This window comes from Gambusia affinis, linkage group LG01 (assembly GCF_019740435.1).
Source record: "Gambusia affinis linkage group LG01, SWU_Gaff_1.0, whole genome shotgun sequence".
Taxonomy (NCBI): Eukaryota; Metazoa; Chordata; class Actinopteri; order Cyprinodontiformes; family Poeciliidae; genus Gambusia; species Gambusia affinis.
Window position 1 is genome coordinate 5,598,949 of NC_057868.1, and position 572,822 is coordinate 6,171,770.

General features: G+C 40.6%; 24 protein-coding genes, 1 long non-coding RNA gene and 1 pseudogene across 56 annotated transcripts in view; 11 read left to right on the forward strand and 15 right to left on the reverse strand.

Moving 5' to 3' along the window:
- Positions 1-1,134, reverse strand: part of hoxc12a (homeobox C12a) — a 9,720-nt gene extending 8,586 nt beyond the window's left edge. For 2 of the 4 annotated variants that reach the window (XM_044111853.1, XM_044111848.1), the window contains exons 1-2: positions 957-1,134; positions 239-390 (exon numbers count right to left, since the gene is read on the reverse strand). The gene's annotated coding sequence lies outside the window, so the exon portion shown is untranslated. The remainder of the gene's footprint in view (positions 1-238; positions 391-956) is intronic. The other 2 variants (XM_044111862.1, XM_044111870.1) reach the window with 2 other exon arrangements.
- A 1,455-nt stretch (positions 1,135-2,589) lies between these two features.
- On the reverse strand, positions 2,590-6,785 carry hoxc13a (homeobox C13a). Its single transcript, XM_044111834.1, has 2 exons — positions 5,974-6,785; positions 2,590-3,788 (listed from the first exon to the last, which is right to left on the reverse strand). The coding sequence occupies exons 1-2, from the start codon at positions 6,635-6,637 to the stop codon at positions 3,532-3,534; spliced, it is 921 nt and encodes a 306-aa protein (XP_043967769.1). The 5' UTR covers positions 6,638-6,785; the 3' UTR covers positions 2,590-3,531.
- A 56,024-nt stretch (positions 6,786-62,809) lies between these two features.
- calcoco1a (calcium binding and coiled-coil domain 1a) lies at positions 62,810-76,063 on the forward strand. The gene is made up of 15 exons (XM_044111881.1): positions 62,810-63,055; positions 64,989-65,153; positions 66,550-66,652; positions 68,063-68,265; positions 68,406-68,618; positions 68,747-68,895; positions 68,984-69,053; positions 69,146-69,301; positions 69,951-70,205; positions 70,324-70,449; positions 70,708-70,803; positions 71,387-71,474; positions 71,658-71,905; positions 72,190-72,281; positions 73,730-76,063. The coding sequence occupies exons 2-15, from the start codon at positions 65,022-65,024 to the stop codon at positions 73,755-73,757; spliced, it is 1,959 nt and encodes a 652-aa protein (XP_043967816.1). The 5' UTR covers positions 62,810-63,055; positions 64,989-65,021; the 3' UTR covers positions 73,758-76,063.
- A 4,278-nt stretch (positions 76,064-80,341) lies between these two features.
- Positions 80,342-134,647, reverse strand: rarga (retinoic acid receptor gamma a). 3 transcript variants are annotated; one of them, XM_044111931.1, is made up of 9 exons: positions 134,530-134,647; positions 118,074-118,406; positions 89,368-89,516; positions 89,030-89,171; positions 87,349-87,512; positions 86,942-87,118; positions 86,211-86,415; positions 85,664-85,822; positions 80,342-84,510 (listed from the first exon to the last, which is right to left on the reverse strand). In XM_044111931.1, exons 2-9 carry the CDS (start codon positions 118,240-118,242, stop codon positions 84,140-84,142), a joined length of 1,536 nt encoding a protein of 511 aa, XP_043967866.1. In that variant the 5' UTR covers positions 118,243-118,406; positions 134,530-134,647; the 3' UTR covers positions 80,342-84,139. The 3 variants fall into 3 exon arrangements, with proteins under 3 accessions (XP_043967866.1, XP_043967859.1, XP_043967875.1); XM_044111924.1 differs by lacking the exon at positions 134,530-134,647 and adding an exon at positions 127,253-127,404; XM_044111940.1 differs by lacking the exons at positions 118,074-118,406; positions 134,530-134,647 and adding an exon at positions 102,765-103,556.
- LOC122828411 lies at positions 110,059-116,813 on the forward strand. The gene is made up of 3 exons (XR_006370226.1): positions 110,059-114,479; positions 115,970-116,085; positions 116,226-116,813. It is a non-coding gene; the product is annotated as an uncharacterized LOC122828411 (long non-coding RNA).
- A 3,680-nt stretch (positions 134,648-138,327) lies between the features above and the next one.
- LOC122828385 (nuclear receptor subfamily 1 group D member 1-like) lies at positions 138,328-153,621 on the forward strand. Of its 3 annotated transcripts, none has more exons than XM_044111894.1 (8): positions 138,328-139,113; positions 145,772-146,080; positions 146,186-146,274; positions 146,366-146,510; positions 149,984-150,570; positions 150,666-150,851; positions 150,968-151,178; positions 152,241-153,621. In XM_044111894.1, the coding sequence occupies exons 1-8, from the start codon at positions 139,092-139,094 to the stop codon at positions 152,435-152,437; spliced, it is 1,746 nt and encodes a 581-aa protein (XP_043967829.1). In that variant the 5' UTR covers positions 138,328-139,091; the 3' UTR covers positions 152,438-153,621. The 3 variants fall into 3 exon arrangements, with proteins under 3 accessions (XP_043967829.1, XP_043967838.1, XP_043967846.1); XM_044111903.1 differs by having other exon boundaries at positions 138,521-139,110; XM_044111911.1 differs by lacking the exon at positions 138,328-139,113 and adding an exon at positions 139,674-139,752.
- Positions 153,622-154,365: 744 nt separating this feature from the next.
- mfsd5 (major facilitator superfamily domain containing 5) lies at positions 154,366-157,073 on the forward strand. The gene is made up of 2 exons (XM_044111959.1): positions 154,366-154,519; positions 154,849-157,073. Exon 2 carries the CDS (start codon positions 154,928-154,930, stop codon positions 156,374-156,376), a length of 1,449 nt encoding a protein of 482 aa, XP_043967894.1. The 5' UTR covers positions 154,366-154,519; positions 154,849-154,927; the 3' UTR covers positions 156,377-157,073.
- A 349-nt stretch (positions 157,074-157,422) lies between these two features.
- On the forward strand, positions 157,423-163,889 carry LOC122828422 (protein lifeguard 2-like). The gene is made up of 12 exons (XM_044111971.1): positions 157,423-157,841; positions 158,988-159,075; positions 159,248-159,336; positions 159,473-159,537; positions 159,624-159,677; positions 159,770-159,820; positions 159,914-159,953; positions 160,079-160,116; positions 160,936-161,023; positions 161,500-161,595; positions 162,323-162,376; positions 162,484-163,889. Exons 1-12 carry the CDS (start codon positions 157,827-157,829, stop codon positions 162,631-162,633), a joined length of 828 nt encoding a protein of 275 aa, XP_043967906.1. The 5' UTR covers positions 157,423-157,826; the 3' UTR covers positions 162,634-163,889.
- Positions 163,890-165,579: 1,690 nt separating this feature from the next.
- senp1 (SUMO specific peptidase 1) lies at positions 165,580-177,274 on the forward strand. The gene is made up of 19 exons (XM_044111984.1): positions 165,580-165,886; positions 166,075-166,210; positions 166,320-166,378; positions 166,483-166,664; positions 167,554-167,629; positions 167,780-167,972; positions 168,106-168,250; positions 168,346-168,464; positions 171,656-171,936; positions 172,019-172,082; positions 172,228-172,266; positions 172,391-172,475; positions 172,571-172,711; positions 172,830-172,964; positions 173,948-174,151; positions 174,236-174,315; positions 174,424-174,508; positions 176,187-176,282; positions 176,371-177,274. The coding sequence occupies exons 2-19, from the start codon at positions 166,077-166,079 to the stop codon at positions 176,431-176,433; spliced, it is 2,181 nt and encodes a 726-aa protein (XP_043967919.1). The 5' UTR covers positions 165,580-165,886; positions 166,075-166,076; the 3' UTR covers positions 176,434-177,274.
- A 1,085-nt stretch (positions 177,275-178,359) lies between these two features.
- On the reverse strand, positions 178,360-199,081 carry rbms2b (RNA binding motif, single stranded interacting protein 2b). Of its 3 annotated transcripts, none has more exons than XM_044112004.1 (14): positions 198,922-199,081; positions 191,717-191,916; positions 189,018-189,076; positions 188,314-188,405; positions 186,083-186,240; positions 184,686-184,765; positions 184,426-184,535; positions 184,293-184,339; positions 184,108-184,201; positions 182,620-182,670; positions 182,371-182,481; positions 181,652-181,732; positions 181,484-181,565; positions 178,360-181,406 (listed from the first exon to the last, which is right to left on the reverse strand). In XM_044112004.1, the coding sequence occupies exons 1-13, from the start codon at positions 198,991-198,993 to the stop codon at positions 181,488-181,490; spliced, it is 1,233 nt and encodes a 410-aa protein (XP_043967939.1). In that variant the 5' UTR covers positions 198,994-199,081; the 3' UTR covers positions 178,360-181,406; positions 181,484-181,487. The 3 variants fall into 3 exon arrangements, with proteins under 3 accessions (XP_043967939.1, XP_043967948.1, XP_043967932.1); XM_044112013.1 differs by having other exon boundaries at positions 186,083-186,234; positions 191,717-191,919; XM_044111997.1 differs by having other exon boundaries at positions 191,717-191,919.
- A 5,377-nt stretch (positions 199,082-204,458) lies between these two features.
- On the reverse strand, positions 204,459-214,182 carry LOC122828455. Its single transcript, XM_044112025.1, has 2 exons — positions 213,826-214,182; positions 204,459-205,978 (listed from the first exon to the last, which is right to left on the reverse strand). The coding sequence occupies exons 1-2, from the start codon at positions 213,999-214,001 to the stop codon at positions 204,772-204,774; spliced, it is 1,383 nt and encodes a 460-aa protein (XP_043967960.1). The 5' UTR covers positions 214,002-214,182; the 3' UTR covers positions 204,459-204,771.
- A 16,231-nt stretch (positions 214,183-230,413) lies between these two features.
- Positions 230,414-323,835, forward strand: lrp1ab (low density lipoprotein receptor-related protein 1Ab). Its single transcript, XM_044112038.1, has 89 exons — positions 230,414-231,033; positions 245,094-245,234; positions 261,778-261,915; positions 267,986-268,105; positions 268,310-268,438; positions 268,619-268,882; positions 275,664-275,826; positions 276,140-276,362; positions 277,619-277,808; positions 278,776-278,919; positions 279,010-279,246; positions 279,381-279,561; positions 279,810-280,032; positions 280,505-280,694; positions 280,792-280,914; positions 281,408-281,548; positions 282,532-282,657; positions 283,446-283,562; positions 283,672-283,752; positions 283,860-284,027; positions 285,921-286,103; positions 286,353-286,550; positions 286,647-286,892; positions 287,058-287,255; positions 288,800-289,004; positions 290,176-290,340; positions 290,432-290,676; positions 291,950-292,081; positions 292,321-292,548; positions 292,658-292,832; positions 293,050-293,144; positions 294,066-294,215; positions 294,370-294,510; positions 294,599-294,727; positions 294,841-294,972; positions 295,054-295,188; positions 295,299-295,428; positions 295,540-295,666; positions 296,173-296,324; positions 296,415-296,539; positions 296,631-297,005; positions 300,607-300,796; positions 300,943-301,147; positions 301,242-301,434; positions 302,361-302,486; positions 302,581-302,709; positions 303,052-303,171; positions 303,295-303,408; positions 303,512-303,661; positions 303,749-303,871; positions 303,998-304,114; positions 304,204-304,332; positions 304,416-304,544; positions 304,673-304,813; positions 305,392-305,579; positions 306,190-306,373; positions 306,468-306,553; positions 306,655-306,774; positions 306,879-307,066; positions 307,155-307,360; positions 309,615-309,803; positions 309,938-310,086; positions 310,879-310,972; positions 311,097-311,213; positions 311,318-311,437; positions 311,510-311,632; positions 311,722-311,847; positions 311,937-312,053; positions 312,654-312,760; positions 313,032-313,164; positions 313,865-313,987; positions 314,105-314,227; positions 314,404-314,541; positions 314,632-314,769; positions 314,879-314,998; positions 315,791-316,098; positions 316,186-316,364; positions 316,628-316,734; positions 316,829-316,948; positions 317,045-317,221; positions 317,310-317,450; positions 317,582-317,755; positions 318,430-318,591; positions 318,796-318,967; positions 319,182-319,283; positions 319,363-319,439; positions 319,515-319,608; positions 320,395-320,539; positions 320,724-323,835. The coding sequence occupies exons 1-89, from the start codon at positions 230,961-230,963 to the stop codon at positions 320,859-320,861; spliced, it is 13,689 nt and encodes a 4,562-aa protein (XP_043967973.1). The 5' UTR covers positions 230,414-230,960; the 3' UTR covers positions 320,862-323,835.
- LOC122828492 lies at positions 297,031-300,595 on the reverse strand (annotated as a pseudogene).
- Positions 323,836-324,438: 603 nt separating the features above from the next.
- fmnl3 (formin-like 3) lies at positions 324,439-360,645 on the reverse strand. 6 transcript variants are annotated; one of them, XM_044112072.1, is made up of 27 exons: positions 360,275-360,645; positions 359,948-360,122; positions 344,482-344,565; positions 344,298-344,378; positions 342,956-343,032; positions 340,209-340,292; positions 339,674-339,820; positions 338,131-338,239; positions 337,886-337,962; positions 337,367-337,460; positions 336,600-336,674; positions 336,244-336,354; positions 336,010-336,159; positions 335,352-335,453; positions 334,780-335,146; positions 334,387-334,476; positions 334,168-334,292; positions 332,993-333,195; positions 332,610-332,913; positions 332,442-332,522; positions 332,210-332,339; positions 331,971-332,131; positions 331,718-331,819; positions 329,525-329,617; positions 329,303-329,426; positions 327,713-327,827; positions 324,439-324,595 (listed from the first exon to the last, which is right to left on the reverse strand). In XM_044112072.1, exons 2-26 carry the CDS (start codon positions 360,059-360,061, stop codon positions 327,736-327,738), a joined length of 3,177 nt encoding a protein of 1,058 aa, XP_043968007.1. In that variant the 5' UTR covers positions 360,062-360,122; positions 360,275-360,645; the 3' UTR covers positions 324,439-324,595; positions 327,713-327,735. The 6 variants fall into 6 exon arrangements, with proteins under 6 accessions (XP_043968007.1, XP_043968021.1, XP_043967988.1 ...); XM_044112086.1 differs by lacking the exon at positions 327,713-327,827 and adding an exon at positions 327,120-327,164 and having other exon boundaries at positions 359,948-360,645; XM_044112053.1 differs by having other exon boundaries at positions 359,948-360,645.
- A 645-nt stretch (positions 360,646-361,290) lies between these two features.
- On the reverse strand, positions 361,291-377,036 carry esyt1a (extended synaptotagmin-like protein 1a). The gene is made up of 31 exons (XM_044112115.1): positions 376,183-377,036; positions 374,806-374,847; positions 373,931-374,065; positions 373,458-373,531; positions 373,180-373,252; positions 373,011-373,100; positions 372,866-372,921; positions 372,414-372,534; positions 372,143-372,319; positions 371,609-371,691; positions 371,361-371,409; positions 371,029-371,118; positions 370,828-370,923; positions 370,677-370,748; positions 369,891-369,977; positions 369,633-369,782; positions 369,158-369,340; positions 368,890-369,066; positions 368,703-368,785; positions 368,571-368,619; positions 367,353-367,442; positions 366,438-366,533; positions 366,249-366,320; positions 366,081-366,167; positions 365,820-365,966; positions 363,179-363,306; positions 362,920-363,015; positions 362,699-362,830; positions 362,521-362,626; positions 362,373-362,422; positions 361,291-362,227 (listed from the first exon to the last, which is right to left on the reverse strand). The coding sequence occupies exons 1-31, from the start codon at positions 376,516-376,518 to the stop codon at positions 362,200-362,202; spliced, it is 3,255 nt and encodes a 1,084-aa protein (XP_043968050.1). The 5' UTR covers positions 376,519-377,036; the 3' UTR covers positions 361,291-362,199.
- A 4,727-nt stretch (positions 377,037-381,763) lies between these two features.
- Positions 381,764-387,918, reverse strand: pa2g4b (proliferation-associated 2G4, b). Its single transcript, XM_044112127.1, has 13 exons — positions 387,676-387,918; positions 386,078-386,206; positions 385,876-385,981; positions 385,708-385,777; positions 385,520-385,612; positions 384,233-384,296; positions 384,057-384,135; positions 383,879-383,957; positions 383,666-383,799; positions 383,463-383,557; positions 382,893-383,020; positions 382,764-382,817; positions 381,764-382,674 (listed from the first exon to the last, which is right to left on the reverse strand). Exons 1-13 carry the CDS (start codon positions 387,761-387,763, stop codon positions 382,615-382,617), a joined length of 1,179 nt encoding a protein of 392 aa, XP_043968062.1. The 5' UTR covers positions 387,764-387,918; the 3' UTR covers positions 381,764-382,614.
- A 1,324-nt stretch (positions 387,919-389,242) lies between these two features.
- Positions 389,243-403,618, reverse strand: erbb3b (erb-b2 receptor tyrosine kinase 3b). 2 transcript variants are annotated; one of them, XM_044112139.1, is made up of 28 exons: positions 403,313-403,618; positions 400,947-401,101; positions 400,639-400,825; positions 400,309-400,434; positions 400,142-400,204; positions 399,847-399,965; positions 398,808-398,949; positions 398,257-398,370; positions 398,050-398,167; positions 397,896-397,969; positions 397,344-397,434; positions 396,768-396,970; positions 396,115-396,247; positions 395,927-396,020; positions 395,472-395,629; positions 395,310-395,354; positions 394,329-394,470; positions 393,672-393,791; positions 393,500-393,598; positions 393,146-393,331; positions 392,920-393,075; positions 392,753-392,828; positions 392,507-392,653; positions 392,292-392,389; positions 391,795-391,968; positions 391,596-391,667; positions 390,874-391,156; positions 389,243-390,333 (listed from the first exon to the last, which is right to left on the reverse strand). In XM_044112139.1, the coding sequence occupies exons 1-28, from the start codon at positions 403,389-403,391 to the stop codon at positions 389,693-389,695; spliced, it is 4,095 nt and encodes a 1,364-aa protein (XP_043968074.1). In that variant the 5' UTR covers positions 403,392-403,618; the 3' UTR covers positions 389,243-389,692. The 2 variants fall into 2 exon arrangements, with proteins under 2 accessions (XP_043968074.1, XP_043968081.1); XM_044112146.1 differs by lacking the exons at positions 400,947-401,101; positions 403,313-403,618 and having other exon boundaries at positions 400,600-400,775.
- A 3,131-nt stretch (positions 403,619-406,749) lies between these two features.
- Positions 406,750-412,503, reverse strand: arf3a (ADP-ribosylation factor 3a). 3 transcript variants are annotated; one of them, XM_044112159.1, is made up of 5 exons: positions 412,346-412,503; positions 409,375-409,550; positions 409,175-409,285; positions 408,135-408,259; positions 406,750-408,025 (listed from the first exon to the last, which is right to left on the reverse strand). In XM_044112159.1, the coding sequence occupies exons 1-5, from the start codon at positions 412,447-412,449 to the stop codon at positions 407,864-407,866; spliced, it is 678 nt and encodes a 225-aa protein (XP_043968094.1). In that variant the 5' UTR covers positions 412,450-412,503; the 3' UTR covers positions 406,750-407,863. The 3 variants fall into 3 exon arrangements, with proteins under 3 accessions (XP_043968094.1, XP_043968109.1, XP_043968101.1); XM_044112174.1 differs by having other exon boundaries at positions 409,375-409,539; positions 412,346-412,409; XM_044112166.1 differs by lacking the exon at positions 412,346-412,503 and adding an exon at positions 409,634-412,319.
- Positions 412,504-420,345: 7,842 nt separating this feature from the next.
- Positions 420,346-440,277, reverse strand: wnt10b (wingless-type MMTV integration site family, member 10b). 6 transcript variants are annotated; one of them, XM_044112222.1, is made up of 6 exons: positions 440,170-440,277; positions 438,264-438,356; positions 423,916-424,178; positions 423,308-423,759; positions 421,980-422,292; positions 420,346-421,677 (listed from the first exon to the last, which is right to left on the reverse strand). In XM_044112222.1, exons 1-6 carry the CDS (start codon positions 440,193-440,195, stop codon positions 421,643-421,645), a joined length of 1,182 nt encoding a protein of 393 aa, XP_043968157.1. In that variant the 5' UTR covers positions 440,196-440,277; the 3' UTR covers positions 420,346-421,642. The 6 variants fall into 6 exon arrangements, with proteins under 6 accessions (XP_043968157.1, XP_043968120.1, XP_043968150.1 ...); XM_044112185.1 differs by having other exon boundaries at positions 421,814-422,292; XM_044112215.1 differs by lacking the exon at positions 438,264-438,356 and having other exon boundaries at positions 421,814-422,292.
- Positions 427,700-432,304, forward strand: wnt1 (wingless-type MMTV integration site family, member 1). Its single transcript, XM_044112234.1, has 4 exons — positions 427,700-427,815; positions 430,016-430,269; positions 430,730-430,995; positions 431,080-432,304. Exons 1-4 carry the CDS (start codon positions 427,715-427,717, stop codon positions 431,569-431,571), a joined length of 1,113 nt encoding a protein of 370 aa, XP_043968169.1. The 5' UTR covers positions 427,700-427,714; the 3' UTR covers positions 431,572-432,304.
- Positions 440,278-460,280: 20,003 nt separating the features above from the next.
- On the reverse strand, positions 460,281-473,281 carry ikzf4 (IKAROS family zinc finger 4). 3 transcript variants are annotated; one of them, XM_044112246.1, is made up of 8 exons: positions 472,310-473,281; positions 469,410-469,464; positions 467,879-467,986; positions 467,445-467,744; positions 467,175-467,342; positions 465,443-465,577; positions 465,217-465,348; positions 460,281-464,142 (listed from the first exon to the last, which is right to left on the reverse strand). In XM_044112246.1, exons 1-8 carry the CDS (start codon positions 472,334-472,336, stop codon positions 463,322-463,324), a joined length of 1,746 nt encoding a protein of 581 aa, XP_043968181.1. In that variant the 5' UTR covers positions 472,337-473,281; the 3' UTR covers positions 460,281-463,321. The 3 variants fall into 3 exon arrangements, with proteins under 3 accessions (XP_043968181.1, XP_043968192.1, XP_043968202.1); XM_044112257.1 differs by having other exon boundaries at positions 460,282-464,142; positions 473,058-473,281; XM_044112267.1 differs by lacking the exon at positions 472,310-473,281 and adding an exon at positions 469,554-469,697 and having other exon boundaries at positions 460,282-464,142.
- Positions 473,282-473,294: 13 nt separating this feature from the next.
- On the reverse strand, positions 473,295-476,841 carry dnajc22 (DnaJ (Hsp40) homolog, subfamily C, member 22). The gene is made up of 4 exons (XM_044112305.1): positions 476,705-476,841; positions 475,596-476,199; positions 475,219-475,511; positions 473,295-475,131 (listed from the first exon to the last, which is right to left on the reverse strand). The coding sequence occupies exons 2-4, from the start codon at positions 476,140-476,142 to the stop codon at positions 474,955-474,957; spliced, it is 1,017 nt and encodes a 338-aa protein (XP_043968240.1). The 5' UTR covers positions 476,143-476,199; positions 476,705-476,841; the 3' UTR covers positions 473,295-474,954.
- lmbr1l (limb development membrane protein 1-like) lies at positions 475,329-493,852 on the forward strand. Of its 2 annotated transcripts, none has more exons than XM_044112291.1 (17): positions 475,329-475,416; positions 484,876-484,960; positions 486,501-486,534; positions 486,835-486,974; positions 487,388-487,491; positions 487,706-487,829; positions 487,916-487,984; positions 488,073-488,137; positions 488,518-488,590; positions 488,686-488,772; positions 488,876-488,952; positions 489,047-489,124; positions 489,205-489,278; positions 490,131-490,221; positions 490,315-490,381; positions 491,056-491,217; positions 492,234-493,852. In XM_044112291.1, exons 2-17 carry the CDS (start codon positions 484,906-484,908, stop codon positions 492,317-492,319), a joined length of 1,386 nt encoding a protein of 461 aa, XP_043968226.1. In that variant the 5' UTR covers positions 475,329-475,416; positions 484,876-484,905; the 3' UTR covers positions 492,320-493,852. The 2 variants fall into 2 exon arrangements, with proteins under 2 accessions (XP_043968226.1, XP_043968216.1); XM_044112281.1 differs by lacking the exon at positions 475,329-475,416 and adding an exon at positions 478,373-478,604.
- Positions 493,853-501,363: 7,511 nt separating this feature from the next.
- On the forward strand, positions 501,364-508,858 carry dhh (desert hedgehog signaling molecule). The gene is made up of 3 exons (XM_044112319.1): positions 501,364-502,436; positions 505,751-506,012; positions 506,877-508,858. The coding sequence occupies exons 1-3, from the start codon at positions 502,128-502,130 to the stop codon at positions 507,644-507,646; spliced, it is 1,341 nt and encodes a 446-aa protein (XP_043968254.1). The 5' UTR covers positions 501,364-502,127; the 3' UTR covers positions 507,647-508,858.
- Positions 508,859-513,026: 4,168 nt separating this feature from the next.
- Positions 513,027-552,426, forward strand: kmt2d (lysine (K)-specific methyltransferase 2D). Of its 7 annotated transcripts, none has more exons than XM_044112333.1 (55): positions 513,027-513,793; positions 515,948-516,030; positions 516,469-516,577; positions 516,705-516,907; positions 517,015-517,124; positions 517,226-517,388; positions 518,340-518,511; positions 518,631-518,745; positions 519,363-519,541; positions 520,031-520,290; positions 520,384-520,503; positions 520,942-521,696; positions 521,804-521,917; positions 522,731-522,844; positions 522,939-523,043; positions 523,118-523,299; positions 523,573-523,737; positions 523,952-524,061; positions 524,187-524,228; positions 525,040-525,228; positions 525,314-525,487; positions 525,747-525,869; positions 526,561-526,682; positions 526,789-526,924; positions 527,038-527,118; positions 527,211-527,285; positions 528,138-528,296; positions 529,895-529,964; positions 530,139-530,374; positions 530,481-530,554; positions 532,310-532,360; positions 532,439-534,067; positions 534,157-534,333; positions 534,669-534,808; positions 535,961-537,717; positions 537,794-537,926; positions 538,586-538,667; positions 538,768-538,834; positions 538,938-539,170; positions 539,595-542,369; positions 542,788-542,937; positions 543,018-543,182; positions 543,262-543,409; positions 543,485-543,566; positions 543,660-543,832; positions 543,940-544,064; positions 544,160-544,295; positions 545,022-545,143; positions 545,230-546,613; positions 547,010-547,146; positions 547,321-547,451; positions 547,644-547,929; positions 548,848-548,921; positions 549,023-549,131; positions 549,227-552,426. In XM_044112333.1, exons 2-55 carry the CDS (start codon positions 515,982-515,984, stop codon positions 549,317-549,319), a joined length of 14,865 nt encoding a protein of 4,954 aa, XP_043968268.1. In that variant the 5' UTR covers positions 513,027-513,793; positions 515,948-515,981; the 3' UTR covers positions 549,320-552,426. The 7 variants fall into 7 exon arrangements, with proteins under 7 accessions (XP_043968268.1, XP_043968313.1, XP_043968321.1 ...); XM_044112378.1 differs by having other exon boundaries at positions 537,800-537,926; XM_044112386.1 differs by having other exon boundaries at positions 527,235-527,285.
- Positions 552,427-555,045: 2,619 nt separating this feature from the next.
- Positions 555,046-572,822, reverse strand: part of acvr1ba (activin A receptor type 1Ba) — an 18,494-nt gene continuing 717 nt past the window's right edge. Inside the window, exons 2-9 of the mRNA XM_044112398.1 lie at positions 559,564-559,785; positions 559,196-559,453; positions 558,891-559,121; positions 558,587-558,754; positions 558,323-558,479; positions 558,068-558,192; positions 557,847-557,977; positions 555,046-556,957 (exon numbers count right to left, since the gene is read on the reverse strand). Coding sequence (XP_043968333.1) covers positions 556,832-556,957; positions 557,847-557,977; positions 558,068-558,192; positions 558,323-558,479; positions 558,587-558,754; positions 558,891-559,121; positions 559,196-559,453; positions 559,564-559,785 — 1,418 coding nt within the window. The 3' untranslated portion in view covers positions 555,046-556,831. The remainder of the gene's footprint in view (positions 556,958-557,846; positions 557,978-558,067; positions 558,193-558,322; positions 558,480-558,586; positions 558,755-558,890; positions 559,122-559,195; positions 559,454-559,563; positions 559,786-572,822) is intronic.

The following is a 572,822-nucleotide window of genomic DNA, read 5'->3' on the forward strand; positions in this document are numbered from 1 at the left end:
CACTAAATTAAAATTCAGGGGGGAAAAAACTCCTGTCATAATGCTCCACAATATCAAAAGCTAAAACTATTTTTAAAATATATATTTTTAAAACTTTAGTCTCCTGGTTTTATTATATTCAATCCGTACAAGAATTAATTTCCAACAAGTTTTGTGTGCCAAAGCTTTATCAAGTCCAAAAGTCATAAAACAAAGTCCACGTAAACCTATGGACAAGATACAGGGAGAGCCGCCCTACCTTTAATGGCTATCTTGTGGGCGATGTCGTGTCATTATTTCCTCTTGATGTGCTGATTGTTGCTGCTTCGGATTGCTGCAGATTGCTGCTGTTGGAGAGAGCCGTCAAAAGTCCTACCTGTCCACCATGGTCAATAACACACACACACACACCTACACACACTCACACACGCGCGCACACACACAGAGAGAGAGACAAACACACACACACACACACACACACACACACACACAGTCCTCGTGGTAACTGCATGAAACTATTGCTGACTCGCAGAGGCTTGGGAACACGATGCATATAACTATACTTTTTGCGCACTTCCCAAAAACTGAAAAGAGCCCAAATGTCGGCGTAAAGCTCCGAAAGATGGTCAGGAAAAACCCAGGTCAAAGGATATCCTTACACTTCCCCTTTTTATGAATTTATGGCATGCCATTAAGCCCCGGCTGTCTAGACGGGGGAAATAACACCTTGTTTGCCCACAAACAAACCACCGAGCTCCGCCGTCCAGCCCCCTTATTTATTATTCACAATCTTCTGTGATGTCAAGGTCAAAGTGACCACATAGTCATGGTCAAGGGTAAAATAAGAAGAGCCAAAAGTTTCCACTGGCTGAAAATTGAGGAACCCAGACCACAAAAAAAGAAAAGCTTCAAAAAGATCTGCAGAAGCTGGAAAAACTGACAACGCTGCAGAAGAGTGGAATTAAACCACATCTCACCTAGTAATTATAAATTCAGCAGAGCTTTTAGGTATCCAGATTGCAGGAAAGTTACACTTAAAAGTACAAGGGTTCAGAGATTGAAACTTAGAATCGAGTAGTCATGCCAACGCCGTTTTAAGCCTAATCTAGTCGTTTTGGCATACGTCAACTCAGCTCCGTGTTCATTCCAATCAGAAACCTAAATTACAGACTGGACGTGAACATGTCTAAAGAAGACCTAAAATAAACTAGCTCCAGCTTGTGTCTGATTCCCTGGACAGCTGAGTGGGGTGTTCATTAGAACGTATTTTCCTTCAATGGTTTCAGTAAATATGTCTCGTTTAGGTGGCCTTACTAAGCTATGGGTTCAGGCGGTTGTAAATAAATAAATAAATAAATAAATAAATAAATAAATAAATAAATAAATAAATAAATAAATAATATGCCTTTCTTAGAGCAACACAAAAAAAGTTCCGTGCCTGTAAATATATATGTACAAAACAAGCAAGAGACAGATTGTGTTTGTATTATATTATCAGTTGATCAACCAATAAATTTAACCCATTTAAAAAATTCCGCACACATCACTTTACTTTATGCAACCTACCTCTTGCAGGGGGGAATACTGTGTATGCCCTACACACGTTGGACCAAAAAAAAAAAAAAAAAATCGTGACAGTGTGTCGACATATTACGGCATTGAAATTGTGAAAATATGCGAATTCCTTACGTTTACGATGAAAACGAATTTATTTTAAGCAACGAGAAGAGGTGAGGTTGACAAAACAGCGACTATGTTAATCGGCCTAGATCATTAAAGATCTTGCGCACAACTTACCTGTTTTAGAGGCATTGGCCGCAATTTACATTGGACGGCGGAATGAAATGCTAATTTATCTAAATACCAATGTCACACATTAATTTAGCAATGCAAACAGCACGCACGCTCAGAGGATGATTGCTTATCAGGAGAAACACGTAGAATTCGCGATTCAAATTGTGCTATTTAAGTAAAATGCTGTCTTTTGTCAGAATACGTTTTTACTTTTGGAATGTAAAAGAAGCTGAATATCGTTACCTCCCTGAAATAATGGCCTACGTCTTTATCTTTTTAAGTAATTTTTGCTAAAGAAATGACCGCCTCTTTCAGACGATTGTTTTAGGAAGGTGGAAATTTGCTTCTGTGTGGTGAAGATTAGAACATAACTCGCTTTATTGTTTCCCTTGATTTTATCTCACATTACAACCTAAAATTTGTCTTATTAGATTTTTCCCAGAACTGGGTTTGATGCAGTTACATTGAACCAAATCTAACTTGACACGCTGATAATATCTCAAAACTGACGCATAGGGTCGTGCAAATATTAAACATTTTGAATGACGTGGTTAGATCCTCAAAAATTAGGATCGCCCTTTATGCAACAACGTCTTTACTAGATGTCCAATAACTATTTGGTAGTACTGGTGTTGTAATGTAAAATAAAAATAATAATAATAATAATAATAATAAAAGTACAGTAGTACGGCAGCCGATTAACATATGTGCATCTCGAAACGAATTTAAATTTTCCGGTTGAGATGCTTAATTGACTTGAGTATGAGCGAGCATTTTCATAATCATCATTTATTTATGAAACACTGTTACCAGAACGCAATTCAACATCACAATACAGTTCACATACTGCACCAAAGTAGAAACGATACAGGCTTCGTATACACGACGTGTGATCATAGCTCCACCGTTACACCGAACAAGGTCATAACAAAATAAAACGATTGTGCATTTATATGTAATACTCACTTTAATGGTTTACAATCATTCCAGTTGCATGACAGAGTCCTTCACTGATAAAGGAAAACATACAGGTTTATGGTACTCCGGTACTAGATAATATGAATTAAATAATGGAGGCATTGCACTATACAGATTAACAACATAGCAGCCTATGTTTTAGCCCAGGCTTTACAGAACACATCCCACATATGGGAACATTGCTTTTGAAATTCGGATGATCTTTTTTTTCTTCCTTTTTTTTAAATTATTCTTTCTGCCGAAAGTCTTCGATGTCAGTTGTAGAAACTGATTAAAGTCGAAAGTTCGACTTATGCTGTCCATATGGCGATCATCCTTTCTAAAATGACAACTGTTTCCTTTGATTTTGATCTCCCCCATTGCAAGCACTTTGAGATGTCGTCAGTCCTTTTAAAGATGCAGGCTTGAAGAAGAAGAAGACGAAGAAGAAGAAGGAGAAGAAGAAGAAAAAAACACGCAATACTTGTCTTTGAAATACAGATAGCGTTTTAAATATTATATATTTATATATGTACATTCCTATAAAACAAAATCGAAGTGAACTTTCAACATTTTCACAGTTTTTAGAGGATTATCTCTAAACTGAGAAGTGGATGGGGAGGCTGTAGACGTGGTCGGCGGCGTTGGCTGATGTTGGAACTTAAATTAGAAATTTAAAACACACTCGACCAAAACAACAACAGAAAAATATATAATATTCTTCAGTCAAGATCTTTCGATGCGAGAGGTAAACAGATGCCGTGTTGTTTTCGGAAGATTCGAGGTGCAGCCCTGTTTGCATCAAGTGGTGTGGATGTGATTGTTCTTGGATTTGCTGACGAATTTTTTCTCCTTGACCCGCCGGTTCTGGAACCAGATGGTGACTTGGCGCTCCGACAGGTTGGTGGCGGCCGAGATGCGCCTTCTCTTGTCTTTGGTGATGAACTTGCTGGCCGCGTACTCCTTCTCCAGCTCCTTGAGCTGGACCTTGGTGTAAGGGACGCGCTTTTTGCGCCCGCGACGGTAACTACTGACCTCGGGCTGCAGGGGCACGACGTCTGCAAAGGAGAGAGGGGGACATTTTAGGTTTTGTCCAAAAGATATAATGCACACTACCAGGAGAACTCCAGTTGGCAAAATAAAAAAAAAATTAATTAAAATCTAGAAAAAGGCGTGCAAGTGCGTGTGCATGTGTGTGTGTGTGTGTGTGTGTGTAGGTGTGTGTGGGTGTGTGTGTGTGTGTGTGTGTGGATCTATTTGTGCGCCGCATGCGTGCGTCCTGCGTAGATTGGAGGTGGGGGTTGTTCTCAGGTGTGGTGCACCTGACTTTTCAAAACATCTGACACAAAATCCATTCTAAAAATACAAATAAAAAAATGACAATAAATCACAGAACTCTTCCGCGTCCTTTGTTTCAGTAAATAACACAAAGCATCGACCTACAGAAGCTCTGCTAGATATACTTTTCAGCGGTGAGTGATCATTAAGGCTTCTCTAAATTTGCTGACTAGATCTACAAACCACAGTCACAGTTATTAGTACTGGCACCTTGAGGAGTACCCAAGGAAGTGCCTGATTAGAAAACTAAAAATTGCCAACAAATCTTAGAACTGAATGGAGCTCTTAAAAAAAGTATTGTAAACTTTACATGCACAAAGTTACACATATAAAAAACTTCAGCTATAGAAACCTGAACTGTGTTTAAATAACCTAAAGTAATACGTGGAAATATTTTTTTCTTCTTCTTTTTTCAGTAACTGACTCATTTGTTAGGGTTACATAAATCGATAGTTTCCATTTATTTTTCTTTTAAGTTTTTAAGCCGCTAAAAGAGTTACTAAAAAGCATGGTTCCTTAAACTGTGAGCAAACTGTGACACAGAGTTTTATAATTCCTTTCATTTTAAAATCAAATGAGAGGTTGATTATTCTTTATTGTGAACAACTTAATATTTTGTGTTTTAACAATCTTCTAAATGAAATTTTAAACGATGACTAAAGTGAAAAACAATATGGAGTGGTGCTCCGTGTTTCTTTATAGTTTTTTTTTTTCTATTCTCTTGCAGTTGTGTTCATGTGGGAGGACGTCACTGTGTGTTTGAGCACGTGTGCGCGCTTACTTGACAGCGTGCCCGTGCTTGCGTGGCTAGCTCCAATATATTTGCAACATAAAAAAATGAGAGTAGGGGGCTGCAGGGAGTAGATGTGCCGGGGGTTGGGGGGAGTTGAGGGGTATCAATGTGCAATTAAAATAGCTGCAGATTTCACAAAGATCATAAACGCCAAATGAGATGTGTGTTACAGCGAGTGACTATTTCACTGCAAGATCACAACATGCGAGCCTCAATAAAAATAAATAAATAAATAACGTAAAATGATTCCTGATTGTGATGCGTTTATCTGCCTAGATGGCAATGCAGATGTTCTCTACAAGAGTCCAGATTGGCCTGTACGCAAAAGACGCACCACAAGGCTCAGAGATTTACGGCCACAGTCCAAATCCAGCAGGCTGTGTCTCAGTCACTGTATTCTCCTACATGGGGCAAAGGTATGCAGTGATGTACCTTTATATTCTACGTGACAGCAAACCTACCCCCTTTTGTCATGTGACTGTGCCATGGGCACAATGCTCAGAATATTGTCAGAGGGTCAGGCAGCTGAAAAAAGTTTATTTATCCTCGTATAGTTATGCATGTGCCACTGATTATCTTCCACCATCGTTTGGTTTTATTTTAAGCTGAATGTTTAGTTTTTAATGTAATAATAATAATAATAATAATAATAATAATAATAATAACAGATAGCTAATAGAGTCTTTTAAAAAGTTTATAATTTTGCACACAATTACACAGTGAAATTATGTAAATGTTCTTTATGGTTTAAAATGCAATTTAGAATTTAGCATGGAAGAGACATTCGAGCAGGAAATAATATACATGTGAACTAAACGCTTAGATGTTGGAAGAGGACACTTGTCTGCTAGGGTTTAAATAATGCTCTGAACATAATGGCACGTGTTAAATGTTGTACATAGTTATGGGAAAAAAATTCAATTCAGTTTATTCACACAGCGTCCAATTCACTACAGATGTCTCCTCAAGGCACTTTATAAAAATCATTTAAATTCAATCACATGTACTTTCCAATTGATCCTTGTTATCAAACAGTACAGTAAGCTCAGTTAATCAAAGTAGCGTAAAAAGTTTCTGTTTCTGGAAATATAATAACAGTTTTATATCCATACCTGGGAAAGGTGATTTCCAGAGATGGGTTGACTGCGTTTGCTCTTTAGAGCAGTACACCTGTCCATCCCAGCCATTGGAGAGAGCCCAGTGCTGGTATCCCTCCATGGGGATTAGGGCGTCGTGTCGCGGCTCAGGATGGGCGCTGATTCCGGGCACCACCGACACGTCCAGATATCCTGGGACTGCCTGGTACGAGCTGGCGAAACTCGGGTAGAAAGCAAACTCTTTCGGCCTGGTAGACAGTTCTTCCGTGGGGAGAGCCGTACTGGGTTCGGCATATTTCTCCGCGGGGTGGTACGAGCATGGCTTCTGCTGCAAGTTCACGTTGTGCGAGTGGGACAATCTACAGCCGTAATATGGGTTTCCAAAGGGGTAGCCGTAGCTCAGAGACGCGCTCGAAGACGTTTGCGGAGCGGGACACTGCCGACCGCTTTCCGGAGAGGAAATATCCGAGTAGACGGAGCCCTGGTGGGTCGCTATGGAGCCAGAATGTCGTCCCAGCGCAGGGTGCGACATCAGGTCCCTGCAGTGGGTCGCAGGGCAATTACCGCTCAGTCCCTCCATTGTTTGGCTTTTATTCTGGCTGCTTTCATTCGGGCTTTTTTCATAAACGTACATGAAGGTGTCCGCCCAGCGTGGATGCAGAACCAGCGAAGTCGTCATATCACGGGCTGCCGATGCTTTTTAAAAGTCGACTACTCCAAGACGGACACCTCATTTCCAACTACATTTTACACCGAGCGCATGCGCACACCGGGCCCAACAGTGTGTCCACTTCATTAAGAGTCTGGCACGTGATACGCTAACAAGTCCTGCGAGATTGGGTTTGAGAGTAGGGGCAGAGCAGCTCCTTTAAAGACCCACTGCCTCGCATGTCACCGTTTTTCCCCCACAGAAAGCCGAGTCACACCATTGGTTTAAGTCAGCTAGACCCACACCCTTAAAGGGAAGTTCTGGAAACGCTCAAAAGCTGGGCCACAGGAAAACAATCAGACGTTTAGCCGACTCTGTGAATTGACTGAGAATGTATGCCACCGTGTTGATACATGAATCAGTTTACACGTGTAAAAGAGGTTGCAAGTTTATTTCCACAGAGAAAATTATGAATGTGATTTTTATTTATTTATTTTTTTAACGTGCAGCGCAATGCGCAATAGTTAATGTGGTTCGGTGCTTTACGCAAAGCATTGGGTTCTACTTGCTAGCATTTTAATTCATTAATCTACTTTGGTTAATACTAAGGTGAATAAATGTTTAATAAATTGGGAAATATCAATGCAAAACACAAGCCCCTTCTTTGCAGGAGTCTCTGATTCTCTTTCACACTGATATGCAAAGAATGCATTCTATATTCAGATATGTGTCAATATTCCATAAAGAACTATTTCAACAATTACTGAAAAATTAGTAAAAGTCGTACAATTAAGAAACAAATCAAACGAGGACACCTCAAAATAAAATAATAATAATAATAATAATAATAATAATAATAATAATAATAATAATAATAATAATAATAATAATAATAATAATAATAATAATAATAATAAAACAAAATCAAATAAAACATGGGATCTACAGTGTGTGCGTCTTCGTGTTTATGTGTGTACCCATGTGTGTGTGATTCAGAGGTATAGCTTCCCCCTCTTAAAAAAAATGCAAACTTTAAGGTGTTGCGTGAGTGTCAGTTGCACCTCATCAGCAGCAACAGCAACAGGAGGGGACGGAAGCTACGCAGGTAAGACACCATTGTTTCAAATTGGGACTTAGTTTGAAACAATGCGATTTGGGATTTAGTTAGAAGTCATTTGCCTCGTTCATAATGAAAGCGAGTCTCTGTTCTTTGAAGAGAAACTATGTCTGATATCTGAGAAAATTCTTTCACAGCTTCATAATTATTACTTGCAGAGTTAAGATAATTGCAAATCGTGATGTTTTTGGCACACTGGGTTGTTATTAGTAATAGTTGCAGCCTGCGCCATTGACTCCTTCTTGTGAAAGGAAGAACAATTGCCTCTTTCAGCTGAACTATATACAAACTACAAATGACACTTAGTGGGAACCCAAGCTAAAAGATAAACAAAAAAACAAAAAAACAAATAATTGTCCCATTTCATTCAACGAGTTACTTTTTACGCATCCCACTGACATCTCCTAGCAGCATCAAGAGTTCCTCTGAGCGCTACACTTTTACCTTTTCAATCAAGTCCTCTGTTCATTGCCTGATGAGTTAGTTCTTTCTTTTTTCTTTTTCTTCTTCTTTTTAACTTGCTTACTGAGTCAAGTAATAAATGTTATAGCTGGGACAGGCCCAGAGTGTATAATAATGCCTAACCTATGACTCACACATAAGGCAGGCTTCGAGCTGCTACTGCAAAAAGACGCGCTGTCCAACAACACTTTTTGGACCTATAGGCATAAAATGCCCATCGATTCCTATTTGTAAACACATCTCAGAGAAAGTTGGACCCTCGCTGCCTCCACAGTCGCTCCTCAGTCAGAGGCTGTTGCTTCTTTTGTCTCAGGGAAATTACAACTGCGGCGGAGGGCTCATCCAAATGGCAGCTGCACGGAAGTCCAAGGTCAAGGTAAAAAAAACGCAGACAAACAGGGTCGTAAGGAGAGTCTAGACAGACAAGAATGAACTTCACACTAGAGTATACATGCAAAGTAGCCGTTATTTGGAGAGCCTCGCTTTAAAATATTTTGGCGTGAGAGCGGAGGTTGAAGAGCTGCGCAGGAGTCAACCAAAAATATCAAGAAAAGGAGTCTTTTGAGAAGACGATCGATAATGACGCAGTCTTATTTAAGGAGCCAGGATGAGTTCAATTTATGGCAAAACGAACACAGAATGCATCCAAACTTGAGTTTAGTGAGCCCATGTTACACATAAGTTGAAGTCCGAATGCACCAGGGTAAGCGAAACGCAATCAGATACTTTGATATGAGTAAAATAAACATCCTCCTTAAACCACAACAATGTACATATTGACGGGTCCTGTGGTTATCTTATGTCAAATATGAACTTGACATTCTCTTGGTTTTAAATGAAATATACATAAATCAGGGGGGTAAGTCTTAAACTGGAAAATATTGTTTGTTTTTGACTTCATTTGTGCACTAATATATGCTTTAAATGACATGAATTAGACCATAAAACAAATAATAAATGTTCAAATTACATTTCTTATTTTACCAATAGTAACGTGCCATTATTATTGAATGGTCATGCGCCTATTATTGAAAGGGCATGCCAGCAAGATAATGAGTTCCGAGACTTATCCAACTGGAATAGTTTACTTTTAATATATCTATAAGGTTTATAAACAGTGCACATGCTGCAGATAGACGCGTGGCTTCTTGTAGGATTAGCACATGCTCATGTTGCACAGTGCAGAGATATTTTATGCTATGCACTTATTGTGAGATGTAGAAATAAAACCTTTATCAGACAGCTAATATAGTGCGCTGGTTCTTTCTCTGCAATCTTTGGCCCATTATTTCCTCAATATCAATATTTTCTAGTTCTAATAATATCTTCAAATGGAGTTAACCGGTGTGTGTTTTTTTTTTTGTTTAGTTTGTTATTGTTTTATTTGTTCAATTGCAATTATAGTTAAACAAAAACAAAAGGAAGAAAAATGACTGCGTCCGATTCTCTCCAAATTTCGTTCAACTTCTTCCGAGCTCAAATTAAATAGCCTACCAGAGTTTCTGATTGAAACGTGAGGCTCTGCGTCAGCCACTGAAGCAAACAAAACATTCTTTTTGCCACCTTTTATGCATATTTCAGTTCCAGACTGACTCTACAGGAGAAAAGGATCTATGTTCAAAAAATTTACAATAAAAATCATTTCTTATTTTCTGTAAAAAAAATTTAAAAAAACCCCTAAAATATAAAATAAAATAAAAAACTGTTTATATATCCACTTGGTCTATGTATATCGCATTCGAAGTATTGTATAGATAAAACATGAATTTAAAAATACAGTTTAAAAAAATCTAATACTTCTTTTTTAGCATCGCATCTCAGTAGTTTTCAAACATTTTCAGAGCTCTAAATCGGAACAACAGCGGTGTCCAACCATGATGTGAGGCTGTAAATGACAAGCAGACATCATGTCCCTCCAGACGAGTCTTGTCGAGCAGGGAAGGAGTTCTGAGTCTGATACATAGGTTGTGGGGGAGGGGAGAGCATCCATCTCCATGCAACTGCAGGCTGCTTACCTGCAGCCACCGGCTCTCTCAACAACTGCACTGCATTTACGCAAGAAGCCGGATGTGGCTTTAGGAGTCCCCTGCCTGCACATATTTGCGTTTGTATTGCTTCATCACACGTCTTGTTCATAGAAATAAGATCAATTAGTCGATATCCAAACTAACTGCTTTCACGTTTTGTCTTAATAAGTAATTAATAGAATAATAAATAAATAAATAATCAGTTGGTCACTTATACCAAAATGGCTTTGTTCGCTTTATGCATTTTCAGTATTCACAAACACCATCCCAGTGCTTTGAAAAGTGCAAATCCACAGGCATAAAACACGCTTTAACAAACCACGTAACGACTCAAGAATTTGCTGACTGCTCGCAGGTAGACTGCAGTGTGCGTCACGCAAGCTGGAATCAGACCATGTTCACGGGTTTAAAGGCAGCTCCCGGCGTTTGTGAGATAAAGTTGATTTAATATTTTTGACAAAATCCCGGTTACACCTTCCAAACCGATAGGCGTGTGAGGTTTATTTATTTATTTTTTTTAATAATGGTACTATGGCAATATATCTAAAATTGTATTATCAGGCTACGTCAGGCTACAGTGGACCATGGTTATTTATTACGTTTCTAGAAGCCACCACTCTGAAATTCTTTTAATGTCATGTATTTTATTTTAAGTGTCCACTTCGCAGAGGTTATCAGGGAAAAAAAACTTTGGGGCGATTAAATACTTTGTAATATTAATGCGGTATAGAATGTTATTCTAGCCACAAAAGAAAATCCCAATATGAACTATTTAAAATCAAGAGCCTGTAAGAACACTGAAGGTAATTACTCTGATTTAAAAAATTTTTTCACTGGCAGACTTGAGCCATATTCGAAGCTTGCGGCATTAGTCGAAAGCTTATTTGGACTTGGTTGTCTCACTGATTATGGGGCTAGTTGTCTAAAGCGCACGCAAGAGATTATAAGACGGTCATAAAATGTGGGATTTCTTCATGGGGGTTCTTGGGGCCTTTAGGAAACATACGTAATTAAAGTGTTATAAATTTCTTAATTTTGCTTAACTTTCTAACGAACAGAATAACTCACAATAATTTACTAAAATAAGCACGGGGTAAAAATATTGTTTCGGATATAAAGTGCGTTCGCCGGTATCCAATTCCAAATCATCGATCTTAAAAAGAATAAAAAGAGCACTTTTTTCAGTGATATATACCCTGGTATTAGGTCGGTTGTCACCAAGAGAAAAGGGGAAAAGCATCTTGAACCAGCATACTCAGCTATGATTTAAAGATGGCGTGGTAATTAAAATATGCTTCAACGCAGAACCTGTAAAAGTGCAACGACAAAACCCCGGTCTAGCCAACATTACCAAACATTGTGTTAAATGCACAAACTATCTGGAGAAAATAAAAGGAATGCAGTTTACAATATAGCTTTTAATTAAGTCTAATCACTAGGTTATGAGAACATGTGTGTTGTGTGGCCCTTTGGATGGACGGTGGCAAATGTCTGCCATATAATTTTCTTTGTCAAACCTAGATTATGAGTTCATTTTTCAAAATCTCATGAATCAACATACACGTGTAGTCACGGGTATGTTGTGCGTGCGTGTAGGGGTGCGTGTGTGTGTGTGTGTGTGTGTGTGATGGATGGAAGTGGGGGGTGTAAAAGGAGGGCGGGTTCGTTTTCTGCAGACAGGAGAGCAGAGCAGTCCACTGTCAGAAAGGCACGGTTGCTAAACTGAAACAGCATCTCAATCTGTTTTTTTTTTTTTTTTTTTTTTTTTTTTTTATTCTTTTTGTTCTGTTATTTCTCTATTTCGTGCAGGCCGTTCTCGGTTTACGAGCACAACCGCTCCCTGTAGTCCAAGAGTAGAAGACGTCAGTGCCACTAGTGAAGAGCACGTGGGATTTTTGTCCGAATATCCACCAAAGCTAGGTTTAAAATACAAGCACGTTTTAGTAGCACAGCAAAAACAAGCATTCAAATTCAGGTCTCCTGAAGATACACCCATTCTGAGCAGCTTGATTTTTATTTATTTATTTATTTTTGTTTACATCTTGCAATGCAAGATACATGTCGTTAAGTACAAGACAGACCAGGAGTAAACCTCTAATTTTTCAAGAAATATGTGGAAAGGATGGACAGAGGTTGCTTGTAATACTTTTTAATCTTGCATGAATAACGTTATAACTACAACAACAAGAAAGCATTTTTTTAATGACATCAAAGTTTAAGATGTTGACTCAAAGTATTTTTTTTCTTTCAGTTTTTCAATTAATTGTAACAAAAAGCAATAAAGTAATTAATCACATTAAAATTTGTAGATCACAAATCCCGTGGTGGGTGTGTTGTTACAGGTTGGCTTCCCACATCCAGTGAAGTGCAGTACATAAAGTATTCTTTCTTTCAGGTGGGAATATCAGTATTTTTACAAATGGATCCCATCACCTGCGACAGACTGGCGACCTGTCCAGGGTGAACCCCACCTCTTGCCCGGAACGTTAGCTGGAGATAGACACCAGCACCTCCCGACCCTACTAGGGACAAGGGTTTAAAAAAATGGATGGATGGATGTATGTATATGGATGGATGGATGGAGGGAGGGATCCCATCAAACCTACTTTGTTTTCAAAGTATTTTAAAGTATGGTGGAAACAAACTGCCAAAAATTCTTTAAATTATTGTGAAATGAGGGCAAATTATGGAATTAACCCCTTAATAAAGTGACCTTCGCTAAAGCCACGTAAACAAAATTATAGTAGAAATATTTGACACTTGTTGATTTCATAAAATTGCTGTAGTACGTATCTGAGAACCCAGCTTGGCCCCCAAACCTCGCAATCCTGGTTGTGCCAGGAGAATATGAATCCACACAAAATGACCCAGCAGTGCAAAACTTTAAAAGTTACAATTTAAAGCAACTTATCTGCTGCCTGTATCCGAGCTAGATAAAAAAAAACCACTTCATGCAAATTCAATGTGGTTTGCAAATAGATCAATAATAGCTTTTTTTTTAATCCATGAGAGCAAGTGAATCCGGTCCTCTCTTGCAGAAAAATAGTGAAGTCAAAAATAAATAAAAATAATCTCCGACGTGACAGAAGGGAAACCGGTGGTACAGTGTGGGTTTATATGGAGATGGGCACCAGGAGACGTTGTGCTAATGCATTCATACAACGTTGGGCTGCTATGCCAAGACCAGTGAGACAAATGAGCAACTAGGCTCTTGACGAACATTTTATGCTAGCAGGTACTAGCATAAATAAGAAATCTTACGTGAGATTCCAAAAAACGACGCAACATAAAAACACATATATAAATAAATGTGAACAAAATATCTCCTGACTCCAAAGATTTTTGTGTATTTCACAAACTGACCACTGCAGACCAGCTGTCAGGTCAAACATGTGATATAAACAGAATTGCACTTGTAGTGTGGATTTAACAAGCAATGCTACAACCAACCTTGCGCTAAAGTTTTTGTGAAGCGACAGGATTGAGTTTTGTTCGTGCCAGGAAGCATATCTTTAGGATCAGCATTGTGCTTTTTTTATTTAAGGTTTTATCAAGAAACCAAATAATCTCTATATTGAACCTTACCTATACTCTTTGGTCAGATTTATATAGGCTACTGTAAATATAACGGACGGATGTAACTGAACTGTTGCAAAGCAGTGCATGTTACACCATGCACGGCATAAACTACTAAAGCATGGTTTACTTGTGACTTGACTCGTTTAGCAGATATACTATGAGCGGAAGGTTGTGGGCTAACCGCAAAATAAAGCAGACCAGGCGGAGCCGCGCCCAGGACAGAGGGCAGCCTGGCAGACCACCGCGACTGCAAGGCCAGAGCGGATTTACAAAATACAGTGCCGGCTTTACAGCCCTTTTATTTGCTGCTTTTGTTATTGTTATTAAAATGTGAACCATTCCACCTCAACGCAGACCGCTATGGTTTTAACAAACTCGTGTTTAAATTGGATCACGATTTTTGGACTAGCATCCGAACTTTCGAAGATTTTGTAAATTGATGAAAACACAGAGTAATAATAATAAAGTTTTCAAAGTAACTCTGGTTTGTTGAAATAAGTCGTAGAACAAAAATACAATGCGGTGGATGGGGCAATAGTTTCACAAGATGGTTTTAATGCTCCACATTAGAAATCCACAACGCATCTTTACAGAGTGTGTTAAAGTTTTAGGTTGGAAAATATTGCTCCTAAGAGAATGTATTTGACACATTCTAAATACATTACAGCACATTCGGCAACAAACCGGTGTTATTTTTCTTATGTATTTCTTTTCATCATGTATACAATAAGTAGGAATCTATGTAGTGAAATATTACACTTTCTTGGACTAAGAGACAGGAATATGATTAAGAATCGTCTCACGCGACGCAGGATTGCGTGCTGGATTTGACCAATTTTATTAGTTAAATCTAATTATTAGTCATAGCAGAATGCGCTCAAACACGTCGCTTTGACATAGTTTGGCATTAGTTAAACTAAAGCCCAAGTCCCATTTTCTTTCCCCACTGCGGCCCAGAGAGCAAAGCAGCAAAAGAGACAAAATAAATCTATCTGACGTCTCGTCGGAAGTCCAAGTTCAAGTTAAGAGAGGCGGTCGCTCCATCCGCCCGCATAGCAAAACAAAAGACACACACGCTCATCATTAATCATCTCACTTATTCTGCCAGGGAATAAACTTTTGCCTTAAAAAGTAGCGGGAACATTTCAGACTGTAGGTTCACTTAAAAGGAATTATATAGAATTTGATTCCCTTTCTGCGTGCATTTCTAAAAGCCTCAATAGAAATAGAAAACAGAGCCTCAACAAAAAGTAATAGATAGTAGTAAGATAATATTACATCATATGTAGAGAGTATTTTTTGTTTGTTTGTTTGCTTGTTTGTTTGTTTTTAGTTTTTTTGGCGTTATGAAGCCTTTTCCGAATTGTGTTTGGTCAATTATTGATTTGGCATCAATGATTGATGCCAAATCATAAAATTGAGGCTTTTGTCGCAAGGCAGTATTGGGGCATCTGGAAGGATTCATCAAACTGTGCATAAGTTCCAAAATGTACCAAAAATGCTGATAGAGTCCAGAAAACACACTAAGACAGGAAATGCAACATATCACTAAATCTGCAAAAGGAATAGGGATTTAAAAACAACAACAAAAAACAGCTGCAGAACGAGCAACATGAACGGACCTATGCAATCATCAGCTCCACATCCAGCTAATTAATTATTAATTTGTATTTATATGAAGTAAAAAAAAAATACTAAGTTGTACCCTTTAATTTCTGAAATTTCTCTATAATATTCCACTACGCAATTTTCAAAAGGCGCCGTCAGTGTTTCTTATTTCTGACAGAAAGAAAAGGGACAAATCAAAGTTTCTGTTTTCGGACATCATCATTGGCAACATGTTGACTATTTTGCCCTACAGACAACAAATTAACCATATTTGAATTAGAACCAAAAGTGTATGCGGACATCGTGTCTCTCCGTGGAGCAACTTTTCTCTACAACATCAATTCAAAATACTGGAAAATTAAGGGAAGCAAATAAATAAATTAATTAATAATAATAATAATAATAATAATAATAATAATAATAATAATAATAATAATAATAATAATAATAATAATAATAATAATAAAAACTAGAAACTTCATTATTTAGGTCGACGTTAAGCAGTGAGGCTAAAACCCCCCAAACGTGCTGGTGTTGGAAAAATCACAGAGTGGAAAAATGATGTCAGCACCTGCTTGCAGTTGAGATGGAGTAGCTAACCCTTCCCATGTGAAATTGAGCACATAATCCACACAGAACCGCACAGGCGACACCCCGAACGAAACCGAGATTCGTTGTTTGCTCCAAAGTGTTTGTGAACGTCTGTATGTGACCAACACGCAGGGGCCCAGACAGCAACAGGAAGCAGCGCTGCGTGACACCGCGCCGCTTCAAACGCAAAGACCTCCATATTCATCAAAAAAAAAAAAAAAATGCGCCAAAGCGGTCACGCGGGGATGACAATTACACTTATAACTCACGCCTTTTCTTTTCTTTCATGTAAACTAGCGAAGTATAACAAATGGATGTCTGTAGAGTTATGATGCCACATTTGGCTGAACCAACCATTTGAAGAGAACTCGACATATTACTTGCGTCTTATATGTTATTACAAAATTTTAGAGCAAAAAAAAAATAATAATAAAAAAATAAAATGTATATTGCGTTTTGGAAAGTCCCGACTTAACCACCGAAACTTTCTCAAAAACACCGAAGACCGTTTACAGACTGGATGAATCCAGCTAAATACCTCAGACAGAGACCGCGTATTTATTTGAAGCTTTCAGTGCTTTCGGCTCTAAGGAAGAGATTACGTCCTTAGCTCATCCAAATGTTTACCTATTGCTTTTGAGTGCTTTTTCTCTCGTTTACTCATCTGTACCTCTTGCAATGAAGAAATGCGACCTTATGTTATCTACTACATGGAAAAAAAAAATGCCCAAAATACCCTTTTTTTGTCAAAAGTGTGCTTTTTGAGAAAAGTATGCCGGAAAATTGACTCTTTTGAATAGAAATAAATCTGCGGAAAAGTGAACACCATTTTAAATTAAGGGAACTTTTCCCAGCAAAAATTAATCCAAATTCATCAAGTGTAGAGAGAATCCTGGCGACTAATGGGCTTTTGTTGTTGTTGTTGTTGTTATTTCCCCTTATTTTAAGACAAGGTCTTTCCTTTGTGACATTATTTCGATATTGTTTGTAACACTTCACATAGATCACGGAAGAAGCTGCTATAAATAAATGGTTTTTGCATAGCATGTGCAACTTTTTTGAGGATTCTCCAAGAAGGTGCCACAAACACCACATTTTAATAGTAAACAAAATTGATTTCGTCAGAGTACCGCCGTGCTTGTCCCACGAGGTGAAATCCATATCATTGAGGCAAACCAGCAAAAAACCCCCCCCCAAAAAAACAAACAAAAAAAACAGCTTCATTTGTTTCGGCGCATTCTGCAACGACTGTAAAGAAGAGCAAGGCGAAGTTCAAGTTCAAAGTCCCTGCACTCAGACAGAGCAGGCTGTGCTCTTGGAGAAGACGCCATTCAATCACATTTCACACCACACTCGTTAACTAAAGGGGCTTTAAATTACACATGCGACTAACTTATTTTATCATAAAGAGGAAAAAAAATACATCCACACATGAAAGCATATGGACTGCAATCAAAGAAATAAAAACGGAAATTACCTCTATGTTCAAGTTAAATGGATTTACAGAGCTGCTTTAAGCCGTGCAACAAAAATGAAATCTAAAAAGCTTGCTTTTTGAATATTAGCATTACAATTTAGCATTTTTGTTGAGCAACTGTTTAAAACTAAGTGGCCGAAAGTTTGTGCGAAGAACACGCGGACACGTTTTTCCTCATCTTAAAACCATGAAATGGAAGTAAAATAAAAAATAAAAAAAAATCTATCGTCTCAGTCGCGTCACTCTTTGTTAAAGGCAAGAACTATTTTGACGCATAAACACGGATGCATTTGGTAATAAAGAAAAAAAAAACAACAACTACAGAACAACTCATATTGTTTCATCCGAGCGAAAGCTGATATTTCTGCCGTTTAAACGTTTAAATTTGAATGTTAATCAAACATTCATCTTGATTCAAATAATTGCACAAGCAAGATTCAAACACGATTCAAGCGCAATCCAAAATTAAGAAATATATATATATTGTGTATGTATGTATGTATAACTTGCTTGGACTCTAAACGGAAATCAGCCTCGACGTTGTTTTATTTTATACATACAACAGCGTCCGAGATAAAAGGTGCTCATCATATGAGGAAAATCTGTATCTGAGAACCGAAATAATTTTCTGTTTGATTGTCTCATTTGCCACCCAGCTGGCAGTTAAATAATCCGCATCGCTAAAATATTAAATGCCTGAGAGGTTTTATATGTTGTTATGGAAATGCGTTCAACTCTAAGACAAAAAGCTACCAATCCACATCGGGCCCTCTCGTTTTTAACTAGCCGATCAACGCGGGAAATAACAATGGAATAAAGAAAAAAAAAGTCCCATGTGCCACGTAGATCTGCATATTTCTACATAAGAGAACCGAAAAGCAGGTAATTTCAACAATATATCAACAATAATTTGCCATGATTCAGGGCAAACATGATCAGCAACCACTAGACGAATATTTTCGACTAAATTTCCACAGCACATAACTATTTGGCCTAAACCAGAAAAGCGAGTCAAATGACTTCCTGTTTTTTTTTGTTTTTTGTTTTTTTGTTTTTCTTTTTAAAGAAATCTTTGATGTAGACTGCACCTAAAAGTTAAACCCTTGTTTTTTTCCCCAACACTTTAAAAAGTAACATCTGAACATGAAGCTTCTATTCAGAGCTTAATAAAGATTCAAGGCTTATAAGGACTGTGCATCATTAGTCTGACCATTTTAAAAGGAAGAAACCTAATTCAGAATATAAATAAAAGGTTCTAATAAATGATGTATCTCTCACAATGAATCCTGCTGGTCTACATTAAAAAGAAAGGCCCTGCAGGCATAACTTATGAGTAAATGGTTTTCTCCAGCTTGCATTGACTCCTGTGGAATCCTGAAAAAAAAAAAAAGTCTTGCTCAAAGTTAGGCTGAATAGAAAGAGAACATTTAGTTCTGGTTAAAATGTGGCTTAAGATCTGGAAACCTTTTTCAAAGAGCTGGTCAATATGTGGGACATATTTAAAGAAGTTTCATATCTATTCAACTGACTTTTTCACACAAAATGCAATTAAATCACTTGCACTTACAGTAAGTTTCAGCCTTTCAGGGGCAGCAAACAGAACTTCCATTCAGTTTTAGGCTGAAGCAGGATGTGACCCAAAGGTTTCTGAATGTGCATCACTATTTATTTTATTTTATTTTTTTCATTCATTAGGAACCAAAAAGGTGCAGAGGTTTGCAGTGTGAGTGAGTCTAGTGAAAGGAAAAAGGATTGTAAGTACAGCTGGGTCCTCACTGAGAAATGGCATTTTGTACTGATGGAAACATTTACATTTACTAACATTTGCTACTAGGAATTATAACTTACACGGGAGTTATAATTAAGTTTTGAATGAAATGCCTGATTAAATATTAGACTCTTCATTGTTGTTTTTCCAACCATTTAAATATGCAGTAGAAAAATGATTGTAAAAGCAGGCAGATTGATGCATTTTTCAACTGTCCCATTGAATTAAAGCATAAAATAGAACTGACTTTAAGGTGAAAGTCAATTCACAAAATAAGGTTGCCAAAAAATACATGTGTGAGTTCATATGCACTTACAGGACAGTCATATTTCACAATGATCTCAAAATGCTTGGTCATATATTTCATCAACAGCTGGGATTTCCAAGTCTGTTAAAATTGTCCCTTGCAAAAAAAAAAAAAAAAAAAAAACTTAACTTTTTTACAGTTTGTCACACAATAACCACAAAATCAAAAATGAATCAGAGCACAAAGCGAATTATTCAAAGAAGCAGCAAAATGTTCCATAGAAACTTTGGAGGAGCTTCAGAGAATCATCTCTCAGCAGGGAGAATCTGTGGACGGGAGAGTTGTTAGTTTTTTCTGTTCCAAAAATCCACCCTTTTTGGAAGTCTATCTAGACTGTTAACCTGTTAAAAGAAAAAAATAATTTCTTTCTGCAGTTTGTCACAGAACATGCAAGGGGCACAGCAGAGACATAAAGAAAAAGTTGCTCTTATCCCAGGAGATCAAAACTGAACCTATGGGCCTACATGCAAAATGCTGAATAGCAAAAAGCATCCTGAACGCACCATGGTCACTGTAGTGGTGACATCATCATCCTGTGGGAGAAGCTTTTCTCCAGCAGCACCGGGAATCTCAGAGTGGATTATAAGATGTGACCCAAATACAGAAATCAAATCTAAATGTTGCAGGATACTGTTTTCTCAAGACCTGGATTTAAAGTCCCTTGCCATGGATGTACACTTAGTCTGCAGTAACCATTTTGGTGGTAAAACACGTCAAACCCTCATCTAAGAGAAGGCAAGGACCCAAACAGAACTGGAATAGGATCAGTTTCAAATATTGCAATTGCTTGTGCAACTTACATGCAACTTGCAAGCAACTTACAACCAACATCAAAACATTTAGGAAGCATGAAAAATAATTGATAAGTGTATGGATTTATAAATGTATCAATATTACTTATGCAAAAGTATGAAGACAATGTAAATTCTATGTTACTGAACTCGGATTTTGTCCAGAATTGATCGATTCTGGTACTTGGGGGTGGTGTTCAGCAAGTTGGAAAGGTGCGCCAAAAAAAACTCACTTCAGTCTGTTACCAAGTTCTACAGAAGTTTTATCTTGATCCATCCATTAAAAACTGGTTAAAATATACTCTCTACACCAGGGGTGGGCACGTCTGGTCCTCGAGGGCTGGTGTCCTGCAACTCTTAGAAGTCTCCCTGGTCCAACATACCTGAATTCAACAGCTGAATCACCTCCCAATTGCAGTCAGGTTCTCCAGAGTCCTGCTAATGACCTCATTATTTGACTCAGGTGTGTTCAAGGAGACATACATCTAAAAGTTGCAGGACACCGGCCCTCGAGGACCAGGAGTGCCTACTCCTGCAAGCCCTCTCAAATCCCAAACATAAATAATAACACTTGAAATAATTCCACATAGCATGTATGTACTCAGAAAAACTTAAATTAATTTTCTTTATTTTAGTTTTAAAAAAAAACAAAACAAAAAAAAAACACAAAAAAGCTTGTTGCAAAAATGTGTTTTATTTAATTATAAGTAGAATTTAATGCATTGTTTCTGGTTGCCAGTTATAAACCAAAATGATTTCATATTTAAAATAGACCCTGTTTAAACAAACATGTGAGTGTCAGAAATTATCGACAAAAGCCAAGCTGATATTTGCCAAACATCTTTTCTGGTCCACCATTTTTTATTTATTTTTGATTTTTTTGCTGTGTCGTCAGAGCAGTAAAGCCTCCTGCTGTCAAGTTATTGATGTTGTAAACTGGAACACTCTTACAGTGAGGCGGTCAAATGAAGTGTTGTCATGGTGACTGCTGCTAGACAGGTTTCTGTCACTAGCAAATTTTGTGTGCATAATACATGGAGAATGAAGCTCCCAGACTCTTCTATGTCTTTGTCTTCCTTTCATAGCATTAACATAAATGACTTTTCTCAGCAGCAATTCCATGTGCAAGAATAACTTTAGGACAGTACATATATATATATATATATATATATATATATATATATATATATATATATATATATATATATATATATATATATATATGTACACACACACAGGCACCATAGGAAACTTAAAAGTAGAAAAAGAAATACCTTAAGCACAGTCAAATGACGGATCCTGACTTTTGGAAATGTTGCAGTAGCCTATGTCATCATTAGACATTGCAACAAAAGAAGTAGTTTTATTTTATTTCAGGTTGGTCCCCATATGCTAGCAATTAATCACCAGGGTTATACAAACGACTATTCATCCCAGAAGATTTAATCCTTGCATTCGTCTATCTATATCCTTGTGGTCCTTTTACACCGTGAGTGTGTAAGAAGAAAGTGACACCCCTTCAACTGTTTCCACTTCCATTGAGGGCCCTTTTTTGCTCAAACGTGGTTTGGCCACATGTTCGTTTAGCTTTGAAGCCCAAAACTTCAATTTCAAATGGCACAATTTAAAGCTAAGTGGTTTTGTCACAGTTTTGCATTTCTTCCTGAGTTACGGGGGAACCTTACCCTGTTTCTGGTGAGTTTGGGTGTAATTATACACAGCTGTCTCAAAACATGTTAGAACTATGAATTATCAATTTTGTTCTATTATTATTATTATTATTATTATTATTATTATTATTATTATTATTATTATTATTATTATTATTATTATTATTATTATTATTATTATTATTATTATTATTATTATTATTATTATTATTATTATTATTATTATTATTATATATTCTTTCCTTCTCTGAGATCAATAACAGGTATGCAAATTGATACACAGATAAGTTCAAATGTTAAATAACAATAGTATGGACAAAATGAGCTACACAAAACAATTTTAGTAAAATCATGGCTGTGGGTTAGGTTCAGATGTTACCAGAAATTTTGAAGTCAACCATTTTCTATTTACCTATGTAGGCTCAATATTGTAGCATCTTGTGTTACTTGGTACAAGTCTGGACAGCATGTGTAGTATATCCAGGATTTTGTTGATCACAGGAAATCTGTGACCAAATCTTAGATCGGCATTATAGAGCACCAGTGGCAAAAACTAGCCACCGTAAAGACGTTTTCTATCCCCAGGTCATATCTCATATCATATGAACAGAATGGAGAACAGCAGAGACAAAAACACTACTGTGCTACAGCAAATGTGCTTGTTGTTTCAAGGGTAGTCAGCCGGAAACAACATTGCACCAGCACAGTAGTGTTTTTGTTATTTTTTTATTATATATATATATTGTAGTTTGTAATTTTGTAGTTGTATTTTTGATTCAAGTGCAAGTGAAGATATGTGAAGTTAATCCATTATTTCTACCCAAAAATGTGGCAAGTAAATTTGAATCGGATTCTGATTCTGATTGAAGGACCACAGTTTAAAACAAGAAAAGGAGTCTGAGTGTCAAGCCAACACAAAGAATGCAACTTTTCTTGTTAACTGTAGCTGCATGATCTGCTCTGTGTAATTACTGCTCTGTTGACCATTTTTTTCCAGAGCTTTCCAAAGCCCCTCTCATTCCTACAGCATTTTCTCTACGTGTTTTTTGTTGTTTCTTTCTTATTTTCCCTTTGGCTTGGCTTTCCTCCTGGTGTGGCTAGCCACTACTTGCTTATTTCACCCACTTTGAGCTTATCATAGCTGAAAGTTTATCTGCACACCTCTTAGTTCTTTGCACTGTCACCTTGCAGCAAGAAGAGTTGCACATTTTGGGAACATTCTGTAAACTGGCACGTGTTCTGGTCTTAGTCTACAGCTTTCTAAACCGTGATTCTAAAACAGGATCAAGGCAACCAGCCTCTCCCAGTGATGGTTTAAAAGTTTTTGAAGTTTGAGGATGATCTTCCACAGCCTGGGAATGTTCAGGATAATCTCTAACTTTAGCCTGGCTTTCCAACCACACCTAACTCTAGATCACTTTCCAGAGCTCCCTCATTCAAACAAAGGGGCCTCTTGCACTACCCCCCCCCCCCCACACACACACACACACACACACACACACACACCCTCCAGCTATGTTCTGGATACATTGAATCAAATAACTTGTAAGAAACTCCTCTTTGGATACAGTCAAGGGCGTCTCATTATTGGGGGGGACCATAAACAGGGAAATTTTTTAAGAGCAATTTTGGGAGGGTCGGCAAAGTTACAATAAAATGTGGTTTAATTATTTTTTTTTTTGCGTGTGTTAAAGTTGCACCATTAAAAATGACTAGTAAGCAGCAATGAATAACAGAAGCGCTTTTCTCAGTAAACAACCTGTTGAGGCCCATAGACAGGTTGTCTATGGGCCTCAACAGACAACCTGTCTATGGTTTCTCATATCTAAGAAACCAAACTCATGTTTCTTAGATATGAGTTTGGTTCAGTGTCACAGATCTAATCTCTGCTACACCTTTACAAAAACGTAAGGCTCTAAATAAAAACAAGTTTTACTAAGTCCATCCATCCATCCATTTTCTGTTCACCCTTGTCCCTAATGGGGTATGGTGCCCATCTCCAGCTACGTTCCGGGCGAGAGGCAGGGTTCACCCTGGACAGGTCGCCAGTCTGTCGCAGGGCAACACAGAAACATACAGGACAAACAACCATTCACACACACACTCACACCTAGGGAGAATTTAGAGAGACCAATTAACCTGACAGTCATGTTTTTGGACTGTGGGAGGAAGCTGGAGAACCCAGAGAGAACCCACACATGCACAGGGAGAACATGCAAACTCCATGCAGAAAGACCCAGGGCCGGGAATCAAACCCAGGACCTTCTTGCTGCAAGGCAGTAGTGCTACCAACTGCGTCAGTGTGCAGCCCTAGTTTTCATAAGTAACTCCATTTAATAAAATTCCTCATAAATATTGATTTATTGCAGTGGCTCTCAATACCAGTCATGTGTTATTTAAATGATAACTTTAGTTGCTTTAAACTTTTCATTGTTTTTATTTAATTTTTTGTGGGGGGGAAGGGGTTCTTGTCCTGGATGGCTGATAACCTTTAAATATGTATAAATTGAATATCTGGGAAGAATCATAACTTAAACTTAAAGGTCAGCACCGGAGTTTTCTAGAAAAATATTCAGATTTTATTTTGTGGTTTCAAAGCCTCCACATTGAAGATGGTAAGAACAAAGGGCATACTATATTTTGTTTTACTGCCAGCTGCAATACCCCTCTGCTCTCAGTTACCATACAGATCTGTTGGCTAGTGGCATTGTTCAGCCACTCCATCCTGTTTCAAACTCTTCTTATTAAAGTAAGAGTTAGAGAGCTAAATATAATTGGAATACTGGCTACCTTCAACAGAAAAAAGAAGCTAAGTCTATGAAAGCAATGTAGCCAGCTTTGCTAGTTTTAATTTACAAGGCATAAGGTGGCAGTTTATCATGATTCAGCCAAAGGAATGAAATAAACTGCGGACTGATTTTTATTGTCAATGTGTCAGTGAAAGTAAGTAAAACGTGTTACATGTCTTTTGCTTTAAGTATTTACTTACTGGAGGGGTTTTTTTTTGTTTTTTTGTTTGTTCTGCAGAGCCACAGCAAGAGGTAGCTCCTCACTTCAACGGCTTTAACAGAGCCTGTGCCGTTCAGCAGTGCTGCTGTTGCCCCTTCTGCACTTTGGACTGAACCATTGTTCTAACAATAGTGTGGGGATGGGGGGTAAAAATTAATTCTTATTCTTTTTCTTAGATGAATGGCAGATTTACTTCATTCTTTGTCTCTATTGCCTTTTTCTATTGATAGTGTTTTAATTCCAAGGGTTTCATGATTCATGATTTTTAGAGGGGACAATTCTAGACTTTTCCAAGATTGGGGGCGGGGGGTCCTGACACCCCCAACAGTCCCCTGGGATTTACGCCTATGGATACAGTGACTTCTGAATTGTCCTCCAGAGACTCTTCGTTGGAACAAACATGAACAGGCTTAATCCCATGATCGTTAAATCATCTTCGATGGGTTACTGATTCTTACAATCTCTACATCATCATTCAGAGTTGTGCTGTTCTAAGGCCTCTGTCCATTCTTCCTGTGTATCTTCACAGAATCCAACCTTCAGGACAACATTTAGAGTAGGGGTATTCAACTCCAGCTCTCAAGGGTTTATGTCCTGCAACTTTCTGGTGCATCTCTGCTTCAACCTACCTTAGTCAAATAATCAGGTCATTAGCAGGACTCTGGGTAGTTTGACTGCATTCTGAACAGGTAATTAAGTCATTTGATTCAGATCTGTTGGACCAGTGAGGGAAAAGAAGTGGGAGTGACTCCAGGTTTTGTGTTGATGGGTGATGACTTGAGTTACCCGTTTGGGCTCTTAACCACAGATGGCCCAACAAGGATTACAGACAACCTATGAGCTATCTTCATGAACAGACTGACAATCCTAGTTTCACTAATAATTGGTAATTAGAAATAAATAGCTAATATGAACAGAAAATGCTCAATCATAGAGCTGTTTAAAGCATTGAAGATTTTCCAAATGCTTCCGTCTTCACTTTTTGAGTTTAGGTAAGAGTAGGTCACTATTTAAGATAGCAAGACGTCATATTTTAGCTTACCTTGGCAAAGATGAATGTTTTCTATGATAAATAACTTTGCATTCAGTGTTCCACGTGAGAAGCCTTATACTTGCCTAATTTTATGTATTTGCTCTGTTACAAAAACAGGCATTCGTAAATTTGTATATTTTAATCAAACTTTAGATTTGATTTAACACAAAAATAAATTAACAAAGGACTAAGAAATCCATTGTACAGACCCATAATGATATTTTATCATTATATTATGTTATCTTATATTTTTAAACTACAGCCAGATGCTGCTTCGATTAGTCATTTATATTTATGGGTTTATATGACACACTCTCCTCCTCACCACTGACTATTGACCTATGGGAAGGACTCATCTGGACTCATCTGACTGCCCACCTCTCTGTTTTCACATAATAACATGAATCCACATCCTCACATGTGACTGCTCACAAGACTGTCATGCTAATCAAAAAGTTCTTCCGAGAGCAGAGCGGAGTCCCTGAGAGTGTGAGAGCTGAGCAGCGAAAGAGAGAGAGATGGTTGTCGCTGGTTTCTCACCTTACACCTCTAATGTGATGTGCTAGTTGTGCTGCTGTGATTTTAACCCCCAACTGTAGAAAGATTCGCTGAAGCTACCTAAGCCACAATGAATCGCTTATCATAACCCATATATGCAACAATTTAGCAAGCTAGGCAGGCCAATAAAAACACAACCTGTCTTCAGCATCCAAGAAAAACACTTTTCTCTGCTTTAATGTCGAAAATGATCAAATGTTATAAGTCATAGAAATGGAGCAGATATAGAGTGACATTCACCGCCCAGCTCTGGGCTCCGCTTAGCACACCTAAGGGATGCAACCAAAATGAAGAAAAGGTTGTGGCACAAGATCTGCTTTTATCTTCTCCTCATTCTGCAACCTCTCTAAGGGATGTTGGCCTTTAATCAGTTTGTGTTCATGTGTGACTGTCGTCCGTCACCATATGGTTAAGTGTGTAGCAGTGTACATGTGTGCAGACAAAAGTGACAGAGGAAAGACAGAGTCATTTATCCGTGACAGTTAAAATGCGGTAATGTGCTTTATGGAGCCGTTTTTAAACGCACCATGAGGGGATTGGTAAATTAAAAGTATACCCGGTGTTACACCTGTGAATCACCGACGGGAGCGATCATGCTGAGCGGAGAGGCACAGTGCAGCTAACCAGCCAGAGCCAGCAAAGGGGGAAAAAAAGAAATAAAAAAATTATTTCCCCCAAAACAAACCTGGTAGTTGAATAATATTGTAGCATGAAGACAATGTTAGCTAAATGATTACCACTTAATCCATGCCAGTATGTTCTATGAGGCTAGTTAAAAAAAAGACAAGCACAAGAAGTAAAAAAAATGGGGGTGGTGGAGGAGGGTTTGATCGGAGTGCTGATTGGTGTGGGGTCGTTTTTAGGCTGGTGATCAAAGGCATTATGTGCCCAATCACGACTTCTTGTCCCTTTCAGGTTTTCTGGTCAAAATGATTCAATTTCAGTGTCAAGGGGGGAAAATGTGTGAATGTGAACTTGTAAACATATTACAGTATGGTAGTGAAATGGATTTTCTGCTGTCAGAGTGTGATGAGGTTACACCTGCGTGTACAGTGAACAGCATTACTGGGGTAAGCGAGAGTTCCAGCACCATGGACAGTTCACTGTCACCTGTTGTGTTGCGGGAGATGACAGTGACACGGATACCACGGATAGCGCTCTGATAAAAAGGGGGGTGCCTCGAAATTTGGAAAAAGTTATGTAAATTAGACACTTCGTCGCAAGCTCTGGTGCCATGGGCATTTTACTTTCCTTCTCCCCTCTTCTTGCTCCTTTTGTTCATTAAATAGCTTCTTTGTGAACCAGTTTCTGGTTTGGAGAGTGTTCTGAGAAAAGGATCTGTGGCCACCAAAACATCTGCTGATTTATCCATTTTTGGAAAAGGGCAACATGAAACAAAATAAAATGAAATTAAATAAATAAATAAATTAAAAAACAGAAAGATGAGAAAACGGAATTACGGGCAAAACACGTTGGTTTCTGATTGACGTGACCACTGGCTTAACAGATAAGGCGCCAAGATATATGTTAGCATGGTCGGAAGCAGGCTAGCTGCACAGGATGAATCGCCATGGTAATTTTTGTGTTACTGCTTTTGTGAACCCGTATCGAGGAGTAATTCTTATTTTCAAAATAGCCACCTAGGGCGTCATATGTATATTGCTCCCGAGCAGTGTCACCGAGCATGCATCGTTGTTCGGACGTCTCCCACGGATATTCGCATCGAGTCTATTTCGACGACCCCCCAAGCAGTTAAGTAGCTACCCCAAATAGGGATTATATTAAACTGCGCATGTTGCACAAGTTGTTGCTGAGTTAGTTTATGCCACCATTGGTGGCGTGGCAACCTTTCTCGGCGGGACCGTGGGAGGTTAAGCAGCTAAAGCTTTTCCTTTGGTAACATGCTAGGAGCCAGATTATCCGTCTGTTTTGCTGTCACGACAAAAATAGCCATAATATGTAAAATAAAATAAATAAAACCATTTATATATATATATATATATATAAAAAAAGTTACATGCAGCAGCTTTGACACAGAACACACAGCAGGATCTTCCTACAGCAAATCCTAAAGTTTACCACTACAGTAAGAATCTAACCCAATAGACAATACATGAAAGAATTCAGAGTTTCAATACAAAAATAGCCCCCATGAGAGTGACGAAGCAAAAATGTAATGGCAACCCAATCACTTGAATGCAAAACAAGTCAAAAACTCCCCCACAAAATATGGGGAGTGTCGGAAGTGCCAAATTACAATAAATAAATAAATATGCCATAATATTCTAATTTCATTATCAAAATCACTGATTGTGCGCATTGCTTAATCAAATACGTGGAAGGCATTGCTGTGCTGTGCTTCACCTCTGATGGCACTGTGTCACACATAAAGTGCTTCTCCACTAGAGCAGCTTTCGCCGGTTTTGCCCCAGTCCGCCCGGTCAAATTCATTTTTATTAGCATATCCTGCAAGCCGCTGGAGGGCTTTCCCCAAGGAGATATGCATATCTCCCCCGTGGATGTGTTGCATTTTTCACATCCACTTCAGCGATAGTAGCTACAAGCCGTGCCAAGTTGTGCATTGCGTGCAAGGGATTTTATTGACAGCTGACTCTGTTACTTGATTGGCCCGTGATTTACGTCACTGCTAAATGCACATCATTTCAGCCACAAATGTGGACCTGCGCAAAAGCCTTCTGGTATCAGAGAGTTGCGCAGTATGGACGAGCGTAATTAAGAGTTTAATCACGAGCAGCATCAAGAGCGCATGGATCAACTTTTGCAGCAGAATTACCTTGCAGCTCTGTAAGCAGCACCTCTCTCACAGGAACAGGGAAATGATGAAAAAAGGAACTGTTTTGGTAAAGGTTCTGTCGGAGTTTGGTGCCGAACTATACACACACACACACACATACACACACACACCCACACACACGCACACACACATACACGTTCACACACACACAAAAAAAAAAAAGCCCCAATAATTTCCGTGAAATTGATCTTTTTAAAATATTTTTATATTACATGTAGATTTTTTTTTAATGGGTGATCTTTATAGTTGAACTTGAGACACATATGAAGCTGTTCAGGGTGAAATTGACCCACTGATTAAAATCAAGACAAATAAGCCATGTAGAGAGTATTTATGTATTCCTCCACTTCTGCTGAGTATCCACTCAGAGTGGGTGGAGTTTGCCCACGGGAACAGAAAATGTTCCCGTCAAAAGTTGTATGAACACCTGCTTTATCGGACTTTCCTAGTGAAATAAAGAGATTAGTGAGAAAGTGGGCTTGTGTGTGTGTGTGTTTAGGTTTTTTTCTGTGGAAATAAAAAATGTAAACTCCACTTTTTGTGAACATCATTGCACAAATCTTGATTGAAATTGTTAGTATTGGAGTTAATACAAAAATGCTTTGGAGGAATTTTTTGGTTTCTGATACTGTTGCATGATTAAACGCTCCCCGGGTCAAATTGACCCATGAACATTATCGCTGTACCTCAGAAACGAACATAACACGAGGGTTAAGGAGTTAGCTAACTGGAGCATCAAGAACATCACTGAGTGCATTTGGATCATGTGTTCCCCAAGACAAAAATGCCAAAATATTGAAAACACGCAGTACAGTTATGTCCTCAGTGAGGCATCTAAAACCCACCACATAACACTAAAAGAAGCAGAAGGAACAATGAGACCAATAGTGAGGAAATCATTATTAACACACAACATTCATGTCTAAAATAAGCTTTCATGTCATTTAAATATCATTTGGAGCTTAGTGCTTTGTTGTATACCTCATTTCCATAGAAAGAAGGAACTGACCCCTCAATCAGGCAAAGATTTTGGTAAAATCCCTCTCGATACTGGTACAGGTTGGCCAGAGTGCTAAAGTGCTCCACTGGATACACTTCTGAGAAAAATTAATTACCCAGACACATCAAAGAGGCTCTGATGCTGGGGGTTGATGCAAGGAATAGTGTGAGTTAATCTACCCTAGAACCAAATATTTTGACTTGTCTACTTGCAACTTTGACATGACTGTTCTTGGACTTTGGAGTTCACAAATGGAGCAGTACTAACATCCTTCTGATTTTTGGTCTCGTTTTCTATTAATGTTTGCTCTGGAAGCTGCAAGAAGATTTTTCTGCATAGATTCACTATGATATTGCATTCCTATAATTTTTGCTGCCCTTTTTGTACTCCATTCTTGTCTATTTCATTGTCATTGCTCTATTTTACATATTACAGCTATGAAAGGTCTTTGCTTTTCAGAGCTGATGCCTTCTCTTCAATGTTTGTTTTAAAATCTTAATTTTTGTATTTATTTGGGAAGGGTTCCAATTTGCTTTCTTCTTATTATTATATAACAGATGCAAGAGTTACATCCAAGTACCTCACACAAGCTGCACACAACATTCTGACAGAAAAATACATGACCAGTCAATAAAGCAAGTTGCTACATGCAGTTATCCTGGAATGTGTATAATGAGGGAAAAGACACAAAAACAAACAAACAAAAGAACAAATTAAACAAAAAACTAAAATTAAACAAAGAAATATAAACCTTAATCTTTACTAATGCTGCTTGTCCACTGCTGTTTTTCAGCCTTCACATTCATTACTGTGATTGATGCCTGTGAAAGGAACAGACTGAGCCTCATTCTCTGATTGCCTGTTTACAGGACTCTGACACTTTTATAGATCTCCTAATACCATTACAAAGTATTACTTCAATAGTGTGCCTTGTGCCTTTCTTACAGGATGAGGAACAAAAGGCTTTCATTGTTTGTGGCAGTAGTTAAAAGGAGTGAAAATTAGGACTTGTTCAACTCATATTTTCCTATCATACATATTAATTAAAGATTTTTGCATGAGCTAAAAGTTTGAAATAAAACCTAAAAATAAACACATTATAATTTCAGATGTTTAAATTTGGTCAGTGTTTTAACTGACAGTTTTAAAGTAATTATACCATACCATACCATACCAGCTTTATTTATAAAGCACTTTAAAACAACCACAGTTGATACAAAGTGCTGTACAATCCAAAAACACAACAAAATAAAAATAATTATAATTAAAAGTAGTTTAAAAACAAAGACTTACACTTTAAACTAGATCTCACTGGTGTTGAAAGCCAAGTTAAATAGATGGGTTTTAAGACGAGCTTTAAAAGTGGACAGAGAAGGGGCCTCTCTGACCTGCAAAGGTAAGTCATTCCATAATTTGGGGCCCATAACAGAGAAAGCCCTGTCCCCTCTGAGCTTCCTTTTTGTTCTCGGTACCTCCAAGAGCAGCTGATTTGCTGACCTGAGAGACTGATGGGGTATGTGGGGATGAAGAAGCTCAGTGAGGTAAGCCGGGGCAAGATTATGCAATGATTTAAAAACAAACATAAGAATTTTAAAAGGAATCCTAAAATATACAGGCAGCCAGTGAAGTGAGGCCAGGACAGGGGTCACATGGTCCCTTTTTCGAGTACCTGTCAACAAACGTGCAGCAGCATTTTGTACTAGCTGCAGACGTGAGAGCAGTTATAAAGATGTTAGTTAAAAGGTTGGGGAATATAACCTTTACGTAGGAAAATTAATTCATCTTTTTGTTTATGTTACCTTAAAGATGATTATAAGGTTTTATAGAAATAATTTTATAGAATGTGTGTTGATATAATTTCAACACACAATAAAAAGAGAGAAATTGAGGTGTTCTCTTGCATAAGAAGTCAAGACATTTAAGGCAATTATTTTAAAAGTGCCCAAATAACTAAGCATAATACATAATTATATCAGAATATTCTAGACTTCTTTATATCCATAATAATTATCATACTTCTATTAAGCGCCAACAAAAACAACAGTTGTACATTTTCCCAAGATTCTAGGTCTTGAATTGCATGATCTGAAGTGGTAAACCACTGAACTGAGAAATCATGAATTAAAGAACATTTCCATTATACATTCCAGTCAATGCTCAATCAAGCATATAGGAGGTAATGCCAAACTCCTCTCTTGACACAGTCCAATTAAAAAAGATTTTTCAAATAGTAGAACCAGGAACAAACCTGAGATTTGACATGATTTTCCAGAGTAAAACTTGGGTCTAAGGTTTTCCGAAGGTTTCTAACAGAAGATGTAGCTAAATAACCAAGAGGTCCAAGGATCTGCTTGTTATTTTTTCTGGTACAAAAATGGCTACCTCAGTTCGTTCTTCATTCAGTCATTCATCTTTTAATTGAGTAAAGACAGCTCAGTCAAATGTTAATTTGGAAGAAAATATCTATAGAACTGGACATCATCAGAATAAAAAAGATAATATTTTTGAAAGATGACAGAATCTGAACAAGAGGGAGCAGGTGGAGCAGAAACAACAACGGGTCCAAAACAGAGTCCTGTGGAACGCCAAGATGAACAGGACAATCTGGCGATGCCGGACAGGTCACAGGGCAAAACACATACAGAACAGGTGCACACACCTAAGGACAATTTAGAGAGACCAGCTAACAGAAACCTTCAACAGTTTCTGGACTGTGGGAGGATCCATATGACTCTTGAATACAAATCAAGAACCTTCTTGCTGAGAACAAACTGCAACTTAGAAATCAAAAAACAGTAAGGTAAGGAATGGGACTGAACTAACATACTGCTTTTCCAGTCATTTCAACCACTCAAAGCGCTTTATGCTGTGTGTGTGAGCGTGTGTGTGGGTGTGTGCTTGTATGTGTGTTGTGTGCTGTGTTTCTGTGTGTGTAGTGAAATATGGTTAATAGCTGCAAGGAAACATATAGAATTGGAAATTCTTTTAATCTGTTTTACCCTTCAACTTGACTGCTGGGTTAAATTGACCCGAACAGTATCTATGTAAAAAGTAGATGCAGGGAGGGGTTGCAAATGTGTAAAATTAATAAATTTTCAATTTATCTGTAGAGTGCACTTATTAAGACAAATAGAAAAGTTTCATGCAAAAAAAAAAAAAAATAAATAATAAATACTTCCAAGTATTTAAAAAAAAATTAAAACTTTAAACAGGGAGGGTTAATTATGTTGAGGCTTTATTTACTTCATTGCTATTGTGGTATCACTATATTTTAATAGGTGTCTGACATGCATGGACACTGTGCTCCATATTGTCGGTAGTCGGTATGGGTGGAGAGGATGTAAATTAATGACACCATTGTGATGCATTGAATGCGTGGTCCTGCAGGTTTGTTGTCTTCATTCTCCTGCTCTGGGTCAGAATCTGGCTCCAATATGTAAGGTTGGATGGACAAGTCTTCTATTGTTGACAGCTTCAATAAACTTGCGATTTAAAAGTTTTTCTGCCAATGGATAATTGTATTGCTAATGCCAAACTACAAAAATGGCCGAATGGGGTGGAGTGGAATGCTCTGCGACTTGGAGAGGGCGGGGCGTGAAATGTTTCCTTCACATTTAAAGAGACCGCAGCAAAACGAGTTGCTCTAACACCGGCCTCAGGACAGGGATAAAGGAGAGGTCTGCGGAGTTACAATAACAAGGAATTCAGACCAAAGCATTTCAGTTCCACTTTATACAGACCATAAGTGAATGATTTACATGTGAAAAGGACGGATTTAAAGGCACTTCAAGAGATCTGTTGTCTGCAGAGTTTCACATTGTTGTCATTAGGGAATACTTTCACATAAGATCCTGAGTGTCCCTTTCCCTTTTGTGTTTTTCATGAAATGCCTAATGAAAATTATGCTTTCCCAGTGGGGCTCATGATGCCTCTTTTTACTAACAGCAGTTTGAATAAAAATGGTAAAATAAGCAGTCACTTTAAAGGAATAATTAAACCAATGCAGTCCACAACAATGAAATACACTACAAAAATCAAGCTTAACAAATTATTATTGTAACAGTAATTTGAATAGTTGACCAAAATATAATTGGTAGCCGAGACAAGTTATCTCAACTATGTTGCAATTACTTGTCTTTGATGCTACAGTCTCAAGAAAAAGATCATAAATACCTTCCTCCACAAGATGGTATGTCAATAAGCCAAGTTTGTTTGTGTTTTTTAGGTAGAAGTTACCAGCTTTAGGCAAAAAACTGTTGATTATATACGATACATGAGATAAGTGGTTACGCTGTCAGGTCATAGTGAGTGATGTTAAAGTTATTTGCTATCCACGTTGACTGAAGACTGCAAAGTGAGATTTGCACTTCCTGATCGATACCAGAGTGCATGATCTATGGTAAATTCAGAAAAAGTACACCTTAAGTATTCCAGATTTGGTTCCGCAGTGGCTATGAGGACGTACTTGTGGATAGCTTTAAGAGAGGCTCATACTGGTTTTCTAGATATGTGAGATAAATATTCTAGAAATACGGAGACAGACCTTGATTACCTCTACAGGAACTTGTTGCAGATTTGATGAGCTGGTGGAAGCACAGAGAATCAGCTAGCAGAATTTTAGATCTTGGAAAAGATTTCATCATTAATATGCTAAAACCTTGGATCTGAACACCAAAGTGATACACTCCACAAGAACAGAGAAATTTGTTGTTTAACTTGAGGGGGCAAGAACAGAGACCAATTTTTTTTTCTGATCAGAGCATTTTATACTTACAGAGAATTCCAATACAGATAAATACTCACAAATCCCTCCAATTGCATCATTTGTTAGTGTACAAGGCCCATCTAGTTATAATCCCTGACCAACCAGAATATATTTGCCAGACATCACACAAGAAAAAAGTTCAGCCTTGCAGTTCATAAGTAATATCGTGCAACATGTCAATTGAGAGGATCTAATAAAGATCCTCACAAGGAACTATGACAGACCCAGCTCTGTAACAACCTGCTGAGGTGGATCAGAGGCATTCATCCTTTTTTCCAGTGTTTCATAACCCTACTCCTAAACACAAACGGTTTTGCATGTTTTAGGTATTCCTTTGCTGCCACATACTTGACTTTAATGAAAAATGTGATTAACAAGCTCCTGTAACACTTGATGGACCGTTGAGGAAGCAATGCAGTCATTTGAATCAGGACTTCAAGACAGTAGACCCTGAGGACCTGGGTTAAGAAATACTGATTTACACTTTGCAATCAGGTGACAGTTGTCAACACCAAACAGATAGTTGAAGTCAACCTGCCACTGTTGGCCCTGTGATCTATTTCAGGAGATGGGTTCTCCGCTGTAGTCACCATGAAATAAAAGGATAAAATGAAGACAGGGTTAGAGGTTGTCACAGTGAAACAATGTAACGCAATGAGATTTATGATCCACCAGTGTCCATTCAATCTGAAAAATAAGTTATTAATCAGAATCTGATGGTGATAACACATTGAGGATGGAGCACAACAACTGCTAGTATTTGAAACACTAAATGAACTTGGACATTTTGGACATAACACTTGTGACACAGAGCTCAGAAAGACATTATTTGGTGTAAGGGAAAGGTCTGACGCATGTTTTATGGATATTACTTACCACTTTGGTTCTGAAGCTGAAACTACATCCTCTGAAAACAGATGACCCAGATCAATTTATACAGCGTGAATGACAAAGTCATCCAGGAGGAGAAGTTCCATGTTTCTCAGAGAGGTCCAATCTAAAGTGACCTATTAAGCCACTACTAATAAATTTCTGAATTACCTACAGGGTTTTTAGCAGAGACAGACTAGCTTGTATTTATGAAGCACAGAAGAGTACACCACACATAAATAAGATAAAGTAGAAAACGATGCCGTTGGCCATTTCTAAGCTCCTTGGAAATGTTCAGATTGGACCAAAGAATATAAATAAAAGATATCTTTCTGACAAATAAGGATGTCTGAGACGAGATTGGAAATTGTGCCACTTCTTAAATTTGATTTGTCTGAAGTCATTGTGGCCTTATTCTTGATTTCTTTCCTTTCTTATGGATATAGAGCTGTAGGCAAAAATGTACTTCCCTTTGTTTCTGGATGTACACTGGTTTCCTTCGGATTTGATATCCTGTATTCACTTCATTCCTACTTTCTTTGTTTTTTATGTTTACTAATGTTCTACTTTGTGATTGTTTAACCATATGTTTCCCATTCAGTCAGAGATAGGAATATGACTCACTTTTTCTTGTGTAACTATTCAAATAAGTCCAATTTAACAACTTTTAGAATAATGGTGGAAGGTTTAAAGGGGCAGTATTATGAAAAATTGACTTTTTTGAGCTTTGCTTTATTTTATGTTATCCCCTCATCAAAAACATACCTGGAGTGTTGCCTTGATCCTTTCATGCATGTTTGATAAATCCTCTAATCTTCTGTGGCAACCATTCAGCGGCGTAAAGCGCTTGGTGGAGCCCAGTTTTGCCTTCGATGAGTCAGTTCCTCCTCAAACTCAATTAGTTTCTTTTGAATTAGAAACTAATTGCTGCAGACTAGCCATCAGCAATTAGGAAATGCCTGGAGGAACTGCAATTCTGCTGAGCTTACTATATGACCTAGATCTCAGTGCAATGTTGGTAAAAACATTGTTAAAGGGTTAAAACAGGAGCAATTTGATAACTTTCTGAAGGCGGAGTGTAAGAAAGAGCTGGAGTTTCTTAAAGACACAGAGGACTAATTTCAAGGTGTTAAGTTATGAAGTAAAATTTATTTTAAGCCATGTTTGATATATGTAGCTTTATATATATATATATATATATATATATATATAAACAATGTAACAGTTACTTGATTGTGCTATAAAAGGTGCAATATTTTAGAGCTTTAAAGGGACATGGTACTGCATTCTTTCTGCACATTATGCGACTTCCTGTTTCTTCATTTCCTCTGCCTGCATGATACATGTGTGTTTGAAAAGCTGGTGGACTTTTAAAACACCACACATACAATCAGTTTTAAGTTCAGTGTGTTTGGTAATAGTTAACAAAACATCTCATTCAAGAAAAAAAAAAAAGACGGAAGCTATAACTAAAGGTAAACCAAACATTAGTTTTAGTAATTTATATTTGAAATGGATGTTAAATGTTTTTGACCTCACTTTTTTGGTCAGACCTTTTTAATTATTTTATTTTCTGATAACTTCACGTTGCTGTGAAATTTGTAATGGTGAGCTCTCCTTGACACAAGAACCTTTAGGGAAGACGTACCCATGCCTTTTGAGATGGGTCTGAATCTGAATGAGCGACTCTAACTTCTGAAAATACTTGATTTTGTTGAACTGAAAGGTATTATACCAAGTTTTGTTGTTGGAAAATGTGTTTGTGTGGGAAATTGTATTTCTTTGTTTTGTTTTTGACAAATAGAACCCCAGTGTGGTATTTACATCATCCAGAACCTACACTTTGAAATGACATTATCCTATCTAATGAAGAAAACAAAAAAAAGTGGTTGCATGAAGTTAAAATTACAATATGTGTGTGATTTATTATTATATTACAATGATGTATAACTACTGTCTTTTTAGGCTTCTATATGACTGTAATTTCATCACTGCAGTCAAAGCCCCAAAAATACAAATACTGCTCTTAAAAATATGCCTATTTTGCAATAGATTTTCTTAGGACACCAATTATATAAATAGTGACTCTTATGATTAATCTGCTTTTAACAATATTTTTGAATATATTGATATTTAATGGAACAGTGGTAGCAACATAAATGTCCCTCCCTACTTTCCAGGATTTCTGTCTTTACATCAACAGTATTGCTAATGTCAGAAATATACTGTTCCAGAGAGCAACACAGACAAACTACTCCATGCATTTATGGATTAATGCTGGACTACTGCAATTCCTTACTACATATCATTGTATCACCAATAAGAGGTTATATAAACACCTCTTCCATCCAATCAAAACAGCTAAATTTTCAAGCAGGGATGAAGTGCACTGAAGCCAATCAAATTGAGAGAGACAGAGAGAGTGTGTGTGTGTCTCAGGCACGGGCAGGGGGAGACGAATGGGTAGAAGGAGGAGTGAGGGGGGGAGTCTGTAAATGCATGTAGGAGAGCCAAACCCAGATGCAGTGGGGAACATAAATCAGCATGGTTGATCTCCTCAGTTTTATTGGTTACTGTACAGATGGAAAGACGTCCAGAGGAAAAAAAAATTAGGGCAAATAAATACTGATTCATGAATTGATTAAAGCTTCCACTTTAAGTGAGGTATGCAGAAGACTTGCACACTATCCAATGTGAACATCACAGTATAACTTCTCTTATTTTTAATAAAACTGCAACAGCAGTGTCAGATAGTGCTAAAGAATACTTTCCTATTTCTGGCCAGTAAGGAAAATCATTTGTGTTTGCTCGTTATTAAAATTGTGAGAAAAGATTTATTTCTTTTTTAGAGATATTTCAAATGTTTTTCAAAATGAGAATTTTAAAAAGCCATTTTCCCTTTAAGCACTTTGGGAATCCCCAGATGAAGCCTCTGATTGGGTAATTCAAAACATTTGAATTAACTGGAGACACACGCACGGGTTTATTTCAAGACAAAACAAAAATGCATTGTCTGTCTTTTGGAAATATCTTGCACTAGCCGAAAGAAATAAGCCAAGATATTAGGAAGAGAATTGTGGATCTAAACAAATTTCGTAAATCTGTGCAATTATTTGCATGTATAACACAACAGGAATGTTAATTATACCGTTCAGGAAAAAGTAAGGTTCTCTACCACAGAGATGGAAGGATTTTTTTTTTTTTGCAAAAGAACAAGAACAAAAGCAAAAAAAAAAAAAAAAAACTTGGAAAGATGCTTGCTGAAGCCTGCAAGAATAATCCATGATGAAATGAATCTTGTACCAACATGGGCTGAAATGCAGCTCAGAAAAGAAGAATCTGTTACTTCAAAAGTAACATAAGATGCTGCTACACTGTGCACAATGCACTCTGAGACTCATACTTTAATTCTTGAAGTCACGTTCTCTGATATAGTGAATCTAAAACTGACGTGTTTACCCATAAATACCACTGTCACCTGTAGAGGAAAAAGGACCAAGCTTGCAAGTCTTAACTCACCATCCCAACTTAGATGTATAGGGAATGGCAGCATCATGTTATAAATGTGTTTTGCTGTACTTCTCAAAATGGATTATGACGTGAAGGGAGAACATTACGTGGAAATATCAAAGCAAACTCTAAAGACAATATTCTTGAAGTCTTGAAATTAAAGCTTTGATGCAATCTGATCTGCCAAAGGGATGATAACTTTCAGCCTCCTGAAGGCTGTTAGGACAAAGTGGGCAAAGAAAAACAATTTCAGTGATTGAGTGATCAGCATTAAGCCACGGTCACACAGAAAATTTGAGGATGGAGGTAAAAAGGAAAGAATAAAATATCTAAAAATAAAATTACATGTTCGTTAGCTGGAGATAGGTACCAGCACCTCCCGACTCCTCCTCAGGACAAGAGTGTTAGAAAATGGATGGATGGATGGATAAAAATACATTCTTTAAAACATTTCACTGCTTAACAACCTACAAATGTGTTGATCCTACAGAGTGTTTCTTATTTCTGAATTTTAAATATATCAGTGTTTGACTGGCAGGTGCTGAGACCCCACTTGAATGTAAGTACCTCTTTAAAAGTAGGTATAACAAAACCTATAATAAAAAAATCTAAGCTGTGTTTTGAGTATTTATAGGTATTTCATGAGCCATTGCATTTCACAGATTTTTCATCACATCGTAACTCAAAAATAAAGGTTGTCTTTATTAGAACTTTTACAATCAATAAAGTGTTTTTTTTAATCTTGCTTAATAGTCACTTACTGTCAGCTTTTGTATCTAGAAGTTGTGCTATAAAGTTTGGAATTATTTTACTCGAATCTCTGGTTTTCACTTTTTGTGGGAGTTGTTCTGTTTATTTATGATTGGATTTGGCACAAATCCTGTAAGTCAACTAAAACAGCAAAAGCAGTTAATAAAAAGAAGCTTCTGCAGTGTATTTCTACACCCTGAGTTGCCACTGTACCTCTCATGAGTTAACCACTAACAGATATTTGACAAGCTTTTTACACTTCTCCTTGTATAAGCTGTTTTCTTACTTGACAACGGTGGGTGTTTTTTTTTTTTTGTTTTTTTTACTTTTTGTCTGTAGGAGCACACACCCATGTCTGGAGCTTTAATCTGTCCCTGTGAATAACAAATTAAGTACATGCATATATCATTGTCATAAAGTCCATAAAAAAAAGGGGAGCAAAAGAAACTATTTAATCCAACCACAAATCCTTTTTGCTTTGTTTGACTTATTTGGTTCTGGGAGGTTAGCTAAAAAAAGCTTCCCCACTAAAAGGAAAAATTACCCTATGCATAACATGGCTCCACCAATGTCTTTCCAGTTCTGTTTCACAATGTTTCCCCCTTAATAATTTTCAAATGTTTCGTGTCATTTCTGATACCTCTGTACATGGCAACAAAGGGAAATCCTTCTCACTAAGACTACGTGTTTCTACATAGGTTGCTGAGCATTAAAGCCAAAAAGCATATTCTAACAATGCCTATATGGCTGTTTTGTTTTTTGCCTTGAGACAAAGAAGGTAAGGTGTCAGTGTTCAAGCACTATGAAAACATCAAGTTTGATTTCAGCTCGTCTGGCCTGACATTGGACGTAATTGATAGAAAACCCAAAGTAGATATATATTTCAGTAGCTGTCACTATTTTCTGTTTGCATCAGTGACTCTCTGGCTGTCTTAATCCATTTTCCTCATGTCGGACTTGCTTAGGTACTGACATCTGGGCATTTATAGCACTGGCAAGGAACGGCTGCTGGCTGCAGCTGAGCATACCTTAAGTCATACCTTAGAGGGCTAAGCAACGATTTCTTCAGATGGATAGATATACCAGATCTAATTTGAGAAAAGCCATCACAAATGAGGAAAAGTTCAAACTGTGATAGCAAATCACCGTTTACCGACTCAGTCCTACTCAGTTTGATCTATCTGTTCTCAAATAGGATATGTCAGGAAATTATAGGCACTGCCGTACCGGCAAATAAATTATATGATCCTTCAGCTTGTAGGCTGTAAGAAGGCTTTTTTCCCAAAACCTTTCTGTTCAGCTGCATCCATTTTCCCAGCAACTCTGACCAGTTTCCACCAGCATGTGTCATCCTGGTGGGTTTGTTATGGATGATGCACACTGTACTGTATGCACCACCAATAGTTGTCCTATCATGATATTCTCCAACCTCAGCAGTGGTGCTCCAAACTCCTCTTGAGTGCTTCTCTAATCAATGCTTCAATTTCCCAGCACATCAGTTCATATTGATGTCCATGTCTTGGTGAGTTTAAGTTTTTTGCCTATTTTTTTTTTTTCTTTGAATGGAACAATATGCATTAATAAACATATACATGTAAATACATGAGATTATAGCCAGGTGGCTAATTTCCATCTAGGAAATTACTGAATTAAAACTCTTAAAACCCATCCATCTTTACACAAAATTGACATCTTTGGCTTTCCAGGAGTCAGTTTTTGGTTGTTTTTGAATATGTGTTTTTGTACTTATGGCCTTTATTTACTCTGACAGGAAGAGTGCAGAAAGAAGAGGGGAAAGACTGCAACGGTACCGAGGACAGGATTTGAATTAGGGAAAACTGCATTGAGGTCTGCAGGCTCTGTACGGGGCTCCCACTCCAACAACCGCAACCCAGTTATTAAGATGTTTTTTAACATCTTAAACATCTTTAATGTTTTGCCATACCCTTTTCCATCTGCAGATGGTAGAGCGATTCTGTGCCTCGTGAGGTGTTTTGCCACCGAACCCTTGTTTGAACTTCCTCATAACACATTTTCTCTAACGTTTTAGGTCTAAAACTTGATCCATATTATCTATCTATCTATCTATCTATCTATCTATCTATCTATCTATCTATCTATCTATCTATCTATCTATCTAATTTGTTGCATGCACACAATTGTGTGCCACTTTCTATTGGTAAATTGCCAACTTAATACATTGAAGTTTACAGTTGTAATGTAGCAAATAGAAGGGGAAAAAAAGCATGAAAACCTTTGTAGTCTTTGTACTTATTACTTTAAAGATAACAATAAGACCCGCCTCCTAAGGATCATCACTGTGACAATTTTTTAAATTTTGTTTATAAATCAAATGATCAGACTACATTTTCTTTGTTCTGCTGTAGATCAGTGAGCTACACAATAACATTATAGAGTGATAAATAACTTTGTCAGCAAGACATAACATTTCACTGTAAATACGTCGACTAAAATGGAAATGCCAGCTGATGACCATCTGGAACTAATTATCAACTTTCTTCTTTTTTTTATTGTGATAAGAATCCAAGACATGTTTGGGGAAAACATGGACATGGAGAGCCTGAAACATTTAGTCATCTTTTTGAATTATGTTATAAGTATTAACAATATTTACAAAAATATATATTATGTCAAGAAATGCAATGAAAATTATAGCCCAGTATTTGCGTTGGACTATTGAGAAATGTGTGCTGCAGACTTCCAGTGCTGCACATCATCAATTATTTTCTTCACTCTTAAGGTTTAAGAAACCCTGACGAGTTTGAGGTCTTAATGCGCCTCAAAAAGAACAGTCTGTTCTTGTGTTTAATCGCAGACAGGAGAGGCTGCTGTGGTTATGAAAGGCAGCTAAACATGTCAGAAAACAACCCAATGCAAGCATAAAGCTGCAGAACACCATAAGTGTTTACTCCTGTGCCATACTGGTTTAGAAGTCCAAGAAATAATTGGCTCAACATCAGCGATAGCACAGGCTTCATTTTCAGACTTTGGTTGCTTATTAAGTTGTCCTTGGTCTTAACAAACAAAAGACTTAAGGGCCCCGCCATAAATCAATACGGACCTTGTTTCCCGAGGGCTATTCAGCCACTTGGGGTGTAAAATGCTCAAAGGCATCGAGCACTTGAAAGTCTGGAGTTGTGGACAGTTTCTGCCCAGCAATTATCCTGTCTGTGTGCCTCCTAAATGCTGCATACCAGATAGGTTCAGGACTCTCCAGCCGCGCTCCCAGTAATAGCAACGCAGATGCTAATGATACCATATTTTTTTCTGAGCTTCAGAGAAACAAGGCCTCAAGCCATCACTTCTAAAGAACATGCCACACAAACTGCACCACACAACACAAACCGATTATGACCACTGACAATGTCTCTTCTTTGTCCAATTTCTTAGCAAGAAAGCAGATCATTTTTCAAGGTTCACCTTTGGCTCATCACTTATCGGTTTTATACACTTGTTTTAAAATGCATCACCTCCTCTGATAGATTTCTGTTTTGGGGCTGCTACCCAGTAAGGAAAGAACTGTCAACCACCTGTCACGTGGATTGATGTGTGCAGCTGGCAAGTACAGACTGCTCCAAGAAAGACAGTAGCAAGGGCAGCTTTAAGTCTCAAGGCCAGGATGAGAGGGGAGTGGCTGAGTGAGGAGCAGAAGGTTCTGAGGTGAAAGAAATGATCAGGTAAAAGTGAGAGGTGCAAGAGAGGGAGAGCTGGATTACAGAACCAGAAGGTAATAGGACATGATTCTACCTTGAATACCTCCAAGGAAATCCAGATTGACAGAACATTTCAAAGGTTTACAGCGCCAACGAGGAATAGACGGAGGCAGAGAGAGAGAGAGAGAGTGTGGGTGTCAAGGTGCAAGAACTCTCTGCAGATGTCCAAATACGCAATAAATCACTCTGAGAACCTGAGGGGCTCAAATGCTTTTTGACTGAATCTGTCTCCCAGCCTAGAGGCTCCAAGATGACTAAAACAATAACAGGAGTCTTCAGGGTAACTGCAGTCGCTCACCCCTCCCCCACAAGCGACTGCACAATCCCAGAACTGTGCAAACATAGGGCCAAACAAAAATGGCCTCCGTCCATTCAGATGTTGTCCAAATGTGTGTTTTGTTAGAAACCAAGAAAATGCTTGAGTGAAAGACAGACTTGTGCATAAACTGTTTAGCTGTGTGTCCTCATTCCCATGTGTCTCCAGGTTGCCACTGGCATTTAGGGCAGAGAGGTCTGTGTGTCAAGTTACAGGTGTTCATTTTAACACGATAGTTAAAAAAAAAAAAAAAAAAAAAAAAAAGGAATTTTATGACTTTTCTTCCATGAATTGTGAAAGAAAAAGAAGTGATCTTGAGCTCAAAAAGCAAATTTTATCTTTGACTTTAATTACCTTCAATGCACAAGAGCAAACAAGCCAACACAGCATGAAATGCACACACATTTCTGCAATTAACATAGTTCTCTGCAAATCCCTGCTGAGCAAAAGTACAAAACGTTTCATCTCATCAGTGGGAGAAGTGTAAAGACGCAGGAAAGCAATTATTCATCAGCGAACGTCAATATTTTTATGCTGCGTCATAAACAGAAAGGGTGATACTTACAGAAACGTTCCAAAAAAAAAAAAACAAGAATCAGTATTTTCGATTAATTTTTGATCATTTATTAATTGATTTCAGAAGATGAAAAAAATCCTTCGTAAAAGCTCAGTGAAGTACCATTGTTTAAAAATGCAGTAACATTAATATATCTTTTCTTATTGCTCATAAATAGCTCAAGAAGGAAAATGAGTTGTGGCGAAATGAATTACATTCCTCCAACTGTTTTACTGGTGCAAAATTACAGCTTTGCATTTCAAATTCAATGAAGTGTAGCTGGCACTCTTACTTTAGAGACTGGATAAATGTTCTTTCTTCGGACCACTTCAGCTTTTTAACTCTAAAGACAAATTTATACTTTATAACACCGCTCCACTGCAGATTTTGCTCTGCAGAAATTCTCACTTCATTTATCATTTTTCTACTGTTAATCTCTAAATCTAAAGAAAACAAAAACACACTATTAAAGGCAATAAAAAGAGCATTAAATGATTATGTAAACCAGCAGGCAATTCCAAAAAGGCTTTACAATATTAATGAATCCAAATTTTTAACACATTCTCTGAGCAGTTGCATTACCAGGTAATCAGACATAGGACAGATATAACGGCAACATGGCTACAAAAGTCAGAATGGAAATCTGCAGAGCCAAGAGTACTTGAGGTTTTCCTCAGACTCAACGTGTGTATTTGCCTGCCCCCTGGCAGATGCAACGGTTATTGCACTAAAATGTCACGAGAACGGAAAACCACTCCCTTAAACAGACTGCTACATTGCAGTGCTGTCTCACTATTTTACCTTCATTTAGTTCTTGCTGCCTAATATGTGCATAATAATTGCTTGAGGACACAGAAATATATAAGAAGGCATATATTTGTTCATTTTAGGTAGATATTTTTCTGTTAGTTTGCTTAAAATCTTCACCAAAACCTTGTCAAAGAACCGAAAGAATATGCAAAGCTAAAATACATCCTAGGGACTTGCAAAATGTACACGTAAAATATTCAACATTAAGACAAAGTAAAATCTACTTTCATAAACCCCAAGAGTTTGTTTTTGACAGAAAATGAGCTGCAAGTCCCTCAAAAGATAACATATTGCAAAAGGATATAAACGTTCAAGAAAGTAAAGTATTATTTTTATGTCCACTTTATTGGATATATTTCATAACATTAAAACAAACAAATTATTCCTGTAATTGTGAACCAGCTTTTTGAAGTTTTACACATGCATTTTGATGATTTATATTTAAGTTCTTTGTCACTACAGTCATAGGTTCACAGACACAAGTATTGCTTTCCATTAAAAAGACATGGAAAAAAATAGTTCAAACAATTTAATCACTGTACATGTCATACTTAAATTAGTATGATTTGGTAAATAATATTCATGTTATTTACACGCAGTCATATTCAATAAATTTGGATATATGCCGTGAGTCATTTGTCAGATTAAAATGCCTTTTGAAAATAATTAAACAGTAAAACCATGTTTTAAAAAAAAGTTTTGTGTGTTGCAATATTAGAATTTGAAAATTATTGTTTTTATTAGCTGTAAATGGAAAATCATAATAATTGACAAAATTAAAGGCATTCAAACACCCATCTGTGTGCAATTAATCTATACAGTGTATTTCACTTAGTGAAAATGATCCCATAATAAATGGGCTTTTCAATAATATTCAAAATTATTAAATGAATCTGTATGTTCCATTTTGAGAGGATGTAGATTCTGAATGAATTTTAGTTCATCTTTATGTTAGTTTTGCCATCAGTCTGCTTTTGGTAGGATATCAGCTGCTATTGGTGTTGTTCAACAGTTGCACAAAAAAAACTTTTGCAGCTCAGCTTCAATCAGGGCCTTCCCCGTTAATGGAGAGGGTTTGCAGCAAATTCCTATTGCTGACTTGGCTTTCTCTGGTTAACAAGTAAAAAATAAATAAATTCTCATGCATACAAACACAAGCAGCATGCATGATAAGGACATAACATGAGGACTCGCACTCTTTGCAAACTATGATTTGTAGAGGCATCTAAACACGGTTGGGCTGCATGCTTTGGAACAATGATTTCTTACATAAAGTGTGCATATTCACTGTTACTCTGGCTGTTGTGCAGTAAGGTTCGATATGTTGTTAAACCACCCTCTGTCGCAAAAACACATGCTATGTGACTGAACTGCTAAACAGGCCAACTATACTGATGCTGTGGAGATGGAGTGCTGCATTACAATACCCCAGTCTAACTAAGGGTGGCAGCACAGACCCTAGCACAGGACTAAGCTGTAGGATTACTAGCAGAAGGCATGTGGGAATAAAGCATCAAAATTCAGAGATACACTCAGAAGATAGCATGCAACTTTAGGCTGACATTTTGCATGAAAAGTTGAATATAATCAGCATCCAGCTGGGTTGTATAATCAATCAGCTGAATGCTTAGCTTTAAAGTTAGTGTGTCAGAATTAGTGTTTTGTGCTCATCATGGGTTGATAAATGGACAAGGGAGATAGACATACTGGAGGGTGCAAAGAAATTATACGTCTCTGAATTCATTTCATGGTGCTTTAAGCCATTCCAGAGCAGAATTGCATCACTCAGGCAAGATCACGGAAGCAGAGCCAGAGCGTGTAGAGCAATTCAGATTAATTAACAAATGACCTCGGAATAAATGGGAGTCGCAGATCATACAATGAAGGCATTTATCAATTCAATGAGGAGAGATACTCTCACATGATTCTTTAGTGAATCATCAATGCTACCAGCCTCTACACCCTCACAGTGACGTCAATGAGACACTCTGTCTATTCTACAAAGTTAGAACAAAAATTGCTCAGTGAGGAGACAAAGCTTGCTATAAAATATCTTTATATATAAAAGCATTGTGAGGTGTTCCAGTCAAGAGAGCTAGCTGATAAAGGGTGAAATAAGCTGCAGCCACAATGGTCTTTTTTTTTTTTTTTCCAGGATGAGCCATCTCAGAAAGACAGGTCAATTTCTAGGACTGCTAAAACCATCCCATGCACAGGGGATAAATCCCTGCAAGGCAACAAAGCAAAATCAATAAAGAAAGCATGTAAACAAACCAAGTTGTAAATTAACTTGAAATGGACAGAAAGTGGGACATTGAGGATAACCGACGGTATCTCAAATAGAGCCACAGACTAGGAGAAGAATGAAAAAGGAGCAAAGCCAGGGCGACACTCTGGTGTAGGGGAGCAAATGAGGAGAGTAAGATGTGCAGCCATGAAGTGCAGAAAGAAACAGCAAAAGAGGCAAAGAGAATGTGAGGAGATGGGGGAGTGAGAAAGAAGTGGAGAGAAGGGTAAAAAACGGTAGTGCAGAAGAGATTTATGGTAGTTGTATAATTTTCTACAACGCTGCTCCCGCTTTGCGATGCCTCGTTTTGCCTCCTCTGTATCCCACCCTCCCACTAGGGTGTGCTCCTCCTCACTGTCGCGACGAGGAACCGTCCCCTGGCCACACCAGCTCCATCATTAAGATTCTGCAGGGATGCGACTGCAGCACTTCGCAAATGGAAGACTGGACATAATTTCCCTAAAATGCTGTTTTTTATCACCTATTTCCCCTTCATCAGCTTACCGCACACGATTGATAGCTGATGGCACATCTGACAACTTAACGTTTTTATGGCTAGATTTATGGGCTATCTGCTCCTCTCCTTTTACAGCTCAAACTCTGTAAAAATGCTTATTTCTCAGATAAGGAGAGGGAGGGTGTGTGTGTCTCTGGGTATGGAATAGTATCACACCGAACTAAATGTATGGATGAGAGGGAAGGGTCCCAAATTCACTGCATTGCAGTCAAGATCTGTGCTAGGCTTCCAGGACTTAATGGCTACTATGAGACTGAATTACCTCAGCATAGCACATTGGATTAAATATTACGTCTCGCTTATGACCATTACAGCAACAATTTCCATTCTCGTTAGCACCAAACATTTGTTGCCGGTCTCTTTCTAGGGAATAAACACCCGAAGATGAAAAGATGCTCATTGTTATGGAAGTGCTTTCAAATGGGACAAGAACGACACATTAAACTCGATTATTTAACCTGAAAAAGTTCAGTAAAGCCCATTATTTTTGGTTTAGAGGTGGCAGATAGTAAATCGCCTTTTTGAGTCTGTCTGCTGTTGCCGGAGCGAGTAAGACATCCTAAACACACTGGAGGGGCTGGACACACTGGACAGCAGTGAAAGTGTGGCCGCTGCAGGTTCTCCACCCTGCCTGGTCAGATTTACAGCCAGCGAGGTCTCCCAGTTAGCCTTTTCCTCTCCTTACTGATGAGCCTGGCAGATCCCAGACGGACGCCCCGGGGGACTGGACTGTGACAGCGAAGAGGGGGGAGGGGAGCGGAGAGAGAAAGAGAAAGAGATGTAAGGAGGAGAGCGAGAGGGAGAGAGCGAGAGAGGGCTAGTTTGATGAGATCAGTGATTCATAGACAGCAGGGGAACACACCCTGGAATGGAGTAATACCACACATGTTTTAACTGGGCTGGCCCATAATTCATTAGGGTTACCAAGGCTACAAGGCGCACCTTAGCAGATAGCCCCCAGAAATCACCTCTGTGTCTTGTTAGATGCAGCCCATATAGATCCATTAATATTCAGAGTTGCAATGTTCATGCCCCTAGTGCAAATGGCCAGTCTGCTTCACCCTGCATATTTGCTGTGTCTGTGTTGGATCAGTAAATCCTGGGTTGCTCTGATTTTCTTTATGTAGTATTCAAATGTGACTGTCTCACTTTAGGCTAAATTACATGAACTATTTAAATATCAATACAGTCTTGAAATGTAACAAATTCAATATGGTCAGGTGAAAATTTTAATTTCATTTTCTTGTATTTTTTTTTGTCATAACTTGGTACATAAATGTTTCACACAAAAAAAATTAATCACCACCATTTTCTACAGGCAGACACCAAAGCACACAAAACAGAAACATAGCGTCCATGTGGTAAGGTAAATTAAATTTAGAAAAGTGACAACAGTCCAAGTAAACAAAAAACAAAGCATAAAAACATCAGCAAATGCCAGATAAATATAACAAACATCTGTATATTCCTGTTTTATTAAATGCAACTTGTAGTTCAAAGATTCAATATTTACTTTGAGAAAAATAAATGTTCAATTTCAGCAAAAAGAATTACGAGATTGATAATTCTGCAGCAACAGGTAGCCGTTCACCAACATAATCTTTGCCTTATTTGATTATTAATAAGGTCATGAGTTAAAAAATATATTTTTATTAAAATGTCAACCCAACCCGATCAACTCTTACCACCGGCCAGGCAGAAAACACACAATAAATTGAGCTTAGAGACACTGCACATAGTAGACATTTTAAACTGAATTACACCTAAAAGCTCACCACATTCTCCAACAGCATTATAAACTCTTCCCTTTGGAAATGTGTTAGTTTTTCTTAAGCTGTTTTCCTTTTCTGTCTTCTCGTCACTTTGTCAGAAACAAACATACAATTCTAAGACAGTTTGTCAACAACTTAAAACTAGAAGCTTGCCAAGTCAAAAGCACATTCTCTGCCTGACTCACTGATGAAGACAAACCTTCTCACTAATACCAGTAACTGTTGTTCCTCGTCCTAGAGATTTGTATGATTCAGTTAGTTCGAGTGACTTTGAAAAAGCAGTATTTTCATTTTGGTTTGGGAGGGTTCACTCTTTAGATTTCTCCGATTCAAAATCACAAGACAAAATGATAACAGAGGACAATGTTACTGTTGTGGAGTTATGGCTGCTGTTGAAAGGTGCTGTGTTTGTTTCAAAGACACAAATCTGAATGTACAGGTAGGTACCCTTCTGTGATTGGTGGACCCATAGGTACAGATTGGCTATGGAGATGGAGATGACATATAAGAATACAGTGCCACAGACTGCCCATCATTCATCCTCCACTAATCCCGAGACCTTTGACCTTTAATGCAACATTCAGCCTTAAACTAAAATCAAAGAGTTTGTAGGGGTGGACTGTTTTTCACACTGATTTTTTTATTGTCCATTTATCTTTAGTTAAGGAGGCAAGTTATTGTCATTTGCTTTAATTACTTTTGAATAGGTAAATTAGGTTAATATTTCAAATAACTTCCTTTTTTTGTTACTTTAGCTATAGAGTTCACTCTCAGGTTACATCTATGTCTTTTAAGTGTTAAAATCTAATGCAAGCCAACATCTTGTAAATAAATTATTATAAATTGTACAACCGCGTGTTGTGGCTTCTTGAGATCTGACGAGGATGGATCTTCTTTATATTATGGCCTTGTCGTCCCCTGATAGGTCTTATTACATGGTACTTACTTCAACGGTAAAGACATAAAAAGTCATAATTCACTTTGTGTCACAGTAGAATGTTAAAATATTTTTCAAAATGTCTTATTTTCTCATCGTTAGGGAAAGAGAAATACTTGTTATTCACAGTTTTTGATGCCTTTCTTAATTTACTTAAACAAGTCCCATTTAAATAAATGTCACTGATTCATTGCTACTGAATTTGTACCTTATGTTTTCAAGTTGATCAAAGCAAATATGATGTTTTAATAATCAATTTGTGAGGGTATCTGTAGACACTTTTTTTAGTCCCTCTTCAACATAGAAAAGACAAAAGGACATGACATTCAATTAAGAAAGATGTGTTAATATTCACAAGACAAGAAATGTCTAGAAACAGAACTACCCACCTAAACCTACCATATCTTGGGCCAGAGCATTAATAGCTAAACTACTTGATCTGTAACAAGTAAATACTGTGCACACGCACAGTGAGGAGAATGTAACGTTTGTGTTTTTTGGGGCTTTTTTTTTTAGAACTTAGACTGTTATTATTTTTACAGTGAAATAATACAACCATACATTAAAGGTACATAACACAAATGTTGACAATATGAAGTTTTCCATAAAATAAACATCTTAGCTTGATATCTTACAACCTCAGCATCACATTTGTAGGTTCATCGTCATACAACCCCAAAATAAGGATACCCTTTGGGAGGGATAGCTAATCACTATATGCCAAGAGACAAACTTGTTGGGTTTATTTACATCAACATTGCTTCTGCTGGCTCCCAGCGCAGGCTAAAAGTGGTTTTTTGAAGTCTTAATGAGTAGGTTATCTTTTCCATTTTATACAATTCCCTTACTTTTTGGACCCATAAGTCATAGGAAGGAGGCTCCAGCTGCATCCACCTGATTGTAATGCATTTCAGGGCAGCTGTAAAAAGGACATTTAACAGATATGCTTTGGCCCGTCCTTGCAAACCATCTGGTATAATACCAAGTACCGCAACTGTAACATCCTTTGGCATAACTCCTGGGAAAATATGGTTTACAGCTCTTTACACCTCATCCCAAAAGTTTTGAAGTTTGGGGCATGACCAAAAAATATGTGCATGATTGGGGACCGCTGAGCCACAATTTCTCCAACACAAGCTTGGTACTTTAGGATCCATCTTGGCAACCACATCTGGGGTCCTGAAATATCTGCAAATAATTTTCCATTTATATTCCTGCCACGTATTTGAGTTTGTAACGCTTGTGTTTTTAATATAAAGTGTCCTTACACTTTTGAAAGGCCCTGTCAAATAAAATGCAATATTATTATTATTATTTCCAAGGCTGCAAAGAGTGGCATTTTGAGATAGTCAAGAAATTATTTGATATCTACATGTCCAGTAGTTGTTTGAGAGGCATAGAGCCTTTCCTCTCTTACCATCAGAAATATAAGCATGTGGAGTCTTCCAGTTAAAAACTGGGAGTTTAACAGGAGCCATAAGCTTTGGTCTGACTAAGACTAAGCTACAAAAAAAAACAACAAACAACCAACAAACAGAACCACTCTAACTAGGTCTGGAAAAAAATCAAAGGATGAATATGTGGGGAAGTGGTTTATTCATGGTAGAGGATGTGTGAGGTTGTGGGTTTGTTGTTTTGCTAAATGTCATTGTAACTATTTTATGAAGCATGACATCACAGACTCCAGGAAATGAGTCAACTTGTTCTCATTCAACAGGCTAAAGATCTAAAAGAAGTGCCCAAATTAACACAAAAACTGGTTCACGAGACAAATCCAGGCCATCTGAGTCCCTAGAACAAAATCCTAACCAAACATTGTGTGAAGTGGAGACCCAGGACTCGTGACGATCTACGGAGATATTGTAGAGATGGATGATCAAATATCCTTCTCAACGTGTGTTCCAGGTTTTGTTAATTAGTGTAGAAGATTCACTACTGTTCTATTGGCACTACTTATTTTTTGTGCACGTGATATTTTCATAAATGTACCTAAACAAGAAGTTGTGTTATTCTCACATTCTGATACTTTAATAAAGGATAATGTTTTATGGTTTGCTGCATTTTTTTTTTCAGGAATTAATGGGGGTGTCCTGTATTTGCTTTTAATCGGACAATTGACTTGTCATGATTAGTTTGTCTCCTTAGCATGTCCCCTGGTTTGCTTCCATTAGTCTGACTTTCTCAACTCTCAATTCAAGTTTGCTGACTATCCAGAACATCTCGTGCCCGTCTTTCAATTAGTTCTTCTGATATTCCCTCTTCATCCTTCAGTTTCAAAACTTCTGACCTTCTTAACTTTTCAATTTATTTTGTGGATTTTTGGACTTCAGAAAAACTTCTGATGCTAACTTTTCAGTTTGACTATTTCATGATATTAAAAAAAGAAAAAAGTCTTATTTAATTTTCCATCCGTTTCCTTCTGGGTGCTAAATTTCAATCCAGTGACTGACAGCTGCCCTCTTCCTTCAGAGTTCGATGCAACTTAACTGTATTCCTTTCAATACAGTTAAGTTAGCAATGGTCAGTCTAATTCACATTAAGAACTCCTGAACATATGAAATATTAAGATGTCTACAGAGTTACCTGTAGTTCTATGACATCAGTAGAGAAAGGGTGCTTTATCATCTAAATCAGATTTAATAGAAGCCAATCACTCACAGAATAATAAATATGATCTCCTATAAAAGGCCACAAACCCAGTTATCTATTGAAAAATGGTCTATTTCTGATTAAGCAATCATATCACGAGCATGTACTGCACAGTTTTCATAAATCACTTTAAACATACATGACATTTGATTAGTAGCCATTAGCAGCAAGCAACAGTGTGTGTATACGACATGCATGTGGTGAATCATGTGCATGTGTCTCCTTTAACATTTTCCATGGTCTAATCTCTAGGATGTTCTTCATTAGAGTGAATATTAATGCAACCAGAAATGAGGGAAGAGGGTAAGAAAAATGTAAAAAAAAAAAAAAGAATTTGGAAGAGGTTTTTAACGGGGCCATTTCATCAGAATCGTTATTTTTTTTGCGGTTCTCTGAAGGCTCATAACTGGCGGTCTATGAAGAGAGACACGCCGCAGCGGGGCTTAATTTAAAACCAGAAAGGTCACTGCAACAGGAAAGGTCCTCGGCTCAGCCAAAAATATAAAATCAGAAGGAGAAAAAGAAAGCAGCAGGGGTAATAAGAGCAGAAGGAGGTGTAGTCCAAGAAAGAGAGCAAAATGAAAGGAGATCACAGGATACCGAATGGGAGGTGGGGATCCTGGGCAGGGGAAAACATGTTCAAGTAGTTTTGGAAATACACAGTCCAAAAAATTGGGAAAATTACGATGAAAAGAGAAAAACAATGGATAAAGAACTGAGCTGTCACTGAACTAGAACCAGTTTTTTTTATTTTATTTTATTTTAATGGTGTTTTTGCAAGTAATTTGTTATAATGAGCTGCAGTTTCGGAGGGGGAAAAAGTGCAACATCCACACACAGTGAAAGATTGCCAATCTGTCCAACAATCTGTGTTGGCAGGATCACAACCCTCCCCGAGCCTTTGCTGAATTAAGCTTGGGATTTGACCAGAGTGCTAATGGTCGGAGATGGGAAATTAGTTGTTTTTTTGTTTTTTTTTGCCATATGCAACTCAGCACAAAATAGGTACAACCCCAGAAAGCTGCTTCCAGACTTACTAACAACAAAAAAAGAGACGAAATCTGCAGAGAGATTCACAAACTAACATCTCTGGTCTTCAATCACTTCTTTATCTATCAGCTCACTTTAATTGTCCGCTGGGTTTTTGACCGTACCACATTACATAAAAGCACACAGGGGCCTCGTGATGAAGGCACGACAGCTTCTGATGTAAAGCCTCACGGTTTGCACTGATAAGACGGGTTCAATTTTAATGTTGCTAGCGCACCAAGACCCACCGAGCTCACTTGTAAAACCGAATGCCCTGTTCGCTTGTAAACGCGGCAGCCCAAGAGAGAACGAGGGGGTGAAAAAAAAAAGAGTGATGGGGGGTGGGCATGCTGAGGTGTGGCTGAATTAAAAGGAGAGGAGGTATTCCACTTTTCCAACTCCAGCAATTCATCCAAGTGGATCAATTTTTTCCTCTCAAATTCAAAATCCATTCCCCATCTCTTTTAAAATCTAATACCCAATTCCATTCACATCTGCAGTAAAGCATATCTTGTAAAAGGTCACGCTGTGACCTCTGGAGTTCTCTAAATTGGATGCCGGTTCACCCACTTTCTTTTGAAATAGCACACTGCTTGATATAAAAAGTGGCTGGTATGCAGTCACATCACTAGTGGGGTCTCCCACTGGCCCAGAAGTGGATGTTGACACCAGGTTTTTAACACAATATGGCTTGTATTTGTCAAGCAAAAGAAGAAGAAACAAAAAATCCTCGGTCCCCAAACATAAACATGAGCACTGGGAGCCAGAAATTACTCTGGCAAAAGGTGTATCTGTGTGTGTATGAATGCATGCTCGCCAAAGGCAGCATACCAGCATGTAGTGGAGCATCTCTCTGCAGCCAGCCGAGGGAACTGATCAGATGGACGATCAAACACTAATCATTCCCTCACGGCCCATACCAAGTAAAGCTGTCATTAATTTTGGAGAATTACATCAAATCTGAGACATTCTTTATGTGGCCCACGGCCTGTAGACAGTTATACGACGGGGACTGCTGCGCTAAGCAGATGGGGCAGCTTGGCCGTGCATACTAAATACCACCTCCCCTACCGCACCCCTTCCTCTACCTCCACCTTCCCAACAATTTGCCCTCCTTCCGGGCACACTGTTCTTCTGCTTCTTTGTTTTTCTTTGTTCTTCAAATCTCCCTTAAATTTTATTGCATCCCAACAAATAGAGAAAATATTTTTTTTCCAGGAAATTTTCTTCAAACATCTTGATAGAAAAATAAAATGCCACTGATTTGTTTTCTAGGTGTCTCTTTCCAACACCAGACACATAAATTTAGTGTGATGAGAAAATAAATTGTTTACCATAGTAAATCTTTTATGTTGCTCTCCTGCATGTTGACAACTCTAACAGTTTACTTGCCTGTACACAACAGAAGGTGATAATCCCATTTGAGGTATCCTTGGCAACTGATTACCGCTGAAGGCAAGTTGCAAATTTATGGTTCAGTGACACATACCTGCCATTTCCTTTGAATGAGACATGTGGTAAGCTATATTCAGACAAACCACCTCAGGTAATAAAACAGAAGTATCACTAAGGGATCGTGCCGTTTTCTTATGCTAAGAGGAATCCCAAGCCAAGCAACTAGAAGTAATCAGATGACGAGATTAAATAAACATTGTGCTGATATATTTGTGCCAGGTAATTTTACTTTTTTGGCAAAACCATTTGGGCACGTCTCATATCAGAGACAAAACCAATTGCTTCAGAAGCTGAACATATATGCATTGATTGAGGGTAGAGGTTGGACAATACGATAGGCAGAGGAGTCCTAACAGCAGGCAGCCGGGTCAAGATCAAGCAGTTTCATGGGCAATCCATTTTAACTCACGTCTTTATTGTAATGAAGTGACGTGCATACACTACACCTTAGCCGGTCTCACATCTAATGCAGTCTGTGAGTGATCATTATGACTTCTAAGATACAGTGGCATGCGAAAGTATTCATACCCCTCTGGTTTTTCTCATGTTACAACTAGAGGTGCACAGATTTGCTAGCCAGCTGATTTTTTGGTACAGATGTTCTTCACTTTGGGGGATAGGTGATCAGCCTGGTTCTTGCATGTGAAGACAATCTTATCTCCCCATCTCATCTACCTCAGCAAAGGTCTAAAAATCAACTACTGTCCTCTTCTGCTCTCCCATGAGAGAGGTATGACTGATAGACCAACCCACCAGCTCATGTCTGGGATGAGTATTGTTTGCAGTTAAACAATACTCACCCTGCTATTGCCAAATCAGCAACTTTATTATTATATTTAGTGACATTTCAGACAAAAAAAAGTTGATGTTGGCTAAAATCAGAATTGGCATTTTAAAGATCGGTGATTGGCGACTGGACAGAAAACTCCAATCGGTGCACCCAACAACAGTATACTTTATTGGGATTTGACCAACAATAAATATTCCGTACTTATTAAGATGAAGAGAATGAGGCCGTTTTCAAAATGTATAAAGAAAAATCTAAAACGCTCCATTTACCAGTTACCATTATTCACTTATCCAGTCCAGGTTGGGTCACCAAGGCATACCATCCCCAGCAGCCTAAGCAAAGAGACCCAGACTTTCTTCTCCCCCATCACTTGGGTCAGCTCCTCAGGGGGAATCCCAAGGCATCCGCAGGTCAGCTGAGAAACATAGTTCCTCCAGCATGTCCTGGGTCCTCCTCTGATGTTTCGCTCTCAGCTCTCTCTTCACTACGACCAATTGTGTTGCATCACTGTAGATACAGCACCAATCCATCTATCAATCTCCACACCATATTTCCCTCATTCATGTGAGACCCCGATATACTTAAACTCTTCTGCTTGGGGCAGAATCTTTTCCTCAAAAGACTTACGAAAGTCAATGAATACAGCAAAGAGGTCAGGAGGAAAATTGTGGAGATAATTAAGGCAGAGGTAGTTTGCAAAACAAATATCACAAACATTGAACATTTCATGTAGCACTGCTTAACCCGTCCATCAAAAATGAAAGGAGTACGCCACAACTGCACACCTACCCAAATAATACCGTCCACTTAGAGGACAAGGGCAAGTAGTGATCAGAGAAGCAATTCTGATGCCTAGGATAACTCTGGAGGAGATATAAAGATGCACATCTGAGATACGAGAATTGTGAAATGAGGAATAGATGAAAAACTTTGGATCCAAAACACCAGGTGTGGCTGGAACTCTAAATGCACATCCACCTGCACATACCATCCCCACTGTGAAATATTGCTGTGACAGTTTCATGCTATGGGAAATCTTTTCTTCAGCAGGGACAGGTGGTAAGAGTTGATGGTAGGATGGAGGGAACTAAATGGAGGGCCAAGCTGGAAGGAAACCTGTTAGAAGCAGAAAACGACATGAGGCTGTGATTGAGGTTCACATTTGTACAATAATTTCCCTTAACTAACACCCAGAAGTATAATGCAATGGTTTAGATCAAGGCACATCTGTGTTAGAAAGAGCCAATCAAAGTTCAAAGCTAAATTCAAATAGGAATCTGTAACAGGAAATAAAATTAAATAATTTGTGCAATCCATTGAGCTTGAACTAATTTACAAAGAAGAATGGAGTATGGAATAAAAGCTGTTTGAGACGTGACCCAAAAAAGACCAGCAGCTGCAATGGCAACAGCAAAGATGCAGTATGTAACTTTTCCATCCATCCACCCATACATACATACATACATGTTTGTCAAAACTGTCACTACATTGTGACAGTATGGCATCAGACAGAAGGGTGACTTTTGAAAGACATTATGTAAATTTACCAAAAAAAAAAACAAGCAAATGTTGAAAAAGAATTAAAAAAAATTATTTCAGAAATTTACAGATTTTTACATTGAAGAGAAAAGCAAACATATCTGCCACAAAAACTATTTGAAGAGATAATTTAGTCACCCCGTTTCTCAACTTCCTGTTCCTACTTATAACCAAAGACAACCATATAAGCTTTTCATTGCCGAACAACCTATTTAATCATCTGACAGCAAGAGAAGCCCTTTTCCCCCCTCCTAGCTTTGCTCACTATTAATCCACTTAAACACAATTTATAGGGTCTCAACATCAACTATCTTTCTGCATAAAATTACATGAAGCCTCCTTATAGTGTTGTCAAAAGACTAAATTAGTCAAACTGGGCCCACTAATTGAGGAAGGAATAAAACATTCTTTGGGTCCATTGACTCATCAATGAACATCAATAACTGCAGTAATACCAAATTAGCACCATCCATGCTGTAACTACAGAACCATAATACACTCAATTTTGCTTTTGACATGGACTTGTTTTTTTTCCTGTGACTGCAGTATGCCAATTTTTCCAATGACCTAAATTCAAGCCTGTTCAGATTACATTAGAATTAGGGAATAACTAATTTTGCAAATGCTGTCATTTAAGCTCATTACTGCAACTTTATGGCTTTTCAGTCAGTCAAGCACAACTGATATTTGCTGTACGATGTCTTGTAAAAGAATTCCTACTCACTGAACTTTTCCAAATTTCCTTTACAACCACTAACTTCAGTGTTTTTAACTGGGATTCAGAAGTATACATGGTTGTATACAGGATATGTGATTTGCATAGCGACCCATTTCTGCAGATCAACACACTAAAGGTAAATCATCTTAAATACATTAGGAGTGCGTGCAGTTTTTTAAACTTATCTTCTGAAAGCTCTGTTGGAAAACCTTGGTGTGAAAGACCAACACAAAGTAGTGCATACTTTGTTATAAAATAGAATGAGAGAAATATGTTTTTCAAAAATGCAGATGTAAGCCTTTTGGGGTATGTCTCCCCCAAGAGGCTGAAATATTTGCTCATTCTTCTTGGCAAAATCATCAAGCTCAGTCAGTTTGGAAGGAGAGCATCTGTGAGCATCAACAATCAAATGTAGTCACAGATTCTCAATAGGATTTAGGTTTGTACTTTGACCGAGGGATTATGACACATGGATACGTTTTGGTCTTTACCTTTCCACTGTTTATCTAGAATAGTCAAATGGCTTGTTATTATCTGCGTTGGAAAAATTACAATAAGGTCACATCTGCTAGTCATGCTATATGAAATGTTTATGCACTCCCATCAAAAGAATTATTTGGGTTACATGTAGAAGGCTGGAAGTTGTTTTCTACAGCTACATCAGAACCAGACTGTCTCGCTCCGTGTTGCTAATTTTTTATCCTTGGTATAAAACTCATGTGTTGTCTCTGCCTGGCAGAGCTTTTCAACCAGACTTGCTTCATTATTGATTGTCCTACAAGCTCTCTGTATTGTGCACAATATATGAATAATCTTGATTGAGTGATTTTACCTGAACAGTGCTTGGAAATAGTATTTTTTCCACGACATATCCAAGCAAATCAAACCCCCTGGACAGCAGAATGCAGTTACAAGTAAGGGTGGTGCACCTCTAAATCAACCCCAATGCCCCCCAAATCCCTTATAATCCACTTTTGCACTTTCCCAAGGCTTTAATTAAAACTTCCTCTGAAAAACGTGGAAGTGTGATGCAGCATAGGTGTACAAGGCTCTCACATATTGTCGAAAGTGTATGGAAATCTATACGACACTGCTAAAAATGTTGATTAGCGGCCCAGATTTTTATTTTGATGCATTCCTATTTAATAGGCTATAAAACTGTTGTTGGGCAGCAGCCTAATAAGCAACAACAGAATAGAACATAGCAATAAGAAGAATCATCTATCCTTCTGCATGTAGCAAGTGTGATTTGTGACATAAATGATTCTTAAAGAGTTAAAATTAATGAGATTAACTACAAGCCCTGAGAATGGGTAACAGGATGTCTGCTGATATTCAATTTCACATATCAGAATACATTATATGACATAAAACCTTTTACACTCAAAATTGAACATTGAATTTCATCTGCATGCCCCTACTGAAAAAAACTTCAAATCAAAGGTATTTTAAGTAGCATAGGAATGTTACCAAGCTTTGACCTTATCTATGTATTTAAATGAAATGATTAATAGACAGAACCATGGCCACTGTATTTGCAATAAAAAAGGAAAGTCCGATAGAACTCATCGGTGACAATACTAACACATTATAGCTACATATATGAAATACATTAAAAATTTTACATTTTATTTCATGTAAGAGTTCCATTTTAAACATTCTTCTGATGGCTGGTGGTGTCCATATAAGACATAGCTGGGAATGGTATGGCATTGATTGGCTGTTCTGGTAAGACTAAGTTGAGGCATGGCAAGTTTGAAATTTTGGGTCTGAGGCTTAGGAGGCAAATGTACTCGTTTTGCTTGTTACATGGATGGTTGGCCGGTCCGTCACCAGGGAAGACTGGATCTGGCGGCAGAACAAACGAGAGGGGAGAAGTGGCGTACGCAGCTCTCACGTCCAGAGAAGCACGCATTGGGGCACATCAAGTGTGGGTGAGCGCATACGTTTATGGAGAGGAGCACCAGGGGGGAGGGGATGTTTCGAGAGTTCATGCCTCCCTAGAAGAGAAGCCGTCTTAGGCTGCCACCGTGTAGCCCATATCAGAAACTGCCACCGCCAGTCTGAGTAAGGGGTGCATACATGTACCTACCTATATAAATAATCACTGAGAAAAAATATCTCCACACCATGATGCTTACAGACCAAAGAAAATAAAAATCTCAGAATAGCACCTTCTTCCATCTCCTTGTTTCAAGCTGCAAAGCTATAAGCAATGGCCACATGTCATCCCTCCACAAGGAGAGTGGCACATCAGGTCATTGTACAGAGCTCAACAAATAGTTGTTATATCAACCGGAGCTATTTACTTCTGCAAATTATTGTCCAGAGTGGCTCAGGTGGACAGTCATGTCTTGGCAGGCTGGCAGTCACTGTGCACCCTGATCTTTATGATACTTTTTGTTCACTAACAAACATCTGAGGCCTTCAGAGAGCGGCTCTATTCATATGGTTCAATCTCATACAGGTGAAATATCTTTACTAATTAGTTGACTTTGACAACTGGTTGAAGTGGATTTTACTTAGATATATCAGAATGAAAGGAGGTTAAGAAACACTTTTAAATATTTACAAATTGAAAAAGAAATTACATTTTTTTTTTAAAAATCACAAAAATACATGGAAGTGTGTTTATAGCATGAAAAATATTTGAATAAGTTCAAGGGGTATAAAGACATTTGCATTTGTAATGTGTCTGAATGCCATAGTGCCACATACCTTTGAGATGGTTTCAGTAGCGTTAGAAACATGCGCTGCGTGATTGAGTTGCTATAGGGGGTTTTCAAAAACTGTACTGCCACCTTCTGTCCGACGCCATAACATCATCATGTTCTAAAAGTGCTTCCTCTGTACAACACGTCAGTAAAGGGGCCACAATGTTGAGCTCCCAAAAAGTGAAATGAGCGGATTATTTGGAGATTCAGACTAAAAACAAATTTGCACATAGCAGATATCCTTAAGGAGGATTTAAGGATAGTTTAAGATTGTAAAGTATACAAAAACTTTAGGAGATATATTATTTTACGTGATCAAATTAATAATGAGAGAAAGGAATAGGAGTAGGCTACATTCCCAATTAGGAATGTGTAACTTATGTGTGACTTTGTCGAATACGAAGCAAATGTGTGACTATCTGCAGACTATTCCTTAATAACCGCAGAGAAAAACCTTTATTTTCATCGCTGCTGTTGCTATTGGTCTTGTCCTTCATTGGATCAGGTTGACATATGTCAGCTGTAACGTTTCTGGCTCTATCCGATGAGAAACAACGCTGTGGATGTCAAGCGGCATCATATTACGTTCAGCGGTCTTCTGTCAGTGATAGAGTATCCTGGGGGTTGTAGTCCGGACTCTCGTCACCTTCCATAATTCCAGCTGTTTGACGAACAACAGCTCCCACAATCCCACGGTGAATCTTGACGCCGTCGTGCTCATGTTTGGCTTTGTTGTTGTTGGATTTTGTTTTTGTTTTTTTTGTAATTGTTTCGGGTTACTGTAGAAGCTGTGTCCCAGCAGCATAAGCCACAGCTGTCCTGAATATGTTTCCGTGGTTTTACTGAGGACTACAGACCCTCTGAATCGCACGCGGGAGCCTTGTTCAGCCCGTTCAGAGAGAGTGTCGGGATTTAAAGGTAAGAGTCACTTCATGGAGGACTCGAGATAAAATGTGCGCAGATGTTTTTTCTTTAGTTAACAAAGCCTGATATTGTCCCCGCTCTGTTCACACTTACATCAGTGAATCAAAACAAACAATAATCAGCAATAAAAACATAAATTCATAATTAAATATCCTGCGCTGTATGTTTTTTTTTTAATTAATAAACTTGCATCGAGGTGTCTGGCACAGTGTTTCACCGACATGCGCTGTTTTTTGCAGGGCCTCAAGCCTCCTGCCTGTGTAATATGAACCCTCGGAAAGTGGCTGTAAATTTCCACCTCAAATCTGTGATTATTGGCTGCATCGACAGCTAATACATATTTTTGTATGCTTTTCAAAATAGAAAACTGTAGACATTTTAGAACTTTAAAGTTCCATCTATGATGCTTTACAGTTTTACAGCATATTAAGAGTTTGTTGTTGTTCTTCTGTTGCTACAAGCAGAAGAAGAAGCACGGTCTGTTGTTTTCTGTGGCCCCGCTGGAAAATACATCTGCCTTTGTCATGGCAATGCAGAGCTGTTACAGTGCCTTTCAAAGTTTTTGTCCCTCTTGAACTCTTTCATATTTTCTCACGTTACATTTATAATTTATGAAGTGCAATATATCAAAACAAAGGATACTGCAATTGGAAACATACCTTAATGACATGCTGTTATCCAAAACATCAATTTGGAGTTCTTTCCTCAGGATTAAATTCCTTTAGTCTGCTAGAACATAGACATTTATTTTGATACTCAAGGTAGGAGAAATAAGAACCAATTTCTTTCTAGCCATTACATTTCAAACTTCAAAAACTAAAATGCAGAATTTCCAGAATGTCATGAATATGATCTTTTCACTACAATTATTTTAAGTGTACCGTCCATGCTCACATTGTGTGATGTATTGATTGAACATCACACAAAAAGAAACTTCCTCCAAGAGTCTGCATCTAGAACTACCAAACAAAAATAAAGTCATTTTGTTCATGGAGTCCCAGGAGAACGATCACATTTTTCTGTTCTTGCAAAATATGTTTAGACTCTTGACCTTGCTTTCCTACTAGAAAGACAGCTCTGACCTCTGACCCAGGCTCACCCCTTTTGCATGCTCTAACAGGGTTTCCTTCAGGACTGACCTACATTTGGCTTTACCTATCTTCTCATTAACTCTGATCAACGTTCTTGTCCCTGCTGCCTGGAAAGTAAACCCACAGCCTGATGCTGCCACCACCATCTTTCACCTAGTTTTTTTTCCCCCAGACATACTATTTGGCTTGTTAGCCAAAAGGTTCAGCGCAGATTTGAATAATGTCTTTCTGCCTACAGCTCTTCACCTTAGGCCAGATTTGTGAAGCACATGGCTAATAACATCTGTATGTGGATTTTCAGACGTATAGTGTGCTCATCCAACACATTTTGGGTTTTTAATTGTGAAGGATTTTGAAAATCACCCCACCTTTTTCCATTCCACTTGACAATTATTAACTATTTTGTATTGGTCTATAACACAAAAGTACAATTAAAATAGACTGAAGTGTGTAAAAGTCCCAAGGGCATGAATATTTCTCCAAGGCACTGTAGCTGCTTCTGTACCTAGAAGAGACTGTAGTACATTAAAGATGCAGGCAGGATTGCTCAATTTATTTTAACTGGTGTTGAATCTGAGCCCCAGACACTTTTAACTGCCTGTTTACATGTAATGGAGTACAATAACAAATGATTTTCTTTTTTACGACGACCAAAATAGCCTCGGCAACACACTTCTAACATGTCATGTTGCTCAAAGTCTGTCCTGTCATAGAGGCTTATCTCTGGTGTCCTTTTCTCAAGTGCAGCCTCAGTCAGGCTATCTTCTTACACCAAATAAATATTCAGAGGCTTCTGCTTGCTCAGGTTTGCTCACCAGCTCATTTATTTCTTTTAGGTGTAAAGTAGCCTGTCATTGTGTTGTGTTGCCATGGACAAGGCTTGGCGCGTGGAGTTTCGAAACGTGGGCTGCGCCTACTTCCCTCAGAGCAGAGTCGACTGCCACTACACACTGAGCTCGCATCACAGCTGGGTCAGCAGTGACTGGATTGGGCTCTTTAAGGTATCGCTCCCCTGACAGTAATCATAAAAACAAACAGAGATGGGTTAAGAAAGTCTGAGAAAGTGTATTATTTCGTGGTCTGACCTATTTCCAGGTCTGAATCTTTTTCCTGTGATCAAACAGAGAAAATTGGATTTCCTAATTGAAAAAAATAAGTGGTTTAAAAAAACCGTAGTATTTTCACTGGGTCGCATTTTTAATGTTTAATCCCTATGTTGGTTTTTACCTATTTGGACCCCACAGGTATTCCCATTCTCATTGAAGCTCAATACATAGGCCTGTGTCCTTGAGATGACAAATCAGGTTTCATAAATATTGTTCTGAATCGTGATGAGCCAGCTACTAGTATAAAAGATTTATCAAGCTTTAAAAGTTATGGTTTAAAAACTTCGATCATACTGCTCATGTGTAGTATAGTCCTTTAATTAACTAGATAGTTTTAGCATGTTCTACCCTCCATGTATTACTTTGTAAACAGTAGAATTAAAAAAGGCAGAATATTTTATGCACTAAGCATCTTTTCAAGCTAGAATTTTCTCAGATCTACTAAAAACAGAAAAGAATAACTGAAGTTGTATACAGAATCTGTTTTAGTGATTTTTAATCTTTTGAATCACTTTGTTTTGCAGGGTTGCATAAAAAGCCCTATTGTGAATACAAAGAAAACTACTTTTGTATCTCTTTTGACTCCCCAAAAAGAGTGTTGCTAATTATCATTGAAACCCAACAACAACAACCTTTTTTTTGTTCTTTTTTCTTAAAGTGACGGTAAGACACACTTTACATTAAAATGGGGGGGAAAACAAGGAGCAAAAACATCTTAAAGAGTTTGACGCACCTTACAAATAAAGCTTGATTGAATTATTTTAATTACTTTAACAGCAGAATAAAACAATTCTTCCTTTCCAAGTCCTGTAGTATATTTTTATATTTAAGTTCTTGTACAAACATATATATTTTTGGTTAAGGTTGTCTCAACTTGAGACAGCCTTTTCTGGAAATTACCAATAAATATTTTCAGTTAGGTTTCAAAAAGGAATTCAAATGTAAGAATGTAAGCCTGGGTAAAAAAAAAATCCATGAACCTGGACTTGGATCAAAGCCTGCATTTATTTTTATTAACTGCATGACTCTGTGCGTGTATGTGTGTGCGTTTATGTGTTGTGAATGGAACACAACTTTTAGTGTTGTGTTTTCTGTCTTGTTTTATTGTTGTTTTGTGTATTCATTTTTTGTGACCTGTCAGAGGACTACAGATGCAAATTAGCTTTTGCTCTAATCTGGTGCAGCACATCTAATGGTGACATTTATGTTTCAGTTGTACATTGTTTCTTTGGAAATAAATTTCATTATAATTACAGTAGGAACAACAATATGTGCATGTTGTGCTCCTCAGGTCGGATGGTCGTCAATGAAGGACTATGAAACCTTCGTTTGGGCTCTGGCCCCAGCCGATTATCAAGAGGGCACAGAGGTCAACTGCTGCGTGCACTTCCAGGGTACTCATGTCTGTGTATTTATTGTTCATAGTTTCAGTGAATCTCTACTAGGACAGCAGATCAGCACATAAAACCTTCAGCAGGAGATTGTTATTTCTATAAAATGCCTGTCATCGTTGCAAATCTTGTGTTTTATAGGCGACGATGTTTGTTTCTGACTTAAAAGAGAATTTTTCCAGAATAATAACAATAAGGGAAAAAAAAAAAACACATCCTGTGCAGAAGACAAATATCCTGCCTTGCTTTGTCTCCGGCACAGAAAGCCTCTGTCATGGCGTGAATTCATTTCTGTACTAAGCAGGGGTTTGAGTAATGAGAACGACAAAAAACAATAGCTTAAAGCCTCCTCTGGTGACTGCTGCTGCTGTTGCTGCTGCTGCTCGCTGGAGAATACACTGTTCACTTTGTGCTCTGTGTCGGAAGAAACCAATCAGGGCGGTTCTCTGTGAGGCGCATGCATGGAGCAGGTATGGGTCAGAGCTAATGTGCAGACTTCAATGTGCAGTCTTCTTCTCATTCCTAATGAGAAGAAGAGAGCAAATAAAGAAAGACTTCATGTCAACGGCTGTGATTTAAAAAGATGATTGCTTCTATGAGCAATGTGCAATAATGCACATTGCTCATAAACTTAGGTGATGAATCATTCAAGTCTGTTCTTTAGCATATAATTTAAAAAGCTGTCATTTTGAACAAATTATTGTAAAATTATAGCATTATTTTATTTTTTTTAAAACAAAGTAGTTCTCAGCATGGGCGTCGTTAGACCTGGCCTCCAGGGCTGAAGCTCTAGATATATATATTTTAATAACCCCAGCTCTTATAAAGGAAGACATGTAAGATGGGTTGGAGGATATTCTTTAAATGTGACTCTTTTTAAAAAAAAAATCTTTTTATCATGTTATGATGTTATTCCCTTCACAAACATAACTGGAGTGTTGCTTTGATTCTTTGACGCATGTTTAAGAAATCCTTGAATCTCCTGTGACAGTCATTCATGGCTGCCTAAAAGCTTGTTCTGACAAAGACCCGCCTACTTCCACACAGCTCCTCCTTGGAGCTGCAGTTTCCAGCCGAACTTCCACCTCCCAATGCCTTCCCCTCTTAGCTCCTCCAGACTAGCAGCAGCAGCAATTAGCATACAGCTGGTGGAACTGTGTGTCTCCTGAGTTTATCATATGAACTGCTTCTCAGTTCAGTGCTCCTAAAAACAGCACTGTTGGAGTAGGGCTGGTGGCGGTTAGGACTCTGATCACCAACAGCAAGCAGAGAATCGAGCAGGGGTCTGAACTGGCAACCCACCAGTTACAGGACGAATTCTTACCTCTTGAGCCACAGTTGTAAATAAAGTATTGCAGTCTTTCTCTGATAATCGCTAGCTTGTTAAAGAAGACTTTGTTTCATCACTTTCAGCCTCCTACCTGCCCAAGCCCAGCTCCCAGGAGTATGAGTTCGTATATGTTGATGCTAAGGGGGAAGTGTGCTCCCGCAGCTCAACATTCACTTTCTGTGCACCGAAGCCTCTGGAAGACCTGGTGACCCTGGAGGACGAATCCCACGGTGAGGACGGAGGCACAGACATGCTGCTGGTAATACCCAGGGCCGAACTGCTGCAGGTGAGTCTGAGCAGGGCAACGACAATAAATAACATCGACGAGGCTCTGGGTTAGCGTACGCTTTTTAGAGCTGCATAATTAATGTGTAGATAAAGGACATCCGTAGACATAGCCCGGGTTTCTCCCTGTCTCTTCTCAAGAGTCGACTACAGGAGTGTCTGCAGGAGCGCGCTGAGCTGCTGCGTGAGCAGGAGGCGGCCAAAAAGCAAAGGGAGCGAGACAGGGAGGACTTCAAGAGGGAGAAGCAGCAATGGGACAGACAGCGCAGAGGGTTGGAGCGTGAGGTCAGCCGGCTGAAGGAGGAGCTGGTGCAGAGTGATCAGAAGATTGAGGAGATGGAGATGAAGCAGAAGGTGGTGCATTAACCTTGATGGTCTACTCTCTTATTGTCCTACATTTGTGTTTAAGATGATGTTCAATTCATTTTCCTCACCAGATGCTTAGAGATCTTCAAAGCCTGACTTGAATTCTGGTATTTCAGGATGAAACGGCTTTACGAGATTGTTTAGCCCAGGAGAAAGCTGCTTTAATGGAGGTCAAGGCAGCAAAAGAGCAGCTAATCAGAGAGCTTGAAGAAGACATCAAAACTCTGACACAAAGAGCCGTGGAAAGAGAGACAGAATTGGAGAGGTTTGACTTTTTTTCTGTTGTTTTTTTTTTTTTGGAGGGGTATCATAAATAGTTTTCACTACACAAAGCCAAAAATCTGTATTTACAGAATGAAAGACAGAGCCAAGAGGGCAATTGCCTTGAGAAAAGAGGAGGAGACTGAAAAAAAAGGCCTGCAGGTATTTTCCTCTTAAACCAATTCAGTGGTGAGAGTAAACTGGCTTCTCTGTTGGTCTTTACTTTGATTTCTTCAATTTGGCCTGTTTGTTAGAACAAGCTGGATCAGACTGAAGCTGAGCTCAGGAGTTTGTCTAAAGAGTTCCAGGTTCTCAGGAACTCCCTGGCCCAGAGAGACACCAGCGTCCTGCAGCTCCAGAACACCATCACCACCCTCACACAGAAACTCACCACTGCCCACAGGAAGGAGGTCAGACATTTGAAGGAATAAACATATTAACCTTTTCACATTTGCAAAAGTTCGTACGCTGTCAGGAAAAATTAGGAATTAGATTTGAGTCTCTTCCAAGTCTAAGTACCAAACAGATTATTTCAAGACTTTATTCCTTATCTTATTGCGTACATTCATCCATTTTTAATTTATTTGTCGTTTTTCTGCTTATCAGCGCATTTGTCAATCTATTTATCCATCTGTCAGACTTTCCATTTGTCTGTTCATTTACCTGTCTGTTCATCTATCCACGTCTTTACAATCTGTTTTTTTGTTTTTGCTTTCATATTTGTGTATGCAGAAATGTCTGCCATAACCTGGTAGTGAGCTTTTAACATTTATTTTAATGATGGATAAAGAAAGAGTTTGAAAAAAAAAATGCCATTTCCACCTGAAAAACCCAACACAAGGTGAAAGAGAAAATGTCTCTTTGCTCTGGTTTAAATTTTAAAATTGTGTCTTTGCATTCAGATTTCTAACGCCACTCTTGTTGATGCTTAAAATGAAAATAACCTGCCTTTTTTTTTTTTTTTTTTTTTTTATAAAACCAGCACCAGTATCTCAAATTACTTTCTGTTTTGCCACGACGGTAACCAGACGTGTCCTTTTTGGCTCGCTTTGTCAACAGACTGAAAGTGAAGCATCGCTGAAGGAGATGCGGAGCCTGCGTGAGCGACTTCACATGAGCGAACGCACCGTTGAGGGCCTGAAGAGCGATCTAAGCTCGCTGGCAGCCCAAAAGGACCATGTGCAGGCCGAACTGCACCAGGCTCGAGTGCAGGCTGCCCAACTCACCATTCAGCTTGCAGATGCCAGCATGGCCTTGAGAGAAGGAAGAGCCAATTGGGCTCAAGATAGGCAGAGTCTGCAGAACGCTGTGGAGGTAATAGATTTTCTCCAATTATGGAGTCTGTGGTTGACTCAGGACATTGCTGTTATTAAAGGACTCTGATTTGGGAAAGCATTTCATACGTTGTGTGAAATGTGTGTCACATCCACAGTTGGACCAGGAACACTTGGAGAGACTCAATGCAGAGCTGCAGAAGGTGCAAGAGAGGCTGCGGGAGGAGACGATGGAGAGGGTGAAGCTGGAGGTTGAGCTTGGTAGAGAAAAAGATTGCAACCGGGTGAGTGAGCGAGAGAGAGAGACAGTATTTTCTTTCAGTGTAGCAAGCACCTTGTGATAAAAAGTCCTTTCAGTCAAGACACAAAGAGGAGGTGTGTCAAAGGGGAAAAAAATAAAAAAAATTGTCATGTGAACTGCGTAGCCAGTTAACTTGTTCATACCCCATTTGTTGCTTTATGAAGTAAATGATTCTGAGATATTCAATGCTGTTTTCTTTTTTGTTTGTTTGTTTGTTTGTTTTACGGTGACCGGCCCACAGGTTCAGCTGAGTGAAACACGAAGGGAGCTGCAGGAGTTGAAAGCCAGCCAGAAGGTTGCACAGAAAGAGAAAGAGCAGCTGCGAGCAGAGAAACAGGTCGGGAGCAGAGGAGTTTCTTCTAATTGACATGTGTTTGAATATCACGATTCCTATAATAACAATGATTAAAACATTTAGCATGCTTCCTGTGTCGTATAACTTGGGTTTTATAACAGATTCATACTGGCGCAACAAGAATGTCGGGATCTTGCATATCCCAGGTGTTGGGGATCTTCTGTGTTGTTGTCTTCATGTTATTGTGCTATATAAATAGTTTATAGTGCAATATAAAATGCTGGTTTTCAGGTCAGTCAGTGCTGCGGCTGTTAATGTGTCTGCAGTTTTTGTTGGCTAACCAGCTTCGCGTTTGCCAGCTGCAGAGTCGTTTAACAATCGCAGTTGTATGTGTTGCTCCAATCAAAGTGCATAAAAAAACAAACATTTTGATATTTAGTGCATCAGAGGAGTTCTATTTATATTAAATGATGTGTTTCGGGTTTTGTTTTTTTTGGTGTGTTTATTGCGCAACATTTTCACGTGACTTTGGTTTGACGATGCCCGATATCATCCCAGATATAAGGGGATTGCGGATGGAGCCCTGCTTGAGCTTGTGATGTGATCCATGTGATTTCTGCCACAGGAGTTGATGGAGTACATCTGTCAGCTGGAGCAGAAGACGGGAATAGTGACCACTGCCAGGTGGGACGCGGCTCCAATTGCCTCTACAGGTAAATTGAGCTGCACATCAATCTACTGTGTGCCCTGCAGATGTGAACAATAAAAGTGTCATCTGCTATCAGAGAGGAGGAGCACTAAATATCACTCGACGTGGCTTCTGTTGCGTGTGATGAGAGCGGTTCTGTGAGCGGGAACGTGACCTCCTTCTCTTTACCAACTAATCTTCCTGGCAGGCCGTCCTGAGACTGCGCTGTCCGACTCTGAGGATGAGAGCCCAGAGGCTTTGCAGGTCCTCCATCCGCCAAGATCTCTGGGCCACTACAGCCTTTGCGAGCAGGGCCAGCCGGACTCCCTGCTGCTCTCTACCCCCGCTGTCGCCCCACGGGACACCGACAGGATCGCTGTGGTCATCAACCAGCCCGCCCCGCTCTCTCTGCCGCACCAGGCCAACGCCGACACTTTGCCTCACAGCTCTGATTCGGTGAGACGCGCTATCAGAGCCGCTCGCTGTCACCACGGTGTAATTATATGTGATAGTGAAAATGAGCTATGGCTTCCAACTAATAGCCATGCACACCAGTTAAATGTGGGCAGTGGGTCGTTTGATATAGACATTATCTCATGGAAGCAATTAGGCTGCTAGTTGGCAAGTTATTCGACTGTAATAGGTGCTGGAGAGATATGAGTTAACTGCCTGACTCCTGTTCTATGTGTGTGTGTGTTTGTGTGTGTGTGTTTGTGTGTGTGCTTTACACCGGCATTTAGGAGGAGGAATCTGATCCAGTCCTGCAGGGAAGCAAAAACTCTGAAGAGGAAACGGCACTTCTGTTGGCTGAGTACAAGGACGCATTTCTCAGGTAGCAAATACTCATGACCTACACACAGAACATGATGTAGTAAATAAAGAACTCTCTTTGAATCATTTTCATTTCAGTGCCCAAGCAATTACATAAAAAATATACATACTTTTTGTATTGTAAATCCGTTACCTAAATCACGGTGTTGTCATTAGCTACAGTTCAGCCCAAAATGGGTTAAGCTTACCCACGTGTTTCTGCTGATTGTAAGTCATATTAACCACTTGGAGTGGCCAAATCACATTACCAACTTTATTGTGATTAGGGTGGACGGCACCAGGCCTTCCAGCCCCAATGACTCACTCATTGCCAAAATAATCATAATACCGCACTCAAAGCATGCCAATTCTGGAAAAGGTTTGATTGCTGTAATGTCGATAAAGACTTTGCCATTGATTATTTAGAAGGGTAAAAAGATTTTTTGATATTCCATATTATAATAAAACATAATTAAAATCGGGTAAGTAATTAAAATACATATATACTCCTTTTAGATTGTTTTATTACTTTTTTAGGTATACTTGTGTCATTTTTTATTCAGAAACAAACTTTCTGAATCAAACAAAAGTTAGATTTTGGATAATACTTATTATAATACTTACATTATTATCAAACTTTTTTGATAATAATGATCATAATTATTATCATTATTATGAATTATCATCCATAATTATCATAATTCTGAATGGTAAGTATGAATTATCATCCATAATTTTTGAATTATTCAAAAAAGTAAGGTCCAAGGAAGCATGAGGATACCCTTCTGTCATGCACACTGCTTTTAATAAACTCCAGTAGCGTCTTTATGTGGTTTGTGCCAGCAGGACAACTCTGTAAATCAGCTTCCTTTATACGTAAACCTTAATAAGAAATATCATATTTTGACCTGAGAAGCAGAGGGTGAAAGCATAAAATGTTTCCAGATCAATGCGCACGTTAATTGTGCTGATTAAACGCACAGCACGCGGCTAAACGCTGTCCGTCACTTTGCGGCTCTGTCCTCGCAGAGGACCGGTTGCATGTGGATTTCAGAGCTTGCGAATGCACACATGCATATATGCAAGTGGTTATTTATGGCGACGGGGGAGCTGTGGCCTGGAGATGGAAGCTTTGAATATGTGGTCATAAATGAAGTTGAGTCAGGGTGAAGCGGGGGAAACTGTCTGAGACAGAGGTGAGGCGCTGGAGGGGAGGCAGGATGGGAGGACGAGGGGACAGAGAATGTGACAGGAAGCTGTAGCAATGATTTACCTGAGGGGTGTACCTCAGTCACGGGCCAATTTTCAGCATCGTTAAGGCTCTCGTTCTCCCACTCAGCCGCTCCTGCGCTCTGGCCTCCGCTTTCGACCGCAATGTGTGTCTTCCCCCTCCCCTCTCCACCCCCCACCACCCCCGTTTGTAACACAAACACACACTTATTCACACTCATGTCTTGTGTCTTCCTGCAGCGACCTGGCAGACACCTCGCTATGGTGACAGGCGGACATCCAGCCAAGACAACAGCGAGCGTTCACAAAGCAGGAAGGGACTTTGTTTTCCAGCTGCGTCGACTAACAAGCACATAAACAGCACATTATAAACGCAGGACACAATGTTATATGCAATTACTCTGTATCTGCCACCAACCTTGTTTCCCCCTGTTACCCCCCTCCACCCCCATCACCCCATCCTGTAGACTGTTGTGTTATTGCCTCAGCCGTGCCAACAGTGGCAGGTCAACGCCGTGTTTATGACTCGCTGAAGACCGTTGCTCAGCGTGAAGCTGCAGGAATTTTTGGGGCCTGGCATTTGAGAGTTCGCAGGCGGGTAGCAGAATGATTTCCTTTGAATCATTGCGGCGTCGAGAGCTTTACGACGGATGTAATGTCGTTTTTATGGCAATTGTGATTAGGAGTCACGGCGGGCTCTGTAATTATGATGTTTTGTGTAGACTCGGCTCTGCGGGAAATCGTGGCAAAGCTCCGTTCCAGCGTTAAATCCTCCGCCTTTGGTTTGGACACTTTTCATGGCAGCATAAAGATACTCCACAGCGCCGTTGATGAGGGGAAAAAAGAAAAAAAATTATGGCAATAATGTAGGCTTATAACGTCATATTTCTCCTCCCTTTATTCAGACCTAAAATTTGATATGCACTTTTTATAGCGCAAAATCCCAGATGATTCATGCAGATACAGATAGGGTGGTTTAGGCTTTCTTATATGGACAGTGTTTAGAATAAGTAAGCTTATTAATGGCTGCTAAGGATAGACGCACCAAGCAGTTTTCTACATGTCATTGTAAAACTCACATGCTTTTTAGATCAGCTTAAATCCTTTTTTAGTGATTAACAAACTACAATTTTGCTTTCGTAATCACAAAAGATGCTTGGTTGTTGTGTTGAGATCTTGTTCTTATAGCTTAATATACAGTCATCCACTTCCAAATTTGTGCCTAAAATACTAAACTTACTGTCAGCGTTAGGTGTTTCCTCCTACCTTTATACTGCCTAATAAAGAAAACTGCTGCCTCCCTTTTTAATCAATATTGTATGCATTTTTCATGGTTTGCTGTTTTAAAATTAACTTGAGTTATGCTGCGAGTAAACCATATTCAGCTTTAGAAGCCACCGAGTTCATGCAGTGTAGCATAAAACAAACTTTCCGAGCTTGCCTAAGAAATTTGCTAACTTGACGCTTGATTTTTATCTGCTGTATTTGCACCCTCTTTTTACTCTGGAGGAGTTTATAGGTGAGATGTTGATACATGGAGACTCTGTATGTTTGGCGTGTGTTTTTCATGATTTTACAGAATCTAAAATTGTGTGTTGTGAGCATATTTTGTCTACATTTCGGGGTTTTTACTGAAAATTTGAGCAAATAGAACAGAAGATTTGGGTGTTGAGGGTTTAACCGTCGATAAACATCGGTGCTAATCAAAGGGAATGACACCTGCTGATTATGCTTAAGTCACAGTGTTTTGCAAAAATATTCATAGCCATATATGGTTTTACAAACTTGTTACAAATGGAGATTTTAAAGATTGCAGTGTTGTTGTTTTTTTTTTTATTTACCCCTAAAAAAACTGAAAGAGTAACCAGTTGCTTTCAGAAGTCAACCTCAGTATAAATACAGCTTTCCTGTAAAGGTCTCAGAGGTTTTCTATATATGTATTCATGTCCCAATCAAGTCCAGATCTAAATCTCTATGTGACATTGAAATGCAGTTGGTTGCACTCAATATAAGCTGGGAGTATCAGAGAAAGTGGAGGTGAATGTAGCTTGTTCTGCCCTACCACATAAAAATGCAACAAAATACATTAAAGTTAGTAATTGTAACAGGACAGTAGAAAAGTTCAGTGAGTTATAAATACTTTTGGAAGGCGCTGTAGTTGTTAAATAATACTAAAAACTTTAATGCGCAGAGGACTATTACTGTCAGAGAAGAAATGGTCTGTTAATACCATCTTTTGTCATTGTGGCGTTGAGCAGCATTTATCCAGTTAAGCGTACAAAGGAGTTTAAACCATTTAAAGTTTGCTGTTTATCTCAGATCAAAGCACACAAAATCCGTTTTCCTTGTTTGTGCTTGAAGGGTCGTGTCTTGATGAAGTTTTACGTCTGTTTTCAACCACTCAGAGCCCTCTGCACCAGAGATTAGCTCCAGTGGCTATTTTTTTTTTTTTTTTTTTTTTGTCCTTTTGAAGTGTTGTGTGTGAAGGTTACCCTACATGTACGCCATTGTGTGTTTCTGTTTTCCCGGCCGTTTTGTCCTGTGTTGGGCTATAATAAAATTTGTTAATAATTAGGGCGTGTATGACTTTTCTTTTCCCCTCCTCCTGGACAAAGATTATCCTGATATTTTGATCCTCACATGACATTTCACTGGTAATTAACTATCCAATTTCTTTGCACACAGTATATAGCCCTATTCCCCTTTTGGTTAATTGCCTGTTTCGTGTACATTTCTCATTGTGGATTTCCTCTCCTTTCATCCTTGGCTCCCCTCAGGGCTGGCCTCGTCATCATCTTCCTCATTGTGCCTTCCCGCTTCTCTGCCAGCTTCCTGCTCTCTGTTTTTAAGGTCTCCTCCTAGCCCCCCTCCCTCCTACGCGGCCTCCATCTTAAGTCTGGGGTGACGATAGCTAATTATAAAATCAATGATGCTGGGCTGCCTAGTTTACAGCCCCCTCTAAAGCCTTAACTGGGAAATCACTGTGGGATTGATGACTCCCTCACTCTTTATCTCTTTTAATTAGAAATGTAAAAGATATGAAGACCCAGAGGCTAGAACACATCTCCTAGTTTTTATGACCCTCGACACCTCCATGTCCAGTGCTCGGTACCCTTCCCCAAATTTCCCCCCGCCAATCTCCTGCTCTTCACCTTTTCTCCTCCCTTCCCTTATTTGTTTCCCCTGCCTCTCTCTTGGCACACCCTCTGCTCTCACCTAAGTTTACCTTTTGTTTTTGTGTTTTTTTCCATCGCCTAGTAAGTCTACCTTACTGCTCATAAGGGGAGGGAGGTGGTGTTAAATTTATGGCTCTTCCACTTGAAAATGTCTCTCACCTTCTCTTTACCTCTTCTTTCTCCTCGATTGATTTCCAGCTCCCTGCGGATTCTCTGCATTAGTGACAAATATGGAGCTCGTCTCATTTAGTCAGTTTTGACCCAAGAAGGATTCAAATGGTAAAATATGTGCTATTTCACAATTCAGCCCTACCCCTAACTTAAAGCATTGTGTATATAGGAAAGATACAGAGAGGCATACAAACTGTGTAAATGCTTAGAGCCGCCGCAGGACTGTAGGCCAAGGTAAATTAAATTCACACAGGACAGGTTTACAGATATATTTAAAGCAAAATGAAGGTGAAAGAGCTCGACTGCTGCTGCAGCCTGAATATGTCAGACTTACAAGGACCAAAATCCATGTTTGAATAAAACTACTTGCTTATGGACTTTTTAAGAGAATAGGTGACATCACATAAATTAATTATAACCCATATATGATCAACCCGAACTAATTGAAACTACTCTCGTTCCAGGTGCCCTAAAAGGTTACTGACCTATGTCCATCTCCCCCTTTGAATAAAACATTTTTGAAAAAATAGTTGCTCTTCAATTGCGACAGCATTTACATTGTAATGATCTGTTCAATAAATTTCAGTTGGCTGCTAATCATAGCATTTATAGTCATTAATGACATTCTCACTGTATCTTCGTGGAAGTTAAATCTGTTCTGGCATTTTGGTGTCTAACTATGACACTTTTCTGAAAGGATGGGGGGCCGTCAGCTCAGTTACTGCTGCAAATACCTTACTGTCCTGTCTTTATATTTTCTTGAGTCGTTGAGGAAGCTGTTCTCACTATCCACCTCTGTTCTGCTCCTCAACTCAGAGTTCATCTGTTGAAACACGTTTTTCTCTTGGTTGATGCCGCCACAAAATTCTGCTACTGACATTATTTCTGTATACTTCTCTTCAACATTGAAAGCACTCCTGGTCAATTGTTTGAGGGGTTTTTTCTTTTCAAGCCGCCACTCGGTTACAATAGCTGGCAGCTCTGACGGTTTGTTTTTGTTTTTTGTTTTTGTTTTGTTTTTACATTGATTTCAGTTGTAGAAATTGAAAGAATTATTGCGAACTCCTAGACTAAACTGAGATGAGAAAGGGAAAGTTGTAAAAAAAATAAAAAATAAATAAACAATTTCTTTTACAGCCCTGAAAAGACAAATAAAAATCAAACCTAGATCACATCACCTCCAATTTCTTCCTTTAGCACATCCTACCTCAAACTATACCTTCCTAACTAGAGCACTCGAGTTTGCTGAGCTTTTTCCCCTTGATCACTCTCCGAGGAGCTGGAGCCTCTCTGGGTCCATTATCTCCCCTGCGTGTTGACCGACTGGACCACCACTGCAGTTCGTCTTCAGAGCTCCAGCTCTTTCTTCCTGCTTTTAAATATTCTAATTAATTTCTTCGGTGGGTTGCACTCGTGACCTACATTCATGGATTCCTCACTGTATTTCTGAATAATTTATTGGCAGTGTCGGGAGAAATATTTCAGTAAAAGGCTTTTATTACTTTGTTATACATTTGGAATTTATTAATTTTTTTTTTTTAAGTTTCCAGTCCCGATTTCACCTCCATCACTGAATTAAGCGTCGCTGAAGTGTCTGGGATGTATAGAGATCTATCCGGGCTCCTTTAAACTCACCCAACCCTCCTCTGCTCTGCTGGTTACCATGGCAACACCTTTGACGGAGGTCCACAGTATATGAGGCAATTTGATTGTTGCTTGTAAAATAGTGTATAATGTATGGGCCTTATTTTAATTCCAGTCTTGGCGTTATTGATCTGCCTTTAATGATGGTTAATTAAAGAAATCGTATAATTGATAGAATCTCATCTCTGTTTATTGCCCTCCTCAGATTCTCTGTGGCTCTCTATTAATAAAATCAGCCTGAGAAATTAGTATCCCTCCCTTGCAGCCTGAAAGAAACAGGGAATGTTTACAATCGACTGCCCTTTTATCGAGAGGATTCCTGCTCGATGAAGATAAGGGATCAGTGTCAGTGATCGTGATACGATCATGAAGGGCATTATTTTGGTTGATGTTTATGAGGACAATGTAAAAAAAATAAAATCAAAATAAAAGTCCTAAAGGGCGTTTCAGGGATTGCTTTTCTTTTGTTCTTCACTTGATTAAAAGTTAATTTGCGCTGTTCTATTTGTTCTAATTAAATGCAATGTCCTAAAGTTAGCTCATATATCTTTTTCCCCCCTTTTTTTTCTGTTTTCTATTTTGAATTTTCTTCCATCAGCTCAAATATCTCACATTGAGGATTGATTAATTGATGTAGTTCTTTGGATTCAACAATAAACACATTGATATCATCATAAGTTAAACTGTCTAAAGAACAAAAACTTTTAGAAAAACTTTGCATCTGAAGATGATATTTTTATATTCCACATAGTTTGAATCTCATTACCCAACTGTTTCCTTCATCTGGGGAGGACAGACTTTAGGACACACTTGGGCTGAATCCTATTTAATAGGATTATCACTACCACTATCCTTCCTTTCACCCTTGGGTGCTTAATTCAGGTCAGTGTTAAAATCCTCCACTGAAAAATAGACACTCATTCAATAAGCTTATAATCCATCAGCTATTACCGGTTCTTTGTATGTAAACATAGATGTTGGACTAAATTTTTCCCACCCGTGTCACATAAACAGATCACTGCAGCAAATGTAACCGTGTGTTGCATAAAAGCCATTGTGAAGTATACTCAACGTTAATACAATTTTAACATATTTATTTATAGCCAGACAAATCATGCCACTTTTTTCAAGCTTGTGATGAAGTTAATAAATGCAACGCAATACTTTAGTATCAGTATTAGTATACTACTTGATAAATATATTGGCAATAAATGGAAAAAAAAAAGAGATAAATTATTCACTGAAATATATGGGATTATAGTGTAATTTATGCAAAAATATTTGTTGCAAGATTGTCAGCTGTACACAAAACACAAATGTGCACAATATTGAGTTACGTGCCGTTGGAACTTCTTCAAGGAGTTTCCCATTATTCAGTGAAATACTGTAACATCCAGGGGAAAACTAAAGGTAGGAATAGCCCTAGTGAATGGTGTGTGTGTGTGTGCGTGCGTGCGCGCGCTCTCACTGAACACTTTCTTCTTCCATTTCTTCCATTATGGTATTACAATTCAATTCTCCTTATTTACACCTTCCATTTCCTATGTTAATGAATGCATTTATACGTTTTTCATCCATAAATGAGACATAGCTAAAGGAAACCCGCATTTCTCTGTGAGAATAGGGAGTAAATCATGGAAGCAGACCTTTATCTGATGTCCTTGTTCTGCAGGAGGCTGTAATTTATTAGCTCTAGTTTCCTATGACCCCATACAGTGTACCAAAGCCTGAGAGACACAGTGCAAGAGCTCCCTCTACTGCTTTATCCCAGTAACAACTGAGTGGTATCCCTGTTGCTCACATGGGGAGTGCAGGCGCTCTTCCTGGAATGGAAAAAAAAAAGACCCAATAAAAAGTCCAGAACTCTCACAAAAGTAGTTTATTGTGCCTCTTACTGTTTATATGGCTTTTCTTTGTATGACAAGAGTTGAAATAAACAGAGGATTGGCAACACGTTGGCCATGTTGACAAAATAAAACACATAAAACAACATAATCTCAATGTTCTGCCAGCATTACCATCACTAACATCTTGCAGAGAAAGGAAGAATGAGGTCGTCACACAAGAGCTTTTTTTGTGTGTGTGTGTGAGGCAGCACCATGCTGAGGAACATTCACCCACTGACCAAAAGACATTTAAAAGCATTCACACAGAAACATACACACGAGAAGACCTGCCCATGTTCAGAAAACAAGTCTCATTGCTACTAGAAGAATGTTCATATTGCTTTAAACAGAGATTGAAAAAGAACCTCTGCACTGTACATCAGCCATGTTCTCCCAGCTCAACGCCCGTTGTGACATTTTGGCAATTAAGTATTGATACACGAGAACGCACATTCCTCTCCGTCAATAAGAGCTGAGGGTATACATTGGAAGACAATAGGAGATAATGGCTTTGAGATCAGAAGGCAGTTTGCTGCACAGATGCACAGGTGGTTATGAGAGTCAGACTGGCATCTATGCTGGGTTTTTTTTTTTTTTTTTTAGACCTTCAAGGTGTGCACGCAGAAGTGGTGTAGGGGATGGGGCTTACAATCCACACATAGTTAGAAATACACACATAAATATTGCCTGTTCCTAGCATGCCGTAAGAGCATCTAGTGTTTGGTCCTTTCCGAAAAGCCCTGAGTCTGATTAACAATACCGTTCACAAAACTAAAAACAAAAATCTTGCACTTGCCATAATCCATTATGTTGATGCCACTATGTGTGGATGTTCACGTCTAAGCTGATGTGTGCATTAACTATGTTGATGTTCTAGAGGAACCCCGATCACAGCTTTGTGGCTCGTTCCCAATCTGTGGTTTTTTGTAAAGCCGCAACCTGCTTTTATCAAGTTTCGCCAATTCTGATTTCTGCTTACAAACTTTTTCTTTCTTTTCAGTTTTTTTTTAACCAGGTAAAACCCCATTAAGATCCAGATCTCATTTGCAAGAGAGTGCTGGGGAGAAATATACAACACAAGCTACAGAGCTTGCCCAAATGTTTGGAAGCAACGTTAACTTTCTGCACACAGTATAGATTTTTTTATATGTATATTCTGCAGCAAAATAAACAGTACTATCATGTAGAGCAGTCCAAGTCCAGGCTTCGAGATCTACCATGCGTCAACTTTTACATGCCTCCCTTGTGCAACACACCTCCATCAAATATCTCATCAGCTTTACTTTAGCTCTGCAGACGTCTAAAAATGATCCATTCGTGTGGTTCAGGTGTGTAGAAGCAAGGATGCATCTGAAAGTTACAGGAAAGTCAATCACAAGGACTGGACCCCTGATATCAAGTCAATGATCAGAATACATTTTTACAAGGACTATCACATATTTGAGGGTTTCTTTCCTGGACTTTTCCTTCTTCAAAGCAACCTCCTCTGACTTAAATAAGAGCATGACATACCGTATGTACAATATGTCAACCATATGTTGCTTTTTTTTTACCTTTGCACAAAAGTTGTGACTCTTGCGAATCTTAACCCTAAAACTAAGCCCTTTCTTTCTTTGTGCTCCAACATCAACAGTGTTGCTTCGATGGACGAAAAAAAAGTCAGATCACGCTATAAAAAACCTGAAAAAATATTAAGAAGTCTTTTTTTAAAGAAAGTATTCTCAATAGAAACATGCTTCCAAACGTTTGGCCTGTAGTGTGAAGTTAAAGTATTGAAAATATTTTTTACAGCCTTCCTGTGAAGCAGTTAACATTTAAATCTGTCATCTGTCAGAATTAAGCATCTTATTCTAGCAATCTGCATCCTTGGTACAATTAATAATAGGCCTACTAACTGTAAAAAAAACAGTCTTCATGTATGTTTCCTGGATAATGCAGAACCCAATGTTTCAATCATACCCCATAACAGACAAGAGGCAGAATTTTCAAAAGGAATAAATCAAAGCAATTTTGCTGTAATATGTTCCAACTTCCAGTCATCAATGGGACATTCAAAAGGTGGGTACAAACTGACATCCTGTTGCAGCCGTCTACTTCTTGTACCCAGAGCATCTGATCACAAATCGAAGAATACTGCAAAAGTAAGAATTGATGAGAACGCACTGAATCTAGCTCTCTGCCATGGCCGTCTGGATAATCAAACCGACTTCTGACAGATTTTGTGCTTCCTCTGACTTCATTTTCACAAACAGCGCACCGATAACTAAAACCAGCAAGTTCCTCTTGAAGTAACAACTTCCAGACCGAAGAGAACTGTTGTCAGTGCAGCTTGATCGCACTTTCGTATGGTGCATTCACAGATCGGAAAAAAAAAAAAAAAAAAAAAAGATTGGACATTTGAGTTTCCAGCCAGCCAGTCTGAAAATCAGACGTTTACACGCAGCATCCCTAGTTCAGACATGCTAAAGGGGAATATTATGCTCAGAGATGGAGGCTATAATCCTAAAGGATAAGATGTGACCAAATAATTTACAAAAGTGCTACCGGTACTTTAATGGTCAAGTGTAAGTCTTTGTCCCAGCACACTGAACCATGGAGGCACATCTCTTACTAGGAGAAATCTAAGGAAAGTGTGTGTTCTTTAAGTGACTGAGGGTGTGTTCTTAGTGCACATGAGAAGTAAGCACTTTAGTGTGAGCAATGCCTGATTGTAGCTGGAGTCCCTGCCTGTAGTCAAACTCATTCTCAACAGTTGACTTTCTCAAACTTTGGCACAAAGATACTTCCTGCACATATTGGCTTTAATGGCAGCAAAAGAGAAAAAAAAAAAGTCAATTCCCTGATAACAGAAACCGATTGGGTCACTGCAAACACAATATTAGTTTTGCATGATTATCATTGAGACCTGCAGCAAGCTAAGGCGCTCCAAAAACAAAACAAACAAACAAACAAAAAAAAGAAGATAGAGCTAAGCTTCTGCAGATTGTAAGGAAGACCCAGCTAGCTGTAATGATGCCTCTTTCCCTCTGAATGTCTTCCCGGAAAACTTAAAGAAAAAGAAAAAAATTACCAAAAGAATTCATATATAAAACCAGAATAAACACATGAAAGACAAAATATAACATTATATAGATATGTATGAACTTATTTAGTAATTCAAACTTGAACAGTCAGAAACCAATGTTCAAAAGCAACTGTCACAAACTAATAATAAAAATAAATGGGTTAGCATACTCAATTTGGTATTGCCCTGTACTTATGTTATAATGTGCTTGTTGTAATCCGTCGAAAATCAACTGCTCAGTTCTGGTATCTGGTTTGGCTATCCCCCTATTATAGATATCGAGAACAATAGAGGGAAAGAAAGGAAATATTTAGCTTTTCAAAGAGATTACGTTCCTTGTCATGTCAACTCCTCTTATGGCTAAGCCAGGAGTTCATATGGTCTGTTGCCGTCTCTTCTTGACTTTATGTTTCTACGGTTTCCGTGTCACGAGTCATGGACCGTGTGGCCTGAGTTGGAAGCGTCTGAACACTTAAGGCTGTGCTGTGCTCCAATCAGGAGGACACAGTGATGTGCAGCACAAGGAGAGCAGCGGGAGAAAGGAAAGGCCAGCATTTTCTTTTCTTTTTTTTCTTATATTCAGGAGGAAGAGAGAGTGAGGTTTCGTTGTATGTCAATGTGTTAGTGTGTGTGTGTGTGAGGAGGGGTGTGCGTGTGTCTGTTTGGATGTGTCTGTATCAAGAGCCTATATGTGTATGAAATGTTCTCTTTACTGCGCCCTCCCCACAAGGCCTTTCCTTGACCCATCTAAGTTATCCAAAACCCCCCAGGTCTCCCCGTCACTGTCCGAGCCCCGGTCTCGCTCCTCGTCTCCCAAGTCGTCGTCGTCGTCCTCATCCTCCTCTTCTGGTGACGGCTCGCTGCAGTTTTCTGTGCCCCAGCTGTCGTCCTCGTCCTCAGCCTCCTGCTTCACAACCAACGCCGGAGGCGGCGGCGGCGGAGGAGGAGGTGGCGGGGGCGGCGCGTTCTCGTTGCACTCCGTTTGGTCATCAAACGCGTCGGGGTTCTCGAGCATCTCCCTGATCAGAGGAGGCATCGGGCCAGGGATCTCCATCTTCAGAGTGATAGCTCTTTCTGCACCTGGACACAGAGATCACATGATAAATGATCACAAGAAAATAATCCATGGCTGTAAGAATCTTTGACACATAATAGACTGAAAGGTATTTCTGTGCCTGCTTAGCACTGCAGCCACACATCCTTCAGAGGCTCATGCTCAGTCAGATATGATGAAGAAAACCTTAGAAAAACCAGTTTGGATTTCTTTATCCCAGTTTTAAGTCTTTCTAGTTCTTAACAGAATCTCTTCGATGATTGTTTTTGTACTTTTGCTTCATCCAACCTCCCATCAGCTTTGACTAACTTCCATGTCCCTTCTAAGCAAAAACAACCCCAATGCAAAGTATTGACAGCACCATATTTAACGTTGAATGAACAGAACAGTGCTTTGTGACATGTTCAAGGCTTGGAGTATTACTTTAACACCTAACCCCAAGTGTAAACATGTCCAGAATTTTATCTCTGAAATCTCTGTTGTGTTTCTTAAGAATTTATGATACTGTTTGTTCACTAATGTTGTCCGACAAACCTCTGAGGCCTTCACAGAACAGCTGTAAAGAATAAACTGCAAACAGGTGGGCTCTGTTTAATAGGTAGGTAACTTTTGAAGGTTGGTTGCAAACATTTTTAGTTTGAATTATCAGAGGAAAGGTGGCTAAATAAAAATGCATACCACGCTTTTCACAAGTTCTCTCTTTGTTCCGTTTTGAAAACCATGCATCATTTCAACCATTATGCACTGAAAACCCCATTAAAATTCCCTGATGCGTATAGAACATAACAAAATAAGACGTTTAAAGAGTATGAACATTTTTGTGCCGTAGCTTGCTGTTTTCAGTCTTACTTTTTATCATTTATTACAATTAATGAAACGTAAAACTTTAAATGCATGTTATTCATTCACTTAAACTGTTTTCATAGTTTCAGAGTTTGTTAACATTTGAAGTGTGATCTTTGAGGAAAGTATTTGCTCAAACCAGTCTTGATTTTCTCTACCTTCATCTGTTAAGTCTGTGAGTTGAACAAATGCAAACAGTGACATTTGAGACAACTATTACTTAGCTTTTAAATTTTATGGTTACTTTCCTCTTGCTGACTTTCAAGCCACCAATCTGAAGCTGAACCATGTCACAAAATATGAACTCACTCTTAGAAAATGACTGAAAATACTAACCTTTAGTGCTGATCCCTCTGAGGTCAGTGATCTTCATCAACATGCGAGGGAACATGTGGGGTTTGTTGGGGCGACGGCGACGGGCGTAGATCTTAAGAGCCTCTAGTAGAGGCTCTTGTAGCTTATCTACTTTTTCTGGCTCCTCGAGATCCATGCGATCTGAAAAAAATAAAAACATTTAAATGTGAACGTATATTTAACTATTTTTTTTATATGTGTAAATTGTGAACACTTATAATTGTGAATATACCAAAACACATAAAATAATAAAAACTTAAAAACTTAGACTGATTAACTGAGTGCTCCAGGGGAGCTGTGGCTACTATCCAGTAGCTTGCCACCGTCACGTGTGAATGTGTGTGTGTTTATGTGGTGAACGTAGTGTAAAGCACTTTGGGGTCCGATGGGAGACTGTTAAGATATATTTTAGATTTTATTCATAAATTCCTGATTTTGTTAAAGCAATAATATTTCAGAAGAGCCTATTCACAAAGATCCTTTCTCTTTGCAGCTCACTGAATGGTCATGCGTATGCACGTTGCAGTACCTCCACAGATGAGGCAGATGGCGCTGAGGAGACCAGTTTCAGTGTCATCCATCTCCAGGGGTAGAAGTTGGCCGGCAAAGGCAAACACCAGGTCTGTGAGTGGTCCGAACCCGGCGTTGTGCATCTGAGTTCGGTTCAAAGTCAGGCCGTCTGAGAAGGTCATAGTGTCCTGTTCAGGGGTGTAGCGTGTGCAGATTCTCAGCATCTACAAGCAATAATAAAAGTGTGAAAAACAAAACAAAAAAACACAGGAATAATGGTAAAATATGGTGTAAGGCTATGATAGACATGCTTACTAGAGCACAAAACATCTAATGAAAGAGATAAATTATGCTCATGGTAGTCATATTAGATCACAGGTGTCAAACTCCAGTCCTCAAAGGCCACTTTTAGGTGTACCTCTGCTGCACCACACCTGAATAGAATAATTAGGTCATTAGCCAGGCTATGGAGAACTGATCTACACAATAAGGAGGTAATTAAGCCATTTCATTCCAGTGTTTTGTACCTGTGGCACATTTAAAAACTGGAGGACAGCGGCCCTTGAGGACTGGAGTTTGACACCCCTGTAGATTATGTTCTACCAGGGCAAACTTCCTTGCAGTACCACCTACACCCACCAGATACCAGCATAATCTCAGCACAATCTCAGCACGGGACATCCAGCTCCTTATTTTTTTCCTAAAAACTGAGTGTTGGCAAAACAATATTGAGAAAAAGCAAATCCTCACCAGAATGTCCAGGCAGGCCGACTTCAGCAGAGTGATTTGGTCGGCAATAGTGAGGGTGGTGAAGCCTGGCAGGCGCTTGGCAAACTCCACAATCTTGATGATGCATTTGGTGGAGAGCTCACTGAACTTGTCCCAGAGACCCAGGTCCAACTGAACACGGTGGTCCGAGCTGGAGTTCTGAACGCACAATGGCAAACTCGGTTCAGTGCGTTTTATCATCCGGAAATATTCCACCCGATTTGCATAATGTGCCAAAGGTGCAACACATTTCCATTTTTCATCGATCAAGTAAGGACCAAGATGAAATCCATTTACATATCGCATCAATCATTCAGACATGGTGCAAATAACCTAATGGGAACTGAATTAGTTGAGCCGTGCATTTTTAGATATTCGAATGAACTTACGGTGGTGTATTTTCCCAGCTGGCAAAGTGAAGGAAATGTTTCTTGGTGAGCTTTGCTGACTTTGTTGACCAGTTCTTCAAGCTCTCCACTTAGCTCATAGCTCTCTGGTAGCACCACCTCCTCCTTCACATCCTTCTTCTTCTTGTTTCTGTCATTGCGCACCGCTACAGGGAGACAAAAGATGTAAATAAACAGCAGCTGCTAGCCAAGATTTGACAGTAATCTGCAAAAGAAAAATCCCTAAATGTTTGCAATACTCGAGATCAGTAACTGAATAAAAGATCTTTAATGATTTGGACACTCACTGGCAGAAACAGTAACTCAGCATCAACAGAAGCTGCTCTTAAAGACACTGACACCAACACCTATCTCCCGCCTATCACCCAGTCACTTCCACGTCGATCAATCTATCCACAAACGCACATAAGCCAGTCCACTCTCTGTCTCCTCTCCCTCCTCCGCCTCCCATACTTTCCTTCCTCTCAGGATATCCAGTAATAGCAGAAGCACAATGTGATCCCGGTCTTAACACACATCCCACACAAACATTACACCCACATACATGTCCCCCCGGGCTCTGCGAAAGGGCAAGAAACTGGCACTTACAACCGTCGACAAAAGTGGCGACTGTGACTTTGCAAACGGCATGAATCCTACAGCCGTTCTCTTTGTCAAGAGTTTTAAATCATATTTTCTCCTGCGTTTGTCTTCATGAATGAAGCCAATGTTTGCTGTCAGCCAGAGGGGTGAGGTTTTTGCGGTGAAACAGGAAGTCAGATTCATTTTGTGAAGCGATTAGTCATATGACCGGTGGAGTACCAGCCTCACCGTGATCACAACCCTTGAAGAACTCATCATCTGCTTTTGTGTCTCTGCTGCACAGTTCCCCAAAGTCCTTGCCTGAACATTAAAGCAACCTAAAGTGAATTGATGTGCTAACAACTTCGGTCAAGCGCACATTACTCCATGTTGGCAGTGAGTGTTTCCCTCTTTTCTATAAATCCAGATAGTCTAGGGAGCTAAAGCTAACACTGGGTGTGAGGTGGGATAAGACCAAAGTGGACTTCTACTGTGTTAAAATAACTCAGATCTCAAAAATATCACAGCGGTTTATGCAAATTCTCTTATATGAATTTGTAAACTGTTGCAGTGTTTGCTTTGGGTGGTTATTTACATAGACGCTGATGATTATTTACACAGGAAATGCAGGTAGAAGGTGTTGTGCCACCAGTGTTTGTCCTGTGTGAAACACTGAGAATAGAACAAGGAAATCGTGTCTAGTCAAAGTAAACATCTGGAAAATAAGGAATGTGTAAAAATCAATAAAATATCACTCAGTTAAATAGCTGTTATGTTTTGGTATTGTATACAGCTTTTACACTATTCTCATTATGTGTGTCACACAAGCCCGATACTGGTGGTGCGCTGCCTCCAAGATCAGTGTCTTGTGCAAATAAACTACTGCTTCTCTGTAGCAAACCACCCAATGCAAACATGACAATGGTGTGAAGGTTTACAAAATCTATTAACATAAGCTAGACTTCAACAGTAAAGTCTGCTTTGTTCAAAAATCCTAAAGTATCCATTTGCACACCCTTGGAGACCCGGTGTTCATTTGTGGATCAGCTTAGACCAGGTTTTTCAACTGGCTCTTTTTGTCTCCTGAGCTGAATGAACCCACCTTCCTTGGACATGCCGACCTCAAAGCACTTCTGCAGCCTGCAGTACTGGCAGCGGTTGCGTGTGACCTTGTTAATCTGGCAGTTCTTGTCTCGGTGACAGGTGTACACCATGTTCTTTTGGATACTGCGACGGAAGAAACCCTGAAGCATCAGGAAGCAAGAGACAAAAGAGTGCGAGGGCAAGAAAAAAAAAAGAAAAAAAAGAAAGTGAGAAAAGAAAGGATATGACATTTAACTTGGTGCTCTTCCTCTCTAACGTGGCATAAAAATAGTAGCTATAAAGGTGTATTAGATGAGTTGAAGTGAGACTAAGTAAACTCCTACAGGTCCTTCTCACCTTGCAGCCCTCGCAGGAACTGACCCCGTAGTGGTACCCTGAGGACTTGTCCTGGCACACAAAGCAGGGTTTGTAGACACGAGGTGGGGGAGGGGGAGATGGAGAACTCGGTACCATCTCCTCTGAGCTGGTGCTCTGGGTCTCCACCGCTGTGGGAGGAACGAGAGAAAGACATGCAATTGGTCACTAATTGTAGTCCTGCAGCACATATCTGAAATACAAATACCCCGAGTGCGCCCGTCAGTTCATACACCGGATGTGAATGTTTGGGTGTGTCTAACCGCACGCTAAGACATTGATTTGACAGCTGACTGACACTCATTGCCCTTCAGTTCAATTAATTCACTGTCCCATCCTTGCCACTTAATTTAACGAAACATATTTTTTTTGGTTGGGGGGGTGTGGGGGGGAGGGGGGGGGGGTCAGAAGTCCTTCTACAGGATAATATTCACACCACATGACAATGCTCCAGTGTAAGTATTGTCTTAACTTCACTCTTTGTTACCGGGGATAAAGATAGCTCATGAGACTTGAGTCCCTGACCACGAGTAGAATTCAACTGTCGAGTCTTTAGAACAGAAGACGTAAACTCTAGTCCTCTGGTTCTTTGCCCTTCAACTTTTTAATGTACACCTGCTTCATAGATCATTAACAACCATCTAAGGTCCCAGCTAGACACAGCTAGACTACTCAAAATATGTTTGAACAGAAATTTTCCCTCCAATTTGGAAAAATCCTTTCTACAAATATCTAGGCACGACTAGCAGGTGGTGAAAACATCAACAATAGCTTCATTAAAATTCGAAATTAAAAAATTATGAGGATAGGTGTAGTAGAGTGACGTAACTGTTAAAGCAGTTTTCTCTCAGCCAGTAACTTTTTCGAGTTACATTTAAAAACAAAAAACGCAGCGAGCCAAAGGTGGAACTACACCTAAAAAATTGCACCATTGTTGTGGTTTCAAGTAATGAAAGCCAGAAATAGAAAACAAGTTGTTGTTTTGTTTTGTTTTGTTTGATCTCCAGATACCATGTCTACATCTACACAAAACAGTTTTTAAATATCTTCACTTTGGAAAGTTTTCTAGTAGATATTTAGTCACCTAGAACTTAGTTTGCCTGTCGATGCAAACGACAGCAGGGTATAGATTTCTGCCACTTATGACCTCCTACACCCCCCATGCTTTAAGTCTTTCAAGGCACATTTGGGTATATCATCGATTCATCTGAACACAGTTGAATGAAGAGATAATGACTTCCTGACAGACCCAAAGTAAACTATTTTTTTTCTAGCAGTAAGCAGGCGAGGTATTGATTGACACGTAGTCTGATCGGTTTCTGAATTCGCCACGGAATCCAAAAGTCAAAAGCCTGTTTCTCTTCATTCCACACACTAACAACAATTCATGTGGACGCCTAAGAGGAACAAAATAAACACGTGACAACGTCGCAGGCTTACACAACATGGTGTGTGGCTTCACTTGGAACGTCTGACATCAGTTTCTGCTCAGTTCACACACATTCTACGGTGCATTACACTTCATTACGTTTCAAAGCAAACCTCGGATAGGCTGTTTTTTTTTTGTTTTGGTTTTTTTTAATGTGTGTGTGGTGTATATGTTCCATAGTTGCCCCTGTGAAACACAAGCCTCTCCACACAGGATCAGATCTTCGTCACACATGTTGATCTGCATCAGCTCAAACCCACCATCCCTTCCCCGACACACACACACACACCCACACGCACACACACACACGGTCAAAAAACACTTTCACCCTTGGTCACCTTCGAGCTTCTACCCCCAACTCTGAATCCCACTAACCCCTGACACATAAACCCTATTTTTCTCTTGTTTCCTGGCCCTAAATTCCTCAGTGCAGCCCTGCCAGGTTTTAACAGAGGCCTAAGCTCGTAAGGCGGCCTATAAAGGCGGTCCCATGGCTGGACTGGAGGCCCCAGCCCGGCTGGCAAGCACTTTATTGGGACTCGGTCACCTTGGGCAGCTATTCACACCACCAGCTGTGGCTCCTAGCCCGTAAAAAAAGCCAATCATAAAATGAAAAACAGAGAGGCTCTAAAATTCTAAGTTTTACTGCCCCCGCCTCCCCCTACCGTCACCTTCAATGGAAAGCACAGAGGTCTTGCCTAAACTTAACCTACAATTCCCTTCCTTCTTTGTCTCCTCCTCAAGGCTGAGGCAAAAACCACCAGCTTGGCTCTTTACAAGAGAAGGGAGACTTCAAAAGGAAGGAGGGAAAAAGAAGTATAAAACAAAGAATTTGATTTTTTTTTTTTTTTAAAGAAGAAGAAGTAGGAGGTGAAGGGACGGGGGAGGGACGAGGCTCTGTGAGGGAGGGCAGGTCTCGTTCAAGACCAAGTTGACCATCACTACCACTTCTGCATCTGCTGCTGTGACTTCTACTGTACAGCCTCATTAAGGAGAATAACAGAAATATAGAGACATTCTTAGTTTATTGCCCAATGCTAAAACATCTGGTTTTCATGTGCATTTTTATTTGACTCTAAAGAATCCATTCAAATTCCAGCTTTGAAAGCCCTACCTTGCTGGAGGCAAATATGTTTTCTATTAGCTTTTAGGGCAATCTCGGAGCCAAATGTGCAAATCAATCTGCAACCTGAAGTTTACGCCCACTGAATGTTTCTACAGCAGTTCTCATATGTCCCTGGCCAGAGTATAACAAAGCGCCGGGGTCAGCGGGAGAGCAGAAACCCTATGAACGTGCCATGAACTGATGTTTATGCAATAATAACATCAGCAAATAAGGCTCTAGACCTAGCGCTGACAACCCCTTTAGAAAAAAACACACAAAAAACAGGACAAACCATATGTGGAGTCAAGAAATGAACATTGACTGAGTCTGTCTAAATGGTAAAAGAGCCTGGGACGGAGAAAGTCAATCCTAGGGAAATCTCAAGGCAGGAGCGATGGAGGAAATATATCAACTTCTGTCAACACTTTGAACCTGGTTCCTGCTTGAGAACATGACTCCGCAGCCCACCTCCTAGAATGAGCCTCATTCAGCCCACTCTACCCCAGGGCGCCATAGTGAGAGGGCCCATTCAGGCCCCTACTTAGAGCCGCTTTTCCTCAGTCTCTTCAGCCCAGCTCATCACTGTTTAGAAAACAAAGCCCAGTAAAATGAGAGGCCCTCCTTATCAGCGCACAGAGGCCCGGGGTACTATTTGCATGACAATCTGTTGGCCAAAGCTGGAGAGCCGATGATGGACAGACGAGATGAGAGAAGTGGGATAGGTGGGTGGCTGCTGTTGTTTGGGGACATGAAGAGGAGAAGAGGCAAGAAGAAGGGATGGGTTGACTATCTGTAGCCACTGTTCACTTCCTGTTAGGGTAAGTATCAGTTTACTCTCTAATCCATCGAAGCAATGCTCTCTATGCACAAGTGGCCCAGCTGCACTGATCAGACTTAATCCTCTAGTCCCCCTACCTAAGAAACACACACACACACATGCACAAACACACACCGACCCATCTGTCCCACTAACATTAAAGGCTTCAGCCTGAGTGGGATGTGGAGTACATCACTCTCCACAACCTCATTAGATGTAAAATGTGACTGCACATGACAGAAATAACGGTTTAGCTGAAGGTGACTTCAACTAGGTCAATTACATAAAATTCTAGGTCAAGTCAACTGTGCCATTCAGCCCGCATTCAGGATAAAAGAGATTCCAAAGGAGAGGAACGAACAGGAAGAGGTCATGTATAAAAACTTGAAACATTCTTGAGCACGAAAGCTGCCTGCTGTTCCCTCAGTTGGAAAAAAAGGGGAGTGTCTGTAATGTATGGTGAGCAAAGGCATGACTGTGCAGCTCCTGTTTTGTGTTGCAACACAACTCTTTTTTTTTTTCTTTTTTTTTTTTTAGCGACGCAGCATATGACATTCTGGCAGTGTAATAAGTTTTCTTTCACAATAGTCCTGCAGACTGTTTTATTTATCTATTTATTTATTTCTGTTACACAAGTCTTGTCTCGGCATGTGACGGAGAATGCAAAGGCTTATTCTTAGAACATATAGTACTCGCAGATCCATTTAGAGTCATTTAAAAGTTTTATACTTGACAGTTCTTCTGAAATGAAATATTTTAATGTTGCGTTCTAAGTGCGTGAATTAGTCAGGAAGACAATTGGTGCCTCCATGTCTGTTTTCCATGTAGCTTTAGCATCGGCCAATTGGACCAACCAATCAAGATTCATGCAAAAAGAAAAAGGGAAGCGAGATATCAACTGAGGATGACATATTAAAGGCTTGTAACAGTAAAAAAAACCTTACTTCAAAAATCAGGAAAACATCCTTTACCTGATAAATTAGCAACAAAAAAACACTTTCCTTTTGGTGATAAACTCTAATGCAGTCCTAAAACCTATCATGTGATATAACTGTACAAAAAAATATTTAAATTTCCATCTCTTTATTCAATTCAGCCACGCTCATCAATAAATTTCAAACTTTTTAATAAGACCTAATAACACGAAAATCTCTCCTTTCTCTTTGGAACCAAAATATTCCTTGGAACCCAGTGCAACTGTAAGAAAGTCCCCACGTCTGCATTTTCTAAAAGCCTGAAAGGCTTGCATGTTGCTCGGGGTACTGGACAGACAGTAGCAGCAGACGGACAGCAGATTGGGAAAGAATTGTGAACAGTGAGAATCCCTGGCACATTTAAAGGTGGGGTCTTTGATGCTGCCCTTGGCGCTCCATTTCGTGACAGAGGCAGCAGCCCCGCAGGATACTGACTGAATGACCATGAGCGCACTAAAAGGTTTCCATGAAGAGGCTGGCTTTGTGAAAGAGGAAAAGAAAGTACCACACCCTAGTCAGCGGTGCCAGCGCACTTCAATCTCCCACTCTCTGCCCACATCTTCCTGCCATCACTACAAGTCTCTCTTTGCGAGGCCCTACACAACACGCATGCTTCCTTCCTCTTTTTAATACCAGTCTTTCCGGAGGATCTTCGTCACCGCATTTGCTGTCACTTCTCTTTAATCCGTGCCGTTACACATACCTTACTGCTCTCTTACAGGTCACAAACACTCTTCAAGCTTTCAAATAGGTTTATGAAACACTAGATTCTTGGGGGAAGCATTGGAAGAATTAAAAGTGGCAAACACCTTTTAAAAAGGATGCAAGAGGATTTGCTAAGTAAGTTACGAAAGGTGCTCAGTTCACTCGGTAAGGCCATAAATCACCTTTGATCGTTTTTTTTTGTTTTTTTTACCACATGAAGATATCAATATATCTACATAAGTTCTCACCTTGATTTATTTCTCCCTCACGTTTTTATGCTGTTAGACTAAAGTCAACCATTGTTTGTCTTTTTTTTCTGTGAAATGTTTTCTGAAATCCAGAAATTTACAGCATTCTGCCATAACCGGTAAAAGTCATGCAAGATAATGAAATGTGAAAGTCCTTGACTAATGCATGAAAAACATTTTGGCTGTGCCTCATAGCTGCCTAGCTACAAAGCTGGCTCACACAGTGCTGCCAGAACACCTATGAAAACTTTCTGTTATCCACACAGAAACACCTTTACATGGCGTAGCACAGCAAAGGCAGCAGGTGGGATAGGCATGTCTCCTCCAGGCACATTTTAAGAAGTGGAATTACCCCTGCAGGCTGTTGGTCGCTTTCAAAACACCCTTTCTTCTTTACAGCACCTCATAAAGGACCTTTTGATATTTTCTTGATGGAGTTGGCCAAGCCGACATTTGGCGGCCCGCACCCGCCCACTCCCCCACCGACAATCCCCCCCCACCTCTTTTCCTGTACCACACTACCCTGTCAACTTAAGAAACACAAGTTGGCTTCAAACACACAAACTGCCAGTCCCCCCGTAAAACGTTTCCTTCAAATGTCCCTGCACAAAACCCGGGGAAGGAGGCTTTAGAAGAGAGAGAAAATTCTAGGAAATACGATTTCAATCAAGGTTTTTTTTTTTTTTTTTTTTCTGGTTGGTGGCCTTTTATGAGTGGCACATGCAGAAAAAAAAAGCAGACAGTCAAGTGCAGATCTGTGGAAAAAATCTGTCTCGCATGTCCCTGCGGTGAGCTCCAACTGACTCTTCATCTGCCCACCAGAAGACAGGGGGAACGCGTCTCACCTCCTGTGACTGGAGAGTGAACCCGAACCTGGCAGCCCCGCACTGGCCTGGGCCATTGATCATGTCAGGAAGACAGAATAACTGGCGGCCAGGCAAGGAAGCGGACGAGGAGCGCAGGCATGCAGACAGTTGAGGTGAGGAGAGAAAAGGAGAGAGAGCAGTCATCGAGGGAAACCCTGTCTCTTTGATCCTTGTATTTTTTTTTTTCTCGTCCTCGCAGACTTCCTCCCACCATCTGCAGCCTGGCTCTCACCTGTCTGTCTCTGGCAAGGCCACTCGTGCTCGTTCAATTGCTATTGCTTCCTCCCCGCAACAATAGAAACCTTCAAAAGTAGAAGTAGCCCAGCGGTGGCTGCAGCCCTCGCTCTGTCAGAGGAAGTGAGGGGAAAAGAGGATAATGTAAACAACAACAGTAGTATTCACTCCAGCACGTTTTTGTTTTTTTTTTTTGGGAAGTGGTCAAAAGCGTGAAAAGACAAAGCCTGATATCAGAGTGAGCGTTCTCACCCGCACAGAGCAGTGAACGAGTCCTTCCCACAAATGCAGATGCTCAGAGGAAATTATTTACCCCCTCCTTCATACAAAAATCTATAACAAACAATGCACAGATCGACAGCAAAACTCAACTTTGAGTGATTTATGATGCATATACATTGTGACTTGTTTCTTTTTCCTGGCAACAGAGGCAGTCCCCTAAACTGGCACAAACACCCTGGACTCATATCTGATGTAGAAGTCGCTGAGAAACTTCTGCTTTGAGTGGCCCAGTGGAGCAATGAGGCATATGAAAGTTTTTCACTCTTGCTTGGCAACCAACCGCCAACCAGTTGCCCAACCTTGTGCCTGGGCGGAGAGCTCAAAAACTCTGACGAGTGTGTAGATTTAAGCCACTCTGTGATTCATTTCCTCCTCCAAGGTGTCGCAACAGGAAGTTAAGTGGGTAATTGGCATGTGGAATAGAAAAAAAAACAAAAACTGTTCAACGTGTGCTCTTTTTGCTTATGATTCACTGCTCTAACATGTATGAATGCACTGCTGACAATACAAACAGTTCTGTTGAGACAAAAGAGGAATCTGCTTTCTTTCTGGTTTATTGTCTAACTGTTTAATTCAGGTCTGATCGCAGGGCATTTACAGCAAACTCTCAATCAGCTACAGGTCATGCTTAAGAGGAAATAGATTATCAGCTTGTTTGAAACCACTGAGGAGCATGTGCTTTTTCCCCTTCTGCCTGCTCATGAGAGTGTATCATGTGTGTAAGTGATAATGCCCCTCTTGTCTCTGCTTCAGAGAAATAATTTTCCACAGCAGCTCAATGAATCAGTGAGTGTGTTAACATTGGTTTTATTACTTCAGAACTGCTGCCTTCATGCAGTAAAAGGAAGATAGATTAACACTTCACAGGCATAAAAAAGAAACAAAAACAGCCAAAGTTGATAAAATTCTAACCTTTTGTAGTCAGTAATAGTTACATATTAACAACACATACTTTTTTATTTTTTTTATTTCAATAATTCCTAGCAATGCAATTTTGCAGCATTTAGCAGCAGATACTGGTTCGACGAGTCGCAGTCTCCACCTAAGAAGATGTTTAATTGGGTTGTAGTTTGAATGAATATATGGACATAGTAAAACTTATAATGTGTGGAAAGAGTTGTGGTTGAGAAAGTTTCTGCGAAAGAGCAAACACTGAGTCATGCTTTTTCTAGTTTAGCAACAGTGCTTATGCTAAAGTCAAACATGCAAGCAAGCCAGCTTGCATGATCTATGAGGCAGCTCTTGCCGGTGAACAGTGCATCTCAGCTGTGGTTGTCTGGGAATAGATTTACATGCCTTTAGAGTAGTTTAAAAAGTCTGCAACCAGTCATGCAGCCTGCAGGCCAATCTATGAAGTAAGACAGGAAATAGTTCTTGAGTTACTGCCCTGTTGTGTAGATGCAGCTACCTAATGAAGACACTGTTAGGCTGAAAAAACTGAGACTTTTAATCACTAACCACATGTACACAAGGTTCTCTACATGGTATCACATTTTCCTATTTCCTAATTCAACTTGATTATTCACAGTGACCATATGTCTTGAACACAAACAAAGAGAAACACTTAAAGATTTACATGAGGGCATCCGTGAAATTCTCTTGTGCCATTCATCTTATCCCAAACTAGCAGCTACAAGCGTACAATTACAGGCATGTCGGTTTGTGCACACCTGTTCCCCCTTCACAGCCAAAGTATACAGGCAAAGGCACGCTCACGCCGAAACGAACACATAAATACACAAACAACTCATCTATGCTGGCATATACAAATGAACTAATGCACCATTACCACAAGGATGTTCATGGCAGTTGCTCATACACACACTGGCAGAATTTGACTAATGTTTGAGGGAAAACAACTCCAACGGGGCCTTCTCTATCCCTCCCCATCACTCTCCACCTCTGTGCTCAGATAATAGCTGTCCAGCACCAGTCGCTCACCACTCCCTGCCCTGTGCCGTCGGCTGCGTAAACACAACCCATTCACACAAACACAGAGGCAGGACAGTCATGCTCTCCTGGGTTTCCAGTCCCGGCCTACATTTTTTCATAACACTAAACCCCTTAGCAACATTTGAGCCTGGCTGTCAGTCAATAACATGTTGGTGACAGTACCGTACTCCTCACATTTATCACGAGGCCTTAAATGTATGTGCTATAAACAAACCTCGCACATGCTCACATATGCAACTCTCAGGTGCTTGTTCTAATAAAGCCCACACACATACACAGAAAGTTTGCAAATTGCCCGCACCTTTGTTCATAGGAAAAACGTGCTTGGCAGCCAGAGAGCTGTTCTCAGTAAACAGCTACAATGGCAGCAGCCAGACATGGGTGTAGGAGTGGGCTGCCACAATAACGTGAACCAACAAAACATTGTGAAAGAACTCCCAAAGGTTCACATTTTTACTCCAAACTCAAACATTTGGCCTCCACGAACCATCAGCTGAGAAAGGATTTCTCATAATGTTACGAAATCAAGAAGTTTGTGAAACAGACTCTTTCGGGGGGGAAAAGAACGCACCACAAACTTCAGGAAAACACGAGCAACCAGTCCATGATTTATCATCCATACTTTGGTTGATTGGTTTTATTTACAGCGGTGTAACTGATGCTGCGGAGAGGGCTATAAACTGCTTTTAGAGCAGAGCTGGATTCCAGCACCGACTTGAAGAATCCAGTCCTGGCACATTGTCTGTCTCTGCATTCGACATGCAGTCTGAGTGCCCACAGTCCCCCCAATAGACATGTAAACACCAGCATAAGTTGACGGGTGGGATTTTGCAAACAGACACAATCCGTCTTGTTTATGCATAAGCAAAGCCTCACCTGAAAATCAAAACAAGAAAAAAACAAAAAACTTTAAGGAACTGCATGAATTGAGACAGTTTATTTATAGGCTGCTCTGCCCATTCATGGACTCAGCTATTACTGTGGGATGAGACAGATCTGCGAACGGGGATGTGTGACAGTGCCACTCAAGTCAATCTGAAAAAGGTCCTGAAGCTACGAAAATATTTTCCAGGCTACAACAAATAATCCATCCATTCAACCATTATCTAAAGCCACTTATCCCTACAGTATCGCAAGGGGGGGACTGGTCAGTGGGCAAGACGCGGGGAACTGGACAGGTCGCCAGTACATCGCAGGGCAACATAGACACACACACTCACACCTGAGGATAATTACGAGAGACCTATCAACCTAACAGTCGTGATTTTGGACTGCTGGAGGAAGCCGGAGTACCCAGAGAGAGTTGAAGCACGCACAGGGAGAACATGCAGAAAGACCTCAGGCAGGGATTTGAACCCAGGACCTTCTTGCTCTAAGGTAACAGTGCCTCACTTTGCACCCTATTGCAATAACATGATTAATATGCATATTGGTAGCCTTTGAGAAGCCTCAGAAACAAGGTAACCAAACTTTCCAAGAGAATATACATAGAGATTGCTATTTTTAGCAAAGCTAACAAAGAAAAGAATTAATAGGAGGTGCTGCACACAATTTATAGCAATTTTACCTTCTCTCTCTCTGTCTCACACAGAGTGTAACATTGGCTCTACTCCTATAAATGATAAATGATCACACACAGCTGAAAGGCCCACAACATACTTGCTGTACTTTCATCTTCTAATATCAGAGTTTCTGAAGGGCAGCCAGAATCAGCAGGCCAAGGTAGTTACAGAATAATGAAGATCAAAGTCAATCACAAAACTGTGATCTGTTCATCTCTACTTATAATGTTACTGCTTGAGTTAACTTTAAAAATACAAAGAAAAAAGAGATTTTTTTTTTACTCCTACATTTCTTCCTTGAAATCCCTTTTTAGTGTAATAAGCCTTATTACTTGTATCTGTCCGTTACAGATCAGAGACCTCCAACCAACTTAATTAATCCCAACTTCAACACCATGTTTTGTTATCTCTTCAAAGGGTTAACAATATTTATGTATATGTGCATAAATATAGTTGCAGTTCTTTGACAGAATTTAAATGGTATTACTTTGCATTTCCGTCCTTTTCTTACACAAGCATACACACATCCTCTCACACAAGATAGTGCTATCTATATACCCAGCTCCTTCCCCCCCGCCCCCAGGCTTCCTAATCTTTTAATTGAATCTTTTGTAATTATAATGAAATAACTGCAGACTTCTATCAGAGAGAAAATTATCAGGCCGACAATGTGCCAGCGGTCACAGGCAACTCCTATTTCTTCGGCCACTGATGCTGAGATGTACAACCTTATTTTAATTAGCTGCTCAGATCACCTCCAAACAGCACATTGGGGAGGAGAGGGCGGGAACAAAGAGAGTGTGTGTGACTGTGGAAGTGTGTTAGAGACATTACTACTCAGGCTCATGAGAGTATCAAAACGAAAATCCAAACTGTGGTGCAGAGACATCGATGAGAAAAACACACTTTCCCTTTTTTTGACCCCTCGCAACTGCTAAGCGTAATTGCCTCATTCTTCTAGCAAATGAAAATTGACAGTGAAGGGGTTGGTGTGCATAGGCTCCCTCAAATGGCTTGCCTAGAAGTTGACTAATTCAGTTCTCATTGACATATGACTAAATCAGTGTCCATTATCCCTATGTGTGGGGAAGCTCAGATGTAGTACCAGCTCTGTGGCATAAGGCACTTAAGAGCATTACATAGGCCGGGCTGGTTGAAAGGGTCCACTTTTCAGCGAGCCACACATGCAGCAACCCTGACACTGGCCAGGCCGTAGCCTCTCACTAACCCCTGACATTGAGGTCTCCCTACTTGAGGACAAAAACAGGAAAACCTACCATGCACTTTTAAGTCAGCCGATTGTCCCTGGCTAACAGCCAACGGCAGTGACACTTATCACCACTGCGGATTTACTGCCGGGACAACAGTTTACACTCATTTGCTGGAAGATTTAGTGGGGCAAACATTTTTAATGCATTTTGTTATAGAAAATTACAATTTCTATTTATTTCTGCCTCGCTAGAGATTAAAACTACTTTTACTTGAGAAAAAAAAAAGAAGAAGTAGAAGAACGGTTTGATTCATTTTCAAGCATCACGGTTGAGTCAAATGACTTCTCAGAAAAAAAAAAAAAAAGAAAAAAAAAGACAGCGCTTAATTTGGTATGCAGGGATCATCCCTCTGTGAGTATGGCATAAGGAGCCGGGCAGGTCCCTCTGTTGTGCTGCAGCTGGCTGAACTTAATGAGATATCAGACTCAAACATCAATTCATCAACCTCATTGATGAGGACAATGAGGAGCAACCGCTTCAGCAAAGAGAGGCATTATGGCTTGTTGTGTGGTGATAGGGCAGCCTTGTTTACAAAGGTTACTGAGCACAGAGGGTTTTGAAACAGTACACCAAACCAGCCTCCACTTGCTCTGCTCTGCTAGACTTGGCTCTCCTACCCCTGGGGTAGCTTCCTGGCACTTCTTGCATCTTCGATTTTGGGGAACAAAGAGTGAAAACTGAAATATAACAAGTACGTTTCTGTCACCCGAAGCGCCAATGTTCTTTTAAATGCATCCAAGTGTGAGAATACATCAAAAAGAGAGGCCTGATTAAATAAACAAAACTCATCTTGTTATGATCTGGGATTTGCTTAGCTGTATCAGAGCAGGCTGGGGCTGGCTTGAGTCCCCTCTGGCCTCAGCCTCCGCTGACAGGGCATCTGTCTTCATTAAAGCTCAGCCAGTGTGCATGACGGCCACTGAAATGCTGGTGTCTTCACGATTAATGAAGACAGATGACTCCCCCCACCAAGACGCAGTAACAAGGAACAAAAAGCAGAAGGATAAGCTCGCAGAAGAAAGCAAGATAAAAAAAAAAGGGAAAGAAAAGAAAGGTCCCCCATCACCTCCAGCTTTTCGTACATTCTTGAATGCTTTCCACTCCGCATATCATAACTGGCTTGGCTCCGTCCAGTTTTTTTTTTCCCCCACTTACACCTATTGTGTTTTTTCCAACTATCACACACTCGCATGGCAGTAGTAGCCACACCGAAGGCTGTAGAAAAATGGACCCCAGTTGGCTTAAGTGACAGAGGCTTTTCTTAAGTCCGACAGAGCAACAACAGGGAGATAGAGAGAGCGGAGAGAGCTGGCCCCTTTGCTTTGTCAGGACTTTGTGTGTGCTCCTAGTTCCTCATTAATTTATTCCCTAAATAATTCCTCAGTTTATTAATTCGAGGCTGTTTGGTTTTCCCTAAGCATAAATCAAATCCCTGACCCATAAAAGTTACAGGAGACACATGAAAACTCCCAAAGACAGTATTGCTTTAGAAAACTGACATGAGCAACGGAAGGGAATAGTTTTTAAGAGGAATTTGCTTCCTGTCACTCTACTTTAACAAGCCAAGTTCAAACCTCAAGTGGCTCTTATTGTGACTGGAACTTGACTCTCATGAGGTCACCAAAGTAAATAAACACAGCTAACTCTTTTAATGTAGCATCCCCGTGGAAAGTTTCTGTTTTAATCTCCGAGCAGCCGAAGCTGGCTGCTAAGAGAGAAAAGGAAAGAAGAGACTGTCTGTCCCAGTCTTTTCCTGTCCTGCTCTGCAGCCCCCTGACAGCAGCCCCCTCACTCGAGCCCGGAGGGGTAAATAAGACACCAACAAGAAGGAGTGTGTTTGTGTCTGTGTGCATGCGTGAGGGAGAGAGAGCAAGAGAGAGAACTAGAAAGAATGGAGTGTGTCACACACGAAGGCAAGCTGGAAGCCACTTACACCGAACACTGGCACTGCCCGTCCAGGCGAAGGGGTCCAAAGCCGGGAAGAAGGGGCTCGCCTTCCGCAGCATGCACGCACCGCGGCTGGTGACATCATAGAGCTGACGGGGGCCCATTCCCAGGGCTTCCATGCAGTCAAACATGTTTCCCCCCACCCCTCAGCACAAATCACTAAGAGGCTCAGTCCTGCCTGCCTGCCTGCCGCTACAGTCCTGCTTCCACTGCTCACGTCACTCACCGAGGCAGTGACAACAACACAGCCTGCCGCAGCTATCTGGACCCGCTTCCCTCCCCTTTCAACTTCTCCCTTGCTGTCACTCTCTGTCCCTGCAGATGCCGAGCTTTCCCCCCACTTTTTTTTCCGTCCCGGCTGGAATGCAGATCTGGTTCCTGAGGGCTGATCTCTGCCTCTCTGCTTTCCCCCCCTCCCCTGCTCGGTGCGCTGTAACAGACCTAAATAACAGCCTCTCAGAGTTCTCGCTGAGCCCCAGACACGACGGAGTGAACCAACTGCCTAGGCATGACGCTCTGAGAGGGGGTGGAGAGAGTCAGAGAGAATGCCAGAGGAGGCGGGGAGCAGAGGAACCAAAAGGAGGGGAGGGAGGAGTGATGGGTGCTGTCCGGCAGCGGAGCTTGCACGAGAGGAGCAACCGATCTGCTCAAAGGGCAAAACTTTATTCCCATGCCTGTGCTGCGTTCGTGCTTGATGCAAAACGAAACACCCCTTTTTCCCCACGCATCTTCAATTCAGATCTGCTCCGCACAGCACCTCCCCCAGTTTTCGGCAGTAAATATGAGCCCCTTTTCTCTTCCCCCACCCCTTACCGAGCCCCCCGTCTCTAATCATAACCATATTAAAGCCCCAGCCACAGGCCTGGTGTATATGTGCTTGTCAAAGAGAGAGTCAGAGACATAGAAAGAGACAGAGAGGAAGAACATTGTGATGTGGCTGAACCCAGAAACCAGATGCCAGGGGGGGAGAAAATCTCTCCCTCCTCTCTGTCTGCTCCAGGGACCAGAGGACGGGGCAGCGCTTTCTGCCTTTCCCCTCAGGAAGTACTTTTACAGTGATGAATGAGGGCTGCCTTGCTCAATCCCAGCAGTGCATTTACACAGACAAATACCTCCAATATACAAACACACCATGTGCTAGACACACTCCTCGCAGGCTCACTTGACCTCATTTGTGATTTATACCCGCCGAAGCTGATGCAAGGACTCGGACAGCACAGGACATGACGTTTGACGCGTAAACGGAAGCCCTCCCGTCATTCGTGTTTCTGCCGCGAAGTGCTTGCCATCTTCTTTCGTGCTCACTGTTCAAGAGTATTGATGAAAGCAATTCAATTTCCAAAAGCAGCAGCAGCAGCACCCTCACATCGATAGTAAATCAGGGGGAGGGAAATCAATAGGCAGTCCACGGTCAATAAAAAAGCCAGTCGCTGGTCCTAACTGTTGCTCAGCAGACTGATAGACTCTGGCTGGGCTACAGCAAACATCCTGATACAATGGGAGATATAAGATAATGGAATAGGCAGACTCTGTGAGCTCTTCACATTCATCTCCACCCCTGTCAAACCGGTACAAGTGGTTCAGCCCAGAAGGCAAAAAAGACACCATTTCCTGTCAATCTGTGCTGCGGGCTACACTCCATAAACACACTGTGCCCTCACTCCTTACCCCCATCCTTTCTGTCTTTCTCTCTCTCTCTCTTTTTTCTCTTTCAGTCTAACACTTCACCCGTTCCCTGTCTGATGAAAGTAACCATGCTTTTGTTTTTTTCCATTTCTGGCCAGTTTGATTGATTTTCATTACGGTGTTTGTTGACCCAAAAGCGACTGCTCTGGCTCTGAGACGTCTGGTTTGTTTTCTTAAGTCGCCGCATACAGAAAGTCGGACTCAAATGCAGGCTGCACACTTATCACACAGACAGGCGCACATTTAAAGAGCTCTTTTGTCCTGTCTGACAGTGAACAGCATCAGCAGTTTTTATACGTTTCTTCGTACAGCTGTCAGGTCATAAAAACAGGCTTTATGACGGCAAGAGCAAAAGCGTTTAGGTTGGATGACAAACTGCTTCCATCAGTGATGTTGCAGCTTTTTTTTCTTCTATTTTCATTCCTGCCTCTTAGCTTTAAGCCCCTTCATTGATTGAGAGGCTAAATGTTTGCCAGATTTTTTTTTATTTTTTATAAATGTGTATGATGTGCATTTCTGCTTTTAAAAGTTGTCTTAGTCACAGCTGAGTTGAAAACATAAAAATTAGTTTGGAGTTCATTTTGTTTTCTGTCAGCCATGGGTATTTTGGTGACTGTATTGTTGATCTAATTTATTAATTTGGAAGCTAAATGCAACCTTTTTCCTTTCTAGGATGTCTTATCATGAGGGTTGTGATTAGAAGTGTTAATATTGCAATAAATTCTAATTATCTTTATCCTAGAAATGCACATTTTGGTTGGGTTTGTGATTCTTACTGCTGAGGTTTTTTTGGGGGGTTTTTTTGTCAGCGTTAGTTCCATGAAAGCATTAGGAAGTATCAGTATTTTTAGTTCTGATTTCATATTAGGCACTGTCTAGTTGTTCAGTGTTACTACTTATAGATGTTGTAATGAACATAATGTTTACTTTAAAATGGGTAAGTATTACTTTTAAGCAGTATTTGTTTTTGTTGGGCTCTGATATTATTCTCTTTCAATGTTTTTAATTATCACTTTGATTGTTATCGCTATATCACAAGATGCTGTGAGAAAATTTCAAGTCCACATTGCTCGTCACAATTATTAAATATGCATTCTGTTCTCTTCTTTCGTCTCCTTTCTGCCTTGCTTTTTTCTTGCCCAGATGCTAATTTCATCCAGGATTCTGGGAACCAAAAACTGGATAATCCCAGGTGATCAAAAAGCTCTATGTAATAGATTTTTGGACTGGTGAGCTGCAACACTATCACTTTTTATCATGCACTTACACTAGAGACTCCTCTGTGTTTTTATTTTGTTTTTGTTTTTTAGATTTATGGAGCCTTGTCGATTTCTGTTTTTTAATATTTCTTTTGACGGTCTTTGAGGCGGTAACCGAGACCACTAGCAAGTCTTCCAGGGCTTTGGAGAGTTTGCAGAGCGAGTTTAGACATCTAATCTACACATACTCCATACTGCTGCTGACCCAGGTTGTTCCCTGTTTCCCCCTCCCTTCCTCCTCTTCCTTCCCTAGCCAGAGAGGTTGAACTCCAGAAGAAACCCCCACAGGGCCACTAACTTTCCCCCCAAACTTATCCTGCCCTCCCTCTTTCTCTCCCCAAATCTGGCTCACAAGTCTCTCCATCTCTTTTTCCTTTAATTCTTTGTGGTTTTTTTCTCTCTCTCCCCTTCTGTTTCTGCGAATGCTCTCCATTTCATCAAGTTCCCCACGGCCATTTTTTCCTGACTGCGTGATTTGTTTTAGTTGACAAAGTTCTCTGTATTCATTTCTGGTTTTTGGAAATATCTCATTTTCACCAACTGCCAAATTGCTGGTCATTTGGTGTTGGCTCCTATCCTCGAATGAGTTTAATATGAGAAATTTAACAAAGAAAGCACTTAAAATCTTTTTGAGCAGAAACTGTTTTTTTTGTTTTTTTTTTATTTAGTTTCACAGAAAGGACAGCTGGACAAAGTCTCCATTTAGCTGCACGTGAGCAGCAGCCCAGGAAAATCAGGTTTACTACTGTCTGACACTCTGATGCCAATTACAGATAAGACATATACAACACATTGTTGCCACTTCCTCTGTATACAGCCATTCAGCTTTCAGCCAAACCGTAAAAAACTCAGTTTTGTGTGAGGTAATAAAGACGAGCCAACACTTTAAAGCAGCAAAGCGACTTTGAAAGAGGAATGTAGGGATTTTTTTTAAATTTGGCAAGTGTCCAGTGTGTGGACTTGCAGAAGCAGACTACTGGAGGTCATGGGCTCAATTCCAACACAGTCAGATTGATAATATGCAAGAACCAGATTGCATTTATGAAAAGCCATATGCTTTGTCTTTTTTTACTAAACAGGAAAAATGTATGCCTAAACATAAAATGCAGCTGAGAAAGTGGGTGCTGAACTTCTAAATATTTTTTCTTCCAATGAAGATATTGACATAAAATCACCAACTAATGTGGGTAATGACTGCACATACTAATGCATAGAATGTGAAAATAAAGAGCTTAAAAAGCCAAGAAACACACTAAAACATGAACACATATAGAAAGAAATCTCTCTCCTTAACAGGGCAAATTAATATGAGCTGATTCTGTCCTTTTTTAATGACCTACAAAAAGGCTTCGCACACAGAAAAAGGCTTCACACAAGAGGCATGTCATGATGGATAAGAGAGGACTCTCAAACCTTTACAACCTTATTTTAGCCAACCAAGCTTATGCTATTGGTTATCCATCCATCCATCCATCCATTTTCTGAACACCCTTCGTCCCTAATGGAGTCGGTGCCCATTTCCAGCTGTGTCCCGGGCAAGAAGCGGGGTCAGGTCGCCAGTCTGTCACAGGGCAACACAGAGACAAACAGGACACACAACCATTCACAGACACACTCACACCTAGGGAGAATTTAGAGAAACCAATTAACCTGACAGTCATGTTTTCGGACTGTGGGAGGAAGCCGGAGAACCCGGAGAGAACCCACGCATGCACAGGGAGAACATGCAAACTCCATGCAGAAAGACCCCGGGCCGGGAATCGAACCCAGGACCTTCTTGCTGCAAGGCAACAGCTCTACCAACTGTGCCACTGTGCAGCCCTGCTTCTGGTTAAATACATAATAATCTACCAGATGTTACAGTGAGCACAGCTGTGGCTACAATGCCAAAGCGAAAAGACAGTAATTTTACCGTAAACAAGCCGCCATGGTGCTCTCAATGAAAGATGTTTTACAAGAGAATAAAAAAATATTGGAGTAGTTTCTGAAGGGTCAGACGAGCTTCAGAAAGAAACTGAATTGGAAAATACAGTTTAAAAACCCCCACAACAACCAGATTCTCTATGTCTGCTCACTGCACAACACTCTAATGACGAAGAAAAAGCTTTTGAAGCTTGTCGAAATGTGGAGAAATGCAATCTGGTGAGATGAGAGAAAAGTTTCACTCTCTGGATGTCATTCCACATGGCATGTTTTGAACAGAAATGCCTTCGGACATTGCACTAAAAACCTTCCAACAGTGACGTTTGGAGTTGACAAGATGATTAAAATATTATGGAACTATTTTCCAGGAAATGGCAACAGCCTGGTGTCTTATAATTTAAGAATGAATGGAGAGAAGAAATAAAGATGCAAGAATGTCCCAGTCAATCACCTGATAAAAGTCCAGTTGTAAATCTATGCATGCGACTAGTTTCTTCATACAGGAAATAACCTGAAACCAACAAAGGCCTTTACTAAAATATTAAATAAATTTCAGTAAGTGTCTCTACAATCCACTGACCAAGGATGGATGAATGACGTCTATATATGTTGAATATGTTGGGTTGCTACCGACATCTGCATGACTTAAAAATCAATAAATATATTACTAATATATTTACTGAGATAAACGCTGGCATTTTTGATAAAGTACTTACCGGTATTTCCTTTTACTTTTTTTGTCCACAACGTTCAAAAAACTTAAAACTGCACTATTGCTGTTGAGTTTTGCAATGATGATACTGATGATGCTAAAACCACAATTTTCTGACTATTTTCTTCCTTTTCTATCATCAGGACATACCCACTAGTCTCTGTCAGCTTTGTAATCTTAATCACTTAGATTTAAGTCAGCTGTAAGCATTAAGGACAGTGAAAGTTCATTCAAATTGTCAAATAAATGATTGAAAAGGAGAATTTTAAAGCATGGAGCCCAGAAACATTAAACACACTGCATATTCCATCTAATCAGTGCTTTTTGATTGCAACATATACACACATTTATAGTGCAGCGATGATGACAAGTGAGTATGTTGTGCGGCTTTAATGTAGTCCAAGTGTTCTTTTTTTATTTTTGTTTAATTTATAGCCTTCACATTTACACATAGCAAAACCCCTTATCCAGTCATCAGCCTCATTCTCATCTATCTGTTTAGAAAGTGTTGCACTGCTGATAAAGAGAGAGAGACAGAGAGACATGAGAGCTCTAGTTTTATAAGCTGCCATGTTTGCCTCAGTTCACATGCTGGTCCCACAACGCTACTTTTCAGACGGCTATCAGCCTTGGCCATCTTTCAGAGAAGTATTTTCCACTCTTTCTCCACCTCTATCTGGCTTGTTATGACCTTATGCTGCCCATGGTTTTTTTTTTGTTGTTTTTTTTCTTGCAGGAGAAGTGACAGATCTCATTGCTGTTCAGCCAAAGCACCCCAACCCTGACACCCGCTCCCCCACGGCCTCACACATACATATTGTTCCCATGGACTCACCCACCACACCTTAAAAAACTCAGCCCTTCGTTCTTGCCCTTGCACATTCACTTCATTGCATTTGCTCTCAAAAGGCACGGCTGAAAACATAGCCCTCCCATTTTTAATAGCAGCCTCTTTATCTTTATCTGTCATCATGTCTAAGCTGTAGAACACTCTGCTGCCTCTGACTCTCAGCAAACCCCCTTGCAGACGTTTCAAATTCGCAGGCGTGCATCAGACACACTCGAGTGTGCGCACTGTCTTGACTCATGTAAAAGATGCAAGATGTTTACAGAACTCAGGGAAAGATGGCTCGAGATAGCACAGAAATAAAAGAAGATAAAAAGTAAAGACAAAAATCAGAAGAGGGATTTTAAAAAGGTAAGGACATTTTAAATAAAAGGATTTGAATGGATGAAATCAGAGCAGCAAATAGTCAGTGCAGACTACAACTTTGTTTGTGGGAGAAGATGTGGTAATATTCAAGGGAGAATAAAAGCTGACAGCAACATTCCGACCAATTATTTTTACCAAGTCATTAAATTGTCATCAAAATGTTTTTTCCATTCCATATGTGGACATTGATAGTTATACTATCAGTGAAAAATAATCTTTCTCCAGTGGAAAACAGCAATATGCAAAACTCTGAAGCTTAACATTGAATTTTTTATATATATATATATATATATATATATATATATATATATATATATATATATATATATATATATATATATATATATATATATCAATCATTTCACAACATATATATATATATACTCCATTGAAAAATAAGCATTTTGAATAGAAGTCGGTGGCTTCAAGAAAACAGCCAAAAGGATAATTGCTCTCTTTAGTTTAAAATATGTACAAAAGACTTGTAGGAAGGAAAGAATGGTAAATTTCATCCTAAAATACACAAACAGACAAAATTACGCACACAAAAAAATAATAAAAAATGTAATGTAATGTACAACAACATTCTTGAAAACCTGTTTTGCTCTCTTTTTCAATAACTAAATGCCTTTTTTAGAGGGTTACTCAGAACTGCATCTTATTAAAAACCCTATATTCTTCAATACTCTTTTTATGTTTTTTAGCAAGAGGTAAAATTATGCACAACAAACATTTTTTCATTATTTATTTATATTTATATATTTTTTTACATCTATATTTATATGCTTTGTTTATATATTTATATTTTACAGAAAACGAAGAGCCTGCTCACAATGATGCACATTTTTTTGGGTCAATCATTTCACAACATTTAATGGACCTAATGAGGGGTATTATAGACTAATATAGTTAGTTTCTTTTAAAATAGTTGGGAAACAGAAAAATTAGCTTAAAATATTTACCTTGACAGATAAGTATTCATGAAGGAAATTAAATTCAGCTCATGCATTTTGGGTTTCACCCACTACTACTTGCCACTTTTGATAGTAAGTCAGAAATGCCACACAAACAACATATGGGCGTAAAGTGCCTCATAGTAGCTATTAATGGTTTCCGTAGAACTGGGCTAAAATTATGAGAAAGGTGGTTATGATCAGTTGTTGTTAATTATAACTGCTGCTTTTTTTTTACCAGTATCTGCCTTCAAATCTCTTCATCATTTTCTTTCTCAGAATTAGTTTCCCTTATTTTTAAAAGTGTCAGAAATAACACTGCCCAAAATGTTCAGTCTTTTATGTCATTAGCCGACAGCAGGTGTTTCGATGCGGAAATTCATTCTTCAAACAGTCTATGACATAAGCTTCGAAGCACAAATATGGATACTATTGTGACTCTCTCATTTTCTGTCGTATTCAAAACCACCACTTCTTCTGTTGTGAGATACACTCGTTAGGAACAAAGAATTGAGATCGACAGATTAGACTTTAAAAAACACAAACCAATAAGAACAAAAAATGGAAATGGGTATTAGTCTTAAAATGCCTGGTTGGTGTACCTATGTTCTTTAACCAGTGTCAAAATGTTGCCTTTCCTACTCTTTACGTAAACATTCTCAAGAATGGAATTCTGAAGAAAAAAAGATGTGGAGAGCTGTCATCTTGATGCTGGTGGTTGCCCAGGGAGATGAAAGCAGGGCTGTCAGATGATGCTGAGCTGTTTATTAAAGACATTTCACCGATAGGTCAGGGATGCATCCAAACAGCTCCACACATGCTGTCATCGTACAGCGACACACACAAAGACAGACCCTGCAGCCGTAGCATTACTAATTTGCCATGTAGATCATGGTCACAGGAGCAGAAATCCCAGAGAGGAGTGGGGAAAGGAACAATGGTTTCTCTGATGAAGTGCTGGCACTAGTAGTAGGGCAAACCAGAATCTAAGAGTATGATTTAGTCTGATACGTTGGGTGGAAACAGACACAAATAAACTAATCAAACAAGGGGCAAACACTTAAAGCCATTTAGTAATAGAATAAGTTCAAATATCAACAATAAGTGCAGCTTCTGTAGTTTTATTAGACTAAGTTTTATTTAAGCTAACTTGGACTGTTCAAATAACTAAATTTGTGTTCAAATTGTGAGCTCCTAATAATGACACTATTGATGCAACTGACAAAAAAAGATGATTGATAAAGTATTTAATAAAGTAATCATCTTATTCTGCTCTTCAAATGCCGTAACCATGGTATTCTCAGACTCAGTGAGCCAGGTTACATCACTGTGAATTCATTATTGGCTACAATAATTCAGAATTATTTATAAAAAACAAAACAAAACAAACAAAAAAAAACATTGCTATGCTTTTACTTAGATGTCCACCTGCTGCCATGTCAGTGGTGTATATAAGTCTTGCAACATCATGCTGTGGGAATAACTTTTTCTCAACAGGGACAAAGACGCTGGTCAGAGTTCGTGGGAAGTTTGATGCCTGTAAATACAACGCAATCCTGGAAGAAAACCTGCAAAAGGCCGGCAGTTTATCCACAGGTTCATCCTCCACCAGCACAACAGTCATAAGCAGAGAGAGAGCTGCAGGAAGTGGAAGGGTTAAGACCCAGGCTGCTCAAATGCAGTCCTCCAGCTTGCATGCTTTCAAAAGTTGCAGAATAGCATTGTACAGCCCTGGTTTTGATCAAAGCATCTTCATGGGTTTGAATGGCCAAGTTAAAGTCCTAAACCCAAATCCAATTGAAGTCCAACCTGAGTGAGCACAAATGTTACCCTGTAGATGTGTAAAACCCCAAAAGACTCACAGTTCTAACTAAGCCTGTCAAAATAAGCCACTAATCAACTGATCAATTAATCGCACCATGAAATGAACTTGATCATTTCCATTCTGATAATTAATATTTTTTTTGAAGGGCAACTTGGTTAATAATTCTTAATAATTCATTTTATCTATGGTTTCAGTATTTAAGGTTTCAGGTATTCAGTATTATTTTAGATTGTGTTTTATTTTGGATATTTAAAATGTGTTCCAGTTCAAGTGCGACATGTTCTTTAGGAAATTTTACTATAAAAAGTTTATTAGTCTTATTGGTTGAAAATGGCCTCATGACAATAATATTACAGTTTATTGCAATAATCTCTGGGACAATTTACCATCCAGCAAAATTTCTTAATTTTGCTGGATGCAAATTTTGCTAGATGGTTAATGACAGTCCTAGCTCTAACTGCAGGAGACAGTGGTTCTATAATGTATTGACTAAAGCTAGGCAAGTGCAAATATATGCCTCAATTTTCAGATTTTTATCTGTATAGAAATTGAAAACATTTATTCTCATTTCACTTCAATATGGTGCACTGCTGTGTGTTAATTTATCATATAAAAAAGCAATAAAATACATTAAAATGTGACCCAATGTGAAAAAGTTGAAAGAGAGTGGATATCTTTGTAAGTTGCATTAGATTAATTTCACCTCAGTGTTATATTGTTATCTTATATGTTATTGTCTTCTGTATTTATGACCTTGTGATGTTTCTTTTAAACTGATCCCCTGGACCCAGATTAATTTTGTTCTCAAGAGCAAACAGGAAGGTGACTACTCATTTCCAACCAGCTGCCTCTTTCTGTTTCAAAATAAACGTGTCATTCCTTGACAGTGTAAAGACGTTTCTACCTGCATGTGAGAAGTAGCAGAGCTGTGACCATATTTTTATTTCCTTACATAAATCACTTTCTCTTCTATCTCCCTGTCTTTTTCCAAATATACACCTCGCCCACCAAACCACGGACATGTGCACCTAGACATATCTAAGCCTACATCAACAAGAACTTCACCACCCCTGGTAGTGGCAGGCTGAAACCAAGACTTAAGAAAATAAATAATGTGCTACAATGTGCTGTCTGTGCTCTGCTTTGCCTCCGAGGGAGAAGTCCTCCCATTTGTAGTCTCTCTCCTTCACCTAAGCATTTTCATACAACAAATCCCATCAGAAAGGACCCTTCATACAAGTGTGAGTGTTACAAAATCACCACATGGGGATCATTTTGCTGCAGTTAAGGACTCTCCGCCTGCTTTTAGTTTGTGATGTTTGCTCCTTGTGCACTACACCGACTTGTCACCCAGCCTCCACCAGAGGCACAGCTGAGCCGCTTTCTGTACAGGTTTCAACAAGCTTTTCATTCCATTCTATTAATATGATGCTTTTAATTCCATTCCTCCGTCATTCACAACTGGACCTCTCATCTATGTTGTTCTTTTTTTGCTTTTGCTTTTGTTTTTTCTTTTTTTTACTTAGCGTAACCCGACGAATCACATTGTAATGGGGAAAGTCAGACCTCTTTGAAGGGGTTGAGATTTTGGGGCCAGGCCATATGAGCTGAGGGAAATGACCTACTAACTTTTCAAAACATCTCTGTGGCTGACTTGGGGGGGGGAGCTGAGCTCTCCCGCCATGATTGGCAAAAGCTTAAAAAGGTGTTTCAGGGCTCAGTGACGATGTTATCACGCAGTAAGCTGCCTTAATGGACTTCCAACTGTTTGTGTGAAGGACTCCCGTAATGACAGGGACAAACTGATAACAGTCTCTGTTACAAACTGCACAAAGGAGCCGTCAGACCATGTCACGGATGATGAGCACATTCATTCAGATATATAGACAGCAGTGGCGGAAATCACACCCACATGGTCACATGACTCATATTTCCTGGGCCATCTTCCTCCTTTTAATGACATTGGTGGCGGAAAAAAAATGGCGGCCAGTTCACTCTGTTCCTGTCAGCTTCGGTCTCTTCCCAGCTCTGTGCAGAACAGGTATTTCCAAAGACACTCCTGCGCCAAAACCAAGCGTCGCTACTGGAGGTGCCCCGACAGGTCGGCGCAGTAATGCACGCCTGGCAAAGGTTGGTGTCTGTCACTTACTGGCTTCAAATACAGAGAGCTGAAGCTGAGAAAGAAGATAGAGCTCAGTATATTAAGCTCAGAAACCCACATAAATAACCACAGTGCCCTGCATGTGGAAAGTATTTTCACAGGATAGCCTTCAGACAGGCCTGACAACAATGAGCAGGACTGTTAGGACAACTTTTCAAGAAAAAAAGAAAAAAAAGTGGAAGGAAAAGAAAAACAGAGTCTGGGGAATGTCCAGTCCCTTTGTCTTCCCGGCAAGGCTTTAAGAGAGCAGGGAATGAGACTGCTGTCAGCAAAATGACTTGTAACATTCCTTGTCAAGAGATCCAGCAATGGGATGTTTTAAAAGCTGATAAAGTTTTCCACTGAGCTGCCACAATTTCAAGTGGAAACTATGATGGAGTGCTGAAGAGTTTAAGAGTTTTTAGAATTAATCTGTTTATCGAGAAAAGAAGCACATATTAAAATATCGTAGTAAATCTGCACTGAAATATGAGAATTTTTGATAATTTATTACAGAGTATGAATCCTTGCAGCTGAAATCACAGCGGCAATCAGCAAAGGAACGACATACACATTTGTATTTATTATAGTGATCACAGCTAAAAAAAAAAACCTGCAAAACATGTATAACTGAGTTGAGTTGAAACTAGCTGTCACAGCAGTCTTGACCCAATCTTTGGCCAGAGCCTCGTTTCAGCCCTGACAACGAGCTTCAACTAAATACACCCCCGTTCGCCCCTGAGAACGATACCACTGCCAACATGGATGTGTCTGTACAAGTAGCCGCGTAGGAAGAGCCAGTGCATGTGGTTGCCTGTGTCTGTTTGTGCTTTGATACTTGCTTTTATTTTAACTCATGCCAGGATAAAAAAAAAAAAAAAGTCTAAAAAGAATCCATCTGTCAGTGCAGTGGGATTTTTATTCTGTATCGGGGGTATGTTTCTAGTTTTTAGATGAAAGAAATGCTGTGTGTGTTGTGTGTGTGTGTGTGGGCGTGTACAGAAGAGAGTCTGTGGGAAGATTGACTCTGATGCTCTGTTTGCCCGTGTGCATCTGTGTATTTTTCTTGCAGGGCGTGTTCCTGGATTCCACCACACTGGGACATTACCCCCAGGTGCTCTCTCTCTCTCTCTCTCTCTCTCTCTGTGTGTGTCTCTCTCTCTTTCTCCTTCCCTCTCTCTCTTTCTGAAAATACCTCGAGGATTAGGTGGGCAGCAGCGGTAAGAAGGAGGAGGTGGGGGTGAGGTGGTGATTGACGGCTGAAAAGCTGGAGAGGTGCTCAGGCATGCTGCGGTCGTGGAGAAAAGGGGACTTCATACATAGGCAGAGGGAGATTGGGGCGCTGGGGGTGGGGGGGGTGCTCAGCTGTTGCCACCCACACCCATTATCACCCACCACCTCCTCAGTCAGGTCGGATTTCAAATAACTCCTGCTTACCTTTAAATCAACAGAAGGTTTTATTCTTTCTCCTCTCTTCCAGGCTTCCTTTCTCTCAAACTAGCAACCTGATTTGGTTCCCATGCTGCAACAGTTTGGAACGAGGATCTACCCCGTCCCAGAATCCTGCTGCAGATTTCCGGTTTTAAAGACAAGCAGGTGGTTTCAACAATGAGCGCTGTGCATCCACGTCTAGTCTGGCTAGTTTTGTTTTGTTTATTCATTTTTGCATGTCACAAAAACACTGTGGATGCCCAACAATCTCCTCTTTGTGCTACTTTTCCCATACATCATTCCAGTTTGGCACTGCAGAGGACAGCAGCACCCCCTGTGGCCACTATGACAACTACAAGAGACATCAGAGGAGCCTAAAAACATGTGCTTTGAATACGGCCTCCTGATCACCTTTGCCTCTTCAAATAGGTTTGTGGTAAACTCTGCCTGAATAAAGAACTGCAATATGGCTCATTTTCACATACTTGTTGTTGCTCATTATTCATCACCTCACAAAGAAAGAATGTTGTTTTGTCTCCTCTTTCAGACTTGTGGGTTGCCTGCCTTACACACACGCACACACACGCCCATACACGCGCACACATAGGAGAAGCAGCAGCCAGAGTGTGTGGTCATAACCACATCATCTACAAGTACCATGCATATAAGGAAACCACAGCAGCAGAATAATCATTGTATTGATGAGAGAGGATGTTGTTTTTCCCTCGTTGTTTTTCTACCACTCATCCTATATCACACTCTTACATTTTCCATTTTATCACAAAATTACACATAATGAAGTGCAATTTAAATAGTTGTATCAGTTCCACTTTCCAGTTTGCATCAGAAATGTAAGCTGATGGTAATGTACTATGCCTTGTAAATGTATTTGTATTCCTTGACTTTTCTTACATTTTGTCATTTTTCATCAACAAATTTTCATGTGTTGTAGTGAAATTTTATGTGATAGATAAAAAAATATAAACTGTTGCAAGGCTGTAAAGTGGACCAAAAGAGTAATGCTTGGTTTTCAAATGTCACTAAAAGTAAAAAATAAAGAAATAAATAAAAACCACAACGCATGTCCTGCGATTGCTGCAATTCCCCTGCAGTTATTGCTCTGTATCACTGTTCGTCATTTTTCCTTCTGCAAATCTTTCGGGGCACATCCAGCTTTGTGTAGGTTTTTGCCTCCTTCTCTTTCCAGAATAGCTCCAGCACTCTTAGACTGGATATGGACTGTCTGTAAACAGCAGTTTTAAAGTCATGCTACACATTTTTGATTGGCTTCAGCTATGAAATTTGACAAGAACATGCAATGACGTAAACCATTCCTTTGCACTTCTGGTTTCGTTTTTAATGTCCAACTCCTTCCCAGGCCCTTTCACACCCTCTAAAACTGTCAGGTGTGTTACTCCATCTAATTCCTCCATCAACTCTGACCAGCTTCCGTTTTTCCCCACAGCATGACGCTGACACCACCATGTCTCACTGGGACGGGGCCGATATTCTCAGGGTGTTCGTTTTTCGCCACACAAAGAGCTTTGAAAAGTAGGCTAAAAAATTCAACTGTTCTTTCATCTGACACCTTTCACACGTTTTGCTCTGACCTCTACATGGATTGTAGCAAACTGAAAATTATGGCCAGAGGCCAGGTCTGTGGAGTTTATTGTAATATTTGTAATACAGCTCTACTCCATTGGCAATAGAGCTGTGGATTTCTACTGCCATTGGAGTTAATTTGAACATCTCACCTATTTCTGAGTAAACTTCTCTACCACTGTGTCTTTTCCCAGTCTATGTTTCTTGAGCTTCAAAATGCTGTTTACTCACTAATGTCCTCTGGAAAACCTCCGGGACCTTCTGAAAGGTAGGTGGTTGCAATGGTTCAGATTTCCTTGTACAAATATTTTTGAAAAGCCATGTACTTTCCCTCTACATCACAGTTCTTCTCCTGTCTATCACATAAAATCTAGATGAAATGCATTAAAGGTTGTGGCTGTAACATAATAATATGTGGAAAAATTCAACGGTGTTATAAAAAAAATCCCTTTCAAGGCATTCCACTTTCCAATGTTTGCACCTACAGCTGAGACACAACAGCTAAGTTAAACCCACATATTGATGAAAAGAAAATGAAAAGAAAAACTTACAGAGAGCAGCCATCTCCTTTGGCAGGTCAGCCCCAAATCTTCCAAACAGGCTGCTGTTGGCTAGCAGGTCAAAGGGGGAGTGGCTTCTCATGGAGTTGAAGGGGAAAGGGTAGACAGCAGGCGGGAAGCCGGTCAAGTGACCCACCTGCTGCTCCCTGTTGGTAGCCATGTCGACAGAGCACCAGGGATCCGTAGCAGGCCTCCGAGGCTCTTCTAGTGCCCCTTAAAAAAAATTAAATTCTCCACAGAGCCAAAATCAGAGTCCTCAAAGTAAGCAGTGAAGTGCTGAGGGAAAGCCGGGGTCCACTTCGAGGCACTTATCCAGTCAGCGTTCTGAGGAGGAGAGAGCAAAGAACTGTGTCACTTCTTACAAAGAAACTCACACCATAAATCAAAACAAGTGGTTCTAACTGGCATGAATCCAAGGATAAAATCTGTAGTTTATTTTAGCATCCATCTTCCTTGTGAGAGAGTGAAATGTTCTTTTGTAGCCTTAATGAAAGACGAGTGTGTAAAGTTCATACTAACAGGTATCACGATGAAGGGGAGTGGGAGTTGGGAAGGATGGGATGCCCTGAACCATAACTGATAAAGACAAGCAAGGTAAATAAATGAGTGAGCTTGGAGAGGAAAACTGGAAGAAAAGAAAAACAAAAGAACTAGAACTGAGAGAGCAAAAATGGAACAAAGAAGTTTAGGAAATGTTGTAACAAGGACGAGTAGAAAGGAGGGAGGGAGTAGGAATAAATAGGAATGAAAAAGAAAGAGAGAGAAAGCTCTTGTTCCTTTAGTTTTGAAGAGTTTCCAGACTTCTACAGTGATTCCAGGCTATGCCATATGATTTAAATCACCAGAACTCCACTATAAAGACTTCTTCTGTTTCTGCTGCCAGCCTAGCACAGCCGCCTGCCTCTGTGCCTCTAGCCCCCGGAGCAGAGGCCCAGACACGGGGTCCGGAGCATGAGGGAGGGGGCGGGGGGTGTTCGATGGATGAGGAAAATGAGATCCACTGATTGCTAACTGATGCTGTCACTTCCAACTATCTTCCCTTCAAGTCGGGCTCCAATCCCACAGAGTCATTTTGGCTCTGACCTCCTGCAAGCTGCTCATCACTCTGACTGCTCGCAGTAGGTACACTCACACAAGGCTGCAGTTATGCCCCCACTGTTGACTTTCGACACAAGAAAGGGGGGTGGCGTAAGGTGGGTGAGGGGGGGGGCGAAAAAAAAAAAAACCTGGAACAAAAAATTGCTTTCTTTATTTGCCTTTTGCTTCCTCCGAGTGATTCCATGAGTGGGTGGTGTGATCAGCTTGTTTTTTAAAATGTGGCTTTGAAAAAGAGCAGAGCCAAGGAATTTGGGACTGCTGTGGCTTGTGAATCTGGGAGAAAAGACAGGGGGGAAAAAAAAAAATCTTGGTAATGAATTCGGTATAAACAAAGAAAAGAGGGGAGGGAGTGGGGGAAGAAAAGATCTAAGGCTGAACTGGTGAACTGCTGAACTGAGTGAAAAAAAGAAGAAGAAGAAAACCCACAGAGGAACAGTGACGGGGTCTGGGCACTTGGGGGCACTAAGGGGTGGCGCCATGCTTGGGAAATAAAAAAAAAATAAAAAAAAGAAAAACTGGGAATGCTTTCCACATATGCAGCGCACACTTTCTGACACATATACATGCAATCAGGCACCCAAAAAAGCTCCACACGTCATATGTGTGTGTGAGAGCTTAAGCACGAATACACACGCACACACACACACACACACACTTCTCACCCCATGCCTTTTTTCCAAGGCACTGACTCCCACCCTGCCTCTCTTTCTGGCTCTCTCTCTTTCAACAGAGCCAGTTAATTACACCCTACTGCTGCAGGCAGCTTCAAACCACCACTAATTTAGAGTTCCATTACAGTAAACTGTTCCACATGTGCATCCAGGGCCCAGGCAGGCTCGGGTGGCCACGTTTCAGGAAGAAGCAGCCACCGACAGGCACCCACCCCCCCTCACCCCCAATCCTGCCAACGCAGACTACCATCTTTCTTCTTCTCCTCTTTCTGGTTCTCTTGCTTCCCAGCTCATCACCAAAAACTTGCTTGGATTACCAGCCTCAAACCCCCTCCGTTTCTATCCCGTTACACCTTATCCAACTTGCAGAATGACCCAATGCAGAGGTTCCATTTTGCTGCAAATGCAAAATTACGTCAGTAGAAGATTTCACAATGGGACTAATGGGAAAAGAGGTATATACTAGAAAAACAGCTGCCAGCACCATACCACTATGCGTGAGTGTGTCTGGTGTGTGGCCAGCCTGGGTTTCCTTGGCTAGTGTTTGGCCTATTTGGATATCTCCTTTGTGAACTCAAAGCAGCACTCGTAAAGGCAGCACAATACAGAGGATATAAAAGTCAACACACCCCTGTTAAAATGCCTGGTTTCTGTAATCTGTGATCATTTCAGAGCTTTTTCCACATTTATTTTGTGGACGCAAACCATGTATTTGCTCTCCACGTCTTTCTTCTCTAGATTCAAATAAATCAGGGAACAAACTGAAGTCTTTCATGGTAAAAATAATTTTTTTAAAAGGCTGAAAAACGTGTGCAGACTTAATTGCAGCACTGAGTCTGTTTGGGTGGAAGTCAATCAGCATGCTGCATCCTGACCTGGTAATCTTTCTAGTTTACTCTTTGAGTCCAACAATTGATATAACCAACTCTCAATGTTGCTATCTCTTTACTTTTAATATGGACTAAGTGATTGATATCCGTTTTCTAATGGTTCTTCTATACTGTGTGCCCAGCATTTTTGTTAGCACTCTGAAACTGTTTTTGTTTTTTTTGGGGTTTTTTTATAAATCCTATTCAGATATTAGTTCTGGCTGTCATTCGAAAAACCTTCATCTTCTTCTGCTGATGTCATTCTTTTGTTGATTTGGGTGTATATTTTGGGTCGTTGTGCAGAAATATAAACTTCATCTTCAGCTTTCTAACACAAATTTCAGGGTTTTGTGTCAACACAGATTGGTATTTGGTATTGTTCAAAAGTCCCTCCACCTTGAAGGGACACAGCTTCAATTTGTGCTGAATGAACCCCCTCTCCAATGCCACCACCATGCTTCACTATGATTAATAGTGCTACCTTATAGAGTTATGGCAAAAAAGTCTTCCTTGTTTACATCAGACCGTAGCACAATTTTCTACATGCTACAAAACGTGAAACTTGTTTTTGCAAAATTTTGCGAGGCTTGCGATTTTTTATTTTAAAAAGAAAATTCTAGGATGTCTTTTCTTTTTATTTCCCGCTCCTGATATTTACCTTTTAACAATGCCATGCCTCTGATGCTTTGGATGATCCACGTCCAAAGCTGTAGTAAAGACAACAGCATCTTGAGGCATCATCTAGCGGTAGCGCAGTTTTTGTATCCTCTTTTTCTAACCAATACTGTACAAAGATACAATGAGATGAATTTTTAACTCCAGCTTTCGTTAAAGGAAGCAAATGAACAAATGCCAATAAAACCATACTAGGACAACTGAGATGTATATGAGAGTAATCAGTTTTGAAAGATAGTTTATTAGTTTATGTGTGCAATTAATGCAAAAAGATTTTTTTTTCCTATTTATGTTTCAAAATTTCCCTTTAACAAGGTCTCATTTGTTTAGACACAAAAACATTTAATTTATTATTTTAACAAGGTTGTGTAGACATATATATATATATATCCGCTGTAAACTCAAGAGCAGGAGGAGGAGACAAAGTGATCCAAAAGTATTGATATGGGAGATCACAGCAACAGATGAAGTCTCAAACGTCTGATGATAAACAAGCTGGAGGAAGTGCCACCCAGTAAACCGCAGTGCCACTGTACAGTTGAATTTAAAAAGAAAAAAAAGAAAAAAACAGCAAAGAATGAAAGTGAAAAAGGCTGGTACTGAAAAATAACGAGCTACAGCACACAGAGGCGACGTTAGAAAACAGAACACTGTGGCTTTACGCCCTCCAAACACAATAATGAATTAATAAAAAGAGTTGGCGCCAGGGCTTTTTAATGAGTCACATCAGCTTGGCAGCTTTTTACAGAGCCATTTAAGTTTTATGTCGGGTCCTGTGGTTGGCTCATTTAGTTGGCCCGTCTGGGGCTATAAGGGGACAGGGGGAATTTGGAGTGACCTCATGCGCTGTAAGGCAGGGCCAAATGGGCATTGAGGGGCTCCACGTTCCCCCACAAGCCTAGGGGGCACAAAGGAGGCAGGCAGGCAAAAAGTGCCATGGCCAGTGTTGGGTGGGTTTGTTCCTGTGGGGACTTTCCAGCATAGCCTAAGAGGTTCAGTTTAAATTTACTTACCATGTTTATGTAAATAGCAGTGTCAGACCTCAAAGCAGCTCATCAGATTGAAGTTGACATATTGGTTGCACTTGAGATAATCCATCAATTTTTATCAGTGCATGACATCATGTATCATTTAAAATGAACCCAATCAAGCAGGCAGGCAATTTGGAGCCAGGACTGCAAGACGGGACACGATCAGAATGAGTAAGATTCTCTTGTTTGCTCAAGAGTTTGAATTTCAACACAAAAAAAAGAAGAGATGACGCAGAAAGAAAAATGATGCCTGAGAGACGCACAGAGCAAGGGGAAAACAGTTCCCAGAGACTAAAATCTGTCAAACAAAGGATATCAAATCCTGAGCGAGCAAAACAGCAATTGTGCTTTAACCGTTGTGACAGCGCGGGGCCCCCTCGGGCAAAAAGAAGAACTGGAGTCAAACATAACAAATAAATCACAGCATCTCAGGAAGCTCTGCATCACACCAACACCAAGGCAGGCGCTTGCTTTTAGTCAGCACATGAAACCGCGGGCGATCGCTCGGCGTACAGCAGCAGGATTAAAGGTGCTGTAACGTTCCCTGCTTTGTTTACACGTGCATGATTCATGCTCTCATCAAAGAGGAATGCCACACAATGGTGACTTTTAAACTTGGTTTCAGTGGATATTTATACAGATTCCCTGACAGACGCTGCTACGTTTCTGATTGAGCTCGCAAGTTGTTGTTTTTTTTCTGCCACGTTTCCAGCTGAAACAGCCACAGAGTTTCTAAATGGAAAATAGGAAGAAAAAAAACTGTCAAATTTGCAGAGCAGCAACTCTAACTAGAGGGGCTGGGCTGTAAATTCACTCCCTGAAGAAAGGTGAACCATGCCTTGTATCCTGGCAGGAAAAGCACTGACTAGTTTTGTTCTTTTTTTTTTTTTTTTTTTTGACAGAAAATTGAGCATGTTCTTTCAGCGTCACGTCTTCCAACTGTCAACATCGACGAGTGATTTACGCTCAGAAACTTTGCAAAGGAAATGGCTTGAAACAGAGAAGGGTATGTTTAAGCTTGGTTTGCACATGAAGTCATGCTAGCCCAGCAGTTAAACAATGATTTCACAGTCCATGTGTCCTCCGAACTGAGCCGACGCAGTCATGGATTTTCCAACTAAGAGCATCATTGCAGTGTGCAATAAAAAAAAAAAGGGGGCCCACAAATAATCATCACAGAGATTTATAGGAACCAGAGAGTTACACAGAAATTATAGTGTTCATACTGAAACATGATCACAAGAGCATTATCTGATCTGGTTGCTGGCGTCAGTCGTATTTTGGCAGTGAAAACAATATTGTCGTCGCTCATTATCTGATGCGAGAGCTGACAGCTTCCAGTCTCTCAACAGGCCGGGCCGCCTAATGGCTCCGGGTGAGACGCAGAGTGACAGACACTCCGGTGTTTCCAAACAGACCTGCATTCCTTCAACTGAAACTTGTTTGACATCTGCCGCCTCCTGGCATCCCACAAACACATATTTGCTTATACCAACAATGAAAAGAGGCACCACCAGGAGACGATTCGTCTCACAGAGGTGTTCTTTAGGAGTGCCACTCAGAGGTGCAATTTTTTTTTTCTTGGAGTTGGTAAATTATTAAACTTGAATCGTCGCTTTTTTTGTGTTATTATGATTTTAGAGAATGCTATGGAAAGAATGAGAAGTCATAAAACATTTTGTGATTTAATAAATTTGTCCAGACAGCTTGTTCCTATGACTTAGAGGCCACTGAAATACTCTGCAATGAGGAAGGCATTTTAGTATAAATCAAGGATGACGCTACCTAACTGTAAGAGTTAGGTAGCGTCATCCTTGATTCAAAGTTTTATAAAGCAGCTGTTTTTAATAATTTTCCTACAATTTCAAAGTTTTGTGCCAGGAAGGATCTGTTCTATGTTGTAATGTTATAAATCAATAGAAAGAAATAATTTATTGCAATGGCAATGAATTATTTAACAATGTTTGCAAACCTAAAAAACTCATAGTATGATTGAGATTGTTACTTCTGCTGTCTGAGCTGTTTTTACACTGTTGGTTCTATGACAGCGTCAATAAATATCAATATATTTGATATCTGTAGAATATGTGCTACACAGAGGTAACATTTAACCACCTACTGCTTTGGGGTCCTCTGGACTTGATAAAACTCTAAACAAGTACAAGTCATTTACCATTTTACTTAATGTAACTAGTGTAGCTTTATCAAGTCCACGGCCTTTATCTATAAGGTTTGTATGATTGTATGAATTATATATATATCACAGATACCTAAAAGTGGTTGCTTGCAGCATACAGTGCTGCCCCACCCCAACTTGTTTTTGCAGGACTCAGCTGGTTGTCTGGCTGCTAAGAAGTCTCCAAGGCGATTTCACCCACAAAATTAAAAGATAAATTTAGGGTTTTGGAAATATTTCCAGACGAATAACCAAAAACATTTGGTTTGGCAGCCAACTGCTGTCTGGCTAGCACAGCAGATAGCCTGACTAATAAACTTCCATAAAAAGTAGAACTTCAGAAAGAGATAGTACTTAATATTTATTTTTTTGGTTCCAGATATTCATTTAAGCATATGCATTAACATAAAACAGTAATAGTAATAATATTAAAGTCTTTATTTAGCCAGAGTAGTCTTAGAGTCAGGGTCAAGATGAATAAATATAGATGTAACCTAAATCATTTTCAACTATTTATGACTACTATTGTCACTGACTCTATCTATTAAATTCAAAATAATGCTAAACCTGGTACAATTAACATTAATATACCTGTAATAACCAACATGCTGTGTTATTTTAACAATGACGGCAATAATTGCTGCTTTTCTGAACGTTTCTTGAAGTGAAAAGGTTTGATGTGACTAAACGTGTCATGCAGTAATTGCAGAGGGACTCACACTGGCAACTATGAAGGTGTTTCCCACCTTGGCTCAATGAAGGGGGGAACAATCCTTTCCCTGTATAAAACAGAGCATAATAGCTGGGTTTCACCACCATGGCCGCCTCTAGCCGCAGGAGTCAAAGCAGCCCGAGCAGGCCCAAAGACACACACACACACACACACACACACATATGCATGCATGAAAGCACTACCTGCTCAACACCATAATCTCACACAAGTTTATATTTGTTTAAGTCCCTTTTAATGAGAGCTCGGGAGCAGGACAAAAATGTAAATCCTCACCATCAGAATAGCACACCTGCAAAAATAGACAGAGGAAATGATGTGCAAATAGTTTCCATGTTAATTATAGCACGGTGGCAGCCGAACCCCACCACCCTACCCCACCCCACGATTTCCCCTGAAGATCACCTGGCTCGCCCCTCCCCCCTCCCTTCGCTCGTCCTTAATTGCAATAGAAATTCCAGAAAGAGACAGGTATCAACAACTCCTGGATTTACCGCTCGCTGAGCCACTTCACAAAGACAAGACTGTTGGCAGATTTTGCAAGACAAACTCTAGTGTTCCCACTGTTCCTTTAACAGTTCCATGATTTGACATGTTTTTGCGATGAAAAACATATCAAAAACATATGAGTCATTTTAACAAGATTTTATTTCAATCAGTTCTTTTGAATTAAGATAATTCAAAAACTATAGTAAACATATCCACCAGCATTCTTTACAAATTACCCCATTCATAGTGATAATATGGTGACATAATCTATGCAATATATGAGAGGTGAATGTATAGATAGTGGAAGGCTCCTCTTGAGGACATAAAAGCTTAAATTCAGTTACACCTATAATACCATGAGCATGCACACATCTGGATTGTAAAACTCTCGTTTAGTTTGACATGGAGATGAAGCTGCAACATGTGGGCAGTCTGTCCTTGAATAAGAGGAGAGGGCAGGGACATTTCTGTGCCTCAGAGATGAGCGCCTCTTCTCTCATCCAGATGTCAGTGGAGGCCGATATCATTATCCCTGGTTTTCCAACAAAGATCCCTCGTGCCGGGTCACTTCACTTAGACCCACATTTTGTGTCTCACCTACGTCAAACCCCCCTGGGGGAAATAGGCATTGTATAGCAGGTGCAAAACTTGAAACAGCGGTCTGGCCATTGCCCAGTCGATTCAGGAATAAATAAAAGCAACGGCTGAGGAAAGCTGCTCTGTTTCCAAGTGCAGACGCTCTACCTGTCATCCACGTGCAAGGCCGTAACAAGCAGAACCTGTTAATCGAGCGCATATGCCAGCATCATTAAATAATCTTCCTGCTCTGCTAGCGAGCTGTGAGAACACAACGCGTAAACTTCCAAGTAAACTGAGGCCAGAGCACCAGGCACACCTCACTCCTCACAGAAATCAGCCGGTGCTGTTTAAAAAACATGGAAAATAATGCTTTTCTTTGCCAAGTCTTCATATGCTACTTATAAAAAAGGGGGACGGGGGGGGGGGAGTCGAGGAGTGGCGACTTCTCTGGTGAATGCACATCAAACACATGCAAGAGTGTACACACTAACACATATGCTAATAATAAAGGGCTCCACAGGGCCCTGGGTAACATTCGCTAATAAGCACATATGCACACACACACACACACACACGCACACATGCAGGCGCACACATGGTAGAGATGATTCTCACAGAAACTCGTGTCACGCTCACATTTGTGGGAAAAACAAGTTAGAAGAAAACAAACCGAAGCACAGAGAGCAAACAAAGGTGTGTATTGGTGACAGTTTAGGAAATCTGAACCATGACTAATGATTTCAAATACATCATTTCCTCAGAAAAAAAACATCATCCTAACAGCAATCAAATTCAAAACAAACAATGGTTTAATTTCTCAATTAATCTCAAACTTTTGGGTAAGTTACTCACAGGCTCTCGTGCGAAAGTGATGGAGGTCACCAGAGGAAGTCGTTGAGGAAAAAAAAAAAAAAGAGTCTGATGAGCAGCTTGAGCCAATGAAAGAGGGTGAAAAAGATGAGTGAACGCTCAACAGCGTCCCTTCAGCGGCAAAGACAGACCGGCAGTGAGCCTCCAACTCTGTCAAGCACTCCCCCTCCTGCGTTCCACTCCTCCTCCTTGCCTGAGTCGCTACCTCTTAAAATCACTCTTTCACTCCCCAAACACAGGGCCCGCACTCACCGACTCTCTCACTAAGAAATAATTACACTGTGATTCATAAAGCCTTCTTTCTTGGTCACGTGACTCTCTGCGCTTCAAATATACCGATTTTTTATTTATTTATTTTTTTTTTTCCCAAAAGCTACAAAACGCCTGGAGGGAAGAAAAAAGCCCAGGGAGCTTAAGTTTCTGTTTTTAATTCTCTCTGCCTTCTTTGTCTCATGGTTGAATTATTCTTCCACATCTTGGCCGAGCAGTCGCTTTGCCAACAAATTGGTGCATGTTGAGACGCTATTAGATCATTCTTGTTTCATCAATAAGTGAAGTAAGCCAGGTTTATTAGGAGAGGAAGTTTTGCTATCCCGAACAACACCGATCACCCACTTTATGCTGTTTTGATTTAGCTCACACACTGTTTTAATTGTGAAAGCCAAAAGGTTTGTTCTTCCAGAAACCTCTGTTATTTATTTATTTTTTACCTTTTGATGTCCTTAGAACCCTGTTTTTAATGGCTCTCCTCATGCAGGTGCAAACTGGAGACACTGCTTCTACAGAAACAAATTGAATCTCATAAGAAATATGATATGTGACAAAGAAAAAAAATAAGATAAGATGAAAAACAAAATTTGGCTTTTTGACACACGACATTTTTCAGCACACTCAACATTTGCTAACATCCTGCCCAGCACTTTCTACGAGTCAAGATTATCTCCCAAAAGTTAAGCATCTGTAACTAAAACCCATCGCTTCTTGAAGTGAAACCAGCAACGCTGGCACCTTAGCAACAGGGAAGTCCCACGTGAGGTGGCAGAGCCGTGCAGCCGCAGAAGCAGCAGCGACGGATCTGGGTGTGCCCTTGAGCGTGCCCCCTCTCTTTCCATATGAGATCACATGTTTCAGATCTGTGTTTGTGTGTTTGTGGTTCTGGGCGTGTGCCCTTGTTTTTCCCAACGTAATGTTTCTCAGCTTGTTTTTGTTATGGGGGGGGGGGCAGCACCTCAAACCTCAAAACTGGGAGGGGTAGGCACACCTTAACTGGCATCTTGGCAAGCACTTTCACCTCTCTGAGCCACGCTTGGAGCACACACTTTACCAGCAAATTACAGTGAAGTCAATGTAAAACAAAAAGCTTGTACCAATCTTATCTTTTTCAACAGAGCTGCAAGCTTTCAAATATAAGAACCCTTAACTGAAGCACGGTGAGGGCAGGGTCATGCTGTGGAGTGTTTTAATGTCAGAGGCTCATGTGCACTGCATTTAGTGGACAGAACAATGATGAAGGAGCAGGGGGTTAGGGACCACAGCTAAATCAATATCCATGAAAATTTCAGAACTCTTCTAAAAATACTTATAGCTGCCAAATTTTATAGTTCAAACACCAATTACACCTTAATTATACAGAGTAAACTTTGATTATCTAAAGAAAAACTGGTTACATAATTCAGGTTTTAATGTGTGGGGGGATTAAACACACAGGCACAATTGTGAGCATATACAACTCTAAATATTTCAAAAAGAAGTGAATACTTCACCAACTTCTCATTAGTGATGCTAGATAACTTAAGTTATCTATTCTTGTACTATAAAAAGGAATTGTTTGACAGACGTCACATGACTGACCAACTTTTCCCAAACAATGGGAAAAGTTTAATTAACTTAGTGAAGATCTAGAAAGGAAGATTTTAGATTTATGCAAGTTGGAGAAATACTTTGGAAACATTCTAAACGGGTGCAGAGTCCAAGATTTTCAGTTCGGACAATTGCGTTTAAGGATTTAGCTATTTGGATGTGTCACCACTTTGTCCAGGTCAGGATGAAACACAAACAACCAAATCAGAATAGAGAAAACTGGTGAAGATGTCCAAGAACAATCCAAGAATGAGCAAGGTTCTATCCTGCCACGAAACTACTGGAATTCACAGCAGGTTTTACGTTGTGAAGAAGTGAGAGGTTGCTCAGTAAGAAAGCAGTCCCTGCTCCAAAATCAACTCCTTCAAGCTTTACTGATATTTACACCTCCCCACATAGATGATATAAATACCTTCTGGAGTAGAGTTACATAAATAGCTGGTTGAGAAAAAGATCTTAAAGTTCAACACTTGGGGACAAGTCAATGTTCTGACAGAACAATAATCAAAAATGCACATGAGAACCGGTTCTGGGATAGATAAAGCAGCCCAACGTTAGGATTCTGGAAAGGCCTTCCCAAAGTCAGACCTCAACCCAACTAAACAACTGAGAATTATTTTTAAAAGCCAGGTCTGTGCCAGTAAACCGACTTGTTTAAAGGAACTCCACTGATTTGACCAAGAAAGAGCTCAAATATGCAGACTGAAATATAGCAAAAATTCCTGATGGTTACAAGAGGTGTGAACTTTCTCTACAGTTGTTTAGGGACATATGACCAAATGAGTATATAGATGATTGATAAATTGATAAATACTTTATTTGTCCAGAGGGAAATTTGATATATCAAAGTAGCCCAAAAGGCATCAGAATAAAAAATATATAGATACATAAATACATACATACATACATTCTGAGGTGCTCTTATAGGTTGAATAGCCCAATATTAAACACAAAAGGATGTGTTTAATATTCAGCCTGTATGGTGTAAAGTAAATTCTCAGCAAATTCCATCTTGTGCAGCTATTTTTTGGTTTCATGTATTTTTTTTTCTATTTGACCTTTATTTATACAGGTTCATTCTTATTGAAAAAAATAACCTGTAATTTCCAAAAGAGATTTACATTGAGACTTCTTTTAACAACATTTCAGCCCTATTATGAGGAATATCTGCAAAAATCTGTTCAAATAAACCATTAAAACCCTTAAAACCCCAATTGAATATGATGGGGGGTTTTAAATCAAACACAGACGAGTTTGAGTTTCCAAAAACAAAGAAACCTTTGCAGCAACAAGTGGACGACAGTGGCCAACTGCATTGCTCCATTAAACATTTCTGATGTCGATCTGACAGCACACAACCAGGCTGAAAGAAAAAGATAAGCACCATGAGGCACTGTTGCCTTTTGGCTCGAATCTTATATTCAGGAAGCACAGATCAGAGCCATATGGGGGGAAAAAAAACCCTCCAGCTGATTATTATCTGGTTTACATTTGATTTGTGATGCTTATAAGGCCACTAAGGCTAATAGAAATCCCTTAAATGTTTACATAGCAGTGCTAAATCAGCAGTTGTGTAATAGGAAACAAGAAGGTAAATACGGCCCTAGTTCAAAAACTATCTCAGCACGGGGGTGATATAACAGTGAGGTGTGGATTGGAAATTATTGTGGGGCCCTCGGGTCGAGACAGTACATCTGTGTGAAAATGTGCCATCAGATGTATGAAGGCAGTTGTGTTGGTGTATGGGTGCAGAGTCCTCGCAGGGCACATGTTGACAGTGAGACGGTGAGAACGGGCTGCGGAGCGTTTCGAGCTGCTCTCATCCTCCACTATGCACGGCTGCAGCTGTAATATGTGTTTGGTGTGCATGAATGAGTGTGCACGGGCAGTAGCAGTGAGAAGGTCAGAGGTTACTAGTGTTTGTGTTTCAGTGTCAGTGAAGTGTGCTTGGGGCTCAGATTTATGATCATTGTGTCTGGGAGGCAGCAGAGTGGGGGATAATGAAGACAGATCAGGGTGCTCCTATCTCTCTCTCCCTCTCTTTCTATGGGCACCACTGGAAACATGGCCTACGACCCCTGCCATTCTCGTATCATTAACTTCAACCGATGACATCATAACTCGCTGCCCTGACAACAGTACAAGCACAGCGTTGCTGCTCATAGGGATGCGATTCCTTGAAGAAGGGGCTGCAGAAAAAGCTCCATAGCTTCTCTTCACTGGGTGTGCTTAAAATGATATGAAATATTCATGGCATCGTCTTACTCAGTCGTGTGTTTCCACTTTAGATTCATTGGATTTGCATTCACAGAGGAACAGAGTATGGAGGCCCGAGGCTCACTGGCAGAGGATGAGGAGAAAATGAAGAAAGGAAAGAGGAAAAGAAGGGGGACGGCAGAGAGTGAGGAAGTGAGGTTAGAGGGGTTACAGGGAGACGGAGAGGCAGGCGGAAAGAGGAGTTGGGGGGCGGAGAGGGGTTGGTGGTAAACCAAAGCAAGTTTGTATAGTTCCAGAATTAAGTGTGTATTTTCTTCAAGAAAATGAAGGGTGATAAGAAGAAAAGAAAGAAATATCAAAAACGAAGAAATACACTAAAAATGGTGCTGAAAAATTTAAGCATCACATAAATTGTAACAGACACTAAACTGCTCATTTAAAATATGTATTTGTTATTAAATGACTTGCTGTTCATTCATTTAAAATGAATGAATAGCTAATACATGAAGTGAAATTTTGCACTAATGGGAAAGCTGCTATTAGATGACAATAAAATGAAGTGAATAAAAGTAACTCCAGAAAAACGTCTCAGGGAACTCCACATTTGACCTTTGTTGATTCTCTTGACCTTCATGAGAGAACTGAAGTAAGCAGAGATGTTTTCTGTCCTGGTTTAAATGAGACAACAATTTCTGTACATCTCGGGTTATTAGTGTTTGCTCAAAAGTTTAAGAAACAAACTTTATTATGTTCTGTATATATAGACTTCAGTAATGACAACACCTTGGTAGTTTACACACTGTAGCCTTTAGTAGTTGAACTGAGTAGTTGAATTTTCATCTTAACAGTCACATTTCTTTGGAGTCTGTGCATTTGCTAAAGAGGAAATTTCAACAGGGCATTTTTCAAGCCAATTTAATTAATAAGCTGTGCATGGTTGTAAAATTTGGGTTTGGTTCCATTGCAAAATCCATAACACAGTCAAACACATTTCTAAAATTGCTAGGCACCACATAGGCACCAGGCCCTAGTATGTCATGAGTATGCTTTCAGATTCAAACCCAGGACTATCTCACTGCAAAACAACAGTACTACTACTTCTGCAGCCCATGTTAAGACATATTATTAAAACCTTAACCAATGCAGCCTCAATGGTATGGTGTGTTGGGGTTGCAAATCTGACTAGATTGGAATAGGGGAATGTTAGAAAAAGAGGTGTGAAGTGAAGAGAGGGATGGATGAAGGGTAGTAGATGAGGTTGCTGATGGAAGGTTCCAATCAGTAACAAGATGCCCATAATGAGATCACTATTTCCCCACATTCAGATTGATGTCATGTGAAGGCTGCTGAGAGTAGACACATATTTAAGCACACAAACACACACGCAAACATATACTTTCTTTGGTTAGAGTCTTACATACACATCCTGTGAAATGAAGGAGTGCATTCATTCTGCCTGGCAAAGTGTGCTCATTTACCGTCCAACTGCCTTCAAGTATAAATACCACTCAAAGGAAAAATGACTTACGCATGCCCAGAAAAAAAAGAGAGAGAGCGAGAGAGAGAGAGCAATGTGTGTGTTAGGGACCAAAGGGCATATACTATGACTCTAAGAAAAACAAATGAACATAGAGCTGGAAAAGGGGAAACTGAGAGCCAAAAGCTGTATATGAAACTACAGGGAAAAGAGGAAATAAAAAGTCGACACAGCTACCAGCGAGTGTGCCAGCAAATGTGAGTTTTTCCCCACCAACATGTGTGTCTAATGAAAGGTGAACGGCTCTCCTGTCTATACTCTCTTCGAAAAAATCAGCCATGATGTCACCATGAACCCATCTTGAACCCACCTCTGTCAAAAAGCATTACTCCAACCCACCCTCTCCTCTGCCTTATTTTCTGTTCCACCTCACTCTCTCTTTTTGTTCACGCTCTGTTCCTGTGGCTCTGATTCTTCTCTGATATATATGTATATATATACACGTGTGTGTGTGTGTGTGTGTGTGTGTGTGTGTGGGTGTGTGTGTGTGTGTGTGTGTGTGTGAGGGCGTGTGCATGGGTGTGTGTGCGTGTTCTTTCTAGTTCCTCTCTGTCCAATCCGTGTCTGCACTTTTTTTCTTTCCCACAGAAGAGCACTAATGTTTTGGGGGGGTTTTTTTCTGAATGTGGCCTGACTGAATCACCGAAATGTCCTGCCAAAAGTGGCAGGATGTTCTGATCATCACAAACTTTACTTAAGTTGTGGTTTTTATAGAAAAATACAAAGGGGGCATGGAGGGAACGTTTTAAAAAGTAATAAGTGAGCAATGGGGGAGATTGCAAATGAAAAAAAAAAGTGGGGAGAGGGAGAAAAAAAAAAGAGAACAGCAGAGTAGAAAGGGGTGGTGGGGGCAGCGAGAAGGCAGCCAGAGAGCCACATATGGAAGTGATTCTGTAATTACTGCAAATCTGTGAGCTCAAAAGGAAAGGTCTTCTTTTCCATGCCTTCTTCCCTGCACATAAAACTGCCCTTGTGAGAAAGCTGGGCACTAAATACTGCCTACAGGGAAAAGGAAAACACTGAGTTTTTTGTTTTTCTGCCTGAGCTTTTTGGCATGTTAGGATGCAGAATAAATACATTCACAGATTTGAAAAATTGAGTTTAAACAAAGGTCTATTCTTTGGATCATGGGGCTAATGCCACCAAAGTTTCCACATTCTTTTCTCATTTGGTTCGACTCTGCGACTTATTGGTTCATTATTTGAAAACAAGAGGTGATAAGAGATTCCGGGGTTAGAAAAAACTCAGTTGTCTCATCAACTAAGGCTGGTATAATGCTCATGAAGCGCACATTCAGCAGGATATGGGTTTCTGTGCGTGCGTGCGTGCGTGCGTGCGTGAGAGAGATTATGGGGGTGAGGGGGGAGTGACAGACACACAGACATACTTGAAGACTTCAAGCCTCCGGCTAAAGTACAGTTCTGCAGGTGCGCATGTTGGCAGCCGCTTCTGCTCTACTCCAGTCCCCAAACCGAGCTCCAGCAGCCCTGTAATTATCGGTTGCCCTGCCATAACGTGTTCTCATGATGAGTAAACACGCGCCCGTGCCGACGCAGCTCAACACTGAGTTTATTCATAGATTCGCATCCACTTAATTACGACAGGAGATGATTTATGTAAAATAAAAAAAATTTAAAAATCATACCTTTGGGAGTCAGATGAGTGCATGCCTCGGCTTCAGACCGTAGAACATTTCAATAAACCAGAAGTTACAAGGGCACAATCGAAGTTTGTGACGAAAGAGGTGGGGGGGGGGGGGTGTTAAAAACAAAAAAAAGAAGAACATTAGAAGTGTTCAAAGGAGTCCAAGTTGACCTTTCGGTTTTCTTCAGAGAGGGTTTCAATCACTTGTCAGGTTGCCTTTTGTCAGTTGCCAACCGGCCACTTCGTCCCGAGAGCTCAGGGGCGTTTATTGGCGTCAACAGCCTGTGAGAATTTCTCACGCTCTGGCTCCCTCTAGTGGCGTTCAAGAAAAGCGCGGCAAGAATCTTCTCGAAAGGACAATAACACTCAAGAGGGTCATTTACGTATTTAATTTTTCGTTTGTTTGTTTCTTTTTTGTCAGAATGATTTTGTTTATTAAGTGCATGGCCTATTCAAACCATCCTAACCTTGTGGGAAAACAAGAATTTCCAAACAAACCTAATAACTGATTATGCCATTGGCTGCCAACAAGCTACCACCTCCAATAACTGGACATGTGTCAATATGGAAGAATTTTGTCTTTGCAGAATTATTTCTATTCTGCTTATTTATTTCACATGAATAGCCCTTTAAGGTGATGTCACAGCAGTTCAGTTGGATTTAAGTCTGAATTTTGACTAGGCCACTCTGAAATTTTAATTTTGCTTTGTTTCAGCCATTCATTGATAGACTTGTTATGCCATGGCTTGAGGTTCAACACTACAGCAATAGTGCAATTAAACTCAACAATCTTAACTGAAATTTGTCTTCACAGTTTTCTGCTAAATATAGGAAGATGCACATTTCTGAGCAGTGTTCCATTTTCCCATTGAAAATTTATAAAATTTTTCCCAAAAGTCTCTGAGTTCATTTACATTTTGAAATAGGCCTTTGTGATTCTGTTGGTCATCAGTAGTTTGGGCTTTGTAACTATCGTGGGTGCCATTTTTCCCAATTCTCTAATAGTGAGGCCTGCAGTGCTTAAGATGTTCTTATAGACTATTTTGGGATCTCCTGGATGGGTTACCAGTGCGCTCTTGGAGTTATGGGCACTTTTAGAAAGCATTCCTGTGTATTTTGGATCCAATGTCAGACTATCTTTTCAAGAAAGTCTTAATATTTCCTAATATGTTTGATCTCAACTACACCGGTCTGTCTATTGAAACAAAATTTTAGCTTTTAGGTTAATAGATTATTTTCTCACTGCTACACAAATCCCTCAACATTTGTATTACTGGGATCAAACTACTTAAATGCCAGATTTCCTAATGTCCACCTTCATGATCCCTTCTAATTCAACAGTTTCTGGACAGATTCTGTACTTATTCCTACATGCTTCCTTTGGTTAATATCTTGATGAAGTAAGACATCTCTTTGCATTGCTAGACTTTTGACAATCATTTGTTATCATTTTACTTACATTCTTGTTTTGAAAGTGGATGACTTCTTATTTTCTGAATTTGGCTTTATAGAAGTGTAGTAATTACTACAGTTTGGAATTCAGTGTCTAACAGTTTATTTGCGTTTTACTTTGCCATAGTATTTTAGCCAGCACATTTACTGGGAACTTTAAGACTATCTTGTTCCAAATGTAGGCTGAATTAATGCACACAACCGTGGCATCCAAACAAGACATTTCCAATACAGTTTTCTCAGGGAAAACCAAATACAAAGTTGTATTTGGTTTGCAAATACAACCCTTCCTCCTTCCACCCACCCCCCAACAATCACGCAGCAGGTTACAACCAGAGTTCCAACAGGTGTCCAAAAAAAGAGATCGCATTTCTCCTTTCTTGGCATCGCTGCACTGGATTCCCTTGTAAAGTTTACAGAGGAATTTATGATCTTTCTTATTGCATACAAGGCTCTTAATGGCCAGGCACTGTATTATTTACAAGAGCACCTTGTTCCCTATAACCTAATGGGAGCCCTTTCACTCTCAGTATGATGCCTTACTTGCTGTTGCAAGAATTTCTCACATCTGAATGGAGGCAGAGCTTTTAGGCGAGCTCCCCATTTGACAGCACTTTCTCGCTGCATTTAAGACTAAGCTCAAAGCTTGCCAGATAGCAAATGAAAAAATAGCCAATGCTCAAAGAAAAGCTTTATAAGTTCATCAGATGATGAGAACCTTGAGAAATTAGAAGAAAGATTGGCTTTTTTCCACCCATCCTAATAGGTTAGTAATATATTGTTCCAAAATAAATGCAATGCGTTTACCCTAATACGGGGGTTTTGAGAAAGTTCCCTGACTCAGAGAGTTAATAGACAACTGTCTCCCCACACCACGCTTCAACTGTTGCTAAATTTCTGTCAATTTTTTGCTGTTGCTATACTTGATGTTTCATTCATACATGTTTCATAGATGTTGTGGTGTTTACTATATTCCCTAGTAATTTATAGTGCCAAAATAATAATCCTGGTCATACTTCTCTCTTTTTCAATATTTTCCTTGGTCCACACTCTGTCTCCTTACTCACCATAACTTAAGATCTATCCATTTTCTCTGGCACAGGCTTGGTAAAGTTGGTTAAATGTTTGCAGCTATTTTTTCTTCGTTTTATTCTTTATATTGCACCAACCTCCACACACACACACACACACCCACACACACACACACACGCACACTCCCACGCACATACACACACACACACACACAAGCACATGCACACACCCATGCACATATTCTGAAAGACTCTTGCGCCCCCAGTGGAGGGGCACACCCCACACTTTGAAAAGCCCTGCCCTATGTTGACCCACTTATCAAGGGGTTGTCTTCCAAAACAAATAAGATTACAGATAGAAATTTAGAGAAAGCAGAAAAAAAAAAAGAGTATGGCAGGTTTTGGTGTTGCTTTTTCCTGCCACAGTGTAGGTGTTTTAAAATTACACATTTCTAGGACTGTTCCAGAATGTAAAATCTTAGTTTTTCTCTATCTCTCTTTTATTTGCATTATCTAGTTATATGAGAAAAGTTTAGTTCTGTATAATTTCACTAAGGATGGCTGATTTTAAAATGCTGCAATTTTAAAGACAGAACTATAACAACATTACCCTGATTCCATTAGTTTCACAATGTTTCTTAATTTTAATTAGGATTTTAACTTGAAGGCAAATCGGCAATGTGTTTATTCGAATTACATTAATTGCCATACTGTTTTAATCTGAAAAAGTCCTCGACAGATGTCAATGCCATAGGTTGCCACTGAGGGGCGCTTTACATAAACTGCAAATCCTGGATGTTGCATGTTTATTGATGGTTGATGGCTTTACATTGTATCTCAGACATTCGGATTGCCAAGAGTCACTTGACAGTTACCTTTACTGTAGCATTTACGTTGATGGCAAATAATAATAATAATAATAATAATAATAATAATAATAATAATAATAATAATAATAATAATAATAATAATAATAATAATAATAATAATAATGACCAAAAAAAAGAAAAAACGTTTTCCTTTTACAGCTTTGAGCAATGTAAATAGGTTTGGGTCTCGCTTCAACAGCATGCCGCTAGAGTGTCATCAGTCCAGTAACACATCTTTATTTCTGCGTGTGCACATGGCTTTTAAAGTTGCCACTTGCGCGGTATTTGGCACGGCTCAGTGTTTATCATCCGTTACCAGCCCTGTTGTCTGTCAGAGAGCAGGCAGTCACGGTGAGCCACGCCTCTCGTCCATGTGCCTGCTCCTCCAATCGCCTTATCCCTACGCGCACCACACGCTCCTTATTTTGCATAAAATGTGTATCAGTAGGACAGCGCACTCTCTCAGGCACATGTAGAGCGCACATGTAGCGTGGCTTTACTGAACGCAAAGCACGGTCGAATAAGCGCATCAAGCTCCAGATCTCAACCAATGAAAACGCATAAAGTGTGAGAAGAGGAGGTGGGGGCACAGGGTAAACGAGGGCGGGGGGAGGTGGGGTGAGGAAGCAGAAAAGGGGACTGGAAGATACAAAGAGTGAGCCAAATCACCCTCCCACCCCACCCCACCACCCTATGCGCGCACACACGCACACACCCGTACATATACCAGGCACAACTACTCAAGCTGGAACGAACAGAAAGGCGGTCACATTTCCTATGCTCACCTGCAAACGTGATTGATGTGGGTGTTTGTATCAGTGGGTGTGTATGTCACGTCTGACTCTCTCGCACCGGTCAGGGATTTGCTGACAACACTTTCTTGGAAGCTGTGAGAATTGCTCAGTCTTCTTTCGTGCACCACCGCTCGCGCACTTTGCAGTTAAGCAGCTCGCAAAAGGCATCCAGGTATCTCCGAGGAGCCAACTTGCAGAGAGGGACTGCCTCGTAACTCACCTGCACCGAGACCCCAGACGCGCACCGAGTGTGTTTTCGTCACTTCTTCCAGGTTCCGCGCTCTATGGAGCAGGTGTTTTCTGCAGAGCATTTTTTTTACTTCCTCGTCAGTCTTCACAAGACGTTTGCGCCTGTGTAAAGGCATTCCTTGACATCCGTGAAGTTGCTTTAAAGTCGTCAGCAGCAACAAGAGAGCGATGGATAACAGTCCTGGAGGTGGTAAGATGAGACTTTACTTTTTTTTTGTTTGTTTGCTTGTTCGTTTGTTTATTGTGTTTAGTTTAGTTTTGTCGCCTTTAGGAGTTTTGTTGTGATGGTTGAGATCACGAGTATCTCTATCTGCAAGGCAAGTCAGTTATTTAAATTATAAAAGAAAATAATAGATACGTATATCTTCAAAAACATAAAATTCAAAGCAAAACATTTTATTTTGTATTTGTCTTTATTATTAGGATTCATAAATATCACTATTAGTATAAAAATATGCTTTAATTTATTTTAATGAATGCAAGAATTGGATTTTTCTTACGTTTAAACTTTACAGTGTCAAGTGATTTATTCTGACTTAAATTTATTTTAAAATTAATGACGGGCTGTGTCGCTGCATGTGTGTGTGTTGAACTTCGGTCTGCGAGGTGCGGACTCGAGCTTTCTCAGAGAACCGCTCGCGGTTGAAGTGAGGTTGACCACTTCCTGTAGTTCTCTATGAAAACAAACTCACGTGGAGCTACAGTTACCAGAATCTCGCTGCCAACACAGCCAGACAGCACTTTATCTGAGTGCGAAGACTGTCCTACCTCAAGGGTTAAAAATAGAAGTGTGCGCATAAAGTTGTACGTTTGACATTCAGACGATTGGGTAAGTTTGGAGTCGCACTGTCTTCGCCTCTCGTTTCTGCTAAGAGGCATTAATTAGGTGGCGGTCTCTCGAGGTCAGCCAAAGGCGCGCGTGCCCTCGGTTTTCCTCTCCTAATTGGTGGTCAATCGTTTACAACGGCGTCACGTTCCAGCACAGGTGATGCCAGCATCCTGAGCTCTGTCAGCATGTTAGTCTGAACCCACTCGCCTTGTTTCTGTTTAAACTGATAAGTGTAACAGTGGGTTTTAGTGGAGCTCACGGGGACACGAACAGTTTATGATAGCTGTAGTATTAATCAGCAAATAAAGATGCAGACAGTTTCAGTTGTTTCACGAGCTATTGTGATTCTACTTTGCGTTCGTCCGTGCAATAAGTTTTACAAGTTGCTTTAATTTTCTGTATGTTTCAGCCTAATATTAATTCATCCCCTATCGGTGAGAACAACAGTTCAGCATGATGTTAGATAGTTCATGAATCTGATGGATATGAATTGCTTAATGCTGGTCAGGTGAAAAGTGAAAAAGTAGTCAGGAAACGCCATGAAAAACACTTAAAGGTTATTGATCAGAATCACTTTTAGAATTAAAGCAGCCTCTTAAGAATTTAAGGATGGTTTAAAATATGTGCCATAAAGCTGACTTGGTAATCATGACTTGCAAGCAAATCATCCAAATTTGACTGAGCTACAACTACGATAGAATTGTGATGTAACTGAATCTGTCTATATTGTTAGATTATGCTACTGGAAACTGATTGAACCTATTTGTCTTAATATGACAATTGAAATTGACTGTGTGGAATTCAATTTTGAGGACACTACTGTTAAAGTCTGGATAAAATTGAAAGGTTGTGAGAAAGTCGTTATATAAAATAACGCACTGTCCACAATGTGAGGAAAAAAATGTAAACTGATTCGTAATAGTTGTCAAAAACATATGATTTTTGACCTGATTGTTCAATTGCACTTGACAAAGAGAGTCAGTCCTTCAAACTTCAGCCTAAAACTTGCTTTGACACCCCCTGCTGGAGGCTCCGTGCATGATAACTCGACATCAACTATTTAGACATTGATGTTGCAAAGTGAAAAAACTGACTGACACAACCTGAAGAAAGGTATTTTCAGAGCCGAGATGTCTAAACCAAATTATTTCCGAGTAAACCCCATAATTTTCTTTGTAGGCTCTAAGTAAATAATAAATAAATATGACATTTGAATATTAAACTATAGCTACACGACTGGAATCAAGGCTATGTTGTTACTTTTTTCACATTTTTTTCGTTTTATTTAGAGCATGGGGGTTACTGTGGGAACTGGGTGATTAAACGAATGAATTACTTATTGGTTAATATCACCAGAAATTAGTGGGTCCTATTCACACACTGACACATGGGCCAGATTTCGCCCTGCTGCCTGGCTGACAGTGCCGGCGGTGCTGTAACTAGCGCGCTGTCAGACCACCCTTTTGCGTTACACGCTGCTCTATTTAATGCGGCTGTTTAATCACAAGCCCCCTTGGCGTGCTGTAGAGGCTGCGTTTCCTTGCTGGAGCGCAGCCTCATGTCTTCCCAAAGAAATCTTCGTCAAAAGCCTCCCTCACGTGGCCTTCCTTACAGAGCCGCGTGCAGCGCGTGAGATAGCCGGGCCCTCCTCTACTCTCTTCCTCTCCCCTCCTGCCGCCTCACCGCTCTCACGGACGCTGCTGCTTTTGATGCCGCCTGCAGCGACAGAGAGGGAGAGCTTGGTCAGTGGGTCAGCAGTTCCGTGCATTAACTCCCTCCGCCCCACCTTCTCTGGTCACGTTTCTCTTCCGCATGCTCTGTTTGCCTCCCGAACTTTATGCTTTCATCTCCCTCCCTTCGTCTCATTCTCTCGCGCTCTCTCTCATTTGGATCACGGAATCCGCAGTGTGGCAGAATGTGTGTCGGTTTCCAGACTGCAACATCTGTCCGCATTAGATCAGGGCACACATCCGCTTAGGGTGGGTTTCCGCGATAACGTGACTGCTTCAGATGATGCAGATAAATCTGCAACAGATAGCAGATAAATCTATGGTCATCAAACACCGAAGCTTATTTGGAGCAAATTTTAACCCAATAAAATCCCTTCAACCTGATTCTATCTTTGATATGACGCTTATGCTCAATGTAAGGGTAGGTGATTGCCAGCTCTGCAATGTGATGGCAACCACTTCCAAGAGATGCTAGAGGCACATAGACACAGTTCTATCAAGTTCCTGTGATATTGACCTACTTACGCAAGCCTGTGGTAATGAAATCTGCTGCAAACACCCAAGTGTTCACATCCAGAAGTGGCACAAAATAGCTTGTGGCCTTTCTTCACCATTGGTTCTTGAGCTTTGTAAACCAAGCACCATCTTTGTAAGTGGAGCATTTTCAAGTACCCCCATCTTGACAGTCATTCTAAAACAGCAGTAAAACAGAACTTCAGTTAAGAATTGCAGAGACAGGCAAGGTATTGTTGGTTGAAGGATTCTGCTTAATGGTACGTTCCATCTTCACTCACATGAGGACATTTTCAATATGAAAAGCTGGAAGTATTAACAGAGAGAGCCCATAAACAGGAGCTTTGAGTGGGAAAAACAGAGATTTTCTCACCAAGCTTGACCTTTATTTGTTAATCTGATAATCTCATGAAATCTTTAACAAAATATAAAATATTCTACAGAGAATATCTGTACAGTATTTTGTTGTCCAAATTGCAGAGAAATATATTTCTGTTAGCCTGAATAGCAATAGCAGTTAGCTTAATCAGCTCAGCTCTACTCATTGAGCAAAAATTGACCTGGATATGTCAATATTTCACCTCCAAACAAACAAAAACTAATGATTTGGTTGTGACCAAAGAATAAAATGTTAATTCAATGCTGATGAATAAATTTTTTCTTTCTGCAAACAATTTGGCAAAGTTTGCGTCCAAAGTCCACCAAACACGATCAGGTGCACAAGAGAAAAAAAAGGAAGCAGAAAACAACGTGCTTGACTGTTGGCTTGTTCACTACTCACGTTTCTCTGCCTGCAGTCACAGATTAGTGCTTGCACGAGTAGGCAACTCAAGCCAGGCTGAGAGGAATGATTGACTCAATGAAAAATGTCACGTATGACCTACATTGTAACTGTTTTCATATGATAGGAAGCATGCTAGTCTCTTGTTTATATCACACTAAATGTTGAAGAAATAAGGAGTTTGACTTTTGAAAGTTGCTTTCTTCAGTAGTTATGTAGGTAGTACCTATAGCACAGATTTCTCATAGAACAATGTAACAACTGGACAATGACACATGGCTGCACATTAATGGTAAAAAATAAAGTTAGAAAGGAAAAAAAAAACAAGGTGTTTACTAGTTAATCTGAGCCTAAAGCAAGGCAGAGGTAGAAAGAAAACCTACCTTATTGTTAGATAGAAGGGCCTGCAGCAATAAATTGTTCCTGAATTACCTTATCAGTCTCTTTTATGGCTTCAGAGGAGTCTTAGCACATTATTCTTTACAGTGTTTACAGTTCATTGAAGAGTGCACGCATTTGCAAACTATAGCCTTCTAAGGATATTGTCAGGATATTTCAAACAAGCTGAAGTCTGGAGATTGACTTTTTTCAGCTTTTCAGCTTTTTAGTTATAGATTTGCTATTGAATGGGATCATCATCCTGCTCCATTATCTAATTTCAGAAAAAAAGCTTCAAGTGAGAGTTACAACAGAGTGAAGAAGACGTTAATATAGACAGAACTCCATGACTGAAGCAGTAGAAACTTGGAACAGGCTGTGGGATAGATGTACAAATGATCATGTTTCCACTATTATGCATGACAGTGGATATCAGGTAGTTAAGCAAGTATGCTGTGTTTGGTTTTTGGAGCCAGCCCTCCTCCTTTGGTCTCATTGATGTATAAGACAAACCTAAAGAAGTCTTTTTGTACATTTTATTAGCTAAAACAAGTCTACTACTGGGAATCCCTCCTGGCTGATATGTTCCGTCTTCATTTTTTACTAACTGAAACAAGCTATCCACAAAATAGTTTTGCCTCTACATATAAATGCAGCAAAAATCATCTAATAGTCTTTCTAAAAACATAGCTGGCTTACAAAAACAAACAATAAAGTAGATTTGCATCATTGCCAACATGACTGCCAGATAATTTTCAGTTATAAAAGTCCTTTATTGCCTAGATTACATTGTCAACAAACCTCCGGCATGGCAACTAAAAGGCAAAATGCCAAAGGAGTTATTAATTGACAGTTTAAAACAGCTCTTGAGGCATAAACACAAGTTAACTGTACATGTGAGTCTTCAGGTGGACATGCAATGTGTCAGGGTGGAGTGGGTGGCTGAGCCTTTGACTGTGCGCATTTAAGCTCATGAGAAGTAAGGCAGAGAGGCCTGTGTCTGCTGGATATGACTCTTGCATGAGTCAACAAATCCACCAACACGTGCTGGTGGAGGGATTACCAAAACAATTGAGCTTGTGGAGCAGAAGGGTTGGTTTGTTTCACTTACAGAGGTCTAAAGGATAACAACTAGTCTGACTGCACTGTGACGTGTTGAAGGAAGCAATGCCTCACATGCATGTGCAAGAATATTATTATTAGTATTTTGTTTGTTTGTTTGTTTGTTTGGCTTTAGACTTGTAATTTAAAACTTCCTGTTGAAACGAAGCAGCACAATTTAGCACTACCCCTTCTTGTACAAGCGTGGTTCATGAAGTTAGTTATCTCTTTGCAAATAACTCGACTTAAATTCCTAAACTTTGGTTCTCTGCGCCAACTCACGCCTCCGGGCGCTTCCCCCGGCCTGCGTTTGTTTATAAACACTGATTCAGACTTCGGATTGGCGTGGTTTTTTTTTTAAACCCCCCCCCCCCCCCCACCTCCCCCCTCCCTTTACACGGGACTGCGGATTTGATAAAGGGCAGTAACCGTGTCAGGAGTCCATGCATGTGAGGCGGCGGTCAGGTGTCGTGCTGTTTAGCAGAAGCTGGGCACGGTGCCACGGGAGCGCGGCTATTATTGGAGCGGAGGAGGCAGCGGACCCCGCAGACACGTGAGGTCGCGTCTCAGATCATCCACAGCGCCTGGCATGAAGGGGAAGACGGGAGAAGCGAGGGATGCAACGCATATTAAAACAAAAACCTGAACAGTGCATTAACGCGGCAGAAGAAGTATTTACCGACAGTGACGTTTGGATGGTGCATTCGGCAAAAATGTTGCCAGCAGTATTTTTAGCCCGGTTTATCCGCTTGATCGCACCATTATGCCTGCCGCACTCAGGAAGCTGCATCCAAACAGATCTTTTCTCCACAAATAGAGCTTTAGCAGTATTACATAATAATGCATACTGCAAAGAGAAGCTAAACCGATTCCAATACAATAAAATGTAAACAAAATTTGTCAGTTCACTCTGTCAAAAGCTACTTAGATTCTAGATGAAAGAATTGTATTGTAGGGCACTTCTTTGTCGAATTTGAGAAATTGACAAAATAATAAACTTAAGTTGTTCAGGTCTCAAATGATAAAAAAACGAAGCTTATATTCATTTTCAAAATAGACAATTCCAATGTTTATTTTTTTTGAGAAACCAATATTTGGTGGAAAATATTTAATTAGAATTTTTATGGCATGCTCTCCACCTGTCTTTTACAATGCTGCTCTTGCTTGCAAGTAATCATCTACTCAGTATATCTTTAAGTGGAATGATGCCTGCTTCTGTTTAGCAGACATTGAAATGAAATGGATCTCAAACATGGTGACCTAATTGCAGTGGAATGTAACACTTTGCAAGAGACATATTTAGGTCAGAAGAGTGAGATGGTCATATTTGGGGGAAAAATACAACTCTGTTGCAGTTTTTTATTATCTGATTATACTGACTATATTATTCTACTAATATCAATATAACACTATAAATTAATGATAATAAAGTGGAGGGTTGAATGACACTGTCGGCACAAATTAGGCATAATGTTGCTTAGCTGTGAGGTTCAATGTCTTTCATTCTTCTATGCAGGAGGTGGAGTCATCCTGTATGCAGGGTCTACAGGCAGCGCAAGCCCGAGCCCTGGCAGCCCCTCCAGTGGGTACCAAACACAGTCACCCTCTTCACATTCCCAGCCTTCATCTCCAGAAGAAGTTACCTTCACTGAGATCGGGGCGCCCAGGCAGGGTCGGACAACTGGGGCCAACACCCCGACCTCCAAACTGGTGTTCCAGTTCCCAGAGGTCTTCAGTGCTTCCTCGGCTGCAGCTGCTCCACAGCCACCCTATGCACACCCTATTGCGGGAAAGAGACCCTGCGGATTTGCGGGAACGTTCACCAGTTAGTGTTTCTTCGCTATTTTTATGTACAAATACATATATACATCTACTACTTCACCCTTTTTCTTTAAATAAAATATCTTGTTTTGTTTTTTTCCATTCTCAGAGACCGGTGGAATGGTCCTGCTCTGTAAAGTTTGTGGAGACATTGCATCCGGTTTCCACTATGGAGTGCATGCATGTGAGGGCTGCAAGGTGAGACACTAACAAGAAAAAAAAAAACAGTGACAATGTCTTAAGTACTAAAACTTTCTATGACACTTACACACTCCTTTTTTTGTGCCAGGGTTTTTTCCGCCGCAGCATCCAGCAGAACATCAACTACAAGATGTGCGTGAAGAACGAGAACTGTCTGATCATGCGGATGAACCGCAACAGATGCCAGCACTGCCGTTTCAAGAAATGCCTCTCCGTCGGCATGTCGAGAGACGGTGAGACACCCTGACATATTTCTGTTTAATGAGAGAAACTCGTGTGGAGCTGCCAAAATGTCACAGTGTTCTGATTAGCCAAAGTGGCAGAGAAATGGACAGCCAGAAACCAAGTCAGTGCTCATATGTAGGTCTGTGAGAGAGAAGGTTTTTCAGGTCATCGTGCCAGTAGCTCAATTACTTTCCTTTCTCAATATAGGGCTTGCACCTGTCATTCACTTTTATTTTGTCACCACATTGCCACAAAACACCTGGCTTTGTATCACCCTCTTAAGTTTCTAAGTGTCTTTTTGCTGCCCTTTGCAGCATCCTACCACAACACATTTACCTTTATCCTCTTATTCCCCCCACCTCCTCCATGTTCCTATCCACTGTTCCCCTAGCTCTCCCACACCCCTCCTTTGGACAGTGATTTATGAGAAAAGGAGCCCTGAAGTCCCTCAAGCTATCTATCATGTGAAAAACTGCAGCAAACACAGGAATTATTTTGGGAAATTGGAACAGGGTCAGCTTGATTACCTTGTGTATGTATGCACATCTCACTACTGTTAATCAGGAACAGGACAGCAATTAAGCAAAGCATGCAGAAAGCATCATTGTGACAGGCTTCCTCGGGTACAGCTCTCTTGTTACATGATTTTACCTCTGAAAGTTGATCTTGAATTGATCACCTATCATCCCACATTAAAGGAGCAGTTTGGTTGACCTAGAAAAACAATACAGATTTGTCCCCATTGTCTACTCACACATCGTGACCTACTTGTACGGTGTAGTTTGCCTGTTTTCTTCCTCTCAGTATGGTTTCTGCTTATCTCCACCCTCCAGCTCTTTGTACTGCCTAATCTAGTAAAGAGGTTAGTGTTATTTCTGCATGTGCTTGACACTTCTGGTGCACGGAGAAAATTGGGTGGCAAAACTGCAGCTCGACAACGAGACAGTCGGGCCGACCCTCTGAGGGGGAAGATTTTTGAAAATGTTCAGGACCACAACCTAGAAACCCCTTTTCTTCTCTGTTTCAACCATTACGAAAACAGGAAAACCACATGCAACTGCCTGCAGCCCACAATAAATAGTACACCCTGATTTCACTCCAGCAGGCAGCTGTGCGACTCAGGCTCCGAAATAAGCAAATGTCACAAGTCCGTTGGTAGGGTGGCACACTTTTTCTTTCTCTAACCGGAGCATCATATTGAGAGCAACAGCTCATTAGTTTGCATTTGTTTTGTTTGAAGCATAATAAAAGGGGACTAAGCGCACATTGCGTGCGTCCCCCTCAAAAGTTTCTGCTGCCGACAGCAAGAGGAATGCATATTTGCTAAATGCAGCAACACTTGACCTAAATACACTTTACCTTAAGTATCATTAATATGGAATTAAGAAAAGAGTTCAACACACAGAATGACAATATAGTTCACTATTGCCTAATTGCAAATGTACCTGTAACTTTGCATAAAGAAAGAGCTGTGCTTTCCTGAATCTCAGTGATGCATTCAACACAAATGATCATAACATAGTGATTGGCAGACTGAAAAAGTTGGTGCTATTGTCTGATACTGTTAGATTGGTCGAGATTTTTTTCAGAATATCACTGCTATTTTATTTAATTTGGTGGTCATAAATATGAGCAAACAAAAAGTCAATTTGGTGTTCATCAAGGCAGTATTTTAGGGGAACTTTTAACTATTTAATATTCACAAACTACGCCTATATTAGGTTAAGGAGTACAAGTACTCTCATTATAGCTGGCGACAAACAACTTTATATTTGTGTCACCACATGGATAAAATCTATTCCAATCATCACGACATTGTGTCCATGCTGATACAGAAAAGGGAAAAAAATATTAATTTTGTCATCATTTTCAAAACATTTAATGCTATGGATAAAAACATATCAAGACCACATAGCATGCAAGAAACCCATCCATCCATCCATCCATCCATCCATCCAACCAACCAACCCACTTATCCCTAGTGGAGAGGGGTGCTGCTCCCCATCTCCAGTAGTTATCATGTTATCATCATCCTGGACAGATCACCAATACGCAAGAAACCTAGATCCTGTTATGGACTCTGACCTACATTTTTGTCAAATGTAAAGTTTATTACTAAATTAATCAATTATCATCTTTATAACAATTTAAAGAATTTAAAATATTACTCAGAATGAAAGTGTTTTCTGACAAAATAGGACACAAAAACTTTATTTTTGATAGGGTAGATTAATGTAATAGTATTTTTACTGGTCTCTGCAGCAGCACATCCAAAGTGTTTTTGACAGAGTCCTGACCAACTCTTAGGGAGATGAATCACATCAAACCTGACCTCAAATCAATGCACTGGCTCAATTTTTGTAAAATGACAGATTATAAAGTCTTTTTTAAATTATTTATTAGGCACTACGTGTCCAACATGAATCACATTGACCTCTGTTGTCATCAGAAACCAGTGTTCAGCACTTTAGATTGGAAGACAGCATTTAGTTTCTGGGCTCCTCAGTTAAAGAAATAAACAAATCAAAAAACCTTGTGATGTAAAGGAAACACAGAGTTTTGTTTCACCCTTCCCATGAAGGTTTATGGTTACTTCATCATTTCAGTTCCAGCAACATTTAGCTATTTATTTCTTTTAAATTAACATTTTAAAGAGTTTGTCATTATTTGACATTTACATCGAAATTTACACTTTACACATGTATCTTGTTTTTAAAAGCATCTTTACCAGTGCTCCATGTAAAGAATGGTGCTATTGAAATAAACCTACCCTGCCTTGCCTTACTTGCAAAAGTCTTTGAAGTTGCACCAGTTCAACTTTTTCTTGCCTTATCAGACTCGATCTTGTGGGCACACACAGACACAGTCCTACACTCTCTCTTTCTTACTTTCCTTGCTTCACCTTCTTTTATGTCAACCTTTTCACTTTTTTCTTTTGACTGTCACCTCAACTCACATCTGAAACTTATTTGTTTCCTCTCTTTTTTTTTTCCTCCTAAACCTTCATACCATTGACATTATACTCATGTTGCCCCACTGGCCTACTTACAGTTTGAAGGGAGGGAGAACTGGAGGAACAGGAGAGAAGGGCTGGATGGAGAGGAGGATGAGGTAGATGGCAGCAGGGGGTCTATAAATAGCCTTTCCAGCTGATGGGCTCTATGAGAAGGGAGAGGTCGGGATACGCAGGGGAAAACAGCAGAGACTCAATTTGAATCTTTACGTGATTTTGATAGTGAAGTTTGAAAGATTACAGCAGATTGCAGTCTGGTGTTTCCTTAACAATACTTTCCTCTCCTATCAGTGGAGCTTTTGTATCTTTATAATTTTAGCTGTTGATGATATTCTGAAATTGTACAGGTACAGTGGGACCATGAAAACGTGGTCCTACTATTATTTAAAAGTAGGAGAAAATGCAGACTGCCCAAGTTACCCAGTCCAAGTTTTAATGTTTTCCCTCTAATGTTTATGTCATCCTTAGCTGTGCGTTTTGGGCGCATTCCTAAACGGGAGAAACAGCGACTTCTTGATGAAATGCAGAGCTATATGAACAGCCTGAACGAGTCAGCTGCCATGGACATGGACTCTTCAGTGATGGACAGTACCACCAGCACAGACGACTGCAGCTCAAAAGAGGCCATTGGGACCATTTCCAAAGCCTATCGGGACATATTTACTGGCAATAACAGCCACGAGAGGTCATCCAACAGGACCAGCATTTCCACTTCCAGCAGAAGCAGCAACAACAATAACGCATCTACCTTTTCTCAGGATGGTGGTTTCCAACCATCATCTCATCCCAACTCCACCCAGAGTTATCAGTCGTGCCCCGTCTCCCATGCAACTATGTACCCCGTTGCCTCTAACGATAACCAACCTTTGTTTCACAAAGTGGACAACAATCATTATTCGTATTTAGTGTCAACAAATCAGAATCACAACCAGTCAAATACTGCAATGGGGCAAAGAATCAGCTCCACCAGTCATAACAGTTTTCCTTCTGGAAAAGTCACCCAAAACCAGCCCTCCACCTGTCCGTGGAAATTAGCACCAGGAGCTAAAGTGCTGGTAAGTGTGAGAATTGAACAAATATATAATTGATTGTTATTTCATTTGACCAATGATTAATAGTTTTGTGGAATTTTTTGGGGTTTCTCTTCCAGGCTTGCCCTCTCAATGCGTGCCCTGTATCAGGAGCAGAGCGAACAAGTCAGGAGATATGGGAGTCCTTTTCTCAGTGTTTCACCCCTGCTGTGAAAGAAGTTGTGGAGTTTGCCAAGGGCATCCCTGGGTTCCAAGAACTGAGCCAACAGGATCAGGTCATGCTGCTAAAGTCCGGCACCTTCCAGGTAATCTTAATAACATATTTTGGTATTTTGCACACCTTAAATGCTAAACATGTGTTTCACTCCCTGCACTCTATAGATTTTGTTTTTTCTAATTTTTTCAAATTATTTGTGTTTAGGTTCTCATGGTGAGGTTTTGCACTTTGTTCAATGCTGAGCAACGTACAGTGACCTTCCTAAATGGCCAAACGTACCCCCTATCCACTTTGCGAGTCTTGGGCATGGGGTCTCTTCTGGATGCGATGTTTGAATTCAGCGAGAAGCTGGGCTCCCTGGGCCTGGAGCCTGATGAGATGGCCCTGTTCATGGCTGTGGTGCTGGTTTCTGCAGGTGAGACAAAGAACTGATATAAAGTCTCATGGAAAAGTGATCATTATTGTCATTAGGAACTCAAACTTGTATTTATTCTGTTGGGAGTATAAGGGATGGAGCATTACAAACTAACATTGTGAAGTAGAAAAATAATAGTTTGCATTTGATCGCTTTTATTCTGACACTCCTAAATAAAATCAAGAACAACCAAATACCTTCAGATGCCACTTAATTAGTAACTAATTAGTCTACAGTTAATTACAGCTGTTATGTGAAGGCCTTTGAGATTTGATATATAATATAAGTAACCAAAGAACATCACCCAAGGTACATTCCAGACAGTTAGGGGCAAAGAATAGTGAAAAACAAATATTGTTCATCAATTGAACATTATCCCCAACGTGACATGATGATGGTGGCAGCCTCATCCTGTCAGGGTTATTTTCCTAAGTAGTGGTAGTCAACCTGGTCAGAGCTGATAGGAAGGTAAATAACGTTAAATACAGCTCAATGCTGGAGTAAAACCTTCACTGTTGCAATTGGATTGGAGGACAAAAACCCTAAAATCAATACCCACAACTACAATGCAGTGGTTTGTATCACAGTATATTCATGTGTTCAAATGGCCTAGTTATAGTGTAGACCTAAATTCAGCTGAGAATCTGTGACAAATGTTGATGTTCACTAATGCTTTCCTTCCAATCTGACTGACCTTGAGCAATTTTCCAAAGAAAAGTGAATAAACATGTTAATATTCAGATGTGCAAAACCACAAGATAGTTTTAAACTTTGGGGCTTTTTTAAATTTGAAAGAAAAATGCAAAACTATTTAATATTTTCTTCAGCCTATTGCCCTTTACACTTGCAATGGGCTCTCCATGCTGATCTATAATATCACATTCCAGTGAGATATATTATTTGTGGTTGGAAAATGACAAAAATGTGAACAAGTTGAGGAGGTATTAATACTTTTGCAATGCGCAGTATATGCTGCAGTGCAGTGAGAAATTGTTTCTGAAATAGTGAGACTATAAACTAACATTGTAAACAACTGACACTGTGAATCTCCGTTCCTCCCAGACCGTTCTGGCATCTCAGACATGCGAGCCGTGGAGCAGCTACAGGAGGGCCTAATCCGCGCCCTTCGGTCACTGATCAGTCGTCGACGCCCAGACGACTCTGCCCTCTTCTCCAAGCTCCTATTGCGCCTTCCGGACCTGCGAACCCTCAATAACCTGCACTCCGACAAACTGTTGGCCTTTCGCATTGACCCATAAGGAAGAGACTTGTTTGCTTCACAATTAAACAAAGAAGTATACACAGAGATTTTTTTGGTCCAAAGACTGGACTTCTTCTAACTGCGAGGGACGAGATGTTGTGCAATAAGAATGCTTTTGAAAAGGACAAATGAGGGGAATAAACATATTTCTCACGGATTTTTTGACATATATGCAATGTTTTTGAGACAAAAGACAAAAAGAAAAAAAAACACACATCCATAAAATTCATGTACATAAATTACTCTCATCACCTCATAGGAGACATTATTCCAGATAAAACTTAATTAGTAGAGTTGCAGATAGAATGTTGGACAGATCAATTGTTTATTTGCTCATTATATGGAGTAAAAGCAGAAAAGGATTCTAGTTCACTTTGTCCATTCATGTAGTATCACCGGACCAGCACTAAGCAGCAGCTGAAAGATGAATATTGTAGAATAACACAATAAATAATTAGGGACCACTGGTGATAAATGATCAAGTACTGAGTTGTATTTAAGACAAAAGGGAACCTGTATATATATTATAGTGGAGTCAGAGCTATTAAGATAATTATATATTTCTGTTTCATAAATATGCCATCTGAATTAAGACCATTGTTTTGACGTGTCATTTGTGCACCAGAGATCTGGTTAAAATATCAGAGGCTTTTTGTATTATTTTGTATAAACATTCTGTCTGGATCACTGTACTTCATCACATATGGACTCCCCTCACATTGAACCTTAAAGCTTCTTTGTTTATTTTTGTCACTTTGTAAATATTATGTTACCATGTTATGTATGTATGATTTGCTGCAGAGATTTAAAGGACTGAGTCTGATGTAAAGAAGAATGTATTCGACCTCCCTGTAACTCAGTGAGGGGTCTGGCTATACGCCTAAGAGGCAAAGCACAGGTGAATGTGTTGAAGGGAATTCTCAGATTCTAGGGCACACTTCCAAATATTAGATAATGTAACCAACCAGCATAACCCTTGATATCACCAGCACTTAAAGCTCACGAACCCATCCTCTGCCCCCAATGTTTGTCATACAAACTAAAGAGATATTTTTTGGCTGGGAGATTGAAGTTGGTCTTCCCACTGTTTGTTTGATTATGGCTAATGTGCACATATTGTACATTTTGTAAATTGTTTTATTTCCTCCTTAATAAAAATGATACAATGACATAAAGTTCAAATTGTACTTTACTATGTTTCTGTGTCCATTTCACATCTATTTTGAGAAATATTGGCTAAAATGCATTTGCATTCAGGCTGTAGCCTATTTTTGTAACTAGTTCTATAATAAAATATAGTTAATCTGAGTATGACTTGATGTATGTATAAAATAAGCTATATAGCAATCTAAACTACAGAGCATTCACTACGATCTGAATCATTACCGTTAAACATATTTAAGGATGTTATTGAAAAAATAGACATTTTTTCTCTCCCTCCATATCCATTTTAGGATTCAGCAGTAATATAACTCTAATAAAGTTTAGTTTTAGAATGAATAAATGCTAGTAATGCCAACTACATAAGCCAAAGTAATATAAAATGAATTAAAACAAAAAAGGAAAGAAATGTGAAATAAAATGACCCATGGGAAAAAACATCTAACAAGAAGTAGAGTAACATAAGGTTAAGGTAAAGAAAAATAAGTTTGAGTAAAATACTGAAATACAGTTAAAGCTAAGTCAAGTTGATCATTAACTAAAGTGCAATAGCAAAATATGACAAAATTAAAGTAAACTGAAAAAGTAAAATGAGATATGAAATAAATCTAAATAAATAAATTTAATTAAATTTAAGGGTTACAGTAAATGGTTTGGGGTTTTTTCCACCAATGATGCAGGGAAAAATAGCTCAGAAAAAAACCGGTTATACCACGTGACAGGGACTGTCGAGAAACTTAATTAAAAAAGTGAGGTAGGCGCGCCATCTGCTGGTGACATAAAACAAACATTGGATCCAGGAAGAGAAGGATGTGTTTGCTAATGTATACTTGCTACAATCCTAGACTATTGCTGAGTTGTGTAGTGTTAGTCATTACTAAATTGTACATTTAATATGGGACCGGTGTTAACCGATATGGTAAGATATATTACACTCTATAATTTAGATGACAAAAATATTCGGCTTATTGCATTAAAAACACTCGTTTTATCTTGGTAGTAGCACGTTAGCTCACATGCTAACGACAACTGTAACAGGAACTGTTTAGCTGTAGATTCACTTTAAGTGAACTTAGCTGTCCATAATCAGTCTTTCAGCTTTTTATACTTGTGAACCTAATGTTTTCCAGTTGCAACCAGCTGTTTTTGGTGTTCGGTTACCAAAATCAATGAGTGAAAATAGTATTAGTGTTAAAATAACATTGTGAATATTTTTACTCAATAGCACCTCTGTTGTGTTTTTCACAGTTCCAGAAGAGCAGGAGGAAAATAAATGGGAAAGTTGCAACTCCGTTTTGACTAACTGTATTCAGTACTACTACTCAAGATGTTGGTGACTGCTTACTTTGCGATAATTGTCCTGCTGGCCCTGTGTGTTGGCTTGGAGTTCACAGCACGCCGCCTCACACCACCTCAGTCCACTCCCACTGCTGTTGCGAACCCGGCTTTCCGTCGATTCCAGAGCATATTTCTGCGGGCATACCTCCTGGCCTTGTGGGCAGACTGGCTCCAGGGTCCTTACCTCTACAAACTGTACCGCCACTACAGCTTCCTGGAATCTCAAATAGCTATTTTATACGTTTGCGGACTGGCCTCCTGCGTCCTGTTTGCTCCGTTTTCGGGCTGGCTGCCTCAGGTCCTGGGCCGCAGACAAACATGTCTGCTCTTCTGTGTGTCCTACTCCACCTGCTGTCTCACCAAGCTCTCCAGGGACTATTTTGTTTTGATTGTGGGCCGCATCCTGGGGGGTCTGTCCACATCCCTGCTCGCCACCACATTTGAAGCCTGGTATGTGCACAGGCATTTAGATGTCCATGACTTTCCCAAAGAATGGATCCCCAGCACCTTTAATAAAGTTGCTACCTGGAACCATGGCCTGGCTGTGGGAGCAGGGCTTGTAGCTAACTTGCTGGCTGAGTGGCTTCACTTGGGACCAGTGGCTCCCTTTCTGCTGGCTGTGCCCTGTCTTGGCTGCTGTGGCTGGGTGGTACTAACAGACTGGGGTAAGGAGGAGGCTGAAAGAGGTCCTGAAGGAGATAAACAGACTATGATACTTGGCGCTGCAAATGGAGGTGTCATTCGTTTATCTGCTAAAGAGCGATTTTCACGCAGCTGCCACGAGGGACTCCGTTGCCTGCTGTCAGACAAGAGAGTCCTGCTCTTAGGTGGCGTGCAGGCTCTGTTTGAAAGTGTCCTCTACATATTTGTCTTCCTATGGACTCCGGTGCTGGACCCTCATGGCCCCCCTTTGGGTATAGTGTTCTCCTGCCTCATGGCGGCCTCTATGGTGGGCTCCCTGCTGTACCGCTTAGCCACTTCCACTCGTTATCGTCTGCAGCCTGGTCAGGTGCTCTGTCTCGCCATTCTGATGGCCTTCTTCTCATTTTTCATGTTAACTTTTTCCACTGCGCCGGGCCAGCCGAGGCCTCACGATTCCTTCCTGGCCTTCCTGCTGCTGGAGCTGGCGTGCGGCCTGTACTTCCCGGCAGTCAGCTTTCTGCAGGGAAGGGTGATCCCAGAGGAGAAGCGTGCCGGCGTGCTGGCCTGGTTTCGGCTACCGCTGCACCTGCTGGCCTGCTTGGGACTACTGGCGCTCCACGGAGAAATCTCAGGAACAGGAGGGGGAGAGGGCGGCGACGGCACCAGACACATGTTCGGAGGCTGCGCCATCATGATGCTGGCAGCTCTGATGGCCGTCATTAGTCTTTTCACCCTGAGCAGGAATGACACTGATCTGAGACTGGAGGGATGCAGAGGGGAGGGGGAAATGGAGTAAAGACTTGGGCCACACATCAATTTAAGATTGCCTGATTTAAATATGTCATTTGGTCAGACTTGACTGGGATAGACTTTAGTTCACATTTGCCAAATAAAGGAAATCAACAAGGGTTGTCAGTAAATTTAGTGTAGTTTCAGTTTTTATGTTTGCTTGTTATTACTTGGTTGGTTATGTATGAATGTTATGCACCCTTCGTGTTTCAGGATGCTATGGGAAAATGGCCACACCTGGCTTCATTTATTAAACAAATTCCTAAAATGCTGCACAGCTTCTGAGTCTTTCTAGAAATGATTCCAGGTACTTATACATGGCTCCAAAAGTCCATTCATAGGACACAATCAGTTAAACACAATTCAAAACCTTCATAAGGTTCATCAGTACAGGCACTTTATGGGAAAAAAATGGAAAAGTTTTGTTTACAGAGGCTTGAAAGTATATCCATAGAGCTAAAGATAATATTGGCAATCTATAATAGGTCACATAACATCAAAGGCATGATGTCATGGCATGATCATACATGTTACTGTCTGAATGGTGTATTCAGAGTAATACACAAAGAGGGTTTTTATTTTTGTTGATTTTATGCAAGACATTTTGTATTTTGAGCTAAATAGCTTACTTTAGGTCTGAAAAGGCTGCCATACTCTGGGACTCAATGGAGCCTACTTATTAATTATGTGACTTCTGAAGACAATGCATAGCAATGGACTTTGTTTAAAGGTATCAGAAAGGGATGAATGTGGCTTTTTTTCACCTTTAAAATTACCTACTTTGTGCAGGTCTATCACATAAAACAAGTACTGCTAAATACTGAGGTCTAAATACTGCTAATAAATCATGTAATTTTACACTTGATTTTACGGTAATTAAATTTAGCAGGAAAGTGTCTATTTTGAGTCATTTATGTAAGGTAGGCCAATTTATTTAACTGAAAATATGTTTGCCAACTCTGATGTAGAACTTTAACCCCACCCCCTCAAAAAAAAAAAATTCGACTCTGTAACAACTCCCCACTCCACCACCTCTGCTGCAGACCGTTTTTCCAGTTTTCTCTGGACTCACAGACCTCTAAACGCATCACGCAGGTCTCATGTTGCCGATCCTCCCCACTTTCCGAGGGGCTGTGGTACAGTCCCAGTTCTCTTCTATGGAGCAGCTTTCTCTGGATGCTGCTAGAACATCCCTCCGTGGGTGTGGGAGGGGCATCCGCACAAGGGGAAAGTGCGATGTTTTGAGATTACATCAGTGCGTCATCAGAGCCCGGTTTTCAGTCTCATCAGACAGCAGGGCGCATAAAAAGTCCAAGTCCCGGTCTCCCAGCTGTTAGTTCACTGTTTTGGCTTTGAGAGGTGCATTAACAAGGAAGAAGACAAGAAGACACCAGATCCCCACTGACTGGTTGGCAAGGAAACCAATACAAGCTGCTGACGGAGTAAAGACAGGCATCATGACACAGGGCAAGGTATGAATAAGCTGTTCTTGTCTTCTGTTGTTGTCTATGTTTGCCTTTCTTCGTGTCTATATACATACATAGATAGATAGATAGATAGATAGATAGATAGATAGATAGATAGATAGATAGATAGATAGATAGATGGATGGATGGATGGATGGATGGATGGATGGATGGATGGATGGATGGATGGATGGATGGATGGATGGATGGATGGATGGATGGATGGATGGATGGATGGATGGATGGATAGATAGATAGATAGATAGATAGATAGATAGATAGATAGATAGATAGATAGATAGATAGATAGATAGATAGATAGATAGATAGATAGATAGATAGATAGATCTATATATAATTTTTTTCCCATTTATTTATTTATTTATTTATTTATTTATTTTTTCCCCTTGGGGTGAGCGTTCCCTGATCACATCGGCCAATCTGTGGATATATAATCATCCTGCTGCTAAAATGATTTGACATAGTAACACGGAATGAATGTCATCCCTTTCTGAAGCCTGTTTATGGTTCTGAATGAAATGCGTCATTGGTTGTTCAACGCGTTACATCACCATGAGCCCTCCACTTCTTTCCAGAGCTCAGGACAATTTGTGTTATCCTTTACTACCCTCATATCAGACACTATTTTCAGTTATTTAGAAAATTATGTGCTCAAATTTTACTTTTAATTTGAGCAAACCACAACCTTTCGCTACATTATTTAAACCTGTTAGGCTGAAAATAGTTGGATAGAGTAATAAAATGTCGTGTCAGCTTAAAGTTTAAGCTAATGCAACATTTGTGTTAGCTTAACACAAATTTGTAAGAGGTAACTAACAAATTTCAGATATTAAATATTGTGCCTTTCAAACTCATTGAAAATTTTTTCATAGCAACTTCCAACTTCAGTATATTTAATTTGGACTTAATTCAGACCAATTTAATATACCAGATATTCTGTGACAAGACAGATTAATTGTCAACATCTTTTACATATAGGGATCTTATATGTGTGCTGTGCTCTTGTATTCATCCTGTAGCCTATTTACTGCAACTTTGTGTGAAAATGTGAGATTTTACTTCTAAGGGAAATGTAAACTTGTTAACTTTAAGAAGGTTGATAGTAAAAAAGTCGATATTTTATTCATTCAGCTGTCACTTGCTAACAAGGGGAATGATTCCACAAGTGGAGAGACCTTTGTGGCACCACCTCCCCCCACATATGAGGAAGCTATCACAGGTAGGACTACACATATTTTTTTGTGTGTGTTTACTTATAAAACCAACATATTCTTATATTTCAAACCTAGCTGTGGTACTTACTGAACTGAAAAGGCAATGTAACAATGAGCGTGTATAAATGTGCGAAGGATTGGAGTCACTGACATGACCTAAATGAATGTGACCATTAGGTGTCAGTGCTCCTTGCTACAATGATGAGGAGATGCTCACAGAGTTCACCTGGGATGATGTCAACATCAGAAGAGTCTTCATTCGTAAGGTATCACAAAGCTTCATGTCTTACTCATTCAGCAGGAATATTGTCACAACAGAGCAGTGTTAAAATGTGACTCCCTGACTAGCACACATCAGTACATAAACACTATTATGATCTATTCTGGATTTCTTTCTGTTAGGTGTACTCTATCTTGATGATCCAACTTTTGGTCACTGTTGCAATTGTGGCTTTTTTTACCTTCTGGTAAGTCTTCCTAATTTTCGGTAAACTAATTACTATTACAGCTTGTTTTTTCAGGCTATTTATTTACAGATTAATTTCTCTGTTAGTGATCCAGTGAAAGACTACATTCAAACCAACCCTGGGTGGTACTGGGCCTCATAGTAAGTCACACCTTCAAAGAGCACACAGTAGTTTAAAAAATGTTGCTGTTTTTTTGTCAATCATGCCTAACAGTGTTTTTCCCGTATGGCAGCGTGGTGTTCTTTGTCACCTACTTGACTCTGTCATGCTGCTCTGCACCCAGGTAAATCAATATTGCTCAAAACTGACTTGATTACAGAATAAATGGGAAATCAATAAAGACTCAAATCTAAATGATTTTATTTTTATCTTGCAGGAGACAGTTTCCATGGAATCTGATCCTGCTTGGCATCTTTGTAAGTCATAAATATCTATGTTTATACATTCAGTAAATTTTTTTCTCACTCGTTAAATTTGTAGACATAGTTTTTAACACATTCCAGGATGGAAGACATTATTTAAAATATGTATTTCTTTACAGACTTTATCCCTTTCTTACATGACTGGAATGTTGTCCAGGTATTGATTTATATTATCTTTCTGTTCCCTTTCATAAAACTCTGCCATTTTGTATATTATAAATGTTATATTTATATTGTTAACTCATACTCTTTGAACTTCTTGACATTTTTCATGTCATATCCACAAATTTCAATGCTTTATATAAGGATTTTAGAGGGTAGACTACCACAAAGTAGTAGATTAAAGTGAGAACAAGGTTTTCTTTTTTACACATAAACTTTTGAAAAGCTTTGTGTGAATTTGAATACAAATGCATACCATTTGTATTCCTCTCTGATGTACATATTTTATTCTAAAATATGGAAAACTTTTTTTTTTACATTATTTGCTTTTTTAAATGTATTTTATTAAACATTTACTTATCACACAAAAATAACAGTAAAAAAGAAAAAAGAAGCAGAACAGATCAGCATAGGACATGCACACAGAAATACAGCATTTCTTATTTCCAACTTACCACTGGTTATATTTAAAAATAAAATGTGACCCTGTTTTGCGAAGTATATCATTGACATAGATTATCCAAAAGACGACTGTCAAATTTAATAAAAGGCATCCAAGTTGCCCTTAAGACCCAAAATGTCTCTCTATACAGTTGAGTAACAAAAAGCTGTAGCAAAATGTAATGTCTTGCCATATGTAGGATTTTACATAGTACTATCATCTGCTGATGTATGAGGAACAGTCCATGCACAGATCACATTATTCACTTTAGATGAATGTGTTTGGTGTTTGTTTTTTTTCTCTGAATGTTGATGTGATCAGTAAAATAACATAAATTAAATTAAATTCTGCCTGTTTATTTTCTTTTAATAGCTTCTATAACACCAAGTCAGTAGTGATGTGCCTGGGCATCACGGCCACAGTCTGTCTTGTTGTTACAGTCTTCAGCTTCCAAACCAAGGTGAGGCAAATGGTCTCTCTCTGTGTGTTTGCTACACACTTAAACATTCGTTTGTACCACTCTCGATCAGCCTGATTAATGGACAGCTATCAGGGTCTTAACAAGATAACAAGAGGCTCGGAAAATTACTATGAATTGTATGTAAAGAGGCATTGTTTTGTGGTGTGTTCTTTTGCACATTAATATTGTGTACCAGTGTGCTTTTTTTTGTAAAAAAGTAGATTTCTGCTAGTTTTCTGTGTTTATTGTAATTGACTTTGTCTGAAATATTGTTTTGTCTTTGTTGCAGCCTTGACCCCTTTTCTAAGACACATTTCTCCCATGGAAGACAAATAAACTATCTTATCTAATCCTTACTTACACAAATTGGCATTCAAACACCATAATTAGATGCACCTGTTTTAATATGTCCAGTTAATTGATTTTAAGTATCCTGATTTTAAGCTTCCTCTCTCTCTCTTTGTCTCCATCTCTAGATTGATGTGACCTCATGCCAAGGTATACTGTTCATCTTCTGTATGGTGATGTTAATCTCTGGACTGGTGATGGCGATTGTCCTGCCTTTTCAATACGTAAGTACAGTCAGTAAGATCACACAGTCAAAGAATCCACTTCCAGATTCTACATGATTCTTAATTGTAAAGCAACACTAAAATAATCAATAGCAAAACAGCACACACAAAAAAATAAAAAGGTGTAAATAACTCTGGGTTTAAAGACTTTGCATCACAGAGGTGCCATGTGGTCTCATTATCTGTTTGCTTTACACTGATACTTTGTCGGGACATCTCAGCATCACATTTCAAGGCTCAAAGTGTTTTTCCATTGACTAGGCAAAGAACTCTACTGGATCCTTCTTGTCTGAAAATGACACCACTGGGCCATATGGTGGTGACACAGACTTTCTGGAATATTCTAAAAAATGGTTAACAGAAGAAACAGGAAAACTAATACACTTGTTGCAGAAAGAAGACTGCACGTGTCAAATGCTTAACGCTAAGTTCTAAACTAGCAGAACGAAATCCTTCACTTCAAACAATACTTTGACATATTTTGACATCTAAATAAACCATTTTTTAGTAATGCCTTCTATCTCAGGAATGGCATGTGTATGGTATTTCAATTCAATCTGATGTCATAATAAAGGACTTCTTCGAATGTTTAGGTCAGATTATGCAATGTCTGTGAAAGGTCAGATTTCCAAGGGTCCAGATTGCTTCATTGAACAGTAGGGTTGTTAGTATGCTACCTGACTAATTCTTGCAACAATATTATGGAAAATACATCTTTACCTTGCAGGTACCCTGGTTGGATACCATTTATGCTGCCCTGGGAGCCATTCTATTTACAATGGTAAGAGTATGTTTACAGTTGAGCATTAATGATGATGTAGAAGATGCAACATGCAAAAGACATCTGATTAAGTGACGGGTTAACTGCTCTTGCTTCGTCTGTTGTAGTTCTTGGCATTCGACACACAGCTGCTTATGGGGAACAAGAGATACACCATGAGTCCAGAAGAATATGTGTTTGCCACCCTCAACATTTACCTGGACATCGTGTATATCTTCTCCTTCTTCCTCCAAATCTTTGGAACAAAGCGAGATTAAGCTTGCCGTTCAAACCTGCGGGGCTGCACCATCATAAAAAAATTTAAGATGTTGGCAACCATGGTGACTGTGTTTTCAGAAAACTTTTTTTTTTTTCAGTTATGATACTCCTGTATAGCTCCACGTAGACACATTTTCATAAATATTTCCTCCCAAAGTTGTCTGATAACCTCCAATTCGATGTCCAGCATGTTTGTGTACCCAACCTGCAGGTTAACTTACTAGCTTTATGAGCCCGACCAATCAGTGATTTGTGATGTCTCTACATTTGATGTTAATGAAACATTCTGGGTGTGTCCATAGTAGCTGTATTAGTATGTGTCATAAATCATCTGCAAAGAACAAATGTCATTGCTCATTTAGGATTAACAGAAACAACAAAACGTAACGCATGACTCTTAGCTCAAACTTATGCAAATAACTTTCATTCTATGTTTTGAGTGTTGCTGTGGATCTTCTTTTAGACCAGTAGGAGAAATGGAACTTTAATATACATTTCAAAAATATTTATGCATCTAGTCATATCAACTCTGTACTGTGAATTGAAAGTGTTTTGCTGTATTTAGCAACTTGACAGTAAGTGATACATTTTCTTTTGGGCTTTGAATGACAATCTGAAAACAATTTTCACATTCAGTGCAAATTATTGTGGTATTAATACTTATTTACATTTGTCAATGCACATTAAGAATTTAACCCAAAGTCTTGATTATTTTGGTTTGTGTGACTACAAAACTTTTATTCAATGTGTTCCCTTTTGTGCAATCCCTGTATGTGACTTGTCCACTGTGTGGTTGAATCAACATGTTTCAATGGAGAATTTTTGATTGATGTCTTTCAGAAAGATATTCAGATTGAGCCTTATAGGTTTTAGTTACTGCTATGAGAACCTTCAATCGACTTGACCGTATCTCTGTCAGTAAATATCAACTTTACAGTGCCAAACATGGAGAGACTTTATGCACCTTTTAATAAGGACTGTATTTGTGGAGGAACCTGAATGCTTCCTGCACAAGCATTCCTCCACTTTATTTCACTATTTTAGATGGCATTAAAGTTAGGAGTCTGATGCTTCAAATTAATTTATAGAAGTTTTAAAATTTCCTTTTTAACTTTTAATTTTATTATACTGGTGAAATATGTTGTTGCACTCTGCATTTCATCCTGGAATTGGTGTTACTGTCCTATTTATTCAAGAGTGTGCGTAATTATAGTCACCAGTTATGACTAAATAAATTGAGCTTCAACAACTTTAATATTGTGCTACAGTTCTTGTTAAAGATTTGAAAGTTTATATTTTTCTATAGAAACATCAGATCAGACCAAAATATCTTAAATTTATCGTTTAGTATCTTCACCGCATGATTTTGGAAATAATTGGGAGGGATTTAGTTGGAAAGTTGAACACAAAGTCGTGCAAACTGGTGAAACACAAGAAAAATTCTATATATATATATATATATATATATATATATATATATATATATATATATATATATATATATATATATATATATATATATATATTTTCTTTTTCTTTTTTTTCAAATAAGGAATTATATGTTCATGTGTTATTCATCTTTGCTCTGATAGCCCTAAATAAAATGCAATCTTGATAGTTATCTTCCATTTGCTTTCATTTCCATTTGTAGTTTAATCTCAGTGTAAATAGGGTTTTGTGAACATCTCAGAAAACATCATTAAATAAAAAATATCATAAAGACCAGAGAACATAACAGACAAGAGAAAGTAGTGGAGAAGTTTAAAGCAGGTTTATGTTGTAAAGCAATATTTGAAGCTTTGAATATCACAGAACTCTTAACCATCCATCCATCCATTTGCTGACACACTAGTGGGGTCAGGAAAGGTGCTGGTGCCTATCTCCAGCTAACGTACACCATGGACAGCTCGCCAGTCTGTTGCAGTGCAACACAGAGACAGACAGAACAAACAACCATACACACACACACACACACACACTCACACCTAGGGAGAATTTAGAGAGACCAATTAACCTTACAGTCATGATTTTGGACTGTGGGAAGAAGCTGGAGTACCCGGAGAGAACCCACACATGGGACCTTCTTTCTGCAAGACAACAGTGCTACCAACTGCACCACTGTGATCCAAAAATGGAAAGAGAATGCCACAGCTGCAAGCCTACCGAGGTATGGCCATCTAATCTAAACTGACAGGCGGGCCAACAGGGCACTGATCAGAAAAGCATCTAAAGAGGTCCACAGTGACTCTGGAGGAGCTGCAGAGATCCACAGCTCAGATGAAAAAGTCTGTGGAAAAGACAACTGAGTTGTGAGCTCTAAAAAACAGGCCTCCATAGAAGATAGAATGTAACAAAACCATTGTTTGAAGAAAGTCATAAAAAGTCCAATTTACAATTTTTCACAATTTTATGCAAGGAGAATTTTTCGCTAGATAAGACAGAAAAGAAACTATTAGGCCTACATACAAAAAGCTGCACATCAACCTGAATATGTTTAAGCTACCATAAAAGATGCCTCCTTTATTAAGCATCTTTTGAACTATCCTGAAAGTATAAAATACATACAAGTCCATTATAAGTAGCTGACATTGCTAATACTAATTAGCCTGACAGTGCATATAAATTTACAATTGCCACAGCTAGAAACTGGAACACAGCTATGATGTGTAATTAAAAGAAACAAGTTTCAACGTCAGAGTTGTTTTACAGCATGTATAGCCAGAAAGCACCTCCTCTGGATCACTTTCAAAGATTCATTATAATTAAATTGAATAAAATAATGAATCCCAATATTTCAAATAAATACCACAAGATAAACTCACGTACCACCAGAGGTACTTGCACCATAGTTTGAGAACCATGTCTTTATACTCCACGCCAGCGGGTGTGACGTCTATAAAGCGCTTTTCTAAAGTGCGTACTAAACCAATACATTTACACAACACTCAATTTTACAACCTCCAGTCATCCAATCAGATTCGGCGACAGAGCTATGTCAGCTTCAGCCATGATGTGGTTTTGAATGAGGAAGAAGCGGGAGATGTTGTACTTCAACTGGTTTATTTACGTTTTATAGGCATATTAATTATCTGTAAATACTTTAATCTGCAACTAAAAATGAGAGCAAATTTTCCGAACGCGAGAACAGCGACCTATGCCGTTCCTCTGGGAATTTAAACAGGACTCGATAAATTAGCCGTGTGGCTAACGACGCTAGCTAGACACGGCTAAATCCGAGCTAAGAGGCTAACGGTTAGTTGTTTCCTTAGAAAAGTAAAAAGCATGTTTAGGGGGAGTGTTGCCCTTTAAAACCGCCTTAGCTTTCCTACCTCAGTTGAATGAGGCGCGTGAAGCCTCATTCGGCTCGACTATAATTCAGACTGATAGCAACCACAACGTTTTTTTTCTTTAAACTCTTGCTGTCATTTATGAAACTTTAGTCATGCTGAATAAAATCTACGAATGGATAGAAACGAGCTTTGCCAATCTTCGCAACGGAGAACCGGCTGTGGAAAACTCTCCTGAACACCCGGCTCCGACAGATGCTCCAGTCAGAAGAAAAAGACCAATTGATTGGTACGAGCTGTAAAATCTTGATTTATTTGGAACTTGGGTTTATATCTGAAATCTCTGACGTTTTTTTTTATTTTAACGCTCTAATAAAATGTCTATCTCTCTTTTGAAGTTTGGAAGACGGCCACAGTATCGATCAAGAACACTTAATAGTCAAGAAAACACGAATGGGTATGTGCATATTCGCTCGTCACCGACATCATTGTCAGGGTTTAAAACCTCGTTGGTATCACCATAATTGCTAATGAATTTACATTTTTGTAATGTTTTTCTAGGAGATTTGATTGATTCAGTCCGGAGTGCTGCTGAAGGTGTTAAAAGTCATAGTAGCAATGTAGCTACATGGATGAAGAAAAATGTAAACCCCACTTTTAGAAATATTCTGCCTACCTCTTCTGATTCTCCTTCTGGGGAGCCTCAGCCCTCAACATCAGCTGCAGTCTACCCAAGGAGACCGGTAAGCTTTAGAAATATTACCGTCAAATCATCTTTCACACAAAGCGTCGGAAGTGGGCACGGATAATTTCCAAGACTTTATAAAATTCAGGTTTTAAAGAGGATCTTTTTGACAAGCTGTCCCATGGGTTTAAAGCTCTCTTACTATGACACTGGAGTGACTTTAGTTTGGACCAAAATAGTTTAGTACCCTCCTTGTTTCTTCAAAGACATCCTTTTCCTTTGAGTTTTACACCTGGGTCAGCATGATGTTCCCACGGCATTATAATTCTGAATAAATGTAGCTAGGTTTAAAAACCCAAGCAAAACTTGGGAAAAAAAACACCTGGTAAATTTAGTACTGTTTTTCAAATAAACCTGGTTATTGAGCAGAACATTATACATGCCAAGATAATTAGTCAAGCCAATCTGCTGTCACTCCTTGACAAATATGCTGGTCATCTGTTTTGAAAAGCGCATGCCACTAAATTTGAGGCTCCACACAGCCAGAGAAACTTTGTTTCCACCAGCACATTTATTTTACGTTATTAGAAGCATATTAAACTGTGCGAAATGTATGATGGAAAATTTTAGGAGTTTTGAAGTTGTAAACCTTTCAAAAACCACTTTTTTGTTTTATTTAAATGGTAAAATATAAATTGTTCATAGTATTTTTTGTCATAGTTATACCATCCAGTATTTACCTGGATGCGACATATATGTTGACACTTGACTTTTTTATTTTTTGTTGCTAAAATTCACTTTGCTACTTTGCCTTAATTTTGAAGAAAGCTCAGGAAATTTGGGGGCTACATCTGCCTTAAGTTGCTAGTCACTCAGATGAACAGATTACCAGTAAATCAGAGACAACCATAAAAGTGACAAACATTTATCTCTATGTTTTGTCAAAGATTGTTCACAGGAACTCGTTGGAGGAAACGTCTGCTGCTCCTTCAACCATATTGGAGTGGAAAACACCCAAAACAGGTAAACCTGTCTCCTAAAGCAAGAGTATTTTTTGCAATAAACTTCTAAAAGTATTTCATATTTTTCTTCCCTAATATCTTACCTTAACGCATTCACAGCCTAGCTCCGGCAGGTTAAAAAGACATGTTTTTCTCTGTTCCACAATTTCAGAATGGCTGCGTAATGACAGAATGATTATGGGATCAAAGGCTTGTAGGCGACAAGTTTGTATGAGTCCTGCACATCGTGAGGTGCCAAAAACAAATGGGCATTCGGTCTGTGTGCGACCCGCCATTCACACCAAGCTGCACCCCTCCCCAAGGTTAGGCAGGCCTTTGAACCTCCGGCCTCATGGGACTTCAAGGTATGTCTTGCTTCTTGGTTATCTTTTGGAAATGTCCTCCATGTTAGATGATATCGTTTGTGTAAGTTTTTTTCCCCATGTGTTTTTTTTGTTTTGTTTTGTTTTTTTTAAATGACCCAAACTATGTCTGTAGTTTGTCAGGTGGAGCGGGCACGACAAGCAGTTCCTGCAACAACATGTATGAGAAAACCTTTCCTATTAAAGTGGTGCAAAGCCCGACTCACAGCACTTCATCAAGCCGCTTAAACAAAGCTGGGTCCCACTGCACAGCTCTGGAGGTAGGACATGAGGGCAGGAAGCCATTGTGCTTATACATCGGATTCATTTAATTATTTTTGTTTTTAATGTCATTCTTTCCCTCCTCTTTTATTAGTCCATCCGAGAGGAGGAGAAGGAGATCTACAGACAGCTTCTCACTATGGTTTCTGGTGGCCAGTCGACTGTCCTTCATAACGGCAGTGCGCACACCTTTGTGAGATCCCATAGAGATTTGTAAGTATGCAAACAGAGAGAGTACTTTTACACAGTCATATATTGTAATCTGAGAACACATTCTAGATGGAACGTTAAAGGGAAGTAAGAGCTTTACATTTTTCTAAATTATTTACTGTAGTGTTCAAGCAGCATCTGGCAAAATAGTAGTATTAAACAAAGCCCCAGCAATCATAGTTGAAATACATTTCCTTTTTTCTTTATGTATTTTGTAAATGAGTTTGCAATACATTCAACAATTTATTCCTTACTTAACTGCATCTACAAGCTTGTCAGTAATCATCTGAAACCAGAGGTGACAATTGATTACGGTACCCAGAAGAGTTGAGAACAAAAACATGTTCATTTTGGAAGTTAAATTAGTCATTGTTTTTGTAAAAGTAATAGCCGATGTTTGGTCAACCAGAACTGTTGGATCATTGGATGGTTTCTGCACAATTCTCTCACTCTCCCTGCTCCTCTGCTGCTCAAGCTTAGTCCAAATTTGGAGTGTATTTTGGTTTCACACAGAGTGAAGTTTGCTGTGTTTGCTGATACTCTCGTTTAAAAACTTTACATTTTATTTTTAGCAGCAGTGTTTGGACTTTCTCTGAGACACAATATCAATCTGTGGTTAGAAATTGTTTTAGATTCAATCAGTAAAGTACCGTATTTTCACGACCATAAGGCGCACATAAAAGTCTTAGATTTTCTTCAAAATATGAGGTGCGCCCTATAGTGCAGTGCGCCCTGTGTGTGTTGTAAGGCGGACGTATTAGGGAACACCATGAGAACGTTAAAGGGTGAAGTGGGCGTGGATTGTGTATAAAAGAACGGGTATGTGCGTTATGCAGAACATTGTTGTTTTAACAACCCCTAAAAATGGTGAAGAGACACGCATATGAAGCTCAGCTTAAACTGAAGGCCATCAGCTACGCGGAGGAACATGGGAATCGTGCAGCCGCAAGAGAATTTAAGATTAATGAATCTATGGTTCGCAAGTGGAGGAAGCTGAAAAACGAGCTCCGACAGGTCAAGAAGACGCAGCTGAGGTCCGTCTTGGTGCTTTCGTTTCATGAAACGGTGCCATTTTTCCATCCGGACCAGGACTACTACGGTAGCGCAGCAACTTCCAGCGGATTATAATGAAAAGCTGGCCGCCTTCCGCTCCTACTGCCGCAAACACATCGCCGACAAACACATCCAGCCCTGCCACATCACTAACATGGACGAGGTGCCGCTCACTTTCGACATCCCGGTGAGTCACACGGTGGAGAAGAAGGGGACCGCCACGGTAGGGATACGCACGAAAAGTCTTCTGCTAATGGACAGAAACTGCCTATGGTGATTTTTTGAATGAGAGAAATAAACTGCAACAAAGATTCCAGCAGGGGTCATCATTAAGGCTAATGAAAAGGGCTGGATGGATGAAGAAATTATGAAAGAGTGGCTGAGGGTGGTGTATGTAAAGAGACCAGGTGGTTTTTTCCACGCATCACCATCGCTGTTGGTCTGTGACTCCATGCGTGCCCATCTCACACCCGATGTCAAAAAACAAGTAGGCTAAAGCAAATGAACTCTGAGCTTGCTGTCATTCCGGGAGGCCTGACAAAGGAAATACATCGGTGGACATCGGTGTCAACCGGCCGTTCAAAGTCAGGCTGCGAGCGGCGTGGGGGCGATGGATGACCAATGGAGACCACAGTTTCACCAAGAGTGGAAGGCAGCGGCGGGCGAGTTACGCTACAATATATATAGGAAAGTGAGGACTTCGAGGGGTTTGACTGATGACATTACCGGTAAAACATTGATGATTGATGTTAGTACTTTGTAATTAATACTTAAATAAAGCACAACCAAAATCAGTTTTGCTTCCACTCTATTTTTAAATACACACTTGTATGCTTGTGTGTGTGTTGTTGATGTAAAACCCAGCTATAACATGATGGTGACTCTGTAATGTGTGTTAAATACAGTAATGGCACACAAAACTGAGACTGCACCTTTTAGTACGGTGCGCTCTATGGTCGTGAAAATACGGTATATATTCTGAGTTTACATAACCTACATATTGCATAACTTTCTATTAGGACTAAGATCTAAGTATTTTCTAGCTGCTACTTGCTCCACAATCCTGTAATATAACTTACAGTTCAGAGTTCATGAATTCTTCCAGAGGTTGATAATATGATTGTTGTGTCAGCTTCAACCCCTTCCTTCCTTGTCTAAATCTTTCAGTTGATTGAGGTGTAAAGAAAATGTGTAAACCATCTGTGTAAAATGAAATAAGTCTCAAATAGAGGCTTTTTAAAAAGTTTCAAAAAGTTTGACTTTTAGCTTAACTGTTATTTACCCATCCTTCTGGTCTAGGGAATAGAAAATAAACTGTTTATTGTACTACATCCTCTACTGGTTCTCTCCTAATCAGCGTTTATATCAGTGGAGGTTTGCCAATAAAAGAAGGATTTGTTTCTAAAACGTGACACCACTCAGTTATGAATTATAAAGCTTACTTTAGTTAATGTAAGGTCTAAAATTTAAATGGTTTCTTAAAAAGAGCTTATAGTTTTCTTATGCAAAGAGAATAGCAAAAATTCACCCTTTTTTTCACATTAGTTCAAGTTTGGATATGTTGTGGTGTGTTTTATAGTTTGGCAATAGGACACATCTGATGCATGTAGTGCAATAATGTAGATATGCATTGATCCACTTTTTCACTTTCAATACTGATACAAATATCTGAGGTTTAGTATCAGCCGATATGATCCAGTGCAAAAAAACCAGTCCTAGATCAACTTAAAATGTTTTCGTTTTAAACCATAGGTGTAAATGTTCTGAATTACAAATTTATCTGATATGTCTGCACCACTGCAGCACACTTCAATACAAGAGTAACGTGTTTGAATGCAAAAAATAAACTGCAACAAAGATTCTTTCAAATGGTTCAGAAAGTGCAAGGAGGAATTGTACATATCATGTAAAATAATAAATCATGACATTATTCGGAGCACAAAGCATAGAATGAGAGTGAATAGATCTGCCCTTATGGATTGGACACGTTGTCCATGATACCTAATGTAGATTTTTTTTCTGTATTGGGACCGATACAATTATTGATATCAGATTGGTGCATCTCTACTCTGATGTGGACTCTCCAGTTCGACATCTGATACTGACTGTTTATTGTTGCCATCCTCTCATTGTCTCATCAGCACCAGCTTCCTCACCAGCCACACACGGCTGCAAATGTCTTCTCCAGCTGGATCAGCAGCTGAAGGGACGTCAGAAGGACCCAGTAGCCCACCCAGCCCCCGAGGGATGTCAAGTCAGAGCTCCAGCAACCTCCCCAGCCCTGTGGGAGCCTCCAGGAAGTCAGGGAGTCAGATTTGGCCAGCAGACGCAGACCTCGGCTCCAGTCAGACCTCTGCTCTTTTCTCCGCTCCTTCCCCTTCGACTCTGCAAGACAACACCTCTCAGGGGACAGAGTCATCAGGTTAATTTTAAATAAAATAACATACTGGTTCAATGTGTGGTTTTTATCCTCTTTTATTGTAAGGTACATTTTTTATTTTCAGCTCATGATGGTGACTCTGTAATTATTGTAAATGAGCAAAAATGCAAAAAGCAAGAAAGCTCAAGGTTAGTACTTTAACGTTCTAAATAGCTTTTATGAATGAATCATTTTGCATCGTTATTTTTAACCGTTTTCTTTGTTGTAGTAGTTCTAAATTATTAAAAGCAACTTGGATATTCAATGTATAAGAAATAAAATATTTTTTTACAGCATGCCATTATTCCAAGCTGAGCTGTGGATCAAGGAACTGTAAGTTCCTTTAAAAGCATTTGATGATGCAAAACCTCATAATTAAAGCCTGATTTGGATTGGCCGCAAACAAAAAGGTGGTTATTTTTTCATTTTATTTTATCTCTTCACTGGTTTTTTCTAGGACTAGCATGTATGACTCTCGAGCGAGAGAAAGACGGAGACAAATAGAAGAACAGGAAGCTTTGGCTGCCCAGCTTCTGCGACAGGTTGGTAGTCGCCTCTAATGCCCCATCCAACTCCATTTGTTCCCCAATCAATGTTCCTCCTGTTGTATTAATGTCCAAAAACTCCTGGTCAACAGCGACTGTCTGACTTGGGAAAACGGAGCCCAGATGTTGAAGTTCATGTTCGCGTTCCTTTGGAGAAGGAAATTCCTCTGACTTTTGTGATAGAGAAACCAAAGTCTGTAGAGGAAAAACCAGAGTTTCCAGAACTGACAGAGGTTTGTTCTCTGTTTGTTGTATAATTGGAAGTGAAAGTTGCGAACAAAAAGGAACTTTAAAACAGAATTTTGATATAATTATGCTTTTCTGTTTTTGTGCCTCTGTACTCCTGTTAAGGAAATGGAAGCTGAGGTGCACAGGGTGATGATGAAGGGAGGAAATCCTCATGAAGTACTAAGTGAAGGTTTCGGTCTCAGCCTCACACGAAAAGACCTGCAAACCCTCAGCAACCTCAACTGGCTAAATGATGAGGTGAGGGAACATAAAATCCTTACACTGTAACTAATGCCCTTGTGAAAGCATTGTACCAGACCCTGTTGTAAGAGATTTGATAAGTCTGCACCAGACGGATTTAGGCCAATTAATGAAAAACTAAAAGAACTGCACAAAAATGTCATAATTTGCACTGAAACATACTCATAGAACCCTAATTAATCTGTTTAGATAGTTTATCAGCAAGAAAAAGTTGATTTGGAGGTGAGTTTTGCTTTAATTTTAAATCTGAACAGGCTTAAAACTTACTGTTTTAAACCTGTCAATTATAAATTTCAGTTGTAATTAAAAATGTTTTGCCATGTTGGATTTCTCCAAATCTGGCACTTTTATTAAAACTGTAAACCTGAACGTCCTCAGCGTGCAGCCGATGACATTATCCAGCTGCCCCCCCACCCCCCGTACCAAAAGGCGTCTGTTCCAAAGTTTTTTTATTTGTTAAACTTTCAGGCCTGACTTTCATTAAAACAAAAACAAACCTGGGAGGCAAATTTGAAGGATGCGATCCCTGACACCATATTTAACCATTAATAGCATACCCTGAGTCTAAATAGCAGTCAGTTAATGTTACACCGTACTCTTGTAAAAGTAAACTTTCTAAAACTGATTCTAGCACAGATTAAAGCTACAAAGTATCCCTTGGCAACATTGACACCCATGTTTCACTAACTTCTGTTCTGTATTATTCATAAAACTATCACAATGTCTAGGATTAAACTTACAACCTTATAAATATTTTTGCCATAAGTGAGGCTGTACCAAATGTCCCTGTGTGCTATAGCTAATTTAAAAAATATAGTTCTGTATACTCTACCTGTATTTTCACCCTAGAGGATATGGTTACACTTTTTTGCAGGGCAGAATATTTCTGATCTTCCATCAATATACTAGTGTACTTTCCATATTTTTATCTGCACCTACTCTACAATTCTCGTTCATGTCCAACTCATTTTATTTCACAGGTTATCAACTTTTACATGAACCTTTTGGTTGAGCGCAGCAAAGAACCAAACCGGCCGTCAGTTAATACGTTCAACACATTTTTCTACCCGAAGCTGCGGAGTAGTGGCTACTCTGCTGTCCGCCGCTGGACCAAAAAGATGGACATCTTTGCGAAAGACATTCTGTTGGTTCCTGTCCATCTGGGAATGCACTGGTGCCTCTCGGTAAAACTAAACAAAGGCCATATTGACAGTAAATTCCATTATTCAGAGGGTTTTTCACCTAAATGCATTGTTCTATTCTTTTAGGTGGTGGATTTCCGCAAAAAGTCTGTTATCTACTTTGATTCTATGGGAGGAAGCAATGATCAAGCTTGCCAAATATTGTTGTACGTCCCTGTCACGTTTCGGTTCATTAATGGAATTTATGCATAAATTTCAATGTGACCTGTTCGATGATCTTGAGATATGTGTGTCATGTGTGTGTGCGTTCACAGTGACTACCTGCAACAGGAAAGTAGAGACAAAAAAGGCAAAGAACTTGATACCTCAGGCTGGACTCTACACAGCAAGAAGTCCAGTGTAAGTTTAAAACATCAAAGCACCTAAAGCATTGAGGCATGCTTTACCTAAATAGCATACCTCTATAGTGAAAACGCAGTATTTATAAATGTTACACGTTCCCTTGTATCTTCATTTCTTAAATTTCCATTTAAATATATCTGCAGAGTGGCCTGCAGAGGGCAGTAGGAGGTTTTTTGACAATCAACAACAAAACTCAGTCCAATTATAGGGCAACTAATAATATTTACTACACCTTTTAGTTAATTACAGAGACTTATTATGTTATGTTATTTGTATTTAGCGATTATCAGCACGATTAAATGTAATTAGAATGGGGTTAAATTTAGTTGGAAGTAAAAGTAGTTTGAGCTTCTGCATAAAGTTTGTGAATCAACATCTGCAGGCAGCTAATCGGTCAAACTTGCTCTCCAGAAAACGTTCAACAGCCGAAACACATTACTTGGTAAGAGTTTTTATTTCTGGTTTTATTTTGGGGGGTTGAAAGGCTGCTTGTCTGTCCTCTTCAGCTGCAGTTTGATAAAACTCACAAGGCATCTAGACCCCCATTTATCATCTATCAATTTACAATCTATCAATACATTCGATCACTTCAGAATTTTTAAAGCCATATACCCTTTTTATAAACGAGCTCATTTGGGAGTAATCAGATGCTCCATCTGCCATGTCTGTTTGATATAGCCAGACTGAGCCAGCCAATAACAACATTTCCACTAAAAATATGAGAGAAACTATGTCAATATTCCACTGTTATTAAAAAGAAAACGACAACAAACACAATTTTGGAATTGCCTTTTTTCCATTAAATAAGAAAAGCAGTTACAATCCTATGTGAAGCGTGTTCATGCGATATGTCAGCAAAAAACAGTTTGAGCCATTATCCTCCAACTACTTCCTGTTGTCTTCTTCGTGGTTTGCGTCAGCGACAACATCCAGTTGTTGATCATGTGTGATGCAAAATAAATGTTTCCATGGCAGTTTTGTGAAATATAAACTTTTGATATAGCCTATATATATATATATTTTTTTTTTTCCGTTAGGCAAATTTATTTTCAAAAATTATATGGTTAATGGAAACGTGGCTACTGACTGGAGTCAAACTCCTGACTTTTTTAAGTTATGCAACCATTTTGGAAAAAAACACTCCGTATTTATGATTTTACAGAACAGGGCTATATTTAGTAATTCAAACCCTACATGAAGTGTATTTTCCTTCAAATGATCAAAGATGAGATCACTTAGAAAAATACAGGAAAAGCAGCTGGCGTGGCAACACTGACGTGGTGTGAACATGTTTAAATGTTCAGCTCTTTGTCCGCGCTTGTTGGAAAGTTTTATGCTTTCATGTGTCAAGTATTTTCTAACTTTAGGTTTTAAATGTTAGGACCTGAAGTTAACCTACAAAGGTTACTGTCATAAAAATGTCCATGTCACAAATACTTGTCTATATAACGTTAAACATCATTAAGCAGTGATGCCCTTTTCGCTAATGCCACCCAAACACCAGCCACAGAGGAGCGATGACATTGTGTTGCACAGTTTCCCGATATTTACTAATTTTAACACTGCATTCTTGGTACTGTTGAAATAAAAATCTTGAAAAAATGCTTTGTAAACCTTTTTTTTTTTTTTTTGAGTTAATCAAATGTTCCCCTTTGGATGTTTGCCTTGCTTACAGGAGATCCCACAGCAGATGAATGGCAGCGACTGTGGAATGTTCACTTGCAAATATGCAGATTACATTACCAAAGACAAGCCAATCACATTCACACAGGTAATCATAGACATTATTGATAGGAATGCATCTGTAAACCCTGGTCACAGTGGTCTCAATGTGCATTTCTTCTTTTTCTGTTGAACAGAAACACATGCCATACTTCAGAAGGAGAATGGTTTGGGAAATTATGAACCACAAGTTGTTGTGATGTAATGATTGCCGTTTAGACACTTAAAGTTTACTCATGACGAAGGTTGAGCTCCATTCCTCATGAGGTTCAACTGAGACTTGCACACCAGCTCCACAGACCAGAAACCAGCTGTTTCACTCAAGACCCCCATCCCTCCGCCCCCTGAGCTAATGTTGGCTGACGGATGTGGCTGGAGCACAAATCACTGCCTCCCACTCTTCTTCTGTTCTTTTGGGTCTCGATGCAGCAGCGGAGCATCATAATAGCAGCTAAGACACTTTGTATGTGGTTGTAATGCCCGGTCAGAACTATTTTTGCATTGTTTGTAGTGATGTGCTCTTAAGTGAATCATACTCTGAGGTTTTCTTCCTTCCTCAGAATGTTACATAATCCGACCTCACCATGAAAATATGTCCATTCTACAATTTGCAAAATTAATTTATTTTTTTTTTTAAAGGGCTGCAAACTAATCTATGATTAGTTACTTAGAATAAATACTGACACTTTTTTTTTTTTGTCATCTGATTGACAGTTGCAGGCTTGTGCGGTTTGGACATTACTAAGAGTGGATGGAATTAAAATGCAGAAAGGTCAATGTGGCCTCAGAGTATGATTTATAATAGTCTTACTTTCAGTGATCCAGGTGTAATGGAGCATTTACAATCTAAAACAGCAGGGTAATGAAACTTTGCCATTTCCTTATTCTTGATAAAATTGTAAATTAAAATCTATTTTATGTATTTGAGTCTTCTTGTTAGGCAGCAGAATTTTGAGTCATTCAATGGATTTTGAATTTTTGTACATACTTGAACCATATACAGCCTACTATGTAACAATAAACATTTTTATGTATTTCTTATTCTGTCTTAACTGAAGTCTGTTTCATAAATAATTATCTAAGATTTTTTTTTGTAAAATACTGTTCATATGTAGTACTATTACATACAAACCGGCCTGTTTTAACATTTTATTTTGGTAACGCGTACATCTAATGAAGACCCAACTTTTAGTTTTATGGGTCAAATATTAATGTAGATGTAGCTTATCTATATTGTTGCCTCGGGAATCTCATCTTCTTTTGCAGGGTTTAGGTTTGAGATTTAAGCGATACCATGGTCTTAGAACGACCTTCTAGTTCCTTTTGCCAGATAAATGATGTGGTTCTAGAAACTTAGCTCTGAACTTTAAGCAACGTGGATTCGGTGTTTCTTCACTCCAGACTAATATGCAAGAATTACTTTCATCTGAAAAGATGAATCGCTGGGCAGTAGTCCGGTCACGTTTTTCTATTACCCAGGTAAGACATCATGACGATCTACAGCTGTTGCATTGCTTTTCTGTTCCCGTGGACAAACTCCACCCACACTGAGTGACACTCAGCAGAAGTGAGGAAAACATAAATATTCTCTACATGACTCATTTATCTTGATTTTAATCAGCCGGTCAATTTGACCCTGAACAGTTTGTGTGTCTCAAGTTCAATTATAAATATCAGATATTGAAAAAAAAAAAAAGTAATATTAAAAAATGTACCAAAGATCAATTTTAAGGAAACTATTGTCTTTTTATGTGTAGGTTTTTTTTCAGAAAAAATATAAAATGTAAGTTCCATTTTTTTTATGTCCAAATGAGTAAATGAGTAGGTTGTTGTCACTGATCCTTAATTTCAGAAAAATAAAAAAAACATTATTGCACAAATATTGATTAGTATTGGAGTTAATAACCAGATACAAAAATGTTTTGGAGGAATTTTTTGGTTTCTGACACTACAGCATGATTAAACACTCCCTGGGTCAAATTGACCCACGAACATTTTTGCTGTACCCTAAAAAACGAACATAGTAGGAGGGTTAATTTCTCTCTAGATAAGTTTCACTTTTTGAATGCAATTACATTTTAAATTATAATTTACCGGGATGCTCCTATGAGGGATTAAACACAAACTACAGTGAAAAACAATTTATTGAAAATCTCAAAACCAAGAAGCAACTTCACACTAGGGATGCTTTCCCCTTCTTGTCAGCAGAACAAAAATCCTGCATCATGGCACAAGCATTACTGAGGAGAAAGTGATGCAGCAAACAAGCATTCGTGGACGTTGAAAAAAGTTTACAAGTTGACCTCATATGTATTGAGTGACCTTTAGGTAGGAGACAGAAATCCCAAATTAGTAGCAGCATGAACTTATACTCAAGCCAACATTTTTACTTCCATGTTTAGGTCTGAAATGACAATTCTAACATGTGCAGTGCATGAAAACAAGCCCAGAGAAAGAAACCTGGTACGACAGAGTAGCGTTTCCCAACCCCTGCTAGCGAAATCTAAGGCATTTCTGAATGAGTCCTTCTGTCTTTTTAAGTGAACATTGGTTTCCTGTTTCAAAGAAAACTTTCAAAATCTTTTTACAGCAAACTGTAACACATATCTCAATGAAAAACCATGAAACTGCATGGATTGAATTCACAAATCACGTCATGTCTTTGTGCATACAAAATTACACCTGTCATGTTTTGCCAGACCGCATAAATTTCCTGCAGTTCTTTTAAAACCCTTAATTTGACATTGTTCCTTTTTAGTGTTGCAACTCAGCCAACAATGACCGGACCAGATTTGCAGACAGGATCAGATATGAGATTCTGATGGTATGAAAGCCTCAACTGAAAGTACTAATATTCAATGGTAAAATTACATTGCTGAAGCAATTTAAAAAAAATGTATAACATAATATAGCTGCTTCTGCTTAGCCATCCTGCTCAAAGCTTTAAATAAGCATTGATTAGGAGTGACTGGGGGCGGGATTCTTTAGTTTTTTTGGTCTGAATTGGTATTTTTCGTCAGTATGGGAAAAACATAGTAGCCTTCTTTTAGCCAGCTGACCGGCAGTGCACAGCAACAGGAAGGAGAGTGGCAGGGAAACTATTACTTCACTCTTTATAGAGAAAACGCCGGTCAATCAGGCACTTTCTCTACCAACTGAAGGTACTTTAAAGAGCATGAGCCCAAAAATGCGTTTAAAAAAGGAAAACATCTTTATGAAGAAAGGTAAAAGCCGTAAAAGTGAAGCAATCTGAGGTGTCTTTTGGGTGTTTTTAGTATTGCATTTACTCAGATAATAAATTAGTTGCATAGTTCACCAGACATCAGGCATAGTTTCAGAAGAATGGACAGATGGGTTAAAGGGTGAAGACACAGTACCAGCTGTGAGCAGTCTGTCAGTGGTGACTGCCTTTCAACCTTACACACAGAACTAAGACTACGTTGCTTGAGCAGAATAAGGTAAGTTGAGGTTTTGAGGATTTTTTTTCTTTTTTCACTGATCCCAACTGCATCGGTTTCAACTGTGTAACAATCTGAATCTGGCATTACGAATGATCTGGAGTCAGGCATGTAAGGTGCCAACATGTGTGACACAAGACGGAATGAAAAGTGTCTCTGGGCGCATTAAAGCCTTTTTACACCAATAGAGAAACTCGGACAACATACAAATAATCACTATCTGAAGAAAAAGAAAAAAAAAGGAAATCTCTTCAATCTACTTTTCAACACAACACCCTATCAAAAATAAAATCAAAGCCTCTGAAAGATAGGAGCATTTTTTAAAAGTACATATAAAAAAGAAGACCTTTAAATAACAAAATGTTTCAAACAACAAAGGTTAAAACCAAAATAGGAAAAACTTACAGCAACGGCCAGTACAGATTTAAAGCTTCTCTATACCAGCCCAAAAATAATCACCTTAATAGTGTTCTGTTTTTGTTTTTTTAGATAAAACAGGTCAGAGCCACAGTCTCCTTACTCTAATTGCAAGCATCTCAGTCCTGTTTCTTAAAATCCATTTCATGAGGTTCTGGAGAAATTCGGCTTCATCTTTTCTGAAATGGACGGGAGGAAAACTCCGGAGCAGTTGGACTGACGTGAGCAAAACAACTAAGGCGATTCTTCATTGGTAATAAAGGAAATCCAAAGGAAATCTGAATGCATGTGTCTCTTATTTACAGGCAGCTATGTGTGCCTTGATCCCTGTTTACCAGCTTCGGATTGTACTGTGTGGAACAACTCGGAGTGAATAAAATATATTGTCATGCAAAAGTGAAGTCTTTAAAATCTTAATCACTGCTTGCAAACAAAGAACCAAAATTCAAAGGCAGGAACACAGACAAAAAGTACATTTCTGCATGTCTTAGGAATCATTACATGAAGATAAATTAAGCATGATGTTTTTAAGTTTATGTGTTTTGTGGGTCATGTCCTTTGGCTGCGGAGCTACACACATGCAACAAGAAATTAAAATTTTTCTTCTTTTTTTTTTTTGCATGCCTCTGTATCTGGAATGCTTTAAATCTATGCCATTCTTTTACCAGAGACAAATCTGTCATCAAAGTTTTCCCTGTCTTGAAATCTTCTTACTGTGTGATTGTCTGAAGCTTTGTTGAGACTATAAATTATTTGAGACACACCAGCTTAAATAAGGCTTTTTGACTGATAAACTAGCCACCTGTCCAAGAGAATAAAAGAGCTGTCAGCTTAAAAGTACTTCAATCAAATATTTGCACGGATCAGAACAAAAAAAAAAAAAAAAAAAAACTAAAAAACTGGAAAAACAATGTACAAAAAGGCAGTTAGACATCTGAGAACATCAGACAAAAAGAGGAAGGGATTTCAGCATACTTTACAAAATGTCAAAACAAAACATGATATTATTTTTCCTGGCTTCCTTCTACATCACTAGCGTAACATCAGAAACCCGTGTGCGGGATGTAAAACCTTTAAAGTGAGTAGTGTGTTGGACTTCTTATCAAAATAGACGCTCCTTGTTCAGGTCGTCCTCTTTTCCCACTATTGTCCAGTTTGGTTTGAAATATAAGTTCATGGAAAATGTCTCTTTTCTTTTGTCCTTTATATGGAACAGTCCATGTCTGCCTGATCTCCAAGCCTGGCTTCAACACTTTGGACCCTTGGACAGTCACTCCAGGCTCCAGAAAAAATAAGATCTGCGACAGAGAGCAGCCAATGAAAAGCAGCCTCTGCTACAATAGAACAAACAACGAAAGCAAAGATGCAAACCAACCTCTTTATTTGTTATGCTGGTAGGAGTACGCTGTGTGTTCTGTTGGAGTACCAATAGGAACAGGCTGCTGGACGGCACTTTCCTTGGAGAAACAACAGCGATCAAACCATAAGTGATTTAACTTAATCACAGAATTTTAACAATAAACTTTGAGAAAGTAGACATTACCTCCACTGAGATGTTGGTGGCAGGCACTTGAGTGTATGGGGGTAGGTAAGGACCCTGCATAGACGCATTCGCAGGCATATACTGGAGGGAAGTGGAGATATTGATCTCATGAAAGAGCTCAATATTTTTCTATTACTAACAAATGTACACTAATAGTAAAAATACAGCTGGGTAATTATCTACAGATTACACAGCAGGATTAAAAAAAATGTTTTCTTGATGCTCAGAGGGGGAAAAAATTTGTCATTTAATTTTGTGTTTATTTGAGTGAATAACATTTAAACAGGTAGACGAGAGGTAACCACTTGGCATTATTAAACACCTTGGCTGAAAAGTGATGTCTGACCAATTCAACATACGGAAATGGAAATGGCACATGCATCATCTCTGTTTCTGTGACCTGATAAATATTTTCCAGATTTCCCCACCTTTTATCTAGCATTACACAACTAATATCTATATCTGTTAGAGGATATATATATATATTTTCATTTAAAATAACATGTTCACAAATAAATGAAGTGCACGTACGTATTTCTGTAATACTGTGAAAGAAATATTCACTTCTATCCTAACTTACTGGTATTGGAAAGCTGAAAAATTTTATGCATTTGAGGGTTTAGACATCCCTGTTTCTACTCTTAGACAAAAAATTTTAAAAGAGCTGTTCAGCAGAGCTATATCAGTAAAATGCCGTTGGCAGCTCCACGTCTACTCACTGTGTTACTGCTGCCCATTGAAAGGTGACTGAGCTGCTGTGTCAGAGGTCCTATCATGGAGGTTGGCTGGATGGACATGGAGTGCTCCATTCCTGACGCGAGGACTGCTCCCTGTGGGGAAGAGTGCAACAGACACAGCTGGAGAGACATTTCCAGACAGACCATTGAAGGTGGTGGCACAAAATGTGAACACGGCAGAATAGTGCTTAGCTGCAAAAATGACAGACTGAGAGGTTTAGAGAAACTCACTGTGGGAGGCATGATGTATGACTGATGATGTAGCCAGGACGGATTGTGTACCTGCAGCAACAGGGAAGAGAAGGCAGATAACATAAGTATGAACACACATCTTTCATTTAAGAGTAATATGCTTTCTTTTTTTTCTGTCATTTTATTTTATTTGTTTTATTTGTAGAGTCTTTTCTGATCTTCAATACAGCCCAACAATGTTTAAGAAACACTGTCTTGAAGAGGGGAATCCGATCAGACGTCAACTACAGGAAAGGCGATCTGAAATGTTTCCATGTTTGAATAATCATCCCAAGTGTTGAATGATGGGCTTAAATAGTTTAGAAATGCTGTCATTATGTTGGATTTCTGGGGCCTGATGTCCTTTCATCTTGGCGTTTTGCTAACACTCTTGAGTTTTGGCAGTTTATCAAAACTGCCAAAACTGTGTTTATAGGGCCGGCCACACTTGTTGATAACCATTTAATGAAGCACACCTGATTACCAGCACTCTTTAGGCACCACACATTACATTTTAATTGCTGTGGAAACAACAAGAGTGTACTTAATTTTTCTAATAGACAGGAATTCAGTGTTATGCCATAAATTGTGTAAGTTCAGCCATTTCAAAAAGCTAATTTTTTGATCAATATGGCAACATGGGGCAGTGACTTTGCATCTAAAATACAATGTCTATTATACACATAAAGAGGCAACTTTTGTGTTTGCAAAGAAACACAGTGTTAGCGGATCATCGGTTTTCATAATACAGTAACTTATAGATGTATGAATGAGTCACCGATTCAGAGGTGTAATTACGGAAAAAAACATAGACAACCCACAAGGTGGATTGTTTTCCAGGGACTTCTTAGATTCTTGGCAGCAAATAATTAGTCATCATGGCTGGCAACCCAATTGCTTCATAGTTACCTCGGGTGTCTGTTAGGGACACAAGTTTGTAACATTTTTGATTTATAGAGACCTTGTCCCTTTAGAGCTCCACAAGGAAGAACAAAGATCTTGTATCGGAAGTGAATGGGGAGACGGTGTAGCTGGGCTACAAGCGCTGTGATGAAAATTTTGGCAACTTGTCCAGAAACTTGGCAGCATCACTTTGCGCAACCTGAAGAAGTCCTAACATGTTTCTCCGGGCAGGTGAATATGTGGTTACAATAACCTAGTCTCTCACATATAAAGGCATAAATAACAATGTTTCATGGTGGTCCATGTGTCTCTAGTAGGAAAATGTATGGACTATAATCCCGATTAATAAAACTTTTGTAAAAGTGCCTCTCCTATGTTTTTTGACTGTTTTTCAGAGATAAAATCTGGCTTATTATTATATCTTTTGTTGTATATGTACAAAAAAATTTTATATTTAATGAAAATGATCTAAGGACAAACTAAAAATCAGTTTATGTCAGCTTGTATCAGATTAAATTCTTTATTTACAAGGTTGACAAAGTACATTTACATGACAATATTTTCCCAGAAATAATCCTCATATACCTGAAAGGTGGACACGGGGGAAGGCATGTATGGGGAGAGGGAGGCCGGTCCGATCATCCGATTAGGTGCAAGGCTGTAGGGAGAGGAATAGAAACTACACAAAGACACATACAGCTCTTAGAGACAGTCATATAATCCCAGTTTTTATAACTTTAAATGCAATGGACCAGAGGTGCAGCACTGACCCGTTCTGTAGGGCTGTGGTGGGATCATAGGTGAGAGTCATTCCTCCCTGTACAAAAACAACATTGTAAGTATTTAACCACAAGGGGGGTTATTATCAAAGTCATTTTTGCTAAAGGTTATAAACAAACTCACAGACTCAGAATCTCTTGTCCAGGAACGACCGTTCTGAAGGTATTTGCCTTGACTCTGACGCTTCTTCTGGCCCCCGTCAGCAAATTTACACAACAAAGGTTCTGTCGGCACTAAATCAGGAGTTAATAACAAATCATCATGCCAGCTCGTGGTTACCATCACTAACATTATTCGCATTGGGCTATATTGATTTTTGGACCTGATCAACATGGGATTTAGAAAAAGGAAAAGACAAAGCAAGTAACAAAATCTAAACTCACCTGGAACTCCATGAGGAGTTTTGATATATTTTCCATTAAAATGTTGGATGATAGCCTCACATTTCTCAGTTGACTCCATCCTGAAAAGTAATTAAAACATTTCAACTTGAAATGACAGCCAGGCTGCTCTGATTATGTAAAGATGATATTATGAAAAGATGTGCAAAAAGATTTAAAATAATGTTTTCTTGTATTGCAAAAGCCTGGTATCACTCGAAAACGTTTCATTTTTTTAAAATCACTCTTTTAATTTATGTTAGTTTATTCGGTGGACTGAATAAAATTCAGTTGTAATAATAATTTATATTCTTGCTTTGTGACCATTTAAAATATATATTTTTACCTTACTGTTACCTAAGCTGATCACAGTATTGAGGACATTGTAATCCGTAAATTCCTGTTTTTCTGGTGCATCAAAGTTACATGACAGAGGCCCAACATGACAGAGGCCCATTTCTCTTAGCCACAAGGATGAACAATCACATGTTTATCTTGTGACCAGACTTAATAAGAAGGATAGTAAGGATGGGTAAAATACAAATCTCCAAAGTTACTATCAGAGAGCTGTGGCAAAGAGTGGCATCTTGGGGTCATCAGTTCTCCACAGCAACCATTAGATGCTGTCTACATACTGACTGGTTGTTTGGAAGCAATCCAGGCAAAAACTAATTTGTCAAACCAACACAAATGTACATCTATGACGTTTATCTAAGCCTACCTGGATTTAATTGGAACAATGTGCTCTGGAAAAGATGAGAGCTTTAAAAAAAATCTCAATGTGGATCTGTAAAAAAGAGCCTTATTAGGACTACTTTGCTAATGCAGTCTATGTATGCACACCTCCACACTACTCAGATTCTGACCAATCACAGAGCGTATGGACTTCCCCTCACTTTATTAGCTCACATTCTAAAAAAAATAAAAAAAATAAAAATACATCTCCTTTACTGTGAGCTACCGCTCCTCAGAGGAAATTGCATGGATATTAGCTGGTAAAAGTGTACCAAGTGCAAAATTTCTGATTTTCCATACAACAATGACATGTTCTTTGCACAGGAGAATAGTAAACAAGCTGACCTATGACTGTCTGTGTGATTATGATTGATCACCTGCTGTGGGTTCTGACATTCTGTAATGCATCAAAATGTTATGGCAGGAACTAAAAGTTTCCCAAAGGGTCTAACATGAAATAATGAATAAACGTTCACATTTCATTCCCACTGTGAATTATGGAAGAATAAATGTGATGCTGTGCGCCTGGTTTCCTTCTAAAAGCCCTTAAAATCTGTGCCTGATTTCATGAAATTTTCCATCTCTAAATAATGATGAATTTATTGTGCGTCTTTCCACACATCCTTACCAGGACTAAATGTGACTGATAAACACAAAGGTTCTACCTGGCAAAGCCCACCCCTCGGCTGGTCCCGTTGGAGTCACGGAGGATACGAGTGGAAATGGCCTGACTGAAGGGCTTCAGCATGTTCTCCAGCTCTGACTCATCCATGGAGAGCGGCAGGTTAGAGATGTACAAGTTGGTGGGGTCCTGCTCCTGTTGCTGACCACAATCAAAGACACAACATGATAAATGGAAAGGAGACTTTGCTGTTTGCTTCTTTGTGACCATAAATACCACAAAAATGTATGTGCTGTATGTAAAATTTGACATTGCCCTAAAGGTGAAGTATTTTATTGCATAAAATAATATTGAAATCATATTATAGCAGATGATTAATGAAAACATAGTAAAGTAAATTATGGTATGCAAACGTAAATTGAAATTTCAAACAGTTTCTTTTGTAAATGGTCTGAAATGCTGATTTTCTCTCTTGTGGTGAGAGCAGAATGTCTGAGAGGAAAAACATCCTGTTTCCTTGGTAAATGTAACATATAACTAATCCTGATCTTATTTGCAAGTACGTTTTTTTATATCAACGTGAATTATTTATTTCTCCTAGATCAGCATTTGAAATCATTAAAAAACTAAATGAAATTACCTCATAAATGACACTTGTGTTTTTGAGAACTAATTTCTTCTGTGTTTTACGTGCTATTCAAACAAATTTTTATTTGACCTACAGTGTCTTGTAAGATGCTCACTTTATATCACCTCTGGCTATTATGCATATTTATCATCTGCGATGTGATTAAAAGTCAGTTAATGCAGTGCAAGTTAATTTCCATGCTATGAATAATGCATGTGTAATCTCTGCGACCTATGAGGAAGGTGACTTCTCCTTCACCTTCCTCTCTCTTCCTGTAATGTAGGACGAGTGAACAGAGAAAACCTTGCTGCAAACTTCAGTTGTAAGTGAGTCGGAGAGCATGCTGACGCAAGCATGAGCCTCCTTGTAAACTCCGACACAAGGTTTGAGCGAAATTGAGCTATTTTGTGAGCGAGAGGCGGTATGAATGTCAGTGATCCGGCTTAATGTAAGATCAGCTTTCCCAGGGTGTTGTCAGCTGTGCGTGACTGTGAGTGCATGTGATAATCCAGTTGAGGCACGGCTGCTGAAGTGCACGCGTGATTGTCAAGTTCTCTGTGTGTGTGTGTCTGTGTGTTGACAGGGCGGGTGGCTGGGCACTATGCCTTGCTGACTGAGAAGCTGCTCAGACACTGAGTCAGAAGCCATAGGGGAGAACAGGCAGTTCCTTTGTAAAGGGAGTCCAGGGAGCAACCCATGGGACCTGCTCCCCAGTCACCGTCACTACTGTGAACACACACGTATCTCTGCATGTGTCTGTGGGGTCTTGTTTGTGGAAACAGGTATCCTTCGGTGGATTATGACACAGATTTAGAAGCACACCCGAACGACTCAGCATGCAGCAAACACATGGGCACTGGCACAGAGCAAATTAAAGATTATAAAGGGGATACGCAGTGGAAATAAGTTAGCATGTTGTTAACTAAACAGCTTTATTAGAGTAAAGTTTTATTTCTAGACTTAAATATTACACTTTCATTTAAAAAAATTTGATTATTTTGGAATTCTGTGTTCTTAAAAAATAACTCAATGAATGCTCTTTTGTCTTGATTGTTGATGGGTTTATACCTCTGCTTTTCTTTAAAATAACTGGAAAGTTTAAGACTTGTTTTTGTAATTCTAGCCATGCTAAATGTACTGGTCACCAGTGTAAGATGCTAAAACCGGTTGACAATTTCAGCTCCACATTAACTTGTTTCGTTTTTAAATTATAATAAAGTCCTGTTTAATACCCTCTCTCGGAGAGTGGCATGGAATAGCGTCTACTCCCAATATAAAAAATTATTAACCACATGACGGCCAGAAAAATTTTTTTTAAAGCAGTTTATTTAAGGTTACTTTATTATAGCCATTCTAGTGAAACAGAAGTTGTGTAACATTACATGACATTAGGCAGCTTCATGCCTTTTAGAGACTTTTTTCTCTTATTATACTTTAGCATTACTCTTCTGTCCAACAGCATACAGCTGATGATCAATGGTATCGTATGAAAAAAAGAGAAGAAAATCAGCTACATACAAAAGATGTTTTTTTTAAGGCATTGTAAAAATACCACATAAAAAGAATTATGGATAAATCAAGCTGTTTTAATAAATAAACCCAGCATATATTATGAGAGCATATTTTATGATTTTATGATGGCTCACCTTGGCCATTTGGGCCTGTACTCCAACTGCCTTCAGCGCTGTCACTGCTTTCTGTGCTGAGACTGGACTGTCAAAGTCCACAAAGCCATAGCCTGAAGAAATCAAAACACAAAAAAGGACAAGCATGTTAGGCTAAGTGGTAAGTTTGAATTGCTCTCAGGTATGTGTGTGGGTATGTATGCATGTACTTGTTTTTGTGACATATCAGGACATTTTTATGATGACACACCTTCGATATCAGGACAAATGGAAAAATGAGGACATTTTTCACATCCTCATTTTCACAGCATACTAGAATGTTCTAAAAGCCCCCAAACACCCCTGTGTTTGTGTGTCAGTGTGTGTTTAAGTTTGTTTGTACAGTGTGTCTCTGTGTTGCCCTGTAATGGGCCAACGACCTGTCCAATGTGTACCGTATCTGTCACCCAATGACCGGTGGATATAGGCACCGACCCCTCCAGTGACCTTGTAAGAATATGTGGGTATAGACATGGATTGATGCTTTATTCTTCTGACCGAAAGCCTTTTTAACATTTTTTGAGAGGCTAAGTCTTGACTTAAATCTGGTTGAGAACCTTCAGATCAGAAGTAAAATTTCTTGGTTGAATTAAATTAATTTCAAAACTAAATCTGATAGTGGTATGAATACTTTTAAACCTAACTGTATTAATCCCAAAGGAATGTTTTTTTTAAATATGTCTCACCTTTGCATTTGTTGGTAGTCTTGTCCAGGATGGCTTTGGTGGACACAATTTTCCCATACCTGCAAAATGACAAAGTTTAAATCCACTGGTCATTCTGGTACAATGCCTGACATTTATATTTAACAATTTAGTACTATGAAATATTGCTGAGATAATCTGACTTTTTTCCAGGTTCAATACATGTATTGTTCATGAATTTAACTCTTGCTTTATCATTAGTGACATTGTATGCAGTTATGCAACTTGATAATAAATTGTATGTATCAGGAAATCTTTAAGGACAGAAGGTAAATTTAATGAACTGAGAGTAATGTCCTGTGTGTTTCTGCATGCAAGGCAGAATTAAAGATTTTCCATCTTTATTCCTTCCAGCTCATGCGAAATATTGATAGAGTTGTACTTCAACAGGGGATTCAACATGATGTGAAAAGTGGTTTAAAAAAGTTCCCTGTTGCATTTACAGACCTCACAACAGACCACCTTAATAATAATCCATATCTACTCAGTTTGGTGCATAAAGAAACTGCAAAGGAAAAAGGGATAATGGCTGACATAGGCAAATGCTTCTGCATGCAGTAGTGTCTATCAGTTCCTATCTCTCCAGGCATGTGCATCCAGTGTAATGTGATATGCCTCTCCTTGGCTGTCCTGTCCAATGCTGGCTCTGAGCCATGCTCCCATTCAACTAACCAGCTTTTCTGTGGGTAACTCCTATATGCTCCACTGGGTCTTAGTGCCCCCTGCAAAGCAATCAGATTTATACCCAACAATATCGAACTACTGGCAAGTTTTACTTAGGCAACAGAGAGGCTCTTTCACAGTTTTTTTAAAGGATTATGAGATGAGTTGCTAAAACTGTAATCTGCCAATCTATCTAGTAGATTACTGCAAACTGGTTTTTTCCAAACTACAATTGCTTCTGCTTCAATTTTTTGTCTTTGCATAAGACTATTGAAACTGCCAATGAGCATAACATTTAATTATTTTAATTGAATATACTATCCAAATCACTTTCTCGTTGCAGAGAAAAGTGGTTCAAAAAAATGAAACAAACATTTAAAGCAAAATGTAAGCCACATTTTTATTAACTGATTTTTAAATGTCATTTTTACTATGGCACAAATATATTCTACTTTGTGTTATCACATACAAACCTAATAAAACATGTTGAAATTTGTAGCTGTAATGTAAATGAAGGTGAAATTAATTCAATGCAGTGTCAATACTTTTGGTAAATACCAAGTTAAGAAGACCTACTCTACCTTAATCAACCATACCATTTAACTATATTCCTGTAGGACTGTTTGTGTGTTATTTCCACAACATTTCCGATGGTAAGATGTAAAATACCAGCAACTGGTCTGTATGGACATCCCATAATTATTGGTCTGTTTCTACTACTTTACATCTAAGCTGCATTTTTGCCTCGGAGCTCTGCTGACATAGTTGCTGCTCACACAGTGGAGTTAACTAAGTTGCGCTCAAAGCTCTCACTCTTCATGTTGCAGTGTGAAAGGAAGGCTATATATTTATTCAAGTGTGAGACTTTACCACATCTTACACAGTCCAACTCAGCATCCATCCATTGCTAACAACCAAAGGCAAGAAAGGTCAAGAACCAGAGCTGCAGCAGAGCTCCCAGAGAGAAAACTGCAGGAGCCAGAGGAGGAGATTCAAGCCACATTCCCTCCTCTCATTATAAACTTTGTACATAGTAAATCTCAGCATACAGACACTTTCAGTGGGGGATGTTGGGAGTGTCTGTGTGCACATTTACTGAATGTTAAACAAAGCTAACAAAGTCTGATTCCCTTCCTGAGTTATATGCTAATACAGCATTATTTATTTCCTACTTCTATAGAAAACAGTCTCTTCCTTCAGTCTAGTTTAGGAGAGAATCACACTGATCATAATGTGCACTGCTGAGAGGCTAATTTCATGCAATGACTTTATCTGCCCCGTTAAAGCAGAAATATGAGAACTACCCCCACGCAACACCACCTGACACTCCTCCCCCCTCCGATTCTCCACGTCCTCGACCCACTACCCCCACACCACTGCCCTTGTTTGTCTTTCCCTTTCCCCTGGGTTTGCTGTTTCCTGTTGGGTTGGGCAGTCTCATGTGAGCCATATCTTCCAGACAGCTGTAAAATAACGGGCCTTGCCCTGCCTCTCTACCCTCCTTTTTTCAATCTTTCTCCACTCTGCTTTCTTCCCTCCATTTCTCTCCCTGCTCTCCTGGTTCTCATCACCAGGCTCCAGAATTCAATTAGGTAAAGACGAATCATTCATCTCAGCCCTCAGCATTTTGATCTGCTCTCTAACCATAGCCCTAACAAATATATCAGATGGATTGGATAATGCTGTTGTTTGATGTTTGACATTTTTCAAGCCTTACACACACACACACGGATGAGCCACATTGTGTTATCCATAGTGCAGAATGTGACATTTACTTTGCACAATAGAGTCCGACTTTTATCAGACTGTATTGCAAAAAATATAAAGCATTAATGCACTTTTAGTGCAACTACCTCCTCCATCTATTGAATTTTTTGATGCTGTCATTACAACCATTCAGTCTATCACTCATCACTCAGATCTAACCTAATCAACCCTGCTTCCCTGGTTCCCGCTCAAGGTGGACAGCTGGGGAGATTTACTGGGTGTGTGGGAGCACTGGTTTTTGTGTGACTCACGGCTGACAGAGCTTGACCAGATCTTGGTCTGTGGTCTGTGGAAGCAGGCCACGGATGTAAAGGTTGGTTTTGCTGAGCTGCTCTGCTCCACTGTTGCTGTTGCCACTGCCATTGCTGAAGGTAGTTGTGTTGCTGTTGCCGTTGCTATTGCTGTTGGGACTTGGAGGAGCCATCTGATGGTTGGAGGGAGCCACATATGTCTGCTGAAAAAGAAATTGTCGTCCAATTTAAAACTGTGCAATTATAGAGGAAATATTCATTTTGATACTGTGTCATACCCAAACAAGTTATTTAAAAAGCATTATGTATCGTTCTTTGTAAATAGCCACTATTAAAAAAAACTATTAATATTGGCCAAAAAGCAACACCATAAAATCAAACAGAATATAGACCAGAGAATGAAAGGTACATAAAAAGAGAGGATTAAGTAAAAGCTAACAAGACAGGAATTTAAAAAACATCTAAAAACAAGTAAAACTAGTTGTACAGAGTTACTTAAAATCTTTAAACAAGATTAAAAAACAGAAAGTGAAGGTGTCTGCCTAATATAAAACTGGAAAGTAGCACTGTTTTGAAGCCCGAACTGCACAAAGCGTCATTTCCTCAGTTTGGATAACCTCTATGGAACAATTAAAAGCATCACTGTGATGGTGCATTTCATTGCAAAACTATTACATCAAAATGCATCTGCACATGGGTACTTTACTGATGTCTCTTACCACCTGTTTGCAGAACATATTTAAACTTATTGTTCCTTTAAGATGTCTGAAGTCCACAAACTGAGCTCCCTGACCAAACATCACTTACCTATGTTAGCAAGACATCAAAGACTAATGTGAAAAATCTAGGAGTTATTTTTGATGAAGCCAAGTTCCTAGAAAAATACTCCATATAACTTCTAAAGACCCGCTTCTCCTAGCTGCACAACATTGCCAAATTTGGAGCAATTCTCTCCAAAAATGACCTTGAGTTGCTGATCCATGCTTTTGTTTCACCCCTTTTAGGCACACTACACTAATGTGAACATAAACAGAGAGTGAATATAAATGTACTCATACTCGATATATCACCAGAGGAGACAGATCCTTCCAAGCTGTTGGACCAAGACTGTGGAATGAACTCCCAAACTATTTACAATCCATCGATCGCAAATAGTTTAACTTAAGGCAAATAGCAACTTAAGGCAAGTTAAGTTGCTTTCTAAAAGCAACTTAAGACATTCTTTTTTTAAACAAGCATTTTAGCCTCTCTGGAACCTGAGCTGATAGAACTTTTTTTTTTATCCCATCTTTTTCTCCCCATCACTCCCTATTAGTATCCTGATTACTAAGCCTAAATATCAGATGTGTTTATAAAAGACAGCAAATTAGCATTCTAAAGACCAAAGATAGGTATTTACATAAAAAAGACAGACTACAGTTTGCATATTTCCTCAGGCACAAAGAACTTTGAGACATACTGTGATCTAATTAAGTTAAAATTGAAGTGAAGTTATGGCCACTGCTACAATTTGGAGGACAAGAGGACGGCCTGAGAACACCATCATAATTGTGAAGTACATGGGTGGCACCATCATGCTTTGGCACCAGTGTTGTTGAGCTGGAGACACTGGTGCACTTCACTAAATGGATGACATTGTGAGGAAAGAATGTCATCTGGAAATACTGAAGCGATACATCAACCAGGAAGCTAAATATTGGCACAAATAATGATCTAATCATTGCGCAGCAACTTGAAGACAACGCAGTCAATATTTTGGAGAAGCTACAGGCACCTGCACTATGGAACAAGTGGAGCAGCTGCTTGCTCATTTTCAAAAGTAGGGGTGCACACTTATTTTTTTTCTCCTTTGTTTTTTGACTGAAAGGTCATCAATACAATGGATCAATTCAAATATGACTTATCCCAGCAATCCAACAACCAACAACTAACAACTCTCTGTTAATTCTCACTGTATTTTTATTGTTTAGCAACCAAAATCCAACTTTCCTCAGGAAAGTCACATCTTCTCAATGAATTGTCTTTAATCAGAAAGTTTACAGCAAAGGACTGGGATGATTAAATGAACAAAAACAGTATAGCATTTGCTATAATAGCACTGTATCTTTCTATCTAACTATAAATCTAATAAAATGCAGTAAAAAATTATTTATGGTGCATAGCTCTATAAAACTATGCAGTACAGCTTTCCCTTCTATTATATATTGATTAAACATCTTGATATTAAACTTATCTGTCAGTAGGGCGTATTGGATCAGAGCTGGGGTAGCTATAGACTGCATCTGACTAAGTCATAAAAAACCATAGGTGAGACAGAAGCATGGACAATAAAAAACGTAAACCAGAAAAGAATATATTTCTATGAGTAAAGGACAGATGGATTCTCATAAAAACACAAAGGCACATTAAACATTTATTGACAAATTTATTGAACTACAGTAGTCTCTTGCAAGTTATGTGGTTTCCCCAGCATGTACTTCTTTCCAAGAAATAAAAGGAAGGTTAGCTCTAAAAGCCAATATTGATCTTTCTGCAAAAAACTAAAAGGAGCAGAAGTCTATGAGGCTATTTAGTCTCTGCCAGTTTCTCAAAAGACCTAGAAAAAGACATACTGTAATCCCAAAATGAGAAAGTATTTAGGAAAAAATATAAATGCGAAATGTTTAAGTACACTGTATGTGAATTACTAATGATATGGCTTTGCTTAGATTTGTCAATCAGTTCTTAGACAACTAAAAACTTTTCTACAGACTCACAATCATCATTGACTGTGACTGTTCCTGCATCTTTGAGACATTTGTTTGTTAAATAAAATAATGCTCTGCAATTCAAACTTATCAAAGACGTGATAGGTTTACCTCAAGGTCCATCAATGTTCTAAAACGGAGCACACAGAGCTTTTCAGAGCTAATTGTGTTCAGTTCTGTGTGAGTAAACCGTACATAATTTTCAAGAAATACTCAGTGAGTACATTGTAAATCAGTCATCAATACAATGGATCAATAATCTCCAAACCTTTTCCGTATTCCTCAAATCCAGATGCATGATCTTTTCAAAACTTTAGCCTCTCTCTCTTTTTATTCCCCTTAAGTAAAAAAATTTCTGTGGCTTGCAGAGTCCATTTACTTTCACCTGAATCTTTAATGCTTATTAAAATGGTAACAGTGCACTATTTGTTTAGTCACAATCACAGTTGCCTCCTCTGCACTCCCTCGCCTTCTCCTGCAGGAAAAGGGTAATCAGGAGGGATGCACCTGCAACAGCTTGGAGAGATAAGATATGACGGGAGAGACCGGAGAGTCCAGTGCCGAGGCTTGGCTGGTGAGGCCTGTCTAATTGGGATCTGAACTTGTTAGGGGAAAGTGCTAATCCCTCTCATGTGCACCCAAGTCAGAAGGTAGAGTCTCATTAAAACCGCTCTGCTAAACCTCATCTGAGAAAATGATGGCAAGGAGTCAGATACGCATCTACCCCCCTCAAACTGCTCCAGCTCATTGTGCTTTGCCAGCCATGAAAGGTGACTTAAAATGTAATAGTGCAGTCTTGAACAAATATGCATAAAGAGCACAAGAACATTTAAGAAGGGAACTGTGAAATGTGCTATCCAAGTCTAAGAGTGACAAATTGATGTGTGTTTATTCCCACATTGATGTGGGAATAAACACACATCAATTTGTCATTATTCCCACATCAAATGCATCAAAGGTGTATTTTTGTCACCTTTGATGCACTCCTGTTCTGAACAATCGATGGTGTTGGGATCAACTGTCTGTACTTCACATGTGTCTGCTGCATCAGGACCAGGAAGACTAAATGACTTTCGCCATGACATTATTGCATTTTATTTTTCTTTCAGATCGAAAGATTAGCTCATCATCTGGGAAGGAAATGAAATTCTCTTTGAGTGTTGTCAGATGAGTCTGCTTCGTTGGCAGTTTCACACATCCAGCATGCCAAAGTGAAAGTGAGTGACTCTTCAACAGTGCAGACAGGATAGCTTAGCTTAAGATTCGGTGATGTTATTGCTGGGGTCATTGCAGTGATATTTGGGTCTTTTGAGTTGTGGAGCAAAGCAGCAGCAAATGTTTTTCACCATGTTCTTTGTTCATTTTGTGGCTATATCATGTGCCCTATAGTGTTAAATGCCTCATACAGCATTGCACCTTTTTATGCGGTTTAAAGCAAAGGTAGATATGCACCAGTGTGTCACCATTCAATCGTATCAAGGTAAATCTTTTAAAAGATAACTTTGTTTTAAGAGTGGATGAATCCAAAACATTCTGCAACATTTCTTGCAGCAGGAAAGAACAGTGGGAATCAGAGTCACAAATGCACAACATGAGACCTCTATATTCTACAATATAACATACAACAGATCATTCCTATTCTTTGCATCTAAAAAACATACCATCACCAACATTCACTTTATTCTCTGATTTAGTAATTATAGCTGCAGAGCAACTATTTAGCATTTTTATAGAAATGTGACATAAGTGGCTCTCTGCATGGTGCAAAGACTGTGTATAGCCAAAAGCTGAAAACTGATGAGATAATTACAGTTGGAGGTGGGAATGTGATGCCAGACCCCAGGTGACTCAAGGGCTTTTCCGGTCAAACAGAACAATAAGTGCAAAGGGAGCAGGATGTGGAACCTTTCTAGTTAATAGCAAAGACTTGTCTCACTTTTCAAAGATGAATCTTCCTGGCAATATAAGCATGGTTTAGTTTATACAGTGTCAGTCAGACGTTTAGTAATTTATTAAAAATCTAAAGTATACTATATTTTTCTTTATTTAAAATATCCTCATCCTTTATGATACATAAAAGTAAATCCACAATTTACTCATATACTAAGTGGTCATTCTCCATTATTTATCAGCATTTCTATCTTCTAACCAATGTCCTTTTTGGGTTATTTTTACAACCCTATTTTGCAGGACAAATTCTTTTTACTGCACAAATAGGAAAAAAATGAATTACTTCAAAATCTAATTATATACAACCTAATGCAATCAAATTATATCTGAAATTGGTTTAGGAGTATTTATTAAATACCAAGTTCTAAGGACCGCATTGTGGTGTGTTATTTCAGGAATATAACCAGGTCACATTGGATCATACAGAGATATTTCCTATGGCATACCTGATTGGTTAAAGGCACTGTGGAAAAGATCACAGGTAGAATCTCGTTCCATTAAATCTCAAATACTTAAAGTACAGCAGTGCGAGGACAGAAGAACCAGATAAACAAAGTAATGAGAACCCTCAGTGTCCCAGAGCTTAAAGCTCTTATACTCACATCTTAATCTATTCTTCCTCTTAACTATTTAAAACAGCTTTTAGCAGAAATCAATGTGTGTGTGAAACAAGCGGGAAGAAGAAAAAAAAGCCTGATGTTAATGGGAAGCAGAGAAAAAAGGGCAGTATCTCTTAATCTTTCTCTTCTCTTCACTCTTTTCTCATTAACAAACGACACAGAACAGGGGTTACCACTTGACGCTGGATTTACAAGCCTCCCCTCTGAGGGTGACTTTAGCCAAAGGAGAAAAAGAATTGTGCAAGTATCGCTCAAAAGAAAGCCTCTGTAGAAGTGGACAAATTATCTGAATCCAGGATTCCAGGAATTCCAGGTCATTAATCCGGGCAATCTAAATTTCTTCCAGCTGTGAGCAAGTGATGGGAATGACACAGGCATGGTGGGAAGCATTTGATTTCAGCTGTTTTGGATGATTTCCAAGGACTTACTCATAACATTGCACTTCCTTTTGCACTCTTTCATATAATTTTGAAAGACCACCACGAAAATAAGTATTAGCCATTCAAACGGTTTCCCTTTTTATCAAGTTTAAATGCATTGTTCAATTTAAAACTAGATGTAATACTATTTTGGTCACAAACCCTAGCTCAGCATTTTGATTAGAAATTAATTGAAGACTTTGGTTCAGTCAACCATTATTCTTATTCATCACGTGCCATTTCGAGCAGAACAGCTGATTTGTTTGTTTGGGTTCCATCCATCCATCAATTTTCTTACACCCTTGTCCCTAGTGGGGTCGGGAAGGTTGCTGGTGCCTATCTCCAGCTAACGTTCCGGGCGAGAGGTGGGGTTCACCCTGGACAGGTCACCAGTCAGTCGCAGGTTTGTATGGGTTGTATGAATGAATGTATCAATTTAATAAACGTTAAGATCTATCATAAGACTTGCAGTTGAGAAAGCTTCTGCACTTAAGCAAGTTTGTTTTTGTTTATGACCATTTTCAGCTGATTTAGCTTCTACTTGCTGTTGCAGAACAGTAGTTCTTTGACATGATTTCCAGCTCAAAAACTTAATCAGTATATATATATATATCAATTTGATCTTCAAAAAGCGACCAGAGTGAGAATGTTTTAAACTACTTTAATTGATGCAAATAATCTTATAGGTTAAGTCGTTTCCTTTACAGAAGGTTTCTATGTAAAATATATGGTCCGTTCTGTAGCAGCGGAATAGAGAATAGATCATTTAAACCTCATGAATTATTCATCTCACAGAGCAAAGCCAATCAATATTACAGCTCACATACTATTCCAGGTTGGAGTCTCTGTACTGTTCAGCTAATCTGTACATACAGTATGGTAATCTAAAACAGTCTCCCTATACTTTCCTCTGCTTATAGCGCTACGCAAACCCTCAGTAATCGTTTCTGAAGGGGTGGGGCATCATAGAGCGCGTAAAAGAGAGAGAGAGAGAAAAAACTTTACAAACTTGTGTTAAATCCAATATAAACAAAACGATAGGACGCGGGTTTTCGATTCAGTTCACATTAACGTCGAAAATAAAAAAGCTTTTCAGCGCTTCTTTTCCCTATTAGACGCACCTAAGGGGGGAAATTATAAACTGTTCTCTGCGTAGGCTGGAAATAGGAAGAGAGCTGTGGACCGTGTCGGAACAAACGAAAGCAAACTGCTCAAGTGATCCACAGGGAACAATGTAACAGAGTCCGCTCTGCTTTATTACACTGTAACAAAAACGCACAGAAAAAGGCAAATACAAACGTTGCAAAAGCCGGCAAGAGAGTTTCAACGTGATCTAATTTCAAGGACACTGCAGCTTAAAACAGCAGAGCAGATTTTAAGTGGAGAGCCAAAGCTCGAACAGCGCCGCATCGACGGCTGGTTTACTTCAGTAGAGAGAACAGAGAAGTGGTCTGAGGCTGCTTCTTTACCTTCTTGTGGCTTTTGCCGGAGTAACCGCCGTATGGGCTGATTCCTGTCCTTGGCGGCACCGAGAGCAGCATTTTTACGCGGCGCTGTGTCCGGAGGAGCGGAGAGTCAGCTGACGTCAGTCAGGGAAATTCAGCCAGAACAGCGGCGGTGATTGGAGTCGCTCTCTGCACGCACACGCACCGCACAGCCTATATGTTTATGTGCTAAAGCTGCTGGCTAGACAGTTCTCTGAGAATCAACAAAATTCACTCTAACAGACAGTTTTTCACCTATAGAACACATCACAGTCAGTTTCATGTTAGTTTTTCTGTACTGTTTTCAGTGTTTATTTTAATTTTTTATTAAGATGAAATCTACTTTCCCTTCAGCAAGCTTACATATCCACATGCCTCTGATGTGCAATAATGAACGCGGAATTCTTTTGCGTTTTACAATCAAACTCTCCAGCCGAAACTGGTTACTTGTACCCAGAAAAAAGCTTAAAACAGGGTTTTCGTGAACATGTTGCACATATGAAACACAAGACCAGAGCAGACTGGCAATGATGTCCCTCCCACTGAAGGAGCAAGTCGGAAAACAGAAACAGGAAGGTTGGCTAATTATTGTTGTGTTAACTCTGTACCATGCAAGTCAAAATAATGTATTTTATTCTATTTTATTTAGTAAAACACACACAAACACTAAGTAAATAAAAGTTTTCAAGTAGTTATTTTAAGTACTATGTGATTCATTGGTTTAAAAAGATAAAGGACATCAAATGTGCTAACTAGTAGTTTATATCAGCTATCTTCCAAACATTTTACATATATAGCGGCCAAATTGGACATTGAACTCTAAGATTTTTGGGAAGCTCAAACTTTTTCTGACAGAATTCTGACTTTATCTGCCATTGTTGTTGTATTTCAAACTGGGAGCTGAGAGAAATCTGACTTCTGAATGAACATCCATTAAGTCACATGATCTGGTCCACTTGTTCAGTTAAAATAATTTAAGTGTCCCAATGATGTCCTGCAGAGCCACTGCAATGAAGATGGACCTTCTAATAATGAGTCCAGTTCCAAGCTAGAGTACTGAAGACCATCTTTATTATTTCTGTCAACACTGGTTCATTACATTGGTTTGAGTTGAGTAAAATAAAATAAAAAATAAAGCAATATTTGCACTTAAGTGATAGCTAAAATAGTGTTAATGGCAACCAACTATTGCTAATTCAGTAAAACTTTGCAAAAAATATTAGCAGCTAGTTTTCTGTTTAATGTAAACGAGGAACATTGAATATTGAACAAGTAAAAATTGGACCAATGTTATTTTTTCACTAAGAAGGAAGAAAGCACAATATATTTCTAAATCCTGTAAATTTGTAATTTGCTGAGGTTGCTCAGAAAAAAAGATAAATCTTAAAATGTATTTTCCTGTTTTAGCTTTAAAGCCAGTTAAAATATAAGGACTTTGACTTTGGTTTCCAAGATCTGACCAAATTTGAAGTCATTTTTTTAAAGCTAAAAAAGAAAAGATCAGACCTTTGTTATGTTTTCATCAATTATCATGGTTTCTTGACAGCTCTTACCTTGTGATAAAAAAAAAAAGTTTTTGTAGACAGGAGTTGCTTGGCAACTAAATCCCAATCAATTTTATGACTTGTCCTGTGCACCCCAACTGACTGAGCCTCAACTGTGAGGAAAAACACATGCAATTGTGTTATTTTTGCCACCGAATTTGCATAATGCATTCACAACTTCAAGATTCAAAAAGTATAGCCCACACTCTTATTATAATATATGTGCAAATAGAGATTTCATCCAGATTTCATCACTGCTGGGTAGCCAGATACATGCAATTCACAATCTCAGCCTTTCTCTCCCCCAACAAATGCATACATGCACACAACCAAAAACTCTGATGCACTGGTTGCATTTTTATACAAATAACATAATTCTACCTTAATATTGTTCTTACTGACCAGATGTGGAGTTTGTTTCTTTTAGGCTGGACCCTACTGGGATTAAATTTAGGTCACATAGAGTTGTTTGTCCCTCCCTTTTTAAATCCATGGATGCACTGTATTGATATGGTGTGCAAGTGTTCAGCCAGATGGGACGGGAGTTCCGGAGCTCAAGGCCAGTTTGGGGAGGGACTTGCAATTCACAAAAAAAACATGGAAGTAATGTGACCTGCTGGGGGCTTTGAAAATGGTTCATCTGAAATCATGAATCACAAGATTTAAAAAGAAAAACATATAAACCCAAGACTTGTGCAAAGGTTGTTGTATTGACTTTTTTTTTTTTCTTTTGATGGGTGTTAGGTTTGTTTGTTACTGCGCAATAGCCAGCCCCGCCCTCTCCTCACAACTCCTCGGGCTGACTACTGAACCAGTTCTCTGTCTAACAGGTCCGGAAAATCTCTAAGACCTGGGTCTTACCCTGAATGAGATCTATAAGAGATAATCTGTTTAAACTGGTGGCGAAAGAGACACGTCTAGCGCTGACTACCTCCTATCCAGAAGTTATGACCCTTTTCAGTTAAGGAACAACCAACTGAGTAGCCTTCACAGCTGTATAATTCCAATAACCACTTCTGTTAACGGTAGTTCTCTTTCTAAATTTGTAACGGGCACTTGTTACCGGCTAGATTTTATTTAGTGGCTAAGATTTAAGCCCCAGGGTCATTATTTACACTCACCAAAGGAAAGTCCGAAGCCACCACTTTACTAGAATCATGTATACTAATTTTACAATAAATAGAAGAACTTCAACTCAAATGACTCAATTAATTTCAATGTCCACAACCTAATCAGAATTTTTTAAGATATATGTATTTATTAAGCAAGCTTTAGCATGGAAAATGACAGGCATACAGAATTTACTTGTGATTACCATACAAAGAAAATCAATATAGTTTAGATCAATTCAACCTTTACCTAACAACCTCCCTACACTGTCATCTATCTATCAAATAGGCTTTGGGGTGTGGCACAACTCATACCCATCGATGGTATCGGATCTTGGCAACAGGAGTCCTTGTAGTCCTTGGTCAGAGTCTTTGACTTTAAGTCATAAATCCTCTTTGGAACCGAAACAAAATGAACTGTCTGCTTCATCCAGCCGAACAGCCCTTAGTCGATCCTGTGACTTTTGTTCAGTTCCCCAAGTCCGTTGAGATGTAATTTTTGGAATCGCTGGGTAGAGTGCAGAGTTTGGAAATCTAATTAGGAACCAAGGCAGTGGGTCGGTGGATCTCGCCCTTTGGTCCGGCGTGAGGAGCTCCGTTGTCCTCCTTGTGAGGCGCTTTTCTTGGTTCCAGGGCGTAGTCCTCTGCTGGTCTTCTTACCACACTTGTGTAGAGTCTCAGCGCTGACGAAAGAACAACGTATCACTTCGGTCTCATGTTTTTATACTTTTCTCCCTCCCTGGGGAGTACACCGAGGGAGGGAGAGAGAGAGAGGAAGACAAAGAACAGTTTGTGCTCTGCTTCATAGTTGCGCAACCCGCCCATCTGCAAATTTGGGCACGATGACTCACTTGTGAGGTAATGTGCTTGTGAATCTTGGGACTTTCCGAGAGCAATAGACTCCAGCTTGAGACACAATGACCCTATTGCAAAACTATGTGTTTGGGCCTTTTTGGGGCTTTCCGAGTTGCTATAGCTGTATGTGTCATAGCCTAGGACTTTCTGGGACTTTCCGAGTTGCAACTACATGTGTCGGCCTCCACCCCCCAACCTTACTTCTCCTTGTTCTGTACTGAACTTTAATCATACAAGTTACTTCAATCATTAAAATCATATAAAATCTTAGTACATTAGATGTTTCGATAATTACTTAAATCATATAAAACATCAGAACATTAGATGTTTCGATAATTACTTCAATCATTAAAATCATATAAAACATTAGTACATCAGATGTTTCGATTCTATTCTCTCGTTACAACATTAATAGAATACAGAGAACACATTCTCATACAAAGAGTACACAATAAGCAATCATTTTTAATCAACATACAGGGCTGCAGCAATCTCTTAGGCACTTTATAATCTGTTGTTCTGCGTGGACCTGGACAGATCTCATATTTACATACCAGATTTCTTGACACCCCCTCCTTGAGATTGGACAGTGCTCAGCAGAACTCGCACAGCCCTACTCAAAAGAGGTCAAGGCCGTTGTCCAGTCCATCATCACAGCAAAGAAAAAGAACATCCTCTTCATTGACGGCCGTAGGAGAAGGAGACGGTGTCCACGCATCCACAACGTCGTACTCCGTAAGATTCGATGGTGGTGGAAGCCAGTCATCCGTATCCATATCCTCGCCAGATGTAGAGCAGGGCTGGAGCTGAGGATGTGGGGGACTCAGCCGAGGCGGAGGAGCTGGGGCAGAACCAGTCGCACTCACCTCTTGGGGAGGTGAGGGGAGACATAACTCCGCCAACAGCTCCTGGAATTCTTCCTCGTAGGTGGATGACGAAGCGCCGGTGTCAGTCGTCTGGCAGGGTTGGTGAGATGAACTGAGTGACTCAGTTTGGGAACACTGATCCTGTGTTGCTGTGTTGGTTTGGGTTCCGACGTCGACGAACATATCCGGGGATACTGGACAAACAGGGGGAATATACTCTCCCACAGCCACCACCTTGCCATTCAAAAGATGAAGAGTAGGTAGGCAACGACGGGACACTTGGTTCTCCCACAATTTCCTGACTATGGGGTACATCCGCCCATTGCCCAGTTTGGACGATGATAGCTCGTTTTCGTCTTGGCCCAAGGCAGAGGTCCACACGATCTTGTGGTCTCGCTCCAGGATTCTAGATGTAGAAGCCGCAATGTACGGGACCCCACGTCCTTCGACGCAGAAGATAGCCGTTACATAGCTAAAGTGAGTGTGCACACACTTGTGGCACCAACGAGTTGACGATGCAACCCAAAGGAATCCATAGGATTCTGCGGGTATTCCACACCCCACACAGCAGATCGGTACCTAGAGAGAAATAGCAACCCAGGTAACTTCATGATTAGTTGCAACTGATTAAAAAATATTTACATAAATATGTAGCCAAGATGCCAAAGCAGAGGAAAAGATGTAAATTAGACTAAGCTGGTGTGCCAGATTGAGCTGCGAGCCATGGGGAGTTGATCACGGGGATCAGATGGGGGCTTGAGGCTCCTGAATGGAATCATGAAATATGGCAGAGTAGGTCATGAGCCAAGCAATGAGGGGCAATGTAGAGGTCTTCTTTATCCAGTAAAGGATCACCAGGACCCCCCAGCATACTGCCCAAAGGACCAGGAGCGCCCATCTCTGGAGCCAGCGACGCTTGCTGCTACCCTTGATGGAATATGCTTGGTGTGCCAGGTAGACGAGGATGTAGACGGCCAAGAGCCCCTCTACGATAGCAGTGATGATTTTGAGAGGACCGGCACGGGTGGCATGAACTCCTCCACACACCAACTCCATTACCATGGCAGCTGTATCCATGGTTAGCCAGAGGCCTGCGACGATGCCTTTACGCCAGTTGAGTCGGGTTCGCCCATCAGTCAACAAGCAAAGAGGGATAGAGCACAATCCCATCTTTGGAGAAAGATAGGGCGTAGGATGATCTTCATATACCCTTGCAGAGCGACAACCACCCTTAGTGGCTGATCAGTAGACCATAAACCGGTGTGGGAATATATCACCCAGGCAAAGATGACACTAATCTGCTCCACGGTACTCACTTGAATAGGCGCAAAGAGTGATGTCGGAGCAGAGGAGTTAGTAGATGAGTTAGATGCCATGATCTCTGATGATGGTTGTTCTTTAGGTCAGGTCCCCACCGCAGCCGTGAAGAGGAATGGCTCGGCGGCACACAGCAGCTGTCTTTTATGCGGATGTACGCTCCGCCTTGGGGGGGAGGGGCTTATAGTCCTTCCCCCTGCAACGACAAAGTTCCTTCAGCCACACCTCCACGATGACCTTGCCCATGATCAAAACCACGGCAACGCCCAGGAGGCCTAGCAAGTATGGCCACAGCATACTCAGGGCACTGAGTATCCAACCTTCGACAATAGAGAGCCCTCCCCCTATCACGTCGGCAACTCCTTCCACAACGTCGGTGACTACGGTTGCCACAGAGGAGCCCAGGACCTCATACCAGTAACATTCATGTTGATTCTTTCCGTCTCCACATTGCTGCCATGTCTCTTTGGTCACATAGCAGGTAAGGTTAGAATACATAAGGTTAGGTCCAACCCAGTCGAACCCATGGTCTACTTCACCCTGGCACAGACTTTTCCGGAATGCATGCCCTTCCGCAATGGCGATGATAGGGTGTGGGATGAAGGGAACGGGGGCATTAAGAATGCTTTTGCGCTTCTGGAGGTGATAGCCCAGGATCGCATCAGTACATGTCTTTCCACTCACGATTGCTCTCCGCCACACTCCGTTGATCTTCCTCCAAGTAACCTCCGATGAATGGGTGTCATACTCTTCTGCGTAATGGTCTTTGCAGTAGTCTTCCCAGCCTATGAGCGTTTGGCAAGGTTTCCTGGCCAATGCTATGACGCATTCAGTGTTGTTGCGTCGACACGTCATGCGCCAGGGTCTTGGGTTCACATATGGCTCGGGTCTCCAGAAAGCTCCGGGCCATATGGTGACTTCTTTGGAGTAGACAGTGGCAACATATTGATACTTTATCCAATAATTGTTTGATTGACTGAGACAAGGTAACACCCAGTTTTGAAATTCTCTTTGTTGAAATCCCCAAAATTCCCAGTCCCACTTTCGATAATAATCCTCATACCAGCCTTGCAGAGCGAGCTTTGCTGTTGGGACCAAGTCCGGGTCGGGGCATTCATAGGTCCATACTGTGAAAAGGGCGTGATTTGTCTGCCAGATGTCACAACGTGGAGAGGAGAGAGTCCTCCTCCAGGTGGTTCCGTTGAGGCTGTCGAAGATCCTCTTGGCCACACACTTGTCGATTTTCGCAAACTGGTCTTTAGGAGCATTGAGAAGATCGTCAGGAGTTGGGAGTCGTTGGGTGCGCAGGTCGGCAACTTGTGGTCCTTTTAACCCGTCGGGAGAACGAGCAGTCTGTTTGTTACTGCGCAATAGCCAGCCCCGCCCTCTCCTCACAACTCCTCGGGCTGACTACTGAACCAGTTCTCTGTCTAACAGGTCCGGAGAATCTCTAAGACCTGGGTCTTACCCTGAACAAGATCTATAAGAGATAATCTATTTAAACTGGTGGCGAAAGGGATTCGTCTAGCTCTGACTACCTCCTTATCCAGAAGTTATGACCCTTCCCAGTTAAGGAACAATCAACCGAGTAGCCCTCACAGCCGCATAGTTCCAATAACCACTTCTGTTAACGGTAGTTCCCTTTCTAAAATTGTAACGTGCACTTGGTAACGGCTAGATAATTTTTAGTGACTAAGACTAAGATAATCACAGGGTCATTATTTTTCTCTCACCAAAGGAAAGTCTGAAGCCACCACATTACTAGAATCATGAATACTGATTTTACTATAAATAGAAGCACTTTAATTCAAATGACTCAATTAATTTCAATGTCCACAACCTAATCAGAATTTTTAAAATATATGAATTTATTAAGCAAGCTTTAGCAGGGAAAATGACAGGCATACAGAATTTACTTGTGATTACCATACAAAGAAAATCAATATAGTTTAGATCAATTCAACCTTTACCTAACAACCTCCCTACACTGTCATCTATCTATCAAATAAGGCTTTGGGGTGTGGCACAACTCATACCCATCGATGGTATCGGATCTTGGCAACAGGAGTCCTTGTAGTCCTTGGTCAGAGTCTTTGACTTTGAATCATAAATCCTCTTTGGAACCGAAACAAAATGAACTGTCTGCTTCGTCCAGCCGAACAGCCCTTAGTCGATACTTTGACTTTTGATCAGTTCCCCAAGTCTGTTGCGATGTGGTTTTGGGATCGCTGGGTAGAGTGCAGAGTTTGGAAATCCAATGAGGAACCAAGAGATTGGGTCGGTGGATCTCGCCCTTTGGTCCGGCGTGAGGAGCTCCGTTGTCCTCCTTGTGAGGCGCTTTTCTTGGTTCCAGGGCGTAGTCCTCTGCTGGTCTTCTTACCACACTTGTGTAGAGTCTCAGCGCCGGCGACGAAGAACACCGTATCACCTCGGTCTCACATTTTTATACGTTTCTGCACTTGTGGGCATGTACCCCAGATAGAGAGAGAGAGAGCAGGGGTGCTGCTTGCGTTTGCCCGCCTCTACACTCAGGCCCCAACCGTTGTGGTAGATTGCACACCACTCTGGTGACATTCGTGACTTGGGTCATATTGACCCTGTTGCGAGATAACGTGCTTTTGACACCTGTGACTATTGGAAACTTTCTCAAGTGGCAGGCATACTTGTGACCTGGCAGTTGCACAACTAAACCCACTCTCATGTTCTGACATTTGCAGTTTGCACCCACCTCAGCCTTCCTTCTCTTTCTTTGATTCTATACTTTTATCCATATAATTAACTTTAATCAATAAAGTTTGTTTTATATAAAACATCAATTCATTACATTAGATTATTTGATTTTGGTTCATCGTTACAGAAAACATACTAAAATACAGAGATTACACATTAAGCAATCACTATTAATCAACACACAAAGCTGTAGCAGTCTCCTAGGCATTTTTATAGAAAAAGAACATCTGTAAGCACATCCTCATGACTGCGCAACCAGGCCCCAACTCTTAGCTCAGGCCTTCGCCCTGGTTACTGTTGAAGGTTGCGAAATAATGCACCTGTGACACTTGTGACCTGGGTCACTTTGACCCAGGCACGTGAGGACACGACTCCTATTCCGAGAAAAGGAGCAACTGCATCCTCCAAACTCACATCTTCGCACCGAGAGTTGCTAAAGTCGCACCCACACCCCACTTTTGCTCAACAACCTGTTTCCAAATAAGGTGTTGACCATCTCTGCTCTCCTGTTAGTTCCTCTTTCTCCCTTAACCTTTCACCTACAATCTACCTCCAACACATCAGTGATCTTTAATTGCAGTTACACCTTTGACACCATTTCAAGTTCAGAGTAAAAATCACATTTATAACATTTCAAGTTCAGAGTAAAAATCACATTTATAACTTCTTTTACTTCTCTGATTTATCATTCTTTTATAATGTTATGATAACCATAATTTATCAGTTACTCTTATTATAATCTTAATGTGAGTTATTACAAATGTTTTCTGTAAAGAAACCAAGAATAATCCATGATTCTTATTATTTGATATCAAAGTTAGTTACTTGTTTTACTTGTAAGAGTTCCCACTAATGTAAGTGTAAGTGTAAGTATTATTACAAGTAAACCAATATTAATATAAGTATTTTACTTTGAATCTTATCCAATTACTCACAATCTTTAGATTTCTTTTTTTATAACTTTCATGCTAAGTAATAGTCTGAACTATTTTTATAAATCTGCAGGCTGGAAACTTACTTCCTCTTTTTCCAGGAAACTGCTTTTCCTGTTTCATGACTCTCTCTGTCTTGACTATGATTTCTTATGATTAAATAGAAAAAAGTAGAATTAAAGCAAAGTTTGCAGGAGACAGAAACAACACACACAACCAAATTGATTTTATTGACATTTAAGTCTAATGTTGGGTCTAGATTTTACTTGAGTAATTAATTTTAAAGATAACTTTATTTATTTTTACTGTTAAACTAAAATCTCCAGCATGGGGAAGTGGGATGATCTCGGATTTTCTTGACACCCCCTCCACGAGGTCAGACCTTTCCCATGCTGGGAGTCCATCACCCTCCTGCAGTTCTGCGTCGTCATCGTCTGGAAAGAGAAGAGGTTCTTCTGGGATGTGAAGTTGCAGATTCTTCATCCTCAGTTGTCACAAAGGGCTCAGTGTAGTCATCAAAACTCCACCTCTCTTGACACCCCCTCCTTGGAGTTTTAATTTCCCCCATTAGGTGATGAATGTCGAAGAGAACTTGGATCGCTCCGATTCTTTCACAGGAACCTTCGCTGGATGAACTGTCGTTTCTTCAGGATGGGGGAAGGAAGAAGGCTTCAAAAAAAAAAAATCTCGAACATTCAGCAGAGCAAAGCAAAAAAAATAAGCAGCATGACGCTTTCCTCGTAATCGTGATCCTTTTCCGTAGCTGTGGTCTTTAAGGGGTACTGGAGTTGTCGGAGGCATCAGGAATTGTCCAATTTAAAAAAAAACAAAACTGCAAAACTTACAGTGCTGAATATCCAGGACAGGTGCTCTAGATATCAGGACGAAACAGTTGCCAGATCCTTCTAGGTGTTGGGTCTGACTTCAATGCTTTGTTACAGGGTTGATCTTAGTGATTTCCTATGACGCCACTTCTTCCTCACGACTTCAGCCCCTTTTCCAGTTTAATCCATCAGTTTGTGACAGGAGTTCTTCTTTAGCATAGTCCAATTTCTTCACGGCCCTCCCAGTCCAAAGCCTTGAAGTTGTTCTTCTAATTACAACCACCCCCCCCACGGTGGCCAGTCCGAGATAGGGTGGAGTATTACATGATTCACTGGCCATTTCACCGGCTTCTGTTTCTCTTTAGTTAGGAACTGGAGTGAGCTGCTCGACTCCTTGGATCCCTTTCTTCATCTGTAGTACTGTGTTGCAGTTCAGTACTTACTTTACAAAATCTTGGGCGTTGAACCTCAGCTTCATCACCGTGGCTGCAGGCCGATCTTGACTCTCTGCCCTGTTTCCAATGACACTTTGAGCTGCAACTTCCCTTTTTCCTTCTCTGGGCAAAAAGGAGAAGTGTCTTCGCCTCCCTGCTGTCTGTGACGTGAACGGAGTTCCTCTGCAGGGGAAGACCTGCTCTTCTAGCAGCTGTCACTGTTACTGAGTCCATCAGAACCAAGAGGTATTTCTCACCTCTTTTTCCTGTTTTCCCCATGGGGCCCGCAACATCCATGCAGACTGAGCCCCAGGGGACTGTGCTCTTGATGGTCAATCCCTCCAACCGCTGCCCTCGGCGACCTGCGTTGTATTGACCACACACTTCGCAGTCCCTCAGCACGCGTTGGACCTTTTTCACTGGGATCCAAAGCTCTTGCTCCTCCAGCTCCCTACGGGTAGATCGCACGCCTGCATGTCCTAGGGCCTCATGCACACTGCGCACAACCTCGTCCACGCATCTTCTGGGACCTCCCAACCTTTGGGAGTACTGTCCCACTTCTCGGTATCGACAAAGACAATCTTCCGCTGGTGGACATAACAGTCCACTCTTCTGGGACCTCCCGACCTTTGGGAGTTCTGTCCCACTTCTTCATTCCCACGCCAATGAGCTCCCTCATGCGTGTGCGCTCTTTGATGCTCCTCATCCGTGTTGTCCCCTGCGTCGTCGGAGCTGCTCTCATCCCGATGTCGTGGCGGTGCCGATGGTTTCCTCTCCGTGCTGTGAAGCGTCGGGCGAAACTCGGACAGCTGGGCTCTCCGCGACAACCAGTCGATCGCAGCCGTCTCCATCCCCTCCTCCTCAACCTTCCGCTGGGGTGCTCCTTCCGCTTCCTCCAGACGTGTCGGTCGAGGACTTTCCTGGGCTGGTGACGGAGCCGGTCGAGATGGTCCTTCGTCCTCATCCGAAGCCAAGTCGATGAGGTCCGCCGATCCCAGCTCTCCGCCGGGGGTCCCTGTCCTGCTCGGGAAACGGGATGGAGCCTCAGCGACGTCAGAATCCTCTCTCGCAGCTGGGGCTGATGCTGGTTCCCGCTCCTTCTTCTCCTTCTTGTAGAAGTAGTGATGATTGAAGAACATGCGCTGATTTGGCTCTGTCCTGGTGCCGAATCCATCACTGAGCAGCAGCAACTTCATTGGAGTTCTCTGTAGTTGGGACTTGGAGAGCTCAGACTGCTCCCCTCCTCCACTTTGTTCCTCTTCTTCGTGGCCGTATCAATCTTCTTTATTATCCATTCTTGTTCTTTGTCTTCGAGTTGTCTATCCCCCAAAGCCTCTCTTAACGTTATCGAGCAGGGATGGGTCTAGACCGGTTGGCTACTGGCTTCACTGTCTGGATCTGGTCAGGTATCCTCAGTAGAAGCTTTCCCTCACCTGTATGCTATACAGTTACTGCAAGGGTTGTGACTGACGGCCCTGCCAGTCACCACTAGCTCCTCTCCCTAAGAGCTAGCCACTAAGTGAGCTATTCAGAATCACACATCTGTTTTTACTGACTTAGTACCTGGGGCCCTCCTACTCCGTTGGACTTGGGCCCACCCAGGGACGCCATGTTTGTTACTGCGCAATAGCCAGCCCCGCCTCTCCTCACAACTCCTCGGCTGACTACTGAACCAGTTCTCTGTCTAACAGGTCCGGAGAATCTCTAAGACCTGGGTCTTACCCTGAACAAGATCTATAAGAGATAATCTATTTAAACTGGTGGCGAAAGGGATTCGTCTAGCTCTGACTACCTCCTTATCCAGAAGTTATGACCCTTCCCAGTTAAGGAACAATCAACCGAGTAGCCCTCACAGCCGCATAGTTCCAATAACCACTTCTGTTAACGGTAGTTCCCTTTCTAAAATTGTAACGTGCACTTGGTAACGGCTAGATAATTTTTAGTGACTAAGACTAAGATAATCACAGGGTCATTATTTTTCTCTCACCAAAGGAAAGTCTGAAGCCACCACATTACTAGAATCATGAATACTGATTTTACTATAAATAGAAGCACTTTAATTCAAATGACTCAATTAATTTCAATGTCCACAACCTAATCAGAATTTTTAAAATATATGAATTTATTAAGCAAGCTTTAGCAGGGAAAATGACAGGCATACAGAATTTACTTGTGATTACCATACAAAGAAAATCAATATAGTTTAGATCAATTCAACCTTTACCTAACAACCTCCCTACACTGTCATCTATCTATCAAATAAGGCTTTGGGGTGTGGCACAACTCATACCCATCGATGGTATCGGATCTTGGCAACAGGAGTCCTTGTAGTCCTTGGTCAGAGTCTTTGACTTTGAATCATAAATCCTCTTTGGAACCGAAACAAAATGAACTGTCTGCTTCGTCCAGCCGAACAGCCCTTAGTCGATACTTTGACTTTTGATCAGTTCCCCAAGTCTGTTGCGATGTGGTTTTGGGATCGCTGGGTAGAGTGCAGAGTTTGGAAATCCAATGAGGAACCAAGAGATTGGGTCGGTGGATCTCGCCCTTTGGTCCGGCGTGAGGAGCTCCGTTGTCCTCCTTGTGAGGCGCTTTTCTTGGTTCCAGGGCGTAGTCCTCTGCTGGTCTTCTTACCACACTTGTGTAGAGTCTCAGCGCCGGCGACGAAGAACACCGTATCACCTCGGTCTCACATTTTTATACGTTTCTGCACTTGTGGGCATGTACCCCAGATAGAGAGAGAGAGAGCAGGGGTGCTGCTTGCTTGTTCGCCACTACACTCAGGCCCCAACCGTTGTGGTAGATTGCACACCACTCTGGTGACATTCGTGACTTGGGTCATATTGACCCTGTTGCGAGATAACGTGCTTTTGACACCTGTGACTATTGGAAACTTTCTCAAGTGGCAGGCATACTTGTGACCTGGCAGTTGCACAACTAAACCCACTCTCATGTTCTGACATTTGCAGTTTGCACCCACCTCAGCCTTCCTTCTCTTTCTTTGATTCTATACTTTTATCCATATAATTAACTTTAATCAATAAAGTTTGTTTTATATAAAACATCAATTCATTACATTAGATTATTTGATTTTGGTTCATCGTTACAGAAAACATACTAAAATACAGAGATTACACATTAAGCAATCACTATTAATCAACACACAAAGCTGTAGCAGTCTCCTAGGCATTTTTATAGAAAAAGAACATCTGTAAGCACATCCTCATGACTGCGCAACCAGGCCCCAACTCTTAGCTCAGGCCTTCGCCCTGGTTACTGTTGAAGGTTGCGAAATAATGCACCTGTGACACTTGTGACCTGGGTCACTTTGACCCAGGCACGTAGGACACGACTCCTTTTCCGAGAAAAGGAGCAACTGCATCCTCCAAACTCACATCTTCGCACCGAGAGTTGCTAAAGTCGCACCCACACCCCACTTTTGCTCAACAACCTGTTTCCAAATAAGGTGTTGACCATCTCTGCTCTCCTGTTAGTTCCTCTTTCTCCCTTAACCTTTCACCTACAATCTACCTCCAACACATCAGTGATCTTTAATTGCAGTTACACCTTTGACACCATTTCAAGTTCAGAGTAAAAATCACATTTATAACATTTCAAGTTCAGAGTAAAAATCACATTTATAACTTCTTTTACTTCTCTGATTTATCATTCTTTTATAATGTTATGATAACCATAATTTATCAGTTACTCTTATTATAATCTTAATGTGAGTTATTACAAATGTTTTCTGTAAAGAAACCAAGAATAATCCATGATTCTTATTATTTGATATCAAAGTTACAGTTACTTGTTTTACTTGTAAGAGTTCCCACTAATGTAAGTGTAAGTGTAAGTATTATTACAAGTAAACCAATATTAATATAAGTATTTTACTTTGAATCTTATCCAATTACTCACAATCTTTAGATTTCTTTTTTTAAAACTTTCATGCTAAGTAATAGTCTGAACTATTTTTATAAATCTGCAGGCTGGAAACTTACTTCCTCTTTTTCCAGGAAACTGCTTTTCCTGTTTCATGACTCTCTCTGTCTTGACTATGATTTCTTATGATTAAATAGAAAAAAGTAGAATTAAAGCAAAGTTTGCAGGAGACAGAAACAACACACACAACCAAATTGATTTTATTGACATTTAAGTCTAATGTTGGGTCTAGATTTTACTTGAGTAATTAATTTTAAAGATAACTTTATTTATTTTTACTGTTAAACTAAAATCTCCAGCATGGGGAAGTGGGATGATCTCGGATTTTCTTGACAAGTCCCTTCAGGAAAATCTCCAATGTAGTACAGCTCGGCTGGTGCAATGTAGGTCCATGGGAACGAGTTATTTAGCCAGGGTTCTATTTCAGTTCGCACAGCTCTCACGCGAACCCATGAGACAGTTATGTATTCTTCTATTCCTAGTACTATGTAATTTTGACTGCCACATCTCATAAATTTGTTCCACAAGCAACTGGAGAGCAACTTAAACTTGTTGTCATAACAGTCTGCCTGGTCCGTTTGATATATGAATCGTCTGGGGCCTTGCCGAATCAGAAAAGCAGTGATGTTCGTAAAACTTGATGAATCCTGACGAAGTTGTGTCTTATTCTTCGGAGGTCTTACCACAGGCGGTCTTCTGGTGGCAAACATCTTCCTCACAGTTCAGGTGATAATCCCCCAGAAGTCCCAACGTGGGAGCCAGGTTCGACAACCTGAGGCTCTATGCGAGCCGCATAGACTACTTCTGTATCCCAGTATCCTTGTAGGGGCAACAAGATCAAAGGTCGACAGGCCATGTTGCAGTGCCATTCCGGCACCCCTAGGTCTGGGTGGATCCAGTTGCATCGGACGGTTCGGCGTTCCTTGCGTTGCAGGATCCTTATCCAGCAGAGAACTCCGTCAGTGAGGAAGTTGTAGTTGTAGATCTCCCATGTACGATTCATGAGGGCATCGATGTCGGAATCATTCAGGCTGAATGCTCGACTTTCCACATACTTTTTGCCATAATCCTTGGCAAATACAGCAGTCATATTCTCGGTGGAAGTATCTTTTTCCCATGGCACAAAGATGGATGTTGTACTTACATTCCAGCAATTAAAGTTAGCGTACTTGGAGTGACCATAGGTGACTCTTGAGTGTGTAAGTTGCCATGGTCCAACTCCAACGAAGTATAGGATAGTGGTGAGAGTAGCAGAAGCGATTAGCAGGGCGAAGAGCGTAAGAACGCTTTTGCAACAAAGGGATTTGGCCTTAATCGTAGTCGTTTTCCGTAGCAGGGGTCCTTCAGAGGTATCCGAGTCGTCGTCGTCTGAGTCTTCCGGGGCTGATATGTCGGCCAGTAGGTTTGGTTTCGTAGGCATTCTTTTCAGATGGATGTCTTCCATTTTGGTTCCAACATGTGACGAATCAGTCGTTCTCTGGGGTCTGCTTCAGTTGGAGTTACGCAGATCTTCTTTAATGCTTTGGTGTGTCGCTGGGCAGCTGGGTTCTTTGCAACCCGTCTGATGGTTCTTCCTCGCTGCAGCGTGGTATATATTGGAGAGGGGTAGGGCAGATCTGGTTCCAACCCCCTCCACACCCACTTCCATAAGAACATCCTCCAACAGTCGGGCCTGGGAAGTGGGCCCTGTGCACTACCACTTGTTACCGCCTTATCCTCCCAGGCGCCATGCATGTGCCCCACGGGGATTGGAATGGTGATATATGTGCACAAAGATTGGCCCTGCAGTGTGAGCCGGGTGCGGTACCCCATAGGTGGTGGAGTAAAAATCCTTTGATGTGGAGGGTTGGGGTAGACCCTGTCCATCTCCAGTCTCAGCGGCAGTCGTGTGTTGTTGAAGATGAAACGGTCCGGGTCGCCTTCCATCCTCACCAGAGTTTTAGCCATGCCGGGGGATGATGCCCAGATGATGCAGCCGTTCAACGCTATTTCACAGTATAATCCCTGTATTGGCTCCAAATAGTGGGGTCCCCATCTGATTCTTACTTCCATTCCTGCTGTCATCCAGTATACAGTGTTGAAGATCCAGGGGAGATGTCTCCGGCAGTCCGGGGAAACCTCTGCTTGCTTCACCACACTAGACATTTCTCGCCCCCTCCAGACCGCAGGTTCTGACGGGGAAAAATAGTACACGCTGTGCCATGATCTCGGCACCTTTTCATCGCCATTTCCCACATTCCCTATGTCTTGAAGATCGGTTGGGCGTAGGTAGATCAAATGTTGGAAATAATAAGCTTCAGAAAGTGGGAACGAAGTAGTGAAATCTTCTCTTGGTTTATCTAATAAAACGGAGCCATGGGGGAGTTTCAGAAAAGGCCCTCTTTTTGAAGTCCCTGACCAAGCCCCCGTGCCTACTTTAAATAGTTTACTTACAAAATATCTTTTTCCATCTCGTTTTTCATTTTTTTGCTGACCTTTAGTTGTGACGACTCGTGTTCCTCTTGCCTGTAGGTCCGTTATTTCTAATTTTTCTTTTTCCATGGAAATGTGAAGGTGAGTGCCTGCCAGGGGTTGGTCTTTATTTTCTTACGAGGTGGCTCCGGTTCAGTAAGGGACACGGTGGCATAGACCTGTTCATCCGGCACCGTCTTGATTGTTGCTCCGACTGAGTAGATCCCCTTAAAAGGGATGATGACCATCTTCACTGACAGTTGAACCTGACGGGTGGTGCTTGAATCAGAGGGCGTTCTTACCCTATGAGCCACGCCTCCAGGGACCTGCAGTATTCCATCGCGAAAAGATGACTCTGCTGTCACCCAGTAAAGAGATGACTTTTCCTTGGGTCTCGAGGCATTACTGCCCCATCCATCCAGCTCGGTGTTGTAGTAGTATACGTTCGACGTGCGTACTCCACTCTCCCTTGGTACGTCTGGTAGATCCGTTACTGGGATGGTGCAGTCATTGATGATCTCCAAGATCAGATGCGCCCAGGTGGTTAGCTCCCAAGGGCCTGTCCACCCCCCGTTGACGGCCTGCACTTTAGTGTCATCCGGGAGTAGATTTAACTCTCCAGCCGGATGACTCAACTGAGGCCGAAACACCCGAAAGATCACTGGGGAATGTTGGGTGCCTACCGGTAGGAACGGTACGTGCGTCCGAGAGGGGTCATATGGCCAGGCAGCTTGAACAGACGTCCACAAGTCGTCATGGGGCCCCTCTGCTGTCCTCCACACCCCTTCTTCTGTCCCCGACGGGTCCTCCGGAGTAACAGGAGGAGCAGAAGGTCCGGGGAACCAAGGGGGTGCTGGTATGGGGCTCTCATAAGTTGACCGGGCACGGTCGTTCGATTTAAACAGGCGTAGGGCGCTGTAGTATCTCTTTACCTGCCAGCCTTCAGCCTGTCCCGTTGGAGACACCCCTGCCTTCTGAATCAAGTCACAACAGACAGTACAGTAGCACAGTTCCTCGCCGTCCCACATGCACTGACATCTTTTCAGTTCCTCCTCCTGCCAGCCCCATTGGGCCATCACCGTAAGTCGGGGCAGGTATCCTATCCGGCAGTTCCCGCAGAACAGGGTGCTCAAGACGATGACCGGAGAGACCGGCAGGGAGCCCAGTACCAATGCCGTTGCCTCCTGTCGCCTGGGTTTGTCACGGCCTGGTCCTTCCCAGGTGGTAGGGAGCTGGTTGTCCGTTAAACAAACAGGGCAGCAGTTCTTAGGTCCACTCCACATCACCATTTCTTTCTCCGTCGACAGGATTCCATTTTTGGCCCATTCCAATTTCTTCAGGGCTTTTCCTGTCCAAATCCCTGAAGTTGTTCTTCTAATTACAACCACCCCTCTCACGGTGGCCAGTCCGAGATAGGGTGGAGTATTACATGATTCACTGGCCATTTCACCGGCTTCTGTTTCACTTTAGTTAGGAACTGGCTTGAGCTGTTCGACTCCTTGGATCCCCTTCTTTCCAGCAACACTGTGTTCCTATCCAGTACTTGCTTGACTATGTCTGTTGTTTCAAACTTGGGTTTCACTGCTGCTGCGTTCACAGGCTGATCTCTTGCTCTGACCCACACGTTGTCCCACTCGGAATGGCACTTTGGGCGTCAGCTTCTCCTTTTGTCGCTGGAGCTCCGCCCCACTTCCTTCGTGGTGAGCAGTCGTTGGTTGAGCTCCATCGCGGGGGCGGGCCTCTCGGCTCTGCTTCTGTCGTTCAGGGCCTGTCCAATTTCCACCGCTTTGGTGCTCCAGCTGTTGGTGTTAGCATTCTTAGCTATCCAGCTTTTCACTAATCCTATGGTGCGCTCCACCACCCCGTTGGCTTGTGGGGTGTATGGGGGTGAATAAACTCGCATTATCCCATAGGTCTGGCACCATTGATCAACCTGTGCATTACGGAAATGCGTCCCATTATCCGTACGCAGCTCCTTCGGGATTCCCAGGGCACTGCACACTTGCTCCAGCATGCCGACAACACTATTGCCGTTTGCTCTCCTGGCTGCTTTCACAGTTACAAATCCCGACATAGAATCCACCAGCACCAAGAGGTACTTCTCACCTCTTTTTCCTGTTATCCCCATGGGGCCTGCAACATCCATGCAGACTGAGCCCCAGGGGACTGTGCTCTTGATGGTCAACCCGTCCAACCGCTGCCCTCGGCGACCTGCGTTGTATTGACCACACTTCGCAGTCCCTCAGCACGCTGGACCTGTTTCACTGGGATCCAAAGCTCTTGCTCCTCCAGCTCCCTACGGGTAGGTCGTACGCCGGCATGTCCAAGGGCTTCATGCACGCTCCGTACGACCTCGTCCACGTACTCTTCTGGGACCTCCCGACCTTTGGGAGTACTGTCCCACTTCTCGGTACCGACAAAGACAATCTTCCGCTGTTGGACGTAACAGTCCACTTCCTCATTCCCACGCCAATGAGCTCCCTCATGCGTGTGCGCTTTCTGATGCTCAACTTCGAGTTCTAGCTGCAGCTTTAACTCGGCAATCTTTTTCCACAAGTCTTTATGCGCCACTGGCTTGCCTTTGGCTGTTTCAAAACCATTCTCTTCCCAAATGGCCAAATCTTCTTTAAAGGCTTGAGCACAGTAATAGCTATCCGTGACTATTCTGGCACTTTTGATTCTTCGTTTCACCAACTCCAACAGTCCTTCCAATATTGCTGTCACTTCTCCTGCTTGGGCGCTGCCGGGGGCTTTTCCCTTCTGTCGGCATCTTTCTCTGCCATCTTGCTTCAGGATGAACCCCCAGTAGGCCGTCTGATCGGACCCTTTTCTTGATCCGTCGGTGTAGAGTATCCACTCTGGTTGTTCTGGTGTCTCAGGCGCTTCTTGTAGTCGTTTCTTCGTGGGTTGTGTAGGCCCAATTTCGAGCTCCGGGTCTAGCAAGATGTCTTCCCATCTTCCCCACCGTGCGTTAGTTGCTTTGGTGCTTTCAACAGTCCCTTTTCTTAGAAACTTGTGGACCTGACTTTGAGTGATGACTTTAACTGGTTGTCCTTGTGCTAGGTCTTTCAGGACACTCCAGTAACGAGCTAGCACCGCCAGCTCTTTCTCCTCCTGTGGGTACTTCTTTTCCACAGAGGTCAAGGTGTAACTCCACAGGGTAACCAGGCCCCCGTTCTCGTTGCTTACTTTGATCATGGCGTCGTCGTTCTCACAGCTGATCTCTGCCACCAATCTATCCGTCAAACTCCTTGGTTCCAGTCTCACAGCTGCTTGGATCGCCTTTCTCAAATCCTCCAGGTTCTGTTGATTAGCTGCTGTCCAAACCCATGGTTGCTTTTCTCCGTTTTCTCCGTCTTCATTTTTCTTCAGGCAGTTGTACAACGGTCTGGCATATTTTTGGTAGTTGGGTACATGGTCTCTGACATAGTTACATAATCCTAATATTTTCTGCAGGTCATTTTCTGACTGAGGGGGCTGAATATTCATCAATTTTTCTGTATCCTTCCGAGAGTCCCAGGTCCGTGACCTGGAATCCCAGATAATTTACTTGGAACTGTCCGAATTGGCATTTCTTGAGATTAAGTTTCAGACCTGCCTTAGTGAGGTTTTCGACCACAGTTCGCAGCTTTGCTAGGTGCTCCTCTTCAGTGTCATCGGCAATGAAAACATCATCTATGTAGACTGTTGCCCCCACATCCCCCAGTACCTCCATCACGGCCGACTGGAAAACATTTGGAGAGTTCTTGTATCCCTGGGGCAACCTCTGACGTAGCTCTTGCCTTTATGGGTGAATGCTGTCTTACCCTGGGATTGTCTTGCCAGGCGAAGTGAGAAAAATCCATTAGCCAGATCGATGCAGGACTTGAACTTCTTGACACGGAGTGTTTTCAGTGTGCCTTGCGGGTTGATTAGGCTGGCTCGGTTCGCTACGGTTCTTCGATTCAGGGCTTTGAAGTTGATCACCGGTCTCCAACCCCCTCCTGCCGATTCAGGTTTCTTTACCGCTTGGATGGGGCTGTTCGTGATGGGGTTGAGTTCCTCTCTGATGATTCCCAGAGCGCTCAGCTCCTTCACTATTTTGTCCATTTCTTCGACCGCTCCCGGGTTCAACGGGTACTGTCGAACAGGCGGTGTACCTCCCGATGTGATGAACAAACTTTGGACCCAGATCCCCACAGTCGTTCTTGAACCGGGCCACCTCCGCTGATGTGATGATCTCACGCAGCTTCTCTTTCCCAGCCGGGGAGAAGTCGCTCTCTTCAATTTTCTGTTCTGTCACTGCTGGTATGTCGACCGGCTTGTACCAGTCTTGTATTTCTGGTCCAGCCTGTGTCGGTCCGACTCTCACAAGCCTGGCTTTCAGGTTTGTCAGTCGCCGCTCCAAGGAACGACGATTGTTCTTCTTTTTTCCTAGTCCTTCTAAGTCTTTTACTGTGAGAAGATTATAGGGACCTTTTACCCACACTACTCCTTTCCAGGTCCCGTATGGCATTTCTTCTACTTTTCCATTGGCAAATTGAACCTTTAGGTGTCCTGCTGTTTTTAGGTCTTTGCGGGTCATAGACACCTCTGCTCCGGTGTCCACTAGATAGGGCACTCCATCCACTTTAGCGTAGATTTCATCCCCCTTCCAGTAGGCATTCTCTAAGATGACCCGCGACCTGGACTCCATTACTTCGTTGACCCTCCGTTCCCGACTTTGCGGGCCTCACGGAGGGCCATCCTCTGTTCTGGGCTCAATTTTCTATAATCCTCATCTGACAGGAACGGGCCTTTCCTTGGCTGGTTTGATGGTGTTGGCGGGACGACTGGTTTTCCCTGCGGCTCCGGTGCTCCTTGCTGGTAGGGTCTGCTTTGGAAGTTAGATGGTGGTCTCACATTTGCCTTATTAGATGGTTTTGCAGGCTGGATAGACTCTTTCTTCCTTCTTTCTTCGAAGTAGTGCTGCTCCAGGTCAAATCCTTGCACTGCTGTGTCCATCTGGGCGACTGTGGTGCTTCTCACCGGCAGCTTCACGAAGGCCAGCTCACCTCTCCGTCCTTTAGTCACTTCGCGCAGCACCTTCACATATCGTGCCGGGGAAACGGTTTGCTTGAGTGTGTGCCAAAGAGGCTCTAACCGGCTCCCTTTGTCAAGTCGTCCTCTGGCTCTCTTGATCTGGGATTCTTCATCATCCATGTCTTCTAACACCAACCTCTCATAGTGGTTTTGTGCAGACTCCGATCCAGTCATCGGGTCCGCGGTCACGCTAGTAAGCCACAGCTTCTTGGCTCCCTCATGCTTAGTAGCAGACACCACTGTAGGCCAGACGTCCTTCAGATATTCCTCGTTGGTCTCATCTGCACCCTTACTCCTAATTATCAGTCTCAGATTCTTGAGTTCAGCGTAAGCATCCTGGCTCGCACTTAATCCTGTCGGCTGGGCTGACACACCTTTGAATGGCGGCGGATCCCCTTGTCCCAGTTGCAGAGATGTCCCTTGGGGCTCCTCTTCATCAGCAGACACTTCGTCCAGCTTCTGTCGAGTTTCTCGGGAATACTTGTATGCGGCTTTCTTCAGTCGTCGCAGCATCACGTCGTACATAATCCCGATGTAGGCTGTCCTGAAGTTGGCGGTCAGGGAGTAGTGCGCCGTCAGGGTCGAGCAGGACGGTGTCATCAGTATGTTGGCCCATTCCCCGACCGTCGCCTCCACCTCGAGTGTAACTCGGTCCTCCAGTCTGCTGGCCCAACCTCCCGGGATCTGGTACTCCTTTTGCCCGACTTCTGGTACATACGCCCGCCGTCCATCCTTAGCCTGGACGGGACCCCAGGTCAAGTCTCGAGCCAATCTCTCGGAAGACTTTTCGATGTCAAACGTCTCCGTCTCCTTCTTTTTCCCTCGATGTTGTCCTGTCCGGAGCGGCCTGTAATCAGCTGGAGGCTGCTTCGGGTCGGAGAAGGCGCTCTCGTGGTCGCTCTCTTCTTCCTCCGCTGCAGGATGTTCATCCTCGCGCTGCTCCTCTCCGTCCTCTGCGTCGCTGATGTCCTCGTACTGCGTCTGTCGAAGAGGTTCCCTCCGGGGGGAGTTCAGCGGCTGAATCTTGACCGGTTTCAGTAGTCCATCTTCCTTGTCAGCCTGCCGTTCGTTCTTCACCTTGTCTGCATTGAATTTTTCCTGTTCACTGTCGCTTCTTTCAAACGTGAACTCTTTGACGTATTTCGCTGCTTGGGAATCGGCTCCGTCTGATGAGGCTCTCAGCTTTATCTTGATGGGTTCCACCACTTTGGCCTTGCCCGCCTGTGAGGTACTTGGAGGCGAGCTCGGCGGGATCACCAGGGGGTGCTTCTTAGCCTCTGGTGGGGGGGGGTTGACCCGGCGTTGCTCCTCTATCGCAGCTGCCATTCGTACCCTTGCTCCGTCTGAAGCCGGTGCAGGCAGGTCGACCACCACCACCAGTTCCTTGAACCCGAAAAGATGACTGTTGGTCTTGGCTATGGTCACCAACCCGTTCTCAGCAACTGACTGGGCGGTGTTCCCCGACAGCTTTGGTGTTCTCAGTCCTTGTACACTCACCACCACTCGCCTCATTCCTTCATTGTTCCCGGCCACTAAACCTCGCTCGAGGCCGTGCCAAATCTTCTTCCGGTAGTCCTCAAGGTTATCCCCTTCTGGTATGCGTCGTCGATCGGGACCAGAATCACTGCACCGTAGGGAAGCTTGTAGCCATTCACAATGAGGACCTTCCTCTGGTTGCAGCGGCTCTGGCCGCTTCCCGCAGCAGCAGTGAGTTTTGCTGATAACTCTCTCCGCTTGACGTTGAGGTCCCTCGAATTCCCGGTTGTGAATCTTGTATTTGTGGTTGGAGAACACGATCAGTCCATCACCCTCGATGTCCCATGGGCTCAACAAGCTGAAACACCTTGAGCCCGGTCTGCATCTTGACACAGATGGCCTCCGGCGGCAGTGGGGCCAGTTCCTGGGCCATCCTCCAGCCGTCCGACTTCTGGGTCTTTTTCCTCGGTCTGTCCCCGTAGTTCCTCGTCTGTGCTGTCCCCCGCGTCGTCTGAGCTGCTCTCCTCCCGATGTCGTGGCGGCGCCGATGGTCTCCTCCCTGTGCTGTGAAGCGTCGGGCGAAACTCGGACCGCTGGGCTTTCTGCGTTGACCAATTCGCTGCAGCCTTCTTCAGCTCCCCCTCCAGAACTATCTGATGGAGGGCTTCCTTCGCTTCCTCCAGGCGTGTCGGTCGAGGACTTCCTTGGGCTGCCGACGGAGCCGGTTGAGATGGTCCTTCGTCGTCCGAAATCAGGCTGACGAGTTCCATGTCCACCGACCCCAGCTCTCTGACGGGGGTTCCCTTCCTGCTCGGGAAACAGGATGGAGCCTCAGCCACATCTGATTCCTCCTCTCTCACAGCCGGGGCTGATGCTCGTTTCCGTTCCTTCTTCTCCTTCTCATAGGCTTCCAGCCGCTCCAATTCCCCACGGCATTCCGTGTAGCGATTAACTCCTCTGGCATGGGGGTCCACTAGTATTCCGTCTAACCCAGCTGCCCGGGTTGCTGTCTTGACTATGCCATCATATTTCTCAGAAGGGCTGTAGACCATCCTTATTTCACTGTCCTTCTTTTCCTCAAGCAGGTCAGCAAACCATTTCAGCCAGGCTTTGATCTCACTCTTTTTGCTGACCTTAACCGGACATGGTGCCACACACAGCCGTGTCCCATGGTCCAGCTTGGAGCAGCTGTAGATGCCTTTGGAGTTAATTATAGTTTCCATCAAGTTCGGTATGTCCTCCTGCCTGTAGTGGTAGTGATGATTGAAGAACATGCGTCGATTTACTTCAGTCCATGTATCAAATCCATCACCAAGCAGCAGCAAATTCATTGGAGTTCTTTGTAGTTGGGATGTGGAGAGCATAGATCGCCACTCTCCTTTACTTTGTTCGCCATCCTCGTGGCCTAGGTCACTTCCTTGTGGATTTTCTTGCATCGGTCCAACTTTCGAGTATCCATCATCTTCACTATCCATTCTTGTTCTTTGTCTTCGAGTTGCCTCTCCCCCAAAGCCTCTCTTATCGATATAGAGCAGGGATGGGTCCAGGCCGGGTTGGCTACTGGCTTCACTGTCTGGATCTGGTCATTTATCCTCAGTAGAAGCTTTCCCTCACCTGTATGCTATACAGTTACTGCGAGGGTTGTGACTGACAGCCCTATCAGTCACCACTAGCTCCTCTCCCTAGGAGCTAGCCACTAAGTGAGCTATTCAGAATCACACATCTGTTTTTACTGACTTAGTACCTGAGGCCCTCCTACTCCGTTGGACTTGGGCCCACCCAGGGACGCCATGTTTGTTACTGCAATAGCCAGCCCGCCCTCTCCTCACAACTCCTCGGGCTGACTACTGAACCAGTTCTCTGTCTAACAGGTCCGGAAAATCTCTAAGACCTGGGTCTTACCCTGAATGAGATCTATAAGAGATAATCTGTTTAAACTGGTGGCGAAAGAGACACGTCTAGCGCTGACTACCTCCTATCCAGAAGTTATGACCCTTTTCAGTTAAGGAACAACCAACTGAGTAGCCTTCACAGCTGTATAATTCCAATAACCACTTCTGTTAACGGTAGTTCTCTTTCTAAATTTGTAACGGGCACTTGTTACCGGCTAGATTTTATTTAGTGGCTAAGATTTAAGCCCCAAGGTCATTATTTACACTCACCAAAGGAAAGTCCGAAGCCACCACTTTACTAGAATCATGCATACTGATTTTACTATAAATAGAAGAACTTTAACTCGAGTGACTCAATTAATTTCAATGTCCACAACCTAATCAGAATTTTTTAAGATATATGTATTTATTAAGCAAGCTTTAGCATGGAAAATGACAGGCATACAGAATTTACTTGTGATTACCATACAAAGAAAATCAATATAGTTTAGATCAATTCAACCTTTACCTAACAACCTCCCTACACTGTCATCTATCTATCAAATAGGCTTTGGGGTGTGGCACAACTCATACCCATCGATGGTATCGGATCTTGGCAACAGGAGTCCTTGTAGTCCTTGGTCAGAGTCTTTGACTTTAAATCATAAATCCTCTTTGGAACCGAAACAAAATGAACTGTCTGCTTCATCCAGCCGAACAGCCCTTAGTCGATCCTGTGACTTTTGTTCAGTTCCCCAAGTCCGTTGAGATGTAATTTTTGAAATCGCTGGGTAGAGTGCAGAGTTTGGAAATCTAATTAGGAACCAAGGCAGTGGGTCGGTGGATCTCGCCCTTTGGTCCGGCGTGAGGAGCTCCGTTGTCCTCCTTGTGAGGCGCTTTTCTTGGTTCCAGGGCGTAGTCCTCTGCTGGTCTTCTTACCACACTTGTGTAGAGTCTCAGCGCCGGCGACGAAGAACAACGTATCACCTCGGTCTCATGTTTTTATACTTTTCTCCCTCCCTGGGGAGTACACCGAGGGAGGGAGAGAGAGAGAGGAAGACAAAGAACAGTTTGTGCTCTGCTTCATAGTTGCGCAACCCGCCCATCTGCAAATTTGGGCACGATGACTCACTTGTGAGGTAATGTGCTTGTGAATCTTGGGACTTTCCGAGAGCAATAGACTCCAGCTTGAGACACAATGACCCTATTGCAAAACTATGTGTTTGGGCCTTTTTGGGGCTTTCCGAGTTGCTATAGCTGTATGTGTCATAGCCTAGGACTTTCTGGGACTTTCCGAGTTGCAACTACATGTGTCGGCCTCCACCCCCCAACCTTACTTCTCCTTGTTCTGTACTTAACTTTAATCATACAAGTTACTTCAATCATTAAAATCATATAAAATCTTAGTACATTAGATGTTTCGATAATTACTTAAATCATATAAAACATCAGAACATTAGATGTTTCGATAATTACTTCAATCATTAAAATCATATAAAACATTAGTACATCAGATGTTTCGATTCTATTCTCTCGTTACAACATTAATAGAATACAGAGAACACATTCTCATACAAAGAGTACACAATAAGCAATCATTTTTAATCAACATACAGGGCTGCAGCAATCTCTTAGGCACTTTATAATCTGTTGTTCTGCGTGGACCTGGACAGATCTCATATTTACATACCAGATTTCTTGACAGGTTATATGAGGGAAGGCTACAGATGAGAAAGATGTAAGGTGGGGTCAGCATGGGAAGGGGGTGGGGGGAGTGAACACAGGCTGCTGCTGCATGCTCTGCATTCCTCAGGTGTTGAAAGGATAGCATGTTCAGAGGTCATCCTACTGCAAAGATACTTATTTGCATGGAAATCAAATGGCATCAAGCAGGGAAGCCTTGTAGGACAGAAAAATAGATGAATATGTATTCCTTTACAGCATTATACAATATTAATTTTGTTTAAAAATGCACCAGAATACTGTTGTAAAATACAAAACGCCTGGGCTCCACAGAGGCAGACTGAGGCTACTTTAAATCATCATCTTAAACCATTTGTTTAAGGTTTATCTGCAAATGGGATAATGGTCGCAGCCGTCAAAGCCTGGCACGGAGATCTGGTGTTGTGATGCAGATTCAGTTGAACTATCACACTCAAAATCTTGCTAAAGGAGAGTCACTTCTTGCAGTTTTTCTTCTGCATGCCCCATGCTTTATTTGTATTATATATTTTTAGGCCATTGCTGACACTTAGATCAAAGTAAGAGCAGGTTGTGGAAGTGTCTCCGATCACTTCTACCCCCTCCTTCGCCTTGGTCTGTCTCCTTGGCTGGCCTGCTAAGAGCTGAGGGATTGTGTGCAGATGTGCTTGGAGAAAGGCCAGCCCCTCTGCCCTGGGAGAACATGTGGTCTGGGAGTGTTTACGCTGGCGCTCTTTCAAAGCTGTCTCCCACACAGCATGCTGGCGTCTGTCTCTCTTTGCTTGTCAGTGCTCAGTCCCCCTCCTGTAACAAAGGGCGCATTCTCAGGTTAAGGTGACACCAGCAATTACGCTCGTCTATGGTGTTGACAAATAGGAAGGACCGTAAGCCTGCTGATAACGTTAATTGACTTGAATCAGAGTTTTCTTGTCCAGTGATTTTATAAGAATTACTGAAGATTATTATACTTCGGTGTAGCATTTGTAATTGTACTGAAACGTTTTGGAGTGAACAGACTTTGAGACATCTCAACCAGATTTTCTCAGATTCTTCACATGCTTCACATTCTTTCATGCAATTCAGGCTACCAAACAAACACCTGTAAACTGAAAGCTATTTAGTTGATCCTCTACTTCAGGGACATCAGAATCACAAAGTAAAACAGGCTCCTGCTTTTTGGTGTTTTGACAAAATATAGATAGAATGTTGGCATGCATTGTAGAGGCCTGTAAAGAGAGTAATATTTTAACATTTCCCGTATTTGGAAATGTTAAAATGTTATGAGAAGATCTCTGCAACCAGCATGTGTTTTAATCAGAAATCAGACATCTCTCCCTGAATTTCTAACATTTGAAGCAATATTGATTCAACCATATGTTGGTTTCATTTTGATGTTGGTAAAACGATTGAAATTCCACTCCTGGATGTATTATGAGCACACAGCGCCCTCTGTAGGTTGAGATTCAAAATTCTTTCAGAAAACAAAACAATGAAATCAGTTTTCTGATTAAGCTTGCATGAATTAGATCTCATTTATACAAGGCCTTCTTTGCTTGAAGTCACAAAACAATCCAAATCAATCCAACAATCCAATACAAACTTGAAAAAGGCAGTATTAAAAATTAATAAATATCTACACCTCATTAGGTGTAGATATTTATAAATTATAAATTACACAAGTTGCAGGTTGTTTTGAAATATGCACTACTTCTGTAAATAATAAAATAGAACAGTTGCAGCTGGTTATTCAGTTGTTTTACTTTGTGGTAATGAAATAACCCTAACCCTAACACTATAATGTTTTTATCTAAGATTTGTTGCAAATAAATAAAATGTTCTAATTCAACCAGTTAGCAGATGTGAGCCAAACCTCAAGTAAGAGTAGCATTACTTTAAAATATTTCAAACTTGTGTAAAAGTAAAAAGTAGCTTTACAAAATTGATTCAAGTAACACAGTATTTGGTGAAAAGGCTACTCAACTACTGAGTAAATGATCATAAAATCTGTGTATAAAAGAACTTTTTTATGTTCTCCTATTGACAATGTATAGTGTTTATTGTGTCTTATTGATCTCCAAATGGCTCATTAGATAGAAAATAACATCAAAACAACAAATTAGGTGTAAAAAAGAAGTCTGTAGAAGTCTGTACATTTTTGTACATTTTCTGTTAAAATATGCTTTTTCTTTCTTCATTGAAATTTCTTGTGTTGGCTAGAATATCCAAAGTAATTCCTCAAGTCAGAGTGACAATACTTCACAGTCATATTACTAAAGCAAAAGTAAAACATGCAATTCAGTAAAATTACTCATAAAATATTTTTTTTCTCAAAAAGTTACTCAAGTAACTTATCAGAGTAAATGTAACGAGCTATCTCTAGTTATCAGAAAACGTAGAACAGTTTTCAAAGTGGTTTATTTTATTCTATTGCTAATGATTCCATGTTTTTCCAATAATAAATCTGAAAAAAGGGCAATTATTAATATACTAGTAGGATGTTTTACAAAGGCAGAATATTCAGGAGTTAACTGAGATTAAGCCGTTCTAAAACTCTTGATGTTCTCACCCTGCATGCGTTGGCTCTCTCCTGGTAAACCCGCTTCCTCCGAAATGCAAGTTGCGTTGATCTCTTTTAATTGCCCTCAGTACTGAGTGTGTGCATGGATGTTTGTGTGTTGCTGTATTGTTTCCAGGGTTTCCCCCGCCCTTCGCCCAGAATCCAGCTCAGCACGACTCCACAGACCCCACACGAATAAGAGGGTATAGACAGCAGATGGATGGACTGGGTGGATGCAGAGATTGCTTTCTTTGTCAGGGCGGGCAGTCATGTATGTACGGCACCACTAGATGGCAGACTTTAGCATAGTTCTATGCTAAAGTCTGCCATCTAGTGGTGCCGTACATACATGATACTCGTCTGATACTGATACTCTGATACTCGTCCACGTACACCTCGACCCATTATTTTGTTTTTCCACAAGGATCTATTATTAGGACGAAAGCATCAGGTTGCATCATTTTGTCACATACACATCATACTATTTTTAGCAGTGATTTTCTGTAATACTTCTCCACCACATCTATCTCTGTGTGTGTAAGAGATTTAATTGAATGAGAAGTACTTGAAAGTAGAAGTCATACTGATGAACCCTAACAAAGTTGATAAAAAAAAAACTATTAAAACTTGCTATGTTTTCGTATGAAAAGAAGCTCCGGAGTTGGTAGAAAATTTGAGCCACCATGCCCGCTGTATAGTGAACCAGTTGCAGCCCCCGTTTTCTCCCTCACCAAGGAGCAATTCTCAACGTATGAGAATAAGGCAGGCTGTAATACCACATAATCAAACCTCACGGAATAGCTCCTTTTTTATGTAAGCAATAGATCCCTTCTAGAGCAAATTATATTGCTACTCATATGGAAGAGAAATTCCCCCATATTCTAATCAAAATTTAAACTATGGATTTTTGAAGTACAATCAAATCTCCACTAGAAAACATGGCAACACAGAGATACAAAGGGCAAACAAAGATGCATAAATATGTCGAGTATTTATAACAACTTAGCCGGAATATTTTTGATTGTCAGAAGCAGCTGGCAATATGTGGGTCCTCTCATTTGTGAGAGAACCCACCACACATGTTCCTTGAGAACTTGCAAACTTCAGACAGAATGTTCACAGACTGGGATTCAAACCCAACGCCTATTGCTGCAAGACAAGAGCAGCAGATCCTTATGTTTTCCAACCCCCCAACCCATTTCCTGCACAATCAAACTTCCTGGATCTTAAATGTCATGACAAAAATTCATATCTGATATGTATTGTGCTCCAAATATTACCAAGTGAATTCCTCCAATAAAAAAAAATATCAATATTGTCTGTAAATTGAAATGCATTTTACAACTATTTACTATAATTTAAAACAATTTATTTAGATTTTCTGTTTTTGGAATTCAGTGACATTTAGCCTTTAAATTGTGAGATGAAGCGCAAAAAATTACCTTGGAACTTCAAACATGGTGCTAATAGAATAAGACTTACATGAAAAATACTGAATAAAACATTACTTAACAACACAAAAATATGCACAACCACCAAATTTGAATGCGATAAAATCATCTGAGTAAAACTAATTTGAACTATTTGTGAACCTTAAGGCTCAACTCTTCTAAGAGGGTTGAGCCGATAGAGACGAGGACTCTAAAAAATAGAGATAAAGGTGGAACAGAACAAACATGTGCTTTGACGTTGCCGTCACACTATTATGTGACAAATCAGAGTGCCATACTCTTAAAAAAAACGAGTTGCATTGGAGGCATGCGCAGTTTTGCCCCTCAGTAATCCCATTTTAAGGAGTTGAGCGTTGCGTCACGGGCACGTCCACTGTGCTGAGGCTCGGAGACGCTGACCATCCACTCATGCATCCAGAGGCGCAGGGAGACGTTGGCGCTCCTTGGGAAGAAACGCGTTTTTTTCATTTTCATTTCTGCTTTTAGTTTGCCACGGAAAGATTCGGACGGGTGGGCGGCTGCAGCGCTCCTTTTGTACAAACTGGACGACCCGCTTGTCAGGCACACAGAGACACAGCTTCCACTACGCATCATGTTTGAACGCCGATAATCAGTTATAAATATACATGACGGTGCTGCTGCATCGCCCTTAGCCTCATCGGGCTGTAGTTGCTCTCTCTCTCTTTTTTTTTCTTTTTTAAAAAATTATTATTGCAAAAAAAAACAAAAAAAACAACAAAAAACTAGAACGTCTGGAGAGACCACCGTGTGGGTGCAACTGGAGGAACGATCGCACCCCGGACCATTGAGAAAGGTTCGGATGAGGTGGTTCGGTATTAGAAATCCAGCCAACTTTTCATCTTTTCGGTTCTAGCAGCAGTGCCATCGGGCATTGCTCAGGAGATGGCGATGAGGTTGTTCTACTTGGGATTTATTCTCTGCTTGGAGGTCATGTCTCCTAACGGTGCCACCATAGGTAAGAAGCCTGTTGTGTGTGTGTGTGTTTTTTTTTTTAAATCTTTATTTATGAAGAAATGGACACTTTTGTCTGTTATAGGGTTTGGGGAAAACATCCGTGCATAGGCCTATGTGGTCATCAGAGCTGGAGTCAAGCGAAAAAAAAAAAAAAAAGAAATACAGTTTTTTGTTTTTTTTTTTTCTACAACGAAGCCTTATTTGAAGTGGGGAGCTTTTTTTCTTTTCCCAGAGAGAGTTTGGTACATTTAGGTTTATTTTGGCCTGAAAATCTCCCTGCGTTTGTAGCGGCTTCTGTCTGAACAGACAGAAAAGGGGCCTCCATGTGAGGACGGCAGACAGTGAGGTTATTCACTGAATATTCAGCAGGTACCATCGCAGCTCATTCCTGAGCGACCTATTTACAGACAAAAACGACGCAATTTTGATCTGCTGTTAATTCCCCTTCCTAAACAAACAACAACAGAACACATCATCTTCTTTGCAGCTACAGTTGGTAGCAACCATTCAAACCAACCTGCTGCTTTTAGGATCCCAAAATAATTAATAAAACAAAACAAAAAGGGGATAAATAAAGACGTTTTGCATCCTTATTCAAAAAAAAAAAAAGAAAAAAAAAAGCGGATGCGGGAACATATCTTCCGGATCAGCTTTCATGTTTGTTTTCAGTTACTTGGCGCAAAATGAAAACAACGTTTATCTGCCTGGTTCTTAATGGCGTGGCTTGTCCTGACGTGTATGCCGTCTGTGGGCTGCCTGGGAATTACAGTTTATTGGTGACAGCCAGGTATTTTGGCTGAAGAGTGAAATGAATAGTCGTGTATTTATCCTCTTACGTCCCGGGAGCTCTTTAATGCTCCCGAATCCCTCTTGGTAATTATGAGGTATCAAATGCACCATTGCTCCTGTGACAATGCGTTGCAGACTTGTTGAACTAACCGCCTGCTCTTTCTCGGTGAGTGGCAGCATTTTTCCCATTTTCACTAATTTTCTTTTTGGCACCATTTCAGTTCATGGAAAGCCACAAACTTGTACCAAACCTGCCCAGTTCCAGATCATGACCTGGCTGCATGCGATTGTGAGTTCGAATGTATAATTTTAGTTTGTGCCATCCCAGAAAGGAAGGCGTAACTGCTAGATTGCTGTCAACCAGGCTTTATGTCTGCGAAAACGAGCACGAAAGGCCTGCTGTTTTACCAGATCTTCCATAAATTAGGCCTGCTCAGAATGTAAGCTGTAGCTGAGGTTGCAGAAGTATGCAGGCTCCACCCTCTGCCTCCATCACTATGCAACATCTGGACACAGGGAGACCATTAATCCAACTTAGATGTGATTGGGAAAAAAAAGGAGGGAGTGAAATGAGGAGAAGAATCAGTCCACTGAAGTTGATGCATAGTAACTGTACTGTGCATGACTTTTGAGCGACTGCCCTCTTTTCTTTCAGTTTTGCTGCCGAGCAGACCGATTCTCATGTGGTCTTGACCAGTAGTTTTCCAGGCTTGCCGAAGGGCTTTTCAATCCATTTTCTTCGGACATGTTTAACATTTTGTGCCAGTCGCATTTTGTCTTTTCTTGCGAAACCGTGATTTCTCCTAGGGATTTTGGATTTTACAAACAAACAAGAGCATCTGTCAGAAAGAACAGATTTGTAGAGCTCATGCTGACATCCTGCATGTGCCAAATGCTGGCAGAAACCTGTTGAGTTTACAGTGTCAACGGGTCACAAAGTAAATTTGCTTTTTGTGTTCAAATCCCCAATTATTTAAAAAGACGCAACGATAAGTGTGTAGATTTCATACTCTGCTACGAGTGCACCACTTCTGAGGTTATAAAAAGCCATACTTTAAAAACTGCTAAACAGTCATCCTACTGTTTCTACGGTTTAAAATCGCCATAGTGACATGTCAGAGTAAATACCAGAGTTTTTACAGGCTGTATAGAGCTTAGAGTACCTCTGTGCTGACTGTCTCCCATCTTTTGCTGTATATTGCCACTAATGTTTACAAAATTGGCTTTTAGAAATTTTGTTTCTAGTGGTAAAATGTACTGGCAGTCAAGGATTGGAAACTAAAGATGCACCAGCTGTCACCCTTAGTAGTGCTCCTTTAGTAGGCAAGCTGTTTCAAATTAAACCTTTTCATATTTTTGGCCAAAATTGTCATATTGTATTTTTTTTATTTTATTTTGTTTATTTATTCCATAAGGTAGTCCTTAAATAGGAGACAGCCCTAAAAATTCTGTAAAAATATGTAATTAGATTTAATCCTTTACCAAATTTGGATAGTTTAAGGCAAATTTAAATTGAGTATGAAAGAAAGTCCCAAGTTCCAGACTTTATCTTATTTAAGATGATAAAATGCTGAATTTATAGAAAAATCAACCTCTTACATTGCTTCCTATTTGAATGACCATGTATAATTTTAGTTTTCCGCATCACAATTTGAGTTTTTGTCCAAGTCATCAATCAATTTATGGTTCCCCTAAGATACCACTATATATTTTTTTGTTTTGTTGTAGTGGATTAAGAAACCTAAAAGGGCAAATTTCCCTGCAGTTTGTCTTCCAGATATTTTCTGTTTTTGAAACCGAACTTAAGGCTCAGCTTAGATGCAAAACAACAATTTGGAATTCCTACTTCCAGGAAATGAATGAGTTACTCATCACAAACCAGGCTTTGATAGATCTGTATTTTATTTGAGCAGGCACATGGTGTGTACTTGCATGTGCATGATGTCATAGAAAACGCTGGAAAAAGCTGAAAATGGAGCTGGAGAAAAGTAATGGATTTTGAAATATTATCATAGGAACTCTGCATGTTGGTCAATGACTAACATGGCCGTATTTCCCCAGAGATTTGTTTTATTGTATGGTTTATTGGGCAGAGGAAAACAGTTTTGGTAATCCATTATTCACCAGATCCATTCAGGAACCACAAAACCAAGAACCCCACAGCAAACTGAAACATCTCAACAGCTGTGCCTCTTTAACGATTAGTTTGTACCAAAGAGGGAATATTTCATAGTCTCAGCTGAATTTCAGATGATTATTATTCTAAGAGTCAAGGGTGTGTCATTTTTAAAAGTCATTTAGGCAAAAAAAAAAAAAGTAATATATTACTCTTATTTAGTAAATATTCTCTTCTCATATGATGCTAAGAGTAATATTCAGACTTAAGGCACCTCAGTTTCACTGACAAAAAGCAGTGAGGTTTGTACAAGGGAACACTCTGTTTTGAGTAATCAAGTCCATTTTCTTCTTTTGTTAAAGCCTAAATAAATACTTAAGAAAAATATTTAGCAGGGAATTTGATTTTTTTAAAAATATAAATAAAGTTGAATTATTTGTGTGGACTTTTTGGTGTCGAATTATTTTGTCCTTGTAGCAAATCGACGTTCATGTACATGCATATTAATTTCATTTTTTTCCAAATGAAAGTAATATCTTAAATGTAAAGAAGCAACTATTTTTCAGATTCATCATTTTCCTTCTGTATGTTTAGTTTGTTTTAATTTTTAAAATGTAATCCGTATTTTTTTTTTTTTTTATAAGATAATTAAATAAACCCCTCAAGGTTATCTAGAACTGTTCAATATGTAGTTTTTTTTTTCACTGCAGTTTTGTGCAGTGCAATGTCACAGTGTGAAGGATTGCTTGCATGCAATATTTGGTTGGTTTAGGAGTCATGTATCTACCCAAATAATATATCTGGCTTTGACTTTCTTTTACTCTCACACTTTCTGCAGACCTTAGTGTCCAAGCTCTTAAGGCTTAAGGAGAGTGATCAATGTTGTTACAGACAAGAAAGAGAACAGTCAGGCAAAATCAGTGTCATCACTGAAATATTCAAGAATAACATCTCAATTTCATTTTTTTCCTAATGTCATGCATTCCTAGAAATATAGGATGCAGACTTTCCTTTTGGAGTGTGTCGCCGAATTACCAATCGAAATGTCAGTGTTGTGATTTCTAAAATGTTGACTGTCTTCCTGTCAAAAATAAAATACTTTGTACAGGAAAACAATCAGAATACAACAATAAAACATTCCACTCTGTCAAAAAATGTTGCTTAAAACATTTTTTGCGATGTGCGGGAGCTTTACTTCGGAATCGTATAATTTAAAATGTTGAGGAATTAGTAAAAAATAAATATATAGAACAACTTAAGAGCATTTTTAACACTAAACCCGTCTAGCGTGATTGATTAGTCACTGGCAAAACAAATTATTTCTGTACCTTGTTGAGATAGCAATGATTCTTGTGAAGAATGACTTTTAAGTTACATTTTTTTTGTTTCTTTTTTAAATTCATGCGTTTAAATGATCCTTAATCAAGCTAGAGAAACTCATCCATGCGTTTATCTTCAGTCGTATTGATTATTGCAACAGCGTCTCCAACAAATCAATCAAACAGCTGCAGCTGATCCAGAATGCTGCTGCTCGCGTTCTAACTAAAACCAGGAAGATAGAGCACATAACACCAGTTTTAAAGTCCCTCCACTGGCTCCCTGTAGCTCAAAGAATAGACTTTAAAATACTGTTGTTGGTTTATAAATCACTGAATGGTTTAGCACCACAATACATTAAAGATTTGCTGCTGTTGTATCAACCTTCCAGAACCTCTCAGGTCTTCTGGTTCTGGTCTGCTCTGCATCCCCAGAACCAGAACCAAACGAGGAGAAGCGGCATTTAGCATCTATGCACCAAAAATCTGGAACAAACTTCCAGAAAACTGTAAAACAGCTGAAACACTGACTTCCTTTAAATCTCAACTAAAAAGCCACTTGTTTAGAGTTGTATTTGAAACGTAATCAATTGCAAATTTATTGACGGAGTCTGCCTTGATGTTGTGTTTTAATTCTTGATTCTGTGTTGCATTGTGTTTTTGTGTTTGATATGATGTAAAGCACTTTGAAATGCCTTGCTGCTGAAATGTGTTATACAAATTTGATTTGATTTTGATTTTACAGTGGTAAATCTCAAAGTTATGATGTTGTAATCTCCCTAATGTTAAAAAGCTGAATCCCTGTAAGTGAAATGTGCCTTGGAGGCTGCAGATATTAAATTCCTGAGTTGCCTGCATGTTTGACTGACTCTGTGAATGAGACCGTACCATCACTGACAACATCTGGCTCAGACATTTAACAGCCTTCATCCAAATTCAACAGGTAATAGCACCCTATTGAACCTGTCAAAGGGGAGGTCAACTTGGAGTTGCTGCACGCCCCATCTCCAATTAATCACTTCATCCTTAAAAAAAAAAAAATTTGTTTTTTTAGCACATTTTTCAGAATATGCTAAAAAAAAAAAGTGACTGTAGTCAAATCTAGTTGAGTATGCTCCGCTAATATATGCTGCATATTTTAGCGGAGTCTTTGTTGCAGGTGTTTTCCATTTTGATCCACTCCACAGAGTGAATACAATCATGAAGCGATAACAGCTGGGTTTTCTTGACTTTTAGTTTGAAAATAGATCATGGTTTTGTCCCCTGACTTCCGACTCTGTTTGATTGCTAAAAGAAGATAAAACCAGGTTAAGATTAATGTTTACATCGCTGTTTGCACCATTTGAAGCCAAAGATCCCAGACAGAAATGGATTGGCTTTAGTAGAGTAAGCAAGTGTAGGTTTTTGTATTTGAGATTCATCCCAGATAATAGATAAAGAGCCTTTCTGTTGATTTTATATTCTTTTTCTATCCCAAGATAAGAAGACAGTGTTGTTCAAACCTTGGAATTTCTCAGCAGCTGCAAAAATATAGACTTTGTTCTGTTTTGTTTGTTGACGAACTCATCACGTGGTGCTTTAGCCTGACCAGTGATCTTCGCCGCTTGTTTTTGGAGGCAACCTGCTGGTCTCTGTGTTCTCTGGCACTGAGGTTTTTCAGCTCTTGCACGTGCGCGCTGACATGTCGATGGGAGTTGCTGGCTTTGGGCTTGACTGGAGAATCGATTAATCTCAGGACAGTCGGCCGCTTTCGCACTCAGTTGGGGCAGAAAGGCTGATACATGGAGATGGGGCTCAATTTCATGGGCTGCTGCAAAGTGTCAGAGCTGTTTGCTTTAATCAAAGTCACAGAGCCTGCTCTTTTTGGATTGTGGCTGTAAGTTCAGTTCTGTCATGTTTGCACTAAAGCAAATGTTTATCTAACACTTACATCCTAAATGAAGCAGTCTTTCAAAAACCTTTTTTGAAACATTTTGTTGCCAAACTGTTGAATATTGCATATTTCTACAAAAAATATATATTTTTTGGATTTCCTCATCTTAACATTAATATTATATGGTGCGTTTAAATTTCTAATTGAAACTCTAAATTGATATTGGCCTTTCCTGTAACATCATCAGGTTGTTTCTTTTGCTAAAATGGAATTAATATTCTCTTATTGATTAAGAATAACCTCTGTATCTATACTAGGGACTTTTAATCTTTGACCTTTCTTTTTAATACTCTATTTTTGCCCCAATTTCACCAACATGTATGTATGTGAATCATTTCAAGAAGCTTTAATGGGCATTCCTAGTTTTCTGTGGATCGCTGACATCTTATAATCTTATAAACCTCAATACAAAGATTAAATCTTTAGCGATGAGAAGTAAATATTTTCTTCTTCTATTGTTAGGTATCCTGTGAAAACAACTATATGAAAATATTGAAGCAACATCTCAAGACATCAGAGAGCCAGTAACTTTACTCCCTTCAGCCTTATTGATCGCGATCCTAATGAGGGGCGACGCTCTCATTAAATCACAGGAACAATCACCCTTCAGACAAAGTAAATCATCTCGCTCTCCCAACCCACTGGATTAGTTCCTCATCCCTGCCTTTCCCCAGTTGCTTCACAGGGCTGGTTCAAGCCAGGATTTACAGGAGTTTAAGTTGCAGTGAAAGCCTCCATTTTTGTGGTTCAGCCTACATTTTCTGGCTCTTGTATTGTGTTTTCATAATGGTTGAATCTGGCTGGACTGTCCGTCTGTTATCACACTTAGCTGTGTATGTATGCAGAGCGGTGGATGGGTGTAGAAGAACTCTCCTCTGGAAGCAGCATGAACGTGTTTTAAGTTTGTCCACCAATCAGATTGGTTATGTTGTCTCTTATCCCAATTTTTTAAAATGCTGTCTTGTGTGTACATCTCATGATGTAATTAAAGATTCTGGGTTAAACTTAACCCAGAATTAAATTAAATTAACTTAACTTTAACTTAAGTTAAGTTACATTTAACTTAAGTTAAATGTAACTAAATCTATTATAGTTACATTTAACTTAAGTTAAATGTTACTAAATGTATTATAGTGTTACTTTTGAAACACTTAAGTTGGATAATGCAATACGTCCAGCTGAAAAGTAGTAATGGGAAAGCCTCTTCATTGAATTGAAGTTCTTAATGAATTCTGTTGATTTTCTACAGGAAGAAAAAGGAAGTCAAGAGAACTATTCTGTTCTGAGTTCAGTAGTCCAGAGACCTCACAGTCTGGCACCTGTAGCTCTTTCACTTCTCTGAACAATTGTGTCACAAGCATTGTTTATGTCAGGTACCCATCAGAATTGGGCTCCTTACAGAGAAGTGACTGTGAATGTCTCACTCTTTGCCACAAACATAGGGTTTCACTCAAATGGGTAAAACCCTACGTAATGTAGCTGTCAAAATATCATTTTGAGGTCTGTTAGGCCGCTATCTTTTGTCACTTGTCATTTAGCCTTAAAAAGTCCCTGTGCTAATGTTTGGTTGATGGAAAGAATCCAGAAAACACCTTCTGTTTTCTGGGTTAAACACAGACAAAAATAGGCAATGTCATTGCAACTAATAACACTGCCTATGAAAAGAAGAAGAAAGACGTTTTTAGTTTACAGACTTTATGTTCACAAGCAGCAGCTGCTTTCACCCCAGTGGTCTGATTGCTTCTTTTGCTTCAGTAGTCTCTACGAGCCCTGATCTTTGGACTCTTCCCTTAAATCCAAGATTTAAATGGTTTCAATATCCTGAGGCAAAACCTCATTCCAACAAAGACTCTTGTTTGTGAGTAAAGAGATGTTTAATGCCACAGATTTCACCTACATTTTCCATGATTTTTGTAGCAGTGTGACCAATAAACAGCTACACTATGATTGTTTCTGTGATTTACTTGACTTGCATTTGCATCTATTACAGATGCTATGTCACCAATCGTAATTCTATTTTTTTGTTCTTTCTCCCGGAAAGTGTGTTTTAAAAGTAATTATGTTGTTTGAAAACCAATGGAAAAGTATATTGTGATTTATTTATGCTTTATGCTGCCAATATTTTTACAGTTCTGGTTTTATATATAAATATATGTGCTTTTTTAAAAAAATGTGAAACATTCTGTAGGTTAACTATTAGATAGTGGGAAAGTTTTTCTTTATCATTACTGACTTACTAAAGTGCTGACTAAATGATTATCTTTCTACTACTTTCCTTATGTTCTTTTTAACTCTACCAAACTGACTTCAGTATCAAATAATAAAGTGCAGTCATGTTACTTTCCTGTCTCTCTAGAAGTTGTGATCTCATATTGAAGGAACACAAAGGGTAGAGTTGACGGTTGATGAGAACCAGGCCTTCCTCATATTGTACTCATTGCATCCCAGCAAGGCTATAAAGACAGAGTCCATTTATCTGCTGTATTTAACCCTTTAGGCTCTTCTTTGTCCCCATTTGGTTGTGATCTTTTCACAGCACTTAATAGAATACATGCTGCACTGATCGACCTTCAAAATATCTCCAAAGGGTTTATTTAATACTTGGATCCAGTAATTTTGAGCGACATTCCCATTGGAATCAAAAGGAAATCCTACATGTCTGGTATATTGTTGCCTGACTCCCTGATGTGCCTGTATTTAGAAAAATCAAAACTCACAATAAGTGTAGCAGAGGCAGGGACATCATTCTACATCGTCACACTTCAGAAGATTTCCTTGAATTCGAAAGCAAAGCTGTTCATCTCTTCTTTTTTTTTTTTCTCTTAGTCAAAGCTCCACACATGAAACCAATTAGAAGGTGCTGGAATGTGCTGCATGGTTCTGGAGTTGATCTGTGGAGGAGGATGGCCTTATTTAGGAAGAGGGAACTGGTCTGGGCTGGGGCTTGGGGGAGGAGTTTCATCCCAGCTGGTGATGGTGTCTGGAGGCTTTCATCACTTTGGCTGATGAATTGGTGCCACACCATTTACTCACCACTGCATCCTATTTCATCCCTGAGACTTCCTCTCAGCGTTTGAGATTGGGTTTTTTCTTTGGATTACATAAAAACAGGGAAACACTTAAATTGCCTTGTGTGAAGGAACAGATGGCCTTGAGAGTACTTTATCAGTCTCTTGGGACAGACGGTTCTTTAGGAGTGGTGCTTTGTGTACATTTATGCATTTGCTAGAACGTAATGGTTTTTGCTATGCATTGTGCTCGGGGGGGGAACAGCCATTGTACGCTGTTCAGGATATAATGCAGAAGGAAGGGCAGCTTGCAGTAAATAAGGCTTGGCAGTGTGCTCAAAAGTTATATCCAGTCACCCTACTAGAGCCGGTGCATCCACATTCCAGGAAGTAACTTGGGGATTACAGCATTATGTGTATTATAGCTCAAGATTTAAACATTTGTTCAGTAAATCTCTCGGTGACAAAATTACGGATGAGCCTGTGAGCCAGTTTAGCTTTGCAAAAAATGTTGTTACTTATGGTGTTTCCTCAATTTTCAGTACGTTTCACAACTGAATAAGCCAAAATAAAGACATTGTTTTTGGACTCAACACTCTGTCTTCAAAATACTGTATTCTTTGTGAAAATAGTGAGGGGAAGAAATGTTAGTAAGCAGTCACACTCTCATTTTTTATGTGTGTGTTACGGTACCTCTAGAAACTTCAGGTCGTCGGGATTTTATATGATAATCCAACGCAAAGTAGCTTATGGTTTTGTAGTGTAAAGAAAAGGATGCAAGGTTTTTAAGATATTTTACAAATACAAACCTTAAAAATGTGACAAACATATACATGTGTTTTAACTCTTTAGGTGAACTGAAACCTAGTATCTATCTGTGAAGACCTCAGAGGTTCATCAAAGAACATGGTGAACGAACAACTTCAAGATGACCAAAGAACACAGCAGAATGGGTCAGGGAGAAGATGGTGCAGAGCTACAAAGAAATGACCATCCAACTATGCTGACCGCCCTGGCAAAAACAGTGATTAGTGATGTGCTCCACAAATTTAGCCTTTATGGAAGAGTAGTGGGTTTTCCTCAAGGCGCTTTGGTCAGATGAGACCACATTTGGCAACTTTGACCGGTGTGCAGAACTGTGACACATCTCCCTTTACTCGCCATTCTCACTGTGAAGCACGGCAGTGGCAGCAGCATGCTACGGGGATTCATTTCTTCAGAAGGAAGGATATCGTTAGCGTTGATTAGAAAGGCTAAATACAGGGTAGTGAAAGAAATTCTGTTAGAAGAGGAAAGGACTGGATGGAAATCCATTGTGTAAATACACCCCAAGTTGCAGTGAAAGGGAATTACAATTAATTTTGCAGAATTACTCTGTAATATAGTTTCCTTATTCCTACATAACTCAGTTTATTTCTCAGTTTTTTTCCAGGTCCTATACTTTCAAATTAGGTTGTGTTTTTTGATGAGAAAACCTTGGTCTAGTTGTTTCATGTAAGCACAACAGGGTGAGTAGCTTTTGGCAGGATGTACTTGTGTGTTGTAATGACATCACACACCAGGTTTAGATGGATTCAAGTGAGAAACAGTGTACAATTTACTGTTCGCTCTTGGATCTGTCTCTGTCAAGTTCATGAATGCGTTTCTCCTCCGCTTTCGTCAGTAAGATGTATGAGTTTAAGGTTCCGGGATGAATTGTAACTGCCTTTGAAGTTGTCAGCATTTTAACAGTCACTTAAAAAAATCCAGTCTGGCTGGATTAGTAATTCACATCTCCGTTAAAGATATGACAGATGGATTTTGAAAGAAAACTGCTGAAGGGGACGGTTGTAAAACCCCTCCGAAATCTCCACCCCTGGGATTTAGCCCCTCATTAGCCACAAGCTCCCAATCAGACTCAGAAGTTCTCCCTTCTCTGCGGTCATCTTATGCTCGTGTGTAAAACGACAATATAATTAGAACCCACAATGTTTTATTTCCAGTTTTATGTTTGCTCATAAGGAACAAGTGGCTCAGCACAGCTGCTTCTCACAGCAACCAAGGACTTTAGGGGATTGGCTTCATATGGCAAATTTACTGCAGTTCGGGAAACATGCCAGGATATTGGTTGTCTAGGCAGAATGACTGACAACAAATAAAAAAGGCTTAATCAGCTATCTGTGCTATTCTGTATGCTGAAGTAAAACCAAACCAGTTGGGCCTTTTTGATGTTGTCTCTGTCATTTTCCACACATCATATCGTCAGAAACGTGCTTTGTTTTTTTTGTTTTTGTTTTTTTGTGTAAGTAAGTTAAAAAATATAACTTGATTAATTACTCTCAGAACGATGTTTTTCATACTCTAATGTTGATGAATATGACTTACAGCTAAAGGAACTCAATGTCCTGAAAACATCTGCATGTGCTGGCTCTTGAAGCACCACAGTCCACACCTTGAGAATAATTTCATTCACATTCTTGATCACACTTTGCTCTACAATCTCTTGAAAGTTTCAGTTGTTTAAACTTTTGTAACTGCTTTTTCTTCCACTCAACTTTCCATTAATCTCATGTTGTCCTTTTGAAGGCTATCCATGACTACGTGTTGAACAGCAGTTTCTCATTTGATTTTGTAGACTTTAACATAACTTGTGTATTATAAGTCTTTGTTTTGATCTCATGTAATATTGTCAATTTTCTGAGTACTTGAACTTAGTGTTTTTATTACCTACAAGCCATAATCATCAACATATCAGAGTATATTTGTTTTAGAATTGAAATTAATTAACTTTTAAGTCATATTCTAATTTATTGAGACACATCTGTCATATTTCTGAGCTAAAATATCTAGAAACTGTCAAAATGCTTTTTTGTAGCATCCCATAAAGTGTGTCATGTAAACCGTGTTCTCGACATTGTGTAAATAAAGACCAGGGCTATGCCATTGTTCTACATGTTGAAATCTAACTCCACCGCTTAATCTCCTTGAGTGTCAAGATTTTGTTCAAATAATGCGTGTGCTAGAAGGGGATCTGCTCAGCCCTTCAGCCTCTAATTGTGCGGACGAAGAATGTGACAGTCCTATTGTTTGACTCACGCACCCTGCGCTGCCACATGAAAAAGGAGCTGAGTCTAACCACCGTAGCTTAACTGCGCTAAAGAACGTGATTGCAATGAAACGCTGAGCTCCATTGCTCTCTTGTGATTTCAGTCACATCGCAGCCCTCTTGCTGTGCACCCCCGCCCCTCCACTACCCACCTCAAACACCTCCCCGCCTGCCAAGTACATAGGAAAGCAAGTCATCCAGGGCGAGTGAGGGCTGAGTCCCTGCAGGGAATCACAATGAGTCCTTCGATGCTGTCCTTCCTCGGACTGTAAAGCATCAACAACCTCCCCCACTCAGATGGCCACCATGGGTTGCTTTTGTCCCACTTTGCAAGAGATTCTTTTCCGAGTACACATAAAATAAAGATTTCCCTCTTGTAGAGGGTTGCTAGATATTGTATTGTATTATTTCAGACTTTAATAGACTTCAATGTATTGATTTCTTTTTATTTTTGTATTTTTATAACATTCTGAACATTTGTATAGCATCTCAAAAACATTAAAGCAATACAATGGTAAAATTGACTTCTGATTTTCAGAGTGTGACCCATAAGAGGCACAAAGTTGTGCCAGTAAACTATCCCCCGTATCATTACAGCACCACCACCACCAGTCTAAATTGTTGATCTAAAAGCAACATGTTTCCATTATTTCAAGCTCACGATCAGTTCTTACCCTACCATCTTTTACTCTCCACTTTTACTAAGCCAGTGTGAAAAGTTGCCACAGTCTCCTGTTTTTAGCCAACAGAGCATCACCTGACGAGGTTTTCTGCTCAATTGCACTTTTCCCACTGGTACACTTCTTAAACTGCTGTTTCACTTTTAGGTTATGGCCTTCCTCTCTATAATTGTGCGTTTCTACAATTAGTCATATTAACTGCCCTTTAATACTATTAAGCAGCTTCCCTTATGTGGTACAAGATGCATTGGCAAAAAATAGACACAGGCATGCGCCTTGTAGGTTAAAGTGCCTAAAACCAGGTATGTTGAAAAATGAAATCTAGTGGATATTACTTGTAAACTTTATGGTTGAAAAAGAAGCATTTTTTTTATATAGTTTACATATTCAGTTCAAGTGAGATCAAGTTAAAAACTTTGATGTATGAAACGGGTATGGAGTATTGACAGCGATATGTTAAAGCTTAGTTTGAGGAGCTTCTTTTCCTTTGCTTTTGAAAAAAAAAAGAGAGAGAAGAGAATCGTGGGAGCGGGGTCAGGCTTTTGGAGGGTCAGGAGTGTTGCTGTGGCATTGCTAGCCTGTGGTACACCTCAACAATCTGTGCTGACTAGCTGCCCAGAACTACTGTGCACTGCAACAGTTTCCCATGGGTCAGATGGTGACTGAGTGCCCAGTTATATCTTCGCTGTGACACATGAAAGAGCCTTTGTGGCTAGAATTGAAAAACACCTTAAGGGTAATTAAAAAAAAAAAAAAAAAAAAAGCTGAAAGAAATTAGATGCTTGCAAGAGGAAAGAGAAACTATCAACAAACTCTAAAATAAAAGGTACCACTGTTGGTTGCTAACATGAAAACCTTCCTTTTTTTTAATTTAGTGTGCCCTTGAGTATTTTTGATACAAAACTGTCTTTGTGAACTTAGATTAACCTTAATGTGTTATTTTACGCGACTGAGATAAAATCTGAATAACTCGAAGCTGAATATTTTCTATCTAGATCGCATTTGTAGAAAATTGCATGTTTAAAACAAAAATAATACAGATATTTATCATGTGCTTTAACACAGCTATTACAAATTTAAAACTGACAATACCTATGTTTCTTTTTTTTTTTTTCTTTTTTTCTTTTTTTTAAGGTCCCAAATCAGATGATCCTCCCAAGACATGCAACCCTAAGCAGTTTGCCTGTAAGGACCATGTGACCTGTATCTCCAAAGGTTGGCGCTGTGATGGGGAGAAGGACTGTCCAGATGGCTCAGATGAATCGCCAGATATCTGTGAGTATGCCCTCATAAACGGCAAAGACTCTCTGCAGGGTTGTGTCCTGTCCAGATCACAGAGAATCATTAATTTTTGCTTGGTCAATGATTTTTTTTTCTTTCACAATAGTCTTTTTCTTTTCTCCTTCCCCCCCTAGCCACATCTTCCTTTCTGCACACGACAGTATAAATTATCATATGCAAATGGCTGTACAGAGACAAAAGTACAACACAGAGACAGTTTCATTTGTGCCTGAATAAGCATGCCGTTTTTGCCCTTTCTGCAAAGGACACCGCTTTGCTGAATTATAGCTCTAATTATGCAGCCTTGTTTAGTCTGAACCTCTGGGATCTGTCTGCTCTCATCTAGGCTCCTTGCAGTCTCTGAGAAGTCTAGATTCTGGCCACTTCCACTTGCATCTCTCAGGCCACGTGTCCATAAACCATCATGGGCATTCCTTTTGTTTAAATGCAGGCACCAATGGTGATTTTTACCATCTGGTCCGTGCCACACCTTGCATCCGTCATGCCACAAAGACTCTCACCACAAAGATTCTTGCCATAGTCTGGCATGCAAAGACAAGCAACTGGCAACAAACATTAAAACCCAGGTCATGGATAGGAACACAACAAAGTATTAACACAGTGGCACCAACTGTTTTATGTGGTTTGCCGTAACATGATGTTTTCTTTGGCTGCGGCATTTATCTAGTGTTTAATATCATATTAACTGGGAGGGTTGTAATGAGATCTTGCACCATAATAAAACACATTTTCCGCCAAAGTTGGAAAATGGCTATTACTGCCAGCATGTAACTGTCTGGTGGAAGGAAGTGCTTTAAGCTTGACCCCATTGTACGTCTTTGCCTGAGACTCTTAATTTGAAGGAAGAAGGGAAGTAGTTCTTCAGTTACCCTACTATATCACTATTGCCAATTTAGCAACTTCTTCGTTGTATTTAGTGTTTTTCCAGACCTCTTTAACGACTTCTTTTATCCCCTAAAAAAAGTAACTTTTTTTCTGTGCTATTGGAGAAACATAAGAAACCTTCACCACTTTTAAGCTGTTTCAAATTGAAATGATCAATCAATTTGTAATCACGGAGAGTTCAATGACTGCTTAACCACTGTGTGGCAACAACGCTAAACTTAGAATCTCCTTGGGGTTTTTCCTATCAATGCTAAAATCTAAAGGGCTGTTTTACATTATTTTTGTACTCAGTTAAAAAAAAAAAGTGAGACTGAAAGACAGACAAGACACTAATGAACCGTAAGCACCAGGAGAATTCTGCGATTGTCTAACCAATTGTCCTTAAAGACTCTGAAGTTGGCACTGGCTTCAGTGCTCTCTGTTGGCACTAAACACAATTCAGGTAATTTACATTAATTTATTTGGGGGGCTTTACGTTTATTCGTTGATTTCAAAAGATGGCTTTGATGATGAGTAACAGTTTACAAGAACATTGTAATTGGCATCAGCTTCAGATCTCCTTCCTGGAGTTAAAGGAAAAGTCTTTCAGTCTTTATTTGTATTTATTCACATTTGTACAGAACGCAGACCACATTTGTACATTTGCCACTGCAAAGTATATTGCAAAGAATTTCTGAATTTGGACTTTCAACAAAAATAATGCTGCGCTCTTCTCTCTTTCCCATGAACCCAACGTGATATCTCGTCTCATCTCATGAGCTGCATGCATTGTGGCGCTCAACAAAAAAGGCATTCATTTACTAAATCCCACATGTGAAACTAAAAGAAAACAGGGCAGAACATACGCTCAGATAGATCAAATTTCACTACTTGATAGATCTACTCTGATTATTGCAAGCTGCTAATCTCAGTCACAAAAACCTCCCAAAGTAGAGGCCTTTTAACTAAATTTTGAGAAGGAAATTATCTGTTTGGTTATGTAAATAGCAGCAATCTTAGGCGATTTCATCTATGTGTGCAACACCTAATTCATTCAGTCAAAGCACATTCATCCAGTTAGTGCCCTTTTATGTTAAGCAGATGAACTGAGTGAGTTTTCCACAGCACTTATGTAATTTAGTGACTCAGACAATGGTGTGATTCATCCACTGCAGGGAGAAGAGGAAAGCAGTGTTTCACCAGAACATCAAGATATGTTCTGCTCAATTACACTTTCCCCACTGGTGGACTGCTCTACCTGCTGTTTCACTTTTAGCTTGATGTTCGTCTCCATCACTGTTGGTTTTTGAATCAGCCATAATAACTATGCTTTAGTTACTATAAAGCACCTTGCCTCATATGGCTTACAGTTTATTTCCAAAAATAGACAAAGGCAAGGTGCCTGGTAGGTTAAAGTGCAACCACATTTGGATTTTTGTCGACAAATATTAACTTGTTGTATTTATTAAATCAAAGAAGTGTCTGGAATGGCAAGCAGCTACAGCTAAAGCTAAAGTAAATGAGCCTGAAGAGGCATAAAAGAGAGAGTTAGAAAGTTTGGAGAACTGTTTTGGCTCTGGAGTTCACACTCATGTAGTTCAGAAAATCTTTTTATGTTCCCTTCTGGTGGAGTGGTTTTTTCTTTTAGTAGAAATTTTCAAAGTATATATTTGAAAAGAAAACGTCTTATGAGGAAAATCTGACCAAACGTTGCTGTAAACTGAAATCTATTAAGTTGTTACAGTGATTAGTAAGCAGAAATGTTCCTTCTTTTCAGGCATCTCTTAGTTTTAGTCTTTTTCATGTGGTGGCTGTTTTTTGTTTGTTTTGTTTACACTGTTGTTAAAGATATTTAAGAAATATGCTTTGGATTATATTGAGATGTATTTGATGCATAAATGGGATGATCTTGTAATGCCTATAGTTATGATGGCCAATGAGTTCTGGAGGTAGGAGTGTGTCCTGTAACTTGTGGGTTTCTGGTTTGAACCTCAGTGGCACCTCAATTCTGTCATCACTGTCTTAATGTGTGTGTGAATCGGTGAATGACTGAATATTGTGTGAAGCACCTTGGAGCCTACTGGACTAGAGAAGTACAGGCCATTTACCACTTCTGTTAGTTTCCAAACTTCTGCATTTTCAAGAAATCTGCTGCGCTTTTGTTTTTGTTTCTGGCATTTAGTATTGTGGATTTAAAACAAAGTTTACGCAGATTAATTGGCATGTTTTATAGTCTCAAATTGTAAGAAGTGCACTCATCAGGAGAAAACCTGCAATTAGTTATGGACAGTAATGGTGTCATTGCTCTACACATTTAAAGATGATAAAATGCTCCCTGCAGAAAATAAAATCTATCTGTATGTACTTTATCTGTGATATTGTCACCAGTTTTTATTTTTAGACCTCTTTCCAAACATAAGTGAATGTCTGTAACTTCCTGTGATAAGGTGCCTGTTAATATGACCAGTGATTTTTGCAGCATGACATCAGTAAATAGTGGCAACTTCTTAGTGTTGCATTCATCCATCATTCATCTATCAGTTTCCTCACAGGTTCTGACCTTTGCATTTTTATTATTTAAAGACAGGCCTGTTTTAGAAACAGAAGTCATTAATTCATGGTTATCATTTGTACCTATGCTCCAAAATGGGCAAAAATGAATGGAAATGTGAGTTTGAGCCATTCAAAGTGTGGAAAATATCCCAACATTTTATTTAATAATTCTTATTTGGGGTATTTGATGATTATGAAAACCTATTTGATTTTAAATGTTGCATTTTTGCACCTTGTTCTGCAGGTGTCTTGCATTGTCAAAAAAATAAATCGGTTGTCAAAACTTCTATTAGGGGTGCACTGATATCAATATTTTGAGGAGAAATTGATATCCCGTATTAATATTGCTCTTATGGCCGATAACTGATTTATGCCAATATTGGATAAATCTCCCTTCCCTTTCAACACCATGAAGAAACAACCACCATCCCTGAAGTTGTTTCTCTCATTCAGTTCAACATCCACAATCCTGCATTGGGTTTGAATTAGTTGTAAGCCATGATCATAAAAAATTTACAGAAAAATAACAGAAATATGTAAATATGTGTATTGACTCTATAAGAGTTCTATTTTTTTTTTTACTGAAATAAGTTAACTTTTCAATTATATGCAAAAATATATTGAGATGTTAAGGTGTAATTTAGCCACGTCACGCAGGAAGATAAAGCATGGGTGGCATGAAATGTGATAACAGGGTTAACACCTGCATGAAGAACATTTACTGACAGAAAAATGTATGAGAATCTGGCCACCAGTCTGGCTTGCCGTCAGTCTTACTCAGTGTCCAACATATTAACAAGCCCACAGTCTAAAGATGCTGACATACGCCACCAACATGTCAGCTGCTCATGGGATGCAGTGCCAGAACTCCACTACAGAAGCAGAAGTCTGTCTTTAGCTCCTCAGCATAATTACAGCTTAGATGAACAGCTTGGAAATGACTGGCAATTAGATCCTCAGACAGTATGGTGCTGAGAAGGATACTTACTTCCCGCAATAACTACTAGAAGAGTAGATCAAGGACCCACATGAGACGGGGTTATGCATTTACAGTACCCATACGCTGACGACATCTAAATTTATAAATATTATGAACAAAACAGGTGGGAGAAACAAACAAAACAAAAACAAAAAAATCAATAAGCCAAATTAGGGCAAGTTAGGAAGTTTTCATAATAACTCTCCTGTCTGAGAGAAAAGGGAATATTACAAGCAGATTGTTAATTGCACTTTTCTCAAGCATACTTTTCAAACATTCTGGAGCATAAACAAGTCTTCTTGTTGGCATCGTGCACCACCTGCAGAGTCAGTCTTTCATTAACAGCCAGGACAGACCGAGGGGTGGGGGAGGCAATCCCTCACTGGGACAGGAGCTCAGCCAAGCAGGGAGAAGACAGGAGGACTCCGCAAACAAAACAAAATTAAAAAAGGAAAGAAAATAAAATCCTTTTTCTTTTGTGTATTTATGTATCAGAAATCTGTTTTTGGTCATATATAGCAATTAACTTGAATTGGAGATAATGTCATAATTATAGTAGTAGGCACCACTTGGTTTTCTGACAACATTAACATACTGGAATTAAACGGTGGTTTGGTACATGTTGGAACAAAAACCTAAAGAATGGACAATTTTCTTGAAGCTGAATGCCAAAGACACAATAATGAATGCAGAAGAGTTTTTTTTTTTTTTACCCCCAGTTGGACAAAGAAAACTCTTACAGGCAACTGTGTTCTCTGCTGCAGAAGTAAAATATATTTTGATACCTCTGTCAATTATATTCTTGTAATCAAACCACTAACTGCTGACGATGAAATAAAAATGAAAATGTTTCAGTTTAACGGTTCCTCAACATTATCAGATGGGAACAATGATATTTCTAGTGGTAAGTTTCTCCCGAGAATTTCAATCCCAGGGTTCAGTGACATATATAAAATAGGAAATTAGTGATATTGCTCTTTTTCTTACAAAACAAAATTTAATTGTAATGTGTAGATTGCTTATATACAGATTGTGGTGAAGACTAATTCATTTCTTTCATTCATTCATAAAATAATGTGGAAAATATTAACATAGCTATAACAATTTTATTTGGCAAGCATTTTATAACTCAGATATATAGCTAGCAAAATTTTCTTTGCAAAAAAAAAAAAAAAAAGACAATCTAAGTTGCTCTCAATTTTTGATACTCGCATTCTAGTAAAAGATGAATTCTTCTCCCCAAAATTGCAATTTTTGTATATGGAAGCTAAAAATGGTAGTTTTTATTGCTAAAATTGGAATTTAAGAAGTCAAAAATGCAGAGAATTCATAAATATTTGTTATGGATGGTATTGACTGGAGGTAAAAATGGCAGTCGCATTTGTGGTACTCTGTAAACAAGCATTTGTGTCCAATGGGTGCAAGTGATTTATAGGACTTCAGAGTGCTAATATTTGCAGTCTTTTTACTATGAGGAGGAAGCTGTACATTTTTCTTGTTTCTGACATATCAATGTTGACTAAAATCTAGTCCACTGAAAAAGCATACATTTCAGCCATGTGGCCTAAAAATAAAATCTTACATTTATTTTGTGGTTGTATGTAAATCTAAAATGTTGAAAAGTTAGTTTATGGGCTTGACTAGTTCTTTCTGTGCTCATCAAAGTGAGAAACGGTTCTAGCAATCCTCTTTAACACAAAGTTACTATTGTTTGCCCAGAAGCTTGATGCATTTAATACTTGTTGGTTTTGTGAATATGCAAATTAAGTCACAAATTTTCCATCAGTGAGGTGTTGTGAACTTCCAAGTAACATGGTGCGATGACCCAGCTTAAAGTAAAAAGTGGAAAGTGATGTGGACATTGCAGTAATGGCAAAGACGCAGTGGTAAATGTGGGTGAATCATAACTGATATTGTAAGTTAGCAATAACATCACAATTATATGTTTATAAAGACCAGCCCGACTCCTCAGCTTCCATCCTTTTTTTTTTTTTTGTCCCATTCATTTAGGTCTGGTCTGATGAAACTGGGAAATAGCTGAAAACAAGCAGGAAATTGACCCCTGACAATCAGAGTTGGGAATCATTGCTTTTGTTGTCTTTCTGCTTTAGAAGATCTGATCATTTAGAAAACAGTCATCAATTTAAATTGATGACTGTTTAACCAGCCTCTTCTGAGCATAACATGCTACAGAGGCCATTCACTCATTTCAATCATCAGGTCAAAAATTAATGGACATAATTGTTGCTAACTATGACATTTATATCCTCTTCTTTTTGGAGGCACGAGGGAGGGACATTTTAGCAGGTTGGCCAGCTAAGTCTGGTAACATGATTAGTGATTTTTTTTTTTTTTTCCTTTTCTTCTCACAGCTGTCCCTATCAGTCCTTTTCCATTATTTAAACCTAAGAAAACCTATCAGTCTTGGAGCAGTGGTAGTTCAGAAGAAAGAACAGCGCCTGTCAGTCCAAACGTCTGTGGTTCAATTTATGTGTCAAACTGTCTGAAAAGGTAACTGAACCCTGTTTTGCTCTCCTGCTTTCACAGGCATGTCAGCTTCAGTGTGACAGATAAAAAGGAGAGCATTTTAGCAGGTGGTAGTGTGTAGTCTAAGAAGTCATGAGTGAATGTCAAATCTGAATAGGTGAATGGGACTTGATAATGTGAAAAGGGCTTTTGATGATTGGGAAGAGCAGAAGGAAAACATGGATGCCATCGTTTTCTTTTATTCTAAGCTAATCTTGGTTTTTCAGCTGCAACTCTCTGGAACAACGTCTCCATTCTCTAAATCAGCTTGTCTTCTTTATTGCTTTACAGAACTAAAGACATTGATTTTCTTGTTGGCTTTTGCAGGTTAGCACAGGTTTAAGTGTTGATTGTAATTTAATTGCTCCCATAAAGAATGAGTCAGCTAACATTTTGTTCATTGTTGAATAATAAGTTCTTTTTTGTGTGTGCAAAATTTTGGTCAGTCTTTTCTTGCACTTTCTTACTTTTTAGTGGGTCACCGAAACAAGATCTTGTCATTTTGTTTGCTGCAAGTACTTACTATACTATCTTAATGTTGCAGCTGAGATCAAGATTCATCAAACTAAGGAACTTTTTCCCAGTCCGTTATTGTCCAATGGTGGTGAATATGTGAATTTCTGCCTTAGTTCCTTGTTTCTAGCTTTCAGGAAAGGTACCCAGCAACAACCTCATCTGCTTTGGCCCATTTACTGCAAGGCTCAACCTGTTGTGCCTTCTGAGATGGTATTCCACGTACTTGACTAGTTCTTTCAGCTACTGATGGCTTTCTTTCTTCTTGAGCCAATTTGGCCATTCTCCTGGCCATTCTTCTATTCACTAGATATTTGCTCATTTTCTGACCATTCTTTGCAAACCTGAGATATGCTGACGTGTGAAAATCCCAGTTGACCAGCAGTTTCTGAAATGCATAAAACAGCACATCTGGCACCAACGACTAGCTATGTTTAAAGTCACCTTTTTTTTTTTTTTCCAGTGGTGAATCTCAGTTTAAACTTCAAAGAGTCATCCCCATGTCTGGAAGATTAAGTTCTTTGAGGTTGTGCCACATAATTAGACTGATTGCTATTTTTGTTGGAAAGTCATTTAACAGATTAGCAGTTTGTTTATTTTGAATTTGTCTCCAGCTCTTCTTGTCTAGCATCTAAGGAGTCAGGCACATCAGAGAAACAAATGCATGCTTTTCGAAACTATTGCAATCCAATTTTAGCTGGTTGTTCTAAACTCTTCTACCAGAACCCAGCAGTCAGGGTTCTTACTTAGGCGCCAATAGGGATCACCTTACTCTTTTACAAGCATCACACTGACTGGTAAAAACATTCAGAGTTTAGTATAAAATCCTTTAGCACTGTATGCATGGCTTTTAGTAGACAAAGCTCAAACCTCAATTTTTTATAGTAGGACTCTAAAAGATTGGGCTATTTAAAACATTTTCAGTATTTAGCTGCCTTATTTGCTCTTTATTCCTTCCTTAATATGTAAAATAACAGAGGCGGCCCTTCTTTCAAAAACATCGACAGAAGAAATTTGAAAATGTTGAAAGCAATAGCTTCAATTTTAAGCCATCCAGTTCAAGATGTCAAAACTGAGATTTCTGCTCATATCTCTCCCCAGAGCAGTCCCTATGAAAATAGACAAACTCCTCTGGTTTTTTATGCGGAGTGAGTCTGTGTGCAATTATGATTCTTGCATGAACCACATTCATTGTGGTTGAGCCAGAGAATAGGAACAGATGTTTGAATAAGCCTTTGCATGTAAGCACTTTCTCCATCTTGAGGACTGCTTGCCACTGAGGAATCTCTTTCAACATCAAAAACACCTTACGCAACAATTGTCTGGGCCTAATTCCTTGTTGGACATTTTTTTTTAGCCCTGATTTAGCATTTAAAAAGAACTACAAAGCAGTGGTGGAAATGGATCTCAGTCATGCAAATACACTTCCCTTCTTTCTGCTTGCATTGTAATCGCTGTCCATTTGCAGAGAAAATGCTGTAACTGACGGTAGTTACCAGCTGTAAATAACAGTACTTATGAGAAGCCATCAGGTGCAGAGCAATTTATCCCTTTGTGTTTTAACATTAGTAAGGTTCTGGTTGTTTCACCTCTGATTTTTTTTTTCCAATACAGAAATGAGATGTCTGCTGCAGGACATTTCCTACCAACTATGTGACATTTTGTAACCGCCAGAGGGACGTTATGTACCCACTCTGCAAACCTAATATTTCAAAGTAGCTGTGTGTCTGTTCATCATAAACAGAAACATAGCAACACTCATAATTAAAATGAGGAATGTAATTAAAGGGTTTTTTGTCTTAAGCAGGTGAGTTTTGAGTTCTGACTCCAAGAAGCAAGAGCTTGTTTAGAGTTATTTATTTTCTCCGAAGAGTTTTTGCGGCGCTAGTGGCTCGTATTTTTTGTGACAGTAGGCAGACAGGAAAGAGGGTGGAAGATATGCGGCAAGGGTCGTCGGGACCGGGAGTCGAACCCACAACGTCCGCGTCGAGGACTAAGGCCTCCAAACGTGGGGCGTGCTAACCCCCTGTGCCACCACAGCACGCCCCGTTTAGAGTTATTTTTACTTGATCAGATCAGGTGTCATAATTTGTCGTGTTTTTCAAGTTAGTTGTCTCAAACTGGAGATCAGACTTTCAAATGAATCAAAATGGGTTGTATTACAAGCTTTGCAGCAGATATTATGCAGTTAAATTGTAAGTAGAATTTTAAAAAGATTTTGTCTTCATTTATTGAAGTATAAATACTTGTACCATCATTTCAGTAAGAAATGGTGGCACAAAGTTTACAAAGAGGCTGATAGAGACAAACCTGAAGTGGTCCTCATACTGCTTGGGGAAAAAGGCCCAACAGAGACTGCAGACAATAATTATGTCTGTAGAGAGGATCTTTAGGGATGATATTCTTTCTATCCACAACTTATATGGGTAAGAAAAAGTGCTGCAAACCTTTCTGCAGACCCTACACATCCTGGACACAAACTGTTTGCACTTTTATTTTTAGGTTGGAGCTACAGAGCACTATTTGCTGAAAAAAAATAAAAAATACCACAGCTACTGCACAAACATTTCCTTTCCCCATGTTGTCTCTCTCTCCTATGCATTCTGGCAGTAATTCAACCATATCTTTCTCTTTTGTAAAAAAACAAAACAAACGAAACCTGTATGTATTGCATTTTTGCATTTGTTTATACTTTCAAAAATGCTCTTATTTTTATTTCCCTTCTTATTTGTATTTATACAAATGGACTTTGTTGTGAGCAAGGTGGAACCAAAGTTTTGTTTGCCCAGACTCTTAAACAGCTGATTCTTCGTTTTATACATAAACACACACACGCACACGCCTACACACACATAAATCTGTTGTTCTTACTTGTGCTGGAAAGTAATTTTGAGTGGATATATCTTGGAATGCGGCTTCATAATGAAACTTCGTTACCCCAGGCCAGTGAGACTAAGGTCATTTAGTGTAACACAAGCTTAATCTGTAGCACATAGACTTTAAATGCATGTTGATTTGTTGGAACCAGATAATGACTTTTAAATGTACATTTTAAAATAGAATCTGAGGAGTTTATCTACGTCGTTGCTTTAGCAGGATCGTTTCCTGAAAAACACTCCCAGACGTGTACCTGGTGCAATTGGCCCACACACACTCGGGACATGCTGTGTCCTGGGACTGAACTGCTAAAGAGGTCTCTGCAGGAGGCTGGGGGCCTCGCAGCTAGATTATCTGTCCATCACAGGCCCTTGATGTTCTTCTAAACTGCAGTCGTGTCCCGCTCCCTGCGACTGGCATGCCTGAGCCGCTCCTGGACGATGGAGTCGAAGCGACTGCTGGGTTTTTAGATTGTTGTGGAGACGTGGAGTGATGGGGAAGGGAGGAAAATGGAAAAATTAGCAGATTAGCATTTGGACTGAGGAGAAAATGGAATTGGCTTTGTTAGACTTGGATCCTCCTTCTGTAAAGAAGTGATGTAGTTGCAAGGGAAACCATGCAGAGGCACGAGGAGCTGGAGAGGCAGTGCATCAGCCGCTCCTCCACAGAGGAAGAAGCAAAGCCCTGTAAATCCCTCCGGTCTGTGGCCCTGAGCCTTCCTCAGCTTCACCAGCCTATAACACACCACAAACACAGGACTTTCTCACGCCATGCAGGCACCACTTCTCCTCCTCTGCTGTCTCCTCCACACCCCGTCTCTTTCTTTCCATCTTTTCTTCCTTCCGGTTTCCCTTTGTGTTCCTTCCCTAAACTACACATGAAAAACTGACCTCGTCCTCAAACCTCATGTTGTTATCTCATCCTCTTATCGGCAGGGATAATGTTTTCCTAACTGTCTTTTACTTGATAACTTTCAACACCGCTCCTGAAAGCGTTTACTCTATCCCCTGAACTTGATCACGTTTTGTCAGGTTAAATTTTGTGGTTGTAACGTAGTATCTTTTGGATTTTATGTTATGCACTCACACAAAAAGCGGAACAGAAAATCTAAAATATGTTATGTGCGTCTGTATTTTGCTGCCTTTGTCTAATACCTCCAAGTAAAATCGGCAAAACTGCAAACCTTGCAAAATATGGCCATCCATCTAAACTGACAGGCCGTGCAAGGAGATAATTTATCTACGAAACAACCAAGAGATCGGTAGTAGCTCTGAGGGAGCTACTATAACTTATGTGGAACGACATGTCAATCGGACAGCTATAACTGATGCACTCCACAAATCTAGTCTTTATGGATTAATCCAGTCCAGAATCTGTGGCTAGACCTGAAAATTGATGTTCACAGGTGGTGTCTAATTTACGTCAATCATCTAATCTGACTGATGTAAAACTTCATTCTCTAGAGACATACTCCAAAATGCCTTTAATCTGAATCTAAAGAAAACATTAGGTTTGCAAACTATCTGTTAAAAACTATGCAATTTCTACTACATAGAATCAAAAAATATCTCAACAAAATGCATTTAACCCTATTTATGTCTACATATATATATTTGTGACATTGAACATATCTAATCTGTTGTGGTGCAGGGGTGACCCTGAAATAACTATCCCCTGCGGAGAATCTAATAAAGTTCTTGCTGCCATTTTCAAAGCTAGCAGTAGTTTATTAGATTCACTGCCACGTAACATTTGTGTGCTCAGTTGTGCTTCCCTTCCACCTCAGTGTGTGCAAACATACAACAAGCTGTGGTTACAGCTCTGTCTTTGGTCAAAGTGGCATGCTGCATGTGCTGTGCCCCACCTCACACATGAAAGCCAATTCAGCTTGGTGGCCACTTTCATTGTTGCATCTATGCACTGAACCTTCTGCTGGCCTCAGATATCTGTTTGTAATATAGCATTCAATGTGTAAATGACTCTATAGTTAATTTGTCTCAGATTACATTCCACTATATCCAGGTAAAGTTATTTATAATTACTGCAACATAATAATTGATATGTTTTATATTGTGGCAGAGTGTATTGCACCATCTAGTTGGCTGTGTACCACTGCTTCCTTTTTCCGTTTTTTGGCACAGCCATTGGGCCTGTTGTGGAGTCTGTTGTTTAATGTGATTCCAGAGTGCTGAGAGTTGGTCAGTAGACGGGCCCGGCTGTCAGAATGAATAACATAATAATCGGAGCTGACAGCAGACTGTATTGGAGTCAGTCAGGGGCTGCTGGGGAACCCTAGAGCAGAAGGAAACGCAGGCTTTTTAAAGTCCAGACAAAGGATCGACAGGGGCTCTAAATTTAAGGCTATTGCATAAGTTTATGAGTCCTGAAGGGTCGGGGATGGTTGGATACGAAGCTGGAGGTGTTGAAAAAAGAAGACATTTAGAGAAAAACTGCTTTCACTTTGCCTCATGTCCACATAATAAAATTTGAGTGATGGTAAAAAAAAAATCTCTTGCGTTCAGCTTGTTTCCTTATTCACATACTAAGTGTGGTGTTTAAGTTTTAAGTCTTTACTGGCTACTGAAACTCAGCTCATATTCAAAGTAATAAATGTAAATGGCCTGTTCTTGTACAGCGCTTTATCACGTCCAGAGGACCCCAAAGCGCTTCACACTATATTCAGTCATTCACTACGAACACATTCACAAGATGAGGTGAGCAAAATTCAAAGAAACATCCTCAGTTTTTCAAAATAAGTTTTCAATGCTCACTTGAATTGTATTTTTTTTTTTTTTTTGCTGCTGAGCTGACACCTCTGAGAAATCACCAAAAGATTTAGTTTTATAAGTTATCATTTTAATCTGTCTTTAGCCTCTTACATGAACCATTAACATGGCTAGCATTACCAAAACTCCCGTCTGTGCGTTCCATAATTATGAGGTTTCCAAAAGCTTGCAAACATTTTTGCATATAGCATGTTCTTTGCCATATCATCACATATGCCAGTCTAGGGATTAGGCTAGAGCAAATTTGGTATATTATGTTCAGCCTTCCTGTTATCTGCTTCATGTTTTGCTCTCTTGCAGCCAGAATGAACAATAGATTTGTTTCACAGTTTTCTCCTTAATCTCCTTGTACTTCCTTTGACTTCATTTTTAAACACCTCACTTCTACAGATTGAGTTACCTGAATGGTCCACAACAAACTATTGCGATCGATGTGACCTGCTGTAACTTAAGTTTGTTGGGTTTACTTATCAAAAAAGCTCAGCATTGCAGCTGGAGAAGTTGAAGTGCTCACTTCATAGTTTAGTCAAGTCATTTCATGACATGATGTTGATCCCTTTTTTGCAACATATTGATTCTTTGAATGCTCCTCATGACCTGGAAGATGATTAGAATCACTTTGTTTTTTTTTTGTTTTTTTCAGTTTGTTTGAAACAATTAAAATAATTAAACAACTTGTTTGCAAACTATTTAATTGTAAACCGTAATAATTATTGCTATAATAACATTTGGATGCTTGTTTATTTGGCCTTCTGGTTGGTTGGGCAGGTGGGTGGTTTGGTTGTGGTTGTGGGAACTATAACTTACACATTGGGTCACATTTCAGTCAATTTGTTAATGCACCTCTATATATTTTAGCAAAATTATCTAGCTAAAATGAGAAACAATTTAATAAAGACTTTTAAAAGTAAAAGCCCTTTGGAGATGCACAATGGTATAAAATGTAAACATGCTGAGCTGAGATATTTAGTTGTCCTGCTTCTTAGATTCCCTACAGAAACATAGGAGAGTGTGAATGAGCAGCTCTTGTTGTCGCATTGATATTAAGCTATTTTTCATTCTCCACGTAGGAGGAACCTTAATCCCTGATTCGGTGTAAAAGAATGAGCCGTTAGGACATTCAGTGCTCAACACATCCCAGTTTGTGAAATAAGCTTACACATTTTAAAGCTTGGAGAGACACAAATTCTTGCAGCTAATGTCACTTGGATGACTTTCAGTCTCACTTATCTTAATATGCTTCCCTAAAAACTGTTGACAGATCCTAAATCCTTGGCAGGATTTAGTTTTTTCTTAGCATTTGCTGTTTATGTAAAAATTGGCACTTTATTGAATGTAAATGAGGTTGTCTTAGAGACACAGGCTGCTAATATGCTAACATTCTTTTTTTTTTTTCCATAATCCAGAGGTTTTAGAAGTTCATTCTCTCTTCCAGTGTGATAAATTTTTCACAAAGAGTCCTCTGATGCAATCATCTTTTTAAGCTCAAGTTAAAAACAATTGTTCTAACAGTTAGCATTTGTGGTCTGTGAGGTTACTAAGGGTAAGGAAGACGGTGTCGGCCTCAAAGCACAATTTATTATTCTTTCTAATTTCTTGTAATAATATTCATGTATGGAGTGACCGGCCTACCAGAATTACACTGCATCCATCAACAACTCACATTCACAAGGGTCACAAGGGAACTCGACATCATTTGAAGCATCGCATCCATGGCAAAAGTCGCAGGAAGTCACGAGACTTACCCCAAAAAAACCTTTTTAAAATGCTCAAGACGTTTTGGAATAAAATTCAATAGAATGATGAGACAAAAGTTAAACTTCTTTAAAGTGTGTTTTTTTTTTGGTTTGTTTTTTGTTACATCTAAACTTAAAGTAATACTGCATTTCAGAATAAGATCTTTTGTGGTAATGTGATAGTCTGGGGATGCTGCACTGCCAAATGATCTGTACGACTTGCTGTAATGTGAGATCTTAAATTCTGTCACAAAATCCAGAAGGAGAGTGTCTGGACCTCAGCATATGATTTTAAGCTTAAGCACACTTAAGCAGCAGGTTGGTGGTCTGAAGCAGAGAGTACCTATGAAAGGCTCAAAAGTATATAAGAATCTAAACATTAATTCAACTGATATGCTGTGATTTGACCTTGACCAGGACATTCATGGTGACAAAAACCCTCAACTGCGACTGAATTAAGTCAATTCTGCATTGAAGAGTTGTCCAAACATCTACACAGCCATGTGAAAAACTAATTGCCAGTCATTTAAACCATTGATTTTGTATTTACTCAAGTTTTCTTTGTCTAATATTAGAAAGTCTTTTTCTGATATGAAACTTGTAGATGTGACAAAATGGCAAATAAACAAAATAAATCTGTTTGGTTCGTTACTGTAGGAGCACATATTTTGGTTTATTATAAGCTTAATTCTTGTGTAACCAGAAATGAGGGTCAGAGGGAGCCACATTTTAGCTGTGACAGCCGAATAAGTTCAAGATCAGAGAGTTTAGTGGTAGGGGACATGTAAATCTGTACAGCTTGAGATGCATGCATCTTAGAACTCTGCATATCATTTCCTGTAGGAGTTTAACTTTATTTTCTTTCCTCCAAGTGTTTCTCTAAAATAGGTCAGCAGATGTTATAAAAAAAAGGGGGGAGGGGGGCAGATTGAGGAGGAGGAGGAAAAAGAAGAGGAAGAGAAAACAGCTAAGGCAAACTGTTTGCAGTGTGGGCTGAATAGAGAGAGAGAGAGAAGAGTGGGAGGGTGAGAGAGCAAGGTAGACTGCATCTTCTTTATATTCAGATGTTACATGTGTTTGACAAGAAAAATCTGTTTTTGATGTTGCATTTTTTTCATGCAAATGACCACATGTTCAGGATTGCTGAACATGTGGTCATTTGAAACATTTGCGTTGTGTCAAACATGGTATACACAGTCGCTGCATGCATACATGTTTGGCATGTCATCTTGCTAAGACAAAGAGCAAGATGACATGCTGGCAACATTCAGTTTTTTATCAGTCAGAAGATTAGAAAAAAAAAAAACAACAACCCACAGATCTTCACTATTCTGCCGTCTGTGACAATTTGATCTTTCAGTGTCAGGGAGAACAACCTTGTTCCGGGTTCTGGCACAATAAAGAAGGTGTTGCATCCACTGTTCATTGATGGCTATTGTCTTTTGTTGTTAAGGCTGTTAAATCTGCCTCAGAAAAGCAAAGACGCTCGGAAAACCAGCTTCGTGAATATGTTCTTTGGCTGAGATTATTCATTTTCACCACTCCTCTTTTCTCTTGTCATGTCATTTCTGAGACATGCAAATAATCTAAACGTGAACTATAAAGACCAATTTAATTAAAACAAAACAAAACAAAACAAAAATCTCCTGTCCTAATATTCAGATGTTTTGCTTGTCTTCCAGGCTCACACAACAGGCCAAACCAGTGTCCAGTCAATGAACACAGCTGCTTGGACCTGGATGTCTGCATCCATATGAGCAAACTGTGTGATGGAGTTTCTGATTGTTCGGATGGCTGGGATGAGGGACCTCACTGCAGAGGTAAAAACCACTCTCACATAACCCTCCTTTTTGTCATGGTTTCATGATGATCACGCAACCAGAGATCCTCGATTATGCCTTTTGTTTTAAAAAATGCACAAAACTAATCTAAAAAGTGTCACAGGCATTTGTATTTAGCCCTCGTAAGTAATGTTGTCGAGATGCGAATATTTATGCAGGGGAATTGTTTCAGCACAGGGATAAAATAAGTACTGGTAGATGTGGATCTACATTTAAACCCATCTCGATCTTTAATCTCAGTTAAATAAAGTTTTCTGGGTTTTGATATCGCAGGTGATTTTTATTTCATAAAGCATCATATAGCAGCTCAGCTGTGCTGCTGTCTTCCTTGATCCTGCCGGATAGCAAACACCCAAACACAGCTGAAGAAGAACTCCCATAAGATACTGTATTATTATTTAGAAACACCACAAAAAAGAAATAGTCCATGCAGTATTAGTTTGTTTTAGCTGATTGAGTCATTAATATTTGTATACCTTTAGAGGATTGCTTTTTTTTTCAGCAAGGTGGTCTTGTGGCAATTACTGACAGAGAATGTTTTAGATTTGAGACATACAAACCTATTCTCTTCTAGAAAAACAAATGTTTAATTGGAAAATAAACCAAGGACACTAATACAAAGTCCTTAGATAACAACTCTGACCCTGAATCAGGTCGTCTGTTCTAGTAAGTCTGATGCATTAATTCTCCCTTCTGTCACCTGTTGCTAAATATTATAGAATTGAGTATTTTTTGTTTGCTGTCATTTAGAACTTTTCGACTTAATGGGGTTATCAATTGACTTTTTTATCTTCGTATCAACTTCCAGCTTCATGTACTGATTAATGTTCTTATTTTCATTTTCATACTTTACTGTCTCTCTCTTTGTATTTGTTCTTTTAGTCCTCAGCACACCCGTGAAAAAAAGAAATTCTCCCATGGGACCACCTTGCTTAAATACTGACCGAGTTAATCATGAACACAGAGTGGAGCCTTTAGAGAGAATTAATCAGAACATTGAAGTGTTATTAGTTTAGGCCTGAAGAGCAGGAGCTGAGCACCGTTAGGCTGATAAGAGCGTAAAGAGTAGGTGCATGTGTTGTCACGCAGTGGTCTTCACTGTCAAGAGAGTTTTACACAGCAGCGATGAAGTCATCAAGTCCCAGCTTGCACTGGCTGTCCCCGAGGCGATGACTCCAGCTGGCTTCCAGTAAAGGACAATGGATAACCCTTTAAGTGTTCATCTGCTTGTCGCTGCCTGCATGCACAGTCATGTGCACACAGAGGAACAGTCGCACTGTCATGTCCTGGCTTACACACAGGCAACGTGTGTCAGGCTGCTGTTTGTGAGCCTGCCGTATTTTGGGGAAGCTCTTTTACAGGCACCCTAGTGTTTGCTTGTACAAACTGTTGGGCTGTGCAAGTATACCTAGCAGCTGATTTCTGAAAGCGCACTTTGTTGTTATACTGAAGTAATTCTGCCAATGTTGTTGACAAGGCTGGTTAAAATGGTTAAGTGTGATGTTGATACGGCTAAAATAAATCGGGTCTCGTGAAGACACTGGGATATTGTGGTTGGTTTTGGTACCGAAGTTTAGTCTCAGTCAAGCTTCTCAAACTTTATGTTTACAGGTCCATTGGATTAATAACAATCAAAATTATTATTATGGACTGCTGTGTGTTTTCCTGCCTTAAGGTTTTTTCTGTCCTGGTTAGTTGAGCTCGAACTTAGTGTGGCCCAAAAACAAGGTAGAAATTGAGTCTTGGTCTAGATGTAAGCCAAGACTTCAAAAATCTTTCAAATATTGCATTCAGGCTTATATTTTTCTTTTCTTTTTTTTTTACTTGTTCAAATTAAATATAAAAACCCAGGTGTTTTTCAAGTCTTTTGAATGTCATATTCTAATGTTATTTTACTATTTTCAACATTTTCATTTATTCACAAAGTCAAATTTGTAGTTTGTGTGTTCTTTTGGCACCAAGGGCTTAAATAAAGGACTATTCTGGTTTCTGTAATAAAATTTGTGGAGAACCACTGTCATTCAAGTCATTTAAGGTAAACCACTCAATCTAGTGAAACACTAAACTGTCCTCTTTGACTTTATATCTTTGAAAATCTTATAGTGAAAACATTAATGTGGTTAATACAGTGCTTGTATTTCCAAGGTCTGTTTCAGTTTATGTGGTTTTAACTGACAGCAGTGAGGTTTTTTTTTCTTTTTCTGCTTTCCTTATAGATAGTATCTTTCATGTGAGCTGTTACTGACACACAAGAAACTGAAAAATCAGGCCCTGGTGGCATTCTTATACGTTTTACTTTGCATTGATTATCTGTCTTTTCAGTAGATCTTTGATTATTGCGTAGGCCTCATGCAGGTTTATGTGTGCACTCTCACCAGCTATGACACGAGGATTTTGAAGGTGCCTGTGCATAGACAGATATTGTCAACTTTATTCACAAGTAGGTCTCGACCTGAATTAGTTTATTGGGTGCTGTTAGCAGAGCTGTCTTGCTTGATAAGACATATTTTATTGCCACTCTTTACGCATTAAGAAGGGTAGAGATACTACAGTTTTACGAGTGATAGTGTACTTCTTAACAGGGAAAAAACTTTAACATTACATTTGGTCCATAATTTAAGCTACAATTTGTTTGGGAAAGTCCAAACTTTATTTGTTTAGGTTTTTGTTATAGGTGCATTTAGCTGCTTTTGCTGTTTGGGACTGAATGTGGTCACTGTTTGCTCATTACTCAAGCTGCCGCCCTGCATGTTTACAAATGGTTACTTTGACCCCTTTTTGATTACGAAGCCTTTAAACGGTTCCCAGTAAGTATGCGCACTGTCGGTGTGCTTTCCTGTCTACACTCAGATACTCAAAACATTTTATAGCAACAGTCTTTAACTTAGAAGATGCCAGTCATACACACACCCATCATCGGTATGGATACGATTCATTTCACACAAGTGAAGATGTTCTTTAATGCAGAAGTTAAAAGTACATAAATGTCCTTCAGCAAGTTGCAGAGGAACCACACACCTTACATTGCCTTTAATTGCACCCTGGCATAGTTATCACATAGATATGACCACTTTTTCTTTCAAAAATGCCAAAGTCCATTTAAATTAGTCGGTTTCCTGCCACTTATTTGTCTTTTAAGCAAACTCTACACATTTTCAAGAAAGCTGAAAATGCGCAGCCTTTTCAAAAGCTTAATGTTAGTCAACTTCATCCGTTCCAAAACCATTTTTGTCATCTTGATGATTGTTTTGACACAACTTCTAATTACATTACAGGAAGCTAAAAAATGTATTTCACTGATGCCATTTCTAAGAAGGTTGCCAAAATATACAACCTCAAACATGCCAGTGCCTTGTTGATGGCTGCTAAAAACATTTTTCTAAATGTCTACTTGTGGAGACATTTAATAAAATATCAGTGAGCCTTTAAATATTATTTTGAACTTTGTTTAGAGAACATCCAACTGTAGTTAATTTTGTTTTTCTCTCATTCTCCTCCCCCCAAAAACAACAAAAACCAGACAAAATTCTCACCTCACAGATGAGCTGATGACTCACCATATAATCTAGTCTGAGTGGCAGCCAAAAAGAGATTTGTCTTTTGATTCATGCTTGAAGTAGAAATGAGGTAATGTGATGAAACACTCCAGGAAATGTGTATCTCCCTTTAGGAAGCCTGAAAAAGGAAAAGGCATGTCTGCACTAGTTTCTAAACAGAGGAGAGAGCAAGCAATGCTGTGCAGACTTTAACATGATTGAATAATCTGCTGTTACATTTGGGATTTTGTTCAGTTTTTGCCTTCAGTTACTGACAACAGAAATGCATTGAGGAACTAAAATTAGTTAAGTTGATTGATTATGACAATCAATTGGATCCAATGATTTAGAGTAAATTTTGACAGGGCAGGAAAGAAGTGGGATCCTTGTTGGCACATACTCTATGTCCAGGTCTGGCTCTCTTTGGATGATGCCCCAGCCCTATCTGTGATATTATAGATTATTATGAGTTGCAGCTGCCCAACATTGTTGGGAATTAGAGGAAAATGTGTCATTTGTACTGTCACATTTAGTTTTAGCATGTTGACTCACTTTTCTAAACGGACTGGTGGCTTGGATAGGATGTACCCCACCTGTTGCCCTCTCCAAGGATAAGCAAAGATACACAGCTTATACATGGATAGGTGTTCAGGTGTATCAGCATCTTGCCTTTTACCAATATGATGCCATTTGCCCTAAGAAAGGTCAGCAAACTGCTTCTGTTACCAGCATGAAAGCGCATAAATGTTTAGTTCTTTATTCTGTCTCTGGAATGTCTTTGCTTCATCCATTAACCCTTCAGCAAACATCCAGAATCTTTACATTGGCTTGAGGTTGTCTAACTTTTTCTTTCCTCCTCCTTATAACATCTTCTATGTCTGCCTTTTTTCAGTTTTCTAGTTGTCCTTTCCTGCTCTTGCCTCAAGCTTTTGTTTTTTTTCTGTAGCTTTTGAACTACCTGGTCAAAATCTGGCATTCCCAGATTCTTGTCTCTTAATTTGATTTCATTTTCACTAAAGAAGTCCTAAGACTAAGATAAAATATGGATCAAGGTTTCTCAAGTGTGATGGATTACAGGAGGGAATGTTTGTCAAGAGCAGTATTTGTGTTTGTGGGGTTATGATTCCTGCCAAAAGTCATGCACTAATCTAAAAATGAAAGAATAACTAGTTCTTATTGCCACTTGCATTGTTATTGCAATAGTACCACAAAATATCGGAATAAAGTCCATATCGCCCACCCTTACTCTCAAGTATAATATTTTGTACCAAGGATTTTGTTTTCAGAATACCAAACATATTAGGGATGGTTTGGGTTTGTAATATTAAACTATGGTATTTGTTCATATTGCCCACCCATAGCTAGACACTAGGGTACAAAGTGGAACACAATGACCCTGGACAGAGGTACACAGTGTGAGTGTTTTAGCTCTCAAATTGCCTGTGGTCTCTCCCAGTGTGAGGCTCGGTGAATGGATTCGATGTGGGCCACAGTGTGAGCTGGGGGACTCTTTCTTTCAGATACGCCACAACAAAAGACTTATTATGACCCAGAGTGCCACAGGCTTTATGTAACAAGGGCCCTTCACTGGTCTACTCTTCACTCTTCACAGCTAGGCTTCCACTAGTTACTCTTTGCATGACCAGCTACCATATATTTGTTGGTTATTGTGGTAAATAGTCATATTTTCTAGGTCGTCTTCATTTCTACTTGTGCAAAAGGTGTTTACATTTTGACATTGAATAAAAAATAGCATCCATTAATATGCTCAATCATGTTTTTTTGAACAGTTTTGTTTTACCTTGGTAGTTTTGACATAAATGTAAGTAATGTTTTACAAAAAATAACTTCAAATACATAACTTCCAAGTCCAATGCTCCTAAGAACGGTCGTTTGAGGAATAATGAGAAGCACTGTTGTGATCACGTGCTGGAGGCACAGTGTCGGGGAAAAAATAGGAGCTTCTTAAAGAGACAGAGGCCCAATTTCAAGGTGTTGAGTTGTGCATAAGTAATGTTTGATACATGCAGCAGGTAAAATAGTAGTGTGCCTGGAAACCTCATAATACCAGCGCTTTAAGAACCACTGCTGAAGACATGATTTGTTTTCGCCCAGTCTCATTTACCAGACGTCTTACAAAGGAAACAGCACAAAGTCCAGGGCATCTCAGGCTTTTGAGGGCTTTCAAAGCAACAATCTATAATAGGAAGCTGACCCTACTTATCTTAAAGCCTAGACATACATCTGCATGCACACGCATACCCTGCAGAGGCCACGATGAAAGGATGTTTGGATTCCTCTCCCTCATTTCCTGCCAAAAGATACATCCTCCAGCTCTCTCAGAGGGTTGTAAAAGAAGTAATCCATAATCTTTGTGACACCGGTTATGGCTGGATAGCATGTTTGTGTGGAAAAATTCATAGGAATCCTAACTACCTACGTTGACATTTCTTTTTTTTATATATATATATATATAGTGTTTAACTCTGGATTTCTGTTTCCTTTCTGTGTAGAAAAAGCACCAGAATGTGCCGCCTTTGGGTGCGAGTTTCACTGCGGAGTGACTCATGACGGGCCGCGGTGCTACTGCAGAACGGGTTACGAGGTCGCTGCAGATGGAAAGAAGTGCAAAGGTAGGTGGTAATTTAGCAGATGTATTCAAGTGCAGCCTACCTAAGTCTAAAAGCAATCATCAGATTGCGTTTACTGTAAAAATAAAAACTAAAAAAACGGAGTGTTTTTGTCTGGTTATTTTTAGGAAAACGATAAATGTGTTCAAGGTTTTATGAAGCGACATATTCTGTAATACCCGTTTTCCTGTGTTCCTTGCCTGGTAGATTTCAACGAGTGCAGTGTGTATGGGACATGCAGTCAAACGTGCATGAACACAGAAGGAAGCTACACCTGCAGCTGTGTTGAAGGCTATCTGCTGCAGCCAGATAACCGCTCTTGCAAAGCCAAAAATGGTGAGTAAAAATAAAAATTAAAAAATTGAAAAATGAGTCAACATCCACCAGTATTTACTGTTTCTACTGGGATTAGAGAGGGTTTTCTGTCTACTGTGGGAATGATTCATTTACAACGGTCACATCTATGTGGTAACATTTAATGTTTTCTCCCATATGCTTTGCAAAATCTTTGCTCAGAGCCAGTGGATCGTCTGCCTGTTCTGTTGATCGCCAATCTCCACGGCATCCGATGCACATCTCTGAGTGGCTCTGCGTCCCGACTGTCTGTCCCGTACACCAATCAGACGATGGCGATGGACTTTATATATGCTGAGGAGACGGTTTGCTGGATAGATGTGGGTGATTCCCCCGCTGCCACTCAGCTGAAGTGTACTAGTATTCAAGACCTGAAGGCGAACAGCACAAGCATCCGACCCGTCAACATTACCCTCAGCTTGCACCGTAAGGGTTTTTTTTCTCCTCTATATCTCTCTGCATATTCAAACATTTATGTTTTCTTGTTTTTTTTTGTGACTTTTAATTTGCTCAGCGGTACAATTTCATAAAATTTAGTCAATTACCTTCCATTTAGAATGGTGAGGGGTCTGCAGTGTATATTTCTCTTGTCAAAGTTATAAATGTAGCAGGTAAAACTCTAAGCTGAGCTTAACTTTAAGGCTTGTCAGTAAAAAGCAGCAAGACCTTGACATACAACTTTGTCTTTGTCTTTACGCAATCTTCATGTTGCCGATTTATTGTGATATGAGGTCAGCTTTTTTCAAAATAGTGCATCAGACATCATCAGCCTTCAAGTCTTGTCATCGTTTCATTCGGATTTAGTTTTCTGCTTTATCTGTTTACAAGATCAGCAAAAGATCAGTGGCCATACTGTTGCTGAAAATTGTGATAACAATACTGATTATGATCATTGCAGATTTTCTGGATACTTTATTTCTATACCATTCCAGCATGGCCCCACCACTTTCAATTACCTTCTGTATCTCTGGTGGTTAAGGTGTAAATACATTTCTAGCTCTAAATACTGCTAGTCCATCTGATTATCCAAATTTATTACTGATATGCAGACTGTCATAGCTAACACTTGAAATATCACACCCTGTCAAACATTGCATCCAAGCAGTGCTTTGCATTTGCAGTATATTTCAATGACGATTGTGATTTTGTTATATGCCGCAGATCTAGTCTAAAGAGGATTTCTTATGGCTTTTTGTCTGACAGTGGTTTTCTGTTAAACACTCTTCCAGGCAGACCAGATTTATACTGTGTACAAGAAGTTATTGTTCTGCTGAATGCTCCATCTGAGTTGGGAGTATCAAGCTCCATGGACCTCTTGGTTTGTGTTTCTTGGATTGTTTTCTCTTCCCAATCTGACAGTTTAGGTGGATATGCCTGGTTATGTCTGCAGTTGAGCAAACAGCTTGTGATAATTTATATAAACTCACTTTGCTTTAAACTTATCCATTATTTTATCCTGATCTGTCTGCTGTGTTTCTTGGATTTTATGATTCTGTTACTTCACTATTGCTCTCAAGCAAACCTCTAAGGCTTTCACAGAACGGGTTGCATTTATGCTGACATTAATTATCTACAGGTGGAATTGGCTGGAAGGGATTTTTTATTTTTTTATTTTTTTTTTTTTTAGGGATGTCAAGCCAAAGGATGCTGAATACAAATGCACGCCATAGTTTAACTTATGAACATTTTGAAAATCATGTGTAATTTTTCTTTAACTTTGTGCTCTTCTTTGTGTTTAATTGGAATTTTTTTTCTCTACAATTCATCACAGTTTGTGGATGTATTGTGATAAAGTGTAAAAAAGATACATTGAATCTGAGTTTTTAGGGATTTTAAATATATTTCGCTTAGTTTGTTTCAGAGCTCAGTTTAGTTCCAATTGAAATAAGAATATATATAAACTATAATATAAATAGTTTGTATGCTTTTATACGTAATAATTTTTTTAGCAACTTATTTGTTTTTTGTTGGTTTTTTTTAAATAACAGTTGTTGAGTGTAGGTTAAAATTTTTAATACATTTTGAGGCACAAATTTAAAAGCTCCCCTTCAGAAAAAAATATTGGCAAAATAACCTTTTCAGTATCTCCTTCTTTTCTTCTGCCTTTGCCATTCAGGGGTCACCACAGCAAATCCTCTGTCCAAACCATCTCAGTCTTTATCTCCAGAACATTCAGCATGAGCTGTCCCTTTACTATACTTATTCCTGATCCTATCCATCTTCATCACTCCCAAAGAGAACCTCAACGTCTTGACCTCTGCAACATTGAGTTCTGCCTCCCGTCTTTTCCTGATCTTTAAATCATAAATCACTCTCACCGAACACCTTTGCGTTCAGTTTCTTCCTGGCGCCCTTTTAACACACCTGATGCTTTTCTCTACCCATTCCACCTGCTTGTGCACGATTCTTCATCTCCTTTCCACCATCCGGACCTCAATCCCTAAACACTTAAAGTCTTCTACATCCTTTACTTCTACACCGCGTAACTTCACCATTCTGCTTGTGCTGCTCTCATTTACATGTATGTATGAACCATTTGAGTTTGCAAACTAAAGAAGAAAACTTAGATTTAGATTCAGTTAGTCCAGAATAACCCATCTCTTCATCCTTGCCACCTCACACTAGATCAGATCTAGATTTTCTTTTTTCCTAGAAAACCATCTTTACTTTTATAAATCTTCCACAAGCTGGACATTTTGTCCCAACAGATTTAGTGGCAAGATAATACATGTTTGTTTATTGAGTAATGATGGCAAGTGAAACATCTGGCCTTTAGTTCACAAACACACGCACACACACACGCCTACACACGCCCACACACACGCACTCTCTAATCACTAACACTCACACACACAAGCTGTCCAAAATACACAGCTCATGATTGCTCATGTTTTTCGAGAGTTAGTCATATAATGCTGACAGGAATTATGTTTTATAACAGACCAGACAAGTTTTATGTTTTATCCTCTTGGCTTACAGAGTGGATATTATATAAGAATGAGTTCAGAAATGTAGTCAAAACATGGAAAGCAGGGGTGTGGGTTTATACACGTTTCCCTGTGAACAAACACATGGGAAGTCTCTCTTGAAAATTAGCTTCAGGCGTAGAACAGCCAACATGTGAAAAAAAAAACATAAAAGTGGCGACTCTGTAACACGATAGAGGTTTTGTAGGCTCATGTGAACATAAAGTTGTATAACTGCTGTCTATTCGGGAAACTTCAAAGCAGGTCTCAGAGTTTTAACTGTCAGCTTTCTCAATTCTAACTATTATCATTTGTGTTGTAATTACAAAGAAGGCTTAACGTAGTCACAGCTGATAACTGTAATCAGTCAGTTTCAATAAAACAGGAAGAAGCTTGAGAATTGAAACTAAATTAAAGAAACCATCTTTATTAAGTTTAACCAAAAAGATTGTTGTTTTTGTCTTTTTTACCACACTTTTTTCTTTTTTTCTTTTTTGTTTTGCCATCCACTCCAGTAACAAACCTGGATGTGTTTAAGCCTGGTGAAGTCGGAGACTGAACCTGAATATAACTTCTTAAACATCTACAAGGTGTTCTCCAGGAAAAGCAAAAAAGTGAATTAAGTAAAAATCTGAATGTGTTTTTTATGTGATCATCAATCCATCTATTTCTTTTTAAATCCCAGCCTTAAACATAGACATAAAGTTTGTTTTTATTTAAATGGTAAATGTCTTGTACTGATTTAGCTCTGAATCAAGACCAGTAGACCTCAAAACTCTTTACGTGATGCAAAACAGTCATTCACCCATTCACGCCCACATATGCTAATAAAAAGGAAGCACAAATAATAGCAATGTCTTTTTGTGGAGAACTGACCGCAGCTTTTGTAGAGAAGTCTATTTGGAGATGTACTGGGAACCAGGAATGGTGGAATTGGGATGTGATACGCTTCAGGGACACAGACTTCTTTCATAAGTTCATAATAATAATTTTTGCTTTGAAAGCAACTCAGTGCATATCCAAATTAGTACCTCACATGGAAGTGGCTTAGATCAGATTATTTTGTGGGGGTGAAAAGATAAGAATTGTCTTGAAAAAGTCAGATATGGGTTTCGTATGAGCAAAAAAAAAAAAAAAAAAAAAAAGCGGATTTGGGTCGCATTTGCCTGCTGCTACACTGTTGCTAAAGTTGATGGGATGAGTGGAGGAGCTGTGAAAGTCTTTAACAAAGTTAAAGACCCGATAACATGAAGGGTGAAGGTAGTGATTTCCTGTCTGCTGGCGGCTGTGTGTAAGAGTATGAGTGGTCATGAAGATGCCGCTTATATTCCCCTCTACATTCCTGAATCAACCTCAGGTTGTATCCTGTTTGTGTCCAGTTTAATACTCAGACACGCTCATTTTCACCCAATTACCTTTGACCCTTTGTTTTTATTCCTAGCATGACTTTGAGCAGTGGAACATTTTTCTGTCTTGTATGGTTTCTGAGAGCATGAGACAGCAGGGCAGATAAGCAGATGAGGGATCCAGATGCAACTTTGTTCTGTCTGCATGCGATCCTCTGACTGGGAAGATAAAAACGAGCAGGAGCTAACCATCCCGTCCTTCCCACCCCTTGCGCACAACTTGATAAGAGACAGATGGGGGTGATCGCAGCTGTGAACTCTGCTTTCATTGCATTGCGTATTTTAGGAATACCGAGAGTTTTTAGGCGACACATGTTCAGATCTTTGTCGCGGTTTCGGAGTAAAAATCCAAAACAAATCAAGTTGGTGAATTAGTCCACAGACATGTGGCTTCCTTGTCTGCATGTCAAGCTAAAAATGCATGACGTTGTCTGTCATCTTCGTGTTGACAGCACTTTATGGATACTTCTTGGTGTTTTTGATCAGAGGAGTTCACTGTTTTCCTCCTAGATGGCTGCGCAGATTGTAGACTTGATAAAACACAATAGGCCAACGTACTTTCGTCTGAAACAAAGGACTTGTTTCAGCAGCAGCAAACCATCTCTTAAGAATTGCTGTCAAACTCTTTGAAAGGTTTTTCCTTCTGCTCAATTTTATTACATTTCGATATGCTTGCATACAGGTACTTGTAAGATTCTTCTGGGAGGGTTTCGGTGACCTTTTATGATAGAATCCTGTAGTTAATATAGTTAATTAAAGTCTATTCACATATTAAGACTAGAAACTAAAAACGGCAACACTGTCTTTTACAGTTTTCAGGAGGATTTTTATTCTGCTACTCTTGTAGCATTACTTCTACTCCTGCTGTCAGACCTCTCTAATCCACCAGCATATTTTTTCTTCAGGAGGATATTTGCCAGTTTAGGATGATTTCCTCTTAAATATGTCTCTGGTCTATGCAAAACGATAACTCATCGAGCTCCAAAGCAGAGCTGCTGAGAGGTCAGGAGGTTTTTGCACAGAGTAACTGGATCATTTTGGCAAAGAGAGGATCACAGAGGGCAAATGACAACCATTCTCTTTTGTTTTCTCGCTTTGCTCCAACATGCACTCAACAACAGCAACATGCAAATGAAGGAGAGGGCATTAAAGCAGGTATACTGTGGCGCTTGTACTGAACCATGAAAAACCAAATAGGCCATGTGAGCAAAAATACCTGTGCTGCTTTATGAAGCGTGATTGCTGTTGGCAATAAGAGCAGCTCAGTCTGTGAAATGTTTACTCACATTAGAGGGAGTTGGGAGGCGTTGCAGACAGGATAAGAAAATGAGTTGTAAGTGTAGGGTGGTTGGAGGGAAAAGGTGGCTCATTTATTTTCCCGGCAAAGTTTCCACTTACCAGAATCTGCATGGCTTTAGACTGGCTGGCTCTCTTGGATAAGGGGGTCTGCAGAGTTGTTGCACAACGTAGCTAACTGCTGGGTTGCACAACTTTCTCTCTACTCTGAATCTACTGACTCGTGTAGCAGCACTTCCAGCTGGCCCCCTTGTGAAGAAGCAGGGTTTTAAAAGGAGATAACTGGAGTATCACTATCCCCTCCTCCCTCTAAGACGAGCTTTTCCATTTGTTCCTCTCTGCCGTTGCTGTTCCCTGCTAGTAAATCCATCTTAGAGGCACACTGAAGGCACCAGAAGTCCACTCTCTGTGGTTTTCCTGTTTTCTCTCCCAACACTGTAACTTTAGGCATACTTTAACTCCCATGTTGAACTTGCATTTTGAAGCTCTTTGTATGTTTGGTAAGTGGTGTGGAGAGGTTCAGAATTGAGCCCAGATGTGTCGGCGCTCTGTTGCGTAACTTTAGGCTACACGGTACCAGCGCAGGCATTTCTAAAGGAAAAAAGTTTTTAAAAAAAAGGTTTCTGTCTCGCGGCAAGTTTCAGTTGATGAACTTATACTTTGCTCATCTGTGCTTCAATTATCAGCCAGTCAGAGTCATTTCTCAATTTAAACAGGTCAAACTCGTATTTTGTATAGAGTCTTTATACACAAACTGAAAAAATTTACTGTCATTATTTCTGTTCACCTTTGTTTTGGTAAAAAAAAAAAAAAAAAAAAAAAAAAAGATGAATTCAGTTTTTATGTATATTAGAATATCACATAATCTATAAGAGCTTCAGATTTAAAATTTAATTACAAAAGAAATACAAAACTTTGGGTGTGTTCGTGTCTGAATATGTATGGTTGTCAGCTTGTTTCCTATTTAGAAAAGCCACATTTTGCAACAAATCTCCATTCAATATATTTTAAGTTCCCCTCTGTGAACTGTGGTAGTCATTGCATCACTGTCATGTTTGATTCTTTAAAAGATTAAGTATTATATTTACTACGTCGAAAAGCCTTATTTATGCAGCTTGATTTTTTCTTTTTTGCCATTTATTAAAATAAAATAAAAAAGAATTTCACCTAAACATTATTTTCCCAAATGAGCATGTGATGCTTGCCATATGTGAAAGAAATCCCAGTTTTGACTCTTTTGGAGAGTAATGAGTTACTGCACAAGCCTGCTTCCCGGAGTTTCATCCCACTCTCAAACCGTAACTTTATATTTTTAATTTCCTTCCCCATGCTGGGGATGGAAAAAACAGGAATGTTGAGAAAACACATAAATTAGCTGCTTTTCTTTTGTGTTTGAATGTTGTGAGGAGTCATAAACGACAGGACATTCCTGGTATTTGACCCCAGATTTATGACTGCTTACATGACACAGTCTGTTTTTTAAATGACAATCTTAATGTGCATTCCTCCTCTCTCTCCTTCCCTCCCTTCACTTATCAGATGTGGAGCAGATGGCAATCGACTGGCTGACTGGAAACTTCTACTTTGTCGATGACGTGGATGACCGCGTGTTTGTGTGCAACAAGAACGGCCAGACTTGTGTGACCCTGCTGGACCAAGAGCTGCATAACCCAAAGGGCATAGCCCTGGACCCGGCCATGGGGTTTGTATATTGCGCCTCGGTCCTCCTGACCTTGTGTTGCTCTCTTATCCCAAGTGCTGCTTAAGCAGTGCTTGGTAGGGAAATGCTGTCTTATGATCAGACGAGGTGCTGACCAAGCAGGCAGGCAGAAATCAAAGCACTTTTTTTCAGACAGAATCACTACACAGCTTCTGACTTTAGGTTTCTGGGGTTAACCAGATTGCATGATTCAGTTCCTTTTTTTCTCTCTCCAAATGTTCTCTGTTTGCCCGTCAGGGACCTTGATTTTTTATTTTTTTTTCAACCTCTTCAACCTGCTGCTCCTCTGATGCAGAAAACTGTTCTTCACGGACTACGGCTCCACGCCCAGGGTGGAGCGCTGCGACATGGACGGCCAGAACCGCACCAAGCTGGTGGACAGCAAGATCGTCTTCCCCCACGGCATCACCCTGGACTTGGTGAACCGGCTGGTGTACTGGGCTGATGCATACCTGGACTACATCGAAGTGGTGGACTATGAGGGCAAGAACCGACACACCATCATTCAGGGTCTGCTGGTGAGGCTATAGGGAAGAGAGTTTTGGTCACTACATCAGTAGCAGTAAACATTTGCTTGCCGACCATGTCAACTTTAGAAGCAACACTATTCTCCTGTGACCTCCTGCGGTTCTATGCCCTTTCAGCCCTGTTTATTTCTCTCCTAATATTTCACCATGTCGGTTTTTACAGCTAATGTCTCTCTAAGCTATTTACTCTGGCGACACTTAAATCTAACTTATCCACAAGTAATAATCTTATTGAAAACATGATTGTAGTAGTGATGGAACACTGGTTGTGTTTGTTTTTGTCATAGATGGAGGTTAGTGATATGAACCCCATGCATACAATACATCGAAAAAGTATTTGTTGCCCACATTAGTCATATTTCAGGGGTTACCAAACTATTTACAAATAATAATCCAGTTGGCCTATATCAGATTTCACCAGCTTCCCTGCCTGATGAAGAAAAGCAACCCCACCATATGATGTTTCCAACATCTTGTTTTAAACTGGGGTTGGTATCTTCAGGGTGATGCATAGTGTTAGCTTTTCCTCACACAAAATGTTTTCAATGTTGGCCCCAAAGTTTAGTTTTGGACTCATCGATTCAGAGGGCCTTCCTTCACCAGCTTGCTGTGTTTTTATTTCATGGTAAACTAGAAGATGTGCCACTCGTTTCGATTTTGGATGACGGAATGAAATATGCCACCTGATGTGCTGAAAGCTTTGGAAGTTGTAACATGACCTGACCCAGCTTTAAACGGCTTCACATTTTCTCTCCCAGAGGAGTTCATGTGTTTGATGCAAGAAACCGTTGAGCCCCGTTGAAATGAAGTTGCAGGTTTTCCATAAACCTGTAAAAAGTCTCTGGTCCTGAAACTGGGTTAATGTATGTTCAGGAAATCAAAATCAAAACCTTCATGTTGTCTCCTGCATAAGGAGCAAATGTATTCTCCATGAGACTAAGGCATTAAGGATTTCAGTAGTTGGCTGTTTCTAGAAGTTAGTATATGCTGCAGGTGTTAGAAACATGGTGTAAGTACTGAAGTCACATGCTGAAAAACTCAAACTTAAATTTAACTTGTTTAAGATATAAAGCGATTTAAATATAAGCTGTTAAGTAAATGAGGTTTTATTTTTCCTAACTCGTGTAGATCTAAAACTTAATTTATTAGGCTTTTAGTTAGCCTTGAGTTTAATTGACTGAAAGTTGCAGAAATCCTCCAAACTCACTTAGTGCCTGCGTCCGCTTTCCTGTCCCACTACCTTACAGATTGAGCACCTTTATGGACTGACTGTATTTGAGAACTACCTCTATGCAACAAATTCAGAAGAAGGCAACCTCAACCCAAAGACAAGTGTGATCCGGGTGAACCGCTTCAACAGTTCCGACTACCAAGTGGTGACCCGTTTGGATCGGGGAGCCGCGCTGCACGTGTACCACCAGAGACGCCAACCTCAAGGTGCGCAGCGTGGCAAAAAGTCTCGTGTCAAATTGCCATCAGCAGCACATATCGCAAAAAGCCGTGTTGTTTAAAAGCACAGACACTGAGAAATGTCTTGGCACTGCTGGTGAAAATGTTTCTTGATGTATCTTTTTATTGCCATAGCAAATTTTTAGACTGAGGATTTTTTTATTTTTTTTTTAATTCAGCCCTTAATTTGAGTACATCAAGTCTGGAAAAAAATTTCATATTTGGATACATTTTTAACAAATTTAGTAGAGGTATAATAATTGCTACTTTTAGTAATACAGTTTAGAAAGACTACATTTTATTTTAAAAAAAACACAACTTTGTTTCTCTTTAAGTGTGACTAGAGACAATGGCCCATTTCTTCTATACGCTGATAATGAGGCAGGATGAAAAGTAAGGTTCATCTTGCAAACATACACCAACATATTGATGCAAAAGGTAGAAAAAAAAAAGTTCTCCCAAGTGTATAAAGTCTTGGGATCAGACTTTGTATTACCAATTTGAGGCTGACCACATACCAGTGAATTGCTTGTGAGGGATGTCACAAGCATCGGATTTCGTATGTAAACTTGTGAGTTTAACTAAATACTGGCAGGTCTTTAACTGAAACAACGTACTGTAGTCAAATATTTTGCTTGTTAAAGTGCCTGGCATCATAGTTTTCTTTGAATTACCAGGATGTTTAAAATTAAATTCTGGAGGATTACTTAAAAATGGAAAAAAATATATATATATATATTAGTGGAACTTAAATATGCGTAAATCAAAGGATCTTTATCCTTTATTAAAGAATAAAGAAATCTTCTATTGAATGTCACTGACATTTTTTTTCATTCTCAGTGACTATGACTATTAAATGACTATTTTAATGTTTTTAACACAGTTTTACCAGAGGTACTAATTATTTTGGGAGCACATTATCACAGCTCTCAGCATTTCTCTTGTTCCTGCTCAGTGCGCAGCCATGCTTGTGCCCTGGATCAATTCGGAAAACCTGGAAGCTGCTCCGACATTTGCCTGCTGAGCAACAGCCACAAGACGCGTACCTGCCGCTGCCGCTCTGGTTTCAGCCTCGGCAGTGATGGCAAGTCCTGCAAGAGTGAGCATCCTTTTCATCTTTCTTTGGAAAATTGCATAAAATTTGTACAAGCTGTTCATTTCTTCCTAACTATTGCTTTTCCCTCTGCAGAACCAGAGCACGAGTTGTTCTTGGTGTACGGTAAGGGTCGCCCTGGAATCATCCGGGGCATGGACATGAACGCCAAGGTGCCTGATGAGTACATGATTCCCATCGAGAACCTGATGAATCCCCGAGCTCTGGACTTCCACGCCGCCAGTGAATTCATCTACTTTGCAGACGCCACCAGCTTCATTATTGGCCGCCAGAAGATTGACGGCACAGAGAGAGACACCATTCTAAAGGATGGTAACGCTCTACAGTTTTACCTTCTCAAAGGATTCAGAAGCTATTTCTGTTTTGTGACTTTTAAATTCTTCTTATATGCATTCTTGGTTTGTCCTTACATGTATCAATTCGATCACTTTTCTTGCACATCTCAGGTATTCACACAGTAGAGGGGATAGCAGTCGACTGGATAGGAGGAAATCTCTACTGGACCGATGACGGACCTAAGAAGACTATCAGTGTTGCCAGGTTGGAGAAGGCTTCACAAACTCGCAGGACTCTCATTGAGGGAAAAATGAGCCACCCCCGGGCTATTGTTGTGGACCCACAGCACGGGTAAGACCTTCAGGGGCTTCCTAGTTCTCATAAAAGGTGCAGATGTTACTTCTGGGTGCATGAGCAACATGTGGTTCACGATCTCAGACACATGCAGACACTGATCTGTGTGTTTGTGTGTAGCAGGCAGCCTGTGTTCAACTGATCTCTGTACAACTCTTTTCTTTTAGCTGTGAGATTCGCTATCAAAGATTGTCACGTATCAAAGTCTTTCCCAGCTCACTTGAAATGTGTTTCCTCCTCACCAGGTGGATGTACTGGACTGACTGGGAGGAGGACCCCACAGAAAGCAACAGAGGGAAAATTAAGAAAGCTTGGATGGACGGTTCACATCACCAAGTCTTCCTGACCAGCAAGACAGTGTTGTGGCCCAACGGCCTGAGTCTGGACATTCCTCAGGGCATCCTGTACTGGGTGGATGCTTACTATGACAGAATCGAGATGGTTTTCCTTAACACCACAGAGAGAAAGGTTTGAGAATGTTCTCATAATAAGCCGTGTTTACCGTGTCGTGGTTTTATCAATAACTCAAAATGGCTATCTAAAATTATTAGAAACATGCAAAACTTTTAAACCGCTCATAACATTTATAGGGTTATTTCTGAATGTTGTGATGACAGCCAATTGCAAGTATTTCAAATGTACAAATGTTGCTTCCAGGCGTTCTGTTGTGGTATTGCAGACATGAATATTAAGGTGATGATATGTAGTGGAATGCTCTTTACATTTTGTTTGTGATAAGCAAGCCTTGCTTGAAATCCGTTAAATTTCTCTCGTGGAATTGTTCTTCAGCTTCTTCGAGAGGCTTTGGCTGCTTTATGACTTTTTTTTTTAACTTATTTTTGAGTCGCTTTTACTAGTACAAACGCACTTCATAAAGTTGCCAGTCCGTGCTAATTTTGGTCTTAATGTGAAGAAGTGATTCGCCTCTCTGATTTAACAGGTCGTCTATGAGGGCCAGGAGCTTAACCATGCATTCGGCTTGTGCCATCATGGAAAGTTTCTGTTTTGGAACGAGTACCGCGGCGGGAGCATCTACAAGCTGGACCAGGAAACCAAAACTGTCACTTTGCTTCGCAACGAGAGGCCTCCTATATTTGAGATCAGAGTGTATGATGCTCACCTACAGCAGGGTACGTCGCGCTTTCAAACTTGAGCTTGTTTAAATGACGCGGTACCAATTTCCTTGCCCCCGCTTCTATTCTTTGTTTTGTTTTTCTTTCCATGCAGGCACCAATAAATGCAGAATAAACAACGGAGGCTGCAGCAGTCTGTGCCTCGCCATTCCTAACGGCAGGTCCTGCGGCTGCGCCGACGATCAAATCCTTGACGTCGACAACGTCACCTGCAAAGGTACTTGGCTGGTTCCCTGGACAATGAATTTTTCTTAGGGCTGGCTTGCTTGCGGCAGCTGTGGAAAATGTATTAATCAGCAGGAGTTGAGGTTAGGAATTCCTGGCCGCTTTTTTTGGTTTGCAAGTTTGACTTTTCCCAAGTATTTTTCTGAAAATATTACACACATTCACCACAGTCAGACACATGTACTTCCTCTACAAAGTATCTCAAAGATCAAATTCATGCATATCAATCACTTTTTTTGTGATGTAATTAAGGATAACTACAGTTTAACTACATAATATGTCAAAGGGATAGTTTTTCCAGCATAAAAAAAAAACTAGTTGGTGCACCCTTGGCTTTAAAGAAACACATACAAGGGATAATATCTGGAAAATGTTTAAAACCGGTCTTAAATTCCAGAGATAAAAAGTCTTTGTTTAGTTTTAGTGCTCACTTCATGTCTTTGTGAATTATCTGTGTCCCATTTCCACCCTGATCTCATCTCCAGCCAACCCCTCCTACGTTCCCCCGCCCCAGTGCCAGCCGGGAGAGTTCGCCTGCAAGAACAACCGCTGCATCCAAGAGCGCTGGAAATGCGACGGGGACAACGATTGTCTGGACAACAGCGACGAGGCCCCTGACCTCTGCCGTAAGCGCGTGGCACCTCATCATTGTCATGGATACATAGCAACACACGGATAAACAGAATTATGTTTAATGGCTCCAGCTAACACAAACTGACGGAGCACGTCACAAAGTTTCCAGGATTTGTCTCTTTCCGTGCTGGGTGACGTTTTTTTTTTTTTTTTCTTTTTTTAAGGCGCCCACTTTTGTCCTCGTTAGCTGAGTCCAACAAGAAAGAGCTCATAATTACCCTGGATCTTTTCCTTGCTATCTGTTTAAGAACAGGGTTCAGTCTGGGATAGTGTGGAAAAAAATCTGATTGATTAGATTTCAGGTCTGGAGAAGTTAGGAAAAAGAAAAGGGTTTGGAGAAGTAATTGCATTTCCAGATTTTATTCCCTTTCCATTGTCTGAATGTTCTGTCCTTCCCTCTTTTTTTTTCGTAATTTCTTCCTTGCTTTTATTCTTGCTGGCATCACAGCACCTTTCTTTCCTTTCATCATTCATACCTTCCTTTCTTGTCATCCTTCATACCTTTCTCTTTTCTCCCTTTCCGCCCTTTCCTTGTGTGCTTTATTTGCTTGTTTCCTTCCTTGTTCTTTGTTACTTATTATCCATCCTTTACTCATTTTGGCTTGTTCTGCCTTATTTCTTTGGTTTCTTTCTCTTTTTCCCCCTTCCTTTCTTTCTGTTCCTTCTTAATTGTTTCTTCTCCTGTGTCATATATCTCTTTCTTCTCGGCATACTTTTTTCTTCTTTGTCTGTCCTTCCTTGTGTCTTCTCCCTCCTTTGTGTGATTCCTTCAAAGCATCCTTATTTCCTTACATTTTTTTTTCTCTTCCCTTCTTTCCTTTCACAGACTCTTTAAATAAAGCCTTTGTACTGGAAATTAATGGAATTTTTAGTATTTTGTGGACTAAACAGTATATAACCAATGATTATTGCCTGAAAATAAATTACGTTGCTCGCAGAGAATTCAAAGTTTTCTTTTGTGTATTTTTTACTCCAGACCAACACACTTGCCCTGCAGACAGATTCAAATGCCAGAACAACCGCTGCATCCCGCTGCGGTGGCTTTGCGATGGCGACAATGACTGCGGCAACGATGAGGACGAATCCAACACCACCTGCTCTGGTACATACAAGATGCATCATACGTACAGCCTTGTTTCTATTCAGAATATTCATTTGTTTATTTAGAAGATGTCCAGAAACTTATGTTATTACCTTTTTACTTTATGTTTATATGCCAGTATTTCGTTGTCTTTGAACATGCACTTTTGAGACATAACCCTTTTCCCTACTTAGACTATCCACAGTTGTCAGAAAACATAACACAGTGACTCCAGCTTTCCTCTAGAAAAATGACAAAGTACCAATTTTTCAATCGTCAGCTGTTCATCAGTATTTTTTATAGTGGAGTTACTGCTATAGATTAAACAACAGCACATAGTTGAATATATTTTTAAATTTGTATTTTATAAGAAATTTTTAACCAGATTTAAAGTTTTACCCTTAAAAAAATACATCCCTTCTTTATCTGCAAAAAAGGAATAATTGTTGCTTTAAATGTTATTTATTACAATATTCTATCTGTATAAACTGTCAAATCCCTCCCTACTCTTGTTGTTGAGCCAGATTTACATACATACAGTACATGTGAGTACATCTTAGTTAATTAAAAATGAAAAAGTTCAAAGGTGAAGTTCTTTATATATTTAATGTGACATATTTCGTGTGTACTTCTGTTATTTTTTATGATTGTGACTTGTGTTGAATTCCAAAAATCTGCTTGAAATATTGCACTAGACCCTCATGGGAAAGACGTAAGACATTAACTTTGTCCAGAAGACCGTCACTGACAATACAGCAAAAGAGAGTCTGTGGTTATTTTTTGTTGTGTTTTTTTTTTCTTCTTGCCAGCTCGCACTTGCCCACCAAACCAGTTCCTCTGTACCAGTTCGCGCTGCATCCCCGCCTCCTGGACTTGTGACCTGGACGATGACTGTGGAGATCGTTCAGATGAGCCAGCTTCCTGTGGTGAGTTCTTTATTCTTTTTTTTTTTTTTTTTTTTTTTTTGCTTGACCGTTTAACGTTTTTTTAAAAACACGGGATGCATTTTATCTCTTCTCTGTGTCTTCCTCACAGCCTATCCAACGTGCTTCCCTCTCACCCAGTTTACCTGCGCTAACGGCCGCTGCATAAATATCAACTGGCGCTGTGATAATGGTGAAGAGTTTTGTCCTTCAACTCCCATAAAGCTTGAAAACGGTACAACTGGCAAAAAAAAAAAACAACAGCAAAAATAAACTCCCCTGTGCCTGATTTTTCTGCAGACAATGACTGCGGTGATAACAGCGATGAAGCTGGCTGCAGCCACTCTTGCTCCAGTGTGCAGTTTAAATGCAACAGCGGCCGCTGCATCCCAGAGTACTGGACCTGTGATGGCGACAACGACTGCGGAGACTACAGTGACGAGACTCATGCCAACTGCACCATCCGTGGTGAGGAGTTGTACTGGTCTAATACAACCTAAAATGTTTTATCTTTTTATCGTCTCCACTCCTTAAAAATGTTTGCTGATAAGCGGGATGTTTGGCTCACACCTGATCAAAGCTCTAATCTCGTGGTGCTCCGTTTACTCATTGCTTTGTGCTTCAAAGATGAGATCTTTGTCCTCCTTTTGCTCTTTCCTGTGTTCGTCATGCTTCTCCCAGCTTGCTGCCTTCTACTTATTATCCACCAAAAGAACCGTCTTGTTGCTCTGTTCGGGATGTGATAAACTTTGTGGTTAAACAACAGTTAAACTCTTTCGTGGTCCCCTGCAGACTTCACAGATGTTTTGACTGCTGCAGAGATAGGACTTGCTTGTTTACAGCTTGGTGGCTGCACAGCTTCAGTTTAACAGAGTGAGGCGGCAACGCAGCATTGATGCTCTCTTCCCTCTGCCGTTGGTGCACCCATAAACATGAGCTTCTGTGCGCTGCGCTGTGCGTAGTGTTTGATCCATGCAGCGATGCGGCTCGCTGGTGTCAAGTCTCAGCATGCAGAGATGAGGCTCAGCAAGACCTGCTGCTCTAATGTGCAATCTGTGCTCTGCTCTGTGTGTCTGCAGGATTTTGTTGCCTATTAGAAAATGATAAAGCCAATAATATAGCTGCTTCTTTCTATACATTGTTGTTCTTCACGGTTTTAGTTTTTTTTGTTTAGTCTATATGGGATGGTCACTAAAGGTGATTGGCCAATGTGCTTTTTCTTTCCCGCTTGTGCTTTTTATTTGCTTTTGCACTTAACAGCAAGGTGTGCTCATTGATTTGGCTTAGCGAGAGGCTGTATTGAGCTGAAAGACAAAATGATAAAGCAGTGTGTGACAGGGTTTTCCCCTAAAAATTATTTAACTGAACTTTTAAAAATACAAGGAAGTTCATTGATTTAATGTAGAAGGAAAAGGGCCACATATTTTTGATTGAACTCCATTTACAACAATACAAGTCCAAACAATTCTGTGCAACTGATTTTTCTGCAAAAGTCACGTGTTTAGTTGTTGAGGAGCTTAGAGCAGAGTGATTTTGGTGAACAAACTCTCGTTCAAAACATCTGGCATGTCACTATTCAGTACATCATGTGACAAATTAGAGTATGGTCCACTGCAAACCTTCCAAGTGTTTGCAAGGAGAAGCCCAGGTTAAGTCTGGACCGGAAAGATCTACAACTGTTGACAGAAGAACTATTTGTAACCCACTCCAGCTGTTTGAGTTTTATGACAGAGTGGACAGAAAGTAGCCATTGTTAAAAATAAACAAATGGGCGTGCTGTGGTGGTGTAGGGAATCGTGCGACCCACGTTTGGAGGCCTTGAGTCCTCGACGCGGCCGTCGCAGGTTCGATTCCTGGACCCGGCGACATTTGCCGCATGTCTTCCCCCCTCTCCTGTCAGCCTACTTTCATACAAGGGACACTAGAGCCCACAAAAGACGCCCTGGTGGGGTAAAAAAAAATTATTAAAAAAATAATAATAAATAAACAAATAGAAATCAGAAGACGACCCCTTTGCAACTTGCCCAATGCGAGAAGCAAATTTTTAGTCTCCATTCAAAACTCTGGTTGAAAATGAACATCACTCATTACAGGATTGTGCCACTGCTCATTGTTTCCAGGAGTCTGTTACTGGTTTGTGCTAACAGAGAGCTCAATGTTTTTAATTCTTTGATGGATTTCACTTATTTTTATCTAAATAAAATACATTGAAGTTCATGGTTTTACTGTTGCAAATTGTGAAATAATATAGAATTTATATCAGTGCTGTTCATGACAACATATATTTTCAGTGGCAGACCTCTGCTGTGTTCTTAAACACATGGGAAAATTAAATGTGATTAGTTCCTTTCATTCCTCCAGAGCCCCGCCCTGCTGGCGGCTGCCATGTTGAAGAGTTCCAGTGTCGGATGGATGGGCTGTGCATTCCCATGCGCTGGCGCTGCGATGGTGACACCGACTGCATGGACCTCAGCGACGAGAACAATTGTGATGGTTGGAATCACACGTGTGACACAGCGGTGAAGTTCAGCTGCAGGGACTCCGGTGAGATGAAAGCAATGGCGACGATCCTTTAATGCTGCCAAATGTAGAATAAATACTTTATTCATACCAGTAGAAAAAAAAGTACACTTTTTCACAATAGATAAAATCGGATCAAAAGCATGATTTTAAAATATGACTCTTTGGAAAAAACTGTTCTTGTGTGATATTATGAAACTATTCCATTACCCGGCTTGAAGAGAGCCGTCTACTTTGAAAACTGAGACTCATCCTGCGTTCTGGCTTCATCAGCTCGCTGCATCAGCAAAGCCTGGGTGTGTGACGGGGACAGCGACTGCGAGGACAACTCGGACGAGGACAACTGCGAGGCGTTGGTGTGCAAGTTGTCTCACCACATGTGCGCCACCAATGACTCCATCTGCCTGCCCGCCGAGAAGCTGTGCGACGGCACCGACGACTGTCCAGATGGCTCTGACGAGAAGCTTTGCGGTAAACAAGAAGCTGAATATTTTTACTGCTTCACAAAAAATTAGTACAGGTTTCTATCTTTGAACGCCAAGTAACTCTTGTCTCCATTTCCTCCAGACTTGTGTTCTGTGGATAATGGTGGCTGCAGTCACAACTGCAGCATTATTCCCGGGGAGGGCTTCATGTGCTCCTGTCCCCTGGGTATGGAACTGGGAGCCGACAACAAGACCTGCCAGATCCAGAGCTTTTGTGCCAAACACCTAAAATGTAGCCAGAAGTGTGAGCAGGAGAAATCCAGAGTCAAGTGTTCCTGCTACGACGGCTGGGAACTGGAGACAGACATGGAGAGCTGCAAAAGTACTGGTGAGGAAAAATCCAAATTCATCTGGTGAAGAAACTAGGTTTACTTAAAGCCATATGTTGTAGTCCAACTGTTTCTTCTAATTCTTTCTCTACGAGAAGGGTTGCAGTATTTCCAAGGTTTTTCAAAGACTCACTCTACTGCAACACAAACTCTACTTTTTTCAGATCCCTTCAAGCCTTTCATCATCTTCTCCAATCGGCATGAGATCAGAAGGATCGACCTTCACAAGGGAGAGTTCAGCGTGCTTGTACCCGGCCTCAGGAACACAATTGCTTTGGACTTCCACCTCAATCAGAGCACCCTGTACTGGACCGACGTTGTGGAGGACAAGATCTATCGTGGGAAGCTGTCTGAAAACGGAGGTGGGCCAGCTAGTTACACTGCTCATCCACCTATCGTTTTTTTTTTTTTTACATTGGTCAATTATGCTTCCTTTCCTGGTTTTTGCAGATTCCATATAGAACACTGTGAAAATTTAAGCATAAAATTGTTAGAAACCCTCAGAAAACGGTCAATAATCTCCTAAAACCAACGTGCCTGAGGAGCCTGTTAAGCAGTGGCAGTCTGTGACCCTGAATAAATCCTTCAGGCCACGGCCAGCCTTTCTTGCCCCAGAGCCCCAGGTCTCCCTCCCAGTCAACTTTGTGTTCCCAGGTCAGCACTTCAGGAGACATGGAGGCTTTGTCTCTTCCCATTTGTCTCAGCGCTCGCTGTGCGTGACTGTTGCCAGCACACTGGCGTTGTGTAGGAGGAACAAAACTCTCCTGTTCCTCCGTCTAGCTCTTTAAGTTGTTCATGAATACAAGCTTCATGAGCAGGAAACATGAAGACCAGATCAGCTAGTGCTGCTTGTTTCACTGTCTACAAAACGCATCAGAAAAAGTGCTAAGAACTGAAAGATGATGCGCAGCATTCATCAAAGTGACATAAGGAACTTTATGTCCTTGCATAAGGACATGAGTAAATTCTTCATATTTTGTCACATTACAGAACCAAACGTAAAAGTCTTTTATTCGGAATGCATGTATATAAGCAGAGATGATATTCTAATTTATTTTTTGAAACCATTGTTTTGTAGCTCTGGTAGTACATTTAGGCCTTTGTCCTATTGGAAGGGAAAACATCCACCCTACTTTATGTCTTTGCAGCCTCGAATAGAATTTATTTATCTCTCAGCTGCTTCTTCATCTTAGCTGAAGAAAACCATCCCCACACAATAATGCCGCCATCACCATGTTTCACAGTGAGGATGTTTTCATTGGAATGTACCACGATAGCTTTTTTGTTTGTTTGTTTTTGTTTTGTTTTTTTGCAACAAATTGAATTTTGCATGTAGATCCAGTCAATTTCTCCCACATGTTTGCCATGTTTCCCCTTCATGGCCATCTCTAATTCCTTCTCTGATTCTTTGCTCCTTTTCTAATTAATGTTCTCATTTCCCTGGATTGTCAGTGTGGGTGGATGGTCATGCATTCACATGAATCCCACTAAAACATATAAAGGAGAAATTACGAAAAAGATCAAGAGGTGTGAATACTTCTCCAAGTCACTGTAGAGCGATTATGTATTAATTACTATGGGAAGGTCTGCTGATGGCAGTTTCACTGGTGATCACAAGACATTTTGGTTGTTTTGTTTAGTTTGCAAAATTCTGTGTTGTTTCTGCAAAATCATTAAGTAAGTAGTGAGTGCTGACACTTGAGAATAATTTTGGGTGGTGGGTAGAGAAACTTCCACATCAGACAGAACTTCCCCATGTTCCATGAAAGTAAGGAATGCTAAACACTGCGATTTGTTTGTTTGTTTGTTTGTTTGTTTGTTTGGACAAAATGCATTTATAGAGGAAAATAACCGCCATCCTCATTTCAAATTCTTTATTTCTCTGTACCTTTCTGTGTCTGATCAGCCCTGACCAGTTTCGAGGTGGTCATCCAGTATGGTCTGGCGACTCCCGAGGGCTTGGCCGTTGACTGGATAGCGGGAAACATTTACTGGGTGGAAAGCAATCTGGACCAGATTGAAGTGGCCAAACTGGACGGGACCATGAGAACCACACTGCTGGCTGGAGAGGTGGAACATCCCCGGGCTATTGCTCTGGACCCACGGGACGGGTGTGTATTTACAGCAGGCTGCTCGAGTCCTGCTGTCCGAGATGATGAGTTTGGTGAGATGAATCACACAGTTGAGTCAAGTGAATGACTCGTTCCTAGAGTTCTGCATTCAGAGTGAATCCAGGTGTGTTTCTGGATAACTTCATCCAAATGTTTTGGGTAGCTCTCGAAAAACTAGACGTGGGCAACCAATATTGACACAAAATGTGGAACAATTTAGTGTCAATAAGCAAACGGATTATTCCCTAATCTGTGTGCTTTTATGTAATAATAATAATAAACACTTTCAACATTACAATTGAAATAGTATCAGTATATTTATTTCTTCAATCAATCAAGTTATTTTTTTCTTACAGACCCCTCCAGGGGACATAGGACGTTTTTTTTTTCTTTTGCGTTTCCTCACAGTAACATACTGATCAGTTCATGTGGCATAAATGAGTGCTGTAATCCTTTCTTATGGTGCCGCCGTACTTTCTGCTTTAGTACACGGTTATGAAAGTTTTTTTTCATGAATGCTAATATCTCCTTGTGAAATATCTGACGTATTATATCTTCTTCTTTAGTATAGAAAGGCACAACCCACCTATGATATAAACAAAAACTTTCTGTAAGTAGGAAAGAAATAAAAATACATCTAAACTATTTGGACTGCACATTAAACCATTCAGACCAGCACAATAGAGGCACAATCAAAACTGTCAAGTGACTGATTACCCCATGATAATAACTCAGAAATAGTCCAAACAGTTTGGATGTATTTTTATTTCTTTTTACTTGCAGAAAGTTTCTGTTTATATCATAGGTTTGTGGTGCTTTAACCAAAGAAAAAGATATAAAACTTCAGCTATTTCATAAGGAGATATTAACATTCATGGAAAAACCTTACATTGTATAAAGTACGGCGGACGCCGTAAGACAGGCTTTCAGTATTCAATTATGCCGCATGAACTTATCGGTACGTTATTGCGAGAGAACGCAAAAGAAAACTTTCTCCATGTCCCCTGGAGGGCTCCGTAATTTCTTGATGTTCTGATGCAAGGACTTGAACAGAATATTGTCTCTGTCACAGAGATTCAGCTTCATTCTGGATACTGTATCCTCTATCAATCGTTACATAACCGTGTGCACATCTGGACAAACCGTCACTTTACAAATTTTCTGTTGGCAGAATTTTGTTTTGGACGGACTGGGACGCCAGCCTGCCCAGGATAGAGGCAGCGTCCATGAGCGGGGAAGGCAGACGCACCATCCACAGGGAGACAGGCAGTGGTGGCTGGCCCAACGGGCTCACTGTGGACTACATGGAAAGACGCATTGTCTGGATTGATGCCAGGTAGCATTTGCTCCTGAGTGGCACACTTAAGGATTTAAAGCATATGAACCAAAGTCGTTTAGTCGAATGTCTTTTCTTAATATTCCTTCAGGTCGGATGCCATTTACTCTGCGATGTACGACGGTTCTGGACTGATTGAGGTGTTGCGTGGTCATGAGTATCTGTCCCACCCCTTTGCTGTCACCATGTACGGAGGAGAAGTCTACTGGACCGACTGGCGGACAAACACGCTCGCTAAAGCCAACAAATGGACCGGACACAATGTCACTGTTGTCCAGCGCACCAACACACAGCCCTTCGACCTCCAGGTCTATCACCCATCCAGACAGCCTCTGGGTACGTTTTCACATCAACCACGTTCAGTTAATTGATTAATTAATGTAAAATGGATTGAGCAAATTTTGTAAAAATCTGAGAAGTGTGGTGTGCATTTGTATTCAGTTCCCCAAACTCAAGACATCGTGGAACAAATTTTCACTTACAAAGGAAAGGTTTTGCTGCTCGTGACTTTTTTTTTTTAAAGTATTACCACAGATTTTCAATTGGATTTTTTGTCTGGGCTTTGACTGGACCGTTTTAACAAATTACTATGCTTTTATCTTAACTTTTTTTGTTGTAGCTTATTATTGTTGTCCAGCTCTGAAGTCTTTTCTAGCCTCTGAAACGTTTGGTTACATGATTGTCCTGCATTTAGCTCCACCTTAATGCTATCAAATAATTCCCACAGCTTGATGCTGCCAATACCATGTTTGCCCATGGGGTAGGGCTGTTCAGGTTGATCTCATTGAAGGGGATTTATGGAGAGAACGACTGATAGATGACCCATCTAAAAAAGACATTCAAATTTGTAGTTGTTATAACAACACTTCCATTGTATATTTTAGATCTAAAGCTAGAAATTCTTTACCCTGCTGAACTCATCGGTCGAGCTTTAATTTAAAGGAGAAAGTGATGAACTCGCAGTCCATTGCTCAACATGTTATTCATGGCTCCTGTTCCCCAAAAGACAGCCGACCTTTTTGTGCCGCGAGTCACGTTGTTTTCTCTGCCTGGTTGGGTAAAAAGACTCGTTTTTGTTCATTATTTCCCCCAAAACGTCGTTGAAAACAACACCGCGCTCCTGCAGCAGAAATGTCACACGTTGATCTGAAAGCTAGGCAGGTTTGGTGAGATGGCAAGAGGCTTGTCACAGCTGTCTGACTAAGTCCTGTCACATCAAATTGTCGCTTTGATATTCAGTTGCAAACAACTTAGAGACCCCTCATGTGGGTGTGTGTGTGTAACATTGTCCTTGCGTTGATGACAAAGGAAAACAGATGTTAATGGAGCTGTAACCACTCCTCGTGGGAATCATTAGTGTTTCCCTTCAACCTCCTTGAGGGCGTTTAGGTAAAAAAAAAAAAGATTTCAACACCAGGAAAATCTGCAATGATTGATTTAAATATCCTATGACATGGGGATTGTTTTTTTGAAACTGCAGTGCATAAAGATGCATTTACGTCTTTATTTACCAGCATGTATCCATCATTCTTTTTTCCCCTCTGTTGACATTTTTGTTCCGTTTCGTGAAACATTATGATGTGCGTTTCTTTCTTTCCATTCCCTTCAGCTCCAAACCCATGTGCCACAAGTGACGGGAAAGGCCCGTGCTCCCACCTATGTCTCATCAACTTTAACCAGACCTACTCCTGCGCCTGCCCCCACCTCATGAAGCTGCAGGCCGACAAGCGCACTTGCAAAGGCAAGAATAGAAACTGTCGCCTGTAAAAACCGCTGTATGGTTTTTGTCATGCATTTAATCAAAATATTTTTTATTATTTACAATTGTCTTGTATGCCTGAGGAACAAACACATGGACGCCGATTGATGTCTGTTGCTATATTATCTTTTGTTTTAAGGGAATAGTATTATAGTCATAAGCATTTTTTATTTATTTTTTTTGCTCTAGAAATTGACATCTCTGTATGCGTTTGTTTCCAGAGTCCCGAAAGTTCCTGCTTTATGCACGACAGATTGAGATCCGAGGTGTGGACATCGATAACCCTTACTACAACTACATCATCTCCTTCACCGTGCCGGACATAGACAACGTGACCGTGGTGGATTATGATGCTGTGGAGCACCGCATCTACTGGTCAGACGTGCGAACTCAGACCATCAAAAGAGCCTTCATCAACGGGACGGGAGTGGAAACGGTTGTGTCTGCTGGTAGGAGCAATCCCAGGGATAAATGTTGCAACAATGTTAAATCAATATCGTCCTGTACATCCTGGAAGTCTAATGTACCTTTTTTTGTTTCGTTGTCGAAATTCTCAAGACCTTCCCAATGGCCACGGCCTGGCAGTAGACTGGGTGTCCAGGAACCTCTTCTGGACCAGCTATGATGCCAATAAGAAGCAGATCAATGTGGCGAGACTGGATGGGTCTTTTAAGAACGCCGTCATCCAGGGGTTGGATAAACCTCACTGTCTGGTGGTTCATCCGCTATTTGGGTGAGTGCTTTCTCCAATTACATACAGTCTGATGCGCTTTATAAAGGTTCTTCCTTATTCAATAAAATTTTAATGAGGTCTTCTCTGACCTTATTGCAAACATTCGATTTTTTTTTTCCTGTCTCTTACTGTGTAACTTGTAATTTGTTTTCAATTAATGATATTTTCATATATTTTCTAAATACACTAATGCAGTCATTTTCATGCCCTCTCTCAGGAAGCTGTACTGGACTGATGGCGACAACATTAGCATGGCAAACATGGATGGAAGCAACCACACCCTGCTTTTTACCAATCAGAAAGGCCCTGTTGGTGAGCAGATGTTTAACTCGCTCTCAAATATGCAGCTACTGTAAAGTAAAACAGAATATGTGTTTATGTCTCCATTGCTCATGCTCAGATCAGCTATATAATTAGAGATGCACTGATAAGTTTTAACTTCTCACAACCATTTTAGCTGATTCCAATTTTTCTGTTAGAATCTTGAAAAAAAAAAGTTATTAGAACTTTGAAAATACATATTTTCCTACCCTTCCTGCTGTAACCAGACATCATTATTCATCCTAGGAGCAGACGTGATGTCACCCTGCATGTGTCAGAGAACTGTCTCAATAAAACAGGGTTTATAATTTCAGAGGAGAGCAAAGCAGTTACGCAGCTGACATATTAAACTCTCGTTGGAATCTCATATTAGCAAATGTGGATTGCGTTACTAAAACGGCAGACTCACTCTGGGCAGATCAGACGAGTACGAATGTTTTATCACAAAAAGAAAGCCCTTGTGGACTACAAACATGACAAAAAAAATTCTTTATATGAAAAAACATGATTTTATATTTTTGGGGGGGTAAACAATTTGAATAGAAAGGAGCAAAGTAGAAAACAAATCTGTAAATTATTGGAGAAATGTTTTTCTTAAAATAAAGACATATGCTTTTCTAAATTACTTGGGTGTATAGTTTATTGTATGGGTGTCTTTAAGTTTGCGTTTGAGTAAAGTGGATTTTTGGTTGTACTCTGCTATGAAATCTACTCAATATGTAAATGTAATTTTCTTTTAAATATTTTCTTACTACAATTATGACTACTTGTGTGTGTTTCCTCTTCATTTTAAATACCTCACTGAGTCTTATTCCTTCAGTAACGGCATCCGACCTGAAGATTTCTTTTGGTACTATGACTCTCCATCTGTTATTGTACATGGATTGTGATACAATATTTCTTTTTTCCAAGGACTTTCCATTGACTATGAGATGAAGCATCTCTACTGGATCAGCTCAGGTAACAGCACTATTAACCGGTGCAAACTGGACGGATCTAAACTGGAGATACTGGAAGGTGTCAAAGGCAAACTTACCAAGGCGACTGCTCTGGCTATCATGGGTAAGATGAAAAACCCATTACAAGCAGTGTGTTATTTATTCGGGGGGTGGGGGGATTTGTTGTTTTTTTTTTGTTTGTTTTTTTACAGTTGGTAATCCTCTATTTTCATTATTGAATAATATAGAGTAATTTGTATGAATTTTGATGCTTGTAGGAGACAAGCTGTGGTGGGCAGACCAGGGAACAGACCAGATAGGAACATGTGACAAGAAGGATGGTGGAAACTGGAAGGTTTTGCGTAACAACACTTCCCCTATGATGCACATGAGGATCTATGACGAGGATGTGCAGAAAGGTAGCAAATATTTGACCAGGTTGGAATAGGAAGTGGTTAAATATGTGAAAAGAGTAACTCCTTCTCACTTTATCTGATTTTCCTTTAGCGGGAATCAACCTGTGCAGCAACAATAATGGCGACTGCTCGCAGCTGTGTCTTCCCACGTCCCCGACAACAAGATCCTGCATGTGCACGGCTGGATACAGCCTCAAAACTGGGCAGCAGTCCTGTGAGGGTAGGAAGCTCACCCATAAACACAGCTGCTTAAAGGTTTTTGGTTCTTTCAAAGCATACCCACAACATGCATTGTGCTCCCCTTTTCTTTTTTTTCTCCTTTTTTTTTTACAGGTATGGGATCTTTCCTGCTTTATTCGGTTCATGAGGGAATTAGGGGTATTCCCCTCGACCCGGCAGACAAATCTGACGCCTTGGTGCCCGTGTCTGGCACTTCTCTGGCTGTGGGCATCGACTTCCACGCTGGTGAGAAGTACTTAAAGACGTAAGTAAACAGTAGGCTGGTCTCAGGGTAACATTTGAAAGCTGTAATTATCTCCTGTGCAGAGAATGACACCATCTACTGGGTGGACATGGGACTGAGCACCATCAGCAGAGCAAAGAGGGATCAGACGTGGAGAGAGGATGTGGTGACCAATGGCATCGGCAGAGTGGAGGGGATCACCGTTGATTGGATAGCAGGTTTGGCTTCTAACCTATTTAGATCCTATTTTATTTATGTATTTTTTTAATATATATTCAAGTATTTTAAATGCAAATATAAACTGATTTGCATAAATTTGCGGTGATAGGAAACATTTACTGGACTGACCAGGGCTTTGATGTGATCGAAGTAGCCAGACTGAACGGCTCGTTCCGCTACGTGGTCATCTCCCAGGGTCTGGACAAACCCAGAGCTATTACTGTCCACCCAGTGAAAGGGTCAGCCTCTTTATCCACACTTTACTCTTACGTCGTACCTTAAGGACAAGAAACCAGAACGTCTTTATTTCTAAATTACACCCAAACGGCGTCCTGCGTGTTTGTGTGCAGGTATTTGTTCTGGACAGAGTGGGGTCAGTACCCTCGTATTGAGCGCTCTCGCTTGGACGGCTCCCAGAGGCTGGTCATTGTCAACGTGAGCATCAGCTGGCCAAACGGGATCTCCATCGACTATGAGGTGTGAAATCATTGCGTTCCAAAATCGTTTTTTGTTTGATCACAACCTTTGTAAAATATATGCTGCTGTATTGATGTTTAAAACATTTATGATCTCTGCGTCGTACAGCAAAAAAATGTTGGAGTTTCCATGACAGAAACTTATTTATTTATTTATTTATTTAAAAAAAAAATAAATAAAGTCTTTTTTTTAATAGCATAAATTAACTTGCACACTTCATTAATATGCAAAAGAATCTGTGTAATTTATGTTTAATTGTGTTTTATAAAAAGCTATTCATTCATTTGTTCATTAATGTTAGATGTGATTAAAGTAACATTGATGTTTGTTTTTTTTTCCTACTCATTACTCACTGACTGCTTTCATAGAAATATTTTTTATATATTTAAAATGATCATTTTTGATCTTAGTCTAATTCTAAGACTGCTTAGAATTAAGAGAATCTTGAATTTCTCCGGTGAGTACCTGAATGCTTGTTAATATTTTCTTCCTCTTTTGCGGTGCAGGAGGGTCTGCTTTATTGGTGCGATGCTCGAACAGACAAGATCGAGCGGATAAACCTGGAGACGGGAGAGAACAGAGAGCTGGTACTGGCCAGCAACAACATGGACATGTTTGCTGTGTCTGTATTTGAGGAATACATCTATTGGAGTGACAGGTGAGCTGTTTTCTTCTCCATACTTTAAATAAACAGACAAGATCTTTGTGCTATCTCAGATTTATTATCTTTTTTTTTTTTTTTGTTCAGGACTCATGCCAATGGGTCCATTAAGAGAGGTAGCAAAGATAATGCTACAGAGGCTGTGCAGCTGAGGACAGGCATCGGTGTACAACTGAAGGACATCAAGGTTTTTAACAGAGATAGGCAGCAAGGTAAAACCAGCGCAACGTCACATGTTTAAAAAGAATCCTTAACAATCATTTTCTGTCTTAATCCCCGAATGCATCCCCTCCATTTCTGCAGGCACGAACGTCTGCAAAGAAAAAAACGGTGGCTGTGAACAACTGTGTCTTTACCGTGGCAACGGGGAGCGGACCTGCGCCTGCGCCCACGGCATGCTGGCCGCGGACAGACGTAGCTGCCGCGACTATGACGGATACCTGCTGTACTCGGAGCGCACCATCCTGAAAAGCATACACCTGTCGGACGAGACGAACCTCAACGCGCCGATAAAACCGTTCGAGGACCCCGAGCACATGAAGAACGTCATCGCCCTCAGCTTCGACTACCACGGCGGCGGAGGGAAGGGAGCCAACCGCATCTTCTTCAGCGACATTCACTTTGGCAACATCCAGCAGATCAACGACGACGGCTCCGACCGCAAGATAGTGGTGGACAGTAAGTGTTGAGTTGTCAGAAATGCAACGCTTGTTTCCTCTTCGATTCCAACTGTCGTGATTTCACGCTTTGTAAGCCAATATAATGTTGAGCTTGTTAGATGGAGTCTGACTGCAGTATATTCCTCTATCTGACTCAGATTAGATATAAATGTAAATTTATGGATAATTTTACCCTCCGGCCCTACTTCTATTTCTAACAGCAAGATAAACTCAGGATTATCTTGATTATCTTAAACCTGTCTCCTTGCTCATCCATATTTTTCATAGCTCAAATTGATTTAAGTTTATTAACTACAGATATGGACAAGATCAGACAAGTAGCTGTTTTCTAATAACCCAGTCCTAAATTATGACCATCAAAACACATCTGCTTTACTGAATTGTTGCTTTTTATTCTCTTTGAAGAGCGGAAAAGAGAAATGGGCGTCTGTGTCATGTCATATTTATATCAGCAAGACAGAGCTAGACTTTACTAATTTAAATTTTATAACCACATCCTGATCAATTTCAAAACATTAAAACATATGTAAAAAAAAATAAATAAATCATGAGTTGCATTTATATTTTAGAAAAAACTAAGAAAGGGGTTGCAAACAAGTATGGCATCTGTGATTTTTTGATAAACATTTGTTCCTCCAGACTATATAAATGTGCTCAAATTAAATATTTGAGTTATACTACTGCAAGACAAATAATTTGTTTTAAGACTTTTCAAACATCTCTACTATGGACTCCTATAAGTGGATTGTAGATTTCTTCCAGAGTGATGTTGCATTGAGCAATAGTGTTTTTATTTTAGGTAAAAAAAAAAAAAACTAAAAAAAAAACCTGTCAGTTTTGAGATGTGTCTGAGGTAGTTTGATGCTCAAATGGCCGCACCGTGTGCCTGCTCATCACACGTGGACAACTTATCAGGCAGCTTCTGCACCTCGTCCAGGTTTCTCTACCCAGTTCCAGTAAGTCCCGTCTAAACTTCTGAGACATAAAGCCGTACAGCACAGGGTTGACCACAGCTACTGAGGAAGACAAGAGTCTGGCCAGGAGGGCGAAGGTGTTGAAGCCGGGTGAGCTGGCCATAGTTCCTCTGATGATGGAGAACATGAGGATGTAGGAGGGCAGCCACAGCAGGGTGAAGACCAGCACCAGGAGAGCCGAGGTGTGAGTTACCTGCCGTTGGTAGCGTTCGAGCTGCGGAGCGTTGCCTATACGGCGCGTGTGCCGAAGAAAGCGGTAAATCTTGCCGTACATCACTACAATTATGCTTAAAGGCAGCACAAAGCCAATGACGAACAGAGCGATGCTGTAGACCAGCCGGCTGAAGTCGGACAGGAAGGCGAAGCAGTACACCGTGTTGGAAAATGTAACTGTGCGGAAGGAAAACTGCGGTGCTGCCAGAGCGCAGGCTGGGATCCAGAGCAGGGCAGCTGTCACTTTGAGTCGCCTGTTTATCCTTGCGCGGTAGGTCCAGGTGGGGTGCACCACTACCAGGTAGCGTGTGACTGCTAGAGCCGCCAGGGTGAACACGGAGGCGGTCGAACAGGCCACCCCCAGGAAGCTGATTGCTTTGCAGAGGAAGCTACCGAACGGCCAGAAGCCCACGGTGATGGCGGATGTATGGAAGGGCTGGCAGAGTAGCAGCAACAGGTCAGTAGCACAGAGAGCCAGAAGCAGGGTGTCTGTACCATGGGGAGGTTGACTTTCTTTCTTCCTTCTGCCTGTAAGAATAATCATCACCAGAGTTTGACCGATAAGTCCAGTCAGCAGGATCAGTCCATCCAGGAAGGGCACCAAAGTTTTCATCAAAGCTCCATCTTCTTTGCTGATTTGGTTAAGGCCACTGTTGTTCGTCTCTATCCCAGGAGTCTCCATCCAGTCCCAGTAAAAGCCCCGTAATCCAATATACTGTCGGTGTTAAATATCCGAATGGGATGCAGCATGTGGGCAAGTAATCTGTTTGATCCAATTCGTGTCTTTTTAAACAAACATAATTGCAGTCCACTGAGACAGCTAGCACTTTGATAATGATAGCAATTAGTTAAGCTGTTAGAATCACACGGGTCGCTCCTCCATTAACATCTATACTGTGTTCACAAAGAGGGAATGTTTAAAGATATTTCTTGCAGTTATTCAACAGCAAAATCTTCTTCAGCTCCACATATATTGTCAACTTTTCATCCTCAGAAAACAATGTCCTGATGACATCCAGTGAAGTCCTTTCTTCTTAAAACTAGTAAGATGTCCCCACAAAACTCTCTCCTCAGGAAAAAATTACATGTATAAAGACTTCTGTTTTGCAGTTTTGTTATCCCAGAAGAAGAAGATTATGTCCAAAATGAGATATCAGTGCTGCAGCTCCAAGGAACAGCACTACTTCCTCTTTGTCACTGTAAATAGACATTCCTCTTTAAAAAAAAAAAAAAAAAACAGTCAATGGTACTTGATGCAAAGTGCTCACCGCAGCAGGAGGCATGTCGTCCTTTGCCTTTATCAAATGTAGAGTCCTCCAGCGGATTATTGTATAATTAATTCAAACGGAGCAAAAAGAGGTAGTGGCTTTTATTATAATTAAGTGATGCTCAGGTTGTCCTCCTCCCAGGACTGCATGAAAAGCTCTGTCCTGGGTGACAGTGTTCTTCTCAGCAGGGTCTGTGTGCTGTTTGCTTTGTAACCAGGAGCTCAGCTGATGTAGATAACAGGAGGGCCGAGCAGAGTGTATGATTTTAAAACAGTTGTCTCATCTTTCCATTATCTATTTAACTTTTTATTCATTCTTTCTTGTTCAGTCCTGTTTGGAGAGTCTCATTGTTGGGTTTGAAAAACGCAAATAAGGTTTGTTTGTTTGTCCTTTGATTTGGCCTTTAAATTAAAAATTTTTTACCCTTGAAAAATTGCCCAGATTTATGTCAATCATAGCATCTGAATTGTCGATAATGTTGCAATTATATACTTTTAGCCAAGAGCAAACAATGACTTTACCTTTTTATTGTGAGCTGTAAGTGGTCATAAATGCGGTTGCTAACGAAACAAAAAAACACAAAAAAAGCAACAGTTTGGCTCTACTAATGCTACAGCGTCATGTTCCATAATGTCCACTTTTATAGCTCATAAGATGCATTATTATTCTCTGTATGAAGTAAGTTTGTTTTTTGTTAAAGTATTAACTTGAGGTTTCTTCACAGAAAGAAAAATGTTGATAAATGGTTTTGAAACTGTGGGTGAGGATTCCATTGTAGGTTATGAAAAAGAATGTGTGGTCTTTAAATTGGCCTGAAGATTTATAGTATCTCTGACACTTGGTGTCATATTTTTGCTATAATTTTTACTGGAGATTTAAATGTTGGTCATAAATTCTTAAAAACAGGCAGTTTGTGTTGACGTTATACACCCAGTTTATCATCCGCATTGGTACACGCGACAGTCAAACCTTCAGAAGTCTCTTCTAGTGTTGGCTTGTGGTCCAAGTAGGCATTTTCCAAACTATTTGTTGATGCTAACATTTTTCAAATATTTGTCAAAGGTTGTCTAGAATTATTCTGTTAGTGTGATTTTTCAAGGCAGATTTTTATTTCACGCCTACGTTTTTCCTCTTTACTTCACAGACGTCGGGTCAGTTGAGGGTCTGGCGTACCACCGAGGCTGGGACACACTCTACTGGACGAGTTACACCACCTCCACCATCACTCGCCACACAGTAGACCAGAGCCGCTCCGTGGCTTATAACCGCAACACTGTCGTTACGATGTCTGGAGAAGACCACCCTAGAGCCTTTGTGCTGGATGAGTGTCAGGAGTGAGTCAGCTGTGTGAGATCTTTGCCTTAGTCGCCCCGTTTTCTTGGCGAGAACGTTTATTTTTGTCTTGGTGAGCCGTTGATTCTATAATAGGGCTTCCTGGTAGCCTGCCACAATTCTTGTCTTCTGCTATTTCCCACCACAGTCTCATGTTCTGGACAAACTGGAACGAGCAGTCTCCCAGCATCATGAGGGCCTCTCTGAACGGAGCCAATGTGCTGGTGATCATTGGCAGTGACATTAAAACTCCTAATGGCCTGGCCATCGATCACCGTGCTGAGAAACTCTACTTCTCCGACGCCACTCTGGACAAGATCGAACGTTGCGAATATGACGGAAGTAGCCGCTATGTAAGGCAGCTCTTTAACTTGATGTTACTTGTGGTGGAAATGATGCGGCTCTTGCACCAAAACATATTAATCTTTTTAAAACCGAATGCATTAGGTCCTGTTGAAGAACGAACCTGTTCATCCATTCGGTCTGGCCGTGTACGGAGACTACATATTCTGGACGGACTGGGTGAGGCGAGCTGTCTTGAGGGCAGACAAGTTCACTGGAGGAGACATGAAAGTGCTGCGAGCCGACATCCCTCAGCAGCCAATGGGCATCATTGCTGTGGCTAACGATACCAACAGCTGTGGGTATCATTCACTGCATCCATTTATGAATATGTGTTTTAAGTGTTTGTTTTTTCCTTAACGTCTTTCCTAAAAAGTTAGAAAAGAGATCTTCTAACGGTGGGTTAAAATGGATATTTATCCTCGTTGGCCAAACTATTGGTTCATACTGAAATGCCTCAAGCAAGGGCTAAAATGCTTTTACATTTTCATTGTTTAATCAAAAAAAAAAATGTATGCTCAATGATTCAAGGCCTTTTATCATAATGGGAAATAGTTTGGGCTGCTTTACATCTGAAGTATTAAATCCTTCTGGGCAGCTGCCGCCACACAGATGACGGGTATTCATTAATTATTTATCCAACTACCCTAAGTGCTAAGCCTGGAGGGTGGAAAAGAAAAACAGAGATTACGCATACTTACTTCCATCAATAGCTCTATAGATGTCCATAAAAAGAACGCACTCAGCAAGAAAGCTCGGTTTGATGAATACAAGCAGAGCACATACACAAGTGATGACAGTAACAGCTCAGTCAACAGCTTCTTTCAGGAAAGATGTGCAACAAAGCACAAAACCACTAAACCACAAATGCGTTGTATAAAAAGGAAAGCAAACATTACATATACCTAATGGCAGTAATAGTGATGTTAATGGCTTCTTTAAAGAAAGAAGCACACGTAGATGGAACCAAAGACTTAAGAGTACTTTCTAAAGAGTACAAGCTAAACACTATATCTCTAGGCCATGAGTACTTTCTGGCAACAAAAGATCCCCTTCTTCATGAGTATGTCACTTTTGTATGTTTTGCTGGAAAGAGCATACCAAACAGTATTTGACCTAAATACAATCTGGATTTCTTTGCTCAGCAAACCATTTATTAACCCTGATTGTAGATTATACCGTGAAAATTATGTTGCAATAAACAAACCATTGTGTTGTCCTCAGGTGAGTACTCTCCATGTCGAACAAATAACGGAGGCTGCCAGGATTTGTGTCTGCCCACATCTGACGGACGGGTGAACTGCAGTTGCCGCGGCGATAGGCAGCTCCTCGAGGACAATACCTGCTCTTGTAAGGAGGAAGGAGCAAAACCTAAAGAAGGCCTTGAACTGTGACAAAGTGTAAGTGTTTCTGAAAACGAACTCTTTCTCCCCGCTGTCACCAGCGCTGAATATGTCATGTGGAAGTGTGGATGATTTTGAGTGCGGAAACGGCGACTGCATCAACTACAGCCTCACATGTGACGGGATGGCCCACTGCAAGGACAAGTCGGACGAAAAGCAATCTTATTGTGGTGAGTTTTGATTGAAAACAAGCGGGTGGAAAATACTAAATCTTGTAGTCTTGGTATATCTATCTATCTATATCTATATATCTATATATATATATATATCTATATATATGTATATGTATGTATATATATATATATATATGTATATATATATATATATGTATATGTATATATATATATATATATATGTATATATGTATATGTATATATGTATATGTATATATGTATATGTATATATATATATATATATATATATATATATGTATATTCAAGAAAAGAAAGTAAAACACAAATAAATGGTTTGAATTTTATTCATAGCTGAAAATGAAAACTTTTTCTCTGCAGCCAATCGCATTTGTAAGAAGGGCTACCGAAAGTGCCTTAATGCTCGCTGTCTTGGCCACCAGTTCTGGTGTGATGGCACAGATGACTGTGGCGACAATTCAGATGAAGTGCCCTGCAACAGTAAGTAAAGCCAGTCCACGCTAACCATAACGTGATTGACCGGCCTGTTTTAAAGGGAACGTAAATGTTCTTAATCTGGAGCTTGGATTTTCTTACCTAAATTCACATTTTCTTTCCTTGCAGTGACTCTGTGCAAAGCTGGAGAGTTCCAGTGCAAAGACGGGAGCTGCATCTCCAACTACAGCCGCTGCGACCAGGTGGTCAACTGTGAGGATGCTAGTGATGAAATGAACTGCCGTATGTAATCCATTATTAAATCCAAAACTATAACCTCGTGGGATTTTTCGGAATTAAAAAAGAATTTAAAAATATGAGGCTTAGAAAGGTTTTATTTTCTCAGAACCTACCGACTGTTCGCGTTTCTTCCGCCTTGGAGTTAAAGGCGCCACCTTCCGGAGCTGTGAGAAAACAACCCTGTGTTATCTGTCCTCGTGGGTGTGTGATGGCAACAATGACTGTGGAGACTTTTCTGATGAGAGAAACTGTCCAGGTGCGATGTCTTTATTTTTCTTCTGACACTTTCAACTTCCTTCAGCGCGGCAAAGGTCTACTTTCTTGTTTTTCTTTCCTTTTGCAGATAAGAGGAAGCTGAAATGTCCCGTTAACTTCTTTGCTTGCCCCAGTGGGCGTTGCATCCCGATGAGCTGGACCTGCGATAAGGAGAACGACTGTGAGAATGGAGCTGATGAAACACACTGCGGTCAGTCTTTGTGCAAAGTCGAGCTCATTTTTTCCTAAAAACTCGCAGAAGAGTCAGACTGTTTCCTTTTACAACACATCTTGCTGTTCCTTCAAGATACCAAACACACCTTCTCTTTTCCTGCAGACAAGTTTTGTTCGCCCACTCAGTTCGAATGTGGGAACCACCGCTGCATTTCCAAGAACTGGGTGTGTGACGGCTCTGATGACTGCGGCGACGGCTCTGACGAAGGCCAGATATGTGGTAACTAATATTACAGTTGCTTTCTGTCGCACATTCACTGGAAACATGCAACCATCTTACCTTCAACTCACTAATCCGTGACTTCACAGAACATAAGTCCTGCAGCCCTGACGTTTTCCAGTGCCCGGGTTCCCATGTGTGTGTGCCCCAGCGCTGGAAGTGCGATGGAGATAACGACTGTCCCGATGGAGCCGATGAGAGCGTGAAAGCTGGATGCAGTAAGTCAGTCTGCTATGATTGCAGGAAACAGAACGAAAAATCCTAACGTCCGTTTAGTAAAAGTGATTATTTCTGCTTTCAGTGTACACCAACAATACATGCGATACCAAGAATGAGTTCATGTGCCAGAACAGACAGTGCATTCCAAAGCACTTTGTATGCGACCATGACATTGATTGCTCTGATGGTTCGGATGAGTCCCCAGAATGTGGTTGGTTTTCCTTTGTATCTGAAAAAAAATAAAAATAAAGAATTTTATAAAGCCGGTACTGGTTATATTTTTGTTTGACACCTGCTTATTTTGAGGTTAAAAGTCTGTAATTTATGGTTTCCGTGTAGAATACCCACCATGTGGTCCAGAGGAGTTTCGCTGTGCAAATGGACGTTGCCTCAACCAGAAGAAGTGGGAATGTGATGGCGAGTTTGACTGTCCAGATCACTCTGATGAAGCTCCCAAAAACCCTCACTGTGTAGACTCCGGTAGGATCTCAATAGGTTTATTTTATCATTCAAAAGCTAATATTCTGACCCTGCATGGGTTGGTTACGGGTGTTAAGGTTCAAAAAGGCTTAAAAAAAGTTTTGGCTTTAAGAATAAAACCATTCCCACGATTTAAAGTCTTTGTACTGTCACGCCAGAGAACGTTCTTGAGTGACCAGAGTTCTTTTCAGAAACACAAACACTGTAGTTTGTCCTTTGGTGAAAAATACATTTGAGAAGCTATTAAATGTCTGCAACCAGTCAGTTTATCTATTGTATTTTTGTTATCTTAGCAGCAGTAAAAAAACAAAGTGGCTTCCGACCAAATGTAAACACCCTAATGCTGATTGGTAAAGAACAGATTACTGGTAGTCTGTAAATCTGCATATTCTACATTGTTAAGCATCAGATACGTATGTCCTTCTGTAGTGAATTAATGTTTCTTTTACTAGCCTCCTTGGGATAATTCATCATTTGCAAACTAGTAAAAACATAGGTTCTAGTTTTTGTGCCAACTATTTGTCTGAGAAAAAAATCATGTTACTTCTTACATTGACTCTGTGCATCTGTGATTTCAGAGAGGATCTGTAATGAATCTTCCTTCATGTGCCACAATAAGAAGTGTTTGAATGAAACTCTGCTGTGCGACCGGAATGATGACTGTGGCGATGGCTCTGATGAACGCAACTGCTTCATCAATGAGTGTCTAAACAGCAAGTTGAGCGGCTGCTCGCAGCTCTGTGACGACCTCAAAATCGGCTTTAAAGTAAGACATCTCACTTATTGTTGACCAGTCTGTACAGCACTTTTATCTGCTATTAGTATGAACAGAACTTTCAAGGACTTTAAACTTTAAAGTACATTGATTGAAATTTCAGGTTTTCACTTTTTAATGTAGGTCTGCTGAAGCTTGGCTGCAAAAACATTTCTCATACTCTCAGTGTGAGCACAGAGTTAGCAGAGATAATATTTGCTGTTTGTTCAAGTGGACCTGGTTATATAAAGATCTGAAGCCCGTCTCTTCAGGTTTACAGTTACGCCAGATGAAATTTTGTTATGGCCCTCATTCCTGGAAGGAGGGAGGCCTGTCTTGGGACAGCTTGAACTCTGTGTGAACTGCTACATCTGTGGTGTGCAGTGTGTTAGGGCAGGGCTTCTTCTACAACCAACAAACACTTTGTACCTGTTTTTACTTACCTATGTAATTTTGTTCTGTTTGGTATCTGGATAAACATCGATATTACACCGAAACATAAAGCCGTCATTTCCTTGCACGGGCCAAGGGAGTCATGCGCAGCCAGAGTAAATGTGAGGGATGCTTGAATGACCTCATGCGTGACACTTTGACACATGTGCTCTGCTGTTGGTCCCTGCAGTGCAGATGCCATCCCGGCTTCCAGCTGAAGCGAAATGGGAAGACGTGTGTGGACATAGACGAGTGCACGACCACCTACCCCTGTTCTCAGCACTGCCTGAACACTCATGGCAGCTTCCACTGTCTCTGCGTGGACGGCTTTGAAGTCAGCCCCAATGACCCCACCATCTGCAAGTCCACATCGGGTAAAGGCAGCCATGAGTCTGATTAATAATTCACTACTTGCACATACGTAGTTCAGTCTTGAGTGATGCTGTTTTGGATGGTACTTGTGTGTAGAAGTGGAACCCTACCTGATTTTTGCGAATCGCTACTATCTGAGAAAGCTCAACCTGGATGGTTCCAACTATACTCTTATAAAGCAGGTGGGATGTCTGGCTCTCTGTTTGGACAAATATTTGTGTTCTCGTTGTTGGCTTGTTATGTAAAGATAATCATTCATCGTAATTTATTGTTTTTAAATCAGGGCCTTAACAATGCAGTAGCACTGGACTTTCACTATGCAGAGCAGATGATCTACTGGACAGACGTGACCACTCAGGGAAGCATGATCCGACGGATGCAAATGAACGGCACCAACATGGAGGTCAGGACTTCGCTAACTGCTCAATTTGATTTGTGACTGTTTTTCAGCTTTTGTTAGCAGTGCAGGTAAAATTTATTCTTCTACTTTTTTGACCGATCTGGTAGGTTTTGCACCGAACCTCCCTGAGTAATCCCGATGGTTTGGCAGTGGACTGGGTCGGTGGAAATCTATACTGGTGTGACAAAGGTCGTGACACCATCGAAGTCTCGAAGCTTAATGGCGCCTACCGGACTGTGCTGGTCAACAGTGGCCTAAGAGAGCCGCGGGCTGTCGCTGTGGACGTCCGCTATGGGTAAGCGACGTTATTTTAACTTGCGACGATGAAGATCCGTGCTTTGAGTATCTTTAATTTAAGTGAATCTGTGCTTTCTGGTGTTTAGATACCTTTACTGGTCCGACTGGGGTGATAACCCTCACATTGGGAGAATTGGGATGGACGGCACAGACAGAAAAATTATCATTGAGGATAAGATCACCTGGCCCAACGGACTGACCTTGGACTTTGTCAACGATCGGATTTACTGGGCGGATGCCAGAGAGGACTATATCGAGTTTGCCAGCCTGGATGGAACCAGCAGACACACAGGTAATGCATCAGAAATGGCAGAAATGTTTGTTGCCAAACTTTGTTTATTTCGAAGAAAAAGAAAATATGAAACAAAAACAATACCTAAATTTAATAGATTGATAGATAATGTTCAGATCTTTGATTTGCCACGTCAAAACTTTAGCATTTTTCCACCTAACTGATTGGTTTTCATGTTTATGTTCCAGGGCTGTAGACAATAGAAAAACTAAATGTTGTCTTCCCTGGTTTAGTTCTGTTCCTGGAAACGCTGAACAAGCTCGTCTCTGAGGACATGAGGGTTCTACATGGTTCATAATTAACAAGCAACTCAGAAATGTATTTTGACCAAATACCATTTAGTGCTTTATGGGCCGATTGCAGAACTGTAAAGACTATCCTTTTATAACTAAGGAGCCAGTGCAGTGATTTATGATCCGATGTGACATATTTTCCGCTTTGTTGGTCTAGACTCTGGCAGCTGCATTTTGAGTGACGTCTGTTCGTTTTGTTTGTTTTATTTTACAGAGACCAGTAAAGGCACTTTTTTTCTGTGTCCTGTTTTGACAGAAAACTCTTTATTATGGCAATGGCTTTAATATTATGCCAAGTAAGGTTTTAAGTGCAACTCTGCTCCAGCACACATGTTCACCTTTTGTTCAGCTGTGTTAGTGCAGGGAGTCATCTAAAACCTGCAGGACTGTAGAATTTGAGGACTAGAGTTGGTGACTCCCGGTCTAGATAAACATGGAGGTCATGTAGTTGTTAAATAAAAGTGGCTCGAGAATACACCCATGAGGGATCCCACAACTGAATTTTGTTGCTCCATCTTTATAATTCATAAACTGCCTTTTTAATAAACTCTGCCAATTATATTAGTATGAATATGGGCCTATAATTACTTATTATTGATGTAACAAAAAATATATATGTATATTATTTACATCGTTCAGCATAATCTCACAGCAGCCTGGTACCTGTCAACGATTCCACTGAATCAGATGCTTCTTTCCCACCATTGTGTGTTTGAAGAACAAGACTCGGATAAGGACAGACCGAAGGGCACTTTGAGCTAATATGACTAATATTTGAACTTGTTCCAAGGCTGTAAACCTGCTGTTATGTATTAATTTTATTAAAGCAGAATATTGGTAAAAATCATTTATTTATTTATTTTTTTACTATTTAGTAGGCGTTTTAAAGGAGTGCCACTTGCTTTTTGTGTTTGCTCTGCCAGATGTCTGAATTGCTGCTGCGTGTTTATTTAACACGGCGACCCTCAAACACAGAGAGCATGCATGAGACGCCGCCTATATGTCGCCAGAAGAAAAAAAGACGAGCAACTAGAGTGTAAAACTTAATGAGGTGTAGAAGCTGTTGCATAAGAGGGATATAATGGAAACTCTGTCTGTTCACTCAGTTTTACATTAACAGAACAGGAAGTTTCTCTTTACTGTAACAACACCTCAATGGGAAGAATAGGATTTTATGTGCTGCATTAGATTCCTTTATGTGCTTATTAAATTACTGTATGGATTTCTAATGTAGATTATTGGTAGAAAGGGAAAGTCTGTGTGTGTGCTGTGTGCGCCTTGTCCCCCATTTGTTGAGAAAAGCAGCTGTCGAATTTCAAAAACAATTTTTGGGGGGGTAAAAGGAAGGAGAATGTTTTCAATATTACTGTTAATACATTTTGAAAAGTGTTTGAAATCATACATGTGCTATTTTTTTAGATTAAAAAAAGCTGTTTCCATTTAATGTAAATTATGAAAACAGTTTCATCACCTCCTTAATATAACCTTCTTTTTTCTGCATTATTGTCCTGAAACTGGTTTTTGAAATTAAAAGGCTGGTCAGTGCAGATGAATTTTATCTATAACTGAGATTTGAGCGTTTTTATGATCACTTATTACTTTAATCCATCAAAAATAACAACGGGAAATAAACTGATGTGTAATGGTTTGTACCCTTTCTTAAAGGCTGCTATCAGCTTTGTTTCATTTAAACAAGAATTACAGTATATGAATTTCATGTCATTGGTCAAATCATTTCATATTAATTAAGTTAAATCTGTAAGACCTTTGAGTTATTTTGTGTTTGCCAGTTTTCACAAGTAAATAGTCCAGATCTCATCAAGTGAAAAAAAACAGTGACACTATTATGAATTTTCACACTGTTTGTGACAAGATGAAGGTGGTGGTGGTGGGGGGGGGGGGAATCCCCTTAAACTGACCTTGAAAACATGATCATATCTTTAATGTGTTTGCTCTCACAGTTCTGAACCACGACATCCCTCACATCTTTGCCATGACGCTGTTTGAGGAGTACATCTACTGGACCGACTGGGAAACAAAATCCATCAACAGGGCGCACAAGACCATGGGTACCAACAAGACCACCCTGATCAACACCTTGCACCGGCCCATGGATATTCACATTTACCATCCCTACCGCCAGCCACCAGGTAAGAGCCTGATAAAGTTCAGTGTGTTTCGACAATAATTCACAACAGTTTTTCAAGACAAACTTTTAATACACTTCAGGTTTTTTCAGCTTTTGGTGTTTAAAAAATTTTGTGTCGCTTCATCTCCGTCACAGTTCTGAAACATCCGTGCCAGACAGACAACGGTGGCTGCAGCAACCTCTGCCTCCTCTCACCAGGAGGAGGATACAAATGTGCCTGTCCCACTAACTTCTATCTGGCCAGCGACCAGCGGACATGCATGTCCAACTGTACGGCCAGTCAGGTAAGCAGGCTGTGTGCTCAGCATCTAGTTGGAAGGATAGAAAGCTACAAGTTGTTTCCAGGTTTGCAGAAGTATGGAAAAAATTTAATTATGTGGCTTTCCAGATAATTTTTTTTTTAGTGTCTGTCTTTTAAAATTGATCATTTGATGTTTCCTAAAATAATTGACCATAGCGACCAAAAGGCTTCTTCTCTAAATGCAAATTAAATGTCATTTTTTAATGTCATTATTCAGTCCTTCCTCATTAGGTCTCAAATTTAAAGTTTTTTTTTAATCCAAGTTGTTATATTTTGAGGTCTTGCAGTGATCTTCCCTCAAGTTTCATGGTCTTGGAACAGTTTTATTGTTCTCGTGCTTTCATAGAAAAAGCAGTTTTGAGCTGTAGATGCAACAGTTAGAAAACTATTTGTCAAGTAGACATGTGTGTACAGCGAATAGGCCAGAATAGGTAAAAATTTGTAAAAAAGAAAAAAAAAATTGAGACATACAATCACAAAACAACACTGATTACATATAGATCATAAGGAGGAGAGCAGCAGGAAAAATACCTAAGAAAGTATGGGACTTTCAAATGGAAAATTTGTAGGAATCTATGAAAAAGAGTTGAATGGACCAGCATTACTATTCTGGTTTAAAGTTGAGTTTTTTTAAGTTCTGCTGTATAAAACATTAGAAATTAGAAATGCCAAACTCACTTTGTCCTGACTGCATAATTAAAACACCTGTACTGATTGATGCCTTGTGACTCCAGCTCTGCTCTCAGTTTGGATCATTTCTCTCTCTCTCTTCCAGTTTGTGTGCAAGAATGACAAATGCATTCCTTTCTGGTGGAAATGCGACACTGAGGATGACTGTGGCGACGGGTCAGACGAGCCTGCAGACTGTCGTAAGTATCTGAGAAAGAAGACGATGGTGTATCATACTAATGTAAGGTGCTTGTGGTTGAGTTGAACTCTCAGATATACTCATGTTGAGCAGAATGCTGATAAACTGCGTCTTATCTGTGACAGCGGAGTTTAAATGCAGACCGGGACAGTTTCAGTGCGGTACAGGCATCTGCACCAACCCTGCTTATATCTGCGATGGAGATAACGACTGCCAGGACTTCTCAGACGAGGCCAACTGCGGTAGGTCTTTGTTTTGTGTTATTATTAGCAGCTACATTATGCCAGCAATATTATGTGTATTTAAGGGGGAAAAAACTCTTTCTGCTTATAATCTTTGTTCCCAGATATTCATGTTTGCCTGCCCAGCCAGTTCAAATGTTCCCACCCGAATCGCTGCATCCCAGGGATCTTCCGATGCAACGGCCAGGAAAACTGCGGTGAAGGCGAGGATGAGAAGGACTGCCGTAAGTGACCCCTGTTTACCGGTTTGCTCAATTTAAATTGCAAACTAACAATAATCGTATCTTCCCCAACAGCTGAGGTTACATGTGCTCCCACCCAGTTCCAGTGTGCGATGACCAAACGCTGCATCCCTCGCCTCTGGGTGTGTGACCGGGACAACGACTGCGCCGATGGGTCAGATGAACCAGCCAACTGCAGTAAGTTGACTGACCGGAGGAGAGCACTCTGATGTACCTTTTGAGACTGTCACTCACCGTTGTGCCCAAACGCTTGGTCTTCCCCGCAGCTCAAATGACATGCGGCGTGGATGAGTTCCGATGCAAAGACTCCGGGCGCTGCATCCCCGCACGCTGGAAGTGTGACGGCGAGGACGACTGTGGCGACTCCTCCGACGAGCCAAAAGAAGAGTGCGGTAGGAACTTTCCGCCCCTGAAGAGAAGCCAGTGTTGCAGATGTTTCTATAGTTTTGCTTGCTGCAACTTACGTTTGTTAATTGTGCAGCTGAGAGGACTTGTGAGCCCTACCAGTTCAGATGCAAGAACAACCGCTGCGTGCCGGGCCGCTGGCAGTGCGACTACGACAACGATTGCGGGGACAACTCAGACGAAGAGAAATGCCGTAGGTGTCTCTCTTTCTGCAGCAAAGCTTCCGCACTTCATCCTCTCTACGCCTATTTGCTCACTCTGTCCACCGCCAGTCCCCCATGTGCATCATCCACCAGCAACGAATTCAACTTTCTCCTTTTAACGTCTAACAAATTGATGATCCTGAATGCAAATTGATTGCATTGACATTTTTCTGAAGCATCTCACCTCATCTGATATTTGTTTCATTTCATACTGTCCTGTTGGTATGAGCCAGAGGTAAGTTATTCCACCTCCCATTATCAGCGCCGTGTCTCTCGTGTGTCACCTCCACTTCCCCAGCCTGTCCCGTGAGAGTCTGCAAGCAGATCTGCAATATCTGTCCATTTCCCAAAGTTTTAGTAGTCCTTTATTGATGGACTTCCAAAGTTAATGTTATTTTCTCACAATTAAGAATATATCAACACTAAAGAAAGATAGCAACACAAGAGAAAGAAAAGATATCTCTGTGCAGTCTCTCACATAAACCTCTGAAGTCTTGTCTACCCACACATGTGTTGCGTTCTTGTCCGTTGTTCTTGCTCACCTGACTTTTGTCAGTATTTGTTAGTGAATCAAGCCTCTCTTCCTGCAGAGCCTCGTCAATGTTCGGAGAGCGAGTTCGCCTGCACAAATGGCCGCTGCATTGCCGGGAGATGGAAGTGTGACGGAGATCACGACTGCGCTGACGGATCTGATGAGGTGAGGGCCGTGATGGTGAGGTTTTATGTGCTCCTGTTAAGGAACGTCATAAATTAGTTTTAAATGAGCAGGCATTGTGCTCCTTGGAGGGGGGCTCACCCTTTCATACTTTGAAAACCCCTGCCATAAAGCATGAACTCAAAGTAAAAAGAAAACATAGCATTAAATGTGGGCCAAGTTTCATCATGGAGCACAGCAGCGTGATTCTAAATCCATTCTAACTTCACGTCGTAAACTGACTCTCAGTATGTGGGTTGTGTGTCAACTTTAGCATGGCTGTGATTTGAAGTGTGACAACGACCTGTTCCAGTGTAAGAGTGGTCACTGCATCCCGATCCGCTGGAGATGCGACTCTGACCCGGACTGCATGGACGGCAGTGACGAGGAGAACTGCGGCAGCGCTGGTTAGTCTTTTCTGGCCAGGATGTTGGATTGTGTCCCATAGGTTTTCCTCAGAGACACCAAATAGTTTTGCAATTTTTCTTCTCAGATTTTCGGATGGTCTTTTTGAGTCTAAATAACTTGAAGTGAGATTTAAGTGGCTTAAAAACATTCCTCTGAAATAGGTCAACGCAGTAGATCAAAGCGCAGTCTTCGCCACGCTATCAAAATGTGCAGTGCCTCAATCACGTGAATACACTTGTAATAGTTGGTGGGATACCATCTTCAATGTTGGATGGACTTTAAATGACTTCCATAGCCAGACTTCATGCTTTTTTGTTGGACAGTTTTAGAATTTCAATCACTAAGATTGGTAGATTGGTGGGGACATAACGACAAAAAAATAGAGGAAAGTCAGGAAATGTGAAATAATCAAAACTCATATTGTTTGTGCAATATTTAGCAACAGTAACCACATGTTTTGGAGATATCATGTAGTTCTACTTGACCAGAGTGAGAGGATAAAGCTGCTTGCATTTTAAGAAAATCTGCAAAAGGCCTTGAAGAAGCCTGAAGGAATGTACAAAACATATTTAAGGATTGCTTGCTGGTTTGGACAGTGGATTTTGCACCAACCTATGTTACTTCCTTTGTTAGCTTAATTTGAAAAAGTCGATCTTATTCGACACTGATAAAAAATGACCTTGTTTTTCTGCTTCTCAGCTGGACGTCACTGTCCTCAAAATGAGTTCCAGTGCAACAACACTCTGTGCAAACCACTCGCCTGGAAGTGTGATGGGGAAGATGACTGTGGTGACAACTCAGATGAGAATCCAGAGGAATGCAGTGAGTTGATCTTTTTAGTCACACACTTTCTAAATGTCTCGTTTGCCATCGTGTTCTGACTTGTTTCTTTTTTCTCTCTCTCTCTCTCATCTATGTCTCGTCCGTTCTTCCTCTCAGGGAGGTTCCAGTGTCCTCCTACCAGAGTCTTCCGGTGCCTGAACGACCGTGTGTGTCTGCACATGTCGAGGAGGTGTGACGGCGTTAATAACTGTGGGGACGGCTCGGATGAATTCAACTGTGGTGAGAAGTGGAGCTGTTCAGAGGAGCAGCAACATATTCACATTTTTGTACAGTTTTCTTCTCAAAAGCGTTTAAGGGGTGTGAAAACTTTTTCACAGAAGTGTCTGATTAGAAAAAAAATTCCACTACTTCGTCAGCTTGGATTATTACTGACATGTCCGCGGTTGCATTTTCAGAGGCCCACCAAGCGACTCCCACGTGTGAGAAGGATGAGTTCTCGTGCTTCAACGGCAGATGCATCAGCTCCAACCTGCGCTGCAACTTCTTCAATGACTGCGAAGACTTTGGCTCTGATGAGATCCAATGCAAAACAGGTGCTTCCCTTCTGCACCCAGCGTCCAAGCTTAGAGTCACAGAAACTCAGAATTTCCCGTCTCATGTTTAAATTGCTTGTTTAATCTCAGACAAAAGGCTGAACGACTGCCGCAGCAACAGCACTCAGTGCGGCAATGTAGACGAGTCACAGTGCATCACCAACGGCACGGACTCCTTCTGCTCCTGCAGAAAGGGTTTCCAGAAGACCGGGCACCACACCTGTGGAGGTACACTTGCAGATTGTTTACAAAACCAATTGGTACGATTAAGACTAAAGAAACTGGTTTGTAATATTTCACTGGCATTAATATTTTCCTTTGGCTCTTCGTCTCTCAGATAAAAACGAATGTTTAGAGTTTGGAGTTTGCTCCCAGATCTGCAACAACACCAAGGGTTCCTACAAATGCAGCTGCCACAAGTACTTTACCAGGATCAATGACACTTGCAAGGCCGACAGTAAGGATAATCCGATCATTGTTTTTTTTTTTTTGTTGTTGTTTTTTTTACCTCTTAGATTTTATTTCAAATGCTTTGGTGCATTTCTCAAAACAGTTGGTGCAAACTGCCAAGCCTAATCGATTAACTGGAAAAGCGAGTCACTTAATCAAAACAAATAGCTCAATAACATCATCGGCGTCAGCAGAATGAAAATTCCTGATGCCATGTTTATGAACGAGATTATCGAATGTCTTTGTCAGGTTTTTCATTATGATAGTTCACGCTGTTCTTTTGATGCAAAGAAATCTGATCTTGATGGCACTGCCTCACAGCAGTCACTGTTTGCACAGATATTTGAAACCCACAGTTACATTTGATGTAACTGTGGCTGCATAGGTTTCACATTTTTACCGCATGCTCTTTGTAACTCTAATTTAAGCAAACTAGAATAGTACAAACTTTTTAAAAGAAACATAAGAAACACCCTCTGCATTAAGATGCACACAACTGTAAGCGATATTGCAGTTCACCTTGAAAATGAATTGGACCGCACACAGCACCGGAAATCATTTTTGCACGTCCAGATGCTCCTTTCTGTCTTCACCGAGATACGTTCCTGGCAATGCAGCAAAGAGAGTGTCTCCTCGAGTGGTGAGGACAAACGACTAGATGCTGTGGAGGATGAACCAGCAGTTACGAGGATTGTTCTTCTGATTGGAAAAATGCACCAAAACATTTGGAAATAAATAACTGTAAAACTTAAAAGATTTTGAGAATCGCTGCTGTAACTTCTTCCTCTGGTCCTCCGAGGCATGAACAGCAGTCGACAGATCCTATACATAGCCGACGACAACGAAATCCGCAGCCTGGATCCCGGCATGCCCAACTGGCGCTACGAGCAGATCTTTCAGGGTGACGCCAGCGTGCGAATCGACGCCATGGATTTGCACGTCAAAAGCAACCGTATTTTCTGGACCAACTGGCACACTGGTCGCATCTCCTCCTACGAGCTCCCGGAGCCGTCCTCGTCCTCGTCGTCCTCATCATCATCATCATCGTCCTCCTCAAACTCTCACGGCAACCGCCGGCAGAACGAGGGCGGCATCACCAACCTGCAGGTAAAGCTTGTAAACAATCTGAAGATGTGTCGCTTTAGAAAACAAACAAAAAAAAAAGTTGCTACGTTGTTTTCTGCTCATATCCAGATCAGGGAGCTGAAGATGCCCCGTGGTATAGCAGTGGACTGGGTGGCTGGAAACCTGTACTGGACAGACTCTGGTCGAGATGTGATCGAAGTGGCTCAGATGTCGGGGCAGCACTGCAAGACCCTCATCTCTGGCATGATAGATGAGCCGTATGCTATTGTAGTGGACCCACAAAGGAGGTCAGAGAGAAGCTTGACTTTTAATCTACACTACCTTGTACTTTTTTTCATGTTACAACGGGAATCTTCAAAGTGGTATTGAGGATTTATTTGACAAACAAAAAGTCTAAAAATTTTAAGTAGAACTGACAAGGTTCTTGGTTTTATGATTTGACCCATATATGGGTCAAATGTGGGAGAATTTAAAGATGTATTAACACTTTTGCACTCATTTTTCAATGCCATATTTCTGAGCCTTGTGACTGTGTGTTGTGTCTCTTTAGCACCATGTACTGGGCAGACTGGGGAAACCATCCTAAAATCGAGACGGCTGCCATGGATGGCACTCTTAGACAGACTCTCGTTCAAGAAAACATCCAGTGGCCCACAGGTCAGCGCTGTTTGAGCGTGGAGTGATCCTTTCAGGTCCAAAATGTTCCAAATCAATGAAAGCCCCTTACATTACTTTCATTCTGCTGCTGCAGGATTAGCCGTGGACTACTTCAATGAGCGTCTTTACTGGGCTGATGCTAAACTCTCGGTCATCGGCAGCGTTCGTCTGGATGGCTCAGACCCAGTCATCGCCGTCTCTGGCATCAAAAACCGTTGAGTTGCACCTCTGAGTACACCCAGAAAACATAACGCTGTCTCATTGGTTCATTGCCTGAAAGCTTTTCTCCTATTTTTTATCTTATTTTCAGACCTACTCCACCCTTTCAGCATTGATATCTTTGAGGACTACATCTACGGTGTCACTTACATGAACAACTTTGTTTTCCGGGTCAACAAGTTCGGCAAAGGCCCGATGGAAAACCTTACAACAGGCATCAACCACGCCACTGATATAGTCCTGTACCACCGTTACAAGCAGCCAGACAGTGAGTGGGGAATCATCTTTAAGCCATAATTTGCGCTTTTACAGACACTGAAGTCTCTTGCTTACTGTATAATTTATTTCTGCACCAGTGCCTAACCCATGCGACAAGAAAAAGTGTGAGTGGCTGTGTCTTCTGAGCCCCAGCGGGCCCGTTTGCACCTGCCCCAACAACTACGTCGCTGACAATGGTACTTGCGTGGAGAGACCGAGCCCCACTTCGTCGTCTTTCAGTAAGTCCAAGCATACACATCACTCACATTAAGCAGCATCTCATCTATGGGTTTAAAAAAAAAGAAAAAAAAGGGTTTTAAATGCTGCAGTATAAATGACGTCTCCTCCCTCCTGTCCTCTCTCTCTGCAGCTCCTCCATCAGAGCCCTGCAGTATCCAGTGTTTGAACGGCGGGAGCTGCTTCTTCAATGCCTATCAGGTGCAGAAGTGTCGCTGCCAGCCCAGCTATGTTGGAGTGCGGTGTGAGACCAACCAGTGCAGGGACTACTGCAAGAACGGAGGAACCTGCACCTCTTCCCATACAGGTAGATTCATTTGGTGTAAGGATTTCCAGCCAGACAAAAATATACATATACATATATCTATGTCGAGACAAATTATTTCCATCCAGGCCAGATGAACCAAAAAAAAAAAAGTTAACTGAGATTTGTCCATGTTTTTTTAAAGCAGAACAATCATTGTATGGACTGCAATTGCCTTTAGAGTAGGTGGGGATGACTTTATTCCTGGAACCTTTAGTTTGTGCATCTTTTGTTTTCTCAAAACACCTGAAAAACGCTTTCACAGCCTGGATTTGTTGCTAATAAAACACCAATCGTCTCTTTCTTATTTGTTTTATTATTTGAAATCAACAGTCTTAACTTAATTTAGAATCTGTTTGACATCAAAATCGCAAATAGCTAACACAGATAATAAATTCAGGTAGTAAAGTTTATTTTCTTGGAGAACTCCAACTCTTCAATCAGTTGTAGTGAATTAGTTTGACATGTATAGAAGACTAGAATATGATTTTGTTCTTCCTCATATTTCCAACAGTTGCTGCATTTCATTTATTGTTCTCTGTGATAAACTCATTCACCTCGAGGGACAACTGAAATAAAAATTGGGACGAGATTGAAGTTGCTGATTGTAATCGTACTTTTTTTTCAGGGGGGGATTATCTTGAAACTCCTGTTTAACAACTGAAATGGTTTTGCAGGCACACCGACTTGTAGATGTCCTAAAGGCTTCACAGGGCCGAACTGCAACCTCCACACTTGCCAGGATTACTGCCTGAATGGTGGCAGCTGCTTGGTCAGCATGGGCAACCAGCCAACCTGCAGCTGTAAACCCGAGTACCAAGGAGACCAGTGCCAGTACAGTAAGTGGCAGCAAATCCAGACAGATTTAAATTCTCTTTAAGGCTTCAAGGTTGTAGATAGTTTGTGCAAGGGCCAGTATGATCTCCTTACTACCGGATTTAGTGTCACTTTTTAAATAAAGAAATATGTACTATTTAATCAAATGTTTAAGTTAATGTTTTAAAGTCGCAGTGTGTGGTTTATTCTCCTCTTTCTTTCATTAGGTAAATGCGAAGGCTTCTGTCAAAACGGTGGAACCTGCTTGCAGACCTCCAACGGCACCAAACTGTGTCAGTGCTCCACCCAGTTCACGGGACACCAGTGTGAGCTCGACAAGTGTCAGTTCTGTGGAGACGGCAAGTGTTTCACGCAGCGCACCGGAGAAATCGCCTGCAAGTAAGGAAGCTGAGGAGACAAAACTCTAGAAAGACACAAAAAAATTTTAACTGTACACAAATTTTAAGCCTTCATTTCTGTTCTTACTTTTAACATTTTTCTAAGTAAATGAGCTTTTCTATGATATTCCACTGGCTTCTTTTTTTTGTTTGTTTTTGTTCTTAAATTGCTCACTTTATAACAAGCTGAACTCTCTCTCCATGTGTCTATGTAGCTGCACCAATGGTCAGACCCACTCCACCTGCTACAATTGTTTGGACTACTGCGCTCACGGCCAGTGTTCATTCGACACCCGCACTCAGCTTCCTACATGCAGGTAAGATCTGTATCCACTCCCCCAAACCCGTGACAACCCCTCCTCTTCTGTTTGTCTGACTCCCTGGTGTTATTATCAGGTGTCATTCTGGATGGTCAGGCTACAGATGTGATGTTGCATCTTCCTCTGTGGATTCTTCTGATGCCACCGGTGGCGGTAAGTCGATAAAGGCCTTGTGCTAATAAAGGCCGCCCTTTGGTATCTCTGGCTCACGCTGTTTGCTCCTCACAGTTTCCGCCTCCGTTGTGATTCCAATCCTCTTGCTGCTGCTGCTGGCGCTGCTGGTGGTTGGCGCCATCTTGTGGTACAAGCGGAGAATGCGTGGGTGAGTACTGAATAAAAAAAAAAAAAGAAAAAGCTTTTTTTTTTTTTTGGGACTCGACTTCCATTTTTCATCCTTTTTTCTCCAGCTTCTCTTTCTGTGTTACATTCTGATAACAGCATCTATCTCCTGTCTCCCAGGTTTCTGTCCTCGGGCAAATCTCGCTCTCAGTGCTCGCGGTAACTTGATAGGGCTAAATAATTCCCCCCCTAGCTTCTCCTTCTTTCGATATACAGTCAGAGTGGCTTTGCTTTTCTTTTTTTTAATTTTGTCTGTTTTTTTTCTCTATTCTTTAAGTCGGTTTGTATTTGCTTGCCGTTTTCTGTTTGCCTCCTAACCACCCTGTGAGGGATTCCCCATCATCAGCAGAATGGGGAACTGAACCTTTACACCTTTTCGCCTTCTCCATAACTTTTCATGTTGTGTTTAAGTGTCTAAATGTCGGTCTTTATGTGCTTGCAAGGATACTCTTCAGCTGTGAATTTATTTGAAAAAAAAACAACAAAAAAAACTGTTCAGAAGCTGCAAAGAGCTGAATATTTGCAACGTCCAGCATTCTCTGCAGATGACATGCTGCTGTATACGTGATTGTTTTTAATCAAATGGCCTTTTTTTTAATTAGATTTTAAAAAAAAGCTCATTTGATCTTAAATGATTGTCTTGTTTGATTTCATTTATTAAACTTGTCTCCCTTTTGACTTTATTTGACTTGGGTTTTCTCCCACAAGAGCTGCAGATGTTGCACTTTTGAATAAAGACGATTGATGACGCCCTTTCTAAACTCTGCAGTGCAAAGGGATTCCAGCATCACCGGATGACAAACGGAGCCATGAATGTTGAGATCGGGAACCCGGCCTACAAGATCTACGAAGGAGATCCTGATGACGACGCCGGGGAGCTGCTAGATTCAGACTTCACTTTGGACCCAGATAAGGTAACGCTGAAAAACCCGTTGGAGAAATCACTGAAGTTAGATAACCTACACGTGCACCTCCATACACCAGAATATTTTGGAAAAGATTTTTAATATAAAATGTTCTGAATTAAGCGCCCTAAATTGCGCCTTCTGTGTTTTATATAACAAGCTGAGCAACCTTGTAATCTCGTGTGCCCGGCAGCCCACCAACTTCACCAACCCTGTGTACGCCACCCTGTACATGGGCGCCCACAACAGCCGCAACTCTCTGGCCAGCACGGACGAAAAGAAGGAGCTTCTGTCCCAAACCGACGAGGACATGAATGACCCGCTGGCGTAGAGCTCAGCCGGGATTGATCTCTGCCAACGTCGCCCCGCCTCCTCCGACCCAGAGCTGAGCCAACAAGCTCCCTCTTTTTTTTCCCCATTTCTCTCTCTCTCTCATCATATGCCTTTACCAACTGAAAAGAAAAGCAACAAAGGAGAAAAACAACCGCAAGAACTCTGTACAAAATGTATAAAAATGAAGGACTACTTTTTTAAGTGATTGCAGTATTATATTTTGTTCCTTGACATAGAAAAAACAAACAAAAACAAAAAAAAAACGGTGAGGGAAAACAAACCATTTTATAGACGTTTTATCAGTTCTTTTTAGTTTTGTTCACTTCCTCTTTACATATAGCCACTACCTCTGTGCAAATGTAAAAGATGGGGAGAGACACTGCTGTGGAGCAGATGTCATGTTTTTATTTAGTTTTTGGTTTTTTTTGGGTGGGGGGGCATGAATTGTACTAGGGGAAGCAGGGGAGTATCGTTCCATCCTGGAGGAAGAAGTTGCCAAGTGTTTAGTTGCTCAGAAGAGTAATGTCAGTGCTCACCACGAATGCTTCCTGGATACTTTCCACTTTAGATGTGCATGTTTAGTTTGCTGCCGGAAGGAGACTGACAGAGGAATGCACACAGAGGACTTAGCAGCTTCATTCAAGTGATTGTCTTTTATCTCCTTGCACAGACTAAAGTTATATATATATATATATATAAATATATATTTCCATATATATAAAAATATATATATGAATCTATTAACAAAGTGTCTTGAAAATATTACCCAGGAATACAAACAAACAGTAACAGATAGCAGTCTGTACTTTTTAACATTTTATTTTTAAAGTCCTTGTGTAATCTTTGTCAGCAGCAATGAATGATTCAGTTGCAGTTTTTTTTTTTTTGAGCGTTTAACGAGGATGATTGTAAGTCCAACATTCCTGGATTAAAAGAAAAAAATAAAAAATCCAGGAATGGATATCTGTGGCCTTGGGTTTGTTTTATTATTTTTATTTCTTAGATATCTGTGGGACATGATGGGAGCGGTGACACTGCTCCACATAGTTTGTTTTAGAGGGGGGAGAAGAAAAAAAAAAGAAAAGAAAAAAAGGCAAAATTGTCTGAATTCACTGAAAACAAGCAGAGGTTGCATTTTAGGGGGGGGGGTTCCATTCCTTGTCTTTTGATTGTACACTTACAGGAAAGGCCAGGGAGACAGAGTGATGGTACCATATGTGAGATTGAACTTTTTTTTTTTTTCTTTTTTTTTAGGTTTAACTGTAATTTAGCTAAATGCTCGACGAGCATCCTTTCCAAGTAGTGAGACTGATTTGTTCCTGACGAGCGGTTTGTTTTTTTGTTATTGTTTTGCTTTGCTGCTAACCTTCTGTTTGACTCAGTGTTGCACACTGTGCTGCTTTTTAAAACCGTCAGCCATACCTGCCATATCACACCGTGTGGTGCTCAAACTCAAAACACAAACACACACACACTGAGGAACGTCTGGCTTTACCCTTCACTTGTTAACAGTATTCATCACCTTTTTAAGTTTTAACATTCTGTTCAAAATGACTCATGTAAATTAGAACAATCGTGTCTTGGTTGGAGGATTTCTTTGGTAGCAAAAAAGCCCACAGGTTTGTGGATCTGATTGTTTTATTATTTTTATTTTCCTTTTTTTATATATATAAGAAATTAAATGGATTTTTCTAGTAGAAATGTACAACGGCCCTGACTGTCATTTGGAGAGAAATGGAGGAAGAGTATCTTAGCTGATCCTAAGAAATAAAACATAAAGATGTAGAAATTGTTTGTTTGAATGTTGCGTCATCAAAGAAAGGAAGCCAAAAACATTTTTTTCCATGATCCTGCAATCTGATGAAGGTTCTTATTCAACATGTTTATTAAACAGAAAGTGTCACCTTTCAGGCACTTGATCCCAGAAATCATTTTTTCTCTACAAAGAACATTCCTTGATTTTTTTTATTTTTTTATTTACATTAATAAAATCTTTCTTGTAAAGAATAGTGTCTCATACTATTTTAAGCCAAAGTATGTAGTGTAAGAACAAATCATTTGCCATGACTTAAACAAGAGCTTAGAAACACACACGTACTGATGCATCTTAGTAAATTAGAATATCACAAAAGCGCTAATTAATCTCAGGAATTCAATTTAAATCCATGCAAAAACACAACCAGATTTTTTTCTGTGTGTGTTTATTCTGTTTCTTGGAAAATCTGAAAAATTAAAGTGACTCAATGGAATATTCAAACATAAAGCTACAGATATAGAAACAGTTTCTATAGTCGTGAAACTGTGAGAGAAGCACAAAGTATGCCAAGATTGAGATGAAACAGCTGAAGGACGGCATTAAATCAGGCTGCGTTTCATTAACACCTCAGCTGAGCCACGGATGATTCTCTCCGTGACATGCTACTAAACACTGAGTTCATATTCTGTACACATTTCTACATTAAAAATCCTTTCTTGGTCAAATATTCTGATTTTCCAAGAAACTAAATTTGGATTTCTTTGGCTGCAAGCCACAATCAGCAAACCAAACAGAAATAAACAACTGAAATATAATATCTGTGCAATCAATCTATGAGTTTCACATTTTTAATTGACATATTGAAATAAACTAGATTTTGATCATATTCTAATTTATTGAGATGCATCTTACAGCCAATGTCTTCCACATCGTGTGTACATCTGGAGACCTCCCGGCAAATAAGTCACTTTCAAAATGCCACCCAAAGTGTGACAGGAAGTGTTGTCAAGATACAAGTAACATTCAATTGTTTTTCTTTTTTACAGTTGCTTGGATAGGCCCCATCCTAGCCCCCCACACCCCAAGTATAACTTATGTCAGATTATTTTACTTGAAGGGTAAATATTAGAGATCACTTTCTAGGTGTTGATCAAGCCTGATTTTCAGCTTACATATTATGGGTATTACAAGGTTGAAATAAAAAAAAAAAAAAGTACAATCTTCACCAAATGAAGTAAATTATGGCTGACATACAACAATAACACTGTTTACACAAAAGGCACTTCTTAAGAAAGATATGATTGGAGACATTTTGGTTGGACTAGCTTCATCTAGAAGAACCAGGAAGCGTTTTCCTCTTGAGTACGATCTACAGAAACATTCCTCGACATCGAGATTCGACTGAACATGACGAGAAAGACTTGGCAAAACTCTAATAAATAGTCCTCTAGAGTCCGATTATGACATGCCGTTTTTGGAGGATTGTTCTGCAAATGTCTTTGAGGCAGACTGAGCCGGTTGGCGGATGTTTTCGGACCGCCTCCCGGTCTCACTCCTGCAGTCGAGTAAGGAAACAGGTTCTGGAGACCAGTCTCACCTTTGCCGCAGTCGCCTTCCAACAGAACTGGTCTGACCTTCAGCGCCGGCACAGCAGGGAGGGTTGGAGGAGACGCATCCTCATTGTGCTTGGTTAATGATACCTGCCTGCTGAAAGTGGTTGCTAAGGAGGACCTCCATAAATAAATAAATTATTCAGCCAAAACAAGAGCTCTGCCCCGTTCCTCCCTTTGCAGTCCTTTTTTTTTTTTTTTTTTTTTTGTGATTTTCAACCTCAGGGGTTGAGAGGGACCACTGGGACACAAGGACAAGTGTTATAAAAGGAAGGGGAAGTATAAGTGGCAGGTAAGTGGTTTAGGGTCTCTTCCAACCGCTCCGGATCAAGGCATCGACTCTCAGGAAGGGCTGGTTTCGGAGATCTGTGAGTAGGTGAGGAAAGAGGGGTGAGAGACAGGGAGGAGACGCACATGTTAGACCACCTGGAGGTCAACCCTAAAAAAAAGGCTCGCTTCCGAGTTTTCAAGCAACAAATGCAAAAAGACGAACTCAGTTTCCATTTTATTGAATTAGCCTGAGGAACCGTTTGTTCTCTGATATTTGGTCGAGTTCAGCTAAGCTCGTTTTTGTATAATCCTATAGAAAGCCGTCCTTCATAATCATCATGAAGATGAAATAACTGTTACTTTAATGATTGGAGAATCATTAGCTGCTGTGCTCATTTCGCTCAGGTGTTTTTAATAAAATGGCAGCTGAGTCTTTACATCATCAAAGTTCAGCAGAGTACAAACACACACAATGCCTTGCAAAAGCATTCATACCCCTTTTTTGCATTCTCAACCACAAACCTCTATGTACTGGGACATGAAAACAAATCAAGCAGAATAGCAATGATACATGCTTTTCAAATAGTGTTTAAATCCCAGCAGAATGATGCTGCCATGTTTTACAGTTGCTCTCATCCTGTCTTTTGCTAATTTTAAGAGGTTTTCGTCCAATAATAACTTAACTCCATCCCACCTGTCCAATAAAATCTGGAAAGAAGCCAATAAGTTACACAACTCTGTGAAGAGCACACATACAGCTGAACATCACCATTAGCATTAGATACAGGCAGAGTGAGTGGAGATATCAAGTGGATGTAGAGGGCTTCATTCATTTTCACTCAGTCAGAAAAAGATCCATTAATAAGAAAATCAAAATGTTACTTCTTGTTTTCTCATTCTGCTCATCTTTAGTGCAAAGGGGCACAAGTTGATAGTTTTGACATTTTCAAAGTATGAAACTATTGGTTGTATTTTTACTCAGCCTGGAGCTTAACACTAGGATTTAATAAAAAAAAGAAAAAAGGGACTTCCTTTAAGAAAAAATTCACAGTCCAGCAAGTCTGAGGCATAAAATGGACTATGAAAACTAGACTGAGACAATTTTCTTTCCTAATTATGAGAATGAAGTCATAACATAATGAGAAAATAGTCAGAATATTAGCAGAATAAAGACATAATGTTACCAGAAGATAGTTGTAAAATAAGAAAATAGTTGTTTAATGAGAAAAAAAAGCTTTGATAGAGTTATCAAAATCTGTCCTGACTAGCCCAGAAAGTCCATGTGGTTCTTTCTTTAAAATGTGCAACTATCTCTTTCAAAGTCCTGCTGCCAATTATGACTTCATGACAAAAGATGAAGTTTTGCCTCATTTTAAAAATTGATACCAAAATAGAAACGTTGAGCGTTAAAATGCTCAACATTTGTCATTTTAACGCAGAAGCTACTTTTCCCTACAGTGCTTCATTAAATTATAACTCTATTCTTGCATTATTACAACTTTATGCTGGAAATATTACTTTATTCTTATATTATTCAATTCAACTTATTAATATAGTGGCAATTGACAAAAACAAATTATGACTATTATCATAACGTGACTTTAAGAGAATGTTGTTGTTGTTTTTTTTAAATTATGAGAATAGTCTGGCCCTAAATGCTCCTCTGTCATATAGACAAGACCAGAAGTTTGAAAACATAATTCAACCTCAACACTAGCCTTCACACCACTGTTGTTATAAAAATATCAGACTGCATGAAAGTGGACTATATCACTTCAGTCACTGCTGAAAGCAATTGGTTTCTCTAGTGTTGTTTGAAGGGCATCAAGGTAAAGGGGGGCTGAGTGCAAATGTAGGCCACACTGTGGTTGTCAAATGGCAAAATGTGGAAATGTTCAAGGGGTACGAATACTTTTGTGAGGCACGATACCCAAATGAGAGCATAAACGATCCAACAGTAGATGAAAGATTCCCATAACCTTGAATTTCATCTATGCAACAAAAGACAAATTCAAGGCTTTGGGGATGCAGAAAGAGCAACACTTTAATGCTAAAAAATGCACTGCTTACATTACAGTGATCAACAAGCTTTTTAGTTGGTCAACTAACTTACAAAACAACGTTTAGGCCAATAGTCGTTTTTTGTTGTTGTTGTTGTTGTTTGTTTTTAAAAACTGTGTTATTAAATGAATGTGCATTTCTACTTCCCCATGCCTGCTGACCAAACAGCCGTTGAGCACGCTGCAGAGGACAGTTAGCAAAGACACACATGGCGGACGTGGTAACACCAGACGACATGCAACACATTTTAGAGAGGGATGAGGATGATCTTCAGGCGATATTTAAACGTCACCTTTGATGGGGGCGGGGAAAGTCAGATTTTATGAGTCAGTTGAAAGTTAGGGCATATCATGTCCTGTTTATGCACCATTACCCGGCTTCAGCATTAGCCGTGTTTTTTTTGTTTTTTTTCGTCCTGTGGTAAAATACATTTTAGTGCTGCAAAGCTGTTTTTTGTTTGTCGGAGGCACTAGCTGAAGCAGCTGACATCATTTGCAGCAGCACACAGGAGGCCTGAGGGCCAAGCGGGCCAGGTTTCAAGCCAGGCTACCTTCCTTACCCGCTCTTTAGGAGTGGGAAATACTGTCATTAATCTTCTTTTCAGCTGGAGGGAGGGTGGAATAAACAGCAGCGGTTGAAGAGCGGAGGGGAAAAAAAGTCATACATTAGCCAGAAATCCAAACACCAAACAAGTTAGTCTCACTGGATAAAACTGGAGTTTTTAGCCAAACCTCTTTCTATTCAGAGCCTTATAGAGCAATATATGCCATGCATGCTGTATAAATGCTTATTTGCATTATTGATTGTAACGTAAGTGTGTCAACATGGTTTTTTTTTTGTTTGTTTGTTTTGTTTTTAGACACACAAAACAAATAATTATAAGAAGAAAAAAAAACATGTCAACATTTTTTTTGCAGCTGCTTTTCTCTAATTCCAACCCAAGAGGTTTGGCTGCCTCCTATCACCAAACGCCTGATAGAAGCCATCTTGAAAAAAAAACAAAAAAAACAAAACTCAAGCAACCAAAAGAAAACGGCCCAAGTTAGTTAACAAGGTTGTTGTTGTTTCGTTCTGGGAGGTGGGGTGAGGGGACAGGGATCATGCTTCATGCACAGTGGGATTAAGAGTCATACGGGGAGACACCTGGACAACCTTGGCATTAGAGAGAGGGAGGGCTAGCAGTTGGCGTCGTCGCAGAGGTTGGCTTCACAGAAGAACCGTGAGCCGCGTTTAGCAGTGCGGGCCGTGAAGGGCACGCTCTTCAGTACTGGGGGAGGAGGGGCGGGGGGAGGGAGAGAAGAACATGTCACACCTGAGACATTGACACTGCTTTTGCCCTGGGGAACAAAACTGACTTCATATTATGTAGGAAACTAGTAAACCTGCAACAAAATGAAATCAACATACTGGAAATCTGTTGCTTTAAGAAAACGAAGCCTTTTACTCTAGGAGAGCAAAATGAAAAATAAATCTCAGATTTTAGTTGGGTTGGTCCTTATTGTGTTCAGTAGGCATGGGCTGGTGTGAGATTCTCACAGTATGAAAGTTTTGCAAAAAAATAAAAAATAAATACCATGGCAAGGCCGTGTTAAAGTTAAAGGTATAATCCAAAATGACTTGACTGCTTTTATTTCAAACTGAAAAGCAACAATAATTTCTATTGTTGCTAAAATATTATTGTTGTTTTTTTTTACTTGAATATCTAGAATATTTCCAGTTCTTTTGACTTAAAATATAACTAGTCAAATTTTTATTGCATAAGCAAAACAAGGTTTCTCTGTTTTGAAGGTTTGTCCTGCTGATTCCAGTTTAACCAATATCTTTTTTTCCCATAAGGACTATGAAACAAAATTTTCAAATGTGCTGCAGGATTCTTTGCTAGAAGAAATTAATTTGAATCCAACAACAAAAAAGATGCAATTACAAAATATTCTTTTTTTAGACATCACATTATATGTCCCTGACTTTTACCAGATTTGTATTGAACAAAAATTTATTTATTGAAAAGGGAAAATGTGTATTATCGATCACCAATCAGGGTTAATCACCCTTAAATTGGTAGATAATTCCTGACCAATCAACTAGTGGCTCTTTAGGAAAAGTGTAGATGACAACTGACCGTCAGTGCACAGAAACAATAAGGAGGTAGGGGGATGACCTATTCAATATATGCTTCATGCAACTGCAGAAAACTCAGATGACTATCAACTTCTCTGGCATGTGATTAAAATGACTTATAACCATAGCAACAGTACAGTGGTTTTCTAATCCTTTTAAACTTTTAAAACTCTGCTTTACATCAATTAGAGGTAACCGGCCCATGCCTACTGCCCAGTGATTAAAAGCTGTTACTGACATCGTAAAAGTTAATATTGATGCAACATTTATATTATTGACATCTTGGAGCATGATTATGGATTACAACAAAAATATCACTGAGCGTTCACCGATGCTGGAGAAGCGGGGTGGGGTTTAAAGACTTTTGCACCAAATTGCCCATCTGAGTAGAAAAACACTTTAGTGCCGTAAATTTCCCAGCTGGCCGGACACCTCGCTATGAAGCAGCCAGAAACTGTTGCTATGCGCTGCTGTGCTCCAGATGTGCTGGTGTCTGCAGTATGTAGCACAAGGTGCACTTCAAAGGAGCTGAGCAGTCGATGACCACAGTCATCCTCAGCCTGGGGAGACCGGGGCGGCTGCCGACGCCCACATGGGGCCCTTTAATGGTTCTTTCTGGCCCACCTGTGATGATGTCCTCGATGGTGCCGTCCTTGCCCTCGTACACCGGTCGATGGTCTTTGGCTTGCCGCTTCCGCAGCTCTGCGATCAGCTCCTGCTGCTGGTGCCTCTTCTTTTGCGCCTGGATCTGCATCAGCAGAGAGGATTTGTGCTTTTCCGGCGGTTCTTTTTTTTAAGCACAGGATAAACTCTGCAGAAGATTTGTTCAGCTAACTTGGACTGTACCTTGGGGTCATGCTGTTTAGCCTCCTGAGCCAGTAACTTTTCTCTCATTGCTTCCTCTTGTTTTTTCTTCAGTTCGTTTTCTTCCACGGCATCCTGTTGAGATTGGAAAATAGCTCAAATAAATCCAAGTCAACAGATTTCTGTGACCTGTTTTAGCACAAGTTCAGATTCCAACATAAACAGGGAAGCCAAGCGTCACATATCTTTTGGAAACAAAACCTAAATAACGGCAGAAACTGTACTCAGCTGAGAACATTTCTCCTAACTAAAATAGAACATTTTCTCCTTTTTATGATTGTTTTTTTGTTTTTAAACGCAGTCATCTTTTGTTTTCACATTTATTAACTCAACAACCCAATTACCATAACAACACACTAATGACGAGTTTGGAAAAAAAAAACACCCTACAAATAATAAAAAAAAAAAAAAGCTAAAATCCACTTTGGTGCATCTAATGACCTGAGAAAGCTGGCTGTGAGCATCACAAGATCACAAACACAACATAATCTGTCCTGCCATGTGTTTGTGGGCAGAGAACAGCAATTTGGACCAATCAGTGGCCCACACATGCAGCCATTGGTGGGCGAAAACATTCAGCGGTCATAAATTACTCAAAGGACATGATCTATACAAAATGCATTATCCCAACCAACTATCATAAAACTTTAAATGTGCAGCTAAAGTACTAATATTTCTTCAAATAACTAAAGGAAAAACTAAGTGATAAATGTTTTTTTTATTTTTTATATAAATATAAAAAAAATCCAAGTGTGGTGTGTATTATTAAAAATAAAATGCCTTCAAGAGTCATCTCATTAGTAAACAGTGAACTATCTGTAAATTAATGTGTTGAGGCCTAAGGAGGACATTCATGGACAAATTGCATCATAAAGACAAATGAACAAACCAGGGAGGTCAGGATGAAGCTGTGGAGAAGATCAAAGCAGCTGAGTTTATGAATTAAAAAGAATAATTCTTTGAACAATTCATAGAGCGCTCTTCAGTCCATGGTCAGGATGCGAAAATTATCTGATACAACTGCAAATCATCTAAGTAAGCTAACGGGTTGTGCAAACAGAGCATTAACCAGAGAAGAGGCCAAGAAGCGACTCTGGAGGAGCTGTAGAGATTTGCAGATACTGGAGAGTAGCAGGGAAAAAAAGCCACTGTTGAAGGGAAGCTACCGGGTGTGGAGTTTAAAGTTGGCCACATGCCACGAAGAGGACACAGAAAGCAGATCAGAGAACAAGCTCTGCTCATGCATGGAGGAACACAAACACTGCAAATCACACTGAACCCAGCACCGCCAATGTAACACAATGGGGGTGTAACAATGGGTGACGGCATCATTATGCTGTTGGCATACATTTGTATTGAGATCCAAGAATCTTAATACAAATATACGCCAAACTTTTCATGATTTTAATTAGTAAAATATTTTCACTTCACTATTATGTGCGACTTCATGATGGTCAATACAAAATCCCAGTAAAATAATGTTTAGGAGTGAAAACCTATGCTAGGTACTTTATTTACAAGCTTGTCCTTTTTAAACATCATTTTATGGAGAACAATGTGGGACAAAATCCAAAGGTTTTATAAAACATTAAATAAATTTGATTGATTAAATTTCCACTATTTTGTGATTTTTGTATTCATCAAAATCTTTAAACACAACATTATTTTCAGGGTTCTGGTTTAGCATTGAGACTTCATCCCAACAAAATTCTGGATTGTTGTCAAGGTTACCTTGTGTGTCCCTCAGCAAGGACAAACCCAATAAATCTGGACTTACTGTCCAACTCTCTACATGAACTCAAACAGACACTTGTGTCCTTAAATCTGTGTCTTGTACATTTCCTTAAGCAGATCCCATAAATCCAGTCTGAGAACAATCCCAGGATGTGTGCTGTGTGGCGGGGCCTGGGCGCGGCTGTCCGGGGTAAAAGCTCAGAGGTGGGGTGGGGGGGGCCAGTCTAAACACCGCAGCTGCAACTCTAAAGTCAGCCCCAGCTGGCCTTTCCTGTTATTTGCCTTCAGACTACACGCCACGTCCTGTGGCACAAAGAGGCGGCCAAACTTTGCTCCTCTCTGCTCCGAGGCGGAGCTTAAAACAAACCGGGGGACTTCCCAGAAGGCCTGCAGAGAAGACCGCGGCGTGTCAGCACACAGAGGCGAGGTTGCTGGGCTCACCTTGTAGGCCTTGATGAAGCGCACAAACACGGGGAAGAACACTGAGGGCGGAGTCGTCTTGGCGCTCTCTCCAAAGTAGCTCACCACACTGTTGAAGGCTTCCTAGAATCGACAGAGTGGAAGCGCAATTTGTAAACACTGTTGAGTCAGGAGCAAACAGTGGTTATGTGCGAGACGTCAGAGAGCTGAAAGTGTGTTTTGTTTTCCCCCCAGCATCTCTTTGGATATTTAGTGTGACCTTTAGAATCAGTACCTCTGCCGTCTTGGCATCCCGCTGCAACTTGTCCAGCTGCGGATCGCTGGCCTGGACGAAACCTTTCAGCACCGGGTGGTCATGGAGACTGCATTCCCTTCGGATCAGCTCCATGCCTTTGCCCAGCTCTCGAACGTCAAGCAACACGTTTTCCAGAGACACTGCACGCAGTTTGAACAGGTCAGCAACTTTAAAGCCTTATCGACTAAAAACTCTGTAAAGGTTTGGAGCTTACTCACCCGCCGCAGCTTTATCCACAAAGTGCAGTTCATTGTAGAAGTTGGCCAGTTCTGGGTACTTCTCCTTCACAATGAGAGCGATGTAGTGGAGCAGAGTCATTTTTCTGTCCGTGGACTTTGTGTCCAGTAGCTGCACAACAAACAATATATAGAATAATATCATCAGCAAAAAATAAATAAAAAAATACACAGCTTTGTACTGTTGGCTGAATTTTGCTTATTTTAAACTCACGAGATCAAGACTTTGTAGCTTAAAGCCATAAACACTCCCACGTTTACTGCTGTTCATGTAGTTTCCCAAAGCTAAGATGATCTAAAAGACAAACAAAATTATACGTTTTTGTTACCCAACCAAACAAACACAAGCCGCACAAAAGCCGCTACAGAAACCCTCGCCAACCTCGAGCATCCTCTTCAGCTTTGGCGAGGATTTCACCGAGCCAGACGCAGCGATGATGGCGTTGAGCTGAGGGGTGAGCATGCCGACGCTGTCTGCAAAGTTCCCGACAAAGGTGATGATGTTCATCCTCTGGGTGAGCCGCTCGATTTTGCTGAACAGCAACATGAAGCGGTCCTCCTCGGCCAGTTGGTCCAGAGGACGGCGCTCGCGCTCGTACTGCCGGAGCACCTTCACCTCCCCCTCGGTGGGCAGGAAGCGCATCAGGCACTCCACAAAGTCCACAGGCAGAGCCTTGAGGTCAAACCTGTAAAATAGCAAAACTCATTTGTACCTTGTCCAGTGGGTAACCATTTTGTTTTGTTCAGCTTATTGGAGATGCGTACTTCTCAATTGCTTTGCAGATCTCCTCTGTGGTCTTGTTGGCTTTTCGCAGCGTGATGGCCAGGTTTTTAGACCGATTGGCGTCAAGCAGAGTGACTTTGTTTACCGCCTTCTGAGAGACTTTACTCTTTGTGCAAGAAAGATCCACAACAGGACCCTGGGCTCTCGTCTTAAACAACTCCTCGAACTTCTCCAGATCCAGCTCCTGCATGAGAAATACGTCATGCCTTCTGGTTCTAAACAGACACGAAAGACCCAATTCAAGCCTCCTTACTGAGAGTAAATAAACCATTTTCCCCTCAGAAGTAAAAAACATAGAGGACAAAATGTGCTACAGAAAATTAAAGAATGACAGAATTATTATCATCAAACATTGTTGAATTTCAGTGCTTCAGTCACGTTCACATATATTTAAAATCAACCATGTAGGGAAGAACACTGCTTCCACAAACACTTCAGTTAAACAACTTGATACTCAGGCAGTCATTGAGTTCCACCATGGTACCATGACAGGATGCCACATGTGCAATAAATTCATTGTTGACATTTCATCAGTAGTAGACACTCAACTACAAACGGCAAGGTGGAAACATTTGTAAACGGAAAATTGACAGAGTGGGGTCAGCAGATGCTGAGGTGAACAGACTGCAGAAGTCACCCGCTTTCTGCAAAGTTAACAGCAACAGGCCTCCAAACATCATGTGGCCTTCAGCAGCATAGTGTGTACAGAAAATTTGATCCAATGGGTTTCATTGGCAGAGTGGCTGCATCGAACAAGTGCAACACAAAGCTGCTTCTGGACTTTACTTCTCACTTAGACTCAAGTGACTTTCAGTTTCTCATTTGACTGGTCGACTCTAAACTGTGCTGTATTTCTTTAAGATGATCTGAGGTTCTAATAGCTTTTATGCAGCAGTCTCAACTTTATTTTACAACGGATTTAATAATGATTTAGCTCAGGGGAACCTGAATTTTAGCCACTCACTCAGATTTACATTACCACAACAGATATTGAGCAGGATGATAAGGAAGATGTTGCTTTTTGTTTGTTTTTTTTGTTGTTTTTTTTAAATCAACTGATCTGTAACTGTTTCTACTGGCTCCAAAAACATTTTAAACCAGAACGTTTTAAAAAAGAAACCCAACAAGTAACAGAAGACTTGTCTTCTGGATGTACCTCCAGCACACGCTCGTCATCGATCTCGTTGAAGACGGTGCCGTTGATCTGATTGGGCTTTAGGGCCGTCCAGTTAAATACAGGCAGACGGAACTTCGTCTTGATTGGCTTCTTGATTCTTATAGCTGGGGGGGGGTTATTTTAAACACACAAAGGATGTTAAATTAGGCTGTAAATTGTTAGAACCATCCAAAACAAAGAACATCACATTGATCTCACCTGACAGACCCAGGGTCATGATGACGGAGGGAGAAGCATCTGGCAGTGGAGGCGCAAGTGGAGGAGGAGGAGGCGGTGGAACTGGAACAGCTGTGATTAATGCAGAAACTAACATTAGAACAGTATGAACTATATTTCCACTGATGTAACTTTTCTATTCAGTGCAAAAATATTTCTTTTACTCCTAAATCAAACATGGTCTAATAATGTAGAGAACTGAAAACACGAGAGACTGTTTTTTTGGGGGGGGGTTTTCCCCATTTCCTGTCTGGGTCAGCTGGACAGTGCTGTGACCCATCACTTTGCTCTGGCATGAAAGAGCGTAAGTCAGAGCTGAAACCAGATGCTCTCTGAGAGTGTAAAGTAAAACAAGAAAACTTTCACATGCATCACCTGAAGCAGAAGGCAGAGGAGGGGGAGGTGGTGGAGGTGGTGGAGGAGGCGGTGGAGCTTCACTCGCGGGTGGCAAGCTGGTGTCTGGTCCTCCGGGTTCCGTCAGCCCAGCCGTGGAGCCGAACATCAGCTGGCCAACGTTCCCCAAAGGGATCCCGATCCTGCCACCCCCGCCGTCCCCGCCGCCCACGCCCAGCGGCTCGATGGAGATGTCGCCATCGGGCTTCTTGTGCAAACGGATGGTGCCTTGCTGCTCCAGCTCCAGCAGCCGCCGCTCGATGTTGACCTGCCTCTGGAACGCAGCATCCTTCTCCTTGATCATCCTCCTCAGGGTGTTAACCTGGGTGTTGGTCGACTCGTATGTCTCCTGAGTAGCCACCGGGGGGCGGTAAAGAGCATATTATGAGGGCTCCGGCACTTTATAGAAACATCCTGTTTCCTTGTGACCTCATTTTTTTTCGTCTTTTCATTTCAACTCATCACAAACAGATTATTTGCTCAAATAGAAAACTCTCAAAGCCACATTTGGGCAAAACGGCAAAAAAAATTACAGCATAGCAACTAGAGCTCACCCGTATTGCTTGCAGGTCTTTATCTTTCTGGATTAAAAGCTTCTCCAAATCTGCAACTTTCATCATCGTTTCATTCTCCACCTCCAGCAGCTTCTCAGTCACCTGAGAAGACGACACGGCGAGAATAACAAGGTGATGAGAGGGCATCTTTCCTGGCTCCGCTCCCTTCTGGACACCGCATCATCAATAAGAAATGAGATATAGCCAGCAGAACGATGCAGCATGATCATGACACAGCTTTCAGTTTTGATTTGGATGGCATTACACGTGCTGCTCTGGAATGCACCAAGAATCTTCACTCTGATCTTCCCCCACCATTCCTGACCCCTAAGAGCAGGGTTTGTTATGAAATTCCTCAAATGATGTCAGCGCTGCCTACGACCTTCTCCCAGTGAAGGAGGCCTTTAGCGCAGCGGCGTGGGATTGGGGGGGGAAAAAAAACAAAAAACACTGAACACAGCACGGCAAGGACAATAATAACATTGTTCCTCACACACTATTTTCCCGCATTCCCCCACCCAATTATTATCTCCAACCAGTTGTGAAAAGCAAACACAGAGTAGATTTCTAATTACCACACTGAGACAGCCAAGTTAAGTAGGCACAACAGCGGGCACCGAGAGCAGCGCTGGTGGTCCAGACTGGGTGGTGCACTTACATGGGACAGGTGCTCCTCCAGCTCCTCCACCTTCTCCAGAGCCGCATTTTTCGTCTCGGCGTCCTCCAGGAGGCCACCCACGTCAAACACGTTGTCCAGGTAGGCCTGGATCTGCACTGACAGCTTGTCGCTCTCCGTGTGCTTCGATTTCTGACGTTAACAGGGCCAGTTAGGAATCAGCGAAATCTCTGTGAAATTTTAAACGTTTTGGCTCAGAATTAATGGTTTCCTTACCTCTAGGTATTCATCAAGTCCCAGCTTGGTGAATTCAAACTGCAAATGGACTCTGAAGTTCATGTCTTCCACCGAGTGGACCACGATGTTAATAAACTGCATGCACGCAACCTAGGCCATAAACGCAAACAGACCGAGACTCCATTTATACCTGGTGCTGTGATCTGTATCTGGATAATGACACCAAATCCACAGAGCCTTGCATTAACACCTGCCATTAAAATGAGTTTTTACTCGTGTAGAGATCCCAGTATGAACTATATTTTCAGTTAATGCCAACTAGAAACAGAGTAGTTGATCAAAACCTATGTTGAGACTAAAAGAAACATGTATGAGTAAAGGACAGCTTTTCCTACCATAAAGTCGATGTTTCCCTCCTCACTACGAAAGTATTCCATCAGTCTCTCGAAGCGATGCTTCTCTTTACAAACCTGAAATGAAAAAAGGTGCAGCAACACGATTTTTGTGAAAAGTTTGCAAGAGACCAAATTTGGGTCTTCGGTGTTTGTGTTACGTTTACAACATCCAACATGCTAGCAATAACAAATAGTCTATTACACTTAAGTGGGGTTTTATGCACATAATAAGCAATAATTTACATGTTGCATTTTTTAAATGCATAAAAATTGCTAAAATGCTGGCAACATCTTTTAGTGAACATTTCAGCAATATGTTCGCCAAAATGTTGTGAATTTGCTCTGTATGTAAATGATTTCACATTAACAAGTGCTTTTTAAAAGAAATATATTTTACTTTCACTATCCCTAAATTTATATCCACGACAATATGGAATACTGTATTTTGAAGACAGATAATTTGAGAAACATCAATTTCTTTCCGCTGGGAATTACATCTTCTATGGAACCTTCTTTAATTTTTTTTTAAATCATATTTAAAGTTGGAAATTTCAAATAAACATTTTTTTTTTATGTTCATAAAAAATCTCCATAATAAATAACTTGTTTTTATAGACATTTATTAAACAGTAACCTGCTGTTCTTTTAGAAAGCAGTAGATGGCGGTAGTTCGAACTCCCTGTCCTAGACTATAAGTGTTTACTATAAAAATACACAAGTAGAAAGAAGCAGGTCTTTTATAATTAGTTCAAAATTGCACTAGACACCTCTTTGAAGTTATCAAAAGCTGAAAGGATGATTTCATGACCTCCTCGAACAAGACAGACAGCAGCAAGGAGCTCCAGGACCAAGGCTTTCGTCCTGGAAGTGTAAGAGAATCTCATAAATACAAGACATTTTAAACTGGAATATAAAGCTACTCAGAAAATTCTACAAAAAAAAAAGTATTAATATAAAGAACATTAAAAAGTTATAAGTTATAATCCACATCCAGTATTAAACAAAACTAGTTTTTGGTTGTTTTTTTGTTTGTTTTTTTTGACTGATTTTTAAACATTTGTTCTCGTACTCTTCATTATAAAGTGGTCAATCCTGTGGTTCACCACTAATCTTTCTTTAGTAAACATTCCTTTTACAGCCTGCAAGCGTGCCTCTGATCCTCGACTTCAGAGAGAAGCCGAGCCCCATAGAGAATGAGCAAGCATATTGGATGAGCTGGCTGCACGGTTTCACCTATTGTTCCACCCGGTCTGGATGTAGGGGCCCGGGACTCCTCAGGTTCTTACCGTGGGTTCTTATTGTTCAGGCTGAGAGCGATTTCATTGACAGCATGTGCATGAGACATGACCATATTGAAGCCATACTGCATTGAAAGACAGAAAAACAGACAGTGAGCAGGATGTGGTAAGAAAAAAAAAAAATGTATGTGTTCAACACTTGACAGCACAGGAAACGCATCAACCCATCCGTGTCAGACAGTGCACCACACAGGACTGTGCAACGTGAAATGCAGGTGCAGCCGCTTATATACCTGATAGTTCATGATTGCTCTCAAGCACATGATGCACACATGCACATCATCTTTTTGGCTCACGAGCCTCGAGTTCTTGATGGTTTTGCTGTTTGAAACGGATCCGTAGCTGCAACAGATGGAATAAAGTTACAAGTTGAAATTGCCCTGTGATTTCTTCGAGTTCAGTTTTATATATATATATATATATATATGCATATTCCTGCTGATTGTCTGCCTTGCTCATGACTTGGTATGAGAGTGGCTCATAGAAAGCGAGAAAATTACAGAGAACTGGGACTGGGGAAAAAACAAACACTTTTTTGAGGTCGCAGGTGCATTATGGGAAAGGTTTGGTTTCCTTTCTGCTGCCAGGCGCCCGAAATGTGAGATCACACGCAGCTGTTATGCAAATGTACTGCAAAGTCATCATATGTACAGTATATACACTTTTACTTCACGCTTTTCCGTTTATTCTTTCTGGTCTATTCCTTAATATCTCAATGTGTACAGGTGCAACTCTGAATTAGAATCAAATCAAAAGTAACTTATTTAATTAATTCAATTTAAAAAGTGAAACACATTTATGATAGTAAAATCATTACAAATATATGTCTATGAAAAGGCCTATTTTAGCATAAATTTGGTTCGATGAGGAGTGGAATATGACACGAGACCCAAAAAATGAAGAGGCGCAATACATTAGCGGTGAACCCCAAACTGTTGGAGCTCTACTGCACTTCTCATCATTCTAAAAGTCCAGCACTATTCAGTTGACTCAATTCTGTTGTTAACTCAACTGCTTGTGCAACTTTAATTTTACTGCACTTTTTCTGTCGTGGATAACATGGAGAGCCACTTGGCTCATAACACGGCTGGAGCAGAACATTTCTGTGTTGAAAATATTTTGTCTTCTTTTTTGGTTTGATGCGATTCTGCAATTTTCTGAAAAACTAAATTCTAGGTTTTTGTAAACTTAAGCTATGATCTTCTACATTTACAGAATTAAATATATTACTGTTGTGTGTAATGAAACTATATACGTCTTTTACTTTTTTAACCGATTTCCTGACATGAATTATATTTTTGATCATATTCTAATGTATTGTGATGCACTTTTTACACAAGGTTATGCTAAAGCAGTTTTTTTCTAAAACTTTACATTTTTAAAGCCTCATATTTCACTCAAATATGCATTCTCCTCACCCCTAACATCTAACTTTTCTTTGTCTCTTTGGTATGCTGCAGTGATGAGGAGAACTGCCAGACATATGCAGCTGCTAACAGCTGGCTCTCATCTGTAGACGGAGAGGATGCACATCTGGCTGGATGAGCCATTAACAATGAGAGACACAAAGTTCTAAAGGTCAAAGACTTCTATGTTTGATCGCATTTATGCATAATAAGACAGAGAAAGCGATAACCTAGCCCCATAACTTATCGAAGCAGACTCCTGAGAGACAACAGCCCTGAGATTTGCATGCTAATTCATGTTTACAGCATTCGCGGGGAAAGCACAGAGAGCCAACAGGAGGGCGAGCTAAAAGCGGGGGAAGTTACGTACCGCAGGACAGACTGGCGAGCAGAGCGCACCAGCGTGTTGCAGAAGGGTTGGGCGCCAGTATGGTGCAGATCCTCTATGGACCTGCTCCATGATTTAGCTTTGTCCAAGAAGCCATCCTCCCCATTTTCCAGCCCCTCAAAATCCAACCTGGGCCACGCACAGACAGACAGAGGAAGCCAACAACAGAGGCACAGGGGGAGGGAGACCAGGGATGAGGGAGGCAAGGTTAGCAAGACAGCTTGGTAGAAAGCCAGGCATTATCGGGAGTACTGAAGGACGGGAAGCTGCATGATGAAGCTTAGCACAGAGATTCATTTCAGGCAACATGTAGCTCGAAGCTAAACCATATAGGAACTGTCCAGATGTACATTCGCACTGCAACAAAGCTTTTAAAACAGTCCAAAAGAAGACATTTCAGATGCACAGGCAGAGTCCCCACAAGCTCTACAGGACGCAGCAGCTGGATTCCAGGCCAATCCCAGTTCCTCAGGAAAGATTTTAGACCGGAGAAGTGTGAAAGTGTGGGTGTACTCACATGACAGCGCACTGGGCAAAGGAGAGGTACTCAACCAGGACATCAAGACCTCTGTTCTCTTCATTGAGGAACTCCCGGACCCACCTGTGATGCATAAAAACACAGAGGGCTCACCAAACCAGGAACATGCCTTCACAATACACTTTGAGATCTGCTCTTGACATTTTAATTGTAAGAATATAACAAACAAGTAAGACAGACTGAAACTCTAGAAAGTTTAGAAATAAAAAGGGAACTGTGAAAGATTTAAGGCAGAACAAAGGCTGCAGAAGATGACAATTTATCATAATTTACAAAATGACTCAGTGCAAGAGTAATGAACTGAATTATGGATGATATATGTATATAAATACTGTAGCTACTGCGTATGTATGCAATTAATCCAATCAAGTATCTCTGGCAAGACAAAAAAATGTTTACAGATGCCATTCTGTCACTGTGACTGGGGTTGAACACCAGAAAAATAGGCAAACATTTAATTCTCAGAATGTGCAGAGCTGGTAGACCCACACAAACTACCACTTCCCTCCCATTTTATACTTGTAAGCTACTTTCTGTTGGTCTATCATAGGAAATCCCAGTAAAATAGATGACGTAGATGATCGATGATATGCTAAAATGTGAAACATCCAAAGAGTATAAATACTTTGGCAAGATACTGCATATCACAGTAGCTTTAGGGACAATAGAAGCATAGTTTATCATGTCCTTCCATGTAGATGTAGAATAGAGAGGGTCCAAGTTAATAATGTTTGAGGTTCATGAATTACATCTAATTTTTTATTTTTTTTTATAAAAGCAAGTTTTCTTGCTTTTCTCTCCTGATATCTCTCCAAGAATATTTTTCTTCTTCTTTGCAGCAGACAGACTATGAAGCAGATTTGACATTTAATCAGATTAATCTGGACTATAAAGTGCAGGGATTAGATTAAAACCGAGGTCTGATCATTTTCAAGACATATGCTTAGAAATTAGTATAGAGTTATTTACTACTTTATATCAAAACCTACAACATGAAACAAAGTTTTGTAAATCCTGTTTAAAAGGAACAAATAGACAATAGAATGATTGAGATAAATATATTTCAAGGACCCCCAGTACACTGTATTTGTAAGGTCTTAAGTCTTCTACATAGAAAAATACATTTAAAAAACATCATTATGTTATGTTTTAATTCTTTAGCCCCTATTTCTGCCATTTCTTATGTAAATGTGTCATGATAAGGTCAAGAGAAGAAAAGTCTGGACTACAAATTAGCAGTTTTTATATAGTTCATGATCCAACTCCTCTACAGAGTTTCATTTGACCTTTCCTTACAAGATTACAACTTTAAACAAGGTTGACAGTTTTCAGAGTTTCCTTTGCAATGGGGGGGGGGTGATGCTTTTAAGTGCTTTCAGCTTTGTCTCAATAACTTTTCAGCTCGTCTACGACCCGTCAGGTTAAATGTCACACTGCGATTCTTCCTGCAGAAATAAACTGTTAAAGCAATTCCTGTGTTACGCCAAAGTATACATCGCAACACAACTAGAGCAACACCAGAGAAGTGCTGAAGTTATTTTCCGAGATGTTTTCCCCCGGCCAGAGTGAAAGAATTGGGGGAAAAAGGCCCGCGGAAACAAAATGCTTCAGATTTCCAGGGATAGAAACCAACTCTAAACAAAGGAATTCCCATTGCACCCAGCGAAAGAATGCAGAGGGCATATGGCAGAGAAGTGGGCTCAGGTCGAAGCCCCTGACACTCCACAATATTTAGTCTGCCTCCCCCGCAGAGCCCTGTTCAGCTCCTCCCCATTTTCTTCAGGAAACTTCAGGGGGGCAGGATTTGGGTAAAAGGTTCTTAAAATAGTCCCGAAACGCTGGATATGATTACCAGCTGCTAGTCATCCGATGGATAAGCCGGGCTGAAAACCAATAAAGACCCTCAAATGAAGCAGAGAGAAGGAAGGACGGAAGGAAAGAGGGGTGAGAAGAGGAGCAGAGGAAAAAAAAAAAAAGAAAGGCAAAGTTCATCAGCTTATTGTCCCAACCTCTGTATCACTTCTAGCCTGGGACCCTCTCACTCTTTCCTCTACATCTGTCCAACTAGTTACCAGTTCTGATTGTCTTGGCAATGTCAGTAATAACACACAGTAAGGCCCCAGATTCTCTCACTCTCACACACAGATGTGCAGAATGAACCAACATCTGTTACGCTCAGTCCCGCCCACATAAGTCTGAAAATATTTCTCTTCGTTGTCTTTTGTGCTTTTTTTTTTTTTTTTTATGCTTTAAAACTCATTTTTACACTCTTTTTATAGGGTCAGAATCAGTAAAAAGAAAAAAAAATAACATGATAGTTTAAGTTGCTCTACAAATGAAATAAATGCAAAGAAAAGCCCACATAGAAAAGTCTCTTTGTGTTTCTGCTGCTGTCCACTGTGTCCAGCTATCCCATGGTCAGTCTGGCTTTCCGTCCTTCTGGCGAGAACAACAAAGCTTCCTGCTTAACAGTGTGGAGGCATCACAATGGCTACCATCTGGGCATTATGAGGACCAGCTCCATGAGGCAGAGCTGCAGACCTTGGAAAGTTAGAACAATACGTGGAGATCTGGACACTAAAGCTCTGGGAGCCTGCACAGAGGAACAGTCTTTACAAAAGAAAAACTGTAAAGCCCCCACACACACACACACACACACCATCCACCAAGCTTTTAGCACCAGTAAATACAGCTGTGCAATTCATCAGAAGATAAGAGCTGATTACCCAATGTGGTTGGTCCGCAGTGATATCTCCAGCTCCCTCAGGACTTTTGTGGATTCCTGCACACGCCGACGAAATTTCTGATAAACACGACAAAAACAGAGTTAGCCACAGATTCGTCATCATAACAAACGGTTATTTAATGGGTAGTGACAGATTACACATTGCTTTGAGATAATACTCCACCCATGCACACTCTTACACATTCATCTCTGATAAAGCCTGCCGTCTACAATGCCTGAAAGTATTCGTACCCCTTTGACATTTTGTGAAACTACAAATACAACCTTCAATATTTTATGTTTGGATTTTCTGTGATAAAACTCAGCAATCATGCTGAAGTGGAGGAAAAACAAGAAATACAGAGCTTTCGAAAATTTTTTCAAAACAATATCTGAAATGTGTGGTATGCATTTGCATTTAGCATCACTGAGTCTATACATTGCAGAACCAAGTTGCTTTTCTCTAAGCCGCTCAATCTTTTACAATCTTAGTTTTTTTGCAGCCTGGACAAGTTTTCTTCCAGGGTTGCTGTGCATTTATCTCCATCCATCAGTTGCCCGCAGCATGATGCTTCCGCTCACGTTGGGAAGGTGTGCTCATTTTGGAATAGAACAGAATTCAACTTTATTGTCATTGGCAATAAATTGCTTTGTACTTTATTGCCACAAGTACAAAGCAATGAAATGCAATTTGCATCCACCCAGAAGCGCACTGTTAGTTTTTCTTCACACAGTGTTTTGAGCACAGGTTCAAGAAAGTTGATTTTGGTCTCATGTGACCAGATCACCTTCGTCCACATGATTGCTGAGTTGCTGACATGTAGCAAAAAGCCAAAAGAGGTTCAGTGATACGTTCAAAGTGTAGGACACTGTTTTATAACCTAACTTTGATTTAAACTTTACCAGAACTGTCTCCCTGACCTATCTACTGCATTCCTTCTTTGTTCATTATTGTTCTCCAACTGCTGCAATGCCTTGACAGAACAAGGCAGTACGGCTGTATTTATACTGACATATACATTCACAGAGATCTGGTTTATATTTAGGGGTATCAGAACGCAGGGGTTTAAACCCTTATGCATGCCACACTTTTCAGATGTTTATATTTAATCACTTTTGAAATGTTGCTCTTCTATTATATAAAGTAAGAATGAAATATATTGATGATTCTGGTTAGAATGTGACAATGGTCAGACATTCCTGCAAGACACAGAGTTATCCAAGCTATTTGTAAACAAACTGGACCAGAAGCAGATTTTGTTCTTTGGTTTGTTTAGTTGCTTTGTTGGATTTGCCAAAAATTAGTACAGCTCCACTACCAGACATCAAGTTTATGCTCCCACCTTTCGTGTGACTCCTGGGTCTAAGTATCCTCTGAGCTTCTGGATGTAGGTGTGCGGGGGGTTCTTCACCTGAAACCTCTCCTGAAAACACAACAGGGCATTGAAATGGGAGTTTACGCCAGGCGGAGTTGCGCAGGCAGCTGTACGCACAACGTCAGTGCAGGTTTAGGAAGTGTGAACTCACCTGATCGCAGATCAAATCCCATTTCTTCTCATTGTCGTACTGCCTGAGGAGTCGAGCTTTGTCCGGAGGCAGATTCATCGAATTCTGGAAAAAAAAAAAACAAAAAAAAAACACAGAAAATCTGCGTATTAATTTCACGCACGGCAACAAATGTACTTTTTCTCCATTTTGCCTATTTATAGCAGCGCTGTGCAGAGGCCTGTGGCGCCAGTAGCGGTACACGGGACAGAATTTTGGACCGTGACCTCACTTCCTGTGTTGACTCCGCATCCTGTTGCAGGAGATGATCCGCATCTCCTCCAGTCTGAGTCTCGGTTTGTTTTTCACCACAACACGCCGCTATCAGAGCCCAGGCTCATTGCCAGACCTGTTATCTAAAGCAGCCGTGAAAAAGGGGAAGAAAAAAAAAAAAAAAGAAAACACTTCAACACCATAGGAGATGTCCAGAGGCTGCCTGTTTACTGGGCTCAAATTAAACTTTAATTGCTTCAGTTTGTGTTCCTAGACCACAGCATTTAAGCAGTTTATGTCCGCATGACAACCGTGAAGGAAAAAAAAAAAAGAAAACACACACACATCTATATAGGCTGACTGTATGACAGAAGCTTTAGACTAATTGCTTCCTTCTGAGCCACATGCTTGTAAACAGGGATAGACAGGGGAAAATCTTAAAAATGAGGAAGCGCAACAATAGGAGGGATTCTGACAGTGTCTGAAACTGACCACTTCAGCAGTTCTTTTGAAGAAAAAAAATTGAAAAATTTAATTTTCCTCTTTGCTCAGTGAATTGTCATTTACCCAAGGATCAACTACATGACACAGCCAAAGCCACAAACTGTCTGTCAGCGTGACTTCTTAACCTGCAGCTATAATTCAGTCTGCAGAGTGCAACTCTCTGCTCCCTCCAGATGAGCTGCCATTAGACATATTTTTCCTCTATTGGAAGATTAAAAAAACAACAACTGTATATTTGCTGCTATGACAACCACCCCTGTCACCGAAAAGAAGCACAACGTCACTTGTGACAGTTTTAAAGTTAATTTCCCAAGGAGACACTTGGTTGCTCATCCTATCAATAAAACATGAGTAATTTTGTTTTGTAAGGCGCAAAGTTGGTAACTAAGGCCTGACTCTGCGGTTTAAGAACTAATAACTGCAGATTTTCATGAGCATAGATTTATGTCACATGGTTCTAAAAATATACAGCAATAGAAAAAAAAATGTATGAGAAAGCTTCGAGAGGCTTTAACTGGGTGGAAAACCGTGCCAAGACGTGGAATATTTTGACTGGACTTAAAGCCTCTTGCAGAAGAGAGAGAGGGTGAGGGGGGAGCGACATGCATACCAGATGTTCAGAATTACAGAAGGAATGTGTCCTGTTTATAGTGGTATTTTATGGGAGTAAACTTTCTCTCTTGTCTGATGCTCTTTTCTTCTTTTTGGGGGGAGAAATGTCACCTTCGGCAGTCTGAGAAGGCTTCCGCTCGCAGCAGAGGAGCGGCTTCTCCCAACCGTATGTTTCTCCCATAAACCGTTTTTGAACTGCACTGCCACCACACACAGTCAAATGCAAACTCTTTTTCTTGTTTTTGTTTGTTTGTTGTTTGCTTGTTGGTTGTTTTTTCTTTGTTTTTCTTATTTTTTTTTTGTTTTGTTTTGTTTTTTTCTTCATGCAACTTTTACGTTTCCTTCTACCACTTTACCCAAGACTGAGAGGAGGGGGTGAAAGGTCAAGGAGGGGCTTAAACCCAGCCACACCTCTCACCGGCGATCCTCATTAGCTCGTTCCAGAGGCACACTAGGTGTTTCAAGGCCAGAGAGACATTTACTGCTTCAATATGATATTAAAGCAGCCAACGTACAGAGGAAGCTAAGTTCCAATTGCTTCCATCTCGGATCTCCTTCATTCGGTCAGGACCTGCAGTCATATAATGAATTGAAATGTGAGTTCTGATGAGCCTCCTCATTTGTCAGATAAAAAAAAAAATTTAATCTTCACAATTACCAGATCTTCAATACTTAAAACATCAACCTGTGTGCAGTTAATTTACATTTGAGATACTTTAGTAAACCAAAAAAAATAAATAAAAAATTCTAATTTATTGAATATTATTATATATCTCACCCCCATAGATGTAGACTGATCATTCTTTCTAATGCAGACTGATACATAAATCGAGAGCTTTACTTTTGTCTCGGTTCTTTCTTTCTAACGGTGAACTAAAGCAGGACTGGGCAGCCCTCTTGCAGCCAGGCTTTGGAGGATAGATGTAAATTTAATGCTTGGTGGTCTGGCTTTGTTTATGGGGCCTGTGCGGATGCAGCCAGAAACAGAAACAGGGAGCCTCCTTTAAATCTTCACATGGGAGCTCCACCTTTAGCGAGGCAGGATGGTGACAGACAAGGGTGGAGAGTCTGGGCACAGGGACGTGGAGGTGAAATGTGAAGTTTCACCTCATACTAGAAAATCACGATTTTCTAGTATGATTTTAAGTGAAGTACTGAGATTATTAGAAAACAAAGACAAGGAATTTTTTTTTCCTGTTTTGCAGCACTGATTAAAAATATATATATATACAACGTTGCAATTGAAACTTAATTTAAGTCTAAAAAAGGAGCAGATGTTGTGCTAAACCACACAACGTAATCTGAGTGAAGATCACTGTTTGGGCTATGCTGGTGCTGCCAAAAATGTTCATTGCTCCCACTATTACTTGAAAGACGTTAATTAAAGGTTACAGATGGCATCAAAGGTCGGTCAGTTCTGGCCAACATTGAACCAAATCAAACAAAAATAAATGAAGGACAATCGCGCCACAAAAAAAATTTATAAAAAGCACAAACCAGAACTAACATAGCACAATTGATTGACACCAGCTGTGTTTGGTTTAGGTCATGTGCTTGGCCAGGATGACCTTTGATGACCTCAGCAAGCTCCTATTGATGTCTTTAAAAAGGATCGCAGCACAAAGAATGCGGAGTGGCCAAATGTGCAAAGCTAAAATCTAACAGGCATATTTTCATGGAAGTGTAACCAACCCTTCAAAATGACTACCACTACAATAACTCTAATAGAGATTTGTTTTTTATCTTAGACCAATTAATTTATGTCAACTTTTATTTCAGTCGATATTTTAAGCCTCTCCTCCTTCCTGATGTATCCATGTATCCATCCCTTCATAGCTGATGTTTTTTGGGGGGGTTTTTGACAAAATCTATAGGTCGTTTAACAAAATCTGTATTTTGCTTAAATATTGAGAACTCGTTCTTCTTAGCTCTAGATGGCCTTTTGAGAATTTCTGGATAAATACTCTAGGATCTGTCCAACCCTGAAGGCTGCTTCCCTTTGTTTTTCTGGCCAGTGCGTTCTCAAGTAGAACTGTAGGGCAAGGAAGCGAAGAGGAAGGTCTCCTTTTGTAGTAATTCAATTCGGACTTACTGGAAAACATGGAGACCAGATGCACAGAGAGATACTTGTCCATTTGGCAAAGACAAAGGAACAAAGGAAGCACAACATGCGTATTGTTTCGGTGTATGACTGGATGAGTTCACGTATAGAACTATTCATTAGAGGCAAAAACACAGACGTATTTGACTGATGAGCAATTAATGCATAATAGAATCAGAGATCTGTCAATATGAGGAGTGATGTATGAGGTATTAAATAATATCTGTGGGAGGCTTCAGTGGTGTAAACAAACACAGGTGAGAGCGTGAAGCCACAGGTGTTATTCACTCCACTGTAAGACGTTTGCTTGCAAACAATGGAGGGACAGAAGTCATAGGAAAGGTTTCCTTCCCGACAAGATTTGGGGAATTTGAGCCAAGTAACCCAATTTAGCTAATTTCATTTCACTTTCTCCCACAGCGATGTTATCTTTCACTTCCTGTGTTTAGAAGGAGCTAAAAGAGGTCATTTTATGTGGGAGAGTGAGCAGCAGCACTTTAAAATGTTTAAGATCCATTAGCCCATTTTAGGAGAAAAACATTACAGAAATGACAAAAATGTTTTTGCTTGTTATGTTGCCCACGTATCCTCTCCTCCCAGCGCAGCCTTTCCTGCTGGACCTGAATCTGAAGCGTACAAAGGATCCAGTGTTGGGCTTTGTTCTGATTTGATGCTCTGCCATACCCATCCTTTTGACATTTGAGCTAATTTTCCCCCCCCTCCTTCACGTGGAGTCGCTAACAATAGCAGGTGGGTAGGGTCCTTTTTATACTGTAAAACGCATTACACGGCATAACCGGACGGACTGGTTTTAATGTCAGTTCTCCCACTTAAGCAGAATGAAAAACATGGGTGGGTAAAAGATGAATACTGTTCAACTTAATTTTCCAGACTAATAGGTTAACGGATGATTCGGTACAATTGGTTTGTGGTAGCTCTGGTAAAATGAATGAAAAAAGAACCCACATCATCTAGACACATGGTTGTTGTAAAGCAAATGCCCACAAGCCAACCAGGTGAGGGTGTAACTTCTAAAGCAGGGGGTTGCTGGAGCCGCTAACAAAGGAAAGTTTCAAAGAGTGAGCAGTTTAAGTAGCTCAGAGAGTCATGTTACTGGTTAAGGAGGCGAGAAAAGCTACCAAGGACACACCGGAGCACTTAAGTCACACGCTGACCCCCGGGTCCGAGCGCAGATATCCGACTCTACGGGGCAGCTCCATCTGCCCCCTCCGACCGGACAGCCGCCTAATCCAAACTGATTTACAATCAGCCTTGAGATGAGTTTATGACCGGCAGCTGGAGCTAGAAGCCCCCCAAAAGATACAAATGGAGAGGAGTGACAGAATGTTTCCTCCTTGACCTCGAGTGAAACATTTCCTGCTAGAAATACTGTACACGTACACTGAACAAATAGCAAAAGCACAACAAAAGCTTTTAGGCTCTGCCTTATCCACCCCTGGCCAAAATGCTTCCTCTCTCACAATGTGTGTCTATATCTAATTTGATAGGCTTCGCAGGCTAGACTTGGCTCTCATCGGCTCACTGGGAAAGGAGTGGGTGGCTGGAGAGCTCACGGTGCTGGACAGAGCCGCTGGCAGTCCAGACAGCAGATACTAAAGTCTCTCTGCTCATCAGGACAGAGTCCAGGGAGGAGGGACCAAAGAATCATATCAGATATGATCTTACTGTGAGATGTATAATTTCTACAGACAACAATGAACTGAGAACAATTTCTACAGTGATTGCAAAAGTATTCATTGCATTTTAGGTCTATTTTACAGCCTCTATCAAATCAATATCGATACATATCGCGATAGACCTATGATTAATACATCTGATAGAATATACAGTATTCAATCTATAGCTTATTCACTTCTATCCAGAACGGCACAGCATTCTGGGGAATGTAGGCAGAGGAAAGAGTTTACCCGCACCGCCAGCTAAGCAAGGTTGGTGGTATCAACTAACTCACTCAACTCTTTGGTCACCTAGCAACTCACTTGCTCATAGCAACAACTTGATGAGTAACTTGCACAGCAGCAACTTGCACAGCAGCAGTTTCAGGTTTTGCCACCGAGCCTCAGAACTGCTTAAAACTAAAAAACAACAGACAACACAAAACTGTGGATAAAAGAGTTAGGTTACCCCAACAGCTTGGCAGTATTTCATATATTTAAAACAAAAAAAAACGAATCAATAATTATTATTTCGACTGATATGAAATGCTTATTCATCAGGCATTTTTCAGCCATACTCTATCTCCTCTGTCAGGTTTTCCTTAGGCTGTATTTAACTCCTTCCGTCCTTTATACAATCTGACCAGCTTCCTTGTCCCTGTTGAGATAAAAGCCAACCCTCAATATGATGCTGCCACCGCTATGTAGCACCAGGGAGAATGTTGGTATGTTCAGAATGACGATGAGCACTTCTACTCTTCCACCACATGTATTAGAAGAGTACAAAATGTTCAGTTCTGCTCTCATCTGACCAGTCTACATCTTTGAGCTCATTTTATAAACAGGATTTCTGCATACGACAGTAAGGGTGAAGGAACAAAATATTCCACTTGTGACATTTTGGTTATTTTTCTTAAGCTATCGGTCGTTCACGCAGAACTCCAATAAAATACATTTAGTTTATTTTTTTACCATGGCAAAATGTGAAGACATTCACAGAGTGTGAAAGCTTTTGTAAAACTAATTTTCTGCAGTAGATTACCAATAAAAATATATATATAAAATTAAAAAGTGTTTGTATAAGAAACAAAACCATCGTTGGGGAATTTGCCTGCATAAGAGTGCAGTCATTAATCAGTGAGTACCATAAATGAATAAATGGTCAAGAAATAAAAATACTGAAGCATTCCATAATGAGTAATATAAGCTCTGCGGATCTGTATTCCCAGCAAAAACCAGAAAAAGAAGCCAACAAGGAGGCAAAGAAAACAGTAGGAATATGTTGAGCTGGCATGACTATTTAAGCATAATAAGCAACCCTAGAATGGAAAGTGATGCCCAGTCCCCACTAAACCAGAAATAACTGGAAGCAGTTCAAGATAAATGTATCCTTCTGGAAAAAATAACTTCAACAAGCCCTGAGAAGGACAGAAAGAGGTAAACATAGAACTAGCTTTTGGATATTTGCCTGACGTAGCGTACGTGTCTCACGCTGACTGCACAGGAGACCATGACTCCGTGAGGTGAGCTGATCAAATTGAATGACCATCATATTTGATATCATTGCTGTGCATCAGACTTTATGACAGACTCTAACGTCCAATTTTATAGTAATGGATGTTTCTGTCAGCGCTGCGTGTTTGGATAACTCCTTTTCCGTTGCAGTGAAACACAATGAGAGGAGACAGGATGGGAGCTTCAGCTGTTGCCGTCACAGAGCTGCAGGGACTTCCGCTAACTCTTCAGGAAATCAAAAAGCCGCTTCGGGTAACTTTGGGTTTGCTCTGCTGCTGGGTACATGCGGATCTGACACATCCACTGTCGCAGCGAGTTTGCTTTAAGAGTAATTACAGCGCCTTGTCCAACTCCGGGGTAAGGTCTCACTGAACCGAAAGCAACAGAGTGGAGTGTGAGAAAACACGGCCCCCCTTTCTTCAGAGCGGACACCCGATCGGCCTCCTCGCTCTTTGGCAAGGTAACCCAAACCAGGCGAGGATAACAAAGCGTGCACACACAGAGATGCTGGAAGGAGGGGACAGCAGCGAAGTACACACTACCAAACCAAAAAAAAAACCCACAAGAAACGGAGAGCGTCGCTCATTCTGGTGCTGGGCCTTCTGTACAGATATACGCAGGATTAAGAAACAATGGTGTAGGTGTTTATGGGAAAAAACCTGCACAAGAAGGGGAAAAACCGCCATCAGAGCGCGAATCAAAATAAAACCACTTCATAACTTCTGATTAACTCCCTGCCATTTCACTATGAAGGTAAAATGCATAATGCAAAAACATCTACGACTTTTTATTTATTTTCATCACACAGAAAAATAAGAATGATCCTCAGATGTCTAAAGGTCATGTTCAGCACCTAAAGGATCGTTTCTAAACAAAGTTTCATAAGGGAGGACAAATAAAGGTAAAACGGCTCAAACTTTCACTAAACTGTGTCCATCTCAAATTATGGGCTGCTAAAACAATGTTATGTCAAGAGTTTACAGCTGCGTTGCCAGGTTTTCTGTGCTCCTCTAGAGGCAGCCTGAGCGCTCTCCACTATGAACCTACGGCATGTCTCCTCGTCTTCGACGTCTGACCCAGGCTGCTAAGATAAATAACTTCAAATCTCTTCTTTTCAACACAATCAAATGGACACCAAAACAACAGGATGGCAGTGAAATGCTACTTCCAGTTCATAAATCAACAACCTCCTCTCAGAGCCCATTTGGTTTGTTTAACCGGTGATGCAGAAGAGATAAACAGCAATGATAAGTTGGTCCAAACTAAAAAAAAAACAATTATCATCACAGGCATCTTTGAAGGCTAACCCACAAAAGTAACAGATAAAGGGTCCTGCAGGGTTGGTCTGAAGCCAGAGTGCTTTCAGAAGCTTCAAAAGTGTGCAATCAGGAAATAAACATTTGTTCACATCTTCTGATCTGTTCTTGAAAACAAATGTGACATAAAAACAGAGCAGCTTAGAAATTTGACATTACTGTTCAATACTGGATGGGGTTTTTGTTTTTCACATAATTTCTTCCTGATCCAGCACATAAAACCTTTCAGAGTTATTTATTTATAATTCTTTGCTATATATAAAGAAGTACCAATCAGGTGTTCCTGCTCCATACTCTGATATAGAGTTTTATTTAAGTCTGACTTGATTCAGACTGACATTTGTTTTGTAATCACTGCAAGTCATTACAGAGAAGAAAAAAGTCGAATCTGATTCAAGTAGTAGTTTTGAATCCATCAGAAAATACAGAAATGACAAGATTATACTCACTTATAGGGAATATGTTCCTAACCTTTATTTGATTTTATTTTTATTTTTATGAAGCTCAAAGATGTACACACTGTTACTTAAACTTTTTATCTAATACAACGAGTTCCTATATTTGACACACTACCAATAGATCAAAGACAATCAAGGAAAAAACTCTCTGTTTCTTCTTCTTGGTACATCTCTACCTAATTCATTCAGAGATTTAACAAAAACTAAGAACCCTTGTTGAGTGAGCTAGTTGGATCTTTATAAACCATTATGTATGTATATGTACATATAAATGTATTGGAAGACGTCTACAAAGACAGAAACGTTTTACTGTCAGCAAAAGAATATGAAAAATGGGATTTCTGAACAAGTGCTGAAAACCCGGTGAGAAAAGGATTATCAACGAAAGGATAATGAATGTTCCAGGTCTCGAGTCAGTTCTTTGTGCCATTATTCCCCCCACCCCATTTATTGAAAACAGAGATTTTCAGAAAATATGCTGAAAGGAAAGCCGAAGTGACGAAAAAAAAAAAAGCCTTAGAAATTCTGTAAAACTAAGATAAAGTCTACTTTAGAAGCTTTGAAAATCTCCTTAAAAGGGAAGTAGAATCACAGTCAAAGCAAGTCTCTAAATTTTTAGTACATCTAAGAAATTTTTTTGAGGGGAAGTAGAAAATCTTTCACCTACAATTTTTCTATTTTGATTTCAGAACTGTCCAATTTAGAAGTTTTTACCCTGCAGAAGTGAGCTTTTGAGTGCCGTCAGGCGTACATCCTGCTTGTTCTCAGTGTCCAAGCAAGCCTCAGGGAAGCCCCCGGCAAACAGGGGATACGCACTGGGAATGTTGGGAATGCAGGTACATGAATGCCACATTAACTCATGCTGGTCAGGCATGTTAGCATGCTGTCCGGTTGAAAAGGTCGAGGACTGTGGAGAGATAATAAGGTTTCCATTCAGAGAATCTTCAGAGGAATTTGTAGCGAAGAGGTGGGAACAAAGTAAGGAGGAAGAAAAACAATCATAAAGCAAAAATTAACTAATGACATCACTGCATTTCACACACACACAAAAAGAGAAAAAAATCCCCTCTCATAAAAATGACTTCATTCACTTCTAGTGTCATTTTATAAGGAAAGCAGAAGTCATGAGGCAACCGAAAGTAAAGTGCTCTAGACCAGCGTTGGCGTCGTGATCCAGCTGCAGCCCAGCAGCGGATCTTGAAGGGGGGTGGGGGGGAAATGGAGTGTGGCTGCACAAAGGGCACTGGGGGGGGATGAGGACCCTTTTCTAAAAACAACACCAACTGACAGAGTCCCCATTGTACTTTAGAGGAAACCACTTCTCCAACATGCAGCCCTAATGCAGCTGCATTAGAGCCACATGCTCCTCACCCCCATTGACACACTCAACTGCACACACAAAGGCAAAGCGATCGCCTATAAATGGCAAATGTGCTATTTAAAAAAAAAAAAAAAAAAAAAGGGAGACTTAATTTGTCAGAGTCTCCCTTTTTTTGTAAACACAGCAACTCAGGGCAGGAATACATAATTATTTTTTTTTTGATATGATAAACCTGTGGTAGGGAAACAGACAAGTGTGAATCAACAAGCAGCAGCTGGTACGCTTGGCCAAAAAGCAGGAAAATGGGGTAAACAGCTGGCGTAACCGTGAAGTCACACTTTAAGCTTTCTGAATGTAAAACACAGAAAGCAATGAAGATATAACTATAGTGAGTCACCCGCCTGATTATTCTGATATCATGTGGTTCATTACACTGAATATCTCATATCACCTAACATACAAAGTGCAATAAGTAAAAAAAATAAAATAAAAAAAAAAGAGGACGAGCTTTGTGAATGAAATCTAACATGTACATACAAGGACATGGTTTCCCAATTCCTACTTAGTCGTGGATCTTAACTTTTGGTTTCCAAAAATACCATAAAGAGAAAATAAAAAATAAGTAGTAAGATGCTAAAACTCCTTCTAAACTATACCAGACCTAAGAGTGGTATAGCCTGAGGCCGCAGGGCGCCAGGTGGACACACCGATACCTCTCCCTGCCTGGCTGCTCTAAAACCAAATCAACTGTGTGAAGTCATCTGCTATAATTTCCTCCGTTTTAGTCCATTGAGATTTATGAATTAATAGTTGTACTCTGCAGAAGTATTCTTATCCCTTCAACTTCTTCAGATTTCACCATGCTTTACTTACAAACTTCATCGTATTCATTTTTATCATACTTATTCTTGTGAATTCTTCCGACAAGACAAAAGACACTGGTGGTATAATATTTCTTGGACCAATAAAAGCCTTAAAAAAAAGTGTGTCCTGCATTTGCTGTCAACCCTATTTTCTCTGATGATCCTAAATAAAAGCCAATTTGTTCAATTCTCTTCAGATGTGATCAAGTCAGATGAAACCAAAATGTATCTTTTCTGCCTACGTGCATAATACAATGGATTCTGTATCCCTAATGTACAATACGGTAGTGGCTGCGTTATGCTGTGTGCTCTTCAGCAACAACTGAGTTAGGATAAAGCAGATTAGAATGGCTCTAAATCCAATTGGAAAACATTCCATTAAACCTTTAAAATCATTGAACTTGAAAATATTTAGCGAAGCTGAATGAGGAAATGAATTTTAGTTTGAAATCAAGAAAGTTGGTTCCAAAGTACTGATGAAGAGGGAATGGAACAAGTACAAAGAACGCTTTTTATATGTGCAAAATTCCTCTTCAATTCACAACTATTGTGTATATTTTGTTCACCTATAATATAAAAACCCAACAAACAAAAGTTTGTTGCGTCACGAAAAGAAAAGAAAAACTGAAGATGGGCAAAATGCTTTTGCGAAATACCGCGCACAAAGTATGCTTTAGTCATGGGAGAAACATTCCCAGTTTAATCCATAAACCAGGCCAAGTCATATCAGGCAAAAGCCGCAACCACTGTTTGGCAAATAAAAATTATTTTGAATTTATGCTGCTTTTTTTCTTTTTTCTGTGCAGCTTGAATGTATTAGTTCCACATGAGAGGCGGCTCGATTCCCCTCAGACTTGAGCCAAAAAGAATCGGTGTCGTCAGACAGAGCAGGAGTCACACTGTCAGCATATCTGACAAGACTGACATAACCTCTTCTTTCGGTAGTTTTCCCACAATCAAAACTCTGAAAGAAAAAAAAAGAAGTAAACACCACAGAGCTAGATGATGCAACTCGGTGACAGAGTTCAGGAGACGGAGCAGAGTCAGACAAATCGTTTAGGTTGGTTTGCAGTGCAACGGAGGGGCAAAAAAAAAAAAATAAGCAGTGCTGCTCCTAAATATATGTGTGCTGTTGGTGAAGTCATTCTGAGCGGGAACAGAAGAAAAAAAAACAAACAAAGAAAGCACCAGTTGAAGGGTAATCTTCCCTCTTGAGTTCTCCTCTGGCCTTCAGCTGAAACCGAGACGCAGGATTCATGTTTGTCTCTCATCTCACATCACTTTCATAAGACACCATCATATGGGAAAAGTTAGAATTGTGGTAGAAGTCCGGTAAAGTCGAAGATGGGGTATTAAACATTATTGAGACGAGGCTACAACTTTAGAATTTAGTTGAAAGAAGGGAATCTATCAGCGGGGTGGAGGCGGTCATCTACAGCTCAGTGAAGATCAGCTTTACATTAGCAGGAAGCAGCAGCAGCACGGTTCTTGTTGCCCAGCGAACAAACCACAATGATAGAAACTATTTCCCCTGTAAAATGAGAAAAATTCCTTTTTCCAGCCACAAGCCGAGGTAGCACAAAAGAGAGCAGAAGGAGCGAGTCGATGCCTTTAGCACATGTTGCTGTTTAGAGCGAACCAAAGCATTTTATTAGCACACCACATGAAGCAGTCATATATGCTAACTCAGGGGTCCCGCCCCTCCTCCACTCCTGAGCGACCCTGCTAAAGTCATTAGAGCCGGGGATGTTACTACGCCGGGGAATGGCTGCTGCAGCCATGACATCACCAGGGCCTGCTGTCAGTCCAGTGAAGCCGGGCGGGCGCCGTGCCCGAGAGAGAGAGGACTCATCCGTTTGCACCGACAATTAGAAACGCAGATGTCTGAGTGAAGCTCAGTGAAGTGGCCAAGAGGTCAACTCTGGAGGAGACCCTCAGCTCAGGTGGAGGCTTCACAGCACCGGCCTTCATGGAGAAGTGGCGACAAGTGGCCATTGTTGAAGGTGGTCAGAGCTAATCGATAGACAGACGCAGAACAGTCCAGGACAATCCTGGAGGGAAACCAGTCGGACGTTTACGTTCGACGTCAGACGTAGACCTGTCACGATAAACTGCCGGACGATTAAACTGTCCCAGAAGTTCTCACGATAAATGACAATATTGTAGTTTTGAGACCATTTTCAAGTATAACGGTAATGACACAATAATGCCAGAATGTGTTCTCAAAGATTAGTAACCTTTAAATTCTTATGAACATTTGACACTGGAACTGGAGACATTTAAAATATCCAAAATAAAACAAACAGAACAGAAACAAGTAAAGTAAAGGGAATCTGGAGCTATTCCGGAGGCAGAGCGGGGCGGGGTACTGGAGGCTGAAAAGCGTTTCCCCACTCTCAGCTCAGAGCTGAAATGTTGAGTCTACCGCTTCACGCGTGGAAATCATCGGCCGCTCCGCAAGGCTGAACATAATGAGAGGGACCGTCTTTGTGCTTCAGGAAAGCCAGACGACTACATGGCTGCTCTGCTTAAGCCAGGATGCGTGTCGATGAAACCATTTCCAGGCTTTCTCCGAAGGAAATGCACCTCGCAGAAAAAAAACAAAAAAACAAAACTGTTTTAACTACCACGCGTTAAAACTGTCTCACCGTAAAACGTCCAACCCTCTCACAGGAGTAATCAGCATGTGGAGCACATGATCTAAGATGTTGTAATAGTGTAGTACAGTGCGGTCTATAATTATCTTACTGCTGAGACGCTGCGACTGACTTAACTGAATTCTTGCTGCGGAGGGTTTGATTCAGAGGCTGCCGACAACCGTGGCTGGTTTTATTCAAACTCGTGGCGGGTCTGCGAGTGTTCTGCAGCGACGCTACATGATTTAAACGCGTCGAGCTTCTCGCCGCCTGAAGTTCTAATTAAACTCTTAAAAATGTGAGAGCAAAGTGCGAGGCGTGGCCGGCGTGAACGAGGAGCCTGAAATGAGCAGTCAAGAAAAATTGCCACGTTACATGACAAATAAACACAGGGGGGTGAGGGGGGGTGGGTTGTCTCTGCACGGGAAGACACTGGTACTGTAAACTTATATTGTTAAGGTTTGTGTCTGGAAGGGGAAAAAAAGTCCTAGAATACAGGTTAATCATAGGTCTGGGAACAATGTGGTTTGACAACGACATCCTATTGGACAACAGAAGACCACATGAAGATTCTCGGGGGAAAAGCTTCAACTCATTGGAGGCTTTTGTTTGTTTGTTTTTGGGGTTTTTTTTTGCAAAGACGCTGTGGTGGCACAGGGGTGAAGCACAACCCAAATATGGAGGCCTTAGCCGATACGGCCGTCACAGGTTCGAGTCCTGGCCTGATGACCCTTGTCGCATGTCTTCCCTCCCTCTCTCATTATCCACTTTCCTGTTGAGCCACTCTAAAATAAAGGCCGCTAGAACCAATAAAATCTTTTAAAAAGGAAAAAACAACTTAAAAGTGTCGTTGCTTTGTCAGTGAGTCAGGGGCAATTTATTGAAACGACCCAAAATGACGGATTTAACTGGAACCTTCTGAACTCAAGTTTCAGTATGACTGCTTACTGGCTTCCAGGCAGACAATGATGCTTGAAGACTATTGTCACACAAGCCAGCTTTAACTCTTGACACAACACGGGTGAATAAATGACTTCAACCCACCTGTTTGAAGAGGATTTATAAAAGGATTGCTTTATCTCCACACAACATCAAAAAATAAAAAAAGCAATAAATCAAGCAGGCAGATACTATGATAGAAATAAGCTTTTAACAACAAGACGGATATTCATTTCACTTTCATAATCTGAATTTCGAAAGCTGATTCAAGTTCAGAATAAAAGAAAGGACAAAAAAGAAAGAAAGAATCCTGGTTGAACGTGGATGTCGTAGCTAGAAGCGTCGGGGTTTTATCCCGAAAAAAACTCCCACTGACCATTTTAAGTCCAAATATAAGCGTTGCAAGTGCAATTCCCACAGAACATTTCAGACAGAAATGTGTAGCCATACCAGTCGCTAACCAAACTGCACCATACAAATGAGGAAGCACAAAGCTGTGAGATACAAAGCTTTCAAACTTCACTTCTATAATGAGTAATAAAGATCATATGAGTAAAAGCCGCGAACAGTGTTGTTTCTTTGGCCTAAGGTGACTGTCCCAATCTGACATCCTGTGCTTCACTTAAGCACATAAGAAAAGTGATAGAAGTGGATTCTGAGTGTGTGCGTGTGCGTGTGTGTGTGTGTGTGTGTGTGTGTGTTAATTATAAGAAAGCACTCAGAAGCAGCAGCAGCAACCTGATGGGGAGTGAAGGAGGAAAAAGGGGAGGGCAGGAACTCCTCGGGTGTGGGAGTTTTGGGGGAATTCAGAAAATGTTGCTCTCAGATGCTTTGCCTGCCTTCAGCGAGAAAACTAAACCAAACAAAGGCCTTGATGTGCTCCATCAAGGATTTACAGTATTTTTTTTTTCTCTGCTCGCAGTGTTGGAAATGTCCCTCAGCCGCTCCCAGCAGGCTGCAGTTGCCGTTTCAGCTACAGGGCTCCGTTTTCTGACTTTTTCGGGGAGACAAAAGAACCGCAGGAGAGGAAAAGAACGGGAAGGTGGGGGCAGCAGGCAAAAAGTGAGGGGCGGGACAGCTAAAGTCTGTTCATTTAATGATGGGCCATAAAGACGTTGATGCGTAAACACAAACACACTTTAAGCTCGTTAAGAAATCCGCAATAATTAACTTCTAAAGGATGCACCACTCACACTGCGAGCGAGGAGTGGCTCAGCAGATGTAGTCAAAAATAATAACTAGGGAGGACCGTAAGATATAGAACAATAAATAGCCTGGGTTCATTCTGACTTACCAAAACAATGGCAAACTTCTCCTCCAGCTCGGTGGGGTCAGGCATGGGCACCTTCAGAGGCATGATGTGATGCTTCATCTCCGACTGGCCGTCAACACTCTCCACGTTACCCATTTTACCCTCCTGTCAACGTGAAACGTCCAAACTTCTCAGCTTTTTTCTTCTTCTTATTTCTCTGTTGGTGATAATCCACAGTGAGGCTAAATATTTTCCCCAAATTCCCCAGCTTTCTTTACGGCTTTCTCCACATAATCCACTTTTTTCGCGAGTAAAACTCGACTGACAACGCGGTAGTTTCCTAACACTGTCCCAATAAGTGCCATTTACCGTTAATCAAGCTAGCGATAAAAAACAAAAAAATACAATTCAAAACTTCCCACAGAAACGCAGCTTTCTTTCCCAAAGTGAAATATCAGATTCAACCGGCCAATCCATCACTCCAAAAAAAGCAAATTCTTCCTCAAAGCCGTTGATAAAGAGTCCTTTACTGGCCGACAGTAAGTTTTTCAAGCTGCTCAACTTTTCTTGGCTACGCTGCGTTTCCATTCATTATTGTTGTGTGATCCTGATTAAGCTGTTCGCCCTCGCATCCACTCAGAGGGCTGGGTTTCTTGTTTTTCCCTCCCCCACAAAGACTACTCTTGCTCCCATTGGCTAAAGAGGCGTCAGTCATTTGATCGTTTTCACATCTGTAGGCACTTGAAGCCCAGCCGTTGAAAGTGCAGCTGGATGTAGAAGTTAAAGGTCTACCAAACTTCACTGCCATCTTGTGGCCAAGCAGGAGTATGGCACAAAAACAAACCAAATATTTTTTTATTTAATTTCCTCATTTCTTCGACATTTTTTGGTTTGTGAAAATGAAAGAAAACAGTACCTGGTTTTCAAAAATATTTTATCATGCATCAGTTCCCTTTGATAACCTTAAACAGTGTACCTAATTGTTTCAATCATCCTCACACACATATGCAATCTGTAACTCTTATCTTCCATTATTTATCTTGTATTATAAACCCACTAATACATATATAATCAATTTCCTAACATTCGTGTATATTCTGTATAATCTGTGCATATAGCTCCCATATTTATATTTATATTTAGTCTTGTACACCTGTAAATAAATATTTATATCCTGTATAGCACTTCTGGATAGATGCAAACTACATTTCGTTGCTTGTACTTGTGATAGTGCATTCTATTCTATTCTAAAAGAAAATAAACATTCCCCACTGAGTGTGTAATTTAATTTAAGACAAATGCATACAATTTGTTCCCTTTTAAGTTTTATAAAACATGCTAACGTGTTCTGAGTTGGAAAAAAAGAACAGAATGAAGGGCTTTGATTCATGAGTGCAAACTTTAATCAACAAATTTAGCAAATGAACAATGATATGTTCCACGTATGCTAGCTAGAGCAGATATACAGTTCAGAGAGCACAATAATTTTCTTTCCTGCTCCACAAATGACCTCTTTGTGTCATTTATAAACAGTGGTGAACATTAGCATGGTCTTTTTTTGCGCAACTTGAAAAGTTCTAGTTTCACTGAAAGCACTGATACGCCAAACACTTACACACAAATAAGTATTTGTTTCTGTAACACCAGCACTCTGTAAAGGTTGGTCTTTCTAAAAGCACAGTGATTTAGATTCAGCTTACAGTATTGCACCTATGTTTTAGGCAAGAACCTAAAGGTTTGTAATACTCTGCTTTAGAAAAGTGAAACATAAGACATATAAAACTTCATCTTAAACACATAAACAGACAAATTGTGCACAGTTTTGTAATACTTAAGGCAATAATATAAACATACATAAACAAAGTACTATTTGGAATAACTTTAAGACTGTAAAATATAACATTTAAGGAACATTCTCTGTTGTGTTGAAATTGTAAATCAATGACACAGCATAAGGCATTTAATTATTTTTTTAAAAATAAACGTCAACAGCATGGGTGCATGTTTTAAAGCACATATACCACAGGTTTGTCATGCAACACGGTTGCATCTTTGTCAAATATCCAACAGGTGAAATTATCTGCTTGTGCAGAAAATATTCTGTTTGAGAATAATGAGATTTGTGTATTTTTTTCCCCCAATAAATACTGATGGTTTATGTTTCCGTGAGGCACATTTTTTTTTCTTTTTTGTTGCAGTGATGGTGTAATATTCCATTTAAGCTGAATTACAAATGCACAAATCACAGAAGCAACACCAGGTTTGTGTTAAATAGTACCAGAAATTGGATTCTTCTATGTGCTTTCTGCTATTAGATCATACCTGAAAAAAAATATAGAAAATGCAAGTTTATATTCCCAGATTAAGTGATTTTATGCAACATTTGTTAACATAAATAATATATTATCAGTTATATAAATACATTTGTTATTATGTTTAAATTAGTAAAACATCTCTCCTTTTTTACCATTGTGTGACACCAGCCTTGAGATCAATTTGGTCCAAATCCACCTGTAACTGAGGGGGGAGGAGCAAAAATAATCATGTTGGTAAAAGTAAAAAGAACTTAAAGTAATACCAAACTACAGTTCTGATTGCGTGCTGCTCAAAAGTACCTTTCCAATGAGCTCCTTCTCTCGGCTCATGAAGGAGCCGCTGTGCTTCACAGATAAATCTAGTCTTTTCTGCATGGACTCCTCCAGAGTGAAATCAAAGTCAAACCTGCAGAGTGACAGCAATATAATCAATGTCACTTCTAGTTGTACCACCATTATTTTTTGCCATTAGTCTCACCTCTCATTGAACTCTGGGTTGAGGTCCCTCTTCTTGGTGGCAGTTCGTCTCTTGGTTGTGGCCTTCTTGTCAGGCAGCAGGACGAAAGAAACGTACGGGTCGGCACCGTCCTTGGAGCAGGCTGCCAGGGCTCTGCGGATGTACAGAGATCCCATTTTTTTTCTGCAACCAACAGTTCTGAAGGAGAAATCTGATAAAAAGTTCTTAAAATGGTATAAAACCTGCAGGAGTGAACAATGATGAAAAGCCTGTTTTCGTCTGCAGAGTAGCCGATAGTGAGCTTCACTTGGCTGGCTGAGTTTCCATTATCCGCGGCGCTATAGACAAAAAGACACAAATCCAACATTTCTGCTAAGCGTTTTTTTAAGAAAGCAAACATGTTGTACATGCTATACAGTCCTCTGTTTAAATTATGAAAAACACTGTCTTTGCAAGCCAGGTTTGGAACAAATATGAAGAGAAAAACTATGTTTGACGTACATGGGAAATCCACTTCTGTGCTTCAGATCGAGATGGGAAGGATCCCATCTGGGCATGAATTGCTCTACACCTCCATCTCCACCTGCTCCAGGTGTGGCACGACACACTGCTAATTGGGTGTCCAATATCTGCAAAATTAGAAGAAGAAAAAAAAAAAATCAAGCTTCAAGTTTTGCTCAATTGAGTTTATTTAAGAAGACAATAACTGACAGCCAATGTCACCCAAATGCACTTTACAATAAAAACAGGTCCAATTTTCATCCAATCACATGGAGTACAATGCAGCCTAAATCCAATCAGATTAAGCTCCATCCACATATACGTTCCACTTTATTTAAAATCTGAAGATTTTATAGCTAGCTACACATAAAAAGAATTGGGCATTAGGGGACTTTCTAAGAAAAGGAAAACAAAGGTGGTATCTATACTTAATGGCAGGGATTCTGCGACGGGTAAATCTACAAACTACACCATGTTGCCAAAAGTATCCACTCATCTGCCTTCACACACATATGTTCTTGACAGACATCCCATTCTTAATCAATAAACAAGATGTTCTAAGGGGTTAAGATCAGTTGAGTTCTTCCACACCAAGCTCGCTGATCTTTAAGGAGCTGACTTTGTGCACTGTTGCACATTCATGTTGAAGCACGTACCGGGACATCCCGCAACTATTCCAAAACTGCCTGTCTCTATGCTGAGACATTCTAATTGATTTCACTTGATACAATGCAGTCAAACAAATGCTATTCCTCTGACAACTGCCAAACCCATACTGGATTAAATCAGTGAGACTACTTCGCGACTGCCATATGTCCTTTGGTAGCGTGCTTTACATCATTACTTCTGTTGCTTTGTATTGCATTGCTGATACAAGTCTTGCTTCTAGCTACCAGGCCATGGAACCCCATTCCAGGAAATCCTCTAGACTAGTGTTTTTCAACCCTGCAGGTTGGTGTGACTTAAGGACCAGGATTGGGAAAAACTGCTCTAGATGCTGTTTTTGAGCTAATTTGAAGACCACATGATGCTTGGAGGTCTGTAGCTGCAGACTCTGCAGAAGTTTGGAGACGTCTGCACACGGTGTGCCTCAGTATCTTCTGACTCTACTCTTTTTTCATAGACTACCACTTCATGACTGAACTGCTTTCCAATGGATTCCCTTCCTTGCAACACCACAAACTAAGTGGAAAGCTTAGTTTATATTTGAGACCTATCCGTTCTTTGACAAATATATTTAGAAGCAGTCAACATAGATGCTAGAATTTATCCACCAGTGTCCCCTGAAGTGACTGATATATTTGATTTCAATTATTTGCAGGGATGACTCAATACCTTTGACGGTAAGCTATATTTATAAAGGAGATTCGTTGTAAGACATTAGCTATAAGGGGAAAAATAGGTAATCAGGCTCCAACGCCTAGATCTGTAATCACATTCATTACATTGGGGTATCTACAGGAAGACTGTTATTAGATAAATAATACAGTACTAGTGCTACGTTAAGAAGGGGCTAACCATGACAGACATAGCGAATACAAGAAGCATTTACCGTGGTACGCAAACAACTGCAACCGAGTATAAACTGTGAATAAAAACAAAATTCAAAGTCATTTGAAACAGCTTTCCACTAGTTTGGAGATGGGATGGGGGGTCTAGTGTTGTGCTGAACCTAGTTCTACTTTCAGAAGTCACAGTTTGACATGAACTATAAAAACAAATCTGTGTCCAGTACCAAGAGTTCTTAAAGTGTGCAGTAATTTTTTGCAAAATAATCCTCCATATTTAAGTTGCATTGTCACCTAAGGATCTGCGTGGTCACTTAATATTGAATAATTGACTACAATAAATTCTCTGGATAGGGTCAATATTCTTAATGCAATTATGAAATAGAACAGAATTATCCTTTCAGGTATGACTGTGGAAAGTAAAAGGAAAGAGGAAGCATACACATTCACACCAAGATAAACAAAATTGAAAATAAGAATACGAGACTGTACTGTAAGGAGTACACATAGCCTACTAGGATTGATAAGTATGTGCATCTGTGTAGGGTAATTTAAACTAAAAAAATGTAAAAAAGAAAGAAAATTGTACAAGATGTTCATCTGTCTATTTGCATAAAAAACCAGGACTTTTACAGGAAGTGAAAAAACAGGAATGTGCAAACAACAGTAGGGATGTAAACATGTATTGAGTTATTGGGAACACTGAGGGTCCTAACAATTGCTGGGAGGAAGGTTATGGGAAAACGCTCCTTTGTGCACGGAGGATGCAGTCTGTCACTGAAGGAGCTCTTTGGTTTAAAATTGAGAGCTCATTGTACCTAAACAGGAACTTGAACCCTGAACTCTCAAATTTAATATCTGGTGTTCTAACGCCTGAGTTCATTAAGCTCTAAAAGTGTTTTAGCAAATGGTGTTCGGTTGTGGTTTCCCACATACAAACCACAGATAACCCTGCTTAGTTTCTCTGAGAAGGAAAGTGCAGGCATTGGCTGTTCTCTAAATAATTAAATCAATCCACTCAAGTCTATGACTAGTCTATGACTAACATATGACTAGAAATCTGTTTAGTTGCTAATAGGTTGCACAGGTTGTTTTGAAGATCAGAGCAGTTAAGAAAGATGTTTCTGTGGTACCTTGAGAGTGACTCTCAGCAGTATCTGACTCTCTGGCAGTGCTCCATCCAGTTTGAACCATTGGTCCAGCACCAAGCCTGACTCTGACAGCACCTCCCTCAGAAGGACAGTCAGGGACCCAAGAGTCTGGCCCCAGCTGTGAGAAAGCTATAAAAAAAAAAAAGAAAAAAAAAAGTGAAAGACATCAAACTTTGAATATATCTTTGTGAAACATCAGATTAGAAGTAAATACGGTCATGATTCATTAGCATTTTCTCTCACCTTCACTGTGAGTGTTTCATCTCTGGGGTCACGAACCAAAAAGTGAAATGCCTCATCCCATCGAGGAGATGTGGATCTCTCACAGACCTTTGAGAAGAAGCAAAGGAAACTTTTACAGCTTTCCACTGTGTTTGCTCTATACAGTTTGCTCAAACTAAATGCAACTACCTTGGTTTTGTATGACATATTCTTAAGTGTAACCTCTACTCCGGCCTTTGGCTCCTTTCCATTCTTCTTCAACTGAAACCACACAAACGTTTTACAGTGTTAAAGTAACTTGCAGGCTGAATCTCGGAGTTTTATGCAATGTATCAACACTTTAATGAAGAACAAACCCCCCTAGGGCTACAATCTCACCGGCAGGCCGTGGGCACGCTCCACGTACACAAACAACACAGCCGCAGATGGCACAACCTTGTTTTGGTATGACTGTTGGGACTGATACTGCAATACCTGCGAAGAAAGGAAAAGTATGCCACTGTGCAACACAAAATTAGTGGCTAAAGTTTGCTGCATACTGACTGTAAACAGAGGGACGTTGAGATCAAAAATCGATGTAAATTTCCCTAAAACAGAAGTTCACCATCTCCTTTTATTAATATCCTGTAGATCAGGGGTGGCCAACCCTGGTCCTCGAGAGCCGGTGTCCTGCAACTCTTAGATGTATCTCTACTTCAACACACCTGAGTCAAATAATGAGGTCATTAGAAGGACTCTGGAGAACCTGACTGCACTTGGGAGGTGATTCAGCTGTTGGACTCAGGTGTGTTGGACCAGGGAGACATCTAAGAGTTGCAGGACACCAGCCCTCGAGGACCAGGAGTGCCCTCCCCTGCCATAAACTAAGCTCCTTCCTGTGGGTAAAATGTTTTTCTTCGCAGTGGAAACCAAAATCCTCTTCGGTTTGTGATTGTTATAGAGCTGGTGCAATGATAACCAAAATATAGTGCTTTTGTGCAGTGGGGTATTCACTTTGTCTTGCACTTTTTATTGTCTTTACAAATCAATCATAAATGACAAATTGTGGCTTTTTGGACAAATAAAATTGCAACAAAATATATTTAATGTCAAAGTGAAAACCACTTAAAAACATATAACATCAAATAAGTGACTGCATATGAATTATCCCTTCAAGTCAGTATTTAGTAGATGTTCCTTTGAGAAGAGTTTGTGTGGATGGATCTCAATCAGACTGCACATCTAGACACTGCAGTATGACTTCGTGAGGCATTGTATATCATGAGAAAAAGAGATATTAAGTACATATCTTACCTGCTCCAGTCTCGGTAGGTCAGTCACTCTGGACAGCCACTCCATCACCAGGTGAACTCGACCTGATTTCACATCATTTAGAGTGTACCACTAGAAAAACAATCAAACAAAGTTAATGTGGTATGATCAGAAGTGCATTGCAAAGTATTGATGACCCCCTTTTTTTTGTCTCATAAGGTTTCTGGGAAATGGACCAACACAGAACAGTGCACAATCGTAAAGAGAAGGATACACAGCAGTGCCCATCTAAAAAACTGCATGGTGAGTGTTTGTTAAGATCAATTTTTAAGTCTTTCCACAGATTGTAGATTTAGGTCTTAATTTTTGACTGGGCCACTCTAACATATAAATATGGTTTTATCTATTCCATTTCATTGTAGCTTTGCTTGAATGTTTCTACAGAAATAACCACTGAAGATAGGCACCAGCCTCCCCATGACCCTGCATTGGTCAGCAAGTATAGACAATGACTGGCTGGATAAAAACCATGCATGCTATTCCTTCTAATTCCCAATTGTATGCCACTTTGTGTCTGTCCTCCACAGATAGGGTTTCCTATCTAGACCAAAAAGCTAAATTTTTGTCTTGTGGAAGAGTCACTACTTAGCACTCCTTCAGACGCTCCTACAGGAAAAACCCTGGGCCTTCTGGCTTCCTAGATTAATGCTCCGCTGTTCAAGGCCTGTCATTTTAGGTAGATAGACACATAGGTTTAGTCTTGCCATATTTTTTCCTATTTCAGATGATACACTGAAAAGAGCTGTGTCAGATTTTCAAAACCTTTCTCCAATATATCCCTGATTTGTCTGCGGTCAGTTTGTGATGATGCTTGTTCTCCAGTTTTCTTTAACAAACCACTTTGAGGTCTGTTGGACAACATTTGCCAACAAGGGCATTAATTGGTTACTTCTGGTTTGGTCAGTGGGTTTCAGAGTAAAAGAGGCTGAATACATATCCAGGCCAAACATTTCATGTATACAGTTTTTGTAAAACTTGTTAAAAACCATGTGTGTGTGTGTTTTGTTTTTTTCTTTCACTTTATAATTGTGGGTTTCCTTGTGTTGGTCTATCACATAAAGTAAAACACATAAAATTTACTGAAGCTTGTGACTTCCATAAAACAAAACGTTAAAAGTTGGATAGACTACAATTTTTTTAAAGTAAACTGTAGATATTGATGATAACATGGGTTAAATCTATCAGATTAATTTCACACACCGTATCAATGAACTGGGCGCTTATGATGTCTCTTAGGTTAAGCTTGAACCTGCAAACACAACATTCAATTAAAGGTTTACTCCCCATTTCCACACATTTAGTTAAAACTAATAAATAAAAGCAACAATGTACCGTCCAAGGAAGTCATCCTGATCAATGTCCTTATCAAACAGCTCAAACTGGACCTCTTGACCTGGAAGCTGGGTCAAAATCACCTAGGCACACAAAAATGACACTTGGAGCATTATGATTTTATTAAATCAACAAAATAACAGATTTTTGTAGCAAAAAAACAAAAAACAAAACAAAACAAGAAAACCTCATAAAGTTCATTCCAGACAGGATTGAGATTCTCTTTGATGGTGTGGCTGCGGAAAGTTATACCAGCGACACGGATCTTGACGTAGGGGTCACTCTTTCCTTTCACCATCCCCCCCATGAAGTTGTCCTTGGCTATCAGGTTTTGGGCCTCCACCAGATGGATTCGTAACACTCCCTGAAAGCATCAGAGCAACAACAGGCACTGTTACACCAGCCTGCGAGAGCACTCCCACTTACCCCATCTTGAGATAATGGTTTCTGTTTACCTCGGTTGCAAACTCTGGGTCAGGGGTGGTGTTCTGTGGTCGCGATGGCTGAGGTTTGGTTAACCCGCCGGACCCTGCAGAGTTCTGGTTCGATGCGACGTCTCCCTGACCCAATCCGGATCCTGAGCCTGAAGGGGGTGGAGACGGAGTTGTGGGAGAGGCGTCATCACTTAGCCACAAAATCTATCAGGGAATAGAGAGAGGGTTGGTTGAGCAGAATAATAAAATTAAAAAAAATTTTTAAAAAATAAGAATGAAGCGGGTTTGTTAGTGCATATTCAATTAAATGAAGTCCTGTTTTTTTTTCTACTTAATCTACGGCATAATCATGTATTTATGTAAAAATTGGATTTCATTTCTGCCAATAAAAGATTGTTAATTTGATATCTTCACCCAGTTTGGTTTTGGTCTCCCTGTTACATTTGCCTCTTTTTGTTGTGTGTGTGCACAGGCAGAAAACAGGAGAAATACAAACCCTCAGCACAATTTTGGCATAGAGGCGGCTGCCTGATCCCGAATTTTCCAGTTGGAACCACTGGTCCAAGGTGAGCTCATTGCTTTCCAGAAGGCGGTTCAGAGGAATTATCAAGCTGCCCAAAGACAACGACCGGTCATCGTCCTTCACCTAAGACATATTACCAGGGGACAATTTATCAGAGTTTAAAGGAAAAGAGTGCAGTTAATGGATCAGAGGAAGCAAGAAATGCACTGCATATATGTAAAAAGGACTTACCTGGATGTCAATATCTTGTTTGCGAGGATCCTGAATGAAGAAAGTGAAAGCATCCTCCCAAACAGGGCTGTTGGTCCCGTAGCAGGTCTGCAGTTGCATGAAGAGGACATCCATTAAGCTCAAAATTTGATCCAATGTGCCAACAACGGTTACAGTGCATCACAAAAGCATTCTTCTCACACATTTTCCATATTATGTCACATTACCACCACAAATTTCGGATTTGCTGTAATAGATCAGCACAAAACAGTGAAGAATTGTGAGGCTTTTAAAATCAAAGAATAAAAAGAATGGTGCTGTGCTTCTGTATTCAACCCCATTGAATTAATAATTTGTGGAAAGAAGAGGTCTGGGTTTTGACTGGACCATTCCAATACATGACATTGCTTTAATTCACTCCGTTGTAGAGCTGGCTGTCTGTTTATGGTAGTCGTCCAGATGACACTGAACATCCTCCTCTGCATCGAGTCTTTTGAAGCTTTTAACAGGTTTTCTTCCAGTATTTAAGTTTCCTGTCCATGTGGAAAAATGTCCCCACAGCATGATGCTGCCATGACTACTTTGTTTCACCACTGGTGTAGACTCTTCAAGGTTATGTGACGTGTCAGTTTTTATCGTATAATTTGCAGACCATACAAGATTTTCCTTCCACTTCACAACTTTGCAATATTTTCTGCTGGTCTTTCACACAAATTTACATATAAAACATATTGAAATAAGCTGTAACGTGAGAAAGATAAATAGATTTAAAACCATTTTAAAGATACTGTACTTTTAAAGGTTTACCTTGCTTTCTTTAGTTGTGTCCTGAACAGAAATCTGCACCATTGGGCTTGGATCCTTGTTACCTTTCCTCATCTGCAACATTTTAAACAAATCAGATTCAGAGATTCAAAGTTTCGGCTCACAGCATGAAGCAGCGATCAGGATGGCTCACAGGCAGCTCGTACGCCTGGTCAAGATAGATGGCGAGGATGGCCGCAGACGGGGCATCAGCTGTCTTTGCTGTCAAGTTCTGGTTCTTCTGAACAACCTGGTTAAAAAAAAACAAAAACAAAAAGCAGAAAAATATTTCGGTATTTTATAAACTCAGTTTCTATTTATGGAAAAATATATATGCAGTGCAGTGTGGCTTCACCTCGCTCAGTCTGTCAGCAGAGGACAGCAGAGAGAGCCACTCCAGCCGCAGGTGAACGCTGCCAGAGCCGACGTCCCTCAGATTGAACCACTGCAGGAAAGAGTCAGAAGGCTCATTAAACACACATTTCTCTCAGGGGGCTGATTCGGGTGTTTTCTACATGCTGCAAAAAGCCCGCAGGTGGTGAGATCACAAGGAGGCACATGGTGTCTCCAGTGTCACATGATAACAGGAGTGCTGCAGTCTGACTCAGATATTTCTTTTCAGCGCAACACAAAGCTAATAACTGCATACTTAGATACTGCTTCATTTCTAAAAGCACAAATACTTACGTCATCCACGATTCTGGCCTTTTTCACAATATCCAGATCAATCTTGGCCCTAGAAGGAAGATGCAAGCAAAAATAATATAAACAGAAAATCAATACATCTTTAAAATAATAAAAAGAGTTACAAGAAAGAACTCTTGTAACTTATGTTTTTAAGAGAAGCGTGGTATGAAATAGCAAAAAGCAGTTATGGAAGTGACATGAGAAGCACACCGAAACAGAGTGAGGATGAGTGAGAATGAGTAAGCTACCTCCCCAGGAAGTCATCCTGGTCTGGGTCTTTGTCAAACACTTCCACTTCCAACTCCTGACCAGGTACTTCATGGACAATAACCTGACGCACACACACATCCGCACACACCGTAGGACAAACACCAACCCAATAAAGACATAAATATAGATAAAGCAGCAAATGGCATAATACACGAGCAATGCAAACAAAATCACAATGGTAAAGAACACTTCACTGCTGTGGCTAAACAGCTGAATAATTCAGGACATAGATTTCAGAACGCGTCCCTGAGCAAGTAGCTTCTTATCTCAAAAACAGCCCCTTCCTGTTGCTAAAGAAGACGATAAAAATCTTCACAGAGCTGTTTGCGGCAACAGGAGCGCGCTGACTATAAGAGACTTAAGTTAAATCCTAACAAAGCAGAGAAATTAACAAGGTGTGCGCCATCACACACCTTGTTTGTATGCCAAAGTTGTAGATCTTTTGTCGTGGATTTTTTTTTTTTATTATTATTTTTTTTTTTAAAGGTGAGTTCCGGTCGCATTTGCTTTACCTCATACATTTCCCTCCACTGCGGGTTCAAGTTGCTGTCTACGTGGTGTGAGGTGAAGATCTGGGTTCCCACGCGCAGCACGGCGTACGGGTCCGACTTCCCGTCAATCAGCCCCTTGATGACAGTGTCCTTGGCCGTGAGGTCCTCAGCTTCCAGCAGGTGGATACGAACAACTCCCTAACGGGGACATGTGCACACGGAAAGAAAATTACACAAATATAGTTACCGTGGTTCCAGATATCTGGAGAAACCCACTGTATGAGAGATTTACCCTTGGCAGAGGGGAGCGAAGCTGCGCCACGTGCAGGTCAGCCACTAGGGGGATAGTGAGGCGGTTGGGGAGAACCAGGTGGGAAGCTATTGCATCCATGATCATCGTGTCCGACATGGCACTGCAAATGAATAATATTGGGCAATATTACCAATAGTACCCAAATGACTATTTGAATAATTTGCCAGGTAGTTTTCTTATATTTTAGGTATATTTTTATATTTGGCTGTTCAAACCGACACATTATGTTAAAAGCAGACACTAAATGGCTTCATTAGCACATTGGCTAACATGTTCTTGTACACTTAAGCTCTTTTGTTGATCTCCGATTTTCTACTGGACGCGTAGTAAGCAAATTCATTTTTGACGTTTCTGTTTGTTGGAGTAGGCCTAAATGTCCAAATCGGATGGATAAAAACAGAGAAAGCGAAGAATAAGTCTTAAAAACTCACTTGAGACCGGGGATATCCAACAGATTTGTAAGTCCAGTCCAGTTGATGTCCAGCTTCTACAAATAGCAGGCGAACGAGAACATTAGTTTTAAGAAATATATCTTACTAAGATATGAAAGCGGGTCAAACGTCGAAAAACACTCACAGGCCTGCGAATAAAGAACATCGTAACAGCTCCGACCAGAGGCACGTCTCCAATCAGGGGCTCCAAGATCACACGCAGCTTTCCATGGAGCTACGAGAGAAAACACAGCTGAAAACTGACTTTTAAATCTAAGGATAATTTTAAATTTTTGAAAAAAAAGACACTGTACCTGCACTCCCTTCACACCGGCTTTGCAGAAGTACTTCTTAATTTCGACATTTATTTCCACATCACCGGCGTAGCTTCAAAGAGGAGGCAAATATAAAGATAAATGTTTAACTAAGGGGAAGCAGCTCGCGGGTGTTATGACAGAGGTGGTATTTTTGTGGTGAGTACACAGATCTGCTGTTACAAACAAACAGACCTCTTGGTATTGTAATTCAAGGAAGTTTTAGTCTCTGTAGATGTGCTTACAAGGACAGATTAAGGAACATTGTGGTGGGTTACCTGAGGTACAAATCCAACATAACTTGTCTTTTGTCGTGCTCTGTGTGAGCCTTTACACCGACCAGCTTCAGAGCCTGTGAAACACAAAGACAGCCTTCAATTAAAGCAAACTGAAAACCTTCTATAGAGCGACACAGAACCTTAGATAACTTCATTAGCTGTGGGTTATTTAACTTTTATGCGTTGAGCATAATTATAAGAAAATAAACCCTTAGGCTTCATACAGTTTTGATGCCCTACCCACATAAGTATTTTAAATAAATGCACTTACAACATAGTGACTCATCCATACCAGTGTAAAAAGGATTGTTTCCAAACAACCTTTTAAAAGGTAGCTACAAAAATCAATTGTAAAAATATGGATTAAGCTTGCAAGCTACATTATTAGACTGTCTCACATGCTGCACAAACTAGGCAGAGCCTTTGATGCAAACTAATAAAAAGCTCCCATACAATCTGTCCCATGAACACACCTTCTCTCCCAGGTTGACCTTAGTGAAGTTGAGGGTCTGCAGATGGATGCTGGAAGCTCGGATGGCAGGAGCGATGGTTCCTACCAGCAGCTTCTCCAGATACTGGCCAACAAAGGGCCAGGCCTGCTGCAGGATCTGCGCAACAGAGCATACGGCCGTTCATCACACCTCCAGCGCTCATCCAAGCAATGCAAAGAGAATATTCCATATTCTTATCAAACATGCTTTATTTGCATACATTTTTGGGATTAATGTATGCCAAAATTATATGCTCTGCATGCGTTAAATCCTCGCGGTGGGACATCGCACTAATTACGTATACGCTGTCAACTCCAATAACAGATACGTGGCAGCATGCCTGCAAGTGCAAATGATCTCTTGGCTGACACATCGGGAAGCCTGGAGTGGTTAAGCAGGCCGGCTGAGAAACGAGTCCCATCATCTGTCTGTCCTACAAGCAGGTCGTCTGTCGCAGACTTCATTACAATTTCCCCTCAAGATCACCGCTCTCCGTTATTAGTATTCATACTCATGCTCGCCCTGTGCTGATGCAAAGTGACTGCACTGACAGAGACAAAGAAGTTGCATTAAGATCTGAAATGCTTTCCTCTCAATTACATGAGTGGATAATCCTCGTCGGACACTGGGGATGCACCAGCAGACAGCTTAGAGTCCACTTGTGCATACTTTACCTTATTAATAAACGTGAGCCCTTAATGCTGCTGCTGTGGGAAGTTACTCAACTGAATCAGAGTTGCCGCCAATGCCAGATGGAGCAGAGCAGGCCAAAGACATACAGATAGCTCTGTGTTTAAACAGATGGAAAGTACACAGCTGCCTACGGGCGAAACAGACAAAGGAGAGAGGGAGCATACCTTATTCAGCCACTCCACTTTTTCCACATCTGGAAAACTGACCTGTAGATGAAAAGCAATAGAAACTGAGTAAAATACTCAGAGTTGTATTACATACATTTAGTTATTCTACAGACAAAGATTTCAATGCGCTTTAAAATGATTTTATCTGATGATGAGATCTTCAAAAGGCTTCACAACCTGAAAGTGCGGCGTGGATTTATATTCACCAAGGTCTCCTTGGTCAATACTTTACAGCTTTAGAGATGTCTTTGAGAGAATCCACCAAGTTTAGTCCATTTACAGAATGAACTGTTGCCAATTCATCAAGGCAAAGTACTGGATGCAGAGCATCTGCAAACCACAAATACCCACTTAGACCAACTTGATTTAGGCCTGGACTTTAACTAGAGCATTGTAAAACACAAACATGCTTTGGTCTATGCAATTTCATTGTAGCTGCTGATATTTTTAGGGTCGTAGTCTAGCTAGAAGACGAACCTCCAGCCCAGCATCAAGTATTTAGGAGACTCTAACAGATTTTCTTCCAGTGTTGTCCTGCTTTTGGCTTCATCCATCGACTCTGATCAATTTCCATGCAGTAGAAAAGCTTACCCACAGCATGGTGCTGCCACCACCATGTTTCACTGTGGGTGGAGCCATGTGTGGAGGATGATATACAGTGTTACAGTGTAAAAAAAAAAAAAAAACATAAATTATTTTCTTCAAAACATGTATCTCTTTTGTCTAGCGAAATATGAAATATATTAAAGTGTGTTATTGTAGAGTGGTCTCGTTCATTGACTGCTGGAGAAAAAAGCAACTGTTTATCTGCCTGATTTTAACATTAAGCGGGAATTGCGCAAAGTTATTCAACTGATGAATCAGTTTGCGTACATCTACTTTAAACAGACATATGTAGTAGAAAAAATGGTTTTAAACACGTTAAACTAGGCTGAGAACTTCTCAGGAAACCAACCGACCACAGATGCCGTATATCTTCTTTTTAGATCTATGCTGACAACATCCGCACAAACACCAGCACACAAAAACACACACACACACACACGCACACACACCCCTTACGCTGCTTATTCCACAATCTTGCCAGATATGGAGGTCCTGATCACTGCCTAGCTCGTCCAGTTTTTGGAGCATAAAATGATCACCAGCTGGTTCACAGAAGGGGAAACTACATGAAAAAAACTCTACAGAAAATCTGCCTCTGAATATCTAAGATATGGGGAAATGACGTGTGTAAAAATGTGGTTTTTATATATGTGATCATGGCGAATGTAATTAAAGGCATACAACGATAATAAACGGTGAAGGTCAGATTCAGCTGCAGATTAACTTCCCATGCGGAGTTGAAAGCTGCAGAGGAGGATTCCCCCTTACCCAGGGAGGCAGATCCCTCCTGGTTCTGAACAGCTTCTGAGTGGTGAACTCCATCTCGTTCTCCAGGAGGTACATGGAAGACTTGAGCCTCATCTCCTTCTCCTGCCGACCGTGTTTGTATCCCATGTAGATCATCAGCCCGAGCAGCACCAGGCTTATGCTGAAGCCGTAATATCCGGCCAGGTAAACCGGGAGGAGAGCAGCGAGGCATTTCCCAAACGACCACAGCACACTGACTGCTCCCTCACTGGGGGGGCGGCTCGGTGAGGCCGGGGCTGCTGGTGCAGTCCGAGCCGTGCCGCCGCTCATGTCCGGGTCTCCGTCTGCGGTGTGCATGTTGGTGAGATGCGGATGGCTTCACCGTCAGCTCTCTAGGTCTGTCCTTTCTTCTTACCTTCCCCGCAGAGAGGCGAGCCCCGGCGCACAGCGACGCAGTTTAATCACAGGAACCACAGAGACAGAAAAAAAAAAAAAAAAGTGTTTCTATTCGCCTCGGTTCCGCAGGGCTCTGTCGTGAACCGCTCCGCGTCTGATCCGTTTGAGCTGCTCTGGAGGAGCAGGACAAGCAGAGACAGAGACCAGAGAGGGCGGGCTGAGCTTCAAGCCCTCAATCAGAGTATAAACTCAGATCCTGGTATTAACTTGTAGCGTCATGTGCTGCTGGCGGGCGGAGCGTACACGCAGAAACGCAAAAAATAAAAATAAAAAATGAAAAGGTATGTTGCATCTGGAGATGAACCTGAGAGCAATTGGGTTATGATAATTTAACCACCGACTCCAAAACAGGACTACCTCCACCTCCATCCGGCGTTATCTTTTCACACTGCCTGTCAGTCACAGGATAAATCCTCCCGTGTGCGCAGGCGCTCATGTCCACTGCAGCAACTTCACAGCAGCACCAACAGGTTCATGTGTGGATACAAAAATGAATCTCGGATGAATTCATGACATACAAATAGATGTAATTCAGTTATTTCTGGTGGCTTTTAGCGATCATGGCAGCTGATCAAATCCCAACATCCGCTTCACCAGAAATGTAGAATATGTCATAAGACCAAAAGGAATAGAAACATTATGTCACGACCTACACAATCAACAGTCACTGACCCACTGGTGTGAAACATATTAATAGAAAGTTGAGTGGAAGGAAAAAATAGGTTAGAGGGAAGGGCACAAGAAAAGGGGAAGAAGCGTGTTACCCGTGATGAGTTCTCACTAAAGCTAAAGTAAATTTCTTATGTATATAATGAATCTGGAGAAAGAGTAAAAAGAGACATGATCCAAGTTGTATGAAGTCCAATGTGAAGTTTCTACTGTAGGTGATGATTTTAGGAGCCATATCATCTGCTGGTGTTGCTCAACTGGGTTTTATCAAGTCAAGTCAATAGCAGCGATCCACCAGAGAACCATGGAGGACTTCAAGCTTTCCTTTGTTGATAGGCTTTCATGCTAATTACATTTTCCAGTGGAAGTTGGTACTTTAGCATTGCCAAACATCTTATGAGCAAAACTATATGAAAGCAGCCCTATGCTAACTGTGATATTATGTCTGTGGAATGATCAAAATGCGTGTTTCGTTCACCTTTTCCAAGAGTTCCACTTCGAGTGAATTTCTGAATTCGTAATAAAAATTTAAGGTCAGTGTCATAAATTGCAGTGTGAGGTGGTGAGGCAGACACAGATGACCCAGATTGGAGTGAATAAATTAAGAATTTAATGAAGTTATCAGATGTTCAAAGTCCAAAATCCAGGCAGCACAGCAAGAGCAGAAGATGAAAGCTAATCTGCTGGTAGCAACTGGTGAGACATCTGGACAGCAAGACAGGTACAACAGAAATAACAAGGACCCGACAAAGATACAGAAACACAGGTGACATTAAATACACAGAGGGCAATCAGGGAACGAGACCCACCTGGGAACAATCAAGGGGAAGACAGGACAACAGAAACCTAAAATAAACACACAGAAAAACTCAAATCCTTACAGTCAGAACTACAACAAGAACAACAAAATTAACCCAAAGCTTGTCTTTTACTGATGCCCTGGTAATAAAAGGGTTAATGACCATGCTATGTCTGTGCTTGATTAGCCTCTAAACTAGCCTAACCTAATCCCATTGAGGATCTAAGGAGCATTGCCAAGAGGAAGATGAGAGACTGATGAGCTGAAGGTCATAATCTGGACTTCTTTAACAACTGAGAAGTGCTACAGGCTGGTTACGTCAATGCCTGACTGGAAAATCCATTTTTTTATGAGACTTATGTGGTGTTTTGATCTTCTAAACTGATCTCTTTTTTTTTTTTTCATAAGCCATAGTCACCACAGCACTTGAAATATAACAGTCTGAGTGTAATGAAGAGGTATAATGACAGTTTTTTTAAAAACTAAATCAGTGAAATAAACTAACGTTTTCCATTATGCTCCAGATTGCAGCGAGGCAGCCGTATCGCTGTGCTGCACACAGATCAAAATTACTCTTGTTGTATCCAAGCAGCAGCTGAGCCACCATCCAGGGTATCACAGAGACAGTGTCTCCACAAAAAGAGGACAAAATGATAAAACGTGGAACAGACACTGACATTTACATGAGTTATTACACTGTTGCCTTTCCACATGGCTCTCATTTGCAGCGTCTCTTCTGCCAACAAAACAGACCTGGTTTAAAATAGCTCGGGTGTTTCCTGGTAACAGACACTTGCCTGTATTTGCTCTGAGGGTGAAGCCTTTTATGATCCTGTGTTTACAGAAAACATGCACTCTGTGAAGCAACCATAATCAAGTCATGTGAGACATATTGTGTGTCTTTTAACAGTATCCATACCCCTGGAACAGTTTCCCATTTTCCCATGATACAAAGGTCAGTGTATTATAATGAGTCAAGACAAGTTTATTTGTTTTGTACATTTTAGCAATGAGGCGATTCAAAGTGTTTTAAATAATTTACAGACAATAAGAAAGCACTATCACAGGGGCAACTTAAAGAGAAGTAATAAAAAGCTGCAATGCAGACTAGAATCAATCTGTTTTCCAGTAATTATTAATCAAAGGCATCTCTAAACAAATGGGTTTTCAGACTTTTTTTTTTAAACAGAGATTCAGCAATTTTTCAGTTTTTTTGGAAGTTCGTTCCAGATCAGTGAAGCATAAAAACTGAATTCGGCATCTCTATGTTCAGATTCTGATTCTGGGGATACAGAATACACTTAAACTATAAGACCTGGGTAGTGTAGAAGGATGATCCAAAACAATAGGGCCCTTTAATGTGCTTTGGTGCCAATCAGTGATTAATAAACTAAAAGAAATATCTTAAAAGTCCATTCTCTGAGCTACATGGACACAGTATAAAGTCTTTAGAACTGGTTGATGTGCTCAATCTTCCTGGTCAACAAGAACCCGAGTGAATGCACGCACTCCTAAATCTGGCCTTGAAATATTACAAAAACAACACCACTGCTGAAAGAAAACCATAAGAGGCCTTGTTTTCTGCTTTGGTCACATGCTATGTAGGGGAGAGATCAATCATGTGGAAGAAAAGTGTTCTGGTCAGATGAGGCCAAAAGTGAACATTTTGGCCTCCGTGCCAAACGCTGCGCTTCCCCAGTGAATACCGTGATGCTGGAGAGTGCTGTGAGATCTGTGTGGTCGATGGTTTCCTGTATAATTCTCCGATGTGACTAAGTTGTTACACCAGTATTCTCTTTCTATCTTATTAGATATGATTCTGTTCAAGGTAATTGCATGTAAGGGGAAACATATTAACTGTTCAAAAGTAGTTCTTTTGAAGTGACACTTTTACTGTTAAAACCGATTAAGTAAAATTTTACAGCGTTTTAGTAGCTGAAGTTAAATACATTACCTTGACCTTTCTGTCACATTTTCTCCATGTTACAGCCGGACAATTCAAAGTCTCCTCGGGCACAAAAAAACAAACTAACCAGGATGTAGAAGGCAAAGAATGGGTAAGTTGCATGCTTTTATTTTATTTATTTATTACAAATAATGTATGTAAGTAATGTTTGTAAAAAATTAAATAGGAAAGCACCACATCATTTTACTTCCACTTCTCGATTATCCAGATCTGATCTGTTATAAATATTTAAAGAGGGCAAAAAGTTTTTTTTTTTTTTCCATCAAGAATATTATCTTATAACTTGGAATTCTCATGTTAATGAATGTAACTGGATTTTGGGATTATCCTGTTTTTGTCAGTCTTGTTGTCTTGTTTAGTCCCATGAATATTGTAATGGCCTGCATTACATATTTTGTGCCCATAAAGGTCTCTTTGTCTGCAAAAAAAGAACATTCTCTTCTCATTACTTTTTTTAAAGCATTTTGAAAACATTTCAAAAAAAATGTTTTTATCCACCAGTATGGTAATTTGTTTTGTACATTCTGACAGTTTATTAGCTCTGCAGCTAAATCTTAAGAAACATGCTTCCATTGGTCTCTGAAACCTCAAAACCCATACATTAAGAAATGAACGTTTCAATAAAAACATTGATAAGAGGAAAAATTTAATTATCTTCTCTGAGTTACAGCAAAAGGAGAAGTGCAAGTCACAGGGTTATGGGTCTGAGATGTTGAAATGATGTGGTCAGAAAAGGTCGAAGTCAGCTCGTAACTGGGTCACGTCACTCAAGTGAAACCTCTGGCCTTGGCAGAATCTCATAATATTTAGTCAACAAACAGAAACATATATATTTTTAGCTGCTTGAAGCTTGACATTGAACTGGCAATTACTACTATTCGTATAATAGGACAATGAAACTCTTATAAGGGAAACTATATTTTCTATTCTTTATGGACTGAAAACCCCCTTTTGAAACAACAGCTTGGTCACTTCAGCTTGATTTTTCTTCGAAAGACGCCATCTAGTGGGCACTCTCTTGCCTACCGAAGCTGCCTCAGTTCGAAAGTTAATTTTCAACCAATTTATCTATAAAATGTTCAAGAGCTGCAAAAGACACCTGTTATGATCCCACAGGTTGTTGTATTATTTACAAAAACTCATCAGAATTTCAAAGGAGCATGTCATGAGTTGTAAGCACTGAATGCTAACAACTCAACACGCTCATTTGGTCAACGTGTTGAGTTTCATTTTGTCCACAACAGAAAACAAATCACATGACACAAGCAAATTTTCCAAAGGCAAGAGAAAAGGGAAATTACCTGTTCATGCTTTAAAGCATGAGCTTCAAGAGTACAATTATAATTTCTTAAAACATTTATACGTGTTGATTCTGGTAATGGACCCATGCCTTGTATTAGATGTGACTTACCTTTAGAGGCAAATACTTCGTATTACCTCTAAAGGTAATACGAAGCAGCATATTTCATGCTGCAGCAATGAAATATGTTGTGCAGCACTAGTGTAACCATATACATACCAGTGTGACTACTGCAGTTATACTGAACAACAAATAAAAAGCATTTCCTGTGGGCTTCACGTCACTTTTATTCCAAAGGGAACAAGGGATGTTTTCAGCAACACCTGATGAAATTCATACCTTTTAATAATAATCATGTTAAATTGCCTTTATTACAACACACACACACACACAAAAGAAACAAGCACAAGACTGATGTCAGTTGGTTATTTATTGTTTCCAAAAATAGTCTCTGAAACTAAGATTTACAAAAGCGCCCATAAATCTTAACAGCTGTTGGAGTTCTTGTGTAAAAACAGACGACTGTCAGACCTCCTGGTGGCACCAGGGGACTGAACGGCGAAACCTCGACGGGAGTTTGAACTGTCCACCACTGAGGAAAACGAACCCCACACACCCCCACTATTTCATTACTGAAATGACAAGTCTCAAGATGTGAGAAGAAACTGTTGTCTTGGCAGCCTGCTGTAGACGCCTAGAAAGATGATGCACTGAACCAGAGCACAGACCTAATTAATCACAATGTAAATGCTGGAATTAAGCTTTATTTGTCAGCAACACGATCTACTAAAAAAGTGTGTATGTCAATCATTTTGTGCAAAAGTTACCGCTCCTTTCAAAGGCATGGTTTCAACTGTACCACCAATGATCCTCTGAATGGTGTGACTTTGCTCTCGTCAACTGGAGAGCTGCTGGGATAAAAAAAATTACTTTTTTTTTCACGGTTAGGAAAGCTCAGTCAATGGGAGTTTTTCTGGTGTAAATATGTCTTTCAGGGACCAATGAGGAAGATAATTAGCTAAATATATCTATTTTTTAAAAAGCCGATGCGTGGATGGAAATTCATGAACGTAAAAGGGAATTTGTCGGGGCCATGTTGTAGAGTGATGGAGTGACAAGATTCTGGAGCAGCTTCCTCCCAGACTGACATCAGAGGCATTCACAGCAGCTATACGCCCTCGAGTCCCTCAGACAGCCGGGACAGAAAGAATCGTGACGTCTGTTCTTTGGGTTCATCGGGTTCCTGCCATCGTTTATTGAAATTTACTCGGCAGCTTCGGTCTCCATCGCCTGTCCTGTCGCATTCTCTACGGTCTTTGAAGCCTGTTGTAACAGAGATAAAATCAAAATTGAGGAAAGAGCTAGAAAAGATGTAAAAAAAAAGAAGAAAATAAAAACAACAGGAAAGTCACCTTCTTTTTCTTCTTCTTCTGAGCCTTGCGGCTGGCTGAGCTCTGAAGCAAAACCTTTAAGAACAAAACACTTATGAGGTGAAGGACAACATATGTCTGGACACACGAGTGTTTATGAAGAAGTCTAACCTTCAGCTCTGGGTCCTCCACTTCGTGCTCAGACTGGTAGACGTCGGGCTCAAAGAGGCTGCTGGTGATCCGCAGAGGTCCGTTGGCCATGAGCAGAACGGTGAACTTGAACTGGGCCACAAATTCCCCTGAGGAGAAAAAAAAAATGGGAGTGAAAAGGTGAAGATGGTGATGAAAAGTGCGTGTGTGTGTGTGTGGCGTGGGCAGCATGAAGACACGGTCACCAGGTTTCTGGACACTTCAGACTTTGATTTTCAAAATGTCTTTTTGAATTACAAATACAGACGTTCACAATACGTAGATATTGCTTTAGCCTCAATACATCAAAATGCTTTAGGAGGCGGATTTATCAACAGACAGTGACTTACAGCAGAAAACCAGAGAAAAGCTACATTACTCGACCAGTTTGCGACAATACACAAACTCAAATCGGTTTGGATATCAGCACCTTCTGTTTTACAAATCAAAACGACGCGCTACATCTCTTGCGTGTCGACGAGTACATTTTGTCAGAACAACTCGGTGACATTCGCACGACTCTTCACCCGCCTCCCTCATCGTCCCACTTGCCTTCCTTCTCGTACAGCACGGCGAACGGCTGCAGCAGCTCATGCTTGGCACACTCCACCACACCCAGCCTGGCCTTGGCTTCGTCCTCGAATGCTCTGGGGACGCAAAAAAAAAAAAAGTAGCGAAAAAGGAAAAAAAGGCGCCTGTGGAAGGCGAGGGGAAAATGACTGGCTAAGATGAAGATGAAGAGAAGCCGACGTTACCTCAAAGTGAAAGGCATCGTGTCGAATCGTCTCTCCATCTCGCTGAAGAACGTGCGGGACGTTTTCATCTTCAGCCCGTAGACCTTATTGGGGTCTCGCTTGTAAACTGTGGTCCGCTGGCCTCCGTCCTTTGCCTGCAATGTTAAACGAGGGAGCAGCTCTTTAATTCTCAAGTATTGTAAAGATAGAAAAATCTGGTTACACCATAGTTACCTTTCCCTCCCCCGTGCTGATCAGCACATCCACAGCGTAGACCTCGTGCACTTCGAACTCCGCCTTCTCATGGTCCTTTCTGTAAACACGCACGCACACACACACACACGGAGCTGCGGTCATTTGGCGGCGATGGACAAAACAACCGAGTGGGCAGCGGCTCGCTGAGAAAGCTCACCTCTGCTGGTCCGTTGGGTTCTGAATGATGGTTTTCTCACCATCGATCAAATGCTGTTTGAGCTGATGAGACAGCATGCCTGCAGAAAATGAAGGAAGGACTTTAGTCTCAAACTTGTGCTAAACAGATCGTCCATTTAAAAAAAACAACAACAAAAAAAAAAAACAAGCACACACCCTCAACTGCAGAGCACTTGAATGACTTGGCGATTTTGTTCCAGGCTTCTGTGACCTGTGTGTTCTGAAGGAGAGGGAAGTGTTAGCGGAGCCGCGACCCATGATCCTTCAGGTTTAATCAGAGCATTCAGACACCAAATTTTCTCATTTTAAGGCTACAAACTCCAATGAACTTTATTGGGAATTTTCCCCCCTGATAGACATCACAAGGTAGAGCTTAATAAATTAGCTTTTAATCTATTGCTTTAAACAGTTTTTTTTTTTTTTTTTTACAATTGCAAACCTGAAAGATGTTTCATACATTTGAATTCACCCCCGAACTCTGAAACCTCCAAATAAAAGCTGGTGCAACCAATTCTTTTCTGTCCATTTGTTTAGTCACAGTGAATATTGGTGAGATAAACTGAAAAATTAAGGTTTGGGATTTTATGCAGAGACCATATGTATGGAAGGTGGAACTGTCACTGAAAAGGTCAGAACACACTTGTCAAATTTATTGTGATGAATCAATTATCAAAAACAATCATTAAACAAATGTAGTTATCTAGTAATCGCTAAGTGGAGTAGACAGACTCTGAAACATGCCTTTTGCTAAAAAACAACAACAAAAACTACACACTCAGAGCAATAACTAAGACAAAACATTTACATTTTGTGCATGCATCCTTTGATACTAATGATCAAGTGTACAAAAAAACCCCATGCTATTGCATTTAATGAAAAAAAACAACATTTTCTTATTTTTTCTTATTGAATTACTTATTTGTTGAAATTTTTTAAAGACAATTACTCATCAATAATCGATAGAATACTCGTCAGCTGGAGCCCTACAACACACCATTCCCTGTGAGAAACATGGCGGTGGCAGCATTATGCTTTGGGGATGCTTTTCTTCAGCATCGGCAGTAATGGGAAGATGGAGCTGAGTAAAGTGATATCCTGAATAAGAAACCTGTTGGTGCGTTCATTGTCCAATAACTGCAAACATGCAGTAGGAGCCACAATCCGGTGGTTTACATAAAAGCAAACTCATGTGTTAAAACATTTTGTTAACAAGTCAAAAGGTTTTAAATCCCTAAAGGAGTGAGTACATCCAAAAGACTTGCAGTCGTAATTCCAGGAAACTCACAGCAATCACCGGACTGAATGCAAAAGCATGCCAGTTGTGTTTGTGGTAGTCATGGAGCCAAAACAACTTCCAAGGAGCATGGCTACTTTTGCAAGCCGCGAAACTAAAATTTCAACTTGAAATCATTGGAGTGACGCATGAAAAGGAAACGATGTTACCTGGTTTCCTGGCTTGACGAGCCGGAGAGCAGCTTCTGCACACAAGTGAGCTGCTTTGATGACATCAGCTTTCCGCCCTGTTACAGGGTTGTCCTGAGGACGCCACAGGGGCCAAGTTAAAAAATTATCACTTAGCTGGCGATGCTGCAACAGTGCACGCATGATATGGCTCGGTGGTGCTAACCCACCTTGGTTGCCCCAACAACGAAGCTATGAGCCACATTTGAGATGAAGCCATCAACATGCACCCCGAGGTCACTGGACACAGAAAACAAGACGACACAAGGTAAGGAGAGCCGCCACTGCCAACAGTTTCCTCTTTGGTAGCGTGGACTGGCACAACAATGGCAGCTTACATCTTCACAAGGTCCCCATCTTTCAGGATTACATCCTGGTCACTTTTCAGAGGGGAGAAGTGACATACGCAGTTGTTGACCGACACGCAGGTGGGGAACGCGATGCCTGAGGGAGACAGAACGCCAACGATGAAGGTGAGACTGAAACACTGACTGGAGGAAATCTGAAGGTGGGAAGACAAAAAAAAAACCAAGCACTTACCTTTCTTCATGTCTTTCTCCCTTTTGAAGATTTTACCCGTTTCTGCTGCGATGAATTCATCTCCTTTTTGACAGAGGCTGAGCACTGAGACTCCAGGCGTAGCGGCCTCGGCTACTTTCTTCAGAGCCTCTGCAGGACAAAACGAAAGGAAGATGATTAAAGAATGCAAAGCCTAATACACAGCTTATCAGACAAATACTGTACTATGCGCAAGTACTCATGCCCTTATTTATTTATTTATTTTTTTTACATTTTGTCATGTTATACGAAAAGACAAAACCATAGACAACATTTGTATTGAATTGGTTGACTCTTGAAAATCCCAAATACAAAGTGCAACAGGGAGAAACAGTGAACAAGTTCAAGCAGAATACTTTTGCAAGACACTGAATCACTTGTGCACTTAAATCAAATGTAATATTTTAGGGGAATCAAGCAGGATTAATAAAGCTCAGTTAAAATATTGCATGTCTAACATTTTCAAATACATAACAGATGGCTGGAGGTTTAGGTTTCTGACGTGATCCGACACCGTCCTTTTGGTCCTCATCTCATTTTCGTAAAATTACATTTGCAAACAAGCCAACACTGTCCAGATTGGCTGACAGCTGCATTTAAGGCCAAAACAACACAACCAGTATATTCGCTGCTTCATACAAGTCACAAAAATCCCAAGAAGGACACGCTTTCTGTGAGAAAGATCATAACTGCAGCCATTTCAAACTTCCCAACTGGACTACAGTTTAGGATTGGAGATTAAAGCAAATAATTAAAATATTTTGTGGATTTTACCAGGATGCCATCTGAGCTATAATGCTCAGCAGGACAAGAGACAATTTATTTATTATTTTTTAAAATTACCTCTACATTATTATTATTTTTAATAATAATAATAACAATTATTGTTATTATTTTAGTAGCTTCAAATTTTCTGCTGATTAGCTGCTTGCAAATGGAAACAAGTGACTCCAATGATCTCAAGTTGAAATTTTAGTTGGTTAGCAAAATTACAAATAATATTCGGTCATAACAATCTGGATTTTTATTAAGTCAAAAACAACATAGATTAGATGTTTTATATCTTGTCATTACTTTGAGCTTTTACTGCTTAAAATAAGTGTGTTTGTGTGTAACTTAGCTTCAAAGAATGACTACTAAATATATAATACTAATGAACATTCTTTTAATAAGTGGGGTTTAAATGTAATCTGTATGCATTTGAATTAGCAGCAGGTTTACATTTAAATTCCTGCTACATTAAATTCCACTACACTGGGTTTCCATTGTTAACTGATAGTTTAGCAGTATCAGCTAGCTGCTAGCCAGTTAGCTCCGCTACAGAGCTAGCAGCCGAGCTCATAGTGCTAGATTCGTTTTAAAAGACCTCAAATGACTAAGTGGTAATATCTGCGTTGATGTTTTAAGACCAGCACTTTTTTGTGTCCATTACAAGCACTGACTTTCTTTTTATTATAACACAGCCCTGCTCTTTGTTGCGGCACATGGCACTGCTGCCTTGCCTGGATAGCTGACACTGCTAACTAACGTCACACGGGTACTTATGAACTGATCTGTATAAAGCAATTTTTTCCTCTTACGGTTTGCGATCTCTGCTCCCATCTTGTACTTGGTGACCACCAGGTCTTCGGCGATGGTCTGCTCTGGTGTCTCCTCATCTCCAGACATGTTGGCAGTGTGCAGACCGTGAACTTAGAATAACTTTTTTCTCTTTATCCCCGGTGATTGTCAGTCAGTCAGTCAGCCAGGCACCGAACGGACCACGCTGCTTCCGCGCCGCTGCACGCAATGCACCGGTGTTGAGCGAGAAAAAGCGCCCCGGTCAGGGAAGCACCTTCTGACCGACGATAGTCGTTTTCACTCAATGTCATCTTTAAAAAAATCAACTGTAGCAGAAAACGAAATTCTCTTAAGCACATAAGTGATGCTATTTTCTATTTTACAATAAATATATATATATATATATATATATATATATATATATATATATATATATATATATATATATATATATATATATATATATATATATATATATATATATATATATATATATATATATATATATATATATATATATATATATATATATATATATATATATATATATATATATATATATATATATATATGCAAATAAATTTTTCCCCTCACAGTTACCGCTACAAAATAACACAATTAATTAGCAGCACTCTCCGAAAAATAAATATTGTAAATGAAGCAATATAAAGAGATGTTCACTGTATGCTTTTCAACTAACAAATTTCACAAATTTCTCACAGCGAAATTCCTTCGCACGGCGACCAATGCGGCTTTAAAAATAGGGATGCTTTTTGCGGCACAACACCGGTCTTGTTGCTCCGCTTGACTTCAGCTAACACGAGATCCCGCCCACTGTCAAAGACTCACTCTGAAGTCAAGATAGTTCAAGTCTATTTTGGGGCGTCACATTCCACATTCACACTACTGTGGCCCAAGAGGTAACAAAAAAGAGCTCTACAATTTACACCGAGAACTCGATTCTTTGAGTTCAATGTCGGAACATTTTAAATAATAATAATAAAATATCCCAAATAAACCAACTTGAATCCGTAATTCTGATTTAAAACGTTCCCGAGTAGACGAAACATAAACATGCCGAGTATAAAATGTGATCAAAGATGAAGGGAGAAGAAAGAAGATCCATTGTGTTTTCTATTTAGTCGCTGTAAGTGGTGTCTTTAATTAGTGTGTTATGATTTAGAGTTTTTTAGACCATGCTACACTCTATATTCAGTTTGGCATGTCATCTTATTTAAAAGACAAAAGCAAATAAAAGCTAGTAAAATACATTAAATATTATTACAATTATTTTACTGAAGCAATTTTTTTGACAAGTACATAGTACGTAAGTAGAATTTGTATGCTAACCTGAACTATGGGGGGATAAGAAAATCAAGAAATAAGAAATACCGATATTTATATATTCAAATTGTACTGTAGACCAGGAAAAATTACTTTGATAATGGTACATATTGAGATATTCCTCTGCCTCACATTTTGTCATGTTCTGCTGTTCATGATGTCCCTCAAGACAAGCTAATAATAATTTTAGTTGTTATATAAAGATTCAAGCACAATGCAAACCAGTAAATGAGTCTGCAGTCATACAAAATGAATACTTTTATTTATTTATTCAACTACTGTGGTGATAGTGAAAACATTTACAGCACACACATCAGTGATACAATGATTAAATATTTGCAAAACCATGAAACCACATTCATAAAAGAACATTCACTTATATGTAAATATAAAGTACAAAGGAGGTTTAACAATTAATTATATGATATAATAATAATTAGCCAATAGAAAAAAGTGAAGTAAAAAAACATCCTATCTGAAGATGATAAGCTTGTAAACACTTGTAATTTATGGCTCTGTACTTGACTCATATTTGGTTACATAAATTATCACTTACAGTATACACCAGGGAAGTAAAAAAAAAACCCATCATTTTTTATTTTGTTTTCAAATAAAACCAAAATAAGCTGGGGGGGAGCACAGAAAACTAGTAAATATGCAACCGTTCCCCTTTTGCTGTCCCAGTACGACTGATTATGTGCGTACAGCATCTGGTTTGAGGAACAGCCTGCTGTGCCAGTAGTCTGGGTTGTCAAACGACGTGTTGTTGCCAGGTTCCCTGATGCCAGCACACACCTTTATGTATTCCCCGATCCCTGCACACCTGTCACCGTCCGTCTCCTCGGGAACAGCCCTCGCCTTCGCTGGGAGGTTCTCATATTCCGCGTGCCGCCGCTCACCAGGCACCTTTTCAAATCTGCTCATCTCCTCGTACTCCTCCACCGTACCGGCTCCAGCTGCCAAAACATCTGCCCCAGGCACAACACCACCACTAGGATCCTCTGTTACTGCGGCTTGTTTATTCGTGTGGCAAATTTGAGTTTCTTCTTCCCCCTTTCTCTCTTTGACCAAGCCCCCTGGTGTTTGGTCCGTCTCCGCTCCAGTCGTTGAGGATGTTTGACTCCCACATCTCTCCAATTCTGACTCACCTCCTTCTGAAGAGTCTGAGTGCCTGATATCCATGTATTCATACCTACAAATCCCTCGGCCCACCTCTGTTTTATGATCCACAGATTTGATCTCTCTCCTGCGGTGGAGATGATCTTTCTCCATTCCGTCTCTTTGCTTTGCTGCCGCTCCTTTGCAACCCTCAGGCAGCTGATTACATTTTGTACCTGAGAGCATAGAATAGATAAAGACGACTGGATGAGAAGTTTTAGTGATGTATTTGTACTCAACAGCAGAATTCATAAGGTGACAAAAACAATCAGCCAAAAAGTGAAACTTGTATCGTATAATTTCATTAAAAACAGAATGACATATTTAAATTGTTTTCAGTATTTATTTTATTTTTTCATGATTAGTTCCTCAGATTATTTTAAACGAGACCAATAAAACATGTTTTATGATGTAGAAATGCCACCTACTCAAAAGTATTTAATGTCATGTACAACAAATACTTGGTCACATTTTGGACTGGTCCTCAATAATGTTCTAGTTTTTCTGAGAAAAATAGTTTGGGGTTGTAATTAGTTGTAAGCCGTATTCATCAAAAATGTACACTGAAACCCATCACTCTGATGGTTTTCAGAGAACATGATGATTCATTGCATGAATCTGTGCAAAAAGAAATGTTCCAGCTCCTAATTGAACATACTGAAATAAAGTAACATTCACTATTTTAATTTGTTGACAGTAAGAAAAGCAAAACCTACTTCTTTCTGGGGTTTCAGGTGACCCAGGCAGAACGTAGCCATAGTGGTCCAACTCCTCCTCATCCTCCTGTGCCGTCCACACCTTGTAGGAGGACGGACTGGAGGCCGTGGAAAGCTTCCTGTGACGACTTAAAGCTACACGAGGGCTGCTCCTCTCTGAGCCCAGCCTTGTTCGGCGAAGGCTTCCAGCCCGTAACCCCTCTGCCTCCCTGCCATTTCCTCTGACCTCTGACCTTTCAGGCAGCGTCCGCACAGAGCTCAGGCGAGACCGGTGAAACCACAGCTGAAGCAAAGAAAGCAAAGAATGAATATGTAAATCATAGAAGTGTGTTTCATTTAAGAGCTTGTAATCTTTTAAAGTGATCTTGCTAAACTTTTTTTCTGTTTTTGTGGCAGTAATTGTCTTTATTCAACAGTAGCTTGACAGCAAAAATGGCAGAGGGAGAAAAAGGGGAAGACATACACCGGTAATGGAGGCAGGTACAAGTGTTTTGAGGACTGTAGTCTCCGGTGAGCCTCCTACCACTTGATGGTCTAATCAAATAATTTTTTCAGACTTTGTTCATTCTTTGCCACTTATCTGCAGTTCACTAACTTGTGTGGTGGTGTGTGCAATAAACATAAGTGGAGAGCTGAAGGACAGATGTATCAGGCCAAGAAAAGGTTTGATAGAACACCATTTTACTGGGGAAATCAACAGGGGATTTCTGTCGTCATCACACCTGACGGATGTTGTCTGCTGGACTTGGGGTCATTGGTAGGTATCCGGTCAGGCCAGACTGAGATACACCACTCTAAAAAAGGTTGCAGAAAAATCAAGAAGTATGCCATTCACTGATCGTGTCAATGGTTTAAAACCAATCTTTCATTCTAATGAAACTAAGTCAACTAAGACGCTGATATGTGTTTGTTTTTTGTCACCCTGCAGGAATTTATCCTTGAACGAGAAAGACTCCATGACGGTGAGTGCTGGAGAGGAGGCGTAGCCAAGCCATCGTCCAGCCCCTCCTCGTCTGCGTCTTCCAAATCTGCATCCAGAAGTCCTCGCTCTGACTCTCTTCGTTGGATTTCTCCAGGGGGGGCGTCTTCCCCTTCCTGTGACAGGACAACAGTTGAGGAGCAACTTTTACAACAGGGGTGGGCAATCCTGGTCCTTGAGGGCTGGCGTTCTGCAACTTTTAGATATCTCCCTGGTCCAACACACCTGAATCCAACAGCTGAATCACCTCCTAAGTGCAGTCAGGTTATCCAGAGTCCTGCTAATGACCTCATTATTTGACTCAGCTGTGTTGAAGTAGAGCTACTTCTAAAAGTTGCAGGAGACCGGCCCTCAAGACCTGGAGTTGCCCACCCCTCTTTTACAATGTCAAATCAAGGTTAAGAAAAAGATCTGAAACAAGAAACAACATCATCTGCACCTTGATGACAAGGTATCTATGTGGATCTCTTGCCATTCGTGTAAAATCACTTGCTAGCTCTTTGAAGGTTGGCCTCACGTTCTCGTCAATCATCCAGCCTAAAACCAAATAAAAAGCGGCACACTGTTTGCAGATGATTGCATTGAAGCAGTCACTGTGACAAGAAAGCCTCATTGTGCTTGTGTTCACACATAGGGAGTAATTTAGAGGCTCACATTTAACCATGACCATGTAGACATCGATGGTGCAGATGTGGGGCTGTGACAGACGCTCGCCTTTCTCCAAAAGGCTCGGCACTTCCTGAGGCTGCACTGACACGTACGGCTCCGCCCCAAAGGACATCATCTCCCACACTGTCACTCCTGTCCAGGAACAAAAATGCTACTTTCAATGTCTCTTCTTGGGGTTACGCGCAGTCAACGTCTACACGGATCGCTACACTTGAGGAGTAGGCTTCTTACCGTAACTCCAAACATCGCTTTGATGAGTGTATCTTCGAAACAAGATGCTCTCAAGTGCCATCCACTTTATAGGTGTCTGAATGTGAGTGGATAAATGCGCATTGCTTGAAAACGCAAAGAAAATAATTGGCGGGTAATCTCAAACTGAACCAGATGGTAGCATCTACCTTTGTATCTGTATAGACGTATTTCTTGTCATCCGGATAGAGGAGGTCTGCCACACCATAGTCCGAGATCTGGACCTGGTAGTCGTTCTTCAGCAGGATGTTGCGGGCAGCCAGATTTCTGTGGACCATGTGGTGTTCCTCCAGGTAGAACATACCCTGAGACGCAAACGGTTTTACTTTACATTCGATCTAAGATCTTACTCGGAGGAGTTACAGCTATCTTTACCTTAGCAATCTGCACACACCAGTTGAGCAGGCGCTGGGGGTCCAGGCTGTTCTTATGCTGTCTGATGTGCTCCAGTAAGGAGCCACGGGGACTGAGCTGGGTCACCAGCTGGAGACTGGGACCAGGACAAATTCCCAGCAGCCTAACAATGTAAGGGTAGTCCAGGCTGCCCATGGACAACAAGTGCTGCAAATTGAGGAAACACATTTTAGACATTGACTATTCTATCGATAAATCGATAGCAAACTAGCATTGCTGTTTCCTTCTTGGAATATTTGAGCTATGAGAAAAAATTAAGCTCTTTCATCCCATTAATGTTTTTATATATTTTTTATTTATTTTGATGAGACTCACATCAGTGATCTCAGTGAAGGTTTGTCGACCTGAGCTGTCCTGGATCGTCTTTATTGCCACAGGGATCTTGACCGTCTCTCCCTCTGGGGTCCAAAAGCCCTTAAGCACACTATATTTTAGATCATAGTAACTCCATGCATATCAACTCATCACAAGACAAAATGAATAATACCTTGTGTACCGTTCCAAAAACACCATAGTCAAGGAGTTTGATTTTTTTCAGCTCTGACGGCCTCAAGATCCGAGCATAAACCTTTGTGCCTTTCTCTCCCGGACCCAGGGGCTCAAAGCTCTGTTGAAAGCAGAGTAAATATTCACAGCTGACTTTTACAGGGTTTTGAAAAAGTTATATTGGACTATTATGATTACTGCATTAGAGCTGGGTTCTTTAGATTTACCCTTTACCTTTATGGTCACATTTTCTCGTCTCTAACTTTATTTTCTCCTTTTTTACCCTCCCATCCTGCTCCCCTCCACAGCTGTTTTCCATCTCCTGGTTCTCTTCTGCCTGTGCTTTCCCTCAGCTGTGTCCCTTTCAGTCTGATTAGAGTTTCAGGTTGTGTTGTACTTGGGATATAACCTGCCTCATTGAGACCAAAATATAACAAAGTTTTGGCAAGACTTGAAATTTGTGACACGAAGTCTTATCTGACTGAAACCGAGTTACCTTGAAAAGAAGCATTTCAAAATCCACTACCTTATATATAAGTTTGTGGTTACTATGTAACAGATGTGGAAATATTCGAGAGTTGTTAATACTTTTGCATGGCACCTCTTGGCTGAAGCAAATGTGTGTGGCAGGCTTATGTTATGGCGTTTGAAGCCTAACCTCTCCACTCTCCAGGTATCTTCTCATGGCTCTCTTGCGACGGATGGCAAGGCCTCGGTGGTACAACACCCCCAGGAAGAACAACCCGAGGCAGAAAATCAAACAAGCTGGGACTGCCAATGCTATGCCTGTGATCTGTCCGCTGCAGAAGAAACAGATTTGTTTTAAAAAGAATGAGATGTTTTATCAGGAACCTAACCTGAGCTTTCTTGTCAAGATGTTTTTATTCCCAATAATAATATTTTGGAGGATTTATGTACATCAGGGCATACAGGGTACTGCCCCTCTTTGTAGGTGAGTTAACGTTTTGCATGTTCAACTGTTAAAAAGTGGATTGAAGCGCAAATCGAGACCTTCAAACACACTCAGCATCTAAGAAAACAAAGACATGTTGATTGGTTTAGCTGAATCTAAAAAAAAAAGTTTATAAAATTTCTGAATCTAAAAATTGTAATGTTGGATTTCAATCATAATTGAAATGAAAAGACAAATAAACTTAAGTAGGGATACGCATTCTATGATCATATACTGTGCTCTTTGAGAGGGGCTGGCCTTTCGATCGTCTGCCAGTCATTACCCGCTAACTCACATATTTTGGTTTCATTCAAGGTCACAGTTAATCATGTTTTCTAGAAGTTGACTGGCCTACACATGAGTAACATGTACAATTAATGGAAATAGGGTGATATTTAATTTGCTGGGAGGCAGCAAATTAAATATCTTCCATCTACTAAAAACAGTCAAAGTAACACTGTTATATCATGTAATAGGGGCTTTCTATTTTTTGTGACAAGAATCACAAAAAGAGAAGTAGACTCAGAAAAGCAACAATTCTGAAAGATACATTTCTGAAAGTTAAAATTAATAACCAAAAAGTGAGCGCAGCCAAACGAGCTCTTTAAACTGACCAAGCAACCATCTGGTTATAGTGCGACATTGACATGCAGTGCTTTATATCCGCCAGCAGGGGGAAACACTCACCTGCCGCCTGATGCCTTACAATCGTTTAAACCTGGGCCGACGCACCTGCAACACAAAATCCCAAACTATTTCTGACTGGAATTGGATTCCACGAATATAACACTTTTATATGTGAGTGAAAACAAACCTATTGATAAACTGATGCTTTAATCTCACCCTTACCCCTGTGTGCAGTTGGGATGGCATGGTTCACAGTGGCCCTCTTTGTTGGGGTATTTGAAAATTAGTCCTCTGTGTTCATCAAATACTCCAGAGGGACAAGAGGACATGCAGTATGGACCATCTCGAAGGTTGGAGCAAGCCACGCACTCATCTGGCTCCTTCAAAAGAAAAAGACAGAGAGCAAGGAGGAGAGGTAAAAAAAAAAACCCCAAAAAACTAATGAAAACACACAATAAAACCAATCAAAGCATTAATTTTAATGTAAAAGTTTAAAATGTAAACAAACCAGAGAAACAAATATAAACATATTAAAGGTGCAGAGCAGAGAATTTTATATTCCAATTTTCAAGAACATGTTTTTTCTTCTACAGAGAACACTTGGGTAACATGATTAAAGCATATTTGAACTTATAAACACTATCCTAGTTACGGATTTTTAAAAAAGCACATATTACCGTTCCTGTGCAGCTGACTTTTCCCCTCTGAGGCTTGCACTCCGGATGACAAGCGACACATTCTTTGTCAGATGTTGCAAATTCCCTCTTTTCTCTGCAAACACAATATTTTTTTAGAGAGCATGTGCGACTTTACTAAAGGCACACATAAGCTGCAGTCACATAAACGTCAACCCAAAGCCGCTGACCCAGACAAAAAGTTGCAGCTTCCCACACATGTGCCGTGGCGGCTGTAGTTCCTACAGGTAAGACACTGGTCAGGGCCGGGGCCCCAGCAGCCCGAGTCCGAACACAGAGGATCGCACACATGTCCTTCTGCAACTGCACACAAAACAGGTCAGAGTATTAGATATCTACTGGATGAAAGCAAAAAAAAATAAAAATAAATTCCCCTTCTTTTCCCTTTTAAATGACTGCAATAGCTTGCGACATAGGGTGGATACTAAATGTACACACACCTGTTAAAGTGGCAGGTTTCAGTATGCAAGTGCAGGAGACCACGACAGAATACTTTTCACTATTTCAATTTTTTTTTGTGTGTCATATATTCTATGCAACTGCAATAAACAAATCTGACAGGGGAGAACATTGTTAGAAATAAAAGAAAATCTAAAAAAGACAAACAAACAAGATCTTGTCTGAACGTTGTGCGATTTATGTCACATTAAAGGTGTAAAACGTTTCCATATTATAATATCTCACTTTTCTTAAGAAAACCCTGTTAATTTAGCAGGGATACCTTTAGCTATAAAAGCTGCATCATCACTACAAATTTAGCTCCTTTGTGATATTTAAATCGAACATGTGTTTTATCGTCAAGCCTTAAGGAAATGTGTCTCACCGCAATCCGCAAACGGCTTGTTATTGTTGAGGTTGTTGACTCGAACTCTGCGGCCCCTGAACAGCTGCGTCCAGTTCACAGTGTGGTGGTAACAAAGGTTGGTATTCTGACTGATGTACACGCTGCCGTCGTTGATGTACCGCAGAGAGCGCAGCCCGAGGGAGGTAAGAGTGGGGATACGCATCACCATCAGAGAGAATCGCCTTTTTTTTTGGTTTGGGGATTGGAGGACACACACAGAATGTGGTTAGCTTACAAAACGTCTCAAAGAAAAAAACTGTTGGGAAGTTTGTATTTCAGGCTTTCTAATTTAGCTCTGAGCAGTCTACATCATGTTTTAGTCTGGATGTATGACAGTGCACAGCTGCAAGGAACAAGACAAGTGGAGAAAATGTTAATCTTAATTATAAAAGGAAAGAATATAATAATAGGGGTTACTACAGAGCATATGGATTTAATATAAATTGGTTTTAGTTTGAGCAGGAAGCATCAGATCCAGGTTTTAATTACAGGCTAGGTGTTCCTTTTCACAGATTGCTTGTTCAATTATTTTGTACCACACAAAATCATCCTTACTTGTAGAGCGACCTCCCCTGAATTGTCGTGAGGCTTGAAAAAACCGAGAGGCTGTTTAGCTCTTTAGGCCACGACTGGATGTTAAGAATATCTGAGAATGAAAACATTACAGTTCTTTATGTACCCAATACATGCCTAAAGATGATCTTTAATAATCATGAATGACTTAGGTTTGCTAAGAGAGAATTTTTTTTTACCAAAACATAAATCCTAGTAATTCACTGAGATGATTTTAGGTGCAGAAAGCAGACTTTTTGCCAGACTTTTAGATGGTGTGACATAAACCATTTGCTGTCTAATAGTTGTTTGAGTGACTTTTGTCACTTTTGGGAATCTCAGTTTCCCAAAAGATTTTCTTAAAGAAACTAATAATAGCCTTGAAGCCCCTCAGTTTATATTACATTACTCCACATCTTTACAGTTAATGAAAAGGAAAATATGTAAACACAGACGTTTACTTAGAAGCAGCAAAATCATGGCGACTGCTGTCTCACAAGCAGTGAGCAGAGGGAAAGGCTCCCTAAACAAAAAAACCTTTCTGTAAATACAAACCTGTTATTTCCCTCACGGTGCGGAACACCTCCAACTTTTTGGCATCGAGTGGTGGAATGTTTTTAAAATCATCTCTGTGAGGAGCGGAAAACACATCATTAACATACTGTACATATTGTCTCTTTGTTAGGCTCTCCGGTGGAAGCAGAGTTACCCAAGAATCCCTGTGACCAGGAAGTGAAGGCTGCCCTGGATCTTGGTGCAATTAACGAAGCTGTCAATGTTGCTAGAATCCACCGTCTGCCTGTGCTCTGCGCCGGTGCCGTTACACACTGCAGGGATGATCCCATCTATCATTGCTTTTTGATCACAGACAGCGCTATGCTAGGGAAAGGTTGAATGGTGCTTTAGTGCTGCTGACCTTTCGGGCAGAATCCACTGCAGAGCTCACACTGCCTCTGGCCGTCTCTCTCCATTTCTGTCTTATCTGGAGGACAGACGCTCACGCAGGAGCTCCCGTCCACCACAAAATGAGCTGTGGACAGAAAATAAGAAACAGGAAGGAGTCAATTGTTACAAAGCCACAAAAACACGCACACACACACACACACACACGCATGTTTACGCAGCTGTCTTTGCGGGGACTTTCCATCGACTTCCATTCATTTCTACAGCCTAAACCTTACCCTTACCCTTATCCTAACCCTAACCATTACATACCTAACCCTCACCCTAATCAAAACTCAATTCACACCTTAGTCCTAAATCTGATCCCTGGCCCAAAAAAAGCGTTTCCCCTGTCCCCACAAGGAGCAGTTGGTCCCCAAAACAAAGTTTGTTTCCGAAAAATGGTCCCCACAAAGTATTAGAAACAAACACACACGCACACCCCGCACACACACATCAGTCTTTGAATGAACATGCAATATTAAAGCAGACTTTAAAAATATAAGCATTTCAAGAATTACTTACTAGGACACTGAGACACACAGATTGATCCATATTGGTACTTTGCATTGGGATTGGTCTCCATTTGAAATGTCTGTTTGTTGTAAATGAGGGTCTGGGGGCACTGAGGCACGCAGGCTCCTGAATCATTGAAATGACGGCATGCCTGAAGGAGAAAAACACCTTTGACTTATTTGCATGACATCTAATAACGGCTGATTTGAATGCATCAATACATATGAAATATTTTGCCATTTCTTAAATATGAGTCCACCTGCAGCAGTAGGGCGTAATACCAAATCGTACAAAAAAAACAAAAACAACCTTTATAGTCATTTGTTTGTGTAACAAAAGCACATAAGAAAATGAAACAGTGGTTCTCAGGTCTGATTAGCATAAAACACAACATACTACTAGTGAATTATAACCAAGAGGTTCTGGGTTCGAATCCTGTCCTGGCTGGAATAAGACCTGAATCACTTTAGAAGCACCTGTATGACAAAATGAAGTAGACTAAAATATCTCCAAAAGCAACACATCATGCCTTGGTCTAAAGAAAATTATAAACGAATGTCTATCAATCTGCCATTTCTAAGGCTTTGGGAGTCCAGCAAAATTCATCTGAAGCACTGAAAGCTTCATTTGTCTCGGTTTAGGTTGATGTTCATAATTCAATAATAGGAAAGAGACAGAAAATATGGCATCCATGGGAAAATTTCAAGGTAAAAACCACCTCTGGACGAAAAATAACACAAAGAAAACCGACTTCTTTTACTCTCCAGACATAAAAAGTTTAGCTTTTAAGAACGTGTGGGTCCTGTTACAGCATCATTTCAGCTATGCAGCAAGCAAACCAGCATGGTTTCAAACAACCTCTAATTGAAATCAAAATAAGAAAGGGTTTCGACTGTCTTAGTCCGAGCTTAGACATACAATATATCCAATATAATTGCTGTGGTCTGACCTTAAAACATGCTTCAAAACCTCGGTGTCTCAATTTAAAAGATTCTGCACAGACAAAAAAAAGTGTCTGAATTGAGAAGCCACACAGGAAGAAACTTACAAAACAATCCTCATCCAGAGGGCCTTTGCACCCTGCTGCACACTCGATGTGGCAGCAGTCCCTGGGGCTTCTCCCAAAGCAGCGTCCGTTGCACTGGGGAGCACACACCATCTTAGTCACTGAGAAGACAAAGGACAGGAAGGCTGAGCGGAGGTCACGAATGTCTGCTCATCTTTGTGTGTGAACGTCTTTAACCGAATAGAATAGAGCTATTCAATTATTAAGAAAAACAAAAAGAAAAAGAAGGATGAGACCATTAAAAAACAGAAATTGCAACAGTGTGACAGGGACTCACAGATCTGACACTGGTCCTTATTTGGTCCCCAGCAGTAAGCGCCGCAAGATTTGTGACACGGGCCTGAGAGAAAGAGAGACGAGTTCGGACAGAAGACAAACAGAGAGATAAAGGGACAATGGAAAGAGCAACAGGTGCATCCAAGATGAGATCATTCAAAGTCAGACCTCTCTCCCCATTATTTTGGATGTCAATCGGAGCGCTGTTGTCTCGAACAATATCTTGCCAGAAGATGAAGGGGCCATAACTCAGGAATTTGTTGTTAATAATCTGCACTCCACCCTCCAGAATCTCTAAAGATATGAAAGAGACGGGAAGCAGATTATCCTGGAGCTAATTTTTCAATATGTTGATACAAACTTCAGTCTTAATCAGTTAGCATTGATTTGCCTTTATTCAGCATTATTATTATTATTAAAACATCTCCTTTTATATCTCTGGGATGCTGGACGTCGTACTTCAGTTTCTTTTGCTCTAATATAGCGCACGCCTTTAACCTGTCAGGTTTAGGAGTCCAAGCTGTCGCAGACCGTTGGAGCCTTCTTTGGGGTAGTTGAAAAAAACCGACAGAGCGAAGCGTCTCTCATACAGACTGTTCCCTCTGATCACCCGCAACTGTCCTAAGGGAATCTCCTGAACGTGGTTCATAGCAATGAGGACGTAACCGGTCACCTCACGGATTGTCTGGTGGTGGTGGTGGTGGTGGGGGGGTGAAGAGAACAATGATCACATATGAGATTAAGATTAATTCACTGCTCCACATCTACTACTGAGGTTTAAGCACAAAACGGGGGCCGCGTTTTACCTTGAGGAAGGAGAAGTCCCAGTTACTCTCAATCTGAGTGATCTCTAGGTTCCCCATGATGATCTCACAGCCGCTGTAGCGGTCCTTGATCAGGTTGTACTGAGTCTCCTGAGAACCGGTGGAGCTCAGACCGTTCTGGGTACCCGGACACACCTCTGGGAGAAGGAAAGTTAAAAGATCCTCACTTTTACAAAAAAAATAAAAAAATCTTAAAAAGATCACATTTTCTCGTATCAGCAGTGTATGGTTTGAAAAAGCCTGTTTCCGTGAAACAGTTAGGAGTACCGAAGCTCCCCAATGATGTCCTAATCAAAGCTGTCATGGAAATTGCTCATTTTTGTGCTCATTGGTCTTAATTTCCCCTGTAGCTTTTATCACATTTGGTCATGCACCACTGCAACAGACTGGCGACCTGTCCAGGGAGACCCCACCTCTCGCCCGGAACATTAGCTGGAGATACCAGCACCCCTCCTGACCCCACTAGGAACAAAGGTGTAAGAAAATGGATGGATGGATGGATGGATGTCATGCACCAACAAGCAAAGGACTTTATTCAGATTTGATGTGATAGACCAACACAGAGAAGATTGTTAAGTGGAAGGAAAGAAATAAAGATTCAGTTTTCTTTTCAAAAAAAGTAATATATAAAACTACTATAAATGCATCACTACTGTTACGTCTATCGAATAGAACAGAAAGGAAAAGAAAGATCTTTAGTCTCAAAGTTGGGAAACTCATTTATATCAGCATAAACATACATATTCAAACTAAGGTAAAAATAATGAAAAGAGACTTTACAGTAAGGGCAAATTTAGAAAATAGAAAATAATACTGGACAGTTATTTTAAATAGCACAATCTATTTAAAAGAATTGTGCACCTGAACATAGGGCCATTTAAAAATGTGATATTTGTGCATACAAAACAACAACAGACTCTTCACAAGAAACGAAAAACCCTGCAAATACTGTAACAGCAAATATGGCTCACACAAGCATCTGTACATCTAGACATCTTGCTCATTTGTCTTTGCAAAGCAACACAATCTCAGCCTGGGTGGAGAGTGACTGCGAACAAATAATGTCAAGCTTCATGATGAATTCTCCATGGAGCTGGTTTTGATTTTGACCGGACTGTAGTAGAACATTGTGGGTGTTTGTTGAGGGTTCACGCCTGAATGGGGGGCTTCTGCTCCAGTCTCCAGATTTTCCCAGCCTTTAACAGACTTTTTCCAGTTTCACCCGAAAGCAACTGCATCTATCTTTCTGTTGTCTCTCACCAGTCACTCTGTCCCTGAAATGATAAATATACTACTACTTATAGATGCTCAAATGGTGAGCCTGAATTCTGTTGGCTGTGTTGTTTTCTGCGGTAATTTCGAGCTTCGTTTCGCTCGGAGGAGCCACAGGGTTTGATGTGAGGCAAACAGGCAGTCGGGTGCAGGAGCAGCCCAGGCCCTCAGGGTCGTGAAGAAAAGGCCCGACGAGTCGAGGTTTTGTTGGGTTTTTTTTTTCTCCCTCAGACAAAGCTCAGCGTTGTAACAAATCTATAAATGTGGACTCTATGTCTCAGAGAGCGAAGAGTGATGCACTGACATACAGAGCTTCTGTGTCTGTATGTGCGCGTCTGCAGGGAAAGTGTTGCTGAGCTCATACCAGAAAGACAATGGCCCATGTGTGAGTAGGACGCTCTGGCGGAGGAACGGAAATATCATGAACGGAAAGAGACGCGTTCCACCTCCTGGCAAGTGACTAAAACTGTACGTTGTTCTGGCTCATTTTGTGCAGAGATTAGACACCTGCAGCAGGGAACAGATCATGAGTCATACTTCCTGTTTTTATTTTGAACTTTGCAGGTAGAGGCAAGATCGTTCAAGCTGCAGTGACATGAAGCTCCCAGGCCCTTCGTGTCGGCAGTGACACTGCACACAGCTGGAAGATCCTTAGTGAAATACACTTGCAATTCAATCCTACATACATACATGCGTGTATTTCACTCGAAAGTAGAACTATAAAAGTTTTGAAAGTATTATGGATGCTGGAGTTAATGGGGAAGGCGCATGGAGCCAAACGTGGGGCAATCATAGAAACAACAACAACAACAAAAACATATTAGAAGCTGCAAAGAGACTTTGAGAATGGTCCAGTCAAAGTCCAGACCAAAATCCAATACAGAATAGCTGTAAAAGACTTGAGATGTTCAATGAACTTTGTGGTTGTAGTGAGACCAACATGTTTGTAAGTTACTCATGATATTTAGCATTGCAAATAAAAAAATAAAAAATGGTTGAGAAAATATATACATATAATAAAACACGAAGCCACATTTCTAGAGACAAATGCTTTTGTGTTTTATAAATGTACCTACCTTCATGTGATTGAGTGGACCCAGTGTGTATCCTCCATGACAAAGCCACACAAAGTAACAGGACTTGCTGCTGGTCCATGCTCACTGAGATTTCAACATGTCAGGATTTAGATCCTTCAATTAGCAATATAGGAGAGGAATTCAATGGATCTATTGAAGATTAAGCTATAATGATTAGATAAATATATGCACACAAAAAAAACCAATACTTAGACTATGTGAGATTTAATTTGTTCCTCCAAACATTAGTTTCAGGAGCAGTCTGATGGATCCAAACAATTCCACCGAAAACCGCGAATAAGCTGCAGTTTGGTCTCATCGTGGAATTTCCCTCCTGGAGAGAGGGAGTCTGATTGGCCCACAGCCAGAATTATTGACCAATCAGAAGCTGGTCCGTCTCTCTCCCCCCCCCCCCTTTTTCCACCATGCAAGAGAGTCTACTTTTAATCTCGGTCAGGAGATTAATAATAAAGAGCACGAAAAAGTTACAAATACAACCATGCAAAATAACATATTTTCAAATCGACAGATTCAGACCGAATCTTCCTGGTGCGAACCACCCCGTGTGACTCTGTCTGCAGTTGTTTTGGTTCAGCTGCTGCCTGTGGACGCAGCTCTGAGGAGTCTGAGTGGACGCACTGTTCCCCCTGTAAAGAGCAGTATTGTCCGCCTGAGCCGCGTCAACTGGTTAATCACCTCTTTGATGCGTATGGAGCTGCCTGCCACAAAGGCCACATTGTCTGATGGTCAAGTGACTTCTGAACCCAAAACAAGAGCGAGCTTAATTTGGGGAAAATAGCTTCAGAGAAGACAGAAATTCCTGAGCTTGAATCTAGGGAAGTGAGAAGGCAGACTAATCTATATAATCGCTGCTAATGGACGGGTTATCGGCAAGCGCTTCAGACAGATTTGCTCATAATCTTATTTTTTTGAAAGAGAGCAGGAAACATAAAAGCTATTCGCTTGTGCAGAAAAATCTATGCGAAGGAACTTTTTTTTTTTAAATATCCCGTTTCTGATGTTAAACTTTTGCATTAAATCTGATCTGGGTTAAATTTGGATTGAAGTAGAAAATTAAGCGATAACTTTTTTAGAAGTTGAAAAGTACGGAATTGTCTAATACATTTCTGTCCAGTAGGGGGAGCCAGAGTATGAGCTTTGGCTCCTGGAGTCCCAGTCTGCTGCAGGTGGACTCAGTGTCAGTGTTCATAAATGCAAGGTCATTTAAAAAAAAAAAAATTACTTATTAGTTGTTATACTTGCTAATGCTATGTAGACTTATATCCAGTTAGGACTGTTAAGATCAAATAAAACTTTGCACAACCTTGGATCGGTGTAATCAGGAGTCGGCCACAAAGTGACGCAAACATCATTTAGGGTGAAAAAGTTTAGGATGTGACATACTGCACTGCATCAATAACACACATAAAAAAACAACAACAAAAAAACATTTTTTGGTTTTAGTCCTATGCTTTAGATGAATAAGTGATGATTTCCTTCAGTGTCTGGGTCAGCGTCCTGGTGGCCCTGTCCGGTGGAGACGCAAACTATGAGCGCTCCCCGCTGTGGCCTTTTGCAGCGACCACTCCCTTCAGAGATTGATGAATTGATTGTGTGGCTGCTGCCAGTGTGTCTGTGCCCTGGGCGAAGGTGTCCCGGTTACGGGTGGGAATCCCAGCTATGGCATCCGCCCTGGGGCCGCCATTGTAGCCGTCCTGCAGGGGGCCCCGGGGGGGAGCTGGTGACTCTGGGAGCAGCTCCGGCTCACATACTGCTGTCACACCCTTGGAGACACAGCTGCATCCTTCCCCCGCCCTCTCCACCCCACACAAGCCCTACTGATCAGCTCAGAGAAAACGAGTGCACAAGGGAACTAGAAGACTATGCCAAAGTTTTCTTAATGCCAACAGCTTCGGATGAACGTGGAGAGAAGAAAAAACAAACAAACATGTAAAGACATTTTTTTCCACACCTGTTTAAGCAATTCTTTTGGTGTCCACCACCACTTTAGAATATGTCAATAAAACACAATACTACACAGAATTTTTCTTCTTGTTTTAGGACCTTCAGTACAATGTACTTACTTACAGATTTGGATATATGAGGAATTAGGAAAAAGGAAATCCACATTTGGAGCAACTCCAGACTTTTCAAGACTGCCTCTAAGGAGGCCAATACTGTTTTATGTACAGTCATGTGTTAAAACATTTATTTATATGCAAATATTTATTGGTCTCATCTAGTATTCTAACCCAACGTTTTAATTCACTATCAGCAAAAAAATCATCATAATTAATGTCGCAGGCTTGAAAACATCCTTGTGTAATCAAACTTAGTGAAATGAGCTGACGTAAATGAACTTTTCAAAAATTCGTCGAACATAACTGTACGGTCAAAGTGTTCGAATACTGAGCTTAAAGCAAAAACATTACACATTGAAGCAGAAACAAGAGAAATCAGTTTCATTTGGTCGTTTATTGGTTTTTGAAATACGAGGAATCATCAGATCATTCTTAATTTTGACACCAGTTTGTGTTTACGTCCTGTTCATATTCTAATAGAGTTTCCATCTGAGTCAATTTCTGGAAACACATCAGAACAAAATGTTGCCCGGCCTCGTTTCTCTTCACCTGACGATGATAATAATAATAATGATAATAGTAATAATAACTATAATCTCTGAAAGAAGGATGTTTAACCACAACAATGTCACAGATATCAGGTGAAATACTGGACGTGTTCTCCACAAACAAACCTGTCATCAAAGAGAAAAGAAACCACTGACATAATAAGGCCACAAAATGAAAATTCACAGCAAACAGAACATGGTAGATAAACACGTCACACTCACACGCACAAGCTGTTGTCGGTCGTAATCAGCTGCCAACACGCTGGCCCATTTATCTACACTGAGACTAACAGTGGATCACTTCTCCTGCCACGGTTACATACAGTATATACAGTTGCGCGGCGACATAAAAAAAAAGCATGCTCGTTTGCATATTAGAAGGCTTTTTTTTTTTCGGTAAACTTTACACAAATTCATGACAATTGTTTTAGTACAGCATTGATCCAACCAGCAGCAGTGATTCTGACTAACAAATATAGTCTGAAGGAAACAGGCTAGTACAGTATATTTCACTTTTAATTACACATCTTTTACAGTATTAACATGCCTTATGATGCAGTATGACTTTCAATCGCTCTCTCTTGTTCTCTGACCGTGCGAAAACTCAAGGCATAAGAAAAATCGACCTGAAACGACGAAATTAAACCAAAATGAAGGAACAGAAGGACGAGCGGAACAGGGCAGTGCGTTCGTGTGTAGAGCGATAAATGACAATGTGCGACGAGACACACGCGGAGATCTGGTTGACAAAAGCCGCAACGCGTGTGACGAACGAGCAGAGCCCCGTCGGATGACGAAGCCGAAGCAGAGAAATTGGATTTTCTAATAAATAAACATTCAGAACCGAGTAAGCGCTAAAAACTGCCAATCACATGCGGTGCTGAATCACTCTCTGCAGGCGAGGCTGTTTTTTCCTTTTTTCTCTCCTCGCTAAGCTGGTAGAGAGTGGCTGTCTGTTCTGTCGTCTGCATTAACTTGGATATCACATCTCGCTGAGGCCGGATGAGTTGTCTTTAACCCTCTCTGAGCCATCGAGAACATTTGTTTTATGGTATTTACAGCAGGAGCCACAAGATCCAAATGAGGGATATTTCCATGCAGGTTGGGAAGCAGCAATAATGCACAGTTAAGCTGTAGAGGCTTTCTTTTGTTTTTGCTTTTTCACACAGCTGCCGGCACATTGCACATCGCATTAAAAAAGAAGAAATCATTCAATGCACTTAGAGCTCAACATCAACCGATAAATAAACAAACGAAGGCGATCATTCATATCGGCACCGGCGGAGTTCTTGTTTCTTGAAATAAATAGAGAAATAAATATGTGTAAAATAAATACAATCTTGAACCTAATTCGCTCTGTCACGTCAATCAAACCTGGGGAGCACAATTCCACACCAGTGAAAGCTTATATTGTCTGAGCCTGTAGAAGCGTACCGCATGTAAAATTGTGAGTTGATGTCCTAGCATACAATCCCTCTGCACATTTACGACATTCTTTGCAATTTACACCAAGTTCGTGGATTCTAACGTGAGGCGGTTCTGCCGTCATGTTCTGAAAATGGCAAAAATTGGATGTAAATCACAGACTGTAAAGAAGTGGAGTCATTCGCCTTCATTGTAATGTCACACAATTAAGTCCCAATATTTGACGCGTTCAGTCTGAAAAGCATGGATCAGTTTTGATCAGCTTTGACACAATTTGTTTGTAAATCATTAAATAAAAAAAAAAATAAAATAAATCAAATAAAAATCTCACCACAGATCCAAACGAGTCGAATGAATCAAAAGTACAGAAACGGAAAGATAGAAATATCAGCGGGGAGAGTCTATCTCCTGGGAGCTTTTTGAGTGATTTCTCTCTATTTAGTGAACACAACAGACTTACTGCAACCTTCCACCCAGACTCTTCCCCGACCAGCTCCTCACTTCTTGTTCTTCAGCTGGTTGGCCAGCCAGTCCAGGCCCTCGTAGAGGCCGTCCCCGCTGGTGGCGCAGGTGGCCTGGATGTACCAGTTGCGGTGGCGTAAGGAGTGCAGGCCCAGCTTGTCGGTGATCTCTGCGGCGTTCATGGCGTTGGGCAGGTCCTGGGCAAAAACCACGCGGAGCAGAGCGGTCAGGCGAGGAAACCCCTCAGCTGAGGGAAAAAAACGGAGAGGAAGCACGTGGTATAAGGAGGTAAGAAGAGGACTTCACCTGTTTGTTGGCGAAGACGAGAAGGACGGCGTCCCGCAGCTCGTCCTCGGCTAGCATCCTCATCAGCTCCTCGCGGGCTTCGTTGACCCTCTCGCGGTCATTGCTGTCCACCACGAAAATCAGACCTGCATAAAAAAACCCCCCAAAAAAACAAAAAAGAAAGTAAAAGGATTAAACAAACCCAACCCCCCAATGTCACAATAAAAAAAGGCCTACATGTTGTTGAAACAAATTCTGTTAGAGGTTATTTCAAAATGTCTGAAACAGAAAATGAAGCTGAGCTAAAGCATTAGTCAGATGTGCCCTCAAGTGCTGTAGGCGAGCGTTCTGCTGCCTCGTTAGCAACCAAGTGCAGAAGCCTGAATGTATTTTATTGGGATTTTATGTAACAAAATATAAGAAGCGGAATGAAAATGAGGAGAAAGAAATCTTTAAAAATGTGCCGTGCATTTGTTTATGACCTTTGAAACAGCAATTCTGATGCAATTAATCTATTTTTACTTTGATCAATTTACTTTGTGCAAAAACACTTCATCTCAGTAAAATTAGAAGGAGTCTCTGTGCTCTGCAAATCTTGCAAGAGATTCTAACTTCCCATTAGCTCCCACCAATTACACTTTCCCTACTAAAACCGTGCTCCCCAATGCTGCCACCACCATGTCTTCTGGTGGAGATCATGTGTCTAGTGTGATGGGTCACACAGTGTTTTGAGTGAAATGTTGGTCTCATTTCATTAGAAAAACCTTCTTCCGCGTGTTTGCTGCCTCCCTCATGGCTTTTGTTTTGCCACTTTAGCAAAGAAGTAGGATTTGTGAGGTGAATGACTAATAATTGCTCTGTGGACAGATTCTTCAATCTCATTCTCTTTCTATTTTGGAAGGATGGACAGAACTCTGTTATGTTTTTAAGATGATCAAAAAGGAGAGGACTGGATACAAATGCACATCAAACATTTCAGTTCTTTTTTTCTTGCAAAATATTTTTTAAAAAGTGGATTCTTCTGTAATCTGACAAAACTGAAAAAAAGTTCCGGAGCTCGCCTTGAGTGTTCTGGAAGTAATGTCTCCAAAGCGGACGGATCTTGTCCTGGCCACCCACGTCCCACACGGTGAAGCTGATGTTCTTGTATTCCACCGTCTCCACGTTGAAGCCTGAACAAGAAGACACAGCACATGGAGTGAGGCGTCGGGCAGATGCTTATCGCCACGCGGACTGGCTGAGTTCTTCTCTCGCCACGGACCGATTGTGGGGATGGTGGTGACGATCTCCCCCAGCTTCAGCTTGTAGAGGATGGTGGTCTTCCCGGCGGCGTCCAAGCCCACCATGAGGATCCTCATTTCTTTTTTGCCTATCAGGCTCTTCAGCAGGTTCCCAAAGATGTTTCCCATGATGCCTCGGACCTCAGCTGCAACAGAACTGTGAGACAGGTGACTGAGCAGCAAAGCGGGTGCAAATACAGTCATGAAGGAAAAAAAAAAGAAGAAAAAAGCGATTCCTACCAACATTTCAGTCTTAGTACACACCAGGATTTGGCTTTAGAAGCGATGACTTGATATACTTTTTAGACAATTGCCTCATTGTCTTGTGGAAGGATCAGTTGCTGTGATTGAATATCTGTAATTTGGTCTAATGTCTAAAGGGGCCCTGTCATGTTAAAGGACACATAACGTAACCTGTGACGGACTGACAACGTTTCCCGCCTGTCACTCCAATGGCTGCTTCAGATGGGCACCAGCCCCCCGATGACCCTAAGCGGGTGTGGGCCAAGCGGGTTTAGCGGGTGGATGTCTAAAGGAAGAACCCTTCTCTTTACAACCTTTTCAAGCATGTTCAATCTCCTTCTAATGCCGCTACCATGAACTTTGGAAAAAGAACCGCTGACTCTTCCTGGATTGATGGGCAACGACGATTGCTTCCCAAAGGTCATTGCTGATGTCTTCCCTACTTGGCTTCGGGCTGACTCACACGTGATCCAGACCAACAAACGAGCAAAACTCCTGCGTCCATAGAGGTGGTCACACTTTCTGACGATCAAACCATTCACGTCCGTTTGATTAGCAGGATCAGGCCGCTACAGTGTACTTAGCTTCCTCGCATCACTTTCTTTCCCCCCCGTGACTTCGGACGGCCAGAACCACGGCTGAAATGTTAGCGCCTCAGCAACATCTAAGGGGAAAGTCTGTAAAATTCCACTTCACACGCTGACAGGCGGCTGACCCGGCTCTGCTACTGTAAACAGCTACTTTTACACTACTGCTCTCTGGATCTCTGCTGTTAGGTGGATCAGCTTTCATGTGAAGCAGGTTAACTACCCATTCAGCTGTTTGCTGGCAACTAAAGGAACGCAAGTAGAACGATCAAATTGCACGATAAAGGGCACATAACGTCGTCTGTGAGTTTGTATGGAACACACAATCGATACACTATAAAAAACATCCTGTTGTCTTAACTTAAAGAAATCTTAGATGTATTATTATTTTATGTCACTGTGATTAAAAATTCCCTTTTATATTTTAGCTTTATAAAACGCACTTGCCTGTGTGAATAAAATAAAACAGATTTAATTCAAATATTTAATTAAACGGAACATCTTTATGGCATTCTAGATTGTTTTTGTTTGTTTTGCAATACGTATTTTCACAATAATCCATAATCTCTGAAAACTGTTAAATAAAAAACAAACAAAGCCAGGGGGGAAAAAAAAGAGAGCCATTATTTATTTATTTATAGTGTCTAAAATCTGAATTAGTCCGATTGTCATGACCAATCTTGAACTCAAGCATTAAGATGATTACTGTATATTTAAAACGGTGAGAGCTGCAGTAATAACCTTTAGATTTCCAACGTCATTTAATCAACTACAGCCACTGTCAGAGAGCTTGTTGATACAGAGATTGAAGATAGAAAATGATGAGAAATAGATGTTGCTGCTTTTTATTTTTATTCATTTTAGCTGTGTCCCTGACCACTACCATGAGAAAATTCCTCTAGATCAGCAATGTACCCTTAGGTGGGACAGAAGGCGCAGAGAAATGGTTAGGATGTTTTATTCCTTTAAGCAATCAAGCGTAATGTGTGCAATAGGACCCAAAACAGGAATGAGCTATTGGGAAATCGTCCTGACTTAAGTGTGGTCAAACTAGTAAATGAGGTTTCCAGGGAACGGAATTGATTGTCCAGCAAAAGCCCACAGATGTCAGATTGGCTTGAGATCTGGGGAACCTGGAGGTCAAGTGAACATCTCAAACTCATCGTTGTGATCCTCAAGTCATGTTTTCCCTTACAGCAAGGCATTACACTGCTGAAAAAGGCCAAAGCCATCAAACTGTCAATGATCTTAAACTATGCTTAGTTATGGTAGGAGTCATAGCAACATCTGCATACCGGTTTGCCTTCCAGATTATTTCCCTACTTCTAGTAAATCAAAGCTGGAGATAAAAGCTTCACTTGCTGCCTGTTATTATCAGTGGGCTCAATGTTATGCCAGATCTGTGTTTTTCGTTCACTTCCACATGCAATATCTATTTAGCAACTTTGTAGTGAAGATATGAATTATCAATACCATTTTATCTCAACAAATGTAAAACATTTTTACAGAGCAGCGTTGAGATTTGCCATAGAGTTCACTCTCTATGGCCCTTAGTAGTATTGACCCTTTAATAGGCCAACTCTGCTGTTAACTTCTGCCAACGCATTTCACCTCAGAGACACTTAATGTTAGCAAGGTTTTCACGTGGGGCGTCACAATCCTCACTCTGGAAATCATTGTCACATTTCAGAGCCAATAACAAATATTTTATACAACATGAGCAAGAAGGAGCTGCTAGCACAGCCTGTTACAGCTGCAGAGCGCTGCTCATACATCTGTCATAATGCGAGGCGAAGGGAAGGGAGATGCTGCAGTCCGGGCAGCCGATGGCCCCGACTCGTTTCTCCGGTCTGGATACGACAGCTGGTCAGGTGTGCCTCTTTGCTTCTGATATCAGCTCATGATTTTTGGGGCATTCAGAGAGAAAATGTACGCGTCAATTTGTGCGCTGTAATCCCCGCGTACAGTCACGACGAAAAAACGGCCGGATATCGTCGATAACACGACAGTTTACAAAGACAGGTGCGTTTAAGGACGTTGGAACAGCGGCGTAATATTTCACAAATTAAAACTTGAACACATCTGCTGAAATCTTCACCTTTTCCATCTCATTCACACTTACCCGTCAACGGCAGGCAGGACACCAGCTGGATTCAGCAGGCAAAGGACTGGATGATAGTCTCGCGATGACTTTAGGCTTTGCTGCAGTGAGTTCTCGCGATGCATTGGACGCTATGAACGCATCTCACGTTTGCCATCCTCAGGTGACTTTCTCAAAAAGCAGGTGGACTGCGGGCACGCAGCTGCTCTCCACCTGCGTATTCAGTACGAAACAACTACATAAATAAATATAAAGTCCCGAGAAATCTTCTCAAACGCTTCAGTAGCGTGTCTTCTGTCAAATTTATTTTTAAAAAATCACTACAACCGTCAACATGACAAGGTTATCATTTTATTTATACATTATTGGAACATTCCAGAAAAGCAGAAAATCCCTTAAAAGTCTGTTTCAAGGAATCATTTTAAAATGTGAAACTTATATATGGCTTCTTTTGTTTTTCCAGAGAGTTATACATTTCCAGTGATTATTTCTTTTAAATATTGGAGACATTTTATCACAAATTTTTAGTATGTACCCTTTTACATAAAGTACTGCATCAGTGCAAGAAAAAAACAAAAGAACAACAAAATTTATTTTTAATTAGCTGCTAGCTTTGCTGCTAATTAACACTTGAAACACATCAGTGTGTGTGTAATTAATTAACATGATTTATGAAGGTCACTTTTTCATTGATTTAATTTATGGAGATGTCACAGTACTTCAATAATAGTCTAATTATGCAATGCTTGTATAAATATGAGCATGGAAGGATGGATGGGTGGGAAAAAATATCTTACACATGTTCTTATTTTATTTTCACGGACCTGTAACATTTTGAAGACTAATTTTAAGTGTTTATTCTCAAACTCATAAAATAAACAGTTTGTATCAATAAAACAAATGGCAAAATGGTTATTTGTCTTTCCACATTTCAGAAGAAAAAAAACTTATCGTCAGCATATTGTTAATACACCATCCTCTCGGTGAAAATATATATTTTTTGTTTTATTACAGGAGCCCAGACAAGGAATCCTAAGTAACATAAAGTCTTCTGGCAAGCATGCTTAAATAATTAACACAGGAATCATCTTTATGAATAAGTCATTGCCTGACTGTAATTGGATGCCAAGTGATACTTCCTGGCAGAAGCCGCTCTTGTGTCACAAATAATAAAAGTGACACAAGAGGCAGCAGAACAAAGTGAATTAATATCTGTTTTGGTTTAATCTACTTCAGTCATTGTTTTGGTATTTTATCATGTGACGGACGCTTGTTTATCCACCAGAACTGAAGCAGTGTGATTAAATGACACAACCTGAAACCAGCTCGGCAGCCGTGGGTGAATCCAGCATTTGCCTCTCTCCTTCCGCTGTGTTGCGTGTCAGTCAGCGATCCGGTAAAAGATGTGTTTATCAATTCAGCGGCGAAGGCTGGGGAATCAAAAAGGGAGCAGATGTTTGCAGCTGCACACCAGATTACGGGGTGGAGTGGATGGTGGGGGAGCAGGCCCGGTTTTGGAGCTCGGCGAGGGTTACAGGGGGGTTACGGCGGGCTCGGGTGGCGGCGGGAGAGGTAGGGTGGGGAGTTATGACTTAAAGAAGCCTTTCCTCTGATGTGTCTGCCAGCACGCACCCCAAGCAAATACAATCACAAGAGTCGCTGGTTCTGCTAGCTGAACTAATGAGGGCCTGCACGTTGAGGGCAGGGGCTTTGATGTTCTGGGTAGCTGGCTCCTTGTGTTTTCTCTCCCGCTCTCCTTCTCTGCCTGTCCCACATCAAAAAATGCAAGGGGAGTTGAGAAGCAGATGTTTTGAGGCACATTTTTATACACAGTACAGTTCATTCACCCCATCTCAGTAACTCTGTTTGTCCACTGCTGCTGCATCACCACTGCGTGAAGGGCAAGAAGACCTATTTCCCCCACATCTTCATATCCAACTAAACACTCTAAATCGCCTTACTTTATACATATAATCATCGTGTCAGTCAAGGCGGGTGACTTTTATCTCTCCTGACTTCCTCGCCTTGCCTGCCTCTCTTTAATTTCAGCCCAATCTGGATGTCATTACTCAAGGGGGGGTGGCTATAGGGGCAGTCTATGTGTTGCTACGCATGTGTCTCTGCAACGACGAGGGGGAGAACGGGGAAGAAAGAAAAAGTCCACCCAACCTCTGTCTCACACATGGGAGAAACAGTGACAGGAAATTCCCTTATGCAGCAGCTCCAGGGTGAAATGATAAAGGAATGAAGAAATGCAAACCAGAAATCCAGGCCTTCATCATTCCAAGCCATTTGCAGTCTCCTGCTTATACCTTCCCTGCGTAACCCCTCCTCAACTCCCTCAAAAAAAAAAAAAAAAAAAAAAAAGATATAAAAGGGGGAGAGCACACTGTTAGACTTTTTATTGTAATTTTACAGTACCTTACTGGCAACACTGTTGCCAGTAAGTTACTGTAGAATGGCAACTACAGTACCTTACTGGCAACAGTGTTGCCAGTAAGGTACTGTAGTTGCCATTCTACAGTAACTTACTGGCAACAGTGTTGCCAGTAAGTTACTGTAATTGCCATTCTACAGTAACTTACTGGCAACTTACTGGCAACAGTGTTGCCAGTAAGTTACTGTAATTGCCATTCTACAGTAACTTACTGGCAACAGTGTTGCCAGTAAGTTACTGTAATTGACATTCTACAGTAACTTACTGGCAACTTACTGGCAACAGTGTTGCCTGTAAGTTACTGTAATTGACATTCTACAGTAACCTACTGGCAACAGTGTTGCCAGTAGGTTACTGTAATTACCATTCCACAGTACCTTTACTGTTATGATATTTCACAGTTAATTTTTACTGTGAGTGTGCTTTGCAGTTATAACTGCTTTACTGTAAATGTAGTTTATAGCATAAAACTGTAAATGTATTTTATAGTAAAGCTGGTCTACTGTAAACTTGTTTCACAACATAATGTCAGTTTTACTGTAAATTAAAGTTTACATTTTTTAATACAAGAATATTTTACCATAAACTGAAAAATTTCATAAAAGAAATTTTAGTCCAAGTACTGTGAATAAAAACAGGTATTTATTTTCAGCAGATTTGTTGACATAAAATCCATTTATATATTCACAATGTCATAAAGAACAATGTCACAATACAATATAATGTGCTATAAAACAACAAAACCATAGAACACACTACAGGTCATGTCAATATTTTTTATGGCACATGTATGTATCAACATGAACATGTGTGCATCAAGTACCAGCCATAAACTATTAAAAGACTGACTTTTAAAAAATATATAGAATATACTTAACTTCATTTGAATATGAACTGTATTTCATTCAATATGGACACTTGAATGCATCTGGATCCAATAACAGTAACAATCTTTACATAACCTTTTCTATTTGTTGCACACTGTACAACAAAAGAACAATTAAAAAAATTGGGCACTACAAATTTTATGTACCACATCAGGTATGCACCAACATGAACACGTATATCATTCAAATGGTGAACAGTCAAAAACCAGCAGAGGCTGCATTGTCAGAAAGCAGTTAACAGTAGCTTAAATGTGCTCTGTTACACAATACATCACAATAACAGTGCAAGTGTGATAATGTACTGTATGGTAGGCATTCATATCAATAAATATTGTTATATCAGATGCATTTCCTACATCAGAAGAACTTTTATTCCATTCGTCAAACAAAATCAGTGGGATCCATCTTGTGGAAGCTGAACTGTAAAGAATAAGACAGACGATGTGGGAGGTCATGAGATGGTCAGGAAGTTATCTACATTTTCAAATCGACAGGAAGGCTGACAAATTAAGCTGAAGTGACAATGTCCAAATGCATAAAACCATTGGCATAAAGCAGCATTAAGGTGATAATTTGTTTAAAAAAAAATCAATTGCACTGAAGTGATAATAGAAGCTGCATAAAGAATGAGCAGGACTGGCTTCACTTCAGGTTTTTGGATTGTTTATGGCAAAAGCAGTCAGTCAGTCTTCACTAATTCAAACGATTGCGTACTGTATTGAGACCCTGCAAATGTCCCCAAGGAGACGATGAAATACAACATGTCATAACAATCTTTTTAGTCATTTTGTTGGTGGACAATAAAGACAATAAAATAATAAACATTTGGTAAAATGCTTACCTAGTTGGAAGTCCTCCATTCAAATTCAGCGAGTCGTTTGAGGAAGGTGTTGATCCAGGAGTTGACACTGACTACTTTCCTCTTGACTTCCCGTCTTGCGGCTTGTACTGACTTTGGCTGTGCATTTGGTACCAACATCTGGATTGATCCTCACAAAGAATCTTTTAACAGAAATAAAATATATTAATTGTATTTTTTTAAATGAAGACATACAATACAGCAATCAGCTATGGTTCTTCATCATCAGTCAAACTGTCATTAAATTTAATTCATAAATGGTTTGGTGTAGAGTACTTACCGTTGTATCATCTCCAGCGTGGTGGATGCCGACTCCTGATACTCCAGATTGAAGTCATAATATGACCCAAAAAGACAGCAAGGACGCTGGCAAAGTCATGTAGTTGCTCAGGCTGGAAAAATACCTTCTCCTCCATACTGACCATCCACCGGGTTGCAGACATCAAGCTATTTCCTAAAATAGACAAACCCTTGTCAGGCTAACGCTAGTGAGTAAAAGTACAGACTACCATAACTATTACATAGATTGCTACAAAAAATTATAGTGATAGAAAATATTCCTCTTACCAAGCATGATTACCCTTGGTGTTGTAGGTAAGGTCATTTCCATCTCAACAGACATCTTGGTGGAAGATACCTTTGAAACATAAAAGGAAAACTCTTAAATATGAATTACTGGTAGTAATTTATATTTAAAGGGCCAAGTTCACCCAGATTACAAGGTTTTGAGAACCTCACCCCAGAGACTAGACTAGACTTTACCCCTACATCCTGCTACCACTCTGAAACAGCGGATGTGAATGACAGTTTGTGAGGCTAAATGAATTTTTTTAAAGCATTACATTCCACAAATACAGTATCTGAATGGCTAAGTACAATATGGGTTAACGAAATGTTTGTAATTTGGGTGAATTGATACCTTTAACAAATTAATTGAACAATTCTGATTTAAGATGTGTGTTTTAAGTTAAGAGTCGATATAAAATTACATCAACCAAGATGAAGATTGAGTCTTTTCTTCTTGAAATGTTTTCTTTTTTCTCTGACGGAAGTAGGACATTGCTCTATTCCACAACAAACCGATAATTAGCTGTGTGTTGATGTTTCTTCACATGAGTACAAAATTCTCTAAATTCTGAAGTACAAATGCTGCAGAATTTACACCTGTACATAGTTGCACCTGTTAGTACTGACTTAACTTTAAATTTGTAAGAGCATGGTTTAAACAGGTGAACAGTCCTTATATGGAACCAGGCTTGGAAATTAACTTTTTGTCCACCTGCCACTGTGGCTGAACCAACTCAAAAAATAACAGAAACCACTTGAATGTTTTCCACCTTTGTCCTCATTTACAGACTCTTATACACTATGTTGGAGATGTAATGCTACTTTAGCAGGCTAACTAGCTGTAGCAAGCTCAAAGTTATAGATTAGGTTAGCTGCTCCTCTACATTTCCAGATTATTTTGTGGCTTCAAATATGTTTGAAGAGCTGTCTTTTTACCTGTTGTCTTGTCTTTTCAAGAGTTGAAACTATGTTAGCACTCAGCAGGACAGAACTGCACAGCCACTTGGAGGGAAAAAGCTTGGGAGTTAAAAAAAAGTCATCTGACAAAAAGAAAAAAAAGAACAACGTTAGAATTCATCCTTGTTGACCTAGCTAATCTGCACTCTTAACATTTGCAAGGTCATGGTTTAAACAAATGAACAGTTATTAGATTATTTTATTATCTAATAAAATAATTAGATAATTAGTTATTAGTTATTTAAAAAAGGGGGGGGGAATCAATTATCAGTTAACGTTATATGTTCGACAAAGGATGTAACAACAATGCTAACAGACACTCAGCACTGAGCTTATCTCAACCCAAAGCTAGTCGTTCGAGGAAGATTTAGCGGCAAAAGTCAAGCTAAAACCTTCGGTAAAATTAGCACCTTAGCTAACGTTAATTCCGAACCAGCTCAAAAAATAACACCATCATATTTTTCTATCTTTCACCTCATGCTAAGTTATAGCATTATAGCATGATGCTATAAGTTACGTTAGCTCCATCTAAAATGTACATATCCAGATTAGGTTTTGGCTTCAAACAGTTTTCTAAGAAGTGTTTTTTACCTGTATTATGAAGAGCTGAAGCAGTGTGAGCCCACAGCACCGCGACAGAGCTGCACTTGCACTTGGACGGAAAAAGCTTCGGAGTTTAAAACAAACGTCATCAGAAAAACGTTGGAAGCGAAGCCACCCTTGATGACGTAGCTAGATAAACTGCATATTAATGTTAGCTAGGATGTGAAAAAAACAAAAGTACATGCTCTCTTTCTGCCTTAAAATATGTTAACCACTAAAGGAGTAAAAATACAGAAACAGGGAACCACGATGAAACATCTATGATGACCGTTGGAAATCAAATAGAATTCTTACATGGCCAGCGCAAAGACATTATAAGTGCAGTACCACTACTGCAATGTGTAAACAGTAAATTACAACTTCAAAACATACAGTAAGTTACTGTAATACTATGTACTACACCCATAATGCAATGCAAATTACAGTAACTAATTGTAAAGATGTTTTATGTTAGTTTTACTGGGCATTTTGTGGTATTTAGCTGTAAAAAATACAGTAAAGGCTAACAGTGCAAGATATTATAAATACAGTACCACTACTGCAATGTGTAAACAGTAAATTACTGCAACTTCAAAACATACAGTAAGTTACTGTAATACTATGTCCTTTACCCATAATGCAATGCAAATTACAGTAACTAATTGTAAAGATGTTTTATGTTAGTTTTACTGGGCATTTTGCGGTATTTTGCTGTAGAAAATACAGCAAAGGCTAACAGTGCAGTCAACTCAGCCACTGGCACTGTCATTCCTCTGGAGTCGAGAGATATTTACCAAAGTCCCTACAAACAAAACTTAATTGGCATTAAATCCTATGTGGCAGAAAGGCTTTTCCCAGCAGGCTGAGCACAAAGACAGTTTGGATTATCTAAGATATCCAAGAATGCAGTCATCATAAATCAAGTCCTGTGGCGACATTAGCATTTCGCTACATCCACAGTTCATGCAGGCGTGCATGGTTTTGATTGTGCCGTGTGTATGTCGAAGCACATACACACATCTTTCCGCATAGACGCGTCCATTTCTATACGCGTTTGTATTTTTCGCTCGTCTGTCCCCTCAGCAACAGACGTGGAGCGTCCCGGACAGCGAGCGGTTCAAGAAGTTACATCCTTGGCTATGAACTCTGGACAGATGATCCCCTCAGATCCTCACGCAGCAAAAGACTGGTATAATCACCACCAACTCTCTGCTCCATCTCGATGCGGCTCTCCAGTAATAAAAGTCATACTTTTAGGGAAACAATATCCTGCGGCTATAAAATGTCCTTCTCTCAGCGTGGAGTGGCCATAAAAAAGCCTCTCACCTCCCAAATCTGTAGTGCATCAAGCTTATCCCCACATTTACACAGTATTAAACACAGACATGCACATGCTCAGGCCAACACACACAACCCTGAGCATCACTTCAGGACTAAAGTAGGTCCATCTCTCACTTTGACATGTGGTACATGTGGGAAGAATCTAAAGAGCCCTTAAACAAGTGAAACAGAGAAACCAGGATTATGGTATAATATAAAAGAAAGCCGACACACATCACATAGTAGATATACCAAATGGAAACATATTTGCATCATATTATTCAAAATGAACATTAATTCCTTTTTTAAGCTGACGTATCGACGCCTATATATCGACTTTTTGGGAGTGTAAACATTTTGTTGACATGTTTTAGAAAAATAGTAAACTGAAAACAGACTCAGTTGTGGGTTATAGCTGAAGTGATTATTTATTGATATTTTGTGAACAATGTAGAACTTGTTGACGCCTGTTCCTTATGTAAACACTCTAACACTTGTTGACATTTTGTCAACAAGTGTTAGAGTGTTTACATAAGGAACAGATTTTTATAAAAACAAAATTAATCAACTTTTTAACCAGGTGCACATCTGATTGGTCAATCTGTCTCTTGTGGTGTCTCCTAACCTGGAAGTTTGAGCTCCCAGTGAACTGCAGGATGTTCAAACTTGGACATAAATAAAGAAGGAAGACTTGCTCAGAGCAGCATTATCACTCATTACAGATCCAGTTGTGCCAAATGTTTTAGTTAGCATGGCAAGCAGTGCAACATTTCTCAATATTTTTTATTATTTTTTTGTAAATCTGTTCAAGATTTAAATTTCCCTCCAGTCACCTTGGATGTGTGTTCAAGGACCGAGGCATCCAATAACCTGCGGCAAAGCAGCCAGCATGACAGTTTCAGAGTGACATTCCAGCTAAAACCAAAGCAATTTCCCTATCAGCCCACCTGAAATATGGCAGTGAGGGAATAAGCAAAACTCTTGTGCTGTTTGACAAAGAGCTATTGTAGTGTCTTTGTTTTTACGTTTGTTTTGTGTGACTGATATTTAGATTAAAGGTTAATTCTATGGTGTATTAGTGCTTGATTGTATTCATTTAGTGTTGATTCCTAGTAAAAAAAATTCAATGATAATTACATGAATATCTTCTTGTGACTTTTTATATGATGCTGATCACTCAATGGAAGGGTCAAGAGTTTGTCCCTAATCCCTGATTTTAAGATAATGAGACTGTTTTTGAACCATAAAATAATTTACACTGTATTGGAATTGTGGATAAGATTTCTTTTAATCTGGAAAGATAAAAATAAGAGCTAACTAAATTCTATCATGTAGCACTGTGTGAGTTATGGAATCAAAAATATCCATGGTTAGTATATACTGAAGAGATTATAAGATGTTAAGATCCTGAAGCCTTATATTAATCTTTCAGATAATGTTGGCAGTTCCCTTTCTGTCATTCACTAAAACCAACATTAAACAATAATCATATTAACAAATTGTGCATTTACAAATATACACTCACACAATAAAATACACAGCTACTGTACAACAAGATGAATAAGAAAGCAAAGACTGACACTTTAGCGGTCTTCTGCTGTTTCTCCAGGTTTCTGTGGGGTAGAAACACTGGAGTGTGGGCCCTCTTCATGGCTGAGAGGGTAGCGTCTAAACAGGCCATGGCAAGACAAATGTCATGAGTCACCTCTTCAATCTCTGACTTGGCATTTTGGGATCACAGCAGCTATGCAGAGAAAATAGATCCCAGATGATGGACTTAAAAAAAAACACACAGAAAATGAGGGGGATAAACTGATTCCCAAGAATAGTTGCACAAAGAGCAAAACAAAAGCTGGATCTACTTGCACACATTCACCCACTCTGTGAGGCGACACTCCTCGCACAGAACGTAGCAACACCAGTGAAATCGACAATTGCAACGCTCGCTGCGAGTCTGCCGTAGGATGTTGTGCCCGCGGCCGCAGCACAGCGAGCTGCAGCTGTCTGTGCTGTAGCTCGTTTTGTTGCAGATGCGTCCCTGCGTACCTGGAGAATCTATTGACGCATCGCGCTCGCAGAAATCAGGCGACTTCTCAAAATACACCAGCTCCCTGGACATGCTTCTACGGCGCCCTCCGCTGAACCCCCCAGTGCTTCTGCGGGCACTGTTCTCTGTTCGAGGGTTGAAAACGCCATTGTTTTTGTTCTGGGAGTTGACGAAGATGGCCGACAAGAACTTCTCCTTGAGCAGAGATCCAACAACGCGGAACTCTGGAGAAACGTACCAGCAGGTCTTGAACTGACAGCTCCCTGATGTGCCGTGACATTTGCACTTCCTTGTCATGTTGTCAGTCACTATCTGTAAAGAAAGATTAATATTTCAACCAAATTAACTGCAACAATTGACTGGACCATTTAAACTCATGGATATGCTTTGACATAACCAATCCATTGTAGCTCAGCCTGAATGTTTAGGACGGTTATCCTCTGGGAAGATGAACGTTCATTTCAGTCTCAAGTCTTTTGTAGGTTTTTAACAGTTTTTTTTTTCTAAACCTTCATTTAGCTCCACTGCTAAACAAAGCATGTTTCATTTCCGTGCTTACAGAGTGCAGTGTTGTTTTTAGCCCATATGTACAAATTTTTTCAATTTTATTCTCATTTGACTAGAACAACTTATTGGAAATGTTTCGGTGGATTCTAAATGACTTGCATCAAACTTTGAACATGATTTCTTTAGGCTGTTTTTCCATCAATTCTTGCCTTGTGAACACATGACGAAATAGTTGTCCTCTAGACAGATTCTCCCATCTGAGCTGTGGATCTCTGCATCTCCTCCAGAGTTACCATTCACTTGTTGACTGCTCCCCTCATTACTGCCCTTTCTTCCTGCCTGTACCATACTCCATTTGTTTTTTTTGATAGCCAATCAAACTGTGCTCTGTAAGATGCCAAAATCTTGAGATATTATTACTATTATTATGTATCCTAACCCCGCTTTAGACTTCTACACAACTTTTTCCTTGATCTGTCTGGTGTGTTTCCTCATGACACAGTAATGAAGCCTGTGCCATGAAGGAACACACCAGTATTAATGTCAGTATTTATACTGACATTAATACCGTTCTGTTTAGTAATTGGGTGACTTCTACATGCCACTAATTTGACTGGATTTTACTTATCAACGTAAAGTTTTTTTTGAGAAAAAGTTTGTAAAAACTGTATACATTTGTCCTTCCATTTGAAAAGTATGCATTGCTTTGTGATAGATTGTCATATAAAATCGTCAAATTGAAATGTGGGAGTTGAACGAGGCAAAATGTGAAAAAGTTCAAGGGCTACAATGGCTGGTTCATACCAAACACATCACTCACCTGTCGCCCTACGCGGTTGTTATGTATCCTCATGCGCGCATAGATGTCCCTTGGAGAGCCACGGGAATCAAGCCAGTCTCTTGAAAAACGGTCCCCAAACCGCAAATCATGACCACAGCCCCCCCACATCCAGGTGTCCTGCATAGAGCTTACGTCATCTGATAAAGGCTTGAGCATGGCAGACGTGTGGGCAGACTGTAGGTCGGGCGGTAGGTTCCCATGGTGCCCATTTAGATCTGAGGGTAATGATTTGGTCATGCCGATGCCTACCCCGCCCTTCTGCAGAGTCTGCAGCTGCAGCTGTGTGAGTTTCAGTCGGATCTTGTCATCGTCCTGGCGACGTTTGGCCTCACAGCTGCACCCCCGCAGCTTGCCCATGCTGCAGGCAGAGGCCACAGAGTGAGCCACACCCGCTGCCAGCAAGGCCAGGGAGAAGGCACTCTCGCGAAAACCTGGGATACCCAGTGAGAACACACACACACACACACACACAAACACGAAGATGAAACTGAGAAACAGTGTCATTCCAAATGTGTCATTCATGTGTCAAAGCAACTCAAGACTCTGACTTGCTTTGACGCTCGTGTAAGCTTCTCTGAACCTCTCACCCCTGCTGAGGATGGTGCTGTGGTGAGGCAGCTTCCCGAAGCTCTCCAGCGAGGAGCAGTTCCATCGCTGGTCGCGCAGCTGGTGCTGGCACTCGTGGATGGCCACCTGGATGCCCTGCAGGGCGGATGCCGTCACGTCGGGACTACGCATACACATCCGCATCTGACGTTTGCTGAGGCCTACCAGTCTCAGGCACACGGAGTGAGGGGTTAGAACTGGATCTCCTGCCACCTTCAGGCTAAGGATATCATTACATAGCACCCTGCAGGGAAGAGAGAGGTTGGTGGGATTTGTCATCAGAGCTGGTCAGGAGTTCATCAGACAAATCCAGAGAATGTGGCAGTGGGAGTGTGATCTGAATACTAAGCAAAGATTTCAACTTCCTATTCTACAAAATTAAATACATTTATGGGATGTGTTGCATAAACTGTAGGAAACAGAAAAACTGTATGTGCTTTGGTGTTAGTCGCTCTGTGTTAGTTGCAGCAGAAATATAATTCTAGATAAACAACACAGTTAAAAGTAATCAAAAACAGATTAAACCACACAATAAGATTTATAATTGCCCAGCTCAGACGAACAAACAGACTGCCAAACAATGATTCATGTTATTCTAATATTAGCCTGCAAAATGAAATCCAGATGTATCACCTTTTAAATAAATAGCTATAGTTGTATATATACATAATAAAGCAAACATACTAACATCCCACAAAAGCAAGTCCACTCTCCAGGAACTCTCAAGTGCACTTACGTTAACGCAGGTGACATAAGTGCTGTTGCCAAAATCAGGAATTGATTCCAACGGAGTTTGTTTGATAGCTCCATTTTGTTAAGCGTCTGTCGCGACGGGACATTAAAACTCTGATAATAAGCCACCTGTAGTTAAAAAAGAATATTACCAAAAAAAAAAAAAACAAAGGTAGTGAAAATGTGTGGAGTATTATCGATGCGGCGCCAAACGAGCGAGCAGTGAAGACGGAGAAGAGACGAGCTCGGAGGTTCGAGAGTAAACTGGAGGAGGGAGGGGGGGGAGAGGGGTTAGGGAAGGGGAGTGGATGCCTCTACAGGCGACTGTTTGCAAAATATTAGCCAATATGATTGTCATACTGCTGGAGATAGAGGTCATTCTTAAGGGCGTAAACGAGATGTCTCCAAACTTTTACGCGCGGGCGCTCTCCAAGCAAAAGGCTCCGAAGCTTAATAAGAGCTTCAGAAGAATGTTTTTCTACATTATTATTTATTTAAAGTAAAAATTTCCTAAATTTGATTTCTTTTTGCTTATATGGCAGAACAGGCTTCTCCTTTTCAAAAATATTAACAGAGATGAAATTTTGAAGATTTTAGTCTTAGAATTGTGTTATTTATTTATTTATTTTTTAATGAACGGGGGAGGGTAGAGCTGCTGCTCCTTCCACTGTACGACAGGGAGGCAGCAGCAGGCAAGCGGCTCAGCACAGAGACCCTCCAACAATACTGATTTTAGTCATGCGTCACCCCCTACCCCCTCCACCCCCTCCTGCTCCTCCTCTCCATCCCATACCTCCCCACCTCCATCAGAACGGCTGTTCCTCGTTGTTGGGCTTGAAACAACGTCACTCTCGTCAATGCAGCCATCAGCTGAATAAGTATAGATGCACATGCATACATTTCAAGCGACAGATCGGACTCCTGTCAGCTTGAGTCGCATGTGTAAGAGGCTTAATTATTCACTAAACTGTATCTGGAAGAGAAGAAATTTTACACTTTCTCAAAACATTGTCCTCAAAACGAAAAGCATAACCCAGTCTGCTAAGTATCAACACGCGGATCATTTGTGTTGGTTTGGTATCAGTCGCTGTTCTGGCCTGTCCAAATAAGGCATAATAAAGCGTGCATGCCAGCTACTTTCATAAAATTAAGTTAAAACCCCCCATCGAACACGGTTCGCTTAGTGACACCAATTCATCTAATCTCCTTCCATTCCCTAAGCTGCAGCAATGAAAAGTGCATTAGCATTCTGCCTTGGTGTGTATATCTAAGTGGCTTAAAAAGTGATTTGAAGTTGATTTGTATATAAAAGGCTCCCTTTATCCGGATTGAAGCTCTAATCTGCTCGGTGTCGCATGACTGCTCCAGGAAACCCCTTTGAGCACCTTCATATATATAAAGCTGGGGTATAAACGTGGGGATGGCCGTCATTAAAGCTATTTTCTCTCTCTTTCCTTTACTTACCCACTTCCTTTTACTGTCATCCAAAGGTATGAGAGAAAGTCGAAGAGAAGGGGAGAGAGAGAGAAAGAGAGAGAGAGAGAGAGAGAGAGAGAGAGAGAGAGAGAGAGAGAGAAAGAGGGTTGATGCAGATCAGTCGAACATGCAAATCAGTAGACACATGACACATAATGAAACATTCGTTTCAAATACGCTGTTTTGGGGACATTTAGACTCGCTCCAAGTCATGTAGTTTGATGGAGATGCCGCAAAGTGGCTCAAGCTGTGATTACACTGCGCTACTCATGCGTCGAGGGAGGTCTGCAAGCCAGATGTTAAGGCTGGTTCCTTTTTTTTATATTTATATATATATATCCTTACTCGTCCCCCCTCTTACCCTGCTTCATCATGCATCAAACTTCTGATTGGAGGCCATATTTCATCTGTGCCGCGTTTGAAAAAATATTTAAGTAGCCCAGCAGGCAGTATGCGTAATAGGACAACTGCGAGGGTGTTACTGTTTCAATCAGCATTCACGTCGCCTTGTGCGCGCACTTTAAGGAGAGGCGATGATAGTTTTATTGCCCCCCGTAAAAGGCACTTCCAGAAAAATATTAATTATGAGAAAAAAGAAATAAACCCGGACATTTTAAGTCGGGAAGGAGAGGTGAAACCGTAGCTTTGCTGGGCCGGGTGCATGTTTTAGAAGAAGGACTGCAGAGAGGAGGAGATGCGGTTATAGGGAGTAGGCAGCTCAAAGGGCAGTTTCAGATGGCTCATATTCCTCTGTAACTGTACAGCACGGTGATAGCGGCGCCGGAGCAGCAAAGCGGACGCACTCGCAGCATCTGCAGCATCAACACATCAGACCGGGCACTTCCAGCTCGCGCGCAGTCCATTCAGGAAACGCTGTGAGACGCACACTTTTCCAAGGGATGGCCGTGATATTTCACAAGTAATATGTGCAAGACTGATGTGGACTTTTTTTTTCTTTCTACAAAAAAAATCTTCTCCTTTCTCTTCTCTGCTCAGTTGTGTTTCCTCATTCATTGTGCGCCCCTATGAAGAGCATTAACTATCCCTCCCTCCAATCCTATTGAAAAGGCAGCGAGGAAAAGAAAAAAAAAAACAGAGGGAGATGAGAGCAGCAAATCCCTTTTTTATTCCTGTCGTAGCGCTCAATAAGAGAAGAATGTGTTGCCTATCAGTCACCGAGGGGATCAAATCTTCGGGACTGTCCCACGCGTTCAGTGCGCCTCGCAAAGCATCACTGAGATAGACAGAGTGAAGAGGACAGCAGCAGCAGCAGCATCCTGCCTGGACACTTCACATCATTCAGGGAACCTGTCTCCACTCAGGATCCATTTAAGTCAATTAGGACCGTCAGCATCTCTCAGATCTTCTCGTCGGTGAGCATTTGTGAATTTGCATGCAGTTGTGCAGATAATTAAACAAACCAATTTATTATTATTATTATTATTATTATTATTATTATTATTATTATTATTATTATTATTATTATTATTATTATTATTATTAAAGGATGCTTCCTTGTTGCGCTTGTGAATTTTGACATTTTCCGTCCAGCATGTTTGAACCGAAGCCACGATGAGGAGTCTGGCTCTGCTGTTGGGAGTGAAAGCCGCCTGCATCCTCCTCGTGTCTTCGCTTTCCCGCACAGGGGCCGTGAACAACAGTGGCCGGTGGTGGTGAGTGCAGCAGACGGGGCATCCCCCTCCTTCGGGCGGCTCAGCAGCCTCTGCAGCATCCCAGACCCAGAAAGCGTGCACCGCCGGCTGCCTTGCATCAACACTTTGCATGCGTTTTTTTTTTTTTTTTTTTTTTTTTTTTTACTGGGTTACCGCAGTTCTCCGTCGCATGCTCGAGATAATCTGTTTGTGTTGGAAAGGTTCACAACTTCTGTAGAATGTTTTTTTTTCCTTTAAAAGAGACGAGAGAGCAAAAGAGAGAGAGAGGGGGAGAGAGAGAGAGAGAGGGAGAGAGGAAGGGGAGAAACCGCGCGGTAATACGACTTGTGGGATTTTAGCTTTCTTTTCCAAATTGCTCCACTTCGGCTCAAAGATTCATCATTAAGATTTACTTTACAGTTCGTTAAATAAACAATTTAGATATAATAATTATAGCTTTACATTTCATTTGGAGTTAATTTATCCCATTCCCTCATTTTCTGGCTCCGATTTTTTTTTTTTTTTTTTTTTGCGAGAAAGTGTCTGAGATTTATTTATTTATTTTTTTACCGCAATTTGAAATAAATTTAAAATTTATTTATTTCAAAGCTGAGAGGAATCCTATACGAGGTCTTGTTCAGGGTCGCGTAGCTGTCTCCAAATTCCTCTGCCCATATAACTGCGAACTCAAACTAACACAGTGAGCCACACTTTATTTTAAAAGGCTATATATAAAGATATCTATATATATAAATTAATTCCGATTTCCATGGTTTAGAGTACTTTCTTGCTTGACTATAAAAGCAGCAATATAACGGCTGGGCGTGTTGAAGTGGGCGATTTGACGAAAATATTTTTTTGCGGCGTCATTAGATTAGTTGAGAATTCCAATATTTAAAATGCCAGCTGAAATCTAAGAAAAAAAAGAAGGAAATTGAAGCAATGGAAAGAGGAAAAATATCTCTCCAAAATAGGGATTGTTATTATTTATGATCCCAGGCCTCACCGCACTACAGTGTAGGTCAGCCCCTCCAAGGAGGCCAAGACTCGCCCGATTGATTTTTTTCTTTAACTTTCTCCTGGACGATAATGCTCATCAGGAGACATGATCATTACAGGGGTCCAAGTTGGCAGAAGGCACACACTTAAAAAAACAAAAACAAAACAAACAAAAATAAACTAACAGCAATATAAGATAAAGTCGAAAATTAGAATGCGCACTGAAATATCAAGAATGTTCCGACATTTGAGCACCAAAAGGGGCGTTGAGAGGCTGCTGCTCCGGGCTAAAACTGGGCCGAAACCGAGGAAACATTAGTGGCAAAATAGACCACTAATATTAAACATCATATGATTAAAACGATAGATAGATAGATAGATAGATAGATAGATAGATAGATAGATAGATAGATAGATAGATAGATAGATAGATAGATAGATAGATAGATAGATAGATAGATAGATAGATAGATAGATAGATAGATAGATAGATAGATAGATAGATAGATAGATAGATAGATAGATAGATAGATAGATAGATAGATAGATAGATAGATAGAGCATGTGATTCACGTATATTCTGAATCAGAGGCTAAATGTTTCCTTGTTTTGTTAGAATACATGTGTCACTGCTTATTGTTGTGGTACAGAATGCACACTGTAATTTCAAAGGCACCAAACTACCCATGAGATCTGTGTTGACATCCATGTGAGAGTTCAGAGTAAGGGTGGGCAACAATGTGGCTGTAAGATTTTACCACAAGATTTTGTGGGTTTTATTGCAATGATGATAAAAGTGATGATAAAACGTTAATCACAGTCTGCTGACTATAAATCTATCGTCTATCTAAATGTTCTGAAGACAAAACTTACTTTTTACTACCACAGATTAAATATAGTACAACTGTGCACACAATAAATGCATCCAATTCTATTTTTATGCAGTATTTATTGATAGTCATTTCTAGACCAGTGAAAAGAAATTATGATCAATCAAAGTACCAATCAAAACCATGCATACAAGTTTTTCCTCCCTTGAGGTAAATTCAGTTACAGTTGATGCATTTTGGCCCAAATGAATCATTTTTTATTACAGTACAGTGATTTCTGACATTACAAATAAGCAGTACAATTGTCATTGCCTAGTTTAGAGGGTCAACAGGATGCACATGACTAAAGAGGCAGCTCCTGCTCTCTGATTTCCTTCTTGTCTTCATCTCAGGGGAATAGTCAATGTGGCTTCCTCATCCAACCTCCTCACCAACTCCAAGAGTGTGCAGTTGGTCCTGGATCCCAGCCTGGCCCTCCTGAGTCGTCGCCAGCGCCGGCTGATTCGCCAGAATCCTGGCATTCTGCACGCCATCGCTGCAGGGCTGCACACAGCCATAAAGGAGTGCAAGTGGCAGTTCCGCAACCGCCGCTGGAACTGCCCAACCACCTACAGTCCAGCAATTTTTGGCAAAATTGTCAATCGTGGTGAGTCTTACTTGTCTCTCTTCTCAGAGTATATCTGGACTGCCCTAAGCAGGATACATTGTGAACATTTACTCATAAATACTTTCCAACTTTCAGTCAAAAGGGAAAAGAAAATCATTGTCTGAAATGTTGTTGTCAGGATCTGTTCCTGTTCTGTGTTTATTTTAAGTCTCTGTGTTGTCCTGTCTTCCCTTGATTGTTCCCAGGTGCTTATTGTCTCCTTGATTACCCTCTGTGTATTTAACCCCACCTGTGTTCTGTGTTCCTTGTCGTACATGTCTTGTCTGCCTGTTGTCAGTAAGCATTTGCCCTGAGCTCCTTGTGTTGCCTGGTCTTTTGGATTTTGATTTTTTTATTAAACCATCTAATTCATCTCATCTGGGGTCTGCTGCCTCTGCCTCACCACCCAAATCATGACAGTTGTGAGAGTTCTTAATGGAGAGTTTTGATGTTTGTTCAGGTTGCAGAGAGACTGCGTTTGTGTTTGCCATCACCAGCGCTGGAGTGACTCATGCTGTGGCCCGATCCTGCTCAGAAGGAGCTATTGAGTCGTGTACATGTGATTATCGGCGCAGAGGTCCTGGAGGCCCAGACTGGCACTGGGGGGGCTGCAGTGACAACGTGGACTTTGGCAAGATGTTCAGCCGTGAGTTTGTGGACTCCAGTGAGAGGGGCAGAGATCTGCGATACCTCACCAACCTACACAACAATGAGGCTGGAAGAATGGTAGCAAATGAATGGTTATAGTTTGATGCAACAGATTTGTATCAGATAGTTTGGTGATTCATGTTCTGGTTCTTCTCTCAACAGACCGTGTCCTCAGAGATGCGTCAGGAGTGCAAGTGCCATGGCATGTCTGGCTCCTGCACAGTGCGGACCTGTTGGATGCGCCTACCCAGTTTCCGCACGGTGGGAGATTTCCTCAAGGAACGCTTTGATGGCGCATCCAGAGTCATTTACGCCAACAAGGGCAGCAACCGTGCCTCTCACCGAGCCGAGCCCAGACATCTGGAGCCAGAAAACCCAGCTCACAAACCCCCGTCTTCCATGGACTTGGTCTACTTTGAGAAATCGCCAAACTTTTGCTCTTACAATGGCAAAATTGGCACTTTGGGAACCTCTGGAAGAACATGCAACAGCTCGTCTCCAGGCCTGGATGGATGCGAACTGCTGTGCTGCGGACGTGGATTTAAGACTCAAACTGAGAGCGTGACTGAACGTTGCCACTGCACGTTCCACTGGTGCTGTCATGTCAGCTGCCTGAACTGCACTAGCACACGAACGTTACATCAGTGTCTATGATTGAAGGTGGAACATTTGAGTTAATATTTGGGCATGTATTGGAGACAAAAATAGAACTTTTTTTTTTTTTTAAATCAAAGCAGGTTGTTGCTTTAGAGAACGTGAGGCTCTCAAGTTAAGGTGTTCGGAAGAGGTCATGAAAGTTTAAATCCAGCTAAAGTGACAAAAAGAAACTTTCTGGCACAAAGATCCTACCTGCTTTTCAGAAAGACAAAGTAAAGCACACATGTATGAACAGGGTATCAAAGGGACACAGGTGCTTACTTTTTATCCATTATTTTTGGCAAATATTTGAACACAACAAATATTTATGTTGAAGGGAAATCCCCCACCATGCTGAGAATAGCATAGAAATAAAAGGATTTAGTGAACAGATTGCTGCAACCATCCACTAATGTCTAAGTGGGAAGCAGGGCAGTGTTTCACAGATGTTTCTGAAGCCACAGAGCAGAGAGCTACAAATATGTTCTCCTATTACCAGGCAAGGAACACTCTCGACTCGGCTTGTTTACGCAGAGCTTGGGTGCTCCCAACCACTTCTAATTTCCTTCGCTTCTTTAGATTTCTCTGTTTCTTAAATCCCTGAAAACAGATTTGCCACTTGAATTCTTGACCAGAAAAATGCTGGTAAATTCACAGTGAGTCACCAGACAACCACATTATTTGAATGTATTATGAATACACTGAATATTGTGTTAAGTTTTGCATCAGTATTGAGGAATGATAAAGTTGGCACCAAAACGAGCACTGACTTAAGAAAAAAAAGAAGTGTTCAGCATGACTTAATCTAGGCTTAATGTAGTTAAAATTGGCAAAATTATTATGTTTAAAAAGAGTAACATGCAGCATATATTTTTCAAATAAAACTACTATGAAGACACTCATAGTGTGCATCAGCTAAGAAAACCAAAAGGATGTGAGCAGTGGTGGTTCTTCGGTGAGCTCCTCTTACTGCTGCTCCACAAATAATTAAATGCCAGCAATTGTCAGAGTTACAGGGCAAACGGATAATAAGCCGAAAACATGTAACCCCATCTCTTTTAATTTCGCCCTGGCCCATACCACAAACCACCACTGGATGTAGGTATTAAAATAGCAAAAATATATTTATAAAAGTGTGGCTTGTCAATATGCCAAATGATTTATTTGCCCATCAGTGACTGGACAGCATGGAGTCAATTCAGGATATGTTTAAAGGTATTTTTCCCCTTTTTAGTTAATGTAGCTGACAAAAGTTAACTCTTGCTAGAACCAGAAAATTCTATTTTTCTGCTAAGAAAACACTTGCTTGTTTGGTCATGCACTGAATATTTACTCTTTTATGAGTGTAAATACAAATATTTATTTTTGATGATTTTTATACTGTTATAGAATATTGTCAGAACAGTCTCTTTTTAGATTTCAATCCAAAAATCTTTGATTCTAGTTGTTTTTTTTTTTTTTTTTTTTTTACTGTATGATAGACAAATAAAGGTTATATTTTCAATTAAGTCAGCTCTTCTGAATGTGTCTGAGATGCTGTTACGTCTGATATTCGTTCTATTTTGTGTAAGAAGTCTGACAATAGAGAAAGTGAACACATAAGCTGGTCCCTGGGTGTCCTTTGCTTAATCCTATTACCATCGCCAAAGCAGCCTCTTTCTGCAGACTCACAAAGCATCCCTGCATCTGTGCTCTGAAGCGCAGAGACAGGTTCTGCTTATCCACCCACATAACTTATCTCATACAGTATATGGGTGTAGATTGAAGGCATTTGCTTCATTTGCCTAATGTCTGAAAGAGGAAAAAAAAACAGAATAATAATAAAAAAGAAAACTAGAGTCCTTTTCAGGACTTTGGCAACATAACTAACCAGAGACTTGGAGAGATTTGCAGTCTTTAACTAGAAGCAGTTTGAGAGCAAGCAGGTCTTCTGAGAGGATGTCAAATAGGATGCGCGCAAAACCACGCAAAAATGAGAAACATATATAAAAATTAAAAATCAGATCAATTGAAGTTGGGAAATTTTCAAGAACAATTTTCAGCAAACAAAGAAAAATCCCAAGAATAAATAAAACTTTGCCACAAAAAAGTGAACACCTGCCAGACTGTGAATTAGCTGCTGATTGAAAAGATGAATAGAAATGACAATGGTAATCAAACTTTGACAAAGAAATAAAGTATGCTGCAAAATTATTTACACTCCTTGATTTTTTTTCACACCATACAGCAGATTGAATGACGTTACTTGATAAAAATAAGCAATCGTTGTTTTGTATAAAGATTTTCTAGCCACAGTCTAATTTGCAAATCAAAATCCTTGATTGAACCTTTAAAAAAACCAAACAGTTAAATTAGAAATTAAGGTTTCCCATCACACGCACACAGGAATATTTCAGCACGTATTGTGAAATACTTATGCATATATGTGTGTCACATATATGTGTGATTGCAAGTCACATTACATTATTTTTATGTGACAGACCAAGGATAATGACATTTTTTCAGAATTCTTCTCAAATATTTAATTTTAATATTTAATACTTAATAAATAATTAAGTATTTTTGAATCCATCCATCCATTTTCTGTACACCCTTGTCCTTAGTGGGGTCGGGTGGGGTGCTGGTGCCTATCTCCACCGAGACATTTCGGGTAAGATGCGGGGTACACCCTGGACAGGTCGCCAGTTTATCAACATGCGCACACACACTCACACCTAAGGATAATTTTAGAGAGACCAATTAACCTAACAGTCATGCTTCTGGACTGTGTGAGGAAGCCGGAGTACCCGGAGAGAACCCACGCATGCACAGGGAGAACATGCAAACTTCATGCAGAAAGACCCCGGGCCGGGAATCGAACCCAGGACCTTCTTGCTGCAAGGCAACAGTGCTACCAACTGTTCCACCGTGCAGCCTATTTTTTAATCTGAAATTGAAAGTAAAATTATAGAAAAGCATAGTGTGCACTTGCATTGAACCTTGTTGAGTTAATGCTTTCTAGAGTCACATTTTCCTGCAATAACAGCTGCATGTCTTTTGACCTGTGTCTACCATCTTCACTTATGTAGAGACTTAAATTTTTATCCAATTCTATGCAAAAAGCATAAGGTGGGATAAACCGTACAGCAATCTTCAAAGATTGCAGCAGTTTTTAAATTAAGTTTGGATTTTGTTTGGATTTCTACCAGCTGAAGATCCTTTGATCTAAACTATTCCATTACAAATTCATCCAATACTTGCCTCTATCCAGGTTCCTCCATGTTCCCAAAAAAGCTGGCTGCTGCACAAAGGCATCCCCACATGATGCTGCCACCACTGCCCACCACTATGGAGACGATAACTTCAGAATCATGAGCAGTGTTGGTTCTCCACCATAGATAACTTTTAGGCATGTAGCCCAAAAGATTAGTTGAATTTTTTTTATCTCCTCTGACCAGAGCATCTACTTCCATTTAATTGATGTGTTCCTTCCATGGCTTGTGGCAAAATGCAAAATGGGGGTTTCTCATGATTTTATTTTAACAAAAGATTTTTTTCTCATCACTCATCCATAAAGGCCACATTTTATCAGATTCATGACAAACAGATGTTGACAAATTTTCCCACCGGAGACATTGTTCCGAGGAGTTCCTCCAGAGTAAAAATATCTTAACTGCTTCTCGTATAAATAGTCTCCTTGTCCAACTCATCAACTTAGGTTGAGGGCTTTGTAGGCTTGTTGTTCCATACACTTCATTTTGAAATTATGGATTAGACTGTGCCCTGTTAAAAGTCATTTTATAACTGAACACTGTTTTAAAGGTTTCTTAAGTATGTTATGTTTTGTGTTGCTTTGTCTCCTAAAATCCCAATAAATTATACTGAAGCTTGTGGTTTCTAACACGATAACATTTGAAAAAGTTCATTGAGTGCGAATACTCTTGCAAGGCATTGCAAAAGCAAAAAAAGGATGGAAAGTATTAAAACCCAATGAAATAAAGTGGTAGTTAAAAACCCGAGTGAAAGCAGAATTTGCACCCCTGCCAAGAGAGTAAGGTGTGAGAGTTGTTAGAGACGGTGATTGGAGGGGGTGCTGCCTGTGGGAGTGCTGAGGAGTCAGTGATAATTAGCTCAATTAGTGACAAAGGCAGTGTAATAAATACCGACTTAGTGTCTGGGTCCCTGCTGGCCTCTCCTCGCACAGCCTGCGATGTGGCCCTGGTCTGACGGACAATTCATTAAACTGACAAAATACCCCACCGTCCAGGCGTGACGCAGCGAGTTAGCCCCCTACATGCCGGGCTCATTGTTCTAATTGTCTGGGCTGGAGTCACTTTGTGGCCGCCTCCTCTTTCACCCGCCCCGCGTTCACGCTCTGCCTTCAGAAAAACTCATGGAGTTAAAGCCCCTACCTTACTCTGCAAGTAGGTGATCGGCAGGTTGGAAAAAAAAACAGTAAGCGCTCCTTGGGGTGGGGTTGCTGGCGGGGGGGTGCCAGGGTGGGGGGGCAGTGGGATTAGCGAATGGAGGTTGCCTGGGAGTGCTGAGAGCAGCACTGATCGGAATGTAGGAGAGATGAGTCCAGAAGCTCGGATGCGGGACAAAGCGAGAGTTAATAAGGAAAGATTGAAGGGGCTGGCGACAATGGGCCGCCACCCGAGTCGAGATGAAATTGCTTCCGAGGATTATTGGGAAAGGGTGTGAGCATTGTAGGGTTTTTGTGTGAGTACTAGCTTGCTCGGGCATTTGTGTGTTTGTGATTATGTGTATGTGTGCTCAGGGGAAAGGGCGGGGGTGCGGGATTGATCGCTGCCCCTCTGGTTGGGGAGCAGGAGACCGAGGGAGGCTAACCGGCTGTTCCCACAGTCTGCTCTGCAGCAGCCACCTTTGACACACGGGGCTGCCAGGCGGCAAGCAGGCAGCCATGGTGAGAAGGGCACAAACAGGAACAACAGCCCGCTCTAAACAAAAGTCACTTGCTTTGGCGACCAAGAGAGAGGCGCAAACTGGAGTGAAAGGCCTGGAAACAGCACAAAATTATATGATTGAGTCCTATTTTGGTTTTGGACACAAACAGCGCCTGTTTTGCCAATATCTCATGGTAACATCTTGCTGACACCCAGATACAGGCTTCTCATGAATGGAATATGTCCTGTATCAAATTATTTTATTTGGTCACGGGGCTTACCCAGTAATACATATTCAATTTCTTGTCACAATAAATCTATTCTCCATGATATCCTGACCTTGCAAAAACAAAAAAGTGCACGCTAAACGGTCCAGGCTGAAGAAGCAAGTGTGCCAGTTAAGTAACTAACTTAACCACAGGCATAGGGCAGTATTAGATTCTCACAGTATGATAAAAAAAAAATTCCACGGTTTCACTGTATCACAGGATTTACACAAAATTGCTCATCGAATTGCTTCCATTCAAAACAGAAATGCACCGCAGGCAAAATTAAAAGGCGCATCAAGTTCAATGTTGTTGTTGGTAATTTCGTCATCAATTTAATTACTGTAGCCATATGGCATTTAATTTTATTTCATTGAACAGATGTGCCTCTACACCTACAAAATGGCCCATTCAACAACACAATGATTTAATGTAAATACTGAGGCAAAATATTTCAATAGTAGCTAAATAGAACATGATTTCAGAAGTAAATAGTTAATTGTATAAAATTTGACAGACTTTGCTTTTTATAGAACAACAACGGTATTCTAACAAGCTAATATTAGCTGAGTAGTCGGTCAAACTGTACAAGTACCAAACCTGGAGTCTGCTGCTTTACAGGCTCACTGCTTGTAATCAACAGTAGTTACAGCCTTTGGGAAGAATGGTGTGTGCTGCTTCTTTAGTTTCTGTTCTTTTTTTAAGACTGGAGATATTTTCAAACAGCTGAATTTATATGTGTGAGCAAAGGAAAAGTGCAGAACATGTCTCAGAGGGAGATGAAAAACGTATTTCTCTTTCTTTACGATCTCATAAAAAAAAAATTCATTGTAGGACGAACTATCAAATGACATTAACTTAGATTAAGTACCTCGAGAACCATCATAATGAAAAAGATGCAAACTAAAAAAGTGATTAACTTTTTTCTCTAAATTGCTCAACAGGTCAGTTAATTGTGGAAAAGAAACTGTGAGTTAAATGTGGCAATGTGACCAAAACTGCTTTTAGCCTCTCCTATTTTTAAAATGACAAGTATGACCTAAACCTATGTTGTGACCAAGGTTTAGGTCACAATACATTTTTTGTAAGGGTTGAGACAGACAAAGAGGCATTGGTTTGATATCTGTGCTGCTGAACCAACAATTTCTGTGATCCTAGCACTCAGTTATAGGCCAAGCTCCAATTAATTGGGGTATTGTTATGGTAAGAACATCCTCAAAATGCTTGTGTAACAATATGAGGAATTTTGCTTGGTGCCACTAAGAGACCACAGAGTTATTATGTACGAAGATATGTATTTACAGCCTCATCTCACACACACATAGTTGAAAAGGAATTCCAATGAAATGCCTGAACTGACTTCTGCCAAAGTTGCAGAAAAGTGGATCAACAACAACCTCCATAATTTGGAGATGATGTTGTTTGTATGAAAGTTGGTGCGCATACGCTGATGAGTGGGTGCGCATGGTTGTGTGTGTGTGTGCGTGTGTGTGTGTGTGTGTGGATGGCAGCTGGGAAGCAGGCACGGTCCAGCACAATCCTTCCCCTAGCAACTGACCTTGTTGGCAGATGGTAGTTCCAGAGCAACAGCCACCCAGCATCACAATGGCCGTCGCCTCCTAACATCTCCATCACTTTATCATCCACCGCCCTACCACAACAGAGAGGTTACAATCATGTCCGAAGGTGGACGCATGTCTTTTTTTTTTTTTCTCAAATTGGTTAAGACTTTGAAAAATGAAAAAGATGAGCATTTTTGGGAAGACAGAACACTCACTGTCTGCAACCCTTCAGACACTCTCAAACCGCTGTTTTCCATTGTTGGGTTTTCTGCACATAGTGAATCAGGGTGGGAATGTGGAGAGACCACTCGACCACAGTGAGCAATCAGTACGATGTCTGTGGTCAGGCTCTGTGCCCCTATGGAGGGAGATGGAGAGCGAGGCCTGCACTTATAAGGTGGGAGGGAAATAAATCGCCCACTTTGCATGCGTGTGTGCGAGACAGAAAGAGACATACCAGGGCTCCTCACACACAAATAAAGATGTTTCCCTGTGCATCCGGCTGCATGTGAACACACTACCGACTGTGAATGGAGGGATAATATATTTATACAAGCTGTCAACACCCCACACTGATGCAGACACGACCTCTGAGTAGTCTTGGCCTGGTGGGCTCTTCGTTGTTGGCACATTTCTTGTTGATATTAAATGCCTTTCGCAAACTCAAGACCTCACCACAAGATCTCGACCTCAAACACCTCTTTGCCAAGAATCAGCTAGCTAAACACCTAAAGGATGTTGTCTAACACAGTTATCTTCAAAAGTGGTATTTGGAACAGTTAAATTTGCTATAATAAGGAAATAGGAGGAGGCAGGTTGTGTCCATTCTTTCTCTAGTTTGGATGAACAAAGTGTACTCTGGAAAATATCTTATTAACAATGAGAACGAGCAGATTCAAAGATTTCTGAGTGGCATCCTCTATTCAAAACTTAACGTTGCGGTCCTTTTTCCTTGGTGAGTTTGAACAGAGCACAGGGGAAGCCCTGATGTCACTGAAATCAGCCTTTTGGGGGGCATTCTGGCAGGGAATGCTCTTTGACTGAGAAACTTTTAGGACACTTTAAGTTGTGAAAGATTAACAACATTTACCCTCGAGGGCAATATGCTTTCTAGCTGCTTTGTGTGTGAATCTGAGCGAACTGAGGCACAAAAATTTACATGTACTCTATGAAAGTACGCATGGTGTTTCCCCCTTCATAGTCCACCATTAAGTGAGAGCAAACTTTCCTGTTCTAAATCAGGATTACCAAAATGTAATTCAGATATTTAAATACAATTTCCTAGTATTTTATAGAATTGTCTTTAAACTGTGTGACTTGGGTCAAACATTTTAGGTGTCCTTCCACAAGCTTCTAACATTCATTTGCTGAAGGCTTGACCCATTCCTCTTGACAGAAATTGTGTATCCAGACTAGCTTGTTGGCTAGTTTGGTGGTCATTGCCATTTGTGCCCAGTTTCTAACTTTCTGACTGATGTCCTGAGGTTTTGTTTTAGTATTTCCACAAAATTATATGAAAATGGCATCTCTTTTGTGAGGTGAAATAGCACCAGTCTTTACAATACTGTCGTCCCCTTACTTAACAATCAAGATAGTGCTTTCAGGCTTGTAGGCGTTACTCTTTTTCTTCCAAATGCAATTGTTGTTATGGCCGAATTCATTAATTTTAATTTTTTACGAGTACAGAGCAAGTAAAAAAATAAAATAAAATAAGTTTGTTCCCATGTAAATAAGTGAATATTCTTCTGAAAGACTCAAATAAATGTTTAGATTCATTGATCTAAAGGAAGTGCCGTTAAGTGCTATTCATTAATGGCACTCTTAACGGGGCAGTATTATGTAAAATCGACTTTTTGGAGCTTTACATCATGTTATAAGGTTACTCCCGTATCAAAAACATACCTAGAGTGTTGCCTTGAGTCTTTCATAGATTTTGAGAAATCCTTTAATCTCCCGTGGCAATCATTTAGCTGTACAAAAACGGCTGGAGGGACCGAAGGCGCAACTCCTTTTTTTTCTAGCCGCAACTCCCCCTCAGTTTCCAAGCTACCGAGCTTCCGCGTCACAGCCCTCCCCGGAGTCTTTCCCCACTCAAATCCTTTCAGCTAGCAGCTAGCAGTGACGTGCGGTCAGGGGAGGCAGGTGAGGCAGTGCCTCACCAGCCATCATGGAAAGAAAGAAAATATATAATCATAAAGTAATTTTAATTGTTATATTCATCCGGTGGTTTGTACTAAAAAATATTTATTTTTCGTGTAGCTTCACCAATTTCGATTTTTATTTGTTCAAAATCGCTGAATTTTCTTATTTTCCCATTCAAATGCTTGGAAGCGATGCCGGTGAGGCAGCAGCGAGCTCTGCCTCACCTTGGATTACGCAACCCCTGGCTCTCGCTGGCTGCTAAGCGGAGAGCATGTTGCTGTCTGGCGTCAATAAAATGGTTTAAACAAATTTAATATGTGAACTTATTTCCAATAATTTAGCTTATGTATATAATGTACAGTGCTTTTTGTCACCAACTGTGTTTTGTGTAACGTGTTTCGTGTAATGGCGATTATAAGCGGCAGAGAACAGGTTCGAGGTGAGGCAGGCAGTTCTCTTGCCTCATGGCAGGGGCGCTCAAGATCCCAGGCGTCTTGTTCACTCCTCAACTGCGAGTAAGTGACAGCGAGCTAGGCTAAGCGAGGGAAGCAAGTCAAGTGCAGCGATAGATTATAATAGAGATAGTGATTTTTTTCCTCTCGCTTATCCCGACTTTCGACATGGATGACTACATTACAACACCAAAAAAGTTTTCTCAAGTGGACTTTCAATCGAAGCAGGAGATAATATGTGTGTTTTGTGAGCTACAGTTTGTATGCGTAAGGATGCAGAAGTGAAACATAACCTATAAACTGCTGTCAATCTATGCATCTATTTGCAAATCTGATTCTGATGACGTCAGTGCCTCACCAGCTATGAACCTCACCGCACGTCACTGGCAGCTAGCTAGCAGAAATTAGCAAACTTGTGGCGCTTCACATCAGTCGAGCTCTTTATATGAGCTACTTATCAGCGCAATGCTGGTATAAACTTTGTTAAAGGCTTAATAGAGGAGTTTTATTGTGACAATTTCCTGAAGGCAGAGTTTCTTCAAGAGCAGGAGTTTTCAAATAGACGGAGGCCCAATTTCAATGAGTTAAATTAGGAAGTGAAATTTCTTTTAAGTCATATTTGATATGACAACTGAAGCTAGCATAGTTACTTGATTGTGCTATAAAATGGCAGTATGTGCCTGGAAAACACATAATACTCCCTCTTTAATATTTATTCCTCTTTCAGATGCTCAGTTTAAACTTCAGTGAGTCATCTTCACCGAGTCAATATCCCTAAATACTTTGAGTTGCTCCTGTGTAATTAGCTGAGTCTCCATTTGTGTTAACAGATATACCTAATAAAGTGGAAAGTGAGTGAAGGTAGTGCAACAGCAAAGTTGGAAGCAGAGTTAAGTTTCTTTTATTTTTGCTATGTTGTTCTTCTGGGATACATAGACAACACAGCTAATTGGAAATGTTTAAGATAAATGTATATTTTTAGGGATGGATTTAAACAAAACAAGGTGCAGTAAAAATGCAAAGATTTCCATATTTATTCGTCATTGCAAGTTATTTATTTATTTTTTTCTAGATACCAGTGATCCTCAACTCCACCTTCATCTCAACACCATGTTTCTACTCAGCAACCCAAAAGGCAAAAACCACAGACTGGCTGTAGAACAAATCTTTCATGTTTTCCAAAGCTGCCACTTAATGGGTCTGGTCAGCTCTATGCTAACATAGCAGTTTGCCAAGAAATGTTCACCAATGGACTTTCAAGAGGCTTGTAAATAACCCGATTGCCTAAAATCTGTTAAGTTTGTTGTTGGAACTGACTGTACTTTTTGCAACCACTATACGGTAAAATACTCAACAAAAAATGTAGTTTTCAAACAGTATGTCAAATGGGAATCATCTTTTGCAGTTGTGTGCACAGTGGATAGTCTGCCAGAGAGCTGTTCAAGGGATGAAAACCTTCAATGTGTTTGTCCTTATCAACAGAGCTGTGCTGACATTAAGCTCTATAAGATTCTAAATCATTTTATATTCCTTTCCTTCTCTGTGTCCATTACTCGAATATCCACTAGGACTTCTTGACAACCTGTTGAGGTAACTGATTCTTTGGAAAGAGTGTGTGAAACTGCACGGTATGACCAGAGAACCAGAAACAAGAAGAGCTAGAGTATGAAGAAAAGGGATTACTGAGAAAAGATGCCTTCTCACCGACGACCTAACTCATTCTAAACCTCTAGATGATTTGAATTTCACATTTAATAGTATTACGCGATTCCTATGTTTTCCAGGTCAAAATTATATTATTTACCAAGCTTGAGTGTTTTTGAAAGTATTAAGAAAACATTTGGTTAAGAACATAATGATAGATACTTTTACAGAATCTACATGGATGGATGCATTATTAAGGCAATCAAAATTGGAATACGATGTAAACAAAATAAAAATAAATAAATACATGTGTACATATTTATTTATGCTTCTCCAGACCTGGAAAATATTTAAAATTTCAAAATATGTCAACTTCTAGACTATGTTGGAACAGTAATTAAAAATCACATTAGTGCAACTCGAGAAATTATCTTTTCAGCATCTCAGATTTGACATGTAAAATGTAAAAACGTACGTGTAAGTTATATATCAAACAGTTAAAGAAAAGAAATATTATTTCAAAGATGCCAGAAAAAATACTTGAGTAAAATGACCAGGAGCGGAAATTTGCAGTAATCAATCAATCATTACTTCATAATGTAAAGTGCTTTACATTATAAATCCCCCAATTTTGCAACAGGAAAGTGCTCCGATTATTCTGTTGATGTTTTTTAGCTGTTCCCTTTTATGACACTATGCCATAAAATGGAAAGTAACTGCTAAAGAGAGGTATGTGGTTTCTGGCATTTTAAGCAAAAAAAAAATATTATTTATGCCTGAGTCTAAATTCACACTTACTTTGGCTTCGGATGTCAAATCTTGTGACGATCCTGGGGTGGTTGTGTCTCCCAGTGTGTTTTTTTATTGTTCTGCTGTTCTCCTTGATGCTGACTCACCTGTTTCTAAATGCTGATTGAGTCGCTGTTTGAAAAGAACCACCAAGACTCTTCAATGGCACCTGATTGTTCTTCATTCCCTCTTGTATAAGGCTGTTCAATATAAACAATGCCTAAAGGTTTTCCGTTAACTGTGTTTTTGTTGGATTACTTATTGACTTTGGTTAATGGATGCATGTTAGAGGTGAATGTATGAACTATCAGGGATAATAAACTTAGAATAAACAAGTTGTTTCCTTCATGTGCCCTTGTAGCATTTTTACTTTGTATTTTGTCAAATCACGACTTCACCAAGTTCAGTTTTATTAGTCATTCCCCACCACATTCGCCTGATCACACCAGTATGTATGTGTATACATGTTTTCTCCTGAGTCATTGTTCTCTGCTCAATTTTGCATCCACTCCAGGACTGCCCTGAAAATGTCTCAGTCTCCCTGAACCACTTTCGCAATGTCAATCCAATAAATCCTGGCATTGTCATCTTGTAAGATGGGCGTGCCATCAGTGAAGAATAAACCCACTAATGGTCATTCAGTATGTTCAGATAATCAGCTGACATCATTCTTTGGGTGCATAATGTTGCTGAACGTGACCAATTGCATCAACCCAAGATCCTAGTGCTGCTACCAGGCTTGTACAGTAGAGACTAGGCATGATAGGGGCGTACCTTCATCTGCCTCTCCTGCTGTGCCCGTCGTTCTGGAAGATGATAAATCTGGACTCATCCGACCACCTGACCTTGTTCTGTTGCTCTGGAGTCCAATCTTTGTCTTCCATTGCAAATGAAAGCCTTTTCCTCCGGTTAGCCTCACTGATTAGTGGTTTTCTTATGGCTATACAGCTGTTCGTTCCCAGTCCCTGGAGTTTCCTTCCCGGTGTGTGTGTGCGCGTGTCGAAACGCTTTTTACTTTCACTGAGTTCTTTTGTTTTTCTTTCATCTTTATTTCACCAAATAATTATTTGATCACCAATCACATTCAGAATTTTTTTTCCAACCACATTTCTTCCTCGAAGATGACAGTTTCCGACTTTCCTTTCAGTCTTTTAATTATGGATTGGAAAGTTCTCAGCTCAACTTTAGCAGCGTCTGTAACCTTTTTAGATGTTTTTTTTTTATTTTTTATACGTGATCCATGACAATGACTTGACACATCTAAAACAGCCCCATAGCTTTCCCACAAACCTGAGAAGCTTCTCATTGCCACCTAAAAGACATTCACCATGTAGCAGTTGTTCATTCTTTTTTCCCTGGCCATTTGGTGCAATTCACAATTTGAAGACTAAACTTAGAAAGGTAATAAAATCCAACAAGCAAATTAAGACCGCTCCAGTACCATATTTTGCAAACCTGCAAAGGCCAGACGAGGGGCAACAAACAGATAAAGTAACCAGTCAGTGAGGTTTTGAGGAGATTGGATTAATTACTAAGCATTAGAAAGAAACTTTAAACCACTACATATTCCAGGAGAGGACATTTACTCGCCAACACTGTGTGACCTCCTATTGACACTGCTATAATGATGGGGAAGATATTAAGCAAGGGCAACCGACAGTTGAATATGTGTAACCTGGTTGTTATAATTACACAAAATGTCTTTTTTTGTTATTGTTTGTATTGTTCTCTACCTGACCGAAAAGCTGTCATTGTTTTGAATGTGTTACTTTAAGAACGGTAGCCCCTCCTTTTTATTTCTTCTTCTATGGTTTTGACTTTAAAATGTTTGCGTCCCTTAGCCCCTCCCCTTTTGTCATGTTGTCCTGCGGGAGAGGTGTGTCCTATTTATTTTCTATCTAAATACTTCCAGTTTATTTGTAGATTTATTAAGTTAATTTCTGTTATGTATTTTTGTTTGTGTAGGACTTGGAGCGGGCAGCTTGTAACAATTGTTTTTCTGTTGGATATTTTCGTCAGGTATGTTGTATAAAAAAGATTTATTTTATTTAATGTGAGACATGATCCGCCCTTTTGTCATGTTGTCCTGCGGAGAGGACTTGGAGCGGGCAGCTTGTAACAATTGTTTTTCTGTTGGATATTTTCGTCAGATTTTCGTCAGAATAAATCGTTGAAAGCCAAAAAGAGTCACGGCCTGAATAACATCTAATAACCTGCACAACGCAGAAGGGATCCGGTTACACTTGGTGCCGTCTGACCCGCTGTAACGTCGAATCTCCACTGCTGAAGCTGCGCTACGTTGTGCCTTTCCCGCCTTTGACGTCTTGCCCCGCCTTTGCCCTGCGCCTTGACTGGCAGGCGTTGGCGCGCTGTATCCTAGCAACGAAGTACCTGTTTCTGTTGGTCTTCTTTTTTTTGTGCACCTCGTTTTATTCAAGGGAAGAGGGGAAATAAGTGAAGAATAATTGGAAAAGTTTTTTTATTTTGTAAAAGTTTTTTTTGTATGTTTTGGGACAATAAAAACAATCTTAAAACGGTACATGATCAACAAATAATAATAATATTAATAATAATAATAATAAAAAAAAATGTAAAGACATGAAACCAGTCTGTTTATTACCCTTTACCTGTAGATAAGGCTGGTTGTTTTTTTTGTTTCTTTTGCTGATTGTTGCATATGAGTTCTTGTGTGACTGATTTGTTTTTACACTGTTGGGTATCTGCACTTTATTTTTGACATCACTTTTTTTTTGATCCACTGTTATTTTCCATAGCTTTTGTCTGTTATTGTTTGATGAAATGTCTGACACTGAGGTACCTTTTAAAGGTGATGAGGACGGAAGGTCACTTTTAGTTTGGGAGGGGCCAACATTACATGTCATTTGGAAGGGGTAGACCTATGCCTTTTAGTCCATATGAATTTTCTGTTGATCAGCTTGGGATGAACCCCCCACCTGTCCCTGCTGCTGCTTCTACACCCATTGGCAAAGCAAGGTCTGAACCTACCCAACTTGTTTCTACTGAGGCTCTCAGTGGGGTGATTGCTGATCTGGCTAAGCAGATTGGGGACGCCATTACGACGAATCTCAATGGACTAAACCCACAAAGTCAGTCACAGTCTCAGGTTGCTGACAGCCAACCAAGCGACCTGACCGATCAGTCACAAATGAGGTTTGTTGTTCAGTCTGATATTAGAGCACCTCCATATTTTAAAGGTGACCACACTGACACCTTCTCCATCCAGGAATGGGAGGGTTTGATGAGATGCTATCTGTCCAGGATGAGATGTGTGGACCCTGTAGAAATGTGTGAGATCATCACATCCAGACTTATTGGGAAAGCCAGAGATGTGGTTCAGGTGTCGCTTCGTTGCCAGCCTCAGTCATGTAATGACAAGTTGGTTTCTACTGTTTTCGATATTTTGAAACGCAACTTTGGTGAGCTGATCTTCTCCAGTTTGCCAATGAGAGACTTCTATAACATCCTGCCAGCTGATGGAGAGACAGCCATGGACTACTGGATTCGACTGAACAAGTCTATTGAAGCAGCTGATGAGTGTTTATGAGGAGGGGAAGCAGGTGGAGGATCCAGGAGCTGAAGTTGTTACAATGTTCATCAACCATTGTCCTGATCCTGGTCTAGCTCTTTCCTTCCAGCTGAAACCTGTGGAGGAGTGGACTACTGCTGAGGTCCAGAGCCGCCTTGATAACCGTGTTGCAAGTCTTAGGAAGCCGATGGTCACTACAAAGAGGACTCTTGGTTCGTCTGCGGGCCCTGTTCTCTCCTGTCATCCTCAGCTTGGTGCTCAAACGCCTAGTGCTGCGTTGTCAGCTGATGCTACACCATTTTCTGTCCGTTTTCCCCAAGCTGCTTTGGCATGTGATCATTCCTCAGCTTCAGGTCCCTTGAATCAGCAGCCACAGCAGCATGTTGCTCCACAATCTACATCCTTTCAGAATACAGGTCCACCCCAGCCACCTTTTTCCTCCAGTTCAGGAGTTGAACCGCCTTCTCAGATGACAGAGATGTTCGATAAAGTTCTGTCTCTGTGTGCAGCTTCTCTTGCTACAAAACAAAGTGGTCAACATGTGAGGAGTTACACACGTGGTTCTAAACGTCCTCAGCATGCACCATGCAGGGTTTGTTGCTCAGAGGAGCATACCACACACTCACACTGCAGATTGTTCAGACTGTGTCTCAACTGCTTCGGCTCAGGACACATTAAAAGGGATTGTCCTCAGCCTGCTCATCACGCACCGCAGCTGTCCTCCCAGCATCCTAATTTAAACTAGAGAGCCCGTGTGATGAGAGGGGAAGCATGGGCAGAGTGGATAATACCCTCACGACTACACTGGATGCACGCTCTGTTTATACTGAGTGTTGCAATACTTCACCTGAGAACAGAGCAGTGATTTTCTTGGGGTCACAGAGAGTTCAGAGGGCTAGTGATTTGTTTTATGCCTCAGTTTCAGTTAGTGACCGGACTACACTGAGGGGTATGTTGGACTCTGGGAGTATGTCGTGCACATTGAGCGTGGAGGCAGAGAGCAAACTAAGAGCGGCGGGTGTTGATTTGATCCCTCTTGCGGTCCCAGAGAATGTGGTGCTCGTTGGGTGTGGTGGCCTTCTCACGCAGCCTCGATACATCTATGAGTTGAACATTGAGATCTATGGCTTCAGATTTACAGTACCGACATTTTTGATACCTGGCCAACATGATGAATTCATCATTGGTAGCAATGTGCTCCGGCCCCTTATTCAAAGAATGAAAACTGATTCGAGGTACTGGGAACTCATTACATCTAACACTGCAAACCCAGAGTGTGAGGAGTTTTTGCAGCTTCTGAGTTGTGTTTCTCGGTGGTCAAACTCTACTTCACCTGACAAGATTGGAACAGTTAGGCTCAGACAGGCTGTTACCCTCCTTCCTCGTCAGGAGTATGTGGTTTGGGGTAAGCTCCCATCCACTGCACCACTGTCATTGGGAGGCACTGTGGTTGTCGAGCCGTCATCTGCTCGTTCCACTCCAAAAAACATTTTGGTGGGTCGTGTAGTCACACCCATGTGGGGGGATCGTTGGGTCCCTATGAAGGTCCTCAACCCAACAGATAAACCTCTGATACTGCGCCGTAATGCTAAAATCGCTGATGTCTTTCCATGTGTTGCTGTGGAGGACTTTGCGTTTAGTCAGGGGAGATCGGAACTGTACTGCAACCATTCAGCTGTTTCAACAGGTTCATCACATCACAGTGCTGATCCAGTGCAGATGCTGAGAGACTGTGGTCTGCATGACATTGACATAGAGAGCTGTGAGGTGTCAGATGAGTCTAAAAGAAGGCTGGCTGAACTCGTGATTTCTTACCAGGATGTGTTCTCCAGGGGAAAACTGGATTGTGGTGAGGCTAGGGATTTTGTTCATCGCATTCACTTGACTGATGACCAGCCATTTCGCTTGCCTTATCGACGCATACCACCAGCACATTATCAGCAGTTGAGGGAGGTCTTGTCTGAGATGGAGATGAAGGGTATCATAAGGAAGTCTATTAGTGAATATGCCTCCCCGCTTGTTATGGTGTGGAAAAAGTCTGGGGACATGAGGATATGCACTGACTTCCGCTGGCTTAATGCTAAGACCGTTAAGGATGCCCATCCATTGCCCCATCAGTCTGACTGCCTTGCTGCTCTTGGTGGGAATGCGCTGTTCAGCACCATGGACTTGACCTCTGGTTTCTACAACATCCCTCTCCATGAGCCCGACAAACATTACACTGCTTTTACCACGCCGCTTGGACTTTATGAGTACAACCGTCTCCCACAAGGTTTATGCAACAGCCCAGCTTCCTTCATGAGGATGATGCTTAACGTTTTTGGTGACTTGAACTTTTCCAGCCTCCTCTGCTATCTAGACGACCTGTTGGTATTTGCACCGACTGAGGAGGAGTCGTTAAAGAGGCTGGAGGTTGTTTTCTGTCGCCTGAGAGCAAACAACTTGAAGCTGGCCCAGAAAAAGTGTCACTTTCTCAGGAGGTCTGTGAGGTTCTTGGGCCATGTTGTGGAAGCTGGTGGTGTTTCTGTTGATCAGGAGAAGGTAAGGGTCATCTCAGGGTTTGAAAGAAATGACCTCATGAAGGAGGATGGCTGTACTCCGTGCCAGAAGAAGGTGAGGTCATTCTTGGGCATGGTGCTATTCTATCAGCACTTTATTCCAGCTTGTTCCCGCATCGCAAAGCCTCTTTATGCCCTCACTGCAGGTCAGAAACGTAAAGTAAAGAGCAAAGGACACGGGAAAGCTGGAACCTTTCGTGTTCTGACTCCCCAGGACTGGACTCCAGCTTGTGAGAAAGCGTTTGGAGACCTTAAAACTGCACTTCTCAACTGTGTGGTGCTGGCGCATCCTGATTTTGAGAAGCCATTTATTCTCTCAACCGATGCTTCATTGGATGGGCTCGGTGCTGTTTTGTCGCAGGTCCCAGCTGATGGAGAGATTGCTAGACCTGTTGCTTTTGCCAGCAAGACTCTCAGCCGCAGCCAGGCCAACTATCCTGCACACAGGCTCGAGTTCCTAGCCTTAAAGTGGGCTGTATGCGATAAGTTCAGCCATTGGCTGAAGGGTCACAGGTTTACTGTGTGGACGGATAATAACCCTCTCACATATATCCTGACCAAGCCCAAACTGGATGCCTGTGAACAGCGCTGGGTCTCTAAGCTTGCTCCATACACCTTTGAAATCAGGTATGTTCCAGGGAGACAGAATGTGGTGGCAGATGCTCTGAGCAGAGCTCCTTTTGTGAAGCCTTTGGCTGATCGCCTTCTGTCAGAACCTTGTCAGGAACTTTTGGAGCATGTCTGTGAGGTCCCTGATCATGCTGTGCAGGATGTTTTCCGTTTGACCTGTCAGCTTCAATCAGTGGACAGCTCTTCCTCCATTACGGCTGACACGTCCATGACCTGTGATGAAGTCACCTCTCTTTTGTCATCAGCCTGCAGTGGAGATGCTGGTCAGACTCAGCATGCAGCATCTTTAGCTGATCATCTGGGCATGATAATCCCACACACCACAGGTCCATCAACAGCTCTTTGTCTAACTGACCTGGTCTCTCACCAGAAAAACGATCCTGTTGTTTCCAGAGTTGTCCTGTACGTTGAGCGGGGACGCCGTCCATCAAGGCGGGAACGCTTTGGTGAAAATCAACTGGCTCTAAAAATTCTGAAGCAGTGGGATAAACTAACATTGCTGAATGGCGTTCTTTACCGTGTCATAAAAGACCCTCTGACAAAAGGTAAACGCTTCCAGTTTGTGGTCCCTGATGCTTTGAAGTCTGTGGTTCTGACTGGTGTCCATGATAATGCAGGTCATCAGGGCCAGCCACGAACATTCTCCTTGGCTCGTCGTCGTTTCTTTTGGCATGACATGGAAAGAGATGTGCGAGATTATGTGAGAAAATGTCCCAGATGTGTCCTCAGTAAAACCCCAGAGCCTGCTGTGAGAGCCCCTCTGGAGAACATCAGGACCAGTGCTCCGATGGAGCTGGTGTGTATTGATTTCTGGTCAGCTGAGGACAGTAACAACAAGTCTGTGGATGTTCTGGTGATCACTGATCACTTCACAAAGTTAGCACATGCTTTCCCGTGTCAGGATCAAACTGCTAAACGAGTTGCAAAAAAGTTATGGGATGGGTTTTTCTGTGTTTATGGCTTCCCACAGCGCATTCACTCAGATCAGGGTGCAAATTTTGAGAGTGAGCTGCTGGCTGAGCTTTTGGAGTTGAGTGGTGTCAGTAAATCACACACCTCACCCTACCACCCAATGGGTAATGGGACTGCAGAGAGATTCAATCGCACTCTGGGCAACATGTTGAGATCTCTGCCTCCACGTTCGAAGCATAAATGGCCTCAGATGGTCCAGTCTCTGACTTTTGCCTACAACTGCACAGTTCATGAGACCACAGGCTTTGCACCGTTCTATCTGATGTTTGGGAGGATTCCCAGGTTGCCTGTTGACCTTGTTTTTCGAACGTTCTTCATGATGATGCTATTTGTGACTACCACACTTATGTCAAATCACTGGTTGAAGATTTACGTTCTGCCATGCTAATGGCTGAGAAGAACACCAGTGCAGAGCAGAAACATCAATGTGACCAGTACAACAAGAGAGTCAAGGGTCACCCTCTGTCAGTTGGAGATCAGGTCCTGGTGGCAAACAAGGGAGCCAGAGGAAAGCGAAAGCTTTCTGATAAATGGGAGCCTGTGATGTACACGGTGGTTGCCTCCAAACCTGCTCTCCATATTTATTGTGTTAGAGATCGTCATGGCAACGAGCGTGTGGTGCATCGCAACCTCCTTCTTGACGTGAACTTTTACCTGTGGGGATGACCTTGGATGGAAATGTGAACCGCCAGGTTGATAGTGTGGTTCGAGTCCCCCCGGTTCCTGATTCACATGGAACAGGAAGATTTCGTGAGGCTCCTAGTGCTGTTCCTGCTGAGCCTTCCCTACCTGACTCCCTGTCCTGCAGTGATGGGGATGACCGTACTGCTTCATGGGTTCAGGACGTGTCCTTGGCTCCATCAGTTGGGAACAGTGACCTGTCTCATGACTCTGAGGACTCCTCCATGGAAACAGGAGTACTGGCGACTGCTGGTTCCTTACCTCCTCTTCCTGATGCTGCTGGCTCTGTTCATCCTCCAGACAGGGTGGGTGAGGATGTTGTTCGCCGCCTAACTTCACGCTTTGGGAGGGTTATTAAACCAGTTTGTCGCCTGATAGAGTCCATGGCCGTCATTGAGGCGCTTTATGATAAGGATAATGTTCAAACTGTTATTGACGTGTGAGTTTCCAAATTCTCATATGATTCCTGCCATTGGCTAGGATTGTCTTTGTCTTGGTTTGCATAAGCTTCAGTACCATGTATGTGTTTACTCTGTATGGGGAGGTGTAAAAGGCACCTCTTGTTGTCCATGGAATACTGTGAGATTTTGCTGGGCGTCGAGCGATCTCTAGTCTCCTGACCCTATTGTAGGGTAGCTGTTTGGCTGATGTGTTACATTGTTGCAAAAATAATAAAATAAAATAAAATTTTACTGCTACTAAGTGTCTTTATCACTGTTTTTTATTTTGTGTAATTCTAGGGGGGTGAATGTAACCTGGTTGTTATAATTACACAAAATGTCTTTTTTTGTTATTGTTTGTATTGTTCTCTACCTGACCGAAAAGCTGTCATTGTTTTGAATGTGTTACTTTAAGAACGGTAGCCCCTCCTTTTTATTTCTTCTTCTATGGTTTTGACTTTAAAATGTTTGCGTCCCTTAGCCCCTCCCCTTTTGTCATGTTGTCCTGCGGGAGAGGTGTGTCCTATTTATTTTCTATCTAAATACTTCCAGTTTATTTGTAGATTTATTAAGTTAATTTCTGTTATGTATTTTTGTTTGTGTAGGACTTGGAGCGGGCAGCTTGTAACAATTGTTTTTCTGTTGGATATTTTCGTCAGGTATGTTGTATAAAAAAGATTTATTTTATTTAATGTGAGACATGATCCCGCCCCTTTTGTCATGTTGTCCTGCGGGAGAGGACTTGGAGCGGGCAGCTTGTAACAATTGTTTTTCTGTTGGATATTTTCGTCAGATTTTCGTCAGAATAAATCGTTGAAAGCCAAAAAGAGTCACGGCCTGAATAACATCTAATAACCTGCACAACGCAGAAGGGATCCGGTTACATATGTTTACAGATGTCTGACCGGGTGTGTGTACAGCAAAGAAACATTTCAGCTCTGATATCAACATGAAACGTGAGCGCAAACTTTGGAGAAACTTGTGTGACATGACATAAACCTGTGGATGGTTTCACCTGTCAGCAGTAGAGAGACCTGCGTTAGCTCAAATCAAATGGACAAGTTATTAGCAAATAACCTTACAGCATTCATCTGAAGCACTTCTTGGGTAAATATCAGTCACTGAAATGTTGCTGATCACACAAAGTCAAAACTATTTCATAGTTTTTAGTAAAAATACCCCTTTTGGACAAGTGGGTACCACCTTCAGAAAAAAAAAAAGAAAAAAGGATCTCATCCTTTGTGAGTAGTGCTTATCTTTTAACAAGAAGTTGTGGTGAGCAGAAGAGGAAATGCTCAGATTTTGGTTTAGATAGCAAACAGTGTTTTACAGCGACAGCGGTAGAGCGCTCAGCACTGACAGAGCACAGCAGGAATGTATATTTGCTGCAGTTTGGGAGTCGAGCCACTTGCAGGAAGCGTGACACATTCCTCTTCCTTTGGCTCTTACTTAGCCAGTCACACATGCTTAGACTGTTTCACGTATTTGTTCACAGCTGCTTAGATATGCGCATTACAGTTTTGTATTGTTGCAATAGTATATTTCTGTTTCATTTGCTTTGTAGGCAACCCAGGTACAGATGCTTAAAAAGGTTTCAAATAAATCATTTGTATTAGTCAAATTCAAAATACCTAAGAGTATAATTATTTGGTGATCTTATCACCATGACCAGCAACAAGAGGTAGAAACATAATCTCTCAAAATAACTGTAGCAAAACAGCAAAGAGCACCATTTTGGGGGTCACCAAGACTCCATGACAACCATCTGATGCCATATGCATGCTAACTTATTTTAGAAGGAATTTGTAGATAAGCAGTAGAAAAAAGGTGAACAGGTTGAGTTTGTGGAGTTTTTATTCTTCAGTTAATGCTTAGGGTGGCTTTGGTGTCAAACAAAAGATTAATACATAGAAAATGTTGTCATGCGTACAGTTAAACAAGGTGACAGATTGTGACCCTGTAGGCCAGTTTTTCTTCCAATAACCAAAGTAACACTGTAAGAGTGCAAGGCATTGTGAAATATTAAAACTACATAACATTATAAGTGAATTCTGGTAGACTCTACTATTCTACCAAGAATTGGTTTCCAGTGTTTAACTTGAGCGTAATCCAAAATATTTGGCCACATCAAAACAGAAGTGGTTCACCAGACTCAAAAATCAACCTGCTTCCATGACTATCTCAGACTTAAATTCTATAGAAAATTCATGAACTGAGGAGAAGCGCATCAAGATCTGTATGATCTACAGAGATTATTCAAAGAGCGTTGTCAAACATCCCTCTCTCTGTATGCTCCAACCTTGAGAAGGATTATAAGAGAAACCCGACTGAGCCTGTTTTACAAAATATCAACAACAGTGATTTAAAAAATCCCCCCCAAAAAACGTCATTCCTCATCAAGGCTCGCATGGCTTTCCCATAAATGTGCTCAAGGTTGGAGTCATCTCACGTTTTCAGAGTCAAAACTGATATAAAATGTTAATTTGATACGACGAGACATCCGTGCAACCGGTTTCCTCGCCCAAGTAAACCCAATTGACATTCTTTACTGATGTGAGGGGAAGAGCGCATCTTCAGCTGTGATAAGGTTCAAGTTCACTCTTGGAACATTCAGGAAAAAAAAAACAGGGTGTGTCCTCCGGTAAATTAGAGACTACTGATTATTAATAGTTCTGCTCGGTTGTGTTGGTCCTGGTGGGTTGCTTTGGTCATCATTAATCTAAGCAGGTCGGTTCTGTGTTTGTAGGCCAGCACAGATTTAGAAATGAACACTTTCACAGATGCTAATTTGAACAGCTCCTACTGCTACATGCAGACCCAATCCATCCCTTGGCCTTTGTGTGTGTGGTAGGTGTACAGTGACTCGAAGATGAATTATTTACTTTTTCCTTCTGCACAACAGGGTTGCCTGCCCACAAAGCGTGCAAACCGTTTGTGTTTTTGTGCTCATGTCCGTGCGGTGTGGCTGATCTGACCTGCCAGTCTCATCTCTCCATCTTTTCCCCTGCAGTTCCATCCATTATCCCCTGCATCTGACAGCCAAAGCCCATAAAGAAGAAGTTTTTCTTGGCGAGTGTTTCTTTTTTTTTTTTTTTTTTTTTTTAAAGGCAGTGACACAGGGGACAGCCAACCGCAGGAGCCGCACATCTTCCAGTCTACAAGCATGCAGAGAGCTGCTTGGAAATATAAACCACCCCAATATCCCTTTTTGCTGTTTCTCTGAAAACACAACGTCGCACTCAGACTTACACGCACAAGAGCCTGCTCCCACCCACCCATTGTCTTTTTTGTGAATTGCTCACCCAAGCATCGAGGCCTAATCATTTCCAGAGACAGAGCTTTAATAAAAAATGTCCCTGTAATTTAATACCCTCAAGAGACTCCTCCTGGCTTCTAAATTAATATTGTCTAATTTTTGCATCTGGAGAAAAAAAAAATCCTAGATGGTAATGTTGCAAGTATGTTGTTTTATGTAAATAGGTTTTGCAACATAGGTGAAATTAAACTTTCACTTTCCACCAACTTTAATGGCTCTTCTATATTTAATTGTTTTAGAGTTTAGAGGCTTGAGGGAACAAATAGTCTTACAGAAGGGAATGAGATAGATTGCACTCCGCTCACACCTGACTGTGTCCTCAACTGACACTCAGTTGCTGCACAGTAAACACATTCTTTGCATGGTAAAAATGTCACTCTAAGTGCATTAATTGATATCATGTGCATTTTATAAGCCATTTGGGGTGCAACTGAAGTCAGATTCTCTGAACAGCTCGTCTTCCCACAGCAAGCATGTGGGAAAACGTCTTGACTGCAGCACATGACATTTTCTGGCATCTAGATCATCCTGAACACACATGTGACGATCTTGACGAGATAATTGTTGAGATTTTGATAAGCTACCAGCCACACATCTAACAAGCAGCCAGACTGCCACCATCATATTCCCTCCGAGGAGGAAAAAAAATTTGTGTGGATTTTAAAACTGTTCTGGTTAAATAAGTATGCAAACACTCACCTGTGCTGCTTTTGTCCCAAAAGTTAAGGCAGCTTGTTCTGCTCTTGATTTGGCTTTGTGTGGCATCATAGTTGCTGCGGTGAGATACGGGAGTAGAAGAAAAGGAGGTGGATGTGGATGTCTTTCCAGGTTTTCCATCCTAATTACACTAAGATTTAATATTTTTACAATCTATAAGCACCATGGACAAATTACTGGTGTCAGGGGTATACGAAGTTTTAAAAAATTTGAAAAGTTAAAAACCAAGATTTTTTAACTATGTATTCCTGACAATGTCCTCATTTCAGCATAAGATGTTGAATCTTTACATCTATTCCTGATTAACAGGCTTCAGCAAATGAAGGGTTGCAGAGGAGGCCATGAAATCCTTTTAATCAGGGGTGCTGAAACAGAAATACATCTAGAACATGTAGGAGAGGGGAGCTGAGGACCAGGGTTGGGAAACACTGTCCTAATTTACAAGAAAAAATCCGTACAAATACACCTAAAATCATCTCTGCTTGGCCTAATAGACTCTTTGGCTTGACAGCACACAGAAAAGATAATCATCAGGTGGCGAGAGTTCTTCTGCCAGCTCCTTAAATGCTCAGCAGGTGTGGAGTCTGCAGCAAGTTGGCAGGAGCAGATCTATATGGTACATAGACAAACCAATATTGTGCATAGAGGTGCAGTTGGTAGCACTTGGGGTTTGTCTGCATGGAGTTTTTATGTGTGTGCATGACCTCTTTCCAGGTCCTCTGGCTCCTTCCTACAATCCAGAAATATTACTGCTAGGTTAGTCTCTCTGAATTGCCCTTAGGTGTTTCTGTGCATGATTGTTTGCCTGTGTCTCTCTGTGCTGTATTGGTAAACTGTCCATAGCGTACCCTGACTCTTGCCTAATGACCACTGGACAGACAAGTTGTCAGTGGATGTATGACTGGATCTTCAGGCCATTCAGTTGACAAGCCATCCAACGATTTTTTGGCTTCTCTTGATTTTTCCATTGCAACCATTTCATTGTTTAGGTTTTGTCTGTGTGTATTCAGTTGAGTAATAAGGTGAATTTTACACTTTTTGGTGATTTACAAAGGAAATTACATATGGGTGTAAATCCTGGGAACATCAAGGGAGCATATTGTCTCTATCAACTTAAGACTCTAACACCTTTAGAGTCTTTAGTGTTAGAGACAACAACATGAAGTAAGATTTTAGCACCAGATTTCCAACATGATGTGGAAAACATAGCAGATAGATGATCAGCTGAAGGATGATAAAAGCATAGCGGTGCAAAAACATTAAGCTCTAAGAGGTCACTGTGCATTAAAAATCTGGAAAAACACTGCCATCTAGTGAGATTTGGTTCAAATTACAATCACGTTGGTCCCTATCAATAATGTTCTATCTATCTATCTATCTATCTATCTATCTATCTATCTATCTATCTATCTATCTATCTATCTATCTATCTATCTATCTATCTATCTATCTATCTATCTATCTATCTATCTATCTATCTATCTATCTATCTATCTATCTATCTATCTATCTATCTATCTATCTATCTATCTATCTATCTATCTATCTATCTATCTATCTATCTATCTATCTATCTATCTATCTATCTATCTATCTATCTATCTATCTATCTATCTATCTATCTATCTATCTATCTATCTATCTATCTATCTATCTATCTATCTATCTATCTATCTATCTATCTATCTATCTATCTATCTATCTATCTATCTATCATCTATCTATCTATCTATCTATCTATCTATCTATCTATCTATCTATCTATCTATCTATCTATCTATCTATCTATCTATCTATCTATCTATCTATCTATCTATCTATCTATCTATCTATCTATCTATCTATCTATCTATCTATCTATCTATCTATCTATCTATCTATCTATCTATCTATCAATACATACATATAGGATGTTTGCTGTACAAAAGCTTCGTGTAGAAGGCACAGGTGGCAAATCTATAAATATTCACCACTAGAAGAAAACATTGTACATTTCACAGAACATTGGCGGCAGATTATTTCCTCAGAATTTTAAAAAGTGCTCATACCGAAAGTTCCAGCGTTCCTCAAGCCGGGCCAAGCCCTCAAATTAACAGTAATTGCTGTGTGTGCACTCAGCTGCTTCAAAGCCTATTTTTTAATCAAAGAACTGATGTTGTACTACAGTACTGACGCATGAAGAGGAAGAAGTTTGTGTTCATCTCACTGTGGCATTTGTTGACATTGAGATTGCTGATTAATGAACAAGCGTATTTTATTTATCACATTTTACAGAAGTGGAGGTAAAACATACATCCTGTGAGGTGAAAACACAAACACTACTTGTCTTCATAGGGGTGGTGATAATGGATGCAGTCACCCTTGTAAAATAAGAAACAATGCTCCTGTACCCATGTATGCTATCTGGAGAAAAAGAGGAGTTTACTGTTTCTATACGCTTACAAAATTCCCCAAAACTATTTAACATAACATCTAAGATTACATCAGATTTCCTCTTGATATATATATAGATATATATACACCTGTTTCTATCCCCAAAGTTAAGCCATTGTCACTCTTTAAAGATAACATTTAACTTCATACTTTTGCAAATGCTTTGTATTTTATTACATTGAGAACTGCTTTACACACCAACAACCTACCCCCCCTCCTCTCACACACACACACACACGCACACACACACACACACACACCCAGCGCATGAAAGAGCATGAGAGAATGAAAGGTCTGGGTTAATTATATCTACACCTTGAAGTGCAGCTGGAATCCCTATGTGGGATTTTCTAAACCAGATTTTCCACTGCAAAAGGCTGTAAAAAGGTCAGAACTAACCTGAAAAAGGTACAACAAAAGTCTGTCATGCAGGCATAAAGGTCACAACACCTCGAAGCAGTTAAGTTTCGGATTCGTCCTATTTACTGCTAACACCAACACCTTTTTTTTTCCATATAAGCTTCTAAGAACTGAAAAAAAAGTTGTTCACTATATTCTCTGAACTTTCACGCTTACGAAGGATCATTAACTGAGGAGTTTCTATTGCAGAACTTTAAAAAGGTTCTGTATTATTTCGGACGATGCTTAAAATACTGACAGGAAATTGGTCGATCGTTGAGATTATCTCACTTCATACACAAATGCTGACTGTACATCAGCAGAAAATTGTTGAATATTGTGACAAATTTTGAGAAGGTGAATGTACAGGCAGATGTATCTCAGTAAGTTAGACTATCCCTGAAAAGTAATTAAATTCAAGAGGTGGAACATGTTACTAATGTCAATCTCCAAATTTGGTTTCCAAGTTTGAATTTAAACAATTAAGTTTTCTTACATCCACACATTTACATACCAACACCTTCAACAAGGAGGGTAAGCCATGAAACATCATGGCATTGTAAAGCGGCAGCTCACAGACTCTTGTTTCCAAGCACATGATTGGAAAGTTAAGCGGAAGGAAAAAATGTGGTCGCAAAAAAAGGTGCACCTGCACCAGGGATAACCACAGCCTTGGGAGGATTGTAAAACATAGCACATTTAAAAGTTGGCCGCAGATTGCAAAGTGTGGAGTGAGGTTTATATCACATAACCCATGTACTTAAAGACTGGCACAATGGTTAAAACCACAGCATTCATTGTTCTTGCAGACACAACACTGTAAGCGTCTTACCTGGGCTATGTAGGACTCTTGCAATGTCCTCTTATCAAATCCACTTATTCATCCTAAATATGCCCTGAACAAATAGAGTAAATACTGCTATCTAGGTTAACATTTTGACGTGATTATATCTCAGCACCATCTAAGCAGATCGTCCAGCTTAAAAATCAGGTAATAGTGACATTCATTCAAAATTATTGAGAGTAGTGTATGAAATTTTTCACATGCCTTTTTTGTTAAATAAAATGTTAAATAAAATCTCAGTATCGACACTCCTTTTAAATTGTCTATCCTTTAAGTGAGGATCTCTGTCTCATTTCCTTTCAGAAATATCTAAATGAAAATAAATTCAAATCTAAAGCTGCCAAAAGTATAATTTCGACAGTTCTTGTAATGTAATACTTATAGAACAACATAATTTTTTCTGAAACATCAAAACTTTATCACTCTTACGGTGACTAAGGACACAGACTAGGATGTAATCAGTCAAGCTGGACAGAATCAATTTTTACAATAAATGCAACTTTATTGACAGTAAAAAGTTTTGAAAATATCAAGGAGCACGCAATCTGTAACCGCAAAAACATCTTGGAAAGCGACATGACCTTTTTTTTATTTTTATCTTTTTTCTTTTCCTTAGTTTCATTGAACTAATGAGGCAGTTGTACATCTCAAACTTTGAGGTAAAAGTGTTTTTTGTTATTTTACATCATTCACAAAGGGTTTTTATTTTATTTGTATTTTTTAGAACATTAAGTCATCGCGAGGAGGGGACAAATAAAAACCCATGCCTCGTTTTCACTTCACATTTCAAAAATAATTCACAATTCAGGTAAAAGGAGAAAATGACAAGCACCCATGCTATAGTCCATTCACACACACAAACACACACGCGCCTACATATCAAACCCAAGTGCATTTTTATGTATGTATATATATATATATATATATATATATATATGTATGTATCTTTTTTTAAACTGTTTTCAAGTACATTTTGCTTGCTAGTAGAGAAACTCAGATTAAACTATAAAGCAGCAAACCAACAATAATAAGAAAGAATACTGAGTTTGGTTTCTTTCATGTTCCCGATATTAACATCATCAAATCATTCACCATACTGTAGCAATAAGGTATTTGGGTGCTATAAAGAAGCAGGAGGTAACATTTTATGAACTTTGAGGAGTATGCTGGATAAGATTTGGAATATAGCTGATTAAATACACCAAGGCAGAAACAAACGACACTAAGTAGATAATCACAAGTGAGATAATAACAGAAGAGATTCAAACTGATTTGCTAATAATTCATCTTTAAATAATTTCTTAAATCACTTACATTATGGAACTTGTTTAAAATCTCAGCTGCGGCCGCTGAGTGCAAAACCACAAAGGGATTGTTTAAGCTGAGCTGACGGTTCAACCCTCACCGGTCCCGAACCGAGGTGCAGGAGCCCGGCTCCAGTAAGAACTCACCACCTAAACCAGGTGGTCAGTTATTGTCACTGTTAAATTCATCAGTGCAGTAGAACAATCACAGGTAACAACTCTGTAAAGCAGTGAAGTGCTTCAGTAAAGACGTTCATATGTAAGCAGGGAACCTATTCTAAAAAGTGCAAACCTGCAGAGAGGTAGAGCACCCCGGGTCCATTCAGTGAGGCTCTTCTAAGCGACGAAGCTCATGGTCTGATCTGCACCAGTATCCTAAAACTCCCTTTTGAAATCTAAAAGCCGACTTCATCCTAATTTTACTCAATGAATCAGCTTCATCCTGAGGCTCTGTTCCACACAGTTAGCTTTGCACGAGGCATGGGCATCGGTACCGATGTATCTATCTTTTGTCAAACAGTTTTCATGGTTTAAACGCCAGAGTTAGTTTTCTGTTTGCATGAATCATAGAGCAGCACTGTGATACTTCTTCCCCCACCTATTTCTGCAAACTGGAGGTCATTTACCTCAGAAAAGGCACTTCCATCCATCCATTGTTGACAACAAAGTTTAATTTGATTGTTAAGAACAGGGAAAGAAATGGGATGGAAAACACCAGACCTCCACCCATCACATCTATTAAGTCTTTTATAATTACTAAGGCTGCTGGTCATTTCACCCCATCACCTTTGCACTTTTGATCATTTTGTACCAAAGTTTTCTCATATGAAATGTTGAAGTTTTATACCTGCCGTTGAGGAAGTTTCATACCCGCTTCGTCAACCAACAACTAAACGTAATTTTCTACATTCTACCAATTGTCTTCTCTAAAACAATGTAGCTATGTGATCATAATAAATTATCTCTATTTCAGTATTAAGCAAAAATATCAACTCTAATGACATGCCACATGTCAATAGAGTTAAAGAGCCAAAGTGGGGATAAAAATCAGAATAAATAAAAATATAATATGACAAGACTGTTTTGCCTAAACTACTGCAGCAAGACATCTTCATGGTCAGATTTTTTTCACGTTTTTATGAATTGCTAAATGTCATCAAATAAAAAAAAAAAAGGCAACCAGTATAAATGCGATTTGGACATTTGGACAGTTTTAAGACTTTTTCAGGCCTAAATGTTTTGACTTTTTTACTTTCAAATATTGTCAATTAACCAGCAAATATAAGCTTGTCATTGTTCAGTGCTACTTTATGGAAAGCAATAGGCCAAAAGCAAAAAAATATCAAAATAACAATCAGTAATTAATAGAAAATAAACAATTTCATTCAATTTTTCCTAAGTTATTTTTGTAAATACAGCGGTGCCACAAAAGCAAAGTATTTTTTTTTCAAAAGATCTGACACCGTGGTAACCTCATACCGGCCCATGCCTGCTTTGCACACTGTTGAACCGTGCTGTAAACAATATGTGTTCCTACAACAGTTACCGCTGTAGGAGTTAAGGCAATCCACGTCTGTGCTTCGTCTGTGACAAAAGCTCGTCCCACACTCAGAGGCACCCAGCTCTCCGTGCGCATGTAGCTCAACCGACACAGAAAGCATCCTCCTCAGCCGCTGAAGCAAAGCTCTCAGTGCGTAGTGAATAAAACCTGTTTTTGATAAATGCTTAAATGCTTTCAATAACTGCATGTGAACATGACCTCTTGGATGTGATTGTTTCTAAAATCACAGAGGAAAGGATGGCTAGTCGGGTTTCTTGAGCACCAGTTCTCCACTGTTTCTTTTGGCGTGGGTGCGTGTTTGTGTTGTGTGTGAGTGTGTGTTCAGAGGAAATCCCCAAAGAAGGCACTTCTGAGGCAAAACCTATAGTTTGCCATGCGATTTGATAAGGGAGTGCAATCAGTTACACAATTCAATTTTTCTAAACTAATCTAACTGATGCGTTAAAAAGATTGGGTTTTTTTTTTTTTTTTTGCTCACTTGTGTCATGTAGGATATAAATCCACAGCAAGCTCAGGATTTATTTGACTCAAACTAGGGATTTAAAATAGCTGATCTGGTGCAGAACAAAGATGAGCCCCCTTTTAGATTATAGCAGTTTACCCCTCCTTGTGCAAACACCTGTCCTCAGCCCACCTGGTGCTCTCCGCGGCTGATGTGAGAGGAAAACTCGTAGCGGTCCTGGCTGGGATGCCCGCAGATGTTGCACTCGAAGGGCTGGCGGAAGCCGTGGCAGCCCATGTGAATCGTGTACATGACGTGGTCCAGGAAGAGGATGCAGCAGTGTCGGCAGTAGAAGGAGCGCACAGGCCTACCCCCCCTGTCCAAAACTTGGAAATTGCTCCTGGAGGAGAGAGGCGAGCCTGGGTTTCTCTTAACGGCACCCGGGAGAACAGGACCCCCTCTATCCCACTCTGCGTCCAAATCTTTGGCCTGGCTGGGGCTGATGGTGGGATGGCCGCGGGGCAGTGCTGGGGTCAGATAGTGGAGGTGATGGTTGTTGGAGGTACTTGTAGGGGCTGTAGCCCTTGTGCTCTGCTCTTCCGCTGTGCTCTCTGTGTCCGTAGAGTCGGGGCAGCCGTTGGGCGAGGTGGTGTGGCTGTGGGCCGAGGGCTGGTCGTCCCGGGCTTCGCCTGCCTCCCGCCCATGGAGGCCAAGGGACATTGCTGCGAGCCCCACCGCGCCATGGGCTCGGGGGCCCTGGGGAACCACGCCACTGTTGAGGGAGCCCACAACGGTTCGGAGCTCTGCCACGAAGCCTGGGTGGAGCGGATGGAGCGAAGGCGACTCCTGGCTCTCAGCTTTACTTCTAGCGAAGTGGAGGTGTGAACTAACCAGACCGGATGAGTCTCCAGCAGAATGGGAGCTCAGGAGATCCCCTTCCTTTTCAGAGCCAGAGGACAGTTCATAAGGTGCTTCTGGTGGTTCAAGGTGCATGTGCTTTTCTCCTGCAAAAGAAATGAGGCACTAATAAATTCTGTTTAGGGTAGAACGTCTTTTAATTATTCAGTTCAAATTTATTTAATCAAGTCCAGCACATTAAACAATTTTCATGTTGAAAACAGAGCAACTGTCTCTGTAAATGACCAAAAGTTTGGACACACTTTCTAATTGAATTAAATTGGAAAGTGTGTCCAAACTTTTGGTCTGTACTGTAGGTAATAGAAGCCACAAACATGATGTTGCTATCATCTGTTGCTATCGGGGTCCTGTCTTGGTTCTGGTTGGATAATTGGATAATTGGCTAGTCTTCTTAGGCCACACTTAAGAGTTAACACCAAACTGTGTCAAACTTTTCACTCATCCAACCCAAACTGTTACCTTTGTGGAAAAGAAATTGGCTAAGATGGGGTATGATCAGCATAATCTGATCATAAACTGATCTGGAGAGTGCTACAACTGGAGAGTGTACATTTAGTACCAACCTGGACTGAGAGATTGCTGACAGAGTGCCTGTTACAAAATAAACGCCTGAAAACCTGAAGGAAATTTACAGTTGCTTAGATGGACGGTCCAAATCTCTCAAGGAGAAAAGTTTCATCGTTCCCACATTATGATCCAAAACTGATTTTGGAGCAGACGAAGCAAGTCAACATCGACTTTTGGAACAACCTTGAGCTCACATTCATAAGAAAAAATATGGTTTATCTTTTAAAGCCGGATCTATTGCAGATACCTAATCAACCTGAGGGAGCTCTCCCATGTCTCCCAAGAGAAGTGGTCAAAAGTCTAGTCAGAATTATGCTGGAAGTTTGTTTTTGTTACTATCATATTGTTAGTATTGGGGGTGAGTGAATATCCTTGACCCAGTGGCCCATATTTTGAAAAAGAAAATCCTCCTCACAGTTAATCAAGTTCTTGTTTTCAAATTGCATTGAAGTGGTCGTATAATCATATCACCTCAGAAGACACATCTGTCAACTGCAATATGAAACATCCAAAATTATATTTTCATGCTGTTGATGAGTGTTGATTTGTCTGGTGAGAAAAGTCCAAGGTATTACAGAATCAAACAAGCTCACCTAAAAACTTCTGTGGTGTTGACCTCTTTCGTTTGGTTATGCTGACAGTCAGTCTGTCCACAAACGGCCTTTTCTCATTGGCTGGCTGCAGTATGGGTTTAGTGATGCTCTCCATATTTACAGACTCTTCACCTGAACAGGGAGAAGCCCAAGCTTAATAACACTTGACACATGAACTAGTATAAGTTATGAAGGATCTGGGTTTCTTCTATGTGCGACGTGTTACCAGGTGGCATCTGAGAGTCCAGAGTCTTCATGTAACTATGGCAGCGCTCCAGATGTTCCTCCAGTGTGCTCTGCTGCTTATAGCTGCGACTACAGTAGCTGCACTTGAAAGGCTTCCCGACTGTCGGGGAAGAAACTGAAAATCAGAGGGAAAACATTTTAATGACTGCTTGTCGAGCCAGAGACATAACAAACCAATAACAAATTATTATATTCTTGAGAAAAAAGTTTGAGATTTTGCGCATCTATTGGAGGGGATTTTTACTGACGTAGTAGCACTGATATCTTGGCTTATGACACTGGATTTTCCCTCCGATTAGAAATTCCTGAGATCGATATTTGAAGCCCGAAAGTGACGGTAAAGGAACCGCCTAACCCCTGACCGCAACCTTCCAGTTTGGTAAGCCATCGGAAGCGCTGACGTCAATTCACTGTAATCCAGTTCGCAGCGATGGTTTCTCTGTAAATGAACCTGTGCGACTCGATCACATCCAGCCAGAACTATTGTATCAACACTGTATGTGAACACCTGCTGTTCACGTATGTTCTCAAAATTGAAAGCGCACTCACATGATTTCCTGTTTTTAAATCTGTAAATGTCACGTTTTTTTTTTGTTTTTTTTTGCTTTTTTGCAGAAAATTGTGATGAAGACCTACTTCCTTTGAGTTTCAAAGAAAGGAGAAATGGACCAGTCTAGTAAGTGTACCCACTTGTAGAACTCTTTTACTTGGTTATACACCAACATCAATTAAGTTCAATGCCTAAGAGCTCACAGGAACTATAGAGTGGAAGGAACATGATACAATAAAAATCTGAAAAGTGTTGTGTATTCATCTCTCTTTCATCTGATACCATAAAACATAAAGAAGTAGGTACAAAAAGTAGGCTTCCAGCTCACGTAGAAGTATCTGCCAACAGGACAACTATTAGTTGAGCATGCCACAAACTCAGCATTTATGGCAGAAAGAAAGCAGCAAGAAGTTAAGATGCTGTCCGCATGCCAACTGACTCACAACTTCAGTCCTAAAACATGGTGGCAAAAGCTTCATGGTTTTTTTCAGCAGGGACAGGAAAGATCATCTTTGATGGGAAGATGCAAAAGACTTGAGACTGGAACAGACGTCCACTTTCCAACAGGACAACAACCCAAAACGTACAAACAGAGCCAGATTTAGGTCAAAGACTGATGTGTCCATGATTTCAGTCCCTACATGAAAAGCAGGTGGAGAGATTGTCAAAAACAAGTATCAGTTCTAACTGCATCAAAAGAAGGTTCTATGAAGCCTTGATCCAAGTGGACTGGATGCAAAGGAAAGTCACTGTTTTAAGAAGTGAGATTTTGCTTTATTGACTCTGTGGACAGTTAGAAAAAATTGAAAACCCCTTTTTTAAGGACTTATTGGGCCTTTATTTGAGTGTTTAGACAGGAAAATGCGTAAACACTCACTTGGACATGCAGTAAAGAGTATCACCACTCAAACCTTTGATGGTCTTGTTAAGGACTAAGGCCTCCTTATAAAAGTTGTGCTTTGCCCCTGCGCCACCACAGCACCCCATTGAAAACCCTTATTTAAGAGGCTTTTATGAGCTAAAGGCTGACTCTTGGCTCAAGTGTTGAATTCTATGTGGATGCAGAATTTGGAGATCTTTGCTTTAATCGGCCAGGAAAAAAAAAAAAAAAGCAGAAACCTATGTCAATCTAGCTTTGCTGTAAGGGAGCTTCCTGATTTACCTGAATGAGTGCGCAGATGACCAGCAAGAGCATCTCTCCGACGGCAGGCATAGCTGCAAACGGGACATTTGAAAGGCTTCTCTCCTGAATGAAGTTTGATGTGGCGCAGCAGGTTACCCTTCTGGGTGAAAGAGGCTCCACACTGGTTGCACTGAAAAGGTCGCTCTCCTGCAAACGTGTGCGTGGATGTTTGGGCTACATCAATTTATTTATCAATCTCGATGTCTGTGACTCTTAGTCGTGAACACTGTTGCCAACGGCTCCTCTCACCTGTGTGGCTGCGCTTGTGGACCATCAGCACGTTGGGTCCTATGCAGACCATCCCGCACACCTCACACTGCAGCTTCCCGTTGGGCAGCCGGATTGGTCCCGGTGAGGACGAATTAGGAGTTGCCATCTCACTGTAGATGTTACCTCTGTCTCCTTCGGTTCCGGCAAACGCTGGACCTCCTTCTTCAGCAGCACCCACCCTGTCGTCTTTCCCACCGTCGCTTCTCGCAGCCTTTTTGTTCTCAGACTGTCGGGCACCTGAAGACTCTTCATCGCTACACAGCTCAACCTTAATGGAGTCTGCTTTTTTTTTTTTTTTTTTAGAATGAAAGGTAGAGGAAAATGCATTAATTTGAATACATGCTTTCAATTAAAAGAAAATGAAAAATATATACTATAAGACAGAAATTGTTTCAAGTGATGCAAAAGCTGACCACTTAGGGAGCGGTGAGGCGAGGACTGCTGGCTGTTGGGAGATCTTACAGAAGTGGCCCGCAACCCAGCATAAAAATCCTGCTCTGCTGATGGTTCTCCTCCATTACCTGCAACACAAATATATTGTAATAAAGCAAACCACAGCAAAGACTTCATTATACCTTTATAGTCATATTATATCTTATGTTTCTTCCAAGGACTCAAACTTTCTTAAAACTGTGGAACATTTTTACTCTCACAAAATATCTGTTCCCAGTATTTCTCTGAACAGCAAATGTTTTGCTCTAATTCTAATTTCCTTCAGTTTTTACCCAATAACTATGCAGTTTAAGATATTTTTTTTCATTTGTTTGTTGTCTACAGATACAACATTTGGGGGTACGCCTTGGCTCTGTTTTGGGGTTTATTTTTCCCTCTTTGTATATTATTATGTTGGGGGTTTTTTAAGAATTTTTTTTTCAGAATTTTTACTAAGATGATATTTGGCAGTATCTCATTCAAAATTACAAACTGGTAAAAAATTATTTCAAAATAACTTGCTTTATTTCAATTCTGAAAAGAAAGCATGTCTCTTATCATTGCCCTGAAGATTCTCTGAACAGGCAAAAGATTGTGCTGTTAAACCAAACTTGAAGAATTTAGGTGTTGCTTTCAATCATTGTCTCTTGAAGATAGCTCAGAATAACTCATCCAAAAGAGATTTCATTATTTAAATATCTCCAAACTGAGAAGGTTGGTATCAACACACTGAATTGAGATGATTATTCATGCGTATGTTTTCGCTCGTCCTGACTACTGCAACACCCTTTCTGGATGTATCAAGAAGAAAGCAGTAGTCTGGTCCAAAACTCTGCAGCAGAACCATTAGCTGGACCAAACAAAAATATCTGTATCATTGAATTGGTTTTTGGACTTTTTAATCATGTTTTATTTTTTATGTTTGAAAAGAACTTTGTGATCTTTATCTATGAATGCTAAATCGCGAAACTAAACATCTCCTCTAATCTCAAGGAAGTACAACAAACACATTTACAAAGAAACTACTTATATTTTATTGCATTTTAGCAGCAAGATGATGCCTACAGGTCTGTCAACTTAAATGTTTCTATGATGATGCATCTTTTAGGTCAGGCGTTTGCTGGATCCTCTCTCACGTCTTAAAGATTTGACTGTTCACCAGCAGTAGATTTGTTTAATTTAGTTTATTTATTTAGCACTAATTCCCCACAAATGTTAAAGGCACTTCAGCAAACAGGTACAGTTCATATCTAATTAACTTCTTGAATTCAGATATCACAGTTTAATTGCTTATCCCCTATTTCTCCTCTAACTTAGTTTTTAGGCTAAATTGTCCAGCAATATACAAGAATTAAAGAGAAAGTTAGAAAAAAGAATCAAAAGCCCAAAAAAGAGAAGGGTTTTGGAAAAACTCTCCAAAATCCTCGAGAATTAGAATCCAATTTTTAAAAGATTTTAAAGAAACTTTTTTCAGTACAAAACACACACACGCATATAAGTGTTTAAATTTACCTTGTGAATATGAGCGTCCATTACATTCATCAGCATTCATTCTCTCACCAGATGCCTGAAACAATAAAACACACATTTCAATTCAGAATATTTAAATAAATAAATAAAATAACATATTTTTAAAAAAGTATTAAAAATAAATACCTTTGCTATAGTTAATAAAAAAAAAGTGATCAGTTGGTGGAAACAAATGCAGAACACTTTAGGCTTTCAGGTCTGATTGTCTAATATCAAATTCACTTTAAAAAAAAAGTATCTTTTAAAAAAAAAATCTGAGTTCTATCTGACTGTCTCTGTATTGTGGTGAACCTCCTCTGTCTAACAAATAATAATGAAAGGCCTGACATTTATACAAATCGTCTGGTAAACAGTGTCAAAGGAGGAGTTGAAACCAACACAAAAAAAGGTTTAGGGGGTTACAGGGCAAATGAAGAGTATTTTCAACATGAGATGACACATTATTGAACTGATAACACATATTAAGACGTCTATTCAAAAAAGCTACTTGAAAGTTAAAATTTTTTAAATTTTGACCAGTTTAGTGTTTTGTCTTAATGACAGGTAAACATGATGTTCGCTGAAAGATGTTTTTCAATGAGTGTACTAAAAAAAATAATCAATCATGGATGGATGGATTAATGGGAATTGATGCATAAAATTTTAGTCACAGTCACAAACTAATGGTTGGTTGGGATGGGAAATTGTTATACCATTTATTGCTGTTGTGAAAAAAGTTAACATTTCAGTTATTTCAGGAATTCGTGATGTTTGCACGACCTGAAAACTATCGGTTTGGTTGGGATTCTTACTCTTGCTATTTGAAAGACCTTTATTTCCAATGTTGCTTTTATAAAAGCAATACTTAAATACCTTTTCTTTTTTTTTTTATGAACAATTAGTGGTGCATTTGTACCATTATGTACTGATGCATTTTTTTTTCACGTTTTATCATTACTTTTATAATTTTTGCAACAAGTGCCACAAATGATTGTGATAACATTTTTAAAGTCCATATTACCCATCTCTAATGGTCAGATTTACTCCTTCAGTATATTCAGGTTTGGAACGTAATTGATGGTTCCAACAGATATGATAAGTAGTCTTGGTCCTGGATCAGAAACGTATCCTAAGACTGTCACAATTTTGGACTGTTTTGTTGACAGACTGATTGATCTCAGTGATATTGCTTCTGATCTGTTCTTGAAAATCTTTAGATCAGAGTAAGATAAGATGCCGTTAAAGAGCTTCTCACTTATTTCATGATGTCAGAGAAGCTCTACTTGAACTTCTGATTATAAATGCCAGACAGTAACCAGAACTGGGTTTAAACACAGAGCTTGAACACATCTTTTTTTAAAAAGGGGAGTTTGTGATAATTAAGTCTTGATTTAACAAGAGGAGGAAATTCTTCTTTACTAAGGGCTACCTTGGTTTGGATAACTTTAACTTTAATAAATGGAATCATCATGTGAAAACCACTTTTTACATGTAGTGAGGTTATCTATGATCTGAAACCTTTAGAAACTTTAAAAACCAGAACAAAAGCTATCTGGTCCAATATCTTTTTTACATCAGCGCAACCTGAAAACAAAAAAAATGGGCTCTTTACACATCATTTTCCAATTGCAAATTCCTTATTAAGAACAAATCATTGTCTTCTCTTTAGTCCAAACTGGTATTAGATATTTAATTGCTCAGCTTTACAGTGGAGCACAAGAAACTTTTTCCAACTATATTAATTTTACTGTATTTTTATTTATTTTTCATGTAAACCAACCTTCTTTTTTAGAGTTTATCATGGAACATTTTTGTTAACAGTCCAAGGCAAGTAATGTCAGAGCAAGTTTTTGAAAGATTTTTGTTTTTATTTCCTCTCTATTTTAATGTTTTGATCTTAAATGAAACTATTTATTAAGATTAAACACTATACTGAACAATTGACATTGGTCACAGACTGGTTTGTTACCCTCTGAAGTGTTGAATAGCCTTCTGATTCTAAATTGTTTTGTTTTCTTCCCATAACAACCCAGGACTGACGATAACGGACCCTTTTTTTTGTAAAGAGCTCTAAACATTCACTTGAAGTTCATTTTGTGTCTTTTAAATAATTGTGGAGTTTCAAAGTTTTTGTAGGGAATATTGTCACCTAAAGACCTGAACATCTGAACCAGGCAGAGCTAGAATCTTGATTGAGGGAAATCCACAGAGACTGCAAAGCACTCATATTTTAACATAGAAATAATCATATGATGTATTTTTTTTTTAATGCAGTAAAATATGACTGCCATATATGTTCACAAGGGACAGGAAAACTTTGTTTATTTATTTGAAAGAGCAATTGTAGTTCCCAGTATAGGAAAACAACTCAAACCAGATGTTGTATTCATTCTAACTTGCATAACACACCTTATGAAAATAAAGAAGAACTTTTCTCAGGAAAAATTTTACATGAAATAACCTAAACAAAGCAAACTGACGCTTAATATAAACAAAACTTTAGAGCTAGTTCAGTATGATTAAGTGTATTAATCATATCTAAAAGTTTTATTATATTATCTTAAAAGCTCAAATTGGAACTTGTACAAATCAAAGTGCATGCTATTTTTACCTTAGCATTATATTATATTATATTATATTATATTATATTATATTATATTATATTATATTATATTATATTATATCAAATAAAATTCATTCAGATTTTCAGATTTTTGTTAGTTAAGGTTAAACAGGTCTTTCACCCATCTGTCATCTATTCCTACTCTGTCCACCTCCTTCATGCATAATTGCCAAATAATTAGCAATAAGGGGCATATAGTGCACGTTACATAAAACAGTTATCCAATAACCAAGTGACACAGATAGATACACCGAGACCAGACACTTCCTTGCTGACTTACGTTGTCTTTAGACATAGCCGCCAACATGTTTATGTTCACTGGGAGCAGACGGAGCTTTCACGTTAGGAAACGGAAACAGACCAAGATGTACAAGGCGGCAGCACCTCTCGCTCAAATGGATGACAACAGTGGACATTGACTTTGGAGAGAGGGGGAGGCGGAGACAGCACATCTCAGGGAGAATTAATATCCTGGCATTGGCCGCGCATGGGGTGCAACAGGCGCAGCCGGGAGACGCGCCAGCCACACCGGGAACGGCTATTAAAATAAAATAACAGAGATAAATAAAAGCAAGTGGACTCGCATCGGCACCAACCCTTGCCTTACAATCCTTTCCTGGCCTTCAGATTGTCGAGTATGCATTGGATCATATATGTCTCCAGATAAGTGTCATGCCTCACTCTCTCTGTCTCTGTCTCTCCCTCTCTCAGAGCATCCGCGGCTACTTGTTTTAGCCTTCTCGGAGGATTTCTGGTCCGATCTGCTCACGCACGGCTCCAGACAGCGGCGAGACGCGGCGAGACGCGGCGGCGGCGGCAGTGTGTTGCAGGAGTTGCGACTGAGCGAATTGTCCGCATGAACGCAGCTGTCATCCAACACCGAGCGCGTCAAACCGACCTGGGCTATGTTTCTCACGAGCCGTTGCTATGGCACCCGACCACAAGACAAATGGCATTCACCCGCAGCAACTACTCAAAAACACGCCGATCAAGCGGCGACGGATGTGCGGCGGAGTCCTGGTCCTTACCTGCAGGTCGATCGGTGCGCTCCTTCCTTAATTGTCTGTCTGGTTGTTTGTTTTCCCCAGCGACGGCAGCATCCCTGGGATTTTTTTTTCTTTCTGTCTTCCCTTCTTTCTTTTTTTCGTCTTTTTTTTCACCTGAAACCCAAACAACTTCCGGGCCCATGCTGGGATACAGACAGAGCTGTTGATCCAGTGATTGTCGAATGCATCGATACACACATAGGACACAAACAGTATGTTGACGTTTATAGTTTTATAGCAACATAGCCTCTTAGAAATTACACAATCACAGTGAGAATGTGTGTTTTGAGCGCTATCCATCTAGCAAACCAGCAACAAGTGTTAAGTAAAGGCCCGAAATGTGTGTTGTTATTTTTATTATTTGCACTTATCTTGATCATTATAAACACTTATAAGTAAACATGTATAGTACCTGCTGATACATCCGATAATGACAGCAGGTAAAAATTAGTAATGACGTTGTTTCTTTTAATATTACTTTTGTACCACAAGATGGCAGCAAAATGTTTTTTGTGGGGGTTTTTGACACAATCTAACAGGTGTAAAATTCTATTGTATTAGCCAAAGTATAATTCTGTTATGAATTGGATGATGTTCAAGTTTTGAGAAAAATATTAATTACAGAAATGTATTTAATAAATTTAAACAGCATGGCTTTGTACAAACATAACTCCAAATAATTGATCTGACATTTCTATTCTATATCCTTTTAAAATCTAATAGAGAAAACATTTTTAAATCACCCAGCTAAACAATAGAATTAAAGAGTTATCTTATCTTTTGCACTTCTGAAACAAATACCTGCACAAGTCTATAAGTCTTCAAATGAGTGTGAAGTTAAAAGAAAGCAATAGGAGGCCATTCAAGGTGTTGCATCTCTCTGACTGACAGGAAACATAATTCCATCAAGAGACCATGCCAGATGAAAAATTAACCATCCATTTACTGTCTATACTTGCTTTATAAGTAAAGCAAGTATAGACAATAAATGTTGCGTTAGCACATACTAAATGTTATGTTAGCAATATACTTGCTAATATACTTGCTAATATAAAGCAAGTATATTGTCTATACTTGCTTTATGTGTCACAGGGGAGCTATTTTCTATGTCCACTGGGGAATAGTAGACATCCAGAATACAGCATGTACAAGAGACAAGTCCTTCACAGGGCCATAATAGAGACAGGTGTCACAAACAGCCACTCATTCATACCTTAGTGCAATTTAGAACCTGCAATTAACATAACATGCATGGTTTTGGCTGTAGGAGAAAAGGCAAATAAAAAAAAACCCATCAAGGCAGATTTCAAAGCATGCTTCCTTTCAGAACACAGAACTGAAAGAGATAATGAAGATGAAATGGGATTTACATGCAGAAAGGCCCAAATGTGAATCTGCATCTAGAAACATGAAGATGAAGTCAGAATGTTGTTTGGTGCCAAATGGAACATGTGAAGCTGCCTGCCTGATAAAAAATACATTTCCCAAATTTCCAAATGTATGGACAATGTAGAGACAGGTAAATTTGCCCGGAAGGCAGCAAATGCAACAGTGGACATTGATATTTTAGACACTTTTCTTGTTCCATCAGTCCACAAGGATTAGTGATGATGATGTATCTTCCAAACAAACAAACAAACAAACAAACAAACAAAGAACACTCAAACCTTGCTTAAGAAATGCATATCAGCATAATAACATGTCCTACAAACCCTGCAAAATGTATTTGAAACCAACTGACAATTTATTGCAGGAACTGCAACTGAGAGATGCTCAATAAACAAGACATATATCTCTGTACAAGTGAATCGTCATGTATCCACAAACAGATCTTCTTTTTAAACTCAATGATGGCCAATCTGTAAGAAAAATAGCGCTACTATTTGAATCTCTGGGGTTTGTGCCATCGCATCAAGACTTCATAAGCTTCCTGGACCTTCATGAACATTTTCTCAGCATCGTTGTTAGGGTTGTGGTCTGGATGCCATGTCTTGGCCAGCTCCCTGTAACTTCGAGTTATTTCCTCAAGAGACGCCTCCGTCTCCAATGACAACACCTGGAGTATAAAACATTCAAACACAAAGAGAATGTCAACCAGAAACAGGGTGTGGATATATTTACTCATCACTCATAGCCTGCTCACCTTTAGCGCCTCTTTTTCTTTGTGTGTGTACTCTTTCAGCAGTATTTCCAGCACCTTCCTCCAAGCCTCTTCGTGGTACCCCCCTCCAGTCAGTGCACACAGGACGCGGTATGGCATTAAAAGAAAGTATTCCAGCACACTTCTGAGCCAAGGCAGGAACCAGAAAATATCCAGCAGTGCAGCTATTGAGTCAGACAGGTAATACAGTGTGGCTGTAGTGTTGTAAAAAAAACAATAACCCAGTGGAGCAGAGAAGGCAAGCCAAGCTAGACCAATCCTGTAAAGCCGTGGACCTGAACGAAACATGGAGAAAATGTAGTTTCAGATGAGTTTTATGCATTGAAGTAAGGGATATTTGAGTATGTAAAGGAGCTCACCTAGTTTCTGCTGGCTGCCAGGGGCTTTCGGTGGTTTGAACCTGCGGTGCTGTGAAGCAGTGATGCTAGCAGCCAAGCTTATAGGAAGAGGTGAGAGAGAGCTGCCGTAGAATATCGGTGATGTTACAAGACACGCAGTGAGGGTTTTTTGGAGATCTGCAGTCTGTTGACCAACACTGGACACCAAGTGAACCCCTGCACCCACGCTTAGGGGCAGAACGATCAAGTAGAAGAAACTGAGGGAGTTTAGTCCAATGAGAGCCACTATGCCAAAGTAGATCCCAACACACACCTGCCCAGCAAATCTGACGGGGCTAACAGGTGGGAGTCCCTCTTTGGGCGGCCCTCTTTCTTTTTTTGCATCTCGATTAGCCTCGCTGACATAAGCTGGAATACGTATGAACTCTCTTGCCCAGCCAAAGCCAAAACCTCCCAGAGTTAGCATCCACAGCAGAGCATGGCTGTCTCTTCCTAAGTAGAGATGGTGAAGACCCAAAGGCCCACCCATCGCCCACAGGGCGTAGGCTACTAGGACTCTTTTCACCATACTGTTGTAGCAGTGGATCAGTTCCTGCTCTCCTGAGTTGTCATCCTTGTTTAGTGCCTGCAATGGAGTGACAGAATTATGTCTGCTTTCACATTTGAGAGTGTTTTAAAAAAAATGTTATTAAGAAGGACTGTGTTTATTTATTTATTTTTATTTGGTTTTTGGGGGGCAGGGGGCGGGAGAAGGGTGGTAGCCCATGTGAGCTATTCCGAAACTCACATGATGCCACATGTCGTAATTTCCTGATCTTATCTGCCAGCTGTTCCGGTCATTTCTGGCAGAAAAGTCAGAGTGATTTTTAATCTCTGTGATTCATGTCCCTACTTGGATTAATATGTTATATAAATGGGGTTTATTTTAGCTTATAGTCATCAAGTCATTTACTTTGACATCCCCAGAAATTAATGCCGTTGAAAAAGAATCAACGGCATTTTTTTTTCACTCCAAGTAGACTGAAAAAAAATAAAAATAAATTCAACCAACTTTCTCCATTCACCGAGCCCATCTGTTCCTTTCACATATTTAGTATTTGGCTTTGTGTCATAAAGGCTGTTTTACTTACGTAGTCCTTAGTTTAAAAATCCTTATCCTCAGAAATCCTTTTCAGTGCTTTCCGCTGTTGAAGTAGCAGCACGTTGTTGCAACAGTTGGACTTTGGATCATGACAATAAGATTGCACAGCAGCCTAGATATGGAACGTCATAATGACTGGTGGAATAAAAACAAAGTGCTTGATAAGCAGTTTTTCAAAAACAGGATGCTAATATTGTAAGCTTTGAATATTTTTAATTTATTAGAAGCCTTGAAGGAAAAATAGCTTGCTAAAACATTGACTGAGACAATTCATTACATTCAAAAATAGTTACAAATGTTTTCCAGTGGTAAAAAATAAGAAACACTTGTTAAAGATGCAGCTCTGCAATCAGCAATAATAAAATGTAAAACATTCTACAAATCAAGATTGATATAATTATGCATGTTGCTTCAATTGTAAGGCCCAGGTGTGTTGAAAAGCATAGGTTTCTGCTGCATTGCTCCCTTGTTTTACTCACACAAACAATGATCTTGGTGTTTTCTATGTATACTCTGAAGTCAGAGTTTCTGACGTCCCTGAAGTCCAAATTCTGAATGGGAAAGCTCTCCAATAAGCCTCATCTTACCTTCCACACAATATCCAATATGAGTCGACTCTCATGCATATGTATGAAAGAAATGTATTGAAAGAAGCTGATCTAAACAACTAAATCTGTGGCATCCATGCTGCACAGTATTTATTTGAAATCATATTCATTTTAGAGTTTGAAGTGAAAAATGAAAAACACATGCTGTTATCAGTGTATATATGTTTTAGTAGTAGCATCACAACAACTGACAAACCCACTGGTTTCCATTTTTCTGGCTTGCAACCTGGAGGGGGAGGCTTAATTTCTAGATCTGAGTTCCGACTACCGACATTCATTCAATTTGGCTCAATTTAATTTAATTCAATAGTATTTTATTGATCACAATATAAAATTTGATGATTTAATAATCCTTATTATTCAGGGTTCTTTTGCAACAGCAGCCTGTCCTTAATAAGATCTAAAGAAGTCTATCACTGAAGATTCTCTATTGTTAGATTGTTGTGTTGCAAGGAAGATGCCTATGGTTCTCTATGGTGTTTTTCATTTCAGAGAGATTTCTTTATAGCACAATCAGCTCTAGAAACTCCAGAACAACTCCAAGAACTGAGGCAGCCTAATTTTTAAGGTTACTCATTATCCTGGTCTTGTAAGAAAAAGCATGTATGGATGTGTAACCGGATCCCTTCTGCGTTGTGCAGGTTATTAGATGTTAGTCAGGCCGTGACTCTGTTTGGCTTTCAACGATGTATTGATTGTAATGTATTGATTGCATGTAATTAAAAAGATGCTTTAAAATTCATGGGGGTTTTATAACAGTAAAAATGTCATATGGGGTGTGCAAAATTCCAAACACAAAAAATAACAAATGTTATTAGATTTCCTCTAACTATTATGGTGTAAATAATTATGATACATAAATGAGTTCTTTTCAATTCAAATATCGTCTTACTACTAGGTATGTGCTCATTTTTTGCTACTTAGTAAAAATGCACAGAACTTCTGTAGCCCAAAACACAACCTCTTTAAGTTTAGTTCTGATTGGCAGCTGCCTTGACCAATCAATGGGATCCATTCTGGTGCTAAGCCCCGCCCCTGAAGTCCCCGCCCCGCCCGGTTTTGATCAGGGTAGCTGTATCCGATTTTTAAAACTCAGCGCTTCTAACCAACTGATACATCTGTTGCTGACTTGCGACGATGCGCCCGGTTCAACATTTTTAATCAAACTGGCCCTCTCAACGGCTTCAGGGCTCAGGGCAGTGGCATGGTTTTCAGAGGATGGAAACGGACGAAGTCTCGATTAGGGAACAACTTTTCCACAACCGCGTCCGAGAGACGATAGTAAGTACAGCTGGGCTAAAAGTGAAGCAACCGTTGGTTGACGAGTTAAAGGGGGGGGGGGGCAGTTCGTCACAGACAATATAGCATGCTGTCTTTTCACATGCAAAAGAATCTCTCTAAATTACATTTGTTAAACCTGATTTTTTTTTTTCTTTTTTAGTCACGTTCTCTATATTCGTTACAAGACAAATGCTGCGAGAGTGGTATTGCATTTTTGTCCGTTTTAGCCCTGTGTATATAATTTTCTGTAACTATGCTGCTTGCTCTTGTGTCTGACTCGGCCCTGTTTAAAACCACACCTCATGTTGAACTTCAGACTTTGCAGCTCGACCTGCTCAGTTACAGCAAGGCAGAGAACTTTAACCCGATGTAAAACATTCAGGTGTCCCCTGACAGATCCAATCCTGAAAGCTAAGATGTTGTCGATACACCAGTTTGTCAATAAGGACAATGTTGAACTTGCCGTTTTGCTCAAGTTATTATTATTTCTGTCAGGCCTTTGTATCCCAAGAAATGAAAGGCTGAGCAAAACCTATGCAGTTACGAACAGACACAGATGTATGACCATTATATAATGTTACAGGAAAAAAACAAAACAAAACAAAAAAAACATGTAATCTCTTTGGAGATTATCTCAGCATTTATGGATGGATTAATTAAGTGTGTGATAAGTTTGTGCTTGTCATGAATAATCTGAATATCTGAATGATTAATAGCAGAAAAAGCAAAATTTTTAATGGCCTGATATGGCATATTATTTGATCAAAATTTAGTAGTAATGCATAGAAATACATCAAGGATATGTTTCCCATAACCAATTCCCCAAAAGCAGCTGACTTTTCCAAATCCAGGATGTCCTATAAGAGGTTGATTGTTCAAAACCATTAAAGAGAGCAACTTTGCTGCAATATATTCATCTTTCCAGGTATTTACTCAAGTCCACTCATGGTCAATATCTGACATGTATTTGTAAAAAAAAATAATAATAATAATAAAGAAAGAAAGAATGAAGAAAAGCAAAGTTTCATCAGAAAATTCTTCTTAAATGATTCCAAGTCTCCTGGTACATTCATTGATCAAAAATATTGAGTGTTTCAACTCATGCTCAGAATTATTTAGGTGAAGTTGACTGTAGTAACGCTTAAAATGCTGAGAAATGCGTTGGTCTACCAATTAAGTTATTTCTTAGTTACTGATGTCTCCCATCTTATCAGATCTGTGACCCGATCCATGAACCCTGAGAGTTAACGAAGTTGTGCCACAAATTCTTTGGATTCAAGCTGAGAATTGTCCAATTCCAATTATCAGCCAGTGTTTTTGCACAAAAGCTGCACCACATATTGATTCACAGTCGTCATCACAACAACTTTAGAGAACGTTTTTAAATCTTAGCTTGATCTTAATCAGTATTATTATCCTGGTTTTCAGCAGCAACATATTTTTCTGAGATGTTGCGGCTTCAGCTCCAAATAATTTAGGTTTTTTTTTCTTGCACTGTTAAAATGGACAAGAACTGAAAGCTTCTATTTTTTTTTTATAGAAGCTAAAATCAGATCATTTTTGATTTTTAGTTAAAACTCTAAAAAAAAATTTTAGGCCTTAATTTCTATATTGGGCCAACTTTGTAACCTATATATGTTTTTTTTGTTTTGTTTTTTTAGCAAACGTAAACTTTAAACCAGATTTTCAAATCACAACATTTAAACTCTCTTGGTCTTTATTCTACTTGGGACTGGCCTGAGATATTTACTCTATAAGGAAATTTGGGACATTTGTCAATAAAATGCAAAGTATTGATGGAAAGTGACATGCGACACAAAGCAGGTCATGTCTATAGTTGTACTCCTATTTAATCACCTCTTTGTTTGCTGCTTCAGATTGTCAGCGACCTTTTCCCCTCAGGGCCTAATGCTATTAGCTGCAGGCGAGCTGTCACCTTCTGACAGTGCACCCTCTCATGACAGTCAGCTGTCCCAGCGCCTAGTGACACTAAGACAAGCCCAAGTGACAAGCTATCTATGACAGTCATTTGAAATTGTAAAGATAACATTAACCCAACATTTGCTCTTTCCTGGAAAAGTCTGTAACACCTGGGAGAACTTAAATAATAATAAATAAATTTAAAAAAAAGCATATTATTCCCAGCTGTTAAAGTCTCATTTGCAAGTTGCGTAATTTCATAGAGCAGCAACAAAACATTTGTAAAAGATTGACTTCTAGTCCTGGCTTAGATGGACTACAGTGGTATGGGAAACTGGTACTGAGGTCTGACAATTCACAGTGAGACATTCTGTGTAGAAATGACGCATGCGACCTCCTTTAGGTGGAGAGGAGAGGTACAATCTGGCCTTTGTTGCAAAAGCCAAAACATAAATCCGTGACGGTGATTTTATGCGGGGGGATTAGCGCGTGTCGCGAGAGTAACTTTAAAGGGAACATTCACGAGAACGCTATAAATGCCGAATCAGCTCAAATGCGATCATAATGAGAACGCTACATAGTATTGCAAGATGTTATTATCAAGATATGTATTGCTGCTTTGGATTTCATATTATAACTTAAAAATATAGGAGACCCTCTTTCTTTCTTTGTGAAACATTTTGATTGTTTATTATTATTATTATTATTGAAAAATTCTCCATACATTAAATTTACTTAGAAAACAGGCAGCTGTCAAATGTCTGTTTCACTGACTAGCAACGTCAGACAAATGTACAGTATTTTCCTGATTTCCCCTACACTTTTTTTTTTTTTGATGGTTTCACATTTTAGTAAATTTTCTTATTTTTTTCCACTGAAAGTAACACTTAAAAATAATATTTAAAAAAACAATCTAACCAAACAACCTGACATATGAAATTTATTTGATTTATTGTATTGTATTTATCGTTTATGCAGATAATAATAATAACTAAAAAAAAAAAAAATTCTGCTCTTCTTTCAGGAAATTAGCAAATTGGCATAGCATTACTACTGTAAATGTTCCTCTAAACGGGTTTCTCCCTTTCGAACTTTTTCTAGCACACTTTTGATGGCTACATCCTGTTGAAATGTAACATTGCAACTCAACAAGCGGCCCAGTATGCATGCTGCACACCAGTGTTCAGGTTAAAATAATAACAGAAAATAAAATCCTTGGGAAAATGTTGCTGCTGCCAAATATCTGTCTCCACTGTATCATTACAAATCACTCAGACTAATAACATCTGGCAAATTTATGCATAACTGACGTGGAAAAAAGAACAGTCTGTATTTGAGGATGTACTGTGCTGAGAGCCCATGCGTTAGCCTGCATCCTGAGCCAGGAAGGATCAATGTCTGGCTGGGGAAAAAGGTCAAGGCAGAATCCTGCAGGTCAGAAATAGGATGCCCTAGAACAATGTGAGCGAACGGTCCACGGAATATTTGGAAATATTGGAAGTGAATGGTTTATTTCTACAGTAGATGGTTGCACAGAATCTCCCAGAACCCTCTGGGAAGTGACGTGTTATGGATGACCGTGTAGGATGACCGTGGCACAAACGAACTAAAGTAAAAATGATTTGAAGTTTGTATTTTAATCTGTCCTTATTGACAATTAGCATTACTAACTAAACATCCTAAAGATCCAATGCTCTGGTGCTTTCTCTTCTTTTGTTTCTTAATCTTAGATTCTTCTAAGAGTTAAACTTACCTTAACTCTTAGATTTCTCCTAACTGACTGACTGAGTTTGAAAGCTCAAAAGAATAAAATTGAGCAACTTTCTGTAATGTGTACAGCTTTCCTGTCCTCTGCAGCAGCCTGCTCAACTTCAGGTAGCAAAACGACCACCACTCCTAGATTTACCCTACCAAAATCTAGGACTGCGTTGTAGCACCTGGCTTCTCTCATAAGAAATACTGTTGCCTTATTGCAGCTTTTGTGCTTCACTCAACTTTTTTTTTTTTCTTAAACACCTCAGTTATACTGGAAAATCCAACATTAATACTTTTTGCCACATGAGCAACTTCCTCCTCACCTAAAAGTGTTGTTGACAAGATTTAGCGCTTCAGTATGGTGCATTTACTATCGGAAAAGAATTAGATTTCTAGTTTCCGTCTCGCAGGTCACCTTTTGGGGACATCAGACTGAAATTTGTCCTACAAATATTTCCAGCTGATATTTCTGCATCTCTAGAAAAGTAAAAATTCGCAACTTTTATCACAACTTAGTATTATTAATGAGGGTTACGTTACCTTTCGGAGCCTGCTTAATAAAAATGCAATGAATTTTCAGGGTTGCCAGTCAAATCTAACTGTAATGTGCCTCATTGGAAGTTTTAGTCTGACTCTCTTTTGGCTACGAAGATTTTTCGTATTTTCTTCAAAGGTTTTCAAGCTTGATCCTAAATGATCAAAATCGTTTGGCAGATAATCACAAAAGCAGAGGAAGTGGATGATCCTGCACTGATATTGATTATGAAAAGGTCATGCTCTGATACACTCCCCTCCATGCTAAAAACTGTCTTCAAGGTGGCTTCTGCCTCTTGACACCAAAGAAAGGTGTGTGTGTTCTCACCAAGGGCTGAAAAGGTTTTATTCTACCTGTGTTATTTCTAACCCAACACCCATCCTTTGTTCCCTGCTCTTTCTTATTGTCGGATTAGCCTCTTGCCAAATTACGCTGCATTATTGAAGAATTTTCCGTCGGAGCGGATTAGCTGTTGTATAGGCTGCTTTGTTGTTGGCATGCAGTTTGTTTGTTGCCACCGATTGTTCCTGCTTATGACGAGAAATTTCGAATATTTCTCAAAAGAAGAATGCTGAAAGCTAAATTCAGTTTGCTTTATTCTCAGCTTTTCTCCAGCAAAAAAAAAAGAACTCTCACAAAGAAGCCGATTTATTCGTTTGGTGTTGAGATGCTTTCAGGCAGAAAGTAGGGAGATCAGAGGAACTGGGTCAACTGTCCCTGTGGGATAAATGACTATTTTTCACAGGAGTTGTACCCACCACTTTGGAACACCTGTTCTACTGCATGTTAACACTGAATCAGCCAATCACTTGGGAGTAATTTAATAGATTAATGTATATAGGTGTAATGAATGCAACTCACTGAACTTTATGAGGAGCATCAGTAGGAAAAGGGAACAGGATTTTTAGCAAGTTTAAACATGCCGTGGTAGTTGGTGCGATTCAGGCGTGTGACTATTTCTGAAAATCCTGCTCTAAGAACAAGTTTGTAACGGCTGCCGTGCACAACCATCGCTCGGGTTTCTAGGTAATGCTCTGAAAAAGAGAAAATACGTTGTGAGTCACAGTTGTGCGCCAAAAGAGAATGGACAGACATGGTTTGAGGTGATGCCTAGATTTTACAACCAGGGTTTACCAAATGCAATCTGAATGCACGAGACATCGAAGCTTGAAGCAGATGGGCTACAGCGGCAGACGACCACAGTGAGCGGCCCTCCCGTAAACTAAGAACAGGGAACTGAAACTAAAAAGGCGAACAATAACATGCATGTTGAGCTCCTTTTTGGCACCTGTTCAGAAATGTCATCGTATTGCAACATGACTTCCTTTTTCAATTTGCTCAGCATGTTTGTTCGTAGATAGCATGTGGTTCTTTAAAGCTGTGGTGAGGAATAAAAAAAATTGTGGGGACAAATCAGAGTAGCGTGTTACAATGCATAAATAGTAAAACGATATAAAATTGGCGATTAGTCCTGTGTAGTCAGTTGGTTGTTGGGGATTAAAAGCCTCTTCTGCAATCATTTTGTAACTTTGAAAGGCTTGAAAATTTTATTATAACTTGTAATTAATTGAAACTTTATACAAGTGTGAGGGTTTTAGCAGAACCTGGTGTTTGACATGTTAGAGATTTGCCAGACGACAGATTGCTGGTTTAACCTAAATTTGAATGAATGCAACATCAGCTGATGACCTTTACTCTCTGCAATAGGGGGAAGGGTGGACTGTTTCTCACTGGGTTTAACCCATCTGTTTCCCTAAGTCCCTCTAATCCAAGTAAAGGGGAACTATCCCTTTTGAGCACTGGAACCCCATTTTCTTTGTTTGAGTAGTCTTTATGTAAGACAAAACAGTTCATGTCTTCAGCTTTTGCCACCCCGTCTCTTTGTTATCATCTCCCCTGTCTTGTGATTTACATCTTCCTTCAATACCTGAGCAAAACTTAAACGGTTAAAAACAGGTAGACGTCTTGAGCCGCAGCCATTCTGACCGATTATTGGGGAGAGATTTTCTGTCTTCAAACTCGTCCAGAAAAGACTAAGTTCCTTTTGTTTCTCTCGTGCAGATCTGTGTCCTCTTGTTTACGTGCCTTTACATGGTGTGCTACCTCATCCTCACACACTTCAAAAAGACTGCAGAGTTTATCACAGGTGAGTTTGTCCGTTTCTGGATGTGAGTATGTATTTAAGAGAGCTCTGTGAGTTGGCTTTCAATCAACAGTTCACTGAGAACTGCCTTGAGGAAAACGAACAATGTTGACAAGTATACTGATTACATTGAAGTTTTGGAATTTCTTTCCACTGAGTGTCTTGGCAACACGTTTTCAGGCTTACATGAATCCTACTCAGAAACTCGCCGTTTGAGTAAAGAGTTTGTTTTGTTTGTTCTGCTTACTGTTTTGTTCATTGCCCTTTCCATTTATGCACATTTAACAAAGTTTGCCCGTTTGAACTTTGATTTGAAAATGCTACAAGATAAAGTTGAAACCTTAAACTCTTACAAACGTCCTGGCAGAGAAAAATGATTGTCGCCATGAGGCTAAGAACAAGACGGCATGTATTGCGGGATGGCAGTACACGCATTGGCACAGCTATTGTGCGCTCAGGCATATTTGGAAGCTCTCCTGTGCTCTGTTGAGCTGATTAACATTCGCTCGATCCAATAAAATGTGAGTCCATTGGAAGCAGATGTGGATTTTTCCTCATCTGGGCTGGGCTGCACCCGAGTAGACGGTCATTTCTTCTGCACGTTTTTAATTCACATTCTGTGCACCAGTTTCTTTCTGCCGAAGTTTGTGCATCAACAACAAGAGCACAGTTCTGCCCTGCAGCTATGTGACAGTTGTGCAATCCCACAGTGCAGAGAATTTTATGACATCCAGAACTGGTTCTTGCTCCTTGGGTTTTACTTTGCAATAGAACTTCTGTGACAGCATTGCCAAAGCGACACATTATCAGATACCTGACTAAGAGTAGCACTTAATTCGTTTCAGGTGCATACTAAAAGGTGTTGAGTTTTTGTTTTACCTGCTTGCTTTTTATAGTTGTAGCCAAATGTTTAAGGTTGGCAGAATTTAGTTCTTCACAAATTGTGTTGCTTCAGTGTTAGGGGAGGTTTTTCCCAGCTGTTTCCATGGTTTTCTGATGTTCAGTAAGAAGCACTTCAGTTTCAGAGGTTTTGTGAGATAAACACTTACTGGCCACTTTAATAGAGACACTTTGCTAGAATCACGTTGTGCTCCTTTTGCCTCCAGAGGTGGCTTGAATGTTTGTAGTGCAGATAAAAGGAACAAAGAAGTATGTCAGCAGTTTCTGAAATACTCCGACCACTACATACTCTCAAAGTCACTTAAGTCTCTTGTTTTCTCCATTCTGGTTCTTTTTGCATACTTTGGTTTAACGGGAGTCTTGGTCCAGAATGAACAAAATGTTCCACACAGGCTTGACCCCTGGCCACACCCCCTCGATGCTCAGGGAGAGGTTTGCTTTCTCCAACGTTTTGTGCGCAGTGCATGCTCGCACGCTGCTTCAGGAAGGTTTTAAGCCATCAAGTAAAGTGTTCAATTAAAAACTTCTTGTTTTTGTTTTTCTTTCTCTTAAACCCCTAGCTTCAAAAAGTCCTACCGGAGGAATGTAGGGGGGGAAAAAAAGTCTTGAAAACACACAACTTATTTTTTCTTCTTTCTTTCAGATGATATCGAAGATGCTACCGTCAACAAAATTGCGTAAGTGCAAACTTCTAATGATTAACTGTACAGCAACTACGTTGACTGTCACTTTGGACGATTGCACAGACAGCAATGACTAGGACATGATTGGCGACCAGAGGTCTTTCTTTTCATTTATTGCCTGCGTCTTTATTGCTTTTGGCAGTGAAAATCCAACATCGTTGTCGCTCTGTACTCTGCACCTTCATTTTGGATGCTCGTGTTTTATTGTTCAGTTTGGCTTTACCGCAGACTGATGTTGCTAGCCTGAGGCGAAACACAAACACTCATGACTCGTCTTATTGTTCCTCCTCCCAGGCTCTGGCTGTGCACGTTCACCCTCTCTGTCGCAGTGTGCGCCGTGCTGCTTCTCCCCATCTCCATCCTGTCAAACGAGGTTCTGCTCACCTTCCCACGCAGCTACTACATGCAGTGGCTCAATGGCTCTCTTATCCACGGTATGGCTCGCTGTTTTTGTTCGTCCGTCCCATTGAAAATAACTGAGAACAGTCGGGCATCACAGTGCTACGGGATCGGTAATAACATCCACATCAATACTCGACTGGCCTGTGGCCCTGCAGATAATTGGCAATGCGCACTGTAAGCTCAAAGCCGTTCGGTCCACCCTGAGCAGCTGTGTAAAGTCGATGTGAGCTGTGTGTTTTCTGCTTTTTTGCTTTGTTGAGATTCTGTTTTAAATATTTCACATTGTCAGTGGAAGGGAGCCTATATCCACTCCTTCGGAACGATGCCACATAGTGGTTGATGGAGGGAACTACTAAAATGTTTCATTACAGTCGTAATTGCTAATGAGTGCTGACACACACACACGCACAAAATCTTTAACAATTATCTGTTTCTCTCTTGTCAGGATTATGGAACCTAGTGTTTTTGTTCTCCAACCTGTCCCTCGTCTTCCTCATGCCTTTTGCGTATTTCTTCACTGAGTCTGAGGGGTTCGCTGGATCCAAAAAGGTAGTTTATTTTTTGACCTTCTATTTTTCCTGTTGACCTTCCCTCTCTCCTCTCACCCTCCAATGTCTTTATTTCTTTCTTGTGTCCTACCTTATTTACTAAGACTGTGTAATTATTTTTTTTTACACCTTAAATGTCTAAGGCCCATTAGAAACCTGATTTCAAAATTAGCTTCTCTCAGACTGATCACCAAACAACTCGTGTTTCTGTGTAGGGAGTAATGGCGCGAGTGTATGAAGCTGTTGTCCTGCTGATCTTGCTTGCTCTCCTTGTGCTGGGGATTGTGTGGGTGGCGTCAGCTCTCCTCCATGACAACGTTGCCCGACAGAGCCTCTACGGTGAGTCACTCTCATCATGCTCTTATACTCTTCAAGGGCTTCACTGGAAGTGTCGCTAATTGTTATTCCCCCTCTTCAAACTGCAGACCTGTGGGAGTATTACCTGCCATACCTGTACTCTGGGATCTCTCTGTTTGGAGTGCTGCTGCTTCTGCGTTAGTATACGTCGAGCACAAATGCCAGACATGTCGAGACAGAGTTGTGTCACTCCTGTGTACTTATTTTTTTGTCTCCCCTTTTCAGTGTGCACCCCGTTTGGCTTGTCCCGAATGTTCAGTGTTACGGGTAGCCTGCTTGTGAAACCTCGGGTAAGTCGAGCCTCTCCGCAAAAAATCGAAACCCGCACCACGTACCTTGGTTCTGTCAGGTCTTTAAAAAACCTTTTTGCTCTCTATAGAGAACAAAGTATACATGAACCAGGGTCTACAGTATGCATTATTTGTTAACTTGTGCTTAACTGAAGCTCTTGCTATAGTTGAGCTCAATGTTTTCTAATCAGGAAGTACGGCTTACCATGACCAGTTTTCAGAAATGTTTGACACAAATTAAAACGGCAACATAATTTTATTTTGTTTTATTATATTTCTCTACCTTAAATTTTTGTGCACATCTATTCAGAGTATTATTTCATAAACTTACATGAACAGATTCGGATGTCCCACCCTAACTGACCCGTGTTGTGTTTCAGCTACTGGAGGACATAGAAGACACTCTGAGCTGCACCGTGTTTGAAGAAGATTCCCTCTTCAGGAAGCTGAATTGTAAGTCTCTTGACTGGGATCACTACCCTCCTTCATTTCCCCGTGGCTTGACTCTTTAAAAGTTATTTTCTCCTTCTTGCATGTTGTGATTGAAGGTGGCAGTCCATCGTGTTGGGTCAAGTTGAACATGGAGGCCATGAGAAAAGAGTACCTAGCAGTTCAGAGCAGGCGTGTCGCCCTGGGTGAGTCTGACGAAGCTTTTCTGTCTGCAGGGTTTCTCCCACAGCATCAACTTCACACAGTTTTTTTTTCTCTTTTTTTTTTACCTTTATGTTTCCCCCAAAGAGATGCGGAGGAAGGCGTCACCATGGCAACGAAACGTGGGCTATCCTCTGGCGATGCTCATCCTGCTTGCGCTGACGGTACATGCAAAGAACAGCGCTACATTCACGAGTTCTGCCAGTCAGTCCTCGTTTTGTGACCGCTTCATGACGGGTTTGCTGCATGTGTCCCCAGGTGATGTGTGTGCTGATGGTCTGTTTCAATGTGTTGGAGCTGCTGCTGGACGAGACAGCCATGCCCAGAGGAATGGAGGTCAGGGTTCTCCTTTGAAGGCCCCAGAAACATGTGGTGTTTTGTTAGAAACGGACAGTGAGGACTGTTATGTTTTGTAGGACCCTCACCTGGGAATGGCCTCCTTCTCCATGTTCGGCTCCCTGGGCGCTGCAGTTCAGGTGGTCCTCATCCTGTATCCTTTCAACACGACCAGCGACCTGTGGTCTGCTCAGCTTTGTGGTGAACTTTCTCATGACACGTTTAAAATAAAAAAAATAAAAAACAGGTCAGTTGTTATCGTATTGATGGCAGGGCTCCAAATAATGATTACTTTGTTTAAATCAATTATTTTATCGATTATTCTAATCAGATTTTTAAATATAGGCACATTCAGCAGAATTTCCATTTAACCACATTAGTCTTTCTTTTTTTTTTTTTTGCAAAATATTAGAAATGCATTAAAATATGCAAATAAACAAATAATTTCATTGATTTTTTAAGAAAATATAATTAAAAAAATAGAAATGCTTTTGCCTTAATTCCAAAAACATAGTACGCTTGAATATTTGTAGTAAAGGATGCACCTGCAGCTAAAATACTGTACCGATCTGTTGATCTATTATTTTTTTATATTAATGATGGCAAAAAGTACTTAAAAATAGTTGTTTTGTTTTTTTTAAGATTATGAACCAGGTGAATCTAAAAATGCCACCCAAGGAGTTCTGGGTAGAACAGAAGGTTATTCATCTTAAATGAAAATGTGGATATTCTTAGTACAGTTTTGGCTTAATTGTTGCTCTGCGTTGTTGTTTCAGTAAATGGCCATTTTCAGAGTCTATATACTCCTGTTAACAAATAATTGATTACTAAATTAGTTGAGAATTTATCACTATTAATTCAATTAATCATTTCAGTCCTAAATGATTAAATTGTTGCCACAAACAGATTTCTTTGCATTAAGATTTACTCTTGAAACAGCACATTGAGAACTAGTCACCAGGTTCTTCACACATGTTCTCACTGTAGTCCTTAAAGTAAATTGCAGCTACCTGATGGTGTCCTCAGTTGTGGGCTTTTACAGCTCTCCGCTCTTCTGTGGCCTCCTCCCTCGCATGAAAGACACTAACCTCACACAGGTAAACTGCTTTATGTGTCTGAATTTTACCGGGAAACTGAAGATGTTTCACTGTTTACTGGCTGTTACCTCTGAAAATTTATGCTCCCTTCAGATCATTGCAAACTGCGTTTCGCTGCTAATTCTGAGCTCTGCACTGCCGGTGTTTTCACGCACACTTGGTAAGAACATCCATATATACAAATATATATATTTTTAATGAAACTCTTGATGTTTGAATGTGCAGTTAATGTTGTGGCTCTAAAACATTTCGTCTGAGTCCTCCTTTTAAGGAAATAATGGGGTAAAATGAATGTGTCGTCTCGTCCTGTTACCATGGAAATACTGATTGCTTAAATGTGTAACTCACATTAGGGTTGCAACATTGGAAGACAATGTGTTTTCTTTTTCAAGCGGATAATAGGGGGCCTTATATCAGCAGTGTTTGGTGTAGTTCTCCATTTTTACATGTTCTGGTTTGAATGCTGTTAAAATTACAGTGAGAATTGGAGAGATAGGAAATCCGAGGCGCATATGGAGCTAAACCTGATATTTGCGTATAAAATATGTATAACCTTTTTGTTGTCATTGTTTGACATGAAGACAGACTGCCTGACCATGTTGTAGGTCAGGCAGGATTGCCATTTTTTTTTTTTTAGATTTGCTGAATGTCTAAATAAGGGGAGAAAGAGCTTCCTTTTTTCTTCTTCTTCTGTTTTAGGCAATTCTTTTAAGAAATTGCAAAAATAATCAATTTACTTGCAGTTTTAACAATGACCACAAGAGTGCACATGTATTTCATGATTCCTAGCACTGCAGCTGCCCCTGTTGGTGTAACTTTTTATTTTTCCTGTAGGGATCACCCGTTTCGATTTGCTGGGAGACTTTGGTCGATATAACTGGCTTGAGAACTTCTACGTGGTCTTCCTGTACAACATGCTGTTTGCTGGTCTCACCTCCGCTTCCCTTACAAAGACAGTCACCTGGGCGGTGCGGAGGGAGCTCATCCGTGCATTTGGTTAGTCTGTGTCTGCTTTAGATCCTTGCGTACAGTGGGATTTTTTTTATTATTATTTGCATCTCGCATATATACCAAAAAGCTCTCGTTTTGTCTCCTCTGACCAGAGCTTAATTTCTATGCTTCTGCTGTGTTCCTTACATGGCTTGTTGCAGATTCTCCCACCTAAGCTCTAGGTCTCTGCAGCTCTTCCAAGGGTGCCAGCTGCTTCCCTGGCTTGCTGTCAGCTTAGGTTGAGGATCATGTCTCGGTAGATTAGCAGGTGGCATCCAAATTTTTTTTTTTACATCTTGGATGATTGATCGAAGAATGCTTTGCGTCGTTTTCAAAGGATTTTCAGGTATCAGGGCCGCCAAGTGCGATTTCATACCAAGCTTTTTAGATTTGTATTTGTAATAAATAGAAAACGATTTATCAGTTTACATCAGCTTCATAATTTTCCATACGATCCCAATGAGGTTATGAGTCGAAATGTGGAAAAAGTGGTCAAAGCAGTTTTGCGAAGCTCTGACTTTACATCTGTTTTGTCGTCTACTTTGTGGGGAGGAGGGGTCTGTACTCCACTCTGCTCGCTGCACTTTAATAGCTACACCATAAGCTCCCCACCTTTGGCCCCATTTCCCGATGGGCTGGTCTCTCTTCCTCAGATAGAAAGAATACAATTCTTTCAGGAAATTGTAAAGGGACAAGAGGAGAGTCAGGTCCATTGGGGACCTTCAGGCACACCGCCCTAAACCCCTTGCATTATACACACACACACACACACACCCTCGCTCTCGATATCTCCACCCAACACAAACAAGCAGTCGGAGCATGGGCACGTCACATCTACACACGCGATCCCCTTCCTCGCCGTGAAGATAGCATCTGAGCAACACTGGAGTTCTGCTGCAGTTTTCCATTGCCTCCCGATTTACTTTTCGTTCTGCGAATTCTAGATTTTAATTTTGCTTAGCTTTGCTAATTTAATCCTGCTTTAATAGGAGTGGCCTTTTTTTTTTTTCTTTTTCTCGCAGGGCTCGACCGGCTGCCAATAACTGTGTCACGGTCTACCATTCCCTTTAAACTCCTCCTGGCCAGTGGGCTGTCTAAAATCCAGTGACCTTTTTATTTATTTTTTTTTACCACACCTAAGCACTGGCCAGTCTAACCTTTAAAGGCCGAAGCACTTTGTGAACCAGTGATTCAAGCCTCCTCCTGGCCGTTGGACAGCAGAGCCTTCCCTCTTTAAAAGGACGGGCAAAGACGAGCCTCTCCGTTCTTTACCCAGCGGGAACACAGCATGTCGGTCTGTTTTCATGAACGACGCATCCCGATCAAGAACTGTGCTGCTAAGTGACTGCAATTTGAGCATTCGGTCCAAGTCATCTGAGACAAGACTGCGTTGGACGGCGAAGAAAGGATGGAAGCCATATTGGGAGTTCTGCCTTTCTGAACAATAAAGTCAACAGTATTTTTTTTTTTTTTCGTGAACTTAAGCTGTGTCATGAATCCATCTCTCCCCTTCAGGGTTTTCTTGGTACTCCAGTGAATTCCTTGCACGTTGCACAACCTTTGTGAGATTGGGACTCTTCTTTTGTGTGGGTCTGGTTTTCTAACAGGGCTTTTGCTGTAAATAAGTAAGAGGTTGTTTTGTTGGAGGAAAAGAGACTTTGCTGTTGTATGTATGTTAACCAAGAGGTTACACAGGGAATTTGTGTGTGTGTGTGTGTGGGTGTGTGTGTGTGTGTGTGTTTTGCTGTTTTTCTAGTCAAATGGGAGCATTTTGTGAGCGTGGCCAGAACTGTTTGTTTGGGGGTTATTTTTTTTGGGGGGGGGGAAGACAAAACAAAAAAACAAGAAATGTGTCTTAAACGTTGTACCTTTAATGTAAACTGTTCTAGTGAGGAATTGCTGCCTTTACCAATCAAACTGTGAATCATTAAGAATCTGTGTGGGATTGTGCAATATTTTATACATAAAAGCACACTTTGAAACTTTACCAAAAGTCATTTTAGAACCTACTTGTTTTTTGTTTTGTTTTGGGGGGGGGGTCGTTTTGTTTTGGGGGCGTTTGTTTTTTTGTTCTTTTATGTTAGGATTTTTAGAATCCTCTTTTTTAAAATGTTTTTTAATAAAGAAACCAAATATGACCCTCAGGGCTTTCATTGTTTTCCAGAATGGGCTGGTGCCAAAGTCCATAATCTCAGCATTATGTCATCATCTGCCGCGTGTTGGTGATCCTATGTCACGGCTGTTGCGCCTGCATCGTCAGCAGCTTGTTTTCTGTTGGTTTGACCAGCAGGGGGCAGTGCATCTCAAACCCAAAAAACAGGTTTTGTTGGAGATCGTCATCCTCTCTGTGTCCCAACGTTATGTACGAACCACTACGTTTACCCACTGATGTTGTTCAGGGAATGTTCATTCTTGCTTCTGAAACAGAAGGTGTCTAATGTTTTCTATTTATAGGTATTTGGGTTTTATACGTCACGTTCTAGTCATTGCTCCATAACTGTTAGGCGATGTACGAGTAAATATTTAAAGTGACACTGCAACTTAAAAAAAAAAAAGTGTTTACTTTAGAGGCCTCTGGTTTGGCATTCCATTTCTTTTCATGTTTTACAGTGTTATGAGAGTAAAGCAATAAAGAAGAAAATCTTTTAACTTTTTATCTTTTTTGTGTCCCTTTTGGAAACACATCACTATGCCTTTTTTTTCTGTAAGCCATGCCTTTGATGCCGTTACATTTTATGAAGTGTATCAATGCTGTGAGCAGTCTACTGCGGCTCGTACTGTGTGTGTGTGGGCGTGTGTGTGTGCGTGTGCGTGTGTGTGTGTGTGTGTGCGCGCGCCATCCACCCTTTTGTTGCACTTCTTTAATCAGCAGCAGAAGAAAGCCATATTTTGGCCCCGTCTGTCAGCAATGTCCACCCACGACGCCGCTGTGGCCGTGGCCCACGCTTTCCCCGCTCTGATGCAAGCGCCAGATAAAAACCCTTCAAATCAAGAGAGGGGACATTCACTCGCATTAACTCCTCGTCATCCTCCTCCTTTCGTCCTTTCCTCTTCCTTGCCTTTTGTTCATTTCCCGTCCTCCCGTCTTTTTTTTTCTTTTCTTCTTGAAGTCTGTTCCAGTCAAGCAAACCCAAAGTTTGATTAATTTCTCCCTCCTTTCTTTTCTCTTTGTTTGCGTTTATTTTTCTTTTGTTGGGTGCTTTAATTAAGCTCATTTGTTTTGCAGTTCTGCTTCCTTTTGGTTTTGAAGGAAATGAACTGAAATGTCGCTGTTAACATCAGCGCTACATCTGGAGGCCGGTGACCTTGTGGGGAAGTGACACGTAGGACAGATCAAAGGTGCGACCTTTGCCAGAGTCTAGAAGGAAAGGAGACAGAGAGGTATCTTTAACAAAAGATGTTGACAGGTTCATTTAAAAGAAAAAACACTCAAAGAAAGCTAGTTTATAGACAAAATGAAAAAGGTGCTTGTCAATAAATTAGGGTGCCATCAGAGAGCAAATTTATTCATTTATTTCCATAATTGCAGCTGTGAAAATCATATATAGAATCATTACACTGATGTAGCTTTTTTAAAGATAGTAGCACATAGCTAATAAAACCCCCCAAAATTTTGCTTCTTGGAAAATCAAGCCAAATAATTTTTTTAAAAATTCAGAAATAGTGCTACCAGACAGTGATTTACACCCTGCGAGGAGGAGAACTGCCACAGGGTTGTTGTTGAAGAAACTGGCTGTATGCAGTGCATCTCGGTATATCATTAATAATTAAGTGGAAGACAAAACACTGTAGAAATTGGTTCACAAGTTACAACCACGTTAAAGAGTTAAGGGGCTTCAAGTGCTACAACAAAGACACAGTCAGGTGGACGTGAGCTGAAGCTCGACCTGACCAGAGCCTAAAATATCTTGCTGTTGCTCGGTGGACATAAGTCCTCATTGCTGAAAGGATGTGTGCAAAGAGCCAAACACAGACAGGCTGCTTGTCTGAGTAAATCTGTGTGTTGCTTGTTGCTACAGGCAGCAGAAATGTTGCATAATGTATACCATTGGTGTTTTGACCCATCTTTCTGTTCAGTAAACAAATGCATCATCCTTTTGTTGTTGTTGTTGTTGTTTAGCTCAGTTTGTACAATTCCCATTCCCACCGCATTCAGCTCAATTTACTACCCATCGCATCAAACTTCAAAAATATAAGATAAAAGCTTGCAGACGGATGTGTTCATCATTTGGGAGCCGGGAATGCTGTCTGTTGCAGTTTTTCAAACAGAATCTGAATGTTCTGCTGCTGAAGTAAATATTTCAGCCACCCTGGAACTTTGTGGTCATCGTTTGACTCTCCTTTTCGTGGTACGCCAAGCCTTTTTTTTAAAAGAAGCAGATCTGAAGTGTGGGAAGGCCAATCAGGCACTCATGTGATCTGTTGCTATGATTACATTACATCAATGTTAAAATTTGTATTGTGCACAGTAGCCCTACTGGGGACAATTTAGCACCCTCTTTCTGCCTAACAGAAGCTGTTTTATTTATTTATTTATTTATTTATTTATTTATTTTACTTTGCCTGATTTCCTGGATAATTTAAAACCCTTTTACTGCCATGAGGACGCTGGTGTCCCCATCGACCCATTGACCTGCATGTGACAGTATTTGGGGAGACAGTTAAAGGGTTAACGAAACATAAAACCTAGTTTTCTTGAGATTAACCCACACAGCTGGATTGTCAGCCATGGATTATACGCTGACTGTTCTTTGAAGAAAAGCTTATTTAATTTGAAATCTACAGTAGCTTCCAGTTAGTAGTGATTCGTAGTACGTAGGACATATTTTATTCCTTTATTTGAAATTATACATTTGATGCTAAGCTAAAATAAAGATCATGGCAATTTTGAAGTCAGTGAACATTTTTTAAAATAAACAAAAATAAATAAATAATATTTAGTAAAAGGCCTCATCATACATACAGAGTGAATGCAATACATTCTTACCAAAGCAGGTGAGTCTGACTGCAGTGGAGTAAAAGTCACTGCTTTCATGTGGTTTTAAACACTGTGATGTGGCACAGAGGTCCATTTCTCTTAGCCACTCTTCAAAATGAGAAACACAAGAGAACATCTAAGCAAATCATATATGTGCTCAGCAAAAGGCTCAGAGAAAATGGCTCAGACAGAGCAATAATTAAAAAGTTGCAAAACGCTGGCATGTGGTGGGCACAGCATATACAACCTACCACAAATCAAAATCTTGGCTATAATCTGCGACACAACGAGCAGGGCTCTTCTCCACGCAACATTAAGGTTACACACAGTTCAGTGGAAGCGTCCCAGCAGTCCCACTGGGTAACACACTCCACAGGACTAGATTTCAGGCATATCGGGAGCAAGGCGGGAAACTGGCAGCTTGTAATGGGATGAGATAGCCTATCTTTATTGTCAAAACATGGGAATGAAGGGGGGGAAAGAGGCTCAGATTAGCCTTCCTGACAGTCGCCCGTTTGATGTTTGTGCCAGAGTGCATTAGGCACTGTTATTCCCTCTTTTCTGCACTTGCTAACACAAAAATCACTCAGGAAAAGGCGAGACTTGCTTGCTAATCAACAGATAATGGGCCACACTGTCCGTTTGCCGCAGCCGCCCGCCATCCTGTGTGCACGCTCACGGCACACTCATTTCACACAATCGGACGGCGCAGCAGCGCCTTTTGTTTTGTTGGGGGAAAAAAACTCTAGCGTGACACAAAGGGTGGGACAGACAATATCGCAATTTACTGTCATTCGTTTCAGTGGAGAATCGAAAGCAAATCGTATGTTTTCTGTGCAGCTTCCACTGATTTATGGTCAGGGTTCACGCAGAACGGTATGTCTTATCCAAACTTTGACCTTCTTGTCTGCAGACAGGAAGTTCCAGCCCTTATATTTCATTATCCATGTCTGTGCAGCATCATCTCAGCTTCGGCTCACCGGTGCTATTTTTCATCAGCGCTGATAAAAAAAATAATAATAAAAAAATCAGAACTGGAACAGAAAGGTAGCAACTGATAATTTGCACTTTTTAATGCAAAACCCAACACATTACCAGAAATATCCGGCCTTTATTGACGTTATACCCAATGCAAAACCACAGCACAGAAGCCAAGAATCATCCAGTGTGTACAGCCACATCAGAATGCACCACCCTGCCTCTTCCTGCACTGATAACATGGTGAGAGACAGTGGAGAGGGTGGTGTGGCTATGGGCTGAGAGCAAGGATGTGTGTGTTTGTGTGTGAGAGAGGGTGTGTGGAATATGGCAGCTCCTTGACTTTCCTCCTCCACAACCCATGAAGCGGCCTCCATCAGAGGAAGTTGCTCCTGCAGAGTGTCCATTCAGCTCCCAGAGAAAGACAAACACTTGAAATGTCAAAGCCAGCAGATTTTGCAAATATAAGTTCTGTTTTTCGATAAACGCGCAACGAAGGGTGGAAGGTGGAAACGTCTAACGGAAGTTCTGGGTAGCGAGTTTGATTTCCCGCAAGTCACCAAAAGCAAGGAGTTCAGGTGAATGCGTTTGGAAAGAACAAAGCGGGGAAAGCTAACACAAGCAGGAAAGATCTCGTTTTCTGTGCTGCGGCTCAGCAGGAAACAAATCTATTCACCGAGCCATGCACTCCCATCCTGAAATCTGGGGAGTGAAAAGTTAAGAGCAAGAGAGAGGCAGAGGGAGGGGGTACCAAAATAAAAACGCATAATAATAATAATAATGGCTTTATTTCCATCTCCAGCCCACTCAGATGTTTGCTTCCTTCCTTTCCCTTTCAAGCCTGATGGAAATCGTTCACAATTCAAACGGCTTTGAAGAGAAAAGTTGCTGTGGACGATGGTAGATACGAAAGTGTTTGTTGCCTTTATTGATTGGGTCATTCTCTGCTCTTGTTACGGAGGCTGATATCTCTCATCTGCGTCGCTCGGGCCAGACTCGACGCTTCCTCTGTGTTTACTGTAAGGACAGGAAGATGCAGCCTTGCCTTTCGCCACCCCTCCCCACAACATCCTGGGATCATCTGGAAACTTCTCCCCACAAGGATGACTTTCCACGATCCCCGTGGAACTCAGTGACCGCTAGAAAAGAAATCAAACAATGTTCTTTCAGTCAGTTATTTTAAGACCTCCGTTAGACATTTGACCCTCGTTTTCAGTCATAGGAAAGTGTTAAGAAAGATAAAAGACTGCAAAAGAATTTAAACCTTTTCACATTTTATCACTTTACAACCACAAGCCTTACCTTGAGGTTTTGTGTGATGGGATAGACCAGGACAAATTAGTGTAACAAAACCGATTTTGTGGCATGTATTTACAATGAGTCCCCTTTACTCTGACACTCTACGAATAAAATCAATAGAAACCAGTTGACGTTAGAAACAGCCTACTTGTGTGTAGTTTGATCAAACGCAGCTGTCCTGTGACGGTTTCAGAGGTTTGTAAGTCAACATTAATGACTGAACAGAATCATGCACAGTGTTTTTCTGAAAAGCAGCCAAGAGGCCGATGGCTGCTCTGGAGGATCTTCAGCGATCTGTGACTCAGGTAACGTAATTTTGTGGCCCAGTTATTTTTGTGGCTTCCCTCCGATCGGTCTTTGTATTGAAGAGTGGCAGGAAGAAAGCTGTTTTTGAGAGACAGCCATATGAAGTTTGACTCAAGTCATTTAGGGGACGCAAGAACAAGTTGAAAATGAACTGGTCAGATGAGTCCCAAAATTGTGTGTTTTAGTCTTCGTCCAAGATATGAGTATCAAAAATCTAAGACTGTAATTTAACTCCAGCTCACCATCTCCTTTAGACTTTAGATCTAAATCCAGCTGAGAATCTGTAGTAAGGATTTAATGTGCGAATCAATCTGAAGCCATTTTTCTTCGGCTCCACCACTTTGTGTTGATCTTGTCACAAAACCAAAATAAAATACAATAAAGTCTGTTGTAATGTGTCAGAATGTAAAAAATGTCCAAAGGGTATAAATACCATCGCAAACTGTTGCACATGACCAAACCAAACCAGAGAAAAAGATATTTAGTTCAAAAATGGAGCCTTGTGTGTCTCAGGAAACTAGAGATAGCGCTGTGAGAAACTCTGACCTTTAATCTGCCATTAATTTCAGCTTCCTCGTGTGATTGCAGATGTCTCACCCCTGGGACACAATGTTTGCTCTCTCGTCTGTCATTATCGGAGTCATTTTATGAGGCTCCCATCTATTGTCTCGAGGTGGATAAAAATAATAAGTTGACAATCTGGCCGCGGGGCGTTCCAGTGATGAGGTCTTGGGGAGGTTACTGGGAATCAGATGGGGTCAGGCCGGCTCCCCGAACACAGGAAGGCAACACTGCAAGTCACGGTCAAGGGTATCAAGGCAGGACACTTGTGCTCCTTCTTAGGTCCTCTCACCTTCAACTCAGTCTATTAATAAATTAGTCCAGGGCAGGATGAGCAAAGAAAAGCAAGGGCATGTACGCTCAAACGATATGTCTCTTCAGGATGTACCTCAAAGATGATAATGCAAAGCTAGTGGGGAACCTTTAAGTTTATTGGGTGCAGCTTTGCAGTTTCAGGAGTTTAAGTTAAGTTCTTACAATTTTAATCTTCTTGTGTCCAGTAACATGGCAATAGGGAACAGCTTTTAAAAGCGGATTTATTTTACATGTCCAGGTGTTGATGACAGGCAGAGAAAGTTTACAGAAACATTTTATTACATCCACATTTTCCAAATAAATTGTAACATTCATTAATAGTCAAGGACTAGCATAATTGATAAAAAAAAAATTAAAGTGCTGATTCTACGTTTGCAATTAATTATCTGTCCAATAAAGTGACCGTCATGCATCACTGTCAATATTTCACTGAATTTTAAACCACTGCTAAAACTATATTGTTCTGAAAGAAATTTTAGAAACAGTGAAAACTATTTCAGGTAAAAACATGTTTGATCGATGATTTGCAGATTTTTTTCTATATAAAAAAAATAAAAAAATTTTTGCTGATATGTTCTATAATGGGAATGTATTTTTATCTTATAATTGAGAAGTGGCATTCAGGTTCTCACCATAAATCTGGAACAAAATTCCAGAAATGACCCCCACCTGTTTAGAGTTTAGAGAATTTAACTTATTAACACAATAAGTTAATGTTTAACTTATTTTGAAACATAATAAGTTAAACATTAATAAACATTCGGATGTGTAACATTGGCACCTGACAAAATGTTATATTTCAGCTGTTTATTGTGTGTTCTATGACTTTGTATTTTTGTGTTTTATGATGTAAAGCACTTTGAACTGTCTTGTTGCTGAAATGTGCAATACAAATAAACTTGATTATAATGTTGACAGTAACTGCAGAGAAGTTAGTGGAGGAAGGTTCATTGCCAGTGAGCCTTAGAAAATGAGCTACAGTTCATCACTCGTGACTCTCAGCAAATTCTTAAAAGTGGTTTGCTTCATAAACCTCTCAAGACACTTTTTCCTTCTACTCAACTTTCCATTACTCATTACAATAGACAGGCTTTTAATATCTGAGCTTTTATGGCTTATCCTCTTTGTGGAGAATCTCAACTACTTCCTACAGGACAACTGCTTTGTGTGCTATTGTATTCTCCTTTATGTTTTATTTTTCTCTTACGGTTGTGTTAATGTGAAGCACCTTGTGGTTTTATACTGTGAAAGATGCTACATAAATAAAGCTTACCGTACGTTACCGAAATGTCAATTCAGCAGTCTCCCCATGATGTTCTTTTTTTCTGAACAAGATGTTGAAAATGAAAAGTTGTTCTCAGTCAAATTACCTGCTACAATAAATAAAATTAAATAAATTAATGAGCAATGTCATGTCATTTCTGTTGAGAAAAAAAAATATTGATCTTATATGATGTTCAGAGAAACAAAGTTTCACGTTTTCACAATCATCAGTCAACAAAAGTATATGTCTGCCCTTTTCTGTGGCTTTATTCCATATTATAAATAATAATGTTTTAATTTTTACGTGCAATTAGTGAACTAAGCTAACTTTTGAAAGATATTAAAATTAAAACACGCAGCTGAACACATTTTAAACTCTTTTAAACTACTTGAAAATCGCATTCTTTAAAAATCCCGACTGAAATCACAAATCCTGAGTGAGGCTATCATAACTCATCCATGAAAGGGTTAACCCTCCTGAGATGGTAATTGATGTGGAAGGAGTTAGGGTCATTGTGTTAACATCATATGTTCTTTGTATGGCTGAATTGGAGGCGTGTGCTGTGGCGCGCAGAGGAAGGGAGGGCAATCTTGTCCGGATGCTAATAAGACCCAATGGCTAGCGCAAGGTGGATAAGAGCGCTGAGAACAGAAGGGGGTGGACGAAGCTAGAGAGAAGATCTCAAAAGACGCGAGAAATTAGGACGCAAAAAGAGGATGACAGCGCCAGAGGAGGGATTTGTAGTCCGGGGAAGTGTCGGACTTTAGGTGTATGCGCCTCCTAAAGGGGAGCTGGAGAGCAGAGGAGCGGTAAGTGAGCAGAAACCCTTCCAAACACCTGCGTCAAGACAGGTACCTGTGGAGGAATCGAGTAGACCACAGGAACGCAGCGCCTCTACTGAGAAACTCCTTCAGGAACCCTCATTGTGCATCACTTTAAATACCTGATGTCAAACTTTTTAAATACTTTAACTAATCAGAACACTTTTTGGAACTGTTAAAAACAATATCCACTTTGTGGTTTAACTTCTAATCTTTTTTTTTTTTTACAATAACAATCCAAATACCTCAAATGTGCACACTTTAAGTTTATTTTAAAATACCAGCACTATTTATCCATGATTGGGTATGGACCAAGATCTGACCCTCATTCAGTTGCTGTCACACACCTGGAACCGGGCTGTCATCCTGAGCCTCTGAGCTCCAACCCTCCCCAATGAAGCAGTTCTGGTGGGCCCGCCTGGCACCGCTCGGCCTGCTTGCTGCTTGTACCTGCCTAGGCGTGGTCCAGGGATGCGGACCCGGTCCTGGGTACGGCACGCGTTCCAGGCCCAGGAAGCTCACACCTATGCGCTACAAGCAGTTCTTCCCCAACTTCTCTGAGAACACCCTCGGGGCCAGTGGCAGGGCCGAGGGCAAGATCTCACGCAACTCCGAGCGCTTCAACCAGCTGGTGTGCAACTACAACCCAGACATTGTCTTCAAGGATGAGGAGAACACAAGCGCGGATCGGGTCATGACTAAGGTGAGGTTGGTGTGTTGTGGATTTACATTTTTCACTTGATCTCAGTTGGGTTACACTTCCAATTCAGGAAAATTAACAAAGTGTGGACTGTCAGATGGATGTTTTTTGTGTTTTTGTACTATCAAGTAATAGAGACGCACTGATGAGGTTTACCTGGTGGATACCAATGTTTGAGTATCTTTAGATCAGACATTCAGATTTTTTTAGTCAAATCTAATTTTGGCGGACTTTAATAAGCTGGCACCAGTGTCCTTTTATTGACCGCAATCTGACAGAAAATGGGTACAGAGACAAGGAAAAGACATTTAGGAAACCCCAGGAGGTCGGGAATCAAACCCCAGATGACGTCTTTGCATGCGGGTTCCCTTCTTAAATGGGGCCTCTGCAATGCCATTAAACAAAGCTCCACAACACTGATTTTTAGATGTTATTATTTCAAGGAATATAATGCAAAAATGTGCTGCTTCCTCTTTGAGGTGGATTTGAATGAAAAATAAATTGAATGAAAATGTGTTTGATTGTCTTTAACAGAGAGCAGAACATAAAAATAACAAATTACAAGATTATCTAGGCATTGAAGTGTTCTCCCTAAACTTTATCAATCCAGAAAAAAAAGTCAAATATGTGGGTCTTTTGTTTTTTTTTACCAAAAAGGGTGGAAGTCTAATTTTGATCCAATCACTCAAAAATTTGATTCTATGCAGTATTTGACCAACCGCTCGCCAATCAAGGATAAATTAGTCAATTTTGACATGTGGACAATTGATCAGTGCGTTGCTGTTGATTTTAAACATTTTTGTATTTAAACTCTGGCTGGCATTTATAGCTCATATACTTTCTCCTATGTTTATGTTACGTTCAGCTCAAATCAAAGGACACCATTCAATGTTTGCTAAAACTCTGTACTCCCTCCTCCATCTTTTATAGATAACACAATCAGGACCTAATGCTGCGCACCAGCTCCTCCACAGAAACTCTTTTTTTAATCTTTAGCCAGTGACGTTGACACTGAAAACTAAATATTAAAGTTGCAGATTTTGTTCCCTTAATAGAACAAAAATCCATTTGTGTGCCAGTGAAATTCTTGCTTTTGTATTTGTTTACTGGGGATAGAACCCCAAATATGTTCTTTGAAACAAACTAACAAACAAACAAAAAAAAAAACAATTGCGGGCACTGAAAGATACACATTTTCAGCCAAACTCTTTGGCTTCGGTTGCGGCTCCGTCCACCAATACAGAGGTTCTTGGTAATTGTTTGGGAAGTAAGTCTGTGTTGCTTCCTCCTCCCAGAGTGATTGTACGTGATGAAAATCTTTAATTGTATGTGCATACCCTCTGTGTACCCAATCAGAATGTGTGCATATGACCCCCCCTACACGTGAAAGACGCTCTTTGTGCGTCACTTCGAGAACTCCGAAGAGGTCGCCTATACTAAAATTCCCGCCTGCTGAAGTAATGGCACCGTCGGAAAAGCGACTATTGTGGTTGTGACAATGAAACGCCTCTCCTCAATAGCATCGCGAGAGAAATGTACCCAGTTTGTTTTCTGCCCCTCACTCTTTCTCACTCTTTCTGTCACATTCTCAAGTCCATGCCCATACATTCTTCCCCTCTGGCCTCCTCGTTCGCCTCAAGCTCGACCCTCCTCTGCATTGCTTTCTTCTCACCGAGCTCCTGATCTAGCTCTCATCCTCTATTTTTTTTTTTTTGCCTTTCATCATTTTCCTGTACAAAAATATTTTAAAATTACTTAGAAAGGTCACAAGATGACTAAAGTGATCATGCACCGAAGAAGTAGTGAGTGTATCATCCCAGATGCTGCTGCTGTCATCATCTTTTTGTTCCACTTTCCCCCAACTCTCTATTTTGTGACAATGCTGACACAGTCTGCAACATTATGGCCCATGGGGGTGTTAAGAGTCACTGTGAACACATTTGATCAAATGTCTCAGGGGTGAAAGTGTCTAACTCGAGCCTGGAACAATCTGGAGAGGCAGAGAATGGCCTTGATTATTCTGCCACCCTGTTGAAAAGACCAAAGAATGTGCTAAACTGGCTACAGTAGGTTGCAGTCTGATTGTTTGCACAAAGCTGAGATGGCCTTTAGCAGAGCGAGGGAGGAACTGTGTTTTATCGGTCTCTATACTTAGGTGTAGATTTGGATACATGGATTTGGATAACTGTAGCAGTGCCTTTGCTGTTTATGAAAGCTTGCAAACGTCTGCTGCTTGAACAAGAGTTCAGCTCGGACGCCATAGAAAGCACATTCAAAGTGTAAATGGAGATGCAAGACATCCGAGAGTTCTCTAAGAGACATTTCTAACTGAAAATGGAAATGTTAATGTCCAAATATCTAGAAACAAAATATTTCACACAACGGTAAAGATGGCGCAATCATTTGATAAGAGATTGGAATTGGCAAGTCTTTCCTTGCTCTTTTTCATTAAACGCATCAAAGCTAGAAATTCCCTCTAGGTTTGCTTGGTTAAAAACATCAAGAAACAGCATGTACTTTTATTCACTTTTTAGTTTAGTAAAAATGGGGCATATGCCTATATAAATGCAGACGATCTTTAATCTTCTTGTCAAAGAAAATGCAAATTTCTATGAGCCAGTAAGTGTCTGGTGCATCATGAGTTTAAAACTACAACCTCTAGCCAAGAACATCACGATGCACCAAATGAAAGCCCATGCAGACGACTAAATATTACAGGCTGCAAAGCGTGAATGAATGGAGCTTCACAATTTACAGGCCACCAAATATTACATTGAAGCAGTCCTTGCAATTTTGATTCCCTTTGTGATTCGATGTTTTGTACAGTTCTAGTTTTAAAAAAACATGGGAACTTAACCAAAATCGTATCAATTCTTTAAGTTAGGGTTCTTTACACTTTAGTCTAAGATGTTTTTAAAGAGAAATATATAGTTCTTAAGATATGTCATGACATATTGTAGGTAGTACTGGCATTCTGCCAGTTAAACTCATGCAGTGTTGGAGCATGTGCTTGCTAATGTAAAACTATAAAAAGCTCATATTGTCCTCTACACCTGCGGTCCCCAACCACGTACCTCAAACCCACTGACCTTTGCTAGGTCAGTGGGTTTGAGGTACGTGTTTAGATGTGTTCCTGCTCTAATAAACTTTATCCAAAAGTCTGCATTACTCCTCAGCATACTGGCTACCAATCCATTAATTTAAACAAGGAAGCGTTTAAAACATGAACAGTTGCTTGTGGCCCTGTACCTGCCTGAAAACTTTCTGAATTTCCCCTATTCTTAAACCTTCCACCTGTATATTTTACTCTCCTGCAGCGATGTAAGGACTGTTTGAACAGGTTGGCCATTGCTGTGATGAACCAGTGGCCAGGGGTGCACCTGCGGGTGACAGAGGCCTGGGATGAAGACGGCCACCACCCTCAGGGCTCGCTGCACTACGAAGGCCGGGCCGTGGATATAACCACAGACGACAGAGAAACAAAGAAGTACGGCATCCTGGCCCAGCTGGCCGTAGAAGCAGGATTTGACTGGGTCCATTATGAGTCCAGATATCACATCCACTGTTCGGTCAAAGCAGGTAAGTTTGATTTTTCACTCACAATTGCATCTCAGTAAATCAGAATATTATGAAAAGTTTTAATTCAGTAATTCACTTCAAAAAGTAAATTTCATCATGTTCAATATTTATTTCTGTTAATTTTGACAATTGTGACTTCCTAAACAGTATCTGCAGTCATCATTTATGGCTCCCTTGCATTAATTTCTGTATATTTGAAGCATATATCGAGGACATATATTGTCTGTTAGTCAATGTTGCACTAACAGTAAACTCATGAAGCGCAGGACCCATGTGTAACTTTATGCGGCTCCCGCAGGTTCAAATCCTGGCCTGTTGACCTTTGCCGAATGTCTTCCCCTCTCTCACAGCTCACTCCACTGTCCAATCATTGTCAAAGAAAGATCACTAGAGATGAGAAAAAATAAATATAAAAAACAAATCTCTCAGGATTGCATTTCTGTGTATACACTTTTTCCTTTCACCAAGCTTTCCATTTATATGCTTGGAAACGGCACTCTGAACAGACAGCTTCTTTAGCAATGAGATTTAGTGTCTCTCTTCCCTGTGGAGGATGTCAATGGCTCCTGAATCATGGACAGGCTTTCATCCTAATGTTCTTAGAAGCAACATTTTGGGAGATTGATGTTGTTTTTATGATGCATCAACTGAAGTTTACAGAAATAAATGTCTGAATTGCAGAACTTTGTGTAAAATGCATTTACAATAGTCTTAGTTTTTGATTTAAAAACCTTGAAACAAACTTTTCATTATTCTAATTTACTGACTCACCCCTTCTGTGTGAGGGATAAAATATATTGCCTTTGAAACATTTTTGAATTCTAAGGACAGTAAGGAACACGTTCTGTTTCATCCTCTCTGCAGACAAATCTGAAGCAGTGGAGAGGGGTGGGTGTTTCCCAGGCTGGGCCCGGGTGACGGTTGCTGGAGGGAGACAGAAGACTCTGTCATCACTAGCATCTGGCGACCGGATCCTGGCTCTGTCTGGGACAGGCCAGGTCGTGTATAGCCAAGTCCTCCTGTTTCTGCACCGGGACCGGGAAAGCCGGTCTGTCTTTCTGTCTCTGGAGGCAGACGGTGGCAACCGACTGGTTGTGACTCCACATCATTTAGTGTTTTTAGACCCCGACTGTGGACGTGATGCTAATGAGTATCGGGCTGAGTTCGCGAGCAGAGCCAGAGTCGGTGACTGCGTCCTCATCAGCTCACCGGGGGGTCAAACGGAAACATCCCGAATCGTATCTGTCTCTCTTACTGAAAGTGTGGGAGTGTTTGCGCCCCTCACTGAAGCTGGAACTTTGTTTGTTGACGGGGTGCTTGTGTCCAGCTACGCACTGCTGGAGGACCACGACCTTGCACACTGGGCATTTGGACCTTTACGGCTTCTCCATTCACTGAACCACTTCTTTTGGGGGGAAGACGTAAAAGGGGAGCAAAAAGCTGGCTCTAAGAGTGCAACACAGTTTGGCACAACAGAAAAAGTAAGTATTCACATGCAAAACAATCTCAGTGAACCTCTTCGAGTGAAAGATCAAGAGCAGTGCTCCTTGAAGACATCCGAAATACACTGGTATGCTAGATTACTCTACAGATTTGCATGCATCTTCTTAGACTCCAATATTTTCCATGCTTAAAAGTTGAAACATACTGCAGGCCGTACCTGAAGTAAAGCTGCTGTTTGTTTCCTTCAGATAAGAAGGACGTGAGAATCTGGAATTGCTGGTTGGCTTTTTACACTACTGTCTGTATGCTAATATACTGTCAATGCATAACATAAGGAGTCTGTAAGATATGTTGAATACTGAAATCATTGGTCAAAAAAGATTAAAATCAAATATTACTGTATATCGGTCAGTATTTGTACAGCTGTTATTTCTTTTTGCAGTAAAAAAAAAAAGAAAAATATGATGGGATAGGAATGAAGTCCCTGTACAACAGAATCTTTATTTTTGTACTTCATGAATCATAATATATAGAGTTTGCATTTTCTTATTGCTATAATAATTCTACAACTTGTATTGTAAGCACAGACTTGGTATCATATCACCAAACGAATAAAAATGTAATTCCGTAAATGCAACATTTGTATTTTCTTTAGCTTCTGCACATATTAAAGTGATTTCTCTTTGACTTGTTAAGCAAAAAGTTGCTGGAGGCTTAAAGTCCATGCAAGGTAAAGAAGTTAACAAAAAGCCCAACTGTGCCACTCCTTGACTTTATCGCCTTGACAATAAAGGGTTTCCTCTGTGTGATTTGCAACAATTCTGGTTTGAATTATGTCAGTTTTATGACTTTTGAGTTGCTTTTCTTTTACATGTATGCACTATATTTGTGTGGAGGGCAACAAATGTCTAAATCACGTGGATTCAATATTTTTAGCTGTTGCAAAGTAGATAAGAAATGAAACAATTTTCACTTGTTCTCCAGAAAATGTCCTTAACTTGGAAAGTATGAGGGCAGAATGTGCTCTGCTGAGCAACCCGCCAGGAAATATGAAAAACATTTTATTTTGACTTTGAAATGAATTTTCATGCTTTTGTGTATGATGCATACTGATCGTAATACTTTTATAATTACTCCCATTTTACATTTACAAAAGCATATTTGTATGCATTTTTTTTCTTTTTGTTTCTAATAATTGAAAAGGTTTGGGGAATTGTTGGTCCTAAATATACACCTGAGGAGAAATTGTGCCCCCAGCATGCACATTAAACAATCCAAACTCTTTTATTTGTTACCAAGACATAATGCTGGAAAAGGTAAATGAGGATGAGGTTATACACCCCCTTGTGGAGGAATTGTGTATTGTCACCCGGATCAAATAAAGTGGTTTTTCAAACATAAAATAACTCCTTTTTTTTAATAACACAAAATTTATTTACTACAAAAACATGTTTATATATCATATATATCGCAAAATGTACCTTGTTGTACCCTCTAACTATACATCAGATGCTTTACGCATTTTGTAGGATGTTACCAGAACCCAGTGACCTCAATAATAAAATATTAAGAGGATAAACCCCAGATGAACAAAACTCAGCTATATAAAAGAGGCTTTTTAAGACTTTTTTTTTTCTTTTTTTATTGAGGGACCTTTAAATTTTATTTGTAAAAAAAAAAAAAAAAAAAAAAAATCATATAGAAACATGCAACTAAAGACAAAAAAAAATACATTATGCTTGCCAGGTTCATATTCCACTGTAAACATCTGTGGAGGTATTCCAGGGGATTATCCTTGAAGCGCAGGGGCCAGATGGGAAAGCATTGGCTTCACCACCTGGCCAATAGGAGCAGCTTGGCGTTTTAATACCACCCTCTGTTCAGATCTGTTGGCCAATCAGTCACCACGCTTTAACCAGTCTCAGCCCCCTCCAAAATCTGATCTAATTGTCTTAAAGCTGAATGGGGAGTTAAGTAATCCTGTCACTGGAACCAGTAATGCCTTATTTTCCAAATGAAAACATGTTCACCTCACATTCAGACGAAGAGAAACTCAAACATTAGCCCGCCAAACAGAACCAGGGAAAACTGCCGGGGCAAATTTCCAACAATAAAATCTGTATGTGGGACAGATTTTATTGTCCCACATACAATAAAATGTGGGACAATTTATTGAGTCACAGGTGGCACATCCGGGGTTTATGAATGTAGAGAAATTGAAGACGTAGCACATTTTTCTACATTTTTTATGAGGCAGAAACTGGCAAGCTGCTTTTATTCTCGTAAGACTTTTTGAAGAGCTTTTGTCATTTTAATCCCACAGAGGTTTAACATGCGCCGACTTCTCGTTGTGTCTAGAACTAACTCTCGTTTAAAGAAACAAATCCTAAATTATTTTATAATTTTATTTCATTTTGTCCACAATTGAGTGGCAATGGTCATACGGTATGACCATTGCCAGCATCTCCAGCAGTTCATGTCGGGCCGAAGCAGCTCGTATGAAGTCCTTCTATCAAATTCTAAGTCTGTCTTGTGCTACGCTCATAGTATGCTGTCCTTCAAAAACCTCCACAGGAACTCTCCTATGCTCTTTTCATTATCGTATCATCTTCCACCATACACCGCCCTCCGAATTTAACAACATCTCCGTTGTACAAAAATCTAAAATAAATTGATATTTTATTGTAGAAACATAATCTCAAATAAGATAAGGCTGCGTATTTTTTATTGTCCTGCTTACTATTAAGCATGGTGGGAAGGCAAATGTGGGTTTTCATCCAGTCTTGTCACAGTCCTGATTTGTTTTAAAATTTTGATCTACTGCTTTGACTGCAGATGATTAGGGGGAAAAATGTATACTTTGTAGCTATTCCATAAACCAGTAGGAAGATCAGCACACATCTCCCCCACTTGAAAAGCAGGTTCTCTTGTCTTTCCCATTTTGAAGAGGGACAACTTGAAATTTAAATACGTACCCTCCCATGTAAGCCACAAGGCGTCATGGATAAAAATTGCGCTTCTCAACATATCAAGTTTAAAGAGGTAATGAAGAAAAGGTCACTTGTTTTCAATTTATAATTCAGTTTTTTTAACACCCTGATGTCCTTAAAAAAGTGCAGAGTACTAAACACTTCAATTGCTTCTAGTTTATATGAATTATTAGGGTTACTTGCTATCAAGTGTTGTGCCAATAAAAATAAATGTAGAGGGTGCCGTAAATTATGTCACATTTGCTTAGTTTTGCGTTGAAAAGTTGGCATTAAAGCAATGATACCCATCAGTTTTAACTCAAACCAGAACATTTTGTTTCAGCTATAACCCTCCAAATTATTTCTGTGCTTTGCTCTCAAAGTCTATCAGATTTCTTTTTTCTAGCATAACTATGTATTGCAAAAATATGCAATGCAAGGACAACTGCAGTTAATGCTCCAGCAGCAGTGAAACTTCTGTCATCTGCAGTGAATGAATCTGAAGAATTCAATGAAAAGATAAATACCTACTTTAATCCGCGGCTCTTCATTTTGAGCTGCTTCTAGATTGTCTGAGACATGTCGGGAGTTGCTGTGGATCAAACTTGTGACCTTCTTCCAGTGGGACAGGCTGTTACCCATTTTCTGTAAGTTCACAGGGTCATTCCAAATGACATTAGAGCTTTAGTGTGTGTATTGCCTCAGGCCTTTTCACAATGGGATCAAGAAAGGAGGGCCGGGAGGAGGTTGGCACCTTGATGAAAGGTTACCTACAAAACCCAAGAGCTAACCTTGTGCTATATCTGTGTACACGTTCATGGATTATAGAAGGAAAAATGGTTACAGTTTCCTGCTAAATGGAACAGCTTTGTAGGCAAACTGTTATTTGATTTTAAGTGCTACATGAGATAGAGAGTGTTAGTCAAAATGAGAAGCAGATCAATTCTCAGAGCAGCTCATTTGAATTTATTTTTCCCTGATTATTATTATTTTTTTTGTGTGTAATTTTCTGACAGGGACAGGGCCTCTTATAGATGAAGAAAAGCAACAACTCAGACCGTGCCACTTCGCTATTTTCGACCCTACACCTTATAGGCATCTAAAATTTACACCTACGTTGTCATACCATATACAGTTATGGTGAACATGGACACGATAGTGTTGAACCTAGAGAAGAACTGCCTATCGCATTTATTTACACTGTTCATATACCAGTATTATATCTGTTGAACAGCCAACTGAAGGCTATGCCCAAGCAGATAACCTGACAAAGTACATAACTAATATAAGTTTTTTAGATTCCTAGTGTTACTCGGAATAAGCATTATAAATACCATCTGGCCAAAGTAACCACTCATATTTCTTTACACATATATAAACTTGAGTGACATCCTTTTCTTAATCCATAGTGTTTAATAAGACGATTTGTTATGTCTTGCAGTGAAGTTGGGCAGGAAGGATTGGGTTGCAATCTCTGATCTAATTCATCTTTATGGTGCATCAGGTTTAGGTCAGCACTTTGTGAAGGCCAGTTAGCTTCCTTCATAATAAGCTCGCTCATCCGTCTCTGTTTGGAACATGCTCTGAGATCTGGCGTGGGGTCGTACTGGAGTAAAAAGGAATCCTCCCACAAACTGTTCCCACAAAATTGTAACATAAAAAACAAACAAACATCTAAAGCAGAAAAAATGTTTTCAAATTCAAAAAAGATTTGAAAAAGCATATCGGGTGCAGCAAAAGTATTCCTAGAAGTAAAAACAAAAAAACAAAAAAAAGTTACTAAAGTAAATGTAACTACTTACTTTCAACTTCTGTAAATAGAAAAAGTTTTGCTACTTTTTCATTCCTTTTCTCATGACATTTCACAATATAAAAAAATCCTTTTGTCAAAGTAATAATCAATGGTTATTGAAGATAATATAATAAGCCATACACTATATTTGGAGGAGACAGATTTTGTTTTCTGTATCAAATTAAAGCAATTAAAACACATGACATATTTTTTTATTACATTTGTTTTACAAACACTGTAATGGTGTCATAGATGGAGATGTTGAATTATTTCCACTGATTTCACCTAAGTTTCGTAATGATTCGGCATAACGAAAGGTTTCCCAACAAATTCTGGTCAGGATCAGATAAAAAAAAAAATCTTACTATTTTTACAATATGAAACGTTGAGTAAATCTAGTAAAAAAAAAAAAACTATATATATATATATATATATATATATATATATATATATATATATATATATATATATATATATATATATATATATATATATATATATGTGTGTGTGTGTGTGTGTGTGTGTGTGTCTGTGTCATAAAAACAGTATTTGCATTTGCTGTAATTGCTTACCAATATTAATTTGTATACATAGCGAAATAACTCAAACCGGTTTTTTTTCTTAACTGTAAAACCCAGCTAAATCACTCACGAAGAGGGATATCAGTGTAGCGCTGCTGTTACAATCATAACAACCTAATGAAAAATGGCTTCCGTGGATCGAAAATCTAATGACCTAATATCTATTATCCACCATATTTCAGTGGCCGCGCTCTCGAAATTAAAAACCCATGTTCCGTGCTCATGATCAACCAACACAAGGTTTATCTCTTTAGCATCACCCCCAAGTTGTAACGTATGCTCCGGCGAGCCATAATTACGAATCGCTCGTTTGGATGAATTAATTTTCGACGTAGTTGTTTATAACGTAGCACAGTTAGCATGGGCTAGCCACTTTAGTGTAACAGCCGTTTGAAGACGCGACGCAGTTTAGCGAAGGGAAAGAAGAGATGCTAGTGACCCAATACAAGGGTACACATGCAAAGTTGAACTGCAAATTCAGCTAGATGAAAGTCTGCATTCGGCAAAAAACTTGAAGGAAACCCTTTTTCCCTGGCTTGTCTACAAAGTTCAGCGCAGCACTTTCCGGACACAGACAATTTATGCAAACTTGCTGCAACGAACGACCTCTTCGAGTGAGATTCCAGTACATAACTGGAGCTTGCTAATGTTAGCCCTCAAGCTACGTTCACCATCGCTACGTGGAGACAGGAAACATTTTTTGGACTAGCCGACTTGCGTTTGGATACAAAAGTTCCCCGACTGGTCAATACAGAAGTCCGGCCGTTTGTTAGCCGGATAACGACGGTGTTGTCCGTGTAGTTAAACAGCTAGCAAAGCCTGCCTGCTGACTGCCTTGCCTTCCGCCGACTTGCACTTCCCCCACTCTCACAACTGCCGGGGCTAGCCGCAGCGTTAGTCCGGGTACATAAAATGAAGCGAGCATCAGCATTTTCGGAAGCTTTGTGGCTCTTTAGATCTTGCTGATGCATGAGAAGAGGACATTATTTTTCTAAGGTAGGTAGGGACAAGTGTGGCATGCTTTATTTCCTTGCAGCATAGTGATCTAAACATACTAACCCTGACCTTAGACCGGTGTTAGCGCTGCTATCTGTAGCATTTAGCTGCCAGATGAATCTATCTACTTGCTGGAAAGCTAGCTGTGGTACCCTGTGTGTTCTCTTTCGGTTGTTCTGTACTGCTTGTATTCACATGGAGATCCACGTAAAATCCAGTTGTCATATTTCAAAACTACACGTCCCTGAGCGTAGTGTAGTTTCGGTTCTTGGGATTTCTTCTGGAAAGTTTGTAGCTGCGCCACAATAGGTAATTGTTAGCTTTGTAGAATTTTCGTCACTGATATGGATGCGTCTAATTGTTGGTTGGAACCAGCCCTTTGAAGTCGGTGTTTACATTGAGAAAGTGCTTGGCTCTGCTATTATTCGGCTATAAACTCTTTATTGTAGTTCAGCTCCACACCCCAGTTTCTGATTATTACCATTTTATATCCAGATATAATACTGTTCGCAGTTAGTTTGCAACACTAACTATAATGTGAAGACTTGCGGACATCGTGTTTATTACTTTTGCTTCGATCAATTCTGTTTTTCCTTTACAGCAAAGCGTATGGTATATCTTCGGAAACGTGTCGTCTCAAAGCGTGTTAGTGCTGGGCGATCGGATTGTGAAATGTGCGCCTTGTTTTGGAGCGTGTTTCGACTGTTTCTCGCTCCCGACTGAGAAAAGCGATGCGATGTTAAGACTGCTAAAGAGATTGTGTCCATTAGCTCAGTTGCATTCACACTCATTTTGATGCTGTTTGTAGGATAATCTCGGGATGTTGTTACTGTGCACGTCTGTGAAGTCTTATTGTGGGAGTTTTGGTTGTAGTTGTAAAAAAATAGCTTGCTTTAGGATCTTTCAGGTTTTGCACGGGGAGTATATCTTTCTTTGAATTCGAGTGATTTTTATTTCAGGCCCCAATACAATATTTGGATCCCTCACATCACTTCCCCTCTGTTCGTATTTCCTCCATGAAAATGAGGATATGTTTGTAAAAGAGATGTGACAGAAATCTTTGCTTAACCTTTAAACCGTATGTTTATTCGTATTAATTACAAATTTTAATTTAAAAATGATCTTTTTTGTCGTTTGCCTTCAAACTGTTTAAGAATGGCGCTTTTGGGTGAATTCGTTACAAAAAAAGAGCAAAGATATCAAAAACAAAACTATGCCATCTACTTCCATTCACTTTTATACAATGAAAAGGAAACATTACGAAATGCATGTACTCAAGGCTTATTACTCAATGATTTTTTTGTAATACATGAAGAGCCACTTGGAAAATTAATTACTCATGTATTTATATGCACCCGAGTCGTCGCACTTATTGTTCTCTTATTTCTCATCTATTATGTGGATAAAACCGATTGGCCTTCATTGTTTGTTTTATGGCGTTCCGTTGAGCGCTTCAATCCCGTGGCGGAACTATTATTTCTCAGTGACCGTGTTCTGCACGAAAAGTGCTCCGCTGCAACAGGAAGCTCTTTATAAGGAAGTTGTATTTTCTTTGTGTATCCCGTTTTGTGGCTGTTTAATTAAACAAAACGCTGCTTAGTTGCGAGCTCGACTGCTTTTTGTCCACGGAGACTTCATCGACGGGGATTATGCATCGCTTGGTAAATAAGTTGGATCGTTAAAAAGCCATTTCTGAATGATCGCTCGTACGTAACCTTCGCGGTATTTTCATGAGTTGGCGTTAAATCTCGGTTACATTAATAGTAAAGCTACGAAATTAACACATTGGACTCATGGGGAAGTCTACATGTGGTTGTCTTATTAAATTAGCTCTGTCGCTGATTTAGTATTTTATGTTGAATTGTTTAATGCCGTGTTGTGCATCCGATGCTTGTTTTTATTCTAAAAATTTTAGTTGTTCAGTTTTCAGATTGCAATCAGTCCCTTGCATTTTTTAGATATGTGAGTTTGTAACACTTTGTCGGTGTTTTATCCAAGTTGTTAGGTATTTCGAGTAAGCAGGCTTATTCTGGATGCTTTTGCCCATTTCGGAAGTAAAGGAAATCATTCCAAAAAATTCGATATGTGCTAATAGTTTTGTCATACCTGCCCTGTTTTTGATCCACAATTTAACAATTTGGTTTTGTTTTGTAGATCTCTGTTAAGGAGGTCAAAATTTGGACGTGGAATGGACGAGCAGAAATCGAACTGCGAAGAGAATGACTCTGAACCAACAGGTAAAGTTATCATGGTATTCCATTTCATACCTGCTCCAATTAAGCTTTTTCTAATTGACACTGATTTTTAACTTTCTTTCTGTTGAGTATTTTTTTTCATCCTAAAGATAATCCTAAGGATTATAGCAAATAATTGGAAAATGCTTATGTTCTCAGTTAGATGCGCTGAATTTTAATCCAGCGGAAAATTGTTCTGTTGCTTGATGTGTTTATGATCCACAATTAGTTGGGAGTTCTTGAATGTGATGCATTTAATATTTATAAGAAGAGAAAAAAAAAAGACTTTTTTGTTATACTTATTAATGCATCTTTATTTTGGATATTGTTTTTTATGTGGAGATGGATCTCTAATTTAATTCGTACGAAGTAGTAATAAATATTTTGATATCTTTATATATCTGTTGTATTTTTTATTTTAATTTTTTTTGTATTTGCTAGCAGATGATAGCGCCTCTGGACACCAGCCAGTCTCCCTCCAGGAGTCGTCCAAAGTCTCTCCTGCTGCAGACGAGTCTGGTGTTGATGCAACCTCCTCTAGCACACCTGTGTAAGTTCCCCGTTTGGCTCGGAATTTCCCGTTTCTTTAATACAAGATGATGTTCATGATTTGTATCCTCTTATTGAAGTTCTAAATATCTTATTTATTTATTTTTTAATCATTATTATGTGGACAGAGAATGCATTCGTGCCTGTGCCCTTTGTAATTGTGTGGAGCGGAGTTTGCTCGGACAGCGGGAACTGCGACACTTTAGCTCGTCGTTGGAGCGACCAACTCAAAAGCCATCAGCTTTCCCACTGCCACTGCCTGGAAATGATGACCTGTCTTCCATTGGTTTTTCTGACTCTTCTTGCCTGACAGCACTCTTTGATGACTCAGGTTAAGCTCAAAATATGTTTCTATGCTCCTTTGACATTGCAAGGCAGTCATGTTCGTCTTTTGTTGACATTTGTGAGGTATTTTCTGTTTATTGTTGTAATGAGCAGGTGGCTGTTGGGTCCACCACTGGTGTGCGGTGTGGTCAGACGGGGTGAAGCAGACGAAGGACGAGGAGCTGGAGGATGTGGATAAAGCTGTTATCTCAGGGACTCAACGGGTGAGTCTGCTCTCCATCAACTTTACTCTGAGTGTAAAAGAAATATTAAATGAGCACTTTTGTCAAGAAATTGAGTGCTTTCTTCTCTTGGTTTATTTCAGCTTTGTGAATATTGCAAAAGACTGGGTGCAACCATACAATGCCATGTAGAGGGCTGCTCACGATTTTACCACTTCCCGTGCTCTGCGGCCAGTGGATCCTTCCAGTCCATGAAGCAGTTGGTCCTCCTTTGTCCAGAGCATATAGACAAGGCTGAGGAGTTGGGTAAGAGACGTCCTCTGTGACTCGCTTGTAACTTTGAGTGTGCCTGTAGAATAGGAGGTATGTCATCAGCTATCCGACAGATTGCTCCTGTGTTTTGATTAGTAACTGTTATTACTGCCTGTTATTATTTTTAAGTACGTACAAGGTAGAAATCCAATGAGATGTGAGGACAGTTAGCACTTGCCGGGTTCAGAATGGGCTTTTTTTGAATAAATCTTAAAGGATTTAACTTAATTTTCCATAAAAAAAAAAAAAAAAATGCTGAATTCTCTGACACTGTTGGGAATCTTGTTCCATTGTTCCAAATTGTTGCACTTAATAAATCAATTAACTGAAATTCATTCTGATTCCTAAATATTAGGTTGTAATTATCCAGGATAATTAGTTGGTTGTTTGATGCAACATTTTAAATTGGGGGTGGGGGCTTTTTTTGGGAGTTTGAGTCGACATTTCAACGGCTACAATGTAAAATAAAGGATCATAAATTACTGTAGAATCTTGGGTTTTGAAACACTGTTGCTGATCTGACTTGTTTTATGTACAAGAATGACCTTGGTTTAATTTAAATGTTCTTTCAGGTGTTAGTGGTTTTGTCATGCAAGTTTTTAATGTGTTCCTGATATTGTTTAACCTTTCGGTAACTCATTTTTTGCTTCACTTGTCTGTTGCATGCAAAAGATACTTTTTATTGATTTTTTTCTTCCTATAGATGGGATTTATTAGTCCTCTCCAGATATTCATTGAATGCTAATTTTATCAGTTAGTTTCTTTACTTGTATGCATCCATGAAAGCATTGTGAAATGTTCATTTTTGTGTGTGTTGGTATGAAATTGTATTCAAACTCGGGTGTATCAGAAATTGAAAAAAAAAAAAATGGCATGTGAAAAAAAAACAACAACTGATGATGCAATTTTCCTTTTGCAATCTGTATTTGTATATTTTGCTTACAGCTGGTGAGGAGGCCTGGTGCGCAGTGTGCGATTCAGTTGGGGAGCTCACAGAGCTACTTTTCTGCACGGGCTGTGGCCTCCATTATCATGCATCCTGCCTGGAAATCGGTGCCACGCCCGTCCAGCGGGCAGGATGGCAGTGCCCAGAGTGTAAAGTGTGCCAGACTTGCAGGTAAGTTCAACATGTGGACAAGCTACATCCACATCTTAAGATTTGGGCTGCATATCTTTGTTTGAAATGACATTTGTATCGTTTTAAAATAATACCAAGTTATTTAATGTCACTTTTAGACAACCAGGAGAAGACTCCAAAATGTTGGTGTGTGATGCTTGTGATAAGGGATATCACACGTTCTGTCTCCAACCAGCCATGGAGTCTCTTCCCTCTGACCCTTGGAAATGCAGAGTTAGTCACTTTTTGTTTTTCGTCTCTCTTAGCAGTAACACTGTTTATTACTGTTTATGACATTTTTGCTATTTAGAAGATTTATTTTTTAATTTTTTTTTCTCCGAAGAGTTTTTGCGGCGCTAGTGGTTTGTATTTTTGCAACAGTAGGCAGACAGGAAAGAGGGCTAGGAGAGAGGGGAAGACATGCGGCAAGGGTCATCGGGACCGGGAGTCGAACCCGTGACGTTCGTGTCGAGGACTAAGGCCTCCAAACGTGGGGCGTGCTAACCCACTGTGCCACCCCTATTTATAAGATTTTGTCGTGTTAATCATCCAGCAGTGAATAAAAAACTAAACAAAACCTAGGAAACCTTTAAAGTGGTATTAAGAATTAACCATACACACAAAAGCAATCTAATGTTGTAAAAGTCTTAAAATTGTACAACAGCATGTTTACAAGAATAATTATCTACTTTTAGACAGATTAAACTGTAGATTATGTGGAGAAGACTTGTTGCACATTACAGTAAAACCATATTAATGTGTTAACTGTTAGAATTTAGCTGTCAGAATGAACTATGATCTCCATTTTGAGGAGTTGGTCCTTATTATCACCATGCCATGTTTTTCCACAGAGGTGCCGTGTATGTATGGAGTGCGGTGTCCGTGGGTTGACGCTGCCAGGTTCGGCCCAGTGGTTTGAAAACTACAACATGTGTGAAGAGTGCCAGCAACACCGCAGCTCAGTGTGTTGCGTTTGCAGCAAAGCTGCCAACCCCTCTGTTGGGCTTCAGTGTTGCGGCGTATGCCACAGGTCAGCTTAACACACAGTGGAGATTGAAATTATGTTTATTAGAGATGCACCGATCTGGCTTTTCTTGACCGACACACATTGGCAGTTTCCTGTCAGTTCCCGCCTGTTCATTCATATTTATCCAGGAATATAATGCACACAAAAAGTGGTCTGAATGTTTTCTTGATTTATCAGATTTTGTGTTTTTGAACCTAAAAATAAATTAAGAATTTACGAGATTATGTCCAGATTATGCTCATGTCTCTCACCTTTTATCTGTTGTTGGACTCCAAAAATGTAATCAAAATACGCATTGTAGTTTGACTGTTATAGATTGAAAATTATGGAAACGTATATTTTTGATGCATTTGAAAAAATGTAATTTTTCAATGTTTGACCTGCTGATCTATTCCAGCCTGTACTCAACCAGTTGGTGCAAGCTGATGTTCTTTTAATACAACTTTTCTGTCTTTTTTTTTTTTTTTTTTTTTTTTTTTTTGCTGTCTTCAGATGGATGCACATCGAGTGTTCTTCACTGGGAGAGCTTTCAGAACCCAAGGACATCTGTCTTCTTTGTAAGGAGGATCAGCAACAACCTGCTGGTCAGACCTGCATGGACGACATTCAGTCTGGAGAGGAGATGACAATCCAAGCTGACCTGGTCACTGAAATGGCAGCAGATTTATCAGAAGGAACTCCTGGACAGAACGGTACAACCGGGATGGACATCGTGAAAAATGAACCTCAGAAAGACGCTCCCATGGATTTGGGTAAGTTAGAATTTCAAAGATCCTGAAAAGTCAAAACTTAGGATAAAAAAAAACATTCTGGCTTTTTAATGAGCTCATTTTTATTTGGTTTAGGTTTGGAGTCTACAGTAGTTCTCTCAGCAGATGTTAAGGGGAAGGAAATGAAGCCAGAACCGCAGGCAGCAGCAGAAGGATCCACCTGTCAAGAGTCATCTGCTTCAACTGTGTCTACAGGTGAATAAAAATAATTCTTTAAATTATTTTTGAAATAATTAGAATTTTGTCTGTTTTTCTGTGCGTCTCAATAAATTAGGATAGCTGAGAAACATTTATTTTAAGTATTAATTTTAAAACAGTCATCCCTAATGATGTTGTCGTGCTGCTAATAATACTGTGAGATGACAATAAAGGTAATCTAGAAATGACACTCCTACATAAACACATAAATGTATTAAACACAAAGTATTTAATACATTTCTTTTCATTGGTGGTAGATAAACAGACATAAACACTTGACATTTAGCACTGTCTAATAAACCTAAATGGTTTTTAGATTATTATTTTTTAAAATCTAATATGCAAACGTTAATTCACTTTGTAAATTGGTTTTGTTTTTTTTTTAGATATGTGCTTATATTTCTTACGCTAATAATGAGTTATTTTTAAATCCAGCTTGTGCTACAACGGAACAAGAAGCCACTTGTCTTCCTGCTGATGAACAGAGATCAGAAGAAATGCTCTGTGAGAAGACTCAAAGCCCGCCCTCCCGGGTCTTCTCAGCAGAAACTCAGTGTGACATTAACCCTACACCAGAGCCCACCGCATCATCGCACCAAGCAACTGGAAGCATGGAGGAGGAAAAGCAAGAGTCCACCCTCTCTGGGACAGAAGCCTCGGAGGAGTCGTTACAGGGCGGCTGTGCCGTGGATCCGCTCAGAAAGGACGCGCAGAGACCAGCGGCCTTTTCTGTTTCTGTGGACAAACCTGAGCTGCCGTCCACGGACGATAAACCCGAGAGGAGTCGATGCCAAGACCTCCAGTCGCCTTCCACAGCCTCGCCCTCAGCAGACGCACAAGACGCGCTTTCTGCCATGGACGTGGAGGCGAGGTTGCTTCCTCAGTCCGAAGAGGAAGACGAAGAAGAGGACGACGAGCAAATGAAAGGACATCCTTTGGATATAAAGCAGGAGCTGCAGGCGGCGAAGCCCGAGCTGCTGCTGGACGAGATGTCCAGCAGCAGCGGCTTCCTGGGCTCGCCCGGAGAAGCGGACAATCAGCTGGCCATGGAGCTCGGACTGGTTGCTGCCGGCCGTTCCCACGGCGATAACCTCACGGAGACCGACGACTCGCTTCCCTTCGATGCCCTCAGGAGCGACAGAGAGAAGGCGAAACGGAGGGGGTCGCCGGGCCGTTCACGGGTCAAACAGGTGAGGCCACCATGACGTTGATTTTAATATCTGAAGGGTTAAAGTGGTTTTTTTTATGACAAAGTGCTTTTTAGGTTGTTCATTTCTCCTTTTATTTGAACTTGTAGGGGCGAAGCAGCAGCTTCCCTGGAAAGCGGAGACCTCGGGGTGGCGGCGGAGGAAGAGGGCGTGGCGGGAGGTCACGCCTCAAAGCCATGGCGTCCTGCATTGATGCCTTTTTGGTGAGCTTTCCAATCATCTGGACTCGGAGCTCCTGTCTCGAAAAGTCCAAAACCTCTTTTGGACGTCTACGAAATGTACAAAAATGTCAACACTCAATCAGTTTGATGAAGCCTGATTGATGCATGTCTTGTTATGATCCATCATAAAACTGAATTACAGCCAAAGTATTTTCATACACAAAGTGTATTTTAGTTTTTTATGGCCTTTGGAAGATGTAAAGGAAGCACAAATATTGTACACACATATCAGAAAAAAAAAAAAAAAAGTAAATACTCTCACTGGGGAATCCCCAAGAGCCAAAAATTAACTGAAGTAAGGACACAATTTTAAACCTCCAGATATATTTTGGGAATATTTGCAATCTGAAAGCCCAGCAGAACCACCGGGACAACATTAAATGTCAATATAGCTGGTAACAAAGTGTAAATCAGTGACATCGGGTTTCAAGGGAAAGCCAATCAGAGAACAGATGAAGTGCTCTGAATGGCTTCAGCTAACTTTCCGTATATAATTATATTTAATGCTTGGATTTGAATGTTGTCAGAGTCGGGATAAAGTGAGACACATTCATGTCCTTGCAATGATATTTCACTGTGATTAGTGAAAGCAATCCTGGAGCATTCAATTTTGTTCACAAATGTTTGTGTGCAGATGCTCAGAATTGAAAAGTGAAGTCAGGAAAGGTGTGGATGTGGAAATTGTGGGACTCTTATCATTACTGCTATTTTTTTTCTTTTACATGTTATTCCTCCTGAGTAACAAATTAATGAATACAAATCCGTACCTAATAGGATTTTTCCTATAACTTTCAGCTAAGCATGACCTCAGACACTGGACTAAGCAAGGAGGAAGACGACGAGGAAGACGACACCATGCAGAACACGGTGGTTCTCTTCTCAAACACAGACAAATTTGTCCTGCTCCAGGTACAACACTTTTCGTTTGCTGTGGTTTGTGACCAAAAAAAAATGTCTATGCGGCACGTATCTTTATTTGACTCCTCGCTCTCGTCTGTTTCAGGATATGTGTGTGGTGTGTGGCAGTTTCGGAAAGGGCGCAGAGGGCCAGTTGCTAGCTTGCGCTCAGTGTGCCCAGTGTTACCACCCCTACTGTGTGAACAGCAAAGTAGGAGCTGCTTCATTTACGTCTACAATGCTCATTTTGCCGAAGCGTAGATTTAAGCGCGTTATCTTCTTCAGATCACCAAGACGAAGCTCCGCAAGGGCTGGCGTTGTTTGGAGTGCATCGTGTGCGAAAAGTGTGGGAAGGCGTCGGACCCGTCCCGCCTGCTGCTCTGTGACGACTGTGATGTCAGCTATCATACCTACTGCCTGGACCCTCCGCTGCACACCGTGCCGAAGGGGGGCTGGAAGTGCAAATGGTAAAGAAGAACGACTCTTGGTGTGCAGGAGTCTTTCCGATTCTGTTCCTTTTGAACTAGGTCAAATGGAAATGAGTTCATGCGCATTTGCATATTATGTAAAACGCTGAAACGCAGCATCTCAGCTCTGCATTAGCAATTTAAAGTCTCCTTGCTCTGTCTTTTTCTTTTGTAGCATTGAATAAATCAAAAATCTTCCATTGCAGCATTGCTTTTAATAATAATACAGCTTTACTGGATCAGTGTAAGAATGACCCGAGTCCTTCCGTGCAGGTGTGTGTGCTGTGTCCAGTGCGGCTCCAGCTCACCAGGCTTCCACTGCGAGTGGCAGAACAACTACACACACTGCGGGCCGTGCGCCAGCCTCGTCACCTGTCCGGTCTGCAGGGAGAACTTCATGGAAGAGGAGCTGCTGCTGCAGTGTCAGTACTGCGACCGGTGCGTGCCGCGCTCCCTACATCCGCACATGCCAAGAGAATCTTAGGAATTCATGGGGATGCGGCTAATGACGACAAGCGGGAGATAGATTATTCATGGAGTTTTCTCGTCATAAATTATTCCAATACATCTTTTGATTTTGTTGGCATTTACGAAAGGAGTGTGTGTGTGTGTGTGTGTGTGTCGGCGTGTTTTCCTGTGTGCCTGTGCGCAGATGGGTCCATGCTGTTTGCGAGAGCCTGTACACGGAGGATGAGGTGGAGCAAGCCTCCGATGAAGGCTTCGCATGCACATCCTGCACGCCGTATGTTCCAAAACCCGTGGGTGAGTCTCGGAATGACGAAGCCGACAAAACGAAAGCGAATATCACGCTGTCGAGATTTTCTTCAATGCACTGATGTCATGATTTACTTTTGCTTTCTAATTCTCCTTCCTGTTGTTCTCTGTAGTAGAGTCAGCTATTATGGCTTCAATAAAGATCAAAGAGCCAGGTTAGTAGATTTTATAAAATTATCTAAAGGTGCATCTCAGTTGATTAGAATAATGAGAAGTCCATTTATTTTTGTAATTTAGTTCAAAAATCGTCATTTGTATTTAGTTTAAATTCATCACAAACGAAGTGGAATATTTAAACTGTTTTTTTTCTGGTCGTTTTAAGATTGTGGCTTTAAAGATGATGAAACGAGCAATAATGGTTTCCATTTTTTTTTTTTTTTTTATTGGGAAATGTAGTGTCACAGCCTTAAACAGTTATTGGCTGTATCCAAAAATATTAACAGGAGGTTGAGTGGAGGGAAAACACGTGGTAGAAAAAGGTACACAACAAGAATAACTGCAGCCTGATGGTTTGTAAATCAATGCTCTTTCAAGAGTTGCAAACTTGAGCTGCTGCTGAGTCGGTGCCTCATTTCCTTTTGCAGTAAGACTTGGCATCTTATCAGTGCAAAAAAAATGACGAATATTTGCTTGATTTATCAGAAGACAGGATAATTACCTCCCTGCCATGTTGCATTGGTGCAGTAATTCATGCAAAAGCATCCCTAACCAAATGTTGAGGACATGTAAAGTGCAATACGTTTATTTGCTTTTCAGCAGGATGATATTTCTCTATTAAAAATCTCTTATGATTGGTCTTATTTAATACACAAGCTTTCTGGGAAATGTCATTTTATGTTTTTCATGACTTGCAAACAATATTCCTAAAGAAAACTGAAATGCATCTGCAATGGCACGTTGTAGTTTCCTGTTTTTTTTTTTTTTCTTGTCCCAAGTCGCTTAGATTTGAAAAAAATTTTCCCGCAGAACCCCAGTTCTACCGTCTGGAGGGCGTGTGGCTGACCGAGTCGGGTATGTCCCTGCTGCGCAGCATCTCCATGTCTCCCCTGCATAAGAGACGGCAGCGTCGCTCTCGTCTCGGTACTCTGTGCTGCGACGGCGGCCCTGATGGAATGGACATGAGGGAGGTCGAAGGAGACGGTGACGACGGAAAAGGTTGGCCCGGTTTCACCACATCTGACGGCTGACAAGCATTCGTCTGTGTTGGGCTCGTTCTTTAACCGTTGCTTTGAATTATTAGGTTGCGGCGAGCCGATGGATTGTGAATCCAAGATGGAGGCACCAGGGAGTCCTGACAGAGAAGGTGGTGAGAGGGATGCTGGCCCGGAAGGCATGGGGGACTGCGATGGTCTCAAAGGCGGAGCCGACGAGACGGAGGACAGTAAGAAGAGGAAACGAAAGCCCTACAGACCAGGTAAGCCTCCTGGAATGTTTTGCCTTTTAACTACTACATAATTTTTTTTTTTTTTTCCTCAGCAGTTACAAGATAATAAGTATAAACACACCTGTAACTTTTTCACATTTTATTATTGTTGTTCCATTGCGGCCCTGATGGAAGGTTTAGTGTGAAGTTCTGCTCCACTCCAGTCTTGCACTTGATTGAAAGGGAATAAATTCTTCTGGATGACAGTTTTTTTCCAAGATAAATTTAATTTCTTATTTGTGTGTTCTAGGGATTGGGGGCTTCATGGTGCGACAAAGGAAGTGTCACACACGCTTAAAGAAGGAGTTCTTTGCCCAGCTGGCTGGAGAGACCACGTTAGATGGACAGCCAATTGAGCGAACCATTGAAGAAGGTCGGAGTCAACAGATTTTAATGTGTAGTAGATTTTTCATTAAGGACATCTTAATGCTGTGTGCTGTCAACAGTCAAAAATGTTTGGACAATGTATAAAGGCGGTAATAAGCGGTTTAAATGCAAAGTACTTCCTGTGTGGAAAGGAAATAAACTCACTAGAACCTGGATTTACTGATATTTAGCCTCTCTTTGATTTACATTGACATGGTGAGGTCAAATTGTCATGATTTAAGAAAGTGAATATGAAAACAAAATTTTGATTGAGGCGGAGATCTTAATTTACTTGAATTACTTGAGCGGCAGGCACTGTAATGATGGAATGTGTACAACTCTACCTTGCATTGGAAACAATGTGTGCAGAAACTATTTTATTACCATATATCTGCTTTAATATTGGTATTGGCTGATGTTAGTAATTTTTTATTTTTTTTTTAGATCTTGTGGTATGGAGAGTTGAACTGAGGTCAATGTTTTTCCCAAGTTATCAAAAGGCTATTAAAATACATATAATGTTGGTAACTATAGGTTATCAGGCATAATAGCAAAATTTCTATTGGATATTGGTATCGGGCCCAAATTTTCATATTGGTGCATCCCAAGTTATATCCCATCATCCTTGTTGTGAACTGACTCTTAGTCTTTCATATGCAGATTGTTGAGGTGAATGCTATGTGTGTGATTGTGTGTAGGTCCTCACCCGGACACAGACAACATAATGGATCCCAAACCAGCAGAAGGTGAAGAACAGGCCAAGAAGCGCCGGGGCAGAAAAAAGAGCAAACTGGAGGACATGTTTCCAGCTTATCTCCAGGTTTGCACACTCTCCGTCACTCCTGTGCTTGAAAAGGTTGTGACATCTTTAACTACTATTCAATGATTTTTAACATTCATGTACAAAATCTGCTTTTGCATTTCAGGAGGCTTTCTTTGGTAAGACACTAATAGACTTGAGTAAGAAAGCTGTGATGGTAGCTCCAGGTCAGAGGCCGGGTGCGTGCCTTGTGCAGCCTGTCTTACTAAAGCCAGCAGGAGTCCAAACTGCTGCCCCAGAAGGTAGAATCGCCTAAATGAAGCAGTGACACGGTCCTGAATGTTACACACCGAGCTTGGCAAAATGTTCAAAGACTCATCTTTGTGCTTCTCTCTCTCTGGCTCTCATGCTGCAGCCAAAGATCGGGCGGTGGAGGGGAGTTTTCCTGTCAAGCGAGAGGGGGGTGAAGTACCCCAGCCTCAGGGAGGCGGCACAGGTAAGACTTTCTGGGGACGTCGAGGCCAACATATTCATTACAATTATACTAAAGCTGTTCAAGATTAGCTCAAAAATCTTTCATAATTTTAGGAATTCCCATTCCTTCCTCTGCAGTGAAGGAACAGTCGGCTCATCTCCATGACTCTGAGCCAGAAAAAAGTGAAGGTAGTTACCTGATTCTAATTAATTCACATATTTTCTAGGACTTTTATTTATTCTGTCTGTTGTTGTTTTTTTTTTTTTGGTTTTTTTTGGGGGGGAAAGTCCTAACGCCGCAGCGCCCAGGTTTCACTCAGCGGCTCACAGTGAAAGCGGGAGTCTATCCGCCACTGCGATTCTCAACATTAAACCTGCTATGAATGATTTGGTCAAAGTGACCTCACTTGATAACTTGTATAGTGTTATTAGAAACCCAATGGAAAGGTGTGATTTTAAAGAAATTGTGCTGATGCCGATTTTTATGTTTTTCTCACTTTGGGTGACCAGAGAGGAGAGTCGGCCCCAGTCACTGTTGTAATCCATACATTTTGTTCAATTCAGTGTTTGCAGTCTGAAACATTATGGTTTAAAGTCCGAGGAAGTTTGTAACACTCATAAATATTTAATAAATAAATAATGAGAAGCAATACCACCCAGCAGCAGCAGAAGTGCATAACTTTTGAGACAAGAGGAGTGGATGTAATTTTTCATACATGTCTTGGAAATGAAATCATTTTAAGTGTAACGTGCTGCTTTGAATGAAGGATTTGAAACATCTTTAAACACATTTAGACAGCTACCAGAAAGCTTTAGACTGTTTTAAACCGATATACATATACTATTAAAGATTTGAACAATTTCAGAAGTGTAGGAGAATCTCTTCATGAAACTCCATCCAAGGTTTAATTGTAAATGAATAACCACTATGGACACTTGCTATTGAGGGGTATCTATCTGTGTATTTGCATAAAACATAAAACGAAAGGTCTAGTATTCAAGCTAAATACTCAGTTTTTCATTCCCTCTTGCTTGTAACAGGTCTTCCACAGGGAGTGGAGAGTCAGGACTCTGAGCAGTTCTTCAGGAAGGTTCTGGGTGTGTCAGACGGTACTTCTTTAGGGGGGATGAAGCCCATCTTGGAGGGCACTAAGGGAGAGTTAAATCGCAGTGCTGTCCCACAAAGAGCCCTCCCCTCAGGTGTGTAAAACAGACCCCTGCATGTTATTACAGAAACTGTCCAGCGTTCCTACACAGGATTTAAAAGTGTGGAATTTGCTTTTATAATGTTTCTTTATGCTTAAGGATAAAGAAACATCAGATCTGCCGCAGTAGAGTAATTCCATTAACTCAATGAAACTTGGGAATCTTAATATTATTAATTTCGTGCTATGCTCCACAGCAAAGGGAAAAACCGTTGAAGTACAACTCAGAACCACTGCTTTCTTGCTCTCTGCATTGGCCAGGCTACACACAGACTTGTTGCCATAGCAACTGACAACAACGTCCCTATAAAAACCACTGAAATATTTTCCACAAAAGAGCAGAACATTCAGTCTGTTGCAGTAGTATGGTTTTAGGCTTAATGTCTATTTCGCGATTATTAATAATTGATTGCTGTGGTACGGGGAGAAAATTATAAATATTTCGCTGCACTTGACTGTATAGCTAGCTCGCTGTTACTATATCTTACTCTGCAGTTGTGGAGTCACAATGTCTGGGACCACGAGCGCCCTCTGCCATGAGGCAAGAGAACTGCTCTAATCTGTTCTCTGCCATTTCTGATCGCTTCTCCGCACACGAAACACGTTACACACACAGTTGGTGACAAAAAGCAATGTACATAATATACATACGCTAAATTAAGGGAAATTAGTTAATTAAATGTTTTTTTAACCATTTTATTGGCGACGTACAGACAACAGGAGCATGCGCTCATAGAATGGCAGCCAGTGCAGTTAGCGAGAGGTTGCGCAATCTCAGCTCGCTGCTGCCCCACCAGCTGCACTTCCGAGCATTTTAATGGGAAAGTGCGAATGTTCAGCGATTTTGAAGAAAAAAATGATCAAAATTTGTTAAGCTAATATTTCACAGTACAAACAGGGTGAAAATAGCAATATAATTTATTTTATCATTATATTTTTCCATTATGACAGGTGAGGCTCTGACCGCACGTGACTTATACATACTGTATGTAGTGTTAGTTACTGGGTATGGGAACCCACAGACAAAAAATCATATCGCTCCTTATTTTGGTCTTAAATCAATTTTAGATTTGACTTGATTGATTTTATTTTGTTTTAATTCATTTGTTTGTGTTTACTGGATCTGGTTCAGGCATGAAACAAATCAGAGAAATCCATCTTTCTGAATCTTTATCAACACAACAAAGTTCTCAAAAGCTAACAAAGTTGGGAAAATTCAGTCCAGATTTCACAAACATTAGTTTTATTGATTCTTAACATGTTGATGTTTTAACATGCATAAATACACAATCTAACTGCTCCATCAGAAGCTAAACTCAGTGTGCGACCTCATGATTTAGAAAACCAAAGAATGAAATCCAGTGAAAAATGTGTAGCGAACCGTATCTGTTGCGCTGACTTTCATTTGCCAACTAACTTCATTAAATACTTCACTTTATTTCTCTTTTTGAACTGATAACTGAGTTTTCAACAAAGATTTTAATATTGAGAGTTTTATCAATATTAAAGTAGTTTCTGTGACATGTCTTATAATATAATAACTGAAGTACAGATGAGTCCTGTGTGTATATTTAATCTTGGTTTCCCTTGCAGGACCGCTGCCCTCTGCTGGAATGATGGATGTTTTTCCTGCCCTCTCCCAGTCTCCCTTCTTTGAAATGCGGTAGGACCAATACCAAACTGCTTAGCGCTCATTAGTTCACTGAAATGCTTATCAAATATAAACAACTGTGAAAAATGACTGATTTACATTTTGAAGTCATCAGGTATCTCTGCCATTTATACTTAGTTTAGCTCTTAAGAGTGACAAAAGTCAATGTTGTTTTGTGACTTGCAGAGAGAGAGGACTGTTCAGTCCTGATGGAGGTGAGGAGAGCCCCTGGGCCACCCCCTCCACCCCAGTGACGCCCTCCTCTCCGCCCACTCCCACGGAGGCAGAAGGTGATGGGCTGTCCTACAACCAGCGAAGCCTCCAGCGCTGGGAAAAAGACGAGGAGCTCGGAGAGCTCTCCACCATTTCTCCGGTTCTTTATGCCAATACCAATTTCCCTTCGCTGAAACAGGACTACCCAGGTTAGTGAGCTGGGAAATACTTCACAGCCTAGTTTGAGATCATTATGTCAAAATTTGGTAGTTTTATGGAGCAACTGCCAAATGTTTCCTCTTTTTTTTTTTCCAGACTGGGCAAGTCGCTGTAAGCAGATTATGAAGATCTGGAGGAAGGTGTCTGCTGCTGACAAGGTTCCATACTTGGTAGGTTTATTCTGGGGTAGAAATATCACAGGTAGCATTTAAATGGGCTTCAGTAGAAATCAGAAGATGGGGTGGGGCGGGGCTTATTGAAATTCTTTCTTTTTTATAAAACTGAATGGAAGCAATGCTCATCCAACACTAAATAGACTTAATCCCTTACGGCTCTTGTTTTTGTGAAATGGTTTATATCCCATTTACGTGGATTGAAACTGTTAAAAGTTTAGAAAAACAAGTTATAATGGCAGTTTTTGGTATGTTTCCAACCAGCAGCGCTGCGTGGCGTTTTGGTGATGACTATACAGCGAACCCTCGTTTTTCGCGGGGGTTACGTTCCAAAAAGAACCGGTGATGGGCGAAATCCGCAAAGTAGTAACCTTTATTTTTTTCACAATTATTATTCAATGAAATACTCCATAATACATTGAAACCAAAGAACAAACCTTTTTTACAGGCCCAAACATTTGTTAAACAAATAAAAGTACTGTATAAAATTTTTTTTTTCTACAAATAACTACTGTACTGTCAAATAATAATTTTAATCATCAATATGAACTGAAGGCGGATTCCCGTGCCCGAATTGTGAAGATCAGCGGCGCCCCACCGCGACCCGAGTCATTGGATTAGAACGGGAGAAAATAAAAAATTATTATGAAAAATAAATAAATACAAAGTACAGTAGCAAATAGTGACTCACGTGTATTTCACTGCTCTTCTGACTGAGCCACTGCATCTTGACTCTGTAGCGTTTTTTTCTTCTAAAGCCCGCGGTGCAGATGTGTTTATAGTTATCGCTCTTTTTCCTTCTGGGCAAAAGAATTCGTATAAACAGACATGCCACCATCGATTATGTGACATTTGACAAGCTGTTTTTACGTACGTGTACACGTTAAACCACAACGTTATTGACACACAGGTAGAGAAGTAGCGGAGAGACTGTTTAGCCAATCAGAATGCAGAACACAATGCACGATGCAAATCCGTGAAGCAGCGAGACCGTGAAAGGTGAACCGCGATATAGCGAGGGTTCACTGTATCTGTTGCGGTTTGTGTTTATTTTCTGCTTTCTTCTCCATCTCATCTGTGCTTCCATCACTGTGTGACCTTTAGCATTATGGGTCGTGTTATGCGTAATCTTTGTGAGCATCTCCTGCCCTGAGACGCTGTCCACTTGGCTAAATATTACATTAGCATGTAAAATGCAACTTCATGACACTTGAAATATACCAACCAACAAATAATACGCTCCAAACGGAGATATTTCTGAGACGATATATTTGTCATATATTGTCCAATGGGAGCCTTATTGAATTAAATGTTTTACCAACATGGACGTTAGAAAAATTAACTCCTGAATAAAATGTAAAGAATCAAACATGATCTTTTTGTCTTGTAGAAAACGCATTAAAAGACCCAGTCCTTGTTATTATTGTTTTTAAAACATCGGTGGTACCTAGAAACCTTAGTGGTTACACAGGTTGTTCTTATAAAAAAGAACTTTTACAGTATATTTTTCAGAATATACAGCATTTGAACCAGTCTATTTATTTTATTTTGTATTCAGTCACTTGATGCTTGTGAAGTCTTATATTGGAAAGGGAAATCATAAACAGACATCTTTATGTCTGTTTATGGTTTCATAAAATGAAACCATTCATAAAATGTGAATATCTTAATCTCATAACAATTTTGTTTAGTTTTACAAAGTAAAAAAATAAAATAAAAAAATAACTTAACCAGAATATTTTCCCATTGTAGCAAAAGGCCAAAGACAACCGAGCAGCACAGAGGATTAACAAGGCACAAAAGGCAAGTGACATTTTCATCATTCACCTGTATTATGCCTAAATTCCTACCTTCTTTAACTTTGTGTTGTTGAAATTACAGCAGGCAGAGAGTCAGGTGTGCCGTCCTGTCAAGACGGAGGCAGTGCGTCCTAAAGGCGAGCGGCCGACTCTACACCTCCACATCCCGCCCCCCTCAGGCTCCACGTCCATCTCTTCCCACCCGAGCTCTGCAGATAGCCCCTATTCCTTTCCTCCTGATTCGGGGTCATCTTCTGTATTTTTCTCAGATGGCGCTCTTAAGACCCCGTTGTCAGCTGAAAGCCGGACTGACCCCCTGGCTAAGCTTCCTCCCCAGTCGCCCCTTTCTCATTCGCATCCCAGCACACCCTTCACCCATACCGGGGCCAGCCCTCTGCAGGCCTCCTCCTCAGGTTACCCCGCTTCCGGCCCACAGGGTCCTCCTCAGGGACGGCCAGATAGCCTCAGCCTTTTTGACATGCAACCAGGAACTCCTGGAACCCCTAGACGGGCCCAGCACGTTGATCCATACTTCAAGTCGCAGCTGCAGCAACAGCAACAGCAACAACAGGGTCTCCTCCTACATTCGCAGCAGGGCTCACAGGAGGCCTTAGGTCCTTCTGGAAGTCCCCATTCACGAGGCGCCAGCCTTGGGGAGTCACCAGTCTTCTCACCACTCCATAACACTCAGCATGTAGACCCTTTCAGAGGCCAGCCAGGAATGGGACGGTCAGACTTTGGTTCATCTTCATCCCCCTCTGCCGTGGCTTCCTCGCCTGTCAGTACAGGACAGCACAGAGCTGAGTTTAGTGCACCTTCTCCTCGATCTTCTGTTCCAGGAAGACTGGAGCTTTCCACTGGGTCTCCATCGGGGATGCTGGAGGCTGGGGATGGTCTATTCAAGGCCCCCATGACGCCTCGAATGCATCAGGGAGACGGTGGGCCGCCTCATCCAGGAGCTTCCCCGAACCATCCTTCAGAGGGCTACCGCCAGTCTCCCTCCCATAGTTTCTCTGACCCTCACTCTCACCCGCAGGTTACCCCCAGACCGCAGTCGGGTGACAACTGTGGTCTGGGAGCCCAGAGACACCCAGCTACCCAGCAGGATCAGGGTCATAGAGTCCCCTCCAGTCCACAGTCCCAGGGTAGTGCCCCGTCTCCCCACACTCCTGGTGGCCTGTCCTCTGACCCATATGCTGTCCAGTCTCCGGCTACTCCTCGTTTCCAGTCCCCAGACCCTTGTTCCAGGCCACCTTCTAGACCACAGTCCAGAGACCCCTTCGCTACTCTCCACAAACCTCCTCGCACTCCCTCTCATTCCTCCGAGGGAACTGGAAACTACAAAACATCGCCTCATCCCAACCAGCCCCCTCCCGGCCATCCCAACAGTAGTTCCACTGTGGACTCGCTCTCTGGAAAACCCGCCTTTAATCGCAGCCCCAGCACGGGGTCTTACCTAAGCACCCAGCAGCAGAGCCCAGTGGTCCCAGGTCAACCTCAGCAGACCCAGCCTCAGCAGACCCAAGGAGCAGACACTCTTGGTTCCAGGGCAATGTCTGGTTCTGAATCCCAGGAACTATCTGCTGTTCACCCTCCAGAGCTGCCTCATCAGGCGGCTGTGCAAGGCGCACAAGAAATGCCGGACATCTCAGCTGTGCAGGAACCTTCGCTAGTTGGACTGAGCCCATCTGAACTGGAGAAGTACAAGCAGGTATCAGAACTCTCAGAATCTGCTGTTTAAAAGTCAGTCAGTGCACGTCTTCTCTTTTGTAAACCACTGCTTGCGGTTTGTTTCAACAGCGGCAAAAGTTGAGGGACTTTATAATCAGGCAGCAAAGGCAGAAGATTACAATCAAACAGGAGAAAGAGGCTGCAGCTGCTGCAGCTGCTGGAAACGCTTCTCCAGGCTGGTCTGGAGGGGAGATGGCAGCTTTTCAACAGGATAAGACCCTCAGAGCTCCTCCACCTTACCCACAGGTAAACCTTCTGCAGTAATTACACAAGAAAGACACATTGCGATGATATTGTATTGCAATATTATTAGTGGCTACAATGACGCAGTCACTATGGTGTGAAGAATCGAAAGCATGTAGCACAGAGACAGCAGGGGCAGATCTGTCAGCTATTGTGTGGATGTTATCAGATGGTTATCTTCTTAATTGTTGGGAGAGAAATGGGAACTGATTGTTGTTCTTTGACATGTGGCAAAAATTGTTAGAACACAATGAACCTAACCATTCACAGAAAGATTTGATGGTATAAACAAACAAGAATAAATAGACTGTACATTTAACTAGCTTTGCTTCGTTTAGGACCGTGTTGCTGCTGTTCCCTCTGAGGCTCAAGTTTCTGTTCCTGGGAAGATGCCCGTGGTCGGAGGAGGCATTGATGATAAGCTCATTCGCCCACCGCCTACAGGAACAGCTGCCATTATGGATACAAGTGGACTCAGGCAAGCTCTGTTTAAAAAGTTGAATCTTCAGTAATGTTGCTGTTATGTAATACCATTGATGACAATTTGAAAGCTGACTTTAAAGCTTTGATTCTCAGTCTCAGAAGTGGGCTAAAGAGAGCTGCGATGGGCTTGAGTTTTGATTGCTAGAATAAAACTTGATAAGGAAAAGATCAAACAACAGTTAGAATAAACATTCATTTTATACATAGAGCTTCATGTTATACTTATATTGTAAGAAATACAACTTTTAAATAGTTGTTTTTTTATGTCAGAAAGGGAAAAGTGAGAGAAATCTGTAACTGATTTGTTTCCTTGTGTGGGGCCATAAAACAATGATATCTATCACAATCAATATCAATAGAAAATACCTTCCATAAAATTTTGGGACCGCACGGCATTCTGGGGGATGTAGGCGGACTCGATGCTTATGTCTGTCGTACACCTCTGCACTACGGTAAATTTGTACTGTGGATTCATACCCGGTGACACATTGAATTGCGCAGAAAACTGCTCTGTAGGAAACGGCATCCACATAGGACTGTTTTGAACGTGACACCAGGCTGATAATGTGGAGTTGGCTGGACGCCCAACTAGCTCATCAAACTTGCCTGTAACATTCAGATTGTGTGAAATGTAGAAATTTGTCATGAGAAATGTTGGCAATCTGTCCACTTGATTATGAAATCTCAACCATATTTGCTTTACAATAGAAACAAAACTGCAACCAGTTGCTATGAAGATCCTGTGATGAAAGATCTGAAAAATAAACCGCAACTACCGCGTTTGCCTCAGTGTATTATAAGCCTGGCGGGCCACCAGGCTTTACTTGTGCCCCCGCCAGGATTAGCATTGTCAATTTATCAGTTGTTGTTGTTTTTTAAGATTGCCTCTTTTTTTTAAGACTTTCTAGTTGGTGTTTAGGTATTGATCTTCAAGTCTTCCAAAAATGTATATTTATCAAATGATATTTCCAAATTTTCTGTCAACTTTAAACATTTTTTTTAATTCAAAAACACGGCGGTGTGGCTGGGTGGCTGACCTAGCGCCCTGAGCATGTTTTCTGGGGGAAACACTGAACTTAAAAGTTAGTTAACTATTTTAGATTTATCTCATGTTTTTCCAACTAAACTATATATTTGTCTTTCACAGGCTTCCAGGGTCCATCAGACCTCCTGGTATGTTTAGCCGTCCACCATTCCCTCCTCAATGGCAACCCCAGGGTCCAGGTCAAAGAAGATTACCCCAGCCTGGCCTTGAAGCGATGGGCATTAGACAGAATCTAAACCCTGGCGTTAACATGCAAGGCATGGAGAACCCACACACCATGATGGCAGGACATGGAGGAGAAAACCTGCAGGCACTGGGTCAGGGCCCCCCACCGCAATTCATTGAACTGAGACACAACTCACAAAGGTTACCCCTACGGCCTCAGTTTATGCCTAGAGCACCCCAGCAAAGACCACGTCTCTTTGTCCAACAACAGGATTTGGCTGCGTCTTACTTCCAGCAGCACCCCATAGCTCAAGCTGGAGGGATGCAAGCAGATGGAAGTGGCGTCTCGCAGCTGGGGGTACCACAGGGTGCTATGTCTGTCCCAGGTTTGCTGCCTTCACAGACCACCGGAACAGTATCCCAACAGCCTCACTTGCAGACTCAGGCAGCCGCTTCCAAATCCGGCATGCAAAGTACCGAGCAACAGAGAGTTGGACATCAAGGATTGGTGACGAACCCTCCGCCTGCGAGTGTCGGGCCCTGCGAGGAACTGCCAGAGCCGGACCTTGAGGGTCTAGGTGACGGATCGGGTGATGGCGGCGTGGAGGATGAAAACGATCTGACTCTTGACTTGGATCCTGACAAAGGAGACGATGACTTGGGAAACTTGGACAACTTGGAAACCAACGATCCGCATCTGGACGATTTGTTAAATGGCGACGAGTTCGACATCCTGGCTTACACCGACCCTGAACTGGATCAGGGAGATCCCAAAGATGTCTTTTCAGACCAGCTGCGATTGGTAGAAGCAGAGAGCGAAACACCTTCATCGGTTGCTGGATCTACTCGCTGTAAGATTGAGGACAGAGCTAAAGATGAGCCGGGGCAGAAGTGTTTAACGCTTTCCCAGAAGGATTCTGCTACCTCAGTCCCACCTGTTGCAGAAAGTGCTGATCCTTCTAAAGTCAAAGTAGAGGACAAATGTCTCACCCCTCAGCTGCAAGCAGGACAATCTGTGGTCAAAAATGAAATGAGGGAGGCTGTGTCGATACTTCTCGGAGGGACTGCATCAACAGCCAAGACGGAGCATAAGGAAACCCAGCAAGCCTGTCTCAGTTCTGTAAGACTCGGTAGACTTCAGTACTCCATGTCTGGACAAGGGGATCCATTTTCCCCTGGCACCCCACATGGGGAAATGGGGGACGATCCGCTGGGGCTGCCAGATGTCGGGGGACAGCACTCTCCTTCAGTAGACCTGACAAAAGTAGAGAGCTCTTTAGATGGTGAATTGCCTCTTCTCATCCAAGACCTCCTGGAGCACGAAAAGAAAGAACAGCAGAAGCAGCAACAGTTGAGTTCCCTTCAACAGGGCGGCATCCCTGCGCATTTTCCTGCCCTCTCAAGTCAACATCCAAACCCGCAGGGAACCGAGCAACTGATTCTGCAGCATCAGCCTCGTCCGCCGGCGCAGGGAATGATGGAACAAGCGGCAATGGTGCCGCGTGCTCCACACATGATACAGCAACAGCAGAGGATGATGGGGCCGGGAGTGGTGCCTCACCCTCACATGGCAATGGCTCAACAGCAAGCCATGATGAGGACGGGGCAGCCGGGAATCCACGCAGGCCTCGGCCATCAGCCTCAGCCGGTGGTTAAGCAATCACCGCTGGCCAACAACTTCTTCCCAGATAAAGGTGAGCACGACGACTGGGCACCGGCAGTCCGTTATGTAACGTTTTGTTTTTGTTGATTGTGAAATTTATCACCTAGTTGCAGATTTGGATAAATTTCCCGCGGATGACATCATTGATCCCATTGCCAAAGCAAAGATGGTGGCTCTGAAGGGGATTAAAAGAGTTTTGGCTCAGGATCCGACTATGGTTGTTCCTCCTGGGATCAACAGGTAATTTTGACTTTATTTGTTTTAGGAGCTTTTCACAATAAGTACCACTTAAGGTAAAGTGACAAAACTTGTCCCAATAGATACAGTACCTTTCAAGTATTATAGTACTTCATAATCTTCATTCTTTTTCATATCTTGTCATCTTACTACTATAAGCTTCAAGTTCAGTCAGATTAGAAGAGGCATTACTTTTTTTTCTCCTCCTTTTCTTTTTGTCTCTGATTCTCTGGACATTGACTAGGCCATTTTAACTCATGAATATGCTTTGATATAAATTCCTCCATTGTATCTCTGCCTGGATGTTTGTGGTTGCTGTCATTTTTCAGTCTCCGCTCTTCTTCCAGTATTCCACTGTATTTGGCTAAATCTCTCTTCCCATTAGAACTGACCAGCTTCTCTGTCCCTGCTGATGAAAAACATCCCCATAGCGCGATTCTGCCACCACCATGTTTCAACATGGGGCTATTTTTTTTTTCTTCTCATGTTTGCTGTATTTCTTACTTGGCTTTTAGCCAGCTACAAGTGGGACTTCTTGTAGCTTTCTTCTTCTAGTCAGGCCAGATTTGGGAAGTTCACGTCTCCAAATGCCTGAATTTCTGGAGACAGCTGTGGTCAGAGGTAGCCGGTAACTTGTAATGTTTTCATTTTATTTTTTTAAGGCAACAAGTTTCTCTGCTTGCCCAGCGGCTGGCCTCTGCACCTGGCACAGATCCTGCTCAGGCTGCCCCCGGACCGCCAAAGGTATTCACTTTTCTATAAAGACGTGTTGAAAGAAAACGCACATCATTTGGATAATAACTTTTCACCCAAATTATCATTAACAATCTCTTTCCTTGTTCAGGAGGGAGAAACAAGTGATCCCGTCCAGTCGAGACCCAATCCTCCTCAGTTTGTGCAAGGAATCATCAGTATGTTTTACATGCAGTCTCTCTCGTTAGAAATGTGCTTTTATTGAGTTTGAGATGCACAAGTTGTCTCGAGCGCGAGCTACAGTTTCCTCTTCTGTCGCAGATGACGCAGAGCAGCACCAGTATGAAGAGTGGCTCCTTCACACCCAACAGCTTCTCCAGATGCAGCTGAAGATTTTGGAAGAGCAAATCGGAGTTCACCGAAAGTCGCGCAAAGCGCTTTGCGCCAAGCAGCGCACGGCGAAGAAAGCTGGCAGGGAGTTCGCAGAGGCAGACGCTGAGAAACTGAAGTTGGTCACCGAAGAGCAAAGCAAAATTCAGAAACAGCTCGACCAGGTTTGCAGAATAAAATCCCTGGATTTCACATCAGACAGCTAAACTGTTGTAATATGTATGAATTGATTGTTGAAATAATTGTCAATTAAGCTAGTAATTGATTAATTATCAACTGGTGTAGTCAAGAAGACTGTTTGATGAAAAATTAAACATATTCGGTGCAGTAATTAAACCAAAACTGTACAAAAAATATTTACATTTTACATATTTAAGATAAAAATATATTTTTCTGTAAACAGATTTTAGCCAAAGTTGCACAGGCAGCAGTTTTAGCTTCACCCAGTTCTAATTTACTAAAGGAATGCTGTTACTACGTTTTAGGCAATAAAATGTTTGTTTTTCCTCATAAATAATAATCGATTATTGAAATAATCTTCAGTTTCAGCCCTGATATATAATAATGGGTATAAATATTCTGTTGTAGGTCCGCAAGCAGCAGAAGGAGCACACCAACCTTATTGCAGAGTACAGAAGCAAGCAGCAGCAGCATCAGCAGAACTCCGGTCTCCTGAACCAGGCTCATCCTACCCAAGGCGGGCCCTCTCACATGTTTCCTAAGGTCCCAGGGCAAATGATGATGGGCCAGCAGGGGGCAGCAGTAATGGGGCAACACCCTGGCATGATGCCTCTGCGGATGCCCCAGGGCCAGCCCTTCATGGGGGGTCCGCAGCAGCAGCTTCCGGCTGCTCTCGGAGCTCCTGGTCCCAGGGTTCCAGGTCCCTCTGGGACTCCGGCTGGATTTTTCCCCCAGGGCGCCCCAGTACAAGGGGCGGACCCCCGGCTTCTTCAAGAAAGGCAGCTTCAGCATAGGATGCAGATGGCAAAGCTCCAACAGCAGCAGGCGATGATGTGTCAACAAGGGATGCCACACCCGAACCAACAACCCGGTCTAATCCCTCAGTCGCAGCCGGGCATGATGGGAAGTCAGCTCATGGCGCAGCACCAAGCAGGCACTCAGCAGGGAATAATCGCCACGCAGGCAAATCAGCAGAGCATGGTGCAAGTTCAGCAAGGCATGGTGGGAGGTCAGCCCGCTGCGCCACCAGGACAGCCCATCAACCAGCCTGCGGCCATGATGGCAGCTCAGCCGAGGCTGATGGTTAATCAGCAGCCGAGGCCCCAGCTGATGATGGGCCAGCAGGGCGTCGCCGGGCCCCCGGGTCACCCTGGACTCCGGGGAGCCCCGGCTCAGCAGCAGCAGAATATCCTCGCTCAGCGCATGCTTGCATCTCAGCAGCAAATGGCCCAGCAGAGACAAGTGGCGCCAATGGTCAGCCAGTCCGGCCAGGACCAGGGTGGGCTCTCGCAGCCCTCCACCCCACAGATGGGCTCCACACCTTCAGCAGGGAATAACACGCCGCAGGGATCTGCCAACGGCCAGAACTCGGCAGCCAAAGACGGAGGGATCTTGAGCCCCGATTCAAGAACTCCGCCGCAGCAGAGCGGACCTTCTACTCCCAGTCAGAGCTCACAGCAAGGCTCAGTAAATAACCCGCTGGACCAGGGCCGCCAGCAACAGAATCAGATGTATTTAACTCCGCATCATCATTCAAATTCTCAATCTGTCCACGAACAACAAGCTGGTGGGACGGTGAACCAGCAAACTGGAGTCGTTCAACAACAACAGCAGCATCAACTTCCTGTTGGTGTCCAGAGGCAAGGCTCCGTCGGCGCTGACAAACCCAGTTTGATGAGTGTAAAAGAGGAGGGGAAACCTGTCGATTTCCTCACCCAACAACAACAAAATGCCACGCAGAAACCACAGGAAGCGGGCATGCAACAGCAGATGATGCCTCCGAATAATCCCGGCCAGGCTCCGCCCACTGCGATGGGTATGAACCTGCAGCAGCAAGCCCTGATGGCGCAGCAGCAAAAGCAGCAAGCCATGATGGGCATGCTGAGAGCTCAGCAGCAAGGGTTGATGCCACAGAGACCCGGGGTCCCACCAGCGCAGATCCGCGCCGCCATCAACATCCCAGCCATAATTGCCCAGAATCCTCAGCTGCGCAATCTTCCCCCGACTCAGCAGATCCAACACATCCAGGCTCTGATCGCGCAGAGGCAGGGTCAGATGGTGCGGATGCCCGTTGGCCAGGGTCCACCGGGTCAACTGAGAGCCCAGACGCCGCACGGCGGGCAACAAATGATGGGGATGGAAGCCAATCAGATGCCTTATGGAGGCAAACCCGGAGCTCTGGCTGGTCAGCAGCAGCCGGGCATGTTTGGCCAGCGACCACAGGTCGCTTCTCAGGTGCAGCAAGGGATGATGGTCACAGGCCAGCAGCCGCAAGCAGGGGAGATGCAGCAGCAGCAGCAGCACATAATGAGAGGTCATCTACCGATGCCACATTCCCCGATGGAGCAGAACCGCATGCTGAGGCCAAATTCACCACGGCAACCCCCTGTCAACTCCCCTGGAGATTCTCAACGGCACATGTTCAATCAGCCCCTGCGGCCCCCCACTCCCACCCAGACGCAGCAGCAAGCGTTAATGGCCGCCGCAGCGGGACGCGTCCCGGGTTCCCCGTCGCACGCTTATTCTCCCAGAGGTCCGTTTGGGATGAGCCCCGCGCACCCAGCCTCGCCCTACTCCTCTCACGCCTCCTCGCCTTCGGTCGCCGACAACAGAGCGGGGAGAGGCAGTCCATTCAGCCAGGTCAAGGCCTCTCCACTCAGGTCACCTGGAGCCAGGAGTCCACTTGATTGTCCAGGGATGAAAGTAGAAAGTCAGGCGTCGAGTGGTGAGCCGCCTCAGACGGCCCCGGGTACGCCCAACGGCCCACAGAGAGGCATGAGCGTCCAGCAAGAGTTGAAGCAGGTCACAGATGGCTACTCTCAACAAGGGGAGCAATGTAGGATCCCGATACAGAACATAAAGCAGGAACCGAGGGAGGTTCAGTGTTACGGCTCCTCGGAGGCGCATCCCGGGGCGATAAAGAGAGAAACATCGGGCGAAACCGTTTGCGCTGGGGACAACACAAGCTTTATTAATACCGGAAACGTGCCCAGAGACCCGGAGACCCAAGGTCCCAGATCCGAGACGGGACAGCAGCTGCTGCAGAAGCTGCTAAAAACCAAGAACCTCCAGCTGAATGCGCAGAGGCCCTCCGAAGGCATCCACAGTGAGATCAACGGCCACATCAACAGCAAACTGGCCATGCTGGAGCAGAAGCTTCAAGGGACACCACGTAATATGGAGGTAATATTTTTTGATGATTTTGAAATATTCGTACAGTGAGCATTCAGATCCCCACCAACAAAAGTCTAGAGTGTCTAGTTGGACAATGGCAAATTAGAAAAGTAAAACTCTGTGTCAAATTAATACATTTGGTGCCAAGTTCAGGTAGATGTTCTATTTTTTGGGGGGGATTTCTTATTTTAACCAGCAGCAGGTTTTAATGGAAAAAACAGTCTTTCCATTGCATGCATTTCCTTGCACGGACAGAGATAATGGGGCATCCACATGTAGCTATTTATAGCTTTTTTTGCCCCTACGGATTTACTCAGTCCACATAAATAGACCGCAGTGAAATTGCAGATGCACGTTTTAACGAATAAACCGTTTCCACTTCCTCGGTCAGAGCGAAATAAATCTCATGTCTTTTCAAACTTCCCAGGATCTGCAGTCTCTAACTAAAAGGGCTCCAGTACAGAAGCCAAAGCGCATCAACAAGCCGCCTGGAGGCGGAGGGCCGAACTCACGGAAGAAGAACAAGAAGGAGGATGTTGGGAAAAGCGCTGAAACCCTAATAAAACAACTCAAACAGGTAAACCCCGGCTTGAAAACTGCGTCTCCTAAGTGACGGACTCCTAACATGTGGAAATGTAATGAACGTTTTCCCACCAGGGTCTGTCTCTGCTGCCGTTGATGGAGCCCTCGATTAGCGCCAGCTTGGATCTCTTTGCTCCTTTCGGCAGTAGTCCAGCCGGCGGAAAGGACCAACTGAAGGGATCGTTTGGAAACGCAGTTCTGGACAACATCCCAGACTACTACTCTCAGTTACTCACCAAGGTATTACAAGGCTGCACTAAACTCGCACTTTGTTGCCATCAAGAAGAAAGCCCTTAAACATAATTGTTTGTACCTGCAGAGTAACCTCAGCAACCCTCCAACTCCGCCCTCCTCCCTGCCACCGACTCCGCCTCCATCGGTGCAGCACAAGCTGCTGAACGGGGTGACTGCTGGCGAGGAGCTCACCGAGAGCCAGAAGGACGCTGACGCAGCAGTAAAGCCAACGGGTAATTACTGTCCATGTTTTAGGGAAGTTCATGCTGGATTCTACACGCGCCTCATTTCTATGCCGTCGTCTTCAGATCCTGCGGCAGAGGAGGTGAAAAGCGTAGACATCCTGGCGGCCCTCCCCACGCCGCCGCACAACCAGAACGAGGACATCAGGTACAGCCGTTCATATTGCTCCTAGTTCTCCATCAGGTTGAAGTGGTGTCGTTTTGGAAAGAGCTGATGAAGTGGAGTGTGTCGTCCCGGTAGGATGGAAAGCGATGATGAGGACACTCCGGAAACCATCATTCCCGCGTCGTCGCCAGAGAGTAACTTAGGAGACGTAAATCCACGTTTCCCTCACCTGCTGGAGCCTAAAGAGGAGGAGACAGAAAGAGCAATATCTCCCATCATACCCCTCATACCTCGCACCGCCATTCCAGGTATCAGGCGGCGTCTTCATTGTGACATCACACGTAAAGATTACCAAAACAAATTGTGTAGAGGCTTTGCAGGACTGCAGTAAAGAAACTTTTTACTTATTTTGCAGCATTCCCAGAAAACAAACCATTTGAAGCACCTGATGGCAAGACCGTTTCCATGGCCAGCCACTGGGACAAGACCAAAAGTAATGAGGTGTCTGTTACCTTGACGATGTCATCCGCTGCAGCCAAGGTAATAGTTCTCAGCCAATTTATTTTTCCTGGATTTTTTTTTTAAGTTAAGTTCAAATTTAGCTAAAACTTAACACTGACAATTTCTGCCTTCAGAAACTTAATCATGTAATGATGGCGATGGCTCAGCTGCTCAGCATTAAAATGCCAGGTACTTACGAAGTCACGTATCCTCCGCAAATCCCTGAGCTGCCTGGAGTGGAAGGGACAGAGAAAGGACCTGGTCACTCAGGTGAGCGTTTTATGTCTCTCAGGAGAAAATGTTGTTTAGTTGTTGTTTTTTTTAAATTTCCAGATCATATTCCTGGATGAGTCGCTTTCAGATTAAATTCTAGAATTAAATATAGCTGCACAGTACTGACAGGATTCAATAAATGGTGACTGTTATATTCCCTTCGCCACACATTCAAACTGTCCTTGCCAGTAATTTATCGGGCCAGATGGATAATCTTTCCTTGTCTATTATGCCATTGTCTGAAATGGCTCTTAGTATCTAAGATTCTTAGAGAGAATAAAAGAGAAAGATGCTGCTGTGCAGCCACAGATTTAAGCACACTTTGCTCTTGCTGATGTCCAGTGTTGAAACGGTAAACATTGATCACAAATCAGCCTCGTTTTGGAATCGGTTTGGTAGATTTTCTTTGCTTTTATGTTAAAACAAAGAGGTCCAGTTCATATTTTAATTAAACCACTTCAGTCACACAGAAATTCATATTAACTCATTCTAGTTTGATTGCCTGCAATACCACTGTATTTGTTTGGTACACCTGAACGACGAATCCACAGGTTTATATAATTTTTTATTAACTTCTTGACTGATCAGATTTACGATTTAGATTTTGACAGAATGTTTTAATAGAACGGTGCAACAACTGTGAGATTGTTTTCAGGCGTGCCACATTTGGTTAATCGGCTGATAGATTAGCTCTGCTAATGTCGACACTGTTTTGTTTTCTAGGGGCATTGTGCACAAAGGATAGCACTTCCCTCAGTCAGGATGAGTGGCTGAGGCAGTTCGATGTTTCTCTCCCAGGCTGCACGCTGAAGAAACAAGTAGACATTTTGGCACTTATTAAGCAGGTTTGGCATCGTTGTTCTCCTTTAACTTTTTCGTAGGACCTTGTTCCCAAAAAGCTGCAGATTTCACCTGTGCATCCTTCTTGCAGGAGTTCCAGGAGACGGACGACAAACCGGCACAGCACTGTTACACGACCAAGGTCAGCGATCTGGACGTCCGCCATCTTCCCGTTATACCGCTGGAGGAATCTCCACCTCCTTCACCTTCTCTTCCTGAGCCTCCTCCAGCTCTACCAGTCGCCGGCGAAGAAGCCGAATCGCCCAAAAAGTCTGCGTCTGCGTCTCCGACTCCTCCGTCCACCAGCCCAGTCTGTGTCCAAACTAAGACCAAGTCTGAACAGGACGCAGGTCCTGCCGTCAGCGCTCCTCCTCAGCCAGCGAATGTGTCAGAATCCGAAGTTCCTGCTTCGGTGTTGAACGCTGTACCGTCTTCGGAACAGTCTGATCCCACCGCACCACATGAGGATGGCAGAAGTCCCGTTGTGAAGGAGGAAGAGGAGGAGGACTGCATTACTAAGCCGGCCCACTCTCCTAAAGACTCCCCCATCGCCATGGACTCGTCTCCTAAAGCCGTGAAGCAGCGCAGGCCTCTGTCCCCCGACGAGGAAGTGGCGCACCCCAAATTGAAAAAATGGAGGGGCATTCGCTGGAAGCGCCTTCAAATTGTCATCACCATACGGAAGGGTGGCTCCAAGAAAGAGACCAGCCGGGAAGTGTCGGAGTTGATGGACCGCCTACGCATCACCCTCCGACCGGAAAAGCTGCCCCGGGACAAACGCAAATGCTGCTTCTGCCACGAGGAAGGCGACGGCGCCACGGACGGGCCGGCGCGGCTGCTCAACATAGACGTGGACCTGTGGGTGCACCTCAACTGCGCGCTGTGGTCCACCGAGGTGTACGAGACGCAGGGCGGCGCTCTGATCAACGTGGAGGTCGCCCTGCGCCGGGGGCTGCGGACGCTCTGCGCCTACTGCCAGAAAACCGGCGCCACCAACAGCTGCAACAGGCTGCGCTGCCCAAACGTCTACCACTTCGCATGCGCCATCCGGGCGCGCTGCATGTTCTTCAAGGACAAGACCATGCTGTGCACCCAGCACAAGCTGAAGGGCCCCAGCGACGACGAGCTCAGCACCTTTGCCGTCCTGCGCCGCGTCTACATCGAGCGGGACGAGGTGAAGCAGATCGCCAGCATCCTGCAGCGCAGCGACCGCATCCACCTGTTTCGCGTCGGTGGGCTCATCTTTCACGCCATCGGCCAGCTGCTACCCTCCCAAATGGCTAACTTCCACTCGCCTACCGCCATCTTCCCCGTCGGCTATGAGGCCACACGCATCTACTGGAGCACTCGCGTGCCCAACAAGCGCTGCCGCTACCGCTGTCGCATCGGCGAGGACGACGGCCGCCCGCTGTTTGAGGTGCGCGTCCTGGAGCACGGCATGGAGGACCTGCACTACCGCGACACTACCGCTGAGGGTAACAACCACGGACTCATTCAGAGCGTTGCTAAAGTATTCACATCACTCACGTTTTTTTAATTTTTTGTCATGGAAGAAGAAAGGAGAATGTTTCTTTTCTTTTCTTTCTTTTCATTTGGTTTTACCAAGAACCCTGTACAGCAAATCAGTTATTGCTGATTTAAAAAATTTTTTTTTTTGGCTACACGTACTCCACATTTCTCACGGTTTTAAAAACATGAATCACTCTCCTACTTTACAATGCTGATGGTTTCTGTTATAATGTGGCAAAATGTGAAGAAGTGAATTCTTCAGCAAGGCTCTGAATATGTAATTTATTGAAGTTAAGCTTGAGGTACTTTGCTGTCATGCAAGTAAAATCGTCCCCCCCCCACCCCCTCCCCTCGTTCTGCAGGAATCTGGGACCGCATCGTTCAGCAGGTGGCTAAACTCCGAGATGATTCATCCATGTTGAAGCTGTTCACTGAACATGTGAAGGGAGAGGAAATGTACGGACTCACCGTCCACGCTGTCATGCGAATCACCGAGTCGGTAAGAATCTGTTCCCCCCTCCCCTCCCCCCGCATTTTGGTCCGACGGTGACTCATTGTTGATCTGAGGCTGACAGACAGCGCCAGACAAAATCCCAACACCACAGCCGCCACGTTTTAGAGAACTGTTTTGTCAGATCCGACGTGACTGAAAGCTGCTTTCTTAACGCTTCAGCTGCCCGGAGTTGAGAGCTGCCAGAACTACCAGTTCCGATACGGCCGACACCCTCTGATGGAGCTCCCACTCATGATAAACCCCACAGGCAGCGCTCGCTCTGAGCCAAAGGTTGCCACGCAGTGCAAAAGGTAAAAAAAATAAATAAAATAAGGTACTCTAAAATCATAAGAGGAAGATGCAAGTTCCTTTTTCCCATCGTCATTAGTTTTCTTTCAGTCATGTTAAAGTCAGTCCTAAAACACCTCTTCTGTGTGAATCCAGGATCACGCACGACTTAAACCACAAATAAATCGCTGGTCGTTTTCTCTCTCCGTCCACAGGCCTCATACTCTAAACAGCACCAGCGTCTCCAAGGCCTACCAGAGCACCTTCACCGGGGAGCTCAACACTCCGTACAGCAAGCAGTTCGTCCACTCCAAGTCCTCCCAGTATCGGCGTCTGAAGACTGAGTGGAAGAACAACGTCTACCTGGCGCGGTCTCGCATTCAGGGCCTGGGGCTGTACGCTGCCAAAGACCTGGAGAAGCACACCATGGTCATCGAGTACATCGGCACGGTGATACGCAACGAGGTGGCCAATCGTCGCGAGAAGATCTACGAGTCACAGGTAGCCCAAGGCTTCATGGGATTGAAGGTCGTGGAATGGCTTTTGTTTAGAAGACGGACCAAGCAAATATTAATTTGCTTGGTCCGTCCAGTTTCTTAAAACATTTGTTTCCCACTGTAAGCAGTCTTTAACTGCTCATATTAAGGTGTTATGGGCAAGAGGTGACGTCACACTGTGTGTGTGTGAGAGAAAATTTTGTGTTAAATAGTGTTTTATCACTCTAAATGACATTTTAAACCGTCCTTCACACGTTGTATAAAGGGATTAGAGGAGTTAGTATTAATAAATGTAAAAAAAAAAAAAAAAAAGAATATCCTTACTTGACTTAGGTCTGAATTACACAAGACTTTCATATAAATAAATATCAATTATTTGCACTTCTGTTAAATCCAAATGAAGTCATCAGTTAGTGGATGTAAAAACACAATATAATGCTGATCACATTTAGAACCAGTGGTTCTAGGGCATAAATGAACCAAGAGAATATGAATGCTCCCCGGGCCCCGGACCTAAAATACCCTGGGGACATTTTCTACTTGATTGTTCCTTTTCATACCCCCAAAAATATACAGACATTTAGCTGAAGGCCAACTGTGTAGCAGCATGAATCCACAGTCGACACTTTATTTTTCCTTCTATAGATACTTAGTCTGTTTATCACATCACTGCTACTCGCGTATGCTGCGTTCACTGGTCGGGAACAGTCAGGATTTTTAGGTTTCCAATCAATCTCTCGCTTTTCAAGGCCAATAAAGTGGTTATTAGCTGAGTTATTGGTGCATATGGATTGTGTTTGTATTAATGTCACTCCTTTTTTGCCGTCAATTATATTATTTTACTTCTACAAAGAGCTTTATGTTGAGGGAGTGTAGTAGATTATTGTCCTGCTGGAACTGTAAAGCTTCGTTTTCTTCGTAGAACCGAGGGATCTACATGTTCCGCATCAACAACGAGCAGGTGATCGATGCCACCCTGACTGGCGGTCCGGCGCGGTGAGTATCGATAGAGTAAAAATTCTAAAAAAAAAAACAAAAAAACAACCCCCGTCAAAATCTTTACCAATTTCTATCTTTTTTTTTTCCCGGCCCCCTAGCTACGTGAACCATTCCTGCGCCCCCAACTGCGTTGCTGAGGTCGTGACCTTCGACAAAGAAGACAAGATCATCATCATTTCCAGCCGCAGGATCCCCAAAGGAGAAGAGGTGAGCGGAGTTGCGCTTTGTCGCCGTTCCCGCGGCTCGTCGTGTAAGAAACGGCAGCGTTTTCACTTTCTCGTTCTCGTTTTCCCCTGTTTCAGCTGACGTACGACTACCAGTTCGACTTCGAAGACGATCAGCACAAGATCCCCTGTCACTGCGGGGCCTGGAATTGCCGAAAGTGGATGAACTAGCCAGGAGGAGGAAGCGAAATGGGGAGAGTGGCCCTCGCTGCTACCACAACACTCCTGCGCCAAAGCCTTTGAATCCTACATCGCCAGTGCATAAGCTGTTCTGAAAAGACACGGAGGAAGGCAGTCCTCTGCTAATAAAAGACTAAAGTGTTGACATCTTGTAGCCAAAGGTCTGAAGAGCATTAATCATTAAAAAAAACAAAAAAAAAAACAACCAATCACTTTACAGATAACAGTTTGAGGGAAGGGGTGAGGGGTCTAACTCTGATGCTTTGATGGTGACCCCACTCCTCCACCCTCCACCTCCACCCTAATCTACTGTCTATAAGCTCGCAGTGGCTGGAAAACAATCCTCAACTCCACCAAATGATCCTGACCCTCCGCGCTCTCTCAGCACCGGCAGACCGGAGCGCGTCGGCGCTTTCGACAAGAAGCCATGTTCAGATGCCGAGAGTGAGCCTACGGAAAGCATTTTCACCTTTGTAGTCGGACCTATCTCCTGCCCCCGCCCCCCCTGCCCCTCGACCTCCCAGGAAACGGCACTTTCCCCCCCCCTTAAAAAAAAGTCCCCGTCGACAACACGGACATCGGCTCGCTAGACAATCTTGACGTAAGAACTGTACACGGAATCGACAGGAATGAAAATTCAGATGCTGTTCATCTGCGGCTCCAGGCGGCCCAAGGTCGGGGTTGGTTTGACACAGTCTACCTCACTGATTTGGCGGGAAAGGACTGCTTTGTATTAAAAAAAAAAAAAAAAAAAAAAAAAAGACAAAAAAATACTGTTAACTGCTACTGTGGATTTGCTGTGGGGGCGGGGCGGGGGTGTGTTTTTAAACGGGCGTAGCCCTCTTCTCGGACAAGCAGGGAATCTAAAAGCAGCAGATTTGCTCTGTCTACTCTATGCTGATGTTGATTTACAATAATAAGGAGCCAACGTTGTTATTATTAAACATGGATTATTTATACAGAGGAATATATCAGTTTTGATAAGATATTTCGTTAGAAAAATCTAAATTGGAAGCGTAACAGGGCGTCATAAATGCCACCAGCCCATATGGGGAATATTAATTTCCCGTTTTTTTTTTGTTTGTTTTGTTTTTGGGTTTTTTTGGAAATGCATCTCAAAATTCATATTAGCTTTGTGAAAGCACAATAAATCCACCTCTTCGCTCGCTAAAATGGTGTGAATGAACTTTGCGTAGTGGATCCATATTAAACCAAGTAAAACCCGCCACCTTCCAGTCGCTTTTAGCAGAGCCAGTGGATGCATGACTACTGTCCCATTCAGTGCTTTTTCTTTCTTTTTTTTTTTCTTTTTTCTTTTTAATTCCCTCAAGACGACACGATCGCTTCTCGCACCTCAACCAACCAACCAACCGACCGACGAATCATGTCTCTTCCTCTCTGTGTTATTTAAAGGACTGTTTTTTAAAACTTTACTGTAAGTAAGTCTTCCTCTGCCCGAGTCCAGCCTGCAGTGTTTCTCTGCCTCCTCTCCCCTTCACACACACACACACACACACTTCTCCTCTCTCAATAGTCTGCATACGTTTATCTTCCTCCCAGTGCTGGTACTGTCTTATCGAGGCTGAACTGATGGCAGGGAAAGACTTATTGGAATAATAAAAAAATAAAAAATGGGCATTTGTTTTTCATTTCTGTGTAAAATAAATAAATAAAGGAAAAAAAAAAGTCTTTAAAGGGAGCTTTACTAAAACTCCGCCTTCCTATATGACTTTGATCCCTCTTTCCTCCCCCAACCTAAGACCTCACATGATTTTAAAAATGCAAAAGTTGTACAAACTGTATATATCGTATATGCATTAGAGGGTGGAGGGAGGAGAGCGGCTCTTTATCCGACCCCCCCCCAGCCCCCCTTTTGTAATCATTAAAGGCGAAAGTGCTGAAAATAATAAAACAAAACGAGAGAAAAAAAAAAATCAACCACTGGATATCATTTTAACGAAGCTGTACATAAATATAAATATATGTAAAATTTGCAAACTTAATATCTTTATGTATATGAACCAGAGTGTTTTTGTTTTGTTTTGTTTTCTGCATTTACCTGTTTTTCTATTAGTGGTTATTTTTGTTTTGGGTTTTGATTTTTTTTTTTTTTTGTCTGTTTGTTTTGCTATGAGCTCCCAGAGACGAGTTTGTAGAGACGGAGGGAAAACGAAGCCGAGGTGATTACTGAGTTGTGCTAAAGAAAAATCTTTTTTTGTTTGTTTGTTTCATAAAGCAGTACAATGGTGCATAGCATTTGTATTTATGTATTGTTTTTTGTTGGGTTTTCCTTTGGTTTGTGTTTATTTATGCTACTGCTTGTTGGCTACCAAAACCTTTCCAGTAAACAGTCAGAATTGGATCTATATAGTCTTGAATGGAAAAATCTTGAACCCCCTAGAATCTTGTTTGTGGTTTGCTTTTTTGAATATCTTCCCTATAGAAGTGAATGTGTTGGTAAACCTTGTGAAATGGTTCCTTGGCCTCATGTATGTTTATTGTAATACTCAAAAGTTAACCCCATACTTAACCTGGTAATGAATTGCACTCTCATTGTATAACAGAGACCTTCTCTAAAGTGGTAGATATTGATCAAGTATCTCAAACAGTGATACATATATATATGGATATAAATATATATATATAAATATATTTTTTGGTATGTTTCTATTTCAAGGGAAGACCATGATGAGACGACACGCGCTCACTGGATTTTAGCCGAATTAATTTTTAACTTCTCTGAATTTAATTTAAGTTCTCTGCAGATCTTTTAATTTAATAAAGTTTGCTCAAATCGAAGGTTTTTTTTTTCTAAAAAAAACCTTGCCTTTTTAAAATAAGAGAAAAAAAAAAAAGATATTGCATCTGTACAGCAGAGATACTTTTAGGGAATACGAATAAATATAATGATCATTTTTATTGTATGTGGCATGTTTTGTATGGATATTCTTTCCGAAATGTACATATTTTTTTCAGGACGCCAGAGGTTGCATCTCTTTATATACTGGTTTCCCCACTTCCCCCCCTTTTGCCCTCCTTCTACTTTCTTTGTCTGCTTTTGTTTCATGGAAAGGAAAATAAAATGCATTTTAAATATGTGTCTGTTTCTCTGTTGAATGTTGGAAAATACATTTAGCGTCCTTTACAATTTATGATGCGCTGCAAAACAAAAGGTCTGACAGGAAATAATCAGAAAACATTCTTCACTTTTTCCACGTTTTATGTTAAAGCCTTATTCCAAATTGTTGGTGCCTTATTCCAATTTCCCCAAGATTCTACACAGAAATACACCTTCATGACAATGTAGAAAACCGTTTTTTTATAGATTTATTGTAAAAATGTATAAATTTCTTGAACATTCAATTTTTAAACGCACTTAATTTATTAAAACATGTTTAATTTCATAAATTAAACGTAATATATATTTACATAAATACATACGTAAATATTCACAGTTGTTGTCCATCTTAAATCTCAGCTGTTTCCACTGATCCTCCTTAAGATGTTTGGCGTCCAGCTGTGATAAATTCAGTTGAGATGGAAACGCAAGAGTTTCTTAAAGAGACAGTCCCCATTTCAAGGAATTAAAGAACAGTCACATTTAATATGGACAGCATTTCTATCACAACTGAAGGTTACATAGTAACTTGGTTGCGCTATAAAATGGCACTATGTGGCTGGAAAACAAAATACTGTTAGTTTAAAGAATCAGGAACAAGCTACAAGAAAATAGGAACTAAAAAAAAAAAATCTCCGAAGCTCACTGGTGAAGAAGCTAATCGCACGTTGCTGTGGCGAGAAATGTGAAGCTGCTTTGATTTCCTCACGGAGACTTGAGCATTTTCTGTTCTTGCTTCCTAACTCTGGAGAAATCTTTATCTTATAAGGGCTGCTAATACTCTGAAGTCAAGTCACATAGATCCATCGGTTTTAACTTTTTAGCATTTAATTCTGTTCTTTTAAGGCTGTTCTGATCAGACTTCTCATTTTTCAGTTTTATTGCCGGTTTTTGTATAGGTCATGTTCAGTGTTGGCATAGTTACTTTGAAAAAGTAACTTTAATCGGACTACTGATTACTCCTTGAAAAAGTAACTTAGTTAGATTACTGACTACTTGATTTGGAAAGTAACTAAGTTACACTAAAAGTAACTTTTTAGTTACTTTCAGCAGCTGCTAACAACAACACTCCGCCTCCTGTGAAAATTACATTGAGCTTTGCCAAAACTTAATTGTAAGCTATTTTATAATGAACAATGTGTCTCCACTGATAAGGTTGAACTGAAGAGGAGATTGTAGAAAAAAACAGTACAAAAAAATAAAAAACCTGAGTAATTTGTGTGGTCCACTGTTGTCTGGAAAACTCTAAGAAGGATTGTAAAACCCCCCACCTCCCACCTTCAGGTTCTGCGTTACGGCCCTGCGTTTGGTGTCACAGCACACAGAGCTCCTCTTGCAGCTCCACAGCTCAGATGGCTGCACAGATTTGTGACACTTATCTTAATATTAATAATTAGAATAGCGTTAAATTGCCATTATAATCATTGCCAACTACGGACACGTTTATTCGTGGCTGTTTTCACGTTTATTGCGCTGTTCATATTAGTCTCGATGTTTGCAGTTTTCTGGAGCGCAACGTGAAGCTCGATGTCATTCAGAGATAATACATTAACTTGACATTAACAAAGACACAGCGGGACGGATCATCCGGAAATGATGGACAAGGAGAGACTGAGTAAAACTACCTTAATGACGGACAAATTCTGGGATTTATTATGAGTCTCTGCTTATTTCCAAGCCCAAATGAGCAACTTCACGTTCAAAAACGAGCCAAAAAAGGCGCAACCCGCCATTCATTAAATCTGCAAGCGACTTTTAAAAAAAGAGGAAGCCCAAAGCCGCTTATAATACTCGGACTTGGCGACAGAAACTCAAAATAGTTCCAGTTTTTCCACCAACAAAATGCGCATCTCCCTCCATTGTTTACATTTCTGTCGCATAGAGACATCGGTCACTCGACAAGACGCGTAGAGGAAATACGATTAAATAACAAAAGGAGATAGTAACGCACAGTGATTTTGATAAGTAACTGTAGTCTGACTACTCGATTTGAAATAGCAACGCGTTAGATTACTCGTTACTGAAAAAAGTGGTCCGACGTCAGTAACGCGTTACAAATTAACGCGTTACTGACATCACTGGTCATGTTTTATTTTGAATATTTGGATGTATAAAGTGCCCCATAAAAGTCAGTTGATACGTTGTTAACTGGTAAATATTACCAGGATGCAGAAACGTTCTCCATTAGGACTTCTGCAGATCTCTTTTGAATAATCTCAATCTTTTCCCCTAGGCACAACTGATTGAAACAAGACACTACTTTAAAAAAAAAAAAACACACAAAAAAAAATAATAAAAAATGCTGAAATTAAAGTTCTACCAAGTTAAAATAAAAAAAAGGAAAAAAGTGAAAAGCACTGCATTTAATAAATAGAAGGAGGAACCCCCCTTGGAAAGTTTGGCATTTTCCTTTTTGTTATTTTAAATCTATCCATACCTGGAAAGCAATAAAAGCAAATTCCACTTTACCCTGACATTTCAAACCTGTATTAGAATCCTTTATATAACAAAATACAAAAAAATAAAAAATAAAAAAAGTGAGCAGACACACTCCAGTATAATTATCACAGAGCTTCAATAAGCACCAACTGAACACATGTAAGAAAAAGGAGGAATTTATTGTATATTGTCTATGTACATTTTGAACTAAATCAGAAAAGATCAGCACAATATCATCACTGAATTTTGAAGTTTTCACCTATGAACATGATGATCAAATACCCATGGCAACACACCAAACATGGACGAGAGTTTTTTGACAATTTTGGTTCAACTTGACATCATCATCATCATCATCATTGTTCTCACACTTTCTCTCTCTCTTTTTTCCGCTACACTTCTACCCATGTTAAACAGTAGCAGCAACATTTCTGGGGTGCACAGCCAATGGCCCAAAAGGGGAAAAAAAATAAAATAAAGAAAATCAACCTGTGGGAGGAAAAGGGGGGTAGTAATGGACCTCAGTGCAGAGGGCCCAGTGTTTGAGACGGCATGCAAAACGGACATGAAACATGACACATGGTTCAGGTGATGGCTTCGACAAACATTAACTAACGCCCTTGTGGACATAACAGTGCAGAGCCCATAGGTGACGAATATCAGTGTAATACTTTCATAGTCTTGTCTGCAGAAATAGAATGAAAACATGCAGTTCCTCGCTTGCGGCGCGTCAGTCCTCGAAGGTCAACTCGCGTCTACCTGCATGTTCGACGCGATCCGCCGACAGTTTTGTCTGTTTTCCTGGTTTTTAAAAAGAAAACAAAAAAAATTGAAAAGAGCCAGTGGCAGTATTTAAGATCAACACCAAGTCCTTCTGTATTCCAGTGTCAAAATGAGCAGGAGATGGAGGCGTCACCCCCACGTAGAAACGGGTATACGCAAGGAGAAAAGGATCAGTAGTACCACCAGACTGCCATGAAAGGAACAAGTAGAGGGAAAAAATATAACCATAAGCTCCAGCAATTAATATTTGCTAGCACAGTTGGAAACCATGTAGACAGGTTAAAAACAAGAGATCTGTCAAAGTACCGTCCAATCAAAAAAAATGGAAAAAATGGAAAAAAATAAAATAAAAAATTAGCATCACTTTGTCACACTGGAGCTGTGGCATACAGAGGAGGAGAAAAGAAAAACGCACGTTTTATATACAAATAAATCACATGTACCCATAATCAGTAGTGTCTAATGAAAACAATCTGGCTGTTCATGCTTCATTTCAAAATGTACTTTTTTGCCTTTTCATTCTGAATAAATTGCCTAATAAACTACAGCCTGGGTTAGAAGGTCACACTTGAAACATGCTGAGCATCGCACCGAATGAATGAAACAGTAACTTCAACCTCCTGTCCTCTGGTTCACACGCTCTCACACTCACACACACACACACAAGACGGCGAGATATTGCCAAAAAAAAAAAACAAAAAAAAAAAACAGCCGGAGTGTTATTTCTGAAACGTTAAAACCCATAAAAAAGAAACTCCACTGGAAAACTTTTAGATCCATCACTGAACCTAACGGGTAGAAGGAAAATGGAAAATAAAAAATAGAAAGAAAAAGTCACTGTACAGTAATTTCTGTCCTGGTAAATGAAAGGAGGTTGAGTGTATGCTATTAACAGTGGTAGTGTTGTAGTGTGGCCCGTGGGATAGGAGGAGGACGAAGAGGAGGAAGGAGAGGGATGGGTGACTTTCAGTAGTTTTGGCTAAAAAGGTGAGGTAGGCCTTGTCACAACTTGGAGTGTGGCTTTAAAACTGGCAGGGTTGTTGGGTTTTTTTCTTTTTTTTGTTTTGTTTTGTTTTCTTCTCCATTTTGCAGTCTGTCTTTAGTGTTTGTTTCCTATGGGAGTGTGGTCGGGTTGTGCGTCTCCAGCGCGCCTCGCCGGCCGCTCACATCTTGACGTCCTCCTCCACGCTGAGCTGAGACAGAGTCTTCTTGATGCGCAGCGCCGTCAGTCGCGCCGCGCCGTTGGCGTACCAGCACTCCCGCATGATCTTCCCCATCACACGCAGCGACTGCAAGGCGAAACGCACACGGGTCAGTTTGAGCCTCCTTCATCCAAGTATTCAAATTCACAATAAAACACATATAAAGTTACTTTTTGTACCTAAATGTAGGAAATTTTTGTTTTTTTTTTAGATGATAAACATGCCTTAAAACTTTACTTACTTTAAGATGATTAAAAAAAATAAATATCTGATCTTTGTTGATTTTGAAGTCCTGCAATTTAACTTCTTGATATAAAACAAACCAATTTGCAGCTACACTGTCTGACAAAGTGTTCTAATGTATCTAAAAATTTATGTTGCAGAGATTTTATGCATTGAACCAAAATAAAATGGTGGCTAAGTGGAAGGAAAATGATTTAAATCTAAGAAGTGTGGCAGACACCTTGTTTTTCACCCCCTTGAGGTAAATATCTTATACCGTCGCTCTTTTTGCTGAAATTAAAATTGCAAATCCTCTGAAGTAGGTCTGCACTTTGACTGGGCCACTCCAACACCATGCTTTAAAGCAGAGCTGTCCGGATTTTTTGGCAAAAATAATTACGTTTAAAGCAGCTGGTGGCCAGAAAAACAAATAAAAACATGGCTAACTTTCTTGAAGTATTTATTTTTTCTTTTTGGAATTACTAATAAACTAAACTAATCATGCAGGATTTTATTTTAGCAAACACAATAGTAAGGGTATTTGCACATTGCTGTAGATCCCAAACTTAAGTTACTTCATAGATTTTCTTAGCTTGCAATTCCTTCTGGGAACGTCTTGTAGCTTTTGAGTCAAACAGTTGGCGATAAACAAATACTTGTAAAGACAAGACATTTTATACAAGTCTGCTGGTTAACCAGACTGTCTTCCTATGTGGCCTGCAACTATTTTTAGACAACATCAAAGTGAAAATACCTCGTAGCTCTGCCACCAGTTGGGAACGTTGGGCCTCAGTTTCTGGTCACAAACCACCTTCCTCATCTCCTCTATGGACGGGTCAGAGGGCACGAGGTCATAGTAGGGCAGCTGGTACTCCTCATGAATGCCTGTGGAACAGAGTGAAGAGGTGGACAGTCTCTTATTGAATGTCCCTGTCCAAGTTCCTTCAAACATTCGACTGCGGCTGCAGGTCTTGCCTCCGGTGTTGCAGCGGCGCGCGATCTCCCAGTACACCAGGCCCAGCGCATAGATGTCAGCGCACTTAAAGGAATCGAAATGTTTCATGTTGATGGTTTCGTCTAAAACTTCTGGAGCCATATACCTGGATGGGTTCAGAGAGAACAAAGGGGTTTAAACTACAGAGAATCCTGACAAAAATCAGATCACTGTTTTTTTTTATAAAGGATGTAACAAAGACTCAACAATGAGCCCCTAAACGTGGAAGCAGTTACCTCTTAGTGCCCACGCGCTGGTTCGGTGCTATATCTATTGTGTCTGTGATGGACTCGTGGCGAACAGCCAGGCCCAGGTCAGCTATAGCACAAGTGCCGTTCTTCTTAACCAGGATATTTTTAGACTTGAGGTCCCGATGAGCAATGCCGGGCTTACCTGCAGGAGACGCGTCATGAGACGAAGATGGAGGAGGAGGAGGAGGAGGAGGAGGGTGCGACGTTTGGAAAAACTAAACGAGTTACAGTTACTGGGTTAAATCTCACCCTGAGTGCCGAGGATCTCCATGTGGAGGTGTGCCAGGCCGCTTGCAGCCGAGAGCGCCAGCTTGATCATGCCCTCGATGGTGACGGAGTAGCGGTTCAAGTAGTCAAACAGAGAGCCGTGCTCGTGATAGTCCGACACCAGCCACAGCTGCGTCCATGTGCCGTTGTCTAAATGAAACCGAAATAGGTCAAACTGGATCAATGGGCCATATCACTCAGCCTTTTCTTCAACTTTTAACTTCTTTCTATTTGGTTGTGACAGATCTAGATCTTTAATATGGGTTGGAAATCTGATTATAGACACCTTTATTGTCTGCTGCGATGAATCCCAGGATGTTTTCGTGCCGAAGCATGATTGTCTGGTAGATCTCGGCCTCTCTGAACCAGGAGCGCTCCTCTCTGGATGAGAAGATCTTGACGGCAACGTCTCCGCCTCGCCACTTTCCTCGCCACACCTCTCCGAAACGCCCCTTCCCTATTATCTCCTGCAGCACGATCGTCCTGGCAACCGTCCGCTGCACAAACAGCGGCAGCCCTACAAGGAGCCGACCGGGTGAGATGCATACGGAAGAACAGACAGTGTTGTATAAACAGGCGGTGCGTACTGACCGGAGCCAGATCCTGAGGTGGACATGTCATAGATGAGATCCTGCAGAGTTTTGTCCTTGGCCAGGTACAGGTGGTCGCAGGAGGGGTCCTCCACTTCTAGCCGCTGTCTGTGGCTGTAGGCTCTCTGGTGATACTGGAAGAGGAACACTCCAACCATCAGCAGCACACAGAGCAGAAACACAGGCCCTGCTATGACCGCAACCAGCTCTACTGGCCCCCAGGAGCTCTCCGAGGTCACCCACTCTCCGGTCGTCGGGTCTTCACGCAAAAAAAAAAAAAAAACAAGAGGAAGAGGCAGAATCAAAAACACTTGAATAAAAAACCTTCAGCTTGGGAGCTATTAGAAGTGCAATGGCGACAGTTTTTACCTGGGACTTTCAAGTCAATACTGTTGCAGTAATCTTCAAAGCAGCAGTGAGCGTTCAGGTGCCCTTCGGCGCTCTTGCAGAAGATGGGTGGAGTCATCTTATCGGGGTCGAGGCAGTTCCGCAAGAGCACATCTTTCCCTTCGGACTTGTACGTTGAAACGAGGCAGGCTCCTTTTGTCTTGCATTCGCCCCCGTTGCAGTTCGTGCAGTTGCAGTGCAAAGCTGCAGAAAGAGACACAGACGTGCATCACTTATTGAGACACGGACGAGCTTCACTACACACAGCCTCGCAAGGACCGCAACACACCTGGGACTTTCCCCATAAACTGACCCGGTTGGGAACGCGGTGGACGGTTTTCAAACTTTTTACAGATAAAAATCTGAGACCTGCTGGCGCTCATCAGTATTCAGTCTTTCCGAGTTGAGACTTTGTAGGAGCTGCAATCAAATTCACAATGCTTTTGGTGAACGTCTCCGCCGGCTTTGGACATCCACAGACGGATCGTTCCACTCGGTTAAAGGAGATCCACAGATTCCCCTGCTTGAGTTGTGGCTTTCTACAGCTCCTCCAGAGCTACTGTGAGCCTCTTGGGTGATTCTCTGATTAACGCTCTACCTGCCCGGCCTCTTCAACCTGTGGCTCCGGAGCCACGTGTGGATCTTTAGCCCAGCGGCAGTAGAGTTTTGATCTATAAAACCTTTCACACACTTTTTCAAAACAAAAATGCAAACAAGATTTTAGACGGTGGCAAAAAGAGAATTGTTTTTGCTTCTAATTTGTTGCTTTGCATTAGGATGAAAATGTACTTTGAAAAAAAAAAAAGGTACTCTGTTCATTGTTTTTAATACCATGTGGTCATTCTTTCACTTATTTGTTTTAAAAGCTAAATAAAACAAATTATTTTATTTGCTTTATTTGACATGTAATTCTGCAATACCTAACATTTCTAATAAAATATTGGAATTTTAAAATATGAAGAGCCACGAGGGTTCTTTTAGGTTTTGCAGCTCAAAAACATTTCATTTGGCAGGGCGAGGCAAAAAGCCAAAACAAATGTCAAATGTCAACAAATGTGAATCGACTTATGAATCTTTAAACGCTATTGGTTGAACAGTTTTATTTAGGAGGGTTAGAGTAGAGGGGATGTGTTATTTTAAAGACAAACGCACATGAAAACAGTAACGGAGGAACTGAAATTAGTACAGTTGGATGGTTGCTACAAAACTGAAGCTTTTAATAGTTTTGTCTTCTTTATTGAAGGTCATAATCGTGACTGGACTAATAACTTGGCTTGTTTTTCTCTTTATGGTGGTTTTGTCCCAGTAGCACTAGGAGGGAAACAACAACATTAACCAACGCAAAAGCTCCAGTTTAAGTTTAACCCAACAATAAGAATGAAAAATTGACCAAATCATAACATTCAAATAAAGCATGCACTAAAAGAATACACTGGCCTACTAAAATTTATTAGCTGGGTTTAGAGACGGAACGGCTAGTGAGCAGATGCCTAGAACAGACTAAAGACATTTAATATGGCATTTGTGGTTAAAATGCAGTTCTGATAACAAACAGGATGTGATCCAGAACAGTGACAAGCCAGCACAGAACCTGCATACGATTACCGCAGTAATTAAGCTGTAATATTCTATACTACACGCACTATGTTACAACACAAAACAAGTAGCAACAGCACCGGAGAAACGACCTGAGGAAATTGGTGTGAAGCAGCCACACCATTAACCATGCTGCTACTTGCCACGCTTCCAGTCGCCTTTCATTTTCACCAACAGGTGGCGCTCTTGAGCCAAATTTTAGCTTAAAAAAATGGAACCTGACAACCAACAATACTGTATTATCTCCAATCAAATGCTAATAAGCTTCAGGATTATGGCAGATAATCTATGCTCTACTCCGTCACATAAAGATACATTAAAAACTTGACAAAGTGAAGAAGGGTAAGACGCGTAACACTTTTCCTAAGACACTGTGCACATTTTATCCAGCAGGGGGAGACCTCATCCCAGAATTTGAACACAAATTGCTGAGTGGGTCCAATTGTGGGTAGAATATGATGTGGAGATCATCATCATCATCATCATCACAATCACTTGCAGGAGCAGCAGCCAGACGGCCCCGGCGGCCCTGAAATCAGATCTCTCACTGCAGATGAACCCAAACACGCAGAGTGGAGACAGACCCGCCCAGGGGGACACACAAAGTGAAATCCAACAAGGGAAAAGGGCCTCTGCCAAAACCCCGATGCAGCAGAAGGTCTTTCTCATCGTGACACTTAAAGCGGACTCTGTTCATGGCTAATAAGACAAGACTTCTGTTAAACACAACACATGCAACACTCTCCTGCAGAGAGACCTCATTAACAGGAACCCAATGGACGTGCTACCGCAATAAAACTAAGGTGGTCCAATAAACGTACACACAAAACACAGTTAAATTAGTTGAATGCCAGAAAGTCTGCAAAATCTAAAAACAACAACAACAAAAAAAACCCACAGCTTTCCGAGTTTTCCAACCAACCAACAGCCACAAACTTGATTAGATTTTCAGATAAATGTGATTTTGAGTCATGGCACACATGCTTCTCATTTAGGTAAGGTCAGCACAAAGGGCTTCTTCCAAGTTACTCTGCTCTCTCCATGCACAGAACAACCTGCTTGCAGGACAGTATCAGTAGTTTTTTCCCTTCATTAACACAAATGACAGGCCCAGAAATGATCCCTGGTAGAAATAAAGGCTCACGTTTAATCCCTCCAGACTAAAAGAAAAAAAAAAAAAACATCCTAAAAACAACACAGGGCAATCCACAAAGAGGAGAGACATTTCAATCCTTATTCTCCTACAAAAACAGGACTCCGTATTGGTTGGATGGCTGACAATGTCTGGCCCACAGGGGGGAAAAAATGGGTTTAAGGTGGCAAGACTCCAGTAATCCTGCATGTTTTCTACTGAGAGCTTCTTTGACTCCATGAGCTCATTGATGATCCCTTTGAACCGATTTTGATGTCTGTATGCAGAGAAAAAAAGGTGTTGGTAGATTTTAATCACTCTTCTGAAACATCATGATTATTATGCAAGCATGGACTAGTCTTTGGTGTAAAACTACACTACAGTTTCATAAAAAAAATAAAATAAAATAAAATACTGCTTAAGGTTTGAAAAAGGTTTTGTGGAAATTTTCCAGAAAGTTGAGTCTGGAAATTTGAGGAAATGTTCCAAATTAGAAACCTTTCATGCAAATTATTTGGATTTAATGAAAATTAAACAAACTGCACAACATGTAAAACCAAATCCAAATGTTTTATTGAAGGAAGCCTAGTATTTTCTGGTTAAACATTAATATTTGCCCAGTGATATAAATAAAGTTTGTTTCCCTTTGTGAAGCCCGTAGACTCAGACGTGCCTTTAATAGCCCAGGTTGCTGGAAACCATCTCTGCGTTTGGGGAAGTGTCTTAAATAAACCTGCAACTGTTCCTTTATCAACTCTGATTCCTCAAATTGGGATTAAGCCAAAAAATATAAAATTTCCCCAACCATGTTTAAAATTACTGTCAAAGAATAATCTTCATATTCTCACACTTTTCCCATCTTTAGAAATGTCCTGGAATTTTGTAATCCCTAATCGTGCAGTTTAAACTTCTTTAAATCAGATCCTGAAGAGAGCCCAGAGTCACGCATCCCCGCCCCTCCCCCACACGTTGCTCCAAATGCAGGTCACCTGTCTGGCTGTTTTTTTGTACTACCTGAACTATTTCCAAAGTTGCCCATTCAGTCTTGTTAAGAAACCCTGTTTCATCTAAGCAGCTGATTGCAAGCTCCACCGGAGCACATAGCCTCACTAATTAATCAGACTGTTGCAGCTTAATTTACACGTCTCGCTCTATACTGAGCAGAAGGATAAAGAGATATATTCTCAACCAAAACAAGGCTCTAAAATTTACAATTAAAACGTACAATGTATTACTTTAGCAGAAGAAGGAATAATTGTTTCTTTAGGAACATCTTGAAAGAGAAAACTGAGTTGGATTTTATTTTTTTTTTCTGTTGATGCATTGCTTTTTCTGATGTGTTCATGCTTGTTCAACAGTAGTGACTGGAAATGTGGCAAGTTGGAAGATTTCGTAATATTTCTCATCTGCTCAACATTGGTGTGTGCGCGTTTATGAGAATGAATCTTAATCAGTGAGAGAGATGCAGGAACTCCAGCCCAAGTGCGGCCAGACTGGCTGAAGTTTGCATGTGGATGGAATTTCCCGCAGGATAAAAAGGGGAGGTGAAAGCAGGAAAACAAGTCGCGTCACTAATTTCCAGCATTAATGGAGAAAAGCAGTTTAGCTAAATAAAACCTATGACAGCAATACAAGCAGCGGGTTTGGCAGCCTTTTTCCTCTGTTGTTTACTGCTTTTCTGTGGAATACATCAATTATTTACAACTGCATTCACACAAGATGTATTTGATCAATCAATCCCCCAGAGCAATATTTAAAAAAAGAAACTTAGCTTTATGAGTAAATGCTTCTCCTCAAAAGACTCGTTAAAACCAACAGCTGTCAGTTTCACTGTGATGCAGCTCATCTGAAACATATGGCGCCCATGCGCGGCGGTAAATCACCTCGGACGAGCGCCACGATCTAAACCCGACCGGCCTGCGTGTCGATCGTGGAGCGCCGTTGCGGCGAGACGGATGCTTCCCACATTCAAAGACAGAAGCTCACAAAGCAAACCGAACACGGCTCAAAACATCCACATTCACTTCCTGAACAGGCCATGGATGGTTTGTGGTCTACCAAGATTTTGGTTTGTGGAAAACATTTTTCACTTCCTTCTCCCTCCCTCTAAGACCTACTGTGTGATTACAACATGTGGCGCCTGCTCCCAAACTACAGCACAGCAACAAGCCCTGTCGTTTGCCTCTCTGGGGGAACCAGCTGAAGGCCACTACTTCCACTGGTAAATATGGTTTAGTTTCTGACAAATTTAGTCAAGTTAAAAGTGGAAATTTTTCTCTTGAATTCCTGAAGCTGGTTTTCTACTGACCAAGAGTACAGACACAACAAGAAGTGGTGAGGAAGGGGATTTTATTCCTACAGTCTCCACTATCTGGATCTTTCTTTCCCCGTTTTCAGACCATGATGACAACGCTCTTCGGTGTGGAAGCCGTTACTCAAGGGAGAAAACATCTCCTCCATCAGTGAGGTCTTGGGGAAAAAATGTTGCGAGGAAGAACTAAAGATGCAACAATAAGGCTCTTGTCATACAAATACAAGTGTCCATCTTATTGGTGTGGCCTGTCCACTTTGACAACAGATGCAGCCTTGAATAAATAAAGTCAATCACCTGATTGGGAAACCCTGTAAAACTGCTCTGTTGAACGTAGGCAACCATCTTCTCTGTGTGGTACGCTTGAAATGCATTGATCATTGTAATAAATGCCCACACAGATGGGTATGTGTGTTACAACATGTTTTAGAAAATAAGCAAAATCACAAGTATCTCGACTAAAAATGTCTTCCTGCAAGTGTGTGTGCACAGAAGTCCCCGTCCACGATTAGTGTTTCTGTGTGCCAGCTGACGCTCCATCAGAACTACAGTTTGAAAACAAACATGGTGGATAGACAAGTTAGACAACAAACACAGATATCAACACTGTATTGTTTGTGAGCAGCTGAATAGACAGACACATGGCTGCCAATGAGGCAGAAAAAAAATAAGAAACTCTATAGAAAAACATTTTTTTAACTCCTGAATGCCCTGTGAAATTAGGAAAGCTTTCTTTCTGCTGCATTTTCCCCTCAAACGTAAACTAGGTGAACATTTAACCGCTTAGCTCCGTGCCGGCCTGCGATAAACTGAAAACTGTTCAGAAGCCCTCATGTGTTTAACTTTTCTCTTTTTAATTAGACGCAACTGTGAACTTCATCTCAACATATAATCCAAAAATAAATAAATAAAAAAATATGACTCATTTTTATGATAAAAGTTTTGATTATTGTAGTTTAGATCAAGGTTTAGGTAAAAGAAGCAAAACTGACTCATGTGGGGTTGGACTCATTTGAACTGAGGCCTTTGTTTTCTTTTAGTTCAGTCTCATCAGATTGGTCGTTCTGAATAATTAAGAGGTTTTATTTCCAGATGCATAAATAATATGGGATTATTAAATTTATGTATGAGGAGGTACTTCAAAAATCCTTTGATTTGATTTTGTGGTATGCAAAGAGGAAAAGGTTGACTGTAGAGATTATGCACAGAGATTAACAGTAAATAGGCATAACCATATAAAGTGTACTGAGCACGCCAATCACTAATATGATTCAAAATCAATTCAACTTTGAATACTTTGATTTAATAAATGATGTCAACCCTGTAAATGTTTTTGAAACAATGCTGAAATTATATTTATTGTAGAATTCACACGATGAGCCACTGCCTCTTATCCCAACAAAAAAATAAATGATTAAAAAGACTTCTAGAAAGGTGCTACTATATGTAAAATATTAATTAATAATTTAACAATTAAGCAAACAGAAATGAATTACAGCTTTATTTGTCAAATATTAATTTGGAAACCAATTTTTGTTTTTTTTTTTGACAATTTTGTAAAAAAAAAAAAAAAAAAAAAAAAAAAAGGGATATCTTGTAATATCACTTTCAGGATTTGGGATAGGAATTGAGAACATGATTTGAGAACATGATGCGTTTTATTTGTCAATAAATCTGTATCGTAACTTGGAACTGGAATACTTTTGACTGCATTTGTAGATTTTCAGTAATACAGATAAAACTTTATAACTCTGTTTTTTTTTTATTATTTTAATATAAACATATTATTTGTAAGATTATAAATGTATTCAAAAAGTAGAAAAATAAAACAAGTGTTTTACTCTTATGTATAGTTCATAAAGGAAAATCGCAACCAGGAGGAAAGAACTTAACGATACCAAGAGATCAGCCATGAAAATAAATCTGATCAGAGCATTTCTATTGAAAAAGTTAAGACTGTGGATAACAGAATCAAACAAGAGACCTTGAGCCACAAGCATCCCTTCCTGAGCCACGCTGTTTGCACAGTGCTCTGCATATCTCACTGGATTGTGAGCAGAAGTGTTACAAAGCTGCGATTGAAAGCCCCATTTTAGGACCAAAACACACAGATCTGAGCCGACGTCGGGTCTGTGTGGTTTCAGTGAGCCCTGCTCTCGTATCCACATAACTGGTGGTCTTTCACACTGGTTCTTTTGTGTGAAGATTAAGGCGACATGAGGAGGGATTGGACTGGCCCTACAGGAACAAAGCCCAGAGTGGAGGGGTGGGAGAGGGATTGCACTCCAGCAGGAGGGCGGAGGGGGTGGAGCACTGGGGACAGACTGGGGTTACCAGCAACAAACCCCAATGTTTTGGTGGGGCCGGTCTGAGCGAGACGGGGGGGAGAGGGAGGGCTGGTGTCCATTTGGACTGGATAATATAGAGTAGGAGGGAGAAATGGGGGAACAGTTTGGAGGACTCGCAGCCCCCCAGCTGCTATTGAGGTCTGCCCAAGTGACCAGCTGCGACTGTCATTAAAACCCAGTCTAGACTTTGACTTACAGGAGGGAGCAGGAACAGGGAACGCTGGAGGAAAACAAGGGGCTCAGGAGCACAACAGCCATTCCTCTGAGCTGCTAGTGAGTGGAGTTCCTATCATTCCGTTCGTGTTGAGGCAGGAAATGGCAGACATGGCGAGGAAGGGATTAATAAAACATCACTGACATAAACATAATTCTTGGTCCCGACAAAAAAAGAAAGAAAAAGAAATGGGAAAGATAGAAGAAAAAAAAAAAAAAGTGCAGCAGAGTCGCACTCCGAGCAGATTCACCCATTAACCTCGGCGATGGTGTTCCTCTGTTGCCCTGGGTTACTCATGCAGAGCAATCCTGTCACAACAGATGAAGTTTTAGAGAAAGGGAACATCAGAGGGTCTGGTGAGGATGCATAGAACTACCCTGGGCGACTGGTGGAAGGTTACACACGCGCAGTGTGTTTTCCTGGGGGCCCCGAATCGGGAGACAGAAAGCATGCGCTTGTGTACAGGGAGGAGAGCGCCATTACCAAAATGCACTGGCTGAAATTAGATCCATACAGATACCAGACTGAGAGCTGATCAAGACATGCAGACGCCACCAGACAGTGCGAGTGCAACACACACACACGGCGAAGCACACGGGCACACACACACCGCAACTGTGCCCTAATCAATGCTAGGGGAAGGCGGAAAGTCATTACCTTTGTCTGCATCTCGGGGTCAGATTACCGATCTGATTCTAAAGTGAAGTCTCTGGGGCCGAGGCTGCATCTACCATCCCTACCAACCCACACCCCGCAGACTGCGTTCCATCCTGTCTGCCGGTCCTCCTGGACGGGATCAAACGCTCGCTCTGGATCGGCCACAGGCATCTCACATTGATCAAAGTTTCATCCATGAAAAACCCAAGCATAATGAATCGATGCTTCTTCCACAAAACTTAAAAAGAAATATCAAACCTTAATACTGCTTTGCTACACCCATCTAAAATAAAAAAAGAAAAGAGGATTGTTTAAAAAGTGATCTGGTTACATTTGAATAAATACGATAAGAGATAATTTATGTCATTTATCTCAACGGTAGCTAATAAATCAGACTTCTTCCTGGTTGACACTGAATTTCGGTTTGCTTTGAGATCAGACTTGTTGATTACAGATTTTCTTTATTTTTATTTTTCCTTAAGACTGTAATACACAAGAGAAAGCCCATGTTCCAGGTTCTCTGGCACAAAAGAGAATCAAAAGAGAAAATTAAGCATTATCCCCATTCATGAATCATGAAATATGCTATTCTCCATTTATACCGCTGAATAAAAACTACATGGTTGACATGTTTAGAAAATTTATTATGCATTTAGTAATTTTTGATTAAAAAATAAATAAATAAATAAAAGAAATGGTTAATTGTAAAAACCTGGGTCAAAAATCTCTAACCAAAATGATTAATGAAATATTGGTCGATTCTGACCTACAGAAAATTGATCCGTTTATCTCTAATTTAAAAGAAACTTAGAAACTTCTTCCATTCTGAACTATTAAGAAAGCAACTAAATAAATTGGCAAAGTGGGATGCACTGATCATGTTTTTTTGTGGCTGATATTAATTTCAAGTGGTCCGTTTGATCTGCCCTGGATATTCAGATTTTTTTTCCTAAGGAGTAGAACACAAAAAACAATGGTTTTAAACCAAAACAACAAAAAAAATATATATATATTGTTTTTAAATTAAACTCAGAAAAGGAACTGAGATTGATGGGCTTATAAACCAAAAATATCAGCTTTCTGCTGCAATTTATAATTTTTTTTAGTTATCCATACTCGAAGAAATTAATAGAAATAATTAAAAGAAAACATCTCAAACTCAGTGCTTAATTACAACTTGCGCAAATCTTCTATTTACTCAAATGAATCCAGGATTCCCACAAAAAAAGAAACAACAATGCAATTCTGCATTTAAGCTACTTTTTGTTCTACAGATTGAAAATGCTGAAGCTAATGATACTACAGAGCTGCTATTAGGTGTAGGAAATGTGTGTCAAAGAATAGCTAAATCCCATAACTTTATCAACAGGTCTGGCCTGACTCACACCAATCAAAAGCAAGTCCTTCACGGAAAAGAGCTGGAAACAACCTTGAGAAGTGGAGTGCTCACATTCCAGGAGAAAATTACACAGCAAACGAGCATCTAATCTTTATGCCAACAGCATCTTGAAAAAACAAAAAAACAAAACCAAAACACATCAAACGCAAAGACACGTTACACAAAACAGGTTTAAGGTTTAGCATTAGGTCGCCAACATAAACTGCTACCAAATCCATCCATCCATCAGCGACACATTATTTCTTCGTGCATGTAATGTCTTTCTCTTGCAACCTGTGTGTGCAATAATAAAGAAGAAAAAAAACAACAAAACACTGAAGTTGGCGTGCTCGGACTTGATAGTAAATCCCTTGTGGTCAAACATCAATAATGGCAGAGCCGGGTCAGAAAGAGGCTACGCTGTCTGCTTTAGCAATTAGGGCTCTGTGCCTCCGGGCCAGTGGAGGTCATTAACAATACTGGTGATTATCGAGTGAAAACTAGACCACCCCGGACCCCAACGGACGCCAACTGGCTCCACGCCATGCTATAGGAAACTGTTGGTAAACAACGATCGCTATGGAGAACGTGTCTGAGCCAAGCAAAGGGAAACTTTACACAAGCTGCAAAACTTAATTTGATTAACAGTCAGCCACAGGTCAAAGGATCTTTGAGAGGAGCGCGGGGGAAAATACCAAACGGCTTTTATATCTTAAGCCAAGAGGCAATAGAAATTCCCCCTAACCTTTCCCATCTAAAGTTTATTTTCTTTTTCAATGCAAACCCTTGAAACCAATAAGTCTCCCTCTTTCGTTGCACATTCTCTTGGCTCTGACCTCATGGGCAGGTGAGTACATGTTTTATTTGACTACGATTCCACCACATGAACTCCTGCACATCATATGCAGCAATAAATAGCACCTGTACGCAAACTAGAAGCTACCCAGCTTGATTTACACAGAAGCACACCAACTAATGACAAGATCCTGGCACAGTAGGGCTAACTGTGAGAATAAAGTTCAAGAGATAGCAGAAAATTAACACACCTTCCCTGTAGCGCTTAAGAGAAAGCAGCATAGTTGTTATTTAGCTCACTGGAGGGAGCCGGTAGATGAAAACAGAAGTTGGACTACAGTTAAAGTACAGATTAAAACCCAACAAAGCACAAGGCCTTCTTTCTTTCTTTCTTTCTTTTTTTTTTTTAAACAGACCCAAAAAAAAAAAAAACAGAAGAGAAAGGGAGGGACGCACCCTGCCTCAGAGCAACTCAGCCGACAGCACATATCACATTGCTACTGGGTTCGGTTCACACACACTGACTGTGTCACGCAGCCATGTAATGCCCATAACACCAGAGGTTGGTAATCTGTATAAAGTCAACACAAATTCACCAAACCTGAGAGGAGGAAAAAAATTGAAAGAAAAAGAGTGTGCTTCCTAAAGTCCCTTTTGAGGGCCTGAAATATCTGCTCTCACTGCCGCAACTTTCAGGTTGGGCTGGTTTGGGGCCTTCGCACGAAACAATCCATTATGAGGTGTGAGACGATGCTCTGCGAGTCTTTTAAAAAGAAAAACTTGGCCATCATGGCCCTGCCTGATTCCCCCCCCCCCAATACACACACACACACCATTACCCTCACCCAACACAGCGAAAGGTTTGGAGCAGGCAGGCAAAACGGCCACGTATGCGTGATCATTTCCTTTAAGTCAAACCTCGCTGTGCTGCACCCTTATCTATCTGAGCGGGGGAGGAATAGTTTTCTAATTCTTGTTCGGATGACTCAACTAACATATGCTTTGAAAGATGACAACATAGCTTTCCTGACGGTTATTACTTTTATTTTTTTCCCAAATCACTCTGTACAGTGGCAAGGGTAGCAAGTAGGAGCCGGTTACCAGCCTGTTCAGACCACGGTCAGAACAGGTTGCTTCAACAATGCGACATCCATTTAATAAAACGCCAGAGAAAGTTCTAGCATGACTGAAGCATTGACTTAAGTAAGGCTGCTGCATTTTCCTACATTTTTTGCCGGTTGCTGCACACTGCAGGTCAGCTACCCAAAAAGAGGCTTCCTACACTTTCCCAATTCTTGCAATACAAATTCAGCTGCCTAAAAGAATACTGCAGCAGTTTAAACTTAAATAGCACCATCTATTATCTAAAATTAGAAATCCAACTATAGGTTGGCTATTAGAGGAGAAAATGACTAACTTATCAGCTAAGATCAGCATGCGTATATGCACGTAATGATCCTATGGCTTTTGAAGCTATTTGTGGTGCAATTAGTTGATCATCTCCTCATGTGAACGTCTCAGTTGTCAAAAGTTGACGTTTTGGGAATTTCTAACAATTTTCTTAGCTGTTGTTTTTGGTAGAAAAAAAACTGTTTCATTTACCTCAACATTGGTTGAGAATAAGAATCAAACTAATATGCTAGCAGTTAATGTTTTAGAAATCAACAGATTTAATGTGTGACCAGATGCTGAATTAGCTCCTGCAAGAACCAGTTTCCATACAACAAGAAGATAGTTTATCTTTCTTGAAAATTAAACAATTTATAACACGGGGGAAAAAAAATCTATTATAAAGGTGAAAATTTCTTTCCTTCTAGGCAGAATATTTTGTGTTGAGGCTTCTAAAAACTGAAAATATTATTTATGAGTAACAACATTTTGGATGAATGAAAGAATTCTTGAAGATAAAATAACTTTTTGTTTCAACCACAAGCAGGATATCAACCCAAGAGCTTTCTTTGTCAATGTTTCAAGGCAAAATTGGTCTGGAAAACAAATAATGGTGAGTTTTTTATTTGTTTTTACTGTGCAAGACTACTATGCAAGCCTAGGACCATTATTTAATTAATTCAGAATTTCATAATGGATGCTTTAATGGTTTTCCCACATATGTTGTTTTGGCATTGCTAAAATAAAAAAATATAAAACAAATTAAAAAAAACAACCTCTCCGTTCTTTTGATAACTCTTGAATATTGCAAATAATTCTGACTCAAAAGTTATCAAAAATGATTAAATAAATTGTCACCTGACTTACATGCAACAGTAGAAGTCAACGTGTCATACTGTTTCAGCGGCAGCATTGGATCATGTTACAATGCCTTGTTTATTCTGTGTGTGAACATTATTTAAACCCACTCTTTACACAACAGCTCATGGGAAGTTGCAACGTGGCTCCGCAAAGAAAGCAATTTGCTTATTATCTGCATAAAATTTCATGCATGTAGGCTGAATCGCAAAAATTCACATTTAAATCCAGCCTGTTCTGTAGTTATGGTCGCGGGTTGGTAGGAATCAGCTGCTCCACTCATTCAGGACCCTCCAAATGCATCCATTTACTGCATAAAACAGATCCATGCTTCAACAGGGGTCGTCTTATTTGAGCTTTCTAGCGTGCAAAGCAGCACTTGACCATATCGCCTATATTTAACCAACACGCTATCATTTACCCAGTGTACTGAGCAACACACTGATAAGCAGGTATAATAGGCCACCGACAAGTTTAGTAAATAATTTCACATATCAGAGGAGCAGGGATTAACTTGGGCTTTTAACACAAATCTTTATTTATCTTTATTAACGCCTCATATC

What these genes read in the sequence shown, in the direction of transcription:
- kmt2d (XM_044112333.1), top strand. Translation starts at nt 515,982, where the DNA reads ATGGACGAGCAGAAATCGAACTGCGAAGAGAATGACTCTGAACCAACA. An exon ending in GGGGGCTGGAAGTGCAAATG is followed by an intron (nt 523,300 to 523,572) that starts GTAAAGAAGAAC and finishes CCTTCCGTGCAG; the next exon opens with GTGTGTGTGCTGTGTCCAGT. An exon ending in AATAAAGATCAAAGAGCCAG is followed by an intron (nt 524,229 to 525,039) that starts GTTAGTAGATTT and finishes ATTTTCCCGCAG; the next exon opens with AACCCCAGTTCTACCGTCTG.
- LOC122828422 (XM_044111971.1), top strand. An exon ending in TGATCCTGCTTGGCATCTTT is followed by an intron (nt 159,954 to 160,078) that starts GTAAGTCATAAA and finishes ATTTCTTTACAG; the next exon opens with ACTTTATCCCTTTCTTACAT. An exon ending in TTGTCCTGCCTTTTCAATAC is followed by an intron (nt 161,596 to 162,322) that starts GTAAGTACAGTC and finishes TTTACCTTGCAG; the next exon opens with GTACCCTGGTTGGATACCAT.
- fmnl3 (XM_044112072.1), bottom strand. Translation starts at nt 360,061, where the DNA reads ATGGGTAACGTGGAGAGTGTTGACGGCCAGTCGGAGATGAAGCATCAC. An exon ending in ACCCAGGAGTCACACGAAAG is followed by an intron (nt 343,033 to 344,297) that starts GTGGGAGCATAA and finishes CGTGTTTATCAG; the next exon opens with AAATTTCGTCGGCGTGTGCA. An exon ending in TTTGCCCAGTGCGCTGTCAT is followed by an intron (nt 339,821 to 340,208) that starts GTGAGTACACCC and finishes TGCGTGGCCCAG; the next exon opens with GTTGGATTTTGAGGGGCTGG.
- lmbr1l (XM_044112281.1), top strand. Translation starts at nt 478,542, where the DNA reads ATGGAAACGGACGAAGTCTCGATTAGGGAACAACTTTTCCACAACCGC. An exon ending in GGTTCGCTGGATCCAAAAAG is followed by an intron (nt 487,492 to 487,705) that starts GTAGTTTATTTT and finishes GTTTCTGTGTAG; the next exon opens with GGAGTAATGGCGCGAGTGTA. An exon ending in GGAGCTCATCCGTGCATTTG is followed by an intron (nt 491,218 to 492,233) that starts GTTAGTCTGTGT and finishes TTTTTCTCGCAG; the next exon opens with GGCTCGACCGGCTGCCAATA.
- calcoco1a (XM_044111881.1), top strand. Translation starts at nt 65,022, where the DNA reads ATGGACAAGGCTTGGCGCGTGGAGTTTCGAAACGTGGGCTGCGCCTAC. An exon ending in ACTGGATTGGGCTCTTTAAG is followed by an intron (nt 65,154 to 66,549) that starts GTATCGCTCCCC and finishes TGTGCTCCTCAG; the next exon opens with GTCGGATGGTCGTCAATGAA. An exon ending in AGCTGCGAGCAGAGAAACAG is followed by an intron (nt 70,804 to 71,386) that starts GTCGGGAGCAGA and finishes TTTCTGCCACAG; the next exon opens with GAGTTGATGGAGTACATCTG.
- rbms2b (XM_044111997.1), bottom strand. Translation starts at nt 198,993, where the DNA reads ATGCTGCTCTCGGTGCCGCCAAGGACAGGAATCAGCCCATACGGCGGT. An exon ending in TACAGGCCCAAATGGCCAAG is followed by an intron (nt 186,241 to 188,313) that starts GTGAGCCATCAT and finishes GATTGTGGTCAG; the next exon opens with CAACAGGAGCAGGACCCCAC. An exon ending in CATACATCATGCCTCCCACA is followed by an intron (nt 182,482 to 182,619) that starts GTGAGTTTCTCT and finishes TCTTCCCCACAG; the next exon opens with GGAGCAGTCCTCGCGTCAGG.
- esyt1a (XM_044112115.1), bottom strand. Translation starts at nt 376,518, where the DNA reads ATGCACACCGCAGACGGAGACCCGGACATGAGCGGCGGCACGGCTCGG. An exon ending in CCGGTGTGAAGGGAGTGCAG is followed by an intron (nt 373,101 to 373,179) that starts GTACAGTGTCTT and finishes TTTCTCTCGTAG; the next exon opens with CTCCATGGAAAGCTGCGTGT. An exon ending in AGAAGGAGCTCATTGGAAAG is followed by an intron (nt 362,423 to 362,520) that starts GTACTTTTGAGC and finishes CTCCCCCCTCAG; the next exon opens with TTACAGGTGGATTTGGACCA.
- LOC122828455 (XM_044112025.1), bottom strand. Translation starts at nt 214,001, where the DNA reads ATGAGATGTGGCAGTCAAAATTACATAGTACTAGGAATAGAAGAATAC. An exon ending in GGAGATTTTCCTGAAGGGAC is followed by an intron (nt 205,979 to 213,825) that starts TTGTCAAGAAAA and finishes TAACAAACAGAC; the next exon opens with TGCTCGTTCTCCCGACGGGT.
- lrp1ab (XM_044112038.1), top strand. Translation starts at nt 230,961, where the DNA reads ATGGCGATGAGGTTGTTCTACTTGGGATTTATTCTCTGCTTGGAGGTC. An exon ending in AGATGAGCCAGCTTCCTGTG is followed by an intron (nt 283,563 to 283,671) that starts GTGAGTTCTTTA and finishes TCTTCCTCACAG; the next exon opens with CCTATCCAACGTGCTTCCCT. An exon ending in GCTGTGGACGTCCGCTATGG is followed by an intron (nt 307,067 to 307,154) that starts GTAAGCGACGTT and finishes TCTGGTGTTTAG; the next exon opens with ATACCTTTACTGGTCCGACT.
- senp1 (XM_044111984.1), top strand. Translation starts at nt 166,077, where the DNA reads ATGCTGAATAAAATCTACGAATGGATAGAAACGAGCTTTGCCAATCTT. An exon ending in CTGCCCAGCTTCTGCGACAG is followed by an intron (nt 172,476 to 172,570) that starts GTTGGTAGTCGC and finishes CCTGGTCAACAG; the next exon opens with CGACTGTCTGACTTGGGAAA. An exon ending in AGTTTCCAGAACTGACAGAG is followed by an intron (nt 172,712 to 172,829) that starts GTTTGTTCTCTG and finishes ACTCCTGTTAAG; the next exon opens with GAAATGGAAGCTGAGGTGCA.
- pa2g4b (XM_044112127.1), bottom strand. Translation starts at nt 387,763, where the DNA reads ATGTCTGGAGATGAGGAGACACCAGAGCAGACCATCGCCGAAGACCTG. An exon ending in GGAGAAAGACATGAAGAAAG is followed by an intron (nt 385,982 to 386,077) that starts GTAAGTGCTTGG and finishes TGTCTCCCTCAG; the next exon opens with GCATCGCGTTCCCCACCTGC. An exon ending in TGGAGGACCCAGAGCTGAAG is followed by an intron (nt 382,818 to 382,892) that starts GTTAGACTTCTT and finishes TTGTTCTTAAAG; the next exon opens with GTTTTGCTTCAGAGCTCAGC.
- erbb3b (XM_044112139.1), bottom strand. Translation starts at nt 403,391, where the DNA reads ATGGACCAGCAGCAAGTCCTGTTACTTTGTGTGGCTTTGTCATGGAGG. An exon ending in CTCTGGATGAGGATTGTTTT is followed by an intron (nt 398,950 to 399,846) that starts GTAAGTTTCTTC and finishes TTTCTCCTTCAG; the next exon opens with GCATGCCGTCATTTCAATGA. An exon ending in CAAGGATAAATTCCTGCAGG is followed by an intron (nt 391,668 to 391,794) that starts GTGACAAAAAAC and finishes AACCTTTTTTAG; the next exon opens with AGTGGTGTATCTCAGTCTGG.
- wnt1 (XM_044112234.1), top strand. Translation starts at nt 427,715, where the DNA reads ATGAGGAGTCTGGCTCTGCTGTTGGGAGTGAAAGCCGCCTGCATCCTC. An exon ending in TGGCAAAATTGTCAATCGTG is followed by an intron (nt 430,270 to 430,729) that starts GTGAGTCTTACT and finishes ATGTTTGTTCAG; the next exon opens with GTTGCAGAGAGACTGCGTTT. An exon ending in ACAATGAGGCTGGAAGAATG is followed by an intron (nt 430,996 to 431,079) that starts GTAGCAAATGAA and finishes TTCTCTCAACAG; the next exon opens with ACCGTGTCCTCAGAGATGCG.
- LOC122828385 (XM_044111894.1), top strand. Translation starts at nt 139,092, where the DNA reads ATGGATAACAGTCCTGGAGGTG. An exon ending in GGATAACAGTCCTGGAGGTG is followed by an intron (nt 139,114 to 145,771) that starts GTAAGATGAGAC and finishes TCTTCTATGCAG; the next exon opens with GAGGTGGAGTCATCCTGTAT. An exon ending in ATGCATGTGAGGGCTGCAAG is followed by an intron (nt 146,275 to 146,365) that starts GTGAGACACTAA and finishes TTTTTGTGCCAG; the next exon opens with GGTTTTTTCCGCCGCAGCAT.
- dhh (XM_044112319.1), top strand. Translation starts at nt 502,128, where the DNA reads ATGAAGCAGTTCTGGTGGGCCCGCCTGGCACCGCTCGGCCTGCTTGCT. An exon ending in CGGATCGGGTCATGACTAAG is followed by an intron (nt 502,437 to 505,750) that starts GTGAGGTTGGTG and finishes ACTCTCCTGCAG; the next exon opens with CGATGTAAGGACTGTTTGAA. An exon ending in CCACTGTTCGGTCAAAGCAG is followed by an intron (nt 506,013 to 506,876) that starts GTAAGTTTGATT and finishes TCCTCTCTGCAG; the next exon opens with ACAAATCTGAAGCAGTGGAG.
- dnajc22 (XM_044112305.1), bottom strand. Translation starts at nt 476,142, where the DNA reads ATGGTGAAAAGAGTCCTAGTAGCCTACGCCCTGTGGGCGATGGGTGGG. An exon ending in TGGCAGCCAGCAGAAACTAG is followed by an intron (nt 475,512 to 475,595) that starts GTGAGCTCCTTT and finishes TGTTTCGTTCAG; the next exon opens with GTCCACGGCTTTACAGGATT. An exon ending in AAGAAAAAGAGGCGCTAAAG is followed by an intron (nt 475,132 to 475,218) that starts GTGAGCAGGCTA and finishes TTTATACTCCAG; the next exon opens with GTGTTGTCATTGGAGACGGA.
- mfsd5 (XM_044111959.1), top strand. Translation starts at nt 154,928, where the DNA reads ATGTTGGTGACTGCTTACTTTGCGATAATTGTCCTGCTGGCCCTGTGT.
- hoxc13a (XM_044111834.1), bottom strand. Translation starts at nt 6,637, where the DNA reads ATGACGACTTCGCTGGTTCTGCATCCACGCTGGGCGGACACCTTCATG. An exon ending in CTGGAAATCACCTTTCCCAG is followed by an intron (nt 3,789 to 5,973) that starts GTATGGATATAA and finishes TCTCCTTTGCAG; the next exon opens with ACGTCGTGCCCCTGCAGCCC.
- rarga (XM_044111931.1), bottom strand. Translation starts at nt 118,242, where the DNA reads ATGGCTACCAACAGGGAGCAGCAGGTGGGTCACTTGACCGGCTTCCCG. An exon ending in CGGCCTGCCTGGACATTCTG is followed by an intron (nt 86,416 to 86,941) that starts GTGAGGATTTGC and finishes TATTGCTTGTAG; the next exon opens with ATGCTGAGAATCTGCACACG. An exon ending in CAGAGGGATCAGCACTAAAG is followed by an intron (nt 84,511 to 85,663) that starts GTTAGTATTTTC and finishes CTCTGTGTCCAG; the next exon opens with GTGCAGAAAGAGCTATCACT.
- ikzf4 (XM_044112246.1), bottom strand. Translation starts at nt 472,336, where the DNA reads ATGTTGGCGGCTATGTCTAAAGACAAC. An exon ending in CGGCTATGTCTAAAGACAAC is followed by an intron (nt 469,465 to 472,309) that starts GTAAGTCAGCAA and finishes TTATTGTTTCAG; the next exon opens with GCATCTGGTGAGAGAATGAA. An exon ending in TGGACGCTCATATTCACAAG is followed by an intron (nt 467,987 to 469,409) that starts GTAAATTTAAAC and finishes TTTGTGTTGCAG; the next exon opens with GTAATGGAGGAGAACCATCA.
- wnt10b (XM_044112185.1), bottom strand. Translation starts at nt 440,195, where the DNA reads ATGAAAGACTCAAGGCAACACTCTAG. An exon ending in GACTCAAGGCAACACTCTAG is followed by an intron (nt 438,357 to 440,169) that starts GTATGTTTTTGA and finishes CTGTTGTGGTAG; the next exon opens with GGCGGTGGATGATAAAGTGA. An exon ending in ACAACCGCGTAGGGCGACAG is followed by an intron (nt 422,293 to 423,307) that starts GTGAGTGATGTG and finishes CTTTCTTTACAG; the next exon opens with ATAGTGACTGACAACATGAC.
- arf3a (XM_044112159.1), bottom strand. Translation starts at nt 412,449, where the DNA reads ATGCATCGCGAGAACTCACTGCAGCAAAGCCTAAAGTCATCGCGAGAC. An exon ending in GTCCTGCCTGCCGTTGACGG is followed by an intron (nt 409,551 to 412,345) that starts GTAAGTGTGAAT and finishes CCTGTCTCACAG; the next exon opens with TTCTGTTGCAGCTGAGGTCC. An exon ending in CACCACCATCCCCACAATCG is followed by an intron (nt 409,286 to 409,374) that starts GTCCGTGGCGAG and finishes CTTCTTGTTCAG; the next exon opens with GCTTCAACGTGGAGACGGTG.